The sequence below is a fragment of the Sus scrofa genome, chromosome 9 (genome assembly GCF_000003025.6).
Source record: "Sus scrofa isolate TJ Tabasco breed Duroc chromosome 9, Sscrofa11.1, whole genome shotgun sequence".
Classification (NCBI taxonomy): domain Eukaryota; kingdom Metazoa; phylum Chordata; class Mammalia; order Artiodactyla; family Suidae; genus Sus; species Sus scrofa.
The window spans coordinates 126,002,528-126,579,243 of NC_010451.4; the positions used below are offsets into that span (position 1 = coordinate 126,002,528).

Sequence of the window (576,716 nt, forward strand, 5' to 3'; positions counted from 1 at the left end):
CTGAACCAGCTGGCTGAAAGATAAGAGACCCCATGGAGTAGAGCCCAGTTATCCCGGCAATGGATAGGCTACACCAACACATGGCCAGCCAGCTCCCCCACATGTTGAGAGCCAGTTAGCATGAGAAGAGCTGTCTACATGATGCTTGACCTGTAGCCTTCTGAGCAATAAAAAATGCTCACCGTTTTAAGCCACTGAGTTTTGGACTGGTTTTGCTTTGTAGAGAATGCTAAATGTTACACCTGGTTCAAATAGTTACTAGCCATATAACCTTCATAAGTTAGTTTCTGAGCCTCATTTTACTCATTGGGCTTAAATGAACAGTATCTCTTTTAATCCTGAAAATAACCTTGTGGTGTGGGTTCTGTTGTCCCCATTTTACAAACATTCTTTTTCTTTCTTTCTTTCTTTCTTTCTTTCTTTCTTTCTTTCTTTCTTTCTTTCTTTCTTCCTTCCTTCCTTCCTTCCTTCCTTCCTTCCTTCCTTCCTTCCTTCCTTCCTTCCTTCCTTCCTTTCTTTCTTTCTTTCTTCCTTTCTTTCTTTCTTTCTTTTTTTTTTTGCCATTTCTTGGGCTGCTCCCGAGGCATATGGAGGTTCCCAGGCTAGGGGTTGAATCGGAGCTGTAGCTGCCAGCCTACGCCAGAGCCACAGCAACACGGGATCCGAGCCACGTCTTTGACCTACACCACAGCTCACGGCAACGCCGGATCCTTAACCCACTGAGCAAGGTCAGGGACCGAACCCGCAACCTCATGGTTCCTAGTCGGATTTGTTAACCACTGCGCCACGACGGGAACTCCCAAATTAATTCTTATAAAGGTTAAGTGATGAGGCCAAGTTTACACAATAAATTGACAGCCATACGATTTTCTCATAAAGGACCTCAAAGCATGTAAACCAAGTGGACAAGCAAACTTAGTGAAGAATTCTAAATTGTGATCCGAAGCGGGGAAAGGCTCGTTCACATTAAGAGTATTTCCTTGGATTGAATAATTGAGGATTTCAGTGCAGAAAAGACAACCCACAAACTGAATGTAGTGCCTGCAGAGGCTGATTATTTTGTTCATCACTCTATTCCTGGGGTCTGGCAAAGACCATGGCACATTAATAGATATTGATACATATTTTTTGAAAAAAAATGAATCCATGAATGGATCCTGATGGTACATGGAAAACATCATTTATTCTAAGATCTGAAACAAAAATTCAAGGTTCGAAACTTGAACCAACAGATAGAAATGAAAATACCTTTGTTTTCCCTCACATGGTCCCTCTTAACCCAGTATCCCCCACATGATTCAGGCAGCAACCCAGAACAGGGGGGGAGCAGGGAGTGGGGGTGTTGAAGGCTTACCAAGAGACGTCAGCTCTTAGCTTCAAAATCACCTGGATGTCTCGCAGGAATTCCCTAACACATACAACCACTTTCCTACCCCAAGGATTCCACCTGGAATTGCTAATACAAAGAAAGCTTTAAGACAACATATGCACAACCCTTTGTGTGGAGACCAGAGGTGGGGAAACACACCTGCAGACACAAGGTCTGGAGCAGCATCCATAGTGGACTCAAGATTTCTGGAAAGAGTGTGTAGAGACTGGCAGAAAGGGATCTGATAAAAATTTTCTTTAGGATATCTGTAGGCATCTGGATTTTGGATTTTAGCTCATGACAGAGAAGAGATAAAAGAAGCCAGAAACAAAGGGCAAACTGAAGAGGTTCCAACCTGCAATTTCCTGAGTAGAGTCCTTAGTAGCTGCTTCCGCTGCCTGAACCCTTCTTCCTCTCCTTGTTTTCCCAGCTGGACCGAATTCCTTAAAACCAGGGACCATGTCTTCTTTGCTCCTCGCTCATCCTCAAGAGAAGGGCTTGCTAGAAGGGATATGCTATTCATTAATTCTCGGGCATTTGCACATGCTTCACACACTTGGGTGCCATTCAATAGTAAACTTCTTAAGTTTTTTGCCTTGTTGAACTCCTAGAGACCTTGGGAAGATCCAGTGGAGGCTGCTGTCCTGAAAACCAGGCAATGTTCAAAGCCGCTAGCTTGATGTGGGGGGGCAACGATGGCTCTGACACTCCCTCCCAGAGGCATGGGTGGGCACAAAGATATGACCACATCCCATCACTAAAATACAACTCTCTCAATAGACCGAGGGTGGGTAAACTCCCCAGGGTCACAGATTCTTATTATATGCTAAGGGATCACCAGCTATCATCTCCATTCGTGTCTTACATCGGGGATTAAGGATATTGATTCATTTATTCAACGCTTTTTTTTTTTTTTAACTTGCTATATGCAAGGACCTATGTTCTGCGAAGGATACAAAGTTTGAAGTCGGGGACCCTGCCCTAAGGCTTTAGGAGAGGTAGATGGCTGGCTGCAGCAGTGAGAGAGGATGACCAGAAGTGGCCAAGTCATTTGGCTGAGAGTTCAGCAAAGTGTTGGGTGGGGGGTAGGGAGACTGGCCTGATTTGTTCTGACTCTTACAGGAAAAGTGGGAACTGGCCAGCTGGGGAAGGGAGGGAGAGGGGGACAAAGGGGACACCATGGCCAAAGTTGAGAGGTGTTCAAGCAAGAATGGATCCAAGCTTGTGAGAAGAGAAGAGTTTTAGTCAACTCCCCCTGAGACCTCCATCAGTTCCATCCAAGCCACACCAAATAAACATACAATCTAAGAAAAAAAACATGCAAAAGTAGTTTCAAATCCCCCTCACCTCCAATTCCCAGCTGGTTGTCAGCCCTAAGCAGAAGCTCCGGAGCCACTCTGGGAATGTTTCTTGCATCCTGGCAGTTTGGGATGGAGGGAGAGAGGCTTATGCCATATCAAGTGTCCCCATCACTGCCAGGCTTGATTTCTCCACTGCTTCTTCCTCTCTTGCCTGAAGCTGCGGGTGTAGATAAAGTTTAAGCTGAGATTATAAACAAGGCTTATGCCAAGGGAGAAAGCAAATACCCATGCCGGGCTCTCCCTGGCCGTGCCCAACCTGAGAATTCGAGTTTCCTGACATAGCAATCCTGTCCACTGCGCTCACCTCTGTTTCTTCTGCACCCACTAGAGTGCCTGCATGTAATAGATGCCTAAGCATTGTTTTTTGGATAAATGAATTTATGGATGAATGAGCAACCATAGATATGACTGAGTGAATACTGTTTTATCTATTCTTATAGAAAGAATAATTGTTTTGTGCAGTGTTGCCCATTGAAAACAAATTCGTTTGAAGAGCAATTCAATTACATCAAGAGTAATTGCCCATTGCTACATTTCAGTTGTAATTCAACTTCTAGAGAAATTAGCATATGCATTTTAAAAGCACAATTTCACCTGACATTAAGTGACTTCCCCGTGGATTCCTTCCCGATGACAGAAAAGCAGAAGTTCCGTAGCACGGCAACGGTGACTCACCTTTCCATCTCTGAGGACAGTGCGACAGTGCCCCCCAGCTCAAGTATGACGTTTGCTGAAAAGATGAAAACAGCCCCATTCCAAATAAGTATGACATCTGGACACTTCTTCAAGGACAAACATTTTATTGCAATATAGGCACTTGGCAGGGTAAATATGTGGTTACAAAGTGTTTTAGGTTTATTTTCTTTAAATAGTGACAGAGAAATCAATCCACAGTGTAGATTTCTTCATTGACGTTGCAGACTGCCAAAGGCAAATCATAAAACACATTTGTTTATGGTGAAGGAAGAAGGCCCACGTAGCCACCTTTTTTTAACCTCAGAAATTGTATCATTCTTTTAGGCAGGGCTGTCCTTTTCTTCCCCACCCTAGAATCGCTATGCAGCATGTACCACTTGGCAGTTTTCATCAAGAAATAAAGTCACTGGTCTGGGAGAACTGTGGAACTCTTTGCACTTACTGTCTCTGATCTGAGGGTTACAAAACCAGACCAGAGAATCTCTGTAATAAAAAGTAGAGGATGGAGCCTGAAGACCTGCAGTTCTTCACACTCAGCCTCTTTACAAAGCTTTTGGACAAACTGAAATCTTATCCTTGTGGTCTCCAGAATGACTTTTTATTTTTTGAATGAGGGTTTACTCTGCATAATGCAAGGCACTACTGTCTCGCCTCTAAGCTGCAAAGGCAAAAAGGATAAGCTAACTCCGTTTCAAGGAAAATATTCTGTCTTGGTGAAAGGTCAAGAGTAAAATAACTAGTTGAAAGTCATGGGATTTTTGCCAAAAACCGTGTCTTGAGGTTTTCTGCATCGCCAATGGCTCTGCCCAGAGGAGCCATCCCCAGAGCGCCTGCTGAGCCTTCTTGTGTTGCTCATTTCAATCACAATAACCTGGCTCCAAACTGGAAATCAGTGAAGCAACACAGACTCAGACTTGCCTAAGTCTATATACTAAAAGTAAGAAAAATTCATTGTAATGTGAAGCTATTCTACACAACCTGTTCAAATGAATAAGGACATTTTTAATGCAAGTTTTCCTGTTCCATCGTCAAATCGCACAATCATCCGACTTAGTCTAGTGGGCTTGTCTTTTGAGAATTACGCACAGAAAAGTTCTTTGTGTTCTCAGCTATGTCTTTCCACTTAGTGTCTGGCCCCTCTGGCCTAAGGATGGGTAAAGGGAAGGCACTGATGTCCATCCATTCAATGAAGTGACACATCCTCTCGCTGAGGGCTGGAAAAATCTCTCAGCTTTCCACGTGTGCCAGAAACCCTGAGGTTAGCAAAGGGAGGAAGTTGGGAAGCTGGGAAGCTCCGGCGTGGGCTCCGCCTGGGCTGGGACCTCCTTGCCTCCTCGTCACCCCAGAGAGAAGGGCTGTCCTTGGCGAGGCTGGGCATGGCTCCTTTGGCTCCTGGCCTCACTGGGCAGGACATCTGACCATCTGGCCACCTGCCCCTTGGACTTTGGACTTGATTTAAGGGAAGACTCCCCAAGGGCAGAAAGCCAAAGTGAAAACATCTCCATGCCTGACAGCGAGCCCCAAATAGCCCCAGCACAGTGGTGGGGTGGGTGATCAGTTCTCATATTTCCTGAGCAGCCTGACACAGGCAGTTCCTTGTTAGGCACTAGGGAGATTAAAGTGACTTGAGAAGCCAGGGAGCCATCATTCAAGGTTGTGTGTGTTTCTAGCAGGAAGTACACAGGATGACTAAACCCTAGTGTCTGTCCTTGAAGAAAGGAGCCCCTGGAAGAGACAGGAAGTAAACAGAACTGCAATATTCTGTGCCAGATGCCAGGATCTGAGTGAGCGCGGGCACTGCAGTGACCTTCCTTACCTATAACGAGATGTGAGGATCTCAACACGCCCAGGAAAGCTGAAAGGGTTCAGCAAGAGAGCGAACAGATGCTGATTCTTTTTCATCCCCTATGACCTAGAAATCCAAGAAATTCCTCAGGGAGAGGTGGAGAGGGAGATACTTTAATTCCTCGTTAAATGCTTAAACTAGGGGACAATTTCTATTCTTTCTTTCTTACTTTTTTTTTTTTTTTTAAACTGGTTGAAAAATTTTTTTGTTTTCCTTGTTTAGAGTTTTATTGAACTGTGCTAATTTCTGCTGTTTAAAGTTTTATTGAACTGTGCTAATTTCTGCTGTACAATAAAGTGATTCAGTTATAAAAACGGAGAGAAACTTACTTGCCAATGATGATCAAAATAAGCTCTCAGGACAGCAGGTTGGAATCTAATATTGAGAATTTGTGGACAATGCAGTACTGGGACAAAAGTTTTCAGAAAACGATCTGATATTTTTCTGAAGGACCAGAGAACACATCTTTTTCATCTTTTGCAAGTAAGCAAATTCCACCTTTAGCCTTACCAGTTAAAGGCTATGATCCGTTTAGAAGATGTATTTCTGTCTATTTCCAACCAAGCGTAAGTTCTGGGAGAGAGGAACAGGGCCATCTTCTCCGCAGTATCCCAGCATCAGTGACAAAACAAGGCTCCGCCTGCTGAACAACTAAACTCATGGTTTCCGATTTTGGCAACATCCTTGGAATTTTATGGTATATAGCTTGGTTTTTCACTTTCTTTCTTTCTTTCTCCCTTTTCATTCCCTCTCTTCTTCTTTCTTTCTTTTTTACTCATTTTATTCATTTATGCCCTTTATTCCCTCCTGGGAATAAACCAGGACTGTTTCAATGGGAAGAGGTGAAATTGTCATGGTTTGAAAATTGCCATATTTTTTCTTTTAGATTAAATTCTTTGGGCCTTTTAATTTATGCTAGACAAGTACCTTTTCTTTTTTTTTTTCTTTTTTTCTTTTTTTGTTACTGTGCCTAATACAGCGTGTGGCGTAGAATAGCTGTTCAAATAATGTTTGTTTAATTGGCAGGCTTTAGGCTTGATAATTTAGCTAAGCTCTTTCTCTGCACCATCTAAGACTAATTTGGAATGCTTTCAGGCTTAAACATGCCAAGGAAATTTCCTTGGCTCATCGGACTTTGTCTAAAAAGTGATTAATTAATGAGAATTAACAAGATTAATTAATAAGAAATGGATAGCAGAATTAGCAACAGGCCCAGACAGTCCCACGCACCTCAACCGTCCTTTGTTTCACGCAGCCTCCCCCAGGATGCCTCAGGCTCTGTGGGGTGGCCCACAGCAGGGGGGGTCTGGTGTTCATTCCTTCCCCTTCCTCCAGCCTGACTGTGGATGAATGCTGAGTCCTTAAGAGATGGTGAGGTTGGCAGAGTGGGAGGTAAAGCCGGATGTACAGTATACATTTGCATTCTTACAAAAAAAAATTAAAAAGCCTTAAAGTGCATTTGAAGAAAATGTGCAGAATGCTCCTACTGTTTTGTCCACCTTCACTTCACTCCCTGCACGCCCTCAGCTGCCTCCTAGCCCACACACTGCATTACCTTTGTAATTCCTATTAAAATGCTAAAGCAATAATTCATGGTGGAACAGTTCAATTCCACAAAGGTTTGCCTCAGTGCGCACGCCCTGTGTGCATTGCCTCTGGCTTCATTCTACAAATTAAGTATTTATACTTTTTTTTTTTTTCTTTTTCTTTTGGTAACCACGTGTATGCAACCCCTACGTGTACCCTTAGCTATATTCTTTTGTCTGAGTTTGTTCAGAGAAAGGCTTTTGCCAAACTGCCCCTTTCACTCCTCCCAGGGCTGTGCTGGGGGACCCTCTGGCTGTGACTCCAGGGTCTCGGTGGTGTTTGGATCATTCTCAACCACCCACGGACACTGGTGAACATGGGCAGCCTCCCTCTCCCCTGCATCCACGCTGGCAGCATCCAGGGCTGTGCTGCACTCCCCTCCCACCAATTCTTCTCCCACAGACATCTGGCTCTCCCTGGGGCTGAGGGGGTCCGAACTGAACATGCAACCTTCTTGGGGCACAGCCTCAGCCTCGACAGCACACACGGCCCCTTCTCCTCCAAGGGCATCCAGTCCGGAAGCCCCCTCTGTAAGCTCCCCTTTGGGGGGCCCCCCGGCCTCTACTTGCTCCTCTGTGGGGCCTGGGCTGCGGGTGCCCTCGCTGAGCTCCCCGCAGGCTGGCTGAGCCTCTGGAAGGGCCCCCAACTCTGCCTCCCCCGCCTCGGCCTCTGGAGCAGGAGGATGGGTCTCTCTCTCATGCACTTGGTTTTCTGCACAGTTGTCCTGACTGGAGGCAGCTGCTTGATGGGCCCCTGTGCAGACTTGGGTTGTTTCCTCTTCTTTTTCCATTTCCTGGGGAACCAGGGTCTCCTCATTTGTATCTTCTTCAATCTTGAGCTTGCCAGACTCCGCTGGTACTTCAATGGTCACTGTCAACAGGTCTCTGAGTTCCTTCAAGGAGCCTGAGGCAGAGGTGGGCTCGGGCTTTTCCTGGGGGGGTTCTTGGTCCTCAGGAGTCTCCTCACACTCCAGCTCTGATGAGTGTGTGCCCAGGTCTCCTGCTGTGTCCTCTGCAGCCACAAGATTCACAGCAGGGTCATCCATGCTTGAAATGATGAGCTGCCCGTCCCCGCCTGGGGGAGGGCTGGGCACAGGGGAAGGAAGGCTTTCTCCTTTGGCCAAAGAACTGGAGACCCCAGACTCCTTCTTTTCCCCTGACTCCTGGAATACCTCATTACTCACGATCTCACTATCTGGACCGCCTGGCAGAATGGCAGAGGCTCTCCTGGCAGGGCTGGCCTGGTTGGACCCTGCAGGAGTTTTTAGATCAGTTAAGCTGGACACGCTTTCGCTGGGCAGGGCCATGTTGTCTTCAAATAAGTTGTGTTTCTTCAGGACAGCAGCTTCCTTTATCACTGAGAGATACCAGAAAACAAAACACAGCATCAATATGCTGCCCTGGCCAACCTGGATTTTCTGCTTTTATCCAGAAGCCACACTTCCTTCTCAGCTTCTCTGGCCTTCTAAATTTCCCAGTTTCAAGTTCACCTTCCATCCACCGTTTTCCAGGTAGCCTTCCCTGATGACCAGAGCCTACAAGCCTGTTCCAAACCCTGAACCTCTGTAACATTCATTCATTCATTCCTTCCCTCATTCATTTATGCGAACGGCACACATTTACTGGGCATCACCTATGGGACAGGCTCTGAGAGTCCAAAGATGAATAAAATGTGACCACTGCTTTCAAGGAGCGCAAATCCATAATAGCATCATTTGTATCATCCAGAGAGGCTCCCACTGCATTTCATTAGTGGCTGGTCTGTGTGGTTCTGGTTTGTCTACCTTGATGAAACTCCTTTAGGGCAGGACAGGCCTTGACTTTCTCTGCTTTTACTTATAACACAGTCCTGAAAGTGTAGCGGGGCCTTAGTATGGAGCATGCAGAGAGTTCTATCCACCTGCAGTGTCCCAGCTGAGCCCGTGGACACCCAGCTCAGCCCTAGAGGCCTCGAGAGCAGTAACATCGATAGTAACAACCAGCAGCTGACATTTCTGACAATCTACCTCTACCTATGTCTGAGCAGGTTGTCCAGTGTCCAACAGCCTCATACCCAATGGGGTGTAATTCACATCAGAGACAGCACGGATTTGTGTATTTGGCATGGTAATTTTCTAGCAGCCAGCAGCAGTGTGTCCTGCTCGAACCAAATCAGTACCTAGTGACAATTTTTTTTTTCTTTTTATGGCCTCACCTGCAGGCATATGCAAGTTCCCAGGCCAGGAGTTGAATTGGAGCTGCAGCTGCCGGTCTATGCCACAGCCACAGCAATGACAGATCTGAGCTGCATCTGTGACCTACCCCACAATATTGGGTCCTTAAACCACTGAGCCACAGTGGGAACTCTGACAATTTCTTGATAGAGAGCAGTCAGGTGGCTGGAGGAAGGGAGTCTTTTTTTCTAATTTGCCTAAAGGTGCTGAGGTGGCAGTGGCCTTGGCTGAGCTCTTCCCTTTGTGCAGATACTGTGCTGGCCTCTTTGTGTTCCTTATCTCACTGGATAAACTGCTGTGACCTGGTGGCTCATGCTTGGCCAGGCTTCTTTGCAGAGGGATTTTTGTGGGTTCTTGTGGGGACCTGACACCTTTCAGGCCTATAGTTTTAGGGATGGCCCTCTCCAGTGTATTTCTATCAGTTTTCCTGTCTACACTTCTATCCCAAGCAAGACCTGATTGCTCGGGGTGCCAGTGTCCCCACAAGACTCACAGAAGATGGAGTCATTGCCCAGTGTCTCTCCCACTGCGGGGAGGTGAGGAATGTGCTAAGAGAGCAGAGCAGCTGGGAAGCCCTGCTACCAAAACTGCTTCTCTAGGCTGGGCTGAGGGCGGTGGGGGTGGGGGGGTGGGGAGAAGGTTGTGGAGCCTGCGGCTGCAAGGAGCCCTTTCTCCGTTGTTGTGTCTGAAACCGCTCCGCTGAGGTTAGCCTCCTTCTCTCTTCCCATCTCTGTTTTCTGCGTCTCCCCAGCAACCGTATCCATCTCCTCTTTCCCTTTCTGAAACAGCTGGAGGAAGACAGCTGTTCACGAGATACCCTCGGTTTAATCTCTCTAAATCTTAGTTTTCTCATCTGAAAAACGAAGCTTAAAATTCCCATCTCACGGAGCTATTATTTGGGTTGAAAGAGAAATAGCATCTAAGAGGCCAGCGGAGTGTGAGCCAAATCACCGCCCCTCCGCTGAGGTGAGCATCCTTCTCTCTTCCCACCCCTGTTCTCTGCATCTCCCCAGCAACCATGTCCATTTCCTCTTCCCCTTTCTGCTGATAAAACCTAGTTGCCCTTATGGGGTCCCCTTCAGGGGGACCCCCCCATTCAGAGCTTTCTCCAGCATCAGGGAAGCCCTCCTTACCTTTCAGGGTTTCATCAAGGAGGATCTGATGTAAAATCTCCTCGTAGACATTCTCAACGTGGATCATATGGGTGTGATCTGCAAAAATGAACTGCTCGTATTTCTGAAGTTCCTGGAGAGGGAGAGATAAGAAGATAAAGGGGACACATCATGAGATGCCAGTTCGCAGAGATGCTATAGAAAGGACGGCTCCCACCCGCCACCCACCTCCCCACCCACCTCCCCACCCCCCTTAGAGGGGGAAGCATTTGGTCACCCTCGTCACTTTTCCAAGTACCATGCCCTGGACTGGACACAGGCAAACACATTTTAAGGCCTTCTGAGTGGGTTGGGGCCTTCCTTTTTTTTCTTTTTCTTTTTCTTTTTTTTAATGCTGACAGCACTTTACTAAGGTATAAGTTACACCCAGAAAAATGCACACATTTTAAAAGTACAGCTCAATGATTTAAAATATGTAAATAGACTCATGCGACCATAACCCAGATCGAGACAGAGAGTGTTTCCACCACCCCCATACCCTGTATATACTGTGGCCAGTCTACACCACAGCTGCCCCCTCCCCCACCCCACGCAAGAGATAAGTACTGATCCGGTACCTATAGCAACAGATTAGTTTTTCTTGTTCTTTAACTTTAGGTAAATGGAATTATGTATTTTGTGTTTGTTTTTGAGATTCATTCGTGTTGCTGCATGTATGAGTAGCTCATTCCTTCTTATTGATAAATGGCATTTATTATACTCCTCTGAATGGATATTGACTGTTATTAGCAGAACTGCTATGAATATTCTTATGGATGGGAAGTTCCCATTGTGGCTCAGTAGTTAACGAATCCGACTAGCAACCATGAGGTTGCAGGTTCGATCCCTGGCCTTGCTCAGTGGGTTAAGGATCTGGCATTGCCATGAGCTGTGGTGTAGGTCACAGGCGTGGCTCAGATCCCATGTGGCTGTGGCTGTGGCATAGGCTAGCAGCTACAGCTCTGATTAGACCCCTAGCCTGGGAACCTCCATATACTGTGGGTGCAGCGCTAGAAAGCAAAAAGACAAAAAAACAAAAAACCAAAAAACTCATGGATGATTTTTGTGAATTTAGGACTTGTCTTGAGTGTATACCTAGAAGGGAGATTGCTGGGTCCTAGAAGAGATGTATGTTTAACTCTATTAGAACAGGACCCCTTTTCAGATGTGGAGACTCTCTAGTCAGGGACTCTTCAGAAACATTTTCCTCTGATGAACGCACTGATTCCCTCAAAGGCAATCCACGTATCCTGCAAAATCCTGTAATACTTCCTGCTTCCCACGTCTCCCCATGGCTTGCCCGTCACCGGTATGAGGACGAGGCAGATACTGAAACAAATCAAACCATATTCCAGCAATTCACTCAGTCCTCTCTGGCCCTAGGGTGCTGGAGGGGGCTCCTGACACCTGTTCTCAGAGAGCCAGGGACTTGGCTGTGGGATTTGATGCCTTTGTCTGGAAGGGGAGGATCGGTAGCCCAGGACCAGATCACAGCAAAACAGGGTCCCTTTATACCCAAGCTTGGGAAAGCCCCAGGATTGAGGAGACATGAGCTTCCATGACCCCTAAAGGGTCTTGGAGACAAGACTGAGATACAGACAGGTGCCAGCTGGACACTGCCCTGGACTGGCTGTGGGACCCTGGGCAAGCCAGGCCACCGCTCTGTGCCTCTGTCTTCCTCTGCAACACGAAGGGCATGGGCTCACGTCTGAACACCCTTTTTCTTTCACTCCCCACGCGGTCTTCCCTTCCTCCATCCCCTGCCTCTGCCTGTCATCCATCCCTCGGGACTGGGGGAAAACATGACCCTGGGAAGTCCTTTTTGACCCCACAGGCAGAGTTGGGCGCCTTCCTCTGAGCTTGGCCATCACGCGTCCCCATAAGGCCCCTGCTATGCTCATTGCAAAGCACACCGTGTGCCAGTCTCCTGCCTCCAGGCTGTGAACTCCAGGTTGGCAGGGACACTGGCCTGGCACAGTGCCTTGATCATATTTTATACATGTTTGCTGAACAAATAGAGTGGATCTTTAAAATTTCAACCAGCTAAGTAATTCTGCGGAAAGGAATCATTTCTAGGGGTACTTATCCTGTTGTGACATGTACACCTTTACAAAACAGGTCTTCTATAGTGAATTGATCAAACTGTGACATATATATAATTCTCTGGACCCATTAAGTTAGAATCCCTGAGCGTGGTCTGGGATAATCAAATTAAAAAAAAAAAATCTCCCTAGGCAATGTTTTTTCTTTCTTTCTTTTTTGTTTCTTTTCTTTTGGTCTTTTTAGGGACGCACCCATAGCATATGGAGGTTCTCAGGCTAGGGTTCAAATCAGAGCTGTAGTCACTGGCCTACACCGCAGCCCCAGCAATGCCAGATCTGAGCCAAGACTGCCACCTGCAACCTAAATCACAGCTCACGCCAATGCTGGATCTTTAACCCACTGAGAAAGGCCAGGGGTTGAAACTTCATCCTCAGGGTTACTAGGCAGATTCATTTCCACTGAACCACAATGGAAACTCCCCCCACCCCAGGCAATTCTGCTTCTTGGTTGACTGTTGCAGATCTCGGAAGCTGTGACTTAAAGAACTAAGGGAAACACACTTCCGTAAAATAAAGAATCCTTCTCTGACTAGCACATGCTCTCCTAGTTTATCATAAATCCAGATGTTCTAAAGTTTCTTGACAGTGATGCAATATCCTTCATTACTAAAAACACTGGGCCTCAGTTTCTTTTGAAACCAAATATTCTTGATTAAAAATGATAAGAGCCTCTTACAGTTTAGGTACCACCCTGCAAATGCCTGGAAAGAGGGGAGCAGATGGGAAAGGGGACTTTTCTGGGAGGTGATGGTCCCAAGGGAGCTGAAAAAGAAAAACAGAACATCTGCTTGCAGACAGGTCCGAGGTGGCCTTAGCTATCCTTTGGACAACTGGACTCTTCCACCTGCATCTGGCAAAAGCGTCAACCACACGGACGGAGCCTTTACCACCCTGACTTGACACCTCCTTTTCTATGAAAGAAATATACCTTCAGAAATAAGTGCCAGGTACTAGATATGCCCATGATGTTCTGAAGAAAAACAGCATTTACAGAATATAAAAATGACCCAAGAAATTCCCGTAGTAAAATTGACTCACACCAAGGAGTTTAATGCTCCAATGACTGGAGACTCTCTAAGCTGCCAAAAGCCCTTTCTACATTCTAAAAAGCTCTTTATCTTTTGTGCCAAGAGGGAGTGGGCCTTGCAAATGCCCAGCTCACAGATCACGCAGCAGTCGTAACAGTAGCAGTGAAGAGCATTTACTAAGCGCAGACCATGTTATCAGTGAGTATGAGCTGGGTTCAGCTTCTGATGGTTCTGCACCTTGGGGCCATGACTTAACCCCTTAGGTTTCCTCGTTGGGGCCCTGAGGATGTGCAGAGAACCTCCTCACAGGGTTGTCAGGAGCATCACCGAGACAATCCACATGAAGTGCCTCGCACATGGTAGGCACTCCTCACGTGTTAACTGATATCATCCTTGTCCTCGCAGTCTTAAGAAGGATACTGCAACGTGTCATTACCTCTCTTTTTCTAGAAGATGAAATCTAGGCCAAGAGAGAGGAACAGTGACTTTCCCAGGGCCCCAGAGCTGATACGTGGAGGACCTGGGACTTGAACTCAGGTCTTGATCCAGCCTCCATAGTGGGCTCACCCATTCCCCTGCTCTGCAGACGAAGGCACACCTTCCCAATCATGGCGGTCACTGATGGCCTAGTGATCACAGCAGCTTTAAGAGCTCTCGGTTGCACTGATTTCAGTAAGCAAAGGTTGTTGAATTTAACAGAACAAATATCCTTCTGGCAATCATGTTACTTATTTCCCTGGATGCAAGTTTCAGAAGATGTGTTGGGCCTGTGAGTCACGCCATAGTGAGGGCACTTGGTATCCTCAGGCATTCCAGGGCAACCCTTAACTTGGCTTAACCTCAGATCATTATTACCCTTTGAGATTTTGCCTCATCCAAGGGTCTGCACATCCAGCCAGCTGCTTGTTTTTGTAAATAAAGTTTTATTTGAATACAGACTGGCCATCTGTTTATGTATCATCTATGGCTGCTTCTGTGCTGTAACAGCAGCACTGAGTGGCTGCAACAGAAATAATATGGCCCCCGATCTCCAAAATATTTACTGACTCTTTACAGAAAAAGTTTGTTGACTCCTCCCTGGTCGTCTACTGTTTGTAAGCACATCATGACCCCCCGCTAAATTAGCTTGAACTCCATAGGCAACAAGAGCAGACTCCGGAGTAAGCCATCTCCTTACTGGTTTACACATGGACGCCAGCGCCTTCTGCATGGTGGGAAGTGTGATTTGAACCAGCGCCTCTTGAAATATCCTCTTCCGGATGGTGCTGCTGTCATAATCATATTGCTGTTAATACAGAGATAGAACATATGCTAAATAACAACATTACAATCTGCTAACTTTTGCTTAAACAAAAACCTAGCTACTTGCTTCATCTCTCTTCCCCCCCGCGGCCCCATAATTTCTGAGGACCCTGTGGTACTTCCAAGGTTTAGAGATCTTTCTGTGCAATTTTCTCACACTCTAGGTGGACGTTGTGACTGATAATGACCCATCTTATCCCCCTAATGCCCCTCCAACAGATACAGAAACTGAGGTAAGATGACTGGGTCACTTTGCTGTACAGCAGAAATTGACACAACACTGTAAATCAACTATAATAAAAGAACATTAAAAAAAAAAAAACCGAGTGACTTCTAAGTTTGAAAGTTGAGGCTAGAACTAGGAGATGGGTTTGCACTCTGGGGCCCCTGTCCTGGGGAGGCACATGGGAGCCATCGTCATCTCCTTCCTTCACTCTAAATCCTGAGAGCAGGATCGGTAGGTTGGAATGATGTCTGCAAAGGAAGAGAGCGTCTGGCTCACGGCTACACTAACACAGTGGTAGGTCTGGAAGTTCAGTGTCTGGAACACGAAAGATGATGATTCGCTCTGTTCCGCATGGAACATCCAAACCTAGAGACCAGGGTTTGGCTTTCGGTGTTGCTTGAAGGGCAGGGGTTGGAGGCTGGTGGTCACAAACAAACTGGCACTTAATCACAGGCATGTACATAGAATGGTCAGGCTAAATAAAGAATGGTTAAAGAGATTTACGCTGGAGACAATACCTAGCGGCAAAAGCACAGCTCTAGTCAAACAACCAAAGGCTACTATGTGGAAGCAAGACATGAACAAAGAGGGGAGAACTAGAAATACCGTATAATGGTGAGAACTTGGGCTTAACACTAGGAAGCATGTTCTTGTAGTTAACAGTATGCAGAGGAGAGCTGGACTGTCCCGAGAGGTATAAAGTGTGTGGATGCTGGAGGTGACATTGGCAAAGATACTATCTTTTCTTTCTTGATGGCAACTTCATTATTATGTGTGTTACCATGACAAATACTGCTTTTAATCTCAATGACTTGGTTGCCAGAGTTTACTACTTCTTGTGAGGCATTAAGATGGGGTTCGAACATAGAGAACAGACTTGTGGTTGCCAAGTAAGAGACAGGAGGGAGAGGGATGGACTGGGGGTTTGGGGGTAGGTGACGCAAACTATTATACTTAGAATGGATAGATAGCGATATTCTACCCTTTAGCACAGGGAATTATATCCAGTGTCCTGGGACAAACCATGATGGAAAGGAATATTAAAAAAAGAATGTAGGTCTTATGTAACTGAGTTACTTTGCTGTATAGCAGAAATTAGCATAACATTGTAAATCAACTATGCTTTAATTAAAAAAAAATAGATCATGTCTGAAATTCAGGGACCACCTCCTAGAGTCTGTGAGACTTTGACCTTCTGCTCCAAAGACCTGTTTAGGGAAAGCAGGTCTTAAAGAATTAGCTGACTAGGTTTAGGGATAGTTTCACTCTAAGCTCACCATTGACTAGCCAGCCTGTCGAGCTTCTGTTAAATCACACGAGATCTTAGGGAGTCAGTTTCCTCATCTCTACAATGGAGACATATTCCCGTGATCTCACAAGTTCTTATGAGGATCAAATGAAACAGGATAGTTTTGTTTGTTTTTTTTAAAGTTTAAAACTATGCTCTATATATGCAAGCTCATATTATTACAACCATTTTAATATACACTCAAGCATGAAGCACATTTAAAACCATTTTACATGGCAGGTATCTCTTGGAGTAGTTCCTTTGCTATGAGATTTTGATTTTTCTAAACATGTTGGTTAATTTAAATGGGCTTTGCTGTACTGTAAACTCTTTGAAGAAAGAGGGTGTGCCTTGCTTATTTTTAGATTCCACGAAATACATATCACAATTGTTTATCGTGGGCAGCCAATAAATATCAAATCCAACTGCTATGCAAGTAAGCCTGGACACGTCCCTTCTGGCTGAGGGACACTGATGCTGAGGACCCAAAGTAGCCACTAGAGGGCAGAAGAGGCATGAAAGTCATGGGCGAACTGCTGCTCGGTGACGTCACCGGTACCTTGGGGGGAAAGACCGGGAGGGGAGGAGAGAGTGCAAAAGAGAACTCGGTATTTTCCGCTTAACAAAAGAAATCGGTCATGGTTTTGCTGCAAGCTTCCCATGAATAAGAGAACAATTTTACCTTTAAGACCCGGAGTTTAACCTTCTCAATGGCGACAGTGGTTTTGGAGGCCTCTCCTTGGAGATGTGGGGAGAGCAACTGCTCGAAAGTGAACACGGCATTCTCCATGAGCTAGAAACCAAAGACAGCACAGAAGCAGACCGCGGTCAGAGGCTGGGACCACCACCCGCAGGTCTAAGTCGGCTTGGAAAGAAGGGAGGGGATATCATCAGAGATGAGGCCCCTGCGGGCACTACCCTGGGGGTGACCCAGGGCATCAGGTCCTCACCTCCTGAAGGATTGTGACACGCACAGGCTCATGGCCACAGTGGGATCGGTGAGAGGTGGAAAGTGCGCGCACATGCGCGCACGCGCGCACACACGATCTATGCATGTACGTACACATGAATGTATCTTTTCTTTTCACCTCTTCTCCTCCTCCCTGAACCGGGAGATCGAGGACACCCACCATCTCCAGTGGGCATCCCCTTCGTCTGTTCTCTGCTACCTGGAGCCAGACCTTAACAAAATGAGGTGGGAGGCCTCTCCAATGATTTTTTTTAGCTCCTCAGTTCTGCCTCTCCACTTTCAGGTGATGTAAACCACTTGAGCACATCTCTCACCCCACTTCCCCGCTTCCCGTCCTCCTTCTCTTCCTGCCCCTGCCAGGCTGGGAAGGGAGGCAGGGTCGGAGCTCGGTGGAGACAGTGGCCACGTGCTTCTCGGTTAGGACACGGAAGTAGTTCAGACTTCTTCTTCCGTTAAACTCTTGACCAGATTTGTTCTTGGTTTGTTTTTAATCCCTCACAACTCGGAGGTTAGATAATACACAAAATGTGCTACTCAATCCTGTTATAATGTTTAAGAAAAAAATGCTTTCTTCCCCACGCCTGGGATGCAAAAGCATCTGACACAGGGACATGGTACCTTTCTCACAGCGCTTCCAATGCTGTACTGAATTTACCCAAGGATCTCTCACTATCGGCTCCCTGAAGTGGGGTCTGGCGCTGTGTCCAGCCCCACAGGAATCTCCCCTGGAACACATCTTTGAAGTAGCATCGTGCTCTTATGGCTTCCATGATCACAGCCTTCACTAGAATATGCACTGAATTTGTGCTATTCATTCCTGTTCCTCAAGAAAAAGTTCCTTGTGGGGAAAAGAGGAACCTATCAAACAGACATAAGGAATCCAAATTTCGAGCTGCGATGGACTGATTGATTTACTTTTAACTAGGTTAGGGAATGAACTCGAGCCAGTGGTTCTCCATCCTGGCTGCAAATTAAAAGCAGTTGCAATAGAAGTGAAGATTTTTTTTATGTTGCCAAAAAAAAAAAAAAAATCAGAATCATGGAGAGTGTGGCCTAGACATCGCTATTTCTTAAAAGCTCCCAGATGATTCTTATGTGCAGCCACTGTTAACAGCACTGATTTGACAAATCAAGTAATTGTCGATTCACGCTGCTTCATTTCCCTGAGATATTTCTTCTCTGCGATGCTCATCAGCATGAAAATATGAAGTCGGCTGGACTAGGACAAAAATACATTCTCTCTCAACATGATGACTAAAGAAAGGGGCCCTGGCTCAGTTCCCCGAGCTACCTGGGCACACCTGTCTCTTTTGCTGCACTTGTTTCTCTGCTCCCCACCCTCATCCACCTCGGACAACCCCACCGTCCCTACCTCTTGCATGTAGTTCTGTGTCCTCTGGATCACCAGGTCGATGTGGGGGAATCTGAAGCGGCTCTTGAGATCCTGCAGGTGCTCTTGAAGCAGGTTGACTTTATCATAACATGGTTCCATCTTCACAGAATCCAGTGGAAGATTCATAAGCTGGTCCAGAAGCTGCATTTTAGTGAAGGGAAAAATTATACACCTTCACACTTGGGAACCATAGTACATTCCTATTACATTTTACACAAATTCTAAACAATCACACGTATGTTATTAGAGAGAATCCCTTCGTGGATCACTGCATCGGTGACATCTTCAGTGTCCTGTTTCCTTCCCTTGTTGGCTCCCTGGGGGCAGTTCTATTACTAACTTGGCGATTGGGAGAAGAACCAGCTGGATAATGGGAGCACCCCAGGGTGCATTCTCCGGGGCTCTAGTCTTTCCATGCTCTTGATAGACCCCAAGCACCCACCTCCAGAGCTCAAGAGCTCAGGCAGGCTCTTTGGCACATGGACCTGCAGCTGGGCCCAGGAACCTCCAAAGCCTTTTTTACTGAGTGACTCCCTCTCAGAAGACCCCAGGGAGGTCAGGAGGTGCCCTGGACTCCAAGAGCAAAGCCAGAGTCCCCGCCATTCTCTGAGGCTCTCTGCCAGGGCCCACAGAGCTTCCCTCTGCTAGTGGATAGGGAGGTGGGTGAGATAGAAAGAGGCCAGGCCTGGAAGAGGTATCCAGCTTTAAAAACCGGGGTCCCCCTTCCTCTAGTTTATACCAGTTATAACTTGACCAATGAGACCATGCAACTTCCAGCAAGAGGACAGCGACAGACCTCGTCTGTGAAAGACCTCAACGTACTCTCACACTGTAAGCATTGTTGCCAACAGAATCCATCCTGTTTTCCAAGCTTATTTAAAGGTAATTTTAAAAATAGAATATTGAAGATCTAGAGTAAAAAGCAGGGAGGGTGGAGAAAGAGAAGCTAGAAAGAAAGGTGCTGAAAATGGAGGCTTAGGGAGAACCGGAGAGTACCTAGTAATAGGGTGGGTGTGAATGATACAGGATGTGCTGGCTTGAGTTCCAGGTCACTGAAAAGAGATAAATCTAGATTTCTAGATTTCTCTAAATAAGAATTTAACAAGGGCCCACTTTCATTGTACATGTTAAAGGAAAACTTTACTCCCTTTAAGAAATGAGTTCTTAGAATTCCTGTCGTGACTCAGTGGTAAAGAACCCAACTAGTATCCATGAGGATGTGGGTTCGATCCCTGGCCTTGCTCAGCGGGTCAGGGATCTGGCATTGCTGTGAGCTGTGGGGTAGGTCACAGACACAGGTCCAATTTGACCCCTGGCCTGGGAACTTCCATGCACCACAGGTGTGGCCCTGAAAACCAAAAAAAGTAAAAAAAAAAAAAAAAGAAAAGAAAAGAAAGAAAAAGAAAAGAAAAAGAAATGAGTTCTGGGGAATTTCCTTTATGGTTCAGTGGGTTAAGACCCCAACATAGCCTCTGTGAGGATGTGGGTTCGATCCCCGGCCTCACTCAGTGGGTTAAGCATCCGACGTTGCCCCAAGCTGAAGTGTAGGTTGCAAATGCAGCTTGGATCCAGTGTTGCTGTGGCTGTGGTGTAGGCCTGAGGCTGCAGCTCCAATCTGAATCCCTAACCCAGGAACTCCCATATGCCGCAGGTTTGGCCATTAAAAGAAAGAAAGAGAGAAAAAAAGAAATGAATTCTGGAGCGCTCCATTGAAGTGGAATTAATATTGATCAAAAGCGTACTGTCCAGAGTTCCCTGGTGGCCTAGGAATTAAGGACTTGACACTGTCACTGCTGTGGCTTGGATTCAATACCTGGCCCAGGAACTTCCACATGCCATGCGCTCAGGCAAAAAAAAAAAATTTTTTTTAAAGCATGCTGTCAAACTTGCCCCTTGTCACATAATTTGTAATGTGTCTATTTTTTTTAAATATCAACTAAACAGACAGGAGAGGAAAAATCCATTATCACTTTGCTCCTATAAGCCTGGCAAAAGTTTAAACAAATGATTCCCTAGTGTTGATGGGACCATAAGGGAGAAAGTCCTCCATCACGTACAACGGTTGGAAATGTAAAATTTCAGTCCTTATTTTGGGATGAAAATGGAAACATCAGTTAACATGAGAAATGTTCCTTTCGACTCACCAATCCTGTCCCAGGAATCTATCCCACAGAAAGAAAAGCATCAAAGTATATGAATATATGTAAAAGCTATTTATTGCACATTTGTTCAAGGTGCCAGCATCATTGGGATGGTTGAATAAACCATGGTGTATTCATACATGAAATATTAGGCAGCCGTTACAAAAAAATGATTTAGAGCTAGAACTGGTAACTTAAAAACAGTTCCATAAGGTATTTTTGAATGAGAAAACTGAAAAGCAGAGCAGTATATATAATTCAGTCCCACTTTTATAAGAGAAAACAATCTAAAAAAAACATAGCCTATAAAATACATGTGTTTTATATAGTATGTAAGCATGGAGAAGAGCACAGAATAGCATATGCCAAGTCGTTGACGGAAGTTATGTGAGTGGGGCAGGGAGAGAGTAAAGGCAAGTTTTAAAAGAAGCTACAGTAAGAAACCTTAAAATATTTATGAAATGATCTCATTTATATAAAATTCTATGTTTGTAGGCATACAGAAAAAAGAAAGGAACAGAGGTATCTGGCTTTGTTCACTGACTTGCAGGTATATCCATTGTAACACGGCAAGTATAAAATAAATCTGCCCAGTTATGTCTGTCAGTGATTCTCAGGTGCATCAAGTCCTCTGGAGGTCTTGTTAAAAAAGACTGCTGGGCCCTACCCCAGAGTGTTTGATCTGGTGCATCATCAGTGTGGCCCGAGAATCTGCATGTTTTGTAGGCAGGTGACGATAAAGATGCAGGCTCAGGGACTGCACTTTGAGAAATATTGGTGTTTTTGTTTTTTTTAAAATCATGATTCTCTCTATATTTATTTTTTACAGTCACACCTGTGGCATATGGAAGTTCCCAGGCTAGGGGTCGAATTGGAGCTGTAGCCTCCGGCCACAGCCACAGCCACAGCCACGCTAGATTTGAGCCACATCTGTGACCTACACTGCGGTTCGCAGCAACACCAGATCCTTAACCCATTGAGCAAGGCCAGGGATCAGACCTGCATCTTCATGGAGACTAGTTGAGTTCTTAACCCCCTGAGCCACAGTGGGAACTCCTATGTTTAGAAACAAACAAACCAACAAACAATTTACATAAATGAAGACCTATACGTACATACTTGTATGAACAAGAGAAAAGCATGTGGAAACACATACTAAGCTATTTATATTAGTTAATTCAGGGAGCTGGGAGAGGAGATGGCCTGGGAGTTGGAAGTAGACTAGAATTCGGTGGATATGGGTGATGGTGATTAATTTTGCCTTTGTATAAATATTTGAATACATTGTTTAACTCGTCTGGCCATGTTATTAGTTTTGCAACTTGAAAACTATTAATAAAGGAAACCAGGTAGATGGATGGATGAAGGGTGGATGAATAATGTGATTGGATGTATACCAGAAAGACTAGATGAATAGATTGTCAGGCAAATGAAAGGAAGGAAGGAAGGAAGGGAAGGAGGGAGGGAGAGAGGGGAGAATAAATGAATGAAGATAAAGACCCACAAAGAGACAGCCCCCGGTGGACCATTCGTACTCCACTCCTCAGCTTCATATCTTACCTCCTTTAGCCGGGCACCGTCTTTGGTGGTCTGAAAGTTCTGGCTAAGTTCATCTACTTCTTTTTCAAAGAGTGAGCGTACTTCACTGAATCCTGAGCTCACTGGTCCCATGAGCTCCTCCAGAATGGATGCCAGGAATGGCTGCACGCTCTCCGCACAGCTACTCTCTGCTGGCTGGGCCACCATCGCTGAGGGAGGAAGAGCCAGAAAATTGTGAGTGAAAAGCAAAATTGGATTCGGAGGCACTGGAGCCGGGCCAGGGCTGAGCGGTGCCCTACAAAGCCATTTAACAGCCAAGGCAAGCTCAAATGGGCAAGACAGACCAACACAGTGAGTCCTGTGCCAGAATGGAAAGCCATCAGGTGCCTTGAGAACTGGAACAAAGAGAACCTATCCCCTCCCTCAGATTACTTCTGCCCTGAGATGAAATGCATTTTTCTGCTTGGTCCCTATGAATATATATGCCCAATACAAAGAAAGAAAATGCAATGATCCGTCTTTTTACTATCAATCATCATCAGCATAAATGCATAGTTTTGGAGTTTCCTGGTAGCACAGTAGGTTAAGGATCTAGGGTTGTCACTGCAGCAGCTCAGGTCACTGCTATGGTGCCAGTTTGATTCCTGGCCTGGGAACTTCCACATTCTGCAGGCACAGCCAGAAAAACTGCATAGTTTGTCTTCTAAAAACACAGCGTATAAGTTTTAATTCATTTCTATAAGAGTTAATCATTGAATACAATTCAATTTCCCTCAAAGGCCTTTTTAAAAACTCAACTACAGTCTTTTTCTTTCTTTCTTTTTTTTTTTTTTTTTGGTAAATGGAAACAAATTCCAATCAGTTTGCCATCCTGCCTCCTATGCCCATTCCCGCTTTTTTTTTTTAAAGCTATTTTTTTCTGATACTCAAGAATGAATGCTCAGGATCAAAAATATAGTGTACTGAAAATCATAAAGAGGGATTTAAACAAATACAACCAATACTCTACTTTCCAGAGAAAATACTGCCTTTTGATTTAGAAGAGGAGCACAATAAAGATTCTGATTCAGTAAGTCTGCACAGGACGTGGAAATCTGCGTTTGTTTTTTTAAGTGTTCAGGTGTTTCTCGTGATTAGCCACGTTTGGAAGCAGCAACACAGTAAAGGAAGCCTGAGCTGGAAGAGGCTTGAGCTGGCTCTGTGGCCGGAAGGCTAGCCCTGGGGCACCTGGTAAGTCGCCTAGCCTTGTCAGGGAACCACAGAGCTGAGAAGGGAAGTACCAACTCATCTGCGTGTCCAGTCCCTGCTTTCACAGATGGGGAAAGGGGGGGCCTCGCGATGCTAGCTGATTCGGCCATGTCACACCCTAATTTTCAGATCCCTAAATAGAATTCGAGTGTATTTCTTAATTTCTATTGGCAAATCATTTGCTTACAGTGAGACAAATGGCCGCATTCTTATTTCGATTTGCGGAAATATTTCTCAGGGTCACAGAGGATCGAACTTACTCGGAGAATCTAAGATGATCAGTACTATTGATATTATGAATAATGCATAAAGATTTGGGATATAAAATATTAACCAGGTCATAGAATGACTAGGTAGAAAACCCTTTTCTGTTGCATGATTCAAATACGAAACAATCTGTGACTCCTAAAAATAATTTAGTTGATACCCAAATGCCAAATTGTTTGCCAGGAGGATAAATGAATTATTAATACAGCAACTCTTCGAAAAGAACTATTTGAAAAGCATCTAATTGAAATTTCAGAATAATCACGAACATTGGGTAACACACGGTAGAGATTTAGCAGCCAGCCCATGTCCCCTGCGGGGTGGAGGCTCCGAGACAGGCACGGGGAGCCGTCTGGGAGATGATGCTTCTTTCTTGCTGATCCACCACCCCCGCACCCTGTGCCTGTGCACCACCACACGCTCCAGCCCCCTCTTTGTGCCTTTATTTAGTGCTCCTTTCACCTGTGCCTGCCTTCCTCCCTCTTGACTTGTAAATATCCTACTTACCTCTTCAAGGCCAAGTTCAAATTTCACCCACTCAGGGCAGCCTAACCACCACACAGCTTCTTGACCTATGGTCTGGCCCCGTTTCCTTAATGATGGAATAAATTTTACATCCCACACAGGTAGGCGCTGCTCTTTTTCAAGGATGCAGAGATGCTGCTGTGATTAATCATGGGTTGTGACACATTAATTCAGGAGCCATGCACTAATGCAGCTGAGCGGAGTGATTAAGAGAGAAAATGCTGGGTTGGGGCTGCCCCATTCTAGCCTTGGAATCTCAGGCAAGGTACTTAATCTCTCCCTAGGTTTTCTCGTCTGTAAAGCAGAGATCACAAGGGTTGTTACTCTGAGGGTTATGGTGAGGATTAAATGCGTTGCCTTCGTTCAAAGCCACGTGTGACCCTCCGGAAGTGCTCCGTAGCTATTAGATCTCACTGTCCTTGTCATTATCATTCTTTCCAACCAAGTGACACTACAACAGTACTCTTATTGTGAGGGACTCACACAGTTTTTTGAAGTTGAAATGGTTCCTGCTTTGGAACCACCGGGCTCTCTGTTCTAGCCTCCCTTGTGGCACTTATCATAGTTTTCCTTCTGTCAGTATTTGTGACATGCCTTTTAGCTAAATCTGCTTGTAAAATTATGTTTTCTTCTTGGACTCCTCATACCCTTTGTATTCGGCAGGAGCAGAATAAATGTTTATTGAATGCATCGGTATATGAGGGACAGAATGTAAGCCAGTTGCTTCACTCTCAAGAGTTATATGGGAGGAAACAGAGCGATTACTGCTTTCACACTCCCATAAATTTTCAAAATCCAAAGCCCTGTATCAGGGCAGCCTGATGGGCACAGGTGCATGCTTTATTTTAAAGGGGACGAACCAGAGGCCCGGTTAAAATGTGTTTCAGATATTCTTTTAAAAAGACTTGACCATGACTTCCGTTCAAGGCTTCCTTTAGGAAACAAAAACTAGTCCAGGGCAGAATACTCCTCCATCTTATGTGGAATATACTGGAGCCACAGAGATTTAGGCCAGAGAGAAAGAGAATGGTTTAATTCAGGCCACGAGCATGGCCACTGTTAGGCTCAGCTCAGCTTCAGATCACAGAAACGTATTTCATTGGGCATAGGAATTGGGTGTTGGCTTTTTTTTTTTTTTTTTTTTTTTTGGTCTTTTGTCCTTTTCCTAGGGCCGCACCCATGGCATATGGAGGTTCACAGGCTAGGGGTCGAATTGGAGCTGTTGCTGCCGGCCTACGCCAGAGCCACAGCAACGCCGGATCTGAGCCATGTCTGGGACCACAGCTCATGGCAATGCCAAATCCAGAACCCACTGAGCGAGGCCAGGGATTGAACTGCAACCTCATGGTTCCTAGTCGGATTTATTTCTGCTGTGTCACGATAGGACTCCCAGGTGTTGGCAGTTTTAAGCTGTATAAAATACTTCAACATACAGACAACTCAAATTTTTCAACATACCGATAACTCTAGATCAGTTGTCTAATAAAGAAATATGAGACCCGGATAATAGGAAACAGAAAACACTCTGAAGTTAATTTATATCTGGACTTAGAAGGCATCATGTGAACAGATAAATAACACACACACACACACACACACACCCCTTTGCTCTAATTATGCCTCTAACAGGAGGACCTTTTAGAAGAGCCTGAAGGGAGCTGGGCTGCAGTGTGTACAGGGCCCGCAGTGCAGAGGATAATCCAAGCAGGAAATCCCATTAGGTTCCGTCTCTTGAGCACAGCAACTAGGTCTTCCGTGTTCTCTGCTAGAGCCACATCACTTGCTCAGAAAGCACTTATTGAACTTTTTTTTTTTTTTAAATGCATGAGTGAGTGAATAATTTGAAAATCGACTATATAAGACAATTGGTGATAAACAACCACAGATGAGCCGGCAGGCTTCCCCTCTGAAATGATTCTCAGGGTGGTGTGCTTTTGGGATTGTGGAAATGCACAAGCAAAGAGTTTTATCCTGTAAAATTCTTCAGAAGCCAGATAAGGCCACTTGTGAGGCAACAGGCAAACTTTTTTCTGTTAAGGGTCAGAGAGGGAACACTTTCGGCTTTGCCACCCAAAGGACTCACCTGTGCCCTTGCGGCATGAAAGCAGCCACGGACAATAGATAAATGAATGGGCACAGCTGTGTTCCAATAAAACGTTATTGACAAAAACGGGTGGCAGGGCAGCTTTGGCCCAAGCGCCACCGTTTGCGGACTGCAACCTCATGGGCCCCTTTGATTTCAGAGGAGGACCCTGCAGTGCACAGACATCGAGGCACCTCCCTGAGTACACGTGACCAGCTAATTTTAGAACTGAGACTACAGACAGTCCCCGACTTACAATGGCTCGACTGATGATGTTTCAAGTTTACGATGGTGTGAAAGCAATCCTTATTCAGGAGAAACCATACTTCAGTGTTGAGTTTTGATCTCTCCTGGGGCTAATGAGACACGGTAAGATGCTTTCCCATGATGCTGGGCAGCAGCAGGAGCCGCAGCAGCTCCCAGGCAGCCACCAGATCACGAGTGATAACCCTTCTGTTTTTCACCTTCAGTCTTATATCCACTAAGTTGTATGAAATATTCGGCACTTTAAGCTAGACTTTGTGTTAGATGACTTTGCCCAACAGAGGGCTCATGTAAGTGGTCTGGGCACGTTTAAGGTGGTGAAGCTAGGCTATGCGATTTGGTAGGTTAGGTGTATGAAACGCATTTTCAACTTCCAGTGGGCTTATTGGCACATAACCCCACTGTTAGTCGAAAATCTGTAGGATACAGATTTATCAAATCTAAAGCTAATGTTTTTTTTTTTTCTCATTAAAGGAAAATCCATTTATTCACCAGTTCAAATATTCACTGTGAGGCTGCCTATACCAGGCATGGTACCAGACACGGGGAACACCTGAGTGAACCAGGGCAGCACCACCCTGCCCTGAGAGAGCTTACAGCAAGGGGCGGGCAGGGGCAGAGCCATTACAACTTGGGGTCAGAAGTGCTACGAGGGCAGAGGTGCAGGCAGGGTCAGGGGACACAGGCACAACCACAAGGCGACCCTGTGTCCTCGCAAGTTTCCATGGGGAGGCCCGGGCTCTGACCAGCACCTTCAGCACGTTCCTGTTACAAGTGCTGTCACCTCCTGCCACGTCCCTCTGTTTAATCCTCCTCTGACACCATAAACACTAACGCTGTGGTGGCGCCTTCCACGCACAGCTGATCTAGTTTGAAGGAGCAGACGGATCATCACCACTGACCTTTGATCTTTCCGATTAAAAAGTTCTTTGAGGTCACAATCTGATCCATGTCTGAACGGATGGTTCCTTCCAGGTCCTTGGTCAGGGCCCGGCATTCCTCCTTCAAGGCACTTAATCCTTCTGAAACTTGATGCTGGACCAGGTTGTAGGCCTCTTCGAGGAGCTGCGGCAGAGAACAACCCATAAACCGGGGCTCTGTCATGTGCCAGCGCCTGACCGAGTCAGGTGGAAGAGGGAGGGTACACGGCAGACGACCACGACATAAAACCGCACACACACATTCTAATTTTTCTTTCAGGGTTTGAGTCTGTTTGGATTCGTCCTCATGTAAGTGAGACTGAGCAGACTGGGCAGTTCTCCAGCCAGGGAAGGAATTACGTCCTTTAAAAAATAATACCCTAAGAGGAGGGGGGAGAGAATGTTCATTTCGAGCAGCACAGCTGCAAAGCAAAATCACGGCTTACACCGAACCAGGCCCGCTTCCTGTCGTTCTTCTTCCCCCTCATTTTAGGCAGGAGGTCTGTCTGAAGGGTTGGCAGGAGCTCCTCCATCACCAGGTTACTCAGGATCTGTCAAGAGGAAGAGAGCCCCAGAGCTAGTTTAGTTGGGGATGCCGAAATCTAAGCATCGGGCCAACTGAAGGTGTCGTGACTGCCCGTCCCTGTCCTAAACTTAAGATTGTCCTGGGCTGGAGTTCCTGTTGTGGCTCAGGTGGTTAAGAACCTTACATAGTGTCCGTGCAGGGTTGATTCCTGGAGGTTAAGGATATGGCGTTGCCATAAACTGTGGTACAGACCGGCAGCTGCAGGTCCGACTCAACTCCTAGCCTGGGTGGGAACTTCCGTATGCCGCAGGTGCAGCCTTAAAAGGTAAAAAAGAAAAGAAAAGAAAAGAAAAAAAAGATTGTCCTGGGCTACATAAAATCTGTTAGGTGAATAGTTTAACTCTGGGTCTGAGGCCACAGAAATCTCAAGGACGATAACCTTGGAAGGTAAAAACGTCCTGAAACATCTGCAAGGAACAGTCATGTCTGCTTACATTTTTCCACTGGAAAGGACAAGTTCCTCAAATTCAAACGTCTACGGTTCAAACTATTAGAATCTAATGCATCTAGGATAAGAAGGGAAGCTTCAGTTACGGGGAAGGGCCTCCTTAGCAAAATGGTGAAGGGGTCCAGGCTTGGTTTTGATGGCTTGAGTCCTTGTCTGTGTCCTCTGAGACCATTGTGCCCCCTCGAGATTTATCAGGATCTAAGTGTCTTCATGCTCTGTGTTCTTTCTGCACCAGGAATCCCACTCCCATCTTCTTAGAGTCAGGTATATAATTAATAATTCCTGAACCCCATTTTGCCCAGTGGAGTAAATTCTTGTTTGGAACACATCTGCCCAAGAGTGACGCAACAGTGGCAACGGGGAGAGTGAGCTAAGGGCATAAGGCAACTGAAGCCTGAATTTAAACTCAATGGAAAATATTATCTTAGTTGAAAAGTATTAAACTCAAGAATCATAAGAATTGTCCAAATTTACCCTCTTGCACAGATGGGTTTGAATCTGAGCAGGAGCATGAAAGGGGGTTGAAAGATGAAAAGTGTTATACAGTCCAAAGAAAGAGACTGTCCCATTTGGGTGGGCTTACAGTTTTGTTTTAGTCTTTCCCATACAATGTTCCAAGAAATTTGGTTCTATTTTATAGCTTAGGGGATTGAAAAAGAAACTATGTCTGGAAAAAAAAAGGAGGGGGGGAGTGGGTGGTGAGGGAGGTGGGTGATTAGGGAAAAGCCCGGGGCAGCCAGAGCTCCTGGATACTGAAGCCAAACCCTGTCTCATTCCAACAGCTCATCTTCCTGTAAAACTCAGGGCTCCCCACCCTGCCCTTGAGCTGTTCTTCCCCAACCCAGGACCCTCTGGGGTCCCCTACCTTGCTCAGCCTTCCATGAGTTCAAAGCCCTGGGGCTGGCCGAGAGAAGAGCTAATCCAATCTTAAAAAAAAAATCATACTTTATGAAGGGGTTCGCCAGTCTTTCCTCCTCAGAACAGAAGTCACTGAGTTTTCCCATAAGGGACCTGAAACAATCTCTTGTGCTTTAAAAGAGGGGGTGTATGTACATTTAACTGCTGGGATTTCACTGGGAGATTTTAAAATTCCATCACACATATAAGAAGCCAAACATGCCATTAGGCTGATCAAAACCGGCAAACCCAGGGTCATTCTCTAAAGGACACCCCACGTGTGGCCTTCCGGATGCTGAGGGGATGAGGAAGGGGCGAGGCCCAGAAAGCCTGCCCTCCTTCCTGAGGCTGGCCCCTTGTCTGCCCAGGCCATGGGCTTCCTGCCCTTTGTGTTACTGAGAGGCCACGGACAAAAGAATCCATTTAAAAGGGTCACATTCAAGGTCATTAGACAAAAGGTAACTCTGGAACATATGGACAAGGCCTAAAAACTGTGGGTAGTTTTCCAGTCTTGAAACCACCCTGACCTGTGGGAATGATGAGCTCCTCTCTCGATCCGAAAGGCAAATAACAAATATATGGCAAAACTTATATTTACATTGTACAAAATGTTTTCCCCTCATGACTTCATTTGGTACATTTTTATTGACAAGCAGAAAATGTACTGATGCTTTGACTGGTGTACACATATTTTCACCCTAATAGTCGGTCAGACAAGTCACTCGAAGATATTTGCTTTGCCTGGACGCTTGCCTAAAATAACCATCGCCAGGAGGACGTGCCATACTTGCCGTGTGAGTCATTACGAAGAAGATAATAATGTAACAAACCTGAAAATTGTCTAAATACCGTCCCCTAGGATAGAGGGGGTTCGGATAATGTTATGACTAAGGTCTAAGCAGGCATGAAAAAAATGCAAATAACCTCAGTGCTTTAAACAAAAGATGTCATATTCTCAAACTCGGTCATGCCATGCCTTTTCCTTTAACTACTTGGTAGCTTCTTTGGGGCCTTGACCTCTTTTTTTCTGAGTCTTAGGACAGGGGCTGCTTCAGCCCATGTGTAAGCAGTTACGGTGAAGCGGAGCCTCAGCCGGGCCCCAAACAGGGAAGTCTTAAAAGTCATTTCCTCTCACCAGCTTCTCCAAGGATCATCTGACATGGTTCAAAATGCACTTCTGTCACATACTGGCCTTGTGACTCGAGCCAACGGCTCCGAATGTTCTTTCTCGAGCTTGGAGGGTGCTGAACAAATAACCCTAAAATAATGCTCTTCCAGGGCTCACGTTTTATGAGCCCGTGATTTTGACAAAGACACTCGGATTCTCAGGGGAGCAAAAGTTCTTATGGGGTCGGTCACCTGAAAACCCCAGCTTATACTGATTTCTCCTCTGGTTTTTGCTTTGTTTTTCCCTTTGGATATGTTTTTCATACTGAAAAATTAGCACCTGCCTATGACTGCTTTGTGCGCTGCTGAATGATGTCCACGTAAATACAGACGCACACAGGTGCCCACACACACACTTCTCAGGCTGCCTTGTTCTCTGGGTGTCTCTAGGTATGTCCTGCCTCACTGTGATGACGGAGGAGGCATTTCGTTCTCTTGCACCTTGTAGCAATGTACACCTACCAGCCCAAAGTAAAGAGCAGAAAGTCAACAGAAGAAAACAAACTCAGTCCTCAACTCCCAGAAAGGACTTATTACGTACTTGCTTTCCATGGCATCATGAAGGAATGTGGGCTCATGTGAGATTTCAAATGAGAGAAGAAATTAAGCACGTAGCCGAGCCAAACTCAAGGAGCTAACTGACTGTTTAACTTGGTATAGTCTCACCGTTGATACTGATCTTTCACTGGACCAGGAGTCAGACGCCATTGTTTCCTTTGTCATTTATCCACTTAGCATGTGACTCTGAAACAATCAGCTGCACAGGGCAGGGACACTCTGCCTTGCCCACCTCTGGATTTCTAGCACCCAGCATAGTGCCTGGTATAAAGTGGCTCAATAAATAATTTTTGAATGAAAAAAACTGGGCCAGTCATTCAATCGCTATATTCCTCCCTCAGTTTTCTCACTTGCAAAATGGAAATTATAACTGGTCTACCCATCCTAAGAGACTGATAAAATGAACAGACGGAGTTAGGATTTGAACATAAAAAGTATTACACGAAGGCATTTTAATATTGGCATGTCTATTAAATACGTTTGTTTATATGAAAGGCCAATCAGTGGCAAATGGTTCAGCCTCCCCTAGCTTTCATTTTTTATTTTTTGGCATAAGTATGGTTAGCCCTTAATCCTCTCAGGTTTGTAAATGACTGTGCTTCTTCCACATATCAGAAACCAAGAATTGGTTGAAGGTCTTGAGTAAGTCTCAGGATGGGAAATAAATGAATTTAGAATCCACCAAAAGAAGAAGAAGGTCGGGGGCGGGCAGTGGGGGAGTGGAGAGGGAAAAGGAAGAGGGGTGGAGGGAGAGTATTCTGAGTCATATGTTAAAACAATAAAGAATAGCCCATTACATGAGAAAATGTTTTTGGCTTTAGATGTTCAATGACCCTATAAAGGCAAGACACTAACTGGAATCTTCCAAATATTGTTCCCTAATAAGTTTCACTAACTCCCTAAAGAGGCATTCTAAGCTACGAAGGGAAATTAGAGTATAGCATTCTTGGACCCTATGTGCCTATAATTAAATAAGGCCCATACTCAGCCTCCTGTTCCTGGTTGAATCAGCCATGTGATTGGTGTCCTCAAGGTGAGTGGGGTCACATTATGAAATATAGTTTCCTTGGAGATGTGTAACAATGTGCCCGGAACAAGCCAACCCAGACACATAGCCCATGACTGACATTTAATCAAGGTCATGAGAAACTATATTGGATCGCAGGGGATATTACACTAGAAAAGGTAAATGAAACATAGAAAACTACCCAATGCATCTAAAGTTTGTTTCCTTTAATCACTTCATTCATGCATCATCCCATAGATAAAGATAGCTCTGTGCCAAATACTTTACTTTTCCAACAACATCTCTTTTAATGCTCACAACCCTGCAGGGCAAACATTATATTTCCATGTTTTTTTTCCCCCCAGAAGAGTAACCTGAGACTAAAAGAGGTTAAATACCCTGACAGAATGACCTAATGCCCCACCACACACTCTGCACTATGCCACACTGCTCCCATTTGCTTGTAATCTGGAAGTATGAAGTCAGTTGATTGCGAGGATAATGCTTTTTCCAGAAAAACACTGGAAATGGTAACTCTTCCATTGCAATCGCAGTGGTCTAGGCTGCCCTATTTAGTGCCTAATTTGGAGGTCTTTCGAGAAGGTGCTCAATAGCTTGCTGACCAAATGCTTCTAGACAATGAGAGGAATGGCCTTTCGAACTCCATCTTCCATTCTTGTAACTTTTTGTTTATTTGTTTGACTGTTTATTGTGATTCTGACCTCTTAACACCCAGAGAGAGAACAGGATCCAAAATTCTGAGCCGACGTTACCTGGATTTCATCCCCAGTGGTCATCTCCCATGAGCCATAGTGTCCTTTCTCTTGTCGGAAGAACTGCACAGCTTCTAAAAAGGCTTGGGCTTCAAACGTCATCTGCTTCGTGTAATCTAAAAGAAAGAGGCAAGGGCATTTAGCAAAGAAACACACTTTCTTTTACACTTTTCCATGGTCCTTCCAGTGTTGTGGTTCAGAGACCTAGCATCGCCTGAATATTGCCAGGGATAGAATTATGAGACACAGAAACGTTAAGCCAGTACTGAATTCGAAGTACATTTGCAGGTGCATAGTCACATTATTTGCTCACTCTACCAGCTGATCAATTCTATCAGCTATTGAATACCCTGGTTAGGACCAGAAGCAAATCTATCCCCCTTTATCTCTCTTGTAAATGCTTCCCTCAGGCATCCAGGCACCTAGTGGCTTTATGACACCCACTGTAACACCCCACCAAGGCAGATCATTCCTCAAAGTGCCTCATGTATGCCAGGGACGCCCTCCCAGTTTCCCTAACAAGACTCCGACTGCTTTGGGAGCTGATGTCAACTTTCTGTCAACAAGATATGGATGTAATATGCTGATTTATGCAAATGGAGAATGTTAATTGCTAATACTTATATAGCAAGATAGTGTTCTTTTAAGCATAATACATATTTCATTGAAACTTCACGAAAACCACTGAGGTATTTTTATCATCCCCAGTTTATATATGAGGAGACCGAAAGCCCAGAAAAATGAATTAATTGCCTAAGGTCGTACAGCTAGTAAGGATATGAACTGACTCCAGAGCCGGCTCCTAAGAACTAACTATACTAGCTTTGGGTTTGCCTCTCCAGACATATTGGATATTTATTTATTTATTTATTTATTTTTGCTTTTAAGGGCTGAATCACGACATATGGACGTTCCCAGGCTAGGGGTCGAATCGGAGCTACAGCTGCCAGCCTGCACCACAGCCACAGCAATGCCAGATCCAAGCCGTACCTGCAACCTACACCACAGCTCACAGCAACACCGGATCACCGACCTGCTGAGCAAGGCCAGGAATTGCACCTGCATCCTCATGGATACTAGTGAGATTCGTTTCCGCTGCACCACAACGGGAACTCCCAACATATTGGATTTTAAAAGGTGTTATATCTGAGAGGTAGTACCCTACCACAGAGAATGGATATCTAATGGTAGGGTTTTAAATGAGCTGAATGGCCTTCCCAGAAATCGACAAAGCACACCAGGCACTCAAATACATTCATTTCTGCCATGAACTAAATGTTTGTGTCTCCTAAAATTCATATATTGAAACCCTAATCCCCAATGTGATATTTGGAGATGGAGGTTTTGGGAGGTAGTTAGGTGATGAAGTTAGAACCCTAATGTTGGAATTAGAGCCTTTATAAGAAAAGGTCTCTCTGTCCTCTCCCTCTTTCTTCTTCTCCTCCTCCCGCTCTTTCTCTGCCCCCACAAACCCCTTCTCACCAGACACTGTATCCGCCACTGCCTTGGTCTTGGACTTCCAAGACTATGATATTTTTGTCAGAGCATCCCAAACTGAACAAGAGAATTTTCAACTCTTGGAGGCTCTTGGAGGATGCCATGATAAGCAAATTATAGAAATCTTAGCAGGGCAGTGAATTTAGAAATAATCTAATCTAACAATAAAGAAATCAAATCTTAGGGGAAATAAAGTGGACAAAGTGAAGGGACTGAAAAGGTCAAGTCTCCTGCCTCCTACTTCTCCCTCAGCAGGACACAAAGTTCTTGTTCCAATAAAGCATGTAACCTGCACCAAGAGGGCAATATTTGCTTGGTCAGCTGAAGGCAGCGGATTCTCTGGGGGAAACTTCAGAGCTTTAGCCAGTGGGATTGCTCAGAAAAGGACTTCATGGTTGATTCAGGGACTGAGCAGCATTAAAAGAGGATCAATCTGTTTCAAAAGGTGACCATTAATAGACTGTCGATAACTCTTTTGAAACTGGCTAGGTCGTAAGTCTCAGGAACTTGGGAAAGACAAACTACAACTCAAGACATAGCCTCTATAAAGACTCAAGCAAAATTCTTCACAGTGAGGATAGTGTGAAGGTTAGAACCTCCCCCTTCAAAGACATGGAAGGGTCACTGACGTTTCTCATATTAACATAACGATGTGGTTAAAATCTAAATCAGAAAAAGGGCATGTCCCAAGGATCAGATTTTTAAATCGAAGTATTTTCTTCCTTGTTATTTTTTTTCTGGTTTGGCAACTGATGCAGTGTTTAATCTCAGAGGTTTGGAAAACACAAATTAATGTCTTGGTATAAAATTGACAACAAAGGGGCTGTGATATGGGGCTCAGTGTACTGGGAGGAACTAGACCAGCTGAGATGGAAACTGTAATTACTACATTAAGATTCAAAACTGACTCATGTGCTCTTATTTTTAACAGCTGTTTTCATTTCCAACCTAAGGAAACAGAGCGATGGAAGAAAATGTGGTACTTAGTTGTGAGTATTGCCAGACCCGCAAGCCTGGGAATGAGGTTTTAAGTTCTTCACATCCTGACAAGAAGCATAAATTTACTTATTTCTTCCCTAGCTGGCCTCAGGAGCTGGAGGAGGCATCTGAAATTCTGTCCATACCATCTATATCTATACATATAGAAAGGATGACATTCCCACTGATGGTTGCTTTTTCAAAGATCTTTAAAAAAAAATAACTGAAGACATGGGATTTGGGGGGAATGATGTGGGGGAGTCAGAGAGAAGTCAAAAAAGAACTAGAAAAGCTAGCATGTAGTAATGGTGCAAGATGAAGCACTTCAATACAGACAGAGAAGAAAAGTATTAGTCATCAAATGGACCATAAAGGAAATTACAAACACTGAACATCAGCAATGAAATTTAAAAGAATAAGGGCACAAATTTGCATTCTGGATTCTACCATTAAGACAGACTTAAACTGAACGTTAACTACTCCTTTACCGTAGGGTAAAAAGGCTCTAATCACTGATTCATCATTAGATTTTTTTCAGCTTATAAAGTAATTAAATTAATTTGTATAAAACTTTTAGAACAATATCTGCCAAATAATAAGTTGCTTTGTGGATACTGGTTCTCATGGTCATAAACAAAGCTCAACAGCAACTGCCAGAGCATTAAGGAAATAAAGAACAATGGTTTGCTTTGTAAAAGACAGAACTACATTGCAATGGTCACGTGAACTTCATCTCTTCTAAGCCATTTGTAAGGGCACTGCTGAACTCAGCCAGAATGTACAGGTGTTTGAGAGAAACAAGATCATCAGTTCTTTAACCAGCTTCCTGCCACAGATCCCATGGGAACAAATTCCAGGACCTCAATCACCCATTCTCCTGCCAACAAGAAATCAGGTTAGTTCCGTGGCCCCCAGAATCAACAATGGTTTTTGGTCTTTAAGCCTTCTCCCTGCAAGATAACTTAGAAACACATGGTAGGCATCAGCTCGAACTCTACGCTTCCAACACGCTATAGTTACAAGGATGCTCAAGGAGGCATGTGGACTGGGGAGAACTCAGGCATCGTTAAATCCAGCTCCTTTGTTTGATGGATGAGGAAACTGGAAGAAGAAATGGTTAATTGCTTAGCTGAAGGTCACACAGCTGGTCAGAATCAGAGCCAAGAGTTGAAAAAGTGGTCATAAGCAGCCTTGGCATTCATGCTTACTTAAATCATAGACTATGGGAATTAGAAGTGACCTCAAAGGTCACCCACCCAATGCTCTTGTTTAATGCTGGGAGTCTTCAGAATCCCAGACTGACACTCCTCTGGCCTTAGCTTAAATGTTTCCAGTGAAAAGATGCTCACGATCTAATGAAGTAGTCTTTTTCGTCACCAAACTGTTGCAATTATTTGAAAAATTTTCCTTCTGCTGAGCCAAAATCTATCTCCATGGACTCTCATTAGTCCTGCTTCTGCCTTTCAGAGCAAAATAGACAAGTTCACCCTTTTTCTGTATGGTAACTAAAAGATAGCTGAGTATCCTTATTTTCCTGCAATCATTCTTTGACAATACAGTTTTTGGATTTTTAAAACTTGGCCCACCTTTTTCCTTCCTTCCCTTGGTGACCGACTCAAATCTGTCAATATCTTTCTTAAATTTGGACTTAGACTGAATACCACACAAGGAGTATTGTCTAACTAGTGCAATTTACATGAAGTAGAAAGATCACTTACCTTTTTCTGGTCCCTAACCTCTTTTTTTTTTTTTTTAAATGCAGCCACATCATTCTGTTGGCTCATTCTGTTGCCTTTCCTATAGTCTAATAAAATCTCTACATCTTTTTCATATAAAACCCTTGTCAATCTAAGCCTTTCCTAACCTATACTCTGCTTTTGATTTTGACGTGCAGGCTTCAACATCACCCCTATTAAATTACAACTTACTGTGAGCAGTTTAGTGCCCTGGAGCATGCCAAAATCATTAAAAAAATTGTAGTTCTGTCCCCAGACTCTCTTTTTATGCTGATATCATTCAAAAATTTGGTGGGCTTGCCTTCGGTGTTTCTGTCCAACTCACTGACAAAAACATTCATCAGATCAAGGGTGAGGACAGAGCCCTGGGAAACTCTAGACATTTTAGGAGACGTGTGGGAGACACATCTTGGCCATTCACTCAACAATCACAACTTCAGCACCAAGACGTGTCTGTTTTCCTCAGTCTCTCCCTAGTTCTCATCTGTGCAGCTGCATGGAAAACTCATATGTGGGGGACATGATTAAGGATTTTTGCAAGGGAAAGAAAGCTTCTCCAGGCCCCTCGGGGGCAGTTATTCAGGGGGCCAGCCAGAGAGAAAGTGCTTTTGTTTTTTTCCACTTACATAGATGTACTGCATGTCTGAGTCAACTGAAACGCCAAAGCTCCAAGGCCTATGTAGTCATTCTGGATTTGGACTTCGGCTGCTGTGTTAGGATTCCCTGACTCGGGATGGGTTGGGAAGCTGCCTTGTTATTTTATTTTATCAGCAAACTGTGCCAAGCTGTGTTAGCTGATCTGCCTGGTGACTTGTGAAAGTTATATAACAGCATTACTCACTACACTGCTATGAGGTTCATCTCACTAAGGTATACTTCTAAACCATCTTCGGCTTCAGGTCATCTGTCATCTTTTCTAGCAGAGCTGCAGCAAGGCTGCTTGTCCTAGTTTCTTTTCCAGAGCAGAGAAGCAGCAATGGGAAAAGTAACCAAGATTTATTGAATACTATCATGGAACATGAACTACTAGGGATATTTACACACATTATCTTGTACAATCTTTCTGATAATCCCATTAGGTAGGAATTCATATTCCCACTTTAAGGCTGACAAAGAAACTGACTTTCAAGAAAGGCTAACTAATCTGTTTAAGCCAATTTGTGGTCAAGCAAAGCCTATTTGCTTCCAATGTCATGTTATCACACTCTATAGTTTTATTTTTTAATTTTCTATTTCGAGATAATTATAGATTCATGTTTTTATAAGAAATAATACAGAGATATCTAATATATCCTCATCCATTTTTCCCTAATGGGGATATCTTGCAAAAACTATAGTACAATATCACAAGCAGAAAATTGACATTGATGCAATCTAGCCACCTTTTCAGATTTCAACCATTTTACATGCACATGTGTGCATGTGCATGTGTGTGTGTGTGTGTGTGTGTGTGTGTGTGTGTGTGAGTGTATATTGTGGCTTGGCTTTAAAATTTTTTAAAATTTCATTTCCATGTGAGTTCCCATCATGGCTCAGTAGTAGCAAACCCAACTAGTATCCATGAGGATGTAGGTTCGATCCCTAACCTCACTCACTGGGTTAAGGATCTGGTGTTGCTGTGAGTTGTGGCTGTCGTGCAGGCCAGCAGCTGTAGCTCCGATTCAGTCCCTAGCCTGGGAACTTTCATATGCCATGTGTGTGGCCCTAAAAAAAAAAAAAAAGGACAAAAAAAAATTTCATTTCCTTCTCAAAGTTTAGAATCATATAATCGACTATACTATAGGGATCATTTAATCCAAGCCACTCATTTAATTAGTCAGCGGATTGAGGGCCAGACAAAATGTGACACGAATTATTAAATACAAGAGAAAACCTCTCATTGGAACTAAAAGTGAATGATGTTTGTTCTAATAAAATAATAATAACAGTTTTTATTGTTATCAAAAAACATATTCATGACCAACTTAAGCAAATCTTTATTGCCAAACTGTAAATAATAACTTTTATGAGTACTAACCCAAGGATTACTTAGATGTGCCTAAATTGTATTTTGTAAACTCCCAGAGTAAAATAATTCATTCGCTGACCAAGTCATATCTGTGTTAGTGAGCAAAGACCTACCAGGAAAAGAAGAGGAATAAGCCAAGAAAGAACACTCTCCTCCTGGAGATCCAGAGACCCAAGGGTGAATTGTAACGGTGTTGCTCCAGATGAAAATACAAAGATAGGAATTCCCATCAAGGCGCAGCAGCAATGAATCCAACTAAGAACCCTAAGGTTATCGGTTCAATCCCCGGCCTTGCTCAGTGGGTTAAGGATCTGGCATTGCCGTGAGCTGTGGTGTAGGTTGCAGATGCGGCTCGTATCCCGCATTGCTGTGGCTTTGGTGTAGGCTGGCAGCTACAGCTCCAATTCGACCCCTAGCCTGGGAACTTCCATATGCCACAGGTGCAGCTCTAAAAGGACAAAAAGACCAAAAAAAAAAAAAAAAAAAGATAAAAGAACTTACTCTAAGGATATAAAAGACTTCTTAAATAGACGCAGGAAAGGTGTTTCTATTGTTTTGATATAATTTAACCACAGAGAAAAACTATGTGCCTCAGACATCTAAAATCAATGCATCTAATGAATTCTTGACTTGTCAATAAATATTAAAAGGCTGTTTACATATAAGCGATATCATACATTTGTCTTTGATTTATTTGACTTAGTATGATAATCTCTAGGTCCATCCATGTTGCTGCAAATGGTATTATTTCATTCTTTTTTATGGCTAATATTCCATAGTATGTAATATTACTTGTAAATGGAATCTAATTTAAACAATGGTATGAATGAACTTATTCACGAAACAGACTCACAGGTTTCAAAATCAAACTCACAGTTACCAAAGGGGAAACATGAGGGGAGGAATAAATTAGGAGTTTGGAATTAACATACACACACTACTATAAATAAAATAGATAACCAACTATGACCTACTGTATAGCACAGAGAACCCCATCACTTCAAAGCATGTAAAATTTTTTTTTCAAGGTTAAAATGAAGTTTATTATTTTTTTGATTTTTTTTTGTTTGTTTTCTAAATAAAACTGTTTGTGAAACAGCTATTTTATCCCCATGGCAGAGTGACCCCTGTATGGGAAAACAATATGAAAAAGAATGGGTATATGTATATACATGACTGAATCACTTTGCTGTATACTGACACTAACATGATATTGTAAATCAACTATACCTCCAGAAACTTTTTTTTTAAAAAGCTACGCAATAGAACACAAGGACTTTCTGCAATGACTTTGCTAGGACTTTTTCCCCTCCCCTGGTAGACACTTCAAAATATAATAAAAGTTTAAAAAAAAAAAAGGGAGTTCCCATCGTGGCTCAGTGGTTAATGAATCTGATTAGGAACCATGAGGTTGTGGGTTCGATCCCTGGCCTTGCTTGGTGAGTTAAGGATCCGGCGTTGCCATGAGCTGTGGTGTAGGTCGTAGATGCGGCTAGGATCCTGCATTGCTGTGGCTGGCTGTGTCGTAGACCGGCAGCAACAGCTCCAATTAGACCCCTAGCCTGGGAGCTTCTGTGTGCCATGGGTGTGGCCCTAGAAAAGGTAAAAAGATAAAAAAAAAAAAAAAGACAAAAAAAAAAAAAAAAAAAAAGACTGTCAACAGAAAAGGAAGTGGTGGTTACTAAAAAAGTGAAGACAAACTAACCAGACAAACTAACCTCATTTCTTTTAGATAGTCACAGTAGATTAGTAAAATAGCTACCATTGGCTTTGGAGACATCCACTATCTAGATTTTAGCAAGGCAAATATTATAATCTTGTGTGATTTTGATTGACACAAGGAAGAAATTCAGATTAGTTGATAATCCAAATAAACATAGTCAAATAGTTAACCTAAATGGTGAGTGCTGGTTAAAGGGCTGATGTTACTGACATCCTAGAGGAAAATATTTTCAATAACTTGGAAAAAGGTAATACATAGACAGACAGACAAACAGATAGAAGGATAGATTAGATAGATTGTTAGATAGATAGATAGATAGAGAGATAGAGAGATAGAGAGATAGGGATAACCTCAGGGTTTCATTTAACTATGAGCTCAGTGGTGTAATACAGTTGTACACAAAGAAGGTGATATAAGATTAACATTCAGAAATTGGTTGCATTTCTGTATACTAGCAATGAAATATTAGAAAAGGAATATAAAAATACAATACCTTTTAAAATCACACCCCCCAAAAAATTAAATATCTAGAATAAACCTGACCAAGGAGGTGAAAGACATGTATGCTGAGAACTAGAAAATATTTTTCAAGGAAATTAAAGAGGATTCAAAGAAATGGAAAGATATTCCATGCTCCTGGGCTGGAAGAATTAATATTGTTAAAATGGCCATACTATCCAAAGCAATCTACAGATTCTATACCATCCCTATTAAATTACCCACAATATTTTTCACAGAACTAGAACAAACAATCCAAAAATTTATATGGAACCATAAAAGACCCAGAATTTCCAAAGCAATCCTGGGGGGTTGGGGGGTGGGAAGGAGGAGGCATAACTCTCCCAGACTTAAGACAATATTACAAAGCTACAGTAATCAAAACAGTGTGGTAGTGGTACACACAGACCAATGGAATAGAACAGAGGACCCAGAAATAAACCCAGACACCAATGGTCAATTAATCCTCGACAAAGGAGGCAAGAATATAAAATGGGAAAAAAACAATCTCTTCAGCAAGTGGTGCTGGGAAAACTGGATGTCAGTCAATGAAACGAGAACACACCTTTACATCATGCACAAAAATAAACTCAAAATGTCTTAAAGACTTAAACATAAGACATGACACCTTAAAACTCCTGGAAGACAATATAGGCAAAACATTCTCTGACATCAACCTCACAAATGTTTTCTTAAGTCCGTCTCCCAAAGCAATAGAAATAAAAACAAAAATAAACCAATTGGACCTGATCAAGCTGACAGGCTTTTGCACAGCAAAGGAAACCATAAAAAATAAAAAAGACAACCTATGGAATGGGAGAAATTAGTTTCAAGTGATGCAACTGATAAGGGCTTAATCTCCAAAATATATAAACAACTCATACAGCTCAACAGCAAAAAAACAAAAAACGCAATTGAAAAATGGGAGAAGCAGTTCCCTGGTGGCGCAGTGGGTTAAGAGTCCGGTATTGTCACTGCTGTGGCTTGGATCACTGCGGTGGCATGGGTTCAATCCCTGGCCTGGGAACTTGCACATACCAAAAAAAGCTCGGCCAAATAAATAAATGAAAATTAAAAAAAAAAAAAAAAGAAAAATGGGAGAAGACCTGAATAGACATTTTTCCCAAAGAATACATACAGATGGCCAACAGGCACATGAAAAAATGCTCAAATCACTAATTATTAGAGAAATGCAAATCAAAACTACAATGAGGTACCACTTTACACTGGTCAGAATGGCCATCGTAAGTAAGTCCACAAACAACAAATGCTAGAGAGGATGTGGAGAAAAGGGAACCCTCCTTCACTGTTGGTGGGAATGTAAACTGGTATAATCACTATGGAAAACAGTATGGAGGTACCTCAGAAAACTAAATATAGAACTGCTATATGATCCAGCAATCCCACTCCTGATTGTATATCTGGAGAAAACTTCTATTGAAAAAGATACATGCACCCGTATGTTCATTGCAGCACAATTCACAATAGTCAAGACATGGAAACAACCTAAATGTCCATCAACAGATGACTGGATTAAGAAGATGTGGTACATATACACAGTGGAATACTACTTAGCAGCAAAAAAGAACAAAATAATGCCATTTGCAGTAACATGGATGGAACTGGAGACTCTTATACTAAGTGAAGTAAGTCAGAAAGAGAAAGACATATACCATATGATATCACTTATATCTGGAATCTAATATATGGCACAAATGAACCTATCTACAGAAAAGATACTCATGGACATGGAGAAGAGACTTGTGATTGCCAAGAGAGAGGGGGGGAGGGAGGAGGATGTACTGGGAGTTTGAGGTTAGTAGATACAAATTATCCCATTTTGAGTGGATAAGCAATGAGACCCTGCTGTTATAGCACATTATTATATGTAACCACTTGTGATGGAACACGATGGAGGATGATGTGAGAAAAAGAATGTATATATATGTATAACTAGGTCACTTTGCTCTACGGCAGAAATTGACATACTATAATAAAAAATGTTTTTAAAGTCAGAGAAAGACAAAAAAAAAAAAAAAAAAAAAAGCACGTGAGGTTGGACCACAAGAACAGGGAATATACCACGGGTAAGAGCAGTTGTAAATGGAACTCCTCTAAGCTTATCATCACACATTTCCAGCTCATGCAGAATATTTTACAAAAATTTAAAAAAATGAAGACAAAAAGGTGGAGTACCTCTGAATAAGGCCAAGTAACTGAGGAACCTCATAGCTTTAGAAATAAAGAATCTAGAGGAAAGAAGTCTTCATCTGTGTGAAGATCTACAGTGCAAAAGAGGACAGGATTTATTCCATGCAGGGTCAGATACTGGAGTCAGAGGAGCATGGTCCAAAGCAGAGTGTGGCAGACCTTGACTCAACACAGGGAACGCATTTCTAACATTTAGATCTATCTTAGAGTGAAGTAGGTTCCAGTAGGAAGTCAAAAGTCCCTCTCGAAGAAGCAGTGCTCCATCAGGACTGAGTTACCTTGCAGAAGGTGTACAGAATTGCTTAAATCTCTCTATTTTACATTATCATGACATTGTGTACCTCCTCACCACTGCACTTAGAACAATTCCAATTTAACAGTTGTCAGCATAATCGCTTGAATATGCCTTTCTCCCAGTCTGTAAGCTCTAAGACGACAGGGGACTGCTTTTTGCATTCATCATTGCATCCTTAATCCCCAGTCCAGTGCCTGGCACATAAGAAAGAAAAAGAGGGAAAAGAAATGAAGGAAGGGAGGAGGAAAGGAAAGAAGGCAGAAAGGTAAAAGAGGAAGGGAGGGATTCAAATACTAGAGAGAAGGCGGAATTACATCTCTTTATAATGTTCTTTCTAAACTGAGATTTCTTGATTACAAACAAAACCCAAGCATTGCAAATGAATTAGATTCTCTGAATTAGCCCCTTCCCTGCTGTTGTAAAAAGCTACTGAAGGGCATAGATGGGCTCACCCCAGTGCTTCTCAGACTTGGTGAGCATCAGAATCCCATGAGAAGTCTTGCTAAACAGATTGCTGGGCCCCAGTCTAGGATTTCTGATTCAGCAGGTCTGGACTAGGGTTCATGAATTAGCATTTCTAACAAGCTCCCAGGTGATGCTGATGCTTCGAGTCCAAGGCACCCTTTGAGAACCACTCCCTCACTCAGCATTAGGGGAGTGATTCTCAAACATCAGAATCACCTAAAGTGCCTATTGAAAATAAGACTCTTGGCCTTGCCCCAGAGATTCCTATTCAGCAGGTCTTTGATTGGGCTTAGGAATCTGCATTTAAACAAGCTCTGCAGGTGATTCTTTTGCAGGTGGTTTACAGACCAAATTTTGAGGGAAAAAATTTACATAGAGAAGCAGATACAGTAGAAGTCTCTGGCTCTTGAATGCTTAGGGTCTTGATGGCAGCATTTCCTCATTATTAGGTTAAGAAATATTCCCTCTGTCAACTGCTCACACATTTAACACAAATGAACCCTTCCACTTACTCAAAGTGATGTATAAACATAGTACTATGGGAGTTCCCTGGTGGCCAAGCAGTTAAAGACTCGGTATTGCCACTGCAGCGGCTAGAGTTACTGCTGTGGCTGGGGTTTGATCCCCAGCCTTCGAACTTCTACAATCCACAGGCATAACCAAAAAAAAAAAAAAAAAAAAATAGTGCTGAAGCATTATCAAAGGTATGTGAATAAGGAGCCACTTTGGGCACCTCATACAACTTGAACTCAACCCATAGAACAGAACCCCCTTCACTTCAGGAGCAGTCATCATTGTCTGGACATAAATCCTCAGATGCAATCCCCAGAGAACCTCATTTCCTGTGTTTTTGTTTGTTTGGGTTTATTTTTCTTATTATTATGATTATTGGTATTCACTTCTGTGACATCCTTCTTTTCTTTAACATCTACGATCTTAATTTCTCTATTTTAATTTTTTCCAAGTCTTAAAAAAATTAAAATGACCTATGCTTTCATCTTCTGCAAAGGTAAGAATGGTGTTATTGAACTCCTGATAAGGAAGGAAGGAGTAGTTCCTTTCCAAATATCCAGAAGATATTCTGTGCCCTAAAGCTAGGTTCACTGAGTATGCCTCCATGGGCCTGAAAGTGTTTGTCCATCCCCCCATGTGTCTAAGATCCCTGGGCAGAGTCAGGCTAAGAGAACAGTGATACAATCAATCATTTCCAATCTGCCAGGATAAACATACGTGGCTTGATGTCAGTGAGATTTGTTTCTAAGACAGTGAGTGCAGAACTGCCTTCCAATCCTCCAGTAACTATTTGTGGAGATGATGCTGAAATGCCTCAGGGAGGAAAAATAATTATACCCAAGAACCTAAGTAAAACAAAAGAAAACTATCTAGTTTCTTCCTGAAAATGTGAATTTTAGAAAGAGTTCACTATGTAATGTTTACAGGCCATTGTGGCAGTGCACACACTCGGGTAATATTTCAGCTCAGACGGTGAAAACTGGGTCGTGTGTCTCCCACTGACATTGTGGGGAGTTGTGCAGCTTACTCCCTGCAGGCAAAAACTTAACACACAATCTGGACACTATTTAAAGCAAGCCTGAGTGTTCAGATGCACAGGAAAAATGCTCCTCTAGCCACAGACTTGTCTTTCATTTTTGATGCCACTTTTCTATTTTTCCTGCAAAAAACTATTTGCACATGTTGTTTTTTGTTTTTGTTTTTGTTTTTTTTCTGTCTTTTTGCTATTTCTTTGGGCCGCTCCCGCGGCACATGGAGGTTCCCAGGCTAGGGGTTGAATCGGAGCTGTAGCCACTGGCCTACGCCAGAGCCACCTCAACGCAGGATCCAAGCTGCGTCTGCAACCTACACCACAGCTCACGGCAATGCCGGATCGTTAACCCACTGAGCAAGGGCAGGGACCGAACCTGCAACCTCATGGTTCCTAGTCGGATTTGTTAACCACTGTGCCACGACGGGAACTCCCACATGGGTCTTAGTCTAATTGGTCAGCACAGCACACAAAAATATTAGGAAAATTCTTCCTGGCTGATTCTATAGATGATCTTAATATTGTGAGTTCTGAACACATTTGTGGAAGCATGATTTCTACAAGGCAGAGAGCAGAGTAACCTGACCAGGTTTACATCAGGGTACAAATCACTGGTGTTAACTAGCATCACTTTACTATATCCTAACCTGACACACTCACAGAGTGTGGTGCTGTCTGATGATGCTTTCTGGGGATTTTCATTCATCACCATCATTAATCATCACCAGTGATTAATAATAGCATCCACCTTGCACTTGTCAGATGATTTTACAGTTTACGTCTCATTTGATTCTCACAACAATCTCATGAGATGGGTAAGCCGGATGTAATCATTTGCAGGTAGAAAAGTGGAAAAAAGTGAAAACCAAAGAAGTTTAAGTCATTGTCCAAGGTCAGATGAATATGTAACTCATTTTATGGGTCATCAAATGAGAGTTAAAATAATAGGCAGGAGAAAAGTTCTACATCCATGCAGACTCCATATCAAAAATGACCGAAATTTACTTCAAACTTCTAACTACAACAGAAGTTGTGACTACTTTTAACTAGGATAAAACATCTCAGTTCCTTATTTGTAACATTTTGTAATATTGAAAAAATGAAGGCGACCCATGCTCCATTCCTTTCCTAGGAACTAGGTAGGGATGGCAGCCACAGACTCCTGGAACCCATTACCTGCCCTGATTAGGAAGGTAAGCCTGGCTAATCCACGGCCTACTCCTTAGGTTTGATGGGCAGCATACAATTTAGTCCTCAAGTTCTTAAGGGCTAGATCATTTTTATGAAAAATAGGAACTTCTACAGTCATGTACCAATAAAAACACTGTCCACATTCCTGACCTATTACAAGAAGGGACAGTGCTGCCAACAGAGTTCTTTTCAACTTCGGGTTAGCTGAGACCACAATATGTACCAAATTTTCAAAACTGTTTTCAGCCAAAAGATACTAGGAAAGCATCTTGCTGTTGGGGTGGTTGAAGGTCTGTGACTCCACAGCAGCATATACTGTCCCACTAAGGGATCCACTGAATGTGGCTTTACACTTAGCATAAGTATATATTTTATCATGCAAACTCGAAGCACTAACAATGATTTTCAGTAACGTCCAAGGAGCATCTTGTTTAATAACTTGACTAAGAACAAGTTTAAGCAAAACATGATAGGATTACTGAATGGAATATTATGTAGTCTCTAAAATAATAATTATGATGACTGTGACACACTGCAGAAAAGTAGTTTGGGAAAAAGGGAAAAATTTAATTGCAAAAGCCAAATTATAAAATTACACATACATCCTAATTAAGCAATATGAAATATGGACCCATGTGAGCAATGACTGGAAGGGAATGCATAGGAAATGAGAACTGAGTTATGGGGACTTTGTGACTCACGTGTTATGAGATGTTTTATTATCCTCAGGAAGATCCATGCTGATCTAATGCTTTTTTTTTTTTTTTTTTGGTTTGCTTTTTACCAATCGGCTCATGACCATGAACAATATTTGCCTCTCCAGAGTCAAAATAGTCCTGTAGAAGTCTGACTCTTAAAACCTCAGAGCACCAGCAGCTGCCAAATCATGACGTGCTCCATGGTCCCAAAACACAAGGTCCACATGGAGGTGTTTGTAAATTAACTGATGTGAGTGAAACAGCCCTTCTCTCCCTCAGGACGGGAGGAACTCAAGCCTGGCTCCTCATTCCACCAAGCAGTTGCCAGTGTGATTTCTTTTTTTCCTTTTTTTTTTTTTTTGTCTTTTTAGGGCTGTACCCACGGCATATGGAGGTTCCCAGCTCAGGGGTCGAATTGGAGCTGTAGCAGCTGGCCTACGCCATAGCAACGCCAGATCCGAGCCACGTCTGTGACCTTCACTGCAGGTCACGGCAGCCGCGGGTCCTTAACCCACTGAGTGAGGCCAGGGATCGAACCTGCATCCTCAGGGATGCTAATCAGATTCACCTCCGCTGAGCCACAGAGGGAACTCCTCCAGGGTGATTTCCACTGCAGAGGTCATGCTTTTTGTCCTCTCCTTAAAATACAGCTTAGCATGGTTCACTCAGAATAGGTTTCGCCTGCCTCCTTCAAGTGTTTTCTTTTCAAAAATGGAAGGAAAATCCTTAGATCTTGGAGTTCTTTGGGCTTGTCATAAATGTCCTTTAAACCATTATTACTATTCTAAGCTTGCCAAGAAAACTGAACAAGGTCCTAAGATGACATAATGTCCTCGAGGACAAGGACCGTCACATTCATCACTGTATCCAAAGGCCACAGCACAGGGCCTGGCACTAAATGCTCTCTTGAATTGACCAATTAAAGAAGAAATCAAGGATTTCATAATTCAGAGGCAGCCATGGAACAGGAGGGGATAAAACTGGGTGCTATTTCTACTTTGGCTGTGGGACTTGAAGTGAATTACTTTGCTACTTGGGGCGTAATTCAGTTCATTTCAAGTGAGAGGCTGACTGTGAGGCCACCTTTTCTTGCTGTGAAACAGTATAATCCTATGATAAACGGCGAGTATAGTTAGTTTATCAACATTCAGACAGTGCTTTCCATGACAGTGTTCCAATATGGGGATGTAAATTCCGGCTGCAGGACCATTTTATCCTTTGCACTGAACTTTCTCTCTCCCTGGCCTGCAGAAAGTAATCAATGTGGCTATTAGAAAATATTGAAATACATATGTTGTTTTCATTACATAGTCTATTGGCTAGCGCAGATCTAAGTTTCTTAGCCCTCCCCTTCCCCGTTTCATTAATCTGAATAATAGTTCAGTTTATGGTTATTTCCACTGGGTTCACCACCTGGGTATTTAATAACTTAAGCCAACAAAATAGTGAAAAACCTCAAGTTTGTCATTTCATGATCTGACAAAATTTCAGTAAAAATGATTTGTTAAATCATTATCTTAGACAAGTCATATGAGGTTGGTCTCTAAAATATCCTTTTTGGGAACCCTCCTACACTATTGGTGGAAATGCGAATTGGTGCAGCCACTATGGAAAATAGAATGGAAGTTCCTCAAAAAAACTAAAAATACAGTTTTTTCATATGCCGTATGATTCAGGAATCCCATTTCTGGGCATATATTCAGACAAAACTATAATTTGAAAAGACACATGCACCCCTGTGTTCATACCAGCACTATCCACAATAGCTAAGACATAAAAACAACCTAAAAGTCCATCAACAGATGAATGGATAAAGAAGATGTGGTATATATACACAATGGAATAGTACTCAGTCATAAAAAAGAATGAAATAATGCCATTTGAACCAACATGGATGGACCTAGAGATTCTCATACTAATTGAGGCCAGTCAGAAAGAAAAAGTCAAATACCATATGAGATCACTTATATGTGGAATCTAAAATATGACACAAATGAACATATCTATGAAACAGACTCACAGACATAGAGAATAGACTTGTGGTTGTCAAGGGGGAGAGAAGGAGGGGGAGAGAAGGATTGGTAGCCTGGGATTAGTAGATGCAAATTATAATATATAGGATAGACAACAAAGTCCTACTGTATAGCACAGGGAACTCTACTCAATATCCTGTGATAAGCCATAATAGAAAAGAATATGAAAAGCAATATATATTTGTATAATTGAACCACTCTGCTGCATAGAAGAAATCAGCACAACAGCGTAAATCAATGATACTTCAATAAAATTTTTTTTAAAGACTAAAAGGATGTAGGAAGAGAGAAAAATTTTTTTTCTTGAAAAAGTAGAATCTGCCTGATATCTCGTAATAGAACAACAAAAGCACTGTGATTTACAAAATTGTCTACTTCTCCAGGAACACCATCATTTTGGTTTGGGTGTTTGTGTCTAAACTATAAAATCATTAAAAGACTCTATCTCAGCCAGAAATTTCTCTTTTATAAAATGCTAAAGAAGAAAACACATTACATCCTTTGTCCAAATGAGAACTACCAATTGAGACATAGATCCAGCTCTTAATTATCTCTGTTGACTAAGGAAAGCGACGACGATGATAATTTCTGAGCCTGTTTGCTTCTGTACGAGGTGTGTATTTACATTTGAATTCAGATGAGCCTAATGTCGCAGTGATTCACCTTCTATGAGAGAACAAAGCTGCCTGATGGGGAATTAACTCGTGCTCTGCTCCCGCTCCTTCCTGACTTCATGCGGTGGACATCTCAGACCAAAGCTGGTTAAAACCGCTCCTTTCTCTTTCCTTCCTTTGTTCCTTATCCAGCCCCATCAAACCCACACACGCACTCGCATGTACACACACTCAAATACACACACACAGGAACAGATCTTTCCTTGGGCTGCAGAAAGTAACCAATACTGGTTTTAAAGACCTCCCGCAGGGTAATAGAAGGGAAAGTGGTAGGGCAGAGACTCTAGACCAGCGCTAATCAGGGGAAATGTAATGAAAGCCACATATGCTAGTTTAAATTTTATACTAGCCACATCATAAAAGTAAAAAGAAAGTTAATTTTAATAAAAGTAATATATATGTGTAGATTTAAAAAAAAATTTTTGTGTGTGTGTGTGTGTGTGACTGCCTGCAGCATGCCAAAGTTCCTGGGTCAAGGATTGAACCCAAGCCATAGCAGTGACAATGCCAAGTCTTTAACCACTAGACTACCAGGAAACTCCAAGAATAAATTTTATCTAAATCAATATATCTAAAATATGTAAGCAATAGAAAAATTATTAATGAGGTAGTTTTACATTCTTTTTTTTTTTTTGGACTCTTTTTGAAATCTGGTGTGTATTTTATACTTTCAGCACATTTCATTTCAAACTATCTACATTTCGAATGATCAGAAACCATATGTGGCTAGTGGCTACCACATTAGACTGCATAGCTCTAAATGTCCATGGTTTAAATTACACTATTTATCTGAGCGGTGACAGAGGTAGGAGGCAATAAAAGAGAGCATGCCCCTGCACATGTGAACCCAATTCAAGCAATGTCATTACAAAGAAGATGTATTCAGATCTTTCCTACTTTAGGTCAATCAAGAAGGAAAAAATCTGACTATCTCTAATTCATCATTACACACACAACACAGTTCATCCACTAGAACAATCCTCGGATCACAACAATGCACAAAAATAAGAAATAGGATGACTTGCAACAAGTTTCTATATGGATTAAGGCTAGAGTTGAAGACCTTTGACAATTATATCTCACTCATAAACCCTGCCCTATGGGCAGTGAGGAATCCTTGTGGCTTTAACTTGGAGGGCTCTCTAACAACAAGGCGGTATCATAATAGTCCTGCTTAGAGTGGCTAACCACTAACGGACATATTAGATGAGATCATTTCCAAACAGGATACAGCCTTACAACAATCTGCTATATTTATAGCAGAAAATTGTTCACCCCTCTCTTATGCGCTCCCCCAAATTAAAAACAGCTAAAACGCTTGATGGATGGAGGTGCCTCCTGTTCCTACTGTAAACAATTGCAGTGGTTGCTTTAGACTTGAATTAGGTGATGTAATTAACTCATTCCATGGAACTCTTTGCAAGAATTGGCCCAATGATCTCATTCCCTTATGATAAAACAGAGAAAGAGGAAATGAAAAGAAAAACCTCAATTCCTGTATTGTAAGTTTCAGAGCTTCTGAATGCATGTAGTGGAGAGGGGGAAGGGAGGACACTTGCATATATTTTTTACGTTGATGTGTTAGAGTTAGAGGTTATAAATAAATACCTATTCGGTGTTCACAGTTCTTAATGGTATTTTTACCACTAAAGAAGACATGATGAAATCGTAACTAGAATAGGCTTTTAATCTCTAGTTAATTTCTCTACTAGGAGGGCAGTATTTATTTATTTAATAACTGAAACATCATATAAATTATTCCAGACCTATGATCATTATTGATAAGACTAAAGGCTAATATTTATTAGGTAGCACACTTGATGGGTGGATTTACAATCAAAACTCACCCCGTTCAGGTCATTCAGAAGACATTCCCTCAGTCTTTCCGTACATCACATTTTAGAGTTCTCATCCTCAGAGAGTTCTCCCTCATGGGTGACCTACATTTCTCAGGTTACAACTGAGAACATTTCTACAAGTAGCATTTTTTGTTGTTGTTGTTTGTCCATCTGTTTTCTTTAAGCATCTTCGGTGGAGTTAGAAATACCATTGGAAAGTCGTTATTGTGTCTTCTCAGACCTTTTCTTTCAAGCTGTGTAATACAAGTATCTCTAATTTTCCTTAACAGTTTTTATTTTCCAGCACCATACCTAATTTTTGAATCTCCTTTGATGGCACTCTGCAACTCCACATTTCTTAAGTTTTAGGCTGTGTGTAGTTTCCCCTGTTTAATTGTGTGCACATGTAGTATAACCTTATTTTAGACTGCCCTCACCCCCTGGCTTCCAGCAGTCTTGAATCCTCTTAATCTACTCTATTATTTTCCCATAGCACTTATTACCTTTTATCATGTTATATAATTTGCTTATTTATTATGTTTATGGTTTATTTGCTGTCTCCACCATTGGTCCCTAACTAGAATATAAGTGTCATAAGAATAGGAATCTTTGTTTTGTTCATTGCTGTATCTGGAGTACCTAGAATAGTGCAAGAATATGTGCTTGGCATATTGTATATGCTCAGTAAATATTTGTCTAGTAAATGAATGTGGACCTGATCAATGTAAATTCATACAGTTTCTGATTAAATTAATGTGTAAGTATTCATCTAGAGCCATCTTCCTAGCGGACTGGTAAGTATATAAGGCAAGACACAATTAAATGTCTAAATTTAAAATAAATGTTTATTTCATTACATTATTGAAGAAAACTGGGTTATACTGGCAGAATTCATTCTTTAAAAGTTTGTTACTCTCCAGTAGTAGGCATTGGGAGTACTAATTATTTCTGGTTTATTCCCCTATCTTTCTAATTACGAATACTGAGTCCACAAATCTAGAATATTCAGAGATATGCTCAATGACTTCTCAATTTAAATATAAGTATCAAATATTAAATCTATTTTAGGCTCCTGACTAACCTCTCTACATGTTTTATAAGTTAGAGCTCAGTATTTTAGGTTAAAAAATATTTTGCCTACATGCTATTTGGAGGAAAACATACCCACTTCCATTTTTTTAAACAGCAATTCTATTGATATGGGTTTATTCTTGATCCCCACTTTATCCCCAATGCTTATTATGGTTCCTAAAATATAGCAGGGGAAATAACAAATATTTATTTATTTAATGGAAAATAATTCTGGCTAACTGGGAAAATTCTGAACAAGGACATTTGGGGGAAAAGCAACGTATACAGTGTATTCAAAAAATTTTATAAGTAGGAAAAAAAGTGATAATTGACTGATGTAGAACTGAAAAAAATCAATTTCCAACCAGAATTATTATTTCTAATGGCCTAATCTCTATCATATATTCACTCACTCACCAAACATTGGATGAAAATATTTGATGTACGAGTCACTATGAAGAATTCTCTAAACTCAAAGGAATATCATTTGGGTCATGGGCATGAAGCTTAGTGTGGGAAATAATGATAAACCCATCATCTGTTCACCATTGTGTTCCCAGCACCCAAACAATCACAAGACATATGCTCAATTTGGTAAAAGTGGTACAAAGAACGGATAATTATCCATAAGGCAATAAAGGGTGTGATAAATGTTATCAGAGAAAGTGAAGGGCCATGGGAGTTAAGAAGGAAAAGGAATCCCTCTGGTTTGGGGTGGAACATTTTTCCTGGAACAGGGAGCTTAGTGGACAAGGATAGGTTAAACTGTGGCAGGTGATAGGTGTTCAAAGCACACAGGCAAACCACACAGAGCATTTCTGATCTGTCCCCCCCAAACAGCATTTCCTGTTTTCAAATACTTGAGCTATGAAATCTTCAAACCAACCCCCAGAAAGAGTTTTTAATTTATATTAGGAGCAGATACAAAATTATGTGGTTGTAAAGGCTTCAGACAGAGTGCAAGCTGGTGGGCTCTGGGGTCCAAGAGGCCTGGGTGTTTCCTGACTGTGACCAAGATGCTGCCGTGCTGTGTGAGACACCATGCAAAGGCCTGAGGACAGAGCCTGACTATTCAGTGGCTTCTCCACGGCTGCTAGTGGCTTTCCTTCCTTCTTCTCCTGCACTTGGTGTTCTAACCACAGCCTTAAGCTTAACTTGGCAGGAAAAGCACACATTACAGGCGTACCTTGGAGATACTGTGGTTTGGTTCCAGACCACTGCAATAAGGCGAATATACCAATAAAGGGAGTCGTACAAATTTTTTGGTTTTCCAGTGCATCTAAAAGTTATGTTTATACTATATGGTGGTCTACTAAGTGTGCAAAAACATTATGTCTAAAAAACAATGTATATGCCTTAATTAAATTAAGGTATTTAATAAATACTAAATTAAATTACTTTATTGTAATTAATGTAAAGCTAATTAAATATACTGTATTGCTAAAAAACCCTAACCATCATCTGAGACTTCAGAGAGTCATAATCTTTTTGCAATAGTAACATTAAAGATCACAGATCACCATAACAATATTAATTAAAAAGTCTGAAATATTGCAAGAACTACCCGGATGTGACACAGAGACATGAAGTAAGTAAATGCTGTTGGAAAAATGGAACCAGCAGACTTGCCTGGTGCAGACTAACCACAAACCTTCGATGTGTAAAAAGTGTAATACATGCAAAGCACAATAAAGCGAAGTACAACAAAAAGAGTTTGGCTGCAACACTTTAGCCTATCCCCATCAGTGTGAGTCTGGTCTTTACGAATTCCTCCATTGAATATGACTTGTAATAAGCTAATACTTTCTAAAATAATTTATAAATTAATGAGATTGCAGTTGGAATCCCAGTAGGCATTAGGGGATAACTAGTAACAATAAATGCGTATAAACAAATAAGAATATATGCCTAAAGTAGTCAAGAAAGCTAAACTATAAATGAATTGTAAGGGGAAATTATTTTATCAGATATAAGAACATACAACAAAAATCTACTGTTAATAGAATCAAAATTGCATTAACAAGGGAATAAACAAATCAATGGAAAATAAAAGAGAATACTTAGATAAACTAAAGATTATACCTATACATATATGCATAACTTTATACAGCAGAGATAGTAGCTTATTCAGTTATCCAGAGGGAAAGGTTAGATTTAATAAACAATGCTAGCACAATTGGTTATCTACTCATATACATATATACAGATGATTTCCAGACAGACTAGAGACTTAAATGCTAAAAATAAAACAATATTAAAACTTCAAGAAATAATCTAGGGGCAGGGGAAATCTTAACAAATGCAGGATACAAAACCCATAAAAGATAGACATATTTGACTGTATAAAAATGAGCCATTTTTGCATGTCAAAATAAACCATAAAGGTTAATGACGATATGATTAGTTAATGACAACAGATAAATGATGAATTTGAGAAAAATGTTTTTAATGAAAAGACAGAAAAGAGTTGATATCTAAATTTCCACAGAGCTCTTACAAGAAAATAACCAAAATAGAGAGTGGGAAGAGAGAACAGAAGAATGAATGAATGAATGAATGAAAGATGAAAATGGTCAAAGAGTACTGAGGGACAATTCACAAAAAGGTAAATACAAAAGTCTGATAAATACTGGATAAGATGCTTGGATTCGCTGGTTGTCAGAGACAGGGCTAAGTATCAAGGAGATTCACTCCTCCCCTATTAGCTTGTCTAGCAGAAAAAGAGCAAAAAGCCCTACTGGTGACAAGAATGCAGGAAAAAGAGTGCTTTTATACACTGTAGAAATGTGAAATCTTACAATTCATATGACAACTGATCTGGAAATATCTACTAAATTAAAAATACAATTACCATTAAACTTCTCGATTCTACTTCCTGGACACTTTTTTTCTAAAACAGCCATTCTCTTATTGATAGCCTTAACTTAGTTTCCTGCTCTACCACTATCATCCATGATGAAATAGATACCCTCGTTCGTGTTCCTTTGTCCAGGAAGTAGAAGTGCTAGGTTTAAAAGTAATAAAAATTCTCCAGATAGTGGGCATAGAGGGAATCTAACGCAACATAATAAAGGCCATATATGACAATCCCATCACTAACATCATACTCAATAGTGAAAAGGTGAAGGTATTCCTCAAAGATCAGAAACAAGACAAGGATGCCCATTCTCACCACTTTTATTCAACATAGTTTTGGAAGTCCTAGCCGCAACAATCAGAGAAGAAAAAGAAATAAAGGAAATCCAAATTGAAAAAGTAGTAAAATTATTACTATTTGCAGATGACATGATGCTATACATAGAAAATCATAAAGACACCACCAGAAAACTACTAGACCTCATGAATGAATTCAGTAAAGTTGCAGGATACAAAATTAATACACAGAAACCTGTTGTATTTCTATTCACTAACAGAAAGAGAACTAAATAGCAGAAAGAGAAAGTAAGAAATCACATTTACCATCACATCAAAAAGAATAAAATATTTAAAAATAAACTTACCTGAGGAAGAAAACGACCTCTACACAGAAAACTATAAGATGCTGATGAAAGAAACCGAAGATGACATAAATAGATATACTGTGTTCTTAGACTGGAAGAATCAATATTGTTAAAATGACTATACTACCCAAGGCAATCTATAGACTCCATCCCTACTAAAATACCAATGGCATTTTTCACAGAACTAGAATAATTTATTTTTTAATTTGTAGAGAAACACAAAAGACTCTGAATACCAAAGCTATCTTGAGAAGGAAAAATGGAACTGAAGGAATCAGACTCCCTGACTTTAGACTATAACACAAAGTTACAGTCATCAAACCATATGGTACTGGCACAAAAACAGGCACAGAGATCAACAGAACAGGATAAAAAGTCCAAAAATAAAAACCCATGCAATTATGGTCAACTAACCTATGACAATGGTAGCAAGAATATGTACAATGGAAAAAAGACAGTCTCTTTAATAAGTGGTTCTGGGAATACTGGACAGCTACATGTAAAGGAATGAATTTAGAACATTCTCTAACACCACACACAAAAATAAACTCAAAATGGACTAAGGACTTAAATGTAAGACCAGATATTATAAAGCTCTTAGAGGAAAAGATAGGCAGAACACTCTTTGACATAAATGGCAATGATATATTTTTGGATTTACTTCCTAGAGTAATGGAAATAAAAACAAAAATAAATAAATGGAATCTAATTAAACTCAAAAACTTAAAAAATTTTCCTTGCAAAAAGGAAACCATAAACAAAGTGAAAAGACAGTCTATGGAGTGGGAGAAAATATTTGCAAACAATGCAACTGGCAAGGGATTAATTTCCAAAATATACAAACAGCTCATATAGCCCCATGTCAAAAAACAAACAAACAGCCCAGTCAAAAAATGGGCAGAGTTCCCATCATGGCACAGCGGAAATGAATCTGACTAGGAATCATGAGGTTGCAGGTTCGATCCCTGGCCTCACTCAGTGGGTTAAGGATCTGGCATTGCCAGGAGCTTGCAGACACAGCTCAAATCTGGCATTGCTGTGGCTGTGGTGTAAGCCAGAAGCTGTAGCTCCAATTGGACTCCTAGCCTGGGAATCTCCATATGCTGTGGGTGTTGCCCTAAAAAAAAAAAAAAAAAGCCAACCAAGGAATACATACAGAACCCAAGAGGTACATGAAATGATACTCAACATTGCTAGTTATTAGACAAATGAAAATCAAAACTACAATGACATGCCACCTCACACTGGTCCAAATGGCCATCTTTAAAAAGTCTACAAATAATTAATGCAGGAGAGTGTGTGCAGAAAAGGGAACCCTCTGGTACTGTTGGTGGGAATATAAATTGGTGCCACCCCTATGGAAAACAGTGTGGAGGTTCTTCAAAAAACTAAAAATAGAGTTGCCATGTGATCCAGCAATCTCACTCCTGGGCATACACTCAGACAAAACTATAATTTGAAAAGACACATGAACCCCTAGAGATTATCATACTTAGTGAAATAAGTCAGACAAAGACAAACATCATGATATCATGCGTATGTGGAATCTAAAAAAATGATACAAATGAACTTATTTGCAAAATAGAAACTCCTAGACATAGAAAATAAACTTATGGTTACCAAAGGGGAAAGGGGGAGGACGGATAAACTTGGAGGTAGGGATTAAAAAATACACACTATTGTATATAAAATAGATAATCAAGGACCTACCGTATAGCACAGGGAACTATGTGCAATACCTTGAAATAACCTATAAAGGAAAAGAATTTTTAAAAGTATCCATATTTTTTTTTAAAAAGAGAACGGTCAAATAATATAGGACACAAACCATGAAATATTATATAGCCACTAACAAATGAGTCATAACTATATCAATTGACTTGGATAGATTTCCATGAGGCACTACTGGGGAAGAAAAACAAAATGCAGAAAAGTATGTATCACACAGTCCTATTAAAAAAAAAACCAGGAGTTCCCGTCATGGCGCAGTGGTTAACGAATCCGACTAGGAACCATGAGGTTGCGGGTTCGACCCTGCCCTTGCTCAGTGGGTTAACGATCCGGCGTTGCCGTGAGCTGTGGTGTAGGTTGCAGACGCGGCTCGGATCCCGAGTTGCTGTGGCTCTGGCGTAGGCCAGTGGCTATAGCTCCGATTCGACCCCTAGCCTGGGAACCTCCATATGGCGCGGAAGCGGCCCAAAGAAATAGCAAAAAGACAAAAAAAAAAAAAAAAAACCAACAGTAACTAGAAAAACCCTGATAATGAATATATGTATATGGAGAAAAATAAAGATACAGGCAGCGTTTTAATGTTGTTTACAGACAAATGAAGAGATTGAGAGGAGAAAGCAAACCCTCCAAAAAGCCTTGAATTTATGATACGATTCAATTTATGCATTTATATAAAATTATATGTGTATTTTATAGAGAGAGATAGATGAAAAAATAAAAAAAAACAAAAGGGGGAATCAATATTTGCCTCAAAAAATATATAGCTCACTGAAACCCTCTGCTGCCAGTAAAACGGCCCCCTGCCCGCTCATGGTTATCAGTGCTGCTCTTCCTCCACGTGATCCTGGGTAAGCTGCCCAGCCTCCCTGTGCCCTTATCTATCAAACGATGGCAGGGGAGCACATGATCTTGAAGGGTCTCTCCACCTCTGGCATCATCTGATGCCTCTGCTTCCCTCATCACTAGGTTCTAAGAACACAGGCCTGTGTTTGTATTTCCCAGAAACCATGTGGTCTATAGAAATAAACTAATAAGGGTCAGAAAGCAGAAGCAGATGACATCCCACTACCTGATTTCTGTTTCGCCCATTCTCTGTTGTTGTTTTTTTTTAATTTGTCTGGACTAGCCAATCCGTCCAATGCTTATTTTCAGAATGTTTTGTGAAACCATCCCCACTGTGTGTAAACACACTCCCTTGCCCTGCGTTGCGGGTGTGCTGTGCAATGCTCACTGAATTGCTGTTGAATGACTGCTGGCCACCAAACAGTCATTTTATGGGAAGAGCTGGGTGCCGGCTTCATGAACAGCATGGTGAGAATGCCACTGCTCAGCAGGGAACGAAACCCTGGAACAGGAAAAGGGACAGCTGAGCAGAGCGTGCAAAGCCGTCAGATTTCATTCTTGCAACCCCATCACCTCACGGTTTTTCAGATGATTATCAACACCCATGTGCTCCTGCCCATCAGAGCCATAGGAAATTGGAACCAAAGGCATAAACTGAGGGCAGAATGGGCTAGGGTGAGATGGGGCGGGGGGCGGGGGGTGGACAAGTCAGAGCAAGCACCCTAGAAAACAAAGAGAGAAAGAGAGAAAAAACAAGAAAGGGTTACAAGAACAGGCCCTCTCCTGAAGAGCTGAAAATACACCCAAGACCTGTGGTGTTGGCTGGGGTTGGAATTAGAGCTACAGGGTTAATAGAGGCTGGGGCTGCAGACTGAGGGAGCAATAGGAGGAAGAAATGCCTTGATAGGCATTCACAGACACCAAAAGTTGCAGCCAGTTGGGATTAAGCCGGGGGGTTTAGTGAGTACACATCCGTAAGCACAGCCCTGGGAGAGGGAGATGGGGGAGACGCAGGCAGGCAAGACTCTCAAATTTCCAGAGTTCAGAAAAATTTAATTTTGCAAACATGCTAAAAATTGCAAAACATTATGACATCAGCTTCAAATGTTACAAAATTGTAACTTAGATGTCATCACTTTTATTTATCCTCAGACATCATGCAAAATGTGTTTTATTAGGACAGAAAATAAGGAAAAGCTGTGAACGTTGTTTATGGGATGATATTACAGAAACTGATGCGTTAGTTTATGAAAATATTTTTGTATCTTAAAAATAACTATAATGTATGACATGTATTCAGCATTTACTGCATGTCAGTCATTGTACTAAGTACTCTCTTGCATTGTCTCATGTAATTTTCACAGTAATTCTATGTGGTCAGCACTATAAGTACCTCTCTCTTACTGATGAGAAAATTGAAGAGCAATAAGGGTAAATAACACAGCTCCTAAGTGGAGCTCCTAAGTGGTGAAGCCAGGCGTTGAATTCAAAATAATCTGATTGCAAATGTAAAACTCACGAATAGAAAATCCACTTGAATTAGGCAATGCCAAGTTTCCGAGAAAGTTTTTTTGCTTAAACCCTACTTCATGAAGGGATATATATATACCATCAGGTCCAAAAAATCGTGCCCGTAAATGTTTTAGTTATGCAAAGTCTATGGCCCACATCGTCTGAAAATAAACTAAATAGCATAGCTCTTCTTTTCAAGAATTTTGTAGCCCAGGGGTCAACATGATTTTTTTTTTTCCCTTTTGTAAAAGACAAAAGAGTAAATATTTTAGGCTTTACAGGCGATATGGGCTCTGTCACAACTACTCAACTCTACCCTAGTATTGCTAAAGCAGCCATAGGATAACTAGGTGAACAGTGTGGCTGTGTTTTATGCAAAAATAGGTGGTGGCCACATTTGGCCTACAGACCACAGTTTGCCAGCTCCTGCCCTAGGTCATATGTTCTTCGAGGCCATGTTACTCCTTCAGCGACTCATTCCCTTGAACCAATCCAAATCCAGCCCTTCTAGTATCACGTTTTGGTGAATCTCCCCCCTACCCCACACCCCACATCTCAACATGCAATTTTTTTCTTTATCATTACCAGCTTGTAACCTCTAAGAAGGCAGGAGTCATAGCAGTTTTGTACATCACTGGATTCTCAGTACCCAGCAAGTGCTTGAAATATAAAAGTGCTCAGTGAGTATTTGTTGGCAGAAGGAGGGGAGGGAGGGAGGAAGGAGGGAGGGAAGGAGGAGGACGACAGTGTCTCGTACTTAACCTGGTTCTGTGTTCTGGAGTGGACTTAGGGCGCTTCAGAAAGCCACCATTCCCAGAACCTCTGTGACTAGCACTGTGCAGTCTTATGGTACCATTAGAAATCAAAGTGCCCCAGGGCCCCTTATGCGAAAGAAAAAAATTTCGTATCCTTTCTGCGCAGGTGCAAGGGCAGCCACAGTCATTTTATCATTCAAGGAGAGCAAAGAATGAGAAGACTCACCTGGTCTTTGCTTTTGCACTAAGCCAACCTCAGGCCGTGCCCAAGTACCTATGTGAGAAAATCACCTGCACCTCTTCCCTGGGCGCTGCCTGTGCATTCTTAAATTCTCCCTACCTGGGCTAACATCAGCCACCGTACTGTGATGGAAAGTGACTGGCCAAGCCAGCAGCTGGCCAACACTGGGGCTCTTGATCCTCTTCACATCACGTTCTAGTCGGTGCGCAATCTCTCACCAGGCTTCATTAATTTAACATCACGCGTCTCCTCGGAGGAGGAGGAGCTCCAGAACTTCTTATTTAGCAGCTGACTCTCACCCCATCGCCACAATATTGTAGGTGGTATTCACGACTTAGCCCAGTGTCCTCTGCCTTCTAAGACTTTGAGCACTAAGGCAATTCCCCTTTCCTACCCCACCAGTTGATTCTGGAACTACTGACACCTTATTCTCAGAAAAATAAAAAGAAGAAAGATGAGATTATTATTTTTCTGGCAGATACGAAACAGACTGAAGGCTTTGCCATGGCCATTCTGGAAGTATTTATTGTTCCCAGAAAAATGTGATGGCATGCTTTGAAGATGTATGTAATAGATGTCACTCAGGAGCTTTAACTGGGCTCAAATTTAAGTTTCAATAATTTGGAATAAGACTCAATGTCTACGTTAATTAAGTAAAACTCCTAGAAGCAAGTAACTGCAATTGCAACTTCAGAATCTGATTGCCTACATTTACAAGAGACATCTTTACCTTCCAGAGCAAAACAAAGTATGCCTGATCCTTATTCTACAGGATGGAAGATATTTAGAGAGGTTTTTTTTTTTTTTTTTTTTTTCTCCTCTCCTTGACCATTGAGGCGACACGTGCCCAGTTTTCTCAGCATAAAACCTGGTTTCCTAAGCTTATACTATTTATCACCTTTTTGAACACACTCTAGTACATTGCAACAGGAAGAGCACACTACATGTGAACTGGGCAGAGCTATCTAATAGCCTTGTGACCTTAAATTTCTTAATTTCCATAAATTTCAGTTTATTCATCTGCAAAATGGGGCTGAAAATTAATTTGCCTTGGTAGTGTCATGGGGATAGGAGAGTGTACATCGAGTACCCAGTACATCGTCTGGCACAATAGATATTTAATGGTTGCTAGCATCATTACTTTCTAAAATGCCTCATAAAACGTAACAGGGAAAACTGAATATAATCCTCTAGGTACTTCAAAGAATGCTTAGGGTCATGGACATCAGAATCAAACATTCAGGATTGAATTCTGAGTCTGCCACTTGTTATTTGCTTTACCTCTAGGCACATCCCTTTACCTGTCCAAGCCTCAGTTTCCTCAGGATAATAGCATTAACTTATATGATTGTTGTCAAGCTTAGCACAGTGCTTGGCACATAGTAAGTGCTCAATAAATGTTATCAAGGTTAGCTTATATTTTACCATTACAATTGCTGATTGTATCTCTGAGAAGCTATAATATAAAACATTTCATTTCCATTTTCTCCATCTGTGAGGTATATAATAATAAACACTTTATACATGTATTATTTTAGTCTGTGAACAAGTGTGAATTGTACATTTGAATATGGTAGGATTAAAGGAAGATATTATTATCTTCCCAGCATTATTCCAGTAAAGTTTCTTGGAGGGGATAGGGGCTCAGAAGCCACTTCAATGTGAGCGGAAAAGTCTATGGAGTAAAGAAATGCTGTTTGTGTTCTTCTTTTGTTAAGTTACTTATTCAAAAGTGATGGTAAAGTTACAATTACCAGTGTGACTATAAGGAGTTCCCACCATAGCACAGCGGGTTAAAGGATCTAGCATTGCGACAGATGCGGCATAGGTCGCAGCTGTGGCTCAGATTCAGTTCCTGGCCCAGGACTGGCCATATGTTATGGGTACAGCCATTAAAAAAAAAGGTTGTTTTTTTTTAAATTATATATAAAGCAAAAACAGTGTATAAAAGCAATAAAGATTTTTTAAAGCAGGAGGCATAACACTCCCAGACTTCTGAGAATATTACAAAGCAGTGTAGTACTGGTATGGAAACAGACATGGATCAATAAAACAGAATACGAAGGCAGCAATCAGTGAGGCCAGCCAGAAAGCCTGGATGTAGCCCTTATCACACAGAAAACACACACACACACACTATACATATCCAAAGGGGCCCAGCTATAATACAAAATGCCCTTAATGGATGACCTTGTTGCAAAATGTGTTTTCTGACTAGGGCACACAGTGCCAGGAAGTACAGCTCACTCTGTGTGCTAAACTTCTGACAAGAAGTGCCAGGCGGATGCAAACTATCTATGTTCTCGGCAAGAATGACTCATTACAATTGCCAAAAGGAGTCTGCCACTTTGTGGAAAGGCTTTAGTTCTAAAAACTTGAAACTACTTAATTTGGTGGCTCAAAGAGTGGAAAAGAACAGGAGAAGAGAGACCGTCAACTCTCACCCTCCTCTCAAGCGACTGAAGAGGGAAAGGCGACCTGAGAGCTGTCGAACGGAGGTGCATCACCCCAGCTGATGGGCCACGCTCCTGGAACCACACCCCTTCAAGCCGGGCCAGAGTGGACGTGAAATGAGGTGGAATGAGGTAAAATGGCGTTTTCGGTCTACTTTTCCAGATCTGTCATTCCACCTGTTCCTGAACGCCAAGAGAAACTAATCCCCAAACTCTTCCCTGTCAGCTGAATGGGCTGGCCCTATGACAGAGCCTTGTTGACGAGCAATAGCTTAAGGTTTTGGTTTGCTTCCCCTTATTTAGCATCTAAGACAATGTTCGGGATATGGCAGGCACATAAAAAGGGTTCTTTTGGTTCAACTTTTGCCTCCCTCGTCATTTACGCTGTCATTTACCCCTGTCATAGAGGCACAGAACTAGAAGAAGAACGGTTACCACCAATCCAGACATTTGGGAAGTCCTCTACCTTCTCTGGAAAGGTAGGGAAAGAAGAGGGGAATAAAAATAAGGAGAAGTCTCAACCCTTTTCTTAGCTGGTTCTTGCATAGTCGATGCCCGGATCTCCCACAGGAAAAGGAACTTGGTAGGGAGTGGCTTGTTCAAAAACGGTGTTATGTCAAAACCTCTCCCCAACTTCCCTTTCTTTCACGCCTTTTCTAAGCCGCTTAAAATAGGAATGTCCCACTAACAGGCAGATGGTGGTCATTTGAAGCGTAATTTGTGGTCTCCAAAAGAAAACACTAAAAAAAAAAAAAAAAAAAAAAATCGGGTCAAGTTAGGACTTCCCTCCAGCAGCAGCCAATATAGGAATCCATTTAGCATAAGAAAATGCTGAAAGGAAAAAATAGATAAAGGCCAAGTTCTTAAAACATAAGGAGATGGTAATATACACACACCACAAACTTTCATTTTCACCCCTGCAATATACACCACAAAATTACTCTCAGCTGTTTATTTCCACAAGGCAAGAGTATTTTGACTTTGGAAGAGCATTTTTACAGTATATGGGATTACCCAACAGGGTTAAGGCACAACTTTGTGTTTAAAAACAGAGAAAAGGCTGAACTTCTATATCTCAATTGCCACCTGAATTTCAACAAATGTAAGCAGCTCGCTTCCCTCTCAGATGGATATTACAAAATTAACCATGTGGATATCAAGTTCGGTAAGAAGTGACTAACTTCAAATCATCTGGACCTGAATAAGGAACTGGACTAGATTTTTTTAAAATGGTAGCTAGTAAAATAATGGGCATACAACAGGTGCTTAATAAGCATTTGCTCAGTGAGAGGCCACAATGGTACAGTGAGTTAGATCGAGCATGAACTTTGGAGTCAGACTGCCTGGATTTGAAATCTTATACTAATCTCTAGTTGTCTTCCTAGCTGCCTCAGAATCCTCATCTATAAAATGGGGGTGTGATAATAATAGTGCATAACTTTGTGAGGGTTTTCAATGAATTAATACAGTACAGTCACCAGACCAGGAATAGCAGTGTCAGCAGCACCCAAGAACAAGGTAGAAATGCAAACTCTTAGGACCCAACTCAGACCTGTTGACTCATAAACTCTAGAGAGGGGGCCCAGCAATCTGTGTTTTAACAGGCCCTTCAGGGAATTCTGATGCCTCAAAGTTGGAGAATCACTGAGTTTATGCTTGAAAGCAAAGGCACAGACCCCTTTTTTCCTGAGCTCATGGGAGTACTCAGGGCGCTCCCAGACACAGGCAGCAGCGAGGTTAACTCAAGTTTTTAAAACCCAAAGTTCAGAGTTCCCATCATGGCTCAGGGGTGAATGAATCCAACTAGGAATCATGAGGTTGTGGGTTCGATCCCTGGCCTCGCTCAGTGGGTTAAGGATTGGTATTGTCATGAGCTGTGGTGTAGGTTGACATCTGCAGGCTCAGATCCTGCATTGCTGTAGCTGTGGCGCAGGCTGGCGGCTACAGCTCCAATCAGACCCCAGCCTGGTAACCTCCATATGCCATGGGTGTGGCCCTAGAAAAGACTAAATAAATAAATAAATAAATAAAACCCAAAGTTCCTTGACGAGGGCATAATTGCCAAAACATACAAACAGCTCATACAACTCAATGAGCACCACAACAAAACCAACCCAATCAAAGAATGAACAGAAGCCCTAAATAGGCATTTCTCCAAGGAATACATACAGATGGCCAGCAGGCACATGAAAAGATGCTCAACATCACTAATTATTAGAGATAATGCAAATCAAAACTACAATGAGGTACCACCTCACACTGGTCAGAATGACCCTCATTAAAAAGTCTGTAAATTACAAATGCTGGAGAAGATATGGAGAAAAGGGCACCCTCCTACACTGTTGATGGGAATATAAACTGGTGTCACCACTATGGAAAACAGTATGAAGGTTCCTCAAAAAAACACAAATAGAGTGGCCACGTGATTCAGCAATCCTACTCCCGGGCATATACCCAGACAAAACCGTAGTTTGAAAAGATGCATGTACCCCTATGTTCACAGCTTTACTATTCACAATAGCCAAGACACAGAAACAAAATGTCCATTGACAGATGAATGTATAAAGAATATGTGGTATATATGTGCAAGGGAGTACTACTCAGCCATAAAACGGAACGAAATAATGCCATTTGCAGTATCATGGATGGACCTAGAGATTACCATACTAAATGAGGTAAGTCAGAAAAAGGTAAATATCACATGATATCACATATATGTGAAATCTAAAATCTGACACAGTGAACTTATCTATGAAACAGAAATAGACTCAGATACATAGAGAACAGATTTGTGGTTGCCAAGGAGAGTATGGAGAAGGGATAGATGGGGAATTTGGGATTAGCAGATGCAAACACACTCCCTCTCTCTCTTATGTGTACACACGCACACACACACACACACACACGAATAATTTTGCTGTGAACCAGAAAATAACACAACATTGTAAATCAACTATACTTCAATAAAACAATTTAAAAAAGAAAAAAAAAAGGTTCCTTTTTCGCCCTTTTTGGCTGTGGCGTGCCACAGCTTGGTGTGGGATCTCAGTTCCCAAATCAGGGAAAGTGCTGAGTTCTAACAGTGGTGAAAGTGCTGAGTTCTAACCACTAGACCACCAGGGAACTCTCCAAAAACCCCAGTGTTCCTATCCTCACTAAGCACAGCTTCCAAGACAGTTGACTGGCAAGGGTAATAGACTAAACAACTTTTAAAGGTGCTATTTGCCTCTGTGATCTTATCGCCATTTCTAAGTTAGAAACGATAGGTAGTGACAGGGTTCAGAACATGCTACTCCAAAGCATGGCACACCGAATATTTTAAGCCGAAGGAGTCTAAGTGGCAGAAGCGAGAAGGTCTCTCTGACATTCCTCTACCCTTCTTCCCTGAAGCAGGTCATAAGATCCTCCTGTGAGAGGTGTCCCCAGCCCCTATACCTGGAGGAAGGAGCTTCCTTATCCCCAAGACAGAGGGACACCAAGAAGAATCCAAACAAACAGACCTTGCTAAGGACCTCCCCCCCCCCCCCGCCCGCCCCGATACTGCACTTGGCTCATATTCTGTGCCTTATCATCTCTTTCCATGACTTGCCATTCTCCAAACCTAGCATAAAAACACTCAGGTTTGGAGTTTCCATTGTGGCACAGTGGAAACGAATCCAACTAGGAACCATGAGGATGTGGGTTTGATTCCTGGCCTTGCTCAGTGGGTTAAGGATCGACGTTGCCATGAGCTGTGGTGTGGGTTGCAGATGCAGCCCGGATCTGTCATTGCTGTGGCTGTGGTGTAGGCCAGAGGCTACAGCTGCGATTAGACCCCTGGCCTGGGAACCTCCATATGTCGCTGGTGCAGCCCTAAAAGGACAAAAGACAAAAAATAAAAAAATAAAATAAACCACTCATGTTTAAGTGTTTCCTTAGGCTTCATTTCTTTGTGAAGGCTCCCATGTCACGTAAAACTTATTAAATAAATGTGCACGCTTTTCTGCTGTTCATGTCTTCGTCAGTCCAATATTCAGACCCAGCCAGGGGCCCTGAGAGGGTGGAGGACACTCTTTTCCATCCATACGAAAGTCAGGAGGAGAGGACACAGGCAGAGAGGAGAGAATGCATCTTTTAGAGGGACTCATCCACAGACACGTACTCAAGGTACAGCTTGCCAGAGGGAGCTTTTACGTAAAATCAGATAATACAATAGGAAAGAAAAAGGCTCCCATTGGAAACGCAAAACTCAGTAAATAAATAAAATACATCCCAGTTGTTCTTCCTGTTAGATTTAAGATTATTTTCAGGGAGTTCCCGTTGTGGGTCAGTGGGTTAAGAACCTGACATCGTCTCAGCGAGGATGCAGATTCTATCCCTGGCCTTGTTCAGTGGGTTAAGGGTCTGCAAGCTGCAATGTAGGTCACAGATATGGCTGGGACCCAGTGTTGCTGTGGCTGTGGTGTAGGCCTCAGCTGCAGCTCCTATTCAACTCCTAGCCTGGAAACGTCCATATGCCACAGGTTCGGCTGTAAAAAGAAAAATAAATTATTTTCAAAACTCAAATTCTATGAAGTTGGAGTGCCCTAACTAAAATATTATAAATGGTTCAATTTTATCACATAATTACCAAGCATACTGTGGCCATTTGCTGTTTTTAACTATCTTATTGACTACCACTTCAAACACTGATTTTATGTTATAAAAATCCTAACTCTCTACCAGGAATGTAATTTAAGAAAAATAAAATTTAAGTTGCTTAAAGCAGAATACCTTATATGCAGAATACCTTATATTTGAAAGGAAGACCCTAGGCACCAACCATTCTTTAACTTTGAAGGGATGCTGGTTTAGAATAAAGATTTCTGGGCTCCCCTGCTTAGATTTTTTTTTTTTTTTTTTTTTTTTTGTCTTTTTGCCATTTCTAGAGCCGCTTCTGCGGCATATGGAGGTTCCCAGGCTAGGGGTTGAATCAGAGCTGTAGCCACTGGCCTACGCCAGAGCCACAGCAACGCGGGATCCGAGCCGCGTCTGCAACCTACACCACAGCTCAGGGCAACGCCGGATCGTTAACCCACTGAGCAAGGGCAGGGACCGAACCCGCAACCTCATGGTTCCTAGCCGGATTCGTTAACCACTGAGCCACGACGGGAACTCCCCCTGCTTAGATTCCTATTTAGTAGGTGTGAGGTGAAGCCAGGCAACCTGAAATTCTAATAGACCCCTCATCCTCACATCAGTCCCACACCAGTCATTCGGAGACAGACCACATTCTGAAAAACACGGCTAAAATTCTTTATGTATGGATAACCCTAAATAACTAAGTGCTTCTGACTAAGCAAAGTTTTCAAAGAATTGATACATTCCCTTCTACATATAGAAAGGGTTCTAACTATTTTTAAGGGAAAGCTTCCTAAAATATATCCCACATTTCTCTATCATTTTTACCTACAGCATAGAGGGTATAATTTAATCGTGATGGAGGCTTGATTATTGCTGTTACGGCTGATATGTGGGATCGTTGCAGAGAGCATTCAACACAGAGGTGACCAAAACGCTGATTTCTAAAATGGCCCTAGAACTTGAAAATGTTCTAAATGTCAGCTTTGGTTTTTGAGTCTTTTTCCTAAGGACAAGGAGGAAAATGTGCAGCTATAGAACCTCAAGGGCCATGCAATCTGGCTGCAAATGAACGGTGGCTTAAAAGATGGAAGCAGCCTTTGTAAAATTGTTATTAGTGACAATTAACTTTGGACACCAGTCAAAATTTATCTATTGGGATCTGCCAATATGGTAGGCTCTACCAATATGGTAGGCTCTACACTTCAAACAATCCTCTCACCGAAAAAAAAAATATGCTGGATAAATTACACTGTCAATACTATTTTTAAATATCTTAATGAGCTGGCAATAAATAAGGGATCTGTTATGGGTTGAATTGTGTTCCTTCCAAATTCATGTGTTGAAGTTCTAACTCTAGGCATCACAGAAAGTGACCTTATTTGGAAAGAAGTCATTGTAGATGTAATGAGTTAGGGTGAGGCCATTCGGGGGTAGGTTGAGTCCTAATACAATAGGACTAATGTCCTTATGAAAAGGGGAAATTTGGACACAGACACACACATAGGAAGAATGCCACGTGAAGTAAAGGCAGCGATAAAAGTGATGCTTCTGTAAGCCAAGGAGAGAAGCCGGGAACAGAGCCTTCCCTCACAGCCCTCAAGAGAAAACAATCCTTCCAACACCTTGCCTCCAGAACCATGAGACAACAAATTTATGGTGTTTTAAGCTACCGAGTTAGTGGTACTTTGTTACAACAGCTCTAGCAAATGAATACAAAAACCAACAACAACCCTAGGAAACTAATATAAAATGTTATATTAGCCAAGCCTTGAAACCACTTTTAGAAAAATGAAGGCATCAATAAACCTAATTCCCTTACTATTTTTAAGCTAATGTCATTTAGTCATTCTTTCTGCAGGCTCCCGCAATGCTGGGTACCAGAAACAAAGTCCCACTCGGTCACAGGCAGAGCCTACTGGGATTCTGGGGTTGAATAAGATGGAATCTAGCGGATAGGGTTTAATCTCTTCTTCTGTGCTTAATCTGGTTTCACTTGCCTATAGGGGGCCGTGTGCAGAGGCCTTGTGCCTGATACGTCTGAATTACTGTTCCCAGCGCAGAACTGCTGTGCCTAACAGGTCAGAGGGATGGGCTGTGGGCAGAAGTGCTGTGTACCTCACTGCAAGTCATGATGGTGGCAGCAGGCCAGGGGCAGAGATGCTGTGCCTGGCACTTCGGTCTGGAGCATCATGGGCAACACACCTGCACCAGACCTGTGAGAACTCCACGCCTCCCTCTGCTGATAAGAACCCTATAAAGCAGCCCTGCCAAGAGCCTAGCCTGTCCCAGAAGAGCCTGCACTCTAGAGCAGCAGCTCTCACCTCTCCATTCTTTGATTAAAGAATAAAGTTTCCCTTTGCTTCTGAACTGAACTCTCCAGCAACACTGGGCAGGGGGAACCCTTACTGGGGCCCAAATGGAAAAGATCCGTAACAAACCCATATAAGGTGCTAAATTAAATCACAGAAACTATCTGCATACGAATGGTCTTAGGCTATTACAAGGAAAATTGCCTGTCTTAAGCTTTGGCATCGAGTGAAGGAGCTAAATATTTCTCAGGGGAAATGACATTCATAAGCATGTCCTTACAAATTTTATGGTCTGAATTCACGTTAGCTGAGTGGTCCAAATATCTAGCAGTGCCCTCAAGCATCTGGTGAGAGGAAATGAAATTCTCTCCAGAGGAATTCACCTTCAGTTGGCCTCAATGCAATATGAGCTTATCATCAAAAATCACAAAGAACACAAGTTAACAAGGTGCCAGAAGCCAGAACCAGTAGAGGAGTTCCCACTGCGGCTCAGTGACAATGAACCTGGATAGAATCCATGAAGACATGGGTTTGATCCCTGGCCTCACTCAGTGGGTTAAGGATCCAGCATTGCTGTGAGCTGTGGTGTAGGTTGCAGACAAGGCTCAGAGCTGGTGTTGCTGTGGCTGTGGTGTAGGCCAGCAGCTACAGCTCCAATTTGACCCCTAGCCAGGGAACCTCTGTGTGTTGCAGGTGTGGCCCTAAAAAGACAGAAAAAAAAAAAATCAGTAGAAAGAACAGATAACAGAATACAACCCATAAAGAGCTCAGATACTGGAATTAGCAAACATAGAATATAAAATGTATTAAGTTTAACATGTTTAAAAAAATAAAAGGAGGAATTGAAAATGTAAGTAAACAGTAAGAGCCTATTTTTACATGACTACTCAGATTAGAAAAAGAATCAAACCAGAAATAAAAAATATAAAAATTAAAATTAAAACTGGAGTTCCCATCATGGCTCAGTGGTTAGTGAACCCGACTAGTATCCATGAGGGCACAGGTTGGGTCCCTGGCCTCGCTCAGTGGGTTAAGGATCCAGCATTGCCAAGAGCTATGGTGTAGGTCGCAGATGCAGCTCGGATCCCGTGTTTCTGCGGCTGTGGTGTAGGCCAGCAGCTACAGCTCCAATTGGACCCCAACCCTGGGAACATTCATAGGCCGTGGATGTAGCCCTAAAAAGGCAAAAAGCCAAAAAAAAAAAAAAAAAGAAGAAGAAGAAGAAAAAGAACATAAATGGTTCAGGAAAGAGAAAAAGATGGAAAATAATAAATAAAAAGTTAAAGAATGAAGAAGACAGATTAAAAACATATCATTTATATATACATATATCTTAAATAGATTCCCCAAAGGATAAGAGACAGAGAATGAGAGAGAAGAAGAGATGACGGCTAAGAATTTTCCAAAATTAATTAAACAATAACCCACAGATTCAGGAAGACCAACAAATCTCAAGCAATATAAATAAATAGGAAATCACAGTTAAGACACATTCTTGCAAAATTGCAGAATATTAAAGACAAAGTGATTTTTTAAAAAAAGCTGAGAAAGAAATCAAATTACTCTTGCAAAAACAGCAATTAGGGTGATAGCAAGTTTCTCAACTTAAATAATGGAAGCCAGAAGATAGTAGAATAAAATATTCAATGTGGTGATAGAAAAATAACTGCCATCCCAGAATTTCATATGTAGTAAGAATATGTTTTAAGAACTTGGATTAGATAAAGACACTTTCTTATAAACAAAAACTGAGAAAGTGTGATCCCAAATTAAGAAAATTCTACAGGATATATTTTAGGAAGAAAGAAAATGCTCCCAGATATAGAAGGTCTAGAATGTAAGAAAAAATTATGAGCTCGGAGTTCCCGTCATGGTTCAGTGGTTAGTGAACCGGACTAGCATCCATGAGGACGCGGGTTTGATCCCTGGCCTCACTCAGTGGGCTAAGGATCTTGCGTTGCTGTGAGCTCTGATGTAGGTCACAGCTGCAGCTCGGATCTGACATTGCTGTGGCTCTGGTGTAGGTCTGCTGCAACAGCTCTGATTAGACCCCTAGCCTGGGAACCTCCATATGCTGCGGGTGTGGCCCTAAAAGACAAAAAGAAAAAAAAAAAAAGAAAAAAAATTATGAGCAAAGAGTGGTAAAGATGTAGTAAACATTAAAACTGTATAAAACAGCAGCAATAATAGAAAGTTAAAATAAAAATATATAATTAAAATTCAAGTCAACAGGAGCCTGTCTATAAGTGGTGGGGGGAGTATGTTAATGGGGTTAAAATAGTCTACATTCTATTTTTTTTGAGAAAAAGTTAAAGATGTTGATTAATTTTTGACTTTGGGAAGTTAAGTTATGCAGGCTAACAAAATAAAAATAGAATGTACACATGTCTCTTGTAGAATAATAATAACCAGTCCAGAAGAAGGCAAGAACATAGAAAAAGGGAAACAGAAAAGGTGGGATATACAGAAAATACAAAATAGGATGGTAAGTCTATATGAGTAATTACAGTAAGTGTAACTAGACTGGATGCTCCATTTAAGAGATTGTCCATTGTTTTTACTAGCTAGATAGTCCATGCAAGCACCAAAAAGTTACTGTAGCTACATTAACATCAGACAAAATAAACTTGAGGGCAAAAAGCATTAAGAAAGATAAAAAGGGTCACTTCATAACAAGAAAAGACTCAGTTCATCAGGAAGAGAAAACAATTTCAGACAAGTACTCATCTAGTTATATCTATGTACATATAGAAAGTGTAACAAAATATAATTAAACAATTAATAGAAATGAAAAAATCTACCATCATTGTGGCAAGATTTTAATAAGCCTCTCCTAGTAACTGATAAATCTAGCATAATAAAAATAATTAGTAAAAATACAAAAGATTTGAAGGACACAATTGACACAAGCTAATGGATGTATACAGCTGTCGAATACATATCATTTTCAAGTAACTACGGAGCTTTTATCAGAAGAATATAAATATTGTGGGAAGTAATGTGTAAATCATAATCAAATAAAATCAGCATCAGAGGGAAGAGATCTCTGTAATACAAGTTATGGAGATTGACAAGGATCAGAGTGGCCGGGCAGTATCTGACAAAGATTTTTTTTCAAATTAAACTGAATTTTTACTTTAATCTATCATCTGGTCTTAAGAGGTATTGCAATAAAAAGCAAAACAAAACTCAGGATAAAAAAATTGACCACATACAGATCCATAAAGCAAGGTGCAAAATATGCTAAAGGGTGACGGCATACACACTCTATTACTGTCCACAGTGCAATTAATCTAGAAATCAATACTAAATATACAACATAATTGGAAATTAAAAAACGTAATTGTAAGTAACTCAAGTCAAAGAAGAAATAATAATGGAAATTAGAAAATATTTGTCTTAATGAAAATAGAACTATTGCATTCCATATTTGTGGGATTTAGTTAAAACAATGTTTAGGGAGTCCCCGTCAGGGCTCAGTGGTTAGTGAACCTGACTAGCATCGGTGAGGAAGCAGGCTCGATCCCTGGCCTTGCTCAGTGGGTTAAGGATCTGGCGTTGCCGTGAGCTGTGGCGTTGGTCACAGACACGGCTTGGATCCTGCGTTGCTGTGGCTCTGATGCAGGCCAGTGGCTGCAGCTCCGATTGGACCCCTAGACTGGGAACCTCCATATGCTGTGAGAAGCGGCCCTAGAAAAGGCAAAAAGACAAAAAAAAAAAAAAAAAAAAAAAAAAAACAATATGTAGAGGGAAATTTATAACATTCAAATGCTAATATTGAGGCAGAAGAAAGGCTGGTGATTAATGACCATATTAGTTTTCTATTGTTGCAAAGCAAATTACCCCAAAAGCTAATGGCTTCAAACAGTAATAAATATCTATCCTCTCTCATTGTTTTTGTGGGTTAGGAATTCAAAAGTATCATGGCTACCTGGTTCTGGCTTGAGGTGTTTTGTGAGGTCACAGTCACATGTCAGCTAGAGCTGCAATCATCTGAATGAAACAGAAGCATCCACTTCCGAGGTGGTGAGCTGGCGAGTTGATGCCGGCTATTGGCATCAGCTTCTCTCCACATGGCCCTCCAGAGAGAGCTGCTGATGTGTTCTCACTAGATGATGGCTGGGTTCTCCCCGAGAGAGTGATCCAAAAGAGAATAAGCCAGGCAGAAGCTATTCTTTTTGTGACCTATTCTGGGAAGTCACATACCATCATTTTGGCCACATTCTATTTGTGAGAAGTGAGTTAGTAAGTCTGGCTCACAAGAAGAGGAAAATTAAGTCCCATTTTTTTTTTTTCAGGGAAAGGATGTCAAAGCATTTTAAAACAATCACAATGAGGTAAGCATCTACCTGAAGAGATGAGAAAAAGAAAAAGAAAAAAAACCCAGCAAAAATAAAGCCCCAGGAAATAGAAGAAAAGCAGTTTTAAAAGAGGACATCAAAATTAACATAATAGAAAACAGATGAGCAATAATCTGCAACGTCTATGTTTGTTTGTTTTTTAAAGTTGACAAAATTGACAAGCTTCTAGTAAAATCGAACAAGAAAAAAAGAGAAGTGATACAAATAAACAATACGAGAAATAAATAAAAACAAGCACAGATGCTACAGAGCATAAAAGAGGCATTGTGAGTATATTCTTTAAAAATAGGATAGGGAGTTCCTGTTGTGGCTCAGCTGGTTACAAAGGTGATGCAGGTTTGATCCCTGGCCTCACTCAGTGGGCTAAGGATCTGGAGTTGCTGCTGTGAGCTGTGGCGTAGTGTAGGTCATAGATGTGGCTTGGATCCCACTTCGCTATGGCTGTGGCACAGGCCCGCAGCTGCAGCTACGATTCAGCCCCTAGCCTAGAAACTCCCATATGCTGCAGATGTGGCCCTAAGAAGCCAAGGGGGGGGGAGAGGATAGTATGCATACCTTTATGCCACTAATTTTTAAAACATAAACAAAGTGGATACATTTCTAGAAAACTTGTAACTTACTGAAACTGACTTAGGAAATAGAAAAACTGAACAATTCTGTAACGATTAAAAAATTCAAGACAGTAGTTTAAAATTCTCCCTCAAAAAGAACATCAAGTTAAGACGGTTTTATAGGCAAGGTCTGCCAAATAGAAAAAAATACAAGTAATTCTTGTCTTAAACCAACTCTTCAAGATTATAGAAAAGGGAAAAAGAGGAGATGGCCATACTCTCTAACTCCTTTTCTGAAGCAAGAATAACCTTACAGCACAAACTAAAAACATCAGTGCAAAAATAGGAAAATTACAGGCCAAACGCACGTAACACAAATGTGAATGTTCCTTAAGACATGAGCAAAGCAAATCAAAAGTAAATTTCTATAAATGAGCAACAAACAGAAAGTGGTCACAGCCGCACTGTTAATATAAATAATGGACACACTCCAAAGCCTATCAACAGGAAAATGGACACTAGAAATTATGGCACATTAACATAATGGAATGTATTCAGCAATGAAAATCAATGACATACAGCCACAAGCAATAACATGGGTGATTCACTGGAGTATAATATTGAAAAAAAGAAGCCATGAAAGAAAAAAAAAAAAAAAAAGAACATCAAGCTTTTGCACAGCAAAAGAAACCACAAAAAACCAAAATGACAACTTACAGAATGGGAGAAAATCGTTTCTTTCTAACGATGAAACTGACAAGGGCTTAATCTCTAAAATATACACACAACTTATACAACTTATAAATTGTCTGTGTGTAATGAAATTCCACAAGACAAAGTCTACAAACATGGAAAATGATGAAACACGTGTGATAAAGCCACCAAGTCCAGGATGAAGCACCTAAGAAACATCAGAAGTAACAGTAATGCTCCTTACACTTTCTGCAAGCTGCAGAAGCATATTCTTTCATGGCTACTCAGTATTTCATTTAAAAACCTCAAAACAGCTAATAGAATAATAGCTCCCAGGATGGTTCTCTTCCATCTCATATGCTCTAAATTTGTTCACAGGGCCGGCAGGAGGACGGTGGTTCACCATTCTGTCACAACAGATGAGGATTTTCTCCAAGCTCTTCTGTATGTCGATTTTTAGAAGGAATTCAAAAATATATGCCAAAGAGAGTTCTTTCATAATGTCGATTATCTAGCCATGTATTAAAACAGCCATACCATTTGTTCTGTCATTTTAATAAGTATGTGTCAATCTTAACCATATCCCATTAAAAGTAAAAAAAAAAAACTTGTAAGCTAGTCAAGCTTTCAGTCATAATAACATCAAAACCTGTCCCATAATTTTGGTATGTACCCCATCCAAATAGCACAGACCAAAAAAAAAAAAAAAAAAATGTTTGCTTGAATTCACTTCAACTCTCTGGTTGTTTAATCTTTTTTAAAAATTCTTGTTCCAATGTGTCACCCTTTACTGTAATAACACAACTTTTAGTCCTTTATACCAAAATAACTACTGGGTTCATTGAGAGAGGAGGAGGGAAGGTGGCAGGAATCTGTGGTTTTACTGAAACGATAGCATGTGTTTGACAGGTGAAGTAGTTTCATGGCAACATAGCTTTAGACAACAAACAAAGCTAAGGCTATAAATGCACTTGCGGTGATAAACGCTAAAGAGCTGAGAGGAACCAATTCTATTTATTCTGATCTCTGATGGAGACCTGTCCTTTCAGGTCCAACTCTCAAATTGTTTTGAGAGCTTTAAGTAATTTAAAAAATCCGTACGTAAAACTAATATTAATAAAACCTGTTTAGAGCTATTATTTCAGCTTTTTATTTCATCTTTATTGAGGTGTAGTTGACATGTAAAATTACAAAATTTTAAAATGTACATCATGGGGACTCGATGTATGTCTCCACGGTGAAGGGATTCCACCTGTGTTGCTAAGTAACACACCCATCATCTCATGTATCTGTCCTTTTGGGGGGGGGGCGGTGAGAACATTTCCATTCTACTCTTTTAGCAAATTTCAGTTACAAAATACAGTGTTATTATCACTACAGGCACCGTGTTTTACATCAGATCCTCAGACCTTATTCATGTTATAATTGAAACTCCAGGCCCTATTACCAACCTCTCCCTTATGGGCCCCACCCCTCAGCCCTGGCAACCAACCACTTTACGCCGTTTCTGTTTGACTTTTTTTTTTTTTTTTTAAGATTTCACATATGAGTGGTACTATGCAGTATTGGTCTTTCTCTGGCTTATTTTGGATATATTAAAGTATTCCCAATTCACGTCCTCACAAGCCGTATAATCTTCCTTTACAAATCAAAGTTTTTATTGACATAAAGGGTTTCAATAAGTAAATAAACCAGTTATGGTTTGCGTCTTGGACTACAGAAAATTTAACCAGGAAGCAGTTACATTATCACTTATTTTACCTTCAGAGTGTCTCGAAACTAAAAAATATAGTCATGTTAAGCTGGTGGACAAAATACCAAGTTAAACTCAGAGGGTGCTATTTATCAAGAAACCAGACCTCAGATGACCTCCAGTGAAAGTCTACAGGTTTGCTTCACTTTGGATCATGCAAGAGTAATATGATTTAACAGTGCTTTAAATGATAGAGAGATGAAAAAGTCTTTCAAAAGTCTTGTTGAAAAACATGCGATATGTAACTGAAACAGATATCAAGGACTAGGTGTCAGGACAGTTGGTCTTTTTCCACCAACTAGCTGTGACCTTGGACAAGCGAGTTACTATTTGAGCCTTATCATAAATAAACTGTAAGGGGATGGACTAGATGACCACTAAGATCCTTTGCAAATTTAGAGTTTTATGAACAGTAAATAAGGATCAGAGAGGGGAAAGTGCTAACCAGAAAAAAGTGACCTATTCACATATGTCACAGATTTATACTGTGTTGAGTGTTACCCGCATGAGGCAAAGCACACACAGTAAATTCAAGGGCAGAATAGTCTCCAAGCAGAGAGAATCCTTTTAAAAAATGTTTGTTTGGGACTGTCCTACGAAAACTGGAAATCAATATCTAGTTATTTATTAAACATTAATTAACAAACATCTTTGTTTATAATGCATAGAAATGAAAGCACATTATGAAAAATATAAGTAAAAGCATCCAAAGAGATGTTTACAAAAATTTTACTTTTATTTATCTATTTCCAGTCAAACATTATTCATTTGTAGTAAAGTGTCTAAAAGAACCCACACATAATTAGGATTTTCTAATTCATAGATATGTGAGTTATAAATACAAGCATGTGCCACAAATTCAGAAATGTGTTTTCATATATGACAAAATGAAATTCATTATATGCTTTCAGTTAAAATCGATTGATGCCCACATCAGAAACTTAGTCCCTCAAGTAATAAACTTGTTTCCTAAGTAATAATGGGTGTTCCAATCAACACACCAAAAAGAATTTGTTCCAGCTAATTTGAATCATAAAACCCTTTTCTGTTTTAAAATTCAACTTAATTCAGCAGCATTAATTGAACACCTAAAATGTGCAAGTGTCAAAATCCAGTCTCATAAAGGCATTTGATTTGACATGGGATTTCTGGGATAAGAGCTCAAGGCATACTACCTTGACAGTAACCAATCCCAAAGTTTCATCACTGTTATAGCTCCACATCCAGCCTCACTGTATCACAAACTCCCTTGGAGGGCATCATCGCTGTGGGTGACTGAACTAGTCCAAGTTAAGGCAGAAGTTTGCAAAGTGTCTCTACATGATTGCGTTCTCTTCATCAAGAAAGAGGCACTTTTCTTTTACACTCTCTTTTTCAATGCATGTGCCCTCATGCTTCCCAGATATTCTACTGTGCCCTCTTTCTTAGTGTTCCTGATGATAGGGACACTGCATTTGCTCAGTGGTAGTCCCAGCTGTCCTCCAAGCTAGCAGAGTACTGTCGAACAAAATTTGGCCAGCATTCTACCTCCTATCCAGAATCACCTTCTTCCAGGGATGGCCACCTAACATCTAACTCCTTCGTTCCTCAAACACTTTGTGCTTTGTCTTGACAACTCGTTCACACCCTCATGTCAATGTGTTTATGAATCAGGTGAAACCACATTTATCATTGTCATATCTAAAACCACACTTAAATTCTCCAATCAGCTTTCCTTTCGTCCTAAGGGATTAATTCAGTAGTGTCATTGAATCAGTTTATGAAACACAAGGTATCTGTCCGAGCACTACAGAGGGATACAAAGGATGATACAAGATTTCCCTTCAGGAACTTGCACTTGAGTTAGAGAAATCGGACAACTAGACACGAAGATGAACAATGAAAGGCAGAGGGCAGGAAGCATCCGATCAGTGCAACAGATAATAGGCACTAGTCCCCTGGCCTTCATGGCAGGGGTCAGCCTGAACTTGTTCTTAGAGAAGCAAGAGAAAATTTGAATAGGTGAAAAGTGGTTCTTTCGTGTGTATGAAAAACCCGAAGATATCTACGTCAAACTTGTATTAAAGGCAGCTAGGAGGACTGCATCCTGCCAACCCCTGACCATTGTCAGATGCTCAGGTGCTGAGTTCTTCATTCTCGAACAAACAGACAAACAAACAAAAAACAGAAATAGGTGGGAGGGGTAAGGCAGCAAGACCGGGGAAAAGGAGGCTTGTGCTCGAGAACATTCCAAAGCCAGTCTCTTTGGAATGACGTATTTCATCTTTTCAACACTAGCAGGGCCACTGAAGGATTTTAATCAAAAATTGTTTTGAGATGATTTACCTGCGTGTTTCACATAGAAGGAGGTGGCAGTAATTGGGACAAGTAAGGTCAACTAAAAGCCTCTGGGAATGGTTTTTATAGGAGTCCCAAAGCAGGCTGATAGCAATAAACCGGAGATAAAATACAGAGGAGACTCCGGCAGTGGAGGAGTTATTTTCTATGAAGAGGGCGAGTCAGTGAGCCTAACTGAGTGCCTGGACTTCACGAGGGCTCTGTATTCCTAAGGAACGGCCAAATCACAGCTCCATGTGGTGAGTGAAGTTAGTACTTAACACAAAAGCACCGACCTATTTGACGTTAATGTTTACAGATGTTACTTACAATCACCTCTGAGCCACATCAACACTCCTGTGCTTTTTCCCACGTGGGCATATTACACCCATGCAACTATACCTGAGGATGGAGGGTGAATGTACTTGCAGAGCTTGGGCCTGGTGCCAGGCCCTCAGCCAAGTGCCCAGCCTCTGCCTTTGAGGGGCTCCCAAAGTTAAGTCAGGGCTTCGAGGAGCACACACAGGCTGCTGACTTCCCACCTAGGTCTGTGCTCCAGGCTGGGCTCCCGCTCTCCATCCTTGTCCAGGCATCTGTCTCCCAGACTCCTTCATCTGGATGGGCCAAGACTTCTCCAGCTTAACGTCTGCCACGCTGAACACATGATCCCTTTCCCTCGAGCCTGCTCCTCTTCACACAACGTTCCCATCTCAGAGAACGGCAGGAACCTGGCACGCTCCCTTGGGTTCTCCCACTGCCTCAAAGGATCTCTCCTTAAGTTCTGCTGATTTTACTTCCTGTCACCTCTTCTGGACAAGCTGCTACCATCTGTTGCAGCTTCATACGTGGCCTCTTGGTATCCCAGCATGCTACCCTCCCACCCACTCCCCACAGAGCAGCCAGGGTGACGTTTCTAAAATGAAAATATGACGAAGTTGCTTCTCTGCTTAAAACCCTTAAGTGGTTTCTTACTGATGCTACAATAAGGTGCAAAGCCCTTAAAAAGCTTCACAAAGCCCTTTATAGTCTGGATCCGGCCCATCTTCCCGTCCTCACTTGGCTCCTCTGTAAGCATCAACCACATGAAATTCTTTTAGTTCCTTTCATGGTCCATGCTCTAACTCTGTTCCTGGCACCAACAAATCCTATTCCTTCTTCCAAGAACACTTTTCCCTCTTTCTGCAAATTCTTATGCCAAGGAATGATTACCCTGAGCTGGAAGGATGGCTAAGGATGCTAACGATCATTATCAGATGTGTACAGCCCTTGATGTGTATCAATAGTTTTAACTATATCCCTATAACTACAGGGACCATAGTTTGCAAATTACAATTCTGAATAGGGCTGAATTGTGGACAATAGGACTGCTTTAGAACATCTTGGCTTTACATAAGTCCCATTTTTTTGTAGCAGTGGACATTTCAAACTCTGGACGTCCCCCATCGGGGACAAGGGGCTGCAGTAAGATTCCAAAAGGACAGAGGACAGCAGCTGCTCTAGGCACACGTGACGTGTGGGAGCTGAGGTCAGACCACCCCAAGTTGTGCCACTCTAGCTCGTGGATTACTTTGAGCTGGAAACAATCAAAGACCAAAAGACTCAGAAAGAGCTTCTGAACTTCCGCTTTACTTCCTAAAAGAATTTCAAATAGGAGGAAGGAAGAAGCTACCCCAGGAAGAAGCTATCACCACAGATACCTAGAGTCAAGCATTAGGTGTGATAAGCAGGGAGGAACCTAGCAAAGCCATTTGATCAAAGCCTTCTCTGTGTCACTCTGTCTTTGGACGGCCCGACAAACACTTCTTCCCCAACCAAACCTCTTCCTATCTTCCTATGAATCACCTTACATCCCCTTGAAGCCTCTGACCCCCGCCCTCCCTCTCCTTAGTCCAGAATGTATACAGACCTCACCTTGCCTTGCTGTCTTTGAAATCCTTCATACTTAGGTGAATGTAATAACTTTGATTTTCTCCCATTAATTTGCCACGTATCATCTTAACTGCTGCCCAAAGAACTAAGAGAGAAAAGGGGAAATCCCTCCCCACCCCACCCCACCACACAATGGACTTGAGATTTAGTCTAGTGTGTTGGCGTTGAGATGTTCTGCTAAGAATTAATCTTGTGCAGTTTTCTCATGCCTGCTCGATGAAGAGGTGTCAAAAACAACGCGTGTGCCCACTCAAGTGTACACACACACACACACACACACACACACACACACACACACACATCCTTCTGTGCTCCTTAGGAGTATAAATAGTCCTTGAAGCATCCAGAGGAAGCTCCATCTCTTTTTAAAGGAAGGAGGGGAAGAAAGCCCTCTACTTGCCTTACCTACCTTAGGATATAGCCTTACTGTCCAAGAGCAAGGTGTAATCAGGCCCTTTGTCAAGGTTAAATAGGAAACAAATCCATGCCATAAGGAGGAACAGCAGTGATTCTGGATTCAGAATAAATGGACATGGATACCTAGATTGATTGGAACCAAGAACTCCCAGGGCAAGTGGTCTGGGCTGAGTGGTAGGACTTGAGCACTGCAGCAGGTATTCTGATGAGGCAGAATAATAATGCAGGCAGTCAGTGTAGGAACTTGGGCTTGGATGCCTTCTTTGATATGGCCATTGATTAACATTTGTGGCTTAAGGGCTCCAGGGAGTAACATCCCCACAGGCCTTGTTTACTATAGGGAGTGTATCTATACCCAGATGGACATTAATCCCTAATTCCCTGTGACTCAGTTTATGGGAAGAAAAGGGCAAAGAAACCATGAGACTTATGGGACATTTCCACCCCTAAGACTCCTATTGGACAAGGACTGATGGAGGTAATTGGGCAAGGCCAATGGGGAAAAAAAAAAAAAAATCTTTCTGGACCTCACGTTGGTACCCCCTCCCACCTTTAAGGAATAAGACCCCCTATAAGACAATAGGGGGGGGGCTCTTCTCCCCGCTTCCCAGCTGTCCTGGGAACTATTTGCTTTCCTGCAATAAAGACTTTGCTTGCTTGCTGCCTGTGTTGTTTGTGAGTTCATTCTTCGGCTGTGTGAACAGGAACCCAGATTCCGGTAACATCTTTCCAGCATCACTGAGAACCCCAAGTGACAGAAGTCCTTGGCAGAACTTACCACAAAGGCAATAAAATGATCTTCCCTCAACGATACCTTGAGGGCATTATGTTAAGGGAAATAAGTCAGACAGAGAGAGACGAATACAGTATGATCTCACTAATACATGTAACCTTTAAAAATTGAACTCAAAAATAATAAATAAATAAAAATAAAAATTGAACTCAAAGAAAGAGAGAACAGATTGGTTGTGTCTGGTTTCGGGGTGGGTGGGGGGGATGGATTAAAGAGAGATCCAAATGTACAAACTTGGAGTCGTAAAATTAAGTCATAAGATATGATGTACAGATGGTACCTATAGTTAACAATACTGTAATGTCCATGAAAATTTGCTAAGAGAGTAGATCCTGAACGAGCTCATCACAAGAAAAAAATTTTGCCAACTATGTGGAGGTGATATATTTTAACTAACTTACCATGCTGAGTGTTTTACAATGATTATACATTCCATCATTATGTTGTACACCTGAAACCAATACAATGTTTATGTCAATTATATCTCAATAAAATGCGGGAAAAAGATCCCTGAGGACTTGTGAGTGGATGAAGCAAGAGTCGCCCAGCATCAGCTGCGAGAGTGTCTCAAACTTTGTTCTCAACAGCGGCGCCCACTGGCCTGAGAACCAGGGGGGCAATGGCATAGACAGCCTGCCTGGACTCTGGTGGCCTCCAGTGAAAGGAAGCAGCCTTTCTTCAGCCCCCTCAGAGTTCTGAGTCCTTATCACAGCACTCATTTTACACATTTTTCTAAATACTTCCGGCAATTATGAGAAGAATAAAATAAAATAATGGTTAACTGGGAGTTTGTGAAATCTCTTACAGGTTTACTCAAAATCTGACAGCGACTAACAGGTAGAGACTGAAACAAAGAAAAAGTGACTCAGTAAAGATAGATGCTGCATTGTGCCATCAAAAACAAAGAGAAAGAAGTAACAAAGGAAAAGGAAGGAAGGAGAAAGAAGTGTCACTGGCCCGTGACAGGCAGGGGCTGTGCCCTACAATGTTCTGATGGTCTCTGGTTCTGACCGGAGCCCCTGGAAGTTATGCCAAATCACATTAGGTCTGCATGGAGCCTCGGCGAGCTTTCTAGGCAGAGGAACGTGACACAGAACCAGGGCAAGGTGACAAGACTCCATTATCCCAGTGCCTTTGATAACGTACTAGAGAGCAGAATGGGGTTTTGAATCGACTGAAATCTTCCATAAATGGACTCTAAATGCAGGCTACATAGCTTCCCAAAACTCCCCAGAGAAATTCCTATTATGTACATGGACGGGGGAATGAAGCCAGTTTCATCTGGCTGGGTAGACAACATTCTCTGCTTAGTGAAACTCCATGGTCTTGTGTTCACTGCCAACTGCATGTTCAGACTAGCCCAAGGTCCTGCACACAGAGGTGTAAGTGTATTGAAAAATGAGGTAGATGATGCAGGCAGTGCTGGGACATTCTCTGTTTCTGAAACGTCAAAACCTCAAGGCAAGATGTTCATAAGATAGCATCTTTTAAAGTCCTTAACTAGTTATGAGCCAATATTATGATGAAGGTTACTAAGGGTTGCTATAGCAAAATAGAGTGACATTGTGTTTTTCCATTAACCTATCACTATACGAGCTAAAATCAAGAACACAGACTGAGATGCATCACTTCTGACTTTTGCTCTGTGGGATGGACACGGTCAGGGAAACCTCAGAACTTAAAAGTAAGTGCGCAATGAAATTACCCTTATTAGGAAAATAAAAGCACTGCTGGATGAGGTGACTCAACTCAAATGTCACCTGCCCAGAGAGGCCTCCCCTGACAAGGCTTCTCCCTTCTTCCGTGTGCAGTAACCTCCAGTTACTCGGTAACAGGCAGTTTTGATAACTATCAAGTGATCTTGTGAATTTCTGCTGGTGTTTGCCCCTCCTCCCTGCCTGAATGTAGACCCCAGAGAGAGGAAATTTGCGTGATTCATTAATTACTCTGTTCATAACACCTTTAGAGGTTGCCATTGAGTGGGTCCTCAATAATATTTAACTGGTTACCTTGCCAACGGCCAAATGACAAAGAGCTCAATTCTCAGTAACTGAAGGCTTTGTAGAGTCCCGAAAATCCAGTATTCACATCAGTTTATCAAAAACATCACATAGGAGTTCCTGTCGTGGCTCAGCAGAAATGAATCTGACTCGGAATCATGAGGTTGTGGGTTCGATCCCTGGCCTCACTCAGTGGGTTAAGGATCCGGTGTTGCCGTGAGCTGTGGTGTAGGTTGCAGACATGGCTCGGATCTGGTGTTGCTGTGGCTCTGGCGTAGGCCAGTGGCAACAGCTCCGATTAGACCCCTAGCCTGGGAACCTCCATAGGCCGCAGGTGCGCCCTAAAAAAAAAAAATCACATACTGGGATGATGAGTCTTTTTATTACAGATCTAATATTAATTAAATCTGTTTGTAGAGGCAACATGGTCGGAAGCAATGCTGCTCTAAGTGTGGTCCATGAACCAACAGCACCAGCATCCCTCGGAAGTTTGTTAGAAAAGCCAAATCAGGATCCCACCGTAATACAAACATACATACATACACGCATACATACAAAGATATACAGTGAATCAGTATATCTGAAGGTGGAGTCGAAAAACCTGTTCAGCAAGTTTTCCAGTGATTCTTATGTACCCTAAAGTTTTGAGTAACTGCTATTCAGAAATAAAGATGAGAACAAACAAGAAATGTGATAAGGACTAGGATTTTACCAGGGACAATGGGCACAATCTTACTATCATTCAGAGGGAGGCATTATACCCAAAATTATATGCATGAATAATATGGCACTCTGCCTACATGTGCCATCAGATCCCTGCTCCCGGTCCTGTTTCTCCAAGGTTTCCCTGCCCTGACTAAACAACCAGCAAGGCGACCATCCTCCTTGTGCATATGCCTCACTTTGCTTGGTCTCCCTCTCCTTTCTGGGGGAAGCTCCATCTGTGGCTCTTTCTGGGAATCATTCTAACAGACGACTGGCCAGACCAACTGTGCCCAGGCAGCCCCGCTGAGGACCTGAGGGCAGCTGTGACTTACCATGATTTAGGTGTCTGATGCAGTCCGTCAGGAGAGCACTGAACTTCTTCTGCTCGGCAGCCTCCTGGAAGCAGAAGTAGCTGTGTCTGAGGAATGGTTGCCACAGGTACACCGGGAATTCCTTGGGCAGAGCCACAAAGGGCTGCGTGTTCTCTTTCTCGCTGGTTGCTGAAGAAACATGAAAAACACAAAGCTGTTTTATAACACGTATCTCTTATTCAAAATACTTATTTCAGGCTGTGGAGGTTTATTTCAGGCTCTGGGGATGGAAAGGCGGTGTGAGATATCTTCAGGGCATGGGGAAAAGGCGTTTCAGGCTCCTCTTGCATCCCTCCGCCAGCTTCACCTGTCTTACTCCAGCACGTGGCTCACCTACTATCCACAGGGACAGCCAAGGCCATCAGATAATCCATCTCAACTTCCTTACTTGGAATGACCCAGCCTGCCTGGCTGGCCCTGGGCAGCTGTGCCTACCTGCCAGGCATTCACCCTACTGTCTCCCGGGGTTCCTATTCCACCAGGTGTGCCCTCTGCCCTGCACACTCCCCCTCCTCCCTGTCACTGCCAAGCCAGCATTTGCTGCCTTGATGCCCTCAACCTCTATTCTCACCCTGGCCGTGTTCCTGCCCCACCCATCCCAAAACCAAATCACTCAGGACACTAGTTTCATCCTGACTACCTGGCCTATGACTTCTTTACTATCCATCCTTTCTACCTGATCCTAACACCTGCTGCTGCCAGTTACCCCTTCTTTTGAAAACATTCTATTCCCTTGACTTTCAGAAGCACCTTTCTTTTTGGGTTCTTTGTGCTTTTCAAAAACTGTCAGAAGAATGGATTAAGAAGATGTGGTACATATACATAATGGAACACTACTCAGCCATTAAAAAAGGACAAAATAATGCCGTTTGCAGCAATATGGGTGCACCTTTCATACTAAGTCAGAAAGAAAAAGACAAATACCATACAATATCACCTATATGTGGAATCTAAAATATGCCCAAAATGATCCTATCTACAAAATAGAGACGGATCATGTCCATGGAGAGTAGACTTGTGGTTGCCAGGGAGAGAGGGGAGGGAGTGGGACAGACAGGGAGTTTGGGGTTGGTGGATGCAAACTGTTACATTTGAAATGGATGGGCAATGGAATCCTACTGTATAGCACAGGGAACTGTGTATGACTGGGTCACTTTGCTGTACAATAGAAATTGAAGCATTGTAAATCAACTACACTTTAATAAAAAATAAAAAAATGAAGAATTTTAAAAACCTGTTTCCTTTCTGTCACCTTTACTGGTCCCTCTGCCCTTCACTCCATCTCCCTCTTTAAGTGTTGGTGTTTGCCCTGGGGGTTTTGCTCCACTCTCATCTCTACTCTCCCAAGATGTCATTATCCATTCCATGACTTTACATCCTGTTTCTGCAATTTGTATTTCCTTTTCCTCCTTCCCTTCCATCCCTTTTGCATAGGAAACTCTCACTCCTTCTTCAAAAGTAAGTTCAAAAGCCGTCTCCTCTAGAGTACCGTTGTTGGCACCACCTTCTGTCCCCAGAGACGGAGTTGGGTGACCCCTACCTTGTTCTTCCAAAATGTTGTCATGATCTGTCTTGTGTGTGGGACCCACACCTAGAGTGGGGGAGGTAGAGTGAGATAAGCCTCCTGCTCAATTGATTCTCCTCGGGAAGCAGAACCACTGGCCTAGAGCTCCTGAGAAGGGAGGCTCCATCTTGCATGTCTTTGTAGTCTCAGCCCACAGCAGAGACCCGTGGAATCCAGTAGATGGTCAACTACAGCTTGTTGAATGAATAAATCTACTATATTGTCTTAGGAAATTTAAAAGCCTTAAACAATGGGACCTTCAGCACTTCCCTCAAAATCAATTCCAAGAAACTCATGTTAATGATAATATTATTCAGATCCCCACCTGAACTTTATTTCTCTGCATGTATTCCAATTCTATGATATTACCCTCAGTTAAATAAACCCCAGCTTACTTCTAGGGGCATGGAGAACAAGCAGGAAAAAAATCAGTTCTATGCTCCTTGCCTACATAATGGCCACTAATCACTAGGAAAGCAAGGGAAGAAGGACCTAACAAGAGACAACTGAAAGCACTGGGTTTACCAAGAAACGGGTCAGAACCATAAGGAAGGTTCCAGAACAGAATCTTGCTCGTGGCAAATGAATAAGTCAAGATTGGTTTAGATAAAGAATAGATTTCCTATAAATTGACTATACATTAATAAAAAATTTTTAATAAATCTAAAAAAAAAAAAAGAATAGATTTCCTGGGACACACATGGGAGATCCATTTCTGAAGGCAACTGAGTTGAAGCACCGGGAGCACCCCCTTGGGTGCCCCAGGCCCTAGCAAAATACCTAGAACACAATAACATAAGAATCTAATAAAAAATGATACAAAAGAACTTATTCATAAAACAGAAAAAAAAACTCACAGATTTCAAAATCAAACTTAGGGTTAGCAAAGGGGAAACGGGGGGGATATAAATTGGTAGGATGGAATTAACATATATATACTACTATATATAAAACAGATAACTAACAAGGACCTACTTATAGCACAGGGAGATCTACTCAGTGTTCTATAATAACCTATATGGGAAAAAAGATGGATATGTGTATATGTACAACTGATTCACTTTGCTGTAAACCTGAAGCTAATACAACACCATAAATCAACTATATCCAATATATATATATTTTTTTAGGGCCACACCCACGGCACATGGAAGTTCCCAGGCTAGGGGTCAAATCAGAGCTGTAGCCGCTGGCATACACCAGAGCCACAGCAACACCAGATCCGAGCCACATCTGTGACCTACACCACAGCTCACGGCAACGCCAGATCCTTAACCCGCTGAGTGAGGCCAGAGATCGAACCCACAACCTCATGGTTCCTACTTGAATTCGTTTCATTGAGCTACAACAAAAACTCCCCCAATGTAATTTTTTTTTCTTTTCTTTCTCTTTTTCCCCAATATAATTTTAAAAAGGAATGATCAGCATATGGATGACAACAAATGAATAAATAATTGAATGCTGTAGCAGAGATCTCTAGTTATAACACATTTTTTATCGTCTCCTCTTTCTCAGTAATAAAATCCCTGATTTTTAGTTCAGCAAGTGCCTGCATAGAATAAAGACTACATTTCCAGCCTCCATTGCAGTCTGGTGTGCCATAGCCACTAAGTTTTGGCCAATGAGACTTAAACTGAAGTAGCAGTGAGACCCTTAAAGAGAGGGAATGTGCCTGCCTCCTCAGCTTTTCCCCTTCCTCCTGTCTGGAATGAGAAAGCCACAGCTGGAGTTCCAGCGGCCACAACCTGGAGACAAAAGGGGAGGAAGCTAAAGAGAATCCTGGGCATTTATGGAACTGCCACACCAGCCCTTATTGCTAACATCCAAATATTTTTAGCAAGATAATAAAAACATACGTATTTAAGATAAAGGTTTTTTTTGCTGTGTGCATCAAAGTATATTCTAACTAATAAAATACCAAACAAGGAGTTCCCATTGTGGCACAGTGGAAATGACTCCAACTGGGAACCCTGAGGTTGCGGGTTTGATCCCTGGCCTCACTCAGTGGGTTAAGGATCTGGTGTTGCTGTGAGGTGTGGTGTAGGTCACAGACAGACATGGCTCGGATCTGATGTTGCTGTGGCTGTGGCATAGACTGGCAGTTGTAGCTGTAGATCTGATTCAACCCCTAGCCTGGGAATCTCCATATGCCACGGGTGCAGCCCTAAAAAGCAAAAATAAATAAATAAATAAATAAAATGCCAAACAAGTGAATTTTAACAAAATGTGGGGCCATTTTTGATACATCATCTTAGCACGCTACTGTGTAAGGAGACGTTCATTGATAAACCTTTAGTGCTTTTTCTCAAGTGAGGTTAATTCCTCCTATCTTTATTGTGATTTTATTCTTTCCAATAAAATTATAATTACACAGTGAGTCTTCCTCCTCACATGATTTTGTGAAACAACTCTCTGTGCCCTTTCCAAGACGTCTCAATTTGGTATAAACAATTGAAAGCAAAGTTTACCCTTTACATTTAAAAGCTTTATCAAACCCCATAAAATTCATTCCTATTAGCCTCTAGTTATCATTCACTTAACCTTTTACAACAATTTTCCAACAATTTTCCAGATGCTATTAGTCTGCATTTTTTCTGAGTTGAGTTACAAGGATATTACAAATGATCTACTGTAGAATATTCTATTTTTAAAAGTCAGATGGCCACACCATACAATTTAAAAAGTCATTGACGTGCCCTAGTCGGAATCCCTGGGCCAAGTGGCACCAGTCACACAGGCCTTGTGTGTTCTAGTCCCTTGCATTCCTTCTGATATGATTTCATCAATAAATCAATAAACATAATGTCTGTTCTGATTTCATTGGAAAGTTCTTTTGAAAGGGTTCTGAAGAATCAATATACTGGTATCCCCATTTTCCAGCAGCAGCTCCAGAGCCAAATAACATATAAGTAGATGTTGAAAGAAAATGTAATAATATGAACAGTGCACATAAAACATTGCTTTAGCTTCAAGCACTTAGTAATAGTTTGTTAATCTAGGTTTATGGTCCATATGCTAATCCTATAATAGCGTTATTAAAACTTTACGCTAAGCATTTTGCACTGAAATAACAGTTTATAAAATGGTTATATTTTTCTCCATAAATTCCAAAGAAATGATTATACCTATTAATAAGAATCAGGGCTCTCTTCAAGAAACTAAGTAATTACTGTGCAGTATTATTTACACAAAGCCAGACAGAGTTATTACATTATCCACAGTTCATGAATCTTTATGAAACACTCCATTTGTTCTATATATTATCCATCACTCTCTCTACATGGAAAAAAGTGACATGAATGAGAATTAAAGTATGTTACAGCTGGTAAGATCCTTCTGGATTTTCCATTTCAAAGCCCTAGAGCTGGGAGAAACAGAAATCAGAGAGGTTCAGCAATAGCTAGGGTAAACACTTGATAAGTGTCACAGATAGAACTAGATAAAAATCCAGTCTCCAAATGCTTAGTTCAATGCTCTTTCCATGAGTGCATTCGGCTATTACTTACAATGCAATGGTTTTTTACGCAGTAGCTACTGAGTTACTGTAACACTTGCTAGAAGTATTTTGTTAATTTATAATATTTTGTTGCATATCATCCTAAAATTAGAGAAGTAATATTCTCTGACAGGTCTGGGCTTGCTTATAAAAGATAGGATTGGGAGTTCCCGTCGTGGCGCAGTGGTTAACGAATCCGACTAGGAACCATGAGGTTGCGGGTTCGGTCCCTGCCCTTGCTCAGTGGGTTGATGATCCGGCGTTGCAGTGAGCTGTGGTGTAGGTTGCAGATGCAGCTCGGATCCAACGTTGCTGTGCCTCTGGCGTAGGCTGGCAGCTACAGCTCCGATTCGACCCCTAGCCTGGGAACCTCCATATGCCGTGGGAGCGGACCAAGAAATGGCAAAAAGACAAAAAAAAAAAAAAAAAAAGATAGGATTGTACATTTCATAGACTGGACCCTATATATTTACTTCTGCTGTCCTGTATAAAGCTTGCAATATATTCCAAAGCCGCAAGAAGCCTGACCAATGGTACATTTTCTATGTGCTAATGCACAGACTAACTTGTGTATTACCAAATATGATTTAAAGTGATAGAAGTAATAACAGCTTTTACCTGACTCAGAGAAATTACATCTTCCATTTGCCTATGGAGAATATGTGTCTAGGGTTTCTCAACCTTGACAACTACTGATATTTAAGGCCAGAGAATCTTCATGTCAGGGGCTGTCCTGTGCAGTGTAGGATGTTAAGCGAGCATCACTGGCCTCTATTTACTAAATACTTATAGGACCATCCTTCCAAGTTGTGACAACCAAAAATGACTCCAGACACAGCCAAATGTCCCTGGAGAGTGAAATCCCCTCCCCCACTGAGAAGTACTGGTCAGTTGAACAAAGAATGTTTAGGAACAGCCTTGGGAAGAATGCTCAGCAACTTACCAATAGGGTCTGGGAAATGCCGGTCAGATAATAAATTGTATTCATCTTCTGAGGTTAACACCTTGGCACCAGCTGGAAGAATTCGACATTTAGGGGGAGCTCCTTTCTGATAGGCCTAGGAAAGGAAAGGCATAAATAATTGTACTTTTTCCTCATTTGGATTTTTGGAAAATATCTGGACTATTAGAAATAAACAGACCCAGACACATACATTCAGTGACAGAAATTCCCACACTATCATTGAGTAAGAGCCATTTATTCAAAAATGCTTTTTTCACCAGAAGCCTCTGTCCAATCAGAGTGAGAGGCAGGCCTTGCTGGAGCCCCCAAAGGAAAAGCTCTTACATGGTCCACTGGCTATATTCTGAGGCACTGATTGGGTCAGGGATGGTCACATGACCTCATCCTCTCCAATCAGGGTGAGCTTGAGGCCTCGCCCAGCTGACTGGAGACACCACCTCTGCACTGTGAGGAGGGGAAAGTGGTATAAGGATGGAACACCGCTGACTTCCTGTCACTGTGGAGGAGCCTGAGGACGCCTGACAATGGAGATCAGGGCCTGTTAAGGAAGCCAGGCCCTGAGTTCCCTCTGGCCCAGTGGTTAACGAATATGATTAGGAATCATGAGGTTGCGGGTTCGATCCCTGGCCTTGCTCAGTGGGTTAAGGATCTGGCATTGCTGTGAGCTGTGGTGTAGGTTGCAGACTGGCTCAGATCCCGCATTGCTGTGGCTCTGGCGTAGGCCAGCGGCTACAGCTCCGATTAGACCCCTAGCCTGGGAACCTTCATATGCCACAGGTGCAGCCCTAAAAAGACAAAAGACAAAAGCCAAAAAAAAAAAAAAAAAAAAAAAAAAGGAAGCCAGGCCCAATGAAGGCAAAGATTTGAGGTGGAAGAAAGAAATGAGTTCTGATACAATGAGAGCCATAGATCCAACCCTGCCTGAGGCTGGGCCTGAACTGTGGAGATTTCAGGTCAGAAGCCAGCCAAGATCAGCCCGTTTTTATCTTTAAAAAATTTACAGTATAGTTGATTTACAATGTTGCATTAGTTTCAAGTGTGCACCAAAGTGATTCAGTTTACATGTTCATATATATTGATATATGTATACATTGATATATATTCACTTTTAGATTTTTTTCCATTATAGGTATTATAAGATATTGGATATAGTTCCCTCTGTAATACAGTATGTAATTGCTGGTTAACTATTTTTAGATATAGTAGAGTATATCTGTTAATCTCAAACTCTTAATTTATCCCTCCTCCCATTTCCCCTTTGGTAACCATAAGTTTGTTTTCTTTGCCTGTGAATATATTTCTGTTTTGTAAATAAGTTCATTGGTATCATTTCTTTTTAGACTCCACATATCAGTGATATCATATTATATTTGTCTGTCTTTGTCTGATTTACTTCACTTAGTATAATGATCTCTAGTTGCACCGATGTTGCCTCAAATGGTATTATTTCATTCTTTTTTATGGATGAGTAATGTTCCATTGGATATATGTACTACATCTTCTTTATCCATTGCTCTGTCAGTGTACATTTAGGTTATTTCTGTGTCTTGGCTATTGTCAGTAGTGCTGCAGTGAACACTGGGGTGCATGTATCTTTTCAAATTATAGTTTTCTTTGAATATATGCCAAGGAGTGGGATTACTGGGTCATGTGGTAGTTTTATTTTTAGTTTTTTAAGGAACCTCCATGCTGTTCTCCATAGTGGCTGCACCAATTTACATTTGCAGCAACAGTGTAGGAGGGTTTTTTTTTTCTCTACACCTTCTCCAACATTTATTATTTGCAGACTTTTTGATGATGGCCATTTTAATTGGTGTGAGGTGGTACTTCATTGTGGTTTTGATTTGCATTTCTCTAATAATTAGTGATGTTGAGCATCTTTTCATATGTCTATTGGCCATCTATATATCCTCTTTGGGGAAACGTCTATTTAGGTCTTCTGACCATTTTTTGATTGAGTTCTTTGGGTCATATATATATTGACCAAATATATATATATATAGGTCAAATATTATATATTTTTGAGCTGTATGTGCTATTTGTATATTTTGGAAATGAATCCCTTGTTGGTTACAAAATTTGCAAGTATTTTTCTTATTCTATAGGCTGTTTTTTGTTTTGATTATGGTTTCCTTTGCTGTGCAAAAGCCTTTAAGTTTGATTAGGTCCTATTTGTTTATTTTTGCTTTTATTTCCTTTACTCTAGGAGATGAATCCAAAAAAATATTTCTATGAGTTATGTCAGTGATTTCCTGCCTATGTTTTCCTCCGGGAATTTTACGGTATTCAGTCTTACATTTAGGTCCTTAATCTATTTTGAGTTTATTTTTGTATGTGGCATTAGAGAATGTTCTAGATTCATTCTTTTACATGTAGTTGTCCAGTTTTCCCAATGCCACTTATTGAAGAGACTGTCTTTTCTGCATTGTACATTCTTGCCTCTTTTATTGAAGATTAATTGACTGCGGGTACATGGGTTTATTTTGGGCCCTCTATTCTGTTCCATTGATCCATATCTCTGTTTTTGTGCCAGTATCATGCTGTTTTGATAATGCAGTGCCTTTTGTTCTGCTGAGGTCATGTGACCAGCTCTAGACCCATCACTTCATTCAGGGTAGGACTTTACCTGACCTGACATTGGTCACAGCCCCACACGGAGCCAAGGGTGCTGAAAAAATTGTTCTGCATAATTTCTAGTTGCCAGCCGTACTTTAGTACTTTTATGTGATGGTCGCAACATGTAAATCAGAGTCCCTAACCTCAGGGAGATTCCCTGTAGATATGTTTCTCAGAGAAGAGGAACATATCTTAGTAACTTCTAGAAATTCTGCACCACACCTACAACTTCAGATGCTAGCACCTGCATCATTCTAATAATAGACATTTACTGTACAAAATGTTTGGAGCCTGATGAGTAATGAGACTGTGGGACATGTAACTGCAATTATGGTTGCCATGGATTTTTACCAAAAACATAAAAATGTTGCCATGATAAAATACGCCACCACTTTGCCCTCAGACATGAGACTGTTTTGCAGTAAAATTATCTGGGATGGAAGTGTATTATCATGATATCAAAACAAATTCCAGCCAGTAGATAAAAAGCTCTGCTGTTTGGGAAGTGTAAAAGAGCTGCCGAGCATTGTTAAAGCAGTGAAACAGTGGGTTTAAAAGATATACTCACATGGACATACAGATAAGATAAAGTTTAATTATGCGTATCTTGTGGGAGGGCTTAAGTCAAGGCACACTTGCTAAAAGCAAGGCTAAAAGCACATTGAGAGTTGAGACCATGAAACTTGGGACCCCAAATCTGGAGTGTTCTCTTGGGAATAACTAAAATAACATTGATCGGGGCTGCAAAATCAGAGTAACAATAATACATTCTGCATCAATAAGATAGTGACTGAAGAAATGCAAACAAAAACTCTTGTATACTTAAAAAGGTTGTTTTCATTCTTGTAAGAACCACTAATCAGGAGTTCCCGTCGTGGCTCAGTGGTTAACAAATCCGACTAGGAACCATGAGGTTGCGGATTTGATCCCTGGCCTTGCTCAGTGGGTTAAGGATCCGGCATTGCTGGGAGCTGTGGTGTAGGTTGCAGACGAGGCTCAGATCCTGCGTTGCTGTGACTCTGGTGTAGGCTGGCAGCTAACAGCTCCGATTAGACCCCTAGCCTGGAGACCTCCATATGTCGTGGGAGAAGCCCTAGAAATAGCAAAAAGACAAAAACAAACAAAAAACCCCAGTAATCAATGGCTCAAGCACCTTAGGACCCAGAAAAGAACAGAGAAGAATCCTACGTGGTATGATTTTGAGAAAGCCTGGGAACAGTCTGATTCAGACTGGCCTCAAATCTCAGTTGGTTATTTGTGAAAATAGGCTGTAATCTAGGTTTTTATAAACATTATGTTATTCAGTCCTCAAAACGGCATTGTGAATTAGACATTATCTCCATCATATAAATGAGAAAAATGAAGTTCAAAGTTAAATAACTTGTCAATGACCCAGTGGTGAGTAGGTGGACAAGTCCAGGATTCATACTTAGGTCTGTCCAGTCCCAGTGCAAGCGTACAGGAGGTAGGGAGTAATTACCAAATGACGGTGCTTCATTTTTTCCTGGTACTTAATGTATAACTCTAGGTATAATTAAAAATAACACTCTTGTATAAGTTTAAAAAATAGGCTATTATTAAAACTTTGAGGAATTACAGCATACTGCATGGGCATTTTTTTTCCAAGTTAAAGAAAAAATTGATTACCAAACTTACTGAGCATGGAGTTCCCGTCGTGGCGCAGTGGTTAACGAATCCGACTAGGAACCATGAGGTTGCGGGTTCGGTCCCTGCCCTTGCTCAGTGGGTTAACGATCTGGTGTTGCTGTGAGCTGTGGTGTAGGTTGCAGATGCGGCTCAGATCCTGCGTTGCTGTGGCTCTGGCATAGGCTGGTGGCTACAGCTCCGATTGGACCCCTAGCCTGGGAACCTCCATATGCCGCGGGAGCAGCCCAAGAAATGCCAAAAAAAAAGACCAGACTTACTGAGCATATCTTAACAATTGGAATAAGTTCGCTTGAAAATGATGAGCAAATCAAAGAAAGCAGTATAGTCCATAAATTGCAAGTTGAAGGAGCAAACTTTAAAATAATGAAAATAGAAAAAAAAAAAAAAAACAACCCTGAAATTTGGTCGAAAATGAAACCTCAGTCAGTGCCCAAAGTGGTGAAAACCTTAACAGATCCAAGAGTGAGTTCTATGATTGCTTCTTCTGCATTACTTGGTTGTCATAACAACACCTGCTCTATATCCGGCTCTGCCAGCACTTGGCCATGTGCTAAGGATTTCAATGCGTTCGTGTGTTTAATCCTTACAACACCATCGTGATGAAGGTACTGCTCACCTTTATATGAATGAGGAGACTGAGATTCAAGGAGATTTTTAATTTACTCAAGGACACGTATCTAGTTCCTGGTAAAGGTGTAATTCAAAGCACGTAATATTAACCATTAGGCGATACTGGCTGTTCTCAAGTTCCCCTGAGGGGACAGTGTAATGGGTCACACAAAATATGAAGTGATTCTTTATTATTATCATTAGGATTTGTACTGTATTGATCATTGGCTTCAGAGAGCAAATCACAGGTTTAATAAAATCCTAAAATAGATAAAGCAAAGAAAATATGAGCTTAACGAATGTTGAAAAGAAGGGACCCAAGAAAGGACTTGAGTATTGTCTGATGGTAGGTGTAAAAAGTTTGTATTATGTTTCATTTCTCTTTTCTATCAGAAATGAGACGGAAACACATTGTCAGCTTGAAGCCTCTTCCTGATGGTTTAGCATCAGAGGTAATTTATACAGGGTGTTCTGTAGAGGATGTTCTGACTATATTTTTTCTTTCTTTCTTTCCTTCCTTCCTTCCTTCTCTCTCTCTTGCTCTCTCTCTCTCTCCCTCTCTTTCTTTCTTTCCTTTTTGCTTTTAAGGGCTGCACCCATGGCATATGGAAGTTCCCAGGCCAGAGGTCTAATTGGAGCTACAGCTGCCAGCCTACATCACAGCCACAGCAACTGCAAGATCCTAGCCACGTCTGCCACCTACACCACAGCTCACGGCAATACCAGATCCTTAACCCACTGAGCAAGGCCAGGGATCGAACCCGCAATCTCATGGTTCCTAGTCATATTTGTTTCCCCTGCACCACAACGAGAACTCCTTCTGACTGTTTTTGAACTTAGAATCAAGAGAGCAGAGTTTTACATCTGTTACAACCATTAAACCATAAAGAGTTAACTGTCCGTTTCAAAGGGAGCCTGAGAATCTATGTAGACTGAATATGTGTACAGTATGAATCAGAAGGAATCAATGAGGTCATTCAGCCACACACATGAGTTTAATGCAGGCCTGACCTCAACTTCACTTTTCCAAATTCTCTGCCCAGTGTTCTTTCGGTATCACGTTACCTCCCTCAATGGGGAAAGAAATGGGAATCAATAAAAATTGAACTCCTCTTAGGTGCTAGGAACTTTTCATATGTTATGTCATTTTCTCCATGTTCGACAGATAAGGAAAATAATGCAGTAACCAGGAAAAAAGCTAATGAAAAAATTCCTAAGTAGAATAAAGTATGTAAAATGTTCTGAATATTGAGGAAGCCATGCAGATCCAATGAAAATCTTAATAATTCTTCAGCTTCATAGGAGGCTTAAGAGTGGGAAAACATGGAGATACAGAACAGAGAGGGAGACCTATCAGGGTGGTGACCAGACTGACCTCAAGGCCAGTGATCACAGGAAAGGCTCCTGCACTGGTCATTCAGTAGAACCTCCTATCTTCACACGCACTTGCAATTACTTGCTCAAAGTCTACCTTGCCCACTAGACTGCAAGCATCTGTCTGGTCTACAGCTATATGCCTAGAACCTTCTTTCTATCACCCAGAATAAATATCTGTTGACTGAAATGAATACCTCAGTGAGTGTGTGTTTATTGAATCAGTCAGTCTCAAAGGAGAGGGCATGCCAGTCAACCCAGCCAACATTTAAGAATATTACGAGAACCAGTGGCAACAAGGAAATACCTTACCTCTTTGTTCTCATAGCTTTCCACAGCAAAATCATTTTTAACCACGACATATCTCTCCTTCCATTTCTTTATGTCCTCAGCAAACTGCGATAGTTCTGCTTCATACAAAATAGTTCCAGGCTCCAGTGGTGGCTTAAAGAAGAGGAATACAATTAACTACCATGACAAAAGATGGCATATCATGCCACAACTAAATCTATTCTGGGTACTTCAAGGGTTATTTTCAGAAACTATCTTGGGCTGAGTTCCTAGGGACATGGTTGCTTCCCCCACCTCTCTCTACACCACCCTTTGCTACTTTTCCTGGCCAAACGCAAATATTTGCTACAAGAACAGAAGCATATGGTAGAAGCAATGATAGTAGCAAGATTCTGCCTTGCGTACATGTGGCACTTAATAAATCCTTGGTAAACTCCGTGGAAGAGAGGGAGTGAGGCAGTTAACTCTAAGTTGTGGACATCTGGAGTTCCCATCGTGGCTCAGTGGTTAACGAGCCCGACTAGTATCCATGAGGACACAGGTTTGATCCATGGCCTTGCTCAGGGGGTTAAGGATCTGGCGTTGCCATGAGCTGTGGTGTAGGTTGCAGATGTGGCTCGGATCCCACATTGCTGTGGCTGTGGTGTAGGCCAGTGGCTACATCTCTGACTGGACCTCTAGCCTGGGAACCTCCATATGCTGCAAGTGCGACCCTAAAAAAGCACAAAAAACAACAACAACAACAAAAAAAAAACCAGTTGTGGACATCTGTCCCAACACCCTGGATGTGCCTCGGGGTTAATCCCTAAAGAATAGGCCATTCTCCTATTTGTCAGTCTTCAGGGGCAGCCTGAAGAGTCAGTGCTCAGTGGTTTTCCCAGAGGCACAACTCTGGGCACCCAGTCTATAAACACTTAGCCTCCCTCTGTGCCCTTCATGTTTGCTCTCTGGTTAAAGAACAAGCAGACACGTCAGCAATCGTTCATTCTGGCTCTTCTATTTAAAAGTTCGAGGATTCCTCATTAATAACCCTCGTGACATATATGCAGTAAGGAAGTCTCTGTTAGGTTTGTAGTTAGGTCTTCCACTGGGCTAACCATGTAAGGGATAATTCCCTCCGGCCTCGGGTATTATTTCAAAATAAAGGATCAGGCCTCCTGTCTTTCATATGTCATTTAATTTATATTTGTTATCCAAAAACCATAGTACCTTTAACACAATATTGTAAACCAACTAGACTTCAATTTTAAAAATAAATCGTGGTACCTTTAGTAACTAACTCATCCCTCCACTTTCAAACAAAATTTACATGGACCATATGAGAAGATAGGTATGCGAATCTTTTTAAGAATCTACTAAAGGATGAAATAAATACCCTTACAAATTCCAGGGCTTAATATTAAGGCAGATAATGAGGCACTCTCCTATCTGGACTCATTAACATGTAAAAGAGGATTTCACTCTTCTCTTTAAATAAGACTGAAACCATGTGTAAGTTGAACTTTATAGGTCTTACAAACAGCATTTCTTTTTTTTTTAGTAATGATTTTTTTATTTTTTCCATTATAGCTGGTTTACAGTGTTCTGTCAATTTTCTACTGTACAGCAAGGTGACCCAATTACACATACATGTATACATTTTTTTGCTCACATTATCATGCTCCACCACAAGTGACTAGATATAGTTCCCAGTGCTATACAGCAGGATCTCATTGCTTATACATTCCAAAGGCAATAGTTTGCATCTACTAACTCCCAATTCCCAGTCCATCCCACTTCCCCGCCCCCTTGGCAACCAAAAGTGTGTTCTCCAAGTCCATGGCTTTCTTTTCTGTGGAAAGGTTCATTTGTGCCATGTATTAGATTCCAGATATATGTGATATCATATGCTATTTGTCTCTCTCTTTCTGACTTAGTTCACTCAGTATGAGAATTTGTACAACCTCTATGGAAAACAGTATGGAGGTACCTTAGAAAACTATACATATATAAAGCATTTCTTAAACCTGAGCCACTTAAATCAATTGATACCCTTGTTAAAACTGTGGCCTCATCCTGGATTTGTTACCTCAGAATCTCTGGGGCTGTGGACCAGAATGTGCATGTTTATCAAACTCCCTAAATTTTGTCAATCATTGTTTTATGGGAGTAGCAATTAGTCATCCGTACTAAATCTATAGGTCAATTTAACCTCTTGACAGTATTTGACCCATTTATCACCCCCGTCTTCTGGAAACCTCTTCTTATTTGCCTTCTAACACATTTCGTTTTCCTGATTTTTCTCCTAATCCACAGGCTATTTTTCCCTCAGTCTATCTTGCTGGATCTTTCTCCTTTTTCTGATCTCCAAAAGTTGGAAGAGCCAGGGTTAGTCATGGAAACTCTCCTTTTCTCCTTTCCAGTATGTCCCATGACTTTAATGCCAGTTTTGAGCCAAGAAATCCCAAATTTCTATTCTCTAGCCTCAACTTCTCCACTGAGCTCCAAATCAGAGCACTCAACTACATTTTCAGTATTTCCATGGGTGCATGCCAAATAAGTATTCTTTTTTTTTCTCTTTTGTCTCTTTAGGGCCTCCCCTATGGCAAACGGAGGTTCCCAGGCTAGGGGTCAAATTGGAGCTGCAGCCACCGGCCTACACCACAGCCATAGCAACCAGGGATCCCAGCCTTGTCTGCAACCTACACCATAACTCATGACAACATCAGATCCTTAACCCATTGAGCAAGGCCAGGGATCAAACCTACATCCTCATGGATACCAGTCAGTTCGTTAACCACTGAGCCACAATAGGAACTCCTCAAATAAGTATCTTCAATGTAACAGGGCCAAAAGCGAACTCGTGATTCTCATTCACCTCTGACTTTTCGGAGTAAAAGATGGCTCCCTGCACATATTTGCTCAGGCTAACATCCAAGTCATCACTAATTTCTCTCTTCTTCTGTTATCTCATGCTCAACCCATCAGCTCTCTCAGCTCTGTCTTAAGCACACCTTGACTTGGACTCTTCTCACAACTGCTACGACCACCCTAGTCCCATGTGCCACTGTCCTTTTCTCTTGGACTGCTTCAGTGTCTTCCTCGCCGGTTTCCAGCTTCCCCTTGGGTCCTTCCCCATAGTCTACTCCCTATGGAAAGTCCAGAAAGATCGCTTAAGATGATGTCACTCCATGTTCAAGACCCTTCAATGGCAACCCTCATTACGATCTACGGTTCTACAGGTCTGGTCCCTGTTTGTCACTCTGCACTCCTTTTTCAGCTCTCCGCCCCTGCTTTCAGCACACTAGCCTTCCTGCTGTGCTTCTGACTGCTGCAGGGTTTTTGCAATTCTGTTCCATGTGCTTGGAACACTCTTCCCACAGATATTCACACAGCCTGCTCTCCTACGGCACTCCAGTTTCTGCTTAGATGTCACCTCGACAGAAGGCTTCTCTGACCATCTTCTCTAAAGTAAGACTCCTGCTTTATTTTGTAGCATTTCTTATTACCTAATATCACCTGATATTCATTTGTTTATTTATTGCCTGTCTTCTGTTTGAAATATTAACAGAAAAGCAGACAATTTGTCTTGCTCTCCAGTTCTTAGAATGGGGCCTGGCACATAGTAACAGTCAATAAATATTTGTTGAGGTTGTAGATAAGTATTATAATGAAAAAAAGGAGAAAGAATAAGTTACAGAATTAGAAGATAAAATCACATTTGATCCTCGACCCAAATAAAAATGCCTATAGTATGAGGCACAAAAATTGACCCTTTTTTTAAAGACTGAACTTCACCACAAGTCAATTTTCCTGACATCAAAGCATCAATGGGGGAAAAACATGATAAAATTGAAGTCATACTAGTTATATTTTTATATGGATTATACCATTAGCAAGAAATCATGTCCTAACTTCCAGGCAAATCGTTTGAGCATGAAATTATTTGCAAAAAGATTTTTTAAATTGCCATTCAAATTACTATTTATTTCAGAAATATTATGAATTTTAAACCATTCTTCAGTGGGAGAACTACGGAAACCAAAGTCCATGGCTTACCTTGGTCTTCAAAAATTGCGATGTTGAATCTCTTTGCTGTTCTACTTCACTGCGTACGTGATTGCAGAAAGCCACGGAGTACTGGCGACTGTAGTAGGGACTGAAGTTTTTGATAACAGCCTCAGTTTTCCCTGGAAAAATATGAACATTAGAATTTAGAAACGTAGCAGCTGTCACAGAATAGACACGGCTCCATCATTCTATGTAACCCCCCCTGGCTCCCCAACACTTCTGCTTCCTAGGAATTTGTTATTAGCCCACATGTCCCGGGAACCTTGATACCTGTGGGTATGGCTTAATCTCTTCCTCCCCTCTGGCATCGTCCTGAGAGACTCTGAGGTCTGTCTGTCCTGTAACCGACTTTCTTCACCTGACATCCACAACCCACTGCCATGGCCATAAACTCAACTACAACCATAGGCCATGGGTGGTTGTAGAACTAGGCCTTAAAATCCTAGTTCTACAACCACCATTTGGACTCATCCTGTTCCCCACTTCGACTTGCTCTTGAGTACCGCTCCCTTCAGCAATTCAGCTCCTTCTACACAGCAGTACAACAGCCCCAGGGCCCACCATTTCAACTCTGCCCACACAATCTCTCAATTTTCTTCACGTCTTAAGGCTCTACTTCTGGTCCTGCTAATCCACACCCCTGGTTAAAATCAACACACTGTTTCTTCTAGTTCTGCTCCTATGTTTCTGCTTTAAAATGTTTTGTCATTTAAAGTATTATGGGAGTTCCTGTCGTGGCTCAGTGAAAAAAAAAATCTGACAAGTATCCATGAAGATGCAGGTTCAATCTCTGTCCTCGCTTAGTGGGTCAGGGATCCAGCGTTGCTGTGAGCTGTGGTGTAACTTGCAGACGTGGCTTGGATCCCACGTTGCTATGGCTGTGGTGAAGGCTGGCAGCTGTAGCTCCAATTTCACCCCTAGCCTGGAAACTTCCATATGCTGCAGGTGCAGCCCTAAAAAGACCCCCCCCCAAAAAAAAGCAATAAATAAAGTATTACATAATTGCCATGGGGTAGAGGTTACAAATTTGGCTTAAGAGTCTCCAAGACCTGAATTCTGGTCCCAGTTCTAGAAAGACAGAGAAGCAAACCAGCTGTTTAACCTCAGCTGTCACTCATCCTCTCCAGGACACAGCATCCTAACTGTAGGAAAATGCTCACTAGTCCATACCTTTCTTGGCATCTACATGACAGCGAAATGTAGCCATGGAAGTACAGCTGCCTCACAACTGTGACCAACAACTATAATACAGTCTCTCAGGACCAGAATAAAATAAAGCAGAGGATTAAGCATGGGGGCGAAGCTTGAGAACTCAAGATGGAGGGAGAAAGGGAGAGTCAGGCGCTAGAATACTCTTGAGCTGTTCAAACTTAACTTTAGAAAGTAGGAAAAGTGCAAAGGCCGGAAAGGAGAAGGAAGGAGAGCTAGGGGAGAAAGGTCAAAGGGGCGATCTGAAGCAGATGCGAAATTCTCACAACCTTTCAAGGACTTGCCATACACAGCGTATAGAAATAAATAGAGGTCCCACTGACTGTTTACAAGTGTTAGTCCTCGGAATAAGATATTAGTTTGAGAAAAAATAAACTTGATATAACATTCCAAAATATTTTAAAATACTCTCATGTGAACTTGGCATAATCTTTGTTTTCAAATTTGATATTACAGTCAACAGAGAAATATTAAAATAAAACATTCAGGCAGAACTTGTTGGAGTTATTACTCACGTACAATGTCAAGTGAGTGACGGGTTCTAACCACACAGATCCAGATACTCAGCATGAGAACCCTTGAATCCAGAGCTGCTGACGTCTATGCCTATGGAATCATTTCCCCAAATACCCACAGAGTATAAATACTCTTCCTTTATGGAGAATTCCACTTTAGCACAGGCATTTAGGTCTCATAATATGTATGAGGGAATTCTTGCTTATTCCTCAATAAAATGACATTTTCTGGTTGTATTTATGAGCTTTAATAATTATTACTTGTAAGGTAATTAGAGACCCACTAATAATAGGTTCTGTAGAAATGCAAATAAAACCTCCTAAAATTTGAATCAGTCATGCTTTTGCTTGCTCTGTGAGCTTATGGTGTTCCTATGAATCAGTATTTGCATAATACTTTAATATATTCAGGCTTTATAACTGTCTAATTGGTTATTATTTTATTAGCTTTTATACAGTGCCTAAGAAATAAAATTCTATAGACTTGTCTATAATTTTCTTCTATAGGCGTGGGACACCTTTGAGAATTCCCACAATGAGAATGAGTCTCACCTCACCGAAACGTATAAACTTGAGTAACAAAATCTGCCCTTTTAGGTCAAAGTAACCACTATTTACTCTAGCATAAGAGCATCCTGTTAATTTCTGATGCTAATTTTTGCACTCTTGCAAGCACTTGGGTTTAAATAAAAGGAGGTGGATGTCATTTTATGATGAGCTCTACAAAGCCTTGAAACCTGACATCCTGCCACATCACCAAGCCTCCCTCAAGGATGCCCTGCTTCTACTGAGATTCCATGATGCCACCACTCCCTCCCAATGAATGAGAAAAATGCTTCTGTGATTCAAACATCTGCATAGGGTACCATCAACACAGCATCCACCAGGGAGCACTTATGAAAAAGAGATTATAGCTTCCTTGGGTAATTAACTCAATGACTTGTTCAAAATGTGAATAAAACAGCTAACAACATCACAAGTTCTAGGAAGAACCTAAAGCCATTTCCAAAACGTATCTAGAATTTAGATTAAGTAATCTAAACCCAAATAAAGGGGTGCTCAGTGTAGGGATCTTGACAATTTGAGAAAAGCCAAGTGTTGGGGCAAAATATCACTATAATTAGGAGGATGGACTCTGGAGTCAGACAGACAAGGGTTTGAATCCCATCTCTGCTACTCATTAGTAGTGGAACTTCACACCAATTACTTTCCCTCATATAAAATGAAGCCAGCAAGAGTGGCAATCTCAGGAATTAAGAAGATATTATATTACTCCACCATAGCAAAGAATGAACCACTGCGGCAATGTGGCTAGACCTAGAGAATATTATGCTTAGCGAAATGTCAGATAGACAAACACTATCTGATATCACATATACGTGGAATCTAAAAAAATGATACAAATGAATGTATATGCAAAACAAAAACAGACTCACAGATATAGAAAATGAACTTGTGCTTACCAAAGGGGAAAGGGAAGAGGAGGGACAAATTAGGGGTATGGGATTTATAGACTGCTGTGTATAAAATAGATAAGCAAGCAGGATATACTATATAGCTCAGGGAATCATGCTCAATATTTTATAAAGGAATATAATCTGCAAAAATATTGAATCACTTGGCTGTAACCTAAAACTAACACAATATTGCAACTCAACTATACTTTTAAAAAAAAAAGAGTAGCAATCTCACAATGTTGTCATAATTGCATGAAACAATGTAATAAAGTGCTCAGCACTGCATTTGGCACATGGTAAGTGTTTGGCAATCCCTAGTAATTAAATTAATGATGAAGCACTGAAGCCAACCACCCTGGGAAGGTCCTTAAGTTGAACCAAGGACTCAAGGTGAAGCCAAAAGCAAGCTGTGTATTTAACTCTTTAGCTGGAGCCATCCTGTCTTGCCGCATACAGAACAGCCATCCCACTCACTACAAGCTCAAAACGAACATAACCTACATGTTCACAGATGTTTCAGGAATACTTATAGTATGTAAGAGTCCCTCAATGTAATTTAAAACCAAATGAATCAAACATTAGCCTAAATGAGCCAAAGCAAAAAATGAATTATACCTTCCATCACTTTCTGTATCCCTATTACTCTGTCCCCCATCGTTCCATTCAAAATAATGAGCTATAAGACAGACTTTCTTTTCTGGGTTACATTGAGCCCCTCTCTCTGAGCCTCAATTTTCTGACCTGTAAAATGGGGTCACCAAGACACTATTTTTACAGGTTTTGTGATGATTCAGTGAGATATTCTGCAGTTTAGAAAGTACCTAGAGCAGTGTCAGACACTTTAGCTACTCAACAAATTTTGACTAGTATCGCTATTATGTAATATTACACGGTGGAAGCATTCAAATAAGTGAATCCACCCACAGGCACCACATAAAATCACTTCAGCTTAAACTGTCTTATTTCCACAGTTTTCAAAATTCTTGACTATTGAATTGCATTCCTCTCCACCCCCAGAATTAAGTATCACATTCACTTTCCTAAATTGTAACCCACAGGGCCAGGTCTTTCTCTAAAAGGAAGTTACTCAGTAATACAAAGATTAGAACCACAAAGGGCTTCTTCCACATTTTCTTAAACCAGCATTTTTGGCACATGCATATTTCTTCTAATCCTACTCAATTACTGCAGCCTGCCCATTGTGTTGGTACAGTTGACCTGATCAGGCTGCTCCTAACATCGCCCTTTAGTGATGACTAAAGTTAAAAGAAGCCTCCTTGGCAGCTCTGTTCACAACGCTTAGCTCCATTCAGCTTTGGAAAAGTACGAAAAGCATCTTCCATTCAGCTTTGGAAAAGTACGAAAAGCATCTTCTCTCCTTTTTCAAACCATTTGAATTCATACAGGTTCCAAAACTCAGACTTAGTTGAGTCCTTTTCTCTTGCTCCCATATTCAATCATCAAACCTTATCATTTCTCTTTCCACAGTATGTTTTGAATCCATCTCCTTTTCCCCACCCCAGCCACCACACTTTCAATCAAAGAACAAAGAACTTTCTAGTTCTCAGTTCTGAAAGAGGAACAAGAAAGTCAAAGCCAAAGTGGGAGAGGGGAGTGCCACTGCTGATACAGAGATCCTGGAGGATTAAGGGAGAAAGCCAGAACTTGGTCTGTGTGTCACAGGCAGATTCTAGGAAGCGGCCAGAGTGAGTCCAGAGCTGATGGAGCAAAACAGGAGAGGCTGAATCGTAGCTGGCCCACTCAAGAGAAAGCCAACGTGAGTTATCGAGGCCCAGATGTTAGAGTGGGGAACTGTCCTTCAGAACCAAGTCTTGCCATTAATATTCCCAGGTAACTCTTTTGAAAGCCTTCAGAGGCACATCACATAGTGACAGAGCCATAATCCTCGGGGTTTGACCTGACAAATTTCATTTGACATGTTGTTGCAAGATCATGTTACTTCCGCTGTAAAACTCTTCAACGGTTCCCCATTGCCTAGAGTAGTAGCCACTTAGCTGGCACCAAATGCCCTGTGATCTGGCTTCAACTGTCTTGCTTCCCTCCTCTCCTACTCAAACGAACCCTTCTTCTCCCCTCTACGTGCCCACGCCTTCACCCCTCCTCCCTCCCTCTCTTCCAGCCCACATGACAATCCTAACCCAAGAAACTTTTTCGGCTCTCCCCACCTGGAAACACTCACCTTCTTCTGAATTCTCCCAAAACTGTGCACCACTTTTGCTACAGCTGTTTAAATATAGCTTATCTCTCCTCCAAAAGTATACAACATTTATGTACTCAGCAAATACTTGTTGAATGAATGAAAGAATGGCTATGTAAATATTTAAGAATAAAGCAAATTATAGTGCATCATAATCCTGCCAGTTCCCCAGGAAAGGAGAAAGGTCCCGTTCTCAGCTTGAATATTTATTATTAAAAATATGCACTCTCATAGCTCAATTTTTTTGTTGTTGTTTTTTAAAAAAAGAATCTGACTCTTACAAGTTAATTCCTTTTAAGCTATTAGGCGAATTTTCCCCTGGGAATTGTATGTAGGGAACTATTTACAAACAAATATTTTCCTTGGTTTGCATTTCTTGACCAGTTTGTAGACATGGGAAATATACAACGGTCTAAGTAAAACTTATATGAAGTCTTCTCATTCTAGAAGGTTCTGTGTCAACATTCCAGTTCTGCAGAAGTTTATTTCAATTCTATTCTGTATCAGCGTTTTTTTCCTTTGAAAGATACTATTTATAGTGGATTATTCCTAGTTCAACCATCCTTCTTAGTGTTAAAACAACTATGATGTATTTAAAAGTATTTCCCAAAATATTCAGATTCCATCCTGTTTCAATCACTTTCGGAAATGTAGCTCATAAGTACAGCAAGATACAAAAAATCCAAACATTATTTTTGCTATATTTCCTTCTTATCTTTTTCAAATTATTTTTTAATAGTCGAGATTATTATATTTTGTATCCAGTTGTATTTACTTAACACTTCACCTTCAGTTTTTCTCATAATAACTCACAAAAACATCACAACATTCAGATGTTACATTTTTACTGTTACTATGAAGAGGGAAAATACAGAATGTTTTTTTTAAAAAGAGGTTTATTTTAACAAAGTGGCTGTTTCCTGGGAAATGAAGCAAATTGTATGAGAAGAGAGTTAACAAGGACTTTGGCACAGTTTCTTAAAACCTGTTGAGGTTTCAGGTGAAGATTAATTTGGGAGAATGAGAGAAGTAGCTCTAAAAATAAAATATTTTTAATATTTATAAAACAGAGTATAATAATATCCACTATTATTTATTCTCCCCAGCATTTCTCAGCTTCTACAAGTTTTAAAATCCTGATGAATTATAACATCAGCTTGAGTCTCGGGTTTCTAAGCACCATCACTTTGCACCTTAGGGTGGAGAAGTCGAAATCCCAACTCACAATACAAAGGTGCAAAAATCTAATTACACAGAATAATGCCCAAGGACTCTCTCTTTCTTCTGGTAAGTGCCTTAGAGAATGAGGAGAAATTGGATTCTCCGTAATTGAACTAAATGATATTTTTTTTAAGCACATTTATTATTGGTGCTTGAGTGACAGGTTTTGTTGTTTTGTTTTTGTTTTTTAACACCCTACAACAAAAATTCTTCATAGGCAGCCTTGATGCCAGTAGGTCCCCGCATCCTACCTGGCAGAAACTCCGCTATGAGTTAAAAATCAGACACATATACCAACTGAAGTTCTCTGTGATTTACCTCAGATATTAATCCACAGAAAAGAAACACATACTTATGCTCCCAAGAGCTTATATTAAATACAACAGAGTTAAGCCAGGACCTTCGCTGGACTCAGAAAGCATCTGGACGGAAAGCAGACATGCTTAGGAACAAAAGTAGAACAGTTTCTTCATTTCTAAAACTCACGCTCATAGACACCCTAAATTCCGAGTTAGGTTTGCTGTACTTGCCCTTAGACTGTTAGAGACCCTCATCTTTTTTTCCAGGCCCTTATCTAAAAGCAGGCACAGTATCTTTAATATGATCATGAAGCTTAGCCCAATATGGGCATTCAATGAATCCACATGTGCTTACAAATGCCATGTCAGAGGCCAGGAACCAGCTCTAACTGGTGAGGCAGAAGCAAAAATGTTTTCTAGAAGTGATCACAGCCACCCAAATAAAGTTTTCCATCTGCACTATGTATTTAGAAGAACAATACTTTCACAGGTTCCTATAAGTAAGAGAAATGGGAGGAGCTATATAAGGGAGGAAAAACACTACCATTTGATGTGACAATTCCCAGTACTTTATTCTATGGAAAAATAAAAACCCTAATGTGGTCAGCTATTCTAAAGCACAGCTCTTTAGAACTCTAGGACCTCAAGTCTGGTGCTCTCTTTTTTAAGGGAAGAAACTAACAGTACTGTTAGAAAAATATGTATGCCTGTACTTTTATGCATACCTTTTTCTTGAGCCATAACTAGATGGAAGCTAGCTTTACATTTTCATCCATTTCATTTGGGAAAAGTGCTTAGAAATTCTCAAGATTATTCTGCCATTACCTCACAGCATGCCTCCAATTTCGTCATGACACATCTGATGAAAATAAATCTTGTTTATATTTCCCCTTCCCTAAATTGTTTAATCTCCCTCAAGGAAGCTGCAGATTGGCTATCTTTTCATTACAAAAAGGAGAGGGTAAAGTGTGAAAAAGAAAATCAAACCAGTGTGATACAGATACTTTTTCAGAAAGCATCACAAGAACTATGATTTCAGGAGGAATACAAACATTTTTGCCCATTAAACAACTTTCTGGTTTTGAATATAAAACTGAAATGCAGAAACTGAAAAAAAAAAAAAAGAAATTCCCTTTGGTCTTTTTGAGTCTAATTATGGTTACTAATTTTTGGCACTTTTATCAGAAAGGCTCTCAGATTATTCCAAAATTCTGAAAATAATCTTTGCTTTGAGATTTCAGCCATGCAAATGAACACAACGTGCACCTTAAAAGAAGTCAGGCCAGACTGAAACCAGGCAATACGCTTAGGAAGGTCAGTGATTCCCCTTCCAATATAATAGGTTTGCCAGTGTCTCCTCCAGATTCTCTTATTTTTCTGAATATGTCCGTTCTTTTTTATTTCAATATACTTTTCTTCTTTCTGCACCGAAGCATGTCTGTTTGAAATGCTTTCTGAATAGTCCTTTCTTTTTTATTTCAATATACTTTTCTTCTTTCTGCACCGAAGCATGTCTGTTTGAAATGCTTATGTTCAAGCTTTCAGCCTATGTTCAAGAATTAATGCCTTTAATGTAAACAAAAATGTCTAAAAGAACTGTGTTGGAGCTCAGATATGCTTGTGTTTTGTTAGTCTGGGGAGATGGGTAACAATAAGGAGTAGACTTTGCTAATAAATGAAAGGTGGCGGGAGTTGCTTTTGTGGCTCAGTGGGTTAAGAACTCAACTAGTATCCATGAGGTTGCATGTTCAATCCCTGGCCTCACTCAGTGGGTTAAGGATCCGGTGATGCCATGGCTGTGGTGTAGGCTGCAGACGCAGCTTGGATCCTGCATTGGCTGTGATATAGGCTGGCAGCTATTGCTCTGATTGGATCCCTAGCCTGGAAACTTCCACATACCACAGGTGCAGCCCTAAAAAGCCAAAAAAAAAAAAAGAGAGAGAGAGAGAGGGAGAGACAGAGAAAATGAAAGGTGACATTATTCGGTTTGGGAAGGTCCAGGAAAACTTTGTAAACTATTCAACACACTGAAGACCCACTGACTTGTTGAAACTATATACAAGGTATATAAAGTACTCATGAGTGAAAATTAGTTTAGCACATTCTAACTTATCCTCACAAGAATGGCAGAACTGCCAAAATGGTTCTGACTCCTGTCCACTTGATTCAGTCAGACACTGAGTCCTCTGAATACAATTTTCTTGATGACAACTCAAACACCTGCACTAATAAAGTTTGACCTAGAACAGCCCCAAAAACTCATCACATAGTCACATTCTGATTTTTTGACTATGTAATGTGCATTAGTAAAAAATTAACCAAAAGCTATTGTATGTGATGCTCTCTAAAAACAGAAACAGAAAAAACCCACCCTAACTCCCTACAGTACTATCTAGCTAGTACCTGGTTTATTTAAAGTCACCCATTTTTACTATGAGAATTACTCTTCCATAATGTGAATTCACATGGCACTTTATAAAAGTGATAGAACCTCATAAGATTAACTTTGCTCAGGGAGGAGTTCCTGCTGTGGCTCAGTGGGTTTAAGAACCTAATACAGTGTCAGTGAGGATGCAGGTTCGATCCCTGGCCTCGCTCAGTGGGTTAAGGATCTGGCCTTGCTAGAAGCTGCAGTATAGGTCACAGATGTGGCTTGGATCCAGTGTTGCTATGACTGACATGTCATTGCCATGAGCTGTGGTGTAGGCCAGCAGCTGCAGCTCCAGTTCGACCCCTAGTCTGGGAACTTCCATATGCCACAGGTGTGGCCCTAAAAAAAAGAAAAGATTAACTGCTTGAAGTCCAAGCCTCACTCACTCTAAACTAGCATTATATGCACCAAGGGAATTAAATATGAGGTAGAACTGTAAATAATTGAGACCACCTTCCACGATACACCTGCAAAAGCAACTTGTGTTCATGGTGGCAGCAGACGTGCCAATGTCAGCCACATTCCAATTTCCATATGTTGATGAAAAAACCAAAGAGTACAGACTCACAGAGCTGGATGGGCGCATAACAGTCACTTCCAATCCTCTCCTATTTCGGATCAAGAAACTGGCCCATGCACAAAAATAGTTGGTAATAATACAGTTATGAAAATGTTAATAAATTAATGTCAATGTTTTTGAGTTTTCCTCTACATTAATAATACCCTGGGAGTTCCCTTGTGGTGCAGCAGGTTAAGGATCTGGTATTGTCACTGCAGTGGCTTAGGTCACTGCTGTGGCATGGGTTCACTCCCTGCCCTAGGAACGTCCATGTGCTGTGAGTGTGGCCAAAAAAATACTACACTGATTTCTATGGAGGAATTCAAGCACTTTCTTTTGTTAATGGAGGAATGTAAGTACATTTTCGTAATGGAAACCACTTTGTCAAGAAGCCTTGTGAAATGATCTTAAATTCAGGTCAAAAGACATTGCTGGAGTTCCTGTCATGGCTCAGCAGAAACGTATCTGACTGGCATCCATGAGGATGCAGGTTTGATCCCTGACCTTGCTCAGTGGATTAAGGATCCGGTGTTGCTGTGAGCTGTGGTGTAGGTCACAGATGCAGCTTGGATCCCACTTTGCTGTGGCTGTGGCATAGGCCAGCAGCTACAGCTCCAATTCAACCCCTCTCCTGAGAACCTCCATATGCCATGGGTACGGCCCTAAAAAGACAAAAAAAAAAAAAATGTTGTTATGTTAATTTAATGTGTTAATTTTAGTGTCCTTTGGTGTTTATATGCTTAAACATTATTCAGGATGTGTCTTTGAAGGTTTCTGGACAAGGTTAGTATTTGAATAGTATTTGAATAGGTCAAGCATGGACTATCATATTACCCTATGTTGGTGGGCCTTGTCCAGTCAGTTGAAGGCCTAAGTTGAACCAAAAGGCTGAGTAAGAGGGAATTTCCTCCTGCCTGTCTTGAGCTGGGAAACTGGTCTTTCCTGGCCTCTGGACTTTGAAACATCAGCTTTTCCTGGATCTCTAGCCTGCTGACTTTCAATTTGGAGCTGTACCATCAGCTCTTCTGGATCTCTCATTTGCTGACCTCAGATCTTGGGACTTGTTGGCCTCGATTGTGTGAGCCAATTCTTTTTTTTAAAACATCTCTCCTGACTCTCTCTCTCTCAGCCTGACTAATACAGATATAATCAACTGAAGTACATTATTGAGTTCCAACATAATTATAAATTTATTTCATTTATTATATATTAAACTGTTGGTCAACAAGTTAAAAGCAATGCAAATGTCTAGGGCCTCAATGTAATGAGTTCTAAATTTATCAGTAGAATCAGCATGCCAATGTGTTTCAGAATACTCTCTGAAACATATGGAAAGGTATTTAAATCATTCCATGAAGTGAGTTATGAAGGACACCCAAAGCATCTGGCTCAGGTTCATCCAATTGGCAGAGGTTGCCAGCAAGAAGGCAGAGATGCAGGAGCACTCTGGGCACAGGGGAAATGAGTTGACCTTATCTGAGTAGCCCTTAATCTCATTCAGGTGTTCCAATTAAGTGGCATCACTGTCTCAATTAAAGCAGCAGTCTTTGCTGGCTAATACCATAAAGCTCCCTGGGAAATGCACTAATTAGGTAGATTTTCTTATCTACTGACTAAGAATCTGTTTTGCACCAAATCAAGGTTCAAAGGTACTGCTATGGACCAACCCATCATTTGCAGGATATTTGAAATATCTTTTCCAAAGTTCCTCTGGTCTCTTCTCTGTATCCTACTTTAAATGAACCATGAAGCATGTTGAATCACAGAACACCAATAACAAGGGTTTTGTATATGTGTGTATTTTAATCATGAACCATTTCAACATAGTGAATAGTAAAGTGAACAATATACATTCCCACAATCCATTTAAATAAAATTCTAACATTATCCCATGTTTATCCCCAAAAATTTTAAACAAAATTTGTTGTATAGCCCCCTTTTACCCTGCCCTCAGCATTAGTAGGCACAAACTACGCTCAACGTGATGTCTATTCCTTTAAGTCATCTTAGACTCTTGCTACATGCATATGTATCCATATAAAACTAATAGCACTGTTGTGCATATTTTCAAACTTGGTTCTACCTGTCATTCAGTAGCTTGATTTTTTCACTCATATTATGGCAGAGAGAGAGGTATTCTATATTATATACATATCTATGATATTTAATTCTAGCTTATTCATTTTAACTGCTAGCCATACTTCTAACATATATGACACTTTATTTATGTCCTTGTTGATGGACCTCTCATTTTGCTCTTATAATCAATGCTGATGGCAGTGTTTATGGTGCAAATACATAAGAGCGTCACTAGAATGAGTGTCTAGAATTCTGGGGCAAAATGTAAGCACCTTTACCTGCACTTGGTATTGCAAAATTTTCCTCCAAAGTGTCTGTACAACACACATGCCACTAGCTGAGTATGAACGTTTCCTCCTCCCACATCCTTAGACACTCGAGGAATTGCCCCACTTACACATCTATGTTTACGTTGATGTGTGAAAAATGGTGCCAATTTACATTTACCAGATTACTATTGAGTGAGCATCTTCTCATACATGTATTGGCCATTCAGGTTTCATTTTGTTTTGTTTTTTGTCTCTTTTTTTTTTTTTTTCTGTCCCGCGGCATATGGAGGTTCCCAGGCTAGGGGTCTAATCAGAGTTGTAGCCACCGGCCTACACCAGAGCCACAGCAACACGGGATCCAAACCACGTCTGCAACCTATACCACAGCTCGTGGCAACGCCGGATCCTTAACCCACTGAGAAAGGCCAGGGATCAAACCCGCAACCTCATGGTTCCTAGTTGGATTCATTATCCACTGACTCACGACAGGAACTCTCAGATTTCCTATTCTGTGAATTCATACCCACTCCTCATACGTCTTTTTACTGATGTTTATTAATTTTCACTGTGAATCCTTCTCAGATATAAACATTGCAGTGTTTTTCCCCAACCTCCAGCTTGCCTTTTCCCATTGATTATAGTGTTGAACAAAAGTTTTTAAGTTTATTGGAGTCAAATTTAACTATCCTATTCTCTCTGGTTTGTAATGTGAATGTCTGGTTTAGGACATTTTTCCTTATTATTTTCTTTGTAAGGATGTTTTCCTAATTGTCTTCTAAATGTGCTTTAGCCTTAAACTTTTACAACCTGGAATTAACTTTTGTGTAAAATATGATTTAGGAATCCATACTTTTTTACACAAATAACTCTTTATTCCAGCACTATTTATTGAATAGTCCATATTTCTCCCAGTATGTATAGCCACCTCGATAATGTATCAAGTTTCCATATTTGAATGGCTTGTTTTTGCACTCCCTACTGAGAGCCATTTGTCCATTGTCTGTCCCTGTGCCATTAGTACCATGCTGTCTTAATTAGTGTAGTGTTGTAAATAAGTCACAATATCAGGAGAGTAAAGTCTTCCACTTGGTTCCTCTTCAAAGTTTCTTAGATATTCTCCAGCCAACATTCTTTCACATGAATCTATGGTGCATTATGTCAAATCACATGGTAAAACAATGTTGGAATTTTTTAGACTAGCAATGAATTTGTGATTATTATGAGGCTAGCTGGTAATTTTACAATATAAGGAGATCTTTCCATCTAAGACTACTGCTACCCCACATGGCACTTACATGCAAACTAGGAAAAGGTACCCATTCCTCAGGACAGATACAGGCAGCCCTGCATGAGTGGAGAATGCAGCACAGGCTGGATTTTAGCCTCTGCTTGCCTCTCCTGGGTTAGAAACCTTGTGCTGTGACTATCCTAGGCAGAGCCCTGCTTCCATTCATTTGCATGGCATATTTCTTCATTTCTTCAAATCTCCTTTAATGTTCTTCAATAAAATTTCGTCATTTTTATTCATAAAGATTTTTGCATATCTTTGTTAGATTTATTTCTAAATCCCAATTTCATATAGATTTTCTTGCTCTTATGAATAGAATCTTTTTTTCTTTTATACTTTCTTTTTTTTCTTTTTTCTTTTTTTTTTTTGTCTTTTTGCTATTTCTTTGGGCCACTCCCGCGGCATATGGAGGTTCCCAGGCTAGGGGTCTAATCAGAGCTGTAGCCACCGGCCTACGCCAGAGCCACAGCAACGCGGGATCCCAGCCGCGTCTGCAACCTACATCACAGCTCACGGCAACGCCGGATCGTTAACCCACTGAGCAAGGGCAGGGACTGAACCCGCAACCTCATGGTTCCTAGTCGGATTTGTTAACCACTGCGCCACGACGGGAACTCCTCTTTTATACTTTCTAATTGGTTATTACTAGCTCTTAACTTTTACATGTTTGATCTATATCTAGGAACTTTTAAAAACTTTCCAAATTAATTTATCTTTAAATTATCTTGGATTCTCTATGTACTCAATCATATACTCTGCAACAAACTTTAAAAATTCTCATTCTCACTTCACACAGGTTTGCATTCTGGAGTTGATTAAATCTGAACCTGAAGCCACATTTAATTCTATGTAGGAATTATATCAAATGAGTTATATCAGTTTAGAAAATGTTTTTATGCTCCTGTTCAACACATCTGGAAAATATATGGATAGAGTAAATAGGTTTTGTTTGACATTTTTGCCCCCATCTATAATTAGTTCATTATTAGTTTAAAACACTAAGATTTGTGTTTCACTAAGAGTTCATTAAATTAGTATGGTTCAGTCTGAGTCCCTATACATTTAACCATAAGTCATCATTTTAAAATAATTTTTGTAGCCAGTACAATGTATTTTTGTTTTTGTTTTTAGGGCCACACCTGTGGCATATGGAAGTTCCCAGTCTAGGGGGCAAACTGGAGCTGTAGCTGCTGGCCTACACCACAGCTCATGGCAATGCCAGATCCTTAATCCCCTAAACTGGCCAGGAATCAAACCTGCATCCCCTGGATACTAGTCAGGTTCATTACTCCTGAGCCATGATGGGAACCCCCTGTATTCTTTTTTAAATTAAGAGATCTAGGAAATTTGGGGGTTAAAAACAGTTCCCATAGACTTACATAGGTACTATAGAAATACTACAACATACAGTAGTATTTTTCAATTTTTCATATTTTAGTAAAATAATATAATATTTGGAGGAGTGGTCGCAATGGATAAAAACCAAGTCTGAAAGGCAGTATGATTTCCGAAAAAGAGGTAGACAGATTGTGGTGCTGATGTCCAAGCAGGTTAAAAAGTAATTGGATTTTACACTTATAATTGCCTTTCCAGCCAATCCAACAAATAATCAGCTCTTTTTATGTTTAAGGTCCTTCCCAGGTACTACACCTGTTAAAGCCAAGTAAGAAAAGAGCACACAGCCCAGAAAAGAGGTATACATGTAGTTGTATTCAGATGACTATGACCTACGGAAGACCATGAGAAGCACTAAAAGAAAAGCAGCAGAAACATAGTTTCTGGCTTCATGAAGGAGGGCTATTCAATTGGACCCTTTAAGAGTTTTTAGGTTTTGGGGGAGTGAAGTGGAGATGGTGAGATTATCAGCTGTGAGTTTTGCACTCCCTGGACATTACATGAAGCTGTAGGGCACTGCTATGTTGTACACCTAGATATCTCCCAAAAAGAGATCCTTGGGCCCAGAGTGCTCCCTAGGAGGGACGGTTGCTCAACCCTCCTAGGATCAGAATATATGGCAACAAGGTGCTGATGAGCATGTACAGGGAGAGCTAGAGCACTGTTCAATTAATAGATTAATCATAATAATAGTAATAATACAGCATCCTAAACCTTAATGTTATTAACTTAGCTAATATGCTTTTTTTTTTTTTTCTTTTTTGGCCACCCCATGGCATATGGAGTTCCCTGGCCAGAGATCAGAGCCAAGCCTCAGTTGCAAACTATGCCGCAGCTGCAGCAACACCGGATCCTTTAAATAGCTGTGCCAGGCCAGGGATGGAACCTGGAACCTGCATCCTGGCGCTGCAGAGATTCCAGGGATCCCTTTATGCCACAGCGGGAACTCCTAATATACCTATTTTACATTAGAGCAATTAAGGCAGAGAAGAAATGCTTATAGTTTGGGAAAAAGTAGAAATTGAATTGTTTTGAATCCTGTACATCTCAGAAATAGAATTCTGAGGATCAAATGAATAATTCATGTAAAGCACTTGATAAAGTGCCCGGTACATTATAAGCTCTCATTAATTAGTAGTAAATATTTGAACAAGTGCCATTAAAAATGTGAAATGATTTTTCTAGTCCCCATTGGCCTTGAATGATTTCTTTTCTTTTCTTTCTTTCTTTCTTTCTTTCTTTCTTTCTTTCTTTCTTTCTTTCTTTCTTTCTTTCTTTTTCTTTCTTTCTTTCTTCCTTCCTTCCTTCCTTCCTTCCTTCCTTCCTTCCTCTCTTTCTCTCTTTCTCTCTTTCTCTCTTTCAAGGGCCACAGGTGCAGTATATAGAGGTTCCCAGGCTAGGGGTTGAATCGGAACTGGAGTTGCCAGCCTACACCACAGCCACAGAAACACGGGATCTGAGCCACATTTGCAACCTACACCACAGCTCAAGGCAACGTTGGATCTTTAACCCACTGAGCGAGGCCAGGGATCGAACCTGCGACCTCATGGATACTAGTCGGGTTCAGGAACTCCCAATGATTTCTTTTTTATCACTCACTTTATTTTTAATTGTGTTTATTTTACTAAAAAGGTAATATTCATATAGTTCAAAAATAAAATATCAAGGATATATTTTGAGATACATTCCTCCTACCCCATCCTTCTCCATTCCATTTCTGCCTGTCTCTTAAATGCAATCACTTTTATTAATTCCTTGTATATCTTTCCAGTGTATGTGTGTATATATATGTGTGTGTGTATTATTTTTACCTGTTTATTACACAAAGGTTAGCATGTTTATACACTGCTTTGAAACTTGCTTTTTCATTTAACAGCATATCCCAAAGGCTTTTCAATGTCAATACACAGAAAGTGTCCTCATTCCTTTTTTTTAGCTTGCACAGTATTCCACTGTATAGATGAACCAGATATTTAATTTGATGATTCTTGAAGTGTGGGCCCTGGACCAGCTTCATCAGTATCACTTAAAAACTTGTTAAAAATGCAGATTCTCAGGCCCAGCTCCAGACCTACTGAATCAGAAAATTTGGGGAACCAGCAACCTGTGTTTTAATAAGTCCTCCAAGTGATTCTGATGCACAGTGAAGTTTAAAACCACCTGTTTATTCAGTGACCTATTGATGGATACTTGAACAGTTTCCTTTGTCTAGTATAAGCCAAGGAAAGTCAAGAATCATCTTGCTTAAGCAAGAATATACATTAGAATGTAACACTGTACAATCTCCTAAAAGAGAAGTGGTAAATGGCAATTGCAAATAACACACTGTTTACACTGTCTTGTTACAGTTTAGGCGCATCATTTCTTTTATATACATTGCAGAGAGGTTCCCAGGCTAGGGGTTGAATCGGAACTGGAGTTGCCAGCCTACACCACAGCCACAGAAACACGGGATCTGAGCCACATTTGCAACCTACACCACAGCTCAAGGCAACGTTGGATCTTTAACCCACTGAGCGAGGCCAGGGATCGAACCTGCGACCTCATGGATACTAGTCGGGTTCAGGAACTCCCAATGATTTCTTTTTTATCACTCACTTTATTTTTAATTGTGTTTATTTTACTAAAAAGGTAATATTCATATAGTTCAAAAATAAAATATCAAGGATATATTTTGAGATACATTCCTCCTACCCCATCCTTCTCCATTCCATTTCTGCCTGTCTCTTAAATGCAATCACTTTTATTAATTCCTTGTATATCTTTCCAGTGTATGTGTGTATATATATGTGTGTGTGTATTATTTTTACCTGTTTATTACACAAAGGTTAGCATGTTTATACACTGCTTTGAAACTTGCTTTTTCATTTAACAGCATATCCCAAAGGCTTTTCAATGTCAATACACAGAAAGTGTCCTCATTCCTTTTTTTTAGCTTGCACAGTATTCCACTGTATAGATGAACCAGATATTTAATTTGATGATTCTTGAAGTGTGGGCCCTGGACCAGCTTCATCAGTATCACTTAAAAACTTGTTAAAAATGCAGATTCTCAGGCCCAGCTCCAGACCTACTGAATCAGAAAATTTGGGGAACCAGCAACCTGTGTTTTAATAAGTCCTCCAAGTGATTCTGATGCACAGTGAAGTTTAAAACCACCTGTTTATTCAGTGACCTATTGATGGATACTTGAACAGTTTCCTTTGTCTAGTATAAGCCAAGGAAAGTCAAGAATCATCTTGCTTAAGCAAGAATATACATTAGAATGTAACACTGTACAATCTCCTAAAAGAGAAGTGGTAAATGGCAATTGCAAATAACACACTGTTTACACTGTCTTGTTACAGTTTAGGCGCATCATTTCTTTTATATACATTGCAGATGTTTGAGGCCAGCCTGGAAACCAAACCAACAGTTGTAGCATTGTTTTTATAGGAAAAGACCTTCCAAAATCCAAATCAGATTAGAACTGAAACGTTTGAAATACTTGTGTGTCTAGATATGAGAAGAGAAATTGTTATTTCCACGCTGCAAAAGGGAAACATTTAAAAAGGAGATTCTCTCTTGAACAAGGTGAACTTCTGAGGTTGACTGAATGTAGATCAGAGGTGGACTGCTCCCGTGGAGGCAAATTTGGCTTATTGTGCCATGAGATTCATGGTTGTCATCGGTATACATCCCCCCAGGTATGTCACCATTTGAGGTTTACACCTAGCATTCGGAGGGCTCATTTGGTTTCAGAGCTAATACCCAAAATGAGACTTCTGGGGTTTCAGACATACATGAAGAAGGCTGGTTTGGTCTCCGCACTGAGGAGATCCTCAGGCCTTTCCCTTGGGCAGATTCTGCTGAACAAGACCGAATTTACAGTGGCAAAAATTTCTATTTCAGAGAGGTGTGCAGCCAAATCCCTATTAAGTTGTTTCCACTACTTATTCATCATACGACCATAGGCAAGTTACTTTATCTCCAGTGCAGTGTCATTTAATAAGACATTCTGCCATGATGCAGATGCTCTACATCTGTTCTATGTCCTATGCAGCTACTACTCACCTTAGACTACTGATTACTTGAAAGGTGGCCAGGGTGGCTGAGAAACTGAAGAACATTTCAGTCACTAGCAGTTAACTTTAACAGCCACACAAGGGTAGGGTAACCATGCTGAGTAGTGCAACTCTAGATGGTCTTCATGGCTTCATCTCAAAAATGGGGATAAAAATCACCTATGTCAGTGTTTTCCATCATCTTTCTGGTCATAAGATTCTGCTAGGCTGCCTGAGGAAGGGAGGAAGGAAGGAAGAGGAAAAAGAAAAGAAAAGAAAGAAAGGGGGAGGGAGGGAGGAAGCCCCTGTAAATTACATTTCCTACCTCAAACCTACTGAATCAGAATGTACTCAAGAAAGATTAGAGATGTGTACTTTCAATATCTTCTTCCAGTTGATTCTTATGATCAGACCAATGTGGGTTATTTAATAGCATCATAACGAAGAGTAAATATGGATATTTGTAAGCATGAGCCAGATGCCAGATGCTCACTGCAAATTTTGACTTTTATTTTACTATCACAGTAGATGGGAGATAAGCTATGAGCAAAATTGTAAAAGAATTCACTAATTCTTCTTTGCACCTTAAAAATAAAACGAATAAATTCTATCTAACTTGTCCTAAAGCTTCAAAATGAGTTTTTAAGTAAAATATTTAATTTTCAAAATACAACTGGAGGTTGTTTATTTCATCTTATATATAAAATATAGATATTTTATAACATAAATATTTTATCGAATGAACATATAAATGAATAAACTAGGCATATGTGAAAACACTACTCTCTTTTGCCCTCAGCATTCTCTTCTCCACCTTCCTCGTTCATATTTTTTGTCTGTCTCTCTCTTCTTTTAAACCAAATATTCTACTATTCGCCTCCTTCGGCCACTCAGGCACTTTCTCCTCCTGATGCTCCAACCCCTAGAATGCCTCCAAGCTTAACTTTCTGCACTCCCTACCCTAGATCTCTAGGATACCAGAATTTATCCTTTAATACCACAGCCAAGAATATCTTTTATTTTCTTACCTCTAACTATCTTCAAAATCTGCCCCCAACAATTTCTAGCTCTGGATCAACTCCTCTCCCCATTTTCCCAGCTGCTTCTTGCAGGCTTCCCAGCAATATAGAAGACAACCTAGAGCTGTGCATTTGGCCCCACTACAAACAAATGAGCTCTAGTCTGGCCTGGACCCTTCACTATTCAGCAGACTTTTCCTCCTCCTTGGTGATTGCCTCTTCCACTCTCCACAGCAGCTATTACATCTTTGTCATTATCCTCAAACTCCTTCTCCACTCTCCCTTAACTCTCAGACTTCCTCTTTAAAAAAAAAAAAAAAAAGAGGTAATAAGTTTCAATTCCCTCCCATCTACTTCCACATTCATTTCATTGTGAGCCACTTTTCCTCCTTCCTGTCACCCCAACTTCTTCTTCCAGATTCTTTCCCCATCAACTACCTTATTTTCCTTGGATTGTCATTGTGCAAGGGTCTCCACTGGTTTTTACCTCTAAGCCCACAAATACTTTCAAGTCCTGAAGCAACAACAAAACAAAGCAAAAATAAAAATAAAAATAAAAATCCACTTCTGGACCCATCACCTCCTATCTACTTCTTAACTAGCCACTTTCCCCCTTAGAAACACAACCCTACCACACAGGCCATGTGCCCTGATAACTCCTACATGTGTGTCTGCCATCCCACACTCTCCTGAACACAGTCATTTATCACTACCTGTCTCCTGCTAAAGACTCCGCATGGACATCCTTAGAGGCACTTCAACCTTGCTCACTTAACAGATCCACTGTCACCTGAGTGCCTGCAGTAGACATCTCAGTCATCCTTTCTTTCTCTTTTTGGTGCCACAGACACCAAATCCTATCCACTTGACCCTAGGAATCACTCTCAATTGCAGCCCTACTACCTATGACTGTTCAGAACCTCATCTCTTGCAAGAACAATTCCTGGCATGAGCTCTTATCTGGCCTCCTGCCTCTGAATTCTCCTCTTCCAAATTCTCCTCTTCCTTTGCTTCACACCACCAGCAAAGGTAATGTTGTGAAATGCATAACTGATCAATTCCCTCCCCTGAAAAACTATCTTGGGCTCTTCAAGCCCACAGGCCACCTCTCCAGGCTCTCTATCCACAGAGCATGGTGAGCACTCGCTACCTCATGTTCCCCATTCTTACTGAGCACGCGCAGCTTGGACCCTTTGCCTCTACCATTCCCTCTTCCTGAAACCCATAGAACCAAACTCCTATTCATCCTCAAAATCAAACTGAAAACCTACCCTGAGCTTCTCCTGACTTCCCTTTACCCACCACCTCAGTCAAAATTAAATTGCTCCCTTCGTATATTTACAACCCAAGTTGAACCCCCATTTCGCCCCCTTCCACTATAGTATACGGTAGTGTAGTGACTTGTTGACACGCCCTCTCCCCCAGCACAGCAGCTCAGTGAAAACTCCTGAGAACCTAAAGAGATCATCTTTTTCTCCTGAGAGCCTAGAGAGGTCAGTACCAAGCATGTCGTATGCCTTGATAAATATATGGGGAATTGATATTGTAAAGATTAGCTCTATATTCAATGCATTTTCTCTGCCCGTCTTTCCAACATTTACCACCACAGGACTAAGAAAAAAGACAGTGGAAAATTAATTTGGCACACAAATGGAATATTTACACCAACGTTTAAACTTGTAAGTACCTCTAGGATTCTTTAGAAAGCTCCACTCCAAAACTGTTCTGTTTCTTACATATGGTGGGTTTATTTTTCCTTCATTAGAGAACTGGGAAGGCTTCAACGAGATAATAATTTCTCAGCAAAAAGTCACCTTAAAGCAATATGTTTAGCTACGTAATGATTAAGTATGAGACAAATTGAAAAAAAAAATCAGTAATATTAAGTGTTTAGATAGCTGGTACAAACCGGACTGTCCCGACCTGCTGATGAATTAAGCTGACCTGCTTCCAACAGCCTCGGGCTCCAGAAGAGAAGCTCACAGAGGGAGCATTATTTTTTCCCTTTTCTCCAAATCTGATCTGAAGTTTACTGTCCCATTGGGAGCAAGTCATCAAAACCACACATTTACAAAGTTGTGAGATTACGATCATGCTCAAGTGGCACAAAAATACTTAGTGGATTTAATCCCACTCAGGATGGAGGGGGAAAAAAGTCAAGTTTCAACTGTATGAGTGAGTATTAGAAATTCACTACTTATTAGAAAAACAAACCTAAATTTATGCTGGAAATAGTTTTAGGAGACCTTTAAGGAGTAAAGAAGTGAGTTCCATTGTCATTTGTTCTGCCGATTTCTATGAAGGGTTTCTGTGGTGCTTTGGACTTGTCTATATTTGGGTAATGGCAACAGATGAGGTATAAAGAGCAGCTGTATATTGACTCCCTTGGGGAAGGGGAAAATCTGCAACCATCCCAGATAGTGAGTCTAAAATACATCTGTCTACACAATGCTTTCTATGAGTCACAGGCTCTTTTAAAAAATCTCCAGGTAAATAAGCAAATAAAACAAACACTAAACAATAACCAAAAAACTTTTAACCAAACATACTCAAAAATAATTTTCAGATTGAACTTCCCTTAGGAGGGAAAGAGATGAAAAGTCTTGTCTCACTTAGTTACTGAGGGCTAGAAAAAAAAAATCTATCTATATATATTCGTTGTTAGGTTTTAAATAAATAACACCTGCCAACCAAAGCCAGGGAAATGAATGGACAGGAAATGAGGCAAACTTTAAAGAGGAAGTGGTTTTGAGCTGTCAACTGGTGTGGATTAAGGAGTAGGAAACCCACAAGATGTGTGAAAATGGTAAATCAAGGGTATCATTTTAAGGGAAAAACTTGGAGTCCAATGCTGGATTTTCACAAAGATGAATATTAGACTTTTGCAGCTATTTGAAGAGATTATAAGAAGAAAATCAAGAGAGATCAAGAAGCAAGTGAGTGTATTATATGTAAAACCATGTAAATTTGCATTAAAAGGTATGCAAATCATCAATCATTAAAATCTGAGGGAAATATCTAAAAAGTAGAATGAGAACACCTCTTTTTGATTATATAATTATCTGGGATTATTTAAAAGTCAGTAGTTCAAACTTAAGATATCTAAATTGTTATAAAATTTGGTAGTTTATCTGCGGCTTTAAAGTTATAAATGTTGAAGCAAATACAATTTTTTTCCATTGGAAAGCTATGTATTTCCTGTTCTAATGATGCATAATAAAGTACAAGACACTGGTAATATCACGGAAGTAAAGTATGGCATACTTTAATTTGAATGCAACCACTAAAAATATATTTGTGAAAGGGAACTTACATGTAACAATGCAGGTCATAAAAGTAAGCAACAACAACCAAAAAGTAAACAGAGACTTTTAGAGAGAGATCACAAACAAGTAAAAATCAAAACAAAAACAAACAAAAACCCAGCTGGAGAGAGGAAAAAAAGACTGAAAGAAACTACTAAAACAGACACAGTAATTACAATTGAATAATGGGCCCATGGATGATTTTTTTCCATCTATTTTTATAAAGGGCTATGCTTGGTAGGTATACGTTATTTTTAAATGGGTAAGAAAGAAAAATGTCTCCAGAGAAACAGTGCAAAGTAATAACCTGCTTAGTTACGGTCTAAAATACCAGCTATTACATATTATTAAATAAGTATTTGAAAATCATGGTAAATGGATGTCCCATTAACTGACAAAGCATGGCTTCATCAATTCATTTTAAGAGTAGTAGCAATCAATAGTAATCTCTCAAACAGCATTGATTCTGCCATCATTTTCAAGAAAATTTATACGGTTAAAATAAGTGATTGGTTTAGCTCAGCTATGATTCTGTGCTCTGGTTATTTTAAGCATGTAGTCCCAATTTTAAGGCACCAGTAATTATATACTAATAGCAATTTGGGCTTGACTATTTCTTTTCTCATTTGCTTCTATATTACAGTGTTAACACATGATTCTTTCAAAATATATTAAACATTTATTATATACACATAATTATAGTAAGTGAATCGGTAGGAGTAGAAGTAAAAGGAATGATTCTCCCCACTCTACCCCGACTGATTCTCTTTTTCATCCTTTTCACTTTTATGTGAGGCACACCCACCACCCACTCCCTAGCCCCGGTCCCACTCCCCCTCCAGACATGCAAATGATTATAATGTCACTGGGAAAAGACCTCAAACATACTGGGAAATGTACTAAGCAGGTAAAACACAATGACACTAAATCGCTTTTCTTAATAGTTTCATTACATTTGACTTCTAATTAAAATTTCTGTGGCCATCTATGACCAGAGAAACTCCCTTCCTTGGAATTCCAGCCAGTTCTTTTCTAATTCCCAAAATACTTTTTTTTTTTTTTGTGGTCAGCATTTTTGAAATATAATTTACATGCCATAAAAGTTACTAATGTTAAGAGTAAAATTCAATGAGTTTTGACAGATGTTTATAATTGTACAACCATTACATGATCATGATATAAAATACTTTTATCACCTCTAAAAACTCAGTTTTACAAAAAACAATTCAGGCTGTCTTTCTAACAAATAAGAACATTTATTCCCATTTAAATGTTCAGGTACCCTAAAATCATAATAGTGTTTTATTTATTTTTGGCTGCATCTACAGCATGTAGAAATTCTTAGGCCATGGATTGAGCCCAAGCTACAGTAGCATCCAGCCCGCAGCAGTGACAACACCAGATCCTTAACCTCTAGGCCACCAGGGAACCCCCTAAAATCATAATTTTAAATGATTCCACGTAATGTTGTGCTTCGACTTACTAAGTGAGATTTAGTAAGTCTGTTTCTAAAAGTTTGAAAAGAAAGTCTATGCCACTTAATTTTTTAAACAGCAACTTCCTAGAAGATTTCTTTTCACCTCAGAAAAGAAGAAATATTAAGTTTTAAAGCACTCATTTAGTTTTTGAGAAATCTCATTGATTTGAGAATTTTCTTCTGAAAGTATGTCTTTTTCTCTACCAAATAGATTGAACACTTAAATTTTGGCTTTTTTTCTTAATATTATAAAGCAAATGTTGGCTAATTGTGTCAGCTCCATTAATGCTTAGTCAAAAATGTAAGAGTGTACTGGATAGACCAGATTATCATGAAATTCCATCAGGAAGATTTGTCTAACTTTTACTGAGCATTGAGCTTGGTACTTTAAACATTATCACAAGTCACCAACTAACGAGCTGTAAGACCACGCCCAGCAGACTAGAGCACTAGCAACCCTCCGGAGATGGTAATAGGCATAAGATCAAAAACAGGATTCAAGAATCCTTCTATCCCAAGAGAATGTCCAAAGGATCAATGTGCTTCAAGCTGCAAACTGCAGTTTCATGTTTCAATGACCCTGGCTGCCAAACACCAAGGCACCACTGAGTTTTCCTTACCTATCAACTCTCACAGTCCAGGACTGTCCAGTTTGCTGGGCTTTTCTTTATCATCTTTCACAACTTCCTATTCAAGGACTCTTTTACCAGTAAGACCCTGAAGAAAAATGGATAGAGTAAAACTCAAATCTATCCATCTTTCAAATGATCAGCAATGAAATAAAAGTCTCCAGAGACTGAACTCCTGGTAACCTACTGAAAGGAAAGTTTGAAATTTCCTCAATTCAGAGTGAAGGCTGCTAAGGACTTCCCAGGTGGCTCATGACATAACTACATGGTGTTGCTTCTACAGAGTGAAGGCTGCTAAAATACAGATGTATCTGTCAGCCTTCAGCCTGGAAGATAAAGAGACAGACAGTTTGAAATTTTTTTGGCAGATTTCCCACATCTCTATGTGAGGCATGCTCCTTAGCACAGAGATGCATGCAATGAGCATGCTCAGAGTGATAAGAATGAAACTAAGGAGAGCAAATTATGATTTCAACACACGATTTCCTGTGTGTATAAGAAAAGATATACTTTACTAAATAAGGACCACCAGGAAGTAAATCAGACAAGAAGGAACTCAGACAGAAGCACAAAATCATCTATTAAATAAATTCTTAACAGGTGCAAGGGCAAACATGGCTATGATGACTTTATATGCAAACATATAACCACCAATTTGGCAAATAGAGTTCAGGAGTATGGATTCTCAGTGCTTCAGCCTCCTTCATGGAAGAACCTTTGGTAAGATGACTGTGGTCCCCAAATGTACTTTATGGTTTTAGGACATGAGTTAGTACACATCATGAAACCAGAACCACAAAGGGATGTGGTTCAACTAATTTAGTCTTAAGTGATAGAGGCAATACTTCAGCAAGATGTAGACTGGTCCCTGGCATGTTTTAAATATATTTCATTGCTCCTAAAATACAGTTTCTTCATATTTTAACATCTCTAAATTGTGACTATGTTTTATAATCAATGGGGTCTTAGAATTGTCTTCCACGAAGTTGCTACCATAGTGTGATTGCATGTGCACAGATTTGGCCATAACTGTTCACACATTGTCATTTTAACTGAGCTTTGTTTGCAGTTAGCACTGAATTTAATTGGCATTTTTATATGCTTTTAAAAGATTATACTGATTTGACATCGCAACAAAAAAATCATTGTGTAAGTAGAAAGGCATGGAAATGGAGTTGCAAAATAAATTTTATGCTAGTGGAGTAAGTATTCACTTTGGGGAAATGACCATAAGTCCTTATCTCATAGCAAAGCAACAGTTTTTTAATGAGATTTAAACAAGAGGTAGAGGAAGTTGAGTTGCATGTTGGTACAAAGATACGCACGGGACTGTCCACCTAATGCCAACGGACACAACTGAAAGCGAGTGAAAGTGCCAAATAACTCAGAAGAGATGCAAGAAATGTTCAAGCAAGGATAACCTGGCACGGCCAATTCATGATCATTAAACATAATTGGTAGAGATTTTTTTCACAATGTGCATAAGATAGTGTACACTCACAATTGAGATTACATGCAAAGCAGCAAAACACTGTAGTCAGATTTGTCTTCAGCACACTCTCTGTGGTTCTTCCTCCTTCAGGTACCACAATAAGCCCCCAGCTGTTTCTGCACGTTAGTATTACTTGTCAGGAAACATTAATATTTGAAACATAACATTTAATTATGAGATAAGTTATGGAAAAGCTTGGCTCAAATTATAGACTGTTTTGCATTACTCTTTGAAATCATCTAGAATATATGGAAAATTATAGGTTCAAATATATCTGATTCCTCTATTGGTGGCTCTGAGTAACGATTCACCCAAATATCAGGAATTCTTCCCTTTTGTAGATTTAGCTCCTTTGACTTGAATTTTATGATTTTTTAAAAGCTTGAAAGCTATTAATGTTTGGTAAAGTATTTAAGAAAGACAAATTAAATTAAATACAAACTGAATTAAATACAAACTCCCCACTTTGACACTGGAAATCCTTTATACACCCACATAATGTTTCCAGCTTGCATTTTATTCTTCTGCTGCTTTCCTACACTCCCATCAAACTAGACCGTTGTTCTGGCAGCAAGACCTACCCCTTCCTATGTCTGGAATGCCCTTTCTCCGAGTCCAGCTCAAGCCACCAGAATCCTGACCATTCTTCAAAATCCATTCATTCAATATACATTAGGTACAGTCTATATGTAGAACACTAAGGATAAAAAAAAAAAGTAATTGGGAAGTTTCCTGCCCTGCGGAGCCACCAGCTTGACCTATTTTAAATGCTACACCTTCCACAAAGCCCTTTTGGATCTACTTAATCACTTGTGACTTCTCCTGCCTTTCAATCTCTTCTCTACTATTATTTCAATTTAAGAAATACAGAGACTCTTAAATTGAAATACTAGTAGAGAAGAGGATACATCCCATGAATACACTGGGCACTTTTACATGCATTTACGTCATTTAATCTATGTGACAGTCTCACCAATAGAGCCTCCACAGACCCACTGGTCATACGAAAAAAAAACTGAAGCTCATAAATTCGTCTCCATGGCAAGTGTCCTCTTAGGGACCAGAGGCAGGTTCTATTTACTTTTGTATCTGGCACTACTGCCATCAGTATTTCAGCAGCATTTACTTGATATTATCTCCATAGTCATCTTACCTTCTCTATTACAATGAAATCTTAAGAATTAAATCTTACTCGGAGTTCCCATCATGGCGCAGACGTTAACAAATCCGACTAGGAACCATGAGGTTGCCAGTTCGATCCCTGGCCTTGCTCAGTGGGTTAAGGATCTGGCGTTGCCGTGAGTTGTGGTGTGGGTCGAAGACACAGCTTGGATCCCGCATTGCTTTGGCTCTGGCATAGGCCGGTGGCTAGAGGTCCGATTAGACCCCTTGCCTGGGAATCTCCATATGCCATGGGAGCGGCTCAAGAAAAGGCAAAAAGACCAAAGCAACAACAACAACAACAAAAATTAAATCTTACTCATTCTAATGTGTAATTTGAACACTATATGAAATATCTGGTTTATAGTAGATTCTCAAAATTGTTTACAAGGAAAACTGTGTTCACAGTCTCCTGGTGAATGCCAGTGATGGTTCATAATGATGCAAAGATGAGGGTCTGAGGCCAACTGACCCCCGTGACATGGTGAGAAATAGGGACATACCGACTCCTTATCAGAAGTTGGGATGGGAAGAAAAATGAGGGTAGATGGGGAAATCATTGGTTCATGAAAGGGGAAATAATCTATGTTGACCTGATTGAGACTAGAAGGTCTAAAGTAAGCAACATGCTAGAAAATTATTGAAAGAAAAAACATGTGCACAAGAGAATAAAGTTTGCAAGAATTCAGACTGGCTTCATTAAGCTTTGTTCACAGATGCTGGGTAAAATGTAGATACTGAGAACCAAAAGAAAGGCTAGTTGGATAAATTTCAAAGTCTGAACCCAGGGACACCAAAATAGTCAATAGCTAAGGGTTTTTTAAGCCTTGACTAGGACTGAGATTCAGAAAGAAAAACAATTCTCCTTCTCTAGGAACTTAACTAGCTGGGAGAGATCTTTGGTTACTCTAAATGCTCAACTCGGGTCTAGAGGTAGAAGAAACTACGCAGTGAGCAAGAGCTACAGGTTCATGGTTGAAATCAAACGTAGATGAGAGAGAGAGTGACAGGATTTTAGAGCCAGAGGGAATCATAGCTGTTATCTAATCAAATCTATTGTGACAGACATCAAAACAGGGGAAAGTGGTGTCTATTAAAAGGTTTACATTTGTGTTAAATAATTAAGTAACAGGAGCTTGCCCACTTATCTCATCTAAATATAGCTCTGCTCCCACATTCCATCATCAGGCGTGGAAAGCCATACACATACTCAGAAGGCATGCATAGATGCCTTGCCTGAACTGTGATGGATACCGGGATCAGAGGACCATGAGAAAGAAAAGAAGCACTGCAGAGCTCACAAAGTCCAGGATGATCGCTACAGAGGTGGAAACGCTTCATTTTTTATCCCTGCCAAGTGACAGCAGAGCACTTTCCAAGAGAACCAGGTTGGAGAACCATCCACAGGCGCTCTCTGTGTATGGGGTCTCATGTTTATCACACTCTGGGATTGCTACTCTGCAGAAGGTACTGGTTTCCTGTGGCTTCCGTAACAAATTACCACAGGCTTAAAATAAGAAACTTATTCTTCATTTAAAATAACAGAAACTTATTCTCTCATTGGTCTCGAAGCCAGAAGTCTAAAATCAGTAGCTTGGAGAGGAAATCAAGATAGAGCAGGCCCACCCTTCCTCTGGCAGGGCCATGCTCCCTCCAGAGGCTCTAGAGAAGAATCTGTTCCTTGACTCTTCCAGTTTCTGGTAGCTGCTGGCATTCCTTGGCTTGGGGCTGCATCACTCAAAACATCGCCTGAGTCTCTCCACTGCCTCTGTATGTGTGTGTGTCTCACCTCCCTCTGCCTCTCTCTCTAAGGATATATGTGATTGCATTTAATCACCTCCTCTCAAGACCCTTGACTTAATCACATCTGCAAAGACTCTTACTCTAAATCCATTAACATTTACAGGTTTCTGATATCTTCTCAGAAGGATATTCTTCAGTTTCCTTTAACAGGCTAACAAGTTGCTCTCACTGTTAACATAAAAATATTTTCAAATAAAGAAACATATGGTCTCGTCTAAAGCCACACTGCAAGACTCTTCTCCACCTTATTTCTATTCTTCCTTCAGCCCTTTGTTATTTGCAGAGGCACATTTCTTTGTAAGGACTAATTATAAGTTCACCTAAGGGAGTATGTTAGGCAGTAAAAAAACATTTTTAAAGATCTAATCAAATTATCTAGGTATTCATTCCTTGACTTTTAACAGCTGACTTTAAATCCTTCCTAGGATGGTTCTGGAGGTTGCACAACCCTTCTTCTGCCCTCCAGTAACCCCTCTGCTCCAGAAAGAGGTGTTCCCTCATTCTTCCCTTCTCTGCTTCTCCACACCACCACACAGAAGAGACCAAGTTCTATTTTCCTTCACAGATAGTTGGAATATACATATTATTTGCATCTTGTTTGCATCACTCATCCCCTCCATATCTATTTCTTAACTAGCTCCTGTGATCCAGACCCTGCACTAATCCTTGGAGATTCCAAGATGAAAAACAGGCTGTTGTTGCCTTGCAGTGAAGGTGGCAGATATGGAGGATTGCCAACAGAGTAAACGTGACGGATGCTGAGATGAACGTAAACACAGGTGCCAGGGGAAGCTACAGAGCAAGATTTGCCAAAAGAGCTCAGCTTTTCTTTTTTATTCTTTTTTCTTTTTTTCCTTCTCTCTTTTCTAGGGCTGCACTTGCAGCATATGGAGTTTCCCAGGCTAGGGGTCCAATCAGAGCTGTAGCCTCCAGCCTATGCCAGGGCCACAGCAACACGGGATCCAAGCCACATCTGTGACCTATACCACAGCTCATGGCGAAACCAAATCCTTAACCCACTGAGCAAGGCCAGGGATCGAACCTGCGTCCTCATAGATGCCAGTCAAGTTCGTTAACCACTGCACCATGATGCGAACTCCAGAGCTCAGCTTCTTGAAACAGGAATAACTGGGTTCAACTCCCAGCTTACTGGAGTTCCCACTGTGGCACAACAGGTTAAGAACCTGACTGCAGCAGCCCAGGTTGCTGCTAAGGTTGCAGGTTCGATTCTTGGCCTGGCAAGTGGGTTTAAAAGATCTGGCATTGCTGCAGCTTCAGTGTAGGTCACAGCTGTAGTTCAGAGTCAGTCCTTCAATCCCTGGCCTGGGAACTTCCATAATCCTCTGGTGCAGCCGAAACAGAAAAAAAAAAAAAAAAAATCCCAGCTTACTGCCTTACTGTGGGATCTTGGGCAAATTACTGAGGCTCACTGAGCCTCACTTTTCTTACCTGTAAAATGGAAACAAAGACTATTCATTTTATACAACTTTTGTGAGAACTAAATAGTATAATATAGATAAGGCACCTGGCACATTGTAGGTACAAGGAGCATCTACGTGGCCTACGGGAATTTGGGAAGCTTGACAGGTAAGCCGTGAACTGAAATGATATGAACATAAGGGTTTGTCAGGCCAGTCCAGTCAAAGCCTAAAAGCTCAAGGAATTAGAAAGAAGGCCACAAGATGAGGCTGGAGAGGTGGGCAGGATTCAGTCATGAGGTTAGCAAGGGGCTGCCGGAGACCTTCTAAGGGGGAAGTGACACACTCAGACTGAAGTCACAGATGGTTTGGGGTACACACAAAAATGACAGCTGGGAAAATTAGTTACAACTTGGTGTAATAATCCTGGTAAAAATTCATAAAGGCTTGAAGTTGGGCAGAGACATGGAAGAGGAGAAGACAAGAGGAATATCAGAGACATTTGGGAGGTAGAATTTCCTCTTTAGTGGGGATTGTCTGTGACAGGTAACGGAGATTAAGAAGGTCACAATGGCACCAAGATTCTCAAGTGATAGCTGCATCTCTCTCTCTCTCTCTGTTTCCGCTCTATTAAATCTAGAGAAATCTTTCTTTTTTACTCAAAGGAGAAATTCAAACTGGGTTATAAAAATAAAAAGTATGTTGAACATACTTTTCAGCTTTCAGTTGGTTGTTTTGACAGCATGATGCCCCTGTAAATGTATTTTAAAATCCCATTAAGGTTTATCTTCATGGGAGTTCCCACTGTGGCACAGTGGAAACAAATCTGACTAGTATCCACCAGGATGCGGGTTCCATCCCTGCCCTCGCTCAGTGGGTCAGGGATCCAGCGTTGCCATGAGCTGTGGTGTAGGTCGCAGACAAGGCTTGGATCCCATGTTGCTGTGGCTGTGGTGCAGGCCAGCAGCTGTAGCTCTGATTCAACCCCTAGCCTGGAAACTTCCATATGCTGCAGGTGCGGCCCTAAAAGAAACAAACAAAAAAAAGTTTCTCTTCAGAAAATTTAATTATTCTGACAGAATTCTTAAGTTAAAGCATGTTTGCACTAATGGGAATTATCGTGTTGAGAGGCCCTAAATGCCAAGTGTAAATGAAATATTAAAGACAGAATTTTGTTTTATTTTTTATAAAAGAATTTTAGAGCTCACCTCAGCAATCAGGACCAACATCCCACAGCCAGTGGGTCAACTGTGTCTTTAAGAGCTAACTGCAGCATCTAAATCAAGTCACTTGGAATAGGTTACATTATCAAACATCTATTGGCTTCTTTACTCCTGAACAAAGGTGATTACCATTACATCGGCAAGGATTGTGCATTATTTTTTGACTGACTTTTCCAGTAATTTTACTTTTCTTGCCCTGATGAACATTCATTCAATATTCAGTAATTGTGCATTCGGTTGCTACGCAATGGGCAACTCAACTCTATGAGAAGCCCCCGAAGTATAAAGAAGAACATAATTTGGTGCTGGGGTAGTGGGTGAGGTACGGCATGTTCTGTCCATGGCAGAATGCATCGGGCACCGCATAGGTGCCATAATCAAGGTTCTCAGAGTTCAAAGGAGGGTTACACTTCCGGGGAAATAACTGAAAGCCGAAATGAAGGGAGGAAAAACTCTCAGGCAGAGAGAACCCCACAAACGAAAAGGAAGACAGTAATAAGCCCAAGGCTTCTCCCCTTGTCTTCAGGTTCTCCCAGGAGAGCAGGCTCTTTCCCACTGAGGCTACTTTGCCTGAAATGCTTTCCTTTCATTCTTACTCCTGCTGGTCTCAACTCAGATGTTATTTCCTCCAGGAAGCCTTCTCTGACCATTTAAAGTAGAATTTAAAGTTTCCTCTTGAACTTACAATGCCTTTCCTGGCACATTGTAGATGCATGTATCACATATTGTTTAAGAATGAGTACCTGTCATGGCTATTGTGAATACTGCTGCAATGAATATGGGGGTGCATATATCTTTTTGAATGAAAGTTTTGTCTGGATAGATGCCCAGGAGTGGGATTGTTAAATCATATGGTAATTCTATATTTAGTTTTCTGAGGAACCTCCACACCGTTTTCCGTAATGGTTGTACCAATTTACACTCCCACCAACGGTATAGGAGGGTTCCTTTTTCTCCACACCCTCTCAAGCATTTGTTATTAGTAGACTTGTTGATGATTGCTCTTCTCACCCACGTGAGGTGGTCCCTCATTGCAATTTCAATTTGCATTTCTCTGATAATTAGTGATTTGAGCATTTTTTTCATGTGCCTGTTGGCCATCCATATGTCTTCTTTGGAGAAATGTCTATTCAGTTCTTCTGCCCATTTTTCAATTGGGTTGCTTGTTTTTTGCCATTGAATTGTATGAGTTGTTTGCATATTTTGGAGATTAAGCCCTTGTCACTTGCATCATTTGCAACTATTTTCTCCCATTCCCTACACTTTTTGTTGTGGTTGTTTTTAACAGTTTCCTTTGCTGTGCAAAAGCTTGCCTAAATGTCCACAGACAGATGAATGGATTAAGAAGATGTGGTGCATATATACAATGGAATACTACTCAGCCATAAAAAGAAAAAAATAATGCCATTTGTAGCAGCGTGGATGGAACCAAAGATTCTAATACTAAGAGAAGTCAGAAAGAGAAAGACAAATACCATATGATATCCCTTACATCTGGAATCTTATATATAGCACAAATGAACATATTTGCAGAAAAGAAATAAATTCATGGACATGGAGAAGAGACTTGTGGTTGCCAAGGGGGAGGGAGTGGGATGGGTTGGGAATCTGGGGTTAGTAGATGCAAACTATTGCATTTAGAGTGGATAAGCAATGAGATCCTGCTGTATAGCACAGGGAACTATATCCAATCACTTGTGATGGAACATGATGGAGGAAAAGGGTGTGTGTGTTTGTGTGTGTGTGTGTGTGTGTGTGTGTGTACATATACATGTATAAATGGTTCACTTTGCTGTACAGCAGAAATTAACAGAACATTGTAAATCAACTATAATTAAAAAATGTTTTTAATAAAAAGAATGACTACCTGGTTTTAAGTCCCTCACCTTTGCCACTTGATATCCAAAGGATTTGGATTTGATTTTCTCATCTGTGAAATGGAGATACTGATATCTACATGATTAGTTGGGATGACATGGGGTAAATTATGTCAAGGATTTAGCACCATACCTACCAAGGTCAATGCTCAATAAGCACTTTATCATATACTTAGAACTCTGTCTCCAACACTAGATTGTAAACCTCTGTGGGCAGTGATGCATCCTATTCATCTCTGTATTTCCAGACTCTTACACAGCACTTGGAAAATATCAAATAAATTAAAATTTTCAGTGGCCCTGGCCTCGTTCTGGGAGTGCTTCTGAGATCTTGAGAAGAAAATATTGAATAAGCAGATTCAGAATTAGCACTCAAAAGAAAATCATTTACATTGGTGTGCAGATTTAAGAGTTATGTACACAGTATGATATCAGGAGGTAAAATACAAAGAAGAGAAAAAGAAAGAATAGATCTGAGAATAATCTCGCAGTTTCCAATCTGGAGAAGAAACAGGGCGGGTGCAAGAGGGGAATTGAATAGAGAGGAAAACCATACGACAGCCTTGTTCATGGAAAGCAGGTGGAAAAGGGATTCAAATGAAAGCAAATATCTCGACAGTGGGGAACAGGAAAGGAAGACTGGAAAAAATGCATTTCATGAACCGAGGTCACTGATAACACGAAAGTAGTCGTTTTCATAGACAAGTGAAGGTGGAGAGAGGAATAAAGGGCGCAACGGAGTAAGAGTGAGAGAAAGCAATGAAGACAAAATCCTGCTCTTGAGAAAAGGTTGGTGGCGAAGGAAAGGGGAGAGATGGGAAGGCAGCTCAAAGAATAACCCATCAAAAGGTGAAAGGAAGGATCTCCTGGTGGTGAGGCTAGAGGTGGTGATGGCGGTGTGTGGGAGGTAGGAAAGGCTGTATTGTGTTTCTACGATGAGAAGAAGAAACAAGTGAGAAGGCAAAGTGTCCAGATAGAGAGGAAGAATGAATGGATGAGGAGGTGTGATCTGGAGCTAACTTGGGATTAAAGACGACGCCCTTGTCCTGAAAAGGGACACTGTGGGTAAGTGGCCATTAGGAGACCATTATAACAATGGATTCCAGAAGCCGAAGTCCCTGGATTACTAGAAAAGCTCCTTCTGGGGCTGGACCAACAGAACTGGGGCTGGACCTTGGAGGCTAAACAAGAATTCCCGCATCCACGGCAGGACACCCAGTTTTCAAAAAATCTGCCATTGTGCATGGTAGTACGAAAGCATTATAGTGAACAAATTCTTCCAAATTTTCTTTTGCAGGCCTGGCAGTGACTTAGAACATGAAAACTCCTCAAATCACATAATACCACAGACTTCCCCCATACCACTTAGCAGCAAGAAGCTTAAAAATATGGGAAAGAAAACAATTTATACCGTATTACTTTAAAATGCTTTTCTGATAAAAGCACAGTGATATGTATTCAGGATCTTAATTAATGTAAATAAGTATACCCTAACATATTTTAGTAGAGGGCTGGGGAAAGGACTACTATTACCTTATGATCTTGTGACAATTAATACAATTCACATTAACTTACTATTACAGCAGGCATTTGGCAAGAAAGTTAAGCAAAATATCTGTACACTACTTTTTAAACTCATCCTCATTAGTTCTATCTGTAAATATACTCAGGCGCATTCTGCATTCTCAGTAAATAGACAAAGTAGATAATCTTTGTAAAAATATGAGAAATGAGCAGAAATACACAGTGAAATCATCAACATTTTGTCGCTCATTCTGGTTTAGATGTGCTGAATGGGTTACTTCCTATCTTCTGGCTATGACCACCCTGTAGATGCAACAGGAGAGGCATCTGCACCCCCTCTTTCCTGTCTACACTTTCTTGTGAACCAGTTATTTCCTGGTTCACATTATGGGAAAGGTGGCAAACCTTATTAACTCTGGACATCACTTAGGACAATACCCAGACCACTCAGGAATTCAGCAAACAGAAGGAAAAGGAAAGAGAAGAATTTAAAGAAAAGAGAGAAGAAATTGAGACAAGTAAACTTGAGTCAGTTGAAGTTCATTGGCATTGCTTTCCCTCTCAGTGCCAACAAGTTTTGTTCCAAAGTAGGAAAGTTAAACACCTAAAATGTCAACACCTTTATTTAAAGAATCTGGGAGAGATTCCATGGACCTCCTGAATTCAGATGGTGGTGGAGAAATAACACATATTAACTTACGATACCAGTTACTTTACTGGGGTTCCTAGAAACCAATTAGAAGTGCTTCCCTGCACCCCATGCAAATACTACCACAGATTTGTGTTGTCACGTTCCTGCAACCTTCTCAGAGATGCATCTATAATTTCGCTTAAAGTCAGCTTCTGGGAGGTGACGGGAACTGTATTTTCCCTAATTTGTAGCAAACCCTCAACATTCAGTTCGCAGCTGACTCCCTCATACCTAATTCAGGTCATCTTCCCAGTTGCCTGTATGATGGGGAGGTCCCACTTGTAGCTCAGCGGTAACAAACCTGAAGAGTATCCAGGAGGATGCGGGTTCGATCTCTGGCCTCACTCAATGGGTTAAGGATCCAGCACTGTCGTGAGCTGTGGTGTAGGTTGCAGACGTGGCTCGGATCCTGCGTTGCTGTGGCTTGGTGTAGGCTGGCAGCTTAGCCCTGATTCAACCCCTAGCCTGGGAACTGCCATGTGCCACAGGTGCTGCCCTAAAAAGACAAATAAAAAGGAAAGAAAGGAAGAAAGAGATTTGCAAAGATACTAGTCCCACCATGAATTGTGTCTCTAGGAACTAGAAAGATGTACAGTATCAGTGATGACAGTCTAATCTGCCACTAAAAAGTTTGAGATTACAGCTGGGTTTATGGGATCAGTGGCTTAAAAAGGGACGTGTACAGAGCATGTGGGTCTCCAATAAGAAGGATGTTCACAGTTTCAGGAAAAGGGGGGGGGAGTTTTTAATTTCAATTTTTAAAGGGGAAGCATACAAAGACAGCTGAAAGATAATGATGTTCAAATAGAGGACTCTTCTTTTTTTTTTTTTTTTTTTTTTTTTTGTTGTTGCTATTTCTTGGGCTGCTCCCGCGGCATATGGAGGTTCCCAGGCTAGGGGTTGAATCGAAGCTGCAGCCACCGGCCTACGCCAGAGCCACAGCAACGCGGGATCCGAGCCGCGTCTGCAACCTACACCACAGCTCACGGCAACGCCGGATCGTTAACCCACTGAGCAAGGGCAGGGACCGAACCCACCACCTCATGGTTCCTAGTCGGATTCGTTAACCACTGCGCCACGACGGGAACTCCAGAGGACTCTTCTTGACTCAATTTCGCACAGTTTACAGCCCAATAACAGAAACTGCATTAAGACAATGCACAGAACATTACAGGGCCTGAAGTTTAAAGAAACAAATTAAATACAATTTAAAGTTTCCTGAGGTCCCTGAGTTATCGTTGATTCAAATAGACAAAAATTACTGACATGTAGCATAATTTTGCAGGGAGTCAGTAGAGTTCATAATGAAAGCTCTGTAGGCCAAAAAATACAATAATAAACTACCAGACAGAGAATACAATAATCACTGTATTTTTCCACTTCCTGTGTGCCTGAAAGATATGCTTTTTAAAGTCCATTTGGCAGTTTTCGGTTTAAGAAAGGAGATACATATTGCACGTCATAAAATACAAAAACCGCTTTAGAGCAAATCTGTAGCACAGCAGGAAGAACACACATGAAATAGACTGAAGCCTTGAATTTCATCTCCTATGTGAAGAAATCTTGCAAATATATTTAATGGGTAAACTTTAATCTCAGACTTATGGGCAGCAAAGATATGTTTAAAAGTGCCATTTTTAGAAGAATCACAGTTCTCCTGGACTCTGTCTACTGACATGCCTGACGAACAGTGCACACGTAGCACCAAGGTTATGACTGGTGGGAGCGGTATCTCACATCCAAACTCTGTAATTCTGTGCACTACCAGCAGAGCCAGCCCCCATGACCTGTCACATCAAATAGGAGAAAGGCATCTCCATGTGAGTCAAAAATCAATGTTTTAGAAACATCCTCAACCTAGGACAGGAAAAAGAAACATGCAGAGCTAAGAACATCAGTGAAAATGTGGCTACGGATTTGTTTATTTTGGAAAGTGATACTTTTTGTTGTAATCTAAGATGCCTAGAAAAAGGATTAAGCTTTATGGGTCATAGGCCCCTTTAACAGTATGCTGAAAGCTTTGGATACCAGGAAAAGGCACACAGACACAAAATTCTGCCACTTCAAATTCCCTGGCTCCATGTCAAGACATTTTGATTTAGATGTCTGAGAGGAATCCTTCTGAAACCAGCAAGACTAATATTCATAGTTACAAAATTAGATCAGAATGAGTTCTGTGGGAAACCTGCATTGGCCAACAAATGGAGAAACAATGGGTTTGTCCTGAAAGAGTAAAGGAAAAGAGGAGATTATATCTAAATTTTATTAGTGTTTTAGTCCAAACTTAAATTCAATTTTTAACACAGTGACTCTTCAGAATTAATATAGGCCCCTGACCACTGCAACTTTAATATATCAATGCATCAATACCATTTCTTAGAAATTTGTTTTCTTTTTTTATTTTTAATGATTTTTATTTTTTCCATTATAGTTGGTTTACAGTGTTCTGTCAGTTTATACTGCAGAGAGCAAAGTGACCCAGTCATACATATATATATGTGTGTGTGTGTGTATATATATGTATACACATATATTCTTTTTCTCACACTATTGTCCATCATGTTCCATCATAAGTGACTAGATATAGTTCTCTGTGCTACACAGCAGGATCTCAATGCTTATCCACTCCAAATGCAATGGTTTGCATCTATTAACCCCAGACTCCCAGTCCATCCCACTCCCTCCCCCTCTCCCTTAGCAACCATAAGTCTATTCTCCAAGTCCATGAGTGTCTTTTCTGTGGAAAGGTTCATTTGTGCCATATATTAGATTCCAGATATAACTGATATCATGTGGTATTTGATACAGAAACAGAGAGATTGTATTTAAAGTTTACTAATGAAGCTAACAAATGTTAATGCTGAATGACACAGAAAAAGCCATCTATACCATTCAGAAGTCGATCACCTATCTCGAGACTTGAATAGCTGCAACCTGCTAAGGAAATGCGATGTAGCAAGTCAGAACTACTAACTCGACGATTGCAACTTGCTGTTCAAAAGCATATTCCAAAATCTTTGCTTATGTAATTAACAGGACCTTTACAAATTAATTAGCTTAAAATCTGTATTAAGTGCTAAATTATCTAAAACACTATATTAAACATTGTGGGTCATACAAGGAGTATAGTTCACTGTGGAAGAAAATACCCCAAATGAAAAAAGAAAGCTCAGAATTTGAAACTTAGTTAAAAAAAAAAAAAAAGAAAAGAAAAGAAAAAAAAAGGTAGGGTGGGTAGGATGAAATTCCAAAAAGAAACATGTGAAAATCATGTACTACATTTATCTCTACCACATTGTATAGCAACCTTCAAATAGTTACCTTTACGGACACTGCTCATTTCTGTCTTTGTGTACAAGGAGCATCAAGGAGGCACATTCAGGAGTTCCCGTCGTGGTGCAGTGGTTAACGAATCTGACTAGGAACCATGAGGTTGCGGGTTCGGTCCCTGCCCTTGCTCAGTGGGTTAACGATCCGGCATTGCCGTGAGCTGTGGTGTAGGTTGCAGACGCAGCTCAGATCCCGAGTTGCTGTGGCTCTGGCGTAGGCCGGTGGCTACAGCTCCGAGTCGACCCCTAGCCTGGGAACCTCCATATGCAGCGGGAGTGGCCCAAGAAATGGCAAAAAGACAAAAATAAAAAATAAAAAAAAGGAGGCACATTCAGAAGATACCCAGGCACCACTAGAATAAGGAAACCTGCTACTACTCTGTTTCCTGGGAGGAAGAGTGGGTGATGGTCACCGTTTTTTGTTGGGGGTATTAAGGTCACTGTGCAGATAAGATACAGTTTGTTTTGCTTGCTGTTCATTTTTCTGGTGACTAGTTCTGAAATCTAAGTCTACCGAAACAAACTAAGCCCCACTAACCTAGGGTTCCGTCCTTGGATCTTCACGGGAATGAATGCTGAAGGACAGAAGGAGCATCATTGGCACCTAAGAAGTCCCAGGCTGGAGGCTAAACGACCCAAGAGCACAAGTGGGATTCTCATACCTCTTCTTCTCAATGGTCAGAAATTTGGAAAATTGAGAATATCAAGGAAGTGAATAGCTTATGAGGAAGAGGTGATTGGCAAACAGGATGTCATTTTCCATTTGATGACTTGATGTAATACAATGATGGACCTCGGGTAGTGTTGAAGTACATCCCGTGAGGACAAGGAAGAAAGCCTTGGAGGCTATTAGGTGGTCTTTAAATTGAATATGAAAGAAAAAAGAAAGCAAGACTTATGCAAAATCCTGAAACTAGTTACCAGAAAGTTCTCCAGTCATGTCATGGGAAAATGAAGTTCAGGAGGAGCCATGAGACTCCTATAAGAAAACAATTGGGAAAAGTTTCCAAAATGATACTCTCAAGGGTTGTATGGGACCAGTCCAGAGCATGGGAATTGGAGAACTGGATGATAAATACAATCTCATAATAATAATCCTGGGAGTTGGTAATATTCCAAAGAAATATCTGTATAGAAGGGTGCTGAAAAAAAATCACTTATATTCTATGTGGAATTTCATGGTAAGGATGATGAAGAGGCATTTGAATGAGGATTAAATGAGTGGAAAAGACATCCTCTTGTTGATGAAATTGATATTAACAGACTCTCTAGCCAAATGGAAGAAATGGAGGACAAGTTCCTCATTTAGCTGACAGGGCTGGCACAGAGGCACAAGACAGTTGCGATGGGAAACTTCAACTACCCAAACATTTGACTGGAGACTCTAAACTGAAAACAGAATGTGTGACAAGTTACTGCCTGGACTGAAGAGCAACTTTATTTTCTATCGAGAGAGGCAATAATCAGGGGAAATGCTGCTTGGATCTAAATCAAAACGACCAAGATATCCACTAGTAAAGTGAAATAATGAACCTTGGGCAAAAGCAGTGATGCTATTCTAGCACCTGACAAGACCCTCGTAGCCAAGCTTCACTCAGCCAGTATTTTTTGTCATCTTTATAAAACCATACTTGCTGATTCACAGAGACCTAGGGCTCAGGTGTGATAGACTATCCTTTAGTATCTCCTCCACCTGCCAAGTTGTGTGCTTATCAAATATCTGTTGTGTCCTCTTTCGAACCAGTTCATACCAGTTGTACTGGATACTGTGGACAAGTAACTTAAAAATTACAAAAAGTGACTAAATATTAGTACAAAAAGAGAAGAATTGTTGTCAAATAAGTTAAATGTTTTGGAGAGTTTGATCAAGAGTTCTAAAGAGGGTGGTTGATAAGTCAGGTGTAAAGCAATTCAACAGTAAACATTGTTTAAAAATTTAAAAAACTCAGAGTTCCCATTGTGACTCAGTGCTAATGAACCCAACTAGTAGCCATGAGGATGTGGGTTCAATCCCTGGCCTCGCTTGGTGGGTTAAAGATCCAGCGTTGCCATGGCTGTGGCGTAGGCCGGCAGCTGCAGCTCCAATTTGATTTGACTGGTAGCCTACGAACCTCATATGCTGCAGGTGTGGCCCTAAAAATGGGAAAAAATTTTTTTGATAAAATGAAAACTTAGAAAACAAAAAACAAATAAATCTAGATAGATCATGTGATCAGATTTTTTTTACAAGATCCTGCCCAACTCAAAGAAAATCAAAACTGAAAATTATAAACATTATAAATGATAGAAAAATTATAGATAACAAATTAGTGATGATACAAAAAAGACCTTTGCCCCATGTCAAATAAATACATTTATTTCATTAATATATTCTAAGTTAAAATACAGTAGTCAAAGTCTATGTATCTTTTTATGGTTCTCTACTTTGTCTTTTGGATTAATTGTGCAACTTCATTCCAGTAGCAACAGAGAAAAGGCTCCTATCCTGGCATTTTTGATAGCCAAGTAGAGGGTGGTTGAAAATATGATGATAAAACCTGGACTTCAGGAAGGCAGACTTCAAAAGGCTTGGGAAAAAAACAGAACCAAGACTTTAGGGCAAGAGATCCTGAAAGAAAGAGGGTTGAATGGCACCTAGCTGTCCACATAGTGTGTAAATCTGTCTACACAATCATAGATTGTGATTCCACCAAGGGAGAAATGATGAGGGGTCCTACATAACTCTATCATGACCTCCGAGTTTTATTGGCTAGGATAAAAATAGATTGAGACTTACAATTTCGTGTTTTTTGGGTGGGTGGTTTTGATTGTTTGTTTGTTTGCTTTCCGGGCTGTACCTGCTGCATATGGAGGTTCCCAAGTCTAATCGGAGCCACAGCAACGCCAGATCCAAGCCACGTCTGTGACCTACACCACAGCTCACAGCAATGCCAGATCCTTAACCTGCTGAGCAAGGCCAGGGATCCAACCCACAACTTCATGGTTCCTAGTCAGATTCCTTTTTGCTGTGCCATGACGGGAACTCGAGAGACTTATAATTTATAAGAACAACAAAAAGGGTTCTTTTAGAAACAAAAGGGATCCCAGGAAGAGATAAGCCAGATGCACTAAGGACACGATGTTGCCAGAAGAACAAAGAGAAAGAACTGCTCCACTGTTATTTTTGTCCTAGAAGAGTGGTTGTGGGACTTAAAATAGTAGACAAAATACCGGCGGAGAAAAAGGAAGCCCAATATTGGTAAAGAGATTTAAAGTAAGCAGTGGAATACTATAAAATAACTACAATCCAGAGTACTTGAGAAAATTCACAATTAAGATTGCTAAACTGGAGTTCCCGTCGTGGCGCAGTGGTTAACGAATCCGACTAGGAACCATGAGGTTGCGGGTTCGGTCCCTGCCCTTGCTCAGTGGGTTAACGATCTGGCGTTGCCGTGAGCTGTGGTGTAGGTTGCAGACGCGGCTCGGATCCCGCGTTGCTGTTGCTCTGGCGTAGGCCGGTGGCTACAGCTCCGATTCAACCCCTAGCCTGGGAACCTCCATATGCCGCGGGAGCGGCCCAAGAAATAACAACAACAACAACAAAAGACAAAAAAAAAAAAAAAAAAAAAAAAAAAAAAAAAAAAAAAAAAAAAAAAAAGATTGCTAAACTGTTGTTGACCAATAGAGGTGCTGGAAGAATAAAATGGATAAATGTAGCTAGACTTTCAAAAACAGACAGGAGGAGGAATGAATGCAAACTGTGTCATCTACAGGACTTTGAGCCTAATTTTAAAACCAGGAAAGAGAATCGATATCTATGGGGTTGTTTGAAATTTCAGGATTAAAAAAATAGATCATAAATAGTATCTGTTTCAAACTAAAAGCAACTATCAAATTTATTGGAGAATAACAGAGGCACTTTTTGAAAGCAAGACAAAACAAAACTAGAATGACTGCTATGGGGGAGGGGGACACATAGTCTTCATTCTTCATATTTTCATAAAAGGGATTCTGGTGCAACAGGAAGGAGAAATTGCCTAAAGATGAGGTTAGAGTCCAAGACAAAGAAATGCGTTATTTCTCCTGCCCTGTTTTCTATTAAAGCAACTGACATGCAGTCAAAACTTGTGAGCTCTTGGTAAAAATGTGGCAGCGCTTGGACCTGAATGAGTTTAAGAAATTTAAACAGACAAAATGCTTTAGTGACAGAAAGGGACGCAGTGAAGTTAAGGGCTGTAGTAAAAAGAGGTCTGGCTTCAGATACAAGAGGACAAATACTGTATGATTCCACCTCAGGGAGGCACCTAGAATAGGCAAATTCATAGGCAGAAAATAGAATATAGGTTATTATTTAATGGCTTCAGAGTTTACACTGGGGAGAGTGAAAAATTGGGGGTGTATAGATAGGGGTCATAGTTACAAACATTGTGAATGTATTTAATGCTACTGAATTGTACACTTACAAATGGTTAAAATTATAAATACTATGTTATATATATTTTACCAAAATACAAAAAAAAAAATGAAAGAAGTCTGGTTTTGACCATAACAGACCTGAGTTTGAATCCCAGGTGCTTATACATGGAGAGCGCCTCTTTTTTCAATCGAAAGATTGTGGATTTACAATACTGTATTAGTTTCAGGTGAACCACACAGTGATTCGATACCTTCATAGATGAACTCCATTTACAGTTCTTATAAAGTAATGACTATCTCTCCCTGTGCTGTACAATATATCCCTTCTTAGACACACGGGAGCCCGAGGGCTGACCAAAGTCCTAAGACCAGAGAAAATTGGCTGGCGCTGGGCAAAAGGAGGTGGCAGAGGGCCTGGGCAGAACCTCAGGGTGAGCCAAGAGGCAGGGGTGGAAACTAGGAAGAATTCAGTCCTGGCACAGTTCACTAACAAAATAATAATCCAAATATGGATTGATTGGCTTTGGGAGATAATGAGTTTCCTGTTACTGGAGGTACTGAAACCTGCTCACAGGCTTATAAGGGCATCCAAGCGTAAGATGACCTTTAATAACCTTTAAATTCCCTTCCAAAGGGGTGAACAGGTGATGTTTATTCCTTTACTATAATCTCCTTAAACTTTGGGACATATGCAGTCATGTCCCCAAATGGTAGTGAAGTGAAAAAATAATGGGGATGGAAAAAGAACTCTCAGATTACTTGACTGTTCAGCCTAATCCTGGATAAGCACAATCAAAACATTAAGAATATGTAGCAAGAAGAAAAGATCTTTAGATTTAAGAATTGCCAAATAGAATAATCATTATTAAATATACTTACGGAAATTTTTTCGAGAGATCCTTAGGTACAAATGGTGCTTAGAAAGGGCTAATTCAGATACATTTCTGTCTGAAAGAGGTATGTAGATTCAGTTATACATTATTCATTCCATAAGTAAGTATTGAGGACAAACATCATGGAACACAAAGGGGATGGGAAAATCCATAAGAGAACATTTTTTCTCCTAGAGCTCAGATTACTTGTGTTCTGGAAAGTTCAGAAATAAAGAACTGGTTTTGGGTCCCTCCTCTGCCACAGACCAGCCATATATAAGCCTCTTGCACCACCAGGCAGACAGTAACCATCAGCTTCTCAAATGCTATCGTCATTACTGAGTGGAGGCCAAAAAAGAAGCAATAGAGAGATAATTCAGGAGTTCCCATTGTGGCTCAGCAGGTTACAAACTCAGCTAGTATCCTTGAGGACACGGGTTTGATCATTGGCCCTGCTCTGTGGGTTAAGGATCCAGTATTGCCCTGAGTGCTGGTATAGGTCACAGACACAGCTTGGATCTGGCATTGCTGTGGCTGTGGAGTAAGCTGGCAGCTGCAGCTCTGATACGGCCGCTACCCTGGGAGCTTCCATATGCCACAGATGTGGCCTAAAAAGACCCCCCCACACACACACAAAAAAAAAAAGAGAGAGCGAGAGAGAGATAACTGGAGTGTTTATTTAAAACAATCAAGACAATGTTTTTTTTTCACGGTTATACCCATGGCATGTGGAAGTTTCCAGATGCCAGATCCTTTTAACCCACTGCGCTGGGCCCAGGATGGAATCCCCACCTCCACAGCAACCTGAGCTGCTGCAGTGGAAGTCCTAACCTACTACGCCACAGTAGGAACTCAAAGACACTGACATTTTAATGTGCTTTATCCCCAAAATAGTTTTTTTTTTTTAATCAAGGGTTATAAAGTTAAGGTACCCTACCCACCCTCACCACAGGGAATGTATTAGCTCCATCACTAGTGCAGAGGAGTCTTCATCAGTTTAGAAGTTGATGGTTTGACTGACTACCTATTAGCTTGATGCCGAACAAGGAATCTGAGCTTGCTGGCGAGGAGATGCACAATTTTTTTTCCAGGTCATCCAGAATTGTTTAGTAAGATGAAATTTGCAAAAGATAACTGAATAATGAGAAAGAGGTAATGTGGTTTATTCCCAATTTAATTATGCTACATTCTTAAGAAGGCAGGCTGTGGACACACTGTCTTTTCACTCCATCATTTTCCTGATGTGTAATAGGGGCCATTAAACTAGGTAAGAAGATGAATTACTAGAGATGATTTATTCAGGCCTTCAGCAGCCCGTGAAATGTACCCGAGAACAATAAAGATATCTGATGACCTGTCAGGGAGATGCTTATGCAAATAAGGACATCATGATTATACTTCTGCTTGTTCATCTAAAAGCTATCATGATATATAGATGGAAAAACTTCACTTGTTCAGTAGCACCAGAAGTGAGCTGGTTTCAGGTTAAGACATGCTAGGAAGGAAAATTCATGGCCACATGTCTAGTTCAGCTGTAAAAGAGGACAATAATGGACAAAGATCAGCATCCAGGCTTATTTCCTTTGAAAATAGCAATTTCATCAGATGACAGTTCTTACTGCTCTCCCGAAATTATAGTATTTGGCACTAAAAATTATTTGTAATCCTCAGAAGTAAAATATGTTGTAAATATATATATATCATCAGCATCTTTCTGCTCTTAAATAATATATGATATTTCTGACTGGAATTCAACAATCTTCAAGGTGTCCATGAGAATTAAAAGAAAAAGAGGATGAGGCAACTAGATACAAAGCCATAGAGCAAACTCCTTTGGGGAGCAGGAACTCACTCAGTTATTCTGAAGCCCAGCCTCTTCCTCTCATGCCAATACAGTGACACTGTTAAAAGCAGGGCCTTGGCTTCAGAGAGAACTCCACCTACTAAATAATACACATGTGGCATTAACCGCAGACACAATCTCTCCCTAAGCCCCAGTCTCACCATCTGCAAAATCAGCACGATAAGAGTACCTATCTCAGAGAATCACTGTGAGGATTTCAATGAGATAATGTGTATAAAGTTCTTAACATGCTGCCTGGCAGGTAATTAAAGGCTTCCCTTAACAAACATTTATTATCAGGGGAGACATTCATTGTCCATGTGATATTTCCGCATGAATCTCAGCTTAGCATGTTCAAAAATGAACTCTTGGCACCCTCAAATGTGTTTTCCTCCATCGTCCCTGTTTCAGAAAACTGCAACTCCATCCTTTCTGTTGCTCAGGTCAGAAATCTTGGCGTTGTCCTTGAAGCCATTTTTTTTCCTCCTATACCATGGACCTCATTCGCAAATCCTGTCTGTTCTACCTTCAAAGTGTATTTATATCCCAACCACTTCTCACTACCTCCAGCTATCCCCTCGTCCAAACCAACCCTGACCTGGATCATAGATGCAGCTTCCTCACTAACCTCCTGCTTCCTCCCTTTTCTCTCTTACAGTTGGTTCTCTACGTAGCAGTCAGAGAAAACAGATTTTGTCACTCTTCTGCTCAAACTTCCCCATGCTTTCTCTTCTCACAATAAAAGCCCAAGTCCTTACAAGAGCCTGTACATCCTTCTGTGATGGGGCCTCACCTAGGCCCCTGCCCTCCCTCTTCCATTAGCACCCATTGCTCATCCTTCTCCAACCACACTGGATTTCTTGCTGTTCCTAAGATAGGATAAGCTCCCTTCCAAATTCAGAGCTTCGAACTTGCTCTTCCCTCTGCCCAGGATGTACCTCCTCCAGATATTCCTGGATCCCACTCTAGCACTTCATTCAAACGTCAAAGAGGATTTATTTTTAATTTGAGAAGAACGTGTAGTCTGACCCCGTGTCTGAAGTGGCCCCCATCACATATTTTCTCTTCTCTGTTCTTCTGTTCCTTCATAATACTCATTATCACCCACCATCATATTATTTATTTTTCCCCACCAAAACTTCCATGATAAAGTCCCTTGAAAGCAATTTAGTTTGTTTTGTTCTTCTCAATTCATCAAACAGGGCACATTCTATTTGATGACTAGAAGGAAAGATATGCCATGAATGCCTCACTATAATAAATAGGTGTGTTCCATGACATTTTATAAGCTCCATCTTGAGTAAGATACTTTAGAAAGAGTTAAAAAAAAAATTAAATGGCTTGTTTCACCAATAAGAAAACGTGAGGCCTAAAAACAAGTCCCTTGGTAGGTGTTAGAACCAGGACTCGAGTTCTTCTGTAGCAAGTGTCATGCACTTGTTCCTCAAGGCTATGCTCTCTATTGAGTTTGGAGCCTGCGAGAGCCTTAACTCCATAAATTACAGAATGTGTATCAGTTCAGTTCTGGTTCCAACTGGCTGACTAGGGAAAAGACTTTATTGGATGTATAGTTTATTTAAAATCTCCTACTGTGGTTTTAGAATAAAGAAGATCAACTATTTTAAACGATAAAACAGCTAACCATCGAGAGTCTAAGTCCCTAACAGTGTTAAGAACTTTGCAAGGACTAGCACAACCTCACAACCATCACCCGGGGCAGTACTCTGATTCCCATTTTACAGTTGAAGAAGCCAGGGTCAGAGGAGGTTAGATGACTTTAAAAGGTCGCACAGCTAGCAAGTGACAGACCAGTACCAGAACGTCAGTTGTCTGCCTGCAGAGCCAGTGTTCTGTTGAATCAAGAAAGCTGCAGACATAACATATATGATGGATTGTTTTCTTTTCTTTCTTTCTTTTTCTTTTTTTTTTGTCTTTTTAGGCCCGCACCTGTAGCATATGGAGGATCCCAGATGAGGAGTTGAATCAGAGCCATAGCCGCTGGCCTACACCACAGCTCACGGCAAGGCCAGATCCTGAACCCACTGAGGAAGGCCAGGGATCGAACCTGTGTCCCCATGGATACTAGCCAGATTAGTTTCCGCTGAGCCCTGACAGGAACTCCATGATGGATGTCTTATAAGGATTTCTTTCTATATAAGCTCATTTTATTTTGTCCACTCTTCTGAAAAATAGGACAGATACATAGTATAAATACCATTTTGAAAATTTTTATTAGAAACAAATGTCTTAACACTCATTTGCAAAATATATCACATTATGTACTTCTTTTAATTCACAATGCAAAGTTTAAAGACTCTCCCTAGAGAAATGATCTGTTTGGCTATCAACACATCTCAAGACATCAAATACTGTCATTATGACTATATGGAGACCCTAAGAGCTTCTGCTCTCTTTCTTGGACATCCATCGTTAATAACTGTGATGATCTGAAATAAGCAAAGTAGGTATGGTGTGCCTCAAAAGTTTCTTATAAAAGTGCCAAAGAGCAATACTGAAGAGAGGAAGTGCCAAAACATGAAACACGTTGGTGACTGGGTCACAAGCTGTCATGGGTCAGGAGGCATTCCTTATGGCTCTCCTTGGAACTTAGAATCCTAGGGACCACTGAAAACGCAGAGAAAAGCAAGTTCCGAGAATACAGGACATCCCAGGTCTAGGTAACATATAATCCTTTCCAAAGAGTGCTAAGTAAGATACCTTAGGTTATTTCAATTTCTTTTTTTCAAATTTTATTTTATTTGCTTTTTAGGGCCACACCCGTGGCATATCGAAGTTCCCAGGCTAGGTGTCAAATCAGAGCTACAGCTTCTGGCCACAGCCACAGCAATTCAGGATCTGAGCCACATCTGCGACCTACACCACAGCTCACGGCAATGCTGTTTCCCTGACGCACTGAGCGAGGCCACGGATCGAACCCGCATCCTCATGGATACTAGTTGGATTTGTTTCCTCTGAGCCACAATGGAAACCACTCTTATTTCAATTTCAACAGCAAATTATATGATTCAAGAAGCACTTACATTATTTACAATTCCTAAAGAGGATAAAATGATGTATTGGCAATACAGCATTTAAAATAGGGGTTCTTTGTTTAAACCCTTAAGTATTATTTAAATACACAGTGGCCCAAATGTGATCCTATGAAAATTGGTGCATCACAGAGGGAGAATAAGTTTGAGGGGGAAGAAAAACCCGTGGGAAGGAATATTCTGGAACAAAAAGGTCAGTAAAGATTCCAGACATCCTCTTACATTGGCTATAGAGTCTGCAGTGGGAGCCAAAAAAGGGAAAATGGGAAAAAAGAAAATGAAGCTCCTCATTTCGTTCTTTTAATTTTGTTCCAGGAGTTCCCATCGTGGCACAGCAGAGACGAATCTGACTGGTAAGCATGAGGTTTCGGGTTTGATCCCTGGCCTCGCTCAGTGGGTTAAGGATCTGGCACTGCTGTGAGCTGTCGTGTAGGTCGCAGATGTGGCTCAGATCCTGCACTGCTGTGGCTGTGGTGTAGGCTGGCAGGTACAGCTCCCATTAGACTCCTTAGCCTGGGAACCTCCATATGCTGTGGGTGCAGCCCTAAAAAAGATAAAAGACAAAAAAAAAATTTTGTTCCACTGGCTGGGAGAAAGATGGTCACGTTAAATACTAGAGTTCCACGTTTCCATTCCTTTAGGATACAACCCAGAAGAGATGGGAATAGTGCAGTACTTCCTTATGAGCTTAACATCCAACAGAGGGATGCACAGGGAAAAGGACGATCCCAGGGCTTCTTTTATCCGTGTTCATGAGAGAGAAAGCCAAGCACTACCCAATCTGTCTGCCCATTCATGCCTGCCATGCTTCACTATCAAGAGGAAGCTATACTTGAGTTTCAAACCTACGGCTAAATAATACATCGGATTTTTTAAAAACTTGCCATTTTCAGGATTTTATGTATAACTTTGAATTCGAGTATATTCTGCTAAGGACTGGAAATGTAAAGCTTAGAGATATTTGGTTTAGTTTGGTCTGATTTAAATACTATGGACTATGAAGAGAGGTCCATCCAGGAGTGCAGAGATTTGAGATCCGGTCATCCATAGTGGATAGTTGTGATGATCGGAAATAAGCAAAGTAGTCCTATATCCGCCATTGCTAGCTATGCAGACAGGATCAGCTCCCTCTCGGATCAGACTAGATCTCTAAGGTCCCTTGTCACTCGATGAACCATCTATGAATGTTTATTCAAGAGTAGGAGCCTAAAAGAAATGTGTGAGCCATAAACAAAAGCCTCAAATATAAAGTTTTCTAGTAGCACATTAACATTTTCAAACAGTTGAATTTATTTATACATAACGTTTATTTATATATTTATTTAATCCTGTAGGACCAAAATGGTATCACTTCAATATGCAATTGCCATTAGAAAATATTTCCTTTGTACTCAAAGTCCTTGTACTCAAAGTCTTTGAAACCCAGTGTATATTTTATACTTGCATCATCGCTTTATTTGGACTAGCCATGTTTCAAGCACTCAGTAGTGAAGTTGACAGGGCTTGAGCCCTTCTTATATGAAGATGAAAATGTAGTGCACCTTCAAAGTGAGACTGCATTTAAAGGAGAAAAGCTATTCATTACAGTGTTGGTGTTACCATGTTGAGGGGATGTAAGGGAAGAGGTGATTAACAAAGGGATAAAACTTTTCACGGGAACTGCCAAGTGGAAAGATATAGAAGGAAGCTGTGTCATGTGGAAATTCAAAGGTTGGACACATATGATGTGTGCCAGCGCCAGGCCTCAATAAAAATGTTTGCAGCTAATCCACCACTGTCCCTCTTCTCTTAATTACAGACTATGCGGGGTGTTCAGTTAAGGTCTTTGTGGCCATGAGAATAATGGAACCACTAGATCAGGGTCTATGGATCTTTACGGGATCTTCAGATAGAATTCAGGAAGTCCAGAAGTTGAATGGAGGGAAATAACATCTTTATTTTTATTAACTTCCAACTCAAATTCGGCATTGCCTTCCATTGTGAATGTAGGCAAACCACAGTCGAATTTAACAACACTCGTGACCCCCGTCCTCAAGAGAAGTCGGAGATGTCTTCCTAGCACATTTCATTTGCTGCATATCGCACCACAGTACTTCATCAAAGTGACAGCGGTTATGAGACCCACCAGGAGACTTTGTCATTGACCGCATGAATAAAGAAGGACATATATTATGATATCACAGATTTTTAATATAGTGTGATATCTGCATCTCAGTAAAATTGGTTTCTTTTGTAAGCCTGTGTTTTTCTTTGAATTTAAAAATGCTGTTCCGAGAAGAGGTCCATAGGTTTCACCAGACTTCCGAAAGGGTCCACAGCCCAGTGCACTGGAGAGAGAGGGTCTGGGTCCTTGAATGACCCCAACCCCCTTCCCTATCCCACACCAAATCACACTGGATTGTGTACCGAGTGAGAAATAAATCATTAACATGTCAAGCTACTGATATGTGAGGAGTGTTAGCCCACTGACTAATGTGCAATTGAAATGTGGCTTCAGGCCAATGCCAACTGGTTACGACTGCAACCAGATTCCATACACTGAAGAGCTGGGCACTGGCAAGGATGTGCTGGTAAACTAGGTCTCAAGGAAAAAAAAGGAGGGGGAGGTTCCTCTTGTGGCACAGTGGGTTAAGGATTTGGCACTGTTACTGCAGTGGCTTGGGTCACTGCTGTGGCGTGAGTTCAAACCCTGGCCTGGGAATTTTCACATGCTGCAGGTGCAGCCAAAAAAAAGACCTCCCATTGCCAATTTCAAACTACCAATATGATGTCACTGAACTCTGAATTAGGAAGGATGCCCAGATTTGGTACTTGCCTGACAGTATGAGCTGACTCCTGGCACACCACTGGGACTGTTCTCCCCCATGACAGTTCCTAAAAAGGTATCTTACTATTGCCCTCCCCAGATTCTCCGGAGGGGAGGGGTATATAGAGAATCTTGAGAACAGTTGTTTCAAGGCTCCTATTTAAACCACCATGTCTGACTTTTTCATAATGAATAAATAAAGCAGAATACCTTAGATACAGTAATTCGTACATTCAACAAGCTGTTGAAAAGAATCTCATTAGTACTAATTACAATACTAGAGTGTCCCAACAAATTATAATGCCATTGCTTCTACAGAGGCATTGTGTTTAAACACTCTGAAACATTAATTAGTCTACAGAACAAATGTGTGAGATAGGTATTATTCAACAGTGTCTGAAAGCCAATTATTTGCTCTGGGAAAGCCTGATGCTGTTCCTGATAGTAAAAACCAAATTGATTATCGTAATAGTAGGATTGGATTACGTGAATTCCGTGACCTTCACTTCTGACCTCCTTTTATTTCACTGGGCATTACCGCTATTCCCATTTTATATATAAGAAACTGAAAGCAGCCAATTAATAGATCCAAAATTATAGAAAAGCCAGTTTCAGATTCAGCAAGTCCTCAGGAGAGTATCACGCCTGTTTTTCAAATCTGAAAGCTCCATTTATGAGTCTTTTGTGCTTTGCTTTCCAAATATAAATGCTTTCTTTTATAATGAAGAAGCTGTTTAAAGGTACCATTTTACTAAAGTGACCTACTATGCCTGCTTTCACCTATTTGTAAATTTCCTATGTTTTGCTAACATTTAGACACATTTTAATTTCTGGATTAAGCTATTTGTCTTATTCACTGAAAAGACTCACTTCAAAAACCAGTCAAATCAATTAGAATTAAGATACAAAATCAAGGGTTTAGTAAATGTTTCAAGGGAATTACTGGCTTGTTTCATTTAAAGTGAATAAATCACTGTTCAAATCTTATCAAGCTGATGCTCCTTTCCATTAAAGAAAAAGCTGTGGGGACAAGACTTGGAATTTCTAGAAGAACATTTGATATCCTGTTGCTTATTCTCTGAGTCATTTACTTGTCTGGCACATAGTAGGCACTCAATAAATGTTGGTGTTTACTGTTGTTGTTACTGTCATTATCATTTCTCAGACCAGGAGTCAGCATTTTTAGTTAAGAATTCACATCCCAGTTCATATATGCTGGTCTTAGCCATGCTCTAGAATTCTTACCTACTTTAAACAGTGCATTTCAATTAATGTTACGAATTTAATCCTTCCTTCCAGTGCAATCATTTTAAATATTTATACCTGAGATACTTGCCATTGTTGCTAGTAAAAGTTACCTTTATTATAACTCCAGGCCTACATCTGTTTTGCTTAGGCAATCATTCAAACGTATCTAACTCACCCAGCATGACTTACATAGGAAATAAGTTTTAAAACAATCATGTTCAACCCAAATTGGGAAAACCTCTAAATTCTTTTGAGCTAATCATAGAAACTGTCACTCGCCCTGTGTGAGCCCAGAGGTAATGGCACTTAACTGCTACTAACAATGTCCTTTTTTGAAAGACTATCCACCAATTTCCCTTTATTTCTTTTTATTATATTATTATTAAAGTAGAACTGATTTACGTTTCAAGTTCTGTTGCACAACAAAATGACCCAATCACACCCACACCCTTCATTTCTGACTTGACCCTGCTCATCTGTTCTAGTCCCAGACTAGACCCATCTCAGCTGTTCTTCATGAAGATCTGCTCTGTTCCTCTCCCAGATCTCCGGAGAATGTCAGCAGCAGGTCGTACAGCTACATTCTCCAACAGATGCTCCAACACACTTGAAAGACACAGTACTCATATTGCTCTTTCCTGGAGACTGGAGACAAAAATTACAATGTCTCTCTTCCATTTCTCTCCTCATTGTGTTCATGCTTCCTCCACTTTAGCATATGGAACGCATTTATAAAAACTGTCTTAACATCTTTGTCTGCTAATTTCATCATGTCTGTAATTCCTAAGTCTGTTTCTATTAATGGATTTTTTTTTTTCCTTTGAGTTTTGGATATTTTCCTGCTTCTTCATTTGCCCAGTAATTTTTCATCATATGCTGAGTATCATAAATTTTACATTGTTGGATGTATATTTTATTGTCTTTTATAAAGAATGTTGGACTTTGTTCAGGCACGCAGTTAAGTTACTTAGAATCAGTTTGATCCTTTTGAGGTTTGCTTATATATTTTTTATTAGAGCAGGTTCAGACCAGTCTTAAAGTCTAGAGCTAAGTTCTGTTCAATACGGCTGAAGACTCCATATGATGCCCTCTTTTCTTTTCTCTCTCTCTCTCTTTTTTTTTTTTTTAGGGCCTCACCCACAGCATATGCAAGTTCCCAGGCTATGGGTCAAATTGGAACTGTTGCTACCCGCCTACACCACAGCCACAGCAAAGCAGGATCCGAGCAACGCCTGCAACCTATACCACAGCTCACGGCAACACCAGATCCTTAATCCACTGAGGGAAGCCAGGGATCAAACCCACATCCTCATGGATACTAGCTGAGTTTGTTACCGCTGAGCCACAAAGGGAACTCCCATAAGGTCTTTCTATTTTGGATGATGGGAACATAAACTATTCCCAACTCTGGATGAGCTCCAGGAATTGCCGGGCTCTATAAAACCAGATACGCATGATCTTCTATTCCAGAAAATGGTCTTGTATTATTTCTTTGATAATTTCCTCCCCTTCATTTTCTTTGTTCCCTATTTCCTAGGACTTTTTTCAGTCAGAGAGTGAAATTGGATTGGACCTTTTAAAATTTTTAATATTGCCTCTTCTATTTTCTATCTTTTGATCTTTTTGTTCTTTTTTCCACAAGATTTCTTCAACTTTATTTTCCAAAGCAAGAGCTGGATTTTTCAAATAGTTGATCATTAGATTTTTAATTTCTAAGAGATATTTCTAATTCTATTATTGTCATTTCTCCATTGTACCCTGAACTTATTTTTCAAATTCAATACAAATTACAGCTAAAAATCATGTTCTCCTTTTATTCCTTTATTAAGCAAATTTATTAAGTAATAAACCATGCATCAGACACTGATCTATCAAAACAAAGACCCTGCTTTTCACGGAGGTGAAAGTGGTGACAGGTGGGCAATAAGAACCTACAAATGAACATATTATATGTCGGTTTTAATAAGTGTGATGAGGGATCCCCTCCAGCAAAACCTTCTCCCTCTGCTCACCCCACTCCAGCCACATCACCCTTTCTTCAATTCCTTCAAGTTCCTTCTCCTTCCTTTTCTATACACTGTTCTCTCTACTAAAAATATCAAAATATTCGGAGTTCCCATCATGGCTCAGTGGTTAACGAATCCAATTAGGAACCATGAGGTTGCAGGTTCGATCCCTGACCTTGCTCAGTGGGTTAAGGATCCGGCGTTGCTGTGAGCTGTGGTGTAGGTTGCAGAAGCGGCTCAGATCCCACGTTGCTGTGACTCTGGTGTAGGCCGGCGGCTACAGCTCTGATTCGACCCCTAGCCTGGGAACCTCCATATGCCACGGGAGCAGCCCAAGAAATGGCAAAAAAACAAAGAAAAAAAAAATCAAAATATTCTTCCCCATCTTCTGAGCACTGTATCTTAAGTACATCTCATCTCATTGCCCTATACTACCATCAGTTTTCTGTCTCAGTACTCTTTTTATTACCCTCATAACATTTATCAAAACTTACCATGTTGATTACCTATTATTTAATAGCCATTCAATCTTCTTTGCCAGGTGAACCTGATTTTGTTAAGGTATCTCTAGAGTCACGTGCTTCAAAAAAGATTGACCCTAGCCCCAGGAGGGGTGAATCCACATTAGTCTAACCAAATCATGATAATACAGTACTCTTGCCAGTGATGGCTTAGGAAAGAATGCATGACCCAGTTCTGATGAGTGGAATATAAAACAAAGCCTGCTAGTAAGGCATCTGGGGAAGGTTTGCTCTTCTAAAGAGACTCAATAGACTGTCCTCTTCTCAGCTCTGGAACATTGCTGAACTTAAGAATGTGATATCTGGAGTTCCCGTCGTGGCGCAGCGGTTAACAAATCCGACTAGGAACCATGAGGTTGCAGGTTCGGTCCCTGCCCTTGCTCAGTGGGTTAAGGATCTGGCGTTGCCGTGAGCTGTGGTGTAGGTCGCAGACGCGGCTCGGATCCCGAGTTGCTGTGGCTCTGGCGTAGGCCGGTGGCTACAGCTCCGATTCAACCCCTGGCCTGGGAACCTCCATATGCCGCAGGAGCGGCCCAAGAAATAGCAACAACAACAACAAAAGACAAAAAGACAAAAAGACAAAAAAAAAAAAAAAAAAGAATGTGATATCTTCTGCTGCTCTAGTCATCTTTCAACCTAGGAGAGCTAATCCACAGAGAAAGATTAAAATAAGCTGACCATTGATGATTTCACCAAGTTACTAAGTTAGTCCTATCTTCATGCTTCTTTATGGTCCTATGAGTTTTATTTGGAAATCTATTAGATGATGAGCCTCAAACACCAAAGAGACATCAACATAAGGACTAATGCATTAAATAATACTTATTTGGAAAACAAAGAGTAAATGAGAAAAAAGAATATAATAACATGGTTATATTCTCTGATGTAATAAAATGATAAAATACAATTAGAGGAGAATTGCAGTATCATGTACAAAAATTTTGTTACTAATAAAACAGTTTGTTCAACAGTTTTCCACAATCATAATTGATGGTGGTAGTATTCACATTATTGTCTGAAACATCAGTACGTATTATGTGGAATAATGCAGATAAGAATTTGAGGATATTTAATTCTATTATCTATTGTGCCTTTGCAAGCCAAGAAAAAGGTGATAAAAAATATAATGGAGGAGGTATACATTTTTTCAGATTTCCATCCACTAAAAAGGTCTAGAAACAATGGCCAACCCAGTCACAGCAATGAGCCTCCCTAGGTCCAAGTTGTCTTCTTGAACCCCATCTTTCACTAAAAGAAACCCAGAGATTCTTAGAGATATTGCTTATTCCAAGAATGAGATAGGAAATAAACATGATAAACCTAGAACATCTTGACCTACCAGAAGGCAAGGAAGTTATCAAACTACTAGGGCAATTTCAAAAGGACTCAGGAGCCAACTTGAAGAGGCTAATACTAATGACGGGAAATCTGGGCTTCAATAAGGATAAGAGTTAATATAGAACCCATGAGTTCATAATACTATTCTTCAAATGATTATCTTCAGGGGATGACAGGAAATCAATAACTTTTCTTGAAAACTGATAAATAAAAAGAAAGGGTAAAGCTTTTAATTCTTCCTTTCCTATATAAACTATCATATTAATTATCCAAATAGTAAAAAAGGAAAGTATCACTCTATAAAGTTATTCCCGCTAAGAAATGAAACCAAAATGACATAATTAGAATGTCACTGTTCTTCAACCCCAGTGAATTAATGGCAATGAGCATCAATGGGGGCTAACATCACAAGAAAAAAAAAAAAGAGAGAGAGAGAACTGAATATTAGATGCCTCCAAATGAAGAACGTATTGATCCTGAGTCTGATCACATGTCATTATCCCTCTGCCAATTTGTAGAAAATACAGAAGAAATGTGTGGAACTGCATCATGAACAAATTCCAGACTGTGGAAAATCTTACATGTCCAATAGCCCAGATCTGTCAACAGATCATCTGCAAGTACAAACCAGAGACATAAGGAAAACCTGGGGATTAAACCTCTAACCTTCAGCAGCAGAGATCACAGATGCAGCTTGGATTCAATCCATGGCCTGGGAACTGCCATATGCCATGGGTGTGGCCATTTAAAAATGCATTGTTGGGTGATAAAACCATGGGATATACAAGGAAGCCATTATTATAAAATCTAGGATGAATGGTGTGGTCGTCTGTTACACTGGCAGCCCCTAACAAAGCACAGGTCTTGGTATTCATGACTGTGTGGAGTTCCCTCCTCTTGAACCCGAACTGGTTCTGAGATTTGCTTCAACCAATAAAATGTGGCAGAAGACTATCATGCTGTTCCAAGGCTAAGCCAAAAGAAGGCCTGGCAGTTTCTAGAAGCTTTTGGATTCTTGCAGATCCTGACCTAGCATTTTAAAAGTTCAGAACCCTACTAGAGAGACTATGTAGAAAGGCCATCTGGAGAGACAGCTTACCCAAGTTGAGATCAGCCACCAGCCCATCTGCTGGCTGAATGGACCCACAGGACTGGCCGCTAGGAATATTAGTAGGACCACCCAGGAGAACTCAAGGCAGAGGGCAGAACTGTGAGTAAATAAATAGTTGTTTTAAGAGCCAGTATATTTGGGGGAGAAAAAGGGGGTCATTAGACATGGAGGCTTCTGGGAGGGCTGGTGAAGTTCTTTCCATTTCTTTACCTGTCTGGGGGCCACAGAATATTTGACTTACAATAGCACACTAAGCGATGCATTTGTTCTGCATGGTTTTGGCGGCTATGTTTTATTTTTATGTAAAAATGGCTTTTAAAAAAGAAAAAGAAAAAAAAAATTCACATGGTTTGGCATAGAGACCTTGGCTCTTCTTCCAAAATTCCTTCAGACTATAGACTTTAAAAATCACTTCACAGCTCCTAGTAAAAACTACTGATTTATTCTAATCCTAACTACAGCAACATCTAAACAACATTAAGCACAGAAATATAAACTTCCATGGGTTTTAGACTTTGCAGTTTGGAAAACTGTGTATCTGTAAATTTTTTCTTCTCTCCTGTGAGAAAAAAACAAGTACTATTAAAAAAAAAGAGAGAGAGAGAGAGAGAGGCACTTTTATGAGCTGGCTTACATTTTCTTATTGGCAGCAATTTGCTAGTCTCTTTTTAAAATGAATTTTCCAGTTTCAAAGGGACGAAATCTGCATTGCATTTGAGACTGGTGTGTGTGTGTTTGTGTGGAACTGTTAGAATTTTAACCCCGATGTCATGTTTTACTAAAGTGCTTTAATCAGATTGTGGCAGGTTAATCGTGCTGTTTTATTCTTTTCTCTTCCTTTTCATTATCATCTTCATTTCTGACTTCATTTTCTATTTCACAAGACAAATTGTTGTAGGTACCTTTTTTCTTAAAATAGTGTTAGCCAGCTTCACTAACCAAAAAAAAAAAAAATTAAAATTTCTGCTTAGGAGATTAAAATTCACTGCATAATGCACACTGCGTATTTTGCAAAACTTTCACAGTACATATATTTTAATTGAATTGGAAACTACTGTCACAAATTGTGCTCCTGCTATTGCGCTTTCTACCTGGGAATCCAGTTTAGATCTTCCCAAAGTTACAGCAGAGTAAAACCAAAATCAGTTCAGTAGTCCACAGCAAAAATAAATAACAAAATAAATAAAAATCACTACTGTCACTCTAGGAGTTACTATTACTAAATTACTCTTGATGAAGTGGCCCTCTTGCAGCCAATCTCCATGGAAAAATAGAAGTGTTTCATCAAGACCAGATCTTGATTGAGCATCTGCCTCTATAAATTCATCAAAGCATAACCAGGACCCAAGAGGGAAGATTACTGTTTCTTCCACAAGTACATGAGAAAAATGTTCATTTGTCTCAGCCTATTTATCTCAGTCTTTATTTTTGATGAATCTAAGAAACTTAATTCACATTAAATTCCCAAAGGCTTGATTTCTATTCATAAAGACTGAAGGCAATAGAAAGTAATAATTGCCACCATAAATTCCCACTCTGCAGTAGCTTTCCTAATTCAGAATTCTTACTAGCTTCATTAGTAGATTGGCGGGGGGGTTTTTAATTAAAATATAATGTGATCGATATATGTTTGTGCATTAATTACACTGAGTCCCCTCTCTCCTTCTTCTTTCTCCTGTCCCTGCTATTCCCACCTGAGGCACTGCAACCCCTCACTTGTTAGGAGAACCCATTCATTTCTACAAATTAGGAACTAAGACGAATACTAATGGTATAATTCTTACCCACTTCCTGCTTTCTGAGGATTCATTCTTCTCAAGGGGCACCTAGTGCTCTTAGTGTACTGGCTAGAATGCTTTGGGCCACAAAAAACCAGAAGACAGTTATATTAGGTAGAATATATTGACGGTGGATAACAATAATAGCACAGATAACACTGGCTTAAGTAAGAGAGAAGTTTATTTCTCCCTTATTATGATTTAGATGTCAGTAGTCCAGGGCTGGTATGGAAGTTCTACCATATGAAATCCTTAGGAACCTGAGTTCCTTTTATACGCTTATTCCACGCTGCATGAATTCCTTCTTAAAGGACAGTCCAAGCTGGCTACTCCAGCCATGTTCACCATCTAGCCAGCAGTAAGGAGGACAGGACAAAGAAAGGCACACCTCTTCCATTTAAGGTCTCTTTCTGGAGATAGCACACAGCACTTCTACCTACATCCCATTACCCAAAACTCACCTAACATGACCCTGAATAGTGGCAAAGGAGGATGGGAAATACCTTTATTCTGGGAGTCCATGTGGCCAGCTAACATGTGATGGTTCTATTATTTTAAAAAGCAAGACAGAATTATCTTAGGGGTAAGTAACAGCCTCTACCAGCCCCACTCAAAGAGCATTTAGTACCTCCCATAACAAGTACCCACAAGTAGAGCAGGCAATCAGCTGTCAGGGCTCTAGCTTCCCTTCTCTGAGACTACCTCAGCCTGGCACTGCTCCAGGCGTTGGCCATGTCTGTAAGCTAGCTCCCCTCCTGCTTATCAAGAGAAAAACAGCAGTTCCAGGCATCACATTTCAGATGCAACAAAATCCGAAAGAAGGGGATCAACGATGCATTTCCTCCCTTTGCCTCCTTTGGAAAAGGGAAGAAAACTTTATCAGAAACAGCCAGCAAACTTCCTTTCAAGCTTCAGTGGCTGGATTGCATCACAATCCCATGCCTTATAATACAGTCGACCTTGAAGGTGGGGGTGTCAGGGGCACCCACCCTTTTCACGGTTGGCCCCCTGTATATGCAGACCTTGGTAATTGCAGTTCCTCCATATCTGTGGTTCCACATGCCTGGATTCAACCAACTAGGGATCATACAGTTCTGTAGTATTTACTTTTGAAAAAAAATAATAAGTGAATCTACATAGTTCAAACCTGAATAGTTCAAGAGTCAACTATAATCACGGCCAAGAACACACTGCATGATAGGCATGGACCAAACACCCCTCAGAAGCCATAAGTGGGGCTAGCCTCTCTGAAACAGAGGATTTCATGGAGGAGCTTCAATACCCTAACAAAACTGGGGTTCTGTTATAAAAGAAGAAGCAGGAAAGGATGTTGGATTGCCATCTAGTCATGTCTACCACACTCTTTATTCTAAATTCCATTACAATATACGGTTGACCCTTGAATAAGATGGCTTTGAACTCTGTGGGACTACTTATTTTTTTCAGTAGTAAATTCTAGAGCACTACCTTATCCACAGTAGGTTGGATCCATGGATACGGAGGAACTGCAGTTACAGAGGGCATACTATAAGTTATATGCAGATTTTTGAAAGTACAAAGGCTTGCCACCCCTAACCCCCTGTGTTGTTCAAGGGTCAACTGTATTATTACTAACCAGGTAAACTGAGCTCTAAGATTACACCAGACCAGCTCTTATACCCATCTCATACCAATAAATTACAACTGAAGATTAAGCAAATAGGTAGACTAGTCCTACGCATCTACATTGAGTAGACTGCAAACCCCCATCTTCCATTCATTCACCTGGTCTAGAGAGACTTCACTCCAGATACTACAAATCAGCATAAATTTCATACATAGCCACCTCATTAACTCTTATGATATAAATATGAGAAAATTTCCCTGAGAGAAATACATATTGTTTTTAAGCTGAAACTCATTTCTTATTTTACAAGCATCAGATCACTGATGAGCATTTCAGAGGAAACCCCTGGGCCCTTTACAGGTTGGGTTGATTATGCAATTAGTAAATCTAGGAAAAGAAGAGTTTTCTTAACTGCTGTTTGCTGCAGTCAGGCTTGGAGGTGTCTTCCAGCACTGCCCCGCCCAGAACCTATGTATCACACAGTTCTCATTTGCAGCACTGATTTTCCAGGACTAGTCTGATGCTCCATGGGACTTGTGTGGGAGAGTTTTCAAGTTTTTCTTTTAATTCATTAACAGTGGTAATTTTTAAGAGGAAATACAATAATTGCTGAAACAGGAAAACACTGTTTTTGAAGCGGTAGTTCACTTTTAGGCATACCAAAAGCTTAAAAAGAAAACAAGGCAGAAAAAGAGAAAAGTGCCCTAAATTGACCACCGATGCCTGTCATTTATATTGAGCTTCCTTCCTCGTTAAAGAAAGACCCTTTTATGTCACTGCTAAAAGCATCCCTGAAGGCTCACAGTTGAAACCACCCATGTGATTACAAGTTAGTTTATTTTTTATTATTTATTAATAGCAACATCTTATCGAGAGAAGTTACTGAAGGGCTTCCAGATACAATCCCAAAAATGTATTCTGCTGTTAAGAAACATGAGGGCAGTACTAATTTTTAAAACTAACACTTGAGGAAATAAGTAATTCAACACTTGATACCCCTTTACCTAGAGATTTTCTAAATCTTAAGAAAGAATGTACTTTCAAAACATCCATGTACCAAGATCACTATTAACAGAAAGTTTTGAGGTACGCAAACTAAAAGGCAGTTGTTAAATAATTTGGTGAACAGTAAATGCTGATTCATAATCATTAGCCTACTAGAGAAACAGCTGCTGGTAAACATACAGATTAAGTTAACAAAATCCACTCCAAATGTATTGAGTAGTTATTCTCTATGTTGGCAAAGTTTATTAAGCTTGAAAGAAAGTTATTGTCTTAGCTACAAGAGCTTTCAGATCTACAATATTTCACTGGCAGCTACTTCATGAGAAACAGGTCATAAAATTTGTATTTAAACTTTACTGTCATACTTTCAATTGTTCTGCTTACAATCAAAGCTTGAGAATATTTATGGACTAAAGATGGGCAAAGCAGTGAAGACAGGGTTATGGTTTTTTGCAGGGATGTGGGGCTTCGAAACCATAGAAAAATCACAGCCTCTTGACCTTCATTTGCTCATGCGCTAACAATTCACAACACCATGCATTTTTCCAATGCTCTTTTCTGTCTTGGCAAGACTAGCCTTCTCAAATGAGGCAACGTCTCATTCCCTCTGAAGGTATTCTAACTTTAACTCTTCTCTTCCCTCCAGCCCTGCATACCTTGAAAGTGCCTCTCCAACAAATAATGAGATGAAATTGAACAAGCCCAGAGGATGCTATGGCCATCACACAACTGGCTAGTTTTATGCATTCAGAACCCACCTGTGCACTCTCAAACTTTGGTTAGGTGTAATAAGTTAATTTCAGAATGAAAAACGTAACACACTGAGTACAATGTTTGCATCAGTGGTGGTGGTAACCATGAAGTCTTCTTCAACCAAGTTAACCCCTCATATTGCTGATTACTGCAGATGGCCATGCTGCAACTTTATGTGTTTCTAAGCTTTTCCATGAAAGAAAGCTTTATAAAATAAATACCATAAACACATTTTACTGATAACTCAATGCCAGCCCCTTCTCACGATGTTCTATTACACTGTGCTTTCTGTCCCCTACACATTTGTGTAAACAAGCACAAAGTCAAATTTCACAAAGTCAAATTTCCAAGACTAAGGCATGCTTAGTTTAGCTCTTTTTCTAAGATAAATAAATCATCCATCTTTTTCCCATTTTAAATAAACAACAGCAAAGAGATACTTGACAAAATTCTCCCCCCTGAAAGGATGGGCTGTTGATGAGCTTCTGCCTCTGAAAGCACCAGAGCAGAAGTCTGGAAAATCAATTACATCGCTCTCTAGTGCCCTGATTTGATATCCTTTTAAAACGATTTTCAAGGTTGTGGTAACTGAAAACAAATATGGAATAAGGACAACTAAATAAATGCTTTTCTCTTAGAAAATGGTTCAGGAGCCAGAAAAGGGTATCAGGAAGAACTTTACTTTTTTCTTTTTCTTAACATTATTAAGTGTAATATCTAGTTTAGAAGATACTTCTAACGGGAGAAAAACACTAAACTCACAAACTAACCAAATGTTAGGTAGTGGTTGTGGGCAAAGTTTGGAGGGAGGAAAGAGAAAGAAGCCAATTACACCCAGGAGAGAAAGAATCACTATTTCCTGCAGTTTCAGCTGTTTGGTTTTTGTTTTCTTCTGCCTCACTCTTTTCACTGTATCACTATATCCCCGAAAGCCTCCCAAATGAGTTTGTCCCCATCTAAAACTTTAGCAACTGTTACACAGCAGGTCAGCGTTCCTCTTTTGCTTCCCCTCGTCTGCGGGTAAGTAAAGGTAACCACACAACATGAGAGCGTAATGACATTGTCCTTTCTGCCTCTGATGAAATCATCCCGCAAGTGACATTATGAAGTTCAAGTGAAACTTTGGCCGACGCCGCGTTTTACAAAACCAGGCCAACAGTACCAGGAGGGAAATTCTGCTTCATAGGCCGGGAATCCCCAGGGAAATCTCTAGAAGCGAGGGATATCCCCCACTGTTCTTTTTGCGGCAAGTTCAGAAAGGGCTCAGAACTGAGTCCAGGGACAGGTACAGACAGGATGGGGAGGTGTTGCTGGGCTGGGGTGGGGTGCAGAAGAGACATCGAGGCGGGCCGAGTGGAGGAACCGGGGTGGTCCCCCACTCCGTAGCCTGCACCTGTTTCTCCCAGCCTTCCGGCGGCGCTTCCCAAAGCATCCCCAGCCCGCTCACCTGGCTGCAGCGCCCCCCACCCCGGCCAGGGCTCGTGGCGAGCTGCCCTCCAGCTGGAAGAACGCTGGCTGAGAAGACGCCGTGCCCCCTGCCAGGCCCGCGCCCGCCGGAGGAGAGCGGACCGTGGAGGGCGGGGGATGGAGGAGGGAGTCTGCGGGCACCTCTGGGGTCGCGCCCAGTAGGGCCAAGGCTCGAGGCGGACCGGCGCCGCGCTCCCGGGAAGCCCCGGCGGGCGTACCTCGGATGTAGGCGCACTTGCCCTCGTCCAACTGGCTGGAGGCCGAGCCGCCCATGGCGACGGAAGGTGCAGGAGGATGCTGAGCGCGCGGCTGCCCGGCCCACTCCCCCGGCGGGAGGGACTGCCACTCCCGTCGGCGCCCGCTGCCCGCTCCTGGAAGCCGATGCGACGGAGATCTGAGCGCTGCAATTAAAGGACACACTTCCTCCGAGAGGCGCGGCCTTCTAGGGCGCCTCCTCCGGGTCCGCGCCCTCTGAGGATCTGTGGGCTGGCCCCGGGGCTGCCTTCCCGCCTTCGCTTCACTGGTGAGTTCTGAGGGGAAGTGTGGCCTGGAACGACTTTCAGCTCCTTCTCCTTCTCTTCGCTGACTTCTTATTTTCACCTCGAGTCAGAGGACAATTTCCCTGGTAATGGGAAACCCCTGTGAGCCGGACCCTTCCCCCTCACATCCCACGAGGTGGAGTTCAAAAGCCCCCTGCTTTGCACGCTCTTCCCTCCAGGACAGGAAGCAACAGTTCTCAAACATCACCTACGAACATATTAGAAATCCAAAATCTCAGCACCTCCCTCTACACACACACACACACACACACACACACACACATACACACAGATACACACACGCACACACACCCTCCCCAATTAGAAACTGGGAGTAGGGCCCAGCAATCTGTTTTCACAGGCCCTCCAGGTAATTCTGACGCCTGCTGATGTTTGAAAACCAATGATAAACTTGCCTTCCTGCAGCCAAGAAGTTGGGCCAAGGAGGAAATGGGGAATGAAGGAAAAAAAGACAGAAATAGAAAAAATTAGGGAGGCATTCCCGTCGTGGCTCAGCGGTAAGGACTCCCGCTAGTATCCATGAGGATGCTGGTTTTAACCCTGACCTCCACCGGTGGGTTAAAGATCCTACGTGGCTGTGGCTGTGGCTGTGGCTGTGGCTAGGCCAGCAGCTGGAGCTCCCATTGGACCCCTAGCCTGGGAACATCCATATGCCACATATGTGGCCCTAAGGAAAAAAAAAAAAAAAAAAAGCAAAAGTTAGGGAGAACCTGACTGTGGGTCCTACTGTATACTCCCAGTCTAGAAACTTCTTAAGACTTGATCAAAGTCTGCTCTTACACTTTTAGGTTCAGTTCCTCTCCTAGACAAACTGGAATGCGTTCATTAGAAAGGGCACTTGTTCTTTTCCCACAACCACTGTTTAGCTTGGCAGCTTTTCCCAAACAAGAACCAGCTTGGTAGAAGGGTCAACACTCATGTCTTCCTATTCTTAGCAGTCAGCTCGTAGTGACTCCTATTGACGTAACCTCCAAGGTCAAATGAGCTGTTCAGACAAGAAGCAGGTCTGAGGAGGACTTTGGAGGCTTTTTCCTTCAAAGTTAATTATCTAGCGTTTTAACACAGAGATGTCTCATACCTCACAATCTCTCACACCTTTCCAATCCATCAGTAAATCCTTTCAAATCTACTTGCAAAATATATCCACTATCCCACCATTTCTCCTCCCCTCCACTGCTATCAACCCCGCAATTTCTCACATGGATAACTACAATAGCCTCCTGAGCTCCCTCCTTCAGAAAAAAAGCCACCAAGTCTATCGCTGACATTAGGCCAGACTTCCTCTCTGCCCTCATTTCCCACCCACTCTCCCTCCCCCTTGCTCTCTTTGTTCCAGCCCTACTGGCCTTTTTGCTCTTCTGGGACACTCTAAGCTTAGGGCCTTTGCACATGCTCTTTCTTCTCCTAGGTTTCTCTTCACTCAGATAATTCACAAGTCTTACTCTCCAACCTTCTCGCTTCCTTTAAATCTCTACTTAAATGCTAACATCTTAGAGAGGCTTTTCTTAACCCCCTATTTAAATACCAACCTTCATCTCTCTGCCTCTTACCTTTGATTATTTCTATTCATATCACTTAGCATCTTCTGACATATATTTCTTTGTGTGTCTCTCCCCACTGAGATGAAAACTCCAAGATCAGGGATTATCTTTGTTCATGCTATTGTTTCTTGGCATCTTTTTTGTTTTCTTGGTTATTATTTTCATCATTCTTTATGAGCAGGGATTTTTATGTTCTCTGGTATATCTTCAATGCCTAGAACAGCAGCTAGCACATAGTAGGTGCTTATTAGTTATTGAATAAGTGAATGAAATATAAAATGTAAGAATCTGCAGTCAGTGACAGCTGTGATCTCAATGAATAAAGAGTATTTCCAGGTAACTGTTCAATGATTTAAGCTTTTCAGTGTTCAACTCTTCTCAATATTCTAGTCAGCTCTTAGAATTAAGTATATATTCTCAGAGTAGTAACTCCTTTCATTAGATAAATTGCTGTAATTATGCTTCAGAATATTGTTATTGTTATCAAAGAAAACTAATTTGATCTCCTGCCAGAGTATAGTTTTAGCTTGTCACCTCTTATTTAGGAACACTCTAAGACTGCTAATTCTAATCTATCATTCTTTGCTCATTTGTAACAATCGCAGATAGAACAAGGTACAAGGAAAGACTTTGTATGCTGTAGTATGAATAAGCTTTGTAACCAGACAGTTGCAACTTGGAATCCTAACCTGACAGATAATTTACTAGTCATGTGACCTGGTCCAGTTTCTTTTTTTTTTTTTTCCCCGTTTTTTAAAGTTTTATTGAAGTACAGTTGATTTACAGTGTTGTGATAATCTCTGCTGTAGAACAAAGTAATTCAGTTATATACATCCGTATATCCATTCCTTTTCAGATTCTTTTCCCGTATATGTCATCACAGAACATGGGGTAGACTTTCCTGTGCGATACAGCAGGTCCCTGTTGACCATCCATTCCACATACAATAGAGTACACACGCCTCAAGTGTCTTAACTTACCTGTCTTAGGGTTCTTACCTGTTAAATGGAGCTAATGACACCTACTTCATAGGGTAGTCAGAATTAAATTTGATTGGGACTATGAAGCGCTTAACATATTCCCAGGAACATAGTACATGTTTAGTAGGTAGAAGTTCGGATTGCTGTTATTAGTAAGGGCAAGAGTGGTCAAAGAAGCAATTTTCTAGAGAAAATGGATTTTAATTGGGCCTTGGAAATCATGGATGTTACATTAAGAAAGAATTTCTGGGAGTTCCCGTCTTGGCTCAGTGGTTAACGAATCCGACTAGGAACCACGAGGTTGCAGGTTCGATCCCTGGCCTTGCTCAGTGAGTTAAGGATCTGGCATTGCTGTGAGCTGTGGTGTAGGTCCCAGACACAGCTCGGATCTCGAGTTGCTGTGGCTGTGGCGTAGGCCGGTGGCTACAGCTCCAATTGGACCCCTAGCCTGGGAATCTTCATGTGCTGCAGGAGCAGCCCTAGAAAAGGCAAAAAGACAAAAAAAAAAAAAGAAAGAAAGAAAGAATTGCTGCTCTCTTTTTCCCCCAAATAAAGCTCTTTTTCCCCAATGAGTTAACAGAAAAAAATAAGGATTTTATCATTTTAGTCATAGTATTTAACATTTGCAAATCCTATATGGGCATCATTGTATTAATCACACACTAAAAATGAGCCTCCAAGCAATTCACTAACTTTATGAACCAGATTCAACCTCATTTGATTCAAATCAGCTAGTTTAGAAACTTTCTTTTGCAATGTCAGTTTTTGTACTGCATCAGTTTTTGGTCTTAAAATAGTCTCAAGACTATTTCTTTCACATAAATCTCATACTAAAATGATTACTTTTTTTTTTTTTTTGGCAGTGCCTGCAGTGTGTGGTTGAAAATGTACGTTATAAATCTATGAACCCTTGTTTGCCATGTTCTCATTTGAGTTGGTGACATCTGTCTATTTTGGAATTTAACTGCCTACAGAGCAGGGGGAGCTTGGGGAAACTTTTCTTTTCCACCAGTACCTTGTACTGTCCTGCAATATAGGAGTAGGGACTCTGTAATGACTTGATTGACTCATCAGTACACACAGTAGGTTACATCAGCTGTCTGATTTAATCTTCACAAAAACCCATTGAGGTAGGTGCTATCGTTACCACCTTTTATTTTTATTTTATTTTTTTCTAGGGCCGATCCCGCAGCATATGGAGGTTCCCAGGCTAGGGGTCTAATCGGAGCTGTAGCCCCTGGCCTACACCACAGCCACAGCAATGCCAGATCCGAGCCGCATCTGCAACCTACACCACAGCTCATGGCAACACCGGATCGTTAACCCACTGAGCAAGGGCAGGGATCGAACCCGCAACCTCATGGTTCCTAGTCGGATTCGTTAACCACTGCGCCACGACGGGAACTCCTGTTATCACCATTTTACAGGTGAGGAAACCAAGGTTAAGAAGTTTAAGGAATTTATCTAAGGTTACCTACTACCTGGGCTTAGCGGACTACAAAGTTCATCCTCCTAACTGCTTGTAAGTGTTAAGTATACTGCTTATACTATTTCTTTTATCTTGAATTTTGCTTTTGCTAATTTACATAAGTAATCCAGGTTTCGCTATAGAAAAATTAGAAACTATTGATAAACGAGAAGAAAAAAGGGGAAAAACTCACCCAAATCTCAACATCAATATCTTTAGATTACCCTAATTACCAGTTTTAGTATAGATTCCTACAGATTTACATATAAATATTTATGCAATTATAATTTATAACTATATATAAATTTATTTATCATTACTTTTTTATCAAAATAAAATGATGCTCTCTATGTATTCTATAATCTGTGTCATAATTTTTCATCTGGAGTATTTCCATTTAAATATCTAGATCCAGGTCAATGATAGTTCATTGTGTAAATGTCGCTTTTCTACCAGCAATGGATGTATACCTCTTTCCCTACTCATTAATCACATGGGACATTTTCATATCTTTTATTATTTTCTATTATTGTTTTCATTATTTCTCTTAATACTTGGCCATATGAGAGTTAAAACAGGTATCATGCTGTATTGTTGAATTTTGAAATTCTTAATGAGAAAAATTAAATATTTTTCCCATGGATTTTCTGGCTATACATGTCCCTTTGGGAATTGGCTGCTGTTATACTTTTCTGTTTTTCTGTTGGTTTCTTATTCTCATTGATTTGGAAGAACTTTATACATATTAAAGACATTGACTTGTTTACTGTAACACACACCGCAAATTAAACACATTTTATTTATTAAAACATATTTCTCTATGTTCTTTATTGAATAGTTAGTCCTCTTTGAAGATTGTGCTAACCATAGACAAATTGTAAAATCAATTAAATTTATCTCTGGCCCCTCCCATCTTTCCTTAGCACTCCCTTCCCCTCTTGTACAATTTCTGAAGAATGCCTAATCTTATCAACACTATCTCTTACAGGTTGTTATACAAAATAGGGTTAACTATTGAAAGTCATTTGATGAACCTGTTCATTGTTGGGGTTTTTGTTTGTTTTGTTTTGTTTTGTTTGTTTTTTAGGGCCTCACCAGTGGCATATGGAAGTTCCCAGGCCAAGCATTGAATCAGAGCTGTAGCTGCCAGCCTACACCATAGCAACACCATATCCAAGCCACATCTGCGACCTACACCACAGTTCACAGCAACACCAGATCCTTAACCCACTGAGTGAGGCCAGGGATTAAACCTGCATCCTCCTGGACACTAGTCAGGTTCATTACCACTGAGCCACATCAGGAACTCCTGTTTGTTTGTTTGTTTGTTTGTTAATGAAGCTCCTTCCCTTACTAGCAAGATGGTTACAATAATCAATATGTTCCCATCTTTTACAGGGATATAAGCTTTTGAAACTCCAGTCCTCATTCTGGTTTTTTTTTTTTTTTTGAGGTATAGTTGATTTACAGTGTTGTGTTAATTTCTGCTCGATAACAAAGTGATTTGATTATATATATGTGTGCATGTGCGTGTGTGTGTGTGTGTATACATATATAAACACATATGTATTATTTTTCACTATGGTTTATCACTGGATATTGAATATAGTTCTGTGCGCTAGACAGTAGGACACCTATTTATCCATTCTATATATAATAGTTTGCATGTGCTAATCCCAAACTCGCAATCCTTCCTTCCCCTTGGCAACCACAGTCTGTTCTCTATGTCTGTGAGTCTATTTCTGTTTCGTAGCTACATTCATCTATGTCATATTTTAGATTCCACGTATAAATGATATTGAATGGTATCTGTCTTTCTCTTTCTGACTTACTTCACTTAGTTGATAATCTCTAGGTCCGTCCACGGTGCTGCAGATGGCATTATTTCACTCTTTTTACGGCTGAGTAGTAGTCCATTGTGTATATGGGTACCGTATCTTCTTCTTCCTTTTTGGTTTTTGGTCTTTTAGGGCCACCCCTGGGGCATATGGATGTTCCCAGGCTAGGGGTCAAATTGGAATTGCAGCCCCTGGCCTATGCCACAGTGAAAGCAATGGGGGATCTTGAGCCATGTCTGCGACCTGCACCCCGGCTCACAGCAATGCCAGATCCCTAACCCACTGAGAGGGGCTAGGGATCAAACCCATATCCTCATGGATACTAGTTGGGTTCATTTCCCCTGAGCCACTAAGGTAACACCCAGAAGACAGATTTTTTTTTTTTTTTAGTTGAGAAACATTGCTTTTGGGAGTTCATGTTGTGGCTCAGCGCTAACGAACTAGATAGTATCCTCAAAGATGTGTGTTCGATCCCTAGCCTCACTCAATGGGTTAAGGATCCTGCCTTGTGGTGAGCTATGAGCAGACAAGGCTCAAATCCCCCATGGCTGTGGCCATGGTGTAGTCTGGCAGCTGCAGCTCTGATTTGACCCCTAGCCTGGGAACTTCCATATGCCCTAGGTGTGGTCCTAAAAAGACAAAAAAACAAAAACAAAACCATTGCTTTGCTCAACGTGCTTTTGAAATATGAATCATCACAACTTTATATAGATCTCCAGCATTGTGTAAGACCTTAGACACAGAATAGAAGTCAAAGTGTTTTAACAAAAACCTATAAAGACTTAAAACTGAGGATGACAAACTCTAGAACCAATAGGGCATTTAGATGTGTATGTACCAATCTTCAAATCTGACAAAGTCCAGGAGTGACCAAGACCACAAGTGAGATGCTGGTGGCCGTGGTCCCTACAGACAGCCCCAGCCAAGCTGCTTTCACTGCATAGGCTTTGTGATGCGTTGCCACGTGGGCATGGTGATCATGTGCTTTACGGCAACTTTTCCCCTCTCGGGATCAAAGTGCTGATGGGCAGCATCAGGAAAACCATGATGCAGAGTTGCAGCAATGTTGGCTTGTTCATGGCCATGAGAATGGACATCCTGTACTAATCAGGGCAGTGGTTGCCCACTATATCCACCACCTTCAGTCAGTCCCAGCCTATGTACTATAATAAAACAAATTTTTGAGTTAAAAAAAAAAATCTGACAAAAACCAGACCAGCACAGTTACCCTAGTAAAATCTATACCATATTATTGCCATAAATAAGCGGATTCCATGTTTTTTTCTGAAGGCAAGTCTCTTAACTACCCTGCTTTGGACAAGTTGTTAGTTTAGTACTAGTGCACAAAGAGAAGAGTGCCACCTGCTGGACCAGCCGTGATACTCTGTGCGTGGCCAAGTGCTGCATGGCAGTGAGGAAAATGACACAGACTCTGGTCCAAATCAAATTCATATGCTTGCCTTTAAATTCGTTTAACAGTCCTTCAGCATTATTTGGCTATTTCTTATAAGGTTCTTTTGCTCAGCTGACAAATGAATTACTCTTCCAGAACAAACTTTTCCTGTTGAATTTATTTGGGGGCTAATTCAATTATTTTATATTACAAGCTTATACTTACTTCTTGTAACACAGTTTGACATAATCCATTTTGTAGAAAAGTCTTTTGATTATTTCCTCTTGCAGTCTATGTTTGCTCTTTTCTTTATACGGCAATTCAGCAGCACATTAATTCTCCTAATCAGGTATCGATAGCTGTAAAAAATAATATGCTAGGCTCTGACTTCTATTCCATTGTATTTGAATGGGGAGATGGGAGGACGTATTGGCAAGGAACCCCAAGAGGATGTAGAAACAGTGGGACTGGTCCTTTGAGGTGGGAATGGATATTATATCATTGATATTGTTCAGAATTCCTGTACATAATGGTGAAAATGCAAATGAACTTAGTTTTATTAGTGCTTTTCTATTCTCTACAGAATTTGCCCTTTTCTTTTTGCCTGAACCAAGGACAGACCACTCCAACAGCATCTTCCCAATATACCTCCAAATATTTGCATGCACAAATAATGCGAGTAGTAGTGCAGAGATTTTTGGATTTATATGTCGTGTATATGAAAGACTATACCCTTCTACATTGTCATGATTTATTGTACCTGATTAAAACTGTCTTCATCGACACTGCCTTAAATTTCTTTTCTTATTTTGACATTGTACTAATTATCAGTTCATTTAGGTTTCAAATGATAAAGTTATCATATTAAATACTTTCAGATGATTTCTTTTAAACAGATTACATTCTCCTAAAATTTAGCTCAAGTCAGCTCACTGCAGGAATAACAGTTTTGAAGAAAAAGAGTAACTCTAGGAGCACAAGTGCCTTTGAAATACATTTTGTTAGTCTAGACCAATCAGAACCTGGCGCAGGATTTCTCTATTGTGGCTATTGAAAAAGACTGTTTCTTTCCCCTTGGGTTGATAGGCCTGTACGGCATGAATCTTGAGTAGCTAGTAAATATTTGTTCACCAGAAGGAGAGCCCCTGATTGAAAGAAAAGAATTCTCTGGTAATATTACAGAGAAAAAGCCAGTTTTTCTGGCTTTTTCCCAGTTACAGGAAATAATAAATAGTCTCCATTTTTGTTGGTTACCTAAGTTTGTATTGGATTTCTGCCTACCTTATCAACCAAAGGCATTTTAACTTTAAAGCACAATATATCATGGTTTAAATATAGTGCTTCTATGAAAGATTAAATTAACATTCTAAGGTATACTATATCTCTTTATATATCAATTAAAGCACTTGTGATTGGTCCATCATGTTTTCTCCTACTTCCTGGTTCAGTCTTAGAAAATTGTACCTTTCTAAGAATTTGTTCACTTTTTCTAGGTTGTTCTTTTTATTGACATATAGTCGCTTGACATACAGTAGTCTTTTATGACCCTTTGTATTTCTGTAATATCCATTATAAAGCTCTTTTTCATTTCTAATTTTATTGATTTGAACCCTCTCCCTTTTTTTAATTAATGAGTCTGGCTAAGGATTTAGTAATTTTGTTAATTTTTCAAAGGATCAGCTTTTAGTTTCATTGATCTTTTCTATTGTTTTCTTTGTCTCTATTTCATTTATTTCTGCTCTGATCTATATGATTTCTTTCCTTCCTGGGTTTTGTTTGTTCTTCTTTATCTAATTGCTTTAGGTGTAAGGTTGGGTTGCTTATTTGAGATATTTCTCATTTCCTGCAGTAGGATTGTATTGCTATAAAATTCCCTCTTGGAACTGCTTTTGCTGCATCCCAAGGGTTTTGGATCTTGCATTTTCATTTCCATTTGTCTCTAGGTATTTTTTTTATTTCTTCTTTGATTTTTTTAGTGATCCACTGGTTGTTTTGTAGCATATTATTTAGCCTCTACATGTTTGTGTTTTTTGAAGTTTTTTGTTGTTTTTTTTCTCTTAATTGACTTCTAGCCTTATAGCACTTGATATGATCTCAATTTTTTAAAATTTACTGAGGCTTGATTTGTGTGCCAGAAAGTGATCCATACTGGAGAATGTTCTGTCTATGTTTAAGAAGAATGTGTATTTTGCTTTTTTGGGGTGGAGTGATCCGTATAAATATCAATTAAGTCCATCTGGTCTAATAAATCATTTAAGGCCTGTATTTCCTTATTGATTTTCTGTCTGGACAATCTGTCTGTTTTGGTAAGTGGGGAGTTAAATTCCACCATTATTATTGTGTTATCACTGATTTCCCCATTCATGGCTGTAAGCAGTTGCCTTATAAATTGAGGTGTTCCTATGTTGAGTGCATGTATATTTACAATTGTTATATCTTCTTCTTGGATTGATCCTTTGATCATTATGTAACATCCTTCTTTGTCTCTTGTAATTATCTTCATTTCAAAGTCTATCTTGTCTGATATGAGTTTTGCTACCCCAGTTTTCTTTTGATTTCCATTTGCATGGAGTATCTTTTTTTCATCCTCTCGCTTTCAGTCTGTATGTGTCCCTAGAACTTAAGTGGGTCTCCTGAACATAGAATATTCTATTGGTCTTGTTTTTGTATCTATTCAGTCAGTGTGTGTCTTTTGGTTGGAGCACTTAATCCAGGATACAGATGAACTTGTTTGCAGAACAAACAGACTCATAGACCTTGAAAACAAACTTATGGTTACCAAAGAGAATAGGTGTGGGGGACGGATGGATTGGGGGTTTGGGATTGGCATATGCACACTGTAATATATGGAATGATTGACCAACGGGGACCTGCTATATAGCACAGGGAACTCTATCCAATATTCTGTGATAATCTATATGGGAAAAACCATCTGAAAAAGAATGGGTGTGGTGTATACATATAACTGAATCACTCTGTTGTACAGCAGAAATTATAGTAACATTGTAAATCAACTATACTTCAATAAGACTTTTTTTAAAACATAAAATAAATAAACAAATAAGTAGTTCCCACTGTGGCATGGTGGGTTAAGAATGTGCAGCAGCTGAAGTCATTGCAGAGGTACAGGTTTGATCCCCAGCCTGGTGCAGTGGATTAAAGGATCTGGCATTGCTGCAGCTGCAGCATAGTTTGCAGCTGTGGCTCAGATTCAGTCCCTGGCCTGGGAACTTCCATATGCTGTGGGTGTGGCCATTGCATAAATAAATAAATAAATGATTAAGGTAAATATAAGTAGACGTTACTTCCCATGAGTGATTTGTAGGCCATGCCAACAAATGGCAGTTAGCACAATATATAACAATTTGCTTTGCCTTTCTTAATCATTCTTCATTCTGTAAGTCAGTTTTGAAAGTGATTTATTTTCATTCTAGACATTTGATTAATGACTGGCTCTACATATACACTAATTCCAATTCATATTTAAAAAATCAGCTGGCGCAAATTTTGGCAAGAGAATGAGCAGTCCTTCTGCACATCGTGACCTGAATATACACAGACTTAGTTCCTTATTAATCTCATTTTGTGTCTTAATTAGATTCATAAAATTCAGAATTTTAATTTAAGTCCTGCTGCAATTAAATTTGGAAGCATGGCAGAGTTTGGATTAGAACTAAATCAGACCAGCAGGAATTCTGCAGCCTTAATGGCTATGTTTTACATAGTGCTATTAAAGTTATTGCCACATAAATTATGTCACTTAATCCTAGAATTCCTGGAAATTAACTATTGTAAGAGCAATAATAACTAATTTAAAGGAAGCCCAGTGTAGATAAACTAAGCAATATTGAGAAAACTGTTGTGAAAGTGAAATATCAGTAAAAAATCAGCTGGAGAACAAGGATAGCATTAACCCTCTAGGTTTTCTTTTTGTTGAGACAAACGCGCTATTATCTTGATGGCTATGTCTTGGCTTCCAATGCCAAGTACAGTACTAGGATTATGGTCAGCACTCAAAAAAGGCCCATTGAGGGAGTTCCCATCATGGCTCAGTGGTTAACGAATCCGACTAGGAACCATGAAGTTTTGGGTTCAATCCCTGGCCTCGCTCAGTGGGTTAAGGATCCAGCGTTGCTCTGAGCTGTGGTGTAGGTCGCAGAGGTGGCTCAGATCCAGCGTTGCTGTGGCTCTGGTATAGGCTGGCGGCTACAGCTCTGATTAGACCCCTAGCCTGGGAACCTCCGTATGCTGTGGGTATGGTCCTAGAGAAGACAAAAAGACAAAAAAAAAAAAAAAAAAAAAAGAAAAGAAAAAAAAGGCCAATTGAATGAATAAATGAAAGAATGAACGAATGTTCTTCAATAGACAGAAATGTTTGGTGCAAAAAGATTTTTCCTGGAATTACTATAAGACAAGGTTATTATAGCCTGAGCCAGAAGGAACTTCAGATACCCTTTTCTTCAGGTTTCCTCATCTTAATATTGACGGAACCAAGATCAGAAGAGGTAACGTGACTGCCCAAAACAGAGATGGGGTGATAAATCAGTTAACAAACATTTATGGAATGCCCACTACTGGATAAATATTTGGAAATATTTCAGATAATGAGAATAGAGCAGAGCATAAAACAGCCAAAGTCCCTGGCTTCAGTAGAGTTTATCTCCCAGAGGGGAGAGATGATTAACATGTCAATGAATAAGATTTCAGTTCCTGATAAATGGTGCTGTGAAACTACCAATGCAGAATATCATGGTACGGGATGATGGAGGATTGGGGAAAGATGTGAGTGATGGCTCAGCACAGGACTCTCCAAGACTCTCATGTGAGCCCAGCCCTGAGTGATGAGCACACACCCACACAAACATAAGGAGTAAGAGTATTCCAAGTGCAAGTGCAAAGATCCTGAAATGGGAATAAGCTTGGCGGGCTTGATGGAAAGAAAAACAGCCACAGTGCATCAGCTGGAATGAAGAAGGGATAAAATGGACAGAGATGAGGTTAGGTGGGCAAATACCACACCCCACATAAACCTGTGTATTAGGAAGATAATTGGGTTTTATTACAGAGGGTGATGAGACATTATTTTTTAAAGGTTTTTTGTTTTGTTTTGTTTTGCTTTGCTTTGCTTTTTTATTTTAGGGCCTCAGGTGCGGCATGTGGAAGTTCCCAAGGTGGGAATCAAATCAGAGCTACAGCTACTAGCCTGTGCCACAGCCACAGCCATAGCAACGCCAGATCTGAGCCATGTCTGTGACCTACCTACACAACAGTTCACAGCAATGCCAGATCCTTAATCCATGGCGTGAGGCCAGGAATCCAGCCTGAGTTCTCTTGATTAGTTGGGTTCATTTCTGCCGAGCCACGACAGGAACTCCCATTTAAAAAGTTTTGAGGAGAGAAGTCATGTAACCTCATTTTCACTTTAGAAAAATCACCAAAACTGCTGTGCGGAGAACGGACCAGGGTGAAACATAGAGGAAGCCGGAGACTGGCTGGATGGTGGTCACTTGGACTAGGATGTAGCTGTGGAGAAGCGGAGGAGTAGCCCAACTCAGACATAGCTTGTAAGTAAGTACCAGTAGGACTTGCTGATAAGTGCATATGGGCAGGTGGGCAAATGAAGATGCTCTTTACTCTGATGGCAAGAGTCCGGGAAGAATAAATTGAGAGGATGGGAGAAAGTGATTAGTTCTGCCTTAGACATGTTAATTTGACATTTTTATAATACTTAAGTGGAAACGTCGAAAGGTAGATGGATAAATAAGTCTAGACGTCAGGAGAGAGGTCAGGAGAAGAGGTATGGATTTGGGAGTAATCCATAAATAGATGATATTTAAAGCCATGGCGCTAGGAAAGAGTGCAGATAGAGAGCCTGGAGCACTACCGAGGTCTGTTAGAGGAGGAGGAAGCAGAAAATGTGCTGAGAAAGGGCTAGGAGGGCAGTCAGAGGAAAATCAGAGAGTCTAACTTCATGGGCATCCACTCAGGGAAGCTTAACAAGAACTGTCTCTTATCAGTGTGGGAGAATGGAGGAATGAAAGCATGACTGAAGTATGTAGAGGTGAAAATTGGAGGCAAGGACAAAAAAAAGTAGCAAATTAAACATGGCTTTCAGAAATTTCTCTGTGGAGTGAGGAAGAGAAATGGAGTGGTTTTTAGAAGGGGATAGAGAACCAAGAAAGATAAGTTAGGCTAGTAATAGAAACAGTCCAATAGAGAGAAAGAATTTGATGGTCAGTGAGAGCAAGGGAATAGCTGAAGATGTACAGCCATGTGGAAGGACTGGCCTTGGGGCCTGGATGGAACAAGGATGCTTCTTCCACTGCAACTCCAGGGAGAGAGGGGTGCCTGAGTTCAGATGTAGGTGGGCTGCAGGATTTGGTGAGGCGCTGAGGCAGTTTTCTCCCTTTTAGTATGTTGTATTTTTCTTAAGCTGTAAAGTATTATTTGCTGAATGCTTGCAGACAACGTCATTATCCTTTCTGCAGCTAAATATGAAACTCTCAGTAAATCTACCTCTTCCTCTTCTATCTGGTTTCTTGTGTGAGCCGTCCTGGTTACCTTATCATCTTCTGTGAGCCCCTAAAGAACAACGACCCCAGGAAGCGATCAGCGTTGTGTCCCCAGTACCTGCCATGATGCCTGGCGCATGAAGGCATTCAGTAAAATGTTGTTGAATGAATGGACAAATGAATGAATGCATATAGGTGTGCATGAGAGAAAATGGAGGGAAAAGTCATCCTCTTTGTGCTTCTGCAGCCTTGCATAGTCAAGAGAATGAGATGCTAAGGGTTCACAGAAAGTTCAGCCACAAAGAAAGAGGTTTCACCTTCTTATCCAGTTCGTGAGCCCAGGGAGCTGTTGCTCAGAGGTTCTCCCTGGTTGCAGTTCTGAACTATTATAGGACAAGTGAAGAAAACCCTTACTGAGTATGTACTGTGTATGAGGCACTGTACTAGACACTTCGGTACTTTGTATAAACCTTTCAACAATAAAATGAGGTAACTCATTCTTACTTTATAGATAAGGAAGGGGTTACCTTCTAAAAGAGGTGCTCAAACTATTTCAGCCTGGAAAGTAGCAATTCCTAAAACATTCCAGGTATGCTCAATAGCTTCAGCTCTGCCTTTCTGAGTTCAAAATTAACTGTATCTCTCACCCTCAGACATACTTAGAAATAATGTTTTACAGGCTATATGGGCCTTCCTTAGCCCAGTCAAATTGACACATAAAGCTAAGCATCACACTTATGATTCTATTTAATTAAATATTCAAACATTTTGACATTTGTAGATGACTTTCCACAATCAAATTCTTAATAAACTTTTCTTTACCTTGAACTAACTTTGAGATTTCCCGTCAAGCCCATGGATGAACTCAAAGGATTTGTTCTCTCACCTTATAATATGAGAGAGATTAAACTAATTAGATTTATTTTATATACTAAATGCATGGGTAATACTGTCAAAAAAGAGAGACTCAACCTTTTTAGGTTGCATTTTTGTGGGAAGATTGTTATTATTTCTGAAATTGTATAAAATTCTTATGAATTTGTCAATGCCTTTACATGTCCTCATACAGTGATATCAATCACAATTTCAAGTAATTAAAAGATTATACATCACAAAAACAATAAAATTTCCTTGTCAAAAAGAAAATAACTATGTGTCTCAAGCAAGTATGCTAACTTGGAAGCCAAATTGTAGGGTGAGATAAAAATAGCACAGCAATGCCTCTTTATGTATTTCTGATCTTTTTTTAAAATAAAAACATGATACAACTCCCACTGTAATTGCTCAAAAAGTACTTGCAACAAAGTAGTCAGGAATTCCACTAGGACTCATCGTGGCAGATTTCTCTTTGACATGCTATCCAGCTATTTTGTGAGGGAAGCTGGAGACACAATGAATGAATATACTATTGCTTTTTGTCATCCTATGCTAATGAATATAGCCATTAGAGGAGCTATGATGGTTAGAGTGTCCGTGTCAATTTGGCTAGGCTCTAGTATCCCCCTGTTTGGTCGAACATGGTCTAAATAGTGCTATGAAGGTGTTCTGTAGATGTGATTAACATCTATAATCAGAAGACTTTAAGGAGATTATCCTCAGTGATGTGTGTGGGTCTCATTCAATCAGTTGAAAGCATTAGTAGAAAAAAAATGAAGATTTCTGCAATTTCCCTCTTGCTACAGCAGGTTAAGGATCTGGTATTGTCACTGCTATGGCTTGGGTCGCTGTTGTGGCGTGGGTTCGATCCCTGGCCTGGGAACCTCCACGTGCCATGGGTGCAGCCAAAATGAAAATAATAATAGTAAAGACACCTTAAAAAAATTGAAGATTTCTTGGAGAGGAAGGAGTTCTGCCTCAAGACTGCAGCGCAGAAATCTTTTCAGTGTTATCAGCTTGCTGGCTTGCCCTGTGAATTTTAGACTTACTAGCCCCCACAATGGAATGAGTCTATTCCTAAAATCAAGTGTCTTTATATTTATAAAGGTTATATATATATATATATATATATATATATATAAAATCATTTGGGAGAGGAGCATTCAAATGCTCATCTGTAAGAATTTAAAGCATTCAAAATTCTTTTTTGATCAGTTTGCACTATCTTTTAAGCTTTGAGAATAATGTTAATATGGGGTTGTGACACTGTGATTTATAATAAGAAATATTTTTTTGGTCTTCATCCTCGTTTCTGGCATACGGCTCCTAAAACCCCTGATTTCCTAAGTGCGAGAATGATAAAAGTTTTTTACGTTAATGAGCTTTTAGAAAGCCCTAGATAACCAAAAGATGGGGGCCTGGGAAGCCAGCCATGTGATTACAGGGATGAAACTTTCCATCCCACCCCCCTGACCTCAGGGAAGGGAGAAGGGCTGGAGATTGAATCAATTGCCAATGGCCAATGATTAAATCAATGGTGCCTATGTAATGAAACCTCCATAAAACCCCAAAGAGAGAGGACTCAGAGAGCCTGGAGGTGCTGGGAGAATGGTTCTCAGAGAGGGCATGGAAGCTCTGTGCCCTGACCACAGGCCTTGTCCTATGTGTCTCTTCCTGAGTTATACCCTTTCATAGTACACCAGTGATCTAGTCAGTAAAATGTTTCTCTGAGTTCTGTGAGTCATTCTGGCAAACTAAGTGAAGCCAAGGAGGAAATTGTGGGAACCCGTGGTTTTTAGCCAGGTGGTTAGAAGTACAGGTAACAAGCTGGGTTTGAGATTGCCAACCTCTGAGATTGCCAACCCTGAGACTGGCAATCTCAGGGGAATGAGATTGGCATCCGAAGTGGGGAGTGGAGACAGTCTTGTCACACTGAAGAAGAATCTGATGCTCTTTCCAGGTAGATAGAGTCAGAGTTGAATTGTAGGACACCCTGCTGGTGTCCAAGATGTGAGGGGGCCCCTGTCCACACTGAAATTGAATCCCAGAGCGCTCTTCAGGAGCAATCAGAAATAACAGGTGGGTGCTTCAACTCTCTGGCCTAAACGTTTGGAGACCTTGGTCTTGTACATCCTGAGTCCTTTCACTCCAGTAACTTATTTCTCTTGTATTCACTCATGTTGTCTCCCCAGTCTCAGCTTCTAAATGAAGCTGCCCTGATCACACAAGCCTCATGTAAATATACATATGTATTAGTATATATAAGTAGCTATGCAATTTGCAACAGATTAAAAATAAACTAGTACAAGAAGACGGAAGTAATTAGCAATCTGTGTCTCTCCTTTGGTAGCATTTACTCAGAAACATTAATTCCACATCTGCTTTGGAATCCTACACTCTCTAATTATAGTACAAAAAAATCCAACATAAAAAATAAAATTAGGAAGTTCCCATTGTAGCTCAGCGGCAACAAGCCCAACTAGTATCCCTGAGGATGTGTGTTCAATCCCTGGCCTTGCTCAGTGGGTTAAGGATTCTGCATTGCTATGCTGTGGTGTAGGCTGGCAGCTCTGATTCGACCCCCAGCCAGGGAACTTCCATATGCTGCAAGTGTGGCCCTAAAAAGCAAAATTAATTAATTAATTAAACAAACTGCAAGTCATTTTAATTTTTAAAATGTGATTTAGGAGTTCCCATCATGGCTCAGTGGAAATGAGTATGACTAGCGTCCACAAGGACCTATGTTTGATCCCTGGCCTTGCTCAGTGGGTAAAGGATCTGTCATTGCCATGAGCTGTGGTGTAGATCACAGACATGGCTGGGATCTGGCATTGCTATGGCTGTGGTGTAAGCCAGAGACTACAGCTCCAACTGGACCCCTAGACTGGGAATCTCCAAATGCTGCGGGTATGGTCCTAAAAGACAAAAAAAAAAAAAAAAAAAAAAAAAAAAAAAAAAAAAAAAGTGCTTTATTGCTTTGAGAAGTGCTAAGGTCATCATTAAATCAGACAATAAAAAGGTGATGCAGCTTTAAACACTCCAAAGCAATAATTTTAGGGATTCCCTAGGATTTTTTTTTTCTTCAATCCTTAGGTTGTATCCGGGTTGTGTTGCAATATCCATCTTTATATGTGCCCCTAAACTTTTAAACTTTAGAAAGTTTAAAAACCACTAAAATATGAAATAACCATCAGGAAAGCATCTAGAGCGGCCACGAAATACTGGAGGGAAGTGCAATTACAGCAATGTTCTGAGCAGTTGGGTGACAGCCCTTTAGCAATATCTAACAGCAAAGAGAGAGTAAAGCATAACATGGTTTGACTTTCCTGAAAAGTGCTTGAATCTCGAGTGTTGAAAACATGTTTAGTTCTCTCAAGCTTACAGAGGCAGACATGGTAGCTCTTTAAGGAGCAGCTACCACAGACCAGGGTGCTGGCTGGAGGCCGGACAGAGCCCCCACCTCTAAGAAGATTAGAGTCTAGTGGAGGAGACTGTCAGATAAGTAAACAAGCAATTGCAACGAATTGCAACGTGCTTTATAAAATGATTTCATTTACACTCATTTGCAAGAACTCTTTCCCTGGGCAGTAAGGACGGAAAGATGATTGTGCTAGAGAGAAGGGAATTGCAGAGAGAACGTACCAGACAGCCTTATAGACAAGGTGAACTTTCACCCAGGTCTTAAAGTAGAGGGGGCAGGGCATTTGAGGGTGAAGAGAAGAGAGATCAAAACAAGGGAAGTCATTCTAAAATATTCCAGGCAGATTTCCAAAGGCACAGAGTTCAATTTAGGGCTGGGCAGCAGCCTGGCTCTGCTGTAGAGTACGTGAGGGGGCATTGCACAGGTGCCCTGAGAAAGTTAGGGCTTAGCGAGAGGCAGGAGGTGGGAAAAGGGGAGACGTACCTGAATGTCTGTTTGGGAAACTGTGGCCGAAGAAAACAGAAAGCCAAAGACAGACAGAAGGGAGAACTGCCCTGGGAGAAAGAGGGGATGATGAGGTTGAAGAGCTAGTGGAACTTCCAGATGGAGATATCAGGTAATCACAATAACCCCAGCCTGCCACTGGGGAGAGAGCTTCGGCCAAAAATATAGGTTTAGTCCTCCTTTGCAAACTGAATGAGATTCCCCAGAGGAAGAGGGCAGGACCGTAAAAGGAGAGAACCAAGGGCCAAGAGCTGCTGAATCCTAATAGCTAAGGGCCAGATGAAAAGGGAGCATCTTTGCAAGACACTGAAAAAGTCAAGGAGATATTATTGTGCTGTTTTGTTTGATTGTAGCAAATTATACATGACATAAAACAGACCGTTTTAACCACTGGTAAGTGCATCATTCAGTGGCAATGACATTCACCCTTTTGTACAGCCTTTACCACTGTTTGTTTCTGAAACTTTTTCATGACTCTAAACAGAGACCCTGGAACCATTAAGCAATAATTCTCCACTGTCCCCAACCCAAGGCCCTGGTAACGTCTAATCTACTTTCTGTGTCTGTGGATTTGACTACTTTAGGTATCTCATATAAGTGGAATTATACAGTATTTTCTGTTCTGTGTCTGGCTTATTTCCCTTAGGATAGTGTCTTCAGGTTTCATCCATGTTGTAGCATGCACAGAACTTTGTTCACTTTAAAGAACTGATAAGGTTAGACGAGAGCATCGGGATAGGCCCTAATCTGATACGACTAGTGTCCTCATAAGAAGAGAAAATTTGGATCCACCAGGGACGCGTGTGCACATGAAAAGACCACGTGAGAAAGCAGCAAGAAGCCAGCCATCTGCAAACCGAGAAGAGAGGCTTCAAGGAAAAATAAACTGCTGACACCTTGATGTTGGATGGAATTCTAGCCTCCAGAACTGTGAGAAAATAAATTTCTGTTGTTGAAGCTACTCAGCTGGTATTTTGTTACAGCAGCCCTAGCAAACCAACATATCTCAATCAAGGATTTTTAAGTATTTTACCAAATGGACTTGATTCTCCCCTAAAAGAAATGGTGTATTCAGTGCTCCAAACTGTTAGATCCTTAACCCACTGAGAGAGGCCAGGGATCGATCCCTCGTCTTCATGGGTTCTAGTCAGATCTGTTTCCACTGCGCCACAACGGGAACTCTGACATTTACTTTAAAAAACTAGCAAGTGTAAGTCTTTTCTCTGTTTCTTTGATATCTGTCCTCTACTCGCAAGAATGTGTTTCTCCAGGACCTGGGAGCCATCCATTTGGAATGTAGTCATTAAGAAAGATAGAACCCCTGTCTCCCAGTCTCTGTGGGAAGGTAAGACCCTAAATTCTATAAGCACCATTTAGCAAACAGATGACCTAGTCATTGATTAAACCTTCCCCATTGAGGCCCACCAGTACTTTTTCTTTCACATATTCCAGCATTTAAAAACCTTCCACCAGGAGTTCCTGTTGTGAGTCAGTGGAAACGGAATCTGACTAGCATCCATGAAGATGCAGGTTTGACCCCTGGCTTTGCTCAGTGGGTTAAGGATCCGGCATTGCAATGAGCTGTGGTGTAGGTTGCAGACCTGGCTCAGGTGTAGGCAGGCAGCTGTAGCTCCGATTCAACCCCTAGTCTGGAAACCTCCATATGCCATGGGAGTGGCCCTAAAAAGAAAAAAAAAAAGCCTCCTACCTTCTGTTTTGGTGCCATTGAGCTCAAGATAGTTGGAGGTCTCTCCCCTACTGTAGTGGTACCAAATAAAATATGTCTTGCTGTTTAACAAGTATTTGGTGCAGTTTCTCTTTTATTTTAGCTTTGAATTTTTGCTTCTGCTGAATTAATTCAGGTAATGGAACTACCCACTGTCCCACATGTGCCATTTCTGTTTCATACCACATGGAGCCTATTGCAAAACTCAATGCCTCTCTAATTTCCTGAAAAACAAAACAAAGTAATTAGTGTGAACAGCCAATTTTACTTAAAGTTGAGGGAGACAGAGATAGTTTACATTGTAGAAATGCAAATGGCTTAACGAGGACTATCTCAGAACCTTTTAAGAAATTCTTTATCTTTTTGCTATTTTGTTCAGCCTTTCTCTCTCCTTCCTTACCTTCTCTCCTAGCCTCTCTGGACTCCATTCCTTTCTTGTGCCGAGCAGTATGCTACCCTTTTGTTTCCATGTCCTCTGCTGACTCTGACGAGATTCCCATGTCCACCTCAAGCAGTTGATTGAAGTATTTTCTAAAGTAAGACAATTTCCTCCCTAAGATAAATTCCAGTGCCACTTATAAAGAGATTTTCTTTACCTTGAAAAAATTCCTATAACTCTTTATATTTATTAGCATATCATCATTGAATCCCTCATCACCATGCTTATAAAAGGTCATAATAATACTTATAAATACCAATAAGCAAATAAATATTCTCTGCTTTATCAGAGAGGCAAACATATCAACAGGCAAGAGAGAAATTTCACTAAATTAAGGACACTTACTAGTGGCAATTAAATAGTACATTGACTTCACACATCAAAAAGCACTTAAATAGCTATATATTTTGCTGCATAAAATACATAAAAATAAAAATCACTTAGCTATTTAACAGATTATGAGGCTATTAAATAGACCATATTAAAGGCTTTGCACTAAACTCTGTCTACCCAAAGCACAAAATTTCCTGAACATGTCTAATGCTGTCTCTCATTTTCAAGCAGATGTCAGCCTTGAAACAATCCATTTTCTCAAAATTCTCCAATTATTTATTTATTTATTTATTTGTCTTTTCGAGGACTGCACCTGAGGCATATGGAGATTCCCAGGCTAGAGGTCTAATCGGATCTGTGGCCGCTGGCCTACACCACAGCCACTGCAACAAGGAATCCCAGCTGAATCTGTGACCTGCCCACTACAGCTCCCAGCAACGCAGGATCCTTAACCCACTGAGCAAAGCCAGGGATCGAACCTGAAACCTCATACTTCCTAGTCGGATTCATTAACCACTGAGCCACAACGGGAACTCCCAAGAATTATTTTTTATTCTAGTGCCCATGGATTTCTAGTCTCCATTTTATTTTTTTCATCTTCTGGAGACTGGCTTGGATTACTATTAGCTGAAAACCACAAACTACAGATTGTTTACTTCACACCTAATAGTACCCTCAGTGAGAATGACAACTTGTTATAAGTGAGCAAATAAAAGTCAAATTATGATGAGTCCCAGAATGGCTAGTCTATCTACTAAGAACATGCTGAATGATAAAGTAGGCAACACCAGCTATCTGTCACATCTAGTCATTTTAGATACATATTCCTCTTTAATTTACAACCTGGCAGTAGGTGAGTATAAGCATCCCTATTTTATAGTTTAGGAAAAGACGCTGAAGGAGCTTAAGCAACTGCTCCTCGCCCCAAATTAAATAGCTAGGAAGTGACAGAACTTGATAATCACTATTTTTTCTTTCTGACTCAAAAGCCTGTGCTCTTAATCAATAAAATTTTGTCATATTCTACTGCTTGTCACATACTACACACATTTGTATAATGGGTATTTTTATCTGGAGTTAGGAATTCACGTAGCTTCCTCATTGATACTGAGCCTAAGTCTGTCGAACAGATGCCATTAGGGTAGCATTGCACTATTTACAAAAAACATCCCACTAGTTTTAAGTAATTTTAATACTTCCAAGAACATTTAAATTATTCTTCACAAAATAAACTTATTTTGTTTACTTCATGAGATATACATATATTTTTTTTTTGCTTTTTGCTTTTTAGGGCCACATCTGTGGTATATGGAAGTTCCCAGGATAGAGGTCAAATTGGAGCTGCAGCTGTTGGCCTACACCACAGCCACAGCAACTCGGAATCCAAGTCGTGTCTGTGACCTACACCACATGGATACCAGTCGGGTTACAAACCGACCTGAGCCACAACAGGGACTCCCATGAGCTATACATATTTTCTAGACATTATTTACTAAATTCTGGCAGGTGTTTATTTCTCCTAAAATGTAAAGAAATATGCAAAATATTTTCAAATTTTTATTTAACAATTATTATTAAGAAAGGTATCGCTGGAGTTCTCTTATGGTACAGCAGGTTAAGGATCCAGCATTGTCACTGCTGTGGCTTGGGTCACTGCTATGGTGCATGTTTGATCCCTGGCCTAGGAACTCTCACAGGCTGTGGGCATAGCCAAAAAAAAAAAAAAAAAAGAAGAGGAAAAATATCTTTTTTTTTGAAGTATGGTTGATTTGTAGTGTTTCAGGTATACAGCAAAGTGATTCAGTTATATATATTTTTTCAGATTCTTTTATATTATAGATTATTGCAAGATATTGAATATAGTTTCCTGTGCTACAATAGGTCCTTGTTGTTTATCAATTTTATATATTGTAGTGTGTATCTGTTAATTCTGAACTCCTAATTTATCCTTCTCCTCCCTTTCCGCTTTGGTAACAATAGGTTTGCTTTCTATATCTGTGAGTCTAGAAAAATGTCACTTTTCATCATCACTCCTTCATCTTTCTAAATCTCACTCATATTTACAGTAGCACTCCCATTTTCTGCTTCTGCCCGTACACACATAAGCACATATCCAGGACCACAAACAGGAGAGTCCTTGATGACTTCATGTCTACAAAGAAGTTAAAGAATTGTGCTTTTGGAGAGAAAAGAATGCTTCTCAACTCACTCTATGAGGCCAACTTCACCATGATACCAAAACCAAAGATATCGAACACACACACAAAAAGAAAATCAAAGGCCAAGATCACTGATGAACATAGATGCAAAAGTCCTCAGTGAAATATTAGCAAACTAAATTGAACAATACCTTAAAAGAGTCACACACTATGATTAAGTGGGATTTATCTCAGGGATGCAAGCATGGTTTGATATCCACAAATCAACCAATGTGGTATATCACATCAAATGGAAGGATTAAAACCCTATGATCATCTCAGTAAATGCAGAAAAAAATCTTTTGACAAAATTCAAATCCATTTATAATAAAACTTTCAGAGTTCCTGCTGTGGCCCAGCAGGTTAAAGAACTGGTGTTATCTCAGTGGCAGCATGAATTCAATCCTCAGACTGGCGAAGGAGGAGAAGGATCTGGTGTTGCTGCAGCTGTGGTGTAGGTTGCAGCTAAGATTTGACCCCTAGCTGAGGAAATTTCATATGTCACAGATGTGGCAAAAAAAAAAAGAAAGAAAGGAAGGAAGGAAGAAAAGAGAGAGAGAGAGAGAGAGAAAGAAAGAAAGAAAGAAAGAAAGAAAGAAAGAAAGAAAGAAAGAAAGAAAGAGAAAGAAAGAAAGAAAGGAAGAAAGGAAGGAAGGAAGAAAGAAAAGAAAGGAATGAAGACAAGAAAGGAATGAAGACAAGAAAAGGAAAGAAAAGACTCTCAACAAAATGGGAATAGATAAAACATACCTCGATATAATAAAGGCTTCATATGACAAACCCACAGCTAACATCACACTCAATGGTGAAAAGCTGGAAACATTTCCTCTAAGATCAGGATCAGGACAAGAAGGCCCACTCTCACCACTTTCATGCAACATAGTACAGGAGTCCTGGCCAAGGCAACCAAACAAGAAAAAGAAAAAAAAAGAAATCCAAATTGAAAAGAAAAAATAAAACTGTCACTATTTGCAGATGACATAATACTCTATGTAGAAAATCCTCAAGACCACCAAAAAAATATTAGGACTTCTCAATGAATTCAGAAAAGTTACAAAATACAAAATTAATATCTAGAAGTCTGCTGTGTTTCTATACACTAACAACAACCTGTTGGAAATTAAAACAATCCCATTTACACCTTGAGGACATTGGCTACATGAAATAAGTCAGAGACAGAGAAGGAGAAATACTGTATGATCTCACTTAGATGTGGGTTTTAAAACAAAACACAAAAAAGCAAATTCATAGACAAAAAGATCAGACATGGCTACCAAGAGGTGGAGGAAGGGGAGAGGAGAGATTGCAGGAAGGTGGCCAAAAGGTACAAACCCCCAAGATAAATGAGAACCAGGGATGTCATGTACAACAGGGCGACTATAGCTGATATTGCTGCATGACACACAGGAATGTTGTCAAGACAGTAAATTGTATAAATTCATCACAAAGAGAATATTTTTCCTTTTTACTTTCTTTCCTTTTTATTGTATCTTTATGAGAATATAGATGTTAGCTGAACTTAACGCAGTAGTTGTTTCATAATATAAGTAAATCAAACCATCACGCTGCACACCGAAAATGTTTACAATGATGTATCTTCATTGTTTCTAAATAAAAGCGGGGTGAAAATAGAAAATAAATAAATAAAACAGAAAGTTAGTTTACATTTTTTAAAAATCCCATTTATAATCTTACAAAAAGAGTAAAATATCTAGGAATAAATCTGACTAAGGAGGTAAAAGACCTGTACTCCAAAAACTGTAGGACACTGATGAAAGAAGCTGAAGATGAGACAAACAGACAGAAAGATTTATGATGCTTACAGATTGTTAAAATGACGACACTACCCAAAGCAATCTACCGATTCAGTGTAATCCCTGTTAAAACACCAATAACGCTTTTTACAAAACTAGAACAAATAATTCTAAAATTTATATGGAAACACAGAAAACCCAAATAGCCAACATGATCTTGAGAAAGAGGAACAAAACTAGAGGTGTCACCACCCTCATTTTAAACTATACAAAGCTAAGTGATCAAAACTGTATGATTGGGAATTCCTGTTGTGGCTCAGTGAGTTAAGAACCTGACAAGTGTCCATGAAGAAACAGGTTTGATCCCTGGCCTTGATCAGTGGGCTAAAGATCTGTGTTGCCACAAGCTGCAGCATAGGAAACAGATGCAACTTGTATCTGGTGTTGCTGTGACTGTGGCATAGGCCGGCAACTGCAGCTCTGATTCGATTCCTAGGTTAGGAACTTCTATATGCTGCAGGTGTGGCTCTAAAAAGAAAAAAACAAAACAAAACAAAACAGGCATGATATTGGCACAAAAACTGACGCACCGATCAGTGGAACGGAATAGAGAGCCCAGAAATGTACTCACACTTTTATGGGCGATCTATGATAAAGGAAGCAGGAATATACAATGGGAAAAGACAGCGTCTTCAATATATAGTGTTGGGAAAATTGGACAGCAATGTGCCAAAGAATCAAACTGGACTTCTCTCTCACACTATGTACAAAAATAAGTTCAAGTGAATTAAAGACTTAAATGTAAGTTCTGAAACCAGAAAACACCTAGAAGAAAAAATAGGCAGTGCAATCTTTGACATTGTCATTAGTAATATTTTGAAGGATATGTCTCCTCAGGCAAAGGAAACAAAACCAGAAGTAAACAAATAGGACTACATCAAACAAAAAGCTTTTGCACAGCAAAGGAAGCTATAAACAAAATGCATTATTGTTGAAAGTATAATTGATAAAACTTTTCAGTGGAAAATTTTGATTTTGTTATCAAGAACTTTCAAATGTTTAAACTCTTTTTTTGGCCTTGCTTGTGGCATACGTAAATTCCCAGGCCAGGGGTCAAACCCTTGCCATAGCAATGACCCAAGCCACAGCAGTGACAGCACTGGATTCTTAACCACTAGGCCACCAGGAACTCCTGATTAAATTCCTTTGATGACCAGTAATTCCCCCCCCCCCACCCCCTGCTTCTTAGGGCCACATTTGCAGCATATGGAAGTTTCCAGCTAAGGGTTGAACTGGCTGCAGCTGCTGGCTGACACCACAACCACAGCAATGCAGGATCCGAGCCGTGTCTGTGACCTACACCACAGCTCACTGCAATGCCAGATCCTTAAGCCAATGAGCGAGGGCAGAGATCAAACCCACAACCTCATGGTGCCTAGTCAGGATTCATTTCTGCTGTGCCACGATGGGAATTCCCAGTAATTCCTTTTTAGGGAGTTCATCCTACAGAAATCTTCTCTGTTAAACGGATTCATGTATAAAGATGTATGTAAATCTTATATACACATGATTATGTGCAAGGATATTTACCATAGATTATTGATATTTTTTTAAAAACTACTGATATTTAATAAGGGGTTTATTTTATTCACTGATGGCACATCGACATGATCACATACAGTAGGAAAGGCAGTATAATATGCTAGTTAGAGGATACGTTTGCAAAGGCAGTATAATATGCTAGTTAGAGGATGCGTTTGCAAATCAGACAAACTAAGGTTTTATCCTGACTCATACTTGCTGTGTGACTTTAATATCATCTAGCCTCCTAGTTTTCATCTGTAAAGTGGCAAAAACTGTACCTACTTCATATAGATATAAAAATTAATTGAAAGAATATATGCTTCTAAACACTTTGCATGTTATCTAACACTTGGGAAATATTATTTTACATCCATTACAAATGATATTTTAAGTATTTCAGAATATGGGAAATGTTTATAATATTAAGATCTGAATGATATGCAGATAACAACTGCAACAGTAATATAATACAAACATTCCTGTAACATATTGGTATGACTGTATCAATTCCAACTTTTCTTTTTCCTCAGTAACCCCTTTCTGGGTAACTGCAAGACCTTAGCTCTGTCTCCCCAGTCTTCCTTGGGATTTCTGGGGAGCCCCAGGAATGTATCTCAGTGCATTCCATTCCCACGCACCCAGGCTACTCCTAGCGTAACTTTGTCCATAGCAACTGGGTTGAAATTTCTTCAGCCTCCAAGACCAGTTGTGTTATTAAATCCGATCTGAAATTCCCTCCTTTTGTACCTGAACCTAAATTGAAATATTCTTCAAATGCCTACTAACTTTCCTAACAATTCTTTCATTTCATTCATTTTTCAGTCATTTGTACCTCTCAATCAATCTTCCTATATGCTGCCCTTTTTTACTTTAAAAGAAATTTTTATTGATTCTTTAAATTCTGTAGTGCTTTACAATGTTTAAAAGTTTCACACACATGATTTCATATGATCCCATAATGACCCCTTTTTAAAAAAACTCCCTACCCCTATATTGCTCATCCCCCCTTCCCTCTCCCCACTAGTAACTACTAGATTGTTCTCTGTGTCTGTGAGTCTTACCTTGCCCTATTTTAAAATTGTCTTTCTTTCATAGATACAGTTTCGCCTTTTATTAAGGTAACTTCTTTACTGATACTGACAATCTCTTAGATTACAAATTCTTTATGAGAAGAGTCTAGAATTTCTTTTTCTTTAGCATCTTCCTATAGCATCTAGTATGATTCTACCATAGACATAAAGTATGAACTTGGGGAATTCTTATCAATCCAGTCCCAAAGATGCAGTAAGGAATGGATTATGTGATAGGTACCTATGACTCAGCAAGAAATCCCTCGATGCTAATGGAGTGGACCCTTACATGTTGACTTCCCATCACTCCTCTTACTACCACAACCCAGCCCAGCCTAAAATAATGGAAAGGCAGCAAACCTCTGTTCTAGGCTCGTCTGATCTGGCAAATTCCTCCCCGACATGGGCTGCGGAGACATGAGCTGAACATGAGACGTGCTTCCATAAGGAGCAAGGCAGGTGGAAGCCCTGGGGTGCTGCATTCAACATGCACTACCCTGTACTCATCTTTTTGGCTGCGCCCACTGCATATGGAAGTTTCTGAGCCAGGGATTAAACCCACGCCACAGCAGGGACCCAAGTTGCTATAGTGACAACACCAGATCCTTAACCTGCTGCACAACAAGGGAACTCCTACCCTGTATTTTTAATCAATTTCATATGTACCCTTTTTTTTCTGCTTCTTTGCTGGCTAACAGGTAAAAATGAAAATAATCTCAGCCAACTTGTAATTCAAATCAAACCTTAAACCTGAATAAGCCTTTGTAGTTTGACCTGCCTCATCAGGTACATTGTAAATCCTTTGTATACATTGTCTCAGCTAATCCTCACAAAGCAAGCACTGATGTGGTTGGGACAGTGCTCACCGATGACTCCATAGCCTCCTGTGCATTTCCCAGGCTCCCTTGAAGATAGGTTAGGGCTATGTTCTGGTCAGTGGACTGAGTAGAAATATCATGTCTCTTTAGGGCTAAGGAAGTTGAATACTGGTATGCCTCCTCCATCCCTCTCCTGCTATAAATTCTTGGTTTGGAAGCCACAAGTAGGAGGACAGTTGCCAGGTCCACATTGGAATCTATGAGAGCAAAAAATATAATTTAATTGTGTTAAACCACTAAGATTTCACAATTTGTAACTGCAGCATGGTCTTTCCTGTCCTAACATAGATGACATTCAGAATATTTAATAACTTGTACAGAAAGGGCACTGACCTATATGAATGAATGTAATGACCAATCAGAAAAGACATTGGCAGTATACAGCTGGTTTGGTCATGTGAATACATACCAGTTGAATAGCCCAGAAAACAAACCTACAGATTTAGCCCCATTTTTAGTTAATGAAATTGGTGAAGCTCAAAAACGGTCAGCAACTCCAACGTTCACTGCAGCACTATCTACAGTGGTCAAGACATGGAAGCAACCTAAATGTCCACCCACAGATGAATGGATAAAGAAGATGTGGTACATATATACAATAGAATATTAACCATAAAAAACAGAATGAAATAATGCCATTTGCAGCAGCATGGATGGACCCAGAGATTATCATACTAAGTCAAGTATATCTAACAAGGATAAATATCATGCAATATCATTTGTGGAATCTAATAAAAATGATACAAAACAACTTATTTATGCAACAGAAACAAACTGACAGATTTCAAAATCAAATTTATGGTTACCAAAAGAGAAACTGTTGGGGGGGAGGGGTAAATTGAGTGAAGAGGATTGATGTACACACTACTATGTAAAGAATAGATAACTGGCAAGGACCCGCTGTATAGCACAGGGAAATCTACTTAATATTCTGTAATAGCCTATGTGGGAAAAAAGAATGGATATATATACACACACATACATATATATAATTTAAAAAACAAAACAAAAAGGGTCAGATGGCCTGCCTAAAATCAATGACTTCTAAGTGATATTCAGTCCAGGTCTTTGTGATACAAAGTCTATTCTCTTTCTCTCTCAACATTCTGCTTCCTGTTGTTGAATGATTCTTAAATCACCTCAACATTTCATCAAAAGTTCTTTTGGGGGGAGTTCCCGTCATGGCTCAGCAGCAACAAACATGACTAGTATCCATGAGGACACAGGTTCGATCCCTGGCCTCGCTCAGTGGGTTAAGGATCTGGCATTGCCATGAGCTGTGGTATAACTCGCAGATGCGGCTTGGATCTGGTGTTGCTGTGGTTGTGGCATAGGCCAGCAGTTACAGCCCTGACTCCACCCCTAGCCTGGGAACTTCCATATGCCATGGGTGTGGTCCTAAAAAGACAAAAAAAAAAAGTTCTTTTTGGTGCTACAGTTGAACTGTCCAAATAGTTTATCTTTTACTTTGCCTTTACTTGAAATTTTCCTTCTGTCATTATTCAACTGTAGTATTTAAGCTGATACATCCAACTTTATGCTGTAGCATGTATTAAAAAGACAAGGGAAAATTAAGTTGGATGAAATGCTGGCTTTTGGCATAGTTCTCTTTCTCCTGCTGCTCATTCTTCATCTAAATTCATAAGTCTCTTTTTTCCATGACAAGATAATCATCTCCAGAGCAGCTAACTATTATATCACAAAGGAAGATGCCTGTGAGTGAGAACTGATCAGCAGGAGCTGAGCAACGCTTAGGCAACAGAGATTCTATTTTCACACAAATATCTCTAATTATAATAAGCTAAGGAGAAACTATATCACTCCCCCCATAATCCCCCCTCAATACAAGCAGAGCTATTGCTACATATTCTCACAAAAATATGGTACTTTCAACTACAGACAGCTTTAATAAGAGTACTTTCCTGTGTAGAGATATCACCTATTATTGCAAGACAAACATGTAGCTAGACCAAGAAGCAGGCACTAGTTAAATTAAAATCACACAGATTACAGCAGGATTCAAGAGTAGAAATTAAAGCAGGATCTCTTTTACAGATTGCTCATGACATTCAAACAAACAACAAACCAAAACCTTCTTTTTTTTTTTTTTTTTTTTTTCATTTTAGGGCCGCACCCGCAGCATATGGTTCCCAGGCTAGGGATCGAATGGGAGCTGTAGCCTCTGGCCTATGCCACAGCAACGCCAGGTCTGAGCCTCGTCTGTGACCTACACCATAGCTCACAGTGATGGCGGATCCTTAACCTGCTGAGTGAGGCCAGGGATCGAACCTATGTCCTCATGGTTACTAGTCAGATTCGTTCGGCCGAGCCACTACAGGAACTCCCAAAATCTCTTTAAAAAGTGAAAGGACAGGTACAGGAATGGTTACTGGCCAAGGGATAAGTATTACTATAGCTTCTCTTTCCAATGAGGAAATTTGGAATGGGACTGGTGTGGCCAGGAGCTCATATGGGTGCTAATCATTAATTTTGAAATATGTTTGAGCACTTTCCAACACAAGCTCAAGGCAGCACTTTCCTGGCAGGCAGACTCCTGTAGGGAATCTGAAACCACAGCACATACTGCTGATGGAGACCAAGAGAACGATGGAGGTGACGACCAGATGCTGCCTACTACCCACTGATTTACACTGGCTTCATGGAATTTTAAGTTAAATCGTGCTTATAATCTACAAGTGGCATGTGTTGTTTGAAGAATATCAATCTCACCTCTCCCATAGATGATGAGCACCTGGAGGGCAAGCAGCATGTCATATGATTATATGCTCAAGACAATCCATGATTAAAAAAAAAAAAGGTTCTGTCTCAGTATAATATCGAAAGGAGAAGGTCCTCCGATTTCCATTACAGCAGGAAAAAAATCATTGAGGTAGATACTGTCCCTCTGTCCTTTTAGCCCCCAAACTCAGATCACTTGGGTAGTAGAGTGACCACCATTCTGGATTTCCTCAGCATTGGCACCCTCCCAAGTCTCCAGCCCATTAGGCTCCTAAGGACATGTAACCCTTTTTCTGGATTCCATTATCAACCATCCCAAAGATGCTCCCTCCTAGCACTTTAAATCTCTAGCTCCTGTACTCTGGCGTCTGCATCTGACCTTTCTGGATTGGCTCTATTATCACTTTCCGTATGCTGGTCCCCAAGCCGACGGCTGTTATTGGAAGAAGTCAGTGAGCTTTGTTGATGTGACTTTCTCTAAATTCATACTTTTGCCCCCCAAAGAGCCCATACTGCTGCCCAGGATTCTTTTTTGGTCATCCCTTATTGAGTCCTTAGCACTGTCTATTTGGGGAGAATATTCCAAAATGTTAACTACCCTATCAGAGGCACCAACCTTGAACTGATACAGTGGGGTCTGAGAGAGGCTCCCACCTGCACCCTAAATTTCCCCTTTAACTGACTGAGGCGATGTGGGAGAAAAGTGAGGGTGCAGGGGCAACAGCTATTTACCAACCGATACAAAAGTGTATCAATATTTTAAAGTTTTGAACCAACTGAATATCAGCCCTGCTTTCAACTATTACTTTTCCAAAAACTGTCTCTTCTTTTTTCCTGCCCCCATTTGACATCAACCTTTCTATTTATTCATTCAGTAAATATTTGTTGAGCACGTGCCATCGTTCTAAGTAAACAAAAGAGACCAAAAAAACCCCTGCCCTTGTGGCCTTTCATTTTAGTGGAAAGCGATAGAGAAAACACCTTCCAGAAAGGAAGACATTTTTACAGTAAGTAAGATACTTAGTATATTTGAAGGTGATAAGAGCTGTGGAAAAAGAGAAAGAGGAGAGGGTAATGGAGTTTAGACTGCAGGGAGCAGGTGGAGGAGATTTTAGACATGCTGAGGGCTGAACTCCCTGAGAAGGTGACTTGAAGATAAGCAATGAGTCATCTGATGGGGTAATGCATTCAGGACAGAGGCAGCAGGCTATGTAAAAGCTTACATTCTAGGAACTCCTCATTAACCAAAGATGATTTAAGCTCCAACCTCCTGCTTTACAGAGATCAAAAGTATTAGTAGATGATCTCTTTGGCTTTTCCTCTTGGCACCTCTAAGACCTCCTTACATTTTTTTCTTTTCCTTCACGTCTTAGATAAATAACTGCTCCTTCTTCCACAGTCTTCTGCTTTCCTTTCCTACATCGTGGTTCAGCAGAAACAAATCTGACTAGTATCCATGAGGACGCAGCCTTAACCTCTTTCTTGAGTTCAACATATTCTATTTATAAATCTAATACTTTAAAAAAATCGCTTTTACTTGTTAGTAGGTTAATATTCAATTAATTGTGTTTAGAATGATTGACTTCCCCAAAATAGTTTAAACTGTTTTCAAATTTTACATAATCTCCGAATATTTCAAATATCTGACAGAATAGACTTTCAAATGTAAAAAGCATAGTTTATCTGAACACTTAAATAACCAACAAAACCACATACTGATTATCGTAATAATTACAACACATTTCCCAGAACTAATACAAAAATTAGAATTCAATACCTTTAAGCTATATCATAATTTTCTGTATATTGCCAGGGTTACAGAATCACTTATCCAACCAAAGATCGCACGTTTTCCATCTTACTTGGCCTAAAATTGGGGGCTACAAAAGTGCCATAGATTTAAGTCTATCAGAGATTATGAACCTAGAACCATTTCCTGAGCTCTTTCTTTCAATGTTGGGCATTCTCCTGCCTGCCCATTTTCTTCGAACCTATCAAGCAGAGAGAAAACACAGAATGAGATCTGAAGGGAAGTTAGAAAAAAAGAAATAAAGATGGGAAAATCCTAGTCGGAAACAGAGTTGAGGTTACTGAAGATCCCAGCTGACAGAGGATATGCCCTCCGACTCTTTTTTTCTTTTAAGCGAGCAACCTCTTTTACAACCTTAATTGTTACTGCGACTTACTAAGAATCTCCTTTCTGCCTAATTGCATTTCATATTTTTTTGTCTTTCTTTTGGCCTGCCTGTTATTACTGGCAAGCCCCTTTAACTTAGAAAACTTCAATCAATATAGACTGTCATCCTCTTTTTTTGGAAACTGTTTCCCTTGCTTTCGTGAGGCTACAGTCTCCTGGATTTTCTTTTATCCGTCTTCACCACCCCATTTGTTCTCGAATCCTTTCACTCTTTCTTCCTCCCTGCACTGCATGAAGGTGACCAAGCTCCAGGGTTCAGAGCCAGAGCCCTCTACCTCTCTCTAGACCCGCTCTCCATTGGAATCTTCAGCAACTTTAACTCTCAGCTTTCAACCAGGACTTTCCAGTCGGCACCTCTCTTTCCCAATTTCTTTTCTGAATTCAGATCTGTGTTTCCTATGGACTACTAGAAATTTGCACCTAGATTTCTTGCCTTTAATTCACACTCAATTCAGCTAAAATAAAATTCTTTATCCTCTTCACAAATAACACCCTCCCCACCTTCCTTTATTGGTACTAATATTCTCCCAGACCCAAGACTTGAAAAGTGGTAACCTTATAAAAAGAGACAGTTGGGGGTTTAAGGGCAAGAGGGATGGTAGGAATCACAGAACAAAATCAGCCTATCTAGAACAGACTCTCCAGAGGGAACAAAACAAAACACCAGGGCTTAAGGGTTATGTTCCCTGTTCTGACTTGAGGCTATGTGTCCTGCTAAGTTGAGTCTCTGCAGAACAGAGTTGCCCCAGACCAAATTCAAGCTTTAGAACAGGGAAGGACAAGCTTCCTGGTGGGTTAAAGCTTTCCCCATCGGTTAAAAAAACTGTTTTAATAAAACAGCGCTCAAGAGTTTTTCTTTTCAGGAGCATCCAAGTGAATCTACTGACTGCAGGACCACAGATCCCTGAACTTTAACTCTGAGGATTCTGTTGTACTCAAGCACCTAGGAAATTTGAGGGCTTCTTTCTCCCTTACTTCTCATATTCAGTTCGACATTAACACACAGGTCTTCTTTCTCTGATATGTCTCTCAAGTACATTCCTTTTTTGTTTGTTTGTTTGTTTTGTTTTTTTTGTTTGTTTGTTTTTGTTTTTTAGGGCCACATGTACAGCATATGGAAGTTCCCAGGCTAGGGGTCCAATCAGAGCTATAGATGCCAACCTACACCATAGCAAAGTAGGATCCAACCTCCACCACAGCTCACAGCAACGCCAGATCCTCAACCCAGGGAGCAAGACCAGGGATCGAACCAGCATCCTCATGGATACTAGTTAGATTCATTTCCACTGAGCCGTGAAGGAACTCGGCATTCTTTTTCACTCCCTCTATTACCACCTGGACCAGGTTCTTATGACCTTGTTCCTGAGATACTTTGGCCAATATTTGCTATCTCTTTGCCAATGGTCCTTCTCCAACCAAGAATCAAGTCTTTCCTGTAGTCAGAAAGTACCTTGGAGTAAGCTAGTCCAAAGGCCATTGAACTCTTGGAGCCCTTCCCCAGTGTCTCTTACTGCTCCTCCAACCTGGGATAACTAATCCGTCTCAAGCACAGAAATGAAGTTGAGTCCCATATTACTTACCTTTTTTCCCAAAACCTACAGTGGATTTTCCAGAGTAAAATGTGAACTACGGAGTTCAAATTGAAGTAAGGGTCCCTCAGCGTAATAGTCATGAACCTCTTCAGTGCCACCTCTCATCACAGCCCCTCCACCACTCACAGACCACTTACTGTTCCTCGCACACACCGTGCAGTGGAACTCTGCTTATCTGCCCACTTGGTTCCCTCTATCCTAGAATGTTCCATTCTCTGTTTACCAAAATCCTGCCTATTCTTTAAGATCTAAGGCTCAGATTCTCCTTATTTGAAATTATCTTTTCCTCTCTGCTCCCCTATAAGCATTTCACTTATATGAAAGAGGAGAATGGCTTCACTAGTAGCTGTGCACATGTATGTATCCTTCAGAAAACTATGAGCTCCTTGAGTACATGTATTTTGTAGGTTTATTTTTTTTTTGAGAAATTCTTGAGAAATTGAAAATTCCCTATTCTCCTGACTTTCTGCTTTTTCAGACATTTTGGTTGGTTTTATATGAGCAAAGTGTTTTTACATAATTATTAATGAAACATTCATTCTTTTATTCTCTACAAGCTGTACAGGGGGCCGCAAGAGTGAATTCTTGGCACAAATAAGACACTGAGGCTAATGACTAGAGCAATAATCATACAACTGCCTTCCTGGCACAGAACTGCAGTGAGGTGAACTGTAACTTCTAGTGCCTGGTGGTGGCAATATTTTCCTCATTAGACCTGCTCATGGGACATGGTTTTGGGCAATCTTCCTAAAAGCTTAGCCTTGAGTCTAATGTTTCATCGTTCCAACCATTCTGTCAACTACCTCATACCTTTTAATGAAACTCTTTTTCCACTTGGTCAGCCAAAGTCAGCTTCTGTTGCTTACAACCAAGAACCCTGACTGATGATATATTTTCCTTAAATCCCCATAGACAAACTGAATCAGGATCATAACATTTAAAACATCTTTCCTGAAGGGGCAGGGATAAAATAGTGAAAATATAGTATTAAAAGTAACCTATCACAGGGTACTCAATAATTGCTGCTTTCAGGGGCTACGAGTCCAGCCTGTGCTCATAGAGTAATTTCATAGGCCTCTGTGCCTAGTTTCTGACATGGTACAGGTGTAGAAGCTAGCTTTTCCTCTACCATAGCCAATTATCCTTAGGCACAGAAGGCAAGTGCCTTGGACCCACCGTACTTTTAGGGACCCGTGAAAACATTTCAGTTTTAGTTTTGTAAAATGGGATTTTCAAAATGGATATCATTATAATTAATATGGAAATTATAGCAAAACTATAATAATGAATCCAGCCTGGATCATACAGCACAGTGTGTGTGTGTGTGTGTGTGTGCGCGCACGCGCGTGCACGCATGTGTGTGTGTAGAACAGAATAGTAAAATTAAAAACAGACCTGCACACATATATGGTTAATCAAATATTTACAAAGATGCCAAGTCAACTCATTAAGATAGGAAGTCTTTTCAACAAATGGTGTTGGAACAACTAGAAAAATGTATAGAAAAAATAAATCTTGAGTGCTCACTTCAGCAGCTTATGTACTAACATTGGAATGATACAGAAAAGACCAGCATGGCCCTTGTACAAGGATGACATGCAAATTCAAGAAGTAGTCCATGTTTTTAAGACAACTGATTTTAAGTATTCTTACCACATACACAAAAAATAGTAACCTGTGAAGTGACGGATTTTTTAATTAGCTTGATTGTGTTACTCTATTCACAGTGTATACATATATCATTCTTTAATTAGAACAATCTAAAGGCAAAAGTACAGAAACAGTAGAAAGATCAGTGGTTGACAGGAGTTCGGGGAAGAGAGGCATGTAAAGGCAGAGCATAGAGGAATTTTAGGGCGTTGAAACTCTCTGTACGATACTATAATGGTAGATGCACATCATACAATCATCCAAATTCATTGAAAACCCTAATATAAACCATGGACTTAGGGTGCAGAATGTTGATTGTGAGGGAGACTGTGTAGGGGCATGAGTATATGGAAATACTGATGCCTTCTTGTCAGTTTTGCTGTTAACCTAAAACTCTTCTAAAAAATAAAGCCCATTAAAAATGTAAGCCATAAACTGAGAATATTCCTATATATATATGATAAAGAACTTATATCCTTATACGATTATATATAAAGGACTCCTACAAATAAAAAATAAAAGGGTTATGCATTGTCATTGCAGCAGCTTAAGTCGACTCGAACAGATATTTCACAAAAGCAGGCATATTAGTGGCCAATAAGCACATGAAAAGCAACTTGACATGATTTGTCATCAGATAAATATGAATTAAAACCACATTGAAATTCTACTTCACACTCTCTAAAATGGCTAAAACTAAATATTAACATCAATTGTTGGCATGAATGTGGTATAGGGGGAACTCTCATACACTGCTCTTGAGAGTATAAAATAATACAGCCTCTTTGGGCAACTGTTTGGGAGCTTATAAAATTATACACCCGCCTAATGACCCAGCAATTCCAATCCTAGGTATTTATCCAAGAGAAGGAAAATACACATTCACAAAAACTTGACCAAGAATGTTAATAGCAGCTCTACCCCCCCCCCCCAAAAAAAAATCCAAAGCAAAACAAAACAAAAACTGGAAGCAAATACAAATGTTTATCAACAGGATAATAGATTTTTGAAAAAAAATCTTGTATATTTATACACAGGAATATTACTCAGTAATAAAACAGAATGAACTAATAATAAGGACAATATGGATGAATCTCTAAAACATTGTACCAAGTAAAAGAATCAGATACAAAAGAATACTTATTGCATAATTCATTTATGTGACTTTAAGAGCAAACAAACTAACCCATAGTGATAGAAATCAGAACATGGTAACCTACGGAGTTTCTGTCCTGGCACAGCGGAAATGAATCTAACTAGGAACTGTAAGGTAGCAGGTTTGATCCCTGGCCTCGCTCAGCGGTTTAAGGATACAGTGTTGCCGTGAGCTGTGGTGTAGGTCGAAGATGCAGCCTGGACCTGGCATTGCTGTGGTGTAGGCTGGCAACTATAGCTCTTATTAGATCCCTAGCCTGGGAACCTCCATATACCTCAGGTGTGGCCCTAAAAAGACAAAAAAAACAAAACAAAAAAAGCCAAAACCATGGTTGCCTATTTGGGAAGGGAGATTGACTAAAAAAGGACATAAAGGAACTTTCTAGGGGTGAAGGCTAGGGGTGAAGGGAATGTCTTACATCTTGATTGGCGTGTTGGCTACAAGAGTATATACAATTATACAGTTAACAGGTACTGGCAACATGTTAACTTTTACCTCCACAAGAAAGAAATGTGCAAAGCCTCTGCCTAAACTCTACATATTAGTCACTCAAAAATATTTTGATTACTGATAATAAAATTAATGAAATCCCCCCTCCCAGAAAAAGAAATATGACCTTAAGCTTATTAAGCAGGACATGTATACATCTTTTTATTTTCTTTCCCTCTCATGCCTGGAGGAGTGTCCAGAACACAATGGTTGTTGAATACACATTTGAGGCAAGTTAAAGAAATGAACAAATTGTTTTGGCAGTTTGTAGACATGCAATAAGACATTCAGGTAGCTTCTTCCAGGCATGTGTCTAGTTTCCAACTGATAACTCCTTATATATATATAGAGACCTTCCTTCTCTGCTTCTCTTACACTATCAATGATCACTCTAGCTGTAAGCAAATTAACTCTCTTAACTCTCTTTGCTGGTCAGCTTGTGTGTATGTGTGCATGCGTGGGTGTCTCCATGGTATGATCATTGTCTTGAGCTGTTCTCCTGTGAAACTGTCTAAATTGATGAGATTATTTTTGAAAATTTATCTAGTCACATAAATATATAGTATAAATAAACTGAAAACTAAATCACAAGTACTTTTGAGAGAAAAATCTTTGCTTAACTTATGATTTTAAAGATAATTTCCCCTCAAAACTAGAGGAATGACTGCAAAGTTACTCTATATTGTATATGTTTTGTTCCAAGACTGTTTCCAAACTAAAGCTCTTATTATGAGAAATGTTTTCTCTACTGATGATTTTGAACTTTTAAAAATATAAAGATTATATAACTGTAGGTAGATACATTAGGCTAATGTTGAAAACAATCTTTTTTTTCCCCTGAGATATATTCATCCTTAAAATGAAATTACTTTCAATACTTAAACGTGACTTGAAAGAATAGACGTTTTTTATAGTTTCAGTTAAAGAAAAGCAGATGTCAGACAAAGATGTGTTATTGGATTCTAACTATTGAAATGGGATGTGTCTGAAATTCCAGATGAGAATAGAGAAAGTGGGGATGTGTTAAATGTTAATATTTACATATCAGAGCTGTATTTTCCAAGGATATTTTGCTTTAGATTAAGTAAAAGTTACTCAGAAACCTTAGATCTTTGAAATATTTATCAAATATAATTGCATTTCGGTGAAAATAACTGCATTTCAAAAGCCAGAAGCTTCAATAACTTCCAGATTAAGAAATGAAGTCTCAGTTAATTTGAAAAGATGATTGGAGAATTTTATTTTATTATACAACTGGCATAAAAGGAAACTTCGGAACCACCTACAAGTTCTGATCCTTTACTTTCAACTTGAGGTCACATTCCACTCTCCAGTCATGGGATGGCCTCTTCCATGAAGCACACATCTGGTTTAAATTCCCACCATATGTGATAAATCAGTGCATCACAGATAATAAATTTGAAAGACTGTATCCCTTCAGGCTTTGACTTCTAGTCTCTTAGCCTTTGCAAGTCTGATGATTTTTCCATCTTAACTCATCTATTCATAGTAATAAGAGAAAGCTCAAAATACGGGATGTGTGCTTTAGAACTAAGAACTTGTTTCTAAAGGTAATCAGTGGGAAACTTGAAATGAACAGTCTTTGCTGCTGCCGTGTCTTTATGAGCTTTGAAAAACTGAACCCAACATTGTACAACTTCCTAGGCTGTAGTCCTTTTTATCCAACTATGTTTAGTAACTGGGGATTATCATTAAAGTGTAATGGATATTCACTATTTGGATTATTCATAAATTTATTATCTTATTTTAGAACAAATATTGAAGAAAACCTTATCCTGATTTTTATTAGTTAAAGCAAGACAGACCATCAGTTGTGAGAAGACAGTTTAAAATTGTGGTTAAGGACATGAATTTGCCCACCCTATTGCTTGAGGGTGACTTAGGCAAGTGTTGAAATGCTTTAAACCTCTATTTTCTAATCCATAAAATGGTGATAATGATGGTAGTAACTTCCTTATAAGGTTGTAAAGATTAAATGAGACTCAGAGTTCCCGTCATGGCGCAGTGGTTACGAATCTGACTAGGAACCATGAGGTTATGGGTTCGATCCCTGGCCTCGCTCAGTGGGTTATGGATCCGGCGTTGCTATGAGCTGTGGTGTACGTTGCAGATGCGGCTCAGATCCCGTGTTGCTGTGGCTCTGGCGTAGGCCAGTGGCTCAGCTCCGATTCAACCCCTAGCCTGGGAACCTCCATGTGCCGTGGGAGTAGCCCAAGAAATGGCAAAAAGACAAAAAAAAAAAAAAAAAAATTAAATAAGACAATGCTTATAAAATACTTAGCGTAGTACCTAACACATACAAACTTTATGAGATTGTTGGATATTAGCACAGTTGTGATTTTACCTACCCCTCTTCTAATTTCCGGGACTAATGCTGTCAAAAGTGGAGGCTTATGAGAGATGCTATTCCATAGTGTGTCATTAATAATGGCCCTCAAGGGAAAGTTATTTCTGTGGCCTTTCTCTCATCGGCCGCACTACATTTGGTGTGTGTGTGTCTCTCCTACTAGATGCTGAGTTATTTGAGAATGGGGTCTATGTCTTATGTTTCTTAGAATTGCTGAGTCTGGTTAATTGTAGACTCTTACCAAGAGAATGTATAATCAAACATACATGAACATATACTTAAAGCATTAATTTTAAATTTGAGTTATTTACACAGTTTTAAGTAATTAGAAAGACTGCTTTCTTTTAACTGGGTCTAATAGAGCCGTATAGATATCACAACTACAAATTATAGTTAAGAATCACGTATTTTTCTTTGTTTACATTTCAAAGATGACGATGCTTTTTAGGCATTTTATATTTGAGATGCCCATTAGACATCCGAGTGGAGAGACTGAATAGGGTGTTGGATATAAGTTTGGAGAGGTCTTTAAGTTTCCAGAAACTTATAGAAGTCGTAATTCTGGAGAAAATAGGGAGTTGTCACCATATGGGTAGTGCTTATAGCCATGTGACTGAATAGGATCACTGAGGAAGAGGATATAAATTAAGAGGGAAAAAGGTCCTAAGACTAAACCCTGGGACATTATAAAAGTTAGAGTTTGGAGTGATAATAAGAAGCAACAAAAGAGACTGAGCTAGAGAGGGTCAAAGAAATTAGAAGAACTGCAAGAGTTATCACATGTCCACCTCTCACTGGCCCTGGCTCTCTTCAACTCACTCTGATTCCTCTCATCTATCTCAGGAGCTTTTTCCAATTTCAGTGCACTATTTGGATCCACATCTCTACTTTTCCTTACTGCCCCTCTGCTTCTCATGACCCTCACTCAGTAATTCTCTGTTTTGCCTGTGTCTTCAGATTTGGCCCACCTGCAACTTAAGGACATAGGGTTGGGGTTCCTTTGGCAGCCTCAGCTCACAAGAGCCTTGTACCTCTCCCTTATTCATCACCTCTGTTGTCATCCTCTCTACTGAAAGAGGCAGAGAGGTAGCTCCTTTGATGTTCCTGGCTTCAGATCCTCTGATTCAACTTTCAGGTGGACACCTTGCACCCCCTGAACTTGTCCTAAGCCCTGATTTCATGGACTTCCTCCTTGTCTGTGTATTGTGTTCTTGCTCCAGATCTGGGCATTTGGCCACTTTAGAGAAACAACCTGTCCTTTTCAGTCAGTCCCTGAGCTCCCCTCTCTCTGTATAACCTCATCCCCACTCTACCCCAACTTTAGTGGCTAGCACTTTTGCTGTGACCCCTTGGGTCACTTGAGACATGCTGGAAGGAAGTCAAGTCTCCTGAGCCCAGCCTAATACATTGCCCAAGCTTTTTACCATATGGTGATCTTACAGAGCCTGGGGGCTGGGGGTGGGGGTGGCAGGATTCTCTGGAATAGAGATATACGAGTGGAAAATTCAAATATTTGATTCTCAACCTTCAATTTGTACTTACTTCCTGCAATCACATGCTAAATCAGTAGGAATTTCTTGAGGGAGTACTAAGGAGTCTAATTAGCAAACAACACCTGATATTTTCCCTAGAGACTGTGGGATAAAAATTAGTAGGAGGAGAATAGAATCCCAAGATAATTATATAGGTCCTAGAACTCTTTGAAAGGGTTGCTATTTGAGGGCTCTATAATCATTAGTTTGTCCATGGTTAGCCTAAATTTTTGCTAAGTAGGGTTAGGAATGTTTAGGGGAATAGAGACTGAGATCTCGTTTAACAAACCATTTGAATCCCTGATTTTCAAGGCCGGTATACAACTAGATCTCTAGAAACAAAGCAAAGAATTTCCAAGTTCTAGTTTTTCTATTTGTTTTGCTGATGATGCTTGATCTAGAACAATTGTTTTCTCTACCTCAGTCCTTCAGTCAATAACAGGTAGATATGTGCTGAGATTTTCACTTATTTTTATCAAATAAGATTACTTTTTATATGTAATTGTATCATTACTACTTTTATGATGACACAATGTTTTATTCCATCGTGAAACATCCAAACAATACAGAAATACTTTTAGAAACTAAAAGTCCTTAGAGTCCTCCTCTCCTTAAATGTAATCAGTTCATCTCGGAAGTGACAGTCATGGCTCAGCAGTTAATGAACCCGACTAGTATCCATGAGGACGCGGGTTCGATCCCTGGCCTTGCTCAGTGGGTTAAGGATCCGGCATTGCCGTGAGCTGTGATGTAGTTCACAGACACAGCTTGGATTATAAGCTGCTATGGCTATGGTGTAGGCCAGCAGCTACACTTTGTATTTGACCCCTAGCCTCGGAAACTCCATATGCTGTAGGTGCAGCCCTAAAAAGACAAAAGACCAAAAAAAAAAATAATAATAATATATATATAATAAAATCAATTCCTATGAATAGTTTGGTGTATATTCTTTTAAATATTTTTATATTACAAAAATGGGATATATGGTACGTATTGCTGAGAACTGATAAATATGGTACATATTTTTATTTAAGAATATATTATTATTTAATATATATCTTTCTATATCAGTACTTGTAGCTCCATCTCATTCTTTTTAATACCTATATAATACTGTATAGATATACCAAAATTTCTTTAGCAAAAATGGTTATATTCAGTTTTTTAACAAACACAATCAATGCAAAAATTAATATTCATGTATGTATTGCTTCGTACACTATGTGAGTACTCCTGTAGGATACATTCCTGGAATTGTATTTCTTAGGCTGCAGATATATACATTAAACATTTTGAGGAGTTCCCATCATGGCTCAGCAGAAACCAATCTGACTAGTATCCATGAGGACACAGGTTCAATCCCTGGCCTGTTTCAGTGGGTTAAGGATCCAGTGTTGCCATGAGGTGTGGTGTAGGTCCCAGACATGGCTCAGATCTGGCGTTGCTTGTGGCTGTGGTGTAGGCCAGAAGCTACAGCTCTGATTCAACCCTAGTCTGAGAAACTCCATATGCTGCGGGTGTGGCCCTAAAAAGGCAAAAAAAAAAAAAAAAAAATTTTTTTGAGAAATAATGACAAAATTTTGCTTTTAAGAAGTTGTGTCATTTTTTTCCTGCACATCAATAAAGTATGCAATAGCTGTGTTCATAAACATTGACCAACAGTGAGTATTTCCTGAACATGCTAGGTAGAAAATTGTACCTACTCAAATTTGCATTTCTCTAAATGTTATGGTAATGATTAAGTTAAACCCTATTTGTAAAATATATAAAGCAAGTATTTTTATTGACTGTTTTAAAAGAGCTGTAGTTATTACCATTACTTAAAAGCAAAACTGTATCTTAGGAGCAAGGCATATCTGTCTGTCTATCTATCTGTCTGTCTATTACATTGTATCAAATACTGAGTAATGACTGGTGTCAAAAGATGAGCAATGACATTTCCACCCCCTGCTGCTTTCACTATGAGGGGAGGAGGACCATAAGCACACACAGCTAAACTAAGCAAGTGAATGGGGGAGAAAGACATTAAATGTGGTTTGAGAACTCGTCATGCTTTGAGTGCCAACTGGAATTTATGATTAATATATAGAATTTTAAACTTTCACTCTTGATATGAAATGCTACTGTATTTTGACAAGACTCTTTAAAGTCAACATCTAAATATAGTTCTACCTGAGAGGCTACCGCTCAGGGGTAGAACATTTGACTGCAAATACAGTTCTACTTGAAAGTCTACCAGTAACAAACTTTCCTGTTGGTCATAATTTTTCTTTGGGCAGCTGCAACAATATCACATGACATTCCTAACATGGGTTCTCCTGACCCAGGATCATTCCTGGAGTGTTCAGTTCCAAAGATAGCAGCCTCATTGCTTCTCTGTTCTTTTCCATTAAAGAACTCCGTATTTTCTTCATTCGTTGACAGAGATGGCTCTTTTGGAAAGACAGATGACATGTTGTCTACAGGTTATATTTGTGACAGCTTCTTGTAATACATTTTGCACTCAGTATGTGTCAAGCTCTAAGCTTGGCTGAGATGAGAATATGGCCAAGCCTAATTAAAGAGCCAGGTCAGGAAATGAATAGGTTGGCAAACAGCTAAGAACTGGATCATGTAGAGTAAGAGACATACATCTGTGTTGAGGTCAGGCCCAGAGTAGTCTTTCAAATTAAAGGGAGGATCACACCAGGGTAGCTACTATGATGAAGTGCAAGAGTGAAACTGGAGGCTAAGGATGTATAAGTGTCAAGAAGTCAAGGAATTGGCTTAGTGATTTCTCCACTAACTGAACATTAATACTGTTCTAGAACAAGAACTAATTAGATCAGTGGAGGAGTGATTGTCGGAGAGGGACACAACAAGGTGAGTTAGGCCACCTATACACTCCTAATAGGATACTATGATAAGAAGCTTCATTTGTAGTCACCTTTATTTCATCTTACTCCATATGTGGCAGATCTCCTAATTCTTTTTTTTTTTTTTTTTTTTTTTTTTGCTATTTCTTCGGCCGCTCCCACGGCATATGGAGGTTCCCAGGCTAGGGGTTGAATCGGAGCTGCAGCCACCAGCCTACGCCAGAGCCACAGCAACGCTGGATCCAAGGACCCAAGCCGCGTCTGCAACCTACACCACAGCTCACGGCAACGCCGGATCGTTAACCCACTGAGCAAGGGCAGGGACCAAACCCGCAACCTCATGGTTCCTAGTCGGATTCGTTAACCACTGCGCCACGACGGGAACTCCTTTTTTTTTTTTTTTTTTAGATCTCATAATTCTTAAGGAACCACAGTCAATTATGAAAAAGAAGGGAGTCTTGCCATTTGTGACAACATGGATGGACCTGGAGAGTATTATGCTTAGTGAAATAAGTCAGAGAAAGACAAGACTGTATGTTTTTCTTATATGTGGAATCTAAAAAAAAAGAAAAAGAAAAAATGAACAAATATGACAAAATAGAAACAGACTCACAGATAGACAAACTAGTGGTTTCCAGAGGGAAGATGGGGGCAGGGGATGGGTGAAATAGGTAAAAAGATTAAGAGATACAAACTAGCAGTTATAAACTAGCAGTGATACAGTGTAGGACACAGGGAATATATTCAGTATTTTATACTACTGTATAATATTTATCATATGGTGTCTAATGTATAAAAATATGGAAATACATGTTGCACACCTGAAATTAATATCATCTCAGCTCTACTTCAATAAATTTTTTCAAAAGATAAAAACCAGTTTTCTACAGAAAAAAATCCTTAGAAAATATCTCTTCTTGGATGTAACACATAAAACTTCAGTATTCTAGGTTGACCAGGATGGTTTTCAGATTTCCCTCAATTATAACCTACTTTAGTGTGTTATTCAGTGTATATCTAAATGGTTTACTTTTGTGGAGTATAAAATGCTAATTACTCAGCAGATGGATACTGCAGGGGTTTCCAGATCTTGATGTAGTTTAAAATAAAACAAAATTTTCTTTGTATGGGTGGGATCTGGCAGTTCTTTTGAATTCTTTACTAAAAAACATTTCCAAGAAATGTGTTAGAGAAGAGATGTCTTTACCCTCCACTCTCTCACCCCACAAAAGCATTCTAGCACCATGCTTGTTTTAAGAGGGAAAAATTAAAATGTCCACAAAAGCATGTGAGCAAGCTGTAACTCGATTTAAATATTTTGTACTCTTCATCTGTATGTTACCCCTGGGATCTTCCAGCCTTCTTTTCCAGGGAAATTTCCATTTTAGTTCTGAGTGTCTGGATCTTAATTATCTATTCCTTGTTAGTTTCCAAGATTATTCTTGGTGTTCTTAGATCAATGCCAAGGCACAGATCTCATCTCTTGCAGTAAACATTTTGAAAGGAAAAAAACTACAAAATTTGTTTGAATAGAATAAATTTACTTCATATTAGAAAGCTGAAGCCAATAATTATCAAATCACACTTTATTTTACATATGAAATTGGCTATCACAATAATATTCTCTGTTTATTATTCCTCCATTATTAATTACAAAAGAAAGAGTTGGCTATTTGTGATGCATCAGAATGAAAACTTTTATTCATTCTTTTGACTTTTCAAACACATGCTAGTTCATTATTTTAATAAAATGCACTAACAGATGTTAAGCAGAATGTGGCCACATCTGGGACATATAAAATACCATTCCAAGTCTCCATAGGAGGGAAATAGCAATATTGTTTATTTCTCCCTGAAAGTCTAACTAGCCCATCTCATTTAATTTGTTTAACACTAAGCTGAACAGTGAAGAGTAGCGCCAATTATATTGCTTGTCTTGGGAACATAAAAAGGAACAATGAACTAAAACACCCAGGGAAGTGTCACAAAAGGAAATGCACTATGCTGAAATACAAATAAAACTTACAAAAGCTTGTGGCTAGAACTATATTTTTTCAGCTGAAGAGGTAGTAAATCTTGAGTTGCCTGCTTCCTGAAGCCATCTTGAATTATAGGTCTCTTTAGGCTTTTGCACAATGTTCCTACCTAATTTGACCCTTTCAAAGAAAGCACAGCACATTTAAAAGACGGCAAATAGAGATTTTGGTAGGAGACATGTTTTGACAGTTATATATGTAATATACATAGTGATTAAAGTCCAAGCTATTCCAGTCTTTTAGCCTACCTTTTAGTTTTAATTTTTTAAAGTAACTTTTCTGAGAAAAAACCCAAAACTTGATGGTTTTCTGTCAAAGATCAGGTTCAGAGACTATTTGTTAGCATGTGAGGATTGGAATAAATATTAGTGTTGAGAGGAAGCTCGGAGATGTTTGTCTCAGACCACTTACCCACTAGAAAGAAGACAAATGCTGGAGTCGTACATGCGGCACAGACATGGAAGGCACAGTGGGATGTATCCTGGACTCGGAGTCGACGACCTCGGTTTGAGCCTCAGCCCTGCCCCTTAGGAATCAATGTTTGGGAGAGTTAGTTAACCACAGAAGTCACATTGCCCTCCTCTATGGAGTAGGAATAATACCTTGGAGAATTGTTCTGAAGATTCAGTGAAATGATGGGTATAAACATGTTCTATAAACTGTGATATATAAAGAGAGAGAGCTTTTTTTTAATATTTTTTTAAATTTTCCCACTGTACCGCAAGGGGGTCAGGTTATCCTTACATGTATACATTACAATTACATTTTTTCCCCCACCCTTTCTTCTGTTGCAACATGAGTATCTAGACAAAGTTCTCAATGCTATTCAGCAGGATCTCCTTGTAAATCTATTCTAACTTGTGTCTGATAAGCCCAAGCTCCCGATCCCTCCCATTCCCTCCCCCTCCCATCAGGCAGTCTCTTCTCCAAGTCCATGATTTTCTTTTCTGAGGAGAGATGTTCATTTGTGCTGGATATTAGATTCCAGTTATAAGGATATCATATGGTATTTGTCTTTGTCTTTCTGGCTCATTTCACTCAGTATGAGATTCTCTAGTTCCATCCATGTTGCTGCAAATGGCATGATGTCATTCTTTTTTATGGCTGAGTAGTATTCCATTGTGTATATATATACCACATCTTCCGAATACAATCATCTGTCGATGGACATTTGGGTTGTTTCCATGTCTTGGCTATTGTGAATAGTGCTGCAATGAACATGCGGGTGCATGTGTCTCTTTTAAGTAGAGTTTTGTCTGGATAGATGCCCAAGAGTGGATTGTGGGGTCATATGGAAGTTCTATGTATAGATTTCTAAGGTATCTCCAAGCTGTTCTCCATAGTGGCTGTACCAGGAGAGAGCTTTTTATTAACAAAGTTTTGGTGGCCTGCAATCTTCATCTCAGATAAACAGATAACAATTAGGTATCTGGAGAACAGCTGAAAAGAAATCCATGTAGTGGATATAGAATAGGCAGACATGAATTTCCATTTAAGACACACTGCCTAAATACGGGGAAGGGCTCTGGAGGACTAAATGCAATCTTGACAGAAAGGTCTGCTCTGAAGTGGTAAAAGTGAGGCAAATCAAGCTTCATGAACTATCCTATTTCACATACACACTGAGATTCCCAGTCTTTCCCATTCTCTTAACACCCATTTATTGAGCACCTACTGTATGCTAAGCGCTATGCTAGTTATACACTGGTGATTAAGATTTCTGCTTTCACGGAACTTGTATGCTAGTTACATTCATATCCTTATTCCAAGCACTGAGCAAACTGTTGGCATGTAGTGAACACTCAATAAAGTTGACTGAGCTGAACTAATCTCTGAGTTTGTAGCATTACCATAGCAGAAATCCAGTAAAAAGGTGATTTTTTTTTTTGTCTTTTTTGCCATTTCTTGGGCTGCTCCTGCGGCATATGGGGGTTCCCAGGCTAGGGGTCGAATCGGAGCCATACCCACTGGCCTACACCGGAGCCACAGCAACGCGGGATCCGAGCCGCATCTGCGACCTACACCACAGCTCACGGCAATGCCGGATCCTTAACCCACTGAGCCAGGCCAGGGACCGAACCTGCAACCTCATGGTTCCTAGTCGGATTCGTCAACCCCTGCGCCACGACGGGAGCTCCTAGGTGACTTTCTTGATCACAGATTTCTACCCAATTCACCATGTTATTAACAGGTTACTTCTGAAGTTTTGAGGGAAAAGAAACTTTCTAATTGGGGTTCATCTAGTCATCCACCTATAATACTTGTGTTATATAGTGTTAATATCTCCCTGCTTAAAATATGGTTATCACTTCCAATTAGCACATTTAATAAGGGGGCAGAGTGTTAGTACAAAATGTTTTTCAGGGTAGTGTCCCTCACGTCAGGTCAAAAAATTAGCGAAAAGAACATAGGCTGGATGTCAAATCACTATTTATAGACTGACTATGGACCTGACATTAATATACAATTTAAAACAAAGGGGAAGAAAAATATTAAGTCCATTCTATTTATATGATAATCAACTCTTAACGAATACAGAGAATTTATTTTTGAAACCATATCTTTCTTGAAGCCACTCAGGAGAGCCAATGTTATGAAATAAGGATTCTTAAGAGTGTTCTCAGAATACCTAGAAGCGGACTGATGGGGTCAGAGTGACTGAGTTAGTATTGTTCGCCAATATCACTGCTTCTCCTGAGCTCAGTTCAACCTTGGTTCAAGGACTCAGCCCCCTTGCAGACAGAGGAGGCCCTGCAACCAGTTTTGGCCAATGACATGTGAACAGGGATCTGTTTCCTTTCCAAGCTAAGGCTGTGAAAGTTCATAGGGATTCTTTAGTAGTCACTTTCTTCCTCTGCCGGGAAACTTAGTTGCTGTGTTCCAGGTGATACTGCTGTGAGATGGTGAACCCTCTGTCAATAGGTTTCTGGAGTGACTGGAATAGAATGAGTCTGATTTACATGAAGCATGAGCAAGCAGTAAACTTTTCTTGTGTTAAGCCATGGTGATTTGGGAGATGCTTTGTACTACATTGTAACATAGCCTTCCCTGATTGATGCAGTCAGGAAAGGCCCATAATACTCTCCAAGTTTTTGGGTAAGAGATAAAATAATATGCATTCCATTAATTTGTCAGTAATGTCTTTCATATTAAGGATGCTAGCCTGAGGTCTAGCTTTTTAATCACATTTAATCCAGATATCCCATAAGTTTTTCATTTTTCTATTAATTCTCCTGTGAATCTTTAAGTACTATATTTAACTTTTATCCATAAAGTTCCTGTGCTTTTTACAAATGATCACGTTTCTCAATATCAACTGAATATCTTAACCACACATCATTATTTTCATAAGCATTTTCACTAGAGCAAATGGTTTTGAATTATCAACAGCCTTAATTGAAAGACACATGCAGTTGTGAACAAAGAAGGGAGGTGTTTCTGCAATTGCACTATCTTCAGAAAGTGGACTCTTACGGGGGGGGGGTATTCCTGATTATTTTGATTTTTATTTTTTTTCCACATTGGAAAAAGAGCTTAACCTTGAAGGGCCTGTAAGGAATTGTCATTTCTTATTTAAAGCTTTAAAAAGCAGGTGAAATTTTCAAGTCACTGGCTTTGCACTTGTTTACCTTAATGGATTATTAGGTAGGGCACATAATGTTTTGTCTTTAATATTTTAATACTTGTCTTCTTTCTTTCTACCTATCCAAAGCTGTCCGTCACAGTCCTACTCAAATCCTAGCTCCTCAGCAAATTGTCTCTGAACACATCAGCTGGAATCGATCCTTTTCTTTCCAAAATCTTATATAAATTCATACCATTTACTTGGGATTGCATGTAGAGAGTTCAAAATCAGGAAAGGACCTAAGAATCATTCAGCACAATCCTCTCACTTTGCAAATGAGGAAAGTACAGACCAGAGCAATTATGTAATTCAGTCATCACATAGTTAGAGGCACTTTGGAGGCTATAAACCTAGTTCGCCCAATTCCCAGTGCAGTCTATTCCTTTGTGCCACAAGTACCTTCACATTCACCGCTTGGTAGTGTTGGTTATCTTTTCAGGAGAGCAGATCACCTCACCCATCTTGAGGTCAGGGAACTCTTTCACTGTTACTTTTTCAGCTTGTAGCTTCATTTATACACATTTTATATACTTTTTTGGAGACTAATTGGTTGTGTTTTAGGTAATAATTACATCTGTTAAATCTACCACTTCCTATATTCTCAAATTCAGAAGGTAATACTGGGAGGGGGCCTAAGAGGAAGGAGTAAAACAGCAGCAAGATAGGAAAGAAGCCCTGATGAGAACAAATGCTTACAGATGTCCAAGCATATACTCTGAGAACTGAAGGTCATTTTCCCCGGAATTAGCTCCTGTGGGTTCACTACCCAAGGATGGAAAGTGTGTGTTTGTTTTAGGGGGATGGCAGAGTGCCGAAGTTCAGGTGAAGTTGTGGACGCTGAAAGCCCAGCGAGTGGGATGGGTGTGAGAGCAGGAGGCAGTCCCCGGCGCGGCGGGCAGGAGTCCGGCCTGACCCCCGGGAGCCGGCGAGGGCGGTGCAGTGGGGCGCAGGGGGCGGGGGTCGCAGGCGGGGGGAGGAGCGCTCAAGGGGAGCCGGCGCCGGGAACGAGGTGGCGCCGCCGTCTCGCGGGCGTCGCCCGGGGGCTGCGTCGCCCCGCGGAGGGCGCCCGGGGGCGGGGCCGAGCGGCCAGGGCGGGGCGGCGGCGCGGGGCCTCCGAGCAGCACGCGGCGGCGCCCCCTCCCCTCGCGCCGCGGGCCTCCCCGCGCCGCGCACGTCCCCGTCCCGCGCCTCCGCCCCTTCGCCTGCTCGCTCCTTCCCGCCCTCCCTGCCGCGCCGGCAAAGCCGGCTTCCCCTCGGTCTCTCATGAATATTGAGCGGCCCCTGTTGTATTTCCCGAGCTCCATTGCGGAAGCCGAGGCTCGCCATATTGTGCGGCGGCGCCGGCGGCCGCGGCGCCTTCTTCCCGTGTCTCACTCCGGCCGCGGCCAGCGGAGCCCCGGGCTGGGGCGGGAGCCGGTGAGTGGGGCGGCGGGGAGGCGAGGGGCGCGGGAGCGGCGGGCCGGGCCGCGCGTCGGCGTGGCGGGGCTGCGGGTGGCTGACGGCCGCCCCGGGGCTGGGGGGGTGTGTGTCCGCGGGGGTGTGAGGGGCGATGGCGCCGTCCCCCCCGGCCGCTCTCGGGGCGGGGATGGCGGGGGAGGCGGCCTCTCATTGTTCCCGTTCCTTCGAGGGTCTCGGCGCGGGTGGTGAGTCCGGCTTGGGGAGCACCCCGTGGGCGAAGCTCGGGGATTCGTTCCTTCGGTGCGAACCGCTTGCCGCTCGCTCGTCTGAGCGGAGGCCGGGACTGCGATGCGCCCCCCCCCCACCGCCTCCCCGCGGGGCCCCAGCCTCCCCGAGGCCCCTCTCGGGAGGCAAACCGCGTGGAATGCGGGGTTTTTCCTCCGGGCTTTCTGTTGCTGGCGGGGGTGTGTGTCCGCACCGGGTGGGGGCGGGGGCAGGGGCGCTTTGTGCAAAGAGCTCCGTTTTGCCCCCGGGTGCTGGAGTCCGGGTTCGCGGATGGAGCCGATGCTCGGCGTCGGGGTTCCCTCTAGGCTGCCAGGAGACCCCTCCTGGTGAAACATTCCTGGAGTGCCTCCTGCCTGCTCGGGAGTATCTGTTGCTGCTTTCTAAAACCGCGAGGTTGCCCCGGAGGAGTTGTAGGGGGAGGGGGTGACTTGGTTTGTTCTGATGGAAGCTTCGAGTTTGGAACCGGATCGTGTACGCTGAGGTCTTTGGTACGCGGTGTCGCCGGAGAGCCCTCGTCCTGGTTGTCAGGATCGTTTCCCTCCTACATAAGTCGCCTCCCTGCTCCCGGAGATGCTGTTAGTAAAAACATGGTCTCTAAAACTTTGAGGTTCATGCCAATTATTTGGCCGCTAAGACCAATTATACGCTTATCTCCTTGAAACCTTTTTGGGCATCTGCTGCCTGGCTGTTGGAAGTTTTAAAGAATGTGTGCCTTTACGTGGTAGAATGGTTTGAAAACGTCAGGTTTCTTGGAGGTATGTAAAGATATTTGTTTGCCATGAAAAGGGTAGGTTTGCATTCGGTATTTTCGCAAAATGCTTTATTAAAAATTTTTTTAAAGGAAGTGTTTTCAGTGTTTTAGACTGAAAATTATGTTTAAAAGTAGCGAACCAGTGATTTGCATTACGTAATCTACTTTTGGTAGTTCCAAGATGATCAGCCGGAATACCTAGTGTAATTGGCAGATAAGCCCTACTTTCCCCACTTGCGTTAGAGTATCGTCGTTGAATATTTTAATAACTTAGATTGGTGTTAGGGCTTGGTTTTAAAGTAAATATTTCATCCTTTGGTTTATATAAAGAATTTAAATGTCAACAGTATGACTCTTGGTTATTCCTTTTTCCCTCTAAAATTTCTACTTGTCGCAATCAACAGGTATCTTCTACGCTCTTGTTTGTACGTTTAACGTAATTTTTAGTAAAATAATGGGTAGTTATATGACTGTTTTCTAAGGATGGCACAGCAAATATGGCCCCTCACTTTTTCGAAGGATTAGAGATAATTCCTTCAGGTACCCTTGTGGAATACACATTTGAGGTTGTTTATAGTAGGTGTGAGAATGAAATACAGAATTTTCGAGTAGGCTAGTCCGTTTGAGTATTAGAAAAATATGCTGATGGTCCTCAAATGTGCTGCATAGAAAAAATTCAAATTAGAACCGTTAACATAGTGTAGACAATGCAGACATTCAACATTCTGAGAATTTTGAGTTTTTCCTCAGCCAGTATGTAGCAGTCAGACTGCTAGCTCCGTGGTTTGTGTGGACAGAAATATAGAGCAGGTCAGCAAACATCTTTGAAATTTCATTTGCTTGTTACTGACCTTCCGTATGTGGTGTCAGGTCTGTCTCTTTAATTTAATTTATTTATGATTTGTGTTTATGTTATGTAGTATTTGGAGTAAAGGTGATATATGTCTAATGAATAACATATTTCCAGATGTTTCAGTGACAGTTTCATTTCTGTACATTAGCACAGAAGCACAGTTCCCTCCAGCAAGAGAAGTGAGTTAACATTAAAATGCACTTTATTAAAATTATGGCAGCGTTTCTGGTATGACATAAAGCACCTTACAATTTTGTAGTGATTCATTCGTTAGATCTGGAGAAACTAGAGAATGCATCACAGTTTGTACTTTTTAAAAAAGGAAAAGTAGGAGTTCCCGTCGTGGCGCAGTGGTTAACGAATCCGACTAGGAACCATGAGGTTGCGGGTTTGGTCCTTGCCCTTGCTCAGTGGGTTAATGATCCGGCGTTGCTGTGAGCTGTGGTGTAGGTTGCAGACGCGGCTCGGATCCCGAGTTGCCGAGGCTCTGGTGTAGGCCGGCTGCTACAGCTCCAATTAGACCCCTAGCCTGGGAACCTCCATATGCCACGGGAGTGGCCCAAGAAATGGTAAAAAGACAAAAAAAAAAAAATGAAAAAAATAAAAAAGGAAAAATACTGAGAGTGTGTACAGTCTGCCTGCATACAGATCTACACTTGATTTTTAATTAGTGCTGTGTATTACACATGGTGTGGAAGACATTGTCGTTTGACACCAGTATTTAATTTCCTGATTATTTCATTTCGCAGAAATCTTATATTCCTAGGTTACCATAGTAGCTTATTGAATGTTTGTTTATGTTTAAATGAGTAGATCCCTATGTAATTTGGGTACATAGAGGTACAATACAGTTACCCTGTCCATTTTCTGTAGGTCCAGTTATCCTATATCCCTCCTAGTCAGACGAGTCCTTTGGGTCTCTTGTAAGGAGTTTGGTTGATTTGACATGGATATACTGACTGGTATTGAGACTCTTGGCACTTGAGTAGGAGATTGATGACGAGTTCCTGACTTTACAGATGCTAAGGGGATAGGTGGCCCACTCTCCAGTTTTATGCTGTGTGGAGGATCTTCAGTGGAACTGGCCATGGACTTTTAAGTTTAAAATTCCTTTCACCTCTCTGTTGTCTTTTGGATGTTGGGCAGCTGAAGAGGACTAATATGTCTGGACCTAGTGATACCTTCTGTTGGCTGCTTGGGAGCTGTATACATACATTGCTAAAAATTCCATGAGAGATTCTTACTGCTTGAATTTGCTTTCTCTCATTTCAGTTAAAGAATGCATTAAAACATGTTTGCTGCTTCTGCAGATCTGGCGTTTTGTCATAATTTTAAGAAGTCAGTTTATTAAGTACAATACTGAAAAATTAGTTTTGAAGTTAAGCTTAGATCAGGTTACCTATGAGGACATCTTATTAACTGAAGTAACAAACCATATGAAAAATATTAGAGCATTTTGGTCACTTGTTTTCATCAGATGTGTTGATTTGGGCTCTCCTGCTAGAGTGATTTCTTTTCGTTTCTATGCTGTAGAGTGGAGTTGTATTTTATGAAGAAATCAGATGCTAAAGTCAATGCATAAAATGAAAATCACATGTAGCAAAAAATTATGCTTGAAAATCCCTTAGGACGGGAGAACATACCAGTAAGTTCAGTTCAACTTTAGTGTTGGAACAGATTGCTGTTTCTTGGGTTGAACACTAGACGAAGTAGTCAGCTTGCATTATCGGTGATGTTAAGCAACAGCAAGAAAAATTCTAAATGTAAGAATCAGCATGCGCCATGCTCATACCAGGAGAGACTTGTGGGAACTGAGACCACTGAGGAGCAGCAGGTCCGTTCCACCATCTCACATGTTCTCTAGGATACATGTGCTCTAGTGAGAGGATGTGGGGGGGTGTGCTTGGAATAGTGTGCACTGTTTAAATAATTCTCATTTTCCTCTTTTTTTTTTCTTTGCAAGCTGTATAGTTTAAATCACAAAAGTTACATGATTTTTGTGTTTTAACTTAATATACATAAATTTAAAGGGTTTGGCATTCTTTCTACAGTACCTTTTAACCTATGGGAATAACTCCAAAATTCCTTTACTTTTTTCCTTCAGTAAAGCGGCAAGATAGCTCAGAGGAGGAGTTCCTGTTGTGGCTTAGTGGTTAACGAACCTGACTAGCTAGCATCCATGAGGACGAGGGTTTGATCCCTGGCCTTGCTCAGTGGGTTAAGGATTTGGTGTTGCCATGAACTGTGGTGTTGGTCAAAGACGTGACTCAGATCCTGCGTTGCTGTGGTTCTGGTGTAGGCCAGCGGCTACAGCTCCATTTTGACCCGTAGCCTGGGAACCTCCGTATGCCGTGGGTGCGGCCCTAAAAAGACAAAAAGACCAAAAAAAAAAAAAAAACTTCAAAGGAGAGCATTTAGAATCAGTATGATTAACAGTGTGTTAATGTCCAATAGAGAAAATAGGAACTTCAGTAGGAATTTCAACATTGGAGGGGATTTAATGTAGGGAGCTGGTTAGACGAGTGTAAGAGCAAAAGGAGATCATGAGAGTAATCATTGGAGAGCTCAGAGAAGAGATTCGATGGCCTGGTTCTCAGCTTTTGAGGAAGTCAGTCTTGTTCAGCTGCTAAGGCTATTTCTGGGAGAAGGAAGCTGAAGGCCAGAACTAATTGCTGCCACCAGTAACTGGAAGTCCCTTTGCCCCCCTTCCTGCTTTCCCATCTCCACTCATTACCTCCATTAGCACAGCCCCTTGGCAGAAGAGTTGGTGAAATACAGTTGCACAGTCTCATGCCAGCCCCACAGAACAGTCTAGAATGGTGGTTTTGGAGTTGAGAGACAATGAGAAAATGACCTGTACAAGAAGTGTAGATTAAAGTAATTTAAACAAGGAATCATCTCCTTAGCTTGTGTGTTCAGAAAACACTTATTGATTATCTTCTGTGCCAGACCCTATGCTGGGGATTGAGGATGGAATAAAATGAATTCAACAAGGTCTCTGTCCTTGAGGAAGTTACAGTTTAAGTGGAGATGACAAACTATTATACAGTGTGTTAAATGCAGTAACAGATAAGTAATATATGTTTTGGGAACCCCAAAGTCCTAGCAAGCTACTTTCCTCTTCTCTTCCTAACTAAACCTAGTGAATGCTATTTTTATTTGGAATTTTGGTCAAATCCAAACTTCATTCTGTTCGACTGCTGTCCTGTGAAAGCTATTTATCTGAAATGCCTCAATTTTTTTTATCATGGAATTATTGTCACTAGTTAAGCATTTTTCTGTGCCTTATTTTTCTAGATTATAGAGATCATCATTCTTTCTGCACTTTTAGGTTAGCCTAGAACTTCACATAGCTGTTTGGGAAGTATTTATTTTTTGCAGTGGATAATGGGAGTTAAAATACTGCTTGCTACCTTTGTAGGCATTGTTTCCTCCTTTCAGAGTCATTAGAAAATAGTTTCAATAGTGTGTTATGATTTTATAGATGTGAAAATTGAAAGATTAAAATGATTGGTTAAACTGTACAGTAACAATAGCTGATATGGAAATAGGACTTTGGATTTCTGATGAGTTATATTCCAGATCCAGCAGTTTTGTCAGGGATTTCATTTGATGACTAAATAAATCCTGCTCTATTTCTCTTACTATTTTAGAGCTTGATGTTTTGAAAATCTCAATTATTTGGGGATGGGGGCGAAGGGAGGAGAAGTCCTTCATTTTATTTTCTAAAGTGAAAGCGTCATACAGCTTTTTTCTCCAAATTGTTCTTTTTAGTTGTCCACTCTGTTTTCTGTTTTCCACTTCTGTGTTGATTACACTACCTCTATTAGCTGTTGTAAAATGTGCAAATCTGTATACTTCATTTCGACTTCCTTTTAGAAGAGAGTTCTGCTTGTTTCCCACACTGTACACAACACTGTCTATTTAACCTGAAATCAGCTGATTTTTCACTTTTAAAAAGATGTATGTTTCTGTGCCAGTAATTGCATTAAACTCTCACTGTTTACACTATTTACTGTATAGAGTCTAATTCAGTCTGGGACAGCTGTCTTGGAACCCAGCCAAATGTTTTATAGAAGGCTTTCCTGTATTACAGAAGAGGTAGTGTTGTGTATAGTAGAATTGAAGGCAAGAGACTCGGTTTCTAGGTCTGGTTCCACTACTAGCAAGATTTCTGGTCTTTCTCTGTGTTTTCTTTCCTGTAAAGATTAAAAAAAAAAAAGGGAAGAAGAAGAAATAGCACCCTCATTGACCTTACAGGTTATTTGTAAAGACACGAGAGGTAATACAGATAAAAGGGGTAAACAGTAAATATAAGGAAGTGTACGTGAAGAGAGAGAGAGACAGAGACTGATGACATGGATTCTGGGGGTAGTTGTGTGTCTACTTTCAAATTTTTGACTTTCCATATTAAGACTGTTGTTGGGATGAAAATGGGCTGTGAGAGTTGTGGATGGCCTGTAACACTACTTTTCCCAAGTCTGGTCGATAATGTAGTATTCCCATTCCCTTAAATGTCTTTTAAGGTTGATGTGCTTCATTAATTTCTTTTCACCAGAATTAAATACTTGCTTATATCCTGAGACAGTACCCTAAATGTGTATACCTAGGAATAAAACTGTCACTTTGCAGATTTTTAAAACATTTATTTATTTATTTTTGCTTTTTAGGGCCACACCCGAGGCATATGGAGGTTCCCTGGTGAGGGGTCTAATCGAAGCTACAGCTGCTGGCCTACACCGCAGCAACACCAGATCCAAGCCGCATCTGTGACCTGCACCACAGCTCACAGCAACGCCGGATCCTTAACCCACTGAGTGAGGCCAGGGATTGAACTGCAGCCTCATGGTTCCTATTCAGATTCGTTTCTGCTGTGCCACGACAGGAGCTCCGAGAGGAGCTCCGGCAGATTTTTTTTTTAAATGACAAGGGCCTGAGGGAGTGAGAAACAGATGCTGGTACTATTTTGACTGGTAATTACCTGTTGTGGTTTTGTTTTTATTTATACATTGTTTTACAATATCAGTTGCAGAAAATCTCTGTACTTTTAAAAATGCACTTAGCAAGATTAGAAATTCTATCTGTTGTTTAATGAACTTATTTTCTTATCCTTGATCTTAAAAGTTTTAATTGACATATTTGTGAAGAAAACATGACTTATTGAGTTACTAGAATGATGCTTGGTAATTTTTCAGTTTAGTCTCCTGAAATATTTTTTCCACAAAAGTCTGTATAAGTTTTGAAAAGCTAATATTACAGTTATATATAATGTAGATAATATGATTATTAATGCCAGTTTGTTTTATTCTGAAACTTTTGAGTAACCTACTGGAATAATTTATTCAGGAGAATTGAGACAATATTGGTGTGCCAATGACGAAAAAAATGTTTCACAGAGTTTCACAGAAGTGTCATTCACTTCTTAAATGGATTGTTTTTAGTTTTAATCCCTATGTGCAATATGTTGCATAGTCCTTTCAAGAGTAATTAAGAGATAACATTGGGGGGAATCCATAAATTATTAGGTTGTCTTTTTAGTCAAATGTAATAATTTTAAGGTTTCACTTATTAATTTTTACAGTTTTATATTTTAATTTTGTAAAGGTTAAATTTCAGCACTCAATTTTAATTGCTCTTAAATTTTGATGTATTTCCTTTGGAAATAAATTTTAGGTTTTGGCTTTACTCTTTTTTTGTTTTGTTTTGTTTTTTTAGGGCTGCACCCGAGGCATATGGAAGTTCCCAGGCTAGGGGTCGAATTGGAGCTGAAGCTGCTGGCCTACACCACAGCCATAGCAACATGGAATCTGAGCCACATCTGTGACCTATACCGCAGCTCAGGACAATGCCAGATTCCAGACCCATTGAGCAAGGCCAGGGACTGCACCCGCAACCTCATGGATTCTAGTCGGAATCCTTAAGGCTGCACCATAATGGGAACTTTTGGCTTTACTTTAAGCCATTTATATGTATATACAGACCTAAATTTATATAAATGAATTTTAAGATCTAATTTTAGATATCACTAACATTTTCTCTTTTTTTTCCCTTTTTCCTTTTTTTTTTTTTTGTCTTTTTAGGGCTGTACCTGCAGCATATGGAGGTTACCAGGCTAGGGGTTCAGTCGGAGCTGTAGCTGCCAGCCTACACCACAGCCACAGCAACACCAGATCTGAACTGCATCTGCGACCTACACCACAGCTCACAGCAACACCGGATCCTTAACCCACTGAGCACGGCCAGAGATCAAACCTGTGTCCTCATGGATACTAGTCAGATTTGTTTCTGCTGGGCCATAACGGGAACTCCTGATATCACTAACATTTGCAGTGTCATGACCAATTTGGTCACATTTTTGATGATTGCATATTTCAAGTGGGTGTACCATAATGTATTTAACCATTTCCTTAAGTTTGGAGCCTACGGTTCTTTTTAGCTTTATATTTATGTTGATGGTGGGAAGGAACAATATTCATTGTAGCAACCAGATGGAAGTAATTAATAAGTTGTTCCTGTTGTCTCCATAAATTTACCTTTGCAAGAATGAAGCTGTCTCTCTCTGATGGTGATAGCTTGTTGTGCGGTATGGCAGAAGAAAACTGGGAAGGTATTAGAGAAGGTAGCCCCTCTTTTCTTGCTTAAGATTTGAAGTTCTTTTTAGTGTCGAAAGTGTTTTTAGCCTTCAGTCCAGAGATCTTTTAAGGGTCTGTGAATACTCTGAAATTTTGTGTGTGTGTTCTTTTGTATTTTGTGCTTTGTAATTTCTCCCCCTTAAGATGAGAGTTCCTAGTTTTCATCAGATGCTCAAGGGACGTATAGACTCAGAAAAGAGCCATATACTTGCGGGATTTTGTTAAAGGGGTGGGTAGAGGAAAAAACTATATATAAAAGCACACCCAGGCAGTGTCTGTTGTATAGAATTAATGTTAGTTTTCCTTTCCTTTTATTGTTCAGTAATGTGGAATCAGTTTTCCTTAGGAGAGAATGGATTTTGTTGCTTTAGCTACTTAAAAGTTATCATGGTATTATTATGGTTTTCTCTTTTTAACATTGATTGTTTGAAGAACTCTCATTAAGATTTTCAAAGGCAGGAGTTGCCGTTGTGGCTCAGCGGTTAAGAACTCAGTGTAGTCTCCGTGAAGATGCAGATTTGATCCCTAGCCTCACTCTGTGGGTTAAGGATCTGGCTTTGCCACACGCTGCAGCATAGATCACAGATGTGACTTCGATCTGGTGTTGGCACAGCTGAGGCATAGGCCTGCAGCTGTAGCTCCAATAGGACCCCTGTCCTGAGAACTTCCATATGCCACAGGTGTGGCCATGAAAAGAAAAAAAGAAAAAAGATTTTGAAAGTCTAATTGTTAATAAGTAGATTTGACCTAGTAGACATATATGTATGTTTATGTATTTTTTATTTTTATTTTATTTTACATGCCACAGCCATGGCAACACTGGATCTGAGCTGCATCTGTGACTTGTGTCGCAGTTTATGCCAACATAAACAGATTCTTAACCCACTGAGGGAGGCCAGGGTTTGAACCTCTATCCTCACAGAAATAATGTTGGATCCTTAACCTGCTGAACCACAATGGTAACTCCTATATATATTTTAACATATATGTATTTAAATATATATTTTTTAATTGCTAGTAAGAAACTCTGCCCTAATGGACATACATAAAATCACTAAAACATATTCATTTGATAAAGGAGATTTAGAGCTATATTGACTTTCTCAAAGTCGTGTTGATTTCCAATATATTTGACCTATGCCAAATTTTTGCTCTTTTCATGAACCTAGAAATTACGCTGATCTTTAGATTTAGAGCTATAAGAAACATCTTCCTATCCTTAAAGTTTCTGGTTTTTTTTTTTTTTTCTTCTTCTAAGACCCTGGCCTTTGAAACTGCAGGAGCTACTTTTTGCTAGTTTTAAAATTTTTTGATGCGAGTTGCAGAAACCAAGCAATAAGGAAGGCCAGAAGAGAAGAAAGATTAGATCATTTTACCTTTTGGAATTGTATCAAGAACTCAGGAGTTCCCGTCATGGTGCAGTGGTTAACGAATCCAACTAGGAACCATGAGGTTGCGGGTTTGATCCCTGCCCTTGCTCAGTGGGTTAACGATCTGGTGTTGCCGTGAGCTGTGGTGTAGGTTGCAGGCACGGCTCAGATCCCGCCTTGTTGTGGCTGTGGTGTAGGCCGGTGGCTATAGCTCTGATTCGACCCCTAGCCTGGGAACCTCCATATGCCATGAGAGCGGCCCAAGAAATGGCAAAAAGACCAAAAAAAAAAAAGAACCCAAAATGAGAATTGGGATCTCTTGAATCCCAGTCTGGCTGCTACTGTTTTCCATAATAGTTGCTTTTCTCCAAGAGAAAAATCTACCCTGTGTGCCAAAGGAACAACAGAAATACTTTCTTCACGTCTCTGTTCTCAACTATTGTCTGAAAACTGTTAAAGTCTGTGCTTGTTGTAATTTGGTAATAGTAGTAATGGAACTTGAAAAGTGGAGGGAAACCCCCTCCACAAACTCCTAACAACTCCATGTTACATTCTAAAACTTTCACATAGCCGTAATTATAGCACAAATGCAAGTTAGTGGCCTCTCTCATCACTTTACCCTACAAGTATTACTAGTCATTGCATATGGTACTAATAATTGTTCTTTTTAATGATTGAAGAAATTTTCTGTGTTGACATTGCAGCATATGTCTCCATGCTAATGGCTTTACTGTTGCAGTAGTAGTAATAATAATTGGTATAGTGGTTAAGGGCATGGCCTTCTTAGTCAAACAGACCTGAATTTGAGTCTTAACCTCTGACACTGTGAGACCATTAAGCAGGTTGCTTGCTTGTTTATTTATAGTTTGGCTTGATTTCCTTATTTATTAAATGAGAACAATAATCATACATATTTCATAGTATTGTTAGGATTAAGCAAGATTTCACATAAAGAGGTGTATATTCTTTAAATGTTACCTATTATTATTAATAGCATTATTTCCCAGGACTGTAATTACTTAGTGAAAGAATAAGAATGTTTTCTCTCTGGAAGTAAATTGCCTAGGTGATTTTTGAAGGGGTTATTTCAGTTGCTCTTAGCAGAATGTAGAGGCATCAGCCTTCAGCTTTCTCTTGTTACTTTTCTTAATCTAACTTTTTCCTTTTCTATGTCTACCTTTCCATAAATTTAATTTTTCAACAGATTATGCCTTTGCCAGAAATTTAGACCCTGTTGGTATATTTCCTGTGACACAAGGGAATGTTGCTGTTACTTCCCACAGTGTTAGTTACTAAAACTAAGGTGTATTCATCAGCACCTCTGCTGCTTCTGGCAGGAATCTGCACCATCTCATTGGGCTTTTCTCTTCCCAAGAAAGGATAGCAACCTGGGTATACGTATACCACTTCTCAAATAACTTCGGGTGTTAGACGTACCCACCTTCACGAGGAAAGAGTGCACTAGGTGGGACAAATCTTTGCTGAGATTTCTCAGTTTATTTTCTAGACTAACCATGGTGACCACAGCCTTGAAAGTCAGGCTTTTGCTTGCACATACCCGAATTTGAAAGAGACTAGGGTCTTTGAATTTCCACAGTTTAGAACTAAATACATAGGGTGCAAAGAATGAAAGAAGCAGAATATATGGTCAATTTGGTGAAAATAAATACCCATGCATATAGAATGGAAACAGCTGGATTACACCGTTCTTCTCTTCTATTTGTATATACTCAACTCTCTTGATTATGGTAGCTTTATAGTTTGGCATCTGTTAATGTAAAGCTTCAACTTTGTTTTTTTTTACCTCTTCAAGATTGTCTTCTTGGCACTCTTTATTTTTATATAAATTTTAGAATCAGCCTGTTGATTTAGAAATACATATACATAAAAAATTACGGGTTTGATTGAAATAACAGAAAAGACATATGTACTCCGATGTTCATTGCAACACTATTTGCAATAGCCAAGACATGGAAACAACCTAAATGTCCATCAACAGAGGAGTGGATCAAGAAGATGTGGTATATATACACAATGGAATATTACTTAGCCATTAAAATGAACAAAATACCAGCATTTTTAGCAACGTAGATGGACCTAGAAATTATCACGCTAAGTGAAGTCAGCCATGCAATGAGACACCAACATCAAATGCTTTCACTGACATGTGGAATCTGAAAAAAGGACAGACTGAACTCCTTTGCAGAACAGATGCTGACTCACAGACATTGAAAAACTTATAGTCTCTGGAGGAGACAGTTTAGGGGGTGGGGGATATGCTTGGGTTGTGCGATGGAAATCCTATGAAATTGGATTGTGATGATCATTATACAGCTACAGATGTGATAAATTCATTTGAGTAATAAAAAAATAACTATAAAAAAATAAACAACGGATAACTCAGAAAAAAAAATAACATCTATTCTGGCCTGTGGGGCTTTGGACCACAGGTCATTAGAATTCTCTTTTTAAAAAGCTTTGCCATTAATGATGAGCATATGTTGTTAAGCTTTACTTTATACTTTACTTGTTTTTCACATCTCCCTGTCAAAGATAGAAATACTGATTTGTTTCTGCCCTTAAATCTGCGGATTTTAAATGGGGAACCAATTGTGTATGCTGATGGCATAGAGCAACAGTCCACAGTCAGTAGTGAGCTGCTTACATACATCGATGTGCTCTCTTGTTTACAGTTTCCTCTGATTTGTGTAGGGATGTGAAATAAGGTTAGTAGTCTCTCTTGCTCTACTTAGGAACTCAGAATTTTTCTGCTCTGCTCTGGAAGTTATCAATGTCCTTTGTGTCTCTTGGTCATAGAGTACTGGAAAGATTAAAATTAATCCCTAAGAATATGGTTAATTTGTGTTTTAGAGTTGGTGCATGTTCACAGCTGAGAGCTTAGATTATTCCAGAGTTTGAGGTCTAAACTACAGTACTAGTGAATCAATAGTTTGACAGTAGGTCACTAGCTTCAAAAAGTGGATGAAGCAGTAGACTGGAAACCCCTTAGGCAAGCAGAGGTTGAGCCATTTTAGAAGAGTTTCAGAATCTAGACTGGCAGATGAGAACCAGGAAGTAAAGTGTCAGTGTAAGGAATGTCTTGTTAGAGGGATAAGAATTCAGGAAATCAACAAAAAAACGGAAGGTTCTAAACAAATGGGTCAAAAAGAAAAAATAACAGGAGAAAAAAAGCAAACACTCCTTTCCCCTCAGAAGTACAGCTTCCAGCACAAACCTACCACTTCAGAGGAACATCTATAGCTAGCTCATTGTTTAAAATTGTATACAAGCAAGATGGATGTAGAGGAGTTCCCGTCGTGGGTCATGCAGTGGTTAACAAATCCGACTAGGAACTATAGGTTGCGGGTTCGATCCCTGCCCTTGCTCAGTGGGTTAACAATCTGGCGTTGCCGTGAGCTGTGGTGTAGGTCGAAGACGTGGCTCGGATCCCGTGTTGCTGTGGCTCTGGTGTAGGCCGGTGGCTACAGTTCTGATTAGACCCCTAGCCTGGGAACCTCCATATGCCGCGGGAGTGGCCCAAGAAATGGCAAAAAGACAAAACAAACAAACAAACAAACAAAAAAACGAATGTAGAGAAGTATGATATCAGCTATTTCCTTTAAGACAAGGAAGAAAATGCAGAAAGCCTTGTATGTGACTTGGAATGCCAGATGTGTAAAAACTTAATACACAATATGCCTTTTGTTGACCTCTTTTGAAAAGATTGGAGGAAACAACTGGTTGTGGTTGAAGTATTCTGGTGGAAAGAAGTTGATAAGTATAGAATACCTTCTTAGCTCAAGAGGACATGAAGGTCTTAGGCACTGTACAGTTAAGGACATTTAAGCAAGCCTTTTGATCCACAAAATATTAGCGCTAAGGAGACTGTTGGTATTACTTAGTATAAATTTTTAAATTTACAAATTAAAAAACCCAGGATCCTCAGTGTGACTAGCCCTTGTTTAGCCAAGAATTTGGAAGCAGAGCTTCTTTATCATTCTGGTATATTTGTAGAAAATTAGCTGCTGCTTCTAATTGAGTACCCAGTCTTCCTTTTATCACATTGTCTCCTGGAAGCTAAAGGATATGCTACTGAACAACCAGTGGAGCATTGAAGAAATCAAAGAGGAAATCAAAAGATACTTAGAGACGAATGACCACGAAGATACAACATCCCAAAACCTATGGGACATAGTGAACGTAGTTCTGAGAGGGAAGTTTATAGCAATACAATCATACCTTAAGAAAGAAATTCAAAGAAACAACCTTATCTTGCACCTAAAACAATTAGAGAAGGAAGAACAAAGCCCAAAATTAGCAGAAGAAAAGGAATCATAAAGATCAGAGTAGAAATAAAGGAAATAGACAAAGATAATGATAGAGAAGATCAGTGAAACCAAAAGTTGGTTCTTTGAAAAGATCAACAAAATTGATAAACCTTTAGCCAGACTTCTCAAGAAAAAAGGGAGAGGGCTCAAATCAATATAATTAGAAATGAAAAAGGAGAAATTACAGCCTACTCTGCAGAAATACAAAGGCTCATAAGAAACTGCTATAAGAAACTATATGCCAATAAAATGGACAACCTAGAAGAAATGGGCAGATTCTTACAAAGATCCAACCTATCAAGATTGAACCAGGAAGAAATTGAAAATATGAATTGACCAATCACAAGTATCAAAATTGAATATGTGATTAAAAGCCTTCCAAAAAACAAAAGTCCGGAACCCGACAGCTACACAGGTGAATTCTATCAAACATTCAGAGAAGAGTTAACACCTGTTCTTCTGAAGCTTGTTTGAAAAATAGCTGAGGAAGAAACACTCCCAAACTCATTCTGTGAGGCCATCATCACCCTGATACCAACACCAAAGATGCCATAAAAAAAGAAAATTGCAGACCAGTATCACTGATGAACATAAATGGAAAAATGCTCAGCAAAATACTAGCAAACCAAATACAAGTATATATTAAAAGGATCGTACACCATGATCAAGTAGGATTTATCTCAGGGTGCAAGAATTCTTCAGTATCTGCAAGTCTGTCAGCGTGATACACCACATCAGCAAACTGAAGAATAAAAATCATATGATCATCTCAATAGATGCAGAAAAGGCTTTTGACGAAATTCAACACCTGTTTCTGATAAAAATGCTCCAGGGAGTGGGGATAGAGGGAACCTACCTCAACGTGATAAAAAACATATGTGAAGAACCCACAGCTAACATCATTCTCAATGGTGAAAAATTGAAAACAGTCCCACTAAGATCACAAACAAGACAAGGCTGTCCACTTTCACCCCTATTATTCAACATAGTTTTGGAAGTCCTAGCCACAGCAGTCAGAGAAGAAACAAATGAAAGGAATCTGGAGTTCTTGTCGTGGCTCACTGGTTAACAAAGCTGGCTAGTATCCATGACGATGTGGGTTCAATCCCTGGCCTCACTTAGTGGGTTAGGATCTGGCATTGCTGAGAGCTCTGGTGTAGGTCACAGATGAGGCTGGGATCCTGCATTGCTGTGGCTCTGGTGTAGGCCAGTGGCTACAGCTCCAGTTGGACCCCTAGCTTGGGAACCTCGGTATGCCTTGGGTATGGCCCTAAAAAGACAAAAATAAATAAATAAAAGGAATCCAAATGGGAAAAAAAGAAGTAAAACTATCCACTGTTTGCAAATGACATACCTAGAATATCCTAAAAGACAGCACCAGAAAACTGTTAGAACTCATTAATGGATTTGGCAGAGTTGCAGGCTACATAATTAATACACAGAAATCAGTTGTATTTCTATAAACTAATAATGAAGGATTCAGAAAGAGAAATCGGAGAAACTATCCCATTTACAATTGCATCAAAAAGAGTAAAGTACCTAGGAATAAACCTACCTAAAGAGACAAAAGACCTGTACTCCGAAAGCTATAAAACATTGATGAAGGAAATCAGAGGTGACACAGTTGGAAAGATATACCATGTTCTTGGATTGGAAGAGTCAGTATTGTCAAAATGACTATACTACCCAAGGTAATCTACAGATTCAGTGCAATCTGTATCAAATTACCAAAGACATTCTTCACTGAACTGGAGCAGAATATTTTAAAATTTATAAGGAAACCCAAGAGACCCCATATAGCCAAAGCAATATTGAAAAAGAAAAACGAAAATGGAGAAATCAGGCTTCCTGATTTTAGACAATAGTACAAAGCTACAGTCATTAAAACAATATCATACCAGTATAAAAACAGAAATCTAGGACAATGGTACAGGATAGAAAGCCCAGATACACACCCAAGTACCTAGTAGTGACAAAGGAGGACAGAACGTACAGTGACAAAGGAGGACAGAACATACAGTGGAAGAAAGATTAACCTCTTCAATGAATGGTACTGGGAAAACTGGAAAGCTTCATGTAAAAGAATGAAAGTAGAACACTATCCAACACCATATACCAAAGTAAATTGAAAATGGGTTAGACCTAAATATAAGGCCAGACTCTATAAATTTAAAACTCCTAGAGCAAAACATAGGCATAACACTCTTTGACATAAATCATAGCAACATCTTGTTTGATCCACCTCCTAGAATAATGACAGTAAAGACACAAATAAACCAATGGGACCTAAGCAAACTCAAAAGCTTTTGCACAGCAAAGGAAACCATTAATAAAAACCAAAAAGACAACCCACAGAATGGGAGAAAACCTTTGCCAATGATGCAATAGACACGTGCCTAATCTCCAAAATATATAAACAACTCATGCAACTCAACAACAAAAAAATAAACAGCCCAATTGAAAAATGGGCAGAAGACCCAAATAGACATTTCTCCAAAGAAGACATGTGGATGGCCAATAGGCATATGAAAAAATGCTCAGTGTCACTAATTATTACAGAAATGCAAATCAAAACTACAATGAGGTACCACCTCACACCAGTCAGAATAGCCATCATTAACAAGTCAACAAATAAAAAATGCTGGAAAGGGTGGGGAGAAAAGGGTACCCTTCTCCACTGTTGGTGGGAATGTAAAGTGGTACAACCACTATGGAAAACAGTATGGAGGTACCTCAGAAAAGTATAGAGCTACCATATGATCCAGTAATTCCACTGCTGGGCATATATCTGGACAAAACTTCCACTGAGCAAGATACATAAACCCCTATGTTCATAGCAGCACTATTCACAATAGCCAAGACATGAAAACAACCTAAATGTCCATCCACAGATGAATGGATTAAGAAGATGTGGTACATATATACAATGGAATATTACTCATCTATTAAAAAACAAACTAATGCCATTTGCAACAACATGGTTAGAACTAGAGATTCTCAGACTAAGTGAAGTAATAAGCAGGAAGGAAAAAGACAAATACCATATGATACCGCTTTTTAGATAGAACAGATGATCCTATCTAAAAATAACAAGCGAAAACCAGAAACAGATCATGGCCAAGAAGAGCAGACTTGGGGTTTGGTGTGGGGGCAGAGGGGAAGGGGAGGGAGTACGATGGATGGGCATTTCGAGGGTTTGGGGGATGCAAACTGTTATATTTGGAATGAATGGGCAATGGGATCCTACTGTACAGCACAGGGAAGTGTGTGTGATTGGGTCACTTTGTTGTACAACAGAACTCGACAAAACATTGTAAATCAACTATACTTTAATAAAAGAAAATTAGTGGCTAGTCTTGTTTGAGTAACCAGTCTTCCTGTTGTCAAATTGTCTCCACCTAGTGGCAACAAATATTTTGCAAGGTTGAGCACAGCCTTGGACCTTTATTCCCCACTGTTTTTGTTTGTTTGTTTGTTTTTGCAGCACCAAGGGCTGCACCCGTGGTGTATGGAGGTTCCCCTGCTAAAGGTTTAATCAGAGCTACAGCTGCCCGCCTACGCCACAGCAATGCAGGAATCTAGCTGCATCTATGGCCTACACCACAGCCCATGGCAACACCAGATCCTTAACCCAGTGAGCGAGGCCAGGGATCGAACCCACAGTTGGATTAGTTTCTACTGTGCCACAACAGGAACTCCAGTTCCTCACTGTTTTTGAGGAGAGTCAGCCTGGTGACAGTTGTTTTGCTTTGGGAAAGGAAAAGGAGGAGACATTGTGCCTAATGCTTACTTTCACTTTTCATAACTTTATAAGGAATTTTAAAACTTTTTATACCTGAGTTAAGCAGCACAATTATTGCTGACCATGAAAGAAATTAGTGTGTTATGCTTATATTTTAAGAGTTTTCATGCATATGCACACATGTGCTTTATATAAGCTTATATTCACATATATGCTTTTTTCCTTTTTTCATTGTTACAGGTTAAAAGGGAACATGGTAATAACTTTAGTGGAGAAGAGATGAACTAAAATATAACTGTTGGGACAATTACCAGTTTGGGGTGGGGCAGGTCCCAACCTCTGTAAAAAATGAAAATCTGAAAGTATTAGCATTAAAGAATGAGTAGATGGTGGTGGTTGTTTATATTTTTAAGAGTATGGATAGCTGTCCAAAGAAGCCACAGAAGAAAAAATATAAATACGTTAAAAATATATAAAAAATAAAATTTAAGGCCTAAAGAAGCCAAAGGCAAAAGACAGAACAACCCAAACTGGGGAAAAAACACTCACGATAGGCAAAAGGTCAATTTCCTTAGGAGGAAAAGTTCTTACAAATTACCTTTTAAAAAACTAAAATAAAGTAGATATAGGTAAATAATTGACAGACAAAAAATGGTCAGTAGAGCTATGAAAAATACTTAGCTTCACTCATGATTGAGGCGATATTGAAACAACAATGAAATATCGTTTCCCATCTATCAGATTGGGCAGGCTTTTAAACAAAGTGTTGCTGATTCTCATTTGGTAGAAGGGTACGTTGGAATATCATTTTAGCTGTTTTTGTCTTGAAGTTACCTGCCTTTTGAACCAGTAATTTTGCTTTTAAGAATTTGCCTAGGCAACTTCTTACCTAGTGTTAACTTACTGTCGACTGTAAAGTCAACACAGCGTATGCTAAGCTAGTGAAGAAATGAATGGTGAATCACATCCTTTATTGAGGGACAGTTTCAGAAACTCAGACTACTGTTTGGAAATGCCAGGACTTTACCTTAATCACTGAAAGCTAATGTTTAGCTAGAACAGTGGGTTCTCAACCTTGCTACGCATAAAAACCATCTAATAGGCTCTCTAACTATACCAAGAGCCCCAGAGAGAATAATTCAGTTGGCTTAAAATGGGGATCTTGCTATCAGAATTGTATACCATGTCTCCAGGTGATGCCTTTGTGCAGCCAAATTTGAGAACTACTTTTCTAGATTAAGACTTTCCTGAGTGCGTTTAATTTTGTTTTGGTGGAAGATAAGACTTTATTGGGCAAGTATACTGAAGTTCATATTTTTTTTCACTTCGTCCCACTCTGCCTTTGGCTTTCTCTTGTTAATTTGGGTTCAGTTGGTATATTAGTTTACTATTGCTGCTTTGACGGGTTACTTCAATATATGGCTTAAAAATAACACAAGTTTGTTATTTTATAGTTCTGACAGCCAGAAGTCCACAGTGGGTCTTGGGGGATTAAAATCAAAGTATTGATAGGCCTGTGTTCCTTCTGGAGGCTCTAGGGGAGAATTCATTTTTTCTCTTTTTTTAGCTTCTCAGTGTTGCCTGTATCCTTTCGGTTCATGAATTCTTCCTCCATCTTCAGGCCAGCAGTATTGCATCTTTACATTTCTTTGACTTGCACTTCTGCCTCCTCCATAGCACCTTCTCTCTTGTAAGGACCCTTGTGATTACATTGGGCCAAATCCAGATAATTTGGCATAATCTCCCCATCTCAAGTTTATTGATTTAATCATGTTGACAGAGTCCTTTTTGCCATGTATGGTAACATATTCACAAATTCTGGGCATTAAGATGTTTACATCTTGGGAGTTCCCATTATGGCTCAATGGTTAACGAACCCTACTAGTATCCATGAGGATGTGGGTTTGATCCCTGGCCTTACTCAGTGGGTTAAGGATCCGGTGTGGCCATGAGCTGCGGTATAGGCTGCATACGTGGCTCAGATTCCACGTTGCTGTTTCTGGCTGTGGCATAGGCCAGCAGCTATAGCTCCAGTTTGACCCCTGGCCTGAGAACCTTCATATGTTGCAAATGCAGCCCTAAAAAGAACAAACAAACAAACAAACAGAAGATATGGGCATCTTTGGGGATCCATTATTCACCTACCACAGTTGGAGACCTAATTTAGAAGTCAGTAAAAGTTTGCAAATGGAATATTTTATCAATGGAAATTGGTATTATATTGCAGCCCAAAGTAAATTAGCTTTTATATGGTAGGTTAGGATTAATGTTTATTGCCCCTCAGAAACAGTCTGTGGTTTTCCTTTCTCTAGATAGATGTTCTTGTCTTGTTTCTATTATAAAAACAGTTGTAGCTATCATATATTCTTTGTAGAATTGTGCAAAATAGGTACATACTTCGTTTCAACCCTGGCAAGATTTCATACTTTGATTTTTGTAGTATTTCCAAAGAGTAGTTTATAGCAAAGTTGAGGTTCACCAGTAGGTTTCTTCCTATTGCTGTTGAGTTGTTTTTGAACCAGGTGTAGATAATCCATAAGCGCTGATGTATGGTGGGATAATTTTGACTACTACTCTCCTTATACTTGTGAGTTAACTAGCCCAGAATTTGATCCTTATTTCACTTTTTGTTTGCACACTGCATGTTCCTTTCCCTTATAGTTTGACTGCAGTAAATTGAAATTTCCCACCAGAACCTTTCATGCTTCAGATGTGTTTATTCTTCTTGATGACCTGCATATACCTTTTGTACAAGTCCAAAACTGAAATCAGCTTCTTATCCCTTCTTAGAAGATACATACTGTTTCCTGTTTAAAAACATTTAAAAGATTTTTATTGTTGTAAAATGTATATAACATAAAATTTACCATTAAAATCATTTCTGAATGTACACTTCAGTAACAGGACATTCACAGTGTCATATAACCATCACCACTGTCCGCTTCCAGAACTTTTTCATCATCCCAGACTATAGCTACTCATTACCAATCCACCCTTGCCCCAGCCCCTGTAACCTCTATTCTACTTTCTATGAATTTGACTATTTTAGGTTTTTCTTATAAGAGGAATCATAACTTTATTCCTCTGTGTTTGCCTTATTTTAGTGTAAACTGAACTGTTTATACTTTTGGCTATTGTGAATAATGTTGTTAGGAACATGGGTCTACAAACATCTCTATTGAGTCCTTGATTTCATTTTTTTTTTTTTTGTCTTTTTTTTTTTTTTGCCTCTTCTTGAGCCGCTCCTGCGGCATATGGAGGTTCCCAGGCTAGGGGTCCAATCAGAGCTCTAACCGCCAGCCTACACCAGAGCCACAGCAACGCAGGATCCGAGCCGCGTCTGTGACCTACACCACAGCTCACGGCAACGCCAGATCCTTAACCCATTGAGCAAGGGCAGGGATTGAACCTGCCACCTCATGGTTCCTAGTCGGATTTGTTAACCACTGCGCCACGATAGGAACTCAGCTTTCAATTTTTTTGATTATATACCCAGGAGTAGAGTTGCTGGATGATATGGTAATTCTGTGTTTAATTTTTTGAGGGACCCACTATATTTATAAATGGCTGTACTGGAGTTCCTGCTGTGGTGCAGCAGGTTAAGGATCTTGAATTTTCTCTGAGGTAGCACGTGTTCGATCCCCGGCCTGGTGGAGTGAGTTGAGGATCTGGTGTTGCCACAGCTGTAGTGTAGGTCACAGCTATGGCTCAGATTTGATCACTGGCCCAGGAACTTCCGTATGCTGCAGGTGTGGCCCAAAAAGGAAAAAAAAAAAATGACTGAACCATTCTACATTCCCACCAGCAATACGCAAGTGTTCCAGTCTGGCCACATCCTTGTCAACACTTGTTATTTCCTTTCTTTTTTCTTTTTCTTTTTAAATAATAGCTATAGAGACATCCTAATGGCTATGGAATGTTGTCTGATGCTGGTTATTATTTGCATCTTCCTAATGATTAGTGATATCAAACATTTTTTCATGAGCTTATTGGCCATCTGTATATTTTCTCTGGAGAATGGGCAAGTTCTTTGGCCATTTTTGAGTTTAGTTCTTTGTTTTTTTTGTTGTTGTTGATTTGTTTCAATTCTTTATATATTCTGACATTAATCTTTTATCAGGTGTATGATTTTCAAATACATTCTCCCATTTGGTGAGTTGCCTTTTCACTGTCTTGGTAGTGTTCTTTGATGTGCAAAATCTTTAATTTTAATAAAATCCAGTTTAGGAGTTCCCGTCGTGGCGCAGTGGTTAACGAATCCGACTAGGAACCATGAGGTTGCGGGTTCGGTCCCTGGCCTTGCTCAGTGGGTTAACGATCCGGCGTTGCCGTGAGCTGTGGTGTAGGTTGCAGATGCGGCTCGGATCCTGCGTTGCTGTGGCTCTGGCGTAGGCCGGTGGCTACAGCTCCAATTGGACCCCTAGCCTGGGAACCTCCATATGCCGCGGGAGCGGCCCAAGAAATAGCAACAACAACAACAACAACAAAAAGACAAAAAAAATAACTAAATAAAATAAAATCCAGTTTATAAATTTTTGTTGTTGCCTATGCTTTTGGTGTCATATCCAAAAAATCATTGCTGAATCCAGTGTCATGAGGAATTTCTTCATTGTTTTCTTCTAAGAGTTTTATAGTTTTAAGTTTTTCCATCTTGAGAGTTTATTTTTGTTTGTTTTAACATGGGACAAAGTAGGGGTTAACTTTATTCTTTTGCAGGTGGCTGTCCATTTTTTTTAGTACCTTTTGTTGAAAAGACTGATCTCTCCCACCAAATGGTCTCAGCCCTTGTCAAAATAATTGACCATTATATATGAGGATTTATTAATTAGCTTTCTATTCTATTCCATTGGTTGGTGTCTGTGTCTGTCTTTATGCCAATAACAAATTATTTTGATTACTGTAGCTTTGTATTAAGTTTTGAAGTTAGGAAGTGTGAATCCTGCAGCTTCTTCTTTTCAAGATTATTTTAGCTCTTTGGGGTCCATTGAGATTCTAAATGAATTTTAGGATGGGTTTTTGATTTCTGCAAAAACATGGTTGGGTTTTTAGTAAGGATTGTACCAAAGCTGTAGGTTGCTTTGAGTAGTATTGTAATTTTAACAATATTAAGTGTTCTGATCTATGAAAAAGGGATGGGATGTCTTTCTGTTTATTTACGTCTTTAATTTCTTTTAGCAGTTTTTGTAATTTTCAGTGTACAAGTCTTTTTTCTCGGTTAAATTTATTCCTAATGTTATTCTTTTTGATGCTTTTGTGAAAGGAATTGTTTTCTTGATTTCCTCTTCAGACTGTTCATTGTTAGTATATAGAAGGTTAACTGATTTTTGCCCCCCTGCAACTTTACTGAATCCATTTATCAGTTCAGTTTTTAACATATTTTTGGTGGAACGTTTAGGGTTTTCTACATATAAGGTCATGTTATCTGTTAAAAGATACATTTACTTCTTCCCTCTATCCCAATTTGGATGCCTTTTATTTCTTTTTCTTGACTAACTGATCTGGCTAGAACTTCCAATAATATGTTGAATAGAAATGGTGAAAATTGGAGTTCCCGTCGTGGCGCAGTGGTTAACGAATCCGACTAGGAACCATGAGGTTGCAGGTTCGGTCCCTGCCGTTGCTCAGTGGGTTAACGATCCGGCGTTGCCGTGAGCTGTGATGTAGGTTGCAGACGCGGCTCAGATCCCGCATTGCTGTGGCTCTGGCGTAGGCCAGCGGCTATAGCTCCGATTGGACCCCTAGCCTGGGAACCTCCATATGCCGCAGAAGCGGCCCAAAGAAATAGCAAAAAGACAAAAAAAAAAAAAAAAAAAAAAAAAAAAAGAAATGGTGAAAATAGCATTTCCTGTATTGTTATCCCACAGTCTTGGGGGCTTGTGGCTTTATTCTTCTCTTTTTCTTACTTTCTATGTCCCATATATTTTACCTCCTATGTATTTTTTAGCTCTATTCCTCCTAATTCATTCTTATTGTAGACATTTCTTATTTGGATTATTGCACAAGCCCTTCGCTTAGTATCTTTGCCTCTCTCAAGTCCATCCCCCACTGTTGCCAGAGTTGATCCATTTGTCTCAAATACAAATCTGTGTCATTGCACGATGGTTTTCCCCTGACACCTTTGCATGGCGTATTTGGCCTCCCTGATTTTGCCCACAGTTTAATTCTTCAGCCTCACTCTATGCTATTTTTATTTCCTTCTTTCTACTGGTTCAATAGTGAACTACCTGGAATTTCCCAAACACCATGCTGAGTTGTGCCTTTGCTTAATATGTTGGTCATTCTGGACTGCTTTCCTTTCTCAGATGGTTAACTTCCACTTAACCTTCAGCTTTCCTCTCCAAGGAAGACATTCCTCCTAGTGTCTTTCATTAGGAAATCTTTTATAATTTCAGCTCCTCCATTTGACTGTTTCTTTGAGCTTTTGCAGCATTTATTGAATTGTATTGAAAACATGTTCAGTGTCCACTAGCCAATAGACATTTGGAGCGTCTCATTTCTGTCATGCAATATGGTAGCTCTCAATAAAAATTTCCTAAACTATTGAACTCTGCTGTTTTTCATTATGGGTCTTTTAGCTTCTCATATAAATAGACGAAGGGACAGAAGGTAAATAAGGCTGCTGCTAATATATCTGGTATGGGCTAATATTAGCCCTTCATAAGTGCCCTTTCTTTCTTTTTCTGTTTTTCTTTGTAGGACATCCATCATGTGCAGTGGCTTGATGTGGGATCTCAGTTCCCAGACCACGGATTGAACCTGGGCCACAGTGGTGAAAGTGCCAGGTCCTAAGCACTGGACCACCAGGAAATTCCCTTGATAGGGACATTATGAAGCCTTGTGGAAAGACTGAATTGGACCATTAAGAAAGTATCTGTGGGAAGTTCCCATTGTGGTTCAGCAGTAATGAACTCAACTAGTATCCTTGAGGACTCAGGTGTGATCCCTGGCCTTGCTTGGTGGGTTAAGGATCCGGTGTTGCCTTGAGCTGTGGCATAGATCACAGACATGGCTTGGGTCTGGCATTGCTGTGGCTGTGGCGTGGGCCAGCATCTACAGCTCCATTTTGACTCCTAGCCTGGGAACTTCCATATACAGTAAAAACAACCCCAGAAAGGTCTATGTGGACGTGGCGGGAGTGAAGGAGCAGTGTTAGAGGATATGAGATAGGAGAAGAACTAAAGGGGGACACAGCTCACACTAAATTATCTAGATCTGCATTTAAATGCTTTAAAGAAATCTTAAAACATTTATTTTTCCTGTAACAGTAAATTATATATAGACTAGAAAACAGTAAATCTGTTAACAGCAGTATTCAGAAACTTAATTAAGATTGGATAATGAAGATTTTGTAACTCACCTTTGAAAGGTTCCTGCTCTGTGTTCCAGTGTGGAAAGGTATAATCCAATTAGGAACTGATTCGATTACCTTTAAGAATAAAGCTATTAGATTACCAAAAGTAATTTAGGGTAGTATTCCAGATGTTTAATACCTTGACAACTTTTCCAGTAAAGAATACTTGCGTCTTCAGAAGCTTACAGAAATTAGTGTGTGTCTTACAGTTGTAGCTTTAGATTAAACTGCTGTGAGTTGTTTTTATGAGGTGATGTTTACTGCAGGCAGTGTTATGATGGCAGTTGGATTGCTTACTCAGAATTTTTATTGCTCCCTGGTTTGCCTAGTCTTGAATAAATTTCTAAACTTGTAACACCTGTATCCTGTGATCAAGCAGTGTTTTAACTAAGGAACAAATTGTTTGCTTATTCACATATTGTATCATATAATACAAGAGGAAAAAATGCTAAAGATTGGAAGAGTTAATTTGATGACATTTATTTCAGAGATGGCAATAACTGGAAGAAAAAGTCTGATTACAAAAAAAGTTTCATAGTGTTAGGGAAGCAAATCTCAAATGGAGAAAAATGCTTTATAGAAAACGGAATTATCTAAATAATTTTCAAATAATTATGTTTTTTGATACATGATTCACAGTTTTAAAAACAAATTAAGGAGGCAAATCATATACAGGAAAAAGACGTTAAGTGTGGACTGTGAGAAGTTGGCTAAAACCTCTGTCTTTAGCAGTTGTGGGCTAAAAAATGGACCTTCAAAAGATGTTCACATCCAAACCCCTGGAATTTGTAAAGTTACTTTATTTGGATTGAGGGGGTCTTTGTAGATGTCATTAAGTTAAAGCTTTTGATATAGGAAGACTACGCTGCACTATCTAGGTGAGTCCTTATAATGAGAGACAGAGAGATTGTATGTGGAAGAGGAGGAGGCATTGTGACCACAGAGGCAAAGATTGGAATGATGTGGCCACAAGGCAAAGAACGCCAACAGTTAACTCCATGCTGGAAGAGGCAAGAAAGTCTCCCATTAAAAACCTCTGGAGGAAGCATAGCTCTGCCAGTAGCTTCATTTTGGCCCACGGATATCTGTTAGGGTTTTTAACCTTCAGAACTGAGAGAAATAAATTCCTGTTGTTTTCAACCACCAAACTTGTGTTAATTTGATGTAGCAGTCATAGGAAACCAGTAGAGCAAATTATTCTTCAAAGTGTAAATGAACATTTCTGAATAACTCTATATAACTTAACTCTTTTCTTTTTGAGGTAGAGTATATTTATAACTCAGTCACATTAGACTGTAGTTCTGTTTCAAATACTCTGAATAGACCAGGTAGTTTTTATTATTAAAGCAACTGGTAAACATTTTTAGGCACTGAACTCTGAGGTTTTAGCTCAAAATAAGTTATGTTTAAAATAATCTCCTTTTGGGGGAAGTAAGTTTTACTCATTCTGGAATCTCTCTTTTGGCTACTCTCTGTGGCTACACTCTAATAAGAGTACAATTTAGACTCCTAAAATTATACAACACAATGTCAGCCTTTTTAAAAGCCTGTGCAGCTGTTGTTTAATAAGAATTCTTCTTTCACCCATACCACAGAAAATGTACATTTGAGGCTTTTACTGAGAATTGATCTATGAGTTTATTATGACACAGCATGTGCCAGGGAGTCTTTGAAACTTGAGCCTTTGGTTTATTGGGAGTCTGTCCAAAGGATAGAGGCCATATAGGTTCTCCTCACTTCAGCTTAATCATGAGAAGGCAGTGTACCTGGCCTATGTGATCTTATTCTTCTCAAAGACTGTGTATGTTTTTTTGGGGGGTGGGGGGGAACAAGTATAATCCAAGGAACATCCATTTGAATGTCTCTAAATGTCCTTCAAAGCTGTGGTTCAGAATGCCCTTCTTTATGTCATCTAGTGCCTCTTTTACAAAGAATCCAAAAGTTTCTAATGGAATTTAAGCCAGAAATGTCTCTATCTAATATCTCTTTTTTCCCTTAACCTTCCAGGAGCTATTCTTAGTATTCACCTGCATATAGGCTACTGGCATTAGACAAATGACAAAGATATTTGCCCTTTCTGGCAACTCTTGTTTGTTATGGAAAAGATCTTAAGTAAGGTCTTAAGGTCTTAGATCAGCCTGTCAATTGATATTTTATCGTATAAGGTACAGATAACTAAACATTCTTATGTTCCTTTATAGAATTATGAAAGTATTATTTTTGAAAGAGTATTTATGTAAAATTTTTGATTTTTAATAATTAGGGAATGGCTAAGTAATTTTTTCCCCAGTCTTTTACATATTGGGGGCCTGAGAAATAATACTTCTTATCTGTTGAAATAAGTAAAGGAAATCATGTCTTTTAAGTTTTATGGCTTACCTTTTTTTTTTTGAAGTTCAGTATTATACTGCTAGTATTTTATTTTTAAACTTATTACGATTGATTTACAGTGTTCTGTCAGTTTCTGCTGGACAGTAGAGTGACGCAGTCATATGTATATATACATTTTTTTTTTTTTTTGTCTCTTTGCCTTTTGAGGGCCGCTCCTGCGGCATATCGAGGTTCCCAGGCTAGGGGTCTAATCAGAGCTGTAGCCACTGGCCTGCGCCAGAGCCACAGCAATGTTGGGATCCGAGCCATGTCTGTGACCTACATCACAGCTCACGCTACGCCAGATCCTTAACCCATTGAGCAAGGCCAGGGATCAAACCCGCAACCTTATAGTTCCTAGTTGGATTCATTTCCACTGAGCCATGACGGGAACTCCATATATATACGTTCTTTTTCTCACATTATTCTCCATTGTGTTCCATCACAAGTGGTTAGATATATAGTTATCCGTGCTATACAGCAGGATCTCATTGCCCATCCACTCCAAATGCAAGAGTTTCCATCTACTAACCCCAGACTCCCAATGCATCCCACTCCCACGCCCTCCTCTGGCAAACATGAGTCTGTCCTACATGTCCATGATCTTTTCTGTTTTGTAGATAAGTGATTTGTGCCATATTTTCGACTCCACATGTAAGTGATATCATATGGTGTCTGTCTTTCTCTTTCTGACTTGCTTCACTCAGTATGAGAGTCTCTGGTTCCATCCATGTTGCTGCAGATGTGTAGTATTCTGTTGTATATGTGTACCACATCTTCTTAATCCATTCATCTCTCAGTGGGCATGTAGGTTGTTTCCGTGTCTTGGCTGTTGTGAATAGTTCTTCAGTAAGCATACAGGTGCAAGTATCTTTTTCAGTCTAATTTTTGTCTGGATACATGCCCAGGAGTGGGATTGTTAGGTCATATGATAGTTCTATATTTAGTTTTCTGAGGTAGTTCCATACTGTTTTCCATAGTGGTTGTATCAGTTTATCGTCCCACCAACAGTGTAGGAGGGTTCTTTTTTCTCCACAACCTCTCTAGCATTTGTTGTGTGTTGACTTATCATGGCAACTCTAACTGGTGTGAGGTGGTACCTCATTGTAGTTTTGATTTGCTTTCTCTAATAATTAGTGATTTTGAGCATTTTTTCATGTGCCTCCTGGTGTGGCTTATCATTTATAAAATGCCAGGTATTTTATATGAATGTCTCGTTGAACTTTATCAATGACCCTGAAAAGTTTTGTTGCTTTTCAGATTAAAAAAAGAAAGCCCTTGCACATGGAACATTCTCCAGGATAGATCACATGCTGGGCCACAAAGCAAAACTTGGTAAATTTAAGAAAATTAAAATCGTATCAAGCATCTTTTCTTTCTTTTATTTTTTGTTTTTTAGGGCTGCACCCATGGCATATGGAGGTTCCTAGGCTAGGGTTCCAATCAGAGCTACAGCTGCTGTACCACACCACAGCCACACCAGCATCAGATACAAGCTGTGTCTGCAGCCTACACCACAGCTCATGGCAGCACCAGATCCTTAACCCATTGAGCAAGGCCAGGGATCTAACCTGCAACCTCATATTTGTTTCCGAAGAACTGCAATGGGAACTCCTTAAGCATCTTTTCTGACCACAACACTATGAGATTAGAAATCAACTACAAGGAAAAAAAACGCAAAAATCCCCACAAACAGTCAAGGCTAAACAATATGCTGCTAAACAATTGGTGGATCACTGAAGAAATCAAAAAATACCTAGAGACAGTTGTACATTAATACTACAATGAGATATCTCATTCCAGTCAGAATGGCCATCATCAAAAAGTCTACAAATAATAAATGCTGAAGAGGGTGTGGAGAAAAGGAAATCCTCCTACAGCAAGCACTATGGTGGTTCCCTAAAAAAACTAAGAATAGAGTCATCATATAATCCTGCAGTTCCACTTCTGGGTGTATATCCAAGAGAAAGCTATAATTTGAAAAGATACATGCACCACTGTATTCATTGCAGCACTGATTACAGTAATCAAGACATGGAAGCAACCCAAATGTCTGTATGTCCATCAACAGGTGAATGGATAAAAAGGTGCATATGTATGTGTTTAATGGAATACTATTCAGCCATCAAAAAGAATGAAATAATGCCATTTGCAGCAACTTGGATGGACCTAGAGATTATCATACAAAGTAAAATAAGCTAGAGAAAGACAAATACCATCTGTTATTGCTTGTATATGGAATCTAAAACAATGTAAATGAACTTATTTGCAAAACAAATAGACCCACAGACATAGAAAATAAACTTAAACCAAATAAACCAAAGGGGAAAGGGAAGGGAAAAATTAGGAGGATAGGATTAACGGTTACTACTATGTATAGAATAAAGACCTACTGTACAGTATAGTGAACTATACTCAATATTTTGTAATAACCTGTAAGGGAAAAGAATCTAAAATATGTATATAAACAGAAGCACTGTGCTATACACCGGACACTAACATTACTTCAATTTCAAAAAGGAAAGCCATGAGAGACTGAGATTTTGCTTGTAGATCCATAACCAGTAACTGCTAGCTTTAGGATGCAAACTCAAACTGATCTAGTTCCAAAAAACTCTTGCTGTGCTTTCCAGTTGTCTCATTTGTTGTACTATAAGAAGGACATCCCTAAAGTGTGAAGTTCTTTGACTGTATTCTTGAGGACTTTATGGTTTAGTAGATCTATTTTTCTTTCTGGGGGAGCTAGAGAATGGCCTTGGGAGCAAATGTATGGTCCAGTCAAGGAATTTAGGGTCTTGGAGCTCTCAAAGAGTTGAATAAAACATGTAGTAGTGTTGTCTTCAATCTTTTTTACATGAAAGTTGCTCTTTGCCATATAACCTCTATAGACTAGACCGTGGTTTTTTTTATTTTATTGTATTTTTTTAAATACTCCCTTCAACCAATTTTAAGATTATAGACTGTGGGATGAAAATGACACTCTGTAGAGCCTCTACATCACTTTGTTTGCCAGGGAGTATTAAGTGAATTTTTATGTGAAATGATATTCTGATTAATGTTTTAAGTCCCCAGACTAGTCTTCAAAACACTAGTCTATAATTTAATTGAACTGTATGCAAATATAAATCTTCCAGTAGTTCTGACAGTTAACAAGTATAATATGGTTTTAATGGAAAAACTCAAAATGTAAATGTTAGTTTTTAAGTTGGGGATTAATATACTTTTGTCCTAAAAACATAATTTTTATATTCATTTTTAAAAATCTGTCACTCTTTCTTAAGCCTGAATTACTCGATAAATTTTAGGGACCAAATTCTGTACATTAGGATGGTAGAATTTTAGTAACTATTCATATTATTTTGAAAATAGACAAAATTATGATTCTGATAGCTTGTATACTAGTTGCCCACCTCTCCTCCTGAGAGAGGGACACAGACCTTTGCTCCCTAATAATAAACAAATTTTTGGAGTTTCTGTCATGGCTCACTGGCAACAAACTCTACTAGTATCTATGAGGATGAGGGTTCGATCCCTGGCCTCACTCAGGGGGTTAAGGGTCTGACGTTGCTGTGAGCTGCGGCACAGGTTGCAGACGAGGCCTGGATCCTGTGTTTTCATCACTGTGCTTTAGGCCATCAGCTACAATTAGGAGTCAACCTCTAGCCTGGGAACTTCAATATGCTGTGGGTGTAGCCCTAAAAAGACAAAAAAAAAAAAAAAAAAAAAAAAAAAATCCGAAACAAAACAAATTCTCCTTGGTTACAGAAGGGGAGAATCCTAGATTCTTAGTCTTTTGAACTATTAAGTGAATGTTCCAGAGTGGAAGATTAGACAAGGCTCAGAATTTAGAATTCCTGAAGTGTCTTCGTAGGCTCACAATTATCCTGCCCTGAAATATAAACACATTCTGAGAGGTAAATCTCTTATCTACATAGTTATCTTTAATTTTTCACAACTTGTTCTTAGAAGGACAGATTTCTTTGATCAGAAAACCTTCACCATGCAGAAATATAAAACTATTTTCTCTACACATAGAAAACAGACCAACTGATAAATCTACCTTTTTGTCTTACCTTTTCCTGTGTTAATTTGAATTGACTTTTTGTTAGTCATGAAAATGCGAAGTGTTAGGTTGCCTAATTTGAGCGTCTTTATTTAGTCACCATTGTTGAGTTTTTCAGCAAATATTTATTGATTAACTATCATATGCTAGGCACAGGACAAGATACTGGGAACATTGTGGTAAATAAGACAATTGCTCTGATTCATAAAAGTGTAATGGTGGGAGAAACAAGAAGGAAAGACATGAGAGAATGACAGTGTTGGAATTTCATTAGAATGAGTGAAGGAGCTAGCTGTGGGAATATCTTAGGGGAAGAGAGCATTCTGTTCCAGGTAGGAGGAAGAGCGCCTGAAAAGATTGTAAATCAGTATGAGCTTGCCAAGATGGATAAAGATGACCAATGTGGCTAAAACGCAGTGAACAGAATTCAGAATCACAAACATACATTTAGGTGTTTGAATTTCTTTCTTAATTGCTAAAATGGGATTGATCACAATATACATTTTGCTCCACAGCTTTTTTTAAAAAGTTAATGGGTGTATGATGTGTACATATGTTGGATTCCATGTCAGTACATTCAGCTACTTAGTATTTTGTAGTATGAATCTGTTCCTCCTATTGGTGTGGGTGTGGGTGTATACATACACACATACATATATACTTTTACAATTTCTTGCTGTTACACTGCTGTGATGACCATTCATGTATGTGTATATGAGGATTTTTGTTGGATAGATTTCCTAAGAGAACCATCATGAGGTCACAAGTTCAGCGCATTAAAATTTTTGACAGATACAGGCTACTCTGAGAGGTGGTGGTTCAACCAGTACAGTAAAATGAGTTTTAATTTTTGATTTGGCCAAAGAGCAGAAGCAGTTCTTTTGGCATATTTTGTGTCATTGGCATCTATTTTTCAGATACTGACTTTTGATTCACAGTAGTTAATTTTATTAAATTTCTTGAAGGATAACAAATGGGATTATTTTGGAGTGTAAAGTACGTGTGTGTTAAAGTAAATGTTGTACTGAAGTTCTAAGACCTGATGTGTCTATTATTACACTTACAGTGTGGATAAAATGACATCAACCAAGAGTTCCTATTGTGGCTCAGTGGGTTAAGCACCCGACTAGTATCCATGAGAATAGGTGTGATCCCTGGCCTTGCTCGGTGGATTAAGGATCTGGTGTTGCCACAAGCTGCAGTGTAGATAGCTGATTTGGCTTGAATCTGGCGTTACTGTGGCTTAGGCTGGCAGCTGCAGCTCTGATTTGACCCCTAGCCTAGAAACTTCCATATGCCACAGGTGCAGCCCTAATAAATAAGTAAATAATAAAATAATTATCTGTAAGTCAATTATACTTAAGTAAATAAAAAATAAAAAAAATGAGACATCAGCCGGTAAGTTAATTGTATGTTGATCAAAGATAATAAACTGAAAAGTAAGGAATGCATTTCTGTAGAGATTTCTTTAATAGTCCTATATGGCTTGATTCAGTCAGTTTCCATTTCAAGGAGTACATTCTTTTATTTTTTATTTTTTGGCCGTGCTCAGGGCATGTGGAAGTTCCTGGGTTGGAGATTGAACCTGCTTCACAGCCATGACCCAAGCCACTGTGCCACAAGGAAAACCCAAGGAGAGCATTCTTTTTTTTTTTTTTTTTTTTTTTGTCTTTTTAGGGCCGCACCCGTGGCACATGGAGATGCCCAGGGTAGGGGTCTAATCAGAGTTAAAGCTGCTGGCCTATGCCACAGCCACAGCACCTTAACCCACTGAATGAGGCCAGGAATCAAACCTGCAACCTCATGGTTCCTAGTCGGATTAGTTTCCCCTGCGCCACAATGGGAATTCCAAAGGAGTACATTCTTAATGCCAGATGCCTCTGTGTGCTTCCAGTGATTTGAAAATTTCTGTTTCTGCATACTCTAACACCCCATATTATAAATCATCTTAATTGTTGTCAGTATAGCAGACAAAAAATAGAGCATATATAGATAACATTGTCTTGATTTGCAATTTAGTGATCTGTATTGGAGTTAATTAAGCACAATTTAATTTTATTGGTCTCTTGTATTTCTGTTAATTACCCATTAATCTTTTGCCTATATTGAGTTGTCCTTTGAATTGATGTATGATATATGAATAATAGACTATTGATTTTGGCCTTTATTATATGTGTTGCAAATTTTTCTCCCTGTTAATTGCATATCTTTTAAATTTGCTTGTGTGTTTTGTTTTTTTTTTGAGTAGAGTTTTAAAATTTAATGAGGTGAAATGTGAACCATTGTTAAGGGTTTCCTGAGTGTTGCGTTTTGCTTAGGCTTCCTTCCTAATGCCAGTAATATGAAGACATTCTACTCTTCTAGCTCTTTCATAATTTTTAATGCTTAATCATCTAGAATTTATTTATTTATTTATTTGTGTGGGTATATTTGACTTCAAAAATTAAAAACTACTTGTTATTCCTCCAATTAAAAAATATGCTGAATAATGTAAATTCACATGTCTATTTTTGAAACCTCTGTTTTGCGTAGCAGTTTGCTCATCTTCAGACCATAGTGTTGCTTTTAATTAAGCTTTAGTGCTTGATGTAAGCCTCCCTGGTTATTTTTCAGTTTTAAAATATCCTGTGTCTTCTTGTGCATCTTCCAGGTGAACCTTAGGACCACTTTGTCTATTGATATTTTGATTGGGATTCTGTTGCATTGGATTTGTGTGTTTATCCAGTTTAGGTTATCTTTAATGGCTTTCAGCTAAGTTGTAGAGTTTTGTCTTGTCAGTATTTTGTGAACTTTACTTCTAAATATTTTATAGCCTTTGTTGCCATTGAAATGGTTTAGCATGGGAACTTTAAAAAAAACACATTTCTAAGTGGTCACTCCTGGTTTGTAGGAAATGTATGGCTTTTTGGTATGTTTTTCTCTCCTCAAGCCAACATATGTTACTTTTTTTTTTTTTTTTAGTTCTAATAGTTTTTCCTTTGATCTTACTGGATGTTCTAGGTAGCTATATTATCTGCAGCTGATACTTTTGTCATTCCTTTTCCAATGTCTGTCTTTCTCATTTTTTTCTGTTTGGTGGTATTATTTAGGACTTCTGGCAGAATGTTGTAGGGCACTCTTGTTTTGCTCTTGACTTTTTAAATAGGAATCTTCAGAAGTTTTAACATTGGGGCTTCTGGCATATCTTCATCACCGTAAGGGTATTTCCTTGTATTTCTAACTTTCTAAGACTTTAAATTAGGAATAGTCAAATTTGCTTATTGATAAAAACAATTGAATAGATTGATAATTTAATTAAAAATCTGTTTTGTATCTATGTATGGGCATTTGCCTAATTTTTTTTCTTTTGATTTTGTCTGAAATTTAGCTATTGGATCATCTGTGTCAACTTATTAAATTTTGCTATCATGAGTAAGTCCTTTTTTTTTTCCCAAAAGAAGTTGTTTCTGTTTGATTTGTGCTTTTATAATGATCATTTTTCCTTTTACTTAATTAGGTTCATATTCTTATTTCTAATGCTTGGTTCATAGTTTTTCAGTCTTTACGGTTTTATTATTTAAAAATTGAAGGTTTTAAGTATTTTTGGAGGAGATTTTTCTCATTACACACCCCATACATTTTTATAAGGTAGTATTCTCACTTTATTAATTTATGAAGAACATATATTTTCAGTTTTGCTTTCCTTTTTAACTTTTTTTTGGGCCATACTTGCGGCATATGGAGATTCCCAGGCTAGGGGTTGAATTGGAGCTGCAACTGCCAGCCTATGCCACAGCCACAGCACCGTGGTCTCCAGGCTGCATCTGTGACCTACACCACAGCTCATGGCAATGCCAGGGTCATTAACCCACTGAGCAAGGCCAGGGATTGAACCCCTATCCTCATGGATACCAGCAGGATTCTTAATCCACTGATCAACAATGGTAACTCATTTTTAAACTCACTTCAGAAGTTCCCTTCATGGCACAGTGGTTAACGAATCTGACTAGAAACCATGAGTTTGTGGGTTCGATCTCTGGCCTCGTTCAGTGGGTTAAGGATCCGGCGTTGCCATGGGCTGTGGTGTAGGTCGCAGACGTGGCTTGGATCTGGCGTTGCTGTGGCTCTGGTGTAGGCCGGTGGCTACAGCTCTGATTCGACCCCTACCCTGGAACCTCCATATGCCGTGGGTGCGGCCCTAGAAAAGACCAAAAAAAAAAAAAAAAAAAAAAAAAGACAAAATAAATAAATAAATAAACTCACTTCAGTGTGGTTTTTGCCCCTCCACTTACTTAACCCCATTTGCTTCTTGGGAAGATCACCATCATGGCTCTTCATTAACTCTGTAACCTCTTCTAGTATATTCCCTTTTTACTTATTGGTCGCACTGACCTTTCTGTCTTTCTGACATGTCTGTTCCTTTGAAGTCCTTTCCTTGATCCCCTGTCTTAAGTAGCTCCTTTTCTCTCTCTTTTTTTAAATGATTTTTATTTTTCCTCTTATAGTTGGTTTACAGTGTTCTATTAATTTTCTACTGTACATAAAGTGACCCGGTCTCACACACACACACACACACATATCTATGTGTTCTTTTTCTCACATTATCCTCCATCATGCTCCATCACAAGTGGCTAGATATAGATCCCAGTGCAATACAGCAGGATCTCATAGTTTGCATTTGTTAGCCCAGATTCCCAGTCCATCCCACTCCCCCCCCTCTACCCCTCAACAACCACAAGTAGGTTCTCCAAGTCCATGAGTATCTTTTCTATGGAAAGGTTTATGTGTGCTGTATATTAGATTCCAGGTATAAGTGATATCATATGGTATTTGTCTTTCTCTTTCTGACTTCACTTAGTATGAGAGTCTCTAGTTCCATCCATGTTGCTACAGATGCTGTTATTTTGTTCTTTTTCATGACTGTGTGGTATTCCATTGTGTATATATACCACATTTTCTTAATCCATTCATCTGTCAATGGACATTTAGGTTATTTCTGTGCCTTGGCTATTATGAATAGTGCTGCAGTGAACATATGGGTGCATGTATCTTTTTCAAGGAAAATTTTGTCTGGATATATGCCCAAGAGTGTGATTGCTGGATCATATGGTAGTTCTATATTTATTTTTCTGAGGCACCTCCAATACTGTTTTCCATTCCTTTTCTCTTCTTGATAATCTAACCTAATGCACTTTCAGGTGTCTTGTATGTTGGACTTAAGAATTTTTAATTTATTGTATGCATACTCATTGTGCTTATTGCTGTTATTCTTAGCATCTTATATAGTGCATGAGTACAATAAATATCAGTATTTGAATGACTGAGTGAATGATGTGTAATCTAATGAAAGGATAGGGACAGGAAGAGGAACCTAACCAGATATACAGGCCTTTTGTCAGGCAGATCAGTTTTAGTAAAAATATTTCAGAAAAACTGATAATCTGCAAATTAAATTCCTTTCAAATTACTAAGTCCCTTAGTCCCTTGGAAAGCTTTTGTGTAGCTCAGGAGTACATATGCATACCCTGCTTTGAAGATCCCTAGTTAAATCATACAAGATCAGCATTAGTAAGCAGTAATTCTTTACTTTTATTTATTATTTAAGGTTCATTTTTTTTTTTTCCCTTTCTAAATGCCTTCCCTCACTCACTTAACTTTTATTGAAAAACCAGCTCACTTCTAGGTGTAGGAGAAAATATTAAAATATATCACATTATTTAAGCCATTGGGATAGACATGTAAGCAGAAGTACAGCTAAGTCGAAAGCACAGAAAATACTTTGTACTCTGCATCTCCTTTTTTTGCTATTCAAGCGAGTGTAACTTTTTTTTTCCTTTTCCTTTCCTTCTTCCAAAATTCTTTTATTATCTTTGAATTTCTATAGTTGGAAAACAGTATGTTGAGGTGTGATTTTTGGCATTTATTCTGCTGGGTATTCTCTAAGCTCCCCAGATATGTGATTTGATAGTTGATGTTAATTTGGGGTCATTCGCAGCCATTAGTGTTACAGATATGTTTTCTCTTCCTTTCTTTCCACTTCTAGTATTCTTATTACAAGTATATTCCATCTTTTGTAGTTATTGCCCAGTCCTTGGATATTCTGTTCTATTTTTCTGTTCTTTTTGCGTTTCAGTTTTGGGGGTTCTATTGATACATCCTCTCACTCAGAGATAACTTTCTTTAGCCGTACCCAGGCTGCTAACAAGCCCCACCAAAGGCATTCTTTATGTTGGTTACTGTGGTTTCAAGCTCTGATTTCTTTTTGGTTCTTTCTTAGGATTTCACTCTTTCTGCTCACACTCTCATCTGTTCTTATATGCCGTTTACTTTATCCATTAGCTCCCTTAACATATTATTCATGGTTGTTTTAAATTACCAGTCTTATGATTCCAATATCCCTGCCATGTCTGATTCTGATACTTGCTTTGTCTCTCAAATTGTGCTTTTGCCTTTTGGTATGCCTTGTAATTTTTTCTAGATAGCCTGACATGATGTACTAGGTAAAAGGAACTGCTGCAGAAAGGCTTTTAATGATGTGGCAGTGAGGTGTATGGGGGGAGGGGAAGGATTATGTAGTCCAGTAATTGGTCTCAGAGCCTATACCTCTGGGCTCTGAACTTCACAAGTGGTTCTTAGATTTTTCTAACCCCCTTTATGTGGGACAGAATGATCAGAGTTGGGTATTCCCTTACCCAAGTCACTTAGGTTCTCATAATATCCTAGAAGGTTAGGTTTTGGTTAACTTGTTTTCCCTGAGGGCAGGCCTTGTTAAAAGGACTGGAGTGCTCTGGCATATTTAAAACTGGTTCCTTTCCCCTCCCTCTGCTGAGTGTAGGAGGGGATTTTTCTCTGTTAATTATGCTGGGAATCTGGTTGGGCGATTGGAGGTAGATTTCACAATACTGCGGGGGCTACCCTGTGACTGGGTCTGCCTGGAGTTTTTAATTCTCAGATTTATCCACATTGAGCCACCTTCAACAAATTTGCAGTTGTAATTTCAGAGTTTCCTACCTGACACTGGTTCCTGCTGAGGTTTTTGCTCCTGAGTCTGCTCTGGTATATTGAGATTCCCTGTATTCTGTCTCTCCAATCTTGCGGCAGTGGTTTGCCTTGTGTACCCCCCTTTTATGTGGATCCCAGAAGAGTTATTTTTTTGGTCTGTTCAGCTTTTTACTTGTTAGGGCAGAGTGGTAACTTACATGCAGAACTGGAAATGAAAGTCTAACCTTTTTCTTGTTTTAGAAAAGATAAACTTCCTAAATCTTTTTGTGTAGAATGAATAGGAGTTTTCGTCTCTTTTGCCTGCTGTATCCTTTGCTTTATGGGTGATCGCTTACTGAGGAATGTTGTATTGAAAAAGCGTTTGAAACCACATTGAGCCTCTGCAGAGGAACTTGGTGATCTCCCATGTGTGATGATGCGGGAAGTCAGCGTGAATGCCAGGTGTTTGTGGTTCCTAAAAGAGCATTCTGAATATCATGTTGATAGTTCCCCTTCAGTTATTGAAGCTGTGAGCTTTGAAAATCTACCTATGGCAAGATCTTTCCTCAAGATTTATTTTTGTTTCTGACACTGCTATTAAAGTTACTTTGTCCAAATTGTAGTGCTAATAACATCCTCTCCACACATTTGAGTGCCTCTTTTGTACAAGAACTATTTCTGTTTTGTTGGGTATCTCTTTTATTCAGAAGTATAATTTAGGTGTTAAAAACTAGGGCTTGGACTACAGGTAGACCTAGATCTTCTTTCTCTTGTGCTGCAAGTATCTTCAGGCAGTAGTCAACTGGGAAGCACATTTCTGTTGCTGGAAAGAATCCCTAAAATTGTTTTGACACCTCATTTACCACCTTTGTTTAGAGTTTTGGCTCTACTCTCCGGCCCTTCAGGTTATAATTAATACCTGTGTATTAGTAGTATGAGTACGTAGATGACTCTCAAATACTAGTCATCAAAATCAAAATTCATTCCCATCTGAAAAAAAGGTAAATGTCCTTCACATTCTTGGTTTGGGCAAAAATGAGGTACAGGTAGAAATACAGTTTCTCACTAAATCGAAGAAGGGAAAATGTTTTTTTGATTTGAGGGAAGGGTAGAATTTAGGTTAAATGTCAGTAAAACAATGTGTTGACCTAAAGCAAAGAGGAACTAATTCTGGAGAGCTTATCTGTTCAGTAACTGCCAAAAGTGGCAATTTGAGCTTCTTAAATACATGCAGATCATGTGCTTTAGGCCAAAGTAGACATTACAGATTTCTCTGTATATGTGGATTGTGTCTTGAGACAAAAACAAACCAAAAAAATGGAATTTTTCATTCTTAGATCTCCTTTTGACCCTCCTGGTCAAGGTCACAGGAGAGGTCACTAAATATTGTTCATATCTACCTACACCGCTGAAATGTTCTCAAAAATCGAGGTCACCAAGGTTTTGGTGATCAGCAAGATTGTATCATTTTTTTTTTTTTTTTGATCTCAGTATATTATCTGGTAAGATAGCATCCATGCAGTAGCATATATCTTATCTAGTTACTAGGGAACATGTGATTGGCTGCAATACAGATTTAAACAGTGAGACTGGAAAACTTTTAAGAATCATGTAGATCTGGGGAGTTCCCATTGTGGTGCAGAGGAAACGGATTCAATTAGGAACCATGAGTTTGCGGGTTCGATTCCTGGGTTTTAAGGATCTGGCATTGCTGTGAGCTGTGGTGTAGGTTGCAGACGTGGCCCAGATCCTGCATTGCTCTGGCTGTGGCTTAGGCCGGCAGCTCTAGCTCCAATTGGACCCCTAGCCTGGGAATTTCCACATGCCATGAGTGTGGCCCTAAAAAGCAAAGAAAAAAAAAAAAGAAGGAGAATCATGTAGATCTTAGTGTTGCAGATGATACCATGAAATTCTGGAACTACAACTAAGTTGCAAATTTCTTCCTGAATCTGAGTTTCCACAGGTATACAACTATCCAAAGCAGGTATAATTTGGTTATATCCAGGATAACTTTATCTCTAGAAAATTCTAGGAGAATTTTTTGAAAGTTCTTATTAATTTGCTGAGAAAGCTTTCTCGAGACAGGTGAAAGGAGTGTTCTGTTTATAGCTGACCCCAGAGTAATAGTGGTAGGTTGGGACGTGGGTTAGGATTTGGAATTCTTAGAAATTCCTCCTATCCAAGTAGTTTTAATTCTCTGATGGAGTCAATATGTGTTATGTAGGATTTATGGTAGAAGTAGTGGCACTTGTATCTTCAGGAAGCTGTAGATGGAAAGCTGACCATCTGTATTTAAAGGTAGTTCACTTTTTTTTTTTGGTCTTTCTGCCTTTTCTAGGGCCGCTTCCCGTGGCATATGGAGGTTCCCAAGCTAGGGGTCGAATTGGAGCTGTAACTGCCGGCCTATGCCAGAGCCACAGCAACGCGCGATCCGAGCCAGGTCTGCGACCTTCACCACAGCTCACGGCAACGCCGGATCCTTAACCCACTGAGCAAGGGCAGGGATCGAACCCGCAACCTCATGGTTCCTAGTTGGATTCGTTAACCACTGAGCCATGACGGGAAGTCCAAAAGGTAGTTCACCTTGAACTCAACAATAGGAAGTCTCAGAGCATTCTCAGAGCAGCATCATTTGTAGGTTTGGGACCATGTTCACACACACACACCCCTTTATTTGCTAATATGGAGCAGTGCCTTTTCTGATATTTTTATGGTTGTTCAAGGCCATATCTTTACGAATAGGTTCTTGAAGCTTAGATGCTGAAGGATCTTTTGATTTTGTTTTTTTATCTGAAGGGGTGTATGTTTGTTTTAGTTGTAGTTTGTCATTTTTCTAAAGCTCTTCTAACATTTTCAGCACTGTTTTGGAAAATATCCAGATTTGCAGTTTTCCATATTCCTTTTTTTAAAATCCTGTATTTTAGATTTTATGCTATTAAGAAGAAGAGGGGGCAGATTCTTTTTACATTGCCTTTAGGGTATTGAATGCCTTGAAGCCAGTTTCTTATGTCTCCAAATATTGTTCAGTTTCTTGTTTATAGCCTTGAATTTTAGTCTAGCTTTTAAAGGAAAGAAATCAGAGAAGGCCTTACGTATCACTCTCCTTTTCTTGCTTTCTCTAGTCCCTGTTGAATGTTTTGCAAAGGGTTTTTTTTTTTTGTTTGTTTTATTTCTTTTTTAGCAACCGTTTTTCAATCACGTTTATACATCTGAGAGGTTACAAGTAAATGGATTCATTAGTATAAGCCTGGGATTCCTAGACAATTAGTGTCTAACAGAATGTGAAATTCAGTAGGAACCATTAGTCTGTCTGCCTTACAGTTTTAGAAGGTCTTTTATTATAACTCTTAGCCCTAAACCTTACCTTAATTTAGTTTCCATTGGTTTACCTACTATCGCAGCAGTCTTAAGTGGGTATGGATCATTGGTTGTTTTCTTAGGAAAGACCGTGATTGAGGAAAGTATCCTCACTTGGGGTTTTAGGGGAAGCAATAGAGAGGAAAATAGGAAATATAGGTGATGCTAAAACATGATAGTTTTAGATGCATAAAGAGGGCAGTTTTCAGATAATCTGAGTGCTTTCTTTACTTTGGTTTTTGTTTAGAGAATCTTTAAAGGGATGCTATTTTGAAGTCCAAATTTTCATTTCGAGGCCTCAGCGTACTAGTCAAAAAGGCTGGCCATTGTTTATTGGTACCTTTCCTCTTTTCTTTTCTGAATCTTCTTTTAGTTGTATTTATCTTTGACATGTCCAAAGTTACCAATAATAGCTGAGGTAATTCTAAATCATCCTTGAAGAAATTGTGCCATCTAGCCTAGTAAGCATAATAATTAGGATTACAGTAAGAGTGTATTTAAAGGGCAGGAATTTTGCCAGGAGAGGTTTGCAGCTTAGATGTAGAGAAACTTGCATTGATACACAGACTACATAAAATAGGATCAAGTGATGCTTATAAAATGGTGGCTGAGGGTCATGACTTAAGAGTTATCTTTAGCACCAGACCATGCGAAAGGAGAAAAAGGCCTCTTACATTGAACAAGCTGATCTCTCAGATAATCCACTCGCGAAGGTTTTCTTTTTTTAAATGATCTTTATTTTTTCCATCATAGCTGGTTTACCGTGTTCTGTCAGTTTTCTACTGTACAGGAAGCAAGGTGACCCAGTCACACATACATACATACATTCTTTTTCTCACATTATCCTCCATCATACTCCATCATAAGTCACTAGATATAGTTCCCAGTTCTATGCAGTAGAGTCTCACTGCCTGCCTAGCCATTCCAAAGGCAATAGTTTGTATCTATTAACCCCTCCTGAAAGTTTTGAAAAGAGCTTATGGCAAAGTTTCTTGCTCCAGAGAGCAGACACTGGTCTCTTGGGTCTCTTGTATCCACTAGCCTCTAAAGTTTGACTAGATAGCAGTTACTAGAGTCTGTGCCATTATTTGATCCTCTGCAGATTGAAAGATAGAGAGAAGACAGTATTTCATCAAGGAGAAGTTTCTGTCACAAAATTTTTTAAATTGATGATTCTCAGAGAATGGAATCAAAGCACTCAGGGAGATATTCAAAAGAACCACAGGCTACTAATCCTAGGGTTAACAACAAACTCACCTAGATTAGTGACCAGAGCTCTATGAAAAATTGCTCAGATTTCAGATTTCTGTTGGGCACTCTGATCAGGGTCATGATGGAGCTGAAAGATGATTGTATATCAAGCACAAAAGGCTCGAGGAATGTTTGTTTGGAGTCCATTAGTTCTGATAAGCAAAATGAGTGCCTCTTCAAGGTAGACTCAGTGAACAGCCTCGAAATCACAAACAAAAACCATGAGACTCAAATTTGAAAATTTTGAGCATATTTCAGATTTTTGCTTGGACAAGGGAGAAACTTCATGTGGAAAATGTGGATTTTCTTTCTTTTTTTTTTTTTTTTTTTTTTTTTTGGTCTTTTTGTTTTTTCTAGGGCCACACCCACGGCATATGGAGGTTCCCAGGCTAGGGGGCTAATTGGAGCTGTAGCCGCCAGCCTATGCCAGAGCCACAGAAACGCCAGATCTGAGCTGCGTCTGTGATGTATACCACAGCTCACGGCAATGCCGGATCCTTAACCCGCTGAGGGAAGCCAGGGATCAAACCCGCAACCTCATGATTCCTAGTTGGATTCGTTAACCCCTGAGCCACAATGGGAAGTCTGCTTTTTTTTTTTTTTTAAGAGATAAGGTATATTGGTTTTTAGAAAGGGCTAGATTTTCGGTTAAGTTTCAAGGAAATGCTTTTCTTATCAAAGCAAAATCAAGTCAATTGCATATTGGGTGAGAAAAGGTCTTTTTAAATGTTATCTGCTAGAAATAGGAAATTCAGCTTTCTGATACAAATAGATCATGTCCTTCATTGTTTATATGCCAGCGTAGCATATCTGACTTACTGTGACTGTGCAAGTTGTATCTTTAGGCAAGTGTGGGACTTTTCTTTCTCACTATTTACTGGACCACTCTCCCTCCCTCAGTGGTCCGTTAAGTAACTGGAACTCAGTGTGTGTAGCCATGCCTTGCTTCTGTGTTCTGTATCTCAGTGAAAGATAGCTGCTTTCCCCAGATCACATGCGATCCTTCTCTCTTATACCAGGGCCATGTGTGTCACTTAGTGGTCTGATTCTTTTGCTCTGTTCATGCTTTCCTGCTTTGGTTCAGATATTAACATCATGCAGGTTTTTGAATGACTTCTTCATTGGTCTTCTTACGTCTGTCTTTTCTGCCTTGTACCTACCGCTTGAATTTCTGTTAAACTGTTAGATAAAGTCACTCTCTTGTTTACTTCCAGTGCCTTCCAAACTTATACATTACATACATGTTGCTCTACTTATCCTGGAACCCTCTTTCTTTTGTACTTCTGTCTCAGTGTAGTAATCTTTTTCTGTTTTGTTTTGGTTTTTTTAAATGAGGGTGTTTAATCTTCTGTTGAAGTCTTACTTGCCTTGTCAAATTTCCGGATCCTTCTCTGTAATTCCATGTTGTTTTTTCTATACAGTTTCTTAGGATTTATCTTGTCACATTGCACTTTAGCTGTTCACACATTTCTTTCTTCGTAGGATGAGAATTCTGAGGCAAAGACCTAGAGCAGTTCTCCTTGGCCAGTAATAGATGCCTACTAATTATGTGAAAGACTGAAGCCTCTTCCTTTGCCTTGGAGGGGCTGATTGTCTAAGACTCTCTTCCTTACATGTATACTAGATCTCATCCCTCTGCTTAAAGTCAAGCAGAGAAGTTGGCTGTGCCTTGGTCATTCGTAATAAGAGGAGAGTCACAGTGGTGAGGAGACCTTGAATTGTGTCCCATGGTGAGCAGTAGGAAGAACTAGGATGTTTAACCAAAAGGAAAGAACAGTCAGGTGGGATATAACAGTGTCCAGATATTTGAAGGACTGTCACGTAGAAAAATTATTAGACTTAATTAGTTTGCTTTCAGAGGGCAGATGGCTATAGGGTGAATGGTTTTGGGCTCACCATTAGGAGGAGCTTTCTAAACAATATAAGCTGACTTATTAGATAGGGGATTTTTGGTGAGTAGAGCTGTGAAAATAGAGGCAGAATGACATGTGGGTTAAAGTGCTTTAAAGTAGATTTTGTATCTAAGTTGGACTAGATGGTCATGCTGAAATTTTCCTGACTTCTAAGTTTCATGACCACCGATTTCAGAAAGATATGTATTATTTTGGGTAAAGAGAGTTTTCTATACATTAATAATAATTAAGCACTCTCTGTGTGCCTGCTGTTAGGTGTTCAAAGATCAGTGATGGCTTCTTGCTCTCAAGTAGCTTGTATTTATAAATGGAAAGATCCTTGAGCTTTTCTTCTTTTTTCATTTTTTAGGAGTCAATGTATAATTTGTTTTTATTATTCTCAGGATTTATAATTCCTAAAAATTAGTTTTGAGATTTACTTTTCTTTCAGATACCAAAATTGTTTTTTTCTCCTCTTTATTTCTAGCAATGTCTCAGGCTGTGCAGACAAATGGAACTCAACCATTAAGCAAAACATGGGAACTCAGTTTATATGAATTACAACGAACACCTCAGGTAATGTAGACTAAGATACCTACGTTAGGGAGAATATGAGACAAATGTAAACTGGGGTACATTTTTCGATAACGAAAACTTGGAAGAACGCTAACAATGATAATAAGTTTATATGCAAACAATCCTAATTTGTGTATGTTTGGTTGACACTTCATTCATCAGATAATTTGAGTGCATTCTCTATGAAAGGTCCTAAGCTAGGCACTAGGGGAAGTGATGTAACAGATGTGGTACCAGCCCGGGAAGTTTATAGAATTAAACAACTAAATATCTATAGAATTACACATTTGAGAAGCTGTGTAGAGGGAAGGTCCTCATTGCTGTAAGAAAAAGTAACAGGGAACCAGGGAAGACTATTTTGAGAAGGTGAAGATGGGAAAGACCAGGAGAGCAGCAGGTTCAAGGAGATAAACTGAATTCATTGTAAATTTGAAATGCCTGTAAGATAGGCAGAGATGTTACCTAGAGGGCCAGACCAAATATAAAGTTTTAGGGGCTTTCAGCACATTTTAAGCATGAGAAAGGATAAGATCAGTTAAAGAGAGATGAACAGAAGGCCCAGAACTTCAGCCAGAGGAGCTTTAACATTTAGAAATTAAGTAATAGAAAAGGACCCAGGGAGTTCCTGTCATGGTTCAGTGGTTAACAAACCCGACTAATATCCATGAGGATGTGGGTTCGATCCCTGGCCTTGTTCAGTGGGCTGCAGTGAATGTCACAGACGTAGCTCAGATCCCGTGTTGCTGTTGCTGTGGTGTAGGCCTGCAGCTACAGCTCTGATTCAGTTCCTAGCCTGAAAACTTCCATATGCTGTGGATGTGGCCCTAAAAAGACAAAAGACAAAAAAAAAAAAAAAAAAAAAAAAAAAGAAAGAAAGAAAGAAAAGGAGCCAGCAAAGGAGACTTAGAAGGAACAGCCAGAGAAAAGTAAGGAAAAATGGACGTTGAAGAGAGTGGATGAAAACCCAAGACGAAGTGTTTCAAGAAAGAAGATGCAGTTACTGTGTTGAGTACTCCTGAGTAGATGAGGAAGATGCGAATTACAGAGGTGAACATTAGAGTTGGCACATATACATGCTAACTTTAACAAGAGTAGACTCACTTGAGTAGACTGTGGTGTATGCCTTTAGGACAGGGAAAAGGTGAAAATACACTGGTAATTCTTCAGAGAAATTTAGCTGTGCCGAAGAACAGAGAAATGGAGTGAAAAGCTGAGGGGAACATGGAATCAAGAAGTTTTAAATTTTGTTTTGTTAATAAGATGGGAGATGGAACTGCCGCCACCCCATTCACACAGCTCTAAGGTCATCATTCACACTTCACTATGCAGCAACCCTGTGTTAATTTAGGCTGATTTAGTGAAGAGGGAGAGATTGCTGGAGTCTGAGAGCAAACAATCATAAAAAGAGGGATATACTTAAGAAGGTAGAAAGGAATGTACATATGATAGAAAGAGACCTACTTTCTCCTTCCTGTGAGAAAGAAGGTGCTCTATAAAGATTTGGTAGAGAGAAAATAAGAGAGCTCTCTTTTCATGAAATTTGAGGTGAGATCATCAGGTGGTAGAAGGGCTGTAGAAAGGAAAGTTGAAAAATAGTGTAGTGAGAGATAAACAAGTTTTTTTTTATACCAGTCTGGCTGTGTGGTTCCTTTTTTTCTCTCCTGCAGTGCTACACAGATGCACAGGTAGAGGCATGGAAAACATGGATGGATGGTTTATCCAAGATTGGGATATTGCTAGGCAAGTTCTAAAGAGGAAGAGGAGGACAGACTAGATTACTAGATTGAGTCATCGTCATACTCTGTGTGATTTACAAATTAGAGGTTGTAATTCCTAAATCAAGAGTTTGTTTGTAATAAACTAAGTAAAATACAGAAAGTGTTTTATATGAAGAGGTTGGGACATGATACTTAATGGACAATATCTATAGTTTTGATGTCTTTCCTTGTTGGGATCATCAGTCTTTGACCCTGTAGAGAAAACACAAGTATGATGAAGAACTGGCAGAGACAGGAAGTGTTGGTAACGTATGGGAAGCCCCTTATTTCTGTTTCCATCTACTTTTTTAAGTGCCACCTACTAGACCTCTTTTCTTCAATCTGTAGGAGCCTGTATTGCTGCCTTTAGGAGTTTGGTAGTCTTTGTTCTCAGTGCCACCTTGTGGGAAGGGTTGGTAGTGGCAGTGGTAAAGAAAGTAGGAGCTGTGTCCTGAATTCTGCATTGAAGCTCCAAATGCATTTTAGCACTGAAAACACTTTTAGACATGGCAATTAGCAATACTGTTACTTGTTATTCTTCACATGTGCTGTGGTTTAAATCAGTGGATAGGTTAGCCTGAGAACCTGACCGCTTGGTATAAAAGTGTTTCTGTGGGTCAAGACTTTTTAAGGTTCAAAGAGTGATTTCAGATGAAATTGCTAAGCTGTATATAAATAGGGAATACTTGTATTTGAGTCTTAAAATATTTTAATTGATGGCATTAAATGTATAATTTATTATCAAGATGGTACAGTTGTTTTTGTTTTGGTCTTTTTGCCATTTCTTGGGCCGCTCCAGCGGCAAATGTAGGTTCCCAGGCTAGGGGTCTAATTGGAGCTGTAGCCACCGGCCTACGCCACAGCCACAGCAACGTGGGATCTGAGCCTCGTCTGCAGCCTACACCACAGCTCACGGCAGCGCCAGATCCTTGACCCACTGAGCGAGGCTAGGGATGGAACACGCAACCTCATGGTTCTAGTCGGATTCTTTAACCACTGAGCCACAACAGGAACTCCAAGATGGTACAGTTTTGAAGATGTAAGAATTCTTAGGGTTCATTTAGCCTGCTTCATTTTGCAGATAAGACAGGTTTAAAACTAATGATTTAAAGGCACAAAGCTAGTTGTAGAACTAGACATCTGATTTCATATTTGATGCTTTTAAAAAATTATACCAGATTAGTTTACTATTAGTTATCTTATAAATATGTACTGTTACTATTTTAGCATTAAAATGAGAGCATTTTTGAATACATTAGTACCGGGGATGAGGGAAGTTGGAGATTATAGCTAAAACAAGATTGATTATGAGTTGATCATGCTGGTGACTGGGTGTTCATTTTTGTCTTTTTCTATATTTTTATATATTTGAACTTGTTCATAATTTTAAGGAAATTGGGTAACATTTAATTTTAAAGTGATGCTTTTACAGGAGGCAATAACCGATGGCTTGGAAATTGTGGTTTCACCTCGAAGTCTACACAGTGAACTAATGTGCCCGATTTGTTTGGACATGTTGAAGAATACCATGACTACAAAGGAGTGTTTACATCGTTTTTGTGCAGACTGCATTATCACAGCCCTCAGAAGTGGGTATGTTGAAATGAATTATCCTTGGTACTTAAATTATACCAGGACAGTGCTCAAGTACCTAAGGATTTTGAGAAATACATTCTGATATTTGAGAATTGGAAATGTATCTGATGTCTATGTTTTAATCATTGGAAAAATCTTTGCTTTGAAACGTGGTTTTATGCAAATTATTTTTAATTTTATTTTATTTTTGCTTTTTAGGGACATTCCTGTGGCATATGGAAGTTCCCAGGTTAGGGTTCAAATCAGAGCTACAGCTGCCCTACGCCACAGCTATAGCAACTCAGGATCTGAGTCATGCCTGCAACCTATACCCATAGCTCACTGCAACACTGGATCCTTAACCTAGTGATCGAGGCGGGATCGAATCCACGTCCTCATGTATACTAATCTGATTTGTTTCTGGTGTGCTTCAATGGGAACTCCAGCCTATGGAAGTTCCCAGGGCAGGGGCTGAATCTAAACTGCAGCTGTGACTTATGCTGCAGCTTTGGCAATGTGGGAACTTCTAACCCACTGCACTGAGCAGGGGATCGAACCTGAAGCTCTGCAGTGACCTGAGCTGCTGCAGTTGGATTCTTAACCCACCATGACACAGTGGGAACTACACAACTTGAAAAGCTTTTCAGGATGATTTTTTTTGTGTATTTGTTTGTTTATTTTGGCTGCACCCTGGGCATGCAGAAGTTCCTAGACCAGGGATTGACACAGCAGTGACAATACGAAGTCCTTAACTGCTAGGCTACCAGGGAACTCCAGGATGGGTTTTTGTTTTGAGGAAATGATAAAGCATGAAACCATAGTTTTCAGATCTTAAGTATGTAAAATAATATCCTAAGGAATGCTATTTGAATAAAATAATTGATAACATATACATTAATATACATTAGTGGATAATTTTTTTCCATGTATGGCATTCATATCAGAAAGGGGAAATTTATATTAGAAAAGAATAGATTTTTATTTCTAAAATGGTTATATATAAATTGTCATTGAGAAGTATTCAGATTTCTCCCTATTGGCAAATATATACATATAGAGTGTCTGAGGCTTCAAAAATCTTGCTCAACCACTAGACAGATTTTGAGGGAAAGTCAGGTTAATGAGTTACAATTTCTGTGACCTAGTAAATGTGTTGGAATAAAGATGATAATTATCCTGAAGCTAGATGTTTTTATTTTTAGCTTAAAGACACTGGTATTATTTACATTTCCTTTTTCTTTTTATTTAGCAATAAAGAATGCCCTACCTGTCGGAAAAAGCTAGTTTCCAAAAGATCACTAAGACCAGACCCAAACTTTGATGCACTCATCAGCAAAATTTATCCAAGTCGTGATGAGTATGAAGCTCATCAAGAAAGAGTGTTAGCGAGGATCAACAAGCACAATAATCAGCAAGCACTCAGTCACAGCATTGAGGAAGGACTGAAGATACAGGCCATGAACAGGTATATGGGAGACCAGGCACGGTGGCCACTTTTCGGAATACTTTGTTAGATACTGAGTTTACCTAACACCCTCCATTTTGAAAAGGTGAAATGAAGTAACAAGCAGTGGTTCTGTGTGAGTTACCTTTCTATGCACGTATAACATATGTCTCTAAGAATAATAGGGTATTCTATCAAAAAACTAGAATCTTAAAAAAAAACAAAACCTTTTCTTATATTCACTTCTCCCACCAATTACCATTCTGTTTCTCCTCTTTACAGCAGAACTCCTTTGAAGAGTGGTCTCTGCTCACTATCTCCGATTCTTCTGCCATTCCATTTTGAACCCCCTCGAATCAGGCTTTATCCCCACCCCTCATTCAGTCTTATCAAAGTTACCATTTACCTCCACATTGCAAAAATGGAATTGCTGATTCTCGGATCTCATCTTCCTCTGCAGCATTTTACACAGTTACTTTCTCTTTTCTCTTTGATTTTCTTCCCCTGGCTTTCAAGAGACCATATGCTCCTCGTTCCATTTGTATGTCATTAGCTGTTCCTTATCTCAAATGTAATATGTCCCTTCTGAACTTTGATTTCTTACCCCTACCTCTCTTCATTCTTGTTCATTGCAGGTGATGACCACTCCACTTGCTTTAGCTAGAAACTTTGGAGTTGCCTTTAGCCTCTCGCTTTTTTCTCAGTCTGTATTCCAATCTGTGAGTAAATATATTTCTAGCCTTTTCTTAATATATCCGGCTTTGTCTAGGCCACCACCATCTTTCGTTTGAAGTATTGAAATAGCCTCCTAATTGGACTTTCTACTTTCTGTGCTTACCCCCACATAGTGAGTTCTCAGCATAGCAGGCAGATGATAAGTTGGAAGTCAGATCATGGAGCTCCTTTGCTCTGAGGCCTTTAGTAGTTTCTGTTCACATTCAGGGTAAAAGACCTCAATGATAGCTTCCGTGACCCTGCATAATCTGAGTACTTTCTTCACCCCAGTTCTCGTTTCTGCTCTGACATCTCCTAATATATTTAGGCCTCAGGGAGAGTCAGCATCTTCCAAAAGTAGGAGATACGAATAAAGCCTTATCCCAGTCTAGTGGCTCTCACCTTGGCTGAACATCAAAATCATTTGGAAAGCTTTTAAATCCTAGGGCCTCAGAGGTATCACTCCAGGCTAAGTAGATCAGATTAGGGTCTAAGCATTGGTATTTGAAAGGTTCCAGAAGTGGTTCTGAAGTGCGTCTTTAACCACTGGCTTAAAGGTTAAAAGATGTGCTCTCTTCCAATTATATTAAGCTGATCTACAACTCTGTTTAGCAAAGTTAAATTAAATATTAAATGTTGAATACATTTATTTTAGGAGAGTTATGCATTCCTAAGAGTTGGAGTGATTTGAATAGTTTTTCAGTTTAGCCTTTTACCAGGAGAAAGAATCTCCTTTGTAAAAGCCTCTATAGATAGACCTTTGATTTTACGCGAACATTTCTAGTGGCTGGATTACATGATAGAAGCTTCTTTCATTGGTAACAGCTTTATTATAGCTTTCCTTGCTGTTTTTCAGACTTAGCAAGCTTGTTTGTGGCTCAGGACCTTCATAGTTACTGTTCTCTTTTTCAGGAACTGTCTTCTTCCAGGAAATCTACATGAAACACTCTCTGTCTTAAAGTGTTTTTTTAAGATCCCATCTTCCACCCCAGGACTCCATACTTTTCTTACCCTTTCTGCCTCATTGTGGTCTGTATCATTCTTTGAACAAGTATGTGTTATTCGCTGCATTAAAATAATAAGAGCCCTAAGAGGCCCTGGTAGTGACTGTTTCAGTATTAATTGCTTCTTATAACACTAGTACCTAAAACCATGTTTGGCTTCAAGTAGCTGCTCAGTAAATATTTTATATGCATAGATTTTCTTTTAAAGTTTTTTCATTGTATTGAATTAAAATTAGTCTCTTGTATAGCACAGGACATTTTGTCATAATTCTTACTGGATTCTTCACTTATTTCAGAATTTACTTCTATTACTAGTCTTCAGCTAACTTCATATAAACATACATTCTTATATTCTCCTCTAAAGGCTAAATGTTTACATTTCTAACTTCTTATATTGCTCAAGTTGTTGGTGTATAATTTCTTGAAATGCTACCTCTAAAACGGTAGGTAATCAAGTTCCCGTGGTGGCGTTGTGGGATTGGTGGTGTCTCTGAAGTTCTGGGACGCAGTTTCCATCCCCAACCCTGCACAGTGGCTTCAGGACCCAGTGTTGGCATAGCTTCGGCATATGTCATAACTGCAGCTCAGATCTGATCCCTGACCTGGAAACTCCATATGCTGCAGGGTGACCAGAAAAGAAAAAAAAAAGTAGGTAGTATTATGGATATGATTTAAAAAACAGAGTAGGCTTTTGATCTCCGTCTGAACTTTATTCTGTGAATGCTGCCTGAAATTAATCTATCTAGCTCTGTTTTTTGAAAAGAAGTGTGGAATAAAAAGAAATACATTAGCCAAGTAACCCTGTCGAGCTTTTGATTTGTTTCGTTACTTTGGTCTGTTCATACACAGTTTAAAATTGTGGTAAAAAACACATAACATAAAACGTAACCATCTTGAAGTATACGCCTCAGTATCATAAGTACATTCATATAGTTGTACAACCAGTTTCCAATGCTCTTTTCATCTTTAAAAACTATACTCGTTAAGCAACAGTTCACTTCTTCCTCTCAGGTCCTGGTAACCATCCCAACCATAGAGTTTTGTATTTCCATGAATTTGACTCCTTTACTACTTCACATAAGGGGACTCATGCAGTATTTGTCTTTCTGTGATTGGTCTTGTGGGAGACTTAATGTCTTCAAAGTTCATTCATGTGTAGCACCTGCAGAATTTCATTCCTTTTGAAAACTGAGTAATAGTGAATATTGAATCATAGTTTTATCTTTTAACATATTAATCATTTCCTCTTAGTTTTGAAATGGTCTCTAGATTTCAATAAGTGGTAATTTTTTTGGGGGGGGGCATTTAACAAAAGTTCTTGAGCATCTTTCCTAAGCAAGGATGTGCACTCTTACCACTTCTATTCAACATAGTCTTGGAAGTCCTAACCACTTCTATTCGACATAGTCTTGGAAGTCCTAGCCATAGCAGTCAGACTAAAGAAAGGAGGGAAGGAAGAAGGAAAGAAAGGGTAGCCAGTTTGGAAGAGAAGATGTAAAATTGTCATTATATGTAGATGACATAATACTCTGTATAGAAAACCCTAAAGACTCCACACAAAAACTGTTTAAACTAATAAGTGAATTTAGCAAGGTAGCAGGATGCAAGATTAATATACAGAAATCTGTTGCATTTTTTACACTTGAAATATCAGAGAAAGTAAAAAAACTATCTCATTTAAAATTACATCAAAAGGGAGTTTCTATCGTGGCTCAGTGGAAACAAATCTGACTAGCATCCATGAGGATGTAGGTTCGATCCTTGGCCTCGCTCACTGGGTTAAGGATCTGTCGTTGCTGGGAGCTGTGGTATGGGTTGCAGACCGTGGCTCAGATCCTGCGTTGCTGTGGCTGTGGCATGGACCAGTAGCTGTACTTCTGATTAGACCCCCTAGCCTAGGAGCCTCTAAAAAGACAAAAAAGATAAAATAGTGTCAACCCTAGGAATAAATCTAACCAAGAAATGAAAGACCAGCATGCAGAGAAGTATGAAGAAGAAGTATGAAGAAGTAAGAAGCATGAAGAGAAATACTGACAAAGGAAATAAAAAATGATTCAAAGAAATGGAAAGATATCCCATGGCCTTAAATTGGAAGAATTAATATTGTTAAAATGGCCAAAGGTCCCTATCAAATTACCCATGACATTTTCACAGAACTAGAACAAATAATCCTAAAATTTATATGGAACCACAGAAGACCCAGAATTGCCAAAGCAGTTTCCTGAGGAAAAAGAACAAAGGTGGAGGCATAATCCTCCCAAACTTTCAGACAATACTGCAGAGCTGTAGTAACCAAAATAGCGTGGTATTGGCCCAGAAACAGACATAAAGATCAATGAAGCAGAAGAGAGAGCCCAGAAATTAACCCATACACCTGTGGTCAACTAATGTTTGACAACGGAGGCAAAGACTCTACAGTAGAGGAAAGAGTTTCTTCAGCACGTGGTGTTGGGGAAGGTGGATGGCCTCCTGTAAATCAGTGAAGTTAGAACACTCCCTCACAGGGCATAAGGAAATAAACTCAGAATGGCTTAAAGACTTACGTAGAAGACATGACACCTTCAAACTCTAAGAGCGGATATAGGCAAAACATTCTCTGACATAAATTGTAGCAATATTTTCTTAGTATCCTAAGGCAAAAGGAAGAAGAACAGAAATAAACAAATGAAATCTAATCAAGCTTACATGTACAGCAAAGGAAATATTAAAACAACAAGACAATGTGTGGACTGAGAGAAAATATTTACAAACTGTGCGACTGACACAAGGGTTTACTATCAAAAATACATAAATAGCTCTTGCCTCCATATTTAGATACCATGTCACTTTCCACATTAGAATGATTTTGCATTGTGTAGGCAGGCTTTGGGTGAAGGGAGGGAGTGCTTAATTATCATTCCTCTCAAATCTTACTTCCTTAATTCTTAGTATCCTTAAGAATTTTTGTTGGAGTGGATAAGCAATGAGATCCTGCTGTATAGCACAGGGAACTATATCTAGTCACTTGTGATGGAACATTATGGAGGATAATGTGAGAGAAAGAATATATGTATATATGTATGACTGGGTCAGTTTGCTGTACAGTAGAAATTGACAGAACAGTGTAAATCAACTACAATGGAAAAAATAAAAATTGTAAAAAAATAAAATGCCAGTAATCAAATTAAAAACATAGTTAAAAATTTATTTATAACCCTGAAACTAGTAAGTCAATTATACCTCTGTTTTAAAAATTTTAAAAAAGAATTTCTAATTAAAGATAATTAAAAATTATCTTCCCTCAGAATTTTAAAATTTCTCTCTGAATTATGTCCTTCTCAAGATTTAAAATCTCATAACAAAGAAAATTATCAAAATATAAAGATTTGCCAATACTTCTTATAATCAATAAAGAAAAATTTTAAGTGAATGTAAACATTTGTTTGATTTATGCAAATGTGTGTGTGTGTGGCATTCTCTAGACCTTTCAGGGACATGTGGGAAATGCTGGTTATTAAACTTGGAGCAAATTCAGTAATCAAGATTTTTATAGAATTTAGTAACTTTAGTAAACATACTTCAAAATTGATATATTGAAAAGGCCTAAATGCAAACTTTGTGCAACCTGTTTTTATTTTCCCTTGACTAGATTACAGCGAGGCAAGAAACAGCAGATTGAAAATGGTAGTGGAGCAGAAGATAATGGTGACAGTTCTCACTGTAGTAATGCATCCACGCATAGCAATCAGGAAGCAGGACCTAGCAACAAACGGACCAAAACATCTGATGATTCTGGGCTTGAGCTTGATAATAACAATGCAGCAGTGGCAATTGATCCAGTCATGGATGGTGCTAGTGAAATTGAGTTAGTATTCAGGCCTCATCCCACACTTATGGAGAAAGATGACAGTGCACAGACAAGGTAAGTGTGTGGGTTAGCTTCACATTATCTGCATTTATAATGTTTACCTTTATTGTTGAAAGGCAGTTTTTCATAAGAGTTAAGAGTGATATTTGTCATCCCATTGATTGCCAGGATTCATTTGGATATTCTGGCTGCCTAGATTGTTGTTTTCATCTTTCCTCATATACTCCCCACCCACAGTTGCATATCTGAAAGCAGTGACACTTCTAGATAGAGGAGGAAAAAGGATCGTTTAAATTTCTTAACAGTGATGCTGGGGTACTAATAGGCTCTAAAATTCCTCCTGGCCAGGATGGCTGCTTTACCATTGTATGTCTCCAGACAGCATACTATCTGCCATTGAGTGCAGATAAGCATCAGATATTTGTTGAGTGAGTGAGTGAATGGTATACCATGCTAAAAAAAAATCTTAAAGAGTTCTTGTCATGGCTCAGCAGAAATGAACCTGACTAGCATCCTTGAGCATACATATTTGATCCCTGGCCTCACTCGGTGGGTTAAGGATCTGGTGTTGTTGTGGCTGTGGCGTAGGCCGGCAGCTGTAGCTCTTGATTCGATCCCTAGCTTGGGAACCTCCATATGCAGCAGGTGCGGTCCTACAAAGACAAAAAAAGAAAAAGAAAAAAAAAAAAATCCTAAGATTAGCACTTCTATGTTCAGTGTTAAAAACCTGAAGTTAATTCCTGGACAGTAAGAAATTTGTTCATATTCTTAGTATTCTCTTGCTGCTGTAGACCCAAAACTCTCTCCACTGGGGTTGAGGAGTATATTCTTTTTTTCTTTCAGTACAGTGTGTGTTTCTATTAGATTTTTTGGTCATGTTTTATGGACAGAAAGGTTGGTAGAGCTTTCATGGCCTGGTAAACAGGGAGCTTATACTTTGTCCTCTGTACCTTTCAATTAATTTTTAGATACTAGAGAAATAAATTTTTGATGTTACTTTGTCAATAATTGAGAGACAGGTACATTTACATAGCTTTTTAGAAATGTATTAGTTTTATAATTTTTTAGTACATTTGATTACTAATCTAGAAATTAAGGTTTTAATGATTTATTTTTCCAGATACATAAAGACTTCAGGTAATGCCACTGTTGATCATTTATCCAAGTATCTGGCTGTGAGGTTAGCTTTAGAAGAACTTCGGAGCAAAGGAGAATCAAACCAGATGAATCTTGATACAGCCAGTGAGAAGCAGTATACCATTTACATAGCAACAGCCAGTGGCCAGTTCACTGTAAGTATTTCCAATAATAGGCTATTAAACCTGGGAGCACATTGGCTGTCTGAGAGTGGCAAGTGGTTGGGTGGGGCCTAATGAAATGGGACAGACCCTGAAAGAGAAATTGCAGCAGCTAGTTACTGAAATATCCTTTGTTTTTTAATGAGTATTGTAAGTGAAAAGTTCATCTTAAGATTTTTTTAAGATAGACTTTTACCTTTGTTCCTTCTCACTGTTTTGTGCCTTGAGCAGTTTTCATAATTCTTTCTTTTTTTTTTTGTTTTTGTTTTAGGTGTTAAATGGCTCTTTTTCTTTGGAATTGGTCAGTGAGAAATACTGGAAAGTGAACAAACCCATGGAACTTTATTACGCACCCACAAAGGAGCACAAATGAGCTTTTACTAACACCAGTTCTGAGAATGAACTTTTTTATAGCCTATTTCTTTAATATTAAAGATGTTCCATCATTACTTTTATGGACAGAACATTGGCTTTTGTTCAGTTTTGTTCAGTTTTCTTTCTGAGCCAGACTCGTTTACACTATTAGAATCTTTCCCCCTTAATTTAAGATTTCCTTTTTGGAAGGGACTGCAGTTACTCATTACATTTTCTTTCCTTTTTAAAATACATCTTAGTTCTATGTTTTCCGAAAATGTGGTTCCATTTGGAGCACTTTGGAGCTTTTGACCCAGGAATTTTTCATAGATCTGTATTCTTAAGGGAAGATTCATTCAGTTGGCCATCCTTTTCCCTTAAAAGTTTTTTAGGCCTACAGAATGTTAAATTATATGTATTTTGACTTTTTTCCTGGAGTCTTGTATATTTATAGTTTTCTATATAAGCTGTAGTATCTTCATGAAGACCAAGGCTCAAATTTACTGTGCTTAAAAAACAATTCTCATAGGATTATTATTTCATGGTATTTTCTTCCATAGTATCTCATTATTTTTAAAAGTTCTTTATGAACTTAGTGTCCATTGTCAGGAAATTTTTTTTTTCTTCCTTTTTTCCCTCTAATTTCACAATTTCTGATTCTGGGAAAGAGAACCAGACACAATCTCAAGTTCTGTGAGAACTTGGTCCATTCACAGATTTCATTGAAGAAAGAAAAATTAAATTGGTCTTACGTAGTTTTCAAGTGTATATTTAAAAAAGTCTCTTTTTTTTTTATTAGTTCTGATCTCACTTCAGTTCCTTTATTATGTGTGTTTTTTCTTATTAAAATACCAGAGACGTGGAGTTATTTTGCACTTTAGCCTTGATGAAAAGTACAAGATATGTTCAAAGCTTTCCTAATTTTCTTATTGGTAGCCACATAAGTTTCAAAAACAACATGGCACATAGAACTAACAATGGGGAAAAATTTGTTTCTGTTTGAAAAGTGTGTTTAGCATTTTGGGTTGCCATATCAGTTTATAAATTTGGTGCTCTGCTAATTACACTTTATCTAGAGAAGCAAGTTAATGGAGTTTGAACCCTCCGCCTTGATGTGTAGTGGAGGATAATTCTGTAGAAGAATGTCAGCCAGTATGGTGAAGTCATTCTACTCTTCTTAATTTAGTTTTATATTAAAGGACAGTGTTTGGTGTTTGGAGCCAGAGGCTTTATGATTACAGGTCTGAAATAAGGTTGACTTGTGTGTTATTTTTCATCTCTGTCCTGTTTCCAGGTATGTTTCCAAGTTTATATCTTCCCAGTATTTACAAAAACATGTTTGCATTGAGAAATCAGTCATAGAGAGTTTTTACCCAGGGGAGAGTCATCCTCCAGTACCATTGTAATTAAAGCCTATCTAGTTATTGTAAATATTTACCTGTCATTTTTGACAGGTTGGGGCCAGCTTCATGTTTTAAATCTTTACCCCAGTGTGAAAACTTAAAAGGTTTATTCACTTTTTTACCATTTTATTGAAAATAATTCAAATCTGTTTTTAAAGTTTTTTTGGTAACCTGTGCCATGAAATTTGAAAACCATCAAAAACTCAAGGGAAATTTTGTATTCAGTTCCTTTTCTGGTTTAATGTTAAGTTGTATAGATTATTAATGCATGTCCACTGAATATAACCCTGGTTTTGCGATATAACTGATTAGATTTTATTGGTGACATTAGATTAGTGGTTGCATTAAATAACTAAATTCCTGTTGTGATTATTAATTGAAATTTGTCTTTAAGCAAAAAGTTATTTGTAAATACAAGCTTTGTGCTTAGAGAATGTATGTGTTTTTATCGGTATAGGAGGATGTAAATTCTTTGCATCATTAGTGAATTTATTGGATGTGTAATCATTTGCAAAATATAATTATAGGTATTTGGTAGAGCATTGAAGGTGTAGTGTTGTGTGTGTGTGCGTGTGTGTGTGTGTGTGCGTGCGTGTGTGTGTGTGTTTTGGGGATGGGTACTATTTACTGTTCCTACCAGCCAAGGTTTCATAATGTGTTATCTAAGTAACTTCTATAACTCCTATCTCAATGAGGAACAAAAAGCTCGCTAAATAAGGTCTTTACATTGTAATGTAAAAATTAATTATGGTTAAAAAAAAATGTAACCTGATTTACCATTTTAACCATACAATTCAGTGACATTCAGTGCATTCATAGTGTTGCATAACCATCACCATTATTCTATTTCCAGATCTTTTCATCATCCTAATTAGAAACTGTATCTATTAAATGCTAATTCCCTATTCCCACCCCCAACTTCAGCCCCTGGTAAACTCTATGTTCTACTTTCTGTCTTTGAATTTGACTATTTTAGGCACCTTATGTATGTGGAATCATGCAGTATTTGTCCTTTGTGTCTTATTTCTTCTAGCATAATGGTTTCAATATTCATCCGTGTTGTAGCATGTATCAGAATTTTATTCCTTTTTATGGCTTAATAATATTCCACTGTGTGTATATACCACATTTTGTTTATCCATTTGTCTGTTGATGGGCACTTTTTGCTATTGTGAATAACTCTGCTATAACTATTTTTGTACAAGTATCTGGATACTTGCTTTAAATTCTTTTGGGTATATAACCAGGAGTGAAGTTGCTGGATCCTATGGTAATTCTATGTTTAGTTTTTTGAGGAACTTCAAACAGTTTTTCCACAGTGGCTGCACCTTTTTGCAGCCCCACCAGCAAGGTAGAAGGATACCAATTTCTCCATATCCCTAACATTTGTTACTTTTATTTTTGTTATTAATAGCTGTCCTAATGGGTAAAGTGTTATTTCAATGTGGTTTTGATTTGCATTTCCTTAATGGCTTGTGATGCTAAGCATCATTTCATGTACTCATTAGCCATTTATATATCTTCTGTGGTGAATGCCTATTCAAGTCTTCTGCCCGTTTTTAATTGAGCTATTTTGTGTGTGTGTGTGTGTGTGTGTGTGTGTTGTAGGAGTTTTTTTTAATGTATTCTAGATATTAATCTGTTATCAGATGGATGATTTCCAACTATTTTCTCCCATCCGTGGGTTGCCTTTTCACTTTGAATAGTGTCTCTGATGTACAAAAGTTTTTAAGTCCAGTTTTTGTTTTTGTTGCCTCTGCTTTTGGTGTCATATCCAAGAAGGCATTGCCAAATCCAGTATCATGAAGACTTTCCTCTGAGAATTTAGATCTTTGATCCATTTTTAGTTTCATATATGATGAAAGGTAAGGATTCAGCTTTGTTTACATTTGGATATGCAGTTTCCCCAGCACCTTTTGTTGAAAAGACTGCTCTTTCTCCATAATTGACCGTATGTCACAGTTTATTTCTAGGTTCATCTTCAGTTGATGTGAATAACTGTTCTTTTGCCAATACCACTCTGTTTTAATTACTGTAGTTTTGTAACTAGTTTTATGTTATTTTAAATCTTCTGAACACTGAGGAAGGCAATATTTCACTTGTACATGTGAGAAAATTGAGCCTTGGGATTCTGACTTGGACAGCTAAACAGGAAATAATTGAAATGCCAGTTGAGAAAAGGTATGTCTTAAAATTCCCTCACATTTCTACCTAGAGTTATTTGCTTTTCTCAGTCTTAGAAACATAATCATTAGAGAGAAATAGCAATTAGTGTTCTGTGGTTGTAACTGTAAAAGTTACTTCCTTGAGAACTTTCTGAGTTAATGGCCTCTGAAAAGCTGATCTTCCATAAAAGCAATGAGAATACTAAAAGTTGTCAAAATCAACTTTGTCAGAAAAAAAATTATCTAAAGCCTTTCAACAGTCTAAAAAAGCATTTATTCAATTGGAAGTGTAACAGTACAGTTTGTAGCATTTTAAATTGCCTCTCCCCGTTGTTCTAGTTCCAGGTTAGCCCTGAAAATGAAGAGCCTTCCACCTGTGGTAGCTATGAAAACCAGTAGCCTAGTAGCCACTGGAGGGGGCTTGACATTTCATTTCCCAAAAAGCCCACTCCAGAGAAATGTCGTGTTTGTCCTGTCTGATACCTCACTGAGAAGATCTGTTTTCGGAGCTTATCTTTATTTGACCTGACTCCACTCACTTGTTGCAAACAGCTCCATTCTTTATGCTGTTTGTGAAAAGCAGCTATAATTGTTCACCAGAGAAGCTGCCTGAGGTGGTGATAACAATTGGGGCTAAGAGGATACTGGCCAAAAAACAAAAGGAAAAGCTGAGGAATGGCATGTCTATAAAGGGCTTTGAAAAGCTCCAACATATTCCTGGGACTCCAGAATATGCAAGGCTGTATGCATCCTCAGGAAGAACGAAGAAGGCCCTAATTTCACCTCTGACAGAACTCGAGGCTCTGTGAGTAAAAAGTGAAGGCTAAGGCACAGTTGTAAACTGCACGTTGGAGTGTTGAAGACATATCCCAACACAGTCCTAGAGCACTTCTTCAAGGCTGGGAGAGTTAATGTTTGAAGGCATTTAAGGAAATTTCTGTCCAATCATTAACTGACCTCTAAGCTAAGAAAGCGGAATACCGTGGTCACACAACAAAGAATGAGGACTTTATAAAATTTGTCCCAAGTCAGTAAACAAATAAACACAACAGACTTGGAGGAGGTGAAGGTATTCTGTTGTTCAGAGTTGCCATGTTACATTATTTTAAACATCTAGTTCTCAACAAAAATTTACAAAGAAACAAACTGAGGAAACCCAGATGTTGGACTTATTAAGCAAAAACTATAAGTTAGCTTCTAAAATACGTCCAAAAGAAAAGAGATCATATCTTAAAAGCTAAATGTGTAGTTCCCATTGTGGCTCAGTGGGTTATCCATGAGTGTGCAGGTTCAATCCCTGGCCTCACTCAGTAGGTTAAGGAGCTGGTATGGCTGTGGCATAGGCCTGTAGCTGCAGCTGTAGCTCCAATTCAACTCCTACCCTGGAAGCTTCCATATGCTGCAGGTGCTGCCCAAAAGAAAAAAAAAAAAAACAACCAAAAAACTAAATGTGAGAAGAGTCTTTCACAAATAGAGAATAATAAATTAAAAACCAAATGAAAATCCTGGATTTGAAAAACACAACTAATGAAATAAATTCAATAGAGGGCCTCAAAGGCAGATTTGAACAGGTAGAAATATAGAGGCTAACTGAAAGTATCCTATTAGAAAAAAAAAAAGGAGTGGCAGGTGGGAGGGAAGCTACAGAGATTTGTGAGACACTGTCACATGTACTAACATACATAATAGGGGTCCCAGAAGGGGAGGAGAGAAAAGGGGCACAAAGTGTATTTGAAGAAATAATTGCCCCAAACTTGATGAATCTGCACATCTCAGGAGCATAATAAATGCTAAATAAGACAGACTTCTGGAAGCAGCAAAAGAAATGTGTTCACATTCAAGGGATCTTTAATAAGAAGATGACCAACTGGCTTCTCATGAGAAGTCATGGAGGCCAAGAGGGTAGTGAATGATGTAAAAAGCAATGATGGAAAAAGTCACCTTAGAATTCTGTGTGCAGCAAAATTATTCCTTAATGAAAGAAATTAAGACACTCCCAGGGAGTTCCCGTCGTGGCGCAGTGGTTAACGAATCCGACTAGGAACCATGAGGTTGCGGGTTCGATCCCTGCCCTTGCTCAGTGGGTTGACGATCCGGCGTTGCCGTGAGCTGTGGTGTAGGTTGCAGACGCGGCTCAGATCCCACGTTGCTGTGGCTCTGGCGTAGGCTGGTGGCTACAGCTCCGATTCAACCCCTAGCCTGAGAACCTCCATATGCCGCGGGAGCGGCCCAAGAAATAGCAACAACAACAACAAAAAAAAAAGACAAAAGAAAAAGTCAAAAAGACACTCCCAGATAAAACAGACCAAATTTGTCACTAGCAGAACTGCCTTACCAAAAATATTAAAGAATCATCCTTCAGACAAAAGCAAAAGGACGTCTAAGTTGAATCCACACAAATAAGTGTCATTGGTAAAGTTAACTATATAAAAGTGTATTTGTATTAGCTTGGGCAGTTGTAACAAAATACAGTGGACTGGGTGGCTTAAACAACATACGTTTATTCCTCATTCTGGAGGTTGGGCAGGTCAAGGTCAGGGTGTGAGTAGATTTAATTCCTGGTGAGGGCTCTCTTCTGGGCTTGTAGATAACTGCTTTACCACTTTCCCCATGTGGTAGAACTCTGCTTGCTTTCTCTTAAAAAGACACTAATGCCATCATCGGGGCCTCACCTCCGTGATCTCATCTTAATCTAACTCCCATAGACCCAAACTCCTGATACCATCACGCATAAGGGGTTAGGGCTTCAATATAATAGGAGCTGTGTTCAGTCTATAATAGTACTGTGATTATAACTTCTGATTTAAAAGAAAACCATATGAAGTAATAAATATGAAACTGTTGGATAGCATATAATGCATATAGATGTAATTTCTGTGGCAGTGGCATAAAACATCTAGGAGGGAATGGAGTTACTTGGAGCAAAAGTTTTTTAGACTATTGAAGCTAAATTGGTATTAATCTGAATTAGATTATTTTAAATTCATATGTTGTCATCCCTAGCACAACCACTAAGAAATCCAAAATCACAGCAAAAGAAATTAAAATGGGGAATTCCCTGGTGGCCTAGTGGTTAAGGATCCAATGATGTCCCTTCTGTGGCTTAGGGTGATTGGTGGCACAAGTTTGATCCTTGCTTGGGAACTTCTGCATGCTCAGGCCTAGCCAAAAAATTTACATTAAAAAAATGGCATAGAACAAATTAACATTTAACACAAAAGAAGTTGTGATCGAGGAATAGAGAAATAAGACATGACAGTGAAAACAAGCAAACTGGCAGATAACCATGAATTACATTGAATGTGAATATATTAAACACTCTAATAAAAGGTAGTTATTGGCAAACTGGATTAAGAGTATGCAACTATATGCTGCCCATGGGAGACATAATTTAGTTTCCTTTTGGTTGAAAGTAAAGGAGGGGAAAACATCAACAGTAGCCAAAAGAGAACCATAGCTATAGTAGTTACAGACAAGATAGACCTTATGTCAAAAGTCATTAGTAGTGACTTCCTTTATAATGATAGAAGAGCCAATCTTCAGGAAAAAGTAACATTTGAAAACATGTATCCACCAAACCCTAAAATACATTCCCAGATGGGGCAAAAACTGGCATAACTGAAGGGAGAAACATAATTTGACAGCAATAGTTGAAGTTAGCACACTGTTTTCATAGTGGACTCTAACTGGGAAGAAGATCAACAAGGAAGTGGACTTGAACAACACTAAATCAACTAGACCTAATAATGACAATAGAAAACCTTACCCAACAGCAGCAGGATATATGTTCTCAAATGAACATGAAATGTTCTCTAGGGTGGGCAATAAAGTATACAATAAACAAGCCTCAGTAAGTTTTAAAAAAAAAGCATACAGTTTGCAGACTGGCTACAGTGTAATGAAGTTAGAAATCAGTAGCAGAAGGAAATTTGAGTCACAGATATGTGGAAATTAAACAATACCCCTTAAAAATAAGTCAAAAATAGAAGATCAGAAAGTAAATTAGGGGCAAAGTTCCCTTTGTGGCTCAGTGGTTGACAAACCCGACTAGGATCCATGAGGATGCAGGTTCGATCCCTGGCCTTGCTCAATGGGTTATGGATATGGCGTTGCCATGACCTGTGGTGTAGGTTGCAGATGTGGCTCAGATCCCACGTTGCTGTGGCTGTAGATCAGCATCTGTAGCTCTGATTTGACCCCTAGCCTGGGAACGTCCATATGCTGTGGGTTTAGCCTTTAAAAAATAGGAAAAAAAAAAAAAAAAGTAAATTGGAGTCCCATTGTGGCTTGGTACTAATGACTAGTATCCATGAGGATTCTAGTTCTATCCCTGTGCTTGTTCAATGGGTCAGGGATCTGGCATTGCTGTGAGCAGTGGTGTAGGTTGCAGACACAGCCAGGATCCTGTGTTGCTGTGGCTGTGTTGTTGGCCAGCAGCTGGAGCTCCAATTTGATCCCTAGCCTGGGAACTTACATGTGCTGCAGGTGTGGCCCTAAAAAACAAATAGATAAATTGGAAAACATTTTAAAGTGAATGAAAAGGCACAACGGAACCTGTGGGATGAAGATACAAGGCTTAGAACATTCCATGCCAACGTTGCACAATATATATACATTATTCTCAAGTGCACATGGAACATTTTCCAGGATAGATCACATCTTGGGCCACATATCAAGGCTTGGTAGATTTTTAGAAATTGAAATTTTATCAAGCATTTTATCTATCTGATCACAATGCTGAGACTAGAAATCAACTACAAGGAAAAAAGTGTGAAGTTGTGGACACTAAGTAAATATATTATTAAACAACCAATGGATCACTGAAGAAATAAGAATAAATCAAAAGATGCATAGAGATAAATGACAATGAAGATACAACAGTCCACTTGTAAATGGGAAATAGCAGAAGCAGATTTGAGAGGGAAGTTTATAGCAATACAATCTTTTTTTTTCTGTCTTTTTGCCTTTTCTTGGGCCGCTCCCATGGCATATGGAGGTTCCCAGGCTAGGGGTCTAATCGGAGCTGTAGCCACCAGCCTACGCCAGAGCCACAGCAACTCGGGATCCGAGCCGCGTCTGCCACCTACACCACAGCTCACGGCAACGCCGGATCGTTAACCCACTGAGCAAGGGCAGGGATCGAACCGGCAACCTCATGGTTCCTGGTCAGATTCGTTAACCACTATGCCACAACAGGAACTCCTATAGCAATACAATCTTGTCTCAGGAAACAAGAAAAACCTCAACCTAAACTTACACCTAAAGCAACTAGAAAAGAACAGACAAAGCTCAAAATTAGTAGAAGGAAAGAAATCCTTCCAGTAGAAATAAAGAGACAAAGCAATAGAAGATCACTGAGACCAAATGTTGGTTCTTCAGAAAGATCAAAAAAATTGATAAAACTTTAGCCAGACTCATGAAGAAAAAAAGGGAGAGGGCTCAAATCAATAAAATTAGAAATAAAAAATTTACAACTGATAACACAGAAATACAAAGGATCACAAGATACTACTATAAGCAACTATATGCCAATAAAATGTACAACCTTAAATAAATGGACAGACTTTTTTCAAGGGTACAACCTACCAAGACTGAACCAGAAAGAAACAAAATATGAATAGACCAATCACAATTACTGAAATTCAAACTGTGATTTAAAAACTTATGGAGTTCATGTTGTGGCTCAGCAGGTTACAAACCAGATTGCTATCCATGCGGATGCTGGTTAGATCCCAGGGATTGTTCAGTGGGTTAAGGATCCCGGCATTGTTGTGAGTTGTGGTGTAGGTTTCAGATGCAGCTTGATTTGACCCCTAGCCTGGGAACATCCATATGCCACAGGTGTGGCCCTAAAATGCAAACAAAACAAAACCTTTCAAAAAACAAAAGTCCAGGACCTGTTGGCTTCAAACCAAGTTTATCAAACATTCAGAAAAGAGTTAACCTTATCCTTCTGAAACTCTTCCCAATAAACTGCAGAGGAAGGAACACTCCCAACCTCATTCTATATGAGGCCAACATCACCCTGATACCGACACCAGACAAAGGTGCGCCCCAAAAGGAAAATTATAGGCCATCTATGATGAACATAGATGTAAAAATCCTCAACAAAATACTAGCAAACAGAATCCAACTATATATTAAAAGGTTCACATACCATGATATGAGATTTATACCAGAGATTCAAGGATTCCTCAATATCCACAAATCAATCAGTGTGATACACCACATCAACAATCTGAAGAATGAAAACAATATGATCATCTCAACAGATGCAGGAAAAGCTTTTGACAAAATTCAACACCTGTTTCTGATTAAAAAAAAAAAAAAAAAAAAAAAAAAAAACTCCAGAAAGTGGGCATAGACAGAACCTACCTCAACATAATAAAAGCCATATATGATAACCCCACAGCTAACATCATTCTTAATGGTGAAAAACTGAAAGCATCTCTGCTAAGATCAGGAACAAGACAAGGATGTCCACTCTCACCAATGCTATTCAACATAGTTTTGGAAGTCTTAGCAACAGCAGTCAGAGAAGAAAAAGCAATGAGAGTAATCCATATTCAAAAAGTAAAACTATCCACTGTTGTAGATGACCTAATACTATACCTAGAAAATCCTAAAGACACTACCAGAAAACTGTTAGAGCCCATCAATGAATTTGGTAAATTTGCAGAATACAAAATTAGTACACAGAAATCTATTACATTTTATATACTAACAATGAAAGATCAGAAAGAAATTAGGGAGACAATCCCATTTACCTTTGCATCAAAAAGAATAGAGTACCTAAGAATAAACCTACCTAAGGAGACAAAACATTTATACTCTGAAAACTATAAGATGCTGATGAAAGAAAGAAAGCAAAGATGACACAAAGCTATACCACGGTCTTGGATTGGAAGAATCAAAATTGTCAAAATGACTATACTACCCAAGGCAATCCATCAATCATGATCAAATTACCAATGACATTCTTCACAGAACTAGAACAAAATATTTTAAAATTTGTATGGAAACACAAAAGATGCCAATTAGCCAAGGCAAATTGAAAAAGAAAAATGGAACTGGATTCCTGACTTCAGACTATACTACAATCCTATAGTCTTCAAAACAGTATGGTATTGGCACAAAACCAGAAACATAGATCATGCAAAAACGTTCAGTGGAGGAAAGACAGTCTCTTCAAAAAGTAGTGCTGGGAAAACTGGACAGCTATATGTAAACTAATGAAATCATACACAAAAATAAAACAGATTAAAGACCTAAATGTAAGACCAGATATTATATCTTAGAGGAAAAGATAGGCAGAACATGCTTTGCTATAAATCACAGCAGTATCTTGTTTGATCCACCTTCTAGAATAATAACAAAGACAAAAATAAACCACTGGGGCCTAATTAATATCAAAAGCTTTTACACAGCAAAGGAAACCTTTGAAAAAAATGATAACCCACAGAATAGTAGGAAATCATTGCAAACAGTGCAATATACAAGGGCCTAATCTCCAAAATATACAAACAACTCATACAACTCAACTGAAAAAAAAAAATTTCCTATTGAAAAACGGGCAAAAAACCTAAACAGACATTTCTTCAAGGAAGACATACGGATGGCCAATAGGCACATAAAAAATGATCAACATCACTAATTATCAGAGAAATGCCAATTGAAACAATATGGTACCACCTCACTCCAGTCTACAAATTACAAATGTGGAGAGTGTGGAGAAAAAGGAACTCTCCTACACTGTTGGTGGGAATGTAAACTGGCACAACAACTACGGAAAACAGTATGGAGGTTCCTCAGGAAACTAAATATAAAACTACCATATAATCCAGCAATTCCACTCCTGGGCATCTGTCTGGACACAACTATAATTCAAAACGATACATGAACCTCCATGTCCATTGCAGCACCATTCACAATAGCTAAAACATGGAAAACACCTCAATGTACATCAACAGATGAATGGATTAAAATGATGTACATATATACAATGGAACACTACTCAGCTATATAAAAAAAGATGAAATAATTCCATTTGTGGGAATACTGATGCTACTAGAGATTCTCATAACTCAGAGAATGGCAACTACTCTATGAATCCATGTGAATACTTGTATGTGGAATCTAAAATATGGCACAAATGAACCTATCTGCAAAACAGAAACAGACTCACAGGCATATAGAACAACTTAGAGTTGCCAAGAGGGGGTGGGAGGGAGGGAGTGGGATGGACTGGGAGTTTGGGGTTAGTAGATGTAAACTATTACATTTAGAATGGATAAGCAATGAGATCCTACTGTATAGCACAGGGAACTGTATCCAATCTCTTGGGATAGAACATTATGGAAAATAGTATGAGGAAAATCATGTATATATATATTTGACTAGGTCACTTTGCTGTACAGCAGAAATTGGCACAACATTGTAAATCAAGTCTAAAAAAAACTGATGAAAGATGAAAAAATAAAGATAATACAGGCTGCAGAAAACTTAAAAAGTCTCAGGAACTTTTACATTCATAAATTAAAACATCTTTAACAAGAAATATGCAAGAATAAAATAATTTGGGAACAAAAAATACAATAGGAGTGCTGTTTCAAGCCAACAGATGTATTGACATGTAAGTCAGAAACATCTTTTATAAAGTAGTAAACAAAAAGGTGGAAAATAGAGAAAAGATTAAAGTAAAATTTATCTAGAAGGCCCAAAATTTAACTATAAAAAGTTTTAGGAAGATAAGAGAAGTTAAATGGAGAGGAAATTCTTGAAGAAACAACATAATGAAATGATTCAGAAATGAAGAAGCTGGGTTTCCAAATTGAAAGGACTCAGAATGCCTAGCTTGCACATGCACATACACACAAAATAATAAAAAAGATGCACACCAAGCACAGGAACATGGGATAAAGTGATTCTAAGAGATGAAGAAAGGAGAAAACACATGCACATGTTCAAAAAGTTAGTAGAAAACAACCATAGTACCAGATATCTCAAAAATAGTATAAGAAAATTATACCCTCATCTTCTGTAGTATTTATTATATATGGATGTAATAGGTGATGCCTAAAATTGATTGAACTGAAAATTCAAAACTGAAAATAAGAGGATTATTGGTATATTATTTAGAAATAAGGAGTGGATACTTGGCTCACTCCTTCCACCTCTGAAAATTAATTCAACTTGTGAAATAATGTATATGTGCTACTTTGGTAAAAGTCAACCAAAAAAAGTTGAAAATAAGGAGTTCCCGTTGTGGCTTGGCATGTTAGTGTCCATGAGAATGCAGGTTGCATTCCTGGTCTTGCTCAGTGGGTTAAGGATTTGGTGTGCTGCCAGTTGCAGCACAGATCACAGATTCAGCTGGGATCCATGCTTGCTATGGCTGTGGTGTAGGCCAGCAGCTGCAGCTGCTATTGGACCCCTAGCCTGGGAGCTTCCATATGCCACAGGTGTGGATGTAAAAGAAAATGTATTAATAAATACACTGCATACTGGTCTTATTTCTGTACCTGAATCTGGTGTAACCATGGCCAAGTGTCTTAGTTCCTTAACCCAATTAGCAGTGTCTTCTCTAAGATGAAAGTGGTGGTGGTCTTCATGGTCCTATCTCTAAAACATGAACTTTTATTTTTGAAAGTATGGAATAAAATCTTTACAGGATTGGGCATACATTTAATAGATTCTTATCAGATGTATGGAGATTTTGGAGTTGTAACATTACTGAGAGATCTGGAATGTAATGATTTTTTTTTTTTTTTTTACCTCTTATCTTCAAAGAGTTTTCATTTCCATTGATTTTGCTATCAATCAAAAACCGAGTCCTGGGAAAATCTTGGCCGTAGAAAATGGGAATGAAACAGAAAGAATAATGCTTTCTGCATATACATAGATTATTGAGTACAAAGTATAATAAATGATTGGGGGTTTCAGATATGGAAGATGCCAGTGGTTAACTATTATAATTTTGTGATAATTCTATTCCAGAATTTTCTGTGGAACTGTCTTTAGTCAAAAGTTTAGAATTAAAATTTTCAGGAGTTCCCATCATGGTGCACGGGTAACAAATCTGACTAGGAACCATGAGGTTGCAGGTTCGATCCCTGGCCTTGCTCAGTGGGTTAAGGATCTGGCGTTGCCATGAGCTGTGGTGCAGGTTGCAGATGTGGCTCAGATCCCATGTTGCTGTGGCTCTGGCCTAGGCTGGTGGCTACAGCTCCAATTAGACCCCTAGCCTGGGAACCTGAATATGCCATGGGTGGGGCTCTAGAAAAGAAAAAAAAAAGATTCTGGGTTTGTGGTAACATAGAGTTTTTGTCTTTGTCTGACTTATTTAACTTACCATAATACTCTCTTGGTCCATCCACACTGCTGCAAATAGAATTTCATTTTTTTTCTGAGTAATATTTTCTATGTGTTCCATTTTTTTTTTTGCCTTTATTTCTTTAAGAGACAGATCAAAAAATATATGTTGCCACAATTTATGTCAGTGTTCTTCCTATGTTCTCTTCTGGGAGTTTTATGGTTTCTAGTTTTTAATCTATTTTGAATTTATGTTTATGGTGTGAGGATGCTCTAATATTCTTTTACATGTAGCTGTCCAGTTTTCCCAGCACCGTTTATTGAAGAAACTGTCTCTCTTTTACTGTATATTTGTGTTTCTTTTGTTTTAAATTAATTGACCATGAATGTATGGGTTTATTTATGGGCTCTCTATTCTGTTCCCCTAATTTGTGTCTGGGTTTTGTTTTTGTTTTTGCTGGTACCATGCTGTTTTCATACTGTAACCTTGTAGTATAGTTTGAAGTCAGGAAGTATTTCTGTGTATTAATCTCATATCCTGCAACTTTACTGAATTAATTTATTCTGATGGTATTTTGGTGGAGACTTTCTGGTTTTCTATATTTGGTATCACGTCATCTGCAAATAGTGACAGTTTTACTTTCCTTCCAATTTGGATGTTTTTCATTTCATTTTCTTGTATGGTTGCTGTGGCTAGAACATCAAATACTATGTTAAATAGAAGTAATAGTGGGCATCCTTGGCTTGTTCCTGATTTAGAGGAAAAGCTTTTAGCTTTTTACCAGCAAGATGTTTACTATGGGTTTGTCATAATCTTTATTATGTTGAGATGTATACCTTTATTACAATTTTGATGAGTTTTTGTCATGAATGGATGTTTAATTTTATTGAATAATTTTTTTCTAAATCTATTGAGGAAGTCATGATTTTTATCCTTTTTGTTAACAATTGATTTGTGAATACTGAAACAGCCTTGCATCCCTGGAATAAATCCCACTTGATCATGGCATATGATTCTTTTTATATATTGTTGAATTTGGTTTGCTAATATTTTGTTGAGGATTTTTGCATCTTTATGCATCAGAGTTATGGAATTCCCTGATGCTGCAATGGATTAAGGATCTGGCATTGTCACTGCTGTGGCTCAGGTCACTACTGTGGTATGGGTTTGATCCCTGGCCTAGGAACTTCTGCATGCTGTGGGCATGCGCCCCTCACCCCCAAAAAAGTTATTGCTTTTAATTTGTTGTTGTTGTTGTGTCTTTGGTTTAGGTTTCAGGGTCATGGTGCCCTCATAGAATTTATTTAGCAATGTTTTGTCATGTTCAATTCTTTTGGAAGAATTTAGGATAGGTATTAATTCTTTCTATGTTTGGAAGAGTCTCCTGTGAAGCTGTCTGGTCCTGGACTTTTGTTTTCTGGGATTTTTTTTTTTTTTTTTTTCTCCACCCTGCAGCATATGGAGCTTGTAGGCCAGGGATCATCCTACACCCGCTGTGCCAGGCTGGGGATCGAACCTGCATCCTGGCACTTCAGAGACACTGCTAATCAAATTGCACCACAGTGGAAACTGCTCTTGGGAGTAAACTACAGATTCAGTTTCATTACTAATGATTAGTCTATTCAGATCATGTTTCTTCCTTGTTCAGTCTTGGAAGATTATAGGTTTTTAGAAATTCGTCTAATTCTTATAGGTTGTCCAGTTTATTGGCATGTAACTGTTCAAAATATTCTCTTAAGATTTTTTAGACCTCTGTGGTATTTGTTGATATTTTTCCAGTTTTATTTCTTATTTTACTTGGGTCCTCTTTCTTTTCTTCTTGATGCCTGGCTAAAGGTTTATCAGTTTTATTTACCTTTTCAAAAAACCAGCTCTTGATTTAATTGATCTTTTCTATTGATTTTTGGTCTCCATTTTATTTATTTTCTAATATTTATTATTTCCTTCCTTCTGCTGACTTGGGCTTTGTTCTTTTTCTAACTCCTTTAGGTAGAAGTTTAGGTTGTTTGATTTTTCTTGCTTCTTGAGGTATGCCTGTATTGCTTTAAACTTCCACTTTATAACTGCTTTTGTGGTATCCATAGCGTTTTGTCTCAAGGCATTTTTTTAATTTCCTCGACACCCCCCCTTTTAAAAGTAGCATAATGTATAGTTTCCATGTGTTTGTGCTTTTCGCATTTTTCTTCCTATATTTGACTTCTAGTTTCATACTGTTGTGGCTGGGGAAAATGCTTGACATAATTTCTAGTGTCTTAAATTTGTTAAGACTTGTTTTGTGACCTAGCATGTGATCTATTCTAGAGAATGTTTCATGTGCACTTGAAGAGAATGTGTATTCTGCTGTTTGGGGATGGAATGTGCTGCAGATACCTATTAAGTTCAACTGGTCTGTTATATCACTTAAGACCACTGTTGCCTTATTTTCTGTCTGTAAGTGGGGTATTAAATTCCCTTACCAATATTATATTATTGCCACATTTTCTCTTTTTGACTATTTGCTTTAGATATCTGTATTGAGAGCATGTGTGTTAATGAGTGTAATATCCTTTTTGTATTGTCTCTGTCAATACATAATACCCTTCTGTTATAGCCTTTGTTTTAAATTCTATTTTATCTGAGTATTGTTACCACCACTTTCTTGCCATTTCTGTTTGCATGAAATATCTTTTTTTCATCCTCTCACTTCCCACTTGTAAGTATTTAGTTCTAAAGTGAGTCACTAGTAGAGAGCCGAAAGTCTTATTTTTAGTTTTTAATCCAGTCACCTTGTTTTGTTTGGAGCACTTAGTCTTTTGACATTTAAGGTAATAATTGCTAGGTATTTACTTAATTGCCATTTTATTACTTGTTTTCTGGTTGTTTTTATAGTCCTTCCCTGTTCTGTTCTTTTTAAATTTTCTCTGTGGTATGATGATTTTCTTTAGTGGTATGTTTCTGATTTTTTCTCTCATTTTTGTGTAATTATTGTAAGTTTTTGATCTGTGGTTACTATGGGGTTTGTATTTATTCATTTTAAACACATTCTGAAAAAATAAATACATGTTCTGAAAAAAAAATTTTTTTACTCCTTTCCTTTACACTTTGTATTTCTGATGTTATATTTTACACCCTCATGCTTATCCCTTTAATGATTGTAATTATATTGATTTTACATTTTTTTTTGTCTTTTAATCTTGGTATTAGCTTATTTAAGTGGTTGATCCTCAGCTTTTACTGTATTTTTCCCTTTACCAGTGAGATTTTCCTTTTCTATAGATACTTCATTCTGTTATTCGTTCTTGTCCATTTAGAGAAGACCCTGTAACATTTCTTTTAGGGTTGGTTTAGTATTGATGACTTCTTTTAGTTTTTGCTTGTCTTAGAAGTTCTTTATCTCTTCTCCAATTCTAAATGATAATCTTGCTGGGTAGGGCATCCTGGGTTGCGAGTTTTCTCCTTTCATCACTTAAATCATGCCACTCCCATCTGTCCTGCAAAGTTTCTGAAGGAAAATCAGCTGCTAGCCTATGGGGATTCCCTTGTACATGCCTCTTTTTCTCTTGCTGCCTCTAGAATTTTTTAACTTTTGCCATTTTTAATTTTGATAATCAGTGTTGGTGTGGGTCTGTTTGTAGACCTTTATGCTTCCTGTATCTGGATATGTTTCTTCAGGCCTTGGAAGTTTATAGTGATATTTTCATTAATACATTTTTGACCCCTTCTCTCTTTCCTTCTTGGAAACCTATATTGTAAATGTGGGTACTACTTAATGTTATTTCAAAGATTAAATTGTTTTGGTTAAATTTGCTTCTTTTTTTTTGCTGTTCCGATTGGGTAATTTCCATTGTTCTATCTTCCATTTCACTTTATGTATTCTGGATCACCTGGTCTGCTGTTCATTCCTTCTAGTTTTTCATTTCAGTTATTGTAGTCTTCAGTTCTGATTTTTTTTTAACATTTTCTAGATCCTTTTAAATATTTTCAGTGTATTCCTCTGTTCTCTTCTCTAATTGGTTAGCATTCTTACTACTAATGATTTGAATTCATCAGGTAAATTTTTTATTTTTTTTTAACCTTCAAGTGTTTTGTCTTCTTTCAATTAATACAAACTCTTCTGTGTTTTTATTTGGCTTATCTTGCTCTGTCTCCATGAAATTAGGTGAAACAGTTACCTATGGCATTCTTTTTTTCCCCCTTGGGCCACTCCAGCGGCATATGGAGGTTCCCAGGCTAGGGGTCCAATCAGAGCTACAGCTGCTGGCCTATGCCACAGCCACACGAGATCTGAGCCACGTCTGCAACCTACACAACTCATGGCAATGTCAGATCCTTAACCCATTGAGCAAGGCCAGGGATTGAACCTGCAACCTCATGGTTCCTAGTCAGATTCACTTCCACTGTACCATGACAGGAACTCCCTACCTATGGCATTCTTAAAGCCATCCTTATGTAGGAGCATACCTGTATAGCCTGCAATGTGCTAGCAGGTATCACTTCGGTGGGAGGTGGGGTTGAAGATGGAGAGGTTAGGGCTGGAATCAGATGTGAGGCAGGGCTTCTCCTCTTCCCAGGCCTTTCGGGGGCAGAGGCAGGTCTCAATCTGCTGAAGCAGAAGCCCTGAGGGTCAGGTCCAAGCTGGCTTAGTTACCTTTAAGTGTGTGCTCCTGCCCCTCCAAGAGGGTATCTGTCTCCCTCACACCAGAGGGCAGAAGTACTGGAGCAGGAGGTGCAGAAGTGAGTATTTAGTGAGGGTTGAGGGTCAAGATGCTATCTGCGCTGTTTCTGGCCTGTGTCAGAAATCCTGACTGCCTATGATGCTCTACCTATGCAATCCCCAGTAACAGATGCCACCTCCCTCATAGGAGACCACTTAGGGTTTGAGCTGCCTTGGCATCTCATGGCTTGCTCAGTTTTTTCCTTGGTTGTAGCTCTGATATGAAGATGTGATGAAAGACAAGTGGTGTGGGCGTATCTGCTTAGCTCAGGATGGAGCAGTCACAGGAAATGAGTCAGCTACCCACATGGTTTCAACTTCACCTTGCTTTGAGAGCAAGTATCTGCATGCTTCTCATGAGTGGAGTCTAGGCTTCTCACAGCCCTCCTGTTAAGTCTCACTGGCCCTCCAACCAGCCAAAAAGGCTCAAGTGCCCTTTTACTGGACCCTTGAACTGAGGCACCCAATATATAGCTGAACCACTTACTCTCCAGGAAGGGCCTCCATGCATGCAATCTCTTTTCCTCTCAGTCCTCTCTCCCAGGGTCACAGGTCCTAACCTGATCACCTGTCTTCCCCTCTCACCTGTTTCTGAATGACTCTTTCCTACAGCCTTGGTTGTACAGGAGTCTTTCTGCCAGTCTCCAGTTAGTTTTCAGTGAGAATTGTCCCACATATAGATGTATTTTTTGATGTGTTTTTTGGGGGAGGTAAGTTCCACATCATTCTACTCTTTCACCTTGATTCCTCTCCTTATACATATTTTAAATAATCAGATGATCCATGTGCTGGTTTGACTTATGATTTATAGTAATTTTTCTCAACTATACAAAAGTAACTAGTAACTTTCATTTCCTTTCAAGCTCATCTAAGAGTTATAATTTTATTTATTTACTGGCTGTCCAAGGCATATGGAGTTCCTGGGCCAGGGATTAGATCTGAGGTGTAGCGGTCACCTTAGGCCACAGCTGTGGCAACACTGGATCATTAAACCACTGTGCCAGGCTGGGGATTGAACCTGCATCCTGGTGCTCCCAAGACACTGCTGATCCTGTTGGACCAGAGCAGGAACTCCTGTGAGTAATAATTTTAACTGGAAAGAATAATAAAGTTTTTTTAATGGTCATTATAGGAACTAACTTGCACTCTACCTATTCTTTTATTTAACTAAAATTACATTAATTGGAGACAAAGAAAAGCATCTTTCTGGGACAATGCTATAATAACACAGAGATTTTCTTTTATTTCTGCTAAATTAATACTCTATGTTGATAAACCCTCACTCCCTAAGTTTCTATATGTCTTAGGAGTGCTTTTTTCTTAGTGTATTTAAACTTTACAGTTATTACTCTCTTCAAGCTTAATGCTTGTAAAAAGTTAATTCCTCTAAATATTTCAAGGTAAATATGTATTAAATCTTTCAGACAAAAATCTAAGCTTTTGGTATATATTTTCATCCAAATTTTTATATTCAGATAAAGCAAGAACAATATTTATTAATGGAAACAAGATTTTTTGCAACTAATTTTCATAGTCATATTAGCCTGGGCTACTTATACAAAACCTAGCACATACACACACCAAAAATCAAACACAAAACAAACCACTCTAAAACCAAAAAAATTCTCACTTCATAAATTTCTTAAATTTTACTCCTGAGAGGTAGCACAACCAAGCAAATGAATATTGTACGTGCATTAACTGAAAACATTTGAGATCACCCAACCTGTTTAATTCATAACAAAATTTCTCCTCTTCAGAATTTAGTGCTTGTGAACCATTATTATATTAGAACAATGGTCTCAATTTAACAAAATCTTACTCTGAAGTTCGGTTAACTAGATGTTAAACTTAAAAGAAAAATGTATTTCTATCTTAGGCAAGTATTTAATTTCTCAAAAACTAGTAATAAATTAAAAGATCAATGTATGAGGTATGATTTCTTAAAATCAGGAACATATTTTAGCTTGTAATTGTGAAATAGTCCATTAGTGACTTAAAAGGACTTTGTTCCTCCAATATTCAATTTAGGGTCATTTTAATAAAAGGCTCTGGCTTAATCTTACACACTACAAACAAAAAAATATAAACAGCACAAATCAGTTTGAGATGAGATTAAATAAAGGATGTCCTAACACATTAACGTACATAAAATTCCAAACACTTTGCATTTGAAAATTTTTTGAGTTATTTTAAACAGTAGGGTGATCTCAGTCATAAACTTGGCTTCATATGTAATGTTTTACTAAAATTTGAAGTTTTCTTTAAAATAAAAACTTGGAAAGCATAGTTCCCAAGCCAGCTAAGTTAGAAACTGCTAATTTTCTGAATGAAAACAGCACTGTTTTTTTATTTTTACACCACTGAATTGAAAGAATAGAAAAAGCACTACAGCTGGTATAGAGAACTATTAGGCCATTAATTCAGACATCTGGGAATAAATTTTTCTTTACATTTACCATCTTCTGCAACCACTTGCTTCTGCTTTGTCATTCACTGACATTTCAACCCTGTTAGCTACTGTATCTTCAGCTGCTGATTGAACATGGCCCTCCGACTGTCCTCCGGTGTAAGTGGGAGTGCTGTACTTTAAAAGGATAGATTTAAACTGCATTAGAGGTGCATCTGTACGAACACCCATTGGGTCAAAATGAGTTCGGCTTACTCGAAAGCCTGCTTGAGAAAGATAGCACAAAAACTTTTTTAACCTGCAAGCAAAGAAAGGGAAAAAAAATGAGGGTCTTAGTTTTATTTAAATCACGTGCCATTAAAATAGTGACTACATAAACTTTGTCATTCACTGACTTACTTTGGCATATTCATTCCTTTAATGCTGTGTCTGTGGATGTTATAATAGAAGGGAGGATGTTCAGTACTGACATCGGTCTTTTGCTTCTTGGCTAAATTTGTGATTGCTTCATTACTTTTTCTCTTTCCTAAAACATATCACACAGAAAGTTAGCATTCTGTTAAAACTTAAAAGTTACACCTATATACTGTCTCAAGTCTAAATCTTCTGCCATATACTAATTCAACCTATCCAATCTTAATTCTTACAAGTTTTTATAGTAAGAATAAAAGACATTTATTCTTGCTATTTTCACTATTCCTCATCCATGTAATTTTAACATTTAAATGTTCGCTGAGTGAGACCTTCCACTCTACCTTCTTCAATTTTAAGCCTCAATTCTATTTTCATCTCTTATAAAAAGCCATTTATGAATTCTTGGCCTGTCATTCCATAGATTTCATTACTGTCAGTACTACACTACTCAGAGTTTAAGTTCTGTCACTTTTTGTTTTCTTGTTTCTTGTATTTAGTCTTTCATGTGTGGAAATCCTTTTTTCCCAAATTATACTCTAAGTTTCTGGGAATAATATCCTTCATTTCTATACTTGTATTTTCTACTAAATGCCAATACACTTGATGCTTGAACAATGTAGGTTTGAATTTTGCGAGTCCACTTATATATGGATATTTTCTCGGCAGTAAAAACTGTTGTACTACATGGTCCATGGCTGGTTGAATCTGTGGATGGAGGGTTGACTCTAAGTTATACACAGATCAACCCCTGGGTTGTTCAAGGATCGACTGCATCTGATATACTGGAGGTCTTCAATGCCAGTATGATAAAAATGCACTTTGAAGTAGGCCACCAAAGCAATCTCTTCACTTCCAACTACCCTTCTGCTATGCACCCTTGTGTACAGAAACATACATACATATGTATGTACATAAATACACATACCTTGTGCAACATGGTTTTCTGTTGTGGTATCATCTGTAGTTTTAAGTACTCCACATTCTTCTGAAATAAAAACAAATGGGAATGATAAAATATTTTATGAAATGACACGCAACAACTCAAAGTTTAAATAAAAGCTTACTAAATTCTACACATTGCTTTTATGAGTATACAAGAGATTCTGTGACGAAAACAGGCAGCAAAAACTGATTTTTTTCTCACCCTCCAATAAGAACTGCTCCTTCTGATGACATGAGAATGCTAGGATGATTAATAGGCCCACCCGTACATCAATAGCCAGATAAAACTATAATATAAAAGCCTATTTATACTTAAAAAAAAAAAGAAAAAAGTTAGCTTTACTAAGTTATAAGTGTACATCTACCTTCTATGTCTCAACAGATATTACAAAATTTTTGGCCACACTATCCTCAGAAATACCTATGGTTTCTCTTTCTAGAAAGCAGATATAGGTTAATAAAATCGCAACAGCCTTCTTTTCATCTGCTAAAATTTAAAAATACATCTATTTTAATAAAAGCATTATTCACTTCTTGTCCCAAATATAAACCGGAAGAAAACTATGATTCAATAAAAGTTAACCAGATTATGATCAGACATTAAAGAGGATTTAGTTAAAGCACACTACTTATACTGCTTTTGATCATAACATCAAATAAAGATAAGAACATGGAGTATTTTTCATAACTAATTTGTAAGCTAGTAAATGAGTATTCAATTAGTTATCTTGCTTGTTGAGATTTCAAGGTGCGCGAACTGAAAACTGACTTTGAGGAGTGCACTCTGACTCAAAGATTAATGTCTTTATTAGGGTCTGAATGTCATCTAAACCATGGTGAAGAGATTCAAACAGCATTCTTTTGAGGAATCCAGTATTGAAAAGGGAACTCGACCTGAAAAAAGAAGAAAATAGAACTGGGTTTGGAAAATGTTTTCTTTGAAGAAATAAGTCTTCATAATTTAATCACAACTAAGATAATTTGCCCACACCTTTTATCATATCAGTTCTCTAAGCTTAGTGGGATTAGTCAAGGATATTTTATTCACAGTAGGTCAACAAGAATTTAATAAGCCCTCCTAAGGTGAGTTGTCCTGTGGTACAGAGAGGTGGAGGATATACCAAAGTATAAAATTCAGTGTTTCCCGCATGAACACCCATAAATCTAGACAGAATCTAGATAAGGATATAGAGGAACGCAGAGGTTTTTCAAGGCATATTCCTGTCAGTGATTCCACAGTGTATATGGTGGGTTAGGGTGTGGTGGGGAAGATACATGAGAATTACATGTGTTGGTGGTGATGCAGTTAAAAAATGGCCCAGAACTGAGCCTGATATGTTTTCCATTTGAGAATCACACGTATAATGGACAGAATATGATATTCTAAGTCAGATAAACCTGAATTCCCATCCTGGCCCCACCACTTACTACTAATGTAATACTGAGTAATTAATGCTTTTAAGTCTCATATTCCTCATTGTAATGTGGAAAATAAAACCTCTCACTGACTTGTTACGGGAATTAAATGAAATAGTACTCATACAATATCTAGTACAAAGTATATCCTCAAGGAGTATTTGCTATTATTAGGTTTAGCAAATATATATGAAAAGGTACATGATTTTAAAATGTTAAATGAGTTATCAATATAAGATTCACTAAAAGAGAATTTAAAGATTATTTTAGGTTGAAGCACTAAAGAGACTTTCCAGAGGACAAAGAATTTCAACTGGACATAGGGAAGGAGGAAGAGATTCTGAATGAGTGTAAAGACATGAGCAATGGCTTTGAGTGAGAAAATCCTAAATCATGGTGTAGAATTCAGTCTTGGGAGTCAGGAAACCTGAGTTCTGGCCCTGCCTGTGCTGCTAACTAAATTTGGTGGGGAGTGGGGGGAGGGGGGTGTCAGTTTTAGCCAGCTCTTAAATACTCTGTCCCATTAATTTTCTCATCTGTAAAATGATGAAGGAGTTGGGCTAGGAGATTTTCCTTCTGGATCCAGAGACCTATTAATTTCCCCAGTTCTAAGATCAGTAGGACTAACACGTTAACAGTTGATACAGGTAAGTAAATACTAGAAGGTAAGGCTGGCCAGGTCATTCTTAATTTAAAAGTATTTATGTGAAATGAAGATAATGGGCATCGGCTCAAATATGTTTAGCAGTGGGCTAATTTTTAGGCTTAGTGGATGGCTAAACCTTGGCCTTGTTAAGTAACGAGGCTGAAGTTTGTAATGATTCTTGTTACAATGCTGTTAGAAATCTTAAATTGCTAACTCTGTAGTAATGAATACGCTGTGGTAAGTAAGGACTGTGAGTAAAAACAATTCACCTTTAAGGAATTAAAAACACAGTACCTAGTTATTAAGGACCCAAAGCACATATACATTAAATATTTGTAGCTATGGTCCATCTGAACAGCTTTACCTAACGAAAAAGCAGCCGTTTAACAGGCCCTTCTTACTTAAAACTAATTCCTCAAAGACCTTTTATATTATTTGATTGGTCTATAAAAAGTTGTGGTGATCACTTTACAATCACACCCTAGTTCTACAATTATCAAATTAAAAACCTCATTCTTACTACAGAGAAATGAATTATTTATGTTGCAGATCAGGTAGGCTTCTCTTTGATTCTACTGCATCTTTGCAGTCACAAACTTGAAATCTGCAAACAAAATATCTCAGGTTCACAGGGGAAGAGGAATCATTATTTACCAGACTTAAAAAAAAATTGGGAGTTCCCCTTGTGGCTCAGCAGGTTAAGGGTCTGGCATCCTCACTGCTGCAGCTCAGGTTGCTGCTGCTGTGGTATAGGTTTGAGCCCTGGACCAGGAACTTCCATATGCCATGGGCATGGCCAAAAAAAAAAAAAAAAAACAAAACCCTAAATTTGCTTGTCTTTTACCACACACAATCAAAAGTCAGCAATCAAATCAATACATAAATCAATTTTCAATATATTATTATGCTTAGGGACATACCATAGAGGTCCAAGTTCTATTGCTGTCTTTCCAGGCATGCTGCCATAACAGTTACACGGTAGCTGTTTATATGGGTTTTCTGTAGAAAGACAGTAAAAAAAGAAATCAAAGGAGAAATCACAATATAACAAATAGTAATTGTTATATTTACAATACTCTGAAGATACTATGTACACTGAGGATCTACTATGTGCCAGGTATTGTGCTAAGTATTTTATATGCATTAAAAAAATTTAATCCTTACAGCTTTGTGAAATAGATACTGTTAAGATCTCAATTATATAGATCGCAGGATTAAAACTTAAGAGAGATGTAGAAATCCATATCAAACAACCTTTCCTGTGGCATATGGAAGCTCCCAGGCAAGGAAGGGTTGAATTGGAGCTACAGCTGCCGACCTACAACATAGCCACAGTAACCCAGGATACAAGCCATGACTGCAACCTACACCACAACTCATGGCAATGCTAGATCACCAACCCACTAAGCAAGGCCAGGGATCGAACCTACATCATCATGGATACTAGTCAGATTTGTTTCCACTGTGCCACAACAGAAACTCCCTCAAACAACTTACTACAGACATAACTTTTACTAGCTTTTAATCACTATACTTCCTGAAATAATTTAAGTAGGAGAAAGTCTTATAAATTCCACAAAATATTTTGAAATTGACTGGGGTATAATTTACATGCAATAAAATGTATACATTTTATGTGAAAAAGCTGATGAGCTTTAACAAATGTATGTATACATGTAACCACACCCCATCAAAATAAAGACATTTCTTACATATTAACTCTCCTATAATTGGGAAGAAAATGAATTGCTCTATTTGCTGGGCTTGATTCATATTCAGCTCCAAAATGTAGGCTGGAAGAAACTAATTCAGTTTAAAGAGCAAAGAGAGGTATAAAGTAATCACAAGATGACTGGCTAGGCACAAGAGCCATTCCTAGTCTCCTAGATGAAGTGATAGTCTACCTTACTTTTCATTTAAGACCCAGAGTAGCCGAGTCTTTTGTTTTATTATTACTGTTCTTTTTCGGCCATCTCACAGCTTATGGAGTTCCCAGGCCAGGGATCAGGTCTGAGCCGCAGTCACAGCTATGGCAATGCCGGATCCTTAACCCACTGTGCCTGGGTAGGGATCCAACTTGTGTCCCAGTGCTCCCAAGACACCACTGATCCCATTGCACTGTAGCAGGAAGTCTCAGAATAGTCATTTAAAATCAGACTTTCTCCATCTAAGTTCCTCCAGGCCATTCCTGGGTTGATCATTCACTTTCTCATAGAATCCAGGATTATGATAGTAGGAACACGGATCTATAGCCTCTTGCTATCTGGTATCACTCTGTCATCATGCAATTAAACGGCACAACAAACAGTCTGTAAACATTATATTTACTTAAAGGCTTCCTTCATTGTTTGTTCCTAAGTCTACCTTTTGGTCTTAAAAGAACTTATGGTATTCACTGATCTTAGCTTTATCGACAATGATGTTTCCCAAACATTATATGAATACATTCAAGAAGTCTTCTCCTATACCATTAAATAACTAAATTGCCAGTACAATAGGCAGTATTACTCATATTAGGGTGATTTACATTTATGGTTCTGTCAGCCATACAAATTTACAGCTCACACATAAATTTGTACTAGTCATTTTGTTTACGGATGCATTTTACGAAATGTTCCCAATGTATAAACCTATGTCTTTTCTCAAGCCCCTTGCCTACGATTTTTCAGTGCTAGGCCAGTATCAGCAAATTCCCTCTTTTGAGGGATCAAGGCTATCATTTCAAGTTACCAGTAGCAAATACAAATGAAGAACGAAAGAAAGCAAACTAGTATTTCTATGTCATTAGTATACAGGCTGGCTATGAAGGTAATTCCAGATGAGGAATTCAAACATATCTAAAGACCTTTATTTAAATGCAGTAGACTGAACACATACTTTATCTCTGATGTTTCTTTTTAGGGCCGCACCCAAAGCATGTGGAGATTCCCAGGCTAGGTATCTAATCAGAGCTACAGCTACTAGCCTATGCCATAGGCACAGCAATGCCAGATCCGAGCCACATCTGCAACCTACACCACAGCTCACGGCAATGCTGGATCCTTAACCCACTGAGTGAGGCCAGGGATCAAACTCACAACCTCATGGTTCTTAAGTCGGATTCATTTCCGCTGCCCCACAATGGGAACTTCTATCTTTGCTGTTTCTTATTAAGTAAAACATTATTAAAGTGAGAAGAGGAGTTCCCGTCATGGCTCAGTGGTTAACGAATCCAACTAGGAACCAAGAGGTTGCAGGTTCGATCCCTGGCCTTGCTCAGAGGGTTAAGGATCCAGCGTTGCCATGAGCTGGGTGTAGATCGCAGATGCAGCTTGGATCCCACATTGCTGTGGCTGTGGTGTAGGCCTGTAGCTACAGCTCCGATTAGACCCCTAGCCTGGGAGCCTCCACATGCCACGGGAGTGGCCCTAGAAAAGGCAAAAAGACACAAATGAATAAATAAATAAATAAAGCGAGAAGAAATTAATACACTTCAAACCCCAAGGGTAAATACCATGGGAGAGGAGATAACAAAAGAAGATGAGAGATGTCAGTAATATTTTAGAAGTGGGAAGCAGACACACAAGGGGATAACTGCTTTAGCAAGTCAGGGAAAGCTAAAGCCTCAGCCTGAAATGGCTACCAATAAACGGCAAACCCAAATGGTGTGATCCTGAAAGGCTTGAGGATTGAAGGTACTGTCTCTGAAGATGGGAATAGGGTAGTATTGCAAAAAAAGACGCCTTTAAAATTTAATCTCAGATGCATAGATTGTCTTCTCTAACACTAACAGCCACGCTTCTGTGTCTTCCCCATCCCATAAGATGAAGTTAATCTTGGGTGAGGCTGAACCACAGAGGATCTGAAACCAGGGGCATTAGCCACAGTGAAAGTGAGAAGAAATATGAAAAGACAGACTAAGTAAAAGTCCAATGTTAGGAACTTCCAATCTCCTTCCCTAACATTAACTCCTAAAAAGCTGATAGAAGACTCAAAGATTCCTTTGTAGAAATACTTACCAAAGAGTTCCCACTGGGGCTCAGTGGGTTAAGAACCTGACTAGTATTCATGAGGATGCAGGTTCAATCTCTGGCCATGCTCAGTGAGTTAAGGATCCGGTGTTGCCACAAGCTGCAGTGTAGTTAGCAGATGTGGCCCAGTTCTGGTGTTGCTGTGGCTCTGGCATAGGCTGGCAGCTGCAGCTCTGAATTCAACCCCTAACCTAGGAACTTGCATATGCCATAGGTGCGGTCCTAGAAAGGGAAAAAAAGAGAGAAAAGAAGTACTTACCAACTCAAGACATACACACACACACTGACTGACTGGCATTTGGGGGTTCTTGTAGTGAAAAGGCAAACTGGTGCCTTCTCATTACATTAAAATCCACCAGTTTATAAGCCCTGCCCCAAGTGCTCCCCACGTAACTGTCAGTGTGGATGACTAAAGACCACTAAACATTTGAGATCTACTATGACAAAGAACAAAACTGAAAATAGAGGAAGTCAGGAAAGAGAAGAATTAAAACAACAATATAACAGCAATAATACAAAAATAAACAAAACAAAAAACTATCCTAAATATAAAACATTGAACTATAGTCAGCACTCTTCAAGAGGTTAAGACTAGATTTTGCAGCTCTGAAATAAGAGTTGAATACTACTAAAAAGGGAACAATGAAGGAGTTCCTAATGTGGCTCAGTGGGTTAGGAGGCTGACTAGTATCTATGAGGATGTGGGTTCAATTCCTGGCCTTGCTCAGTCAGTGGGTTAAAAGGTCTGGTGTTGCTGTGGCTTGGCTACCACATTGTAGTGACTGTGGTGTAGACCAGCAGCTGCAGCTCCAATTCAACCCCTAGCCTGGAAACTTCCATTTGCCACAGGTATAGCCCTAAATTGATTAAAAAAGGAGGGGGGGGGACAATGAAAACATATGAAATAACTTTTGGAAATGACAAGAATTTTTTTTTTTCTTTTTAGGACCATACCCATGGCATATGGAGGTTCCCATGCTTGGGGTCAAATCAGAGCTGGAGCCACCAGCCTGTGCCACAGCCAGGCTGTAGTTCATGGCAACGCTGGATCCTTAACCCACTGAGTGGGGCCAAGGATTGACCCTGTGTGCTTAAGGATGCCAGTCAGATTCATTTCTGCTGAACCACGATGGAAACTCCCAAATGACAGAAATTTAAATAGGAGAGTTGGGAAATAAAACTCAAGGAAACCTATAAAATAGAACTAACTGCCAAAGAAATTAACACTAGAGAAATTAAAAAAATTAAAGTATTAGTCTAGAAGAGCCATTATATAATAACTAAAATGAGTTCCTAGAAGAGAGGACAGAGATAATTTGAGAGAAGAAAATTATCAAAGAAATAGAAAAAAAATTTCCCAGAACTGAAGAACTCAAGTTTAAAGGGCTCACAGATTATCCAGCACAATGAATTAAAAAAGATAAATTCAGGGAGTTCTTACTGTTGCTCAGCAGTAACGAATCTGACTAGTATCCATGAGGATGCGGGTTCGATCCCTGGCCTTGCTCAGTGGGTTACAGATCCAGCATTGCCATAGCGGTGGTATAGGTTGGGATCCTGTGTTGCTGCAGTGTAGACTGGCAGCTATAGTGCCAATTTGACTCCCAACCTTGGGGAACTTCCATATGCCACAGGTCCAACCCTAAAAAGACACACAAAAAAAGATGAACTCACACATCATGAAATTTTTTTTGCCATACCCATGGCACATGGAAATCCCTGGGCCAAGAATCAAACCAATGCCACAGCAGCAACCCAATGCCAGATCCTTAACCCAATGCACCACAAGGGAACTCCATGAATTTATTTTAGAATACTGAGTAAAGAAGAGATATTTTAAGAACACTTAGGAAAAAACAAAAAGGACGAGATATAAGAACAACAGCAGATGTGTTAATATCGGAGGTTAGAAGACAATGGAATAGTATCTTAAACGTTATGAGGAAAAATGGATTTCCAACCTAGATGTCTATGCTTGGCCATAGAATCCTTCTCGGGAAGCTACGAGAAGTGTAGTTTCAAAATGAGAACATAAACAAGGAAAAGTGGAAAATACCTAAGATTCAAAATATAGGAGGTTCATCATAAAGAGAAAGCAAAAGAAAATTTCCAGTATGATGGTCTGAAAGGAAGCCCAAGGGAAACAATTTTCAGCAGACTTGGAAAACAACTCAAACTACAGCAGGACTGTCTCCAGGGGAATGAAATGATGTTCTTAACCGAAATAAAAGGAGCACTTAAACTGGACTATGAATTATGAAAAGTATATACATGCACAAAAGGTGACAAATACATAGAAATGATTAATTCCAGAGTAATCAGAGTTGCAAAAAAAGAAATGTTGTTACACTATATTAACTGGTTTATCTGTGTTGTTGCAGCCTTCTGAGAGAGGCAGCAGTGTTCGCAGACTCCTCGTATTCATGCCCTTCTACAGTCCCTCTTGTGTGTGAGATCACTAGACCTAGGGAGTCATTTCTAGTGACTAGAATATGGCAACATTTTCTATTTCTCTCTGGTTCTTCTTGCTTAATCTTTCTGATGAAGTGAGTGGCTCTGCTTTGAGTATGAAGTGGACTTTAGGACAAGAGACTGAGAGCACTTCTGAGCAGTCACCAAGTGCTGAGGTCTTCAGTCCAACAACTACATGCAGGCAACAACCGTGTGAATGAGCTTCTAAGAGCCTTCCTCAGCAGGCCTTGACTGCAGCCCTGGCCAACAACTTGACTGTGGCCTGTGAGAGACCCTGAGCTAGTGGACCCAGCTGAAACATGCCCATATTCTTGACTCAGAGTAACAGTAACATAAAAAACACGATTTTAGGCCACTAAGTTTTGGAGTAGATAGGTACACAGTATTAGATAATTAATACAACTTGCGAATGATATTTTTATACTTATGAAATGATAAATGGTATTTTTATACTCATAAAAATATAAACTGAATATTGATTAAGCCAAACCTGGAAAGGAGGACATTCAGGCGACGAGGCTGGTTTGAGATGCTAAATACTCTTCTTCCATGAAAAGAAGTTACAGGCAGTACAAGCATACGTCTTAGAAATAGTAAAGACACTAAATTAAAGACTTTAAACATCAGAAGAAACAGCTGTGAGATTTTAGCTGCTTACTTTAGGGAGTGGGGCAGATTAATAAGACTTCTGGGAGTTTCTGTTGTGGCTTAGTGGTAACAAGCCTGACTAGTATCCATGAGGATGTGGGTTGGCTCCCTGGCCAGTTGCCTCCCATCCTCAGTGGGTTAAGGATGCGGCGTTGCTGTGAGCTGTGGTGTAAGTCGCAGACGTGGCTCGGATCCCACGTTGCCGTGGCTGTGGCTGCAGCTACAGCTCCCATTTGACCCCTAGCTTATGAACCTCCATATGCCTCAGGTGCAGCCCTAAAAAAGGAAAACGTTGTTGGAATAATTTGACTTTTTAAGTATTACAAATTGATAAAACTTAAACAGTTCTAAGTGAATTGACTTTTTTGAAAGACATATTCATTTACACTATAAATCCTGTATGATTACAAAGTACAGAAACAAATCATATTACTCCATAATAATTTAAGTCAAAATCCTTTAAAATGTTTAACAAAAACCACTATAGTAATAGTCCCAAACTAAAACAACTTGAAAGAATTCTGATAGAGAAGAAAAGATGTTACGTTTTTATGGATTCAAGATCAAATTTGAGCAGAGTGCATTTGAGTTAGCTGATATGGCAAAATACACATGGTTAAGATACGCAGAGATAAAAAACTCTATGTAATAAAGAAATGATTCATAATTTTAAAGGTAGAAACATCATCAGTAACACTGGGGTATGAGGTAAAAAGAAATACCAAGATTCTTTTTTCTTCTTTTTATGGCTACAACTGCAGCATATGGAAGTTCCCAGGCTAGGGGTTAAATCAGAGCTGCAGCTGCCAGCCTATGCCACATCCACATCCACTCAGGACCCATCTGTAACCTACACTGCAGCTTGCAGCAACACTGGATTCTTAACCCACTGAGTGAGGCCAGGGATCAAACCCCCAGCCTCAGAGAGATAGCATCAGGTTCGTAACTAACTGAGCCATAGTGGGAACTCAAAGATTCTTTCTTTTTTTTTAATTGAGGTGAAATCCACATTATGGATATCCTTTTAAACACTGAAGATATTCATTATTTCTTAAATAAAGGAAAAGTGAACTACAAAAAAATATAAAAGAAACAATAGGCCACTACATCAATTTCTCAGGCATACAGGAGGACCAATACTTTCCAAAGTTTCATCAGATATTTATGAAACATTTATTTTAAAAATACCAGAGTAGATTCTATAACCCTTCTGATTGTTGCATTAAAACCAAGATTAGGGAGTTCCCATTGTGGCTCAGTGGTTAACAAATCTGACTAGGAACCATGAGGTGGCTGGTTCGATCCCTGGCCTCACTCAGTGGGTTAAGGATTCAGCAGTGCCATGAGCCGTGGTGTAGGCTGAAGACGTGGCTTGGATCCCGAGTTGCTGTGGCTCTGGTGTAGGCCTGCAGCTACAGCTCCGAACAGACCCCTAGCCTGGTAACCTCCATATGCCACGGGATTGGCCCTGAAGAGGCAAAAAGACAAAAAAAACACCCAAACAAACCAAGATTAGTATGGTGGACTAAGCATTTAAACCTGGCTTTTCTAATTCCAAATCTCTAGAAATGACAGAAAAAATACTTCTTAAGAACAAGTCCTGGAGTTCCTGTAGTGGTGCAGTGGTTAACGAATCCGACTAGGAACCATGAGGTTGCAGGTTCAATCTCTGGCCTTGCTCAGTGGGTTAAAGATCTGGCATTGCTGTGAGCTGTGGTGTAGGTCGCAGACGAAGCTCAATCCTGAGTTGCTGTGGCTCTGGCGTAGGCTGGCAGCTACAGCTCTGATTAGACCCCTAGCCTAGGAACCTCCATATGCCACAGGAGCGGCCCTAGAAAAGGCAAAAAAAGAAAAAAAACAAACAAAAAAAGAACAAGTCCTGAACAGTGCTAGAAAACAGGAAGATGGATCATCACACATCCCAAATTATCCAGTACTATCTGAAACTCTCCAAGCTGAGAGATCTTACTATGGGAAGAAAAATCACAGTGGAGAGAACAGGCACTAAAGGCAGAAATAGCCCAGGGGGCTACACGAACCTCTAAGAATATCACTAGAGTAGCTCTGGGGTAACTGCTAAAAGGATTGCTTGGAACGCTGTACTAGATACAGCTGATTATATATGACTCTTTTAACAGTAGTAGGTAACAGAAGATAATCTGTCTCTAGTCTGAAGTGATAAAGGTTTAGTTTGGAGAAGCAAGACACTGTTCCAAATTGGATATAAAAAAAAATCATGTATGGACACAAGCAGCTCAATAAAATCCAAGTAGGATAAACACAAAGAGATTCATTCCGACTCATCAAAATCAAACTTCCAAAAGCTACAAAAAGAGAATCTTTTTTTTTTTTTTTTGGCTTTTTAAGGCCACACCTGTGGCATATGAAGTTCCCAGGTGAGGGGTTGAACTGGAGCTGTAGCTGCCAGCCTATGCCAGAGCCACAGCAACTTGAGATCTGAGCCACATCTGCCACCTACACCACAGCTCATGGCAATGCCGGATCCTCAACCCACTGAGAGAGGCCAGGGATTGAACCTATGTCCTCATGGATATCAGTTGGGTTTGTTACCACTGAGCCACAACAGGAACTCCACAAAAAGAATCTTGAAAGTTATAAGAAAAAAATAATTTATCAAGTACAAAGGAACAACAATATGATTAATGGCTGACTTCTAATCAGAGATAATAGAGGCCAGAAAGCACTGGGATGATAATAGTCAAAGGGGAGGGGGAGGGTGGGACATGACCTGTCAACCAGTAATTCAACATCAAACAAAACTATCCATCAAAAAAAGCAGGTGGAACAAAGACTTTTCAACATAAACAAAAACTAAGAGAGTCTGTTGCAGCAGACTCACTCTAAAGAATAAAGGAGGTTCTTCAGGTTGAAAGGAAATCTTCTAGAGTAATGTGAAACCAAAGGAAGGAATAAAGATCAGTGGAAAGGTAATTATGGGGGTAACTATGAAAGATGTGTGTGTGTGTTTTCTCTTTGACATTCCAAAGACTTTAAAAAATACAAAAAAATCAAAGTTTCCACTGTGGCTCAATGGTCTAAGGACCTGATGTAGTTTTCATGAGGATGCAGGTTCAATTCCTGGCCTTGCTCACTGGGTTAATGATCCAGTGTTGCTGCAAACTAGCATAGGCTGCAGATGTGGCTCAGTTCTGGTGTTGCTGTGGCTGTGGCATAGGCCTGAAGATGCAGCTGTCATTAGACTGCTAGCCCAGGAACTTCCATATGCTGCAAGTGTGGCCGTAAAAAGAAATAAAAAACAATTTAAAAAAATGCAGGAGTTCCCGTCGTGGTGCAGTGGTTAACGAATCCGACTAGGAACCATGAGGTTGCAGGTTCGATCCCTGACCTTGCTCAGTGGGTTGAGGATCTGGCGTTGCTGTGAGATGTGGTATAGGTTGCAGACGCAGCTCAGATCCCGCGTTGCTGTGGCTCTGGTGTAGGCCGGTGGCTACAGCTCCGATTAGACTCCTAGCCTGGGAACCTCCATATGCCACGGGAGCAGCCCAAGAAAACACAAAAAGACAAAAAAAAAAAAAAAAAAAAGTAATACTGTATTATTGGATTGGGTCTATTTGTAGATGTAATTAACATATGACAAAAATAGCACAGGAAGGGAGAGAAAAATAGAATTATATTATAGCAAAGTTGCTAGATTTGGGCAATCTTAAGTACTAACCTGAGGTAGATCAAGATAAATTAAAAGTATATATTATGGTCCTTGGAGGAACCATTAAGAAAATAATTGGAAAACATATAGCTAAGAAAGCAACAGAAGAATTAATTAAAATGACACACTAAAGTATTACTAAAAAAATACTTAACACTATGAAGGCAACAAAGGAACACAGAAAACTTGAGACATATATAAAACAAATAGTAAAAGAGCTGAAATAAAGCCAACCATTTTAATAATTACATCAAATTTGAATAGTCTAAAGAGTCTCATTGAAAGGCAGAAATGATCAGATTGGATAAAAAAGAAAGCAAGACAATAAGATATTTTTAGATTCAAAGTAAAAGGATGAGAAAAAATATTATGCAAATAGCAACTAGGAAAATGCTATTTATATTAATATCAGATAGTATAGGCTTTCAGAAAAGAAATATCACAGAGATAAAGACGGAAATTTCATGAGAAAAGAGCCAAAGAAGATATAACAGTTGTAAGTATAGGCGTTCCCATTGTGGCTCAGCATGTTATGAACATGACTAATATCCATGAGGATGTGAGAATGATCCCTGGCCTCCCTCAGAGAGTTAAGGATCTAGTGTGTGGTGTAGGTCGCAGAAGCGGCTCAGATACTGTGCTGCAGTCATCGTGGGGTAGGCCAGCAGTTACAGCTCCAATTCAACCCCTAGCCTGGGAACTTCCATGTGCCACAGGTGCAGCCCTAAAAAAGAGAAAAACCAAACAAAACAATTATAAGCATATATGAATATTTTCAGAGATAAAATGATAAAGAAGTCAGGTTCAGGAGATCTAACATTGGCATAACAAAGGTAAGATAAATATTAGAATTAAAAAATTTTAAAAATTTCTTGAAATGAAAAGTTTTGAAGCTACAAGTTAAAATGGCACAACATGATTTAGGAAAACTGATCCTAAAAGTTATAATCTAGTAGTATTACTGGATTTTAAAGTTAAAAATAAATATTCCTGCCAAGGGGGAGAGGGGAGGGAGTGGGATGGACTTGGAGTTTGGGGTTAGTAGGTGGAATCTATTATATTTAGAATGGATAAGCAATGAGGTCCTACTGTATAGCACATGAAACTATATCCAGTCTCTTGGGATAGAACATGAAGAAAGATAATATGAGAAAAAGCACGTATGTATGACTGGGTCATTTTGCTCTACAACAGAAACTGGCACAATATCGTAAGTCAAATACTTTAATAAATAAAAAACTCGGAGTTCCTGTCGTGGCGCAGTGGTTAACGAATCCGACTAGGAACCATGAGGTTGCAGGTTCGGTCCCTGTCCTTGCTCAGTGGGTTAACGATCCGGCATTGCCGTGAGCTGTGGTGTAGGTTGCAGACGCGGCTCGGATCCCGCATTGCTGTGGCTCTGGCATAGGCCGGTGGCTACAGCTCCGATTAGACCCCTCGCATGGGAACCTCCATATGACGCAGGGGCGGCCCTAGAAAAGACAGAAAGACCAAAAAAAAGAAAAAGAAAAAAAGACTGATGATGAGCAGTGAATATATTTAATGTGTGGATTATACTGACAAAATAGAATATAAATGTTACACATGACAATAACATAAAAATGGTATAAGGAGTTCAAACTGTGGTACAGCAGGTTAAGGACCCAGCATTGTATCTGCAATGGCTGAGGTTGCTGGGGAGGTGTGGGTTTGATCCCTGGCCTGGTGCAGTGGGTTAAGGATTTGGCACTGCTGCAGCTGTGGTGTAGGCTGCAGCTGTGGCTTGGATTCAATCCCTGGCCTAGGAACTACATATGCATGAGTGTGCCCTGCCCCCAACAAATGGTACAATTAAGAAAAATTAGGAAGTGAAAATGGAAAATACACAGCTAATTACCTCATTTTTGTTAGCAAAAAGCCAAAGTATATTACTTAAAACAGATAAACCCAAATTACGGAAGCACACACATATTTACTACTACAGAAGTAGACATTAGGGTAATAAATAAATCATGAGAATAAACTAGTATCTAATGTAATCAAGAGACAAGGGCAGAAAGGACAAACTACAGAAACCAAAGCTATTACAAAGAATCATCAGACAACACTTGGTTCAATTCTACCTAATTATTAGAAAAGCTAAATGAATACTATTAACCCTTTAATGAACAAATAATTCTGACAGAGCAACTGTCCCCAGGCATTGAAAAAAAATGGAAAAATTCCAAATCTTTTTTTTTTTTTTCCTTTGGCTGCACCCCATGGCATGTGGAAGCTCCTGGGCCAGGGATAGAATACGCACCACAGCAGCAATAACTCCAGATCCTTAACCTTCTATCTCACAAGAGAACTCCCCAAATTCTTTTTGAAGGGGATTTAAACTGATTCTAAGGCCCAACCGAAATTATTCTAAAAAGGAAAACTATATATCATCTTACTTATGAATATTGAAACAAAAGAGCCTTTAAAAAATTAGTAAATAGAATCTATATTAAAAGATGACTTCCTGACAGAATATTCTAGAAAGTCAGAATGGTTCAATATTGGGAAATTTTATTACAATTAATCAAATTAATAAATCAATGGGGAAATACCATATTATCACCTACACAGAGGCTGAAAAAAATCTGACAAAATTCAACATCTTGATAAAATACAAAAATTGGAAATGAAGGTTACTCTCTTAGCAGGATAAATGATAGGTATCTCATTTTCACGCAGGAATCAGAGAACACCAGGGAGAACTAGAACAAGGAAGCTGACAGGACACCCTCTATTCCTACTGGCAATACTGTAGTAAAAGTACCTGGACAAATGAAAAACCATACTAGGTTTTTGTTATTGTTTTAATTTAAAGAAAAAAATTATTGGATATCTGAAAAACAATTCTCAAAGACTGACTTTTCCAGAACACTGTAGCTACACAATGCACTGCATCTATCATGATGAAAGGTGCATTAGACACAAATGCAAAAACCATGACACAAGCCACCATTCTTCAATAATCTGAGCAAACACAAAACACCTATGGAACCACATGGATGACTTGCAAAGGATGGGCTCTTTACTTTTAGCACCATTATAAAAAAAAAAAAAAAAAAAAAAAATCCTGGGGAATTCCTGCTGTGGCACAGTGGGTTAAGAATCTGAGAGTGGCGGCTTGGGTCACTGTAGAGGCTTGGGTTCAATCTTGGCACAGTGGGTTAAAGATTCCGGTGTTATTGCAGCTGTGGTGCAGGTTGTGGGTGAGGCTCTGATTCATTCCCTGGCCCAGGAATTTCCCTTCCTATGCAGCCATAAAAATAAAACAAACAAAACCATAAAAAAAAAACCCAAAAACAAATAAAACAAAAAACTACCTAGTACATAAAGCATACCAGGTTTTTAGGAAGCTTCAAAACCACAGCAATACCTGTATCCTTAAAATGATCAAGATAAACTACCAAATGGTTTATTTTTTCACCTTTTTGTTAAGCAAAAACAGAACCAATGTCACAATACTCTGAAAATAGAGCTTTCAGAAGGGATTGCCCTAATAAACATTAAACAACACCAAAAATATTCTGTAATCAAAACAGTGGGGTAGAGGTGTATGAATGGACATCCCAACCACTAGAAAAGAATAGAAAATCCAGAAACTAATTCAAAACCATGTGTGATTTTAGTATGAGATAAAGATGGTATTCTCAAATCAGTGAAGAAGAGGTGATTTAGTCATTAAAACATAACCTTCCTTGAAATTCCCTACTGGTCTAGTGGTTAAGGATTGGGAGTTGTCACCGCTGCGGCATGAATTTGATTCCCTAGCCCAGGAACTTTTGCATGCTTCAGGTGCAGTCAAAAACAACAATAACAAAAAAAATCCAAAAAACCAAAAAAAAAACCCCATAAACCTTCCTTGAATAATTTAGGAATAGGAAAGTTCTTTCAAACTACACATAAAATTCAGAGTACAATAAAAGTCTGATTAGCTTTACACAGCAACAATGAAAAACTTGTGCATGAAGGAGTAAAAAAAGATGCAAACACAAGAGACAAAATGAGAAAATATATCTGCAACTATCATGTCACACCACAAAAATTAAACTCTAATATACAGAGTTCTTAAAAAACCACATTTAAAAAATGCCAAGAACCTAACAGAAACCAATGGGCAACTGTTTCTACATTTCAGAAAAGCAAAATAGAAGCAGCCTGATGAGGGCTCAAGTCGCATGTCTTTCCTTGATTCACCTCCCCGCCCTAGGCCTGGCATATAGTAGAGGCTCAATAAATATTTACTGAATGAATTTTATTACTGATAGCTTTTATATTCAGCTAGAAACATGAAATTATTTTTATAAAATTAATGATTTGAAATAGCCTAGACAAAGAGGTAATCTGATTTAAGATTCCTAAAATTAGTTGACAGTGGAAACTAAATTATTTCTAGATGTTTTAAGAGAGGGCAGGGCTAGAGAGCATAAATTATACAGTATGAGTAAATGACTTTAATGAACTCACACGAATGTCTTGTCTGTTGTTGAAAGGAAATCCAGTATAGGAAATAAAGCTAGCACTGTAATCTTCAAAATCAAAGGACAACAATATGTATAATTAGGGATGTGATAAAGGCTTATTCATTGGAGGCTTATACATAAATTAAGCACAATATACAATCAAAAGAAACTTGAATTTACCTTCTACCATATTACCATCCTTCTGAAAAATTCTCTCTTCACACCACTGACAATGGATTAGGTACTGAATCTTCTTGGCTGTTTCATCTGCAGAAGTAGGTCCCCTCAAAACTCTCACAACAACCAACACAAAATGTTCCAGAGCCACTGCAAATAGCACCTCTATGCCTTTGTTACATCGAGCTGCAGCTCTGGAAGAAAATTTTTCTACAGTTATTTTGTGAGCTTATGATTTTGTTTAGTATCACACTAACAATGATAACCAGATAGTGCACTATGGATGGGTTATGAGAAAATAAGGAAAATTTAATTCTAAGTAGCAGTGCTTTAAAAAAATCATTACTTTAACTGTTGCACGGATTGAAAACCAAGAACAGGATGCTTGGCAGGATTTTAGTAACTACACATTTTCCTTTATGATATCTTCTCAATGTTCTCTGGTTTTCAGTGTCACTTTCTTATTATCACCACCATCTTTCTATTTTTTTTCTATAAAACCTTCTTCCAAACAATATATGCTTACTGAGTACTAACTACATGCACAGTAGTATACTAGCTGCTGACTATTCATTGGAAAATGAATAAGGAAAGTCCTTGCCATTGTTACTTTTATAGACTTTTGGAAAAATTCTACTCAATACACCATTTATGTAGTTTTCCCTTCTACAGTTATACACAAACTTAGTTGGTATGTATTGACTTGAATTTGCTATTACTTTATAAACATTTTTAAGTACGTATGGTAGATCCTTGGCATGTCCCAACTGAACATCAGAGTTTTCAGTTATTCAGGAATAAACCTAAAGAGCTATAAGTCTAATAATCTGTATTTATCTGCAGGAAATTGGGTTTTTTTTTTGGCTGCCAGGCAGCATATGGAGTTCCCAAGCTAAAGATCAGATCTGAGCCACAGCTGTGGCAATGCTGGATCCTTTAACCCACTGTGCTGGGCCAGGGATGGAACTTGTGCCCCGGCACCGCAGAGACGCCACTGAGCCTGTTGCGCCACAGTGGGAATTCCTGAGGCAGGAACTTCAATCTAAATGCTGTAAAACTAGTGTTGGGCTAGTGAGTGAGCCAGCTGATCATTATCTGTAATCTCAATGTTCATTTATATTATCATATTATTTCTCCAGCACAATTTTTTTGCATAAAATGGGTGCTCAAAGAAGTCTTCCTTTCTTTGGTTGTTTAGAAATTCTGATAAGAAATAGAACCTTCTGGGAGTTCCTCTTGTGGCGCAGCAAAAACAATCCGACTAGGAACCATGAGGTTGTGGGTTCGATGCCGGGCCTTGCTCAGTGGGTTGAGGATCTGGCAGTGCTGTGAGCTGTGGTGTAGGTCACAGACGTGGCTCAGGTCTGGTGTTGCTGCAGCTGTGGCTGGCAGTTATGGCTCTGATTGGACCCCTAGCCTGGGAACCTCCATATGCCATGGGTACAACCCTAAAAACAAAAGACCAAAAAAAAAAAAAAAAAAAAAAAATAGAGCTTTCTGTTTTATAGTGAGATCTTTTCAGAGAATCAAGTTAATAAGCCATCATTTAATTCAAATTACATAAATAAGGAAGATAAAATGGACATTAAAAAATTATTGTTTCTATGGAAAAATGGGCAAAAGACCTGAATAGACATTTCTCCAAGGAAGATATACAGATGGCCAACAAACACATGAAAAAATGCTCAACATTGCTGATTATAAGAGAAATGCAAATCAAAACTACCCTGAGATACCACCTCACACCAGTCAGAATGGCCATCATTAATAAATCCACAAATAACAAGTGCTGGAGGGGCTGTGGAGAAAAGGGAACCCTCCTGCACTGCTGGTGGGAATGTAAACTGGTACAGCCACTATGGAGAACAGTTTGGAGATACCTTAGAAATCTATACATAGAACTTCCATATGACCCTGCAATCCCACTTTTGGGCATCTATCCGGACAAAGCTCTACTTAAAAGAGACACATGCACCCGCATGTTCATTGCAGCCCTATTCACAATAGCCAGGACATGGAAACAATCCAAATGTCCATCGACAGATGATTGGATTCGGAAGATGTGGTATATATACACAATGGAATACTACTCAGCCATAAAAAAGGATGACATAATGCCATTTGCAGCAACATGGATGGAACTAGAGAATCTCATACTGAGTGAAATGAGCCAGAAAGACAAAGACAAATACCATATGATATCACTTATAACTGGAATCTAATATCCAGCACAAATGAACATCTCCTCAGAAAAGAAAATCATAGACTTGGAGAAGAGACTTGTGGTTGCCTGATGGGAGGGGGAGGGAGTGGGAGGGATCGGGAGCTTGGGCTTATCAGACACAACCTAGAATAGATTTATAAGGAGATCCTGCTGAATAGCATTGAGAACTATGTCTAGATACTCATGTCGCAACAGAAGAAAGGGTGGGGGAAAAAACTGTAACTGCAATGTATACATCTAAGGATGACCTGACCCCCTTGCTGTACAGTGGGAAAATAATAAAAAAAAAAAAAAAAAAAAAATTATTGTTTCTAAATCTAAAAACGATCTTTGCTTTCCCTTTTCATGGGCTATCTCCTACTGTCCTACATGTTGAAATAAACTGATTTGAAATTAACTTTCATTTTTATATTTTCTTACTACCTTAATTACTTTTAGTAACATTTTAAATCGAGAGTAAACTGACTATTTAGGCACAGGGTTTTAAATCAAATTCTAAAAGAGACAACATAAGATTGCCAAAATAAGGCAAGGTTGCAGATATGGAATGCAGAATTTGTACTTCATGTATATTTTGAAAAATGAAGTAAGCACTTTTTGTAATATTATTTCTCTTTATCATATACCCAGACATACAAGGTGTACAGCTGACCGTTGGGTACCTTGCCACTGCAGCTACAACAATTCTGGCTGCCAGCTCCTTGTAATATTCAGTTCGGACGATGTTACAGCCGTAGTGACGCCGGGCAACATGTTGTGCCTTGGCATATAAGGAACTGATATCTGTAGACGTCACTGACACTATGCCAAGGTTTCTTATATTTCTGAACGCAGAATCTAGATAGTTCACTGATGTTCCAAAAGGGTCTAGGTGTCTAAAACCAGAAAAAATATTGACATATTTAAAATTATACTAGTATCCAAAATTATACCACTGTCATTATTTCTAATGATAAAAACCCATGGATTCAAAAGTACTTCACAAATCTATTTTAAGTACATAATTATATTTTTAAAGTAAGCAATAAAATGATCATATGACATGTTAGACAAGCTAAAATAAATCATGCTTAGAGGAAAACTGTCATGACTAGACACTTCATTTCAAATGCTAGAAAATGTTCTTATTGCATTCCTTAGGCCAATGCCATAAAAAGTGTATTAATCTAAATAAACAATGACAAGCCATCTTGATTTTTCTTTGTCTTTTTAGGGTTGCATCTGCGGCATACGGAAGTTTCCAGGCTAGAGGTTGAATCAGAGCTGCAGCTGCTGGCCTACACCATAGCCACAACAATGTAGGATCCAAGCCACGTCTGCAACCTACACCACTGCTCATGGCAAGGCCAGATCCTTAACACTGAGTGAGGCCAGGGATCGAACCTGCATCCTCATGGTTACTAGTCGGGTTCGTTGCTGCTGAGCCACGATGGGAACTCCTAGCTATCTTGGTTTTTAATGACCCCCTCTCCACTCTGCCTCCCCATAAAATCCAAGTCAGTTTAGAAAGTGACACAAAAAAGTTTTTTACTTACATGAAATCAAAAGACCTCAAATGCATCAGTACATTGGCATCCATTTTGGTCACTTTTACATTACCAAGGTTCTCCTCTCCTTCTTCAAGAATATCATCACTCTCTTCCTTTTCCTTACTGTCCACCACTACTTTCAATTTGTTTAAATGGCAGTTCTCCTGAATCAACGTCACAGAGTTTTCATTCAAATCATTAATTGTGACCTTGACCGCATTTCCGAGATGTTTTGCCCACTGCAGTCCCATTATCCCTTAGAAGAAATTGGAAGAAAAAAGAGTTTTTAAGTAATCAAGAAGGAAAATAGCATAATAATAAAGAATATAATTTTATAAATAACAATTATTTCAAAATATTTCATAAGTAGTATTTTCTTAAGTAATTATCTTACTTTCTTACTGAAATGCCTCTGAAGAAAAAATTTACCACAAAAATATTAGTCCAACAGGTTTTCATGAATAGCTCTCACAGGAGTTCCTGCTGTGGCACAGTGGTTTAAGAATCCAACTCCATTGGCTTGGGCCACTGTGGAGGTGTGGGTTCAGTCACTGGCCTGGTACAACAGCTTGATGGATCCAGCACGGCCACAGCTGCTGCATAGGTCACAACTGCAGCTCGGATTCAGTCCCTGGCCTGGGAACTTGCAATATGCTGTGGGTGCAGCCATTGGAAAAAAAAAAATTTCTTACAAAATTGTTCAAATAAAATATCCATGTATGTTCTCTGAGGATACAGTAGATATTTTTTTCCTTTTTCTCACAGTGGAAAAATTTTTTCAAAGTCTTACAGAGAAAGCCAATATACAATATGAGTAAGAGTGGGGTTCCTCTGCTTGAAGGGAGGAGGGGCAGTTGGAATGCCTCCTACTGAAGTTTACCCTATGAACCAAAACATGAAAACAACTTCTCCGGACCAATGTTTTTCAAATACTGTGGAACAGTGTCATTGTGAATTAAAAGCAACAACTTTGTACACGTGAGCAAATGATCAAGAGGAACTGAGACCAAGAGGGCCTCTCTCACAGGCTTTCTATCCCTACTGGATCTGAGTCATAAGGGACATTCATTACCAAATGGGAGACGGTGACATAAGCCTAGCCAGTACGGATTAGCAAAACCCCTATTTACTGGAGGTACTAACCAATATGCCTTATAAGTATAAAAAATTAACATCTACTATGTGCCATAGTCCATATATATATATATATATATATTCCTATTCCTATAACAAGCTTGTGAAATAAGTTCTAAGTTTAGAGATGGGGAAATAATGCAAAATGACTGCTACGAGCTTGACTTAAATTTACAAAGGCAGATTAGAAAGTTTGAAAAGAACTTCCTTGAAGATAGTTTTCATTTTAGGTGAGGAAAGAGCAGTTCACTGCAGCATTATTTACAGTACTCAAGACATGGAAACAATTTAAGTGTCCATCAACAGATTAATGAATAAATATGTGGTATATATACCCAATGGAATACCATTCAGACATAAAACAGAAGGCAATCCTGCTATTTCAGACAACATGGACAGACCCTGAAGGTATTATTCTCAGTGAAATAAATCAGAGAAAAAAAGACAAATACTTTATGGTCTAACTTACACACGGAATCTAAAAAAAAAAACAAACTCACAGAAATAGAGATCAGATTTGTAGCTGCTGGAGGGGTGAGAGAATTGGCTGAAGGTGGGTGAATGACACAAACTTAGAGTTATAAGGTGAATATGTTCTGGGGATTAATGTACAGCAGGGTGATCATAGTTAACAACACTATATTCTTTATCTGAAAGGGGCTAACAAAGCAGATGTTAAAAAGTTCTCATCAAAAGGGAAGAAAAACCCTGTAACTGTGTGGTGATGGATGCTATACTTTTTGTGGTGATCATTTTGGAATATATACATATAGCTAATTATTATGTTGTAAACCTAAAATTTATATAATTTATATGTTGATTATATCTCCATAAAACTGGAGAGGAAAAAAAGAAAAAGGAAAAAAAAAATGGCTCCACTATCAACATATAGAGTACCTAGCCTAGGATAGACATTTAATAAATATTTTTGAATGTGAAAAAAAAAAAGAGAGAGAGAGAGAGAGAGAGAGAGAGAGAAAGGGTTGTGTGAGGGAAAATGCTGGGAAATAAATTTGGAAATGTAGGCTGGGATCAGATTAGAGAGGATATTAAGCTGCAATCTGAGAAGCTGAACTCTATTTAGGCCATAAAGATGCATGACTTTTTTGACTGAGAAGTTAACATTATCAATGTGATGTTTTAAAGAAAAGGCTGTTTGGCAACAGCATGCAAGACAGATTTAAGGGTAGAGATATAATTGCCAAAACCGATTACACTGGTAGATATGGAATGGGGAAGGAGTATGAATCATAATACAAAAGAAAAATTAGAACAGACCCAGTGGCTGAATGTGTGTGAGGACAATGGTCGAAAAAGGAAATAATAAAAAAGATTCCAGTTAAAAATCTGACTGGCTCAGAGAATGTGATCAACTTAGAATTATTATTTCATCATTTTTATCATTATTTACACTGAGATGTTGCTAATGATGATGATGGTAGTAGAACTAGGACTAATACAATAATGATACTTAATACTTTTTCTAGCATTTATTATATACCAGATACTGTTATAACGTCTTTATATGTCTTAATTTACCTAATCATCACATTATTTTAAGGTGGGTACTGGTGATCCCCTCTTTTAATAGATGAAGAAATTAAAGCTGGCATGCTATAAAGCTAGGATTTAAATGCAGTCAGTTTGACTCCACAGTCCATGCTTTTAACCATTCCTTTTTCCTGAGGAGAAGAATTTAAGGAGAGTTAAGTCATGCTTTCATCCTATTGGTACAAACTTCTTAAGAATACAGTCCTACAACCTTTAGGAAGAAAGACTTGGATTGGCTACAAGTGATTCTTTAGAAATTTTCTACTTTTTCCATAATCTTTTTTCTATTATTAAGAAATTTTAGGAGAAATGTCCTCAATCTTTAAAACTGCGCCTTACCCAATTGCCTAATGACTAGGCAATATTTACTGCATCACACAAAAAACAAGAAAACCAACCATTTGCTGATCACAATAAATATTATTGCAAAAAAATAAAAATAATTATAATAAAAATCCTGTCTGAATCTGATCAAACCTGAAGATCCAATTACTAATTTACAGAAATTCAAGAGATAGAGGAATATGTTATAAGAACCACTGTGATACAATTAGCAAAAATCTAGATTGTGGGAAACCCTACAGGGCAAACGATGGGTTATACCAACAAATAATTATCACACACAAAACGAGGGAAGGGAATATAGATTGAAAAACAACTTTAGGAGACATACCAAACAATTAAAATATGGTCTTTGTCTGGATTCTGATTAGAATGTTTGAAAAATGATGAGATAATTAGGTATATCATTAAATAATTATTTAATAGGACATTAAATAATTATTCTTTTTTTTTTAGGTGTGATATGGTATAGGGGTTTTATTTTAAAAGTCCTTATATTTTACAGATCCAATGGAAATATTTACAGATGAAATGATCTTTCTGTCATTTGCTTCAAAACAATGGGGCTAGAGAATTGAGGAATAAGGTATGAGGGAAAGGGCATGGGAATACAGATACAAGACTGAGTATGAACTGGTAATTTTTCTTTTTTGCCATGCCTGTGTGGTATGTGGAAGTTCCGGGGCCAGGGATCAAACCTGAGCCATAGCAGTGACCCAAGCCAGAGCAGTGACAATGCCAGATCCTTAATCCTGAATTGGTAATTTTTGAAGTAAGCGATGGAGGTAAAGTGGTTCATTTATTACAGGCTCTACTTTTGTATATATTTGAAAATTTTCCTTGTAGCTGGCAGTCTATGCCACAGCCATAGCAATACAGGATCCCAGCCGCGTCTGCAACCTGCATCACATCTCTTGGCAACGCTAGATCCTTAACCCCTGAGTGAGGCCAGGGATTGAACCTGCATCCTCATGGATGCTAGTCAGATTTGTTTCTGCTGAGCCACAAAGGGAACTCCATTTTTTTTTTTTTTTTTTTTTTTTCTTTTTAGGGCCGCACCTGCGGCATATGGAGGTTCCCAGGCTAGGAGTTGAATCAGAGCTGCAGCTGCCGGCCACGCCACAGCAATGCAGGATCCTTAACCCACCGAACAAGGCCAGAGATCGAACCTGCATCCTCATAGATACTAGTCAGATTTGTTTCTGCTGAGCCACGAGGGGAACTCCTTGTATCTTTTTTTTTTTTTTAAATCAAAATATTCTGCTAGATAATGAAATCCATTTAAGTTTCCTAAGGAAAGACACAGAGAGAAAGGTGGGCAATTAAGTACTGGGGTAAAATGTACAACATTATGATTATGTAAAGGTAATGCTGTTATATAAGAAAGTTACGAGAGCAAATCCTAAGAGTTTTTATCACAGGAAGAAATTTTTCTTCTTTTCTTCTCATTGTATCAACAGCAGATGATAGATGTTAGCTTGAACGTACTGTGGTAATTCTTTCACAATATATGTAAACCAAACCATCACGCAGTGCACTGTAACCTGTGTACCTATACACTGATGTATGCCAATTATTTCTCAATAAACTGCAAGAAAAAAATCTGCTTAGGCTTGCATCATGTAAACATATAAACATCCTTAGTTTTCAAAGTGGTTAAACAACAAGGAAAAAAAAGAAGGGGAGGAAGAAAAGATATTGTACAAATCTGATGGATAAAGTGCAGTTCCAAAAAAAGCATCACTACTTACCAGTAGCTCCAAAGGCATCTAGACATTCCAAAGGTTTTCGTTCCTCAGCCAAAGCAGCCAGTGTACAGAATATTAGCTGCCTAGAAGGAAGTATAATAATATAAAATAATTTTTACTGTACTATTGTTTCATCATTGTAATTTTAAGAATAGCGAGAAATGGGGTTCCATTTACTATGCAAACTATTTTGGAAAAAGATCTAAAAACATAGTCCTCACTTAATTGTATAAGAATGAAAATTTGTGAAATTACATTATAAATCAAATTGGGTTCTATTAACAAGCATTCATTCTAAATGATTTTATAAATAAAAATTTCCTACAAAAAGCACAAGCCTGTTCATTTAATTATAGAAAGTCAGACCTATTTTACTTTCTGAGAAAGAAACCGGTTTGGTAGAAAAATAGAGAAAACAACCATTCTGAGAAAATGCTAAAACAGATGATTTTCCTTCTATAACTACTTTTAAATTTCAACATATTAGAATATAAAATTAAGAGAACATATATTTGTAATGATTTAAAACATCCCATAACCCTTTTTACAACTTATCTTACCGATTTAGTTTCATTTTGGGATTAAAATAGGAATCTGTTTTCTGTGGCACAGAATAGTTAGGACACACTTGTACATCTGTGTCTGCCTCTTTCAAAATTTCATTTGGTGGTTTAGCAGCGGAAGCTAAGATTAAAAAAAAAATTCCAATGAAATACAAAATAATTCTAAATATCAAAAACGATATACATTAAAAAACAACCTTTATATTATTTTGTATTAATGAAATCAGGTGGATTAAAAAAAAAAATCCCCAGCACCCCAACTGATGTACTTGGCACTGTCTCTGGAAAAGAGTAGTAACCAGGTAAGTATTTGGTGAACGAGTCTATCAACTTAAAATCTTAACTGCCTAGCATATCAAATATCTGTATACCTAGTAAAGGAAAATCAATGTTAAGATAGTACAAAATCCTAAAATACCTTTATTACTCATCAGACATTATATTTTATTTATATAGGCTGGTTGCTAAATACAGTTTATTGTGGCATAAATGTCAGAAAATTGGTCTCTGTGTGGTTACATTCCATTAGCCAGCACAGATGACTTCAGAGTCACTATACTTCCTGAACATGCTTGACTTCAGAACAATTTCTCATTATGATTTTAAGTTGCAAATTACATTTAAATGGCTATAAACTAATATAAAAATCATTCATTTAACATGCATCAGAATCATTTAGCTATAAACACAAACAAAACAGTGATATGTTTGAGTGAATTTATTTTATTTTATTTGTCTTTTTAGGGCTGCACCCGCAGCATATGGAGGTTTCCAGGGTACGGGTCTAATCGGAGCTGTTGCTGACGGCTTATGCCAGAGCCACAGCAACACCAGATCTAAGCTGCATCTATGACCTACACCACAGCTCACGGCAATGCCATATCCTTAACCCGCTGAGTGAGGCCAGGGATTGAACCCACAACCTCATGGTTCCTAGTCAGATTCGTTTCCGCTGTGCCACAATGGAAACTCCCTGTGTGAATATATTTTAAATATTTAAGAAATTAGATATAGGGAGTTCCACTATGGTGCAGTGAATTAAGGATCCTGTGTTGCTGCAGCTGTGGCTCAGATCTGATTCCTGGTCCATGAATTTCTGTGTGCGTGGTGAAGCCGGGGAAAAGAAAAAGAAAGAGAGGGAGAGAGATATTATATGGGGAAAAATAATTGACATTCTTTTTGTTCAGATATCTTTTCTGAAAAAATTTTTATTGAAGTATAGTCGATTTACAAGGTTGTCTTAATTTCTGCTGTACAGTAGTGTCTCAGTTACACATAGAATTTTTTATATTATTTACTATTATGGTTTATCACAGGATACTGAATATAATTCCCTATGCCATACTGTAGGACTTTATTGTTTATTCATCCTATATATAATAGTTTGCCTCCACTAATCCCAAACTCCCAATCCTGCTATGAACACAGGGATGCATATATCTTTCAAATTATAGTTTTCTCTGGGTATATGCCCAGGAATGGGGTTGCTAGATCACACAGCAACTCTATTTTTAGTTTTTCTGAGGAACCTCAATGCTGTTTTCCATGGTGGCTCCACCAATCTACATTCCCGCCAACAGTGTAGGAGGGTTCTCTTTTGTCCACACCCTCTCCAGCATTTATTATTTAGCAACACTTTAATGATGGCTATTTTGAGCAGTGAGGTGGTGCCTCCCTGTAGTTTTGATTTGCATTTCACTAGTAATGAGCGATGATAAGCATTTTTTCATATGCCTATTGGCCATCTGTCTTTAGAGAAATGGCTATAGAGGCATTCTGCCCATTTTTCTATTGGGTTGTTTGTTTTTTTTGTTATTGAATTGTATGAGCTTTTAGTAAATTTTGAATATTAAGCCCTTGTTGGTTGTATCACTTGTAATTATTTTTCCCCAAGCCGTAGGCTGTCTTTTTGTTTTGTTTATGGTTTCCTTTGCTGTGCAGAAGCTTATAAGATTGATCAGGTCCCGTTTATTTTTGCTTTTATTTCTATTGCCTTGGGAGACTAAACTAAGAAAATATTTATGTCAGAGAGATTTATGTCAGAGAATGTTTTGCCTATATAGTTCTCTTCTAGGATGTCTATGTGTCTTATATTTAAGCCTTTTTTTTTTTTTTTTTTTTGCCTTTTTAGAGCTACACCCAAGGCAAATGAAGGTTCACCAGCTAGGGGTTGAATCAAAGTTGTAGCCATTGGCCCACGCCACAGCCACAGCCACACCAGATCCGAGCTTCATCTGCGACCTGCACCACAGCTCACGGCAGTGCTGGATCCTTAACCCACTGAGCAAGGTCAGGGATCGAACCTGCGTCCTCATGGATGCTAGTCAGATTTGTTGCTACTGAGCCACAAGAGGAACTCTAAGCCATTTTTTTTTTTTAATTATAGTTGATTTACAATGTTGTGCCAATTTCTGCTGTACAGCAAAGTGACCCAGTCATACACATACATATATTCATGGATGCTAGTCGGATTCGTCAACCACTGAGCCATGACGGGAACTCCCAGGACTTTATTGGTCTTTAAGCCATTTTGAGTTTATTTTTGTATGGTGTGAAGGTGTGTTCTAACTTCACTGATTTACACAAGGCTGCCTGTCCAACTTTCCCAACACTAGATTTCATGCTAAAATTACAATCAAAAAGTTAATTAAATGGGAACCATATTTCTTTTTATGCAATGCTAAATAAAAGCAATCTTTCCTAGTGTTGTGTTATATATTTTTCTATACCCACCAAAGTGGCAAGTCACGTATCTCACAAGATCAGCCTTTCTCAAACCACGTTCAGTGAGAAAAATAAACCCTTCTAATAATTCAGTGACTTTTTTTTTTCAACTCTTAAAAGTATCTAGTACCATTCTAGATGCATATGAGAGAAGTTAACTCATTACATAAAATCAATGCCTTAGAGCATGAGGGCTTAATTCTTAATTTTCGAGAAGAAACTGCCTCAGTATTAACAAGCTACCCATGTACTAAATATATCTACTCAACTAAGAAGAGCTGAATGTTGTTGGGAGCCTCACAGAAAGAAAAAACGTGACGTAATGGATTAGAAGTTAACTAAATGAAGTGGTTAAGTCGCTATGTTTTATCTGATATCTAAGAAGAATAAACCATTTAAAAATTTACTTAGACTACTGTTTAAGAGTTTACTTATTAACCTGTTAAGAGACTGTTCAACTTACCTGCAATATACCTGGATTTGGTCTCTCCTTTATTCACATGGCGCTTAACATGTCCTAGCATATCGGTCCTTCTGGTGATTGTTGCCGAGCAAATGATACAATGATAATGGGCGCCCATTTTACTGGATAACTATCAAACAGAGTATTTAATTTGAATGCATAAATACGTTACTAAGACAATGAAACAGAAGTTTTTTCAGGTTGTGAATTTAAGTATCTTTAGGTTTAACGGTGTAGAGGCTAGTATTCATTTTGCCATGTTGATTTTCAAAGGATTTTTACTCCCTATCTATGTTTACATATGTTTTTTTTTTTTTTTCCTTTTTTTGGTCTTTTTACCATCTCTAGGGCCGCTCCCGCAGCACATGGAGGTTCCCAGGCTAGGGGTCTAATTGGAGCTATAGCTGCCAGCCTACGCCAGAGCCACAGCAATGCGGGATCCGAGCTGCGTCTGTGACCTACACCCCAGCTCTCGGCAACGCTGGTTCCTTAACCCACTGAGAAAGGCCAGGGATCGAACACGCAACCCTGTGGTTCCTAGTCAGATTCATTAACCACTGACACACAACGGGAACTCCTTTTTCTTTTTCTTTTTTTGTCTTTTTGCCTTTTGTAGGGCTGCGCCTGCGGCATATGGAGGTTCCCGGGCTAGGGGTCTAATGGAGCCGCCAGCCTACACCAGAGCCACAGCAAAGTGGGATCTGAGTCGCGTCTGCAACCTACACTACCGCTCACGGCAACGCCAGATCCTTAACCCACTGAGCAAGGCCAGGGATTGAACCTGCAACCTCATGGTTCCTAGTTGGATTCGTTAACTGCTGCGCCATGACGGGAAGTCCTACATATGCTTTTTAACCATACTTTACAATAGGCCACGTGTTTAATTCCTTAGTTTTTCCTTTTCATTCTAATCAGCAAACTAGAGTAACTATACTCTACACAAATGGTGTGACACTAGCAGCAGTGCGCTGGCAGATGTACAACTGCCTCTCCAGGAAAATAAACCCCTGATCTGTAGTGTTTGCAGCTAGCTGTCTGTGGCCTAAATACTCTACCAGGGCCAATGTCAAGCTACATTGTGACATTTAAAGCTATCAATGTGACATCACTGAACGTGAATTTGGGAAGAGATATGCAATATCCTACCAGAGAACATTGCCACCATGCACATATAGTATATATAAATAATTCATGAGCACAGGTAAAGTAAAATGTAGTAAAATAACTGAGAAGTAGTGAGTTGTGAGTAATCATTACCTTTGTTTTTAACAACTAGCTTTCAAAATTTCTGGAAATTTGAGCAAGTTCCAGCACACTGCTAAATGTTAAAGACAAAAAAAAGTCTATTTTTCCACTTTATCGTTCCTCATTTAGTTGAAGAAAAAAATGCTACTCCGATGGCTCTCTCTGGCTCTTTTTGATGTGTTTTACTTTTAGTGCTTCTAACTTCCTCTTAACTTGGGATCACAGAGCAGAATGGAATAGTCAAGAACATTGCAGAGGGTTCCTTATGGTATTGTGGTTACCATATTCAAAATATCTTGGATAGGGTTAAAAGACCAAGCATTACCCTGACTACTTAAGAAATGATTGGGGAGTTCCCTTTGTGGCTCAGCAGTTAACGAACCCAACTAGGATCCATGAGGATGTGGGTTTGATCCCTGGCCTCACTTACTGGGTTAAGGCTCTTGTGTTGCCGTGAGTTGTGGTGTAGGTCACAGATGTGGCTTGGATCCTGTGTTGCTGTGGCTGTGGTGTAGGTTGGCAGCTGTAGCTGTGATTCTACCCCTAGCCTGGGAACCTTCATGTGCCATGGGTGCGGCCCTAAAGAGCAAAAAAAAAAAAAAAGAAATGATTGGTCTCTTCCCCCCAGCACTTTACTCTTTTTAGTGACCTAAAAAGAAAATTAGTAATGAGGATTCATTAGGCTAATATACATTCAAGGTAAGTGTCACTAAAAATATATTTGTACTCTGCAAAGATCAAATCTATCCTAAAAATAAACACAGGCATTTTAAAAAGAATATCTGAAATTTCAAGTTTTTTCATCCTGAACTTTGACAAATTAAATGGAAGAGTATAGAGAGGATGAGTACGAATCAACAGATATTAAGATATTTACTACACCACAGAAATTGAAGGCTCTTATACCATAATCAAAATTTATTTTGAAAGAAAAAAAAATTACTTTTGAGTTCCCATTGTGGCTCAGCAGGTTAAGATCCTGACTAGGATCCCTGGCCTCATTCAGCGGTTAAAGGATCCGGGGTTGCTACAAGCTGGGGCATAGGTCATGGATGTGGCTCAGATCTGGCATTGCTGTGGTGGAGGCTGGCGGCTACGGCTCTGATTTGACCCTTAGCTTGGGAACCTCCATATGTCATGAGTGCAGCCCTAAAAAGACCAAATTAAAAAAAAAAAAAAAAAAAAAAAAGAGAGAAAGAAAAAGAAAACAATTACTTTCAATTTAAATTCCTCATTCCAAAATTAGTTAAGTGGGTTAATTTTCCTTTTGAACGCAGAGCAGGTTATCTGACTAAAATTAAAAACTGTGAAATGAAAAATTCATTACAGTAACTCTTTCTTTCATACATTTCATATTTTCCCTACTACGGTAATCTGAAAGCACTTGTAAGCAAACAAAACCTTAAATTAAACTTCATTGCTGAGTATGCACACTTCAGTCTTAAATCAAGTAAAAACTGCACTTTTTAAAAAAGACAACTAATCCAAAAAAAGAACCTATAATGTGATTGATTACCTGTTCTCCAATAATGTTTGGTTTCACTGGTCGACAAGGTAAGTGACAGATGCACATTCTGTAACCTAGAATGAAGAATTGCTGCTTGTTTTATCACTGATCATTAAATATTCAATCATTTAAAAAAAATACTAGCAAATCTTCTAAGAGTAACTGGCATTATTCTTATATTTGTAATGTCATAGTTAATTTATTTGAATGTGAATGCCTTAGTTTATATACTTGTTATACATGACATAGTAAAAAACAAATATAGGAGACCTAAGTTTGAAATGTGGTTCTGCCAAAAATATTTGTGTTATTTTGGATTAGTCATTTAGGTTCTTTGGGACTCAGTTAATCATCTACTTTCTGCTATTTTGGCTTTTTCTTAGGCTTCATCTTCTTTGCCTTGTGCTGCATCTACCATAACACAGCCTCTTCTTCCTTGGTCATGTGGCACTATCACAGCTCTCTTCGCATCCTTCCTACTTAATTTTCTTCACGTATCCTTTTCCACCTCTCATTCTTTAAAATGCAGATTTTCTGTATGCCTGATCTGCTACATAATTTTTTTCTCCTATCTTTGGTAACTTTACTGCCTTTTATGATTCAACAATCTCTGTCACGAGAAGAAATCCCAAATTATGGCTCTAGTTACTAACTCATTCCTAAGGGCCAGACCTCTACTTCCTATTGCCTATTGAACATATGGCTGGTTACTGGGTCAGCATTTCAAAACCTACTATCAAGGACTAAACTTACCATTTGCTCTTGAACCAGGTCTCTTTTTCACCTTTTTTTTTTTTTTTTTTAAATATAATGCCTCCCAATTATTCCTAACTCAAAAACTGTAAATTATCTCTTACTCCTCTCTTCTCATACCTTATATCCAGTGATTTCTCTTATTTGCATATGTTGAAGTGTCTCAGGACTCAGATCTTGGACAATTTCTTTTCTCTATCTCCACTCTTAAAGTTATCCCATCTAGTCTTACGGCTTTAAATACTATCTACATGCTGACAACTCCCAAATATTTATCTCTAGCCCCAATCTTTCCCACAAAATCCACATTCATATAGCCTCCAGGCTACTCAGTATCTCCACTAGAAGCATCTCAACCTCTGCGTGCCTCGATCTAAGGACATGTCCTTCCCCATATTTAATACAGTCTTCCCCAGCTCAGTAAAAGACGTTTTTCTAGTTGCTCAAGTCTCAAATTCAAATTTGCTTTTTCTCCCTCACCTCACTTCTGTTCCCTTTAGCAGATCTTATTCAGTTTTTTTGCCAATTACTTCAAAGCCTACTCACAAAGACAAAAGCTACCATATGCACCATCTAACAGATCACCACCATGTGGAAAAAACCCAACAAGCTACTGCCCATGACGGAGTAAAGAAGAGCCATGAGCTATCAGAGAGAAGTCAATACCTTGGAGGAGGGAGACCAAACCTAAAGCAAATTAGAGACCTTTGTAATGAAAATATCTTTCTTTTTTGTAACATGTCAATACGGCTTACTATAAATTCTAATGTATAATTAAACATAAGACAGTATGGCTTTTGAATCAGTCTCTAATTTCCTTTGCTCTAAGTAACTAGTGATAACCTTTTACCAATACTGCTAAGGAAATAGTTTCAGTCTAGTTCTGGCTTCTATTTTGGGTGTCTTATACTGGCTATTTCACTTAGTCTGGTTGAAACCCCGGATACCATGTTTAACAATAACTATACTTATTAAGATTGATATTTAGGGGTTTCTATGGAGGGGACTTTTTGTTTTTATCCCATATATTGCTATTTTATAAGAAGTTTACCACGGAATTCCTTCCAAATAAGCTGGTATAGAGCTAATATACTCTTTGCAATGGCTACATGATATTCCATGGTATATATGTACCATACTTTATTCAATCATCCCTCTTTTAGTTTCAAGTTTTTGTCACTAAGCGCATGCTGCAATGAATATTCTTGTACATCTATCCTTGTCTGTTGCTTCTTTTAGTCCTAGCAGAGGGAGTACATGATGGATGAATACGCATACTTTAAATTTTTTTTTTTTTTTTGCTTTTTAGGGCCGCACCCACCGCATATGGAGGTTCCCAGGCTAGTGGTCTAATCGGAGCTATAGCCGCCGGCCTATGCCAGAGCCACAGCAATACGCCATCTGAGCCGCGTCTGCAACCTACATCACAGCTCACGGCAACGCCAGATCCTTAACCCACTGAGCGAGGCCAGGGATCGAACCCGCAACCTCATGGTTCCTAGTCGGATTCGTTTCTACTGTGCCACGACAGGAACTCCAATATTTAAAATTTTTTAAGTGTTGCCAGATCTCCTTCCAAAAATGCTACAGTATGTAGTTCACATAATCTACTATCTAAGAATCTAATAACATTCACTGTCTCTAGAAAGTCCTTTAACTTGGTTAAGATCTTATTGTCTTTCAACTTCATTATTATTTTTTGGCTGCACTCATGGCATGTGGAAGTTTCTGGGCCAGAGACTGAACCTGTGCTACAGCAGTGACAACACTGGATCCTTAACCCACTGCTCTAGGAGGGAATTCTTTATTCATTTTTTAATGAATTATCTTGTTAAGCTTACTCCCCCAAATTGAGTCCTTTTTGTCACTATTATAACTGTTTTTTTTTCTAATTTCCATTTATCTAGACTAGAAAAAGACTCTTATTTTGAATATTTATCTTGTATCTCTCCACCATTTCAAATATTCTCATTAATTCTAGATTTTTTAAGCCATCAGCAGAAAAGAGATGTTTTCTTTTCTAATATTCATACTATTTTATTTTCTTGTTTTACTACTTTATTACACCTTGAAATATATGTGTAAAATGGTAGTTGTTCTAATATAAAAGGCAAAGTATTAACTTATTAAAACACTTCAACAAGTGAAACCTTCCAGGTTGAGTAGAGTACCCAGTTCAGAACAGATGCTTAATAAATTTTTGCCAAAGTATTTGTCATATACACCTATTGCCTAGACAGCTATATGTCTTTTATTAACAAACACGCTAAAAGAGGGCCTTAAATCCCTCATAATTTTAAACTGAAAATATTTGCTTACGTTCTAATGAATTTCATTTACATCACTTTTTCGCAAGCACAAAAAATACTAACCTTCAAATTCAACTGAGACTTTCCAGTGTAAATTTTGAAGGTGACGATGAAGCTTATGGCTATTACAAGCTCTGAATTTTTCCTTTGGGCACAATGGACAGATCTGCTTGTTTCCTGTTTAAAAAGAAAAAAAAAGGACCAATAAAACAGAGACTATACTAGCTATTAATGCCTAAACCTAGCTATAAAAGAAATAACAGGGGACCCTTTCTTGCCCCTGACCCCCACCCCATAAACAAGCACACATGCTACTTATACTTAGTATCTTTAGAGAGAAGTCATTCCTGCCTCATCAAGTACTTTAACAATAATTGTTGTAGCACATGGTCAGTGACTGATTTTTTTTTTTTACCCTAAAAACTCTCCTCTCTGTGGTTAGCTGATACCCTTGCTGTCAGTGGGAACAGAGAGGACGAGGAAGTGTTAAACTACACAATATCCCTCCAGTCAAAATGCCTGCCAAAAAGAATGTCATTTTGTACTTTGCACAGGTGAAAAGGTAGCAGTTGTTACACTCCCAGAAAGGTAGGACCTGGGCAGGGAAACTTCTTCTACTCTAGTAGCAACAAAAAGTGAACACGTGGTGCTGGAAAAATGGGAGAAGGAGATGGAAGGAAAAGAAAGGATCCAATAGAAATACTATTCTGAGACTGGGGTCATGGTTACAACCATGGTGTCCGATTACTAAATGTGGAAGTTCTTCTTTCTTCATTAACATATTCTTGAAAGATTACGGATCACTAAAATAGAAGTTTTACTGAATTAGAAAGGTTTCTCAAAAACTTTGATAGTATATGAAAGAATGAAAATCTCAAATCTAGGTTTAAAGCAGTAAAAATATACAGAAATAATAGATAACTTAATTTTTTGGGGCCAGACCTGTGGCATGTGGAAGTTCCTGGGTTAGGGAACAAACCTATGCCACAGCAGCAACCCAAGCCACTGCAATTACAATGCTGGATCCCTAACCCACTGTGCCACAAGGGAACTCCAATAATTCAATTTTTAATCCACCAAGTATCTTTCACATAGAGCACATGGTTAGTATAAGCCAATTTTTTTTTTCATATATATTTCCCACTTCAAAAAGCCATGAAGTAGTCTTGAGGATGGAATCTAATCACTAAGGATGGCAAAGCAAAGAGAGAAGAGGCTGGGCCACTGATAACACTGTGGAACTCTGTACCAGGCCTAAATGACTAGACTTGGGACTTCTTTACCCATACTAAAATGTAATTTATAGAATACAAAGCATTTCTATATCCATGAGAGTGTAATTTCCTTCACGAGTTTTTTTTTTTTTTTTTTTTTTTTTTTTTTTTTTTTTTTTTTTTTTTTTTTTTTTTTTTTTGTTTTGTTTTGTCTTTTCTTGCCTCCCGGCTTGGCAGGTGTGAATGGAGTTCCCCCCGCCAGGCCCAGCGCGGTCCGACCGCTCTGCCCACCACAGCTCAGCAACCTGTTCCACAGCAGGCAACCCCACCAGCCAGTGGACAATGCCACAATCCTTTACAGTTTTTTTTTTTTTTTTTTTTCTGCATGTGAAGTCCCCCCAAACCTGCCACAGCAACCCACAGCATGCCAAATCCTTAACCCGCTGTACCACAAGAGAACTTCCTCCTTGAGGAGCTGTGAAATAACTTATCTCACAGCACCTGTGCATAAAGAAGGCTACAATTTCCTAAGTAAAAAACCATTATTTTACTTCTGTCTAGTTCAGTGGAAATAAATCTATTCTTAGCACAATTTTCATGAGTTGAAAGCTGACAAATCATTAGAAACTGAGAGAGGGGGAAAAAAAAACACCTCAAAATAATGAAATACCTGTATCAAGATTATTGGAGTTCAATGAACTGGTAGAATCAAAATCTCCTTCAGTTACAAAAGCTAACTTCTCTAGATCAGCAAGCTGCCTTTGAATTGAGATGTGTCTCTCTGAAAGGAAATGTTAAGAATTATAAGGTTATGTTCTAACAATCTGTACTCCAACTTCATTTTCATTTAATCACATCACACACGATTTTACACTTTTATTTCCTATAGACAGGGCCCTGGTACCTAGATGGGAAATACTGCTGCAACTCAGTTTATAAAATGACAAGTGTGCCTCAGCAGGCAAAAAGTCAGGGGGAAAATTCCACTGTGTAACCTCACTGCTTTCAAATTTTACCTTATTATTCAATATAATACTAAAAAAAAGGTTTCTACTCTGTACAAACACTGAAGCCATGTTTTTTATTTTCAAAGAACTTTCAATCCCATAAAAGAGACTAACATGTTAACTACTAACTATAATAAAAAGGCAGGACTTAATGCATACCAGAGTTAAAGCTAATCTGATGTGGGCATACATAGGAAGGAGTAATTAATTCCAATAAGCGCCTCTGAAAATGTCTTCAATGAAGAAATGGCACTTCATCGAAACTTAAGATATGAATGGAATTTCAATAATTTCAATGGTAGTGTAAAAATATACAGCCACCTCTCTACCATTCCTGGCTAGAAAGTAGTATGTTAGGAGGGTAGAGTCTGTAGAAAAATATGCAGCCAAAAACATAGTTCAAATCATGGCAGGCAGATATTCTATGCTAGTTTGGACTCTATTCTTCAGGCAATGTTAAGTCCTGTCAGGTTTCTGAGGAAATGAATGGTATGATTTGAATGTGTTTCAGGAGGGTATCTCTCTGGTTGTGGAATCAAGAATAAATAATTGAGGTGAGAAATTAGAAATGGAGAGGTGCAAGAGAATAGAAGGTAGAAGCAAAGAACTTGGGATGTGAGAAGGGTGAAGACTAAAGAATGATTCTGAGATTTTGAGTTTTTATGGTTTAGAATAATGATACCATTAACCAATAAAAGGAAGCAGAAAACACTTTTGGCAGAAATGAAGAGGAAAGGAGAAAAGGGAATTTAGTTTTTTACAAAGTGTGTTTCATTACTTCTGGTATTATACACTCAGTAGGCAGATGAATTGACTTTGGAGCTCAGGAGGGATTCTGAATAGATATAAATCATAAATGCACATGCTAGGTTAAGCCATGAGCATAAGTAAGTAGCCTAAGAGAAAACTGATGTGAAAAGGAGAAGAAAAAAGCCAAAACCTAGTTCTAGTAACACATTTTCAGGTTTTTCAAATATTACACATTCTTCAAAATACATACATGTAAATTTTGCAATGTATGAATAAACCTTTCCAAAACATAATTAACATATTCTTGATCAGTGGGGGGGATGCATTCCCTAATGCTGCTGAACTCACTACTGAGTGATATAAATGAATACAATCTGGAAGTGAGGTATGGAGGATGAGTATAGATGTAAGAGACGGTGAGGTAAAAGAATCAAGAGGGTGGATTCAAAAAGAAAAAAATGGCATGGAGAATCAAGATAATGCAGAAGAGAGGAGACTCAACACTAAGTATTACAAATAGTTGTAGAGATCAAGAAAAGACTACTGGACTGTCTCTAGTAACCTTGAAGAAAGAAGGTTCAGTGAGATGTTTAAGAGTACAAATGGGTTTGGAAGGAGAAACAAAAGTATAGAAATTCAGCATAGATTATTTTGTTCAAGAAGTTGGTAGTATAAAAAAGAATATGGGTGAATTGCAACTTGCCTTTTCTTTCTTTTTAAGGACAGAGAGACCTGAATATGTATAGCCCCAAGGAAAGGAAAATTTACAAAGTGGAATCATGAATACAGAATACTAGGAGGTGGTAAATGATAGGAAAAGATCCCCTATGGGATAAACTATAGGGCTCTCCAATATTCATTACATAATTAGGTTATACAATTTAAACTCTATTCTTGACACTGCTGTCTTCCTGCAGATTCACTCCCAGTTCCTTTGTTTCTCTTCTGCATTATTTGTGTCTTTTTTCGTCTGCCCTACAAATAAGCACTAACTAGACAATAGCTATGTCTTACTTATTTCTGTAATGGTTAAGTGCCTAGTGCACTTTCACACAGGAGGCAAGTTTTTAAATAATTTTTAAAAATTAGTCTTTTTGGATGCAGTAGCACATTGAATCAATAATTTTGGAATTCAAGTCAGCAGTATCAAGACATTCCTGCTAAAACTTACTAAAAGACAATTTTCTTACCTTATTCTAAAATGAGAAAAACAAAGAGCAACAAATGCTGTTGGTTAACTTCATTGGTTAATCAGGTATTGTTCAACTGACTTAGAAATTAAGGTAAAAAAATTTTTTTTTCCATTTAACCAAAAACCTTTAATTGCTAGGTCAGTCAGTAAGATTCAGGCAATGAATCCACGTGTACAAACCAACTTATTTAATTAATTTGAAATCATAAAAGCTTTTGGTTTCCAGAGTTCAAAGATCTGTGCATATAAAACAAGATATATAGAACTATATAATAACATGCTTATTTACTGAAATCATTCTAAATCTAGCACAAAATAAGGGAAACGGGCCTGGTTAAGCTAGGCAACTGAAAAATCCTATGGTCCACTACTGAAGAAAATGCTCAAAGATCTGCCTAAAGCTTCATGATTTGCCTATGTACATCTCTGCAATCACTTTCTAGTTCAAGATAGTAGATATTAGACAAACTGTACTTAAATCACACAACCTTTTCAAAACACTAATATTCCAGAAGTCAGCAGGCAAACCTTTTGTTAAATCAGATGAGTCCAAGATGCTAGGAGGTTCTTTTAAAACTTCTTTTTCCTCAATTTTCAATTCTGTTTCAGATATGCCATCTTCATCTTGCCTAGTTAAGACTGACTTCAAAGGACTAACTAGACCATCTAAAAATAATTGAAAAAATTTGATTAATATACGTGTTTAATGCATTTCAGATTTCTCGGTCATTATATATTTGTCTCAGTAATGCATATTCGGGTTTCTCAAACATCATACATTGAATTTTAAGTTACATACTGGTAAATTTTGGAGTATGAACAGAGTCCCAAACTATGTTTAACATGTTTTCGATGTTGGGGAGGTGGAGAAAGCATGCATTCCCTAAAGATGCTAAACCATTTCTGATTTACATAAATATTTGATCTAGAGGTGAGTTAGGGAGGATACTTTACTCAGGGGAGTGTACCTCCTTGCCCCCCATGTAGTTGTGGATGAAAAAACTGGCCTTACTTTGTACCTATTACCACCCTCTCTGTGATGAGGAGAAGCCTCCCTGAGGCTACTGATTGCGTCGTTTCTATGATCTGCCCTACTTCTAAATCTACTGTAACAACTTATATGTTGTTTTAAAATTGCAAAACAATTCCACTAGACCATAACCATCCAAATGTTTTATAAACGTTAATCTCACAACTGGCCTTGAAGTAGGAGAGACAAGAAATGCCTAAGATATTTCGTTATAATTCAGAAAGAGCATAAGGGTCAATTTCAGGACAAAAATTTTAAAAGAAAACTTGCTTAGATTTTACATTAAAAATGTTCAGAAGATTCTTAACAGTGAGTTACTCATCAATCTTTTAAATTCCTTTACGGTCCAATAAAGCACCACTTAGAAAACATGCACGCACATTCAGAAGCACAATAATATAGGCTGTTAATTTTCAACAGCGGACTTGCGAGGAAAAAACGAACTCAATAGGTATTTACGACTGAGGGAAGACATTTGTAATTTAGTCGATTCTTTCTTAAATCACTCATCAGCCTCAAATTCTTTTTGGAAGCAAACAGCTACAAAGAATGAAATAATGAGAAAAACCCATCTCTTGTCTATGTTGAGGCATAAAAGCTAATCAGCACCGGTTTATATATGTTGGCAGTCAGAGTCTGCTACAGTGAACAGGTTGCCTCGGTGACTATTTCATATTTTGAAGGACTTAGTGAACGGGGCTGCGAGGGAAACTACCCAATTAGGTGTAGTTTCTTATTTTTGTACCAGAAATAGGTCCCCTTTAATCAAGAAGCCCCCAATCTCATTACTTCCTTCTGTCCGTAGCACCCTTGGCCTCCGCATATGCTTCACTGTGAGGTCCCCGAGGTTTGCGGCGATGCCTTCCCCCATCCAGTGCCCGTTTTACCCGCTACAGGGTCCCTCCTTCCTTCCCCCATTTCTCTAAATTCGCCTTTTCTCATCAAAGCCACCCCAGTGAAGAAGGGCCTCCCGTACTCCCCAGCAAGGCGCACTTCTGCTGCAGCAGAAAGAGCTGGGCCTCCGGCACTTACTGCTTTCAGCCTCGTCAGGGGCAGAGGCTAGGGACGGGGACAGGGCCGGAGCCTGGGCCAGGGCAGGGGCTGGGACGGGAGCCGAGGCCGGCGCTGGAGCCGAGTCCGGTGCCGGGGCCGAGGCCGGAGCCGAATCCAGGGCCGGGGTCGGGACCTGGCCCTGGGCCCCCTCCACCTCCTCCTTCTCCTGGGGCAGCAGCTCCTCCTCCGCCATATTCTCCGTAGTTACCGCCTCCGTGCCAGGCCCGCCCCGGGACCAGGAGGGGCTCACGGCGGGGTGAGAGAACTGGCGTGAACGCCCAGAGGACGGATCCGAGGAGTGGGGCAGCAAAAGGGGAGGGCAGGATGCGGGCAACAGACAAAAGACGAAGAACCAGTGACCCAATCCTGTCAGCAGAAAAATAAAAAGCCAGAGCCGGCGATTCACGGTCCCGTCCGCTTCCTTTTCCCCGAGGCGTAACGACGTCAGCGCACACTGCGCAGGAGCGTGCTGGGGACGGCGTCCAATGAGGTAAGAAAGTGTTGTTTCCACGCTGCGTCTCCTTTCCAGCCGCCCACCCCCGAACCCAACCAGGACTGCACTACCCAGGGTGCACTGCGCCTCCGAGGTGGGGCGGAGCCGCGTTCCCAGTCCGGCGAGGACGTACGTGCAAAGCTAAACAAACGCCCGGAGAGTTCGAGCGGTAGCCTGCGTACGAGCGCAGAACTACATTTCCCACCGGGCATCGGGCTCGGGGTCCCTTCCCCTCGGGGTCCCTTCCCCTGGCCTGGGCGTCCCAAGTGGCCACCGCCGCCGCCGCCAGCGCCGGTAAGTTAAGGTAGGGAGCTGGGGGGCTCGTTGACGTTTCGCTGGGCGGACTCCCCGCCTGCCTCAGGTGCCCTAGTGGGCGGCCGACGGGACGGAGGGATTCCGGGGCCCCTCGAGTCTGGGCGGGGCCACTGTGGGCGGACCGGGGTTGAGCCTGCTTTCCGAAGGGTGTGGTTCTGGCCCGGCCCTGCCTTTGGGGGGCTCCCCCTTGCTGAGGAGTAGGCTTTGGTCAGTTCGTTCCCGAGCCTGTGGGTTTAGGAGGTTTACGAGCCGCCGACGAAGCTCACCTTTCACTCTGGTTGACTTGAAGTTGGAGGGTCTGCCCTTCGTTTCGCACCCTCATCTGACCCGCAGACTCTTTTCCTTTTATCTTTATTTTTGTTTTAACTTAGCTAGTCCCAGTATCAGCGCTGCGCTATGGTTGTAAAATTCCTGTGAATCGGGTATTGCGTTTTTGGGTGGGTGCCCTACCTTAGTTTAGGCTTTTAATGCCCAGAGCTCGTCAGTGTGTGGAGCTCGGGGCGCTTGACTAACGCGATTCAGATTCCACAAGGCAAATGCTCTAGCGTTCTCTGGTTCCCACACTTCTCTTCCCTTTACTCTCGGAGCCTGTGGGAGCTTAAGCCGCGCTCCTTCAAGACAGGGGTAGACGGGGAAAATCTGGATTTTCTGGCTGCTCTGCCAGGGATTTTCCGAATGTTAGTGGCAGCAAGGAAGGAAAGCGAAGCTGCTTTTAATTTCGGTGCAAGACTCGCACTTCCTGTTCGGTTCCTCGTTAATAAAACAGATACTTAATGCCAATTTCATGGGTCTGTTTATTTCCTACTTGTTTCAGTACCCAGGGGAGAGGAATTGTGATTATTTGGCAAACAGGAATTTGTCCCCCAGCGCCCCCCCCCCCGCAAAATTTGGAAGTTATGTGGAGGGGTCTTTCCCCCCCACCCCACAATCAGATTAGTGGAAACGTAGTTTATCCCCTCAAAGGTTTTGTGAATTCTAGTTCTAAAGCCCTCTTAGTGACCGCATACCCAACTTTGAGCTCGTATTCCTGAATGTATACTGCCTCACTGCTCTTCACACTTAATTGAAAATGAGATAATAACACATTATAACACAGATGTGAGTAGTGGTTAACTTTATTTATGCATCATTCTAGAATTGTTGGATTTGTTTATTTCTAAAAAAACTAGATGGATAATTGAAAGCTTGATCCAGTATGTCAGTCTCATCATTTAATACCAGCTGGAAATCAAAAGATGAAAAGAGTTGGATTTTAGCCTGTGCATTCTGTGGTCACTTTAATAAGAATTTCTAAGCATGGTCCCTGCTCTTAAGACATCTTATAGAAGGGGACTTGAAAGTTTGAAGCATTATATTAAGTGAGTGTATTATTCATCTATTGCTGCCTAAGTTATCTCAAAACTTAGTGGCTTAAAACAAGGAAAACATTTATTGTCCTACAGTTTCTATGGACCAGGAATTCAGAAACGGCTTTCTGGTTCTATCTGGTTCTGGGTTTCTCGGGAGGTTGCAGTAAGATACCTGCCAGAAACGCTGCTATGCGAAGGCGTGATTAGCACTGCAGGATCAGCTTCAAAGGTGGCTCACCTGCCTGCCAATTGATTCTTTTGGCAAGAAGCTTTTTTTTTTTTTTTTAATTTATTTATATTTTTGGCTTCACCTGTGGCATGTGGAAGTTCCCGGACCAGGGATCACACCGGCACCACAGCAGTGACAATGCTGAATCCCCAACTGCTAGGCCTCCAGGGAACTCCCTGGCAAGAAATCTTAGTTCTTCCTTGGTGGGCTTCTCATTGGATTACTTGAATGTCCTCAGGACATGGTGGCTGGCTTTTCCTAGAGTGAGCAATTCAAGACACAGAAAGACAGAAGCCATAATGTCTCATTTGACCAAGCCACATGCCGCCATATAGCAAAAATCTATTTGTTACACAGATCAGTTCTTTTTATTGTGACAGGCGACTACTACATAAGACTGTAATTACCAGGGCAGCAGAGATCATCAAGAGCCATTTTGGAGGCTGCCCAGCACAGAAAGTCTCCCTTCATTTAATTTATGTTTTGATTTCCATAAAACCAATGTAAATTTCACACTTATATAAATATATAAACATACAGGGATGTCATAAGTCCACTCTCTGCAGTGTTTTTTATTTTTTAGTTTGTCTTAAGAGTTCAAATTGTGTTTTTTTGTGTTCAGAGCAACTTCAGACCAACATGAATGGGTTTAAATTGTAAAAGGTAACATACCAGTTCTTTGCCTCTAAGCAATTTATGGCCTGGAAGTTACTGTTTTTCATTAAATCTTTTCTCCCCATGGAATGGAACGAAAGAGAAATAAGGATTATTAATCTAATATGGAAGCTCAACTGTGCATTCAATTATTGTCATAAATTCTCTTACAAAGCAACATTTCTGGGTAATTTAGACTCTTAAAAGTCTAGGTTGACTCATTAATTTTTATTGTTATTAGATTTTTGTTAGCTGTCAGCATTTTTCTTCTTTCCATATTCATCTAAGCATTCTAAAAGTTTGATATGCTATAACTTATGTTCTGTTATAGAACTTCACTTACTGTGATCATGGTTGACCAGGAGCAGCTGCAGTTGCTTAGTTTCTAGTCTTTGTTAGAGTGTCAATACATGTCACTACCAGCAATAAACTCTCCTTTGGGCTTTACTTCTGGACCCCTTTTATGTCTTCTTGCCCCAAGAAACCTGGTGATGTTCCCAGTCTCTGGTCTCTCATTCCACCCCAGGGTAGTTTTCACTATCTTGAGAGTGTTAATGACCATAGGGGATGACCGTGTGTGTGTGTGTGTGTGTGTGTGTGTGTGTCCCTCCCTTCCTCCCTTCCTTTTTTTGACAGGAGTATTGACTTTATCCAGAGCAGGGCTGGGAAAGTGAGTTGGAGATGGGTAGTAGACAGAGGGACTACGATGAGTAAGTTGGAAGTGGCTCAGAATGAGCGATGCAGATTCTCAGGAAGAAAAATTCACTAATTCCTTCACTCAGCAGGCATTTATGAACACCTTCTAAATTTTTAATACAGCGTACACTTCAAGAGGCTCAGGATCTAGTAGAAAGACAAGCAGGGAGCCAGTGTTTAGACCCTCCTGTGTGTGACCCTGTGCAAGGTATTTTTTACACCCATAGTTTTGCGTTCTTCAAAAACCCTTTGGGTTGCTTACCTCTGTTTTACCTGAAATGAAACTAGAGCTAAAAAAACATACGTGATTTGCCTGAAGTCTCCATCATTGAGTAAAGGAGTGTCAGGAAAGTGAAGACTTAAGACTAATTGGTTTTGAGGTGTAGGTGGGGCAAAACACATCAGTCCTGAAGGCAATTGAAAATGGTGATCTGATGCTTGATTGATGTCAGGGCCAAAGGCACTTTAGAGTCATTCCTAGAGGGTGATAGATGGAGTTGGAGGAGAGGAACAGATCATTATGAGGGAGGATATGTGTAAAAGTGGAACAATGAGAGAATCCTGTCACCTTGAGAATGGGTAAAAATACAGAAATTATTGTATAAATCTGCAGTCTTTGAGAATAATTTCTAATGTTTTTGTTGTGCTGGTGGTAAAAATAAAAAATCACATAATGTGTTTTTAATGTCTATTTTAGCTTTTAAAAATGTCCAGCAAAGAATCTTGGGGAAAAAAGGAGAAGTCCAGGAGAAAAGGCTCATCATCCAGTGTTGATGAAGAAGTAAGAATTCTGATTTATCAACCTAAAGATACCTTTTTGCAGTTTATTTTTGTGTAATGAAAAAATACACCTCAGTTTTAAAACGAGATGTATAAACATTTTGTTCTTCCCTTCTGACCCAGGATGTCATTTGTTTTTGTCATTCTTTACTTGCGTTATTTTATTTATTCCTCCCAACGCTATGAGGTAGGTACTATTACTTTCCCAGTCACCCATTGAAGACACTCAAGTTTGGCCGTGTCCTTTTTGGTTCCTCCTCATCTTTTTAAACTATAATCTTTCAAATGTCCAGCCGTAGGTCTTCCAATTGGGTAAACTACAGTAACAGTCTTTCCTTTGCTTGGGCCAATGTGGGCCAACAGAATGGGTTGCCATGCTCTACTTGCATCCTGTCTATCAGCAAATTCTATCAGCAGTCTGACTGTCTCCCCTGCTGCTGTCCCCAGGATCCAGGCAATCAAATTGCTTTCCTAGATTATTTCAGTAGTTTCTGAATTGATTTCCCTGCTTCCGTTTTGCTTTCTCACATTCTCCACACAGCAGCCAGAGTGCCCCTATTAAAATGGAGGGTCATGTCCCTCCTCTGCTCAGTACTTTACAGTGGTTTTCCTCTGCAGAGAAAAAACTCAAGTCCTTGCTGGGGCCGACAAAGCAAACCTTTCTCATCTATGTCTCATTCTCCCTTTGCTTTCTCCACTTGGCTTCCTAGTTGTTGTTCCAATAACTAGACACATTCCTGCCCCAGGGGTTTTATGCTTGCTTTACTCCCTTTGAATTGAAAACTCTTTCCCTAGATGTTCACAGTGCTTGTTCCTACATTTCTTTAGGTCTCCAGATGTCAACTTACCAATGGGGCTTTTTCTGACTACTCTGTTTAAAATTGCACTGCCTCATCCTTGCCTACTAGCTATTTCTGACCCCTTTCACTGCTTTATTTTTTTCCATAGCATCCTCTGACACACTGAGTGTTTTACTTGCTTATTTGTAAATTCCCGCAGTAGATTTTAACCTCCATGAAGGCAGGGACTTTTATTGTTTTTTCGTTAATCTGTCTCCACTGTCCAGAATGTCTTTGGTGCATGGCAGGTCCTCAAAATATGTTTGTCCTCATTGAATTCAGGATCCACTGAAAAATGACTGGATATATGGTTTTGCTTTGTAGAAGACTGCATTTCACCCTGGCAGTGCCACCTTGCAGTGCCCTTACCTGTATTGTTGGCAGCTGTCTGCTGTGGCACCTGTATGCCGTCTCATTCCTAATTTAAGGAATCTGATTTCTAGTTGCATCTCCCTTCCTCTTACCAATGTTTGTATGCCTTTAAACATTGTTCCTCCCTGAAATTTATTATTAACGTGGAAGGATTTTTTATTTATAGTAACAGTGATGAAATAATGCTCTCTTACACTATGCTCCATTTGGTGCTTTTCTTTCCTTTTTTTCCAAATGGCATTCTTAGGAGAAGAAAGAGAAAAAAACCTCAGCAAGTTCTTCTAGTTCAACTTGCTCTATAAGATCCATTTCATCAGAGAAGAGAAAACTGGTGAGTGTTTAGATACTGTAACTAACTATAAAAATTATTTATGTTTACGTTTTAATGTACAGTTGGAGGGTTTATAGTATAAATTCCCTTACTACTTGTCCATTAATTTTTTCTTATATTATGCTTGCTTTTTTTGATGGCCAATTGAAAAAAAAAAAAACTTAACTGTCATGTGGGATTACATAACGTGGATCTAAGTTTAGACTGTTTTACAACTTTTTAGGGCCGCATCTGGCATATGAAAGTTCCCAGGCTGGAGGTCAGATTGGAGCTATAGCTCCTGGCCTACGCCACAGCCGCAGCAATGTGGGATCTGAGCTGCATCTTTGACCTACACTGCAGCTCACAGCAACTCCAGATCCTTTAATCCTCTGAGCAAGGCCAGGGATCGAACCTGCATCCTCGTGGATCCTAGTAGGATTTGTTACTGCTGAGCCACAACGGGAACTCCCAGTTTTAAGTCTTTTCCCATCTATGGTTATATTTATCTTTCAAATGTCACTTTGAGGTAGCCAGGGAAGATACAGTATTTGCCCTTTCAGATTCAGAAATGGAGATCCAGAAAGTTAAGTGACTTGTCAAAGAACACAAAATTGTATACAGCAGCAGAGCCAAGTCCAGAGATCATTCCACTGTCTCCCAAATAATTTGAAACAGTGACAGCGTACTAAACACATCAAGCTAATGAATGGGTAGTTGGTGAAGTACTTACCACATTCAGCAGGGAGTTAGGTGTGTAACAAGATAGTTACAGAGTTGTTGTGGGTAATAAGAGAGAGTGGTTGTGAAAGTTCCATGTGTGTAGAGTTGTCTTTTTAAGAATTTGTTTTCATATAATGAAACTGCTGTCTCAATTTATAAGAATAAAAATTGATTTCATCATATTTCTTCTGTGTCGAAAAATCATTGCTTACTTTTTAGTTTGTCTTTTAGGACTCTCTTAAATTTGGTCACACCTCAACTATCCAGTTTTCTTTTTTCTTCTTCCTCAGAACAGTCCTGCTTCTAATTAGGCTGGTTTATTTTCTCTTTACTAAATTTACACCAATCAACTCCAGCTTCTTAGGTTACCTAAGCAATCTTAGCTGAGAATGTCTCACAAGATGTTTGGAAAGATTAAGTAAATTATTGTGTCAACTTATTTACTAATACATAGATATGGAAAAAAGATCATCTTCCACTCCTCTTCCTCTGTTTTTGTAGCACAGTGCACAATGTGTATTTCCTAAATGATACTTTTTTTTTCCAGAAATCAGATCATACAGATGTTCTGTACTGTAATACAAAAAGAAGACAAGAACTAAAAAGGTAAATTCTCCCTTTTTCTTGATATCTTCTCACTTTTTTAGCTTAGAATTGTGAGACTGAATATTTAGATTTGCAAAATATTTTGTTCAGCATTTTGCAATGCAAATGTTTATAGCTATTTCATAGATTATGATTATTTTTCTTAATATTTGTGTAAATTTAAGAAAGAGTTGAAAGAAATAAGTTTATCAGAATTCTGCACTATGTAAATACTACTTTCAAATAAAATGTAAATTTGTATCTCACATGATTTGATTTTTACACACCCTTATAAGATACACAACTTCAGTACATATAGTAATGGAAGAGGTTGTGAGGCCAATTTAATAATTTTGGATAAATTATCTTATTACCCAGAAAAGAATATGCAGCTTATTGAATATGGCTCTAAGACCATGTTAATTAAACAGGTTTCTGCAACTGGAGAACTTGGGGAATAATGGTAGGAATGTTGGAGATTATTTCTCTGTAGTTTGCTGTGTTCTTTGGATAAAAATTTCAGAGAATTTTGTGAAGGAATTTCTTGCCACTAATAGGGGTAAATAAGTATGAAAAGTATAGTGCATGATAAATGCTGGTAAGATCAAAGTTTCTCTGAAAATAAATTCTGGGGGAACAATTCAAATGGCTTTAAATATAAAAATAAAAATTCTGCTTCCTAGACAAGCTCAGCTAATGTTAGCTAAGAACAAAAAATCCAACCTGCCTCTGACTCTTCTTCCATTTTTCTCTTGAATCATATCCTATTTTTTCTGTGATGCTTTGTGTCTATGTTATCATCTGTTGCTAAGTCTACTGTCAAAAATTTCATGTTGTATTGACTATCACTTTCTAAATTTTTCAGATTTTTAATGCCTTTGGTAGTAGTATCTTTTTTCAAATTTTATTTTGGGTTCTAAAATGCTGCTTGATTTTTTACTAGTTACCTTTTGCTTAAGAACGCATTTTCTAGCCCTTGATTTTATATCTGTATATAAGAGCGTAAATAGACTTTTGATCTATATACTTCCCCCTTAGGCCTATTCATATAGTCCTTGGGAGGAGGAAAAAAATAACATTGTTGAATTATTTTGAGAATAGGATATGAATTATTCTAAGGATGCAATGCAGTTCAACTTGGTCCTAGTATTTACCCAAAATCTGCTATTTGGCTTCATCCCTGGCAATACTGAATAGTTGAATGGCTAATTCAACCACATTTCTTGATCTCTGAACCCAGGTGTGATCAATGACCTTGCTATTGTGTAGGTTATCATCATATGTAGTCAAGGTAACAGCATCAATAATATGAACAGTGCATAGCATCTAGATTTATTGTTAATATCTGAATATTTACTTTCAGATATTGGCAAGTATCCTGCATGTAACTTGTAGTGAAAATTTCTTTTGTCAAAAACAAAACATGTGGGACACAGTATATTTCAGAACAGCCTTGTCATGCATTTAAACAATGTTGTGTATATTTTATTTTATTTATTTTTTATTTTTTTGTCTTTTTGCTATTTCTTGGGCCGCTCCCGCGGCATATGGAGGTTCCCAGGCTAGGGGTCGAATCAGAGCTGTAGCCACCAGCCTACGCCAGAGCCACAGCAACGCGGGATCCGAGCCGCGTCTGCGACCTACACCACAGCTCACGGCAACGCCGGATGGTTAACCCACTGAGCAAGGGCAGGGACCGAACCCGCAACCTCATGGTTCCTAGTCGGATTCGTTAACCACTGCGCCACGACGGTAACTCCTGTTGTGTATATTTTAAAGATTGATTGGACAAAAGAAAGCTGTAATATGGTGCTTTGTATACATTAGTATCAATAGTGTGGGATTTCTAATGACCATTGGTTGCCTGTGGAGAAAGTAATTCATTTGCTGTTATTGTTTACTTCTTGGAGCAGTAAACAAACTAATTTGCCTTATTTTTATAAGCATTTCTTTATGGCATATGGCATCTTCTGAAAGGACTCCCTATTCATTTATAGGGAAGCTCCCCAAATTGATGTGCAGAGATGTAGGTGGAAAATCAGAGAGAATGTTGTCATCTTGAAAGCCAGTTACATTATACTGTTACCACAATTCCAGATCCATGGTTTAAGTGCATGTAGATGTACTTATTAGCAATAAAAATACAAGCAAAGGCAGAAATCTTTTGAAAATATTCAGAAAGCATTTCTTCAGACTGTGCACTTTCAGTTTGTGAGATTTCTTCGATAAAATTACATCATAACCATTGGCCAAAACTTTAAGTCTAGGAGTCGAAAAGTAGATAAATTTTATCTCAGTACTGTAAGAGAAATGTCAGTATTGCCATTAACAGTCCCTGTTATTGGCAGAATTAACCAAAAGTACTTTATTCTTCATTTAACCTAAGTTGTAAGTAAATATATAAATTAGTATCCTAAATGTGCATTATAGGCCAATGGAATAATCTAGCACTAGTTATGCTGAGCAGTTATTTTTCTTGCAATATGTTGTGTTTTAAAACCTTGGTTACTAAATTTTTTAATAATCTAATTATAATTATTAAATTTTGACAAGATTTCACATTTATTCTTATATCACAAGAGTTCAATCTGTGATAGTGATATTCAGCTTCAGCTGAATATTGATTTTACACTAAGTCATTCATAAAAAATAAGTATTTGCTACATGTCTAACCTGCCTAAAGAGATCTCAGAATTTCAGTATTTTGGGTTGCAGATATACAATATAGCATTTTGCAAAACTGGTTCATAAGAATTAACTAAGATTTAATTTTTTGGTCTTTCAAAAGGTATTATAATGTTGAATTTTCATTATCACCATATAGACCACAGTGCACATGTTGCTGTGAAATATGCAGTACAAGGCTATTGTGAAAAACAAGTAAAATAGAAACTTTTTTTTAGGGCCACACCTGTGGCACACCTGTGGCATATGGAGGTTCTCAGGCTAGGGGTCCAATCAGAGCTGTAGCCACTGGCCTATGCCAGAGCCACAGCAACGCCAGATCCGAGCCACATCTGCGACCTGCCCCACAGCTCATGGCAATGCTGGATCCTTAACCCACTGAGCAAGGCCAGGGATCGAACCTGTAACCTCATGGTTCCTAGTCAGATTTGTTTCACCTGCGCTACGTTGGGAACTCCTAGAAACATTTTTTCCTTTTAAAAGCTCATTTTGGCTTTACTAGGTCTTTTTTATTTCCAGAACATTTTTTTTTTACATTTGATTCTTGATTTTATACTACTTTTTAATATTTTATTGGCGTATAGTTGATTTACAAAGTTGTGTTAACTTTTTCTGTATAGCAGGTGATTCCATCATACATGTATATATTCCTTTTCATATTATTTTTCGTTATGGTCTCTCACAAGATACTGAATATAGTTCCCTATGCTATACGGTAGGACCTTGCTGTTTACCATCCTATGTTTACTGGTTTGCCTGTGCTAATCCCAGACTCCCAGATCTTCTTCTCTCCTTCACCCACCATCCCCCTGGGCAACCATAAGTCTATTCTCTATGTCTGTAAGTCTGTTTTTGTTTCATAGGTGTGTCAAGATGTGTCATATTTTACATTCCACATATAAGTGATAGCATATGATTTGTCTTTCTCTGTTGGACTTACTTCACTTAGTGTGATAATTTCTAGGTCCATCCATATTGCTGCACATAGCATTATTTCATTCTTTATTATGGCTAAGCAATATTCCATTGTGTACATATACCACATCCTCTTTCTCCATTCATCTGTCAGTAGACATTTAAGTGCTTCCATGTCTTGGCTATTATAAATAGTGCTGCTCTGAACGTAGTGGTGCATGTTACCTTTTCACATTGTAGATTTCTCTAGATGTATGCTCGGGGGTGGCATTGCAGGATCATCTGATAACTCCCTTTTTATTTTTTTTTAGAGGCTTTCATACTGTTTTCCTTAGTGGCTGTATCAGTTTATATTCCAGTTAGCGGTATGAAAGGTACACCTTCTTCAGCATTTATAATTTGTAGACTCTTTTTTTTTTTTTTTTTTGTCTTTTGTCTTTTTTGTTGTTGTTGTTGCTATTTCTTGGGCCGCTCCCGAGGCATATGGAGGTTCCCAGGCTAGGGGTTGAATTGGAGCTGTAGCCACCGGCCTACGCCAGAGCCACAGCAATGCGGGATCCGAGCCGCGTCTGCAACCTACACCACAGCTCACGGCAACGCCGGATCGTTAACCCACTGAGCAAGGGCAGGGACCGAACCCGCAACCTCATGGTTCCTAGTCGGATTCGTTAACCACTGCGCCACGACGGGAACTCCTGTAGACTCTTTAATGAGGGCCGTTCTGAGTAATGTGAAGGAATACCTCATTGTAGTTTTGATTTTCATTTCTCTAATAATTAGCAATGATGAGCCTCTTTTCATGTGCCTCTTGGCCATCTGTATGTCTGGAGAAATGTCTGTTTATATTTTCTGCCAATTTTTTGATTGGGTTGTTTATTTTTTTGTTATTGAATTGTGTGAGCTTTTTGTATATTTTAGAAGGCCGCTAGCGCAGATCCACTGAAGTCAGGTCCCAGGACTGTAGAAGTCATGCCCCTGGACCCGCTGTGGGAGCTGAGGAGGCAGCTCAGACCCTAGCTGGACCCAGCCTCCATGTCTGTGTGCTCCCAGAGCCCACGGATGCTAAGGCCAGACCTGACCCAGCAGAGGGACTACCTATTGTCTATTTGGATGTCCCTCAGGTGCTGAATTTACAAAGCCAGCAGAGGAGGTGTAAATCTGCAGCTTATGTAGCTCTCGGGAGAGGTTTCAGCACTGCTTCCTAGGTCGTACAATCCTTGGGGCTCAGCTTGGTTTCAGCCCCACCTTTGTACATAGATAACCTGTTGGTGTCTGCTCCCAGGGCCTGCCAGGGTGGCAGTTGGTGCAGGAGCTGGCCAAGATGGCAGCTGTGGCACAGGAGCCTGCCCTGGCTGGAGCCTGGCTAGGAGCCTGGGCAGGTGGGGCTGGCATGTGCAGGAAGAGGCTGCTGTGGTGCCTGCTCTTCACATGCCACTTAACAGTAGCAGTTCACTTCTGTGGAGGGCCTGGTCCTCTGTGAACACTCCTGGTTGTGATCTTACCACACTCCAGCTCCTTCAGGCTGTCTCTGCGTAGCCAAAGCAGGCTTCTTCCCCAGTCTGTCCTTTAAAAAGCCCCTCCGCATACCAGTGGATGCGTGTTTCGCGGGCCCTCTGTGTAGGTCTGTCTGTTCTGCCTGTCACAGAATGGTTCTGGCATTCTCCTCTGAACCTCTGAAGCTCCTTTTCTGTCCTGCTGATCTTGCTGGAAGGGGGCTTCCCAGGGTGTGGGAACCAGCTTCAGCTTCCTCCCTGTCCTGCTTCTCTCTTTCTTTTTTCCCCTTTAGTCCTATGCAGTTACGTGGAGATCTTTCTTATCCTTTCAGGTGTTTGAGGTTTTCTGCTGGTGTTCAGTGGGTGTTCTGTGCGAATTATTCCATTTGTAGCTGTATTTTTAATGTATTTGTGGGAGGAGGTGAGTTCCACATCCGGCTACTCCACCATCTTCATTACCCTCAAATAGGAATTTAAAAATGCTCAGAGAACTACAGCATCCTATTAAAATTTTTCTTTTGTTTGTTTTCTTGATTTTTCTTTAATACATTTGATGTCTTACATGAGATACTGTTAAGTGCCAAGCAAGGTCCTATTAAAGTTCTATTTTGTTACATATTAACAGATAAATAATGATAGGCAGTTTCTTTGTAGAAAGAGATAACAAAGAAAATTAAACCAGATGAAGACTCAGGTGAAACACGTATAGAAATTCTGAGATGTTTATAGTTTGCTCTTGCATAATTAATTATTTGAGAAGTCACTTACCATCTCTTTCTCCTCTTCTGGACGTAAGCTAATTGCGGGTAAGGACTGTATTTGATGTGTCCTCCCCTGCCTCTCAGTGCCCATTTAAAAGGTACTCAAGGATTTGCTGATGTAAATTCATGGTTGTCATTCATCAAATATTTTCTCCTTTCTTTTTCTCTTTTTTTCTTTTTCGGGCCACATGTGCAGCATATGGAAGTTCCCAGGCTAGGGGTTGAATCAGAGCTGCAGCTGCTGGCCTATGCCACGGCCATAACAATGGGGAGCTGACCACGTCTGCATCCTATACCACAGCTCACAGCAACACCTGATTCTTAGCCCATTGAGCAAGGCCAGGATTCTCATGGGTACTAGTTGGGTTCCTTACCACTGATCCACAACGGGACTGCTTGATTCCTGCTTAATACTATGTCAACATGTGCGGTTATAGCGTTGAAAACTTTGATAAACATCATTTGAAATGGCTATTATTGCCTGTCATATTTGATAGAAAGATATGTTTCTTGGTCATTTCCATAATTTTGGTGTTTACCTTGTACCTCATTTTTTGCTGTCATAAATAATCCTGAATTGAATATTGTTATTTTTTAGTCCATTTCTGTTTTTTTTTTTTTTTTTTTTTTTTTTTTTTTTACCTTGGTATAGATTTCTAGAGTGGGAACTATTAAGAAGTCAAAGAGTAAGAACATTTTTAGAATTCTTTTTTTTTTTTTTTTTTTTTGTCTTTTTGTTATAGGGCCGCACCCACGGCATATGGAGGTTCTCAGGCTAGGGGTCTAGTCAGAGCTGTTGCTGACGGCCTATGCCAGAGCCACTGCAACGCCAGCTCCGAGCCACATCTTCACCTACACCACAGCTCACAACAACGCCAGATCCTTAACCCATTGAGCAAAGCCAGGGATCAAACCCACAACCTCATGATTCCTAGCTCAGATTCGTTCCGCTTCACCACGATGGGAACTCCTAGAATTCTTAATTATGTCAAAATCCTTTGTGGAACTGTTATAACATTTCGCATTTTCACTAGCAACAATTTTAGAACCTCTTGCCAGTATTTAATTTTTTTTTTCCTTTTTGGGCTGTACTTGCTGCATATGGAATTTCCCAGGCCAGGGACTGAATCCAAGCCAGAGCTGCAACCTATGCCACATTGCTGCAACACCAGGTCTGCTGTGCCAGGCTGGGAATTGAACTGGTGCCTCCACAGAGACAAGCCAGATAATTAACCCACTGTGCCACAGCAGGAATTCCTAGTGTTATTTTCAAAGCATTGTTAATTTGATAGAAGAAAATGATGTGTTATAATTAGCATGTCTGGGACTACTAAGGAAGTCTAACTTTTTTCCCCAAAATGTTTATTAGCTATTCCTTTTTTCTCTTTCATTAATTTTTTGTTTATGTCTTGTTCTAGGGTCTTAGCACTTTTTCGTGAGCTTTTTCTTTACTGAGGCTAATAAGGTGTCACATATATAGCAGATACTATTTCCTAGTTCTTTTAATTTTATTTTTTTAATATGCTAAAGTTTTAAATAGTCGCTTACATTTATTATTTTCCTTTGTGATTTTTCTCACTGCTATTTAGTTCAGGAAGTTCTCTATGAAGAAATCAGATAGATATTTCCTTTTCCCCTGTGTTTTTTAAGTATTTAATATGAAGTGTAGTAACTATGGAAATAATAATTATTTTATACTTAAGTGTTTAATGTATTTGGAATCATGTCATCTGGTATTATATAAGGCTGTAAATTTGTGGGTTTTTTCCCCCCAATTAGCAAGCCACTTATTCCAACACCATTCGTTGAGTAATCCTTTCCACTTCATTCTTGCTGTAGCTATTTCTTACTTTTATGAATTTCATGTCAGACTAGTTCTTTCATTTCCCAACTAAAATGATGCAGTGCACTGTTATGTATAATCATGTTTAATTATACTGTAACCTAGTTTTCTGTGCTACTTTACAGCCTAAATGTAGAAACTGACACTCCAAGAAGGAGACCAAAAATCAGTTCTTCATCACAAGGACTTGTTAAACTCCAAGAAACATACTCAAATGATAATCAAATTATTATGCAGAGTCCTTCTACAAGTGGAACTAAAAAAGATATAAATAAATATGTAGATTTTAAAGATATTAAATTGACAAATGTTACGAGTAAGCTGGACCATGGAATTAAAAACTTTAGCAGTCCTAAGATTGCCAAAGATGTGAAACCTAAAGCTGAAGGCCAAGCAAGTGAAAAAAAATGGCCTCATTTACTTGCTCAGAGGGAGAAGACGAAGGAACTCAAGAAAGAAAGGTACAATAAATTTAGAGACAGTTCTGAAAAATATGTTTTGGAAAAATGCAAGAGAATTCAATTTTCTCAGGATCATAATTCCAAGAGGATAATTAAGGAACCCCTTGCATCTAGAAGAAGAAAGATCAGTTTCAAAATCCCAGTAAAATCTCGTGATACCCTGCAGAAGGTTGTAGAAGAAAACGTCTTCAGTTTATATTCTAACAAGTCAAAGACTAAACAGGAGAGAAGAAAATGCCTGGAAGACTCCCAGGTTTCATTAAATACGACGAGGCACAAAAGTGAACATTTATTTTCAGATTCCACGTATAAGCAGACTGTTCATGAATGGGAAGGAAAATATCATAAGCATCAAGAAAGTATTGTTTCAAGTTCTAGTGAAAACCTAACTCAGGTAAGGCAGTGCAAAATGAAGGATGTAGGCTTTAGCAGAGTCTTAATATAGTTGGATTTGAATTGTTTCTAGCATAGATTATTATAGAGGGCCGGTTCTGTTTAATCAGGAAGATATGTGTTGATTCATTTATTTTACCCGTTTAATTCCAACATCTTTAGGAAGCTATCCTGGCAATCATCCAGGATCCAAAATAGAAGGGAAAGTGTAAAAATGTAGAAAGAAGCAGCTACAGAAAAGCACTATAACGCTTTAAGTTCTTCTCTAACCCCAGGTACTGTAGAACATCCAGGAGTTAATATTCTAAATAGCTATTCCTTTCACAAATTATTTTTTGAGTGCCCTGTGTGCCAGGTATCACAATCATCGTCTCTGTTTTCAGAGACTTATATGAGGAGACACATAAACAACCACCCCATGGCTGATATCACCTAATATGGAAATACTTGTAGGGGATCAACATGGCCTTGGTACACTGGGGAGGATTAGCTTGAGAAGGTTTATTGGAGGTGATAACATGTAAACTGAGAACTAAAGCCTGAATAAGAGTTATTCAGGTAAAGACAAGGTGGATGGGGTTGGAGAAGCAGGATGTTCCAGGCAAAGGGAATTAACATGTACAGAGATGAAGGCTTTAGAAAGCTTGGCACATTTTTTTTTTTTTTTGTGCTTCTAAATTGTGCAGTAAATCAGCATTTGTGTACTAATTTGAGAACTTAATTGCTATAGCCTTATTTCTATGGCAAATAAAATTATCTTTAAGAGAACTTTTAGAACTTCAGAAATTCTGAAATTTAGAGACTGATTATAAACAGTGGTGTTTAAGTGTACCCGCTTTCATGAATTTGGACCATAGACTGCAATATAAGATACTTCCTTTGAAAAACAGCAGTTTTAACTAGAAGGGCCAGAAGAGCTTGAGAGAGAATACACTTTGTTCACTGAACTTGAAGGGGTCCAAAGAGGGAAAGAATTGATTTTGTTCTTTTTATTGCTTCCTTGTTTTGTCTTTTTAGGGCTGCACTGCTGGCATATGGAGGTTCCCAGGATAGTGTTAGAATGAGAGATGCAGCTGCTGGCCTATACACAGCCACAGCAACATCAGGTCTGAGCCGCATCTGCGACCTACACCACAGCTCACAGCAATGCCGGATCCTTAACCCACTGAGCAAGGTCAGGGATGGAACCTGCGTGCTCATGGATGCTAGTCAGATTAGTTTCCGCTGAAACATAATGGGAACTCCGGAGACTCCAGTTTTCTTCTTGTGCTGTATAACTAGTTCTCTAGAGTAAAATACAAGAAAGGAATCTGAATTTTCCAGTATGTTCACTGAACATCTTTGTATCATTGCTTGGTGTTCCCTTCATGCTGTGTATCTAAGGACCAGTATGAGAAATCCCTTTACTGCATCTTACAGATTTTTTTTTTTCTCTCTGTGTAGAAATAATACACAAACCGGAAAAAGTACATAGCATGAATGTTAAGTTCTGGAAGCAATTTTTGCATGCTTACTTTCCAGGTTTTGGAATTAAAACTCTTTTAGTCCTTTGATAGTAGTCTTATCTGACTTAGTCATTCAGACACAAGAGCAGCAAGTAAATATTGTTCTTATCTTGAATATATTTAGCATATACTTGACAGTAGCTGATTATCTTAATATTATGTTTGTTGTTTTGTTTTCTGCATAAATTTCTCAATAGACAATTATCTTCCTAAAATAGTTATACTTTACAAAGAAAATTGTATTTTTTTGATTTAGTTCATCCTGTTATGCTTTCCTGAGAAAATGACTTCTGTTGTTTTGTAGTTTTATAGTCTTTGATATACATCCCTTAGTTTGTACCTTCCCCTTACCATTGCCAACTAATGTTCTAGAGATTTATAATTTATATGCCACTTTTATAAATGGTATCCCAGGAGTTTCCATTGTGGCTCAGTGGTTAACAAACCCGACCAGTATCCATGAGGATGTGGGTTCGACCCCTGGTCTCGCTCAGTGGGTTAAGGATCTGGTGTTGTTCATGGCTGTGGTGTAGGTCACATGGCTTGGATCCATCATTGCTGTGACTGTGGTGTAGGCTGGCAGCTACAGCTCTGATTTGACCCCTCGCCTGGGAACCTCCATATGTTGTGGTGCAGGCCTAAAGAGACCAACTAAAACAACAACAACAACAAAAAATGGTATTCCACTTAATTCTTACAAGTCTGTGGGGTAGAAACTCATCAATTTGATTATCAAACATTAATAAACTTACCCATTATATTTCTGGTACATTTCTAGGTTTTGGGGACTTAGAGATAAAAAGAAGCTTTTTACCCTCAAGAAGTTCTCAAGGAGGTTAATTAGTAGTAAACAAATAAAATTGCAAATACAGTGAAACAAATGTTAGAACCCTAGGAGTTTGGCTGGTGTTAGTATAGATTTGCAAGTGATTTAAGGAAGGGCTTATTTAGGTGGAAATTTTTTGTTTTTTTTAATCTTTTTTTTGTCTTTTTAGGGCCCGTGGCATATGGAGGTTCCCAGGCTAGGGGTCCAATTGGAGCTGTGGCCACCAGCCTACACCGCAGCCACAGCAACTCAGGATCTGAGCCACCGCTGTGATCTACACCACAGCTCATGGCAGTGCCGGATCCTTAACCCACTGAGCAAGGCCAGGGATTGAACCTGTGTCATCGCAGGTGCTAGTTGGGTTCGCTAACTGCTGAGCCATGATGGGAACTCCCAGGTGGAAAGTCTTAAGCTTGGTATTGAAAAATGTGTACAGCAAGGAATAGAAGTGTTGTCCGGCTAGGGGAGAGGACTGGTGTGTCGTACTGCCCAGAGTTGTGAAATTGCAGGGCAAGAGTGTACCTGAGCACCTAAGTTGTTCAGTTTGAGTTGATATGAGATGTGTACAGAATCTGTAAGAGAGGAAGTTGGAGAGGAACCCCGAGTGCAGACAACGGATTACTTTATCTTTCATAGGATAGATTTTCTTTAATTTTTTTTGCTTTTTTAGGGCTGCTTTTTCCATGGCATATGGAAGTTCCCAGGCTAGGGGTCCAATTAGAACTACAGCTGCCAGCCTACACCACAGCCACAGCAACGTGAGAGCCAAACTGCATCTGCAACGTACACCACAGCTCACGGCAACACCAAATCCTTAACCCACTGAGCAAGGCCAGGGATCGAACCCGCAACCTCATGGTTCCTAGTCGGATTCGTTAACCATTGAGCCACGACGGGAACTCCAGAATTTTTTTTTTTTTTTTTTTTAATTTATGCTGTAGATAGTTCAGAGCAGTGGAACCAGGGAAGCATTATAATCAAGTTTTTAGTTTGGAGTCACTCCAGCAGATAAAACCATTATTACCCTCTTTATTGTTACTCTCTTGTCCGCTACAGGAAGGTTTTACTCCAATGTGTGTATTTAATGAAGGCAAACAGTTAAATGCTCATTAAGACTCTTTTAATAAGGAGATTTTCAGGGACAACTGACATGAACTTTTCTGGATTTGGAGGTGATAGAAAAATACATTGAAATCTCTGAAAGTGACCTGTGGTCAAAGGAGCAAAGGGCAGTAGTGACCTAAGTGAAAGAATGAAAATGCTTCGACTGTGAGGGATCACAGGCAGTTCCGTAATAATCTCTAGCTTGCTTGGCACCCCTTGGTTGACAAGAACCTAAAGATCTAGTGAAATTTAACATTGGAGAGGGGGTTATAAAATCCAGGGTCGTGGAATAGTAAACCTGTTACAGACCTATGTACATGTGAAGGCTGATGTTGGGAAGTTAGTGTAGAAGTTGAATTCCCAGTAAAGCAACATATGATACCTTTGTTTAAAGAGGGTCTGTAATTTATATACAATCTCTTGTAAAATATATTTGAGTTCGTGGTTATCTTGGAGAATTCTTAAAAGATGATTTGGTTTGGTAGTAACTTTTGCTGAGTTCCCTGTCTCCTGTATGTAGGGTCGGGTAAGACTGGTCCACTCAGAAAAAATGCTAGTGAAAAACTGAAATTAGAGAGATTTTCGATCTCTGCTAACAGACAAATATAAAACACATATCTCTGGTGCTCTACTCATAAATGATAAGTTGTACATTTTTCAGCCTGTCTCCTCAGCCATGTAATAATCTTTGAGTTCCCTTTGTTGTTTTGTCATGTCACTTATTTTATTTTATTTTGTTTTAATTTAATTTAAATTTTTAGGCCCACACCCAGGGCATGTGGAAGTTCCCAGGTTCAGGGTTGAATTGGAGCTGCAGCTGCTGGCCTACACCATAGCCACAGCAATGTGGGATCCCTAACCCACTGAGCGAGGCCAGGGATTGAACCTGCATTCTCATAGGTACCAGTCCAGTTCATTAACTACTGAGCCATGACAGGAACTCCCTGTCATATCACTTTTAGAAATGGCTCAGTCACTCCTGGATGAAAATTTCTTACCGCTAAAGGCCAGCCTTTGCCATGGTTGTTCTATTAGGGACACATGTACTTTTATTCTTAGAACATGAGTATTTTTAGAAATATATATGAATGAGTAAATCCTAAAGAATTTCTGCCATGTTTCATAACTTAATAAATAAAACTTTTCTATTCTAGGGACAGTTTTTTATCTAGGGGCAATTTCAGCTCTTGGAGGCATTTGACAACTGATTTGAAGGAGCAATTTTTGATTGTTTAGGTTGAGGGGGGGTGAGTATCTAGTGGGTAGAGGCCAGAGACACTTCTAGACATCCTACAGTTCATGGAATAGTCCCCTGCAACACAAAGAATTATCTGATCCCAGATGTCAGTAGTGCCAAGGTCGAAAAACCTTAAATTCTTCCTTCTTAACTAATAAAATCACTTTTCATTTCAGAGTTTTGAAGCACCATGTTCTTCAGTGTCACCTGAAAGTATTCAAGATGCAGATGAAGAGGTTACTGATATATTTATTTACTTTGAATATTTTTAATGAAATTAGGTCAAACAGTTCCTAATTTAATAAAAAAGACTGTAGGAACATTGGTAGTATGAAAACAACAATGATGGTTCTATTTAATTCAATACCTAAGTTTTTATAAAGTCATGAAAAACTATTTGGAAAAGTATTTACATTTACTTGGTCACATTTTGGTCTTTTTTTTTAGTAAGCTCTGATCTGTTTTGAATAAAGAGCATGGAGTCTATGGCTCATGAGTTACATGAATTTTGATGTAATGTTATGTTTTTGCATGTTTATGCCTTTGTTTGCCAAAATGCAATTTGGTATTAACATGTTTTTCCCTTATTTTTCTAATTAGCAACAAGATGAAAATGTTCAGTGAAAATGAGAGCGCATGCATATTATTTTTTATCTGCTGCTTCCTTTCTTAGCTATTATCTCCTGGTTGAACCTCATAGAATTATTGCATAGAACTTTATGTCACCTGCTCCTAAATTAAAATTAGATTCATCGAACACTGTTTTTCTGTTTAAAGGAGACTTTAAAACTGTACTGATTGCTGTTTATTTGTGACAGTTTTATTTTTCTGTCTTTTGGGTCAGAGCCCCTTGATAGAAGAAAGATTTCTCACTTGTGCTCTAAAGTTAGATTATATTTTATTTACACCAGAATAAGTACATCAGAGAACTATATCCCTGAAGTGATAGGGTATTAAGATCTAGATTTCAGTTTCTTTTTTCTTTTTAGGGCCACACCTGTGGCATATGGACGTTCCCAGGCTAGGGGTTCTAATTGGAGCTGCATCTGCCAGCCTGTGCACAGACAAAACAGTGCCAGATCCAAGCAGCATCTGTGACCTTCACTGAAGGTTGTGGCAACGCGGGATCCTTAACCCACTAAATGAGGCCAGGGATCAAACCCACATCCTGATGGATACTAGTTGGATTCTTAACCTGATAAGCCACAACAGGAACTCCTAGATTTCAATTTTTTGTAATTCATAAACAATCTTAGAAATCTCAAAAAAAAGTACTCATCATCCAGATAAAAACATTTGGCTCTTCAGGTACTTTGAAATGAGAATTATTTTGAAAGTCTATTATATACTCAATTCTGTATGAGGTTCTTCACATTATTTCATTTAATCCTTACTAAAAGGATATAGGTGTTTAATATTTCTATTGTGTAGTAAACTCAGACCCATGGTTTTTAAATAATATGCTTGTCTGAAGTTGTAGAAATAGTAAAATAATAGAGGAGCGCTATTATAAAAACTTTGTGTATGCTTATAAACCTGTATTCTTTTAGGATTTTTTTTTGCGGGGGTGGGGGGCTGCACCCCACAGCATATGGAAATTCCCAGTCTAGGGGTTGAGTTGGAGCTACAGCTGTTGGCCTACACCACACCCACAGCAACGCAGGATCCGAGCTGTGTCTGTGACCTACACCACAGCTCACGGCAGTGCTGGGTACTTAATGCACTGAGTGAGGCCAGGGATCGAACCCACATCCTCATGGATCCTAGTCAGATTCTTTACCGCTGAGCCACAACAGGAACTCCATAAAATCTGTCTTCTATTCTTTTAGCATGTGGCTGCTATCTTTTTGTAAATTTTTTTCTTTCCGCAAACTCTCATATTAAATGTATTAGTTAAGAATTAATTGATTTCCTTTATTAATCTGCAGAGAAAATAATTCAAAATATTTTATTGTGAGTCTTTTGCAATTTAGATGCAGATAGTCGAAGAGCTTCATGCTGCACGTGTGGAAAAAAGTGTGGATTTACCTTTGGTTCCACCTTCTGGAGAGTTAACGAATATGGAGATTGACGTGGTGGAAGATGATGTGCATTCCTCTGCTGGTACACCCTATATGTATATGATAATGTTTATGATCGCCTATGTCTTTTTAAGAATTAGTGTGATAACATTCAACTTTTATAACATTTAGACAAAAAATGTTAAAATGTGCTCTTTCGAAATAAGCATGGTATATTTCTTTTAGCTATAGGAATAAGGTCTAAGATTTGTCTTAGCATCATTTGTTTTATATATCTCACATTATTAGAGTTTCTCTTTTTGCCAAGGGGCAATAATCAAAGTTATGAATTGTCTTGTATTCTTGCTCTTACCCATAAGTTTTAATTTCAACTTTGCAAAGCACTGATCAGAAATAATGCAAATTGCTCAAAGGTAATTATATTCATGGCTTTCTTATTTATATAGTAGAATTGTGATTATTCTTACCACTGAGAGAAATAATGATAAATATTTTCCAAAATATGTTGGTATACTGTTTTGACCTGTATTTGTAATGATAGTAATGTTATATTACATTCATGTTACATTTTTCAAATTATTGTGTTTTCCTGTGCATTAACTTACCTAGATGTTTCTCATATAGCCCCATGAAATAATGCTAGAATTGTTTTTTTTACACGTATTTATCTCTTCACTTATATTTCAGAGTATATTAAAATTAGCTTATCATTCCTGATTACATAACTACCAGTGATATGGTACAGATTTTGGCAGCTCAGTTACTGCTGGTACAAATTAGTTTATGATTTAAAATCCACCTATAAGCAATATATAGTTTTCTACTGGTAGATAATTAAACACTGATTACTGTTCTTTCTCTTAAGAATGTTATAAATGCATTTTTGTTTTTGTTGTCTAAAGAACTGCCTTCTCTTAAGAAGGCTATCGAAGTTCTATGGGACCAACATTTTAGTTATTAGACAAGTCCATTATTGAATGTCACAAAATCCTCACTTTGTTCTTTTTCTTTAGCAAATACTGCTTCCGACAAAAAGCTTCTGCTTGTTATTGACACAAATATTCTGATGAATCATCTCAAATTTCTTAGAATTTTGAAGACAACAGAAATCGCAGGTATTTATAAAATGTATTTACTGATTCCGATTTTTCTTATTTGAGGTGGTATTTTATATTATCAATGATGTGGGTTTTTTCCCCTGTACAAACTCATTTCCATTTGGGGACTTCCCATGTAACTCACAACATAACGTAACTACTTGGCATTGCTTCTGCAGTGGTTGTAGCTTGATCTATTTGGATGTGCTATTATGAATACATAGGTGTATATGTGTGTATATATATATATACACACAGACACATATATAGTAAGGCATAATCACCTTAAATTTACAAAAAAGCCTTTACAGGTTAACCTAGCTTCTAAATTTATTCTTCTTTGATCTCCAGTAGTATTTTGTGTGTGTGTGTGTGTGTGTGTGTGTGTGTGTGTCTGTGTGTGTGTCTGTGTCTTTTTGCCTTTTCTAGGGCCGCTCCTGCAGCATATGGAGGTTCCTGGGCTAGGGGTCTAATCGGAGTTGTAGCTGCCAGCCTACTTCAGAGCCAGAGCAACATGAGATCCGAGCCGTGTCTGTGACCTACACCACAGCTCACGGCAACACCGGATCCTTAACCCACTGAGCAAGGCCGGGGATAAAACCCACAACCTCATGGTTCTTAGTCGGATTCGTTAACTGCTGAGCCACAATGGGAACTCCTAGTATTTGTTTTTGTAACATTCTCTTGACACTTACATCTGTTTTTAGTTTCTGTTTTTTATGTTTTATCCTTTCTTTTAGATTATGAGTTTAAATCTTTCAGTTCCCCTACAGCAGTTTGATTTAGTAGCTCAATAAGTATTTGTTGACTTCTAAGAAATCTTTTTATTTTTAGGCTTTGACAGACTTGTGTTGATAATTCCCTGGGTTGTTGTACAAGAGTTGGATCGTATGAAGGCAGGAAAATTATTGAAACATGCCCAGCACAAAGCTATACCTGCAGTTCATTTCATCAATGACAGTCTCAAAAGTCAAGATAAAAAGCTTTGGGGTCAGTCCATACAGCTTGCATCTCAAAAACTTTGTGAGTATTGTTCTCTCAGGGTGCTTCCTGATTAAAATTTGTTTGTATTCTGGCTTATTATTGAAGGGAAATTTTAAATATTTTGATATTTAAAATTTAGAAATATTACTGCAGGAGTTCCCGTCGTTGCTCAGTGGTTAATGAATCCGACTAGGAACCATGAGGTTGCGTTCGATCCCTGGCCTTGCTCAGTGGGCTAAGGATCTGATGTTGCCGTGAGCTGTGGTGTAGGTCGCAGATGCGGCTCGGATCCCGCATTGCTGTGGCTCTGGCGTAGGCCGGTGGTGATTTGACCCCTAGCCCAGGAACCTCCACATGCTGCAGGAGCGGCCCTAGAAAAGGCAAAAGACAAAAAAAAAAAAAAAAAAGAAATATTATTGCAGTGTGAAATGGCAGGACATAGTGATGCTTTGGGGCATTCTTTTAGACTTGTTTGGAGGTCTTTGGTTTTTACTTTTCTGCTTTTCAGACCTTGTTAGGTTATATCTGTATTTCACAGATAGTGACTGTATAGCTTTTTGTGCATATTTATCTAAATTACAGTACTTTGGATTCTGTTTTTAAAATATTATGTTGAGTGATGAGGCCAGTAAGAGGTCTAGGTTTCTCGTCGTTACTATCCATAGTTAATATAGAGGCAGGCATTGTTTTCCTCTGGTTTGTCAGAACCTGTAATAGGAGGTATTTTTGTAATAAAGGTCTATAGATTTTCTCCTGATTTTATTTTTTCCCGTATTGGTTTTATTTAAGTCATTTAAAAATAAGGCTTGGAGTTCCTGCTGTGGCACAGTGGGTTAAGAATTCTCTTGTGATAGCTCGGGTCTCTGGGGAGGTGTGGGTGCGATCCCTGGCCTGCACAGTGGATTAAAAGGATCCTGTGTTGTTGCAGCTGTGGCTTGTATGCCGTTCCTGGCCTGGGGACTTCCATATGCCACAGGTGTGGCCATAAAATAAAATTTAAAAAGTAAAATAAAGTTAGTCTTAGAACCTAATATGCTCTTCTTGTTTTAATGCTTGAATTGGTATTACTTGATCTTAGTTTTGTTAAATTGCTCTTTTAATCAAAGATTGTAGATATGTAATAGACTATATAATTGTCTGTCAGATAAATCTTTTATGTTCAGTGTATCATTGTTGTCTGTCAAACTGATTATCTAAAACATTCTTTATATAAAATCCATTGTACTTAATACATTTATTCTGTCAATGATTTTATATTCTTTAGAAATATCTTTCATTTTTATTATAATAAAATTATATTTTATAGTCTAATGATAAATTGAAATTCTCATAAAAAACTTAACTCAGGATTATTGAGTAAAATTAAATACTTGTTTGGAGAGAAGTGAACAAAATAATCTTTAATTACTCTTTACATCTATCAAGCACATTTGCCTCCAGCTTATTTAATAATTGATTATTTTCCATGTATTATTTTCTTTTACATAATCATTGAGTATTATAACAATGTTTTTTTACACAAGCATTTTACATTTAAAAAAAATGCCACAACTTGAATACAGATAGCCCATGTTAAATAGCCTTAGTTGACCATAGTTTCGGTGTTGTCCTTATTCTTTTCAAAATTGTATTTATTTGATGTGGTATATATTATGGTGAGAAGAAAATAGGATTTGAAATCTGATCGATCTGGTTTATAAGCAGACCTGGGAAAGTTAAAGGTGAGGAAACTGATTAAAAGAAATTGGAGGAAATAACCTCCAGGTGAAAAAAATAGTTATGGTAAGGTCTTATCTATGTGGGTTTGATTACAGAAACTAATGAAGTATTCTCTAAATAATGAAAAAAAATAGTTGTGAAGATTGGTTGAGTTAATATATTAAAGTACTTAATGGTTTATGGTTTAAAGTAGAAAAATAATTCTTTTGTGTCCTCTTATATGTAAAGATTATACAGATTGATTAGAAAAACTAAAAATCCCTTTCTCCTAAATGGACAAAGATTATTAATAGGTAATTCACAAAAGAAGAAGTACACCTAGTCAGCCCTTTTGTTCAAGGCAAATATTTTCCTGTGTGCTATTTTAAATATTGTTAATTTCTTATGTGTAAAGACTTTTCTTTTTTTTTTTTTTAATTTTTGTCTTTTTTTGTCTTTTTTCTACAGCTGCACCTGTGGCATATGGAGGCTCCCAGGCTAAGGGTCTAATTGGAGCTCTAGCCGCCAGCCTATGCCACAGCCACAGCAAGACCAGCTCCAAGCCGCGTCTGTGACCTACAACACAGCTCATAGCAACGCCGGATCCATAACCAACTGAGCGAGGCCAGGGATCAAACCTGCAACCTCATGGTTCCTAGTTGGATTTGTTTCTTCTGTGCCGGGACAGGAACTCTGACTTTTCATTTTTATCTTTTCCTTGTCCCCTTGTTATTTCTTTTTATTGCTTCTAGGTTTAGAAAGGTACTCTTTGCAGTACCCAATAGGAACACTTACAGCGCTCAGAGCTGGAATATGTATTAGTAACTTTTCAGAAGAGCAGTTTACCAGTGTCTATCGAGAAGCCTAAAGAGATGATTCTCTTTCTAGAAATTATTCTAAAGAAATAATCAGAGATGCTTACAGTGATTTATGTAAGTAGTGTTCATGATAGCATGATTTATACAGCAAAAAATTAGAAGCATCCTGACTGTCTGACACTTGGAAAAGTTACATATAATGCTATAGCCACATGAGAGAATACTGTACTTTGAAAAATATTAATGATATTAAACAAAATAGGATGTTAAAAGTTATAAGGAGTTCTCATTGTGGTGCAACAGTGTTGACACTATTGTACAACAACCATGTCTTGGTGGTCCCAGGACACAGGTTTGATTCCTGGCCTAGCATAGTGCGTTAAGGGGATCTGGGGTTGCCACAGCTGCAGTGTAGGTGACAACTGTGGCTTGGATCTGGTCCCTGGCCCGGAACTCCATTTGTGGTGGGGTGGCCAAAAACGAAACCAAAACAAATAAATAAAAAATAGAAGATTATAAAAGTAGAATCCTAGATTTCTTAGATTAAGTCAGCCAGAGAAGGACAAATGTTACAAAAAATCACCTAGAAATTTGTCTCATAGTTTTGAAGGCTAAGAGTCTAAAGTCAAGGTGTCAGGCATTTCCATTGTGGCTCAGTGGGTTAAGGACCTGACGTTGTCTCTCTGAGGATGTGAGTTCGATCCCTGGCCTAGCTCATTGGGTTCAGGATCTGGTGTAGTTACAAGCTGTGGGTAGGTTCCAGATGCAGCTCAGATCCGGTGTTGCTGCGGCTGTGGCATGTAAGCTCCAGCTGCAGCTCCAATTCCACTCCTGGCCTGGGAACTTCCATTTGCTGCAGGTGTGGCTGTAAAAAGAAAAAAATTTTTTTAAAAAATAATGAAATAAAGGTGTCAGCAGGGTTGTTTCCTTCTGAGGGCTGTGAGAGAAAGATCTATTCTAGACTGCTCTTGGCTTGTAGATTGCCTTCTCCCTATGTCTCTTCATATCATCTTCTCTTTCTGCATGTCTGTCTCCAAATTTCCCCTTTTTTATAAGAATACTTGTCCCATTGGATTAGGGCTGACATTAATGAACTCATTTCAACTTGTAAAAAACAAAAACAAAAAACCCACAAAAGAAACCAAAATAGGATTTAAAAAAACATAAAGTGCAATCCCAAATTTCTTAGATTATGCATATATACTTACAGATAGTGAATATTAATATTGGTTATATTGAGCTAGTAGAATTATGAGTTATTTTAATTTTCTTTATATTTTCTGAATTTTCCAGATTTTCTATAATTATTTTATTTTTGTAATTAGATAAAAATAGTTAAAGGCAAAAATAAGGTTTTTGTTTTTCTGATACCTCCCACACCATTTGTTCCATCATTTTTATTATATTTTTCTTGAATCATTTATTTGCCAAATACTTGTACCAGACACTGTTCTAAGTGTTGAGGCTACAGCACTGAATGAGGCATATAAAGCCTGCTGTTGAGAATCTTTAATTCTTTTTTTTTTTTTGGTTGATCCTGTGGCATGCAGAAGTCCTGGGGCTGGGAATCAGACCCAAGCCACAGTAGTGACAGTGCTGGGTCCTCAACCCGCTGGGCCATAAAGGAACTCTGAGAAACTTTAATCTATTAAATCTTAAAAGTCATATTAACTATAGTTTATACAGAATTTATTTTGCTGTCAAATGTGAGTAGAGCTGATTGCTGTTGAGGTGCCATTTAAGCCGAATCTTAAGTAATAAATATTTACTACTTAAGAAGCACTCGGTGGCAGTTCCCTGGTGGCCTAGTGGTTGGGACTTGACACTTTTCACCACAGCGGCCAAGGTTTAGTCTTGATTTGGGAACTAAGATCCCACATCAGGTCACTGCATGCAGAAGCACTTGGTATAACCATATATTGGGCCAAGTGTTTCATATGAATTTTCTCAATCACCCTAATGAAGCAGTTGGCCCCTTATTATATGTCTAGTAAGTGGGAAAGAAGGGATTCAAACCCACATCGGTCTGTTTCCAGAGTCTGTTTTGTTCACTTTTGACAGTTCCTCAAGCAGGTGCTCAAAAATATGTTTTGAAAAAATATCTCTTGAATATTCTTGTGGTTTTATGTGTGTCTTTCTGTCCCATGTATCCTAGAAAAAAGTGACAGAACAGGTAATCTTGAACTTTGATACCTTTAGAGCAGTTACTATGCACTTTAAACCTCCTTTCATTGGCCAAATTGCTGAAGTTTAACCAGTGATTTTGAGCTGCCCATTTTGTATTATTGTGGTATTCACTCTGTGAGCTAAAAGCAGGAAAATTGGCTGCTGTAATAAATGCCTGTCTGACTTCCTGGTTGTCTGAGGAAAGAACTGAATCATGTCTCCCTCAGGCTCCTGCTGTGAGATCAGTTGAGTTCTGTCTAGACTTCATCAGGAGATTTATGAGCCCCCATAGAGCTTGTCTTTGAATATCCAATTACCTAGCATAGGGACCTAGTGCAAATTAGACCCTATATAATATTTATTGCATGAATGAATGAGTTTTCTAATTTGAAACTTTAGAGGACTAAGTAATATAGGCTAACAGATGAGGGAGAATAAAGGTTATAATCTGGGAACAAAAAGTTGTGGCTCAATGGCCAATATGTCTTGAATTTTACTAAGAGACTTACCAAGAACTTAAATCAGTCTTTAAGTTTAGACTCCGAAGATTCCTATCCAGATACAGGTCTGGGGTGTAGTCCTGCCATCTGTATTATTAGTAAGTACTCCCAGGGAGTCCCGAGGCAAGTAGTGTAAGGACTTAACAAGAAACATTACCTTTGGTCCTATTTCTACACATTACATTATTTTCACAAAACAAAAACAAACCTTTGCTACACACTTTAAGGCTTGGAGAATGCCAGAGGACACTACGTCAGCCACTAATTAACGTTCGTTGGAAATTACTTTCTGTATTCTCTTCCTAGGACCTATACTGCCTTCTCCCATACAGCTATCTCTAAATGTTATTACTTAGAGGGTAAGAAAAAGCAGACACATGAACATGGTTCTGTTGCTCGCACCACAGTTGCTCATTATTTTCAGACTCCTTTTATGTTAAGATAATTTGAAGCATGATGTAATCATCTAATTTACTTGTAATTTCCAGGTGGCTCAACTGAGACTGTAATTCATAGCTTTTGGTTTCTAACATGGCACTTAACCTACTGGTCACATTTTTTTCCTTTGGGTTTATTACTAGGCGTATCCTATTCCATTTTAGTAGTAAACTAATCACTTTATTAAACTTACAGCTATATGCTGCCTGAATTCTTGATCCAGAATTTTCAAGGCATTGTTTTTGCTGTTTCTTAGTTTCTTCTTTTCATTTAAAAAGTTTTCTTTATTTTAGATGATTCGATTTGTAAATACGGCCTAGATTATTTTCAGTTCCCAGATTTTTACTGTGCTTATTGACTGTGGCTTTTGCTAAATTTGCAGATGGATTGAGTGATGAGAACAATGATGATCGTGTATTAAAATGCTGTCTTCAGTACCAGGAATTATTCCCTTGTTCTCTTGTTATTTTGTGCACGTGAGTTTCATGGTCATTTTACTCTTTTTTTTTTTTTTTTTTTAAATAGCAAATTTTACCAAAGACTTTTTAAAAATCATACTCTATCTACCATACCAAAGATCAGAAACATACATAATTTTCTAAATCCACCAGTAAGCATAGTCTATCTCACATTCTTATAATGTCCAAATTATGGAAGAATAAGATTTGAATCTTATGATATTTCAATTTAATTTATATGGTATTCAGAAAACTTTTGAAAATGCGGAGGAAAGTCAAGTTACTATCCGAATAAAATAGTTTAGAAATAAAAATCTGACATTTTAGGTCATGAGGCAGGAGAGTTAATTAATTAATTGATTAATTGACTTGTAAGGAAGGGCTGGTTTATGCTGCTGTTATGTCCTGGATACCTGTTACAGTTAGAGTTGGAATTCTGGATCTACCACTTACCAGCTTTGTGCCCTGGAAGGTTGCTTAACTTAGTGTCCTTGTGTGTAAAATATAGGGAGAATAACAATATCTGCCTTATGAGGTTATTGTAAGTTTTTTTTTGGCCGCTCCGAGGCATATGGAGTTCCCAGGCCAGAGATCAGATTCGAGCCCTAGTTTTGACGTAAGCCGAAGTTGTGACAACACCTATCCTTAACCCACTGTGCCGGGCTGGGATCAAATCTGCGTCCCATTGCTTCCAAGATGCCACCAATCCCGTTGTGCCACAGTGGGAACTCCAATTGTGAGTATTTAGACAGAGAAAAAAATGTGTGTATGTGAGTGTGTGTGTGTGTACACTTAGAAGAGTGCCCAGGACATAAAATTATCTCAGTGAGAGTTTTTCCTCCTTTGCCCTTCTGCCTTCCATTCCCAACTAATACTTTCATAACGCAGTTCTAAGATAAAAGTAACATATGTTAGGCAGAATTGTATTCATCATGTATGAGAAAAGGCTTTGAAGGAACTGACAAGAGCAATTTTAATTTGCAATTTTAGTCTGAATTTCATTCACTGCAAAATGGATTTTGTACAGTTTTCATGATTTTGCCTAAGTTCTCTGTGAAATGGAGTGATTATAGAAATGAATAGTCCTTAAGATTTTTCTTATAAGGGCCCTTGGTTAGTTATCATTTTCGCTGTGTTCAAACATAATGTTACACATTTTTATATTAAAGGAAATATTAGAAATTTCTATCTCTAGTTTTAATTTTTTTAAAAAATCTAGGACATTATATCATCTTGGAGTTTGTTGAAGGCTTAAATAGAATTAGCAGTATATTAATCATTTTGAATTTGAGATAAATTGAGATCATTGTCATATAATTGTTATTTTTTTAGTTCAACTTAGAATGAAAATTAAATTGGTGAGATTGTATCAATTCTCCATTACTTCTGCAGTTACTGTTTTGGAATTAACAGTTGTAGCAGTTTTTAGTGAAATGAACATGTGTAGTCAGACTTTAATTCTGGCTTTATTATGTTCTAGGTGAACCTATTTTTTTTTTAATTTTAATTTTTTCTTATAAAGGGTAATAATCATACTGTGTGAGTCACATGTATTTATTTTGAAGATACATTTATATTACTTACATAGCTGATGATAAATAATATTAATTAATAACAGCGATAGGAGAACCCTTCTATAACACTAGGTACTATACCTCATTCTAAGTGCTTTACTTCCATTTACAGTTCTAAGTATGGGTCAGCAACTCTGTTAATATCTCCAGTCTGTTATTTCTCTTCTAAACTATGGACGAGTATATTCATCTGCTTACTCATTATCTCTACTTGGAGATCTCATAGACATCTGGAATCTCCCATCTCCAAAACTGAACTCCTGATCTTTCCTTCTCTACTGTGCTCCATCTGAATAAAAAGTGCTGTCTTTGACCTGTTTGCTAAAGCCAGAAACCTTGGAGTCATTTTTTATTTTATTTTATATTTTCGATTTTTAGGGCCATACCTGTGGCATATGGAAGCTCCCAGGCTAGGGGTCGAACCGGAGCTGTAGCTGCTAGCCTACACCACAGCCACAGGAACATGGAATCCAAGTGGTGGCACCTGTGTCCTACACCACAGCTCACGGTGGTGCTGGATCCTTAACCCACGAGCGAGACCAGGGATCGAGCCTGTGTCCTCATGGATACTAGTTGGGTTCGTTAGTGCTGAGCCACAATGGGGACTCCTGGAGTCATTTTTGATTCCTGCCTTTCCTTCATGATCTATATCCAGTCAAATAAAAGGTTTTGTATGTTCTTTTCTTTCTCTCCTCTGCCACCATCCTGCATGTCAAGTGATGTTATTTTTCCTCTTCCTTTTCTGCTCTTAGACTTATTTTGCTCTCAACTTCCACACTCCTTCATTTTTTTTTCAAAAAGTAATAATAGCATTTTTAAAAAGTTTAATTATGAAAAATTTCAAAGTGAAGACTTAATAAACTCCTAAGTACTCAGCTATAACAGTTATCTGCTGTTTTTCTGTTATCTATAGTTCTGTCTACTCCCTGTCCCTCATATGATTACTTTTATATAGTTCTTTTTATTTTGAGGGAAAATGTGTAATATTAAAATACCCAAATCTCAACTATATAGTGTGTCTACACACAGTGGATACACTGGTGTAGCCCACCTCCCTCTTAATACATGGATTAATTTCAGAAAATACTCTTTTGCCCCTTTTTGTGCTCTTTTTTTCTAGTTTCTTAAGATCAATGCTTAGATCATTTATTTGAAACTGCTTAAAATTTCCTTTTAAGCACTGCTTTAACTGTACTCCACAAATTTTGATATGTTGTATTTTTATTTTCATTTAGTCCAATATACTTCATAATATGACTTATGACTTCTTTTTGACCCATTGATTATGTAGATATTCATTGCTATTTATTCCAAATATTGCAAATTTTCCAGTTATCTTTTTTGTCATTGACTTATACTTTTATTTTGGTTTGAGAACATAATTTATACAATTCCTATTTTTTTACATTTGTTAAACTTTGTTTTATGGCCAGGAATAAGGTCTACCTTGGTGAATGTTTCATGCACAGTTGAGAAGATTATATTCTGCTCTGCTCTTGTGGATAGAATATTCTATAAATTTCAAGTAGGTCAGTTTCGTTGATAGAGTTTGGGTCTTCTAAAACCTTACTAATTATCTGTCTACTGCTATAATTACTGAGAAAGGAGTATTGAAATCCCCAACTGTAATTGTGGATTTGTTTACTTCTCTTTTCAGTACAGTGTTTTACTTCATGTATTATAATGCTTTATAGTCACAGGCAAACACATTTAGGATTGTCTTCTTGGAAAATTGACACTTTTCTCATTATATAATGTCTCTCTTTGTTCCTAATGATATACCTGCTTCTAAAGTTTCCTTTGTTTGGTGTTAGTACTATATATAATATTACTAATCCAGTTTTGTTTGGTTAGTATTTATATTGTATATTTTTTCATCCATTTGCTTTTAACCCATGTTTATATAGCATATGAAATCTGTTATATAGCATATAGTTGGTACTTTCTTTTTTGTCTATTTTGACAATTTCTGTCTTTTTTGGGGGAGTGGCTGAACCTGGGACATTGGAAATTCCCGGGTCAGGGATCAAATCCCAGCCACAGCAGTGACAATGCTGGGCCCTTAACCCACTGAGCCACAGGGGAATCCACTTTCTTCCTTGTTAGCTGATAAGTTTATACCATTCATATTTAATCAGTTGGATCAAAATCTATTTTGCTAATTATTTTCAATCTGTTTAGCTGTTTTCTTTTTTCTTTTTCTTTCTTTTCTTGGATTTATTAGGTGTTTTTATGGTGCCATTTCATCTCCATTACTGATTTTATACCTTTTTGAAAAAACTTATGTACAATATACATCTACTTTTACTCGATCAAAGTCTTCCTTGCTTTCCTCTCCCCTCCCTCCCCTCTCTTTCTTTTTCCCTCCTTCCCTTTCCTTTCTTTCCTTTCCGTATTTTTGCTTTTTAGGGCCGCACCCATGGCATATGGAAGTTCCCAGTCTAGAGGTCGAATCAGAGCCACAGCTGCCAGCCTACACCACAGCCACAGCCACAGCCATAGCAACGTGGCCTCCAAGTCATGCCTGCAACCTACACCACAGCTGATGGCAATGCCGGATCCCTAACCCAGTGATCAAGGGCAGGGATTAAACCACATCCTCATGGATACTATTCAGATTTGTTTCCACTGGGCCACAATGGAAACTCCAAAGTCTACCTTTAAATAATATTATATTGCTTCATGTGTACTGTGAGGATTTTAGTATGCGTCACATTTCTTCTTCTGCCCTTTTTACTGTCATTGTCATACATTTTACTTTTACAGAAACAGTATACATAGAATACTTTGCTAATATTTTTGCTTCAGCTATTTATCATTTAAAGCAATTAAAAATAAGAAAGTGGGAGTTCCCATCATGGCGCAGTGGTTAACGAATCCGACTGGGAACCATGAGGTTGCGGGTTCAGTCCCTGCCCTTGCTCAGTGGCGTTGCCATGAGCTGTGGTGTAGGTTGCAGACGCGGCTCGGATCCCGTGTTGCTGTGGCTCTGGCGTAGGCTGGTGGCTGCAGCTCCGATTCAACCCCTAGCCTGGGAACCTCCATATGCCGTGGGAGCGGCCCAAGAAATAGCAAAAAGACAAAAAGACAAAAAAAAAAAAAAAAAAAGAAAAACTATTTTAATCTTCAGTCCCATTTTTAACACTCTTCATTTCTTTTTATGGTTCCAAGTTTCTGTCTGGTGTCAGATTTCTGGTCATATTCCCTTTGCCCAAAGAGCTTTCTTTGACATGTTAGCTGTTGGCAATGATTTTTCTGGTTTTCTTTGTCTGATCATGTCTTTAATTTCCATTTACTTCTGAAAGATATTTTCATTGGATGTGCACTTCTAAGATTGATTTTTTTTTTTTTTTTTTTGGTCTTTTTGTCTTTTCAGGGCCGTACCCACAGCATATGGAGGTTCCCAGGCTAGGGGTCTAATCAGAGCTAAAGCTGCTGGCCTATGCCACAGCCACAGCAATGCAGAATCCGAGCCACTTCTGCGACCTACACCACAGCTCATGGAAACACAGGATCCTTACCCAGTGAACGAGGCCAGGAATTAACCTGCAACCTCATGGTTCCTAGTCGGATTCGTTTCCACTGTGCCACGATGGGAACTCCTAGATAGATTTTTTTCTTTCTCTTTTTTCTGGTATTTTGAAAGAGTCACTCTGGAGTTCCCCTCATGGCTCAATGGTTAACGAACCCAACTGGCATCCATGAAGATGCAGGTTCAATCCCTGGCCTCGATCAGTGGGTTAAGGATCTGGCGTTGCCGTGACCTGTGGTATAGGTTGCAGACGCAGCTTGGATCCCATATTGCTGTGGCTCCAACATATGCCAGCTGTTACAGCTCCAATTCGAACCCTAGCCTGGGAACCTCCGTATGCTGCGGGTACGGCCCTAAAAAGACAACACACACACACACACACACACACACACACACACACACACACACACACACACACAGATTCATTCCATTTTCGTCTATCTTGTTTGGTTTTTGATGAGAAAGAATTCTGCTGTAAATACTGTCTTTTTCCTCTATATGTGTTATGTCTTTTTTTTTGTCTCATTGCTTTCAAGATTTTTTTCTTTGTCTTTTACTTTTTTAGCAGTTGTTTGTAGCAGTCTTTAGCAGATATACCTGGATGTATGTACCTTTGTGGTAGAAGAGAGGAAATTACTTTGTTTGATGTTCTCTGAACTTCTTGATTCTGTGGTTTGGTGTTCATTTTTAATTTTGGAAATTCTCAGCCATCATTTCTTCAAGTATTTCTTCTTCCCCATTTGCTCTTTTCTCCTGGTGTCATGGAATTACATTGTAGTAGTCAGCCTCTGAGATGACTCCAGTGATCTTGCCTCTTGGTACTACTGCCTTTGCATAGTCCTCTCCTGCCTTGTACCAGGGTTGGTTGTCTGTGTGCATCATCACTTCTAAGATTAGGTTATAAAACAGTGGGACTTCCTTCTTGGGCACTCTCTTGCTTCATTCTCTTTCTTGGATCACTTGTTCTGAGGAAGCAATTTCCATTCTATGAGTAGCCCCATGGAGAGGCCCACTTGGTGAGAAACTGAAGCCTCCAGCCAAGAATCAGTAAAGGGTCAAGCCCTGCCAACAGCCATAAAAATGAGCACCAGTTAAACCTTGAGATGACTGCAGCCCTAGGCAATAGCATGCTTCAACTCGTGAGAGACTGAGCCAGAACCGTGCAGTCAGACTGCTCTCAGGTTCCTGACTCTCAGAAACCATGTGAGATAATAAATGTTTGTTTGAAACTGCTAAGTTTTGGGGATAAATTGTTGCATGCCGTAGGTAACTAATGCATGCATGCATGTTGGACTATTTGATATTAACCAGAAGCTCTTAAATATATTTTTAAGCTTTTATTCTCTTTTTAGTTCAGTTTGGATGATTTCTTTTGACCTGTCTTAATGCTTGTTGTTTCTTTCCTTGCCTGTGTTGAGTACTGAGGAACGAGTTGAAAGCATTCTTCATTTCTGTTGCTTGGTTTTTTTTTTTTTTGGTTTTTTTTTTTTTTTTTGTCTTTTTGCTATTTCTTTGGGCCGCTCCCTTGGCATACGGAGGTTCCCAGGCTAGGGGTCGAATCGGAGCTGCAGCCACCGGCCTACGCCAGAGCCACAGCAACGTGGGATCCGAGCCGCGTCTGCAACCTACACCACAGCTCATGGCAACGCCGGACGGTTAACCCACTGAGCAAGGGCAGGGACCGAACCTGCAACCTCATGGTTCCTAGTCGGATTCGTTAACCACTGCGCCACGATGGGAACTCCTGGGTTTTTTTTTTAATTGCTAGCACTTCCATTTGAGTCAAATGATTTTCATCTGTGCTTAAACTGGTTTGCTGCTATTCACCTTTTTCAATTAGAGTCTAACATGTTAATCAAAATTATTTAAAATTTTCTATCAGATAGCTTTAACATCCGTGTCATAGCTAAGTCTGGTCTATTGATTGTCTCTTGACAGTAAGTTGTTTTTTTCCAGGCAGAATTTATATGCAGATTTTAGGGCTGACTTTCTCTGTCGTTTCCTCCCATCTTCAGTTTCCCCCTTAATTTTCTATATCCTCTGCCCAGTCCTGAACACTGCCTTCTGACATTTCAAGCCACAAAGTCTGTGGCTTTCTGTTGTAAGGTGTTGATGAACTGGGGAGTGTCCCTCAGGCAAAAAGATAGAAACATATAGTTCTTATCAATCAGGGTCTGTGTCTGGAATGTAGATTCCCCTGTACCTTCTGCATGCATTTTATTGCTCTCTAGTGCCTTCAAATAGTTTTGTTTGTTTGTTTGTTTGGTTTATCTTTTGCTTTGTTTTGGTTTCGGTCCACGTTTTCTAATTTGCCTTTTGGGAGGGTTAGTCTGACCAAATTACTTTGCCTTTAACAAAAGCTGGAAGCTAACTAGACTTAAGAACAACCATTGATAAATAGATCTGATCTTGTCCTTTCCCGTTGAAATCTTTAAATCTCTTTCCGTTTGTTAATGTCCTTGCCTTTCTCTGTAGCCGCATAAACTGGTCTTATGCACTATGCTGTAATCATACTGGCTTCTTTCAGTAAATAGCAAATTCCCATCATTTGTGTTATGTCACTCTAAGTAAATTTGTAAATCATTTATCTTACTATGGCTCTCTGTTTATTTCTCTTGGGGTGATCATATTCTTTGTTCAAATCCATCTCCCACTTACCAAATGTGTCTTTGGACAAGCTACCTAACCTTTTTATAGCTCAGTTTCTTATTTGTGAAATGGGGATAAAAATTAGTACCACTCCTGCCTAAGAGGTTTATTGTGAGAATTAATTGGATCGATATATATTTAAAGTGCTTAGAACAGTGCCTAGTACCAGGGAAACATTCAAATTGTAATAATTATTATTATTCTCCAAAGCTTAGTTGATTTGACTCTAGTGTATGTTAACTTATTTATCTTCTGTATTTAAAAAAAATTATCCTTTGTTTATATATATATATGATGAGACTCACCAACCTCTGATTAGAATCCACATGTTTTTAGTTGCCATGTGATTTATCTTAAAAAAAAATAAAATATTTTTTCCTCCTAACCAATCTTAGGGATGATAGAAATTTAAGAAACAAAGGCCTAATAAGTGGTGTGAAGTCACTCAGTAAAGAAGAATTGAGTGCAGAGTTATTAAACTTGTCTCTGAACACAGATGTATGTCATCAGCCCTGTATATCTAAACAACAACTGAAAGCAGGTAGTATTCTTACTGCGGATAATTAGAAATATATCTTATTTTATGTACTAAGATTGTTGATAACAGTTGGAATTAATACTAATTTTTATTTGGTACACTTAAATAACATTGTTGGGAGTATTTGCTGCTACATAAATGGTAGAAATGAATGAAAAGTATAATGGTAATCCAAAAGAAAGTATAACGCTATTGCCTTCTACATATACTTTTACAAATTAATTTAATTTTTTGTCCATACACGCTCATATATTTTTATATATTTATAATCATTACATTCATTCCACTTTTTTACCTCACAGAATATACTTTTAAAGTATTTCATTTTATTTTATTTTATTTTATTTTATTTTATTTTAATTTTATTTTATTTATCTTTTTAGGGCCACAGCTGTGGCATATGGAAGTTCTCAGACTGGGGGTAGAATTGGAGCTGTAGCTGCTAGCCTACATCACAGCCACAGCAATATGGGATCCAAACCACATCTGTGACCTACACCACAGCTCATGGCAATGCTGGATCCTTAGCCCACTGAGCAAGGCCAGGGCTCAAACCCATATCCCCATGGATACTAGTTGGGTTCATTAACCACTGAGCCATGACAGGAACTCCTCATTTCATTTTATTTTATTAAAGTATAGCTGAGTTACAGTGTTGTGCCAATTTCTCCTGTATAGCAAAGTGATCCAGTCATACAGAATATACTTTTTTAATTAATAGGAGCTATAGGAAATATTCACTTGAGCTAGAGAAAAGCTTGAGCTCTTTTAGTTTCTTTTTAAAATTAGTTCCATATTCACAACTTCTATTAATGTATAAAAACTCAGTAATAGAGAAACTTGAAGAACTCATAATAGTTTTTTAAAAATTTAATCTAATACTTAAGAAAACTAAAAGCAATATGGTTGTTTATCTCTTTTTTTTCCACCAGAATAATCTGTTCTGTAGCTTGATATTTGTTGGACTATCAAACTAAATCTGACATAACTTAAAAAAAATACATCCCACCATTTCCCTCTGTGAGGAAAATAATTATTGAAGTCTCTAATAGCATATGTGTATGCTTCATATATTCATATATACAGGCTACTTATCTGACCTTTTGGTAATAAAATTTCTTTTGTCATAATATTCAAAATGGCAGAGGGAGTATCAGAATATTCTAGTTTATGGCTTTTCAAGGGAAACCTGCTCTTGGTTTTCCTATTATATTACTCTCATTTTAAGTGCTTAGTTTGTAGAGAGGTAAGCCACTTAATATTTTGAATATTGCCACAGGGAAATTGCAGTTAGCAGGTATCAAAATAGTAATGATAATGAAATAATATCAATTAAAATAATAAAAACATTTTAGAAGGGGAAGAAAGCATAAAGGAGGTTAAGTCACAAATTTCAGTCTTTTCAAAACAATGTGTTGAAGTGCCTTGTGATTGGATGAATATACTATTTTTGGAAGGGAACATATTTTGATTCCTAGTTCTTGGTTTTCTATTATAAATAGATGGAAAACATTCTTTTACTTTTTATTTTTTTGAAAATAATAAAATTTGAATTTTGGTTAAAATATCACACACATTTCTCAAGTTTCTATTTTAGTAAAAATATTTATCTTTTGTCAAAAATGTAAAGTGTCTGCTAAAGTAATATATTTATGTTGCATCTAAAACAAGTATACTAAAGATAAATATTTCTAAATACTGTTTTAAAAATAGTCATTTGCTTTCTGGGCAATTCAGATACTAATTATATTTATTAAATGTTTATTATTTATGGCCAAATATTAATTATATATGTTAATATTTACTATTAATATCCTAAGTAAAGCCTGTAACTATTTGCTTTAAAGAAGCAACACCTTTGGAGGAGAGCTATGAGGAAGAATCTGCAAACCCTGGACTACCCATTCTGCTTGAAAGCATTGTATCTGATCTTGAGAAATCTCTTGGAACAGCTTTATCTTCAATATTAGAAACAGAAATGAAAATTGCTTTTGGAAACCTCTGGATGGAGGTGATTATTTCAATTCTTAGCTGAAAATTTCTTTTTTATTGCTAAAGATTTGTTACCTTGTTTTAAGAACTATTGTATAAAATTTATAAGCTTTGTTATAATAATCTACATTACATTTTATATATATATATATATTTTTTTTTTTTTTTGGTCTTTTTAGGGCCACACCTGCTGCATATGGAGGTTCCGAGGCTAGGGGTCAAATGAGAGCTGTAGCTGCTGGCCTGTGCCACAGCCACAGCAACACCAGATCTGAGCTGTATCTGTGACCTATACCATAGCTCAGGGCAATGCCAGATCCTTAACCCACTGAGCAAGGCGAGGGATCAAACATGAGTCCTCATATATACTAGTTAGGTTCATTAACCGCTGAGCCACGATGGGAACTCCTATGTTTTTTTCTAGAAGTCTTTGAGATAACTCATTGAAAATGAAGTGATAGGCATTTCCTAAAGGTTAGGACTGTATTTTGTCATTTATATTTTCAGTGAAAAAATATTTATTGTACATCTACTGCCAGACATTGCCTCCATGAAGCTTAAAATTTATTCAGAAAATCTTCTCTTATTTTTACTTTGAGTCAAAATGTCTAGTATAGGAAATTACCCTAACAATATGTATTCAATAAAAGAAGGATATATTTTGGCTTATGTCATGTAAAAAGAGAATTGGAGTATATAAATTTGGTCATATTAGCAATTATGAGAATCTTTAGATTCTTATCTTTTCTGTAATCAGTAAAACACCATATTTGGCAGTAGTGGCCTTTTTAGTTTAATTTTTTTGCTATTCACATTTATAATTAGGAAAAAATATTATTCCCAACAATTGTATCTATTCCAGATATTCAGTGAGATTCAGTATATGTCACTATGGCATGATTATATTATCAAGTGTTGAACCAAGATTATGAAGAATGATCAGAAGATTCTAGGAAGGTTGATGTAAATTAGATTGCATAAGAGTCTAGGAAAGTCATTGTGTATGAATGATTCAGAAAAAGATGTGCTGACATCTTGTAGTATTAGAAGATCAATCTTCTTTATCAACGTGCCTTTACAAGAGTAGCAGGTATCAGTTATAGTTGACTGGGTTTTTTGTTTTGTTTTGTTTTGTTTTTGCCACCCTCAGACAGGAGTTCCCAGGCCAGGGATCAGTTTGGAGCAATAGTTGCCACCTGAGCCACGATTGTGGCAACACAGGGTCCTTAACCTCTATGCCATGCTGGGAATTTAACCTGGATCCCAGTGCTCTCAGGGTGCCACTGACCCTGTTGTGCCACAATGAGAACTGTTTTTTTAATATATAGATTTTTTTTCTTGGGTTTTATGAGATTGATTTCCTCATAAAAATGACTATGTTGAAAAGTAGATTGACAGTTTTACTAATTAGAATTATCTTGCTGATTTAGAACTATGCTTTCCTTTTTACATGTAATTTCTGAAGCTATAAGAATTAATACTAACATGAATTTTACAAGAGCAATTTGTAATGGATTTAGCATTTTAAGATTGTGACTGGCTTTTATTTATTTATTTATTTATTTATTTATTTTAATTTTTTTTGGTCTTTTCTAGGGCTTCACCCGTGGCATATGGAGGTTCCCAGCCTCTAGGGGTCTAATTGGAGCTGTAGCCGCCGGCCTACACCAGAGCCACAGCAAGGCAGGATTCGAGCCATGTCTGCGACCTACACCAGAGCTCACAGCAAGGCCAGATCCCTAACCCACTGAGCAAGGCCAGGGATAGAATCCACAACCTCATGGTTCCTAGTCGGATTCAGTAACCACTGAGCCACGACGGGTACTCCGTGACTGGCTTTTAATAAAACATCTTTTAATTGAAGAAGAATTCAACTATGAGTTCCTGTCATGGCTCAACGGAAATGAATTTGACTAGAATCCATGAGGATGGAGGTTCGATCCCTGGCCTCACTCAGTGGGTTGGGGATCCAGCATTGTGGTGAGCTGTGGTATTGGTCATAGTCGCGGCTTGGATCTGGCATTGCTGTGGCTGTGGTGTAGGCCGACAGCTACAGCTCCTATTCGACCCCTAGCCTGGAAACCTTCATATACCATGGGTATGGCCCTAAAAAGACAAAAAAAAAAAAAAAAAAAAAAAAAAAAGAATTTAACTATATGTTGCTCTGAAGTACATGTAGAAATTCCTAAAGAGATACTTTTAATAATAGGCATAATAAATAAATCAATGATGCTATTTTTTTCCAGGTGCTATACTTGAAACCGCCATGGACTCTAATGCATTTATTACAGTGCTTTAGAAAACATTGGTTAGCTGTATTTGGATTAGTTATGGAAAAGAACTTGCTTTTAACTGTTGAGAGCCTATATGAAAATCTTTGTAAAGGTAGGAATCTTTTATTTTCTCTTTAGCACTGTTGTATTAAAGTCAGATTAATACATATAGTCCACGGAATGTGAAGGTGAATTAATAACACATTTGTCAGTCAGTTCTTAACCATTATACCTCTGACTTCTTAAGGAAATTTGTGACAGCTGGATGAATGAATGTCGTTCATAGAGCTTGTGCCTGTTAATGGCATCATTGTTGATGTTCCTGTATATTGTGAATACACCGTTTTTAGTAACGTTGGAAAACTTTTTAAACCGTATTTTATAGTCTATTTAGGTATGCAAATAGAGTTATGCAGATTTTTTTCATTTCTCATTGTGTTTAACACACAAACTTTGATCATGTTTCATGTACTAATTTTAAAAATGGTGTATCAAGATTTCTATTTAAAATAGAGGGATAGGAGTTTCCGTCATGGCGCAGTGGTTAACGAATCCGACTAGGAACCATGAGGTTGTGGGTTCAATCCCTGGCCTTGCTCAGTGGGTTAACGATCCGGCGTTGCAATGAGCTGTGGTGTAGGTTGCAGACACTGCTCGGATCCCGCGTTGCTGTGGCTCTGGCGTAGGCCGGTGGCTGCAGCTCCGATTCAACCCCTAGCCTGGGAACCTCCATATGCTGCGGGAGCGGCCCAAGAAATGGCAAAAAAATAAAAAAATTAAAAAAAAATAAAATAGAGGGATAATAATAAATTCATTGAATAATAAAAAATAATGAAATAAATAAAATAAAATAAAATATAGGGATAATAGGAATAGGAAACCTTTAGCTTTGGTGTACAGTGAATTTTAGAACCAGGACAGACTAGAATCAGTGACTTAATTGGTGGTTTTTAAACTGTATTGCACAGAATGTTCTTGAGGTGTCTCTGAAGTTGCCACAAGTTGGAGGTGGAAAGGTTGATGGGGAGCCTGGTTATAGTGGGACTTTGGCCCTCAACACCAACTTTAGCCATTTAGCTTTCCTTTATTTGTTTATATATGGAGATTTCATGTAGGATTAAAAAAAAAGCTTTTATGCTAAGAAGAAAAAATGTGAAAAGCACTGATATAATGTTATTAAAGTCTTTTATGATTAAGGAAACTAGGCTTGAGAGGGTAAGTGGTTTGTCCAAAATGAACAGCTAGATTTGCTTTATTGTACCTTAAAAAGTAAAATATAACCATTATTAGAATGTTCAGTTAGTTCTTGACTTTCCTCAAACTCCTAACATGAAGTGATCAATTCCGTTTATTATTTTATGTGTTAGTTATATCCTATCTACTTAAAAAAAAAAACTGAGTATATATGTGGGCCTTTAAATTAACAACCTGAGTGCAAGAGGGTTTAAATTAGGCTTAAAGGTACAAGAGCAGGTAATGAAAAATAAGAAAGATAGTTTTACGGCAAAACATGTGCAGACAGGAGTTCCTGTTCTGATGCAGTGGAAATGAATCCGACTAGGAACCATGAGGTTGCGGGTTCGATCCCTGGCCTCGCTCAGTGGGTTAAGGATCTGGCGTTGCCATGAGCTGTGGTGTAGGTCGCAGATGTGGCTCAGATCTGGCATTGCTGTGGCTCTGATTCGACCCCTAGCCTGGGAACCTCCATATGCCACGAGAGCAGCCCTAAAGACAGACAAAAGACCAAAAAAAAAAAAAAAAAAAACCAACAAAACATGTGCAGACAATTATTGCAGCACTTGATCACAGATTTTAACACTAGGCTTCCTGAAAGCTAAGACAAAACAAAAACATTCTATGGCAGATATACCCCTTCTCTCTCCCCTTCTTCTGAAGTATAAACTATTCGAAAATGTTTTATGTCTTTAAAAATTCTCCCAGGGGATTTAAAGTGCCTGGTCAGTAGCTTATAACTTATATGTAGTAGATCCTGCATAAATATCTATTTTTTTTTTTTTTTTGTCTTTTGTTGTTGTTGTTGTTGTTGCTATTTCTTGGGCCGCTCCCGCGGCATATGGAGGTTCCCAGGCTAGGGGTTGAATCGGAGCCTACGCCAGAGCCACAGCAACGCAGGATCCGAGCCGCGTCTGCAACCTACACCACAGCTCACGGCAACGCCGGATCATTAACCCACTGAGCAAGGGCAGGGATTGAACCCGCAACCTCATGGTTCCTAGTCGGATTCGTTAAGCACTGCGCCACGACGGGAACTCCTAAATATCTATTTTTAAAAGTTACCTATTTTTAAAATAAACACTTCCCAGGCATTGGTCTTTACCTATAGAAAATGTTTGTTAGGGTTACTTTTTTTTAATTTAAGGAGCTATATTAAAATTGAACTTTGACTCTTTTTCTCTCAGAGAAGTTTATCATGATACATGTTGCATTTAAATAGTTAATTTGAAAACAGGAAAGAAAAATAAAGCATACCTTGGCATTATTTAGCTTTTCTCTTACCAGGGGTATTGTTATATAGGGGTATTATATATATTATATAAGGGATATTATATATATATAATATATATATGTATGGAACAACATATCAAACATGTCTTCAAAGTAGTTTTATAAGATAGAGAAACATTTTGATACCTTTTACTAGGGCATAATTTAGCTGGTTCTATTAAAAGAGAAAGTTCATAAACCATGTATGATTTTGAACAAGATTTGGTTTCAAATGGAGTATCTCGTTGCCATTTTCTATGTCTCTGGACAGTGTTTTGCTCTTTCTCACAGCTCAGAGGTAGTAGTTAGCAGCTCTAACTACGTCTCTGTAATATTGAGAGAAGTGAAGAGACGGTGACTGTTCCTTTTGCTAAAAATCTCATTTCAGGGATGTCACGTGAATGATTTATTGATCCTTGCTGTGGAGGAATCTGAGCCTAATGTTTACGGACTTGTGAAGTATATGTAATGGAATTGTAAAAATACTTCCTGCTCTAAAATAATTCTGAAATAGAAAAATCACAGTTTGTGATTTTGTTTACTACCTTTAATAGTATCCTCAACTGTTGAATTACACATATGTGTTTAACTTCAGTATACCAAGACTACATCTTTAGATTAATTCATAGAAAGTTGTGTAGAAAAGAGTAGTACCTTTTTCTGACTTTGTGGTCCATATTAACTTTAACCTAAATAAGTATGGGCCTTACATAAGCATTAAACTATTTCAGCCATGTGGATTTCCTTTTATATGTGTGTCTAGGTACTGAACTAATCATTGTTATTATACTTTTGCCCATAATCTTAGTAAAGAGTTCTTGTAAGACAGAAACCAAATGATTAATCCAAGGATGTAAATTCTACTGAACACAGACTACACTGGAGAAGCACCCCTAAAAGAAGTGGTACCCAGTTTCTTCTCCTGGGTAGATTTACCAGGTTCATCACACCTACCTTCTGTCCTCTGTGTAGGACTCTCATCCCTTCTCTTTCTCACAGGACTTTTAGTCATTGATTTTAAATATAACTAAAATTGTTTTGTAAGGAAATAGACTATTTGTTTGATAAAAGGAAAGCCAGGAGCTTGGCTATACCATCACATTAGGTTAGAATTTCTAAATATTGTGTAATTACGAAAATCAACTTTTTATTTTCATTTAACCTTCAGTATTTCACAAGCAAATAGTTGTTGTGTAAGTAATACAGGGAAACTTCTTTTTTTTGACTCATAGGGGCAGTGAAAAACCATGCCAGTGTTTCAGAATGTAACAGTCTCTGAAGCTGTGAACATTAAATGAAAACAAAACAAACACATTGTAGCATGGTTATTATAAATGCCTCTGAAAACTGTTATGTAGTATTCTGTCTTAATAATGGAAATACTTTTTTTTCTTTTCTGAATTTTGGTGACATTAGAAAGTTATTTATCTTTATTGTTCATGACTTTCAAAATTTTTGAAATTATTGTCGCTGCTCCTCCTAATTGGTTTGAGAATTTAATGTAACCAAGTTTAGCGCCTGGAGAGAAAAATCACTGCACCTGCAGTATGTAGAATTGGTGCTACAGCTGCCAGCAATGCCAGATCTGAGCTGTACCTGCAAACTGTGGCAGTGCCAGATCCTTAACCCACTGAGCGAGGCCAGGGAACGAACCTGCATCTTCGCAGACACCGTGTCGGGTTCTTAACCCACTGAGCCACAATGGGAACTCCTGTTGTATTTTTATTACTTTCAGATTAACTCACTTTGCTGATTTATAGAGGGAAAAAAATTCTGCTAGCTCCTCTTGCCCACAGCTCGCGGTTAACCCAAATTGTTTATTTTTCACAAAGGTCGTATTGTTTCCAGAGAACACATTTCCATAAATATAGTATTACGTTTCATGTAATGTAACTTGAAGGTAAATCACTATATGATAACTAAGTAGATAATGAAAGGCATTGCACATAATTTAGGTGCTTACCACCAAAATGTTGTCCTTATGATGTCCCAATAGTAATCTGTATACAAATAACCTCAGCTTTGAAATTCTATAGCTTAACTCATTTGTTTGGTGATTCTCTCCTTTCTGAAGAGTATAACATTCTTTCATTTTACTTTTACTTTTTAAAAAATTGAAGTTTAATTGATTTACAATGTTGTATTAGTTTTTTGTGTACAGCAAAGTGATTCAGTTTTGCATATATTTTCATATTCTTTTCCATTATGGCTTATTAAAGGATATTGAATATAGTTCCCTGTGCAACACAGTAGGACCTCGTTTATCTACTGTATATAGTAATTTGTACATTTTACTTTTACTTTGAAGTTGATTCTGGAATCTGAATACAGTCTTAATATCCACAGGAAATTGGTTCCAGGACCCCCAAGGATACTAAAATTCTCAGTGCTCAAATCCCTTATTTAAAATGATGTACAGTATTTGCATGGAACATAAACACACTCTCCTGTATGTTTTCAATCATCTCTAGATTATTTGTAGTACCTAATACAATGTAAATGCTAAGGTAATACGTGCCAGTGCACAGCAAATTCAGGTTTTGCTTTTTGGAACTTTATGGATCTTTTATTCCCCAAATATTTTCAACATGCAGTTGATTAAATCCATTGACTTGGAACAGTAGATACAGAGGGCCAGCTGTACAGAATACCGGAATATTACAAGAACTTTGTTTAAAACTAAGTCTAACTGTTGCTTTTTACACCAGAGAGATAAATTAGGAATAGCCTGTAGGTATAAATGTGTACTTTTCTTAAATTTCATAATCATTAGATTGGTTTTCCAAAGACATTTTTGTATTATATACTCATTTTTACATATTTTCTTCTTCTTAATTTTCTGTTATCAGCTAACAATGCAGTGGACTTTACAACAGTGAAATTCCTGCTTCAAGATTCTAAAAGTTTGCTACATGCTTTCAGTACAAGGTCAAATTATGATGGTATTCTTCCACAGGCCTTTGCTCAAGTAAACAAACTGCTCCAAACACTTACAGAGGTAAGAATGCCCTTTAGAGTAGCTAATCACTTATATTCTAAAAATGTACTTAGCAGACAACAGTAGGAAAAAGACTTTAACTTATTGTAATGTACTAAAAGCATTAAGTAAATATGAAGTTAATTGACTGGAGTAAGCAATCTTTATTGCAAGTTATAAAACACACATCCTCTTATGGAAGCTGTGTCACAGCAGTTGTTGGGATTTTATATTATTTCATTTATGGATAGAAGACAGCTATGCATTGTTGGCTTGACTACTTATTTTTCAGTGCCCCTCACCAATGGATCACAACATGCATCAAAATACTTTGGAAATTTTTTAAGACATACAGATGCCAAGGTCCACTCAAACCTTACTGAATCAAATTTCGGGCAGTGGTGCCCTGTAATGTTTTTGTTCTTTTTACTTTGAAATAATTTCGAACTTACAAAAAAATTTCAAGAGTAATATAAAGAATTCTCATATGTATCTTTCACCCAGATTCTCCAGTGTTAGCATTTTATTACATTTCTTTTATTGTTTTATTGTTTTCCCTCTCTACCTTCAAGACTACTTATCAATCCTTTTTTTTTTTTTTTGCTTTTTGTGGCCGCACCCATAGCATATGGAAGTTTCCAGGCTAGGGGTTGAATCGGAGCTACAGCTGATGACCTACCACAGCCACAGCAATGTGGGATCTGAACCATATCTGCGACCTACACCTCACTGAGTGAGGCCAGGAATTAAACCCACATCCTCACAGATACTAGTTGGATTCACTTCTGCTGCGCCACAATGGGAACTCTCCCAAGTTTTTTCTGAACTATTTAAGAGTGTGTTGCAGATATTATCCCCCTTTACACTAAATATTTCCATATATATTTCCTAAGGAATGAGGATATCTTGTGTAACTAATATAATTAATTAGGATATTAATATTGACATAATACCTGCTGACCTTATTCAAACTTTGCCAGTTGACCTAACAAGTTTTAAACGTCTCCCATGTGATACTTATGCAGTCATCTGGCCCTGATGCCTTTTTGCCCCTTTAAAATAACTGTGAGTTTTGTCCCTGGTAATGCTGTATTTCTGCAGTCTCCTAATATCAAATTAAGAAAAGTCTGGGAGTTCCTGTCATGGCTCAGTGGTTAACAAATCTAAGAACCATGAGGTTGCGGGTTCAACCCCTGGCCTTGCTCAGTGGGTTAAGGATCCGGTATTGCCATGAGCTGTGGTGTAGGTCACAGACACGGATTGGATCCTGAGTTGCTGTGGCTCTGGTGTAGGCCGGCGGCTACAGCTCCGATTAGACCCCTAGCCTGGGAACCTCCATATGCTGTGGGAGCGGCCCAAGAAATGGCAAAAAAAAAAAAAAGACAAGAAAAGAAAAGAAAAGGAAAGAAAAGTCTGGTCATTTTATATGCTGAAAATAGCTCAAAAAACTCAGCATCAAAATTACTAGATGAGATATTATGGTATTTTCATCTAATGTATGTCATTTTTTTTTTCTTTGAGCTATTGAATTGGTCAGGTTTTTCTGTTATTTGTCCTGGTGATGTATGTTCCATTACCTATGAAGTAATGGAAGGATTCTGTGATACTGAACTTAGGGTTGGTGAGGAAGGAACTTAAGAGAATATCTCCTGGAGTAAAAGAAACATCTTTTTTATTTTTATTTTTTTTCTTTTTGCCGTTTCTGGGGCCGCTCCTGCTGCGTATGGAGGTTCCCAGGCTGGGGTTCAATTGGAGCTGCAGCCGCCGGCCTACACCACAGCCACAGCAATGCGGGATCTGAGCCGCATCTGTAACCTACACCACAGCTCACGGCAACGCCGGATCCTTAACCCACTGAGCAAGGCCAGGGATGGAACCCACAACCTCATGGGTTCCTAGTCGGATTTGTTAACCACTGAGCCACAACGGGAACTCCAGAAACATCTGTTTTATAAACTAATAAGTATGGGATAATTCTTTAGGAAAGAATTGATTTAAGGGGTGAATGATCCTTTGGTATAAGATGATGAAAACATTGGTAGTTGCATTTTTCTATGGCAAGTGTGACTTTTAAAACCTTTAGTAGGGGAAAATGGGCCTGGAGTTGCAGTTTTGAGTATTGTGCTTGAATTGTGTAGGGAAAAATACATTATCCTTTACCCCTCACAGAACTGAGCCCTAAACTCCATCTTTAGTGACATAAACATCATAAATAAACAAGATAGAAAGTTCAGGATACTTACAGGTTTAGCAGTCTTTGAATTAAAATTTTTGAGAATAAATAAGATTGATTGAGATAAAATCATAATTTCAAGATCCTTTCATCAGTTGGAAACCTGGTGATGGGAGTTACCATGAAAATGTGATGTTAATTTTTTTTAAGGGCCGAACCCGTGGCACATGGAAGTTCTCAGCTAAGGATTGAGTTGGAGTTGGAACTGCTGGGCCACACCGCAGCTACAGCAATGCTGGATCCGAGCCACATCGTTGATCTACACTGCAGTTCACGGCAACACCAGATCCTTAACCCACTGAGCAAGGCCAGGGATCAAACCCGCATCCTCATAACTACTAGTGGGGTTTGTTTTCTGCTGAGCCACAAAGGGCACTCTGAAAATGTGATGTTAAGGTTTAGTGTTGTTTATCACAAAATGGTATGGTATGCCTGTTATATGTTGCCCATTGAGTATTTTAAAATAGTGAATTATTATTTAGTAAATTATTTGTTCTTGAATCCCGATTTTCCAGTTCTCAAACTAGCAAGAGATTCAAGAAGGCAAGTGGCAAGGAATCTAGCATCCTAATTACTGCTTTTCTCTCAGCACTTGGCATTAGTGCGATTGCTTGAAACACCCTGTGTTGTTTTCACAATTAGAGCTCTTAAATGTTGCTTTGTTTTCCTGTTTCAAACAATTCACTGAGTCAGCCAGGAACATTGTGATTTAGCTTGGGCTTTTAAAATACCCTTTCAATAGGAGTTGTTTTGAAGAATGCATTAGATTTGATATATGACCTGAATACTTCACTGACCTGGGCAACAAAAAGAAATGGATTACCTCCGGGATAGGATATCTAAATATAGTAACTGTAGTAAAAAAAAACAAACCAAAAAAACCTCTAATCTTAATTTACTAAGTGTAATTTACCGTGCATTTGCTTCTGAGAAATCAAAATGAGACATAATAAGTAACATAATTTTCCAGAATTTTATATAAATGGGATAAAGACAGGAAAAGGATTTATGTTTTTTTCTTTTATAAACCTTGTAATGCCCCCCCAAAAGATGCTCTTCCAGGATGCTAGAATAATTAAAAACAATTTTATTAATAAACTTTAGGCTTCTGTGCCTCAGACTCCCCATCCTAAGTTATGATTTTAATGTCTGGCTATTTAATCTTTCTGAGCCTTAACTCCTTCTTTTGTAAAAAGAGTATAAAAATCTCTGGGTGTTCCCTAGTGGCCAAGTGGTTGTGGAGTCAGCATTGTCACTTCTGTAGCTTGGGTTTGATCCCTGACCCAGGCGCTTCCATGTGTTGCAGATGTGGCCAAAAGAAAAAAAAAGTATAAAAATCTCTGTCTCAGAACTGTCATGAGAATTAAATGAATATTTGAGAGCACTTAGTGCAATTAGAGTGTTTGATAAAGCAGTCCATTCGCACAGTCGTGTACGCTATTTGAGAGCTGAGGAAGAACATTATGTGGTGATGAAACAAATTTATCTCGGAACAAAATACATCTTTCCATCCCCATGTATTTATTACGTTCATAATCAATGTAAACAGACCATTTTCTTCCTGCCTCGAAAGATAGAAAAGGGTAACATTTACCTTTATAGTTGGAGAAAGATTATAACCCCATTCATTGTCAGATTGCTGAAGGTCAAATTCTGTTCATACCTTTTAGTGTCTTGTGACCTTGTTTGACCTTACTTATCCTTTCTGTGCCTCAGTTATAAAATCTAGATAATCATAGTATCTGCCTTATAGAGTAATTGTGAGGATTACATGAGCTAATTGATATAAAGTTCTTAGAAAATTCCTTTGCTTAAGACATGCTCAATAAATATTAACTGTTGTTACTAACAGTTTTGGAAATTTCCTTTTTTAAAAAATTTATAAGCATGAAACTGATAATCCATAAAGCTAACCTTTGAAATCATACTTTTATCAACAAAGGATATGTAGAGAAATGGAGTGAAGTTCACAGAGAAGTTATAATAGTGCCAAGACAAAAAAACTCAAGTTATTAAACTCATTGTTAAAGCTTTTTTCCATTCTATCAGATTTTTTTTTCACCTAAGTGAATATTTTCCCCCGAGAGGATTTTTTAAACTATCACTTGAGGAGTCCCCACTGTGGCTCATCAGGTTGAGAACCCGACATAGTTTCTGTGAGGATGTGGGATGCATCCCTGGCCTCCATCAGTGGGTTAAAGATCTGGTGTTGCTGCAGGCTGTTTTGTGTACTGCGGTGTAGGTCGCAGATGTGGCTCGGTATTGCTGTGGCTGTGATGGAGGCAAGCAGCTGCAGCTCCAATTTAGCTCCTAGCCTAGAAACTTCCATGTGCCCCAGGTGTGGTCCTAAAAAGAAAAAAAATCATTTGAGTCAATAATATCCCTCTTCTACCCTGCTTAAAAATATGCTCAGATCTCCCCTTCAGTACGTTTTCTTGGCCATGCTCTGTACTTCCGTTTTCTTTTGTCATTTTGCCATTTTCTTGGGCCACTCCCGCGGCATATGGAGGTTCCCAGGCTAGGGGTCTAATTGGAGCTATAGCTGCCAGCCTACACCAGAGCCACAGCAACACAGGATCCGAGCCGTGTCTGTGACCTACACCACAGCTCACGGCAACGCCGGACCCTTAACCCACTGAGCAAGGCCAGGGATTGAACCTGCAACTTCATGGTTCCTGGTCGGATTTGTTAACCATTGAGCCACGACGGGAACTCCATGCTCTGTACTTTCATCAACTACCAGACTTGAAGGAACACTCCATAACCATTGTTTCCATTTCTTTGCTCACTTATTCTCTTCTTCCTCTACAAATAGAATTCTACCTCTATGCTCTATAATAAGTAGATTGGAAATATTGTTTGATATAAATGGAAAAGGAAAATAATTTTTTTAGCTCTGATGACCTTCTGGGAATACTCTGTGCATAATCAAGGACAAGGAATAATCAGCACTTCCCAGAAAGCTAGAATTTTTGTAAGCAATAATTAGCATTCTTTTTCTCTCTCTTATGAGTGAATGACTAGCTGCATATTATGTGATTCTTACTTCCCCAGGTCAAGGCAAAACTTAAGCAAAATCCTTCAGAAAATACAGCGGGTAAAAAGCAAGAAGATACTTCTTTGATGAAATCTAATAACCAAGAAATCACCATTTTCTCAGGTTCTCATCTTCCCCAACCAAACAGGCATCAAGAAATCTGGGCTATCCTAGAGAATGTTTGGATTACAATATATCAAAACAGGTACTAAATTTCTTTCTTTCTTTCTTTCTTTTTTTTTTTAGGGCTGCACCCACAGCACGTGGAGGTTCCCAGACTAGAGGTCGAATTGGAGCTGTAGCTGCCAGCTTATGCCACAGCCACAGCAAAGCAGGATCCGAGCTACATCTGCGACCTAGGCCATAGTTCATGGCAATGCTAGATCCTTAACCCACTGAGCAATGCCAGGGATCCAACCCACGTTCTCATGGATACTAGTTGGGTTCGTTAACCACTGAGCCACGATGGAAACTCCCATAAAAGGTACTAAATTTCTAAGAATTTCTGAATTTTAGGGTTTTTCATCATTACTGTTATTCACTAAATAGTGTCTGGATTGTGAGTTTAATGTACTAGATTATCTCATGAGGCCCTTTTATCAAATTGGTATGTTAGGAGAGCACATCAAAATTACTCAGTTTAAAAAGCCTATATGCCTAGGCTCTGTTCTAAGAAATTCTGATTCAGTAGGACTCAAGTGAAGCTGAGCTAGTGCTTCAGCCCAAGAGCTTCAAATATGATACCTTAATGAGAATTATTTTCTATATAATCTCAGAATGAATGAATAGTCACCAAGATGAGCTAAACAAATTAGCAGGATACAAAGCCTTAATAAGATTTAAAATAATCTAAAGAAAACATCAGTCTGGATTAGGGAAAATTCATATAAGATTTTCTTGAAAGATAAGTACTTTTACTTAAAAGGAGGAAATACTGGAGTTACTTTGTGTCTCAGTGAGTTAAGAACCGGACATAGTGTCTTTGAGATGCGGGTTCAATCCCTGGCCTTGCTCAGTGGGTTAAGGATCTGGCATTGCCTTGAGCTGTGGTGTAGGTTGCAGACATGGCTCAGATTCTGCATTACTGTGGTTGTGGCATAGGCTGGCAACTGCAGCTCCAATTCAACCCCTAGCCTGGGACTTGCATCTGCTGCAGGTGCGGCCCTAAAAGTTGGAGGGGGGAGAAGAAATGCTTTCATTATTTTCATGCCCATGAAATATTATGGTCTTGGTAAAATAGAGATCATTTTTGAAGAGGTTTTTAAATAGGCTACTGCTGGGTAACAAAAATAATTAAAAACAACTGATTTTAAAGTAGGCAGCACTCCCTTCCCATGGTTTTCTCCAAACCCATACTCTTTAATTAATGTCAGTCATACTGCATGCTTTGTGGTATGATTTTGGCTTGAGGCCTCAGTGTGACTCTTGTTTTGGACTGAAATCATCTATCTGTTCTAGTTGTTTACAGGAACAGCAAAGTAATATTAGCACTCTATTAGATGAATAGAATTGACATCTATTCTCAGTCAGTCATCTGTTACAACACTATAGATTGGACCCATTTTAGTCCTTGGCTACAAGTAAAACATTTTTTGAACAAATATAGTCTGTTATACTAAAGAAATAACTATATCTGACATGTACACTAAAGAAAACCATGTTTAAAATTTTGGTTTTTTTTTTTTGTCTTTTTTGTCTTTTTGCCTTTTCTAGGGCCGCCTGTGGCATATGGAGGTTCCCAGGCTAGGGGTCCGACAGTCGGAGCTGTAGCCACCGGCCTACGCCAGAGCCACAGCAACACGGGATCCGAGCTGCGTCTGCAACCTACACCACAGCTCACGGCAACGCTGGATCGTTAACCCACTGAGCAAGGGCAGGGACCGAACCCGCAACCTCATGGTTCCTAGTCGTATTCGTTAACCACTGAACCACGTTGGGAACTCCTAAAATTTTGTATTTTAATATAGAGCAAAGGTTTTGTTTGTTTTGTCTAGTCTTAACATATTTTTAATGTTTTGGCTTATCAGATATTCTTGTTAGCCAAAAGTTATATATACCAGGCAGAGATGAACACTTTCAAAATAAAATAGTGAATAATATTTTGAGTCTCTTGGATATTTTTTTTTTAATTTTTTTTTTTGTCTTTTTTTTTGTCTTTATTTTTGTTGTTGTTGTTGTTGTTGTTGCTATTTCTTGGGCCGCTCCCGCGGCATATGGAGGTTCCCAGGCTAGGGGTTGAATCGGAGCTGTAGCCACCGGCCTATGCCAGAGCCACAGCAATGCGGGATCCGAGCCGCATCTGCAACCTACACCACAGCTCACGGCAACGCCGGATCGTTAACCCACTGAGCAAGGGCAGGGACCGAACCCGCAACCTCATGGTTCCTAGTCGGATTCGTTAACCACTGCGCCACGACGGGAACTCCTCTTGGATATTTTAAAACAGTATCTTAGGTATTTTAATCTCCCCTCACTTAGAAAACATTTGAATACTTTCTGTACCTTAGAACTGACCTGTAATACATATACTTTTGTGTTGGATATTACAGAGTTTTTGGTAATTTCTGGGTAATAGACTTTGCATTATAGTAGTTCAGTAAGTGAAAAATGCTTATATTGTTGTGTATCGTTCTGAAAGCCTACCTCATTGTTTCCCATTCCTGATTGTGTCCCAAAGTCAAAGTCACTGTAGAACTTCCTCCACATATTCATGCTTGAGCCTTTCATGGAGAGATGCTCGTTTGAAGATCTGGTAGGCTCTATGCACAATTTTTCATATAAAACTACTACTTGAGCACTTATGTACAATTGTGAATGCCATTTTCTTACTCTGTGTTCTTCTTGTGGTTCGTTATCAGTTGTGAACTTAGAGCACACCAGGTTAGGTTATTGTGTGTTCGCTGTTTATAACGGATTTGGATGCGTGTTAGGTACTATTAATGATTCAGTTTCAGGGGAAAAAAATCTTTCTTATTATTTCTTGTTCAATCTCTGACGCATTTTCTTTTAAAAACCATATATTTTGAGTTTGCAGTGGGAAATATAATTAAACAAAATGTATTGTTTTTTGCTGTTACTTTCTTCATGACTCAGAATCGTATTAATACTGTGAAGGCAAAAGAAAAATGAGATTGGTTTTGACAGTTTATTGTCTGATAATTTTTTATAAATTTTCAAAATATATTTTTGATAAACTGATGGCTTTCATAGAAGTTTATTTCCTATATTCATTCATTCTCTATTTTTTATTTTTCATTCCTGGCTGTACCTGCAACATGCAGAGGTTCCAGGCCAGGGATTGAACTTGTGCCATAGAAGTTACCTGAGCCACAGCAGTGATAATGCCAGATCCTTAATCTACTGTGCCTCCAGGGAACTCCATCATTCATTTTCTGTTTCTCTGCCTTTCTTCTTCTTTTTTAATGGCTGGCCACACTAGTGACACATGGAAAATCACAGGTTTGGGGTCAAATCAGAGCTGCAGCTGCTGGCCTACACCACAGCAATACCAGATTTGAACTGCACTTGTGACTTGTGCTGCATCTTGCAGCAATGCAGGATCCTTAGTAGGGCCAGGGATCAAAACCACATCCTCATGGACACTGTGTCAGGTTCTTAACCTGCTGAGCCACAACAGGAATTCATCTCTTGCTTTTCTTTTTTTTTCTTTCTTTCCTTCTTTCTTTCAGCAAGAATAAATTATATAAATTGTACTTTGTCAAAAATAAAAACATTTTCTGCATCAAAGGACAACATCAAAATAAAACCTACAGAATGGGGAAATACATTTGCAAATCATGTATCTAGTAAGGGTCTAGTATCTAGAATCTACAGTGAACCTGCAGAACTTAACAGCAAAAAGACATTTTGATTAAAAAATGGGCAAAAGCACAGGAAAATCTAATCAATAGTTTGTAAGAACCTATATGGGGGAAAAAAAGAATGGATATATTTATGTGTATGACTGATTCACTTTGCTATACACCTGAAACTAATAAAACATTGTAAGTCAACTCTACTCCAATAACATTAAATTTTTAAAAATGGGCAAAGGATTTGAATAAAATGTACAGATGGCCAGTAAGCCCATGGAAATGTGCTCTGTGTCATTAGTCATTAGGGAAAGGAAAATCAAAACCTTAATGAGATACCACTTCATACTCTCTAGAATGGCCATTAAAAAAAGTAATGTTGGTGAGAAAGTGGAAAAATTGGAACTTTCGTACATTGCTTATAGGAATGTAAAATTGTGCAGCCACTGTGGAAAGCATTTCTCTGGTTCCTCAGTAAGTTACATGTATAATCACTATATGACTCAGCATTTCTGCTTTTAGATATATACACAAAATAATTGAACACAAAAACTTGTACATGAATGTTCATAGCAACCCTATTTATAATAGCCAAACGGAAACAGTCCATATTAGCAGATGAATGTATAAAAAAAATGTGGTATATCAAAGTGGTAGGTCCATAAAAAATGGGTTATTATATTCACCCATAAAAAGGAATGAAGGAGTTCCTTGTTGTCTCAGTGGGTCCTGGCATTGTCACTGCTATGGCACAGGTTCAGTCCCTGGCCTAGGACTTTTTGCATGCCATGGGAGTGGCCAAAAAAAAAAAAGGAATGAAGTATTGACTCATGATATGTGGTTGAATGTTAAACGTGGTAAACAAAAGAAGACAGAGAAGGTCACCTGGTTTATTGATATCAACAATCCGCAATATGCAGATCTGTAGAGATAGAAGACAGCTTAGGTGGTTGTCAGAAATTGGGGGAAGGAGGTATGGGGAGTTACTGCTTAGTGGACACAGGGGTTACTTTTGGAGTGATCAGAATGTTCTGTAAGTAGATAGTGGTGATAGCTGCACAATATTGTGAATGTACTAAATGCCACTGAATTGTACACTTCAAAATGGTTAAAACAGTGAGCTTTATGAGTATTTTTTTGTTTTGTTTTGTTTTGTTTTTTTGTCTTTTGTTGTTGTTGTTGCTATTTCTTGGGCCGCTCCCTCGGCATATGGAGGTTCCCAGGCTAGGGGTTGAATCGGAGCTGTAGCCACCGGCCTACGCCAGAGCCACAGCAACGCGGGATCCGAGCCGCGTCTGCAGCCTACACCACAGCTCACGGCAACGCCGGATAGTTAGCCCACTGAGCAAGGGCAGGGACCGAACCCGCAACCTCATGGTTCCTAGTCGGATTCGTTAACCACTGCGCCACGACGGGAACTCCAGCTTTATGAGTATTTTAACCACAGTTACACAGAGTGGTTTGGAAAGTACTGTAAGTTAGGGGAGAAAATTCCCCTGAACCCTCACTACCTAAAGGTCACCATCGTTACATTGGTGGCATCGTTGTGTATACCCAGGTTTGTGTTTATGCCTGTATGTCAGTGTCCTAGGGCTGCCATAACAAATTACCACAAGCTGGGTAGCTTAAAATTAACACAAGTTTGTTCTCTCACAGTTCTGGAGGCTAGAAAGCCTGAAATCCAAGTGTCTCTAGGGTTGGCTCTTTCAAGAGGTTCTGAGGGAGAATCTATTTCATTACCGTATCCCAGCTTCTAGTAGTTGCCAGAAATCTTTGTAGATGTATCACTGCAGTCCTTGCCTTTGTCTCCCCATGGGGTGGTGCTCACCCCAATCCAGTGTAACGTCATTTTAACTTAACTAATTAAATCTGCAAAGATCCTGTTTTAAATAAGGCCACTTTCTGAGGTTGTGAACATACATGGATCTTGGAGGGACACTGTTCAATCCACACAGCATGTTTTGAATTTTATGTAGTTATTATGTAAGTAACTTTTGCATACCTTAATTTTTCTGTTTCATAGGTAGCATGAGCATCATTTTAACAGTTGTTTGGTATTTCATTGAGTGGCTAATTAACTATTTACTTTACATTTTTAAAAATATTGTTGAACATTTAGGCGGTTACTCATTATTATTCATCCAGTGAATAATATGTGATTGATTTCTTTTTCTTTTTCTTTTTTTCCTTTTAGGGCCACACCCATAGCATATGGAGGTTCCCAGGTTTGGGGTCAAATTGGAGCTTCAGCCGCTGGTCTGTGCCACAGCCACAGCCATGCTAGATCCAGGCCGCGTCTTTGACCTACATCACAGCTCATGGCAATGCAGGATCCTTAACCCACTGAGCGAGGCCAGGTCTCGAACCCTCAACCTCGTGGTTCCTAGTCGGATTCGTTTTGACTGTACCACAATGAGAACTCCCGATATATGATTGATTTCTAAAACTGGAATTGCCAGAGTAAAGTGTATGAACATTTAACATCCAGTTTCAATAAACTCTTAATCTAATATCTGATTTTTTTCTTCATCCTTGTGTACTAGAGTAGTCTCTGTACTTATGTACTGACTTGAATATAGATTGATAGTATCACTTCCCTATCATCTCTTATGACCTCTCAGAGTGAAACATTCACACAGCTCTTACAATATTACTTTAGATTTGGACCTCTGGGGTTGATAACCTATATCCTTTGCATAAATGATAGCCTGGACATTCATAAGTCACTGCCTTTTATTTCTGAATAGATCAGCATTATGAGAGATGAGTTATAAATATTACCTTATTTTATAGTTAGAAATACTTGAATTATAAATATGCATTTATACCTCTGAGCATCTTTTCTTTTTCTCTCTTTTAGCATGGATGTGTTTCAGAGATTGAGCTCAAACTCAACTTTGACATCTTCAAAAATAGCATCATTTGAAGAAGCATTTGTATATCTTCAGAAGTTAATGGCAGCTGTTAAGGATATTCTTGAAGGAATTCAGAGGTAAACTAGTTAATTTTAAAGTTTTGTTTATTTAGTACTTTCTTCTGTGTTTATCAGCTTTTCAGAGTTATTGGGACTTCCAGCAAGTTTTATAAATTAATAACTTTAGATTTAACTCTTCTCCCTCCCTTGAAAAGAATCTCTGTTTCTAGTTTGGGTGACAAGAATGTTTCCACTTTTTTACTTTTTAGAAGAAAAGAGACAATTGTAAGCTTCTTAAAGAACTTTCTTTTCTTTATTGCATAACTGTAGTTCCAAGAGCAGTGCCTGACATCTAATGGGCATTCAGTAATTATGTGCTGAATAAAAAGTGTAGGTTGGAGTTCTCATTGTGGCTCAGCAGTTAATGAACCCGATTAGTATCCATGAGGATATGGGTTTCATCCCTGGTCTTGCTTAGTGGGTTAAGGATCTGGTGTTGCTGTGAGCTGTGGTGTAGGTCTCAGACAGGGCTCGGATCCCATGTTGCTGTGGCTGTGGTGTAGGCCAGCAGCCACAGGTCCTATTTGACCCCTAACCTTGGAACTGCCATATGCCGTGGACACAGCCCTAAAAAGACAAAAAAAAAAAAAAAAAAAAAAAAAAAGTGTAGGTTAAGGTGATTATCACTGCCCTTTAAAAACAAGTATATGTTAATATTTGTTAATATGACTGACTTCCTCCAATACAGTCTCACAGTACCCCAAACTGGAAAAGTTTGAGACGCATCATAGTCTCATGATGCTTTGAGACTTAATACATATGTAATTATTTTAAATATTTGTGAGGTATATAGAAAACATAATTCCAGAAAGACATAGAATGGACCATACCACCTTTATAGGTAGAAGTCAAATATTTTCCTTTGTGGCACTAAAGGAGAATACTAAACCTTGCAATTTTTCTGCATATACCAAAATGTACTGTTTCTACAAGCTCATTCAGAGATTGCATCTCATTTATATTCCCAGAGCCTAGCATGATTTATATTTATATTCGCCAGAGCCCAGCATGATTCCGAGCATAGCTGGTGCTCAGTTAACTTTTGTTGCATAACTGAATACAGATTCATACCCCTACTTTCTGTAGAAAAGATAATGTGTCAAACATGGCTTTTACGCAGTGTAACGTATACAACAGCTTACACATAGCTAAGATCAGAATTCAATAGTTCTTCATAGGGCTACTCTTAATCCTGCCTTAAGTAAAAAAGGGACTGTGTGCACTTAAAAGATGATACTCAACTTGTCTTGGGATCTGCCACATCTTCACTTCCTTAGTAACTTAAGAGTGGCAAAAAGCTTTGGTAATTTTTTATTCTAAAAATCATTTTAGCCAGGTGATCCATTAACAATGAGATGATGTTTCCAAAAACCCTTACAGAATGAAACAAATCCAAAAATTACTATTGTTTTAAAAATCCAGTTTTTTAAACTTGGATATACTAAAATCAAATCAGTTTTTGGTTTTTAAATTATGAAGAACAGCATTCTCCTCTTGGCAAGCTGCATGTCTAATTCAGGTCAAATAAACAGTCACATTACAGGAGGTCCCATGTGGCTTAGTGGGTGAAGAACCTGACTGCAGAGGCTCTGGTTGCTATGGAGGTGTGGGTTTGATGATCCCCTGCCCCCCGCATTGCTGCAGCTGCAGCCTGGGGAATATGCTGAGAGTGCAGCCATGAAATAAGAATAACAGAAACAAAAAAAATAGATAATTACAATAGGGAGTTATTAATATATATATATATATATTTTTTGTCTTTTTGCCATTTCTTGGGCCACTCCCGCGGCAGATGGAGGTTCCCAGGCTAGGGGTCGAATTCGAGCTGTAGTCTCCCAGCCTACGCCAGAGCCACCGCAACTCGGGATCCAAGCCGTGTCTGGGACCTACACCACAGCTCACAGCAACGCCGGATCCTTAACCCACTGAGCAAGGCCAGGGATGGAACCCACAACCTTATCGTTCCTAGTCGGATTCGTTAACCACTGAGCCAAGACGGGAATTCCCAGTTACTAATATTTTAATAGGAACATAGGCAGTGGATGAAGGGAGGGTTTGGCAAAAGATAAAGCTCAACTGAGGTTGGAGGAGAATGTCTTGTAGGCCACTTTATCCTCTAAGCTAGTATTTCACACATCCAGAGCTGTTAATTGTATGCCTTGACAGAAGAATTTCTGGTCCAGAAAACTTTGGAAATATTGCATACTGTATTACTCATTCAGAAAATCACTATACATCTATTAACATATTAGTATGTTTTATAGACTTTGCTGTAGGGCAACCTTAATTTTAGGTTCCCTGGAACCCACCCAGAGATTTTGTTGGAATTGGTCTGAGGATGTGCCTGGCTATCAGTAGTTATAAAATTTCTCCAGGTGGTTCTAATGTGTAGGCAAAGTTGAGAACCACTAGTCAATGTGCTTATTAACCCCTTCTCAGAGTGTGGTCACAGAACCAGCAGCATCATCACCATTTGGAACTTGTTAAAAGTGCAAATTCTCAAACCCTACCAGAGCTATGGAAAGAGAAACTCTGGGGGTAGGGCCCAGCAGTCTGTCCTTCAGGTAAGTCTTGTACACTTAACGCTGAGTAGCCTGGGCCTGAGGGGTGTCAACCCTGGTGACCAGTTATCATCATCTGGGAACTTAAAAAAAAAAAAAAAAGCAGAACAGTGGCTAGGAACTACCCTAAACCTATTCCTTCTGAATCTCTGGGAGTGGGATCTGGGTTAAGCATTTTCACAAACTCCCTTGGTGATTCTCATGTGGAGCCATGCTTGAGAAACTGTAACATGTACTATTGCTTACATAAGCTGTATCTAAAGAAATAAATATTTGCATTTATCTTTCCTCTATGTGTACATACCACTAAGAATAAGAAAATGTTAGTTGCTCTGCTACTTTTTAGCCTGTGACCTGGTGTAAATTGTCTTGAGCTTCAGTCTTCATCTGTAAAAGAGGAACAGTAATGCCCTTCCCACAGCTTTTCACAAAGTTATTGTGCTTTGAAAGTCAAGTGTAACTAACCAAACCAGTGAGTCTCTGCTTGTTTGTTGGGAAAGTTGTTAAAAATGCAGAGTTCTAGATCTTATCCCAGACTTATTGAAATCACAGTATCTGTAGATATTTTGTAGAGGAGGAAGTTGTATTTTTAACAAGCTTTCCCAGAGATTTATGCGCAGTTGGTGGGGGAACCACAGTTAAATTAATCCAACCTCCTGTAATGAGAATATTTGAACCTCTTGAGCTACCAGTAGAGGGCATTATGAATAAAAAGTTTGCTCATTTAAGCATTCATTAATCAACGGGAAACTACTAAAACTGTGTGTGTTTTTTTAAACCCTTTAAACAGTGGACATTTAAGTAATTATGTAATAAAAGTAAATAGTTATATTGTTTTGTCAAGTGCATATGTGGTCTTAAGTTTTTTTTTTTTTTGCCATTTCTTGGGCCGCTACCCTGGCATATGGAGGTTCCCAGGCTAGGGGTCTAGTCAGAGCTGTAGCGGCCGGCCTATACCAGAGCCACAGCAACGCGGGATCCAAGCTGTGTCTGCAAGCTACACCACAGCTCACGGCAACGCCAGATCCTTAACCCACTGAGCAAGGCCAGGGATCAAACCCGCAACCTCATGGTTCCTAGTTGGATTCAGTAACCACTGAGCCACGACGGGAACTCCTATGTGGTCTTAAGTTCTTTTAAGAAACAATCGTGTTAGAAAATGGGGAGGGCTATTGACTGTGATTATATTTTTAAACATTGAAAAACAATCAACTTTATACTGACTGCAAATTTATTAGCATTTTTGGATGCTTGCCAAAATGAAATTGTTTCATTGGATTTTGAGATACATACTCAGTGAATATATGTCAATGCTGTTTCTTTTTATCATGGCAGGTAATTTATGCATTTATGGTGTTACATTGGGAATCAATAATAGATGACCTGTTATAACCAGGTCCTTCAGTTAAAGAAATGAATGAAAATGTGTTTGTTGAACTAAGAATTTGGGCTTCTAGTTCCAGATTTATCTGATGGTAGCTGACCTCATACATGTCATCTACCCTCTCTAAGCCAGTTTTTTCCTTAGTAAGTGATAATCTTGCCTTCTTCAGATGATCTCTGTGAAAGTAATTTTTAAGCTGTAATATATGTATGTGTTAGTTTTTATTTTCTCCTAAAAGCTGATGTTAAATTTGAAATGTTTAAAAGCATGTATTTCAATTTTAATAAGGCTCCAAACTTGTTTGTGGGAAGTTAATATTGAAAATATTGGTGGGGAGTTCCCATCGTGGCGCAGTGGTTAAGGAATCCAACTAGGAACCATGAGGTTGCGGGTTCCATCCCTGGCCTTGCTCAGTGGGTTAAGGATCTGACGTTGCCGTGAGCTGTGTGTAGGTCGCAGACGCGGCTTGGATCCCACATTGCTGTGGCTGTGGCATAGGCTGGCGGCTACACCTCCAGTTGGACCCCTAGCCTGGGAACCTCCATATGCCGTGGGAGGGGTCCTAGAAAAGGCGAAAAGACAAAAAAAAAAAAGTATCAGTGGAACAGTTATCCACACAGTTATACAATTGGGAGCAGAGTACCTAATTTTGTAAAAGTTGTAAAAGGGATGGGAATACTACTGATTTCTATACTTTCAGCACACTTTCTTCTTGAGTGAGAAAGTGAACTTATTTGCTATTGATTTAGTAAGTTCCCACTGTGGCTCAGTGGGTTAAGGACCCAACTAGTATTCTTGAGGATGTGGGTTCGATCCCTGGGCTCACTCAGTGGGTTGAGAATCTGGCGTTGCCATGAGCTATGGTGTAGTTCGCAGACATGGCTTGGATCCCATGTTACTGTGGCTGTGGTGTAGGCCAGCAGCTGCAGCTTCTATTCTAATCCCTAACCTAGAAACTTCCATAGGCTGCAGGTGCACTAAAAAGCAAAAAAAAAAAAAAAAAAAAAAAAAAAGAATTGCTTTTCTCTCATCTTTCCTTTAAATGTATAGAGGATTAATTTGAATACTTTTTTTCATGGTTTCCTTATCTAAACACCAGTGAACCCGAGTCAGTAGTTTTTCCATGTAGGCAAAGTGTTTTAAGATTTTTTTTTTTTAGGTCAGCACTATCTGGTCTCATCTTTAGTGAACTTGTCTAGGTTGATGAAGTTATTCTCAAGATCACAAAAACCTTTAGTATATAAAGCTTCATTTGAAGTGAAAAACTAATTGGAGAGTCACATGGAAAAACATTATCATTAATGTCAAAAAACATTATTAGATGTCTGTGCTTAAATTGGTATTTCTACAAGGTTAACTGAACAGGGCACCACTTAATCCCAATCTGAGGCATACTGTAAATGTGTGCAGCTTCAATCTGAAAGCTAATGCTCAAAACAATGATGAAAGTATGTTTTTGTATCTATAAAGTAGATGATGAGCTGCCTGGTTTAGAAGCAGAGGAGAAGAAAGGGGAAAAGTGAGGGTAGGAAATTACATTCTGCCTAGATTTTATAATCATGTTTGTGTGTTTCACCTTTATAAAATAAAGTTGAAATTATTTTTAAAAATCCCAAAGTATAGCATTTAAATCCAAAACTATAACTAGATCATGCTAAAGTGTGTATATTCACTTTATCATCTGGTTTTACATGTAAAACTTTGTATTTCTCTGTCAATTTTATGAACTCTAGATTTCTAGCTCAAGTAGCCTTAGATAAAGTGGGTGAAATAATAAATGTTTTCTCAGTTTCATATTTTGAATCTGAGGAGAGGATGATGGAGTTACTATTCCTTATAAATATCTTGGCACATTTTGCGGGGGAGGAAATTTTTTAATATGAAGGGATAGCTCTTAAGTTTAAATGACTTTTTTTCTATCATATTTGGTTTGGCTCTTTTCAAATGTAGAATAAGTGTTAACTGGTGCCTTGAGCACATTCATATTCTAGACGGACATTCCTTTGTAATCATAGAATGTGATTTAGGAAAGTGAGACTAATGCTTGAATTTTAGAAAGAAAGATGATTAATTTTTATCATCTTCATCTGCTTTAATAATCTTTAAAGCCTTAGTAACTTCTGTTACATCCCTGTGGCTTTGGTTTGAAATACTTTGTGTTTAGCTGGCTTTCGAAAACAATTACAGTCATGAAGTTTGGGATTTTTTTGTGTATCATTTACATATATATTTATTCTTATTAAGCCTCTAAAGAAAGAATTTTCCCATTACTCTCTTACCCCATTTTAACTTAAGAACAAAATGTATACTGGTATAATCATAGGTAATTCCTGGGAGAAAGAATCCTACAATGACAGCAGCTTTTCATATCTATCAGTGATTTAGCGGCTTCAAAGAGTGCGGACTTTGCTTTTGAGAGAATGTTTTATTAAATTAGTATTGTGTATTTTGAGAGCCAGCCTCTCGAGATTTTAGAAAGATTATTTAGAAAAGGTCATTCTTAAACTGACACAAAGATGACTCTTTAGGCTGTTTTATAGATTTAGTTAATTATTGAAACAAAAATTTTAACAAGAGACATGTAGAGAATAAAGACCTTAAAATAAGTGATTTTTCAGCATCTCAACTCATTGCAGTGTGCAAGATGTTAAGCTGTAGATAAAAATTCTCCTTAAATCTAGATTGGAGAGATTTTTCTGTGTTTAGGTCTGACCTACATTCTTTGAGGCTTGGCTTTTCTACCTGTAGGTAATTAACTCCCTTCCCTCATTTGAGTTTCCACAGTTCTCCAGATATCACTGCACCTCTTTGTCAGTCTTTTCATATATTCCATGTTCTGTCCATCACTCAATATATCAGTCACTCTGCTGAGTAGGAGAAAATAATACAACCCTTTATTTAAAAATGAAAGGATTTAGTTGTTTCATTCTCCATGCCATCATTTTGTTTTTGTTTTTGTTTTTGTCTTTTTAGGGCCAAACCCTCGGAGTATGGAGGTTCCCAGGCTAGGGGTCAAATCAAAAGCTGGTAGCGGCTGGCCATTGCCTCAGCCGCAGTAATACCAGATCCCAGCCGTGTCTGTGACCTGCACCACAACTCGTGGCACTGCCAGATCCATGCCATCATTTTGGACCTAATACTTTCATAATTTATTTTCTAATCAGCTCCCTAAGATTTTGAACACTTTTAGGGCAGAAACTGCACTTAACTTTTCTTCGTTTCCTTTTCTAGATCTAGATCTATGCCTGTATCACTCATAGTAGATGGTTGAAAAAAGGAAGGCTGTTGAATGAATGTTTTCTAGTTTATCTGGTGGAGAACAACTTCTTTTAGGGTGAAATGCTGCTAATAGTGCTACATTATGACATCAGATGAATAGGGAATATAGAGCTTTGAAAAAAGATGCAGAGGAGAAATGTGCAAGCTAGGAAAAGATAAAGAATAAGATCAGGAGGAAGGAGAAAGACTGGAATAAAGAGATTGAGGGATTAAAAAAGATCTTTATGTCTAGGACAGATGATGGAGACTCATAATTTGCTCAGATGGCTTTTGGGTTTCATGTTATCTTTAATTGCTCAATCCTGGTCTCTCTATATCAAATATCTAAATTAGCATTAGTGGAAGGAAAGAGGAGACCTAACAGGCGTGACTGAGACTTAAGGAATATAAGTAGGCATTTCTTATATAAACACATATATAATGTCATATAAAATATAGATAGTAAAAGCCTTTTGTGGTGTCTATATTATAGTTTGATAAACACTGCTTTAACGTAACATTTATATCATATGCTTTAAGTAATACAAAATAAAATTTATGTTAAATTAGCTGACAAAATATGTAGCATCCACATGTCAATCTGACTGAATTCTCCAGCACCAGCTGATAATTTTTTAACCTGCCTCTTTAGTGATACTGAAGTTAATAGATGACTCATAACTTATTTTTTTTTAGAATAACTAGATTTCATCTTCTATATCTAAAGCTCTTACCTGTGCTTCCTAACATTTGTAATTTAAGAATAGGAAATTAGGACTTTTATTTTTATCCTAAATATCAGTGGTGTGATAACAGTAATTCCTGCCACCCCTAAATCATTTCTGGCTGTTGGTGTTCTTTTGTTTTAGTCAATAAAATCCAGTTTTAGATGACAGAGCCCAGTATTTCCCATCATTAACTTTTTGATTATACCACAATCAAGTAATGAGATACAAATATTACTTCCTGAAGGTAATGGATATCTTAATTTGTTTATAGAGTTATTTTTGTTTAAAAATCAATACTTTTAAATTTTGTTTTTGTGGCTGGTTATTTATACCTAATGATTTATTGATCCGATATTTGATTAAAATTCCCTGCTATTAAATCATATTAAGAAATGCTAAAACTGGGAGTTCTCGTTGTGGCTCAGAGTTTAGCGAATCCGACTAGGAACCATGAGGTTGCTGGTTCGATCCCTGGCCTTACTCAGTGGGTTAAGGATCTGGCGTTCATTGCCGTGAGCTGTGGTGTAGGTCGAAGACGCAGCTTGGATCCTGCCTTGCTGTGGCGGTGGTGTATGCCGGTAGGTACAGCTCCGATCAGACCCCTAGCCTGGGAACCTCCATATGCTGCAGGTGCTGCCCTAGAAAAGACCAAAAAAAAAAAAAAAAAAATGCTAAAACTGTAGTTCCCATTGTGGCTCAGCAGTAATGAACCAGACAGTATCCATAAGGATGTGGGTTCAATCCCTAGCCTTGCTCATTTGGTTAAGGATCCGGCATTGCCGTGAGCTGTGGAATAGGTTGCAGATGTGGCCTGGATCTGGCCTGAGTGGGGCTATGGTGTTAGGTCATCCTCTGCAGCTCTGATTCTACTCCTAGCTCAGGAACTTCCTATGTTGTAAGTGCAGCACTTAAAAAAAAAAAAAAAAGAAAGAAATGTTAAAACTACCAAACACTGCATTTTTTTTTTTCAGAGAAGCCAGTGGGGGATAAATGAGTGACTAAATCAGTGAGGTTAAACATCAATAAAATAAATGAGACTGGGGGAGTCAAAGGTGCTCAATCAGGGCTGTCATAATAATTTTAATTTAAGTAGTAAGTATATAGTAAATATATGGATAAGTCCAGATGATCAGTTGTACAAAAGGTGTAGAGTATGTCCTACACTCTAGGATTAGTCTCATCTATTTTGAGAAATATTCCCTTGTGCCTCTGAAGAACTTTTAACACCATAGTAAGCCAGCCATCTGCCCATAGTGAGAAGTGATGCAATCAGTGTCCTCAAGGCTGTTTCCAGTAATATAAAAAGTTGAGTCCAACTCAGGGCAGTGTTTTCTACATAGAAGTTACTCAATAAATATTTATTATACATCAGAAACTTCTGGGATTATGTTACATTTTGATGGTGCAATCCTTGTTCATAACACATAATAAACTTTCTAGAATCAACATACACTTAATAATAAAGTAACCAACCATAACTCTTAAGTTGTAAATGTTCAGTTAATGCTTCATTGCTAATATTAAGTTATTTACTTTTTGACAGCATGTAGCTATATATTTTCCCCAACTTAGTTGTTGAGCTAAGTCAAGTGAAATCATAAAAAATTGTATTTTTATGTTGCAGATAGTAATTTATGCAGATTTCATTTAGACTCTTGATAACATAGATGAAAATGTGTATTTTTGTACAGTATTTGAGTGTAATATAGTATAAAGAATGTATCAATCAGCTCTCATTAAAAGGATTTACCAGCATGAGACTCTCCTAGAAACAGTGACATACACTTTTGGGGGGATTGTTAGATACTGGCTCTGAGTGAATACTAGTCGCCGGGGACCAAAAATTCCACTGTAATTGGAGAAATGATCAGGGAAACAGATCTGTGTTGAGTGACTACTGGTTTGTTTGGAAACTTGGAAAAAAACGAAATGGAGGATTGGCGACAGGAAAATCTGGGGAAGAGATGCGTGATTGGGTGACTTGTAATGGGCACAGAGTATGAGGGTACCTGTATCCCTTGTGAATACTCCTCAAAGGCTCTCCATTGCAGAGGAGACTCTCATTAGTCAGATGGACAAGATCCATGGCCTGTGGCTGTCAGTCAGTCTCTTCCCCTAGTTCCTCAGTGCTTGGTCAGTGAGCTCATATGCAAAGGTACAGTGGCACCCTGGATAACATGGTCACAGATGTGGGTCTTCCCGCGTGAAAGCTGCTCTGACTGCTACCATTGCTGAGAGTCCAAACTGCCAACAAGAGAGGCAGATACTAAGTAGTCTATAAGGCGCCATTCCCTGGGGGACCATCAAGCCACTGAAGGGGCAGTGGTTCAGACCCCTTCCATCCTGAAGGGAGCAGTGATTTGTCCTCCCCGAAGTACACTTCTTTTAACTATGTAGTGCTTCCCTTACTGCAGTGCTTCTGTCAGCAGCTCCATCTGTTGATTTAGGGATATGTTTGCCAATGTCTTGATAGCCCATTACAATGAAGAAACTAATTTTATAGCAAAAGAAGTGCAGCCGTGGCTCCTAAAACTGTACTACTTTTCCATGTTAATATCCTGTTAGCAGCACTTCTCATTCCAGCAGTAACTCCTTACACCTGGACATTGTGATCATCTTCTTATAGGTCTCCTTGCCTTTTTTAGGCTCCTTTGACAATTCCTTAACCTCCCTAAATCATGTTTGAATGGCTTTGTTTATTCCTTGGATCAAAAACACTTATTTTCTCTTTTTGCCCTCTGGTTCAAATACAGCTTTTCCAACTTGTCAGTCAAGGCTTTTCTACTGCTTGGTCCTAACATACCTTTTTTGTTTTGTATTCCTCTAGTGTACTTTGTAGTTAAACCACATTAATTGTGTGTGTGTGTGTGTATAGTTTTCAAGGCAGACCTAACGTATGTTCTCTTAATTCTGAACCTTGTCCCAGTCTCTTACCAGAGCTTGGAGTGACCTCTTAATCTACATGTATTTTTCAAAGTGTTATCCATTTGTCCAGTCTCAGTTTAGAAGCCATCTACTACACACAGACTTTACAGTTTGTATTGAACTCCTGAGGTTCTTAGCGCATACTGCCTCCTATTGTAATTATTTGTGGACATTTTATCTCTCTTCCTAAATTATGAACTCCATGAGACAGAATCAATATCTTATATCCCTGGTGTTCCCAAGATAGCTTGCATGTTGCTTTGAACTCAGTACTGTTTAATATTTAGTAATAAACGAATAATAATAGGTGACATTTATTAAGTGGTTACTATGTCTCAGTCACTGTACTAAGCTCTTTACCTATGTGATCTTATTTAGTTGGTACCAGTAACCTTCTCAGCGGTGCTATTGTTATTGAACCAGTCTTGCCCCTTGCATAGCAAGCCAAATGCTGAGACATCAGGGTTTGCAGCAGAGACAGTTTTTTCACAAGGTAGCCCAGGCAAGGAGTTGGAAGAACAGACTTCAGATCCTCCCTGAAGGTGAGGGGCTTGGGATGTTTATGGGTGAAGAGTGTAAGCAGGGTGGTTGGAGCTGCAGGGGAAGGTGACCAGAGGTCATTGCTGTTCTGCTCAAGCATGTCTGAATGACATGCTGCTTCATGGGAAACATGTTCAAAAAATGGCAGCGTTAGCAGGATCGGAGGGTAGAGACTTTGGCCCTCTAACATCAAAAGGTCACTGTTGGACAAGCAGGTGACCAGACTCTGGCCAGATTGGTTCCCCCCTGTTTCCGCCAGTTATGTTACAAGCAGAGAGGTTTTTAACAAGTGGTTCCCTTATAAGCTGTTCTATAAGACAAACTCAGGAATTTCTGATATCACCCATTTCTGTTAAACCTACAGGGTATGGTTTGAAGATGGGCTTTTTTAATCCTGTGGGGCAGGGTTTTTACTGTCACACCATTTTGCATGTGAGGAAGTGGGATCACAGGGATTATGTCATTGCCCAATGACATGTTTATACTTGGCAGAATGACTCATTGAAATGGGTCTGATTCAAGAAAACTCACTTTTAAATACACTAAACTTTCTGACTGAAAAAATTACTTTAAAATTAGTTATATTCAGGAGGTGTTTTTTAGTTGGTTTCATAGTTTCATAGAACTTTAGAAAATTTCTAAATTCTTTTTTCTTTTTTGGCTGACCCATTGCACATGGAGTTCCGGGCCAGGGATCAGACCCCCGCCTCAGTCGTGACCTAAGCTACTCTGGCAACACCGGATCCTTATCCCACTGTGCCAGACTGGGGATCAGCCTGCATCCCAGTGCTCCTAAGACGCTGCTGGTTCTGCTGTGCCACAGCAGGAACTCCAGAAGATTTCTAAATTTAATTTAAAAGAATAACAGGGAGTGCTCATCATGGCTCAGCGGTAACAAACCTGACTAGTTATCCATGAGGACAACAGGTTCAGTCCCTGGCCCTGCTCTGCGGGTTGGGGATCGGGTGTTGCTGTGAGCTGTGATGTAGGTCACAGATACAGCTTGGATCTCAGCTGCAGCTCCAGTTTGACCCCTAACCTGGGAACTTCCATATTCCACAAGTGTGGCCCTAAAAGGCAAAAAAAAAAAAAAAAAAAAAAAGGAATATTGAATAACTGACAAAAGAAATGGAAAATATCTCTGTCTTAGAAGGAAATTTATCTTCTTCATTTGTTTTTCTAAATTTGTCATTTTCTTTTCTTTTTTCTTTTTTGTCTTTTCTAGGGCTGCACCCATGGCATAAGGAGGTTCCCAGGCTAGGGATCTAATTGGAGCTGTAGCCACCGGCCACAGCCACAGCCATGCGGGATCTGAGCCACATCTGTGATCTGTACCATAGCTCAAAGCAACACCGGATCCTTAACCCACTGAGAGGGGCCAGGGATCGAACCCACAACCTCATGGTTCCTAGTCAAGTTCATTAACCACTGGGTCACGATGGGAACTCCAAAATTTGTCTTTTTCTACCTCTTCCCTCTTTGAGAGGAGAGTGAGTCCACTTATCTTGGTTGAAATGAATAGCCCAAAAAAGATTTCCATTGGTAGATGGTCTTGTCTCGAGAGACAGGTGTTAACAAATGAAACAACAGGGGTAATGAAAACAAGAAAGGAAACTATACCTGAGGTGATACTGCTGACAGTCAACACCATGTTACTCGGAAGAATGGTTAAGACCTGTTTTAAAGCTGGAATTAAAATTTCCATCCTATAGAGTGGCAAGACTAGGTCAAGAATGAGTTACCATCCATGTACCACCAACTTTCATAGAAAAAAGAAATGTGCAAACTGGTTATTTTGATGCATTTAAAAATATATCATTTGTTTAAATTTTTTACTTTGTTATGGATCAGATGCTGTATTTTAGAAATGCCTTAGAATTTACAAAGCATAGTTGAACTGGAAACAGTAGTTCTAAGATTAGGAAGAGAAAGGAAAACAGTGGTTACTTATTTTAGAGGATGAGTGCACATGGCATATCAGGTATTACCAGAGTGACAATAAAGTTATACAAAACTGTCCTTACGCCCAGGGAGAAAATGTGATGCTGGAAATTTGAGGCAAAAACATACAAGGATGAAGCCTAGCAGACACTGTAAATGAATGGGGAACAAAAGAAAAGGGAAGAAACCAAATGAGAAGATCCAAGACATTTTTCTTTGAACAGTGTTGGAATCCTCATGCCCCACCCCCTTTTTTAATTGGCCAATGCCTGTAAAGCAAGGGTGGATTAGCCCAATTTAATATTACAGATCTGTAAACGCAGACTGAAGATTAAGTACCAGAAAGGCAGACTGAAAAGTTTAAGAGACTGGTATCACAAATATCAAGGAAGGAAGGAGTTTCAGTAGAAAAAGAATCTGTAACAGTGTGATGTTACTACTGAGAGGCAAAATAAGATAAAGTTAAGAAAAATGTCCATTAGCTTGAGCAACATAGAAGTCATTGTTGAATTTGTTGGGGGCACTTTCTTAAGAGTGCAGAAACAGATGTATGATGTTAGACTGAAGGGGGACTTAAAGGTGAGGAGTATAAACAGCAGAAGGACGTGATGTAACTACAGGAGACCACAAGGCCAAAAGAAGAGATTGTGTTTCAGATTTCCTTGCGCAAAGCGCAAAGGGTCAGTTGATATAAATGTTTCTACTATTCACAGTAAATAAATATCAGAGTTACAGCATCAAAAAGGTTGAGTCTGTAATAAGGACACATGAAGTTATTCCTGATCCTTTTACTGCAGTCATTCTAAAAAGTTTTCTGCTTCCTCTAAAGGCCCTTCTGCTAAGGTTTGCCTTCTTATCAGTGGAATCATGGTATTTGTCATTTTGTGGTAGGCATATTTCACCTAATATCATGTTTTTAGGGTTCATCCTTGTTGTAACATGTGTCAGAGTTTCCTTTTTAAAGCTGAATAACGTTCCATTGCATGCATGTCCCATGTTTTGTTTTATCCATTCATCTGTTGATGGATACTTAGGTTGCTAATAGACCTTGGCCTTTATGAGTAATGGTGCTGTGGACATGGTTCTACAAATATCTCTTTGAGTCCCTGCTTTCAATTCTTTTGGGTATATACCCCAAAGTTGGATTGCTGGATCATGTAGTGATTCTATTTTTAATTTTTGTGAGGAACCACTGTAGCATTTATACCATTTTGCAGTCCCACCGTGGTGCCCAAGGGTTCCATTTTTCTCTACATCTTCACCAATACCTGTTATTGTCTGGATTTTTTAAAATAGTAGCTATTCTAATGAGTGTGAAGTGCTGCTTGTGATTTGGTTTTCTTTTTATAAAGAGAAAGTGTGCTTTCAGTACTGATCAGTTGAATGCATTTGTGTTATTAAAGGGTTTTTTTTACTCTTCACGTTTTTTTCTCAGAGTTAATTCTAAATAGAGCATTTCTCTAATGCTTTGATATGTGATTAACAAATTCTATATATAGTGAAGTATAGTTATAATAAAACAGTGATAGAATTGTGTCTCAGTCCTGACTGGTATGTTGAGATCTTACAGCAGTAAATGGTGGGAGCACAAGATAACTCAATCTTCTGTTTCCCTCTGAGCTTATCTTGGCTTTGCTCCTTCTTTGTGATCTAGAGAGATCCTTTTTGCCATGTTAAAATAGAAAGATAGTAGTTACCTGATAGTGAGGTGTGATTAATCAGTTGGGAAATAACATTCATAAAATATTAGGAGAATCTGAGATTGAATGTTATGTAGATTTAGCTGGCAGTATCTGGTCTTATAGTGGGCATAGATCTCATTGAAGACTTAGAGCCCCACAGAGGCCTCAACTAAGGAGAAGAGAGATGAGCCTGTTTGTCCTACTTCTTCTGGCCCCTTTCAGTATATTTTAGTGCTAAGCATGGAGCTAGCCTCTAGCAGCAGCATCTCAAGTAGTAAGATTATCTTTTAGCAGGAAGCCTAATGCTATAAAGCAAAGCAAAGAAAGTAGTAGTTGTTTAGAAACTAACTACTCAGTGAATTCTACATCAGTCTTCCATTCTGAGAAGTGGCCCATCTTGTTTCTGTCTAATGTTTTTATTGTTGTTTTTTGTTTTTGTTTTGTTTTGTTTTTGTTTTTTGTTTTTTGCTTTTTAGGGCCGTACCTGAGGCATATGGAGGTTCCCAGGCTACGAGTCGAATCAGACCTAGAGCTGCTGGCCTCCACTACAGCCACAGCAAAGCCAGAACTGAACTGTGTCTGCAACCTACACCACAGCTCATGGCAACACTGGATCCATAACCTACTGAGCAAGGCCAGGGATCAAACCTGAATCTCATGGATGCTAGTCAGATTCATTAACCACTGAGCAATGATGGGTACTCCATTTCTTTCTAACCTTGATGTTCATATCTCCCCCAACCGGGGCCACCAGAATTTAGGGATGACAGCTATATTCATTTGCTAGGGCTGCCATTATGAAATACCACAGACTAGGTGGCTTAAACAACTGAAATTAATTTTCTCACATTTCTAGAGGCAGAAGTCCAAGGCAGAAGTCCAAGGTCAAGGTGCTGGCTGGGTTGGTTTCCTTTGAGACCTCTCTGTTTGCCTTGCAAGACAGCTGCCCTCCTGCTGCCTCTTCAGTAGTCATCCTTTTGTGCATGCGCATTTCTGGTGTCTTTGTGTATCCAAAGCTCCTTTTATAAGGACACCAATCAGGTTAGATGAGTGCACACCCTAGGGGCCTCATTTTAATGTAATCACTTCTTTATAGTCACCTCCAAGTGAGTCACATTTTGAGGTACTGGGGATTAGAGCTTTGACATATGAATTTGGAGAAACACAGTTTAGCCCATAATTATAACCAAGGCCCAATAACAAAAGTAACTGCTGGATTTGAGGAAACTGGGAGGATTGTGGTTGAACTCTTGGGGTACGTGATGGCTGGCATTATTTTTAGAACTTTTTGATTAATGGTATAGGATCTCAAGGTCTTTTGACTTAGCTTCACTAACCCAGTCCAGATCTCGTTGCTAAAAAATGTTTCTCCCATTCTAAATGAATGGAGATCTGTATGTTTTCTTTGGGGGAAATATCTAATTAGGTCTTCTGCCCATTTTTTGATTGGATTGTTTGTTTTTTTTGTTGTTGAGTTTTCTGAGTTGTTTACGTATTTTGGAAATTAAATCCTACTCAAACTGATCAACAAATTCAGCAAAGTAGCAGGGTACAAGATTAACATTTAGAAGTTAGTTGCATTTCTGTATACTAACAGTGAAATATTAGAAAAAGGAATATAAAATACCTTTTGAGATCACACCCCCTAAAATTAAATACCTAGGCGTAAACCTGACCAATGAGGTGAAAGACTTACACACTGAGAACTATAAAACATTAATGAAGGAAGTTAAAGAGGATTGAAAGGGATGGGAAGATATCCTATGCTCCTGGATTGGAGGAATTAGTATTATTATGGCCATACTACCCAGAGTAATCATTTAATGCAATCCCTATGAAATTACCCTGAAAGTTTTCACAGAACAGAACAAATAATCCAGAAATTCATATGGAACCATAAAAGACCTAGAATTGCCAAAGCAATCCTAAGGAACAAAAACCAAGCAGGAGGCATCACTCTCCCAGACATCAGGCAATATTACAAAGCTACAGTTAATCAAGAGAGTGTGGTATTGGTAAAAAACAGACATACGGAACAGTGGAACAGAATAGAGAACCCAGAAATAAACACAGACACCTATGGTCAGTTAATCTTTGACAGAGGAGGCAAGAATATAAAATGGGAAAAAAATCTCTTCAAGTGGTGCTGGGAAAACTGGACAGCCGCATGTCAATCAATAAAACCAGAGTACACCCTCACACCATGCACAAATCTGAACTCAAAATGGCTTAAAGGCTTAAATATAAGACAAGACATCATCAAACTCCAAGAAGAGAACATAGGCAAAAAATGCTCTGACATCAACCTTACAAATGTTTTCTTAGGTCAGTCTCCCAAGGCAATAGAAATGAAAATAAAAATAAACCAATGGGACCTAATCAGACTTATAAGCTTGTGCACAACAAAGGAAACCATTAAAAAAAAAAAAAAAAAAAAAAGGACAGCCTACAAAATGAGAGAAAATAGTTGCAAGTGTTACAACCAACAAGGGCTTAATCCCCAAGCAGTTTAAGCTAAATGTTATTTCACTTTCAGTTGACAATCTACAGTGATAATTGGGGATGTTCTATTTTGTTTTTTTTCTTTTTTTTCTTTCTTTTTTTTTTTTCTGCCACATGTGGAGTTCTTAGGCAAGGGATCAAATCCAAGCTTCAGTTGTGACCTACACCATAGCTGTGGTGATACCAGATCCCTAATCCCCTGTGTCTGGTCAGGGATTGACACTTCATCCCAGTGCTCCAGAGGTGCCACCGATCTTATTGTGTACTACAGCAGGAACTCCTGTGGGCATTTTTTAAAGATAAGTGGTAGAAGAAGAATAAAAGCTAACATTTTGTTGAGCCAAGAGCTAGTCCAGGTTTATTATATATATTAACTCATTTAGTCCTCTTAATAGCCCTGTGAGATAAGTACTGTTACTGTCCATGTTACACAGGAGAACCAGTTCAGCTACAAAGTGAGAGAACTATGATTTGAATGCAAGCAGACTGACTCCAGAGAGACTGTGGCCGTAACCAATATATTGTTCTGCTTAAATGCCAGTGTAGAAAATACCTTGAAGGAAGAGCTGGTGACCTAGATCAGAGAACTAATGAAAAGCATATGTATGTGTGAGGTTTTTACCTTTCTGCAGGATTTACAGAAAACTGTAGTACTTGTCAATACATTCTATTTGTATGTAATTGTAATGTATACATGTAAGGATAACCTGACCCCCTTGCTGTACAGTGGGAAAATAAAAAAAATTATAAAAAAAAAGTATATATATATTCTATTTGTATCTGTGTTTATGTCTAGCACACATACAAGCCATTTAATCTGTTCCTTTAACTATCAAAATAATATTTTCTTTCTGTAGAATTGCTTTTTATAATTAAATTTTGAATGTAGTCATTAAAATTACCTATAAATTCTTCTTGTTCCTACCACCAACTTAAAAAAAAAGAATTTCAGTTTTCTGCAAAGATCAAATTTTAATTATTTTGTCCCAACTACTCCAAAGTTGCTACATTTAATACCTATAATATAAGTAATATAATCAGCCTACAAAATTCTTTGACTCTAATGGAAAAATTGGAACATAAAATTAATATTTATTTTGTTTAAGTTGTTTAATTTTATTTTTTTCTTTCTACTATTTTCAATTACATTTTTTTAAAATCTGGGACTGATATCTCCCACTTGCAAAACTGATTTCACCAAATTAACTGTAGAAAATATATGACTTTAATTTTACTTGTAATAAATGACCCCAAAAAAAGGTACTCTAAGATCCAGGGATTGTTCCTGGTGAGTATTTCCACGTTGTTTGATAAAATTTCACCCAGTTTATCAGTAATACAACTTAAATTCATCATCAGCAAACTTCACTTTGGATGTCACTGTATTAAAATGAGAGCAACAGAGCTCTAGGGTCGGAATGATCTGAAGTTGAATCGTAGTTCCATCTATTTACTAATTTGGTCACCTAGATAAGGTTAATTAATCTTTTTGTATCTGTTTCTAATCTATAAAATGGATTTTATAACTGTTACCTTATCAAATTGTGAAAATGAAAGATAGCATTTTTTCAGTTTCTGACACTGAGTAGATGCCCAGCGATTGCTCTTATCCTCAGTGAGGATGTAATAGTGCTTCTTAATAATATTTACACCTTGAGTTACTTCTTAGCTTTTGAGAATGTAAAATGAGTTTTTAAAATAATGCTGTAAACAAACATTTTTACTTCATGTAATTACTTTTTTATGTATTTTTTATTGTAAAATACACATAACATAAATTTCTTTTTTTTTTTTTTTTTTTTTTGTCTTTTTGCCATTTCTTGGGCCACACCCATGGCATATGGAGGTTCCCAGGCTAGGGGTCGAATCGGAGCAGTAGCCGCCAGCCTACGCCAGAGCCATAGCAATGCGGAATCTGAGCCACATCTGCAACCTACACCACAGCTCACAGCAACGCCGGATCCTCAACCCACTGAGCAAGGCCAGGGACCGAACCCGCAACCTCTTGGTTCCTAGTCGGATTCACTAACCACTGAGCTACGACGGGAACTCCCTAAATTTCTGATTTTTACCATTTTTAAGTGTACTTAAAATGTATTAATAAGATATTAAATACATTCATGATGTTGTGCAGCCATCCCCACCATCCATCTCCATAACTCTTTTCATCTTGTGTAACTGAAACTCTACTCCCATTAAACGATGACTCATTTCCCACTCCTCCCAGCCTCCACCAGCCACCATTCTGTGAATTTGACTACTCTAAGTATATATACAGAAGAATTGAAAATAGTGTCTTGTTACTAAGCGAAGGGCTTGGTACCAGACACACATAAAATCCAATACCATAGCACCAGCTTTTGAAAAAAGAAGAGGTTTTATTGAGAGGTCTACTGGCAAGGAAATAAGGAGGCATGGCTCTTAAATCTGTCTCTCTGATCTGGGGCTTGGCCATAGTTTTATGAGTTAGTAGGAGGGGAGGGTTGGTGTGTAGAAGCACAGGTTTCTGTTGGAGGTCTTTGGAACTTGTTGTGGTAAATGGGCTTCAGCCCTGGATTTTGCTGGATAATGGACCCTTCACTTCTGAAAGGGTCTGGTCACAGTCCAAGTCCTTTGGTTTGTGGAGGATAGAAACTTTGGTTCTGGGTGTTATTTAAGGTCAAAATTTTCTCTTTTGCACCTGCTTCAGCTGCATGACTTGTGGTTTTATTCTGTCGTCTCTGAAAAACAACTCAGTATCTTGTTAGAAGCAGGGCAGGGCCAGTTTGAACTGGTTCTGTGATTGCAGTCTCAAAGAGGTATTTGTATACCCACGTTCAGAGCAGCATCATTCACAATAGGTAAATCATGGAAGTAACCCAAGTGTCCATCAGTGGATGAATAGAGAAGCAAAATATGGGATATACATGCAGTGGGATGTTATTCAGCTTTAGAAAGGAAGGAAATTCTAACATACGCTGCAACATAGATGAACCCTGAAGATATCCTAAGTAAAACAAGCCATGTAATTAATTTTAAATTTATCTTTAATTTTCTTCAAACATGCAAGAACTATTTATTTATTTAATTTTTAGGGCTGTACCCATGACGTATGGAAGTTCTTGGGTAGGGATTGAATCTGAGCCATAGCTGCAACCTAAGCCGAAGCTTTGGCAATGCCACATCCTTAACCTACTGTGCTGGACTAGGGATGAGCCTGTGCCTCCACAGCGACCTGAGCCACCACAGTTGGATTCTTAACCCAATGTGCCACAGCAGGAACTCCTTGCAAAAACTATTTAAAATACTCTGTTAATGTATCTGCTTTGTCAGCAGGGAACATAATTTATTCAGTCTGTGGGATATAAGTTATGATTTATAAATATTGAAGAATATGCTTTCTTCTTTCGAATTTCTAGAATTAGACTTTAAACTCAAATATTCTAGACTTATTTCCCTTACTTTCTTATTTAGAAAGTTTTAAATTTGTTAAATCCTCGTATAAAAAATAAGGCCCATTTTTAATGCATTATTTAATTTTTTCAACCTATTTAGGATTATTCTATTTAAACTTTTTAATAAAATTTTTGAGAAGCGTGGTCTTTTTTTTTTCTTGAAAAAGAGATAGATTGATATTTATCTAATATTGGATAAGATGGAAACGAGATCTGTATAATTCAGATTAACATGTTGCTTAATGCTAATTACTCGTAGATAAATAGAAAACTTAAAGTGCATTTGTGGTTAAGAGTCTGGAGTTCGAGTGAGTATTGATTCTGCTACTAACTTCCTTTGTGGCTTTGAAAAAGATACAACAACTACAAAGACTTAGTGTTTGAATATACTCAAAGATGTTTGCCAAAAGCATTTGATAAAATGCAAATTAAAGAGGGTTTTTTTGCTTACATATAAAATGCTTTAATGATTTTAGAAGAACTTGATTTGATTTGATTTTGTAAAACCATTTAAAAGCAAGGAGATGTGGGGGTTATCTTTTTTTATTTGTGGGAAAAGGATGGGATCCAAAGTCAAACCAATAGAGATATGGGTACATACTACCACTCTGTGTAATCTTGGGTACCCTGAACCTTGGTTTCTACATGTGAAAACTGGTTTTCATAATGCTTAATATTTATTGACATGTGCCAGGCATTGTGCTAAGCATATTAGCACTTTAGATAACACTATTTAATTTATTTCATATAATGACCTTATGCAGCCAATACTGCTTTCTCATTTCACAGGCGAGGAGCTTGGATGCAGAGAAGTAGGTAACTTGATTAACTTGGTTTTTAAATAATCTCCAAGCTGCATATTAAATTCTACTTCAGTCTATTCCCCAATTCTGATTTCAGAATTCTAAAGTGCAACTTTAAGGTCATAATAGCTTGAAGATAAGCAACCAATGTCTTTTAATTTTCTTTCATATCCCATAGCTCTTAGTATCATCTGTATTTAAGAAAATAGTATGCATTTGACATACTTATTGACCATTATGAATTTCTCTTGAAAAGACAAATGTAGATATATTTATAAATTAGAAAATGGACATTTTCTCTGAGGGCTAATGCTTTAAATTATTCTTTTTAAAAGTTGCCATTGGGAGTTCCCATCATGGCTCAGTGGTTGACGAATCTGACTAGGAACCATGAGGTTGCAGTTCGATCTCTGGCCTTGCTCAGTGGGTTAAGGATCCGGCATTGGTTGCCATGAGCTGTGGTGTAGGTCGCAGATGCAGCTCGAATCCCACGTTGCTGTGGCTCTGGCATTAGGCCGGCGGCTACAGCTCTGATTCAACCCCTAGCCTGGGAACCTCCATATGCTGCGGGAGCGGCCCTAGAAATGGCAAAAAGACAAAAAAAAAAAGTTGCCATTGAAGGGTGATTTTAGGACTTTCATTCTAAGAGTCTTTTGTCTTCATGCTGGTATTTAAAAAAAATGAGAAAGCTATAGAGAAGGCTGACCTCTCAAGAATTTTTGTGTGGGGAATTACTAAGGCGTGAAAGTCCATAAACCATTTTTATACAGTTTATTTTTCATGTGTTTTCAACAAGCTGTACTTCTAATTAGTAAAAGTTGGCATTTTTTTTTTTACATCAGGCCAAATTCCATTCTCATAAACTCAGAGTTCATTGGACATAATGAAGTCTAAATTCAACCCTAAATTGAGTGTATTTTAGTAAAGATTGGCTAGTCTATTTGGGGCTCAATTTAACCTCAAAACAATTTTTAAGAGTAGCAAATCTTACAACAAATCCTGTAATATATATCCTTGTTTTACAAAATAACATGTATAATATTACTCTGATCATAGCAGTAATATATCTGTGAATGATGCTGACATCCCAATAAGTTTTTCTTCATTAGAGTATAATTCTGTGATATTTTGTAAATAATCAAGTATTTAAGTTTGTGCAGTGTAAATCATTGTACAGTTCATTAAATTTATTTGAAAATCATTGAATTGTTGACGTTCCCATCATGGCTCAGCGGTAACGAACCCTACTAGTATCCATGAGGATATGGGTTCAATCCCTGGCCTCACTCAGTGGTTTAAGGATCTGGCGTTGCTTTGGCTGTGGTGTAGGCTGGCAGCTACAGTTCTGATTTGACCCTAGCCTGGGAACTTCCATATGCTACAGGGGTGGCCCTAAAAAGCAAAAAACAAACAAACAAAAAAAAACCCAAAAAAACATTGAATTGTTAAAATGAGTGAATTTTATAGTATGTAAACTGTACATCAGTAAAACTGTTAAATAAAACTCCAGTCTGGGAGTTTAAAAAAAATTTTTTTTTTTTTTGCTAATTGGAAAACTAGGCTGATATAATTATTTTCGTTATTTCTTACTTTGGATATGACTTGTAGATAGATGGCTTTACCTAAAACCAGTTTTTCTCCAAAGTATTTCAGGGCAGAGAAATATTAATTTTATTCTCTAGCAAAGAATGTACTTTTTTGTGGTATCAGCTTGAAATTTATTAGACTTATATACGAAACGTCTTGTTTTACCTAATTTTTTATCCTCTTTTATGGACAGTTTGGATTATTTTTCCAAAGCTCAGGTGTAAATTATCGTACATTGCTGATAGTTTGTTTACACTAAATTATAAAATTGGAACACACTGTTTTTCCATTGCTCTTCTAAAAGAGTGGTTTAACTTATCTATATAGCTTTGTTCTCATTTTTATTTTTTATTTATTTTTGGGTTTTTTTTTTTTTTTTTTTTTTTTTGGCTACTCTACAGTATATGAAGTTCCCAGGCCAGAGATGAAATCTGAGCTAACGTTGTGGCCTACTCTGCAGCTATGGCAGAGCTGGATCCTTTGACACACTATGTGGGACTGGGAATTGAACCTGCATCCTGCTGGGGCACTACCGATCCCATTGCACCACAGTGGGAACTCCTGTTCTCATTTTTTAAAGTGAATTATTTATGGACCATCTCCAGTATATGCAATATATTTAACTTCTGTCCTTTTTTTTTTTCTTTTTTTTGGTTAAGGGATTATTTGTATTTGAAATTTTTTGCAAGAATAACTTTTTATGTGAAATTATATTTTGGGGCAGATTTTTTTTATGTTCTTGTACTTTTTTTGGTCACTTCCATGGCATGAAGAAGTTCCTGTATCACAGATCAAACCCAGGCCACAGCAGTGAACTAGGCCACAATAGTAACAATATCAGACCCTTAACCTGCTGAGCCACCAGGGAAGTTCCAGATTTTTGTATATTCCTAACTATATTCTGTATGTGTCTTCTCCAAAGGAGTATGAGCCATTTAAAAATTTGACTACATCCTGAAAAATTGTTTGTGAAAGTTCTCCCACAAGTCTAATAAGGGCCAACGTATTATTTAAAGATATTTTAAGGTTATTGGGGTCAGTTAATTCTAAAATCTGACAGTGTCAAGCATTGGCAAGGATGTGAGGACCTAGAGTTGTTGTAAAGGCACTTGAAATTTAAGAATTAATCGGGGTGGAATTTCGATTTCTCAGTTAAATCATTATGAGCTTATTTTGTGGCTCGAAACTGTTAGGTATTAGATGATGATATTAATTGTTATTGCTGTAGTATTTATATGTATGTATATATAATGCTTGCTATATATCAGGCACTGTTATAAAGACTTTACTTATAGTAATTCATTTAATTCTCACTATGACATGAAGACTACTCCTGTTGTCATTTAACAAATAAGGAAGATAAGTCACAGAGAACTCACTTAAGAACAGAGAACCCAAGCAGACTTGCTCTTCATCACTGTACTATAATTCTCCATTTTAAAATAATGAAAAAATACTTAGTGTAAGAAAATGGAAATTAATACTTTACTGCTGGAAGGAGAAACATGTTCTTCCATTTCCTTATTTCTTCCTTGTTTCCATTTTGTTATATTTCTATGTTGTTTTTATGAATCAGTGTTATTGAGTTGACATGGTCTGATTACTAATGCTTTTTCATAGACTGCTGTGCTCTTAGTTCAAATAATGTTATTTAAATTTAGCCACAAAAATCTTTTATTAGAATGTTTTTATATGTCTGATAGTTTAATCACTTGTCCATTTGGATTGGTTGAACGTTTCTTTTTTTTTTCTTTTTTTTCTTTTTGCCATTTCTTGCCTCCCCGCCCCCGCCAGGGCATATGGAGGTTCCCAGGCTAGGGGTCGAATCGGAGCAGTACCAGAGCCACAGTAACTCGGGATCCGAGCCGCGTCTGCAACCCACACCACAGCTCACGGCAACGCCGGATCCCCAACCCACTGAGCAAGGCCAGGGATCGAACCCGCAACCTCATAGTTCTTAGTCGGATTCGTTAACCACTGAGCCACGATGGGAACTCCTGGTTGAACATTTCTATGGGAAATCATTAAGCTTTATCTGCAGCTTAGAAGATGAGTATAAATGTACTTCCCATTTCTGTCTACCTTTTGAAAAATCTATATCATTGTAACTGAAAATGTGAACTGTAATTTCACATGAGAATGCTTATGGTTATTGAGTAACTGTTGATGTCAGTATTAATATAAGCAAACGAAAGTCTTATAACAAATTAATCTTTGTTGAATTAAGCTCATGGTTTTATAATTCTAATTGATAAGCCCAAAAAGATTACAAATATTTTAATAAGCTTATTATACAATAACGTATCTCTTGTAATATAAATATGTTTTGGGAGAAAAGTTCAAGGTATTTTTTTTCTTAAATCATTTGTTCCCCTTCCTTTGTTTTTATTTTATTTTATTTTTTAGGATTTTGGCCCCCAATAGTAATTATCAAGATGTTGAGACCCTCTATAACTTCCTAATCAAGTATGAGGTATGAGAAATATTTTAAAATATTTATCCTATTTCCACTATAATTGGTTTAATGTAAGCAAACATGAGTTGTAAAATATAATAGAATGCTGCTTAATTGATATTTGCTTTAAATTCTTAAGTGCCACAGAAGTTTGCTAATGACATTCAAATTTTTCTTTCATTCTCTAAGTCAAAACATATAGTAGAGTCCTATAATCATATACTTTCTCCTGCATAGAGTTGTTTCTCACTCATCATGGGTACTGTTGGCATTTTGGCCAGGTCATTTCTTCACTGTGTAGCATGTTGCAGGATGCTTTAACATAGCTGCTTCTGAGAAACTAAATGCCAGTAGCTCCCCCAGTCACTGTGACAACCAAAAATATCCTCCCACCGCACCTAGTTCCCCTACCCAGATGGCCCCTAGGGAGGAAGCACCACCTCCAGTTAAGAACCACTGATCACTGAAGAGGAAAGCTGTAATTTAGTTTCCTCCGTAGCAGCCACATAGACTCTGGAATTAAAGCTCTGGTGAGGCACCAGTGTATTCTGTAAATTAACCTGCATGCTTTTTTCATCCTTGTCGATCCAAGCAAAGTATGCTGTCGATACATACTTCAGTTTTTATTTGCCTAGAGGTCTTTGCCCATGTTCCTCCCCATATATTCTTTACAAGTGTGTTTTTGTTTAATTCTTAAATGCTCTAAATAAAGAAATATGATGTATATTCAGGTGTTACTTTTCTTATGGAGTCAAACTTCTTTAAATAGATTTCTTCGCTTTTATTCCTGGTCAGCTTTTTAACTTTTTTTATGCCATGTCTTATATCAAGAGCCTAGTGACTGTGAACACAGACTCTGAGGTCAAATACTCATGTTCATATGTTTCTTTTGCCACCTGCCAACTGTATGATCTTAGAAGAGTTATTTAATTCTCTTTGTCTCAGTTGCATCATCTATAAAATGAGAATAAGTAAATAAATTACAGCTATTCTTTAAAGACTAAGTAATTTTATGCAAAGTGCTCCAAACAGCACCAGGCAAAGAGTGAAGTATTCAATAAGCATTACCTATTCAGGAAGGAATGATGTTTATGTGTACTTAAAAAAAACCAAAAACAACCTTTATACTGTATAACTACATTATGTGATTAAGAAGATATCCTCTTTTGAGATGATTTGTGTAATTATTTCATCATACTTTCTGAATTTCAAATTAAATAAAAATATATTTGTGGAAACAGACAATTTAAAAATCACATGTCCTGGAAAAACCTAGAATATAGATCTTTGTTGAGTTTAGTGCTTCCTATTGCTGAGAGCATTGGGAGAAAATATTCAACCTGTTATTTATAAGAAGACGTGCATCTGAGTCTACACTGGTTATGTTTTTGTTTTTGTTTTTTTCCCTTTTTTGGCCACCCTGCGGAATATGGAGTTCCTGGGCCAGGGATCTGATCTGAGCTGCAGTTGTGACTTAAGCCACAACTGTGGCAATACTGGCTCCTTAGCCCACTGCACTGGTTTGGGGATTGAACCTGTGACCCAGTGCTCCCAAGATGCTGCAAATCCCATGTGCCACAGCAGGAACTCTTGGATATGTTTATCTTACATCATAAACAGTCATAGGACCATCTAAATTTTTTAAGATGTTTTGGCTATTTTTATATTTAACTTCTGCGTTCTGATCTTGATTTTTTAAGAATTAAAAGTAATATAGCCATTTTTAATATTTGACATTCACTATAAATAGTATAGCTAATAATTAATGACAGCAATTCTTTAATCCACTTTATAGACACAACTCTAATGTTTGCTTAAAAGGCATCTTTTAGCTATTTGTTTTCTAGGAATTAAAATTGTGTACTTAAGCATAGAAAGGATGTTTAATAGTATAATTTAAAATATCCAAATATGAGTAATTAAAAATGTATCAAAATTAATCGATATGATAAAATAATATGTTTCAGGCTAGAACCTGTGATGTATGTCATGATTTTGTGCTTCAGTTTTCCTTTATTAGTGGTAAATTAACTGTCTGCTTTCTAAGTCATCTGCTATAACCTGGAACCATGTCTACTTTTACTCTGGCCATGTTCTGGGATATATGTATGTGGATGCTTGTTTTTAAAACCAAAGATAAGGGAGTTCCCTTCAAGGCTCAGTGGTTAATGGACTCAATTAGGATTTACGAGGATGCAGGTCCAATCCCTGGCCTCGCTCAGTGGGTTAAGGATCTTGTGTTGCCATATTGCCATGTGCTGTGGTGTAGGTCACAGATGCGGCTTGGATCCAGTGTTGCTGTGGCTGTGGTGTAGGCTGGCAGCTGAACTTCCATATGCCGAGGGCGTGGCCCTGAAAAGCAAAATAAATAAATAAAACTGAAGATAATAAATCTAGAGTTTTTTCCCCTAAAAATCTACTAGCAGCTTAAAGAACTATTTCGTTTTCATATTATATCAGGTTCAAATTCAGTTCTTCAGCTGATTTTTCTCAACAGGTTATAGAGAGCAAATTATTCTTTTCATCTTCTGATCAAAATCTGCAGTGTTGATTGTTGACATTTGCTTGGCTAAAGTTTGGACACAGCATAGGTTCTAACATGTGGGGGCCGTGGTGGAAATATCAAAGTCCCTTGAGACCAGCACAGAATATGTGGAGAAATAGAAATTGGAGTGGTTGATAAGTTAACTATAAATGTATATTTTAGAGCATTTTTAGAAGATTCTTTTTTTTTGTTTTGTTTTTTGTTTTTTGTCTTTTTTTTTGTTGTTGTTGCTGTTGCTATTTCTTGGCGCTCCCGGCATATGGAGTTCCAGGCTAGGGTCGAATCGGAGCTGTAGCCACCGCCTACGCCAGAGCCACAGCAACGCGGATCCGAGCCGCGTCTGCAACCTACACCACAGCTCACGCAACGCCGATCGTTAACCCACTGAGCAAGGCAGGACCGAACCCGCAACCTCATGTCCTAGTCGATTCGTTAACCACTGCGCCACGACGGAACCCGAAGATTCTTTTAATACAGATTATGAAGTACTTAAAAAGTTAACCATGATAAATTATACACCAACTTTTAATCATTAAATATATTAAATATAATCTATAATTTAATAATATTAAATATATAAATGCATAATCCTAATTTTAAGGAAAAGTTTAGGATTTATACACATTTAAAATGTTATTAAATGTATTTTTAATCTTTAGTTAATGAAACATTTTTTATACAGATATGGTGAATTTCATATGAAAATATTGAAGCTCATGGAACTTTCACAAATAAGCAATACCCTAAACTCTATAGAAGACTTTCTTGATATAAATCTTTAGAACAGTATTAATTAAATCATTAATCAAATGAGGAAATTTTTCCTTATCAAAAACTGCATGTAGCTAAAAATAGCTTAAGTATTTTTATTTTTTTTTGTCTTTTGTCTTTTGTTGTTGTTGCTATCTCTTGGGCCGCTTCCGCAGCATATGGAGGTTCCCAGGCTAGGGGTTGACTTGGAGCTGTAGCCACCGGCCTATGCCAGAGCCACAGCAGCGCAGGATCCACAGGATCCCAGCTGAGTCTGCAACCTACACCACAGCTCACGGCAACACCAGATCCTTAACCCACTGAGAAAGGCCGGGAATCGAACCCACAACCTCATGGTTGATAGTCGGATTCGTTAACCACTGAGCCACGACGGGAACTCCAATAAATTATATCTTTGAATTATAATAGATATTTATGAACTTGAACATATTAGTTTAAATCTTTAGACCTCAAGAGTCTGAAAAACACATTGCTTCAGAAAATATCTGTAAATAAAACTTTTTCCAAAACAGATGAATCTTTCCACACAATTCATAACCTTAGTATTTAAATGGAAGTTATTAAGTAATACTTTTGGAAGGTCAACCATAGTATTCAAATGTTGTTGTAGTTGAGAATTTAAGTTTTTCTTTCAGCTTGAATTATTTCTAATGTTCAGAAAATGAACAAAATGTGGCTGTTTCTGTTTACAGTAGTCTACCTATGTGACCCCAAATGCTTTAAGTATAGAGTTATTTAAAAGGTTTTTTTACAATCTTTTAACTTTTCCTAGGAAATAATACTGAATAGATATGTTAGAAATCTTTTAAGAGGCTGGGCTAATTGATGCATGAATCTGCTGATAAGAGCCAGTAGTGGTAGAATTTAGTGTTTCATATACGACCCATTTTTTTTCTGTCCGTTTGGTCTGCAGAGTGATCATCTGCTTTGTTGAGATTCCCACTAATCCCAGGCCCATCACACTTCTGGTTCTGTGAACAGGTTAAGTTGTAACAATAGGCCTATTATTTTACACGTATTCAGTGTTAGCATTATGGTCATTGAACTTCTAATTGCCATTATTCAGTCCTATTTATGAAAAAACTAGAAACTTGACACTGCTACCAAAGAATATAGGTCATTCTAATTTTGCTCTCACCACTCATTTGACTTAATATGCATTTTAATAGCTGTATATTTTCTTTTTAGGTAAACAAAAACGTCAAATTTACTGCCCAGGAACTTTATGATTGTGTTTCACAGACTGAGTATCGGTAAGTTATACCTGTATGTTGATGTATCAGTGTAACAGGTATTTACCATATGTAGCACCACTTGGTGGTGGTGCTAAAGGGTTCTTCATCTGTCTTCATTACACTATGATTTTTTTAGTCTTTTTTATATGAAACTATTTCATATGTACAAAAAAGCTGTGTGTATATGTATGTATGCATGTAGCAAGTTTAAGATTTAAAGAGTTCTCAAGTTTTGGAGCATAAAGGCTTTTTTATATTTTTTAAAAAAGGAGTTCCTGCTGTGGTGCAGTTGGTTAAGAACATGACTGCAGCGGCTTGGGTGGCTGTGAAGGCCTGGGTTCAATCCTTGGCCTGGCACAGTGGGTTAAAAGGTCTGGTGCTGCCACAGCTGTGAGCTCAGATTCAGTCCCTGGCCTGGAAACTTCCATATGCTGCTGGTGCAGCCATTAAAACAAAAAAACCAAAAGACAGAGACCCTCATAGCTTTTGTTTAATGTAGGTCGTGTGTGTATATAGTAACTGTGTATAGTAAGTGTGTATAGTAACTTGTTGTACTATAAGTTAGAATTGGGAAATTTAAAATTTTTTATTTATTTAAAAATAACAATAGCTAACTATGTAATAAGATAAGTTACATATAATTATGAAAGTAATTTTTCCAAATATGACCTATTTGCAAATCCCTTAGTGTTTGGCTAAATAGAAGACAGCTGGGTTCTCATAGCTGCTTTTGCATTTAGTATCTTTCAGTAATCCCATGTTATGTATCTATAGAAGATTGTTGTACACTCTCAGAGTTCCCGTCGTGGCTCAGTGGTTAACGAATCTGGCTAGGAACCATGAGGTTGCCGGTTCAATCCCTGGCCTTTCTCAGTGAGTTAAGAATCCGGTGTTGCTGTGAGCTGTGGTGTAGATCGCAGATGCGGCTTGGATCCTTCATTGCTGTGGCTGTGGTGTAGGCCGGTGGCTACAGCTCCGATTCAGCCCCTAGCCTGGGAACCTCCATGTGCCACAGGAGCAGCCCAAGAAATGGCAAAAAGACAAAAAAAAAAAAAAAAAAAAAAAAAAAAAAAGATTGTTGTACACTCTCATAAGAATGAGAATTCAAAAGGCAAATCACGTTTTAGTCTTATTATGAAAATAGCTTTGACCTCAAAGACCCTTTCAAAGAGTCTACATTCCCCAGATTATGTTTTGAAGACCAACTGGTATAAAGAATACTTATATGCCTGCCATTCAGTTGACAAAATAGGGCTTTATCCACCCCTTTTTTATCCTCCTTCCCATTCTCCCCCTAGGGACTGTATATTTAACCACTTTATAGCATTCAGATGTAACAAGAAGGGGGAAGTAGTATAAATTTGATTCTTGTATACACAGGATATAGACGTAGAGCCCTCTTGTTCTGGGCCCAGGCAGACTACACATTCATGGAGCAAAAACCTGATTAACTCTTTCAGGGTTGCCTTCCCATCCCATTCTCCCTGCCTCCCACCCCCAACTCCGATTCTTCCTTTTTTTTTTTTTTTAATTTTTATTTTTTCAGAGTTCCCATCATGGCTCAGCAGAAATAAATCTGACTGGCTTCCATGAGGACACAGGTTCAATCCCTGTCTTTGCTCAGTGGGTTGGGGATCTGGCGTTGCTGTGAGCTACAGCTTGTAGTGTAGGTTGAAGACTCTACTCAGATCCGGTGTGGCTGTGGCTGTGCTGTAGGCCAGTAGCTACAGCTCTGATTCAACCCCTAACCTAGGAACCTCCATATGCCGCAGGTGCGGCCCTAAAAAGACCAAAAAAACAATTTTTTTGTTTTTTTCTATTATAGTTGATATACTTTGTTCTGTCAATTTCTGCTGTATAGCAAAGTGACCTAGTCATTCATATATATATATATATATATATTCTTTTTCTCACATTATCCTCCATCATGTTCCATCACAAGTGAGTAGATATAGTCTCCTGTGCTATACAGCAGGATCTCATTGCTTATCCACTCCAAATGCAATAGTTTGCATCTACTAACTCCAAACTCCCAGTCCATCCCACTCCCCCTACCTTCCTTGGTAACCACAGGTCTGTTCTCCATGTCCATGAGTTTTTTTTTTTTTTTTTCTGTAGATAGGTTCATTTGTGCCATATATGAGATTCTAGATATAAGTGATATCATATGGTATTTGTCTTTCTCTTTCTGACTTACTTCACTTAGTATGAAAGTCTCTAGTTCCATTCATGTTTTGCAAATTGCATTATTTTGTTCTTTTTTATGGCTGAGTCGTATTCCATTGTGTATGTGTACAGTGGAATACGACTTAATCCATTCATTTGTCGAAGGACATTTAGGTTGTTTCCATGTCTTGGCTATTGAAAATAGTGCTGCAGTGACCATAGGGGGTGCATGTATCTTTTTCAATGAAAGTTTTGTCTGGGTATATGCCAGGGTGGGACTGCTGGGTCATATGGTAGTTTTGTATTTAGTTTTCTGAGGTACCTCCACACTGTTTTCTGTAGTGCTTATACCAGCTTCATTCCCAATAGTGAAGGAGGGTTCCCTTTTCTCCACACCCTCTCCAGCATTTGTTATCTGTGGACTTGTTAATGATGGCCATTCTGACTGGTATGAGGTGGTACCTCATTATAGTTTTGATTTGCATTTCTCTAATCAGTGATGTTGAGCATTTTTTCATGTGCCTGTTGGCCATCCGTGTATCTTCTTTGGAGAAATGGCTGTTCAGGTCTTATGCCCATTTTTTGATTTGGTTGTCTGTTTTTTTGCTGTTGAGTTGTATAAGTTGTTTGTATATAGAGATTAAGCCTTTGTCAGTTGCATCATTTGAACCTATTTTCTCCCATTCCATAGGTTGTCTTTTTGCTTTTTTTTTTTTTTTTAAGCTTGTAAATTTGATAGGTTCCATTGGTTTATTTTTGTTTTTTTTTTTTCCTATTGCCTTGGGAGACTGACCTAAGAAAACATTTACATGGTTGATGTCAGAGCATTTTTTGCCTTCTAGGAGTTTTATGGTGTCTTGTCTTATGTTTAAGTCGTTAAGCCATTTAGAGTTGATTTTTGTGCATGGTGTGAGGGTATATTCTAGTTTCATTGATTGACATACAACTGTCCAGTTTTTGTCCAGTTTGTGGAAGAGACTGTCTTTTTCCCATTCTATGTTCTTGCCTCCTTTGTTGAAGATTAATTGATCGTAGGTCTGGATTTATTTCTGGGTTCTCTGTTCTGTTCCATTGGTCTCTATGTCTGTTTTGGTACCAGTACCACACTGTCTTGATGACTGTGGCTTTGTAATATTGCCTGAAGTCTGGGAGAGTTATGCCTCCTGCTTGGTAATTCTGGGTCTTTTGTGATTCCATATAAATTTTTGGATTATTTGTTCTAGTTCTGCAAAAATGTCATGGGTAATTTGATAGGAATTGCATTGAATCTATAGACTGCCTTGGGTAGTATAGATTTTACAATATTAACTCTTCCAATCCACGAGCATTTCTTTGAATCCTCTTTAATTTCCTTGATTAATGTTTTATTGCTCTCATCCTATAGGTCTTTCACCTCATTGATCAGGTTTATTCCTAGGTATTTAATTTTGGGGGGTGTGATGTGATAGCAGGAGAATTATCTGGATGAAAAGTTGTAACACCAAATGAGATTGGATAACAGGAGGAAAGCTATTTTTGAAGTGCATACATGTGAGTGTTGTATGTTTATATGTATGTATGTGTTGTATTACATGTATAAGAAGTTTGGTTCAGCTGGATGCAGTTTTCTCTGTTCATCTAGCATTTCTCACTACTGAAATTGGTGTAAGAACATGTGAGTTTTTTTTTTTGTTTTTTTTTTTTTCTTTTTTTTTAGGGCCGCACCCACAACATATGGAGGTTCCCAGGCTAGGAGGCAAATCGAAGCTGTAGCCAGCCACAGCCACAGCCACAGCAATGTGGGATCCAAGCTGCATCTGCAGTCTACACCACAGCTCACAGCAATGCCAGATCCTTAACCCACTGAGCGAGGCCAGGGATCAAATCTGCAACCTCATGGTTCCTAGTCGGATTCGTTAACCACCGCGCCACGACGGGAACTCCACATGTGAGATTTTTGTTGTGTTCAAATTGTTCCTTAATGTATCAGTGGTGTTGAGCCACATTCTTATGTTCAGAACAAGAGCTGTAGCAGAATTACTTTATTTTCACTGCTATATGAAAACGATGCCACTATATCACTGCTATATGAAAGTGATGCCACTATATCACTAAACTACAGTCTGCCATTTATTATTTGCATAGATACAAAATTGTGTGAGCAGGCATAGTGACAAAGTTAAGTATCAAGGCACTTCTGCTGTTAAAAACTATAGGTTATTAAATATGTTTGATGATATCAAGACACTAGGATTGATAATCATATGCAAATGTTACTAGGCAGCACAGCTATGTAGATCCACTCCTTCACAAGAGTAAAATAATTTTTCTAAGAAAATCAGAAGCCCAGTGGGGCATGCATCATTTGTTACAGTTGGGGGTGAAATAACTTTTCACCCTAATCTTCAGACTATCAATTAATCAGTTGTACACTTATTTATAGATCATTGCAGATAATCCACATTTAAAGGTTTGTGTCCATGAGATTTGTATCAAAGATGTAATGTCTTCCTACCTTAGATATATTTTTGAAGGTGTGGAAAGCTTACTAATTTGGAGGGTGGAGTCCCTTCCAGCATAATTCTAATTATTTTGTTCTCAGATTACCATCGAATACTTGGGAGGGTTTTTTTTTTGGTGGGGGGAGGGGTACAAGAGTGAAAAATCAATGTTCAAAGTTAAAATAGTAGTACCTATTTTTCTCTTTTTTGTTTTCTTTCCAGTTACTGTGCCAGGAATTTGAACTATGATATTAATTAATAAGCTCCCTCATATATTAAAAGGATGATTTTTAAAGAGAAATCAGATATATCTAATATCCTGAATGCATTGAAAAATGGAGATTTCTCAACAGTTTTTGGTTAATATCTTTTAGATTTGTTATTCTTTTTTTTTCTTTTTAGGGCCACACCCGTGGCATATGGAAGTTCCCAGGCTAGGGGTTGAATCGTAGCTGCAGCTGCTGGCCTACACCACAGCAACACCAGATCCGAGCTGCATCTGGGATCTACACCGCAGCTCATGGCAATGCCAGATCCTTAACCTACTGAGAGAGGCTAGGGGTCAAACCCACATCCTCATGGATACTAGTTGGGTTTGTTACTGCTGACCCACAATGTGTACTCTGTTGTTTGTTTTGAAATTATTTGCCGTATTTTCAGTGAATGACCCCTCCTGTATTAGCCTCTAGTGTACTCCACAATTCACAGTTTTCAAGTATGCTGCTAGAAGAAGACCGAGGTTTTTTTGGTTTCAGACACAGAGCCAAATGCCGCAGATAAAAGGTAGCTGAGTTTCCTGTGACTCAGAGGTGCAGAGAGAAGCATGATTTAACTTGGCAATGTTAAGGAAACAATTACCTAGATTGTCTGAATTTGCTAATCTTTGCTTTTGATTTGTAAAGTGTTATGAAGAAAGAGGCCATTGATGTGCCCAACACCATATTTATTGCATTTGGGAGGAAATTAAGTAACTCAGGAACATAACTGTTTTATAGATTATGTTTTATAATTAAAGTAAGTAATTAAGGTTTCATATTGAACGTAGCTTTGATCAAAAGTTGAATTCCATGGCACTGTAGAACCTTGGTGTTTATATGTATACATCAGTTCGTGTTTTCTATCTTCTGTAGTTTGAAGACTCTTTATAGTAGCTTTTGCTCTTGCCAGTGGGCACTGCTTACCCTGAGCAGATGAGTCATTTGCTTAGAAAATCCAAGATGGTAAATTAGCAAGAATATGAGACACATTACCACACAAGTATGTTGTGTGATACCTTCTACGTATATGAGAAATAGGAATAGTATTTAATTCACTTTGCTTGCCCTATAAATTCTTAACAGAATGTTCTGGCATGTTTGCAAGACAAGTCTCTAAGGTCTTTTTTTTTTTTTTTTTTTTAATGTGAAGTGCACATTAGTTTGTGACATCAGCTCCATGAAGTACCTGGCATATCAAAATAAGAGCTGCTTTCTTTTCCTTATGGCAAGTGCTTTCAGGATTTACTGTTTTCTGGCCCCAAGAATCAGCTCCATGGTAGTATCTTCTAGATTAATTAGAGCTATGGTTCTCTTAAGTGGAGCTCTTGGACCTGAATGTCAGCTCCACCTGGGATCTTGCAAGAAATGCAGACTCTTAAGGCTACAGCTCAGACCTGAATCTGAAAGTTTAGGGGTAAGCCCAGCAGTCTGTTCCAACAGTCCCTCCAGGGCATACTGAAGTTTGAGAACCCCTGCATTAAATTAATGACCTGGTCTAAGAAGCCTTAGGCAGAAAAAAGCCCTAGAGAAGTATAATCTAAAACCAGATTTAGACCTCTGATGGGTTTGCTTTAATTAGAAAAGAATTGCATTATTTTTGGTGTCTGTAGATGCAGTAATACTTTGCAGAAAATTGACTTCATTATTTTTTTAAATTTTATTTATTTTTCTTTTTAAAATTTTATTTATTTATTTATTTATTTATTTATTTATTTTTCCACTGTACATCATGGGGGCCAAGATACACTTACATGTGTACTTTTTTTTTTCCACCCTTCGTCCTGTTACAATATAAGTAACTAGACATAGTTCTCAATGCTACTCAGCAGGATCTCATTGTAAATCCATTCCAAGTTGTATCTGATAACCCCAAGCTCCCGATCCCTCCCACTCCCTCCCTCTCCCCCTGGGCGGCCACAAGTCTATTCTCCAGGTCCATGATTTTCTTTTCTGTGGAAATGTTCATTTGTGCTGTATTTTAGATTCCAGTTATAAGTGATATCATATGGTATTTGTCTTTGTCTTTCTGACTCATTTCACTCAGTATGAGAGTCTCCAGTTCCATCCAGGTTGCTGCAAATGGCATTATGTCATTCTTTTTTATGGCTGAGTAGTATTCCATTGTGTATATATACCACCTCTTCCGAATCCACTCATCTGTCGACGGACATTTGGGTTGTTTCCATGTCTTGGCTATTGTGAATAGTGCTGCAATGAACATGTGGGTGCATGTGTTTCTTTTAAGTAGAGTTTTGTCCGGATAGATGCCCAAGAGTGGGATTGCGGGGTCATATGGAAGTTCTATGTATAGATTTCTAAGGTATCTCCAAACTGCTCTCCATAGTAGCTGTACCAGTTTACATTCCCACCAACAGTGCAGGAGGGTTCCCTTTTTTCCGCAACCCCTCCAGCACTTGTTATTTGTGGACTTCTTAATGATGGCCATTCTGATTGGTGTGAGGTGGTATCTCATGGTAGTTTTGATTTGCATTTCTCTTATAATAAGCAATGTTGAACATTTTTTCATGTGCTTGTTGGCCATCTGTATATCTTCCTTGGAGAAATGTCTATTCAGGTCTTTTGCCCATTTTTCCATTGGGTTGTTGGCTTTTTTTGCTGGTGAGTTGTATAAGTTGCTTGTATATTCTAGAGATTAAGCCCTTGTCCATTGCATCATTTGAAACTATTTTCTCCCATTCTGTAAGTTGCCTTTTTGTTTTCTTTTTGGTTTCCTTTGCTGTGCAAAAGCTTGTCAGTTTGATCAGGTCCCATTGGTTTATTTTCGCTCTTATTTCTATTGCTTTGGGAGGCTGACCTGAGAAAATATTCATGAGGTTGATGTCAGAGAGTGTTTTGCCTATATTCTCTTCTAGGAGTTTGATGGTGTCTTGTCTTATATTTAAGTCTTTCAACCATTTTGAGTTTATTTTTGTGCATGGTGTGAGGGTGTGTTCTAGTCTCATTGTTTGCATGCAGCTGTCCAGGTTTCCCAGCAATGCTTGCTGAATGGACTTTCTTTTTCCCATTTTATGTTCTTGCCTCCTTGTCAAAAATTAATTGACCATAGGTGTCAGGGTTTATTTCTGGGTTCTCTATTCTGTTCCATTGGTCTTTCTGTCTGTTTTGATACCAGTACCACACTGTTTTGATGACTGTGGCTTTGTAATATTTCTTGAAGTCTAGGAGTGTTATGCCTCTTGCTTGGTTTTTTTTCCTCAGGATTGCTTTGGCAATTCTGGGTCTTTTGTGGTTCCATAGAAATGTTTGGATTGTTTGTTCTAGTTCTGTGAAAAATGTCATGGGTAATTTGATAGGGATTGCATTGAATCTGTAGATTGCTTTGGGTAGTATGGCCATTTTTACAAAATTGATTTTTCCAGTCCGTGAACATGAAATATCTTTCCATTTTTTTACATCTTCTTTAATTTCTTTGATTAAAGTTTTATAGTTCTCAGCATGTAAGTCCTTTACCTCCTTGGTCAGGTGTATTCTGAGGTATTTGATTTTTGGGGGTGCAATTTTAAAAGGTACTGTATTTTTTTTTATTCCTTTTCTAATATTTCATTGTTGGTATATAGAAATGCGACTGATTTCTGAATGTTAATCTTATATCCTGCTACTTTGCTGAATTTATTAATCAGTTCAAGTAGTTTTTGGGTTGAGTCCTTAGGGTTTTCTATATATAGTATCATGTCATCTGCATACAGTGACAGTTTTATCTCTTCTCTTCCTATTTGGATGCCTTTTATTTCTTTTGTTTGTCTAATTGCTGTGGCTAAGGCTAAGACTTCCAAAACTATGTTGAAGAGCAGTGATGAGAGTGGGCATCCCTGTCTTGTTCCAGATTTGAGTGAGAAGGCTTTCATCTTTTCTCCACTGAGTATTATATTTGCTGTGGGTTTGTCATAAATGGCTTTGATTATGTTCAGGAATGTTCCCTCTATAGCCACTTTGGCAAGAGTTTTGATTATGAATGGATGTTGGACTTTGTCAAATGCTTCATTATTTGTGATAGAAGATGTTAAAAAAATATATACATATACTTTTTTCTTATTTTAATTGAGGTAAAGTTCAAATAATATAAAGTTAACAGTTAACTATTTCAAAGTGTACAGTTCTTTGGCATTTAATGCATTTATTCTGTTGTGTAACCATCACCTCTATAGGATTCCAAGATATTTCTGTCACCCCAATAGAACATTTTATATCTATTAAGCATCTATTCTCCTTTGCTCCCTCTGCAGCCTGATAACCACTAATCTGCTTCCTTTCTCTATGGATTTATCTATTCCGGATGTTTCTTATAAATAGAATCCTACAACATATAACCTTTTGTATATGATTTATTTCAGTTAGCATAATGGTTTTGAGGTGCATTGTAACATGAATTAGTACTTCACTCCTTTCTATGGCTGAGTAATACTCCAGTCTGTATATACCACATTTTATTTATTTATTCATCTGTTGATAAACATGTGAGTTCCTTAACTTTTTGGCTATTATGAATAGTACTGCTATTTGTATACAAGTAATAGTTTGAATTCATTTAATCCTTTACAGTTGCGGGGACACATACCTAAGAGTGGAATTCTTGGGTCAGATGGTGTTTCCAGGTTTAACTTTTTGAGGAACTGCCTGTTCCGCAGCAGCCTCGCTACTGTACCTTCTTACTAGACTGTAAAGAGGTTCCAGGTTCTCCTCTTCCTCAACAATATTTGATATTTTCCTTTTGCTTTTTTTTTTATAGCTGTTCTAATGAATGTGGAATTTTATCTCATTGTGATTTTTTTATTTGTATTTCCCTAATTACTAATGATGTTGAGCATCTTTTCATGTGCTCATTAGCCGTTTGTCTTTGGAAAAATGTCTTTTCAAGTCCTTTGCTTATTTTTAACTGGGTTGTTTTTCTTTCTGTTGTCGAGGTGTAAGAATTCTTTATGAGGAATCTGGCTCCTGGCCAAAATCCTACGTGTGATCTTTCAGGCCTGACCATGGGCAGTTAAAAGACTTTACCTGGCAGGCTCTGTTGGGGGCCGCTGCCTTCTACTTATCAGATTAGGTAAACAGCCAGTGTTTTGCAATCTTTTGTAGGAGTTACAGGTTACTGTCAGGCCCCCTGCCCTTGGGCAGCCATGTTCACATGCTGCAGATATGCATTTTTAGCTCAGGTAACTCCACTTGGAGGCCTTATTAGTGAGGGCTTCGGCTGAGGCTCTCCCAAGTCACCTCTGCTGAGACCTCTTTTTGAAGGCTAAGGTATTTTTCTCTACTCTGACTCAGTGCTTTTTCTGCTCCTAGTTCTTCTTTGCTATGGTCTGAATGTTTGTGTCCCCTTCAAATTCATTTGATGAAATCCTGTTGCCCAGTGTGATGGTTTTAGATAAGGTGGGGCCCGAGGGAGGCCATCAGGTCATGGAAGTGGAGCCCTCGTGATGGGATCATTACTCTAGCTCTCACTAGAATGTGACCTCGCTGGCACCTTGGTCTTGGACTTGGCAGCCTCCAGAACCAGGAAGAATCCGTTTCTGTGGTTTACTACGCAGTCCGTGGTATTTTGTTCTCGCAGCCTGAATGCACTGAGCCACGTCTCTTCCCTCCCTTGGCCGCCTGGGCCCATGATGAGGCAGGAACCTCATTTCGGGGCTCCTCAGCGGTGAGATGATGCTCCCTGTCTGCAGCGCATCTCATCTAACCCTTGCCCAGCCCTATTCAGTGGGGAAATGGAGCAATGGGAGTCAGCACCTTTCATTTGGCCTCTTGTTTGCAGTGTTACAATAAATGAAGAAAGTCTTGACTGTTATTTTCAGTTTGGCTTATTTTTCTCATCAACTTCCTTGACACCCGGCAGCTTGACATGTTATATGTTCCAGATATTATACCTTCATTAGACATATAATCTTCAAATATTTTTTCTTGTTCTGTAAGTTGTCTTTTTTTCACTTTCTTGATAGTGTATCCTTTGATGCACAAAAGTTAAATTTTGTTGAAGTTCAATTTATATTTTTTTACGTTGCTTGGGCTTTTAGGACTATATCTAAGAATTCACTGCTAAAGCAGTGAAGATTTACATGTTTTTCCCAGAATTTTATAGTTTTAGATCTTAGAGTTATGTCATCGATCCATTTTGAGTTAATTTTTGTATATGGTGTGAAATAGGGGTCCAGCTTCGCTAATTTGCTTGTGGATACCAAGTTGTCCTAGCATCATTTGTTGAAGGAACTATTTTTCCCCATTGAAATGTCTTGGCATCCTTGTCGAAAATCCATTGGCTGTATGTATAATGGTTTGTTTTTGGCCTTTCAGTTCTGCTCCATTGGTCTGTGTGTTTCTCTTTAATCCAGTACCACAGTATTGACTAAAGTTACTTTGTAGTTTTTGTAATTGGGAAGTGTGAATCCTCTAGCATTATTTTTCTTTTTCAAGATTTAGCTCTTTGGGGTCCTTTGCAGTTTTACATGAATTTTAGGATCAACTTTTCCATTTCTGCAAAAAAGATTGTTATTTTGATAGGGATTTCATTAGGTATATAGAATGCTTTGGGGAGTATTATAATTGTATTGTCAACGATATGTAGTGCCACTAATTTAAGACTCTAATTTCTTTCAGCAGCATTTTGTGGTTTTTAGTGTACAAGTCTCGTGTCTCTGATTACATTTATTTCTAAGTATTTTAATATTTTTCATGCTATTGTAAATGGAATTTTTTCTTCATTTCCTTTTTGAATTGTTCTGTGTTAGTGTGTAGAAATGCAATAGATTTGTTGTGTGTCGATCTTTTATTTTGCAACTTTGCTGAATTAGGTTATTAGCTTTAGAAAGTTACTTTCTAGTTTCTTTGGGATATAAAAATAGAGATAACTTTTTATCTTTGTGTTCAGTTTTTATGCTTTTTACTTCTTTTTCATGCCTGATTGCTCTGGCTAGAACTTCCAGTGCAGTGTTGAGCAGAAGTGGTAAAAATAGGCATCTTTGTCTTATTACCGACCTTAGGAATAATACCTTCAGTCTTTCACCATTGAGTATGATATTGGTTATATGTCTTTTTTTTTTTTTTTTTTTTTTTTTGTCTTTTTGCCATTTCTTGGGCCACTCTCAGGGCATATGGAGGTTCCCATGCTCGGGGTCGAATCAGAGCTGTAGCTGCCAGCCTACGCCAGAGCCACATCAACACAGGATCCGAGCCAAGTCTGCGACCTACACCACAGCTCACGGCAACACCAGCTTTTCAACCCACTGAGCGAGGCCAGGGATCGAACCCGCAACCTCATGGTTCCTAGTCAGATTCGTTAACCACTGGACCACGACGGGAACTCTGGTTATGTCTTTATACATACTACATTGTATTCCCTTTTTCCTTTGAGACACGCATTGCAAAAGTAGAGAAGTGTTCCGAGAGTTTTAAAACAAGTATCCATTGTACATTTTTTTTCTTGTACCTAGAAGGGATTTTGGAAAAACTGCATCAAATATTGGAGTTAGGACACCTAAATTCACTACTGCTATGCCACTTTGACAAATTTGGCTATGGAAATGAATCAGAGGACCACTGGAGTTGTTTTTTAATTGATTTTATCAAATTTCCAGTTACTTTAACCTATCTGAAATTTGGCCAAAATAAGTTTGATACCCATAATAGGACAATATAGAAGAACAGTGGCAGTTTTGGAGAATTCTTCTGAGCAATATGGATTTATAGAACTAGAAGCAGTCTTCAGTCTCAAGCTCTGTTCTGGAAAGCATTAGGAGTTAGGATTGTTTAATTGGAAAAGAAATGGATCACTATGAGGGACATAAAATATTTGTACTATGGAAAGAAATAAGGATAACAACTTTTTGTTTTGCTATAATTTAGGCACACAGATCAGATAGATGGTTTTTAAAAAGCCCAATATAAAGGAAAAACTGTCCAGCAATTGAGACTGTCCATCAAAATATGTAATGAGCTTCCTCCCATGGCTGTAAATGTCTCATCACCAAGAGGTGAAAGCCAGGGTGAGAGGACTCATTGGAGATGCTGTAGAATGGCAAGCAAAGGTATTCTGTCGTTCTGTGTAAAAGTAAGCCGTGGGGAAAGGAACTCAAGAATTCCCATTGTCATAGTCTAGTATAGACCAAACGCACATGATGCAAAACATCTGATACCTTCCTCAGCCAGCAATGACAACTTGTTGCAGGAAACAAAATTTGTAGGTAATAATCTATTGTCAGAGTGCTGATTCACACAAATAAAACAAATGCTGTTACTGAAAAGAGGATATGGGGGGAGAAAAAACAGGAGAGAAAGAAAAAACAGAAATAGATTAAAAGTCTAATTACTAAAGGAGTTTTTTTTTTTTTTTTCCACATGTGGAATAAATAACCAACAAGAATAGGGGCCTGCACCTTTTTTTTCGCTTGTTTCATTTTTAAGTTTATAAGAAAACATTTTATATCTCTCCTATTTTGGATCTCTTGAGGTCTTCTGAAAATCATTTTCTGAGTAGTTGTGAAAAACTGGCAGCAGTGTAACACTGATTTTAAGCGCTCTAAATATAGGAAACAGAACTAGAATAACAAGGCCAAAAGTCAGGTTTTAATCAGCCCCACAGAAACCACACATCTTGAGGAAGTGAGGCCACTCAAAATATAGTGTATTTACTTTTTGCTGCCACTGCCAGCTCTCATCCTAATCCTTGAGTTCTGATTGACTTCTTTTTCCTTTGTGCCCTACATCCAGGGATCCATGGGGTGGGGGAGGGGTAGTGTGGAAAGCTAGCTGGTAGTCCTCCCAGCACCCTGGAGATGGCTCAGAAAAATTTTAAAAGCCAAGGAAGTAGTAACGTGTAACTTTCATTTCTTGAACACCTTATATGCCAGACACTGCGCTGGATGCTGGGCTCTTCGAGAACTTACGCAGACCATCTCACACTAGATTTAAATAGGTTTCCATGAGATTTGAACTCTACACACCACGTATAATGAATTGGTGCTCTAACTACAAATCCCAGTTTGTAGGCCTCCTGTGGGCTTTTGAGAGTCTGACTGGGCTTTTGAGAGTCTGACCAGGCTTCCTCTTAGATAAAATCATGAGTAGTTGCGGCTGATACCAGCCTTTACTCCCTGCTTACCCATCTCTGGTTTTGAGTAATTAACTGGTATTAATTTGGAGTTCCTGTTGTGGCTCAGCCGGTTAAGAACCCAACCTACCGTCCCTGGCCTTGCTCAGTGGGTTAAGGATCCGGCGTTGCCACGAACTGTGGTGGAGGTTGCAGATGCTGCTCTGATCCCATGTTGCTGTGGCTGTGGCATAGGCCAGCAGATGTAGCTCCAATTCCACCCCTAGCCTGGGAACCTCCATATGCCGCAGGTGCAGCCAAAAGAGGGGATGGGGAAAGCTAGTATTCATTTGTTAAAGGCTAGGTTGTCTGTCTCAGCAATTCTCTTTAAAAGTTGAAGCTCTGTCAACTTCCTGATCCTGTCAGGAGAGGCATCCTCAGTATCCTCCAGTCTGCCTGTTCCTTAATTCCCACACCAAATAGACAGAACTATGTGACCAACTCCACAGTGTTTTTGTGGGCAACAGGTTTGCCATGGGAACCTTTCTTTATCCCTGAATTCTAGGAGTTGCACCCGAATCTTCTCCATGTTGATTGTTGCGAATCTGTGCTACTAAGCGCTTATCCTCCCGTGCTGTTTGCTTAGGCTAAGAAACCGTAACTTTTGGCATTTTCTCTCTCAAATATCAAAGAATGTTTTTCAGATTCCAGGGTTCTCCTGCTGTATTAAGATTTTTTTCCTTTACCTCACTGGCTCTCTTATAGTGATTTAACATTTCTTTGTCCCCTAGGGAAAAGTTAACCATTGGATGCCGCCAGCTGGTTGAGATGGAACACACCATGCAGCAGTGCAATGCATCTGTCTATATGGAGGCCAAAAATAGGGGATGGTGTGAAGACATGCTCAACTTTAGGACCTAAGTGCCTCTTTGTAATTTAGAAGGAACTGCATTTGTCTTCAAGAACAACAGAGTAGCTTTCACCCTTTTGTGCCAAACCTGAGACTTGCAAGAAATGTCTGATAGGTACAAAAAGATGATTGCCTGTTACTAACAGTCTCATTGAGGTGCTAATGCATCCATGTGGGATAAACTGTGGACTTAACGCTTCTCAAGTTGACCTTACCTCCCTACCCCTACTCCTCATACTGAGCCAGTACGTCTAAGGAAAGGAGAGCCATCTTTCCAGTCAGCTTGAGGCAAGAGCCACTTTGAGGCCCTTTGAGGAAGGCCCAGGACACAGCATAAGCATTCTCTCCACCGTAAATATGGATATGTGACCAGAGACATGTCCAGACCTCAAGAAGGGATTAAGACATGACCATCTCACCGTATTTTACAGGAGAATTACCCCGGGCTGCTTTATGATCAATGGTCTTCCATGCAGGCCTCCCTTCTGCTTCCCCCAAGGTAATGGAAGCAGTTTGGACTTCAGCTCCGCCTTGTGACATAGCCTCTTCTCTTCTCCCTGGGCTTGTCACTTTTTAATGCATTTCTAATAGGAAGAACAGGGAGACCCCTCCGCTGAATTTCCCCTTAAATGTGAACAGAATTTATGGGATCAAGTGGCAGTGGTTGATATTTGCCCCTAGCTAAACCAGGTGTTTAATTGGCCTATTGCTTATTTAGTTGTACAGTAAGTTGGAAATCCTTGTTTACTAAAGTATATTATGCCTTTGTTAATATATTAGATTAAATCTAACTTGGTATTCTATTATAAAGGTTAATTTATTTTTTAAAGCAATAAACTATTTTTAGTGATTTTGCTTTTCATTTTGCTTCTAGATTTTGTTTCTGAACTATGTACAGGTATGATTATAAAATGACCCCCAGTAAAACGTTGCAGGGTGCTCACTGGCAGGACAAAGGATCCATGAGCTTTGTTTGCATAGGAAGCCGCATCTCCTCCTGGGGCTCACAGTGCCCTGGAGGTCTGAGCCCAGGTCAGTGGTGGGGGGAAGCTTCGGAATGTCTCTGCTCTCTGCCTCTTTTCTTTTCCTCCCTGAGGAGCTAAAAAAGCATCCCCTCCTCCCACCAAAAGAACTCTCCTCAATTTTTGTCTTTCATCTGCTTCTAGTGGTTATTATTTAGTTTGCTCTGCTTTGAGATTTTTTTTTTTTTCCTGCTTTTTAGGGCCTCACTCATGGCATATGGAGGTTCCCAGGCTAGAGGTCTAATCAGAGCTACAGCTGCCAGCCTATGCCACAGCCACAGCCACAGCCACGCAGATCCAAGCCACGCCTGCAACCTACACCACAGCTCACTGCAACGCCAGATCCTTAACCCACTGAGCAAGGCTCAGGGATGGAACCCCAACCTCATGGTTCCTATTCAGATTCATTTCCACTGTGCCGCACAGGAACTCTCTGCTCTGCTTTTAATTCTCTTTTTCTCACTTTTTTTTTTTTTTTTTTTTTTTTTAATGGCCACACATGTGGCACACGGAAGTTCCCAGGCTAGGGGTCGAATTGGAGCTGCAGCTGCCAGCCTCTCGCACAGCCACAGCAACATTGGATCCAAGCCACATCTGTGACCTCTGCTGCAGCTTGTGGCAACACCAAATCCTTAACCCGCTGAGAAAGGCCAAAGATTGAACTGCATCCTTATGGACACTGCCAGGTTCTTAACCCGCTGAGCCACAATGGAAACTCCATTCTCATATCTTTTCAATGTAAGTTATGCTTTTTAGGATTTTTTTTCACTCATTAATCACACATATCTCCGTATTTCACTTTATGCACGTGGATTTTAATTTTATCCTAGTTTATGTGTCTTTCACTTTGTGTACTAGTCAATTTTTCAGTCTTTATTTAAATACTAATTTTAATATGTGAAAATGTTTGCTTCTAACTTTCTAGTCTTATTTTTCTTTAGAAGCATTCTTTAAATTTTTTCTAGTGTTTGTTTCTTTGAAATGTTAGGCTTTTTCTTTTTCTTCTTTGTTGCCTTTTTTACTGATCTTAAACTTTAATGTATACTTTTCCCTAATCGTCCAGTGCAGGACTTGAGGGATCCATCTCTTTCCACCTTCTGATTTTTCCGTTCTGGTCCCCATCTAGGTTGGCGTAAATTAGTTGACATAAAGATTGTAAGCCCCACCTTGCAGAACAGAAATTTATTTTGGTGGGAAACTATCAGATCTTTAGAAGAACCTCTGGTTTTAAAATCTCCATTCAATGTGTATAGCTATTGTACTTGGGCAGAAGCTTCATTAGCATGTCATGAGCCAGAAAAGGACTAATAGGGACAACCACCGCAGAAGGGTGCCTTGCCTTAGTGAGGAGCTGGTGATAACTTAAGAAACCCCCTTGGGAGTTCCCGTCATGGCGCAGCGGATTCGAATCCGACTAGGAACCATGAGGTTGTGGGTTCCATCTGGCCTTGCTCAGTGGGTTGAGGATCTGGCTTTGCCGTGAGTTGTGGTGTAGGTCGCAGATGCAGCTCCTATCTGGTGTTGCTGTGGAGTAGGCCGGCAGCTACAGCTCCGATTAGACCCCAAGACTGGGAACCTCCATATGCCGCGGGTGTAGCCCAAAAAAAAAAAGAGAAAACAAGAAACACCCTCAATGTTTATTCCAGCGAAGTTCCTGAAACTATTTTACACTTGCCTTTTCTGATTTATTTCTACAAAATATAGTCCATTTCCCTCCCAAAAGGATTAGCCCAGTCCTCCCAGCTGGCTCTTTCACTATTTTGCCAATAAAGCCCACTCCAGTGAAAATAAGCAGCTCCAATGAGCTTGAGGATTTACAGCTGTGAACCTAGACGGTGCTGTTAGAACCCAAATCTCAGCTATCACTATGACTCAGTATCCCTGCCTTTGCAACTCTTATCATAGACTAATGGTTATGGCTAACTATGTTAGGGCACTCAGTGCATAACCCTGGCATGGCCATTGGGAATGAATGGTTCCCTGATGTGAATCTAGCGAGGTAAAATATTGATATGTCCTATACTTTTTTTAAAAAAAAGCCTTTTCCTTTAAAGTTTGGTTAAGCTAGAAAGGCAAAACTTTTCTCAAGTGTACAGTTTTGAGTTTTGTGAAACAATCACATAATCACCTGCATGCTGGTGCTCCATTATTCCTCAAAACTCACTTATGCCCCTTTGTAGCCAACTCCCACCCCCATCTCAGGAAGCCACTGATATTTCTGCTATCCCTGTAATTTTCTCTTTTCCACAATGCTGTAAATGAAGGCTTTTGAGGCTAGCTTTCTGCTTAGCATGATGCTTCTGTTGTTTTATTAGTACTTGTTTTTATTGAGTAGTATTTCCATCGCATGGATGTACCCATCCATCCATTTCACCAGTTGGAAGGATGTCTGAGTTGATTTCAGTTTTGGGTGGTTATGCATAAAGTTACTGTATTCATATACAGGTTTCTGTGATAAAATGTTTTCATTTCACTTGGATAGATACGTAGGAATGAGATTACTGTCATAGGCTATTTACCATTATAAGAAACTATCAAACTTTCCAAAATGACCTTACAGTTTTCTAATTTCTCCAGCAGTTGGAGAGTTCCAATTGCTCTGCATCCTAATCAGAATTGGTATTAGTTTTAACAGGTATATGTCATTTTGCTTTTTTACATTTTTCTTATGATCTGTGATAGCGAGCATGTTTTCATGTTATTAGACTCCATTTATCTCCTTTGGTGAAGTGTCTTGTTCCACATTTTAGCTTTTGAGGGCTCTGGATTCAAATCCTTTATCGGATGTTTTCTTTCAAGCCTGTACTTTGTAAAGGCTTGTACCCCTTTGGTTAAGATAGAGACAAAACACTTGCTCAATGCAGAAGGCAGATATCATCAGGATTTGGGAGTAGCCTTAATGGATAGCTGGCCCTGTTATTAATTGGATGACTAGCATTACATTTGGTATTTGCCTTCTAACTAAGCAATTCTCATTCTTTTTTTTTTTTTTTTTTTTTTTTTTTTTGCTTTTTAGGACTGCACTCACGGCATGTGGAGGTTCCCAAGCTAGGGCTTGAATCAGAGCTGTAGTGGCTAGCCTACACCACAGCCACAGCAACGTGGGATCCAAGCCTTGCCTGCGACTTAACACCACAGCTCCCGACAATGCTGGATTCTTAACCCAATAAGCGAGGCCGGGGATTGAACCTGCATCCTCATGGATACTAGTCAGATTTGTTAGCCACTGAGCCATGATGGGAACTCCAGCAATTCTCATTCTTAACTTGCTGGACATTTCAGTTCAACTCTAGGTTCATTCTCTCATTCATTAAAGTTTTGTCTTCTGTGTATGCCCTTTTTCTAGGCTAAAATTGTATCAGTCTGGTGTTCACTCTGAGCAAACGTGTAGCTGTCTATTCAGATATGTCCTTTTTATGTTCTTGTACTTCCACAAGATATCAACCCTATACATACCCAGCTTAGTAACTGAGCTTTTGCCACTTTCCCTTATTCAACCTCCAGTAAAGCATGGAGCTCTTAACAGTGACACCTAAATGTTTTGTTGGCCACTATGCTAGTAATAGTAATTAAAAGAACACAGGATGTGTACTTGAATACCTGCCTCTCCACATCTTTTCTTTTTCCCAGGACCGCACCCATGGCACATGGAGGTTCCCAGACCAGGGGTCCGGTTGGAGCTGCAGGTGCCAGTCTGCGACACAGCTCACGGCAGCTCCGGATCCTTAACCCACTGAACCAGGCCAGGGATCAAACCTGTGTCCTCCATGGATACTAGTCAGATTTGTTTCCACTGAGACACGATGGGAACTCCCATCCCTCTCTTTATAAAGTCTACTTATTGCTCAGTGTATATTATCATTTTTAAGACTCTTAAGACATTTCTGGTCTTATTATGAAGAAAACTGCAACAAGTAATTCCTTTTTAACCTATAGATGATTTCTTTAGTAGGCCTCCTGTTAAGAGGACCAAATTTGAGACCTTGTTTTACAAAGTATTTGAGATTCCTATGTTAGATTCATGTATTGGTGTTTGTTTTTCTCTTTTTCACTCAGTTAATTTACCCTGTATCTAAAGTCTTGCTCAGAGAAAGACTTCAAAATCCTTTTTTCAGAACAAAGTATGCTTAAAAATAACCAAACGGTACTGTGGACACCGAGTTTTCTGTGACTCAGAGTCTGCTACAGACACAGTGTCCTTTGGGGACATAGTCTCCTTTGCCTACTTCAATATTAAGAATTCAGAGGTGGAGAGATGATAGGGCGCACATCCAGTATGTTCAGCAAGAATTCTAGGAGTTCCCGTCGTGGCGCAGTGGTTAACGAATCCGACTAGGAACCATGAGGTTGCGGGTTCGGTCCCTGCCCTTGCTCAGTGAGTTAATGATCTGGCGTTGCCGTGAGCTGTGGTGTAGGTTGCAGACACGGCTCAGATCCCACGTTGCTGTGGCTCTGGCGTAGGCCGGTGGCTACAGCTCCGATTCGACCCCTAGCCTGGGAACCTCCATATGCCGCGGGAGTGGCCCAAGAAATGGCAACAAAAAAGACAAAAAAAAAAAAAAAAAAAAGAATTCTAGTACTCATCAATATCCCCAAATCCTGGTCTTTTCTCTAAAATATGCTTATGTAAGGAATTCTAAAACATGCTGAGAATGGAAAAGTGTGTCAGACATACCAGAAGCCAAAAATCAAAACCCTATCCTTGAAAGTCATAATGAAAGAAAATTCACGACTGAGTTTAACCAATTGTTTTTCAAACAGGTATTTTTATATAGTTCTGCTACTGTTTTAGAACTAATCTAGTATGTGTAATGCATTATTGCAATTGATTGCAGGAGTGGTTATTACCAATATCTTTTCTAAACTACTCCAAAATCCATACTGGTAAAAGAAAAAAATTTTTTTTAAATTACTGAGGCTATGCCATTTTCTCCTTCTCTCAAGGAAATACGTACGTTTTAAATGTGGATAATCAGTAACAACTGGTCACTGGGCACTGTTTTTTTCCCTTATGGAAACTTCTTATATTCAAAACATTCCAACTTAAAAAACACAATTTTAGCTAGCCAGCTCTTTGGTATCAACGGTAATATAGGTGAACACTGATCCAGTGTATACCCGTATATTATCTGCATCAAACATATAGAAAAGTGATTTCAAGAATTTTATTCTAAATCCCCCACTAAAATTTTATTTCCTTGTGCTAAGTAGAATATACACAGATCCATTTAAGAAACAGTCATATTAGGCAGATTCAAACCTGCCAACCTAGTTTTAGTCCAAAACCAAACCAGTGATAAAGCAAGTAAGAATTCCATAGTGACCAGGCTAGCTGTCTTCCTTTCTTGGTGGTTCTCTGTGGATAGATGAGTGACATGAGGTATCAAAGTACCAGTGGAACAATTGGAGAAAATACCTAATTTTCTTCCTAACCCAAGTTAGCCACTTGATAGTCCTCTTGTCCCAGTTAGCTCATTAGCCGCTGAGTGCCCTCTGTCTTCTGAGATTAAAACAAACAAAAAAATAAAACAAAAAACCACCTTACATCAGTCCTTATTTCAGATGTAAGATACCAAGTATCTCTTTTCCCACAAATAACCTTCAGCTCATTGTTACTGGAAAACAAACAAACAAAAAAAACCTCCAAAAAACCAAACTTCTAGTAATAAATGAGTACACAAACAACATTTGCATATTAATCCCATGGTGCAAGGATTACCTGCAAAGTACCTTTAATATGTTTGCATCAGCAGCAAGCATTAGGATGTTCTAATTTTGGCACCTGAAGTTATATGTGTTGCACTACAGATTAGATATCACGTCACCACCCTGACCAGTATTTGTCCATGTGAACAGAAAAACTGAACAAAAACATAGTTTTGATAAAGGCTACATTCAAAACCCAATACAATTTAAAGTTTTTTGGTTTTTTTTCCCCACAATCAAGGGCTGGACTGTTTTGTTAGAGATAAAGATAGGAATTATTTAGAAGACAGAATACTCCACTGTTCTTTACTGTTTTATATATGTAATGTTGAGTGTTTTGCTATATAAAATAACCCCAAGAAATCAAAGTATTTAAAATCAGTGTATCAAATAAAAATCACAGCAACTCCATTCAAATAAACATTGGTATCATATTCTCAAAAAAAAAAAAATGTAGCTGAGGCAAAAGCTTTGAAGTTTGCATTCTGGGCGTACAGAACACCTCACTCTGCACCCTCTGAAGACTGTCGCTCTGCTTGACTAATTTGAACCTGCCACATTTCACTTCAAGGTAAAGCACTCTGCTGAGAATATAAAAAGTTATAAAAAGGCAATCATAAAAGACTAAACCTTGGTAGGCATGTAAGCTTTCTTTTAATAAAAACAAAAATAGTCATTGTCATCTAGTTAAATAAATCTCTTGTTATAGAGTGTTCCAGTTACTGAAAAAGGGCCCTTAAAAAACCCAACTGCCTAGATCTTAAAATCCTACCCCTCTTGCCCCATAATACACATTTGAGGGAAGAGTCATTTAACGTGCAAATCAGCAAAACAAATGTGGAGGAGAGGGGACTTCTTGAAATGATGTGCCCAATCAATTCTTGGTTTATTCTTTTACAATATCAGCTTCCAAAAAGTAAAATAACCAAAGTAGTCCTAAAAATACACAAAAGAGACCTTCATCTTTGCACTCCTTCCCCAATAAACACAAAAAAAGTATGTACAGCATGTTTAATAATATGCAATATGCAAAAGCTTTGTGTTGCTGTTAGCAACATCTATACCCACCCACCCTCCTTATTCACAAGGGTACCTCTACTAAACACAATTACATCACTAAGCCTGTTAGTTTGAAAGGGTGTTAAATTTGTTAGAACTGGAAAGTCTTGGTATAGGGGCTCCACTCATTTGACTCAAGGTTATAGACTTCCACCGTATTTAGAAATTCATTGCCATCAAATCCTCCCACTGCATAAATGGTGTTCCCTACAGTTGTAATCCCAGCATTGCTCCTTGGTGACGTCATGTTTCCCATCATCCTCCATTCATTTCTAGCTGGATCATACATCTCCACACAGCTGATGGCATGAGAACCATCAAAGCCACCACCGACAAACAGTTTTCCTAACAGAGAAGAGAGACAAGGCAATTATGGAGAGAATAAGGATGAAAACCGAAATCTGTCTTTTGCTAAAATTAGTGGTTCTTAGTTGAACCACTAAGTCTGTTCATTCCAACAAAAAATATTTACTGAATGCCTCCTAATGTGGCAAGCACTGCCTAGAAGCTGAGGATACAAGTGGAATAAAAGTGACAAAAACCCATTTGCACATGTAACTCAGGCAATTCAATTGCACCATCTCCGTAAAGTGCAATTCTCATAATTCTAAGTGGGTGTTGCTATTATTGCCATTTCAGATGAAGAAATGGGGAACGAAGAAGCTAGACAACTTGCCTAGAAATGCAGCAAATAAGTGGCGAACCAGAGTAGTTCTATGCACTGGAAATTCTGCGTTAGTCCAGTGCATAAGAACTAAGATTCAGAAGAAGTTACAGGAAAGTAGATTTCAGATAACAACACTTCCTAGAGCTTTCCACATATGTAACATGATTTTGGTACCGAAATTATTTCTTCTTGGAAACAGACTGAATTATAACTATTTTCAAGAGAATTTAATAGTTAATTACTTTCAAACAGATAAAATGTTAGCATTAAATACACTTTAGCTTAGGAAAAAACATTATGGATTCTCATTCATTATGTTCTCATCTGATTGTCACTCAGCCTCCCTGCACCCATGAACTTGTACAAGAACTGACAATACTCACAGTAGGCTGCAGACTGCAGGCCTGCATCCTTAGGCTCTCACCAGCTGAGCCACCAGCTTACAAAGATTCTGCTTTGTTCCCAAAACCATTCTAACTAAAGTCATTATTGTAATTATATAATTAAACATTATGTAAGCCAATAAAATGGATGTGAAAAGAAAGCTGTGTCTATATAAAACTAAGTTTAATAATTTGGAAAGACTTAAACAGTCTAAAAATTATGCTTTCAGTTAGACATAGAATAGACAATTAGAAGACTAGAATTAGACATTTGCATGCCTTTTATTTTGCAAATCCAATTCTTTAAATTCTTGCTCTAAAGAATCAAATTCAAACTCCAAGATCATGCATTGTGAGTATGATTTATGGAAGAAGATGACTCAGAACTTCATTCAGTGAACCCATCAAAAGACTGGTGAATATATTTATGTTATATATCAAGTACTGAGTCTTGGATTAGAAAAGATACTTCTGAAAGATAAACCACCAATCCCCATTGTGTCAGAAAAGACAGCTGCTTCTGAATTCCTAATTATTATACAAGTACATAGTTATCACTGACAGTCTCTTGGAATCTTAGAAGAGAATTTTAGTTTTCTCGCCACTACTTATTCCTCAGTTCCTCAAATCCCAACACTCACCACCAAGAACAGCTACTCCAGCCCCTCGCCTAGCCACATTCATGGATGCAATTAAAGTCCAGGTGTTATTTTCAGGATTGTAACGTTCCACCGTGTTCAGACAATTCCAAGACTCTGCGCCTCCGATTATGTACAAATAACCACCAAGCTCACAGACTGCAGACTGGTGTCTACCTATAAAATCAAGTCAAACCAAATTATTACCCTCCCAAAAATGTTAAGTGTGCACTATGCATACCAATGATTCAGAGGTCTTGCCAAAAAAAATCTACTTACGAATATTAAGAGGAGCACAGCTTGTCCACAATTTTGTTATAGGATCAAACACATCACAATTTTTCAGTCCTTTTTGACCATATGGATCTGAGCCACCAACGATGTATAATTTCCCATTCAGAGCACAAACTCCTATGTGAGTATAAAATAAGATTATAAATTGATTAATCATCATGTTTAAATACTGACTTACTGGAGTTCCCATCGTGGCTCAGTGGAAATGAATCTGACGAGCATCCATAAGGACGCAGGTTCAATCCCTGGCCTTGCTCAGTGGGTTAAGGATCCGGTGTTGCTGTGAGCTGTGGTGTAGGTTGCAGACACGGCTCCGATTTGGTGTTGGTGTGGCGTAGGTTCAGCTCTGATTGACCCCGAGCCTGGGAACCTCCATATGCCGCGGGGGCGGCCCTAAAAGACACGAAATAAAAAAAAAAAGTAAATAAATACTGATTATCCCAGCAGAACAATATTATTACCTGCGTTACAGCGGTTAGTTCTCAATTCTGGAACAGGAGTCCAGTCATCTATGTTTGGATCATACATCTCTCCACAGCTCAGGTCATCTGAGTGGCCATTGGACCCACCGACCACGTAGAGCTGGCCCTACACCAAAAGCGAGAGGTCAGCATCTCTGGCACGCTCAAGTTAATGAGAAAAAGCTAAAACACGGGCTGCAGCTTCCCGCCACATAACGCACTTACCATGAGTACAGCCATTTGAAATCGGGCTCTCGGTGTTCTCATGGGAGCAAGAAAGGACCAGTGATCTGTATGTGGATCATAGCATTCAACTGTTCGAAGACATTCCTCCCGGTTATAGCCACCTGGCCAAAGAACACAGAGAGTTACGTCTAAAACACTAAAATGGACCAGGCTTTCTGGCCCAGAATGGGTTAAGTAATGTGCACAGGTGAGAAAAAGAATTTTTATCCACAAATTTAATAAGGCCCCATTAGCTGAGGTTTTAACTAAGTGCTTAATACTATCAGTTTAAGTGAATTGCTTAATCTTGGCTTGAAAATAAGGAGAGAAGAATTTACCCACTTTATAGTTTTTTTTTTTTAAGAATTAGACACTAACTTGGGGCTAGGCAATACAACAGTACTGACTTTACTGCATGCTTCTTAGAACGTAGCAAAGTGGAAAGCCAGGGAAGAGGGCTTATTAAATCCTGCCTTCCAAAGTTTGCAAGTGACAAGCAAGCATAAACGTCCACTTAGAGGCTTAGCCAGCTGAAGGTTTCTGAAAAGAAGTCCACTCACCCTTCTACTCTTACCTGCAGCTATGAGTTTGCCATTCATCTCTGCTGTCCCCAGACCAGATCGTGCATACTGCATAGGAGACATGGGCTTTTCTATTAGCTCATCTGGTTGCATCTCAAAGCTTAAACTTTTAGTGAGTTTTGGAGTGCTTGTTGGTGAGCTTTGTGGGCTGTTTCGCCCATGAAGGAAAATGACACAGAATATACCATCCAGCACAGCCAGGCACAAGTAAGTGTTATCTGTAAGCACAAGAGTTCTGTGTTTAAAGATGCAGTTTTTACTACTTTTGCTTGCTGTGTGATCCTGAATTGGACTCCGGATCCCAGACAGGGATTGATCTGCTACTGTTTTCCAAATTTAGTTGCTTCCAAGTGTTTTCCTCAGTCACTTTAATAAAAGGATTATATGGTTCCACTTAAAACTCCTTCTTAAATAAATGGAAGACAGTATGACAGATGTAACACACTTACTTGAGGTCTTTTCCGAAGCAACGATTTTCCACTCATGCTTAGGGCTTTGTACTGTAGCATTTGGAGAAGAGAGACATCCAATGGAACTGCTACTTATCTGCTTATGGCCATTCTCACGTGGTGGCTTTTTCTGCAAAATCAAAAGGCAGCTACAGAAACCTAGCCAAAGACCATAGCTGGTGCACCTTTGCTCCTGAGCTATTCCACAACACTGAAAACACTAAGTCCTCTTCGCCTACGCACGACACTCACAGCACACCTGGATTTGCCACAAACCAACACTTCCTGGCTGACACACATCAGTGGCATTCTTCCATCTCCACTTAATGAGGAAACAACTACACCCAGCCTGGTCAAGGAAAAGCTCAGGCTCAACAATGAAAAAAACATGCTGTGGATCAAGTATCCGCACACTCAAGGGAGGGAAAAAAGGAACCTACCCCCTCACAGTCCACACAAGCTCACGCAGTCTTTTTATTAGGTAAATAAAGAAGCTTCCAAAATATGTTACAAACCTAAAATGATATGAATTAACTGAGAGAATAAATACACTTAAAAGCACTATCTCCACGAAACTGCCAACCTTAACTAAATCATGTGTACCGGTATTCTTTATACAATGGCAGCAAAAAGTGAGCAGACATAAAACCATCCAGGATCTTTGGAAGTTATTTTATAGGAAAAACGTGACAATTACAAGAAACGTTTGAAAGTGTACTTCTTTAGGATCACCTTAAAGGTGTTATAGAGTGGTTTTTCTAGATAAATCAAACTACCTCAAACAAAAGTAAAAAATAGTAACCAGAAATAAATGAAATACTACTACCAAAAGGACAAAATATTCATAAAGGAATACACAGGAACAGTAAAAGATGGATAAATGGGCAGAGTTGCAAATTTTTAAATGACTGTAAGCGGATTACACTGTGTCCTCATGAATAAGTTCACTGTGATGGGTTTCTTCCAATCACTTTAGCCCCTGACACTTCCAAAGGAGAGAATCATGAGATATCAGCAGTCAAGACTACCCTGATAGGAACTGCTCAATGAAGAGGCACCACCTTCAGTACCTGCCAACTTTGCTCAGCTACTTAATGTTGTCCCCAGGGCCAGAGCCACATGGATAAGTAGGATCTCTAATGGAAATCTGTTTCTAGTGGAAGAAAAAGGCCATGTAATAATAATTAAAAAAAAGATTCTGGTAGCTACTTGAAGCTGCGAAAAACCTATCAAGTTTGGTATGGGCAATTCAAGTATGGTTACAGCATAAGTAGGCTATTCTGAGCAAAGGCAGAGAATGTACCATGCTAATGGTTATCATTAAGTTCCATTTAGGATTTACTATGTACCTAGGTATTATTATGCACTTTATTCACATTGTCTCTTAATCCAGTAAGGTAAGGGCGATATTCCCTATTGATTTTGTAGATAAAAATATTGAAAATCAGAGAGAAGATATCCATTGCCTAAGGCAATAAAACTAAGATAAAGATCAGGAATTCTGGGTATAAATCCACTCCTTTATACTATGAAGTCTGTGTCCTTTGCTCCTAGGAATTGCAAGGTACTTCTATGGACCTTTCCCAATCTGTGGGAAGAAGGAATCCAAAATAATACAGATTGACAGTGCTTACGTTAAGAACTCTTACTGCAGTCAAGAAAACTGTTCTAATGTACGGAGTGTAACAGAAAGTCAATATGAAAGAGAAAAGCACTATAACAATGAAGACTACTTAGTATTATGCACCTAACAAGCCTTATATAGAAGTGCTGGTTAACTCCTTTATATTCCTTCCAGAACACGTTCCAACCTAATTCTTTACTCTTCTTTATCTTCAAACTTTCCTTTACCCGTTCCTCCCACCCAGCTCACCCACTAGCCCAGCCTTTCTTTGCCTCTCACTCCCCAGGGCATGGTCCCTGGTGGCTTTCTCTTTCAGACACCATCACTTCTCAAGCTGAGGGTTTCTGAACCTTAACACTCTGGAAACTATACCCACTGAATGCTACCAAAGTGGCTTCCTAAAACCAACGCACAGGAGACGTCCTCTTACACGACCTCCCAGAGAGTGATCTGAGAGTCAACAACTCAGACCTCCTCCGAACTTTCTCTCATGCTAAGTTAGCTACTTGGTACACCACCATCAGATTCTAATAGCTTCTTCTCAACCTCTTTTCCTATTCCTGAAGCCTGATGTGTGTGTCCTCATCCTTTTTACTTGGTGATCTCTATTCATGGCACACCTTTGAATGAGTCACACAGGTCAGAATCCTACTCAACCTCAAATTCTCTCTTTTCCTTAACTTTCCTAATCTAAACAATCGCTAAGCACCTTTGTAACTATAAATGTCTAGAGTCCACCCTTTCTTCTTTTCCCTCAAGCCCTCACCTGAACTACTTGCTTGTAATAGCCTACGAATTGGTTTCACAAGCTTTAATCTACCCTTTGTACCTGGTCATAAAAATAGAAGGGTTTGATGCAATCACTTTGTAAAGTAAAAAACCCACAAATCAGCCGGAATTCCACACCCTGGAGACTGCTGAGAGTTAACTGTTTGTCTAAATACAATTAATGAACATACAGATCACTGCTGTATGGAAACCATAATTTAACCAATCCCCCTATTGTTACACTATTGCCCAGTTTTTTTTACTATTATTAAAGTTGCACAATACATCAGTTCAGATCATACTCCCTTATCTAAAATTCTCTGAAATTCCTCTCTACTTGTAGGATAAAGTATGAGCCCCATTTGGGTCATTTACCTACTTCTGGAATTTTGCAACCTGCAATTCCACGAGTCTCATCCTTGCATAGGTATCCTTTGCTAACTGACATACGTCCTCTATCTGCTATGCAAACTCTCCGAAATCCTCAGACTGTTCAAATGTTTTCTCCTTCATGAAATTTCCCTAGTTTTTCTCCTTTTGGTTCCACCATGCCCTCCTCTTAATGGCTTTTGTAGGTAATTCTTATAAGTCTGTTTGTTTTACCTACTCCTGTAAGCTCCTGCAAACAGAAACCGTCTCTTGCACATTTTGGGCCCTCATACCGACGAACATCCTGGCCTGCCACTTATCAGGCACTCAGCCTCCGCTTGTTCAAAGAGTACTTTAAAAAGCCATTAACTTAAGATTTTCAGAGATAAGAGGGAAAATATCCTCAATGTTCAAAATGCATAAACATGAACACAATTCTCAACTCAGACCCAAAAACCTTTTTGTGAAAATAAAAATATTCAGCCACTACTGACACAGAACACCTGATAATATCACCATACAGGTTATTTCTGAGTCTACCATTTACCTTCCAGTTATTGAAGAAAAACACCTGTTAAGTTCGGTCAACTCAGCCTAGTTTATCCCTCACAATACAATGCTGAGCTAAAGGCTAAACAGAAAGAATATATATTGTATAACCATTTCCATAAATTCCAAACATAGGCAAACTAATGTAGTGCTTCAGAAGTTCAGATAATGGTTTCCTTTGGGATGGTGCAGGGCAGTGACTAGGAAGGGGGCAAGAAGAAGGTTTCCCAGATGTTAGAAATTTTCTCTTCTTGACCCAGGTGGAGTTTAAACCAGTGGGTTCACTATGTAACACCTATGATTCGTACACTTTTCTCTATGTTATTTACCTTTAAACGAGAAACGTTTATACCTGAATTTTTGTTTTTTGAAATTGGGTCTAACAGTCCAAAGGACTATTTTTTGTAACCTAACCAAAATATCAATTTCTCTGCTGCTTCATCTTACCGGCCCTTTTTCTTACTACTTGTAAATCGCACTTGATGGGGAAAAAAATCTAAATGGTGTTTCCTAATTTGTTGTGTTAACTTTTTTTAATGTGGCAAAAATGGTAGTAATGCTAAGATATGCTTGTTTTCTCCCGCAAATGTTTCTGTCCAGTTATACCAATGGAGTGCTTCCACTTTCCTTTATTAAAGGAAAATCTCAGTATACTATAAAATGCTCTAATCAAATTTTAACCTGAGGTTACCTCAGATGTGCAATGTGTACCTGCACAAACTGAATGTGGTCATCATCACTGCCAAACACCTCAGCCTGTCCATCTAGTAGGTTCCCATCAAGCAGCTTGTGATCAGCTGAGTAGTACAAGGTTTGAACCTGCAAAACAGCAACAGAACACCCATGTGGCTACTGTCTCCATGGCTGCTCCACTAGTATGCAGATCACACAAACGCCTCAGGGTAACCTCCAGTGTGCTTCTTGAGCTTCTTGACATCTTACTCTGGGCAGGATCCCGAAGTAAAGAAAATACATGTCATGGTTGTAAAAATTTAAAAAAACAAAAATAAAACACAGAATCTTCTAATACTGGCTGAAGAGTCCTTGGCTTCGTTGGCTTGAAAGAAATCTTCATTTTTCTCATAGCTTCTATGATACAGCATTAAGAAAAAAAAAAAAGGCACTAGTACAATTTATAGGCTCTTAAAGGATATACATATTTACAATGAAATATTGGATATGGTTTACACCTTCAAAGATAAATGGTCTGATGTGCATAAACATATTTGTCCTGTTGGCAATGTCAAGAAAAACAGATAAAAAATAAATGCAAAAATTCAAACAAGTTATAGATACTTCCCTTAACAGATGCAAATACATGGGTAATGCATCTGATTTTCAAGTGGGAAACCATATAGCATTTAAAGATCACCTGTTAGCCTTTTTAGAGCGTAATAATTGTATTTTTAAAGGCCTAAAAGCTTTGGTAAGCCTTTAGTGAATCTGAAAGTCTTAAGTGGAGGGATAAACTCAAGGTCACTCCACTGCTCCATCTGCACGCGTTTAATTCCCACCATTCCTCTGTCAATTTTTTTCTTGAGTGTTTTTTAAAAAGTAGCTCAAGTTAAGTGAGGAGGTATGAACAACACCATTGAAAACCACAAAGCTTTAAAGATAAGAATCCTGTAAAGGAGTAAACACCATTAAATCATCATCGTTCTCTGCCCACAGCGGATTTTTCTTAGGAGAACTGGGGCAGGACTGCTGCTTCTTTACGTGTCAATACACTTGAGGTTTCTTCTTGTTTCTTCAGTCTTGGGTATCCTAGTTTTGTTAATAAACCTATGGGGAGATAAATCAATGGGGAGGAACAACCATTAGAAGCTTTTACCTACTTGTCAAATTTAAAGCAAAAACCTGTGAAGAAAAGTTAAGAATCTACAGAAAATTTCAGTACCACCTCCCATTTCTAAAGCAAATTACATGCTACTTTAAAGAAAGTTAACAGCACATAATAAGCAAAGAAATAAATAAAAGAAAAGCAGAAGACCAAACTGAACAGTTCATTCAGCTCACCTGGACACCCCCCCTGTTTCTCAGCTTAGGGGTACCTATAGCAAAATTTAAATTCTTTAGGGTCATGGTTATAAAATAAAAGTGAAAGGGAATCCTTCATGTTACAGCAAAATAATTTTTAAGAATTGTTGACTCCCATTTACTTTAAAACTAACCTCTTCCATCAGCTCTTCCAGACTGTCTCCATTCTCCCAGATGCTACGCTGTACCCAGTTGATTACCTTTGTGTACAATTTGCCATTGCTGGGCAAGCAAACATTATCTTCAAGCATTACCTCCAGCTACAGTTGGGGAAAAAAAGACACACAGATCAGTGCTGAGCCTCAAGTCCTCAATTTCATAATAAAGCTGCCAAAGCTTTTTACTGCCATTTACTCTTAATTTGTAAGGAAACCAGTAGCATGCCCCTGGCCCACATAAAATGGTAGGCAGAAAACCATTACACTGCTAAAAGTAACAATATCATTTCAACACACTGTCTTTTTCATAACCATTATTCATTTGTTTGAAACATGGACAAAGATTACATGCCTGGAACTAATGAGTATCTATCTCTTTAGAGATTTAACCTTTAAATCTTTATAGATTTTACCTTTAGCCGTGGAAGTTTAAGAAACTCTTCTTCTTCTGAAATTTGTAACAAATGCTCCTGAATATAAGCATCAACCTTATTCAACAGACGGGAGTCTCCCATACAACTTGCAAAATTTCGGTAAGAGATGCAGCTGGTAACATCCATTCTAGATAGTAAATAATCACCACAAACCTTGGGAAAGAAATACATGAATGCCAACATTTACATGTATTTTATTTAACAAATATTTAATACCCAGTGTGTAAATACTATGTGAAAATATAAAAATAAATCAAAAAATTGCAACAAACTGAAAGGCTATGATAACTCACATGAAATGTTAAGACAAGTACTTCTTCTAACTAGAATTACTAGATAAGGCTTCATAAGGCAATAATCTGAACTGGGCTCTATAGGGGAGATGATGAGGAATGCAGATAGGAATTAGGGAAGATGTTGCAACAATTTGGTTAGAACAAAAGATAAAAAAAACAATCAGGAAATAATTTTAGAAAAATAGCAACCATATTAAGGAGTGCCGGGAATGCTAACCTGAGGGATATGTGCCATAACTACAGAAGGATTTTTAAGCAAGGAATGACATGAGAGGAGGGGTCAGGAAACTTTTTATTATTATTATTATTTTTTTTTTAATAGGAAACTTTTCTTAAAGGGCTAGATAGTAAGTATTTGAGGCTTGTGAGCCATACTTCCTCACAGCAGGTGGGAAAGCAGCCACAGACCATATGTAAATGAAAGCTATGTTACAATAAAACTTTATAAAAAACAGGCAGCTGGCCTAGGGCTTGCAGTTTACTGATCCCTACATCAGAGGATTAAATGCCTTTTTTTCCTTATGAATTATTAAGTACCTCTTAATGGCATTATATTCTAGAAGGAATACTTCTAAAGAGGAACCAAGAAGTACAGAACAAAGAACTGAGGATTTAAGTTATGTGATTAATTGCAAAAAAAAAAAAAAAAAAAAAAAAACACCAAAAAACCTATTGTAACTCATGCTATCAGAGACTGACATAGATACCCTGTCAGAGAAGACAACTGGAAGATTTCAGCTTGAATTATCTGAGGATATCTTACTGTGTTACTGCTGCTAAACACTACATACACATTCAGTTCTCTAGAGAAAAAGGAATATTTTCAAGTTCTTGAGACTGAGAAATGTCTTATGGCAAATTATGCATATTACTCATATAAAATAAGACCCTGTAGTAACAGCACACCTTATATATTACTTCTGGTACTCTACCTGCTTGACACGGTCCATCTTCAGCTTTTTTGCTGCAGAATAAACATCTTTGACTAATTCCTTATCGGCTTTCAACCTATTGGAAAAAGGGTTATTTATCATTTATCATACCAAGACTTAAAACTAAAACACAGATTTTTTTTTTTTTTTTTTTTTTTTTCTGGTTGTGCCCGAGGCATGTGGAAGTTCTCAGACAGGGGATGGAACCCGTGCCACAGCAGCAACCCAAGCCACTGCGGTGACAATCCTGGATCCTTAACCCACTGCGCCATGAGAGAACTCCTAAAACACAGATCATCAATTTAAAGAGACTCTACATTTCCCTAGTCATAAAATGTACTTCAAAGGACTTACTGGGCAGTGTAGGCATAATTCAGTAAGACTTCAACAGCTTCTGGATTGAGATCATCAAACTTAACGTGAGACACTCGATGAGGATCACTGTCACTATTAAAGATTTCAAATAAATAGGGGCTGCAGCAAGCCAGGACTGCTCTGTGTGCTAACATCTCATGGCCACAGACCTGAAAGATGAGGAATTAAAATTAGAAGCACCTGTGGACTGTGTACTTCTTCAGCTAATGAGTACATCATAGGCTTCATCCTACATTTCTTGGTAAATTCTCTTTTAACTGATTTCATTAAATGCCTCCTATGAACAAGAAAACAAACAAACCTAAGAACTCAGGGTTTTTAGTAATGACAGAGCAACTCTGTAAGTTTCCAATTAAAGTTTTAAATACCTGAAGTCGAACATCACAGAACTGGCCACTTTTCCTCAGGGCATTTAATTTGGCAACAGAAGACTCAATGAAATTTTCGTCTTCAAACATTAAATATCCATTGGGAATCATTTTTCCTTATAATTTGGCTAAAGGGCAGAAAGAAAGCCAAGTTATTTTTACTTAGGGTGATTCTTATATTTTAAAGAGTAACAGAGTGTCATTAATTTTCGTATTCCATCTTCTCAACAACACATCAAAATTTTATCGCATGAAAACATTGCTAAAACAATGCTGGCAAGGACCGTCCAAGGCTCTGTATCCCTATAACTTTGGTCATGAGTCTTTTAAAGGATTCACACAGTAGTGTTATGATATCCTAGCAATTTGGGCCATGTTTCTATTCCAATCGGCATATTCATTGTGATGGGAGAAAAAAAATGTAAACCCAGCCCTGCCCAGACCCATACAGGGAGAAACCTAAATGCCTGGAAGGATGTGAAGTGGTCACCCCATAGAGATTCCTTGGCTTCGGGCGGTGGTCACTCCTTTACCCACAAATGAGAAAAACTGACATATGAGACTAACAAATTCTATTCCCTTTGTAAGGGTCACATATTCTAAACCACTTATCTCAAAAAAATACATGATAGAAATGTATGTTCTTTAAAAAAATTTCCATTTCACCTTTTTTTGTGAACAAGTGACCAAGGACTACACAAAAATGCATCATTAAAAGCAGAAGACTTCAGTCTGAATAACTGATTGATTTAAATTCAAAACAGTTCACAGAAAGGAAAAAAATAGGAAATATTTTTCTGCAAATAATACTGACTTCTCCACCTTCAAAAAAAATTGTGAAAGGCCGTTAGTGTACTTGGCACAGTCTTTAGGAAAAAAAGTGTTTGCACTGGGCACTGAATTGTGACTTACCCACTATACTGGTGAGAAATGTATTTCTGGGATGTTTTAAATAATCCAAGGACAAAGGAAACTCAGCACTTCGTCGAGGTATAAAGACAGGTGGTTGACGTGATGGCAGAGGTGTTTTAAGCTCTAATGGTGATTCCAAAACTATCAGGCTTGAAAATGATGTAATCAAGTCCTTTAAAGCTATAGACACGAATTTCTTCTGTGATAATCATGCATCATAATCTGTAACAATTAAAAATTTTAGATATTCAGAATGATCAAAGATTGTCATTGGTCTATGTAGATCAAAGTCCTAATCTTGAAGGTATTTTGAGGTAAATGGCACAATGCTGAAGATAATACAAATACAATTATACATAAATGTTTTTATTTAACCTGCAACTACTCAGGTAATTGGGGGGGAAAAAAATCCTTCCCCAGGCGGCAGGTGCTAGTAACTTTTATCATTTAAGTGAGATATACAACTATAAAATTAGAAAACAATACAAATGTTGGTTAACTCTAATATTCTTTACTATCAGATTTCCACTAATATAGAAACGTGATCTGTCTGTTTTTACCAACCAGCAAGCAACCTTCGGGCATTACTCCCAGACACATATACAGTGTTACAGTTAAACCAGACACAGTTTCCCAAAATGTGCTCCCTACTTCCCTGCCTCTGTTCCTTTGCTCAAGTTGTGTCGGGGCTCTAGCCACTGGCCTACACCACAGCTCACAGCAACGCCAGATCCTTAACCCACTGAGCTAGGCCAGGGATCAAACCTGCAACCTCATGGTTCCTAGTCAGAGTCATTTCCACTGCGCCATGACAGGAACTCCCTCAAGTTGTTTTCTTCTCTTGGAATACTCTTAACCAAGTCTCTGGAGTAGTTTCTCCTCAATTTCCACATACTGAGCCCTTGTGGAAAGTGTGTATGTGTGATCTTCCAGCTGGTCTGTTCTGGGTTGTGCATCTGCTTATCTTCCTTGATTCAAGGTCCCTTGAAGGCAGAGAGCCCTCTGTCCCATTTATCTTTGTATCCTTCCCATCTCCCCCATACCAAAACAGCTAGCTTAGAAACTTGAGTATAAAGATGAGTAATCTGTTGAAATGTACTAAATTAAGGGGAAAATACTGATGCCTGTGCTTGCTACGATTATTTTTCTCATCTACAGTAGTAAACTACCAATGAAACATTTCTGGTTCAAATCGCATCTTCAGCATAATCGCATTCAGTCCTACCTACTCTTCCCCCTCATTTTCATGTCATTAACTATAAGTATCAAAGTCACATGGTACTTATTTTTTAATCACCGGAACTGCTACTACACCACTATCTAATTCAGCAAACCAGAACTAAATAAGAAATTATCTGAAAGGTGTGCATACTTTTAAAAATGGATATCCTAAAATTACCTAGACTTCCCATATACATCAATCAAACCCACAATTCGAAATCTAACAATTATGTTAATGTTAACAGCCCCTTACCCCAGAATCCACTTGAAGGCTGGTCCAGCTCCATTTCAACAAACTATTATATTAAGTTCAACAAGTGCACAATCTGTAAGAGAGCCGTATCCCATATGCCTTCACTCGCTCTCCATAGCTTAGGTTTTATTTCAAGGAAACCTGAGTATTCTAGCTCAAGTTGGGACTGTTGGCCATGCTTACTCTTGTAATGAAACTATATCATACCATTATGTAATAATGACTTCCTCTATTCTACGCTTGCATTGAGATTAGTTAATTCAGCTTTTCTTAAGAAACCGGTTCTAACAAAACAAATGTTTTCCAAGTAACACACAATTCTATGTACAGCGAGAACACACTATCCTAAAGAAACTTTCAAACATTTTCAGCCAAGACCTAGTTCAAGTTAGGAAAATCTATGCAACGCTGAAAGGAAGAGGTAGGGAATAGACCCTCCATGCAAATTATCTTGGATACAAATAAAATGTGCCCTTTGAAACACCAAAAACAAATGGAGATTTTTAAGTATTTTAAATTTTGACCAGTTTTATTCAGTATTTATTTTTAAACTAGTTTTGATGTAATACAAGAATAAAAATGGCATCTATATACAGGCAAACTTGTTTTATTGCATTTTATTGTGCTTCGCAGATACTGCAGTGTTTATTTTGTAAATTGAAGGTTTGTGGCAAGCCAGTGTTGTCAGATGGTAGTCAGCAATTTTTAGCTATAAAGTATTTTTAAATTAAGGCATGCATGTTGTTTTAAAAGACATACGGCTTTGGACACCTAACAGACTACAGTGTAGTGTAAACCTAACTTTTATATGCACTGAAAAAACAAAAAATTCATGTTACTCGCCTTACTGCAGTGGTCTAGAACCAGACCTGCTATATCTTTGAGGTATGCCTGTATTTGGTAAGTTGAAAGTTCTACCTTAAATTTATTTTGGAAAACAACAACAACAAAGAACAACAAAAACCCAGATGTTTAAAATCACTTCAGCCCTTTGGGAGAAAATACTGGAGAATTTTTGGAGCAACTTTTGGCATGCAGATTGGTTCAAAATTATTTAGTTCTGCAATAGAGTGGTTCTACTACATTAGTACTTGATGACTTTCTAGTACAGCAAGGTCTTAATATGAACCCCATCTCTTATGTCTACTGATCAGTACAACCCTACTTGATTATAAAAGCTAGCCCAGGTTCTCGTGACACTTAAGTTAATGCAGAAACTTGATTCAATTACTGTCCTCATATGCCTCTCCTGTCACCCACACCCCAAGTTGGAAGATGTCACATCAACTTCTGCCTGCAAAACCATGTCTTTGAAAACTGACATTCCCTTTTACTAAAGTTTAGTGTGGGCAAACTGAGTTTTCAACCACTCATAGATCTTAGTTTTGTCTATGAAACTCACGCTCAGTAACTGATGGAATAAAAACATGGGTAGAATTTTTTAATCTTTGAAAAGCCAAACCAAAACTCCCAACATCCCAAAGGCTACATAAAAGTATAAAATTTATTCTGGTAAATATACTTCAATTTCTTAACATGGCCAGTGCAAGAAAAGGGAGATAAGACTCATAAATGAGTAATTAAACTGCTTTAGTAAAACTCAGAAGTTCACATGTTACCACAGCCACCCCCCCCAAAGAGTAGCTTAACTGAAATAGAATTCAACAAGTCTTATCAAAGAGCTATAAAAAAAGGTAGGCACAATATGACCTCCCTTAAAATTCTTCTCAGGCATTCAGTAAGAGCAAGATAAAATGTTATCATCAAACTTTCAAAGCATCCTTAAAACCTCAAGGCAAACTACAAGTATTATTTAAACTTTAAGGAAATTTTTTGAGGGTAGCCAACTCACACAAAATAGCAACTAACTCCATTTTTAAAGGACAGACTTTATAATAATACAAAGTAAGACAATGAGTCTTTTTAAAACTAGAAGTTTTAAATGTCTGAAACAATCCACCTATATCAAAACTCACCAAACTCACTCACTGGCTCCACGCTTTTAACCTCATGGTTCTGCAATTCTTTCATCCCATAAACATTTATGGTTCCAAACATATGGCAGGCACAATTTGGGAATGGGATGCTTGTAACACAATGGAGTTATTAACTCCATTTCCCAGCCTTGAACACTCACTCCACAAACCAACCAGAAAGACAAACTAAGTGGTGAAAATAGTTCGAACAAAGGGGGAAAAAGGTATGAGAAGCACATATATTCCAGAAACTGCAGCTATTTCTGTTTCAATAGACTGTAGTTTGCAGGATGCATATGGTGAAGAGTAGGAGAGGAAGTAAAAGAGATCAACGTTAGGGTTTAAGCAGAGCAGAATAAGACTTCAGCAGGAGGCAAAGGACCCTCTCACAGAAATGTGAGGGATGGTCTAGAGGAATGGGTAAAACAGGGATGCAGGGAAATTAAGATATTATACATTATTATCTATGGATGACAATGGCATCATTACCAAAATCAGTATCGAAATTAGAATTCCAAAAACCGAGGCAGAGACATTTTCAGTTTGTTTCATGCTTAAAGTTAGAAGGAAAAGAGGAATTTGCCTTGGGACATATAGAAAGGCTGAGTGAAGTACCTGTTAGGCAACCAGGCTGATACCAGAACTGTAAGGATACTGAGCCAGGTGTAGATTTAGAAATCACTTACAAGGTGGTAACGAGTTTACAAATGAATATAAGCATGTATTTCCTGCGGTTCCAACAAAAGCTCAGAAATCACTCCCTTATTCATTAATTCCTCAATTTATACTCTTGAATACAAGGTAGGAGGGTCCCCAACTTTCCTGACTCTCCAATCATACTGCTGAAAAGTCAATGAAATGATCTTTAGGGGCACTTCATCTTAAAATCAATGATTTAGACGGTTCCAACAGGAAAACATCTTACATTTAAAAAACCAACACATTTGCAAAACACATTCAGTTGCTACCTCAAATATCCTTCAAGCAAGAAAAATAAAGCCCCACTCCAAAGTAAGTAGCCAAAAAGACACTAATGTGAAACTATAACCAAAACCTGGAATGCATTATTTGGGGGGAAAGTTAGAAAAACAGAACTATGAATTAAGATTAAGAAATCAACATCTATTCATTAATTACAGAGAGTTCATCTATGAGGAGAATATGGAGGAAAACCATTCTGCCTCTCTTTTAGGTCAGTGACACTAGTCCAGTTTTACCTTTCACTACCAAATTAAAGACACTTGACAAGTAGCCTGCCAGCTGGTGTTATATTCTTCTTAAGCCAATTCTAAATAGTCAGTGTATGTCTCATCTTCAGATATACAAATAACTTGCTTCTTCAGCATCTTTCAGACAAAAGTTTCAGCATGATTATGCCTAAAACTATTCATCAGTATTCTGTTATCCTTAAACCAACCACCAGTGCTAAAATTATTAAAAGACAACATGCTACTCCATGCTGTATTTGTTGAATTGTTTAGAGTAGTACTATGCCTAGAAGTTATTTACTCCAACGCAGGAGATCACCACACACACACACACACACACACACACACACACACACACACCCCCATCATCCTCAAAAGAACAGCTAGCTTGATGCCTGGGTGTCTAATCCTCCATCACTGACAAAAGACAGTAGAAAACAAAAATGAACCCTGCAGGCATCTGATTCATACTTACTAGTTTTTGAAACGTCAGCGGTTTCAAACAATAGATCTGTCTACGTTGACTTGAAGAAGTCAATTTATTTCTAAAGTATTTATGGTTCAAGTTTCCCTCTGTTAAACCCTCAATCTGATACAGCCTAATGCCTTCCTACCATCAAGAGCTTACAACCCGAGTCGCTTTGCAAGATGTGCAGAAAGACAGAAAAAGAGCAAACCTCTCTGACGATTTCGTTTGCAAAAAGTGGCGAGTCCCCCAGAGTGACTGTCTGGAGAGCCCTGCAGCCCCGGGCCTTCATCCCCGCGGGGCCCGGCCCGAGCCCACTACCGAAGGCTGCGAGGCGAGGCGCCCAGCGTCTGCACACCCCCGCCCGGGATTGGCCGGCCCCGCAGTCATTCAGCGCCGACACGTCAGGGGCAGCCGCTCCCTCCATCCTCCCGCCCCCTTCTCCCCGCGCTTGGCAAGAAGAGCGGGCAACGTGGAGCGGGAACAAAGGACCCCGCGGCCCACGGCGATTAGGGGTGCCACCCTACCCCAGGCCCGGGGCACCGATGGGGGTCCCTAGGCCAGCTCCCTGCCCGTACGCGCCGGGTCCTGGGAGGGCTCCGGAATAGAGTCCAGCCCTCGGGCAGACTCCTACACTGGGCGTCAGTCAGTTCATGACAGTAGAACGGAGATTCCCAAGCCCACCTTCCGGGTGGTCACCCCTGGCCAGCGGCGGCTAATCCCAGGTTTCCGCGGTCCCCACGAGCAAAAGCTTCTCTTTCCTCCCGCCCGACTCCCCGGCCACAGCGCTCTCCGGGGCGGCCCACACCCCGCCCTCGCCCGCCAGCGCGACCCAGCAACCACCGCAGCGCCGACTCCTCGCCCCTCGAGAGGGGGGCGGCGGCGGCTGGGGGCATCCTCCCCGGGACCCGGACACCGCGCCGCGCTACCTCCGGCTCCGAGCCCGGTCCCGCCCTCCTCCCCCGCCGTCGGCGGGAGCAGCGCGCATTACCTGGTTCATCTCTGAAGAGATGGAAAAACTCATCTCTGGAGCTTCAACGGGGAGCAGGAGGAAGCGAGCGGGACTCGGCCCAACGGAAAGCGCCTCGAGGCCGCGGCGGGGGGAGCGATCGAGCGGGGGAGACGGGCCACAGTCCGCGAAGGCTGCGAGGAGGGCGAGAGACGCCGGGGACTCGCGGGGACTCGCTCGCTCGCCGGCACAGCAGCGGAGAAGCCGCAGGGAGAGACACTGCGCCCAGCAGCTCGCAGCGACCGTCCTCCACGCGCGCCCGGGACACACTGCCGCCGCCACCCGCTCGCGCCGCACCCCCTCGCACGTCACCACGTGCGCCGCCGCAGCCGCCGCCGCCGCCGCCGCCAGCGCCTCCCGGGTGCTTCCGGTCCGAAGGCGTCGGCGAATGAGCGGCGAGCCCAGCCTTACTGCGCTCGGGGCCCCGCCCCTCTGGCCCCGCCCCCCTCTGGCCCCGCCCCGCCCCCGCCCTTCTCCCGCACCCGGCTCGGTTCCGTCCTGCGCGGTTCAACTAGGTCAGCGCAAGGTGATCCCTGGAAAGGGGGTGCTCCGAGCGCGCCGCTGGTCGCGTTCTCCCTCCTTCCGTCGCCCCGCACCCCCGCTTTGCCCTTTCGGACCGTCTGAGAACTGGTTCCCTCCGGCCACCCTCACCTGTTCTGCCATCCCCTGGAGGCACAATAGCCTGAGAGATTAGATGTGAGAGATTAGATTTCTCCGCGTTAAATATACATCTGGGCAACCGCCCTAGACTGGAGCTGGCCGCAGTGGACCTAAGAGTCTGTGGCTGCCCGTCGCCCTTATCTCTGGAGGAGGGTGATGGTGTGCGGGGGGGAGGCGTGGTGACTGAGGAGGAACAGAGGCGCGTTGACAGAAGGTTGAGAGGCTTCAGTAACTCAGAGAAAACAGCTAGAGAGGTCGGAGAAGGCATGTTTATGTCACTGTTGCTGTGAAAACCTGTTTACTTCTGCTTTTCGTCCCTGGGATTTGTTTTGTCTGGGTGCAGTTTTCCTCTCAGAGACTGAGTCAGTCCTCTGCTGGATCTGCCCTCTTGGAAAAAAAGAAAATCACATTGAGAACAGATAGCAACCCTCATTACCCACCACCACCACCACCACCACCACCCCTCACCCGGAAAGGCAGACCTTTAACGGGACGCGTGATATGTACCAGGCTCTGACAGCAACTTCAGACCGCTCTGAAGGGCACACTGGAAGGTTTTCTAGATTGAAGGTGAAGGGATTTAGTGAAGTAAATTTGTTTAGATTTTGGCAGAGGCTTCTAAGCTAATGTCCTGTTAGCACATCTTGATTTGATAAGGGCACTTACACCTGCCGGGTCTAATCTTGTTTGCATTGGATCCCTCTGCTTAATTAGTAGGAGCTCTTGTCATTGCTTCCTACCATTCTTTAGAAATGATAAGGAACGTGTGCTTACGGGAGCAGGAAAAATGTTGGGGCCCTTTACCTGCCTGAAGCTCTACAACTTTTTATTGTAAAATATTGAGACAAGGAGATTTGTGTTTGGTTTTGCTTCCAGTTCCATCGAGAGAGGCAACAGGATTTACCATGTCTACTGTTATGATCTTATATCTTCCTTAAGGAGAAAAAGACTGACATTTGCCATTGAACTCTTGTTTTTGTCTTCTGATAACTGATAGCAGTGTTTACTTTTATTGCAAATGGAACTATTAGAGTGCATACCTTTTAAGTTCTTTTAATAACATGGGCGTCATCCTTCCAGAGAGAAAGTATGAACTGCCCACTTCAGGTAGGCACATGACTTTGTGGCCTGCTGGACACGTGGTCCCACGTGCTGTACTCTAAATAGTACCTTTGTGACCTGACACAGTCAACACTTTCTTAAAGCTACAGCGTGATCAGTCAAGACATTTTTCCCTTGTATGGAATTTCACATTTGCATATTACTTTTTCTATAAGTAAGGACATAATACATTCTATTTGTCTTGCAGGTAACTCCAGATTTAAATCCATCTATTCAATTACTATATAATCCAGATGAAAATTTGACAATGGAACATCCTGGGCAATTTCAACCTGGTAAAGTAACAAAGTATAATACTTCACTCAGTATTTTAATTAGACAAGCTGTATTTGGACAATGCTTAATAAAAATAAAAACTATCAATTCCTTTTCTACGTTAGGCACTGAGAAAGATGTATTAGGAATTGGTGCCAACCTTTAGTCTTTGCATTTTCCTTTCTGATCCTCCTTCAGATATTGTCCCAGTCCTAAACTCTGGCTTGTATTTTACTCTTTATGTATTCATGTTTAGGGCTGCTGTAACAAAGTATCACAAACTGAGTGGCTTAAACAATAGGAATTTCTTGTCTCACAATTTGTACTTCTAAAATATAAGGTCAAGGGAGTCTGTAAGGCCCTGACTCCACCGCACCCTCCCCCACCTCCACTTCCCCCCCCCCCACCCAATTCTACCCCTAGCCTGGGAACCTCCATATGCTTCATGTGAAGACCTAAAAAGAAAAAGAAAATATTTTTAGGGTACATTAATAAAATGCCTTAAGAGCAGAAATAAGAAAATGGCAGTGTCATAAAAGTCATGAGAAGCACAGAGAAAAATCATAAAACTTCCATTGAAATAGGTCATTGGGAATTGTTATGTGTTTCAATGTATAACAAATTGAGAGATTGATGCCTCCCTAAGAAGTTATTTTAAATATTCCCTTCTATAAAGAAGCTTCCATTTTCCTGGTAAGACTTCTGTAAAAACTTTGCATCGGGACAGGCAAGCTGATCAGATATAGATATATATTTTAATCCAGGATTATAAAATCAGAATACTTTGGTACTGCATTATCCTTACTGGTTATTGTATTATCCAAGCCGATCATTATATTCATGACGTTTTGCTAGTTTTCTAAAATTTTGAGAACAACTCTAGCCTCCTTTTCCAACAACCAGTATCATCTAATAGTTTCTTTCCCTTTCAACAATTTTTTAGGAATTAAAGCTTCTTGTCATTCAAACGTACATCCTGTGACTTGTGACATAATATAGCCTCTAAGCCTGCTACCTCTTTGGACTGTGTGGCTAACAATTGTAAATTTTCTAAAAGCCTTCACCTAAAAAGCCTTAAAAAATTATCAGCTTGATTGCTGAGACTAAGCAAGGCATATAATAAGCAGTCTTCATACTGAGCTGTTTTTAACATAAATATTAAAATCCAATGTATAAACAAAAGCTTGGTAACATATAACACAAGCTGTACAGTTCAATCCAGAAAGAGATCTTTTGTTGTGTTTGCATCTAAAACTTGACACCTAATGGATAAAAGTTACACAATACAGTTCAACTAGACTAGCCAGCAAACTGTTGCTGGTGTAAACTGATCACTTAGCATTTGAAGTCAAGAAAAAAAACAGAAAGGAGGGAGCAGTGGGGTTGTAGCATCAACTTTCCCTTCTTTTATAATGTTTTCTACGGTCTGGAGGAGACCAGAGTGCGGTACAATGAGAAAATGATGGAATTTTACAAGATTCTTGTGAACTGGGCTTTCTAAACCACTAAAGATAGAAAGTCGTAAGGGTGTTATATAAGAGTTCCTATTCCTACCCCGAGAGTAATCTCATGCTTCTCCAAAATTGGTACCCTGGGGAACAGAATCATCAAGTGAAATGTTTTCTTTCCCAATCATCTCTTCTCTAATGTCTTACTAGAGAGGAAAAATGTGAAAGAAAAGCTGTGGTGGCAATGTATTCTGCCAGTACCCTTAAAGGTCCCCGTGCCTGAGATACCCTTCCTCTCACAATTTCTCTCTCTCAGTACCTTGCTCCCACCAATCCTTCCAAGGTACAATCAGCACTTTGCCACTGCCAAGAAGGGGGATCATAGCAACAGAAAGAGTGCTGGCCTTGAAGTCCTAGGTCCAAATCTTAGCTTTGTTACTTAACTATTTAAGGAAAATCTCATCTTCTTGGTGACTCTGTTTTCTCATCTGCAGAATGGGAACAAGAGTACTTGGCTCACAGAATTCTATACGTGGCACATGATGGGTGATGAGCAAACATACATTGATTGATTTTTGATTGATTGATTGATTGATAGGCTTCCTCCAATTACCCTGACATACATAACTTCTCTTTCATCTCCCAGAAACCTGGCACATCACTTGTAAAATTTGTTACTTAATTTACCTTGGGGTTCTTTCATACTTTCAGAGTTAAGAGAGAAGTGATTTGCATCATAGCAGCCACCTGGGCTCTTAAGGGATTTATTCCTCCACCTGCAGACATTGAGAAATGTATGAATGCATGTCAAAACCACAGATGCCTCTTGTGCCTCTCTCTGTCAAACTGATGTTTCCAAATAGAGAAGATAAGTGGTAAAGAAAGCTGGAGGGATAGCAGACTAGGGCAATATGGACTCTTGGGGCATATTGTGTACCAGAGGGAGTTCAGGTACCTCAAGTGACAGAACAAGGACATCGGATCACCTTGCCTAGTTTCCCCCCTCTTTCTCAGAGGTCTCCATCATGCTGAAAAGGGGGTATAGGATTCTCCACTCTGTTTTCCCTTCACCTAGGTTCCTGGTGGTCTGGATTCAAGGAATGTTCGATTCTATCCATGAGTGGTGGGAGCCTGAAAACCTACGCTGTTATGGGAAGCGAGAGGGCACCCTATTTTGCTTTGTGCTTAGCTCTTTGGGGATAACGACCATGGTTCATTTTGCATCTAACTGTAACACAACCTAGTGTTTAGGCACATGATTTTGTGTGTGTGTGTGTCTTCTAAAAAAAATAGATTAATTGAACTTTTGGAAATGATTTTATGTCAGTTGCATAGAAAGTTTGGGAAGGACTTTTTTTCTCTGCAAAGTACAAACATTTTCTTTGCTATTGTGGGGGTTTGTCAATTTTTAAATTTCTCTCTTCAATAACTTATCATAGTGTCTTAAATGATTCAAAGTCTGCAAAATCATAAAATTTTTATTGTTTTTACTGTATCTGGAGCAATCCAATTTGCATGTTAAATATAAATGAAGGAGAAAAATTCTTTAATTACACATGCATTTTTTAGAGGTACTAGCGTGCCTACTAAGAAATTAGCTTCATTTATTGACCACAGTGCCATTATATAGAAATTTCTGGGCATTCTCTTAGAATTGCATCAATTCTTATTGGTCTTGTTAGGTTTATGAAATGTGATGAATTTTTACCCAGAGGGGTAGTAATATAGACAGTCACACCTTATAATTAGTCTGAACTTCTTTGAAGGTCTATATCAGAGAAGCAGGTTAAATACAGATTTTTTAAATTGTTAAAGACAGCACAGAATCATAGTCATTGCTTTAATTTGTTATTTTTAAAGTGATACAGGAATTCCTAGGTGGCACATCAGGTGAAGAATTTGGCATTATCACTGATGTGGCTCAGGTCACTACTATAGCACAGGTTTGATCCCTGGCTTGGGAATTTCCCCATGATGCTGGCATGACCAGAAAGAACAAAGGAAAGCAAGAACAAAGGAAAGAAAGAAGGAGAAAAGGAAGGAAGCAAGGAAGGAAGGAAGGAAACCCAAGCTATTAAAAGGTTAGTTTTCTTGTAATGAATTGAAAAAGTTTCTTAGGATGTGTGTATACATTCATCCTAAATACGGTTTCCTGTGTTTCCTGCAAGTAGAAAAGTGTCATTATGTAGCTGTTTCTCAGATTTTCTACGTAAATTTTTTTTTGCCATAATAAAATGAATCCTCTTTCTTTGTTTCACATTTTCTAGAAAATGAGCAGAAGCCTCATGAAACAAGTGAGTCTCAAGGTTCTTCTCTGTGTGCATCCATGCCAAGATCCAAGATCTGGCCATAGCAAATCTCATCCTTCATGTTCCTTTTCAGCCACTGAACCCTTCCCTTCATTAACATCCCGTGCCCTCTGTGCCCTTCACATTGTCTGAAACACCCTTCACCTGGTTAATGTCTACTCATCCTCCAAACCTTAGCATAGAACTCACTTCTTCTAGGCAGCCTTTCCTGATGGGCAGAGGCTGGGCTGCTCTCCCTCCTATAAACTCACAGAGTGCCCTGGGACATCTCCCTCTTTGTAGTGTTAATCACACAGTAACGAAAGTTTCACTTGTCTGCACCCCGTCTGTATGCTACGCTTTGGGAAGACAGATGCTGCCCAGTTCATCATCACATCCCCAGTACCCACCCTGGACCAGGCATGTAGAGCGCCTCAAAACACATCACTACAGTGCACAAAGAAGGGGGTGAACATGCATCATTAGTATTGCCTTGAGCTTTGAAGACACAAAGATGTACAAGACAGGAAGTGACTTTTGCTTGAATTTTTGTAATGTGATGGGATCAACTTGTTTTAGCTGTCAAATTCCAACCTAAAATAATACATGATGTTCACACAGTTCGTAGTCAAGAAAATACCGTGTAGGTACTTCTCTGTCACTTTTCGGAAAACTATATCAGCAGGGCCATCCCAAGGCTTTGATGCGACCCTGTTTGCCTACATGTCATGGCCCACATGTCAGCATTAGTCACCAAACAGCAAGCAGAGCCCATGAATTCTTAGCAAATCGAGTCGTTTCATTTTTTTGGATGGTAATGTTGCCACATTTTGAGGAGGTCTCATTATTATTTATTTATTTTTTATAGTCACAACTAGGGCATGTGGAAGTTGTTGGGACAGGGATTGAACTCAAGCAGCAGCTGCAACCTACGCCACAGCTGCGGCAATGCTGGATGCTTTAACCCACTGCACTGGGCCTGGGATCAAACCTGCACCTCTGCAGTGACTCAAGCTTCTGCAGTTGGATTCTTAACCCACTGTACCACAGCGGGAACTGCAGGTCTCATTATTCTAATGTTGCACATATGAAAAGCCTATCCTTCTCTGGAGAGCCTGTTTCTAGGTTTGTTGAGCTCCTCCATTACATTGAAAGCATCCTGCCTGTCTTCTCCATGTTTTTACAGCCATAATGCCAAGCATGGTGCTGGGCACATAGCAGGTGCTCTGGGAGCCAGGAGGGAATTACGGAAGAGCAAGCTTGAGTGTAATATGGGCATATAGTTTCCTCTCTTGCTATTCACTTCTCATAACAGCCTCAAGAGGATTTATTATCATTCTTATCTTATGGATTAGGAAATGGCAACTTAGAGACGTTGGAAAGCTTGCCTGAAGTGACGTTTCTTGAATGTTGGAGCCAGTTCAATCCAGGGGAGTCTGATCTGAAGCCCACCCCTGCTCCACCAACACACCCCGCCTTTCAGTACATGTGTACTGAATCGATTTATTACTAGTTTCCATAGGCTACAAATGAATCAGCTGGCACAGCTAATTCATCTAGGGAAAGGGTGAACACAGAAGATACTGATAGGTTCTGTAACTGAACTTTTGTCTTTGGTATTATTAGCCATTAAGTATAATCAGAAGCACAACATAACCAGTAAATAAAGCTGTAAATACACCGGTTTGGCAGGCCGACCTAAAAAATGGAGTAACTCGTCTTGATAAACAGCTTCAACCTAACTCCATGAACAAGTCTCTAAGAGAAGCAAGGCGAGGCCGGCTGCCTGTGTTGTCCATCCATTCTCCTTTTCCTCCTTAGACACACATCACTAAAGGCCATAGCTCCTAGTCTTCCTTGCAGCTAGTTATGGAAACCTGAAATATGATGTGAGGACTCCATAAACGTGGTTTTCAGAGGAAAGAGGAATACCCTTCTGCCCTTTTTATTCCTGCTGGCTGGGATGAAGATGTGATGGGTTGAAGTCAAGTAGCCATTTTGGATCATGAGGTGACAGCCCACGGATGACTAGAGCGGTACGCCGCAGGAAGAGTCTAGCTTCTAATGGGCTTTGAGCTGCCATCCTGCTCTGGTCTGCCAAGCCCCGGACTTCCTCTCTGTGAAAGGATAACAAAATTTCATCTTGTTTAAGCCAAAACTGGAAGGAGAAACAGCCAGTTTAGGGACTTCCGTCATTTACAAAATGTTCCTCCTGTGTGTTATTCTGTTTCTATTCAGTTTATTTCATCTTACAGTACTGCAGCTGTTTGTACTTCCTGGAACCCATATTGGACATTTGAACCTAGCAAGCAGCAAACATCCTTTCTGTGTTATAGACTGTTTGCCTATTGACCCTATCTAACAAGTTCACAAGAAGTCCTTTCTAGGTGACTCTGATTAAAGGTTAGGAGGCCACATGCAAGTTTTGCAATAGACAATTTAGAAAGTTAGGCCCTACCTCAGCTTTCTTGTATCTGACCATTGATCTAATGCTATATTATTTTTATTCTCCCAAATGGCTTATTATCTTACTTGATGGTTGACTGCAAATGTTTCCCCAGTTTACACATAAAAATGTATAAAACATTGTGCTATATACAGTGCGTTCACAGGGATTGTTTTTATTCTTTAAGATAAAGTCATCAGTTTATTGAGTGGGGGTAAACTCTGTGGGGTGCCAGGAGGGAGCAAACCTGGATTCTCTCATTCCTGCCCTATTGATAACTCTTCCAATAGATACCTTAGCTTTTTAGTCACTTCAGGGTATTTAAGGCTTACTTTCAGGTATTATAATAGACAAATACGGTTCGGTCTAAATCAAAACCTTACATCTAATTAATCTAATCTCACATCTCATTTCCGTTGTTCTCCCCTACCCCCAGCCCAGGCCTGATCCAAGGCTCAGGCACCCACAGTGGGCATGAGGGGGTGTGATTTTTCTTCCCACCCTGCCTTTCCTCCCTACGTGTGGGATAGAGGGTAATTTCTGCCCATTTCTAATCTCTACCCTTTATTCTTGCCGTGTGCTCCCTTGCTCACTTCCCTCCGGTCCCACGGGCCTCATTTCCATCCCAGAACATGTTAAATATGTTTCCGCTAAGGGTCCTTGGTTTCCTGTTTCTCTGCTTCCCTCTGTCTGCACGGCTTGCTCCTTACTTTTAGGCCTCTGGTCAGATGTCCTCTTCCAGTGAGGCTTCTCTGGCTGCTCTCTCTCAAGTGACACACGCTCAGACCCATCACTTCCTTACTTCGCTTTATGCTTCTTGTCTCACTGTCTGATACATCACACCTGTGCTGGGAAGCAGGGCGCCTGTCTCCCCTCCTGCTGGTACCTCCCATCTTTCTGAAGTAGGTTGGGAGGTCGCATACTTTTCTCTGTGTGAGAAGAGGAGGAAGAAAAGCCAAAATATCCTCCTTTGAATTCCTGTGCTCCTTTACTTTCTGCAACCACTTTTCACAATTTGACCTGGTCCTGCAGCAGCTGGAGGTGAGCATCTCATAGATACTGGACTGATCTCTTTTCTTTTACTGAGTCTGCTGTGAATGCGTCAGGCACTGTCTTTAGTGCATGGGACAGGGGAGTGGTTGTCTCTTATTATTCTCAGTTTTGGGACTTCAGCTCAAATACAGAGATGATAAGTTCCTTCAATGTGACCTAAATAAGAGCCCTCTCACAATCTAGTGTGTTCTCATTGTCACGAAGAGAACATCTGAATTTGAGGTTCCCATTGTGAGATGACAGATGGCTCCATGGATTCAGAATGGATTCTAGGCATTAGCACAGTTCAACAGTGATCCAGAACTGGTCATACAGTGTTATTGTTGCTTCAACCAGCCATGCTAAAGTCAATATCAAATGCCTAGACTTTTTGTATGAGTCAATTTCCTTTTATTTCTCCTTAAGCCAGGTGGCTTGGCTTTTCATCATCTGACGCCCAACAGTCCTGGCTGTTGCCATGCCATTTCTTGATTTAAATTGTTGCCTGTGTGTTGTCATCAGAGTTGCTATGTTCCTGGTATATTTTCTCAAGGTGGACTTTTTCCAGCGCGTGCTGATAATTGGAAGGACTTATTAATGTCCTACTATGGTATTCTGGCCACTGAGCACAAGAGAAGAAATATTGTTAATAGTTGTTTTGAATATTCACTAATGTCATGTTTGGATGTGTAGTTGTGTTTGCAATTCTGAATTTTATTGTTCTGCATATGGCTGAAGAAAATTTTTTAAAATTCATTTCCCCATCTTAATCCAACATAGTAGGTTTATATTCTTTTTAATCATCATTTTCATTAGTTGGTCTTTAGATAAAGTATACAAATATCTTTAGGTTATTAATCTTTTATATTCAAATATGAGTTATATACCTAACTCCAAAGATACTAAAATCCTTCAGGGAACCTAAGGTCCTTTAACATTCAAAATAATTGTTCTCCCTTGTGCCTGAGACATATTCCTCTAATAAAGAAATTTATAAAATAATGTATAACCCCATCCATGTAATTTACATATTTGAGAATTGTTAGCATTGTTACTGTTGGGAAATTAATTTTCTGGAAGAAATCTGAAATTATTGCAAATTTATTATTAGCTAATTACTGCTAATCAAATTATTGATAATTTCAGATTTTAGCCATAATTCAGGGTGTGATAAAATCAGGGTGTGATTTTCTATACCCATCAAAGTTCTAACTTTGATTTCCTGTTTTTATGCTGAAAAGAAAATGTTTGTGGGAAGAAAGATCAAAAATTATTCACCCGAAAGGAAGAACTTTGAGCTCCAGCTAACATAAAATACTGCATGGGGTCTAGTTTTGGGTTCCTCCTTCTGATAGGGATGTGGAGACATTAGAGAGATTCCTAAGAAAAACAGGAAAAGATTAGGGGGTAGGATCGGTAAAATAAGACCCAGTGGTTCTTTACTGAAAAAGAAAAGCTGGTCTCAAATTCTTATGGGTGCTTGTTTATAAATTAATTCATTAAACACACTTTAATTATGCACTTGTAGTATACCAGGCACTATGGTAAACTTTCATCTATAGATTGGGAGACAGAAAATAAACAACTACAATGATGGTAATTATGTTGAAGGAGTGAGGGAGGTTCCACGCACTCTGGGAGTCTGGAAGATGAGCAGATGAGCCTTTGATGGTGACAGTCAGAGAAACGTCCAGAGGAGGTGCAGGTTGACCTGAGACTTGAAGGGTATGAGTTTTCCTCATGGATAGAAAGCATATGCAAAATAAAAGCAGTGTGTCTGAGGATTCCAAGGTAGGTTATGATGGAGAGGGAGTAAGATGCGAGAGGACTGGGCGGCAGAAGAAATGAGGGTGGGCAGGGAAGCAGGTGGCTCACTCATTCTTTAGAGTTTGTAGTTGTCTTCAAAGCAATGGGAAGTGACTGAGGCTGTCAATCTAGGGAGAAACATGACCATATTTTGATTAAAAAAAAACTTTGTGGAGGATTTTCCTAAAGGAGAAGGCTAGTGCACTCCCCATATCCACAAGAAAGAAAATAAGAGGGAAAAATCTGAGATGAAAGGATTGATCATTGCAAGAGAGCATTTGATTAAACAAAGAACTTGAGGAGTTCCCATTGTGGCTCAGTGGTAACAAACCCGACTAGTATCCATGACGATACAGGTTCGATCCCAGGCCTTGATCAGTGGCTTAAGGATTCAGCATTTCCGTGAGCTGTGGTGTAGGTCGAAAATGTGGCTCAGACCCCACTTTGCTGTGACTGTGGCGTAGGCTGGTAGCTACCACTCCGATTCAACCTGTAGCCTGAGAACTTCCATATGCTATAGGTGTGGCCCTAAAAAGACAGGGAAAAAAAAAAAAAAAAAGGAACTTGACCCTGTGGATGATTAGACAGAGGTTGTGAAGACCTGAAAATGGTTTATAAAACACGGTCATTTTAAATCATGTGTCTGGAGTTCTGTTGTGGCTCAGTGATAATGAATCCAACCAGGATCCGTGAGGACGTGGGCTCGATTCCTGGCCTTGATCAATAGGGTAAGAATCCAGCATTGCCATGAGCTGTGGTGTAGGTTGCAGACGCAGCTCAGATCTGGTGTTGCTGTGGCTGTGGTGTAGGCCAGCAGCTGCAGTTCCGATTTGACCCCGGCCCTGGGAACTTCCATATGCTGTAGGTGCAGTCCTAAGAAAAAAACCAAATAAATAAATCAATAAATCATGTGTCTGGTTGAGGCAATAAAGTTAGCTATGCTGAGATTTCCTAAAGTGTGTTCTTTAGAAGAGATGCTGATAGATGTTCTTTGAACAGAAAACCCAACCTCAGTGCTCTCCAAAAGTTTGGCCTGGGCATGCTGGATGGGCCTGTCTATTTACTGTAGGACTTTTACAACTTTTAACATGCTACGTGCCTCGTGACACTTTGAGTGGGACATTGGATTCAAGGTTTCCAAACTTAAGTGATCACCAGACCCCTATAATCTTCTCTTCTAAGCAGTGTATTTGGCCAAATACTGAACCAGGTACATTAGATTCTTTTACCAACTCTAACAATTTTCCCTTAGGTTCTGAAATCCTAAAAGTATTTAAGACTTGAAATTACTCTTCTAGAGTGTTTATCTGTTACAAGTGAGTGATCTTATAGTTCTCCACCAAGTCTATCAATAATAATAACTAGGCAATGACCACTTTTTTTCGAGTCTTTTGAGGTTATATAGTCAAATAAAATCTGAATGTATGTGTTGGCCTTAATCTCAAATCAAACTGAAGGGCCAATATAGTAGATAATTTGGAAAACTAAAGGTATACTCATTTCCTTTTTTTTTTTTTTTTTTTTTTTTTTGGCCTTGCCTGTGTATTGTGGAAGATCCCAGGCCAACAATTGAACCCACACCACAGAAATGACCCAAGCTACTGCAGTGACACCCCCATATCCTTAACCATGAACCACAGGAGAATGCCTAAAGATATATGCATTTCAAATAATTAAAAGAAAATAGGGAGTAGATAAGCCATACCTTACCCCTCCACATAAAGCTATTTCCTGATGCCATTCAAAACTCAGAATGGGAATTAGAATTCTAATGTGTAATTTAAACACAAAGGGATGGAATTTTAGAGTCATCTAAAGAACATTACCCTTGGCAATGTGACATCAGGTTGCCAGGCAGAAGACTTGGGATGTTCAAAAAAACCTCTCAAAAATAGTTAGCTTTTCCAGAGATCTAATCTAATCCCCGAATTGCAAATAGACTTTAATTTAGACGTCAACCCCAGTTGGTCACACTGTTGCTTGAAGTATCAGGTTGCAAAGTTGAGAGTCTCCGTGCATTGGAACAAGTGTGGCGACGGATGGGCAGTGTTTGTCTTGTGTGGGGGGAAAGAGAGAATGAAGTGCCCCATCCTTCATTTGTCATCCCCCTTTTAAGTCAATCCTGGACTTTGTAAAGGGACATACCTGGACTTTTTAGGTCATAAAGGGTGCTGGTGAGCAGGACTGAGTGAGAAACAACTATCTGAGAAATCTAGGTTATTTCAAAATGATTCAGAAGTTCTTGTCATGTCACTCAGAATGTACATAACTCAGTAGTTCTGGAAGAAGCTGGCATCCCAGAGAACCGTCTTACGTTGATTTGGGTTGGACATGTGAGCTTTGCAGACATGCAGTACAATGAACCCCATAGAAAGGGGTCCTTGACCAGGAAGTTTACAGACCTCATTCAACACGTGAAGTGTAAGTCTTCAAATTTCGTGTAGTGTCTGTATGGGAATTTCTGTTGGTGACGATATCATTGGTCTTTTCTGTGAGTACTTTAAGTTCATGTTCATTGCTCTGTTTTGCCAAGCAGGACTGTAACTCCTTAATGAAATTCAATATAAAGACTGGGGAATTTTCTTTCCTTTAGCAAATGGGGCCTCTGTTGCCCACGGGGATCCCCCAGTCCTTGCAGTGGGTGACCCTGTCCAAGAGAGTGATACTTGACTGGGAACAAAAAGGGAAAATAGTAATATGTCCTTGTTGATTATGCAGCCCAGACAGATCCCGGCCCACGTTTCCTTGGTGCGGGGGGTGGGGGAGGACTTATCCTGTTGGCAGATGAGCTGCCACCCAAGTGGGGTGACGCACCTGGTGAGTCAGGGCCACTTACAACTTCACGCCTAGCTTCCTGTCCAAGCCTGGGCCAGTTCTGCTTCTTAGCCAAATGACATGAAGAAACAACTAGAGGAAAATATAAAGAAAGTTATGCCCTTTTGAGACAGTTTATTTCCAGTGGTGTCTAGTCTGTGGCCAAAATTCTGGACTCGAAATTAGAAGAGCTGAGTACAGATTAGACAAAGACAGAAATGGAAAGTTCTGTGTTCCTTTCCCAGTTTGAGCAGCCACTGCCTCAGACACTTTGACAATTCAACTTCCCTGGACCTCAATATCCTCATGTTTTTAAACGAGAAGAGAGGGAGTTCCGGTCGTGGCGCATCGGAAATGAACCTGACTAGGAACCATGAGGTTGTGGGTTCGATCCCTGGCCTTGCTCAGTGGGCTAAGGATCCAGCATTTCCATGAGCTGTGGTGTAGGTCACAGGCGCAGCCCAGATCCTGCGTGGCTGTGACTGTGGTAGAGGCCGGCAGATGTAGCTCTGATTATACCCCTAGCCTGGGAACCTCCATATGCCGTGGCCCTAAAAAGCAAAAAATAAATAAATAAATAAATAAGATAAATAAATAGGAAGAGAGGAAGGCTAAAGGTGGAAGCGGTGAAGAAAGGGATTTCATATTTCATAAATTCTAGGTATTTAAAAAATTCTAGATGCCTTATCTAAAGAATTCCCTAGTTTCTCCAGACCACAGCCAATGCACTCACAGGAACAGCAGTGAAATGATGGTCCCCTGAGCTGGATGAAATCGAGGGAACCCCCCCACCCCAGGCCCACCCAACTACTGCAGGAAGTCTCCCCGGTTCTTGACACAAGTGGTCTGGAATTTCTGTAGTCTCTCTGGCTACCTTGTGGTTTCAGATAGTCCAGGGCCCCATGGCTCTTGAGGTGGGTGCTGTCATGAGGATGGTACCTCACCCTTCCCTGTGTCCCCGTCCACCTTCCAACAGTGCTGCTTTGAGCTCTTCCCCCAGAGGTCTGGGTAATGTAGCCACATATTAATCATTCCAGCACTGCTGCAGGTGTCTTTTCTCTAGGGACAGACAAAAGTTCCTGAGGATCAGACTGAGAACAATTCAGCTGCCTTCACAATCACCTTTTCCTTCAGAAGCCCTTTGTTTAGGCATGTGTACAGACTGGCACAGAACTTCTTTCCTTGGATTAAGTGCCTTAGACCAGTGGTCTTGAAACTTCCTTCTCTGGAAAGCTCTGTGAGACGTTTTGTAAAACTCTGTATCTCTATACATCAGGTCAACATCTGAACATGTACAAAGAATCAATTTTATATCATCTTCCTGCCCTAAATACTTTCCCTCAAAACCTTGCAGTTTGCCTCATGCAGGAGTTCCTGCCATGGCTCAGCAGAAATGAATCTGACTAGCATCCATGAGGACACAGGTTTGATCCCTGGCCTTGCTTAGTGGGTTAAGGATCCAGCATTGCGTGAGCAGTGGTGTTGGTCGAAGACAAGGCTCAGGCCAGCAGGTACAGCTCTGATTCGACCCCTGACCTAGGGACCTCCAAATGCTGTGGGTGTGGCCCTAAAGAGACAAAAAAAAAAAAAAGTTTGCCTCTTGCAGATCAGGCATTGCTCATAAAGTTGGAGAAAAAAATATCTGGCCAAAGTAGACTCTTTTTCTTTTTTTTTTTTGGTCAGGAGAAAACTGACTGCATTTTTATTCTCTTTATTGCAGATAAATGTGGTTAAATGCACGTGTGTACAACGTCATTCCTTAATTCAAGTGGAGATTAAGTTGAGAGAGAGAAGGCGTGGAGCCTTGTGGAATCTGTCTCTTCTCTCTCTCTCCACACATCTCTGCAGGAAATCTCCACTCCCTCATGGTCCCTAGGTTTGTGGCCCTGCGGTATTTACCCCTGGAGCAAACACACAAAGGTTATATGCCCAGTGGGGCTTTGCCTTCACTTTCTTCTGTAAAGTGGTTGTAGGGCCTTTGTTTGGGAAAGAGGGTATGGGGTGGGGGAATGAACCACAGACCCCTGGAGTGTTCTCTTCCGTATACCAGTGTTATGAGAGTTCAGGATTTGAACACTGATTCTGTTAAAACAATCCCTGTCTATGAACCCCTCCAACATTTTCATGTGTGTATTCTTCGGTTAAGTTATGGGCACCCCAGTTTGAAGACCACCACCTCAACCCCCCTTATATACCCCAATTGCTAGGTCTGATTGCTCTCCTTAACTTTGGCTGCAAGTTTGATGAGTATTTGCAGTGCACCAGCCAGTGTAGCTACCTAAGTTTGTCTTCCTGAAGACCTTATCGCAGGTAATTAACTATGCCATCCAAAGCTCCGTAGCAGAAGACTCAGGAATTAGACCGAGATCCTCTTAATGCCTAAATTAGCTTAGTTTATCCCCCCCTACCACAAAGGTGTTCTTAGTTGCATAAGACTTGGTCAGCTGAGTAGGTGAATTAAGAGGAAGATTTTAAAAAGGAAACCCGGAGTTCCCATTGTGGCTCCATGGCTTTTAAGAACCCGTCATAGTATCCATGGGGATACAGGTTCAATCCCTGGCCTAGCCCAGTGGATTAAGGATCCGGCATTGCTGCAAGCTGCTGGCATCGATTGTAGTTGGGGCTTGGATCTGGTGTGGCTGTGTCTGTGGTGTAGGTCGGCAGCTGCAGCTCTGGTTTGACCCCTGGTCCAGAAACTTCCATATGCTGCATGTGCAGCCATAAAAAGAAAAAAAATAATAATAAAGGAAGAAAGGAACCCTTAGCTTTTATAGACCATTTCTCATCAAAGTCCTCATCTTCCGCCAGCCCCTGGGTGACATCTGATCCCCTTGGCCTGCCTGCAGCAAGATTCCTGTTAGGTCAGGTGAGCCAGAATCTTCATGTTTCTTTTATCTTTCCATTCATGGCCCCCCCCACCCCCCCACTCGGCATTCCCCTGTGTTTGGCGCCAATCTATCTTCCCTACTCAAAAACCCCCATTGTCATAGCCCCCCTTAAATAAAAAATCTTCCTTACTATCTTTTAACAAGTATCATAAATGATTTTTTTCTTTGATACTCCATTTGGACTTTAGATAATCTCATGAAGCAGTTTGATTTACTTAGAGATATCTTCATAATATATTAATTAGATATGGTAATTAATGAAACAATGACTTGTTAATTCATAGAACAATTTTTTAATGTCTTTTTTGGAATTTACAAAGTAGGATAAAACTTTCAACAGCTATTTATTTATTTATTTGTCTTTTGTCTTTTTGGGGCTGCACCCATGTCATATGGAGGTTCCCAGGCTAGGGGTCTAATCGGAGCTACAGCTGCTGGCCTACACCAGAGCCACAGCAATGCGGTATCTGAGCTGCATCCGCAACCTACACCACAGCTCACGGCAACACCGGATCCTTAACCCACTGAGGGAGGCCAGGGATGGAACCCGAAACTTCATGGTTCCTAGTCAAATTCTTTTCTGCTGAGCCACGACAGGAACTCCTCCTTTTGTTTTATTTTATGTTTCTTTTTTTCAACAGCTCTTAAATAGCTTTTATTTTTTTATTTTATTTTATTTTTCTTTGTCTTTTTGCTATTTCTTGGGCCGCTCCCGCGGCATATGGAGGTTCCCAGGCTAGGGGTCTAATCGGAGCTGTAGTCTCTGGCCTACGCCAGAGCCACAGCAACACAGGATCCGAGCCGCGTCTGCAACCTACACCACAGCTCACGGCAACGCTGGATCGTTAACCCACGGAGCAAACACAGGAACTGAACCCGCAACCTCATGGTTCCTAGTCGGATTCGTTAACCACTGCGCCACGACGGGAACTCCCTTAAATAGCTTTTATTGAAGAAAAAATACAGACTCTTACCAATTATTCCAAGTATTAAGAAAATTAGTTCCTTTTAAAAATAGCTGGGTGAGGTCCTGCTGTGGCATGGTGAGTTAAGAATTCAACTAGAGTGGCTCAGGTCACTGAGGAGGCACAGGTTAAGGATCCAGTGTTGCCGAAGCTATTGTGTAGGTCACACCCGTGACTTGGATTCAGTTCCTAGCCTGGGAACTTCCATATGCCTCAAGTGTAGCCAAAAAAAAGAAAAAAAAAACTGGCCAAGAATCTAGAAAAACTCTTCATTTCAGAGAATCTCCCTACCTTTTGCTTTTCTTTTCTCTTATATCAGTCATTTTATTTATTTATTCCGAGTAGTAACAAATCAGTTTTTACTTTAAAAGTAGATACTGATTTTTTTTTTTTTTTTTTTGCTTTTTAGGGCCGAACCTGTGGTATATGGAGGTTCCCAGGCTAGGGGTTGAATCAGAGCTGTAGCTGCTGGCCTACACCACAGCCATAGCAATGCAAGATCTGAGCTGCATGTTACTGACACCACAGCTCATGGCAACACTGGATCCTTAACCCACTGAGCGAGGTCAGGGATTGAACCCACATCCTCATGGGTACTATTCAGGTTCATTTCCACAGAGCCTCAATGGGAACTCCTAGACACTCATTTTTCATTTTTAAATTTTAAAAACTATATTGCTTATTTTTTGATAATGTAGGCTAGCTTGACAATTTGTAGTTTTTTACTAATTAAAAATGAGTTTTACTGCCTCTATCCTGTTGGATATAATAGGAATAGCATCTAATTATACTCAAATTTCCCACTTTTTAAACTTTTAATAGTTTATTTTTTTCCCACTTTTTAAATATTGAGACATAAGTCACATAGGCTTAGTCTTTTGAGAATGTGCAATTCGGAGAGTTCCCTGGTGGTCTAGCAGTTAAGGCTTCGGCATTGTCACTGCTGTGGTTCAGGTTCAGTCCCCTGCCCCAGGACTTCTTTGTACTATGGGCACAGCCAAAAAATAAAAAAATAAAGTATGCAATTCAGTAGCTTTTGGTATACTTTTTTTTTTTTTTTTTAAATAATAGCATCTAGGGTCACCTTTTTTTTTTTGTTTGTTTTTTTTTTTTTTTTTTTTTTTTTTTTTGTCTTTTTGCCATTTCTTGGGCTGCTCTCGTGGCATATGGAGGTTCCCAGGCTAGGGGTCGAATCAGAGCTGTAGCCGCCGGCCTAATGCCAGAGCCACAGCATTGCGGGATTCGAGCCACATCTGCAATGTACACCACAGCTCATGGCAATACTGGATCCCCAACCCACTGAACAAGGCCAGGGATCGAACCCGAAACTTCATGGTTCCTAGTCGGATTCGTTAACCACTGAGCCATGACGGGAACTCCTAGGGTCACCTTTTTATTTTATTTATTTTATTTTATTTTTCATTTTTTTATTACTCAGATGAATTTATCACATCTGTAGTTGTATAATGATCATAACAATCTGATTTCACAGGATTTCCATCCCACAGCCCAAACACATCCCCCCACCCCTCAAACTATCTCCTCCGGAGACCATAAGTTTTTCAATGTCTGTGAGTCAGCATCTGTTCTGCAAAGAAGTTCCGTCTGTCCTTTTTTCAGATTCCACATGTCAGTGAAAGCATTTGATGTTGGTATCTCATTGTATGGCTGACTTCACTTAGAGTGATAGTTTCTAGGTCCATCCATGTTGCTAAAAATGCTGGTATTTCATTCTTTTTGATGGCTGAGTAATATTCCATTGTGTATTGTATGTACCACATCTTCTGGATCCACTCCTCTGTCGATGGACATTTAGGTTGTTTCCATGTCTTGGCTATTGTAAATAGTGCTGCAATGAACATTGGAGTACATAGAGTCACCTTTTTAAAGGGAACTTTTTAAAGGAAAAACAAGTAGTTCTTCCAGTTTATAACTGAATGGCTTTTCTGTTATTGAAGCACAGAGCCCAACATAGTACCTGGCATTTTATTGGTCCTCAACAGATGTTTATTGAGTGAATGAAAGTATTGAAGTGTCTGCCTTTGGTTACTGAGCTGCTCTTGAACAGGCTTAGAAATGAAAAGCTTTGGAGGATTTCAGCATCCCCTTGAGCATAAGGATTTGTTGCCATGGATTCTTCACCTTGCCCCCTGTTTGCGAGCTGCACTGGCATGCAGAGCACAGACAAAGATTGCTGCCCTCACTGAAGTTACGTTCAAGTCTGGGTGCTGAGAACGTCCTATGGTTAAATGACAGATGTAGTCATCATTCTATGACACATCTCTTTAACAGATTTTTAAAAATTCCTCTGCCACTATAGACTTATCTGATCATGAAACTTGAATCTGCAAAAAACCAAGCAAACTGTCAGTGTGGGATCTGCCAGTCCACTTTGAGAATGTGTTTGTGTGTATACAACTGAGCCCTCTGGAGTCATGCCCCAGGACAGTGGAGTCTTCCATGTTTGCTGAAGATAGATCATGCATGAGGAATTCAGTTTATGGTGTATAATATGTGAAACTTTAGAGTGGTTAGAGTGCAGCTGCCTAAAAGCAGAAAATATGTATTTTGAAATAATTTTGATATGTTGGATTTACATTTATTTTGTTTTTTTTCATCAGCTTATTCTTAAAGCCAGATTACTCAAGGCATGAGTCTGTATTGAAAAATGTGTGTGGTTTACAAAACAGTTTCTAAAGGAAAGCTGTGTCAACAATAGTGCCTTTCACTTTTCATTTTCATGTCAAGTTCCGCACAGTAAACAAGTTCTGTTGAAGGGAAGATGCACACAGAACTTCCCTCCCACGGAGAAGTCCCTTTAGGACAGCCCAGCAGGGTGTCAGCTCTTAACTCCCTCTCCAGAGGTAAGTGTTCTGTGAGATACTGCAGCTCCCAGCTGAGTCACAGCAGATGACAGGGCCCCTCCAGAATCTAAGCCACACAGCTTTACATCCTGACCCTGAGGGAAGAGGACCCCTACAGAACATTAATGTGCCTCTAACTAATCCAAGTTAATTGATTCACTTTTATAGTTTAAAATTTGCATTTGTCCTAGTCAAGCAAGGAATCACGTGTGAAACACTAATTTTACCTCTTGCCTAGATTGTTGTCATTGTGTCCTAACTGGTGTATCTGCCTCTGTTCTCAGGGCACTTGACTACTGATTAGAATTGCCAGATAAAAGACAGAATGCCAAATTAAATGTGAATTCCAACAATCATAGGAAAATTTTTAGTATAAATGCATCCCCAAGTATTTAGTCTATTTTTGCCCCCAAATATTACATAAAATGATTGCAGCATGTGATGGAATGAATTAGCATGAAATCGTTAAAAATTTTTATCTGTCAATACTGACCATTTCCAGATCTCAGCATCTAAGCCTCATCATGCGGTCTAAACTGAATCTTGCCACTGTGATGGCTCCCAGGCAACAAATGAAAATCTAAATGTTATATTCCCCAACCATGTGCTCAATTTCAGTCATGTTGCCACCATCCGTTTAATTCCTGAACCGCCCCGCAGCATTCCCTCTGCTCCAACCACCTGGTGATTCTTCCAGGTTGGCCAGCTTCCCGCCTACCTCAGGGCCTTTGTGCTCGCTGTTTTCTGTACCTGCAACACCTCCCACCTGCAATATTTGCATGGCACTGTCATTCCCACCAGTTTTCTCACGGGACACCTTTGTCAGTGAGACCTTCTCTGATCGCCTTATTTAAAGTTGCATCCCAGAGTTACTGTTGTAGCTCAGTGGGTTAAGAACCCTACTAGTGTCCGTGGAGGATGTGAGTTTGATCCCCGGCCTTGCTCAGTGGCTTAAGTATCCTGCACTGCCGCAAGCTGCAGCATAAGTCGCAGATGCAGTTTGGATCCAGCATTGCTATGGCTGTGACAGAGGTGTAGGCCAGCGGCTGCAACTCTGATTCAACCCCTAGCCTGGGAACTTCCATGTGCCATGGGTGGGGCCATAAAAAGAAAAAAAGAATTACATCCCTGGCTCTGGCACTCCCTATTTTCTCTTCTGCTTTTTTATTAATTCATTTGGCTTATTTATTTTGCTTAGTGTCTATCTTTCTCCACTAGGAGGTCAGCTTTTTGATGATAAGGATTCCCTATGTAGGTGCTATATTCCCAGCACCTGCAGTAGTGCTTGGTTCGTGGTAGGTGCTCATAAATTGCTTTGTTGAATAAGTGAATGAGTCAGTAATACGTCTTGTATCTCCACTTTCAGATCTCATTGTTTTCTTACAAAAGAAGATGTCTATTCTGTTCATTAAGGTATCCACCTTATTGCCTGGCACATAGTAGGAGTTGAAAAGTGATTTTTTTTTTTTACTTAAATTCATTGAAATTGGGAGTGGTAACAGTGGAGCGGAAATAGTGTGTGTGTCACTTTAAGAGTCCTCATGTTTGTATTCAGTGTCTGTAACCCTGACATTACTCCTGTGTGCACAATCCTTAAAAGAGAAAACTACCAGTGAATGTATTTACGTGTTTAGTGGGACACGTGTTCGGCTTGTACTGTTTGCCAACACTGAAACATCAGAGGGCGTATTCTGTGGGAGCGATGTGGGAAAAGAATTTTGTGGATTTCAAAGTTGTGGTACTTCCCTGAACACAGCCCCCTTTTGCTGTCGTCGTAATCAAATGGAAGGGTGTTCACATTTCTTCATCGAAAACCCTTTAGACCAGCTGGGTTCAGGATTCAAACTTTTCACCCCAGGTTTTAGAAAGTAGAATGTGCTTACTTTTCATTACATACTCCGCAAATGCAGGCAGACCTGACCAACCATGTCAGTGCTTCCGCACAGAGAAGTATGAATACTCACATTGGGTAGGTTCAGACAACAAACAGCCCATATCAGTTGCATTCAGGTTTTTCCACAAAAATGAGTTTGACGTCAAAAGCATGGAAAAACTTGGTTTTCAGAGCTTTTGAGTTGTTTTCCTGGCTTGGGGGTGTTTTTGCGGCTGGGCGATGACCCTCATGCTGTATGACCCAGAGGGCTGTTGGCTTCGGGAAAGTTCCTGTTCATGTTCCGAGTTCCAGCCCCAGTGACAGGACAGATGATAAAAAGATTCGACCTGAATGACAACTCAGGGTCACCAGATAAACCAACTGTTTAATTTTGAATGATTTCATCTATAAATATAAACAGTTCAGGCAAATAGATGCGAGAAGGCAAATGTTCTTTCCTATTCAATGTTCCAGGACCATGACTAAAAAAATATGGTCACATTATTAGCTGTGCAGAAATCAGGGTTTTTATTTTATTGCTTATAGTTTGAAATCTTTAAGGCAGTATTTCTCAGTTTAGTGTTTAGACTTTATCAGAGGTTGGCAATTTTTTTTTTTCCATAAAGGGACAGATAGTAAATATTTTCAACCTCGCGTGTCACGTATTTTTCTGCATGTGAGTGTGTTATTTTGAATATTTCCTCTGCCCCATCACCTCCATTTTCTGCCCAGAGAAAACTGCATGACCCTGGAATTATCAACATGCTAGATAAAATTATCTGATACAAATTCTGCTAGCGTTTGGATTTCTAAGCCATTTTGGACGAGTTACTCTGGGTCACATAACCGCACTTCTTACTCTAGTGGGTGAAAACCAAATCATAAACCGGTGAGAAACCAGCTTCTCAATGAAAAGGCGCTTCTCACAAGAGGTTTCGCTTGAGGAGGAGGTGGCCCCCAATGAAGACCATGCTGCCAGCAATGGGCTGGGTCATGTTATAACCTGCCTCGTGAGTCCTTCTCTAGAACGCTGTTTAGGTGTCCCTCATTGGAGTTCTAACATCTAACTAAGCAAAATTCTGATTTGTCCCTTATTAAAAGTTAACTACCCACCTGGGATATGTGTGTTAAAAGGTACTTTAAAAAATATTAAATATTCCTGTTAAATAAATAAAATGGGAGTGCCTGTTGTGGCTAGGGGGAGCCGAACCGGACTAGTATCCATGAGGACGTGGTCATCCCCGGCCCTGCTCAGTGGGTTAAGGATCTGGCGATGCTGTGAGCTGTGGTGTAGGTTGCAGACGCAGCTTGGATCCCAAGTTGCTGCGCCTGTGGTGTAGGCCAGCAGCTGTAGCTCCGATTAACCCCTAGCTGGGAACTTCCATAGGCCGCAGGTATGGCCGTAAAAAGCAAAAAATAAAAAATTTAAAAATTGAAAAAAAATAAAGTTAGAAAGTAAATAAATAATTAGAATAATAGCTAACATTGTGCTGTACTCTATGTTAAAGCATTTTACATTAGTTCTTCAGAAACCAACACTTGAGTAAATGACTTGTCCAAGGCCACCCAGTTAAGTGTCAGAGCCGAGCTTCTAACTCAGATCTTGCAAGAGTCAACTCCTACCTTCGAAAGTATTGTAGAATATAGCCTCATAAATATATACCATTTTTTTTGCATGAGGAGAGGAAAGACTTATTAATTATGCCTTGATGTTTTGTGTAGATGATCTTACCATGAGAAATATTAAATTTTTTGCACATAGTGCAATTGATATCATTCTTTTTGTCTGAGGAATGATGGATCCTGGGACCTTCTCTTTTTTTAGGGATACTGGCTCTTTCCTTTTTGGCATAATCTTCTAGCAGGTTGTTGATTTTTTTCAACTGTGGCTTAAAAAAAATTAGCTTGAATTTTGTCACAAAGATGCTATTTCTAAGAGAAAGTTAAAACCCTTTTGTCTTTTTTTTTTTCATCATAAGCCATTAAGACAGTTTTGATAAGGTATGGATCTTGACTAAAATGCATGGAAAATGGTGAAGTAATAGAAAACAATAAAGTTTTAATTTAGCACTTATGATATAACTAATAGTCTGTTCTCAATTAACCTATGATTAAAGGCTTTACATTTCTTATTTCCTAGGTTTTCTGTATCTAGAGCAGAGAAGTGACATGAGTAGTAATTATTTTAAGCTCACTGAAATCTTTAAGAGTCTGTATTTTACCATTAATGTATAGAGTAAAGACGTTTTTGTCATTATACCCCTGAAGGCTGACTGACCCTAGAACAGAAAATAATAAACATCCCTTCGGAGACTTTCTCCTGAGAGAGGAGGTAAGAGGCTGCCTTGTAAAGGTAACACAATAATAAATCCCCTTTTGGAGAAAGTGATGAAAGAGAAAGAGCAACCAGGCTCTTTTTGCCTTTTGTGCCTGATACAGGGGGATCCAGGTATCAAAACCAGCAGAAAAGTATATTCTAGCCAAGCCTCCATTTGCAGAGGCCACTGTTTTAAGTTATGCTGCTCTTTTCTGTTCTTGATTTATCAATTCTGGGCAATATGTACTGACTTCCTGCTATAAGGGATGAGAAAAATGCTCATAGAATCTTCTCTCTTACTGTCTTTTGTCTCCTATTTGTTACCTCTAGCATTATATGCAGGTCTAGTGATTGCCTTTAATGACTAAACAGTGTAGACAGCCTCTGTTTTCTGGCTGATATGTAGATATATCTATTGACATCTTTCCAATGGAAGTTGAAGAAATTAGACAGACAGTCGTCGTTATACTTTTTTCCTCCCAATTTTCCTTAGGTGTGTTTTATTTTTATATCGCTGCAGTCTATAACATGCTTCACTGTCTGCTAGCATCTCTGTCAGCAACGGATTGCCCTCACGATAAAGTCTAAGGACTCTAACCCTAGTGCATAAAATCTTTAACACTTGGCCTCATCCTGTCTCCTGGACTAACCTGCAGTACAGGCGTTCTCACCATCCTCAATGTACCACAGCTTTTTATCTCTCTGGGACTTGGCACATTTTATTAACTCTAACTCTGGAACTCCAGCTCCTTTTCTTTCTGGAAAAATTCTACTCATGCTTCAAGATGCAGCTCCCATGTAGACCCTTTCATAGAAGCCTGCTTGCTTCCTATTTTCTGGGGCGATCATCACATGGGTCCCCAGGGCCCCTTCCTACCTCCATTCTGGCACTTTTATATGCAACTATTATTTCAGGTTTATGCATCTGCTTCCTCTTCTTGAATGTGCGTTTTGGGTGTGTACATTCCATTTCTGTGTCTCTGGCATCGAGAGTGGTTTCCTCACATTGAATGAATGAATGAATACATGGGGGAAAAAAAAGTTTTAACCCAAAACAAATACATTTGGGATTTTTTTCTTTCCTAAACTGATTTTATTCAGCAAAATTTTCAGTGGTCCTTTCCTTGGTCTGGCTTATGGTTTTCTTTACTTGAATGGGAGTAATTGAAGGAGAAAATAATTTCTGCCTATATTGCTGGTAAGTACTCATCTTTGCTACACTGAACTCAAGAGAGGAAGGAAAAAAGAATCAGACACCAGAACATGGGTTTTTATCAATATATACCATTCTAGAAATTTAAATGGCAGAAAAAAGGATGAAATTACTATGAAAAGATATTTATTATCAAAGATTCCAAATAAAAATAATTTGTCTTTTTTCTTCTTATTTTCCCCCTATACTAACTAAGTCAATTGAAAAAAATTGCTAAATATATGTTTGAGAAGAAAATCAATTTCCAGAAGTGGTACTTATATAAAACAATTCCTTAAAAACTACTGTAAGTGCTTGATCTATTTTGAATAAATATAGCAGGTGGCCACAGGTTCAGCTGAATTGGCGCAATTTCAGTTCTCTGTTGACGAAAATCAGCCCACATGTTGATCCTCGTACACTTGTTCTATTTCTGTTATGCTCTTAGCTTCTACTGATATAAAACTTTAAAGCCAGTGGTGGAGAATATGCTAGTGAATTGAGCACCTAGATATATTATAGTTCTGCGTGTCCTGAAACGGTATAATTTTTTAAAAGGGTATTTAAGCAATGCATGAACATACACCAGTGAACATACACTTAAAAAAAGGAAGAATAGTGAAGTGGTGAAGACTAGAGCTTAATCGCCTGAGCTTAAATCCCAGCTCTCTGTTACTCTCTATGTGCATGACTTTAAGCAAGTTATACAGCTTCTCTGGGATTCTTTCCTTACTGCCAAATGGAGAATGCTGTGGGACTTAATACATTTCTGAACTTAGAACAGTGCCCAGCACTTCATAAACACCCAGAAAAGGAGTTCCCGTTGTGGCTCAGCAGTAGTGAACCTGACTAGTATCCATGAGGATGTGGGTTCAATCTCTGGCCTTGCTCAGTGGGTTGAGGATCTGGTGTTGCCATGAGCTGTGGTTTAGGTCATAGACGTGGCTCAGATTCCATGTTGCTATGGTTATGACTGTGGCATAGGCTGGCAGCTACAGCTCTGATTCAGCCCCGAGCCTGGGAACTTCCATGTGCCAAGGGTGAGGACCTAAAAAGCAAAATAAACAAATAAATAAATACACTTCGACTACTAGCAATTTACATTTTCAGTGTAAAGAATATGGAAGAAAAAGCCAATAGTCATTTCCCCGTTTTAGCCACTACTAACTGCATGGGGTATGTCCTCCAGGGCATGAAATATGGAGTTTTAACCAAGAGAACAGTATTGCAATAGGAATGTTAGTGCTACATTAACAATGACTTGGTTCAACAAAACCTAAGTGCTACTTTGGTAGTTTTTCTATGGGAATTTGCCTCAAAAGCCTGGTTTCTATGTTACTTGTTGGTTTTTCAATAATGAGGAAGATACTGGAAGAAAATACAAGGTAGTGTAATTACTGAAGAATTACTGAATCAGATGTATTCGGAGCTCACACATTATCCTAATGAACTCAATATTCATGACAAGCATTCTGGGCAAACAGCCAGACTGTGGGTCTGGGTCTCTCTTTAATTTATATGATTAATTATATCGGTATACTATTTTTAAAATCAGCCTTCTATGTATTCTATTTCTGGTCTTTGAAAGTTGTTGCTTGGTAACCAGTTGTTTCTGCTTGGCTGATGTGTAAAATGGAAAGTTGTGCAAATCACAGGCAAATAATTGTGTCCACGAGTTACTGGTCTTAACAACTAAGCTGGCCCCCAACTTCAGTTTATGACTCTGCGTGGAAAAGACAAAATATGAGGCAGAAACTGTATCATGGTATTTACGAATTATTTTGAAAGAACACAGATTCATTCACCGATGGAAATTAGTATATAAAAATGAATAATTTGAGGATATTAAACATTACTTAAGTTTTGAAGTATATGATTAAAATTTCGGATGGAAAATATTTACATCTTAGAATGAAAAAGGAGAAAAATAAAACCCATATACTGAATTCTTGAGTGATAGCCAACAGAAAACTATGTCTGTACCCTGTAAAACTTTACAACATGATTTTATATGTATTTTCTTCATAAAGTTAGGTTTTAAACAAAGGTTATTCACCAGGGAAAGAGATTATTCACCAGGGTCACGTGGTGGTGAGAGATTTCATGGAGGTGAGAGCCCCTTGGGTACTGTTCACAAAAACTGACTCTGGCAAATGAAGCTAAAAAATATTTATTGGAGCAAAGGTTGATGGTGCTGATGGTGTGCTCAGAGTGGATGGGATGCTGGAGGGCAAGGCTTGGAAACAGGCTGGGCACTCCAGAAAACTTGTGTGGTCAGAGCCGTTGCTGTTTCCCTGTGTCTCTGAAGTTTCAAAAGCCCAGCGGAGAGCACCTGCCTGGCTAATTCCTCACGTGCCGGCTCCTTGGCTGGGGTGAGTGGGAGGTCAGGAAGGATCTGGTCTTCTCAGCTTCCATAGAGGCATGCATCTGGATTTATAGGATGGATCACTGCTCAGTGATCTCTTCCCCTCAAAGGAAATCTGGGTGCTGTTGGGAGGAAAGAAATGGATGCTGGAGATGTACATATGGAGGTGTATGTGTACACACACACACACACTCACACACACACACAATATAAGACTTACAGTAGGTCTCCAGGGTCTTTATTCACTCCTCTGTGACACAATTGCTTCTTTCTCCTCCGCATGTTCATTACCTCTAAAGTGGATACAGAAATCATTGACTTCCTGTATTTACTAGGTAACGTAAAATTTATTGCTGAGTTGGTGGTATCTGGATCATTTTAGAGAGGTAATACAAGTGGATTAGAATTTGTAAAACACTGGTTCATGTATATTTATATGTAGTTTATATCAAGGTAATTTTTATAATTTGAAGCTTTATTCATGTTTATAAAAATCCCTGAACATCAAGGACAATGAAGAAATCTATATATTGACAAAGATTAAATCAAAAATAAAATTAAACCAAAGTCATTGAGTCTAACTTTCTATAGACTGTAGAAGTGAGTCAAAAAGGCAATAAGCCAAATCATTCCTTTTATATAACTGGATTTTTGACTCAAAGAAAAAACTCATTGGATGGCAAAAGAGTTTGCACATATTTCTATGGTAACATATTTTTGGCTTTAATTTACTTGACTGTCAACATATTCTTTGTCCTTTAACCCAAAAAAATCTTCGTTGAATCTTCCACTTGGACTATTTGGGTAGTAGCCAGTGAAAATAAATGGCCAAGCTCCCCAAATCTTTCCTCTGTGTTAGGATACCACGTTAGCCCCTTAAACAAAGGCTAAAATAACAGTCTGAAACAAGACAGAAGTTTCTTTCTTACAGAACAGTCAAGCTGAAGTAGACAACAGCTGATTTGAGAGTTTCATGGTGCAAGAACTTGGCTTTCTCTGTCTAGTTGCTCCGCCATCCTCAACACGAAGCTTCCATCTGTGGTCTAATGTGACCGCTTCTGAAGCTACTTCCACGTCTGCATTCCATCCAGTGGGGAGTGGAGAAGGGTTGATCAGAGGGGAGGGCGTCCTTCCATTTAGCTTACTTATCATTGGCTAGAACCTAGTCACATGGCCACACCTAGCCGCAAGAAAAGTGAAAAACCTAGCTCTTAATTGGATGTCCATGTTCTATTGTTAAAGAAGGGTGGAGTGGAAGTTTTCTGCCATACTATCTCATAACAAACTTACTGCTCTCTTTTTGTGCTAAAACGGAGATATCTTTTTATTAAAAAATAACAATAGTAGGAACCCCCTTGTGGCACAGCCACGGTGTTGTCACTGCAGTAGCTCTGGTTTGATCCCTGGTCCAGGAACTTCCACATACTGCCAAAGGCGCAGCCAAAAAACAAACAAACAAACAAACAAACAAAAAAAACCCCAGAGCAACCCAAATGTCTATCCAAAAAAGCAAACCCTGGAGCAAATTCAGTAATACTATAAAATATTGAGTAAAATTCTTATAGTGTGCCTTCTCTACACAGACATTAAACTGTTGTCTTTCAAACTATTAGGGTAATATATATTGCACCAGAGAAGTAACCTACTGACACCCCCAAATTCTAATATCCTCAGAAAGTGGGTGATTAAGGGCACTTTTAGGTTGTAGCTCTGCCACATTTAGACTCCTTGTACCATTGACATGTTGCTGAAATCCTATACAAGTTTTCAAGTGATCCTCAGAAAAAGACATGATCTTTTATCAAAACCCTTAAAAATATACATTCCCTTTGATCCAGAAATTTACTTTTGGGAGTTTGTCCTAAAGAGAATAATGAGGATGCAGAAAAAAATTCATATATGAGGATGTTTGTTGCAAATTTTTTTGTTGTAGAGGAAAATTAGAAATAATCTAAATATCCCCCAAAAGGGAAGTGTGTACATAAATTGTTATATCCGTGCAATAGAATAACACACTGCCTTTAAAAATAATAGTTGCAGAAGTATATTTATTGACATAGAAATTTGCTTGCAATATACCGTTAAATGAAATATACAGATTAGAAAACAATAGGTACAGTGTTGCCTGAAATTTGTAAATTAAAGTTATAAATATTCTTTAGAAGGCACATCAAAATATGAAAAGTATTTATGTATTTCTGGGTTGTTATATTAGAGATCATTGTTGTTTTATTCTTTTTACTTCTTTATTGTTTTGAAATTGGAAGAAAAAGGGAACATATCATTTGTATAATCATAGGCTTTTCGTTTGTTTGTTTTTACATAGAAAGCAATGAGAAGCTGTGTTCTTCTAACTCCTAGCCAGACTCAGAATGGTGCAGGAAGACAGAGGTTCTCCCGGTCTGACCTCCAGGGAGGTTCTTGTTCTGGAAACCATCCTTCCCCAAAGCTTCTTTGGCAGTGTACTCATCCCAGGAGGGTCACATTTTCTTCCACAGGCAGGAACAGATTTTAGATGACAAAGTCCAAGAACACGAGTTTTATTCTCTAAGTAATGGGAGAGCTGTAATTTTTTTTAAGCTATGATATGAATAAGGATATATTTCTTCCCTTGATCCTTCTCAAGATTTTCTGTGTAATAGATGCTTGGAAAAGCGTTGTTGAATGAATACAGGAATGATGAGATGGGTAAAATAATAAAGAGAAGAAAAACAATTTGTGATGCTCTAGAATGGGAGATCTGTGGGAGTAAATTGACAGGATATGGCCCGATTGGATGAAAGAGAGGTGGTGTCAAAGATAACTCTGAATTTTGTGCTCAGGTACCAGGAATGAATGACCAAAAGAAATTGGAATTTGGAAGGATTGCTTTTCATTTTGAAAAGTAATATTATTTTTAGATGTTGGTTGTCCATGAACAGAGAGACATCTAACATGTAGTTATAAAAGGGTGTTTGGAAATCCAGAAAGAGGACAGAGATAGTTATCTAGAATTAAGAATTATGCCAAAGCCTCGTTGAAATTTGGGAGCAGATGCTTGGGGAGAAGGATTAAGAATATTGAACTGATTTGCATTTAGGGGGAAGGAGTACAAAGAGAGCTAGGGGAAGCAAAGAGAGATTGGCTGGTGAGGAGGAAACTTCTGCTTCTTCTTTGCATGCTAGAGATGGCTCCCCTCAGATGATTCCAGAGCATCTTGTACATACTCTATTGCCAAACTCTTCCATGTTGAATTTAAAATTAAATACTAGTGGGGAAAATTTCAAACATATCCAAAACTTTGAGAATAATATGAAGAATGCAATGTACCCATCACCCAGTGTATCAGTCAGAGATCAATAAGTTAAATAGAACCACTAGGACATGTGTGTATCTAAATATACATGTATGTATGTTTGCTTGTATGTATGCAATTGTGCCTTTGTAGGACTGGTTTAATGGTCACTGTAAGGCTATTGTCCTCAAATCTATGGCTGGAATTTGAAGTGCACCAGGCAGCAATTGGGAGGGGAAGATGAATGTAAAGTGGGAGGAGCAAGAACAATCTGGAGCTGGAAACTCTGAGGACAAATGGAAACTCGTCTTGCCTCTGACCTTGGCGTGTGGGTATCCTGCAGAAGTCAGGGCCTTCATCACATAGCTAAGCACCTGCACCTTGCTGTGGCGTTGGAGATGCTAAAGGAAGTTCTAGGAGGAGATGAAACAGTTTTAGGCCTGTGTGTTGTCTCTCACGCCTGTGGTCAACCAATAGATAAATGACAATACGCATGGTTATAAAAATGGCGGCTACAGCTTTACTTCCAGTCCCCAAATTCCAAACAAGGGTGCCTTTTATGGTCCACCCTAACCAGCCACTTAGAGGGAATGGAATTCCAGGAAACGTAGGTCAGCCTAGCCAAGTCATCACATTGCAAGCCATCATACCAAATTTTCCCACACCCAGTTACTATCCCATGGCAAGCCTTACTTCATCTACTCCTTTACCCACTTCCTGTCTCCCCTCCATCTTCCAAAAAAAAAAAAAAAAAAAAATCCTAGGCACCATACTGTTTTGTCTTCCAAACATGTTGTACTTTAAAAGTTGAGATTTTTGTATCTCACTCTAAACCATGAGCTTCTTGAGAAAAGGATCCTTACCTTATTTAACTTGCTCCTCACATATATAGGTATCGTTAATGAGAGAACTGGGCTATTTGGCCTCTCTGGTCTTTATCTTTTTAAACTATCAAAATTAAAACTTAATAATATTGGCCTCCCTCAGCAAGATTCCTATGAAATTTTTTCCTGAAGAGAAAGAGTTAAACTCTTCTATTTTATTTTTCTACTGCCTTGGGTTCATAACAAGGAGTTATTTATAATTTTTCTCTATATGCAATATCTTTAGGGACAGTGCATGGTCTAATTAAAGGATTATGAGTCCTTCTACCCTTCATAAAGATTATTAGTCAGGACAAATAATTTAGTCCTGAATGCAGGTGACAGAATCTAACTTGAACCAGAGTAGGCAAAATGACAACCATATTAACTCTTTCAATGAAATTTCCAGAAAGGCAGGAACCACAGAATGTGGAAATCTCCTACTTGGTAGAGGTTTTTGGGGGGTATTTGGGGAGCTGCAAGGAATCTATCTGTAAGCTTTAGGTATGGTTTAAAGTCATATTTTGGAGGTCTTTGAATACTAGACTAAGGAACATGCACTAGTAAATCCTAGGTTTTCTTTCACTGAAACCAATAGCATCAAATAAGTCCATAGAAGAAAAACGTTGATCTCTGGATATGTCAAATTGCAGAGATCTAATACAGAGAAGAAAGTACAGAAGAATCTAAAGGAGAAACGTGTGTCGGAGTTCCTGTCATGGCTCAGAGGTAACAAACCTGACTGGTATCCATGAGGATGCTGGTTTGATCCTTGCCCTCATTCAGTTAAGGATCTGGCGTTGCCATGAATGTGGTGTAGACTGCAGCTGTGACTCAGATCTGGCATTGCTGTGGCTGTGGTGTAGACTGGAAGCTGCAGCTCCAATTGGACCTCTAGCATGGGAACTTCCATTTGCCCCATGTGCGTCCCTAAAAATAAATAAATAAAAGCAAAAAAAAAAAAGTGTCAGTTGCACTGTTTCTGTCAACATGCTTGATGTTAGAACATGCACGAAAGTCATACAAAAAGTTGGTAACAAGAGTTCTCGCTGTGGTATAGTGGGTTAAGGATCTGGTGTTGTCACTATAGCAGCTTGGATTGCTGCCTTGGTGCAGACTCAATTTCTGGCCCGGGAACTTCCATATTCTGAGGGTGGTGCCAAATAAATAAATAAATAAAAAAAAATAATAAAAATTTTGAGGTGGGAAAATTAAACATGAAGATAATTTTTAAAACACTGGATAGCATAAACTAGTGGTTCTCAAAGTGTGAGCTTGAGACCAGCAGCATCAGCATGCATCACCTGGGCATTTGCTAATAATTCAAAATCCTGGGCCCCAATCCAGACTTACTGAATCAGAAACTCTGGGGGTGGGTCCCAGCAATCTGTGTTTTAACAAACTCCCTGATTGAGAAATGCTAAAAGACCTACTGTGTGGTAGCCTGAAAATGGCACCCAAAAGATATCCGTGTTCTAATCCCTAGAACCCAGAAATATGACTTTATTGGGGAAAAAAGGTCTTTGCAGATGTGATTAAAGACCTTGAGACAAGAGAGAATTCTATGTTATCAGATTGGTCCAAAATGCCATCTCAAGTATCCTTACAAGAGAAAGATGGGAGAGATTACACAGAAGAGGAGGAGAAATGTGACCCCAGGGATTCAAGTGATGCAGTCCTGAGCCAAGGAATGCTGACCACTACACAGAAGCTGGGAGGGGCAAGGAGTGGATTCTCCCTTAGAGCCTGTGGAGGGAGTGTGGCGTGGCCTGGCTGACACCTTGATTTCAGCTCAGTGAAACTGATTTCAAACTTCTGGTCTCTAGAATGGCTTTTATTTGAAATTTTGTTTTATTGAAGTATAGCTAATTTACAATGTTGTGTTAATTTCTACTGTGCAGCAGTGATTCAGTTATGCATATATATATATATATTCTTTTTCATTATAGTTTATAACAAGATATCGAATATAGTTTCCTATGCTATGTGGTAAGATCTTTTTGTTTATCCATTCTATCCCAATAGAATGAATCTGCTATCCCAAACTCCCAATCCATTCAGCCCCCACCTCTCTCCCCCTTGGCAACCACAAGTTTGTAGAACTGTTGTTTTAAGCCATCAAGTTTGTGGTCATTTGTTATAGCAGCCACAGGAAGCTAATACACACAGAAATAAAGAAAGAGAATTATAAAGTACTTAATTCACTACATTCTTATAATAAAAAATGTGCTTGCTATTATTTAAAAATTCTAAAAATAGTCTTTGGTACTAAATAAAAATTCCCACGTCTAAAACATCTTCCTAACATAATATACTATTAGGTGTTAAAGTGTGATAGTTTTCATAATGTTAGCATCAAGATGGCTTAAAAGTGTGATAGTTTTCATAATGTTAGCATCAAGATGGCTTTTGTATACCTTGATTTTCCTGTGATAAATCCTGCAGGAAATAGAACAAAGTCTGTGGGTAAATGAGAAAAAAAAGAGACAGTTTGCTTATAGGTAAGATTTGTGTAAGTTAGAAAGCTGTAATACATCTTCCTTTATGGATAAGAAAATGTTCTTGTTCCATCCATGTTGCTGCAAATGGCATGATGTCATTCTTTTTTATGGCTGAGTAGTATTCCATTGTGTATATATACCACCTCTTCCGAATCCAGTCATCTGTTGATGGACATTTGGGTTGTTTCCATGTCCTGGCTATTGTAAATAGTGCTGCAATGAACATGCAGGTGCATGTGTCTCTTTAAGTAGAGTTTTGTCGGATAATGCCCAAGAGTGGGATTGCGGGTCATATGGAAGTTCTATGTATAGATTTCTAAGGTATCTCCAAACTGTTCTCCATAGTGGCTGTACCAGTTTACATATCCACCAACAGTGCAGGAGGGTTCCCTTTTCTCCACAGCCCCTCCAGCACTTGTTATTTGTGGATTTATTAACGATGGCCATTCTGACTGGTGTGCATGTAAGGATAACTTGATCCCCTTGCTGTACACTGGGAAAAAAAAAAAACGACAAAAAAAAAAAAAAGAAAATTTCTTGGAAAATAAGTGGCATTTATTTATAGGAAAATGCTTCATAATAAATATGAGAAGACTTTTAATCTATATTCTAGCTACTTAATAAAATATTTAAGCTCTTTTTAAGATATTTGGAACATCTTTATACTTGTAATCATCTATTCATCTTGTGCACAGTCCTTCTCAGAGTGTGTGTGTGTGTGTGTGTGTACACACACATATACATACACATATATGTATATATTAATATATTAATCCTTATATCTGCTAGGTGAGCTGAGCGGAGCAAGTATTTTTATTTTTCTTATTTTACAGATTTAAAAAATGATGCTTAGAAAAGTTAAATGACTGGCCCAGGGTCCCCCAAAAAAGGTCAATGGTGGAATTTGAGATTAGAAACTACCCATATCTGCTATATGATGCTATTTCCAGGGATTCAAGTTTCCTTTGCTGCCTGCAAGAAGATGTATTAATGTTTGTGGGTAATTAGACGATGGCTGATTACCCTGGGCTTCAGAGGTCCTGTGATCTGTTTAATTCAACCCAGTAGGCAATTGCTAAGTATGTATTGCATGTTTTGCATTGTGCTAGTTAATGTGAGGCACACAGAGAAAGGGCCAGACACAGTCCTTGCACTCAAGAGAACTTCCGTCACTCTTAGGGAGGCAATACCTACACAAATGAGATGAATAAGGAGAAGAAAGAATGAAATCAAATGCCCCAATGTGGGAACCTTCGCACAAAAACTTGGAAGAATGGATCTGATTCAGAGCATTCTAGGAGCAAAAGGGTGTGTGCGTGGCAGAGGTGTGAAAGAGAACAAAGGGTAGAGGCTGAAACAGGGGAGAGGGGATCACCTGAGCTGCCAGAAGCACAAAGATGTGTCCTGAGGAATAGGGGCTGGGCTTCTTGGTGCCACCTGGTCTCAGGCAGTTAAACAGCAGTGAGAACCTTTCATATTTCCAGTGAACCTCTGATACCCTCAAAAAGTGTGGGGGAAGCAAGTAATCATCTGTAAAATGAAAACACAGTTTGAAAGTCCTCCCATTCTGTCCATTTTTCTCTCTACCCCATGGACACAGTCCCAGGAACCTAAAACTCTGCTCCTGTGTTTTCTGAGGGTCATCAGATGTGTCTGTGTGGGAGCTCATTTGCGTGTGTAGGTGTGTGTAAATGCAGTATTTGAACACCTGGTGCAAAGTTCCTCTTAGGAAAAGAGGTGTTTGTTTGGGAAAATGTTTTGAGAGTGCAAGGTGAGGATACCATTTGCCAGGAAACAGGGAAATCGGAGCAACATTTATATAATAAAGCGGCAGGAATGTGGGAGAGGGGCTTAGCTGGAGAAAAAGGGGAGGGTGTGACTAGAGGAGGCCAGCGCTTGAGCAGAAAGGACGGACAGTGGGTAAGGAATTTCTGGGGCTGAGATGGTTGAAGGGCTTTTAAGAACAGAGACATTTAGTTTTTACTTTTAAATTATTTTTGGTGTCTACAGGTACGTCCTTCTCCATTGCCTTGACTCTTCCATAAAAGTGAGTTAACGCCCAGAGCCTTCAGTCAGTGAGGTTTGTGTGCAGGAAGCAGGGCCACATCCAACCTGGGGAACAGCAGTGGTGGCTCGCATGTCCTGGCCAGATCATCACAGACCAAACTAAGTTAGAGCCCTCGGTGACAAAGGAGAAAGGACATTGAGGACATTGTCTTCCTCCCCCTCAATCCCTGGAGAAATTGGGAAGGCTATTGTTACCTGAAAACTGGGTTTGCCTCTTGATGAGTGTCCAGCCAAGAGACACAATCAAGCCAAAGATAGGGAGAAGGAATGATTTATTCCTCGCAGCAATAAGGAAAACACCGGGGATGGTTCCAAAGCAGCGTCTCCCCAAACAGCAATTGAAGTTTTAAACTACGTGCAATGCATATTCATGAGGGGGCTGGAGCAGAGAATTCAGGGTAGAATTGGGGCAAAGGTCTACGGAGTCCAAGCCTTAGTTCACTGAAATCAGGAGGGTTCTCCTCATCAAAGCATCCTCCACCTGGGTGGGCGCCTTTGTTCCTGCAGATCTCAAAGCTCTGTTATTATGGATATCCTTTGAGGAACCAGGACCCTGCCTGAGGGCTGCACTAGATGTTGTGTGAATTTCTGCTAACAGCACAAATTATTATAACTGAATCATACGTATATATAAAATGTGTATTATGTATATGCATATTCTTTTTCATATTTTTTACATTATGGTTTATTATAGGATATTGCATATAATCACCTGTGTTTATATGGTAGGATCTTGTTATTTATCCATCCTATATATACCAGTTTGCATCTGCTAGTCCCAAACTCCCAATCCTTTTCTCTCCCACCCCCTGCCTCTCAGTAGCCACAAATCTGTTCTCTACATCTGTCTCTGTTTTGTAGACATGTTCATTTGTGTCGTATTTTAGATTCCACATGTAAGTGATGTCACGTGGTTTTTGTCTTTTTCCTTCTGACTGACTTTGCTGAGTATGATAATCTCTATTTCCATTCATGTTGCTGCAAATGGCATTATCTAATTCTTTTTTATTTTTTGTATTTTATTTATTTTTTTTGGTCTTTTTTTTGGCTATTTATTGGGCCACTCCCGTGGCATATGGAGGTTCCCAGGCTAGGGGTCGAATGGGAGCTGTAGCCGTCGGCCTACCCCAGACCCACAGCAACTCGGGATCCGAGCCGCGTCTGCAACCTACACCACAGCTCACAGCAGCACCGGATCCTTAACCTGCTGAGCAAGGGCAGGGACCGAACCCGCAACCTCATGGTTCCTAGTCAGATTCGTTAACCACTGCGCCATGACGGGAACTCCAGTCTAATTCTTTTTTTATGACTGAGTAGTATTTCACTGTATGTGTGTACCACATCTTCTTTATCTGTTCATCTGTCAATGGACATTTAGGTTTTTTCCAAGTCTTGCATATTATAAATAGTGCTGCTATTTACACAGGGGTACATGTATCTTTTCAAATTATAATTTCGTCTGTGTATATGCCCAGGAGTGGGACGCTGGATCATATGGCAACTCTATTTTTAGATTTTCGAGGAACCCCCATACTGTTTTCCATAGTGGCTGCACCAGTTTACATTCCCACAAACAGTGTAGGAGAGCTCCCTTTTCTCTACACACTCTCTTAACATTTATTATTTGTAGACTTTTTAATGATAACCATTCTGCGCAGTGTGAGTTGATACTTCATTATAGTTTTGATCTGCATTTCTTTAATAATTTTTAGAACATCTTTTCACATGCCTATTGGTCATCTGTATGTTTTCTTTGGAGAAATGTCTGTTTAGGTCTTCTTCCCATTTTTGGATTTTTGTTGTTGTTGTTGTTGTTGTTGTTATTGAGTTATATGAGCTGTTTGTATATTTTGGAAATAAGACCTTTGTTGGCTGCCTCATTTACAAATATTTTCTCCCAGTCCCTAGGTTGTCTTTTTGTTTTTGTTTTATGGTTTCTTTTGCTGTGCAAAGCTTATAAGTTTGATTAGGTTCTATTTGTTTACATTGGTACAATTTATGTCAGAGAATGTTTTGCCTAGAATGTTTCTCTTCTAGGAGTTTTATGGTAGCAGATCTAGGTCTTTAAGCCATTTTGAGTTTATTTTTTGTGCATGGTGTGAGGGTGTTCTAACTTCATTGATTTACATGTGGCTGTCCAACTTTCCCAACACCACTTGCAGAGTAAACTGTCTTTTCCCCATTGTACATTCTTGCCTCCTTTGTTGAAGATTAATGGTCCATAGGTGTGTGTGTGTGTGTGTGTGTGTGTTTCTGATGCACTATTGTTTCTTGACTGCTCCTCCCTTGTTCCTGCATTCCTTCCCTTCATGTAAGACCATTGATTTCTGAGAGCTGTTCAAGAGGAAGCACTGTGGCCAGGCTTAGATCTCAAAACAACTTTAGGCAAAATGGTTGGGTTTTTGGTTTTGTTTCTTTCTTTCTTTTTTTTTTTTTTTGGTCAAGAAAGCTGTTCCTGGTTCTCTTTCTCTGAGGACCTCCTAACTTATCTGCTTACAAGATTGAGTTTTCCATTTCATGTAGCCTGGGGTTCTAGCCAATTTCATTTGACTCATCTTGGCTATGGTGACCCCTGCATGTATCTGGGTTACACGAATTTGTGGTTGGTCCCTTACAGTGACGTTTCAGTCTCTGCTTCACTGGGGTCCTCTGTCACCACAGAAAGGCCTTTCTGTTCGCTGAAGATCTCCAGCTCCTGGAGGAGGAGGTCGAGTTATACTGGCTGAGGGTAGAGTCTCCAGAGAGTGACTCAGGTTTGGCTTCTCCTGGCTCCAGAGCCTATTTTCTGTTTACCAGGGGATTAATCATGGTTTCCAAATTGGTCTGCCAGGACGCCAGCAGGACTGGTTAAAAAAAAGCAGAGGTGCTGAGTTTGGGATTTTTCCATGCCCTGGTCAGTGTTTTTCAGCAGGAAAAGGAAGGGATGTGATTCCTCCTTTGTAGCCTCACAAATTATTGACTGCCCTGTAGCTCATCTCATTCTGATCACTGGTCATTATAGAAACACACCAGATTTATAGCAGCTGAGGTGAGATGCTGCAATCCTTTCTTTTTTTCGTTGGCAGAGGAGTGAATTCAGCATTTGATTAACCCAGTTTGGTGGGCATTTGATTTAATTCAACCTAGCAATTATTTAATAAATAACCAGCATGGGCTAGGTTGCCGAAACCTAAATCTGATATTTACAAGGAAATTGGGAAGGGTTTGGGAATATATACATACAAACAAATATCTTTAGTCCTTCAAACAGGGGTTTGAACCTTTTTGCTGGATTCATTATAATCCTGTTAGGATATATGTGATCCAATATATTCATATACGAACAGTGAAATCAACACAATATCTTCTTGAGGCTGACAGTCATATTGTGGAGAAGTTTTTTTTAGAAGCTGAAGCTATAATGGTTTTGCTGTTGTTTGCTGGGTTGTTTACCACAGGAGGTGGTTTGACTGTTTTGCATTGTAACTACTGCCACAGATACTCAGATCACCTTTTCCCAGTGAGGGCAGAGAAGCTCTTGAAAACATCGCAGATGATTTTAAAACGGAGAACTTGCGTTTCAGTCAGCTGGAATTAGTTTAAGTCATTTGTGCTACTTTAGAATTGAATATCTGATATTTATCCTTAAAATGGTAAGAATAGTTTCTAACCAGAGAAAGTTGTGTTAATCTCACCAAGGGATCTATTTTGTGAAGCAGATTGGTAGGAAGAAACATGGAACAGGCCTGTTATGGTATTTTGTTGTTGTTGTTCTTGTTTTATCAGTCTTTCTTTTAAAGTAGTAAAACAATTCGAACAAAGGAACAGCTTACCATGTTATAGGGCATTTAGGTCCAGATTAAATTCCATCACTTTAACTGTTTGCTCTACATAAATTTGCACTTATGACACATGGGAACTAACATTAATATAATGAATATTGTGATTAGAAGATAGATGGAGAGATGGATAGGCAGACAGACAGCAATGTGACATTCTTCCCAAGTTAGTCTCCAAACCCCATCGATACCTGAAATCCCACTTACTCTGTATAGTGTTAGGCATAGGCTCCTTCAGCCGTGCCTTGTTCCTGGGCTACCCTAAGCAACATCAACAATCCGGAAGTATGGCATAATTCTTCAAGGGGCATGTTTTCAACTTTTCTGACACTTTTTTCTCTGTGCCATTAACCTATCACTTAAAATTTTTGGAAAAGAAAGCTGAAAGTATTCCCCACTGACAACATACAGGAGAAAGACCAACTGTGATAAGAACAAGAATAATCACTCTCGGACTCTCTTCTGGATCTGGCTTAGGCCTGGAGAGATGAAGCACACAGAACAAGTGAATACAAAATTGGGATATAAACTCGAACGTTTGAATTTGGAGTTGAGAGATGGAGTCCAGGTTCTCATTATTTTGTAGGCTTCCTGCATCATGGGCCTTTGTGATGACTGAGTCGAAGATGGGATTACATCAACGTTAGAAGGCTTCTGTGATGCACTCTTCAGAAGCTGTAGACCGAGGTGTTTTAATCAGGTATTTGGAAAAGCTTCTAGAGTTGCCTCTGTAGGGGCAGTCTCCATGCAGGCAATAGTGCAGTAGGTTTACTCAACTAGGGCAAAGCCTTCCAAAAATCATTTTGAAATGTGGAGTTGGAAATGGCTCTAGAAGTCGACTGATCTGCCTCCCTATCTGCTATATGAACTTCTCTGCAGCATCTCTTACGTGTTATTATCTACTTTCTGCTTGAACACTTGGCACGGCATATGCACTTAAATACTCATTTTAAGCAGTAGCTTTTCTAAGCCTATTTACATGGGCCCCAAACATATCTATGATCTTCTAGGAATATCCCCTTCAGGGTGATAGCCAAGTAACCTTTGATTTCCCGCTATCATTATTTAAGATTTCCTTATTTTTATCTTAAAGGGTCATGTTTGATACTATAGAGAGCACATAAGGTTGAATAATATAAAGAAGAGTTGTGGGTTGACTTTAAGGATATTTTAGTCTAATGGAGGAATTTTTTTTTTTGACCACGCCTGTAGCTTGTGGAAGTTCCTGGGCCAGGGATCAAACCCATGCCATAGCTGTAGCCAGAGCCACAGCATTGACGACGCTGGATGTTTAACTTGCTGAGCCTCGAGGGAACTCCTAATGGAGTTTAAACATAAGATAAACACACACACACACACACACTCACACACACACGCACGCACAGTCTGGGAGGAATATAAAGGGAAGTTTCAGGGAAGAGATAGTTTATGAGTTTGGCCTTTAAGTGTGAATAGAATTTGGAACGACTTTTCCAAGGATGGCCTAGAAAATCAGCAGAATTCTATCACATGGAAAAATAATTCAGTAAGATTCAGGTTACTTATTTAAGGACCCAGAAGGCCATAGTGGAGGAACCTTCCATTAAAGGACTTGCCTTGGGAATTTAGATGATTGTACTCTTTGATTTTTCAAAGATGTTGTTAGTAGTTCTCTTTTTCAGCAGAAGATTCCTACTAAACCATACTTCCTGTCCCTGGAATAATCTTCTACTGCCCAGAAAGAAGGAAGTAAATAGGATTCCAGAAAGCAATTTTGAACCATAACCATTTTGAAAAAAATACCCAAAGGAGATTTTTTTTTTTTTTTTTTTTTGTCTTTTGTTGTTGTTGTTGCTATTTCTTGGGCCGCTCCCGGGGCATATGGAGGTTCCCAGGCTAGGGGTTGAATCGGAGCTGCAGCCACCGGCCTACGCCAGAGCCACAGCAATGCAGGATCCGAGCCGCGTCTGCAACCTACACCACAGCTCACGGCAACGCCGGATCGTTAACCCACTGAGCAAGGGCAGGGACCGAACCCGCAACCTCATGGTTCCTAGTCGGATTCATTAACCACTGCGCCACGACGGGAACTCCCAAAGGAGATATTTTTAAAGGTACTTTTATTCATAAATTTTAAAAAAGGAATGGACAGAAGGGCAAGCAAACCGGATTTTGCCCTACCGAATACAAATGCTGTGTTAAGAGGGAGAACCATGGCCTATTGGAACAGATGTGCCACATGGGTCATTTTCAGCCTAAACATAAGCGGTCTTGTCTATCGCTCCTTCCCCTGGGCTGCTCCAGATCCATATCTGCTGTCTCTCTGGGTTCGCTTACCGGGCACAGAGGAAGGACATGGTCGGGGCAAAACCACAGGATAGAATACAGCCTCTTCCACCACTGACTCACAAGATGACGGGGCAGCTCACTTCCCCTTCTGATGTTTTTGTTGCTTTGTGGATAGTGGCGCCCTAGCAATCCTCGGCACCTTTCTTCATTCCACAGAAATAAATGTGTGAATGTGTGAATGTGCTTTGAAACAAGGATGTAAAGGAGATTGATTAGTTCTTCTCCTCTCCAGGCAAAGTATGGAATCACTTTCCCTCCTATTACTGTTGCATCAATAATACCCATGGGATATTCCATCAGAGATAAATAGCAGCTTTCTCAGTGCTGGCTTGTTTATTACAGGGTCAGAGAAAAACCTTGGGCTAACCAAGTTACATCCCCATGTTGACTCACTTCCTTACCTTCCTCCTAGCTGCCTGAGCAACAGGGCCAGTTGCCAGACGGCTTATTTTACCATCCCCCAAACTCATTGGTGTTTCATCCTTTTTTTTCTTTTTTTTTTTAGGGACGCACCCGCAGCATATGGTTTCCCAGGTTAGGGGTCGAATCGGAGCTGTAGCTGCTGGCCTGTGCCACAGCCACACCCATGCCAGGTCCAAGCCATGTCTGCGACCTACACCAACGCTGGATCCGTAACCCACTGAGTGAGGCCAGGGATTGAACCTGCATCCTCATGAGTGCTAGTCAGATTAGTTTCTGCTGAGTCACAACGGGAACTCCTAGGATTGATTCTTATTCTTCTACAGATACGTCCTGCTTTATGCTGCAGGCTGTCTATAGGATGAGTTTTGTGAATATCAAATATTTGTAAACATATTGAATTTCTCCTCTAGTTGAAATTATTGTCTTAGAAGAATTTCTTCTTTGTTTCGAGTTGACTTCTCAGCATGATAAAGTAGAAAGAACATCAGAATAAGAAGTAGGAGATTAAGATTCCTATTCTGGTTATACTCCTGATTAGCCATGTAACTTTGGGCAAATGACACTCTATGGTCCCTCAAGTCTATGATCTGGCCATGTGGGGCCTTGGTTTTGCCGTCTCTCATACTTTAGATTCAGGTTAGATGATCTTTATGATCTAGTTATGGAATTCTTGAAACAATCCCAGTAATCTATGGTACTGTTGCTTTAAACATCTTCCTTTTAGCCTATCTTTAAGGAATTTGTAGTAATAATTATCCACTCTTGAGAAGTAGTGTGATAGATGAATATATGAAAGTTTAACAGCAGTCATACATTTTATAAGCAAGTTTCCAATTTATAATTTTAACTGGTCTTTTCTAGCAAAATATTTGACCACATGTTTCTAGCAGTTTGGTAAATATTCTGCACATTATGGACCCACTCTGCTTGGCTTTCCAATCCTTAGGCTTCTCTCTGTACTAACTTCTTGAGGGAGTTTTACCCTTTTGACTTTAGGCACCATCTGTGGTTGATTCCAGTAGATTTCACATATCCAACCCAGATTTCTCTCCTAAGCCCCAGACTCATATTCTGTAGTCTCTGAATCTCCATTTGGATTTCTAGTAGATGTCTTGAACTCAGCCCACCCAACAGAGGATGCCTGATCTCCACTGCCTCCCCCATCCCTCTCCCCATCTCCTCGCACAGCAACTCAGACCTTCCACTTACTCACGCCAGAAACTCGGGTGTTACCGTCATCTCCTCTCTTCCTTTCACCATCCACTGAATGCCACCTAATTGGTCTCCCTGCTCTCTGCCCTTGTTCTCTAATGAGTCATTTCCCAAACAGCAGCCAAAGCTCTCCCTTTAAAGATGAAGTCAGAAATCATGTCACTGCTCTGACTATGCCTCCTTAATTGATCTGAGTTAGTAACTGATTCCTGATCACTCAGAGCAGAAGCTGAAACTCAGGGCTCCTGCAGCCTTTTCGTGTTCATCCCTGCACTTCTCCCTTTTGCTTATTCAGTTGCCGTCTTCTCCTTGCTCTCCTGGGCTTTGCCAGACTTGTAAACATGTTCATTCATGAGGCCTTTGCATTTGCTGTTCCCTGTCCTACGATGTCCTTCCTTTAGGTATCTGCATGACTCATTGCCTTGCCTGCTTCTGGTTTTTGTTCAGATGTTGTGCTCTTACTGCATCCTTCCTGAACTGCACCCCCCACCCCACCCCGCAACTATGCTCTGCCCCTGGTATTCGCCTGTAACTATTCTCTGCTTTTTTCTCTGCAATTCTTGTCATCATCTAATACAGGGCTTCGTGACCTTGGCATTATTGACATTTGGGGGATTCTTTGCTTTGGTGCATTGCCCTGTATATTGCAGGATGTTTGGTAACATCCCTACCCACCTTCTACCCAGTAAATACTAGCAACCCACTTCCTCCTCCCCAGCTGTGACAACAAAAATAGCTCCAGACATTGGCAAATATCTCCCGAGGAAGAAAATCATCCCTCGTTGAGAACCACTGATCTAATAGAATAAGCGTCTTACCTATTTGTTTGCTGTTCTCCTCTTCCCCGCTACTAGAATAAAACAACCATGAGAACAGAAATTTTTGTCTCTGTCATTTTCTGCTGCAATGCAAACACCCAGAACAGAACCTAGTGCATAGTAGGTGCTCAAGAAACATTTAATGAGTGGGTGAATAAATGAAATGGACTCTGCCTTGTTCCTGTGAGCTCATTCAGCTCTATTTACACCAGCCTTTTGTCTGCCTTTGAAGCTCCTTCTTACCTTCCTGCCTTTTTCTTTTGGCTCCTGCTCCTGGAAAGCTCTATCCACAGGTCATCACATGGTAGATCACAGCTTGTTACTCAAGACTCTCCTTAAATGTCCCTGACTCAAAGAGGTCTCCCCCCGGCCCCCGCCCCCGATCACATGGTCCAGCGTGGCCCTCCCTGCCTCCCAGAGTTACTCTCTCTCATTTACTCTGATTTAGTTTCTTATATATTAATCGATCTCTGACAAGCTCGTTTGTGTCCATGGTGAGTTTCTGTCTTTCCCCCTTACATGAATATCCTCAGAATGCTTGATATTATCTGCTTTATTTATCACAGCATCCCCACAGACTAGAACAGTTCCAGGCTCATAGTTTGTATACTGATTGAATGAATAAGCCTAGCTCCCCATCAATTTCAGCGTGAAATTGGGATTTTAATGATTAGGCCTTAATGGTTGTGTTTATCAGAATTCAGATGCAAAGAAAAGAATCCACCTCAGCTAGTTTAAGCTGACAGGGGTTAATTCCAGTATTAATTCTGTGGCTCACAGAATCACTGAGAAGGCCGAAGAAAGAGCCTCCCTTGAGCGTGCAGGGACAACCACACAATGACTGGTCCACCAAGGGAGAGACTGCTCTTGGACTGGGAAGCCTTTAGCTGAACCAGAAGCTGAGGTGCCCGCTGTTGGCTCTGAGACTAGACCACCACTGTCAGGATCAGAAAGTTGGCACGGGAAGGAGGTCCGCACGCTCAGCAGCTGTCAAGATCAGGAAACTGCTCCAGAAAAATCATATACCACCCCAGTGTCAGGGCAGGAAGAGCAAAACGGCCAAAGCTGGCCTTGCAGCAAGTTTGATCTTCCAGCTCTCATGCCAGTACTCAAAAAAATTTTTTTTTCTCGTTTTTCAATTGAATTATAGTTAATTTACAATGTTGTTTTAGTTTCAAGTGTCTAGCATAGTGGTTCAGTTACACATATATATATATGTACACCACAGCCACAGCCACGGCAACACGAGCCACGTCTGCAACCCATACTATAGCTCGCAGCAACACTGGAGTCTTAATCCACTGAGTAAAGCCCGAGATCGAACCCACATCCTCATGGAGACTAGTTGGGTTCATAACCTATTGAGACACAATGGCAACTCCTTCAGATTCTTTTCCATTATAGGTTATCACAAAGTATTGAGTATAGTTCCCTGTGCTATACAGGTCCTTGTTGTTTACCTATGTTATATACAGAAGTGTGTGTATGTTAATTCCCAACTCCTCATTTAGCTCTGCATACCCCCATGCCTCTACTTCTGATGATCAGAACAAATTCAAACAAAACCTCTGGCTACTAGGAGGTATGGGAGATGTTGCTTTTAGCTTTCCAGTCTCTGCAGCCCAGGAAGACACATTGGAAGGAGGTGAGAATGAATGTCAAAGGCCAGTTTACTGCACGCAGGTGTGGTGTTAAGACAGGTTGGAGGAGTTGCCATTGTGGCCCAATGGGTTAAGGACCCACTGTTGTCCCTGTGAGGATACGGGTTCCATCTCTTGCCTCTCTCAGTGGGTTAAGGATCTGGCACAGCTGAAGCTGCAGTGTAGGTTACAGATGTGGCTTAAATCCGGTGTTGCTGTGGCTGAGGTGCAGGTTGCAGCTGCAGCTCCTATTTGACTCCTAGCCTGGGAACTTCCATATGTTGCAGGTGTGGCCATTAAAAAAAAAAAAAAAAAAAGGACAGAATGGCAAGACAAGTAATAAAAAAGACAAATATATCATCAATTTCATATCTTCAAGGCTAAAGCTCACACTGAATACAAGTCAAATAGTCAGGAGTCTCTTATACACAGTACTGATGATAGCATTCATCCAATTTCAGGAAATAGTTACTTTTCCCCCTAAGATGCAGCAGAATGCATATGACCATGAATAGCGCTGCCATTCCTAAGGCATCAGTCTCAGACAAACCGAGCTCAAAGCCATGATCTGTGATCTCCTGCAGAATGGAACTGTTTATACCTTATAGCTCTACAAGAAAAGTGTGCGATCTGTCAGCCTGAGCACTGTTTTTCATAGGTGGTCATGTGTACTTGTTTCCAATTTAGGGCACAGGTTAAAACTCAAGTCTTAGGAAAGGCTTAAATTGGACAGAATCTCAGATTTCTACTGGCTAAGGAAGAAATTCACTACTCTGTTCCATTTTTATTATTTGAAATCTCTAAAAGGTTACTTATTGGAATGAATCTATTTTCACAAAATTTATCATCTACATTTACATCAGATCACATAATGCAGTGTGTATATATATATATATATATATATATATATATATACACATATTACTTATTCCATTGCAAGGATAAAATCCACAGATTTTTTTATTCTTAACTTTACATTTGCATGTTCTTCACTATTTAAAAAGTGATTGCAGTTATAGATGCTGTTGGTTTATCTGTTTTACACACTTAAAATCTAACTTTAAATAAAGTCAGTATGAAATGATAATTGAGGAGTCCCTGCTTTACTAAAAATATAGATATATAGAAAAACTTAAAGAAAATTTTAGAATGTACTTTTAAGAATGTGATTTTATCAAATTTAGGAAACATAAAACTCTCCATAACTTTTAAATTCTTCCTTTTAAGGACTTCATGCTTAAAATAGCTTAAGGATTTCCTCCATCTTTGCTCTCCAGTGTCCCTTGCAAAGGACTTTTAAAATAGCTACTCTTTATTGAGTACCTTCTATGTGCCAGGCCTGGAACATCCTCTCTCTTAATCCCCATAGCTTCCCGATGAGGCAAATGGCTCGGAAGAGGCAGAGCTGGGATTGGAAATTGGGATTTGACGTCCTCTCCTCCCAAGTTCAAAGCTTACTCCTTCTGCACCCTTTGTTTACTCACTCATTCATTCATTTAATTAAGGCAACTCAAATGCTCACTGTGAGCCAGGCATGTACTGTTTACTGGGATTAAAATAATGAGTCCAAAAAAGGGCACCATCCGTGCCTGGATGCAGTGAGAATCTCTACTTCCTCCAGCTGGTTGCTTATTCAGGATTATAGATGAGGACTAACCTCCTGCAGACACAGACAAGACTGTAAAGAGGGCCAATTTTTCTAGCGGTAGGAAATGGCCGTTTTATAAATATTCCCACGTGAAAGAATATTAAGATTGATTACCAGCCCTAGGTTATACGTGTGTGCCTAGAGTCTTTGATGATGTCAAGATTAATGAAGCACTGAAATTAATTAGAGAGGCCGAAACTCAAGAAACCCCCCGGTGAGGAAAATAAGGGATATCTGATTTTGACGGCAGGCAGAAGCAATGACAGAAATTGAGATCCTTTCAGGAAGGATCGGGAGTTTAAGACATGGTTAAATAATGTTTCCGGGGTGCCAGCAGCCTGAGCACATTGGCCAACACTGCCAAGGTGCGCAGTCAAGGTGCTCACCTCACCAGCCATCAACCATAAAGGACAGAGCCCGTTATGCCTGTCAGGACCTCAGTGCCTGGAGGGCCTGGTGAGCTGAGTACCAGGTATGGAGGGCCAGGTCTATTGACAGGTAGAAATAGGCTTCATTTCCACACACAAAAATATGTTTTCTCCTCCTGATCTTTCATTTTTTTGCCCCTTCTGATAGAGATAGAGGTAGAGCGACTATTTCACTTTCCACTTTACCATAGGAAAAACAGCTGCCCGACAGCATTGATGAGTGTCAGGTGTTCCGCTTCACTCTGGGGAGTAGTTTGGAGTGGCAGGGCCTGTGGGACCCTAGGAATAACATGCTTTGTCTAGTGGGGGCAGCAGTTATTCAACGCCTGCTTATGGTTGCCATGAAAGAGAGCCCACTGGTGCCAGATATTTTGTTTTTTAAAAAGAAGCTAGAAACCCTGGACTTTTCTGTGAAATCACTTGATATTTATAACTCTTGGCAACTAATTCAAAATTGAAAAAGTAAAACAAAGAACTCTTGGGCTAATGTTTTCAATAGAGTGACCAATCGTCCCGGCTGGTCCAGGACCAAGGTGTTTCCTGGGACAAGGGTTTTTCAGGGGTGAAACAGGAACAGTCCCAGGCAAACTGGGATGGTTGGCCCTTCTGGAATGTGGAGGATAAAGACAGTATCTCTATAAGCTGCAGAGAGTCTGTAGGTGGTCGGCTTGTGATTTCTGATGAATGGGACAGCAAAGTGGAATAGGATTCCCAATGTCACGTTTTCAAAGGAGGGGGACAATATCTGATGGACAGAGAAGGACCGTGTACAGGGACCAGAGCACATCCAGCTCTTCACTTCGGCTCTCCCCACGGTCCACATCTGATGGCTGCAGCGAGGTTAGAAACTACTGTAATCAATTGATTGCAGGGCTATATTGCCTTTTTTTTTCCAACTGCCCATCCCACATTTGTTCAAACAAGGAACACACTGGAGAATGGGAGATCCAAGGGATAAAAGAAGAGGCTGACTTCCCTGAAAAGATACAAATAATCGAAGGCAATGTTGGAAGTTTTTGGGAAGTCTCTTAAGCCAATAAAAAAACAGTATTTTTATTCTACCTATTTTATAACTAAATATAAAGGTAAATTTGTTATGAGAGTTTTCTTTAAAGTGTTTTAATTTATAGAATATTATTATGGAAAAGCAACGAATGTAAACACCATGTAGTCCAGAACTTCCCAGATAAAGCTGGGGAAATTCAGGCCCTATGTCCCATAGCTAGGTAGTATTAGAATGGTTCAGCCTGCACCTGTTTGGAATAGCGTTGTTGGGTGTTAATGACGTGATAAGGGAAGGCAGCATAGCTCCTCTAAGGTCCATTTGTAGCAATTAAGAAAGTTTTACAGCACAAGGAAAAATTAGCATTAAAATCTAAACCCGGAGTTCCCGTCGTGGCGCAGTGGTTAAGGAATCCGACTAGGAACCATGAGGTTGCGGGTTCGGTCCCTGCCCTTGCTCAGTGGGTTAATGATCCGGCGTTGCCGTGAGCTGTGGTGTAGGTTGCAGACGCGGCTCGGATCCCGCATTGCTGTGGCTCTGGCGTAGGCCGGTGGCTACAGCTCCGATTCAACCCCTAGCCTGGGAACCTCCATATGCCGCGGGAGCGGCCCAAGAAATAGCAACAACAACAACAACAACAACAAAAAAGACAAAAGACAAAAAAAAAATCTAAACCCAGAAGAAGTTATTTCAAACTCTGCCTTTTGTTTATGAAATTAAATGATAATGAATCACAGAATGCTCATATTGTTAGAACTCAGTGCAAATTGCATAAAATGAAGGACAGTTAAATGGAAAAAGGAGAATCCTAAAGGACTACTCGATTATATCTGGGCTATTTCTTGTGTGCAGTGCACATTCTAAACTAAAAACCTATGATTTGCAAAACATGGACAAGGAAGTCTACATAAAAGGCTTTCCAACCACCATTATATACTGGCATGGTTTAGCTACATTCGGTTCTAAATGCATCACTTCTTCACAAAAGAATTCTCTTTGAAGTCAGAGAATGAACTCTGTGGTGTGGGTATGCCCCCAGGCCCATATGAGCAGGTGAAAACAAGGCTGATTTTTATCTTATTACATTGGCAAGGTGCACTAGCCAGAGAACTTACTAGTCATATTTACAGTCACAAAGAGATATCATTCAGGTCCAAATATTTACAAACTCCTTGTTTGAATAATTGGAACCCCCTTTGCCTCCTTTTGGGACAATATGGTTCATCTTTGGTATCTGTTTGTGTTAATTCCTAGGTATCTCAACACAGTAGAATATAGACAATGGCTCAATAGCTTCAGTGCCATATCAGCAGACCACAGTGGCCAACCTGGGTTTCTTGCAGACTCTAAGAAGCTCCTCGAAGCTGGAGGTCAGTGCTCACGCTATCTTAATTGTGCGTAGATGACCTGTAGCTACAGGCCACTTAAACATAAGCTTGGCGAATAGTTCAGGGTCAGAATGATTCTCATCAGAATGAGAGCCAACACTTAACAATGAGTTTTTGGTTAAAGACCAGACCCACCGCTGCCCCACCACTTACCATTCGCCTCCTGATTAGATCCAGGAATGCGGTGAGAAGGGAGGGGTATGTTTTCTTGATAATCATTTGTGGGTTGATGATAGAATAGGAATCAACAAAACACAAATCAAAAAGCATTGTTTTGGGGTGCAGGCCAGATTCCCTCCAGGACAAATTTCTAAGGGAGTTATTTGGGTGCTCTATTTCAGAGGTGAGGCCTAGGCATATTACTGCTGCTGGATGTGTATATTTATGCTTAAAACAACAAATATTTATTATCATACTTCATATCTGAGGGTCAGGAATATGGGAGTGGCTTAGCCTGGTGGTTTGGGCCTAGGGTCTCTCATGAAGGTGCAGTCGAAGTGTCTGCTAGAGCTGCAGTCGTCTGAAGGCTTGGCTGGGGCTCTAGGGTCTACTTCCAAGATAGTGCATCATTGGCTCAAGGTTGCTGATTCACATGGCAGTTGGCTGGAGGCCTCAGTTCCTTCCACTTTGCCTTCAGCCTACCTATGGGCCTGCTTGAGTGTCTTCATGACAAGACAGCTTCCCTCAAAGTTAGCAATCTAAGAGAGAGGGTAAGAATAATTAAAGTGACTTTTGGAAATGGATTTTTGAGTTTATAGAGTCTTGGTATCACTAAGTCGCTTCATTTCCTTAAGCCTCTAATAGTCATTATTGTTGGGGGACTTGTGAGGACTTCCCAAGTGACTAACTTGCTTTAACACGGGAAGCAAATGAGTCCACACTGGAAGAGTGGAAGGTAAGAGATGGCTCTGGTGCTGAAACCAAGAGAAGCCTTTTAAATAAATGACTCTTATCCACTGGTGAAAGCAGTAGTGAATTATCCTTTTTTAATGTTTTGGATAGAGGGATTTGAGCATGTGTTTAGCCCAAACCTTCCATTTCAAAGATGACAGTTGAGGGCATGAGAAGGGAAATTTTACGTACATATTTCAGAGCATTTGTGTTTAAAACAGTCACCATCTTTACCTGACCTTTGTTTGTGGGTGGATTATTACAGTAGCGTATATAGATAAGCCATCTTTGGACTTTCCAAGCTCATTGTAAACAAAGACAAGGTAGTGGCTGGAAATGAAATAAGAAATATGATTCTCAGCAACCTTTGAGTCCTGTGAATCTGAACACAGAGAGAGCTCAAGATTTTGAACTTAATTCTCCCACACATGAGTGGGACAATGGGTTGTTGGGACACCATAAAGAAAGTTTCTTCTTCTGAGCCTCAACGCTTTTAGAAAAAGGAATGGAAAATCTTGGGTAACTTGCTTAACCTTGCTAAGACCCATTTTCTCCTTTGTCAAGTGAGGTTGGTGATAGCACCCCTGTGGGAATATTGTGATGATTAGAAATAATCTATACTCAGTGGGTGCTCAATAAATGGTAGTTGATTTTAAAATTATTACCATCATAATTTTTCTTCAAGGCATTACACTCATAACCAATAGGCACTTATTCTTACCTAAGAGAACCTTTATCCCTTTGGTTCTCAAAACTACATCAAGGTATCTGAAAAGTGATGGTGGGAGAAAGGCGAGGTACCCAGTCCACGGCAGCCTTGTGAGGCAGTGTTTCCCCTGAGACTGTTTGCAGCAGAATTTCGTTAAAAATGCAGATTCCTGGATCCTGTCACACATCTACTGAGTCACTATTTCTGGAGTTGGAACCATGTGATATGCATTTTTTAGCAAGCAATCCAAATGATTTCACTATGTCCACTAAAATTTGAGAACCACAGCAAAAGGTGTTTTCAAACCCTTGCAGGACTCACCAGAAGGCAAAGCAGCTGAATTGATCTTAGCCATAAGATTCCAACTTTTGAAAAATTATGTACCCTCATCAGTAAAACCTTTTGTATAATATAATCCTAATGTTTGTATTTGGATATTTACACCTTTATCCATAAATTATTTACATGTACTGCTATGCTGAATATCCTATACATTATAAAAGCAAATAGAACTTTTGAAAAAGATGATATAAAAACTGTATGTATAGGGAGTTCCCATCATGGCATAGTGGAAACGAATCCGACTAGGAACCGTGAGGTTGAGGGTTCGATCCCTGGCCTTGTTCGGTGAGTTAAGTATCTGGTGTTGCCATGAGCTGTGCTGCAGGTCGCAGAGGTGGCTCAGATCTGGCTTTGTTGTGGCTGTGGTGTAGGCCAGCAAATGTAGCTCTTATTTCACCCCTGCTCTGGGAATCTCCATATGCCCCAAGTGCGTCCCTAAAAAGTGGGGGGCGGGGGGCGGGTGGATAAAAAGAAAAAAACTATATGGATAAATTTTAATATTTTCTTCCCATATCCTAGTGGATCATATGCTATATCCCTTGGGATTCATCCTCCCTAACCTGTGACCACTGGCTAAACCAAAAGTGGTCGCTGTGATTGTGTTTATTCGGTCACTCACTGAGCAAACATTTACAGAGTTCTTTCCAAGTGCCCGACTGTTGTAGGCTTCAAGGACTCACTGTAAGTGATCATTTCCTTCTGTCATGTGGAAGCTACTGGCATTACTGCCTCATTGTGTATAAACACGTCATTATTTCCAGGTTCTGTGGGTGGGAGCATCCAGTTCATCTCCAGGCGGTAGAGTGCAGCTGCATCTGGTTCAAGGCTATCTCCAAGGTCACAAATGCATAACTTAACAGACTATTTGGGACTAGGGGAAAGTCCTAGATAGTCATGGTAAGCCACAGGTAAAGTGGGTAAGGCCCTCCCTGAGTTAAACAGAGTGTCATCTCTGGGAAGTTTGTGTGGCACTGTGGAAAGAACACTGCTTTTGGTTCTGGAAGACCCATGTCTGTCTGCGCCTCATTCCTTCCTGGATGCATGACCTTCCGTAAATTATTTACCCCTTTTGAACTTCTGTTTGTTCCTCTGTGAAGTAAGGGTAAAAACACCTTTTCTATTTACTTAACACAATTGTTGTCACAACCAAACTCTCCTCATCTTTGATAATCCTCTTGACGGCCAGCCTTGATCCATCAGCTGTCAATTACTTTGTTCTCCTGAGTACCTGGCGGATATTCCAAAGCATCACCAGGTAAGTGGAATTTCACTTTTCCTTTTTTTGCTAGAACAAGCAAGTTCTTATTCTCCTGAATTTAATAACTACTGCCCTTCCATTTGTTACCCTTCAGCTCCCACAGAGATTAAGAGAAGTGACTTCAAAGCCTGGCTTTGCCATATGACATCTCATTTCCTTAAATATAGTTCCCTTATCTGTAAAATGAGGATAATGATGTTTACCCCCTAAATTATTGTGAGAACTAAATGAGATAATTTATGTGAAATGTTTGGCACAGTTGGAAGAGAGTAAAAATTGAATAAGTGATTGTTACTCTTCCAATATTTTGGTCTAGGTAGATTGCAACTTGATATATCTGTTTAGAAATGGATTTTACTTGGTGCTTCTAAAAAACCAAGTGATTTGACCTTACATATTTTATATGATTAACCTTCTTATACCAGTTATTGGAGTTAAAAGAGATTTCTTTTAGCATTCAGGTAAAGAATTAATAATGACTAGCTTGACAGGATGGAATTTTTTACTATGTTTTAGACTGGTCTGGATTTAAGAATGGCTCCAAACATGAAGACTTAATATTTACCAGACATAAAAATAAAGGGAAAAATACTGCTAATAATCTTCTTACAGTAAGATGTGATTGTGCCACAAAAAGCTTTGATCCCAACTTTTAAATTATGTGATAGAAATCATTCCCTAATATTTAGTAACAGTGGATTTTCCCCCCCTAGTTCCAAAAGCTATTGACATAGCTTAAACCACTTAATGACTCATGATGTCATAGGGCATTTCCTTCATTCTTTCTTATACAAAGATCATTTGATTATACAGGCCCATTTTAGTTGATCATAACTTACCTTCGTAGACCTGCAGTTTGAAAAATACCCAAAGGACAGACCACTGTTTGTTCCTAAGTGAATTTATATGCCAGTTTCCCTTACATGGCCTAAGTACAGACTCAACCTTTTAAAAAAAGGGCTTTTCTCCTATTGAGTTTGAAGCTGATCTTCTGTGCTCTAATTTCTCTTGACATCTTAATTCTGCTTTCCCGGAGATTCATAGAGGCCTAGGGCATTAGAACAGAGGCCTTCCAACTCTGTCCCCTCATTCTTTAGATGTGAAAACTATGACCCAGGCAAGTCAATCATTTTCCTGAGCATCAGAGTAGAGACCAGACTCCAGGTCAGGACTCTCAGATCTGTACCTGGTTTATTTCTCCCCACCTCAGCTTCTTTCAGTTTCTCTGATTCCTGATTTGATTGTTTGGTTCAGATGTATAAAAGTGTGGTCAAATCAGATTAGTCTGAAACATTGTGTTCAGTTCTTTTGCTGGAACAAGCTTTTGTTGATGTGTGAGTGGAAACACTGGTATTTCCAGGTTCTAACCAGCAAGGTGTGGCAAATTGGGCCATGGATGGACTACTGGATCTGGCTGCACTCATCCCATTATATTTTTCGTATTGTGGCTCTTAGAAATTGAGTATAAAATTGTGTACCTTTCTAACGAATCATCACATTGAGAAATCATGTTTATTTCTTCTTGTCCTTGGCAGTGCGACTTAGATGAAGCATTCCTCGGTGAATTAGTTACACTGGCGTTCCTCAACCAAATTCAGGATTTTACATATCCTAAATAGATTTATAAAAATCTAAAGTACCAATTAATAAATTAGGTATTGAAGACTTAAAACTCTTTATTGACCTTGAATTGAAGCGAGCCATTAAGACTGCTAATCTGATATCCTGGGAGTTGTAAATATTTATAATAGTAGTATATTTCATATTATTAAAACAGAAAATGCTGTTAACACCAATGAAAGCAGTATGTTTAGCAAAAAAGGGAAAAATAGGTGTATTAATGTGGCAGCTGAATAATGTGAGACAGTATCCTAGAATTTTCCGTCTTTATAGAGAAAAATGCTATGACAATTTGGATATAGAAAAGGAACACAGCCTAGCAGTTTGTAATCTCAGAGTACATAACTGAGAAGAAAGAAATTATTCTAGAACTAAATATGCATTATTGTGTGTTATGGAGCAGTGTGAAGTGTGAGGAATCTTAGATTTCTAGAAAAATGTAGATTGTATCCACTTCCTTATTTCCTTAGTCTCTGTGCTTAAGTTTGTACTCCACCATTCTGCTGCAATTGCTTTCATGAAAGTCTCCAATGAGTTACAATTTTCCAAATTTCCTTCCTCAAGGAATATGACATTTGACATGATTGTTCCCTTCCCTGGAAACTCTCTTCTTTTTAGCTTCCATAATGTTGTCATTGAATGGTTTTCTGTTGGTCTTCCCCTTTCCTTCACCTGCTCCTTAAATATATTTTTTTTAATTTTATGATTTTAATTTTTTCCATTATAGTTGATTTACAGTGTTCTTTCAATTTCTACTGTGCAGCAAAGTGACCCAGTCATAGCCCCCATACACACATACACACATGTGTGTGTATATATATATATATACACACACACACACACATATATATATTCTTTTTCTCACATTATCCTTCAACATGCTCCATCATAAGTGACTAGATGTAGTTCCTGGTGCTGTACAGCAGGATCTCATTGCTTATCCATTCCAAAGGCAGTAGTTCTAATCTATTAACCCCAGATTCCCAGTCCATCCCACTCCCTCCCCCTCCCCCTTGGCATCCACAAGTCTGTTCTCCAAGTTCATGAGTTTCTTTTTTTTTTTAAATGCTTCTTAAATGATTTTTATTTTTTCCATTATGGTTGGTTTACGGTGTTCTTTCAGTTTCTACTGTACTGCAAAATGACCCAGTCACACATACATATATACATTCTTTTTCTCACATTATCCTCCATCATGCTCCATCGTAAGTGACTAGATATGGTTCCCAGTGCTATACAGCAGGATCTCATTGCTTATACATCCCAAAGGCAATAGTTTGCATCTATTAACCCCAAATTCCAAGTCCATCCCAGTCCTTCCCCCTTGGCAACCACAAGTCTCTTCTCTAAGTTCATGAGTTTCTTTTCTGTGGAAAGGTTCATTTTACTGTATATTAGATTCTAGATACAAGCGATATCATATGGTATTTGTATTTCTCTTTCTGACTTACTTCACTTAGTATGAGAGTCTCTAGTTCCATCCATGTTGCTGCAAATGGCATTATTTTGTTTCTTTTTTATGGCTGAGTAGTATTCCATTATGTATATATACTACATCTTTTTAATCCATTCCTCTGTCGATGGACTTTTAGGTTGTTTCCATGTCTTGGCTGTTGAGAATAGTGCTGCAGTGAACATAGGGGTGCATGTAAATTTTTCAGTGAAAGTTTTGTCCAGATATATGCCTAGGAATGGGATTGCTGGGTCATGTGGTAGTTCTATATTTAGTTTTCTAAGGTACTTTCATACTCTTTTCCAGAGTGGTCGTACCAATTTACATTCATGCCAACAGTGAAGGAGGGTTCCATTTCTCCACACCCTCTCCAGCATTTTTGATTTGTTGACTTGTTAATGATGGCCATTCTGACAGATGTGAGGTGGTACCTCATAGTAGTTTTGATTTGCATTTCTCTATTAATCAGTGATGTAGAGCATCTTTTCATGTGCTTATTGGCCATCTGTATATCTTCTTTGGAGAAATATCTATTCAGGTATTTTGCCCACTTTTCAATTGGGTTAGTTTTTTTTGTTGTTGAGTTGTATAAGTTGTTAGTGTATTTTAGAGATTAGGCCCTCCCTTGTCAGTTGCATCTTTTGAAACTATTTTCTCCCATTCCATAGGTTATCTTTTTTTTTTTTTTAATGGTTTCCTTTGTGGTGCAAAAGCTTGTCAGTTTGATCAGGTCCCATTGGTTTATTTTTACTTTTAGTTCTGTTGCCTTGGGAGACTGGCCTAAGAAAATATTTGTATGGTTGATGTCAGAGAATGTTTTGCCTATGTTCTCTTGTAGGAGTCTGATGGTGTGTTGTCTTACATTTATGTCTTTAAGCCATTTAGAGTTTGTTTTTGTGCATGGTGTGAGGGTGTGTTCCAATTTCATTGACTGGTATGCAGCTGTCTAGTTTTCCCAGCACCACTTACTAAAAAGACTGTCTTTTTCTCATTTTATATTTTGCCTCCTTTGTCAAAGATTAATTGACTGTAGGTATCTGGATTTCTTTCTGGGTTCTCTATTCTATTCCATTGGTCTGCCTGTCTGTTTTGGTATCAGTACCACACTGTCTTGATGACTATAGCTTTGTAATACTTCCTGAAGTCTGGGAGAGTTATGTCTCCTGTTTGGTTGTTGTTCCTCAGGGTTGCTTTGGCAATTCTGGATCTTTTGTGGTTCCATAGAAATTCTTGGATTGTTTGTTGTAGTTCTGTGAAAAATATCATGGGTAATTTGATAGGGATTGCATTGAATCTGTAGCGTTCCTTAATTATTGATATCCAATATCCCATAGTTAGTCCTTTTTCCTTTTAATGCTGTAAGAAATTGGGAACATGCAATACAAACCAAATCACACTTGTCTATAGCAGATATCGCTAACTGATTTTTGACAGTTTTCTCTGATTCCTGATGCTATCCTAGAATTCTCAAATGTTCTTCAGGCAACAATCAAGTGATCAGAGTTTGCAGATGAGAAGAAACTTATTCCATTTCTCTATTACATGCCCATCTTGAAAGAGCTCATCAGTAATCATGACTCAAAGTTTCAAAAATCCTGGGGCTTATTCATTAATGTTTTCAGCACATTGCATAATGCCTGGAAAACATGGCTTAAGTTGGATAAATATTTGAAGAACAAATGCTAAAATGTTTGATAAGTTAACAACACCTAGGTGTGTTCTGACATGTGTTGAGTGCTTGAATGCAAATAAAATCAAAATTTAAGTGGTCCTAGAGAATATACAAAGTAGTGACAATTTTACAATGAGGTACCTTCTGAGAAATTTTATTTCTGAACAAAACTTACTTTTTATACAACACTTTATAATTATTTTCAAATAAGTAAACTTAACATCTGTTCAATAATAAGAAACACCCAAGGGGGCTGTGGAAGCTTTCATTAGGAGTTTGAGGAGTAGGTAGTGAGCTAATCCAGCAGGCTGTTTTCCTCAAAGTTATAAATTTCAATTCAGTGGCTAGTAAGAATAAAATGTACTTTCTATTTATCCCTAGCCAAGGTTAAAGTAGTAGCACGTAACTTTACACTGTACTTTGTAACCTTTTGAAAGAATTATAAATCCTCAGTAATCTGGGTTACGGACTGATTTTTTTTCTGAAAATTGATTAAGTAAATAAATCTCTAAACTATTTATAACAAAGACACTTCCAATGTAACATATTTATAGAAGGAGAATAAAATGTTATAAACTTCAAGGCTGATTTTTCTCCTTCCTCATTGTCTCATTTTTAGGTTGATCAAAGAGGAGAATTATTTTACACCAGGGAAGTATTTTCCACTGAGGTAATATTACCTAAAATGTATTTATTTATTTATGTACTACCTTTATGATTTTTCTGTATTCTATAAAAGCCCAATATTACCTAGCACACAGTGCTAAATAAATGTTAGCAGTTATGATTGTATGTTATCAAAGATGCTTGGCTTAAGTTGAGGGTGAGAATTGTAAATTTTTCAAGGTATGTAATTATGCAGTCCAAAATGTGACCTACCCGCTCATATAGCATTTATGCTAGTGCACATTCAGTTTCAGGGTGTAACCAGAGAGCTCCAGCACAGAGGTGGGGTATAAGAGCCCAGGTCAGGAGGGCAGCTTGTTTATCACGTATCGATTTTCTTGTGCTGGTATTAACCAGCTTTTTCTGTAAAGGGTCTGTTGATAAATATTTGGGGTTTTGTGGCCATATGGTTTTTGTTGCAACTACTCAACTTTGCTGTAGCAGTGCAAAAGCAACCACAGATAATCCATAAATGAATGAATGTAGCTGTGTGCCAGTAAAATTTTATAAAAATAAAATTCTGGATTTGTACCAGGGATCATAGACCCCCTACTCCAGTGGTGTGGTTTTGGTGCTCAATTAGTTTTCTTACTCCTGTAGATTTTTTTTCATCTTATTTTGCTGTTTCATCCTGTGCATGTGTGTTTGAGGAGTGTGTGTGTGTATGTGTGTGTGTGTGTGTGTGTGTGTGTGTGCATGCCCCCCATTGCTACATGATTAATTTTTATCTCCCTCATTTTTAACGTGGACTGAACTTCAATTTGCTCTGATATAGGTACATTTTTCTGGACACTTCGCACCTTATTTGAGATTTGTTTCTCTTCCATTCAAAGTATGGTTTATAGGCTGCATATTGAGATGGGAGCTACATGCAGTCTTTATTGGAAGACTTGAGCTCTGTTCTATGATCTGAGGTTATGTTAAATATTCTGTAACGGAGATCAGTTAAACTAGTTAGGAGTATATTTTACTTTTGGACAGATTCTCTCGGGCTTTAGTGGATTTTTCTGTTCCTCGCGGAGCCCTGGAAAATGGTAAAGTCTGGAGTCTTAACTCCCCCTTTTATCACCTATGCTCACCTATGCACGCCTTTGCTTCACTTAGCTCCAAGTTGTGGGAAGTGTTGGCAAGAATTTTCTGGACGTATTTAATCAAAAATGTTGGTGCAATATTTTTTTCTGGTAAATGGGAACAGGATTAGTAGACATTCTCTATCCCTCTTATTTCTTTCTTCTTTTTTTTCTCAGATGCCTCTTTTCAAAGTCTATGGCATTAGGCTTTGACTCTTTCCTTGAATGCTAACTGAGGACTTGTTTTTCTTCTTGCTATTCACGTTGTTTATTTGCCTATTTTATTTATTCTCGAGCAGAATAGTATGGTGGTTAAAGACGCAAGCTCTGGGTTTAGACCGCTTGGGATCAAATCTCAGGTCTACCAATTACTGGTTCTGATTTGTGCTTCAGTTTCTAGATCTGTAAAATGAGATAATAATAGTATTGTTTATTTCATAATGGCATTATATTATTGAATGAAATGATTTGTGTAAAAGTATAATACCTGTCACATATTAAACACTATCTAAATTTTAAATATTATTTATCTATGTTTTTGAATTTTTTTTGTTTTAACAAATATTGTGATAGGTGATTTTGCTGTTTGATTCCCTCTGCCATATTGACCTTCTGCTATACCATTTGCGAAAATCTATAGTCACTCTTTAGTAGAAAATAAACCTCAACAGCTTATAACAAACTGTGCTATAATCACGTGTATACAGTAGAAGAAGCAGAAAGAAAAAAGGCATTTAATATGCTTAATAAATAAGCAAATTGGAAAGAGTTAGCTTTGCAGCTTTGCTTACAAATGAAATTAATTCATTTTCAACTCTGGGTAGACTTGATTTATTCTGCCAGCCTGGCTCATGTATGACTTGACTCACTTCAGAGCATACACTTTCGGCTTTGTTTTGTCTGTTTTTCTCAAATCAAAGCTCTCCAAATCCTCTCTCCTGACCTTGTCCTTTGGGCACAAATGTCTTTTCTCATCTCTTGCCACCTGGAACGATACTGGTTCCACTCTTTACTTTATTTCCCCCGTAATGGAAGCCTTTGTACTCCTGGCTTGAAATGGCAGAGAGGTTGGTTATGACATGTTTATATTTTCACCCAGAATTTTAGGTTCAGACTTTGTCCTTCATTTAATTTGATTCTGGGGTTTAGGGTGAAAGGAGTCTATGAAAATCAAGAACACTGGCTCCTCAGAAATCTCTTAACTTATAAAGATTAGTGGAACTTTTACAACTGGTTGCACTGGGACCTGGGATTTATGGATAGGCCTAGTTTTGTACAGATTCTTTACAATTCCTAACCCATGTCCTCTTTCAGTAGAGATTTTTAAATCTTGGAATTATGTTGTAGCAAAATGGAAATAATTCTATTTACTAAAGCAGGATCACTGAATGGAATGCATAGTAATTTAACTTTTTTGATAAAGTGAAGGTCAACTGGCAACCCATTTTACCTCAGTCTTTGATGAAAATATTTCTCAAAAACATAGGGACACTCACTCTCCTACCTGAATATTGAACATGGGATTAGCTTGACTAGGCGCTGACTATAGGACTTAATCTGAAAATCTTTGATAATGGTTTGTTTTTGTTTTCTTCTAAAATAGATTTTTTTTTTTATTAAGGAAAATTTGTTTCTTGAATTCTGATTAATTGAGGGTTTGGTATTTTCTCTTAGCTCTTGTTTATACGGTATTACAGGATGAGGTGTGACCATAGTATGTGGTTAATCTGAGTTGCTGTGGCTCATGATGTCAGTTATATAAGTCCGGCTCTAATATTTCCAAATTTCTGTGTCGTCAGTCTACAAGAGAACCACATGATGAACCACATCTTTTAGTCATGTCTAGTTCTACCATATGCATATGAATATGACAAAAATGGAAAGAATGGTAGCATGCCTTTTTAAACCAATTAGGCAACATTTCAAGTATTCAGAGTAATCCTGAAAATAATGTAACAGACTCCTGAGTTACTGCTGTCCAGATTTATCACAGGATTGGAGGATGAAAAAAAATAAGTGTAAAAGGTGTCTCCTTCCTCTTCATACTCTTCCTTTCTCTCTCTCCTTGGAGGTTCTGAAGATGGCATATACATCCCTTATTTACTTCTGTGTAAAAGCATCAACTCTTAGTGATATAAAACAACAACCCCTTATTATTGCTCATGAGTCTATGGGTCATCTGGATGGTTCTACTGATATGAGGTAGGCTGGGCTGAACTTAGCTGGGCTTGCTCATGTGTCTTTGGTCACTTGGTGGCAAGTCAACAGGGTGCTGGCTTGTCTTATGGCTTTACTCATGTGTCTAGTGGTTAGTGATTGTAGGCTGGGGTGATGGGGGTGACTGGGCCATAGGGTGTTCATTACTCATCAGGCAAGCCCAGGCTTATTCACTAGGTAGTAGCAGGGTTCCGAGAGGGAGAGTAGAATGGAAATGTGTTTGGCCTCTGGCAAAACATTGCTTCCTCTGCATTCCGTGGGTGAAAATGAGTGTCATGAAGACACAAGATTCAAGGGGTGGGAAAATAGATTTCACTTTTTAGCGGAAGGCGTTGTAAAATCACACTGCAAAAGGAAATGGATTTCTAGAAGGTGTGGGCATGCATGTGCAAAGCATGTGTACTTTTTTCTATGTATGTAGATGGTGTTTATAAATATTTTATATTGCTATAAAATTAGCATAATTAATATCCTATTCAATATGACTTTACATACTGTTTTTTAAAAAATCATATTTTTGAAATTTATTGTTTTAATGGATTTAATGCATACAATAGCACAACTTATCTATACTGTCTCTTGTTGGTAAACATTTAAATTATTTCTCATTGTCTTTTGCAGTCACAAGCAAAGCTGCAGTGAACATGCTTGTACACAATTTTGTATGTGTACATCCGAGTTTCTCTAGGTTTATTTCTAAAAACAAATGGATTGGGTTGTATGATACATATGTCTGCAACTTTATTGGATAGTGTCAAATTGTTCTGCAAAGTAATTAGGCCTGTTGACACACCTCATCAGGGAGTATAACAGTTTCACTTCTCCTACGTTCTTATGAATTAAACTTCGTATTATCAGACTAATTTTTATAGTTTGTGGAGCCAGTTGGAGAGTATCATCATGTTAATTGCATATTCATTTAACAAGGCTGGACATATTTCATATATATACTGGCCAGATTAATTTGTTCTTCCAAGTTAATTGCCTTTTCATATATCCCAACATTTAAATTTTATTTTAAACATGAAAGTGTTTCCGTAGAATTATTTGTCTTTCGGTTATTACTTGTAGTTTAAAAATACCTATATGGAAGCCTTTCCTTTTTCAATTATATGTATCATCTTTTAGACTCTGGTGTATATTTTAACTTGATTTATTATGGCTTCTGTTGTGCAGATGCTTCTAAATAGTGGTGTAGTCAGATCTCAATATTTTCCTTTATGGTTTGTATACTTTTTGCCTTGTTTATAAAAACTTTTCCTATCAGGATGTCATAAATATATTTTCTTGTATTTTCTTCTAAGGTTTGAGAGTTTTTCTTTTTGTTTAGTCTCTTAATCCCTCTGGAATCTACTTTGTGCATGATGTAAAATAGTAATCTAATTTTATCTTTTTCCAAATAGGAAGCCAATTGTCTTGGCACAAGTTGTTAAATACATAGTCTTTTCTTTCCCAGTGATTTATGTTGCTAATATGTCATATCCCGGGTTCCTCTGTAGGCGTGGGTTTATTTCTAGGTCCTTTATTCTACTTGATTGGTCCCATTTTTCCATCTCTGCACTGCTGATATGCCCGTTGAATGACTGCAGATTTACAGTAACTTTCATGTGTGGTAGGGGTGATATCTTTTCTCATTCTCTTTCAAAATTATTTGGTTCTTCTTAGCCCTTTGCTCTTTCATCTTCAATTTAGGAGCAGCTTCTCAAGTTAAAGGGTGGAAAATTCCACACAACAAGAAAAAGCAGGACAAGATAAGGGGGATTGAGAGTGCGAGGGGAAATTTATAGTATTTAATAGGGTGATGAAGATAGGCCTCCTTGAGAAGTAGGATTTGGGAAAAGACTTACAGGAGATAAAGAATTTAGCCACTTTTCTGGGGAAGAAAGAGTCTTCAAGGCAGAAGTAACAGTCATTGCCAAGGTTCTAATCCAGATGTGTCTGAGAAACCAATGAGGCCAGTGAGACTGAAGCAGAGCAGACAAGGGAGAAAGTACTAGGAGCTGAGGTCAGAGTGCTCCTGGGGACCAGTACGCCACTGTAAGCATATTGGGTTTTGTTTTGTATAAGTCAGGAAGTCATTGCAGAGTTTTGGGTAGAGTTGTGACTTTAAGTAGTCTGACTTAAATGTTAAAAGAATCACTCTGGCTCCTGTATTGAGAATAGAATGTAAGGAGTAATTGTAAGAGCAGGAGACCAGTAATGGGGCCATTGCAATAATCCAAGTGAGAGATATGGTGGTTTGAACCCAGGTAGTAGCAGTATAGATATGAGAAGTAGCTGAATTCTGGATGTATTTTTCAGGTGGAGTCAATAGGATTTCTTGAGGGATTGGGTGTTGGGGCCTGAAGACAGATAGCAGTCAAGGATGACTCCAAGGGTTTTTGGCTTAAGCAGTGGGAATAAAGAATTACTACTAACTGGTTCAGGAAGACTGTGGGAGGAAGAGTTTTAGGGGAAGATCAAAACTCAGTTTGAGGCGTGCCGAGTTTGAGAAGCCTGTTATTAGATGTCTAAGAGGAGACGAGTCGGGGGTTCAGGGTGGGGGGTATAGATTTGGGAGTCATTAGTATATATCTGGTATTTTAAATATGGAGACCAGATGAAATGATCTTGTAAATGAGTAGGTTCAAAGACTAAGCTCCTCTCGAAGTCAAAGAAACACATAGAGGGGACCTTTTTGGGGAAATGGAAGCGTTCTAACACTGTATTGCTGTGGTGTGGCTGTGTGACTTTGTAAATTTACTAAAATCATTGAACTGTATGCTTCACACATGTGCAGTTTCGAGTCTGTGCATTATGTCTCAGTTTAACAACCTTATTCATATACATTTTTAAAAAGGGAGTCAGAGACAAGAAGGAACTAGTAAAGAGTATTTGAAGAGTGGCCAGTGTTAAGGGGATAAAGCCAAGAAATAGTGGGATTATGTCAAACAATGCAGTATAGCTTTCATTCTTTTTGTTTTGTCTTTCCTTGTATCATTTCTCTACCGTATTTTTCATAGCTAAAGTCGGGTAAAAGAAATGAAAAAAAAAAGGGTGTTACTTGCATCTACTTGAATACATTCTTAATCCAGCTTAATATCCTTGTCCTGCCAGTTTTTTTTGTTGTTGTTGTTGTTGTTTTTTTTTTTTTTTTTTTGGTTTGGGATCTGGTGAAAAACTTTAAAGTTTTGCCAGGCAGAATTCTCTTAGACTAAAGGAACTGATTACTGCTGAAGAAAAGTGGTTCCGAGAAAGGGAGAAAGGTGACTTCGCACAGCAGAATCTTTACCAAGATGAGCTCTGCAGGTGTAGAAGCAACAAGGGGGAAAGAGGTTGTGTGGATCTGTACGCTGGAGCTCTGCGCGGCCTCTATAGTTGTGGTGGGCATCTTTGCAGCCTGCGCAGCCTCCATAGTTGTGGTGGGCATCTTTGCAGCCTGCGCAGCCTCCATAGTTGTGGTGGGCGTCTTTGCAAGTAGAGAAGCAAAGTTCACACATTTTAAGATGGCATTAAACAATGCAAGAAATTCTGTGGCAGTGGCTTTCCCTGCTTTTACATAGCGCCTAAGACGTGTAGGTCATGCTTTGTGACTTTAGGAAGTGATTTGTTACTCTAGTAAGAGGCACAGGCGGATGCCTATCTTCTAATATAAAGGCTCTGGGTAGCATTATGCAAAGCAGCATAGGGCTTTGTCATTATCCCATGGAAGCCTCTGTTTTATTTAAAGGGTGTGGTGTGTTGCAAGAGGCATGAAGTCAGTTCTTAGAGGTGTACTTAATAAGGGAGGATTAAAGACAAGTGAATACAGTTCTCAGGATCAGAGGAGTAACTTGTGAGCCAGCACATATTTTGTTTGTTGTTGTTTTTTTTCTCCATGCTAAGACACTGTGTAAAAATCTGAGACCCAAATAGAAAAACCGAAAAATGAACTCAACATATTGAAAGATAAAATTTAAGCAGGGAGGAAGTAACATATCATAGGTGGCAGATGAAGTCAGAATAAATTCATGCCCCCCTTTTTATTTGGAGGGGGGCGGTGCCCACGGCATAGACAAGTTCCTGGGCTGGGGATTGAACCCACGCCTCAGTGGTGACAAGGCTGAATGCTTAATCTGCTGAGCCAACAGGGATCTCTTCATTTTTATATCCTCTTCCAGATAATGTGAATTGATATGTCTCTTGAGGATGAGAATAAATGACATGAAGATTTCAAATAGGAGCTGGATAAAATACCTATATTTTGATAGGAATTTGGGGCATTTCACTTTCACTGGTACGTTAGCATAGAGGATAGTATTTGTTTTAGCACATTTCATCCAAGAAGCTCAAAACTAACATATGTGGATTATTTTGGTTAGAAAAATCACATTTTTTCCTAATAAACAACAGTTTATTAGATGTGGCTAATCCACAAATCACAGAACTTATTTATTTATTTATTTATTTTCCAGGACTGCACCTGCAGCACATGGAAGTTCTCAGGCTAGGGGTCGAATTGGAGCTACAGCTGTCGGCCTACAACACAGCCACAGCAACGTGGGACCCAAGCCACACCTGTGACCTACACCACAGCTCATGGCTACAACAGATCCCCAACCAGGGAGTAAGGCCGGGGATTGAACCTGCATCCTCATGGATACTAGTCAGCATTGTTTCTGCTGCGCCACAACGGCAACGCCCCACAGAACTTTTTAAAACTAATTTGAACATATTGCCATTTCATTTCTTTTGGTGAAAAGGACCTGCCATGGGCAGGGAGTAGGAGAGCTGGTCCACTGGCTTCTAGGGCAGAGTCTGCCTGGGTGGGGGGTGGGCAGAAAGGACTTGAAGGGATTAAAATGCTCAGTGGTGTTTCTGATAGAATGGCGGTATTTGAAGAGAGCAGGTTCCCTCTGAAGCGTAGTGATTTCACTCCTGCTTCTGCAGCCATGGGAGGGACAGTTGCAGAGTGGCCGCCCAGAGATGTGGCTGCTTTGTTTCCTGGGGGAAGAGTCCTTCCAGTGGCACTTGACTCACAAGTGGATTTCTCGTCTCTGCCAAGCCAAGGGACAACAAATATGCTGTCCTGGTGTGCAGGCTGCTTCTGACCATGAGTGAATTGCCTGAGATGGTCAGTAGGAGCGAGCAGCATGGAGTAGCCAGGTGGCTGGGGTTAGCCATTTGCTCACTTGTCTGTTGAAAATGTTTCATTGATTGTCATCTAGATGCCAAGCATGGTAGGATGGTAGCAGGTGCTAAAATCTACCGATGAGCTAAGTGGACAGGGATCCTGCCTCCATTAGTTTAATAAACTAATATACAGTTAGAACCTGTGCTGAGTAGATTAGAAAGAAAAGGCTCAGGAGGCTGTGATGGACATGGCGGGGCGGGACAGGGCAGGAGCCGAGGGAATGGTGTGGTCAGGGTGTGATGGGGAGAGAAAGGGAGCAGCGAAGTGGCCTTGTGGCCTTGTGGTTATGGTGGCATTGCTCAATTTTCCAGGAGGTGTGAGGCCTGCCCTGAAGGAGCTGGAGGCCGAGAGGAAGGGTCCCTGTGAGAGTGGACGCTCTCCTGGGACAGCCGCAGGGGTGGGAGTGGGATGGCAGGGATGGGGGACATCAGGGTCCTCGGGACAAAGCTAATGCACAAATGCCCTGTGCCCGAGGGAGGAGGGAGTTTTTAAATGTCTTAGGCAGCCTGGTGGATGTTTAAAAATAAAAAAAACCAATTCCATGCTTATTTGAAAACAAACACCACCCTTAATGCAATCCAGCAGTCCCCCTTCTCCACGGTTTTGCTTTCTGCACTTTCAGTTACCCGTGGTCAACCTCAGCCTGAAACTATGCAATGGGAAATTCCAGAGTTAATTTATAAGTTTTCAGTCGCACACTGTTATGAGGCGCACGATGGCATCTCTCACTGTCCTCTTCATCCCACCCAGGATGCGAATCATCCTTTGGTCCAGCACGTCCTGTTAGTCACTTAATGGCTGTTCTCTGTTTTCAGATGAACTCTCTCAGTATTGCAATGCTTGTGTTCAAGTAACCCCTGTTTCACTTAATAATGGCCCCAAAGTGCAAGAGTAGTGACGCTGACAGTTCTGGGTATGCCAGAGGGAAACTATAAAGGCCTTGCTTCAGGTGAAGAGGTGAAAGTCCAGACAGAAGTGAGTCCCAGCGTCTCTGTCTCTCTGGACGGCGCTGGGCAAACCCAGATACACTCTTCCTCTTGGACTATCATTTTTTTCTTCATCATGAGCCGCTATCCTTCAGCTAGCCAGTTTACATTTACCATTAAAACAACTGAATCCCAGCTTCGTGGCTCTGTAAGGTGGTCCTTTTTTTTTTTTTTTTTTCTTTTTGGACCAAGCGCATGGCATACGTGAAAGTTTCTGGGCCAGGGACTGAAGCCACATCACAGCAGTGACCTGAGCTTCTGCAGTGACAACATCAGATCATTAATCTACTGCACCACAGGGGAACTCCTTTAAGGTAGTTTTTAAAAAATTGAAAGTGAGCAATAACTTGAAATCATTTGTTTAAGGAAAAAGAATGAAAAGTTAATGAATGAGAAAACCCCCAGGACATCATCCATTTTCATGACTGTTTTGCTTTTTGTTCTCATTTAATTCTGTGCGTTTGTACAACGTCTAAGATTTTCTTAATGTGGTCTTTTTTACTTTAACTCTCCGCTCCCCACCCCCTTTTAAGCTTCCTTCCCAGTTTTACTTGACTGCTGTATTTATTTATGCCTTTGGACTGCAAAACTCACTTGGGATGTTTTCTTTATTATTTGGATATTGCACTGTGCTTCCATCTATGCCTTATATTTTCTCCCTTATTTTTCATAATTTATCTCAAATCTCATTGATACCTCAGGCTGTTAGGATTCTCACCCACTTACTCTTCTTCCTTTTTACTTTCTAAATCACCAAATGAGGTTTTTCACCACCCCTCCGGCTCTCTCCTCCACAGGTGGTTGTGGTAGCTGATTAGAGGTCTCTATTACATACTTTGAAGAATTCCTTGGTGTTTGAGTGGCAGCTGTCCTGATGGGCAATGGCCATCTTGTGCAGTTCTCATATTACTAAGATGTAGGGCAAGGCCATAATTTATTGACAGATAATAATCCCATATTTTATTGACAGATACTGAAGTGATAAAGATTAATAGCTTTCCCAGGAACAATGAGTCAATGATAAATGTTTTGCCAATTATCTATCCACTAGGAGTTGTTCCATTGATAATTCCTTCTTCTATAATAAATCTCAAATAAACATAATAACCACTCTTCCAAATACAACTGATAGCCTGTGAAGATCTCAATACAGGCCCTTGGAAGGGTTTTCCATTTTTCTACCCTCCAGTCCCCTGAAGCACCTTCTTTTTTTTTCATTAGGCTCAGAAGTTCGACCCAAGCACTTTCCAGCCACATCCCCCTCCTAAGCTGAGATCCTGTGGCGTACATGCTCCTCCCCTTTAAGAAGCAACTATGGAACGTTAGAGTTTCTCAATGATTACTGAGCAGTTAATTTGTTCCCTCACACTTCACTTAAGGTCTGCTATTACCTCCAGTTTGCACATGTTTAATACCGTATATTTAAGGCCAGATTCAATCTCTGGAACTGTCTCTTGGTTCTCCCTGTGCAACTTTATAGAATCCCATAGAATATGCATTTCAGTTAACATATTCCTAGTTTAGATGTCTTGATTTTTCTGACGGTGAAATCAGTGTGGTTATATCTGGACACTGGGTATTTATGTGTGGTAAGATGGGAGTGTTGCCTAAGGACTGGACGGGACCTTCTCTCCAATCACCTCTGGATGGTTCATTGCGGTAAATTTTCTGTCCTTCACCCCAGGAAGTGTCACAAAGAAATTTCCCTTCTCTGTTGACAACGCTGGATCTATTTCTGCTGCATGGCATGAGGTTGTTTTATAAACTTAAAAATAGCCTCTTCCTTTTAATCTCGTTCTTCTGTTACTCCACCCCTCTGCTCTCCTTATTCTTGTTTCTTTTCTTAGCAAGTTATTGTATTTGCTGAAGGATATATAAGTCTGTTATGGGGAGGGTGGAACAGGAGGTGGGACTGTAAGTTAGAAACACAGCTGCAAAATGGAGAGAGGTGAGGACAATGCTTTTCCCTAATCAAAACAACAAAACTGTTTCAAGCTTTCAATGATCATATTTGGCCATGCTTATTAATCATCATCATGATACAAATAGTAGCTAACACGGTGCCGTGTGCATTTACACACATGATATTTAGGACATGTTCTCCCCCCTCCCCTTTTTTTTAACTTTCACTTTACAGGTGAAAAACCTGAGGTTAGGGTTTATGTGGCTTGCCCAAGGCTGCACAGCCAATACATGGTATAGCAAGTTTGAAACCAGGTCAGCATGAAATCCAAGCCAACATAGAGGTGCTTCTCTGCACTCAGGTATGGTCTGAGAGGTCCAGTGGCAAGAACTTGTTGCTATAAAATAAAACATATGATAAGCACCCAAAATCTTGCAGTCTGATATGTTGCAGTATAAATGTAAATGGAAACAGACACAAGTGGTTCTAATTAGCGTCACTCTTACGCAGTCAAATCCTTTTTTTTTTTTTTCCTTCTCTTCCTCATTTTGCTAGTTTTCAAATTATCTCCAACCACTTTCCCCAGATGCCTGGAAGGTTGTTTCTTGTTTTCCAGTAATATGCATTCAAAGGCTTTCTATGTTTGAGAGGTCCTGAGTGTTGCCAGGCAGTTCCTAGTCTATCCTTTCCAGGATCAAACTAAGCAATTATCATCCCAAACCAAATGTATTCAATTTTTCATGCTACTAGATTTTATAGGGCAGTGATTCAAAGGTTGAGCTTTGGCACTTCATAGGCTATTGTTTGCAATTCTCTTTCTGCCATTTTCTAGTTCTGTAACCTTGGCTATATGCTTTATAAATTTCATTTTCTTCCCTAGAAAAAGGGTATAATAATAGTACTTAGTGTGGTTATTAGCATTAAATGAGGTAAAGCTGAAAAGCATCTAGTACAATCCTTGACTAATAAATACTCAATAAATGTTAGCTGTTACTATTAAGAGTAAAATACTAATCTACTTTGTTATGCAGTGAGAGAAGGCAAGAGATGGTTGAACGAGGCCTCTGAATTGTGTAATATTAATCTGGGTTTTGTTCAGGGCAACATTATGTTCTGTAAACCCTGTAATGTAAAGTGTCCATTCTGAGTGGATCCTTCTGAATTACGAATTTGAAAATATTAGCAAATGGCTTTCAGATAGATTCAATTCATTTTGTTTTCCCTCTTCTTTCTTTTTTATTTCTATTTCTATTTATTTTCCCCCATTTTATTGATGTATAATTGACAAATAAAATAGTGTATATTTAGGAGTTCCTGCTGTGGTGCAGTGAGTTAAGGATCTGGTATTGTCTCTGCAGCGGCTCAGATTGCTGCTGAGGCACGATTCCATTTCCAGCCAGGTGAAAGAAATGGTTAAAGATACTGTGTTGCCGTTGCTGTGTCAGTGCAGGTGCTTAAGTTGCAGCGGTGGCTGGGATTTGATCCCTGACCTGGGAACTTCCATATGCCAAGGGTGAGGCCAAAAAAAAGTATGTATGTAAAGAACACAACATGATTATTTTTAATACCTGTATATTCACTTTATTTTTTGTTCAGATTTATTAAGGTTTAATTGACAAATAAAATATGTAAAGTACACATCATGGTGATGTGATATACATTGTAGAATAATTACCACAACCGGGTTGATTAACACCTTGTCACCTCACATAGTTACCATTTGTGTGTGTGTGTGTGTGTGTGTGTGTGGTGAGGATGCTTAAGATTTATTCTCTACGCAAATTTCAAATAGACAGTATAGTATTATTAACTATAGTCACCATGCTGTGTATTACATCCTTAGAATTTATTCAGCTTGTAAATGAAGGCTCATACCCTTTAATCAGCCTCTCTCCATTTTCCCCACCCCTTTGGTAACTAGTGTTCTACTCTGTTTCTGTGAGTTCAGCATTTTAAAAAAATACTCTACACATGTGATATCATACACATGTCTTATTTCACTTAGCATAATATCCCCTAAGTATATCCATGTTGTTGCAAATGACCAAATTTCACACCTTCCGATGGCTGGGTAATATATATATATATATATATACACACACACACATATATATAATTATTGTATTTTATCTTATAATAGTTTCTTTAGCCATTTATCGATTAATAGACACTTAGGTTCTTTCCATATGTTGGCTAATGTGAATGATACTGCAGTGACTGTGGGAGTGCAGACATCTCTTTGCGATGCTGATTTCATTTATTTTGGATGTATACCCAAAAGTGAAATTGCTGGATCATGTAGTAGTTTTAATATTTTTAACTTGTTGAGGTGCCTTCATACTGTTGTCCATGATGATCGCACCAATCTGCATTCCCCTAAACAGTGTACCATTTTTTGGTGTGTGTGTCAGGTATTTTCATGTGGATGTAAGAGGATTTCAAACTCAATTTTTAAATCTGACTGAGCACTGCTTTTTCTTCCCAGAATTTAGGTTTACCATGAGAAGAAACTGTATTTTCTATTCTGGATAGTGGTTTTTTTGGAGATGTTTCCAAGACTTGTTCTGTGTTTCAGAACCAGCCACAAATGTTGTCTTTCTACCCTCACTAACCAGCACACGTCATCTCCCTAGGCCACCTCTAAGCAGGGACCTGGTGGACAAATTTGATGAACAGCCAAGCTTAAGTTATTTACAAGGCATGTGGAAACATGCATGAAGCTTTCAGGATGCTGTAGGAGGCACTTAAAACACAAGGCTTGGATGTCTAATGCAATGAGAAGGTGTGACTTAAGCAGGAAAGGGAACTCTCTCTTCTAAATGGCATTAATTGCTTTCAGTGTACTTTTAATTTTACCATCCCAGACACTTGAAGTCTATAAGCTCTGCCAGTCTGATACCTAAAACTGTTGCTATAGGGACTATTTGTGTCTGGTAAAAGATCATAGACAGATCTTGAGACTGTCAGCAGGAGGGCATAACTCATGATAAATTCTATTGACATATATGTTTAGAATCGAATTGATTATCTTAAAGTTATTTTTTAAGAGAGTATGAGCAAAAGTACCCTGTAAACTATAAAGCTATGAATAACTCTTACAGTAAAGTATATGAGGGGCTTAGCCTTAAAGAAATGATGAAATTTATTCTGAATAATGTTAAGGAGCGTGCCTATGACTAATGAGAGAGAATAGCTAGCAGGACAGAGAGAGGAACTTTCTAACCGAGATGCTTTGGGAGGAGCAGTGGGCTGGTAAGTTTCCATTCACTGAGCACGTTCAAGTGTGACCTGTGTGTCTACTTGTCTCAGGTGTTAAAATGAACATTGATGGGACCAGTGGCTTTACAAGTATATGGTGGAGTTTTCCAGAAACTAAGATCTGTGATTTCACGAGAGATTGAAAGCAGAAATGGATCCAAGAATCCAGCTATCTTCCATTAAGGTAGACAGAAAAAAGATTTGTAAAGATGTAAAATGAGGAGTTCCTCATGGCTCAGTGGAAATGAATCTGACTAGTGTCCATGAGGACACAGGTTCAATCCCTGGCCTTCCTCAGTGGGTTAAGGATCTGGCGTTGCCATGAGCTGTGGTGTAGGCCGCAGACACGGTCAGCTCTGGCTTTGCTATGGCTGTGGCTGTTGTGTAGGCCAGCAGTTTAAGCTCTAATTTGACCCCTGGCCTGGGAACCTCCGTATGCCATGGGTGCGGCCATAAAAAAAAACAAAAACAAAAAAAAAGATGTCAAGTGATGCCATTCTTCTAGTTAAACAATTTTTATTTGAGAAAATTGTTATTTTTTCCTAAAAATGTTAACATGTACTATAATTACTATTATTTTTTGAGACTCCATAAGTATTTTGAACACTTTTCGCTTTTTATTTCTAATAGAGTAAATATAAAGAGTTATAATTCAGGTAAATACAAACTGTCTGAGATCCTTGTATCTGTTATCTGTTGCTGTGGAACAAATCACCTCAAACCTCAGTGGCTTAAAAACAACAAACATTGTCTCGCAGTTGCTATTGGTTTGGCACTCAGCTGGGGAACTCTGGGTCTCAGGAGGTTGCGGGCAAGATCTGGGCCACAGCTGCCATCATCTGAAGGCTTAACTGGGGCTGGACAGTGTGCCTCCAGGAAGGCTCAGCCCTGGCCTTGGGCAAGAGGCTTCTGTGCTTTGTCTTAGGAGTCTGCCCAGCATTGGAGTTGTCTTCCTCCAGAACGGGTGCCCCAAGCTAGAGAGAATAAAATAGAAGCCACCACGTCTTTTGTGACTTAGCCTTCAAAGTCAGACTTTATCATTTTGCTATATTCTCTCCATTATAAATGATTGACTATGCACAGCTCACACCCAAGAGGGGGTGCCGCTGAAGGGACGAGAGTCAGAGAATTTGTGGACGTATTTTAAAACCATCGCGGTTTTCTTTAAGAACCGCTGGACTGGGTCATCTTCTAGGGTATTTTTAACCCCATTTTTCCCTGGGGAAGGGAAATGAGGTAAATGTTTAGGTCAAAATAAAGATCCAAGAGGCCTTCTTGAAAGGATTTCCTTTATTACCTACCTGGCACATTTCCATCAATTCTTTAAAACTAAATTCGGAAATCACTTCTGAAAATATCTAGGCCTCTTCCTCTGTACTGTCTCTACACCTATGTATTTATCTGTGATTATGCTTCTCACACTGTATCAAAACATCTCTCTTCTTATTAAACTGTGAGATTTGAAGGTCAGGGATGTTATCTCTTTCTTTCTCTCTCCAGCACCTAGCACTGTGTCATTCGTTTTCTGAGGTCACATTTAGTCTACATTTGTTCATTTATTCTTTTTTTTTTTTCCTTTTCATGGTCACACCTGTGGCATATGGAAGGTCCTGGACTCGGGGTTGAATTGAATCTGCAGCTTGGGTCTATGCCACAGCCTTAGCAGTGCTGGATCCGAGTTACCTCTGTGACCTACAATTGTTTGCAGCAATGCCAGATCCTTTGCCCACTGAGCCAGGCCAAGGGTAGAACCCAGAGACAACACTGGGTCCTTAACCCACTGAGCCACAGTGGGGAATTCCTCATTTAGTCTTTCATACTGTTCTATATAGTGTCATGTACTCAGGTGTTGGGACAAGATTCCTGCTTTTATGGTGTATGTTAGTAGGAAGACAGACAATAAATAAGTAAACAAGTTAGTTTCAGAAAGTGACCCATGCTGTAAAGAAAATAAACATGGAGTTCCTGTCATGGCTCAGTGGTTAATGAATCCAACTAGGAACCATGAGGTTGTGGGTTCAATCCCTGGCCTTGCTCAGTGGGTTGGGGATCCTGTGTTGCTGTGAGCTGTAGTGTAGGTTGCAGACGCGGCTTGGATCCCACATTGCCTTGGCTCTGGCGTAGGCTGGCAGCAACAGCTCCCATTGAAACCCTGGCCTGGGAAACTCTAGATGCCTCAGGTGCGCCCTAGAAAAAGACAGAAAGACCAAAAAAAAAAAAAAAGAAAATAAACATGTGCTGAACTATGTGGTTGGGTGGTGACGGTTACTGTAGGTGAGGGTTGAGGAGCTCTCTAAGTCTACATGTCTGGCCCTCACTGGCCCAGCCTAGAGTTTGAAACTGGGATGGGCCCAGGACCCCCAGCATGGGACAGAAATGAGCAGACCTCGGAGTTCTAGTGGCCTTAGGACAGTCAGAAAATGTCAAACCCAGGTGCCGTGTGCAAGCAAGAAACCCATCTGAGGTGAAGAATCTGTATGGTCAGGGTGGCCAGAAGGGGCACATCTGTCACTTGGCCTGTGGCCATGTCACAGACTGAGAGACAGCAAGATTGCCTGGGCAGAAATGTGAGCTCAGTGGGAGCTGTGACCCACTCAGGGTTCCACAGAGCCCACATGAAGCAGTGGGGTTGAGCCTCAACCCCAGGCCGTGGGCTCGATGCCATTACATTTTTGTGGTCTCCACTAAACTCCAGGAACTTACTGGAGGCAGATGAGACTTGCCTATGTCAGAGGACCAGAGAGCATGGGTGGTGGTGTCATTGAGGAGCCTGTGGGACACAGAAATGCGAGGCAGGGCGCTGAGTGTGGGAGTGGCAGAACTTGTTCTGGCCTTTCGTGCTTGTACTTGCCCCATCCCTTCAGGCCCAGGTGCCTCCTGCTCTTTTCCTCCTCTATCCAAACCTGCTCTCAGGAAAAATTTCCCAGGCCCGGAAATGGTCAGCTGGTACAAAACCCAGGTGTGGTCCAGCAGGTTTCTACACGGTAGACATGCTTGGTTCCTAGAGTCTGTTGGGGAAAAGATTCTGAAGATTTCTCATGACTTTGCAGATATTTTCAAAATAAGTCTTAATATCCCCCAAACAAGCAATTAGCAAAGAAACAAAACCCCTCCAAATCCTCAAATATTGACTCCTCTGTGAAGTTTCCCCTGAGTGGTTCACTTTCTCTCCTCTTTGTTGCCATAGTATTTCATATATGCCTCTGTTTCAGCCCTTATCTTTTAGGCAATTGATTGTTTACAGGTCTCTCCCTTCTGAGGGCAGGGACTGCCCTTGGTTCACGTTTGGTAGATGTTTAATAAAGGAAAAAGGAAAAAAAGAAAATAAAGCCATGCACATGCAGGTACAAGGGGCTGGTGTCTGCTTGAGGCCTTGCACCTTCTCCAGTTAATATCAGTGTGCAGCAATAAAAGGGTGGCATTGAGTGAATGATGGCGTGTCTTTCTTACAAAGAATTCCTAATAAGGGAAATGCTTATGTTATACTAGTACATGATAACAGAGCCAGTTGAATTGAATGTAACGCATAATAGGAGGAAGATCTAGAAGGAAATGAACCAACATGTTGAACGCATAATCTCTATTGATAGCATTATTTATGATTTTGTTTTCACCTCTTTTATGTGTTGTCTGAAGTTCCTAAAATACATATTAATTATTTATTAATACATGTGAGATAAGGAAATTTGGTTCCCCCTCCAAATGTCTCTCAGGGAAGAGGAAATCACCTGATATTCTAGTCCTTCCACAGTCCTTTGCGTTAAGGATGCTCTCTCTGACATTTTGTTGTTGTTGTTTATTGAAGTATAGGGATTTGCAGTGTGGTGGTCATTTCTGATGGACAACGAGGTGATTAGTTATGTATGTACATAAGCATTTCCCTCTCTGACAGTTCTTGATCAACAAAGCACTCACTATCTGGGGAAGACATCAGCTTTAAATGACCTCAGGAAATCATAAAATTTTAGATGATTATGGTGATCTTCTAAATTAAAAAGAGAAAGAGAGAACAAAAGCATAAGCATGATTTAATGAATACTTCCTATAGGATAAGATCCCCAAATTGCAAACTGGATGTCATGGTAAATCGGCTTTCTGAAGGTCCCTTCACAAAGCAATACTGTGACTGGTTATGCTGTTAAGATTATGAATATACAGGGAGTTCCTGTTGTGGCTCAGAAGTTGAAGGATCCCTGAGGAAGTGGGTTTGATCCCTGGCCTTGCTCAGTGGGTTAAAGGATCTGGCATTGCCGTGAGCTGTAGTATAGGTCTGAGATGCACTTCGGATCCTGCATTGCTGTGACTGTGGTGTAGGCTGGCAGCTGCAGCTGCAATTAGACCCCTAGCCTGGGAACCTCCATATGAAAATACACTAGTAGGATAAATGGAACAAACAGTTGTCTTAGTGTTTCGTGAATGGGTACTTGTGGCTTGGGATAAAAATTCCAATGGCAGCATTGTAGTTAAACACACACACACACACACACAAACACACACAACAAATTAGAGCAAAGAGAAGATTATGTCTGGAAAACTGTCAGATGGCTTGAAAGTGTCTCCTAGGATATGGAGGACACTTGCCGGTTAAAGACACACATGGCAACTTTGAATCAAATATTTTCATGGCTGGAAGAGTAGGTGAAAAAATATTCCTAAATCAAATATTATTTTATATAATATGATTTAAAATACGTATGCTTAATTAAATTAATAAATTAAACATTGAAATTAGATACATAGCTATTTCATCTCTATCCCTAAAGACATATATTCAAGTTCATTGAAACCGTGAACATTTTTTTTTTCTCTTTGGGAAAGTGATCTTGTGTTAGGGTCACTTTCTATTTCTATATATTTTTATAATAAGATAAAAATCAGAAGCACAGACCTTCCAGGGACTTTAAAAATTTAATAGGCCTTCAGGCTTTTATGTAAGTAGTTAAACTTTCATGGGGAGATCCCAATTATCAGCCAGTGGACGAGGAAGGCTTTCAGGAAGGTAGTTGGGTCTCAGTGCCGTTAGAATCACACAAGGCAGGGCGTGGACTGAAACTTGAATGAGGCTGGCTTTGCAGGGGGGGTTTCCACCAGGGAAAGTTTCTTGGAGGAGTGACTCAGTCTGTGAGTAGATGGTGGACATCTTAGGAAGAAAGGAATAAAACAAGGTATATATTAGTGATCTACTGCTGTATTATGAACCACCCCAAACCTAAGGGCTGAAAACAACACCCATTTACTTATCGCTATTCTTTGGCTTGGCAGAGCTGGGCAGAGCTCAGCAGAGCTCAGCTGGGATGACTCATCTCAACTCTGTTTGCAGCTGTTGGTGGTCAGCTGGTCATGGACTGCCTCATTCAGGGCTTACAGCCTGGGACCTTGGTAAAGGATCCGGTAATGGCTGGACTGTTGAGCCTCTTTCTCCCTGTGGTCTCTTTCATCCTCATGGATGGGCTTGTCCACATGGTAGCGGTGTTCAAAGAGCATGAAAGTAGAGGCTTCGGGGCTTCTAGAAGCCAAGGCTGGGAAGTCATAGGATGTTACTGCTGCAGCAAACTATTGATCAAAGCAAGTCACAAAGTCAGCCCAGACTCAAGGCAGTGGGGAAGTAGTTTCCACCTTTGGATGGAAGTCGCTGTAAAGAATTTGTGGTCATGTTTAGGGCATCAGATGGGGAGAATAGATTCTGGGAAGGGAATAGAGACGAGGAAAATTAAACTGTGTAGCAGGGATTTTAAGGAGGTCTTTTGGTGAACAGCTCAAAATGACACCAGGTAGGCATCCTAAAGGGACAAAGGGCTGTAAACTTAGGACCAGGGTTTTGATGTAAAGGTTAGCAAACCTCAATTCATGTGCCCTGTCCACTGCCTCAATGCCTTTTAATTCTTCGTCATTACCGTTTTCGATTTTAAAATAATTTTTGCTTTGAGATCTTAGAAGAAGACCCTGAGTCATTAAGGTGCCGTGCTCAGCAGTGGACTTGGCCAAACCCTTATGGACGCTCAGAAGACAATAGAGCACCAAGGCAGTAAAGGACAGTGGTTAAACACCTGAGCTCCGGAGCCAGGCAGACCGTGGTTTAAGTCCTATCTTTACCACTTGGAAGCCACGTGACATTTGACTAGTCACTTAACCATTTTGAGCCTCCGTTTCCTCCAATATCACAAAGAGTTAAATAAATACCTACCTTACACACGGCTGTGATGATTAGATAATATACTTGTGGATTTACCTTAGAGTCTTAAGCATTAACCGTATAAGTTCTCAATTAACATAGCTGTAATTATTGCCTTTGGATTTTCATTCTTCATCTGTACGATAAGGTACTACTGTTGAGATTTTAGGGTCTTATTCTTAAAAAGCTAATGAAATTGAGCATAAAGCGATTTTCAAATATAAAGGGCTGGAGCCGTTCCCAAAGATGGTGTTCTTCCCTGTGATCTGCATCCAAAGAAGGTCTGTTTCAAAGCTAATTGCTTCTCTTCCCTGGAAGAAAACTGACCTCATGTTTTACATGGAGTTCATGCTTTGAAGAATAAATGCATTTATTCTCTAGTTGAATGTATTATGTCAGATGAATCAGGATGCTGGAGCCTGCTCACTTTAAACCACTTATCTTTTCCGTATTTAACAAATATTTAACATCTCTACTGTGTTACAGACCTTGTGCTAGGTATTGGAGAGAAAATGATGAGTGAAACTAACATCATTGCCCTTAACAGCTCTGCTTTTGAAAAGGCCTAAGGAAAAAAAAATATATATTTTTCTCTCCAGGGAATATCGAGAAATAGCTCACCTAATTTTTGTCCTCAATCCTAGGCCATTGTTCGTATTAATTTATAGAAGTGATTTAGTCTGTTCTTTAAAAAGCACAATTATTTTGATAGAAAATTCTAGAGCCAACCCTAAGTCAGATGGTCCATCTCTCTGCAAGTAAAGTGAAAGCTTTGTTGCCTAACAGTGTAGGGCTTCCCTGAGTCAGTCAGCCAGAGGAAGAGAGGCTTTCCCAAGGCTGGTTGGACCCTCATAGTTTTGGTGGTGCACCATATCGTAAGGGAGATCTTTAACTACGGGCAGATTAAACAATAATAATCAGTACTAACCTAGGTCAGATTAGTGCCTTCCAGGACTGTGCTCTTTGGAATTTTTCCTTGGTTGTATTTATATTTTCACACATCTACAAATGAAGAACCTTAGTAACTCAATAAATACAAAGCATCATAGTCACATATAAGGGGGCCCAATTTAAGCTTTAGAAGACCTCAAATTCAAGCTCAGTGTCAAGGAACTATAAACCATTTGATAGATTATGGAACTAGGTTCAGCAGAAAAATATGCCATGTTCTGGCTTCATTTCTGTTCATGGGAAGTGTGTGGTACCTAACTGAGGATGTGTCTTGGTCCCAAACTGGAGGTCACAGCCGGAGAAAAGAGCTCCACATCTTCCTGATTATCTCCTTTGGAACATCTGGAGAAAGCAAGAGAAAGACCCTGGCCTTTCCACTCTTATCTCACCATCACTTAATTTTCAAAGGCTCTGCTTGGAAGCCTACATCCACCACTCTTCCTCTCTTTCTCCCACCCCCGATTCACTCCTATAATTCTCCTCTAAACCATTGCCCGGGAAAGAGTTGAATCAGTTACATTGTCTTTAATTATAACTCCAAAAGCAGGAAATGGGAAGTATTGGCATACACCTTAAGTATCAGAAAAAAAGGAATGTTTCATCCAATGTGGAGAATAGTCAGCATGTAGTGTGCTGTCAGTTAACCATGAATACACCCATTCCAGCATGTTTTAAAAGAATCCCGCAAGAAAACTGAGAAATACATATATATATATATGTATATATATATATGTATATGTATATATGTATATATTTTTGTCGTTTGTCTTTTTAGGGCCATGCCTGCGGCATATGGAGGTCCCCGAGCTAGAATTCAAATCGGAGCTATAGCTGCTGGCCTTCACCACAGCCACAGCAACTCCAGATCCGAGCCGAGTCTGCGACCTACGCCGCAGCTCACGGAAACACCCAATCCTTAACCCACTGATGGAGGCCAGAGATTGAACCCGCGTTCTCATGGATGCTAATCACATTAGTTTCTACTGAGCCATGACGGGAACTCCCTGAGAAATACATTTTTAATGGAGCCCCCCTGTGCCTCCAGGCCTTGAGAACTTTCGCAAAGATCAGTCCATGAAAAAAGTTGCTACAGGCACGTATAATAAATTAAACATGAGTGTTAAATTATTCACTGAGCCTTCCTAAGGGACTCATATGCTGTAGGGATAATGAAAATGCAATGTTAATAAGAGATCAGTGGTGATTTTTAAAAGGCTGAAAAAGAAGGGTCCATCAAAATTTCACCTTTGCTGAAAAATGAGCTAAAGTGATAACATCAGATTAGCAGTACTAATGGATGTAAACTTGCAATGCAAGACTTTATTTTATGCATTAGTCTGATTTCATTGGTTCATGTTGTCACATGTTTAATCATGTAAATAATGTAGCAACAGAGCTGGGGGAGAAATTAATAATAATGATAAAAATGATGGATGCTATTTGTGAATTATTTTGATTGGACTTTTTCATAAATTATCCCCAGACTGTATGGAGAGCAACTGAGTATAGAGAGATTAAATAGCTTGCCCATGGTCACTGAGCTGGGATTTGAACACTGGCTTTTGTGAGGAAAAAGCATGTGTTTTCTTCCAACTATGCTCTTCGAGCAAAATCACATTGCCTCCAGAAGGTTGACTGATGGAGAGAAGTAGCTAAGAGCTCTAGTGTCAGAGTTCTTAGTTCAAATACCATCTCTTCCTCTTACTAGCTGTATGACCTTGGTTAGTTTCTTCCTATTTAAAATAGAGCTAGGCAGTTCCCATGGCGGCGCAGTGGAAATGAACCCGACTAGGAACCGTGAGGTTGTGGGTTCGATCCCTGGCCTTGATCAGTGGGCCAAGGATCTGGCATTGCCATGAGCTGTGGTGTAGGTCACAGACTCGGCTTGGATCTGGTGTTGCTGTGGCTATGGGGTAGGCTGGTGGCTACAGTTCCGATGAGAACACTAGCCTAGGAACCTCCATATGCTGCAGGTGCAGCCCTCGAAAAGACAAAAGACAAAAAAAAAAAAAAAGAGAGAGAGAGAGAGAGAGAGTTAATATTGAAAGGGTTAAATGGGAAAATGTGTACAAAGCCATTAACCCAATGCCCGCTATGCAGTGAGAGTATGTGGCATGGCTATTGTTGCTGAAAGTAAACAAAAGGAAAAAAGAATGGTGTGACTGGCTTAGATGACAGCCAGCCCCCAGAGTGCCATATGTTCCTGCTGGGTCTGGAGAACAGCAGACTGCTCATGCTGTTGAGTCATCAAGCCCGGGTGATCCCAGACTGTCTCACTTGGTTTACTGTCCAACATCCCTGATGCATCTGACTGATGGTCTCCCATTCTGCACTATCTGATAACAGTGAAAAAGACCCCTCAGCTTCCTTTGGGCAATGTCATGACAAGTTCATGATCAGGATGATTTCCTTCTTTTTTTTTTTTCTTCTTTCCTGTCCTTCTCCTGGAGCTGAGCTGGCACAGAAATCTCCAACCGATTCTCTCTCTCTCTCTCTCTCTCTCTCTTTTTTTTTTACTGCACCCATGGCATGTGCAAGTTCCCAGGCCAGGAACTGAACCTACACCACAGCAGTGACCCAAGCTGCTGCAGTGACAACACCAAATCCTTAACCTATTGTGCCACAAGGGAACTCCAGGTTTCCCCTTTTTGAAACACCTCCTCCATTCTTTAGATACTAGGGGATTCCTCTTTAAAGGAAGCCTGATTTAACCCTCCATGCTAAATCCAAGAATGATAGCTTTACCCCTGGGTGGTTTTTCGAAATTTCTTTCTGAAGATGGGAGGAGAATGTGATGGGTTGAACTGCGTTCTTTCAAAATCCATATGTTGAGGCCCCAGCTCCCAGTACCTCGGAATGTATTTGCGGATGGCCCCTTTAAAGAGGTAATTAAGGCAAAATGAGGTCATGTGCACGAGCCTTAATTTGATGTGACTGATGTTTTATAAGAAGAGGAAATTAGGACGGAGAGAGGACCACGTGAGGATATGATGGGACAGTAACCATCTGTAAGCTGAGGAGCGAGGCCTCAGAAGAAAACAAACCTGCCAACACCTGGATCTTGGACTTCCAGCCCCCAGAACCGTGAGAAAATTCACTTCTCTTTACGTCACACAGGCTGTGGTGTTTTGCAGTAGCAGCCCCAGCAGATGAAGACAGGTAGCATGGTCCTCTGGTGGTCTTGAAGCAGGAGATACTGCCTCACGTGCTCTCTGGTGAAGCCTAAGTCAGAGGAAGAGCCCTCATTGCCAGGTCACCCAGGGGCTCGGTCTGTGAGGGGCAGTGGAGGGACAGGAGTGCTGGCAACTTTGAAGTCCCCCTCCTGAGAAGGTCTTCCACCTTAAATACCTTTCTCCGCAGGTGTGAAATTATGTCATTAGCAATTTATACGGAAGTCTTGAAGCCTTTTATTCAGCAATTGTACGATAAAATAAGAATGAGGTAGATCCCTGAGGTGCTGTGGGAGGCCTGTTGACGTGGGATGTACATTTTGGAGAAGGATTCCAGGGAAGGGGCAGTGAAGGAGAAGATGGAAAGGCACGGACCATCAAGCCCTCTCCCTCCCAGCCCTGCCCTGGGCCAGCCCGGAAGAATCTCTGACTGGGTTGACAAGAAGAAGGGTGGAGTTTTGCTTCTTCCTTGGTACCTCCTTCCCAGAACGGGAGGCTCTCCAGGCTCAGGGCACAGGGCTGCAGTGATTGCTTCATGGTCAGTGGTTGGGATGGCTGTCCTTTGACCTTGTAGATGCTGCAACATTGCTGATGAGAAATTTCTGCTTTAAGTGTAAGAGACGTGGCACAACTGAGGAAGGAAATGGAGCACAATCAAAACACAACCCTCGGGCCCCAGTTCAGTAAAACAGATTCCTGCCTCTGCCCTCCATTGAAGTGTTTAAATTTCCCTTGCTGTTCTTACTTCTGACTCTTGGGTGGTGTGGTTTATAACTTTGGTATATTTATTCATCATCATTTTGCCTTAAGCAGGGACACAAAGAAGACTTCAACAGCAGTAAAGTGAGTAGTTTGTGTTTGAAGTCCAGTTAAATTTGTCCTTATTTAAGTCCAATTAAATAAGATTTCTGCTTCTGCCAGCTCTGCCTCTCCTTCCTTCCCTGAAATCCTACTCCCAACACTTCAGCCCATCCCCGCCCCCGGATGTTGGCAGGTTTATAGGAACAGGATTTACTTTTTTATGAGATTGTCCAAAGACTGAAAAAAGCCTTTAAGACTTTGTAAAATGAGGAGTTCCCATAGTGGTGCAGGGACACGAATTCAATAGGAACCATGAGGTTGTGGGTTTGATCCCTGGCCTCACTCAGCGAGTCAGGGATCGGGCATGACCATGAGCTGTGGTGTAGGTTGCAGATGTGGCTCAGATCTGGTGTTGCTGTGGCTGTGGTGTGGCTCTGGTGTATGCCGGTGGCTACAGCTCTGATTAGACCCCTAGCCTGGGAACCTCCATATGCTGAGGGTTTGGCTCTAAAAAAAAATAAATAAATAAAAAAAAAAAAAAGGCAAAGACTTTGTAAAATGAATTTCTAAGAATATAGTTTCTGATCAGAGGGCAGGTTTTATGAGGCAGGAAATGTTCCCAAAGTTTTGGTAGCTTCTTCTCTATAATCAGTGAGAGTTATGTGTGTGAAATATAACATTATGAGATGTTACTTTTATTTTTTCTGCTTATTGCATATTTTAAGTTGGATAATGTAAATAACCACTGTTTCCTAATGTGTATGTTCACACTTAGAGTAAAAAACAAACAAACAAATCCTTACCTGTTAGAAAAAAATTATCTCATTATTTTTAGCATCATTTAAAATGGATGTATAGGAATTCCCATTGTTACTCAGGGGGTTAAGAACCCGACATAGTGTCTGTGAGAATGTGGGTTCGATCTCTGGCCTCACTCAGTTGAGTTAAGGATCCAGCATTGCTGCATGCTGCAGCACAGATCGCAGATGTGGCTTGGATCCAGTGTTGCTGTGGCTGTGGTGTGGGCTGACTGCTGCCGCTCCTATTCAACCCCTAGCCTGGGAACTCTCATATGCTGTAGGTGCAGCTGTAAAAAGGAATAAAAAAATGGATGTATATTATTTCATTTTGTATGTCATAGTTTATTTAACCAAGTGCCATTTCTGGACATTCCAGTTGCTCTTACTGTCTTTGCCATTATGTTTGTCGCACCCACACCTATGACTTCATGGGATGTTAGCTTCATTCAAGGAACGGGGAAAAGCTTGAGTCTGGTTTCCAGATGGCTCTGTTGACACCAGTTGGATATGGACTGCTGAGGTGCCAGCAGAGCCACCTGCCTTGGAGGTTGGAGGACGTAAATCCTGCCAGTGGGCGGCACTGTGCGGAGTCTACCTCATGGTCCATTTGGTCTGGAAGGAGAGAGACCTGAGAACTGATGGCAAGGAGGTTTAGGAAGAGTAGGGTGGATAGTTTTGGGTTGGGCTCCAAGTTGTGTCCCGCGTGAGTGCTGTCCAAAGAGCTTCTATGCCAAAGGCAACTCTCCGTAAAAGAGTGGACATGGTGAACTGCTCGATGGATGTCACTCCGCCTCCTCTCCAGCTATAAGGTGCTTGCCCAGCATGTTATGAACGAAGTAGGAATAAGGGCTGGAGGCTGTATATGCCTTTAACAACAAAATTTTTCCTTAGAAAGACTGGCTTGGTCATTGGCCCTTTGAGTGCCAAGTTTTCTAAGCAATGTCTAATCCTGAACATTTCATATTGTACCACATGCTAAGTGAGGCATGGAGGGATTAACCACCTGTTCGGGTCCTTTCTGACCTAGCAGCACCAGTCGTGGAATACTAAACTACCAGCACTTGTAACACTTTTTGGAAACAATAGGAGGGCTCAATGAATGGAGTGGCTAGGTTTTCCAGAAGAATTTGTTGTCCTGATTGATTCTGCTTCTGCGAGCCATCCTCAAAGCACGAGAGCACTCTGAAAAAATCCATGGTGGGTCCAACAGCATTCTCTAGGTCTTCGGCACTAAGTGAACTGGCGATAACCTTAGACCATAGGACTAAGAGTTGAGTGTTCACCGTCATCTCCTGTGGGTTTATATTCACTCTCCACTGCTGCGACCAGCGCTGCAGGGCAGTCGGAGATCCTGAAAGACGGATGAGGGATGGCTCGGTTAACAAAAGACTCTTTTGCATTTAGAAAGTGGGAGATATACAGATGGCCAGCAAACACATGAAAAAATGCTCAACATCACTGATTATTACAGAAATGCAAATCAAAACTACCATGAGATACCACCTCACACCAGTCAGAATGGCCATCATTAATAAGTCCACAAGTAACAAGTGCTGGAGGGGCTGTGGAGAAAAGGGAACCCTCCTGCACTGTTGGTGGGAATGTAAACTGGTACAGCCACTATGGAGAACAGTTTGGAGATACCTTAGAAATCTATACATAGAACTTCCATATGACCCCGCAATCCCACTCTTGGGCATCTATCCGGACAAAACTCTACTTAAAAGAGACACATGCACCCGCATGTTCATTGCAGCACTAGTCACAATAGCCAGGACATGGAAACAACCCAAATGTCCATCGACAGATGATTGGATTCGGAAGAGGTGGTATATATACACAATGGAATACTACTCAGCCATAAAAAAGAACAAGATAATGCCATTTGCAGCAACCTGGATGGAACTGGAGACTCTCATACTGAGTGAAATGAGCCAGAAAGACAAAGACAAATACCATATGATATCACTTATAACTGGAATCTGATATCTAGCACAAATGAACATTTCCACAGAAAAGAAAATCATGGACTTGGAGAATAGACTTGTGGCTGCCTGATGGGAGAGGGAGGGAGTGGGAGGGATCAGGAGCTTGGGTTTATCAGACACAACTTAGAATAGATTTACAAGGAGATCCTGCTGAGTAGCATTGAGAACCATGTCTAGATACTCATATTGCAACAGAACAAAGGGTGGGGGAAAAATGTATACATGTAAGGATAACTTGATCCCCATGCTGTACAGTGGGAAAATAAAATAAAATAAAATAAAATAAAAATAGAAAGTGTGGGACCCGGAGGGTCTCTGTTCTGCAGAACAAAGGTGCCTAGGCTTTAGCCCACATGACTTTTATTAAGGAAGGTGATGAGATTAGTGGGGAAGGTGTTGAGATTAGTATTATTGGGATTAAGGCAGGTGGGCAGGAACAGGCATAGGCAATGACAAGGTTGTCTTTTTAGTGATATGAAGGGGGTATCCTTAGGACATAGTGGAGCTGCTTATAGAATGATGTGGTTAGCGCATAAGTCCCTTACTTGGTCTTCGAAGGAGACCCTGTAGTCTAGAACCCTGTATCCACAGATATTTGCCTTCTGCAGTGTTCACCTGTTCAGTGGTCTCCCATACTTGACCAAGTTCACCCTTGTGGGAATGACCGTGACTAATTGTCATGGTACCTTGGCTATGTGTATTCTCTTCTCAAAGAACAGGCTTGGCGGGCTGAGAATCACTTGGTTTCTAGGGAAAGCTTTGCTTTTTTCTAATACACCCCACACAATGCTGGTTCCCTTGCACAGTATTGACTTGTTAATTCAGAATTCAATTTTTTCTGTGACTTAATTTTTTTATTGTAGTAAAATACATGTAACATATAATTTACCATTTTAACAATTTCTAAGCATACAATTCTGTGGCTTTAAGTCCGTGGCTTTCTGCCTCTAAATTTGAGCCCACCTTTCCTTCCTATGGAAGCTTCGTTCTCTCCAGTGTCGTTACCATGTTCCCTTCATGCCAAGATGCCATTTATTGTGAAACCATCATCTTAATAGCAGCATCGCATCTAAAAGGATATTCCTAGCAATTTTCCGTGGGTGTCAGTTATAAGCCACATTCCTATTTCAGAAGAATTAATACGTAGAAAAGGCAATGTAATAGAATTGAGGAAATGTGAAGCTTTTCTGTGTCCTATGGCAATGGCAGGAATTTTTAAATATGTTTCTGAGGAGAGAGACATTTTCTTCATGGCATCCATGCTGATCAAGTGGGAAACCTCTATCTTACTTGGCAGTCACAGAGCAGCAGGACACTGCCTGTGCTGGGGACCTCTGAAATAAAGGAATGTTTAGGTTTGTGGAGAATAGCCTGCTGCCATGACAATCTCAGAAAAGAAATTTTTAAAAAAATGTTATGGCCATACTGGCAGCATGTGGAAGTTCCTGGGCCAAGGACTGACTCCAAGCCACAGCTGCAGCCTGTGCCGTGCTTGGCAACTATGGGTCCCTTGAACCCATTGTGCCAGGCTGGGGATTGAACCTGCGCCTCCACAGCAACCTGAGCCACTGCGGTTGGATTCTTAATCCACTGTACCACCGCAGGAACTCCTTGGGAAGAAATTTTATTGAAGACGAAATAACCACTGCCGCAGGAGAGGTGTGAATACTCTTTGAGCATCTGCTCACTGCCAAGAGCTTGACGTGCGTTTCTTACTTTGACCTCATGGCAATCTTGGGAGGTAGGTTTGATTGGCATTTTACAGAGGAAGATAAGTGGGTTTGGAATGTTTAAATAATTACCAAGATCTGATGCCTGGCAAGCAGAGGAACTGGGGTTTGACATTTGGTCTGTGGGACTCCAGTACCTGCATCCTTCTTCGTCACACTGCTTAGCTATGGTGCTCTAGCCATTCCATAACATGATAGAAAAAACCACATTCCCGAGTCTCCTTCTAGGCTTGCAGTTCTAATATGATCTTCGGCCTTCAACCCCCATGATGGCTGTTCCTATAGAATCACTTGTTGACTGACCGTGCCCTACACTTTGTAATGGGTTTCTGGTTTTTGGCCCTTGTTTAAAACTTTGAAGTTTCACATTTCAGATAATTTTGTCCTTTCTCTTTAGTAGATTATAAACCCTGAGAGGTCACTAACTAACTGTTGTACCTCCCACAGCATTTTATGAATTACTGATGCTCCATTACTACCTATTGATTTGATTTTAATGAATGTTAGGGAGACATTTTCTGATATAGTTGATCTGAAATGAAAGTCATTGTCAGGATCATTTAAGTGATTACGATATTGTTCATGGGACTTCTGACAATTCTTACATCCACAATGTCAGATACAGGGAGATTGATAAGGGAATAAGTGGAACTTTAAAAAAAAATATTCTTTTTCTCTGCACCTGTGGCATGTGGAAATTTCTGGGCCAGGGGTCAAACCTGTGCTGCAGCAGTGACCAAAGCCACGACAGTGACAACTCCAGATCCTTAACTGACTGCACCACAGGAGAACTGCAATTTAAAAACTTCAGGAAAGCTTTTTTTGTTAAGGATTTCCAGAAAATATTTTCACTGCTTTCAGTCTTCGCTGTTAAAATCCCTTTAGATTTCAGTCAGCATTTTCATTATATTCATATCTTGTCCTCAATCAGATTAGAGTCGACCTCCACCAGGGAAGCTTGTTATACCAAACAGACAGCCTTTTTATTATTACTATTATTATCTGCCTCTGGGCCTTGCCTTTTTTTTCTTTTCCATTATGGTTTTTCGCAGGATATTGCATCTAGTTCCCTGTGCTTTACCTAGGACCTTGTTTTTTTATTCACCCTGTATATACTAGTTTCCATCTGCTAGTCCCCAAATCCCAATCTATCCCTTCTCCTCTCTCCTCCCCCCGTGGCAATCAGAAATCTGTTCTCTATGTCTATGAGTCTGTTTCTGTTAAACAGATATTTACTTCTGTCCTATTTTAGAGTTCACATATAAGTGATATCATAGGGTGTTTATCTTTTTCTCTCTGACTTACTTTGCTTAGTATGATAATCCCTAGGTCCATCGGTGTCACTGCAAGGGACATTATTTTGTTCTTTTTTATGGCTACATAATATTCCATGGTATACATGTACCATATCTTCTTTATCCATCCAACTGTCATTGGAAATTTAGATTGTTTCCATGTCTTGGATGTATTGTGACTAGTGCTGGTATGAACATAGGGGTGCATGTATCTTTTGAAATTATAATTTTGTCTGCCCAGGAGTGGGATTGCTTGATCATATGGCAACTCTATTTCTATTTCTTTGAGGAACCTCTATACTGTTTTCTATAGTGGCTGCATCAGCTTACACTCCTACCAACAGTGTAGGAGGGTTTCCTCTTCTCTACACCCTCTCTCCCATTTGTTATTTGTAGCCTTTTAATGATGGCCATTCTGACTATGTGAGATAGTACCTGAGCCTTACCTCTTTGAATATTTCAGAGAACTATTACTGAAAGATTTTTATGCTGAAATATCTATCATGATCAAAAGAGGGCAGGAAAACAAAAGCTAATTTTATTCAGGAGATTCTCTGTTACCCCTTGGCCTTGGCAATTGTCCCCTGCCTGGGACACTTCCCCTGAGAGGGTGACACTGGGCAGCAGTCTTGAGAGGCAATAATTGTCTCAATGAACAACAGAGGATATAAACAAACTTTGTTTCACTTCATGCTAGTACTTATTTTGCATTGGAAAGTATGTGTAATTCAAATTACTATAATTCCTATTCTTATGCCAAATGTAATCCTGAAGGAGAATATTATTGGCATGAGGTCTGGAGTTTGTGCTGCCTCAAAGCCAGTGGCTTGTTTTTCCATCTGGGTTAGGCACAGAGTTTGCAAGCTGTTTTTCCCCTGAGTTATTCACTCTCCGGTAAATTCCAGTCTTGGGCTACTGCAGGATGTATGAAAAACTTTGCCCTAGGAACTGGAAATGTACCATGACCCTTGTTTGAAAGTGTTATGCTACTGGAAGCACAACGAGTTCTACTGAGGTTTGTGTTGGCCACCTCAGGCTTGTGGTTCAGTTCAGAGTTTTGATTCAGCTCCATAAGTTTTTATGGCTTGGCTACCTGAGAGGTTGGCTCTCTCACTCTTCCTTCCTCCAAGCTGGGGAGATCTACTGGAGTACTTGGCTAAAGATTTCCACATTTTGCTGTGGAATAGTCACGATGATGGCTCAAGTGTTCCTGGAGGGTTTTCGTATTTGGAACTTTCTTATCTCATCTGACACTTCTCCGATTATTGGCTTTTCTGGATGCTGAGGTGTTTAAGTACTCTGTCTTAAGAATGTACTGTCTATTCCACTGAATTTATTTAGATAGGTTTTTTCAAAGATTGGAGCCTGTATTTGTTTCCTGTTGCCAGCAGCAACAAATTCCACAAAGTTAAAACAATGCAAATTTATTTTCTGGTGTTGTGGAGTTCAGAAGATCAAAAAAAATCTTAAAAGGCAAAAATCTAGGTTTCAGCAGGTCTGGTGCTTTCTGAAGGCTTCAGAGGAGACTCTGTTCCTTATCACTTCCTCTTCTAGAGGACCCCAGCGGTCTTTGGATGCATAACTTCCAACTCTGCTTTCAAGGTCACCCTGCCTTGTCCACTACGGTAGACAAATTCCCTCTGCCTTCCTACTACAAGGACTCTGTGATTACATTTAGGGTCCACTCATAATCCAGAAGAATCTCTCTATCTCATAATCCTTAATCACTTCTGCAAAGCCGCCTTTGCCATTTATAAGCTATGTATCCACAGGTTCTGGGGAACAGGACATGGACACCTTGGTGGGGGTGGGGGGAGCGACTCATTATTCAGCCTCCTACAGAGCCTGATGCATCTGAATTTAAATCCTGTCTCTCACAATGTTAAACCTTCTAAACCTTACATTGTACATGTCTAAATGGTGATAATAATGCTTATCTCTCACTAGGGTGATGTAAAATCTTTCAAAATTTTTTTTTTATTAAAATACAGTTGATGTACCATGTTCTGTCAATTTCTGCTATAGGTTGATATAAAATCAAGATGAGTAAAATAGATAAAGCATCGAGGACCCCATAGGCATTTAGTTAATGTTAGTTTTTTTTTTTTTTCCTGTTTCTTCTTCTAATATCTGAAAAGTTAAAGATTCAGTTTAAAGACAAGTGACTCTTTCAGCTTTATAAGTATTATAATACAAATGTGAAATACTAAAAATACTTCTGCTGACGTGATTATCACACGACAAAAATACTGGTTAATATCCAATCAAGGATCCAAGTCAGCCTGAAACTCTGATGTAATGCAACAGAGAGTGTATTAGTGTGTTTAGAGATGTACACCAATGGAATTAGAAGCTTAACTTAAATGTCATAATGAGGATTTTCTCCTTTCAATGTCTACTTTGATTTGTTTCAGAAAATCAGACCACTTCATGTTTGGAGGAAAGGGAATTAGAGGGAGAGGCATATCAACCTTCAAATGCTGGTATGGTTTTTATTTAGGTATGGAAAAATGAAAGCAATGATAATTTGTTTAACAAATATTAACTGAGCACCTCTGCTATATCAGGCGGTGGTGGCCAAGATGTTGACAACATAAAGGTGAAAAGCCATGGTTTCTACATCTAAATGGTTTCTAATCTAATGGAGAGGCAGAAAATAAATAGACAATTTCCATAAATTAGAATAAGAATTACAGTGGAAGCACAGGAGAAGAAGAAGTACTTAAGTTTCAGGAAGAATCCAGTAAGCTTAGAGTTTAGGTGGCCATTCCTGAGCCAACTCTTGAGGGAGAGGAAGGCATTTTGCAAGTGAATATGAGGATAGAGTATTCTAGGCAGAGGAAGCTGTATCTGGAAATGCATGAAGACTAGTAATATTACATGCTCACAGAACCATCACTAGCTTAATGTGGTAGGAGCAGACAGATATAGAAGTTTATCTTGAGAAACATCCCTGATGTTGAAATCAAGGATGAATTCAGGTTCATTTTGTATAGGTAACCCTGGATAACATAATATTCATTTACTCAACAAATATTCCTTGGGCAGCTACTGAATGTAAGAGATACAGAGTTTAGAGGAGTCAGTTCTTGCTAAGTTCTTACAAGCTAGTGTAAGAGCTTGTGATCCGTATATTCAAACTACAGATTTGAAGAAGTTGCAGTAAATGCAAGTGGCGATTTCTTGTGCTAAACCCTTATGAAAGCTGAGAGCCAAGAAAATGGGAATTCAAGCAGAACTTTCAAGCCCAGTTATTTTATTATCCAATAGTGATGATTAGCTCTTCACCGAAGATTTGCTTTCCCCTTTCAGAGTGAGGAGTAGTTACTGGGCAGTGGCTTCTTGGAAGTGGCCAGAGACTACGTTTCCCACTTCCTCTTATACTTCAGTGGGGACTTGATGGAGTCTGGCACACAGAACTTGTTGGCTGAGGTGGTAAAAAAGGCGGTATCTTTTTCTTTTTTTTTGTCTTTTTGCCTTTTCTAGGGCCACTCCCACGGCATATGGAGGTTTCCAGGCTAGGGGTCGAATCAGAGCTGTAGCCACCGGCCTACACCAGAGCCACAGCAACACGGGATCTGAGCCATGTCTGCAACCTATACCACAGCTCACAGCAACACTGGATCCCCAACCCATTGAGCAAGGCCAGGGATCGAACCCGCAACCTCATGGTTCCTAGTCGGATTGGTAAACCACTGAGCCATGATGGGAGCTCCAGGAGGTACCTTTTTCATTTTCTCTTTCTTTCCTCATCTTCCAAGTGGATTAAAACCCCTCTGTTTCTGAGGATTATAGAGGCACAAGATAAGACTTGGTTTTTGAATCACCACATGCAGGAGAGCTACTGCTCAACTAGAAACACTTTCATTGATTGATACAGTAATGAAACATAATATTATATTGTTTAAAATTATTGAGAATTTGGTATTTATTTGTTGCAGCAGCTTATATTACCCAAGTTGTCACATATGAAAGATTCTCTTAGGCAGCACAGCATGCTTCCCGGGGTTGAATCTTCATTGCATTGTGAGGAGCCAATGCTTTTACTTGACAAATCTAATGGTTAGACATAGATTCCTTTTATTAAGATAAAATCTGATTCAATCCTGTCATTTTTTAGCTATTATCTCTGGAGCAAGGCCAGATAAGAAAATGTATATGTGTTTGTGGTGGAGGGGCTTCCTTATTACATCATCATAGAGGGAAGAGGCAGATTTTAGAGGTCAGGTCAAGGTGGTAGGCATGTTACCTGGAAAGAGATTTAAGAAAAAAAATCAAGCTGAAGACGGTGTAATCAGAGGCAGAGGTGGTCTTGGGAAGGGCTATATAGAAGCTCAAAGTGAGCCCGTGAGCCTACAAAAGTCAAGAATACCCTCTTGGTGCTTAAAGACCATGAGGGCGGAGATTTCAACATCTAAATCCAATAAGGGTCACGAGGGGCTAAATGTATCTTTCCATGGATGGTGGTGGAATCAGACTGCATGAGACAGGACCAAGAGAAAATAATTTACTCCTCTCTTTATGTTCTTCATGAGTTTTATCTTCTCCAACCTAAGCAAACCCTACTTGCTCATGTTTTTCTTAGTCTATAAAATTATTTTTACTTTCCTCCGGATTCATTTAAAATTATTTTTACTTTCCTCTGTAGAATTGAATATAGTACCTCACATGTAACCAGTTTATTGCAGAGGTCAGTGAGGTGATGATTCTAATGTCTGAATGTTATGCATCTGGTGGATTGGAATTTAAAATAAAGTAGGTTGGGTTTGACTTCCCAGTTTGACCTACAAATGGGGTGCTTTTGGGTAAAATACTTATCTGAGCCTTAATTTCTACATTTCTAAAAGAAAAAAGCTCATGCTGTATCATATGACTTTTGCTGTGTTAACAAACCACTCAGAACTTAATGAATAAAACAATAACCATGTATAATTCCTCAAGAGACTGCAGGAGGGCTGGCTGAGCTTGGCTGGGCTCTGTCACATCTGAAGTCAGTAGCCTTGACTTGGCGTTGGTCTGATCTAGGATGACTTCAGCTGTGATGACTGACATGGTCTCTTATCTTCTAGAAGGCTCGTTTACACTTCCTTGTATGGTGACCAGCAGGGTTCCAAGACAGGGAAAATGGGAGCACACAAGGGCTTGTGAGACCTGGATTCACAACTGGAGTGACATTACTTTGCATTCTTTTGACCGAAGAAAATCCAGCCGAAATTCAAGGGGTGAAGATTCTATCACTTGATGGGGCAGCGGGGGAGGGGACGGGAAGGGCGAGTACAGAGTCACATTACAGTGGCTGTGGACAGAGGGAAGCCACGAAAGCCAATAATGCAACCAATTGACCCCAAATACCTTTCTCCAAGAGATTTAATCAGGAGTAAATAAAACATGCAGAAACCACCTAGCACCCAGTAGACCATCAATAAATTCTAGTGTTCCCCCTTTCATTCCTCTCCATTACTTCTTTTCTATTAGTGAAGTCTGAAAGTTTATTGGTTTTCTTAGCTAAGCTACATTATTATTTTTGGACTTGAAATAAATCCTGAATTATTTTGTTGGCATGTATCTGTCTTTCATATCCTATATTTATATGTTATATTTTTTGGTTCTCAATTTGAGGTTTAAAACTTACCCTTAAGTAAATTAAAATTTATTATGTGCATAGTAATGGTCCATAAATTGTGTAAGATGTTCTGCTTAATAGCGTGATGATTAGAGATGCACTCAGGAACAGATGGCCTGGGCTTGAATCTCAGCTGTGCCACTTAGTGTCTCTCTGACCTTGAGCAAGTTACCTAACCTTATTCTTTATAGAGTAGGAATAATAATAATATCTTTTATCATATGATTGTTGTGAGAATAAAATGATTTAATGGTTTCAAAGCCCTTAAAATGGTGCTTGGCATGTAGGAAACTCTATATGAGTAGTCATTAAATAAGTGAGTGAATAAATAATCTCTTCTTTCACCTTCACAGTTTCCTGTGATCTCAACTCTAACTCCAGACGTTGTTGAATGATTTTAGCACTTTCCCCTGAACACATAGGGAACCGATAGAAATAGTTATTAAATAAATGAATAAGTAAAAAGATCCCTAACTTGAAGATATTGCAGCAATACCCTATGTTGAATGGATATAACTACCAGATATTGATTGATTCAAGACTCTTCTCCCTGAGCCCTGTGTGACTTTAGAAGTCCTCTCAACACAGTATTCCAACAGCTTTTACTATTCATTCCAAGCAGATACCCAAGGAGCAAACTATTTTTCCTTCCCAGTCTCCTGGACTGGCTCTGACCATTCCAACCCTCAAGATAATTTTTTTTTAATTTTTTTATTTTCCCACTGTACAGCAAGGAGGTCAGGTTATCCTTACATGTATACATTACAATTACATTCCCCCCCCTTTCTTCTGTTGCAACATGAGTATCTAGACAAAGTTCTCAATGCTATTCAGCAGGATCTCCTTGTAAATCTATTCTAAGTTGTGTCTGATAAGCCCAAGCTCCTGCTCCCTCCCACTCAATTTTTTTTTAATCTATTATCTCCCAGCTTGATTCATCCACAAATTTGAAAATTTTGTTCTCATCTTATTTCTGCGTAAAAAATCTTTGAAGACTAACCACTAACCAAACTCTGCTACACTCCATGAGGACCCACATTCCATGCTGGCAAAATTGTGTCTTAACTATCTTGAGTGTTTGGATTGTTCAGTAAATTTATAAGCCACGCAGGTTAACTCTTATCATCTTAACCACAAGGATACTATGAGAAACTCTAAAGCTTTGCAGAAGGCTATTTCCATGGCATCTGTTGCACTTTTTAGATCACCAACTTAGCAGTTCTATCAATAAAGACAGTTTGAAATTACCTTATTCATAGTAAAATTTTCTATTAATTATTACTATTACAGTCCAATTTTTCACAAAAACATGCTTAAGATTTTTCTTCAGATGTTTGTCAAGGAGTGGCCTATATTTTATAGACTCCAACCTTTTTGCTCCAGTTATTCTTTAATTGATTAAAATATTTGGACAACATATTGTTCCTTTAAAATGGCTTCAAAATTACTATAGTTATACATATATATATATAGTAATAAATACAGATAATATTAAGAAGCAAAACAAACTTAAAAATATCACGGTATATATAAAAATGGAATATTATTCAGCCATTAAAAGAAGGAAATCTTGGAGTTCCCTTGTGGTATAGTAGGTTGGGCATCTGGCTTTGTCACTGCTGCAGCTCAGATGGCTGCTGTGGTGTGAGTTTGATCCCTGGCCTGGGAACTCCCACATGCTGCGTGTGCAGGCAAAAAAAGAAAAAAAATAAGAAGAAAATCCTGCCATTTGTGACAACATGGATGGATCTTGAGGGTGTTTTGCTGAGTGAAACGTTAGAGAAAGAAAAGTATTGCTTGATCTTGTTTAGATGTGGAATCTAATAAAACCAAACTTATAGAAACAGAGGTTTGTGGTTGTCAGGGACTGGGAGGTGGAGGATATAGGGATAAAGGGTCCAAACTTAAAGAAAATTTTTTTTTGTTATTAAAGCTGACTTACAACGTGCCAATTTATACTGTACAGCAAAGTGACCCAGTCATAAATATGTACACACACAATTCCTTTTCTTATATTATCTTCCATCATGGTCTATCCCAAGAGATTGGGTATAGCTCCTGTGCTATGCAGTAGGGCCTCATTGCTTACCCATTCTAAATGCAATGATTTGCATCCAGTCCATCCTACTCCCCCTGCTCTCCCTCAACCATAAGTCTGTTCTCTTTATGAGTCTGTATTTGTTTTGTGGTAGGTGCGTTTGTGCCATATTTTAAGTTCCACATATAAGTGATGTCATATTGTATGTGTCTTTCTCTTTCATACTTCACTTAGTATGAGAATCTCTAGTTGCATCCATGTTGCTGCAAATGCCATTATTTTGTCCCTTTTATGGCTGAGTAGTATTCCATTCTATACATATATATACCGCATCTTCTTAATTCATTCATCTGTTGATGGACATTTAGGTTGTTTCCATGTCTTGGCTATCGTGAACAGCGCTGCAATGAACATAG

At 39.5% G+C, this 576,716-nt stretch overlaps 5 protein-coding genes across 19 annotated transcripts; 2 read left to right on the plus strand and 3 right to left on the minus strand.

The window, feature by feature from the left end:
* FAM129A (protein Niban-like) lies at positions 4,966-170,052 on the minus strand. The gene is made up of 14 exons (NM_001243219.1): positions 169,828-170,052; positions 103,868-103,998; positions 99,851-99,982; positions 93,251-93,365; positions 87,209-87,376; positions 32,954-33,069; positions 27,965-28,069; positions 27,501-27,663; positions 22,233-22,420; positions 18,511-18,672; positions 16,851-16,961; positions 14,530-14,637; positions 10,205-10,316; positions 4,966-8,215 (listed from the first exon to the last, which is right to left on the minus strand). Exons 1-14 carry the CDS (start codon positions 169,880-169,882, stop codon positions 7,077-7,079), a joined length of 2,805 nt encoding a protein of 934 aa, NP_001230148.1. The 5' UTR covers positions 169,883-170,052; the 3' UTR covers positions 4,966-7,076.
* Positions 170,110-282,040, plus strand: RNF2 (ring finger protein 2). Of its 10 annotated transcripts, XM_013979932.2 has the most exons (8): positions 222,167-222,339; positions 246,979-247,216; positions 268,014-268,102; positions 271,292-271,452; positions 272,684-272,899; positions 278,225-278,497; positions 279,564-279,735; positions 280,013-282,040. In XM_013979932.2, the coding sequence occupies exons 2-8, from the start codon at positions 247,186-247,188 to the stop codon at positions 280,112-280,114; spliced, it is 1,044 nt and encodes a 347-aa protein (XP_013835386.2). In that variant the 5' UTR covers positions 222,167-222,339; positions 246,979-247,185; the 3' UTR covers positions 280,115-282,040. The 10 variants fall into 10 exon arrangements, with proteins under 10 accessions (XP_020958293.1, XP_020958291.1, XP_020958292.1 ...); XM_021102634.1 differs by lacking the exons at positions 222,167-222,339; positions 246,979-247,216 and adding an exon at positions 170,110-170,132; XM_021102632.1 differs by lacking the exons at positions 222,167-222,339; positions 246,979-247,216 and adding an exon at positions 182,821-182,953.
* Positions 300,115-344,750, minus strand: TRMT1L (tRNA methyltransferase 1 like). Of its 2 annotated transcripts, none has more exons than XM_021102636.1 (16): positions 344,287-344,749; positions 342,753-342,890; positions 339,946-340,056; positions 338,125-338,238; positions 335,009-335,073; positions 332,248-332,377; positions 329,058-329,181; positions 328,501-328,580; positions 323,729-323,978; positions 322,856-323,068; positions 319,973-320,163; positions 305,417-305,495; positions 303,204-303,328; positions 302,418-302,477; positions 301,478-301,604; positions 300,115-301,376 (listed from the first exon to the last, which is right to left on the minus strand). In XM_021102636.1, the coding sequence occupies exons 1-16, from the start codon at positions 344,498-344,500 to the stop codon at positions 301,124-301,126; spliced, it is 2,274 nt and encodes a 757-aa protein (XP_020958295.1). In that variant the 5' UTR covers positions 344,501-344,749; the 3' UTR covers positions 300,115-301,123. The 2 variants fall into 2 exon arrangements, 1 of the variants encoding a protein (XP_020958295.1); XR_002347095.1 differs by having other exon boundaries at positions 300,117-301,376; positions 302,637-303,328; positions 344,287-344,750.
* Positions 344,666-451,199, plus strand: SWT1 (SWT1, RNA endoribonuclease homolog). 3 transcript variants are annotated; one of them, XM_013979933.2, is made up of 19 exons: positions 344,666-344,797; positions 348,741-348,824; positions 350,282-350,365; positions 351,615-351,673; positions 359,475-360,204; positions 365,052-365,111; positions 366,849-366,978; positions 367,910-368,011; positions 368,828-369,016; positions 374,980-375,073; positions 383,206-383,351; positions 385,196-385,359; positions 387,587-387,725; positions 392,968-393,116; positions 398,383-398,570; positions 405,038-405,169; positions 430,903-430,969; positions 435,456-435,520; positions 450,231-451,199. In XM_013979933.2, the coding sequence occupies exons 2-19, from the start codon at positions 348,750-348,752 to the stop codon at positions 450,358-450,360; spliced, it is 2,703 nt and encodes a 900-aa protein (XP_013835387.1). In that variant the 5' UTR covers positions 344,666-344,797; positions 348,741-348,749; the 3' UTR covers positions 450,361-451,199. The 3 variants fall into 3 exon arrangements, with proteins under 3 accessions (XP_013835387.1, XP_005667884.1, XP_005667885.1); XM_005667827.3 differs by lacking the exon at positions 344,666-344,797 and adding an exon at positions 344,965-345,094; XM_005667828.3 differs by lacking the exon at positions 344,666-344,797 and adding an exon at positions 344,979-345,104.
* Positions 457,015-477,599, minus strand: IVNS1ABP (influenza virus NS1A binding protein). 3 transcript variants are annotated; one of them, XM_021101984.1, is made up of 15 exons: positions 477,441-477,599; positions 470,657-470,878; positions 469,745-469,872; positions 469,356-469,525; positions 469,002-469,077; positions 467,753-467,926; positions 467,316-467,441; positions 465,856-465,963; positions 461,835-461,964; positions 461,379-461,603; positions 460,805-460,926; positions 460,580-460,706; positions 460,104-460,235; positions 459,828-460,001; positions 457,015-458,481 (listed from the first exon to the last, which is right to left on the minus strand). In XM_021101984.1, the coding sequence occupies exons 3-15, from the start codon at positions 469,853-469,855 to the stop codon at positions 458,228-458,230; spliced, it is 1,929 nt and encodes a 642-aa protein (XP_020957643.1). In that variant the 5' UTR covers positions 469,856-469,872; positions 470,657-470,878; positions 477,441-477,599; the 3' UTR covers positions 457,015-458,227.

Excerpts from the sequence above, each read along its gene's own strand:
- IVNS1ABP (XM_021101984.1), bottom strand. The coding sequence starts at position 469,855 with ATGATTCCCAATGGATATTTAATGTTTGAAGACGAAAATTTCATTGAG. Across the intron at positions 469,526-469,744 it reads TCTGTGATGTTCGACTTCAG|GTCTGTGGCCATGAGATGTT; the intron begins GTATTTAAAACT and ends CTCATCTTTCAG. Across the intron at positions 461,965-465,855 it reads ACCACATTCAGTTTGTGCAG|AAAAAGCCACCACGTGAGAA; the intron begins GTACACATTGCA and ends TTGATTTTGCAG.
- TRMT1L (XM_021102636.1), bottom strand. The coding sequence starts at position 344,500 with ATGGCGGAGGAGGAGCTGCTGCCCCAGGAGAAGGAGGAGGTGGAGGGG. Across the intron at positions 323,979-328,500 it reads AGATGCCTTTGGAGCTACTG|GGATAATGGGACTGCAGTGG; the intron begins GTAAGTAGTGAT and ends ATTTCTTCTAAG. Across the intron at positions 302,478-303,203 it reads GTCAGAGTGCACTCCTCAAA|AAGAATGTGGAGTACTTAAA; the intron begins GTCAGTTTTCAG and ends TTTTTATTTCAG.
- SWT1 (XM_013979933.2), top strand. The coding sequence starts at position 348,750 with ATGTCCAGCAAAGAATCTTGGGGAAAAAAGGAGAAGTCCAGGAGAAAA. Across the intron at positions 350,366-351,614 it reads CATCAGAGAAGAGAAAACTG|AAATCAGATCATACAGATGT; the intron begins GTGAGTGTTTAG and ends TTTTTTTTCCAG. Across the intron at positions 369,017-374,979 it reads GCTTGCATCTCAAAAACTTT|ATGGATTGAGTGATGAGAAC; the intron begins GTGAGTATTGTT and ends CTAAATTTGCAG.
- FAM129A (NM_001243219.1), bottom strand. The coding sequence starts at position 169,882 with ATGGGCGGCTCGGCCTCCAGCCAGTTGGACGAGGGCAAGTGCGCCTAC. Across the intron at positions 93,366-99,850 it reads AAAGCTATGAGAACAAAGAG|GCCTATCAGAAAGGAGCTCC; the intron begins GTAAGGTATTTC and ends TTCCTTTCCTAG. Across the intron at positions 14,638-16,850 it reads TTAAACTCCGGGTCTTAAAG|CAATATGATTATGACAGCAG; the intron begins GTAAAATTGTTC and ends CTGTATTAACAG.
- RNF2 (XM_013979932.2), top strand. The coding sequence starts at position 247,186 with ATGAACTCAACTAGTATCCTTGAGGACTCAG. Across the intron at positions 247,217-268,013 it reads TAGTATCCTTGAGGACTCAG|CAATGTCTCAGGCTGTGCAG; the intron begins GTGTGATCCCTG and ends CTTTATTTCTAG. Across the intron at positions 271,453-272,683 it reads ATCACAGCCCTCAGAAGTGG|CAATAAAGAATGCCCTACCT; the intron begins GTATGTTGAAAT and ends CTTTTTATTTAG.